Source organism: Camelus bactrianus, chromosome 21, assembly GCF_048773025.1.
Source record: "Camelus bactrianus isolate YW-2024 breed Bactrian camel chromosome 21, ASM4877302v1, whole genome shotgun sequence".
NCBI classification, from domain to species: domain Eukaryota; kingdom Metazoa; phylum Chordata; class Mammalia; order Artiodactyla; family Camelidae; genus Camelus; species Camelus bactrianus.
In genome coordinates, this window is record NC_133559.1 from 14338378 (window position 1) to 14915093 (window position 576716).

General features: G+C 43.3%; 1 protein-coding gene and 1 non-coding gene across 7 annotated transcripts; both read left to right on the forward strand.

The window, feature by feature from the left end:
* The first annotated feature begins 121576 nt into the window (after window positions 1-121576).
* On the forward strand, window positions 121577-437839 carry PBX1 (PBX homeobox 1). 6 transcript variants are annotated; one of them, XM_074349736.1, is made up of 10 exons: window positions 121583-121994; window positions 122190-122480; window positions 125765-125838; window positions 345173-345417; window positions 351459-351649; window positions 359129-359264; window positions 363334-363493; window positions 370666-370778; window positions 372099-372188; window positions 397063-401969. In XM_074349736.1, the coding sequence occupies exons 2-10, from the start codon at window positions 122290-122292 to the stop codon at window positions 397153-397155; spliced, it is 1293 nt and encodes a 430-aa protein (XP_074205837.1). In that variant the 5' UTR covers window positions 121583-121994; window positions 122190-122289; the 3' UTR covers window positions 397156-401969. The 6 variants fall into 6 exon arrangements, with proteins under 6 accessions (XP_074205838.1, XP_074205837.1, XP_074205836.1 ...); XM_074349737.1 differs by lacking the exon at window positions 397063-401969 and adding an exon at window positions 436344-437839 and having other exon boundaries at window positions 121577-122480; XM_074349735.1 differs by having other exon boundaries at window positions 121583-122480.
* On the forward strand, window positions 254800-254904 carry LOC123616555 (U6 spliceosomal RNA). The gene has a single exon (XR_006724568.1). It is a non-coding gene; the product is annotated as a U6 spliceosomal RNA (small nuclear RNA).
* Window positions 437840-576716: the final 138877 nt, after the last annotated feature.

Below are 576716 nucleotides of genomic sequence, written 5' to 3' on the forward strand. Positions count from 1 at the left end.
ACCATCATTTTGTATTTTTCCCCTTCTGCAAACTTCAGCCAGGGCAATGGTGGGGAAATAAGCCTGCTCCAAGCTAGCAGCATAGATGAAAACTTGGAGTTTCTTACCAAGCCCTTGATCTACTGAGGCGAAGTCTCACTTTATTATATAGTAGATTTGCCCATTTCTTCATTCTGCTTTTCAAATTCAACTAAAGTTTGTAGACTAAACTTATTTGCCTTAAAAAATGGAAGCCAACTGATATAAATGAACTTTTTTGCAAACCAGAAATAGACTCACAGACATAGGAAACAAACTATAGGAGGGGAAAGGAGTGGGGGATGAGTAAGTTAGGAGTTTGGGATTAACATACACACAGTACTATATATAAAAGAAAGAAACAACAAGGACTGACTGTATAGCATAGGGAACTATATTCAATATCTTGTAATAACTCATAATGCAGAAGAAGCTGAAAAAGAATGTATATGTATGTATAGGTATAATTGAATCACTTTGCTGTACACCTGAAACTAGCTCAACATTGTAAATCAACTGTACTTCAATTTAAAATTTTTTTAATTAAAAAAAATGGAAGCCAACAAGAATCAAAGTTTTGCCAATGCAAAAGTGACCTGGCTTCCATAAGATAGGCAGAGTGAAATAATCATGGCAGGAATCCATTCAGAGATCTCAAGGTTAAAGTTTATTTCTATAAAGTATTCAAAATTTGGTTTACTTATTGGATGTCATCATGTAGAAGGTGCTAAATAAATAAGAGCTATCATTTTGGCAATCTTAATGACTGCTACTTTAGTGTTTGAACACTGAACAATACTCACAGAGTAAGCAATTTAATAAACTAGCGATTGCTCATGCAAGGGCAATTACTCTCATTTTGGTTTAATGATTAATGTGTGTTTTTTTTTTAATTCCCAACTTTAGCAAGCAATCTTGTAATGAAAAAGAAAGTACAAAATGTTGCATGCTACGATGATTATAAAATGATCCTTTTATTAATATTATGGAGCACCTAGGAATATTCATCTCATTGTATCTCTTGAGGTTCTGAAATTCTGTCTTTATCCATAGGGAATACAAGAGCTGAAAAGCCAGTTTAGTGCAGGTGGAGTTATAATGTAACTTAAGGGGCACAGGACAATCTGTTACCACATATATTTCTTTCAGAGACCTGGTCTAATTTTTGAAGCCGCATTGTTAAAGGGAGTTTGTGCAAGGAAAAAAAATATTCCTGAACTACTTAGTGCTGTATGGGAGAGTGAATGCTAAAGAAACTCTGTCACGGGGTACTGGGAACACTATAATCCAGAGGTGGGAGTGTGGGGAGGTGGGAGAGGTCTCAGAAGGCAAGAGGGAAACTTTAAACCCAGTTCTGCCTTCTTAATAAATCATAGAAGGCATCCTTAAAAGTAGACCAAAATGTGAAAGCACATCTTTCCTGGATACCACGATAGCACCAGGGGAAGCATTCAGAACCACAGTACTGGGACCAACCTTCCACCATTACTGCTCCATCAAGCCTCCCATTCCTGATGACCTCAGTCATGACTAGAATCCCAAGCGTCCTAGGCTATTCATCACCCTAACTCCAAATCACATATTCTTGGCATATCTGCTAGTCTGACCCAATCCTTCACTCCTCCTGCTCTCCTAAATCTTCACCGCCTTCTGGAACTGTCATTCTGCAACCAGCCAGCTCCTTCACATGACCTGGTATCATTTCACATTCTCTTTGGGAAATGGCATTTTACTGGAAAAAAAAAGAAGAAAAAAATAACTATAGCCCAAAGTCTGTACCTCCTACAGTCTTTTCCAGACTAAGCTTAATCATCTTGCACCAGCAGATGAGGAGGTAGGGTTAGTTTATAAGGTTTTCTTGTTCTTCATAACTAACTTCATTCCTGTTCCTCTTCCAAAAATCCCTCCTTCCCTAAGAAATCATTCTACTTTACTTTTTATTTCTACCCAGAGCCTGTTGATGTGCCCTCATTCACTGAAGTCTTGAACTCCTTGCTCACAGTATTTCTTTCCAACCTAACTAGTCATTGTGTGTGGCAATTTCAATAACCATGTGGATAACTCTGTCCTCTCAAAACCTTGACCTTCTAGGTCTCTGAGCTTTTCATCTCCAAAGACCATTTCCTCCACTCCACATCAGCCATTCTATCTGTAATAGTCGGTTTTGGCTTAAGTACCAACCCCAACATCTCAGTATCTTATAACAGTAAAGGTTGATTTTTTTTTTAACTCATGTGAAATATCAGCCAGTGATAAACTGCAACTCTGTTCCATATGTCTGGAATCTTGTCTTGAGAAGCAGTGCCTGTCTGAAACATGTTGGGTTTGTAAATTAAAAAAAATGGGGGGGGGTGGGAATGGCAGAGTTATATGATAGCTCTTAATACTGCTGCTCAATAATGGCCAATGTCACTTCTTTTCATATTCCAGTGACCAAAACAAGTCAGATGGCCAAGCCTGAGTAAATGGGACAGTGAAGTATGTCCCTTCCATGGGGAAGCCCATGACTGAAAGCAAGGCATGTGTAAAGGAAAACAATGGATAATACTGATGTGGGGGGAAAATATTACAGAATTCAAAGCAATAGTATAATTCACCATGCTACTCCTTTTTCAAAACGTTTTTATTTTAACATCAGAAAATTTTTTATCATTCCTGAAATCTTGAATGCTAACTTCCATCTCCCTGACACCAACTTCTTATCCTACCAACTTTCTTATTCAATTATCACCACTATAATAACCCTACATCTTGTGACCTATATGTCACTGTCGCACTGCTTTCTCACTATCTATCAGTCTTCTTCATAATTCTCCTCCATTCTTGCCCTGTTTAGAAGCCATGGTTCACAATAACAACAACAATAAAAATCATAGTGGGAGGAGACGTGCGCTGAGCATTTCCATGTCCTGCACTGGTCTAAACACTTTACATGTATTAACACGCTCAATACTTGCAACAACCACAAAGTACAGCAGGTTTTAATACCTCTGTCTTCCTGATGAGGAAACTGAGGTTCCCATCGGTTAATAGTATGTCCAAGGTCACAAATGTGGCATCAAAACAATTTCCCTGGTCCAAAGCCACCCAAAATAACCATGTTCCCAAGCTCAAATTCCAATCTACAATACCACTTCTAAGCCCCTTTTATAGAGACGTTTTGAAGCTGCCACTCCTTGCCCCTTTCCCCTGTAATGTCTCTTATAAAAATAAATCAAACATAAATCAATCCTGCTTTAGCTCAAATAACCACATTCCCTGTGCTACACATGAGGAACAGTGATGGAGAAAAATCACACAAATAGGTTAAAAAGTTTCCTATTAAACATGATCTCAAACGTAGTTACACGCTCTACACTGCCTGGCACATCTGCTCCCTGTTTACTGGATCTCCAGGAGGACTCGATCTTAACTTCACCCTCCTCCTTCCTCATAAGTCATACGTCTCCTTCCCCCTGCCCCTCATTCTCTGCTGATGACCTTGACTCTTATAATACGGTCATTCTTCAGTATCCACAGGGATCCCTGGAGGGTACCAAATCCGAGGATGCTCAAGTTCCTTAGGTAAAATGACACAGTATCTGCATATAACCTATGCACATCCTCCCCGATATTTTAAAACATTCCTAGGTTACTTATAATATCCAATACAATACACATATTTTACTTTTTAACACTTTTTGGGATTGTTTTCCTGAATATTTTTGATCCTCGGTTGGTTGAATCTACAGATGCAGAACCCACAGAAACGAGAGCTAATTGTATTCAGATATTCTATACTGTCACTCGGGAATCCTTGATGGTCCAATTGCTGCATCTACGAAACTGCCTGCATCTATACCTATTTTTTTTGCTCTTCCTTCCAGTTACAATGGAATACTTTTCTTTTGCTTTTCAAAGGCTCACCCTTCCACATGGGTTCTGCATCCATTTCTGTCTCAGGTCTCGAAGGATTCTGCTTCTTCAGGTATCTTTTGTCTTTTGCATCATAAAACTCTTTATTCCTCCTTAGTGGAATAAGTCAGCTTGCAGAAATTCTCTATTTTCTCTCATCCTAAGACAAGTCTCCTTGATAGAGAGAGAGAGAGAGAGAGAGAGAGAGAGAGAGAGAGAGAGAGATACATCGATCTTCTTCACTTCTCTTCACAGTCTAAGTGCTTATCAAGTTCTGTAGTTTCTCTTTCAAAATATACCTGGAATCTACCCATTTCTGTCAGTCTCCACTGCCTTAAACTCAGCTACTGAGATTGCCTACTGAACTACTAAAACATTTTCTTTATAACTCTTACACATCCTACTCTTGTCCCCCTAAATACAGCGTCAACACAGTAGATAAATTGATGAAAATATAACTCAACATTTATATTTGTCAAATAATGCACCTTTTTTTTTTACTCCTTACAAACCCTCCTGCATGATCAGACTTCTACCCAACTCTCCATCCTCACTGGAGGTCACTCTCCCCTCATCCCATAGTCTTCAGCCTCTTTGCCTCCTTTTAGTTCCTTGAACACATAAAGTTTTCTTCCTACCTCAAGGGATATCATATCTTCTCTCTGAAATGTTTTTCTCTACTTTTCACATGTGATTAGCTTCTTTAGTCCCCTTCATGTCTCCATTTAAATGTCTTAAATCTCAAATATATATTTTTGCCACCTTTCCCAGCTAGGTTCCCACATTTCCTTCAATGCCTCCATCAGTTTTCCTATGGCATCTCCATCTCTTTCAAGGCTCTTATTAGAGTCATATATGTTTCTTCATATACTTACTCCATCACATGAAAATTCTCAAGATAGGATACATGCCTATTTGATTTATCATGTATAATAGTTAGCTCTGAAAGCCCAGTACATAGTAGATGCTCAGTAAATATAATATTCCTTGAAGAAAAGTATGAATTTGGTTTCAATTTGTTTAAGGTATCCAAACCTCAGTTTCCTCATACTTAAAAAAGGAGAATTATTCCCTAGGATTATGTTAATAATCAATGGTTTAAATAAAGTAGTTCCTGATAGAGTCATTACACAATAAACATAAGGTTCTCTTTCCTGTATTTATATATATTACACAAGTCATACACAAACAGGAGGACCTAAAGTTTAAAATCATGATTTTAATGGATTAAAAAGGATGGAATTTAGAATTCAGAAAGCCTGAAAAAGCTAGAAATTGTGTACAGAGCCCTTGAGAAGAAGCAGCTATAGAGAGAAAGAGAGATAGAGAGATCCTGAAATCTTTTCAATAGTCACCTTGAATACTAAGCTGTTTATGCATAGCGTGAAACTTCACAAAACTGAGGCAAAATGACGCAGCCTAAGTTGAAAAGTTTCTATTACTCACACAAAGTTGGGAGCTGTGTGTATTCCAACCAAAGTAGACAGACTTTACTGACTAGCTAAAATATTCAGAAGAGATGTGTGAAGGAGCACACTTTAGTTTGGGGTCTGAATTAGTCCCATGTAAAGGCTACTACCCTAGACTTCCTCTGCAAGCCAAAACAAAACAAAAAGACCTCAGAAAGACAAGTCTGAACTGCAAATAACTATCTGGCAAAGTAAAATCAGTGCACTTTAAATGAAACATCAAAACACCAACACCAAAAATTATAACATGACAAAATCCAGAACCCAACAAAAAATACTACAGCGTACAAAGGAGCTGACCATGTAAATTATAATCAAAAGGAAAAATTAATCATCAGGAACAGACACAGAAATGACAGACATGGCTTTTAAAACAGCTATCATAAATATGCTCAAGTATTTGTGGGAAAGCATAAAACATAAGAAAGAAAGAAATGGAAACAGCTTAAAAAAATTAAATGGAATTGTAGAACTGAAAAACTTAATATCTGAAATATAAAAACCTTGTAATGGGCCTCATACTAAATCAGACATTGTAGAATGATCAATGGAACTGAAGCAGAGCAATAGTAACTATCCAAATTGAAGCACAGAAAGGAAAAAGACCACACAAGTATGAGCAGTGCCCGAATGATCAGTAGAACATAATTAAACATGTATTGTACGTGTAACTGGAATCTCAGGAGAGGGGCCCAGGAAAAATATTTGAAGAAATAATCGCCAAAATTTTTCAAAAGTAAGGTAAATCATAAAACGACAGACAGACAAAGCATAATGAACATCAAGCAAAATAAACACGAATAAAATTACATCAAGACACATCATAATCAAATCGCTGAAAAACAACGATGAAGAGAAAAATCTTAAAGCACCCAGGGAAAAAAAAGGATACATCGTGTAACAAAAGTAAGAATTACTACTTACTTCCAATTAGAAAAATAAACACAAACCAGAAGACAATAGAATGGCATCTTCAAAGCACTAAAAGCAAAAAAAAAAAAAAAAAAAACTGTCAACCTAAAATTCTATACCTTTGAAAATATTCCTCAAAAGTGAAAGTAAAATAAAAGACCTTTTCAGAGAAACAAACCTGGAAGAGTTCTTCACGTCAGATCAGCAATACAAGAATGTTAAGAAAGAATGTTAAACAAACTTCTGAAAAAATTATAGCAGATGGAGACTCACACCTACTCCAAAAGGAAATTAAGAATGCCAGAAATGATGGACATGTGGGGAAGTGTAAACCACTGAAAAGTATTCACCTTTTTTTCAAATAATAATAGATTATTTAAAACAAAAATAATATATTTTGGAGTTTCTGACATATGCAGAAATAAAAACTATGAAAACAACAACAAAGAAATTGGTGGGGGAGATGAGGCAACATTGTAAAAGGTTTATATTATATGTTACCTGGTACAGTAATACTTGAAATTAGAGCATGATGAGTTAAAGATGAGATTGTGAATAACAGAGCAACAGCTAAAAACTAAAACAAAGAAATACAGTTAATAAATCAATAAAAAATAAAGCAAAATCACATAAATATGCAATTAATTCAAACAAAGCAAGAAGTAAGTAAAATGGAAACAAAGAACTGAGAGGGTAAAGAAAAACAAAATAGTACGTGACACAAAGCTCAATTATATCAACAATTATGTTAAATTTAAATTTGCACAGCCAAGGATATATTAAGAGAAAAGATAATCCACAGAGCTGGAGAAAATACTTGCAGATTATATACCATATAAAGGTCTTCTATCAAGATAAAGGGCTTATATTCAGAATATATTAAGAATCCTTACAACGAAAAAATATAAAGACAACCTGATTAAAAACTGAGCACAGGCTTTAAAAACACATTCCTCCAAAGATAAGCGAATGGCCAACAAGCACATAAGATGCTTAACACCATTAGAACTGTAGCACCAACCTGCTTTATTCACCTTCAGCGATGGTATGTGAATGAGAAATACATTTCTTTGCTCTTAAAAAGAAATGCAAGTCAAACCCACAAAGAGATACCACTTTCACACCCTCTAGGATGACTAAAACAAAAGCAGACAGTAACAAGTGTCTCCCAGAACCTACAGAAATTTTTGGGAATCTTCATACGTTGCTGGTAGGATGATTAAGGGTGCAATCACTCTGGAAGAGAGTTTGGCTCTTCCTGAAAAGTTTAAATATAAGACTTACCATATGATCTAGCAGTCACACTCCTAATATATTGATAATATGTAGTTCCTGTATACTAGACATATCCCCAAAAGAAATGAAGGCATACGTCCACAGAAAAACTTGTACACAAATATTATATAGCAGCACTATGAATAATCAGAAAAATTAAAACAATTCAAATGTCCATCAAGAAATGAATAGATAAACAAAATGTGGTATGCCCACGAAATGCAGTATTCAAAGGAATGAAGGGCTGATTCATGGTACCACATGGATGGACCTTGAAAACATTATGCTAAGTGAAAGAAACCTGTCACCCAAGCACCAAAGACCACATATTATGTCATCCCATAGTGACAGAAAATAGATTACAAACTGGTTGTCTGGGGGCTGGGAGAGGGGTAGGTGGGAAGGGAAGGAAGGTGGGAAGAAAGAATGATATGTGTCTGCTAATGGACAGGGTTGCTGTTTGGACTGATGAAAATGTTCTGAAATGTAATAGTAGTGATGGTTTCACAACTGTGTGAATCTACTGAAAAATCACTGAATTATACAATTTAAAAGGATGAATTTTATGGTATCAAATATATAATTATATACAACATATATAATAAACATAATTGTGGTAAAGACGTGATATATATGTTTATATATTGCATATGCATTATATATTACATATATTGTTATATTATGTATTATGTTATATATATGTTTATGTTTCATATATGTATGTATATACTCATTGATATATATACTGTTTTTTAAAATATATATATGTGTGTGTGTGTGTGTGTGTGTGTATGTCCTGAGAACACCTAGCAGAAATGGCTAAAATAAGGAGAGAGAAGTTTCCAAATGACCTTGGCTTAATAAGAAAGAATCTGAATTCTAAGCCATGCTCTAAGGCAGCTAGTTACATGTGCCCTCTGCTTATGCATTTGGTCATGTATAATATAGGCTATTAAAAAAAAAAAAAAAACAGAAAAGCAGCGCTGGGAAAGGGAGAGGGGAGAGGGGAGAGGGGAACCGGCAGGATCGCAGGAAGAGATTGCTAACAGACAGCGCCCAGTTACTTTCAAAGTAGCTCCTCTTTGATTAGTCAGCATGGTGAGAAACATAGGTGCCCTCCAGGATGTGAATCTGGTTGTTTCGCTGCAGTCTAAGAAAATAAATTACAGAACAGGGATTCAAAGAAAGCAGAACAGCCTTGTTTTGCCTTTAAGGGGAAAGGACGCTTTAAGGATTCACTCCCAGACTTCAGTGAGGCCACGATGCTGGGAGGAGGGACCAGAAGTGCTGCTCTGGTGTTAGGTCCAGGCTCAGGTATTAGCCCCGACACTTACTGGCTGTGTAATTCAGAAGTCGTCCTTTCTGAACCTCAGCTTTTTCATTTGTAAAACATGAATCACAGGATCTGTTTCGTGGAATTGCTATGTAAATTAAATGAGATAATAGACGGGAACGTTCACGCACAATATCTGCCACAGCGAGCCATCTATGCTCTCCGTGCTTCCTCAGTTTGTTTCTCCATAATTTATCTCCCAAATATTTACTGAATGTGCACACTGTGGAAGGCACTGTGGGATAGAGAAACTCCCCAAATGCTGGGGAATATTTTGGGTAGAATTAGCAAGACACGCCTCTCCTCTGGTGAAGCTGTGGTGTAGACAGAGAATGTGTCTGACTTACCTCTTTTATCCTCAGTGCCTAGCAGAATGCTTGATGAACAGTAGGAAGCTGATCGATATTCGCTGAATAATTGCATGTATTAATTCAAAGAAAATCCACAATTCTTCTATCACTTAAAACTTGAACTTTTTTTTATCCAGTACAGAGCTAACCTGGAGAAAGTTAGTCTACACAACTCAGATGGGTCAATTTTTAATGGGAAATATTATAAGAAATCAAAGACTCCTAAGATGCAAGTCATTTCTACATAAGCTGTCAAAACCAAGACGATTGCTGTCCTGCCGGTAGAAATCTTGTGACGTGAAGACTGCATTTTGGCTCCATTGTGGGCTATGCTGTGTTGGACAAGCTACTTAACACTCTCGACCCCTGCTGCTTCTTCTTAAACAATAGGAATAATAATATATAATTCAGAGAGTTGACAACAGTATCCAAAGAGTACATGTGTTTTACGTACCAACAAAAATGTATGTAAACATGAAATTTAATCCTTATCACTATAATTTATTATCTGTTTTAACCTTTATCAGTTAAAGTTGTCCAGAACAACTTTTCTACATTAAAAAAAGCTATAAATATAGCTTTAGAACAGTGAATATACATGCGCTTTCAAAAATGCTAAAATTCACTAAAAAGTTATTTTTTGTATTAAATCATTTAACAGCTTGCTCACTGTCATACAATAGGTTTCCCCAAAAGTTAACTACATATAAAAATTTTATCTAAGTAACAGCATCTTTATTGTACTAATTTAAACATGGTAGAAAATTTTTCTTTGTTCTAGTTAACACCTAACAAAGAGATACAACAACAACAACAAAAAAAAAAATAGAAAGAAGTTGATGCTTCTCACAGCACCACAAAAATGAGCATTCCAAGTTGGTGGGAACTCCATTCCCTGTGCCCATTCATGGGTCAAAGTTTCCTTCTAGTCTATTGCTCCAGAGCATTGTCCTCCCCTGCATAATTGGAGAAAATTCCAAAAGGTGGGATGGAGACAGAGGACGAAGAAGAAGGACTCTGTTGTCTGAAGTCCTAAGCCCAGTACCAGAGAATTTTTGCCAGTCCTCTGATTGTCAGAAAGAGTTCAAACAGACTCATAGGTCTCCCCATTTCCTAGGGTTATGGATTATCCTGCTCCTCTGTGAGCTGCCCTCTCAGCATTTATACTGGTTGCTAAATTGTTTTTGGCTCTGCTCTCTAGCATTACCTCTTTCCCTGTTGATGTGTCTTTCTGAATTGAAGAGGTATAAACCCTTCTTCTTCATGCTAAATGGCCCTGTAAAAATTGAATTTTCCATGGAAGTATTCCAGAGTGTGTGAAAAAATCAAGGCAGAATTAAGACAGTGGCGCTACTGCAGAATTTGGTATTAGGAGGACGCTTACAAAAGGCCAGACAACAGGCAAAGGGATGGTAGGACCTTCAATCAACTCTAAGTCCACATGAGCAGATTCAATGAGTGCATTCAAAGATGTGGATAAGAAACGGTTCTGGTCCTGAGATCCCACCCCCAAAAGCTGCTCATGCAAAATATCTAGGCTTCTTCATGCATCAGTCAGTTGCATTTCTCAATGCACTGGTAAATATTTCAGAAGTATAATTCAGATCAGTTTTTGATATCTAGTCATTCAAATCAAGAAATTAAAAGCATAATCCAACCTATTCAATAATTTAAAAAAATAGTTTAAAGAGGATAAAGTTTTTACTCAAAGGCAAAAGATGCAGTATTGGAAGAATAAAAAATAAAAGAAACACAACAGATTTTCTTTTCTCAAGATTTTTCTCACAGTGACACAACTCCAGTTAGACATCATTAGCTCTTTATCTCAAGATACCCATGATTGCTACGTTTTTCTCTGCTACAAAAAAAAAAAAGAGTAAAACAAAACAAAGCAACCAAGCTTGACATTTGAGACAGCCCCACAACATTGGCCGTGGTCCCCACCGAGTGTGTGCAGAGTCTTCCTCTGTTGCCTTCTCTTCATCACAAAACTGAGTCAATGCCCTTTTTGCAACTCTGGCTTTTCCTGTAACCTTTCAGATCTCAATTCACATTTTCCAGCTGCAGAGATCCCCCCCATAATGTGGTAATCTGAATCTCTGATCACTTCTTTTTGTTTTCCCATTTATCTAGAAATTAACTGCCTTCTGTCTCTTTCAAAATTTGGCCTGAAGGCCACACTAAAAATCTCTACAGTTCTGCCTCTGACCTCTACGTTTCTCCAGTGTCTTGATTTTCGCATTTCATGAGAAAACAATCAGTCGTCCCACTCTTCTCTCAGTCTCTCGTGCTCATCCCCACTCTGACTGTCCATCTCTCTGCCTTGTCTTCTCTCTTCACCTCCTCCCAAGTTTCCGTAGAGAAGACGGGGCGTCTCCTCCACCCTCAAGACAGGAGCGATACTTGACTGAGCATCTTCTTCCTTCTTTTACTCCCGACCCACCCATCAACATGATTAGCAGAGAAATGGTGATCCGCTTTCTGAGGCTGGAAAGGGACTGAAAGCCCAAAGGCAAAAAAAAATAAAAAATAAAAACAGAAAACCAGCTCTACCCTGTCTCGCTCTTTGTCCCTCAAAACCAACCTGGACTTCAGTGAAGTGGGCTTTGCTCTGCTTCCTGACCCTGAGGGGCTCGACCTCGGTGGCTGGGTCTCTGACCTGTGGGGACACCTGCTCATCTCGTTTCTCTGCCTGTGACTGGGATGGGTACATCTGTGAGACAGCGAGACACAGAAGGTTCCGTTTTACTCCCCAATCCAGTCAAACCAATTAAAAAGCTAATATCGCAGCCTCTGTTTGGCTTCTCGTCTGTTCTTAATTGCTTAGAAGCCAAAACAGAGACTGGTGAGTGATTAACATCCCCTGAACACCAACATTTCCTCTTCTTTTTTCTATCTCTTTTCCTCTTGATCTTAATTAATTTCTGTGCAGCATAGTATGTCCTGAGCTTCTTTGTCTAAAAGAAGCTACTCCAAGCTAAATCATGGACCTAATGAAGAATTCAAAATAGCCCTTTGGTAAGAATGTTCTGACCCTTTTCCTGTTACTATGTAAAATAAATAGAGAGCATATTGTGGGTCTAGCATGACACCTGGCACATAGTAAGTACAAAATAATTATTTGTTGAAAGAATACCAACTACAGAAATAATTTTTAACAATATGGCCAACGATTCAGAGTGGCATATGAGATTATTTATAGATTTTTCCATCTAAGGGTACCACATTTCCATGTTTTTTAAACGAATTTTTAGCTACTTTTAAGTATTGACCATATGAATTTTACAGTTAAATTGAAAAAAAAAATCTGTATCTTAACTCTTTGACCAGAGATCTTATTGCCCATCACCCTGTCATCAAAATGGGGCATATTCAACCAAACTGATGCACTATCTCACACATCAGGGACAAATTTACCTAAGACATCCATTCATTCACTCACTGAAGCTTTACTGAATTTTTACTACAAGCAAAATACTGCACTTGGAAATAACCAGAAGACTGAGATATTTTCTGTCTTCAAGAGCTTGCAATCTAATTCACATGTATAAATGGTTTCAATAAGGAACCATTTCATGATATATCAGATATGCTTTAAGAGAGTAGAAAGGTGGAAACTTTGGGAGAACGGGGAAGCTCATTTAACAGGCAGAGTAATTAGGTAAATCTGAGTTAGGAATCAGGACGTTTTAGGGAAGAGACGTGGGGGAGGGAAGTTCAAGAAGAGGGAATGCCGTAAACAGTAACAGATAAAAATGCAAACAGAAGTCCAATTCACCATAGGCAAAACCTCCAAACAACCCAACTGTCTGTCATCAGAAGAATGGATACACTGCAGTATATTTATATGATATGATGTAACACCACCCTGCAATGAAATTAATGAACCAATACCAAATGCAACAACGTGGACGAATCTCACATGGATAATTTTGAGCAAAAGAAACTGGACAGAAGAGGATATGTTGAGCACGCTTTTATTTATATAACCTTCCAAGAGGCAAACTCTGTGGTGTGAGGATCAAGATAGTGGCTGCTTTGGGGGACAGTCAGGGTAGGCACTGGGAGGGGGGCACCAGAAGAAGCTCCTGGTGGAGTGGGGGCTGGCAGTGTTCTATTTCTTGATCAATTTCTTGATCGATTTCTTGGCATCCACATGGATATATTCCCCTGGTGAGAATTCATTAAGCTGGACACTCGTGGGTTGTGCATTTCTGCTAATGTATGTTATCCTGCAATAAAAACAAAATAAAAAGCAAGCCCAGAGATCAAAACTCAAGATATATCCACCTGGACTCAAGGTTTAAGGTTAAGCGTAAGGGAAGTAATTTGTGGAGCCAAGCATCTTGGTAGTAAAGTAAGTGGGTGAGTGGGGCGGAGCACCAAGCAGTTATTGTGCATCCCCCATCTCTTCCCCACCAACAGCCCACCCCAGCTCCTAAAGAATCTGTCCTGATTCTTTCTGAGTTTGTAAATTTAGAAAAGGTGCTTTGGACATGATGTTTGGAAGAGAAAGGTCATGTGTAAGTTTGCTTTATACTTTGTGGCGGAGTAAGTAGCTGAAATACAGCTTGGCAATGGTACGATTTATCTTGGTTTAACAGTTCTCTCCTACTCTCAACCTAGAGCAGACTGCATCTGATTATGCTGGGAGATTCACGGGTGAGTGAGAGGTAGGAGGGTGTTATTTCACATTCCTGAGTTTTGTCCACTATAAAACAGGCTGAGAGAAATGGAAGGAAAAGCAGCTTGCGCCCAATGCCTGGCGTCGGTTAAGCCTCTCCGTCAATATTGTCTTCCTTCAACAACCACTTCTTGAGCCCCTACTATGTGCCAGGCCCCATGCTGGGTTCTGGCAATAGAAAGCCCAGTGAGACACTGCATGAACTAAATAGGTAGTCTTCAGATGTACCAAACTCCGCCAGTCTCCCCTAGAAGACTGTGATCATTAGAAGAATAGATAATACCCTGAGGGTTACGGGAGCCCTGTGGGGACTGGGAGGGCCCTCCTGGTCACGGTCCCAAACACTGCTGCTTTGGACTCCAGTCAGCTTGGCAATAGAGTACTTCATAGAACATTTGTAATAGGATTTTGCCCGTAATCATGCAGAAAGGATTTGCCAAGCAAATTACTGGTGGAGACAAGGGAAGTGTTAGCCTAGTTGAGAATGAGGCTCTTTAGAAAGAGCATTTGCATTCAAACAAAGAATATGCTAATTATAACTGAATCTTACCCACTTGTTAAAGCGGTGCAAGGATTTCCAACACAGATAGTCTGCTCCTTCTTTCCCCTCTAAAGGCATTACCATAAGGACCCTGGATTAATGATATCTATAGATCTATGTTTAGTATATATAGATATCTCACGTCTTCAGATCTGCTTTTGACCTCTCTTCTACATTCTGGACATACCAAACCAATTAGATATTCTGCAAAGACTTCACAGCTTTCTTGTAGCATCTGCTCCTATACTGGTGCTGTCTGTCCCAGTTACTGGCCACTCAGTCTCCCAAATCAGAAGCCTGAGAGCCTCCTTAGCCTCTTGCTCCTCCCTTACCCCACACAACCACCATTGGATCTGCTTTGTTCTATCTTCCAATTATCTCAGGAATTAGCCCCCTCCCCTCCGTTTCAAGTGCACCCGTTTCTAGCCCTTAGCATGTCTCATTGAACTTTTAACGTGAATTGCATTCCTCTTCTTAATGTTCTTATCTCCAGTCTCTCCTGGCTCCTCCAGCCCCCTCTCCTCAAGTCCTCTGCTAAAGGTAACTTTCTAAAGTGCAAATCTGATCGCATCAGCATCCCTTCAAAGACTACTGCCGGGAGAAGAAGAAGAAAGTTCAAATCAAAAGGCTTCACAATAAAAAGTGGGTAAAGGAGATGAAAAGATGTCCCTCAGGAAAGGAAAAAAACAAATGTTTCTTACACATGCGTAACAAGAGGAATGCATGCTAAAACTACATGGATTCACCTGTCAGATTGACAAAACAAAAGCAAAACAAACAAACAAAAAGTTTCATAGACATCTCTACTGGGGAAGCTGTAAGGAACTGGCACTTTTGTACAGTGCCAGTGGGAATGTAAATTGGAAGACTCCTTGGAGAGCAGTGTGGCAATATCCTTCCAAATTATGAACACAGAGACCTGCAACTCCACCTCTAAAAATATATCTTATAGATACACACACTGGAGAAATTATTCATGTGCAAATCTGTGGGTTAGAGAATTTTCTTGCAAAAGTAAAAGATTAGAAACATAAATATCCTTTAATAGGAGACTGTTAAATAAACTACTATCCACCCACATAATGGAATTCTATGTCATTGTTAAGAAAAAAAAAACGAAGAAAGAAAAAAGTGAAAAAAAAATCAGAATAGTTTTGTACGTACCTATACGGAAAGACCTACATTATATGTGAAAACAGGCAACGGGCAGAATAGTACAAAACCTGTTTGTATTAAAAAGGGGAAACAAACACACACACAATTTGTATTTGCTTATATGTGATCAAATAAACTTTGGAGAATTACATATGGGACAAATAAGAGTGGTTAGCTATAATGTGTGTGTGCTTTTTACTATATTTCCTTTTATACATTTTGATTGTTGGATCATATGAATATATTGCATATTCAAATAATTAAATAAATATTTCTATAAAACCACGCACTGGCCTTCTTCATCTGTGCTCTGCCTCCCTCTTCATCCTCAAGTCTTGTCGTTCCGACTCAGTGGCAACTCACACGAAAGCCTAGTGGTTGTGGGAAACCGAAACTCTGATTAGTCTCGTTTCTTCTCTTGCCAGATATGAGCAGACTTTTTCTGCTCAGAATGCCTCCCTACTCCTCTCTCTAGTGTTCCACCATCCCATGACAGTCTGCTGTCCCTCTGTAAAGATTCTCCCCCAGTAAAGGGGGAGAGCCAGCATGCTTGCGTATTGCTCAGTGCTCCTAGCATTCGTGCTGGTACACCCTTCTTTTATGTGTTTATCTGGATGAGCCCACAGTCAACTTAGGACTCAGTTCAGGGGCTGCTCCTAGTGATACTGACCTGCTCTTCCCTAGAGAAGGTCCTTCCTCTTCCCTTAATATCCCTCGAAGTCATAGCACTTGATCACATGGTTTTCGTTTTTCATTGTCCGCTCTCTCCAATAAAATGTGGAATCTTCAAGGGAAGTGTTTTTCCCTTAATAGTAGTAACAGCTAACATTTACTCAGCACTCCTATGGTCTATGACAGCACTAGCCAAATAGAATTCTCTCTGGTAATGGAAATACTCTGCATCTGTGTATGACGACACTAACCACACGTGACCATTGAGCACTTGAAATGTGCCCAGTGTGACTGAGTGTGAATTTCTAATTTGATCTCACTTTCGTCAACTTAAATAGCCACAGGTAGGTAGTGGCTACAGTTGGATGGTGCAGATTTAGGCTCAGTGGTAAGTTCTTCACACACACTATCTCATCTGATCCTCACAAGAACCCTGCAAGGTGGGTAATACTACTATCACCGTTTTACAGGTAAGAAAACTAAGTCTTAAAGAATACAAGGGACATCCTACAGTTACTCAGTTAAAAATGGTGAATTTGGATTTCAAACTATTGTGTTCTAACGTCAGAGTCTGTGCTTTTAAAATTGGGCATAGAGGTGGAACACAGCTGGATAGCTTCAAGGTTAGAAAATGTATTCACGTTACACCCAAGTATGCAAATAAAATATAAATTATTTTGTTATTTTTTAAAATTTTGTATTGAGGCATAATATACCTATGCCCAAATGTACAGTTGATAAGTTTTATGATTCAATGAGTTTTCATAAATGCACAAGCTCAGTCCTCTGCAGCCTATCCAAATAAGAAGTTTCCAACACCCCAGGAAGTTTCTTATTTCTTCCTCATCAGTCCCCACAAACCCCTGTCCTCAGAAGCAAACACTCCTCATATTTCTTTCATCATAGACTGTCTTTAACTGAACTAGAATGACACACATAGGGAATCCTTCAGTATGTACTCTTTTGTATCTGACACCTTCTAGTCTCATAATATTTTTTAACTTCATCCATATTGTTGCATTAGCTGTCTGTTCCTTTTTATTACTGAGTAATATTCCATTCGATGAATGTTCCATGCTTTGTTTATCCATCCTCCTATTGATGGACATTCTGACTGATTCCAATTTAGGGCTATTATGATTAAGTGAACTATGACCATTCTTATACAATGTTTTTGTGTGTTTACATTTTCCTTTCTTTACCTAAACGTCTAGAAGTGAAATTTTTGGGTCCCAAGGTAAGCTCATGTTTAACTCACGCGAAACTTTCAACCCGATGGCCAAAACAGTTGTACAATTTTACATTCCAACAACAAGGCATTAGAATCGCAGTTGCTCCACATACTCTCCATCCTGTGATTTTGTCAGTCTTTGTAATTCTGATCATTTTAGTGAGTGTATCATGCTATCTCGCTGTGGGTTTAGTTTACATTTCCTTAGTGGCTGAAAAATGCTTGAGCGCTTTGCTGTGTGCTCATTGGTCACTTTTATGTCTTCCTTTGTGTAGCCTCTGTTTATGTCTTTTACTCATTTTTCTTGGAGTTGTTTGTCTTTTTTTATTGTTTTGCAGCAGTTCTTTGTATATTCTGGATAAGGTCCTTTGTCACTGACACATGCATTGAGACTATTTTCTGCCAGTTTCTTATTTCTCTATTGCTTTTTTTCATTTGTATTATATTGTATTGTCCTTATGTCCTCATTTGTACAGTGTTTTCTCTCGAGAGGTTTAAATTTTTATGATTTCAGATTTTTCGATTTCTCCTTTACGGTTATTGCTTTTGGGGTCCTGTCTAAGAAATATTTGCCTACCCTCATGTCACAAAGATATTCTCCTATTTTTTTCTAGTGGTTTTAAGGCTTTAGTAGTTGACTCTGGATAGAAGGCATATTTTTCAGTTGTACGAAATTGTATGACCAATAAAGTGTAGAGGTACAGGAGTGTGCTGGATTGTTCCCTGGCAATTTGTTTATACTGGGAACCACATGTGTCAATATTCCTTTCTCTGTATGGTTTGGGGTTGGAGTTGGCCAAAAGCGAAGTTGCGTGAGTTTGGGGAGATGGCAGTGAAGCGGCAGCCACTACTTTACGGGGATTTTCATTGATTAGAGGTGGTGAGAGGCACATGCAGAGACAGTGGCAGGTTTTGATTTTCCCTCTCTCATCTCCATTTCAGGTTTAACTCTTTCTGACATCTTGTCCTTGCTGGTGACCAACAGCCCCTCCGGTCCCACCAGAATCTTTGCTATGAATCCACAGAGGGAGTAGCCATGAAGGACCAACAACCTTTTAGAGACATCCATGCCAGCCCCTTCAGTGGCCCTGCTCTGGCACCTAGATGTGTCTGGCTTCAGATTTCCCTGCAAGCTTCGACTCGTTCAGCAGTGCTGAGGCTGGTGAGCAACTTCTCTCTGATCGCCTGCCCTCTTTACTCGACCTTGACTTCCCCTCTTGCTCCCACATTTGTGTAAAGACTGATTCCAATGACAAATCCTCTGTTCCAGTGCACTCGTGGTAGCTCAGCTTCCCTGACTGAATCCTTGCTGAGAAGGTGAGAAAGAAGTGGTGAAGACAATAGGAGGAAAGGAGGCAGGACTGCAAAGCTCAGTGTTGCAGAGACTGTTGGAAGCCACTAGCTGTCTCTTGCAGCTAAAATGCTGTCATGCCATGGTTGTATTGTATCAAGGAAGACACACCTTGTTCCACTCTCATTTCTGCCATTTATTATGTCACCTTGGATAAGTCCTTTTAGCATTCATCTTCAGTTTCATTGCTTTTTTTTTTTTAATCTGCTTGCTCTCGTGCCTCACAAAATTGCTTTAAAGATACCATGAAATCCAGCATTCCATGCTCTATTCAATAAAGCACGCACTTTATCTCACAAGCATTACTATCCTCATCACAGGCGTCATCGTTCTTATAATGATTTGTTTGCATCTGTATCAGGGAAGATAGGACTGTCACTATGGCTACCTTTCAGAAGACACAGAGAAAAGTTTAGAAGAGAAAAAAGGAGCCAGAGATGCCAAGCTGCTCTGACGTTTTTGGATTCTCTGTGGATTTCAGTTATGTTTCTTATACTAATTCCCTTTGACCACATAGACCAGAGCTGGTTGAACCACTCTTGCCCATGAGAGAATAAATGCATACTCAGGTTAAGAAATCATGTCTGGCCTTGAAAAGCATCCTGTCCAATAAGCTCTCAGCCACACCACAGGGTATCCCACTCAGGGCGATTGTATGCTAGAAGCAAAACCAAGAAAGTACTTCGGAGGGCAACAGTTCAGTCACATGAGTCATCCTCTTTCAAACTAATTGATGTTACAGTCTGCTGTCTTTCCTTTGACTCATTGAAGGAGAGTGGTGGTTGGAGGATCTGAAACAACCACAGAAATAATGATGAGGTGAAAACATGGTAGTGTTGAAAAAGCATTGTTTCCTTGGGGGAATTGGGTTCCAGTCTCGGCTGGGGGGATAAACTTGGGGAACTCCAATAAATTCTGACTTCCTCTGAAAAATGATAAGGTTATACTAGCAAAATTGTTTCCAAACTAAGGTTCTGCATTGAGGACAGAGCTCTGATCTGGCCAGTGGAGTAGCCAGGGGATGGGATGCTGGATTAGGCATCCCCTCCTTGCCTAGGTCAGTTTACACCCCTCTGCTGCATTCTTTATAAAGTTCAAAGTAATATTTTATTAAAATCAAAGTGGTTTCACTCAAAGAAAAAAATAAAGCTTAAAATATATTGTGCTGCTATTTACAATAGCCTAGACCTGGAAGCAACCTAAGTGTCCATCAACAGATGAATAGATAAAGAAGAGGTGGTGTATATACACAACGGAATATTACTTAGCCATAAAAAAGAATGAACTATTGCCATTTGCAGCAAAGTGGATGGACCTAGAGATTATCATACCAAGTGAAGTAGGTCAGATAGAGAAAGACAAATATTATATGGTATCATTTATATGTAGAATCTAAAAAATAATACAAATGACTTTATGTAAAACAGAAACAGACCCACAAACATAGAAAACAAACTTAGCATTACCAGAGGTGGGAGAAAGGGAGGAAGGGACAAATTAGAAGTATGGGATTAGCAGATGTAAACTACTATACACAAAATAGATAAGTAACAAGGATTCACTGTGTAACACAGGGAACAGTATTCAATATCTTATAACCTATAATGGAAAATAATCTGAAAAAATATATAAAACTGAATCATTATGCTATACACCTGAAACTACACAATATTGTGAATTAACTATACTGCAATTAAATATATATATATATATCATACTGGATTTTCTCTAAGATTGTCTACAGTTTTAAATATTATGAAATGTCAGTTATTTTAGGCCAATTCTCAATATCCTAACAGAAGCCATACGTTGGTTTCAATCAAGCAAAACTTTCATTTTTCATTATATTGATACTTTAATTAATTAACTAATTCCACTAAAAGTTATTGAATACCAGATATAGAATATGGGGTTAAGGGAAGTAAAATAAATTTAAAACTTCTCTTTACCATGGGCTCTCATAGGCCTGTGGGGTCAGGCAGGCAAATGAAAACCTATAATAAAATGTGATAAATGTTATAATAGAGGTTGGTTAAAATTGCTATAGGAATATAAAGGAATCCATTTATTCTGCTAGAGGGGCTTTGAAAATGTACCACATGACCGTTTTCTACTTCTGCAATGCAGCGACCAGCAGACTTGCGTTTTGTTTGGGTTCATATTCAAATGAGTTCTTTATTTTCTGAGCAGGAGGACTAGTTCTAAGACATGCTGAATAACAGGAGTAGGCCACAGAGTTGGAAAATGTGCCCCAGATAATTTGGAAACGGGAAAATCCACATATGGGCTCTTCAGAGATGGCTATATATCGCTTTACTGTCAAGTCGAAGAAATCCTTATGAAGACCATCCAAATGGACCCTTTCAAGCACACAATCAGTACATTGCTTTAATGTAAAAAATAAGTATAATGGGGAAAGAGCTATGTTTTCCAGGTGCCTAAATCATTGCATCCTGCTCTCCTCTCACTGCGAAAAAGGTTTGCATTTACTCTCAAGGCACATATTTCACTTGGCTTGCTGACAGTTTATGAAGGGCAAGAAGAATTTCTCCCTCTCAGGTCTGATCAAATGCACAATGAGAGGTGCCAGCAATTAACTTAAAACTTTGGCAGCGGCCACGTCCCGTGCCTCATTTAACAAGCCGGCTACAACCTCTGACCCCAGTGATGTTGTTCCGCGGTAACTTAGTCCCTCCGTTGCCCGCTGCTCACTTATCATACGTTTGTAGCCTTGAACCCTTCCTTGTCCCTATAAATTTCCAAAATTACAACCTTTCATGCGATTTCTGAAAATCTGTGAAACTTTTTAACACAAAACATACAGATGCATGGGAAGTTTTGCTTCCTTGTCTACATTTCACAGTGTGAAAAAAGTTATAAAACCTGGGAGTTTGAGGGTCTTTTTTCCAAACAGGCTTTACATAATTCAAAACCTGTATGTCTGTAGACACCATTCATTTTCTTGTTAATGTTGATGGTAACTCTAATAGGACAGGAATATAAAAGTATCTGATACAGCTGGTATGTTATTCAAAGAGCTTGATTCATAGGCTTTGTGCATTATTAGTCATACCTGATTATTTTCCAACTTGGGACATAATTCTAGTGAAATTAAAACTGGACAACCCAAATTTATGTAATTCCTTTCTTTTGGGGACAGTTACCGGATTTCAATGATTATCTTTAAATTTGATGCATCTTTTAAGACTCCTCTGAAATGCCACCTTCTCTATGAAGCCAGACACCCTCTCAACTTACCCAGACTCTCTCTTCTATGAAACAAAAGGACTCCATTTATTGACCACGAATTTTACATTTAAGATCCTTCGTGTCTTGAAGTAAAATATTGCTAACATTGTTCTGTGTGGTTTTCTTCTTGCCACAAAGGTATCTCATTTCCCCATTTCAGAGTGATTCCCTCATGTTTCACTGTTCTTTGTACTGCTCGCCAGCAACCTCTCACTCATTCATTCACTCATGCATTCATTTGATAGATGTTTGGTGCACAATTCTTACATCAGGAAGCTGTGCTGAGCGCCAGGATAGCAAACCAGGGTCCCCACCCTTAAGTAACATAGTTTAGTGGGGAAACAAAAGAGTACTTATGTACTTACCATGTAGAGTGAATAGTGGATTAATAAAAGTAAGCTCTGGGTGAAGGGGCAATAGAATTAGGGGATTAAGAGGTACAAATTATTATGCAAAATAAGCTACAAAGGTGTATTGCACAACACAGGGGATACTGCCAATATTTTGTAATAACTATCAATGGAGTATGACCTTTAAAAATTATGAATCACTGTAGTGTATACCTGTCACTTATATAATATTGCTCATCAACAATACTTCATTTAAAAAAAAAAAAAGAAAGAAAAGTCAATGAGACCCAGGAGAATAAAATAAAGTAAAATAAAAGTATGCACTGAGGAATATGGAAACTCATAGGAAAGACCCAGAAACTGGACTGGAGTCATTGTGGAAGACATCTCAAGGGGAAGGTGGGGCATATATTCAAATAAAAGGAAGATCATGAACCAAAAAACCTGGAGGCAACACAAGAAACCCAAGACTAGGTAAGAAGAGGGTGTCTGAATCTCATTTGTCAGTTGAAATAAAATGAGCAGAGCAGGAAGAAAGGGGAAAAAAGAAGAAAATGTACGTAACATAAATATCAAGTGTTCCCATTTTTAATACAAAAATTAAAAAGTGCAGGCAATTTTAGTTCTTTGTTGGAAGTCTTCTGTGGAAAACTACTCTGTGAACAACACAAATAAACTAATTACTGAATATTAGGATTCACTTCTAAAGAGACTGAATAAGACTCTCATTGGAAAAAAAAGAGAGATGTTTGGGTACCTGAGGCAGCCTGCCTTCTACAGTTAGCTACATGTCGCTGTTTCCAAGAATGTGTGTATTTTACTCACTAAGATAAGACTTGATTATACCTTTCCTTTCTAGGACACCGAAGGGCTGGGTAATTCTAGCAGGGTGGTGTTCTTCTTGAGCTAAATGACTGTATATATTGGGAGGACGAGGTAGGAAGGAGGATTCAAATCGGATACTAATATATTTAATTGAACCATTTTATTTACTGCGTAGGAGCTAGAGATTCTCAACATGAGGGTTTTCTAAACTAAACCAACCCTATAAACAGCATAAGTGGCATTCACCTGTCATAACTCAAATCTATCAGGAGACAATAATGATAATAATATTTACTCGTTATTAAGAATTCATTTTGTACCCAAAAATGTGCTAGCGACTCTCTATATTCTTTTTCATCAAGACCACTCTAAAAACTAGGTATTATTATCTGCATTAGAAAGTAATTAATAAATATTTGCTCAATGAGTGAGTAAAGGCTTCACTTAGAAAATCACTCCCAAAAGCAATTCAAGTCACTCACCCAACAATAAAAATCGAGAAAATGCCATGTTCCATGTACCTAACAAATCTTACAGTTTCCTGGGAACCTGAATCCAGTTCACTCTTACAGAGAAAACAGCCATGCGAATAAAACCCACCCAGGGTGCTTAACACGCATTAGATATTTACTGAATGACTGAATGATTGAATGGATGAATGAATGAATGAATGAATGAATACAAAAAAGGCAAAGGTGTTCCAAAGCCAGTACAATAGTCCCTCATTATCCATGGTTTCACTTTCTATGGTTACCCTGGGCCAACCACAGTCCAAAGATACTCAGCGGAAAATTCCAGAAATAAATAGTTCACACATTTTAAGTTGTGTGACTTCCGAGTATCATGATGCAATCTCACACTGCCCAGCTGTGTCCTGCCCGGGATGTGGATCATGCCTTTGTCCAGTGTATCCTGCTCCTTAGCCACTTGGTAGCCCTTTGGATGATCGGATCGACTGTTGCAGGATCGCAGCGCTTGTGTTTATTAAGAATGGCTTCAAAGCACAGGAGTGGTGATGCTGGCAATTTGGCCGTGTCAAAGAGAGGCATACCGTGCTTCCTTTAAGTGAACAGAGGAACGTTCTCTATAAAATAAGGAAAGGAAACAAATTATACGCTGGGGCTGCTAACATCTAAGGTAAGAGCTCATCTACCAGTAAAATTGTGAAGAAAGAAAAAGAAACCTGGGCTCATTTTGCTGTCGCACCTCAGACTGCAAAAGTTACAGCCACAGTGTGTGGTAAGTGCTTAGTTAACATGTAAACGGCATCAAATGTGTACAATAAGATATTTTGAGAAGCCACAGTCACATAACTTTTATTGCAGTATATTGTTATAATGATTCTATTATTATTAGCTGTTAATCTCTTGCTGTATCTAATTTATAAATTAAACTTTATCATGGGTCTCTATGTATTCGAAAAAACCCCAGTATATGTAGGATTTGGTACTACCCGCCTGCACTGGGGGTTTTGGAATGTACCCCCATGAATAAGGAGGGGATTGTATACTAAGGAACCTCTTAAAAGACCAGAGAGAGAAACCACACTGCTTCATTCTGCAGCAGACAACCAAAATAAGCCTTTTTCCCTTCAATGTGTGGGGGTGGTAAATTTCATTCTCTACCTCCAGACTCTCCCACACGGCTGCCCAGCACCCGAAAGCCAGAAGGAAGAAAGAGTGTAGCGAGGAGAGAGAAACTGAACATGGCCAGTCCTTGCCTCCACAGTAAAAGAGTTGGGACAAATTCAATGGATTTGATCAATGGATCTAACAAAATAATTTGAGACTTTATGGCTTATTGATCAAGGAACTATGCCTGAGAGGTGCCCATCCATCACCTTTGAGGCCAGAGAACTCCCAGAGAAAACACTGCTCCTGCTGCAAATCATAGTCACCCTTCTGAATTCAAAAGTTCAGTGGCTCTATCCACCAGAAAAACCTCAGTAAGGCCGAACAAGGTGATATTCTTTCTGCAGGAGAGAAGGGAGGATGACCTGAGAGGAGGAACAATGAACCGGAAACTGAGTACATTATGAGTATAATCTTCACCATGACCTTGTCGGGTAGATGATGGAATCCTGATTCAACAGACAAGGGAAGTGAGGCTCACGGCAGTTAAGTGACCCATCAGACACACAGCTAGTAAGTTCATTTGCTCCAGAACTTTCCATTCTCCTCCCTATCCCTTCTCTCCAGCCAGTGCACTGGACTCTACAGGGCTATGTTTCCTATGCAAGTCCTGAGCCAGAATAGTGGTATCCTAAGGAATTTTAATACCCAGGAAAAAAAAATAGTTTATTTCCATCCTGCTAGAATTTATTTTCAAGGGAAAAAAATATCAAGCAGCTCCAATTTTCCAACATGTCTCTAAACACTGGACTACAACAGTAAACAAAAGTAGACAAGGGTCTTGGCCTCATGGAGTTTACCTTCTGGCACAAGAGACAGAAAGTACATAATAAATAAACGTGTGTGCACGTCTGTGTGTGCGTGTCTGTGTGTGCACACAACGAGTTTACTTAACGACCTACATTCAGTGGAATGTGAATCAAAAATCATCATAAACTCATTTTAATCATCATAAACTCATTTCAGTATGCTATGCTGAGGCTTGCTTCCTGACCCCTGGAAGATGTCTAGCACACCTAGCGTATCTTTTCTCATCATTTCCATGTATTATTGAATGTGGCTCCTTTTAAGGAACTTTGAAGTCCAATCCATCTTAATATCAGTTCTCCTTTAGACATTATTTAGTCCACTGTGTTGTATCTGAGGCTAGCGGTTGGAAACGATGCATTCAAGATCCCAGAAATACTAATGCAAAGTAGTAAAGTTAATAAGTACTAAATGTACTCAAGAGAAAAGCCTTAAAGAAAGGTTACTTGGACTCTGTGGCTGCATATCAGATCTCCCCAAACTTGGTAGCCTAAATGAAGGAAAGCCTCATTTTATAACACCTAATGGTTCCTGCAGGTCAAGAACCAAGGAGGGGATCTGCTGGTTGCTTCTGGCTCAGGGCCTCTCGTGGGGCTATAGTCAGATGGCGGCTGAAGCTGGGATAGTGAGGGGAGGAGGTATGGGGGGATGGCTTGGCATGGAGCCATTTTCAGTTAGTCTTAGGGCTTTTCCACGTGGTTTCTTAACCTGGGCTGTTTGGGCTTCCTCATATTATGGGGGCCTCAGGCAGTTACATTGCTCACAGGAAGGCTTAGGGCTCCAGCACAAGAATTCCAGCTAACCAGGGGGAAGCTCTGTCTCTTCTGTCACACTCTTTTGGTTATAAGTGAGTCACAGTCCCTTCCAGATCCCAGGGGAAGGAATATAGACTCCCCTCATCTCCCAGTGGGAAAAGTGCGAGGTCACGTTGCAAGAAGACCCTATGGAATTGGAGATATTATTGCAACCAACCTTTGATGGGTTGCATTTTTTATTGATGTATATTTGCTGTACAATATTATATAAGTTACAAGTGTACAATACAGTGATTCACAATTTTAAAAATTATATTCTATTTATAGTTATTATAAAATGTTAGCCATATTCCTTGTGTTGTACAATATATCTCTGTAGCTTATTTTATATCATCTAATATTTTGTACCTCTTAATCCCCTACCCTTCCTTATATTGACCCTCCCCTTTTTCCCCTCTCCTTTGGTAACTGCTGGTTTGTTCTCTTTATCTGTGAGTCTGTTTCTTTTTTGTTATATTCACTAGTTTGTTTATTTTTTAGATTCCACATATAAATGGTATCATACAGTATTTGTCTTTCTCTGTCTGTCTTATTTCACTTAGTATAATTCCCTCCAAATCTACCCATGTTGCTGCAAATGGTAAAATTTTTATTCTTTTTTATGGCTAAGTAGTATTCCATTGTCTATATGTCCCATATCCATTCATCTGTTGATGAACACCTAGGTTGCTTTCATATCTTGACAATTGTAAATAATGCTGCTATGAACACTAAGGTGCGTGTATCTTTTCAAATCAGTGTCTTGGGTGTTTTTTTCCAGATATATACCCAGGAGTGAAAATCTACCCATGACACCTAAAATGGAAGAGAATATGTCAGGAAGAGTTAAGAAAACAGTAAAAATGCAGAGATGAGACAGAGAAAAAGACTTTCGACAGTTGGAGTATTTAGTGGTAAATCAAAAAGATGGCAATGGAATCAAGACATTTATTGTGCACAGCAGTAGGGACAAAAGTGACATCTGCTTGTAATATTAGATGCCCATACTCCCATGGACCCATGCATGCACACACACAGACACACACACGCACATAACTATGGTCCCCAGAACCTTCTAACCCAAAACTGTGACAATTTCCACTCTGATCAGTACTTTTTATCCACAGCTATTGTGGCAACTGGTGACCGTGATTCACTACCTCTCTACCCTTATGTATCCTTGGAGAGCTCCCTCTGACCTACTAGAGAAGGTTTGCTAATGGTTGTCCTCTCAGCACAGGGCAAAGCAATTTCTTTGGAATCCTGTTGTCATCCATCCTCCTCACATGAGCAGCCCAGAGAAGTGGAGTTGCAAAGTGCACGGCTTTGATGCCAGTGGATTGGCGGAACTCCAACTTCTTACTCTCAGCAACCTTGTTCTGCCATTTGATGTTAAATATAGAACTTAAGGGGCAGGGTGAGAATGCCAAAGCCCCAGACAAATTCTAATTCTTCCTGTCTTCCATCTATCACCATCTGCTTATCTATTTTCTGTGTTCATCATCACAGTGCTTACTTATTCCCCATTCCTTTATTCTGCAACAGGCTAGTCCCCACTTTCACAGTGGGACACTCTGCTTAGGTACATCACAACGACTCATGATGCAATTACACTTTCAGCTAACTAGGACACGTCATTTCAGAGTCCCTAGTAAACCAGAAAAGAGAGTAAGAAACATCGAATTACAGAAACTAACTTTATAGAAGAGAGTTGTGGAAAAGAGGAAACCTCCCGAGTGTGTGCAGAATGTGTACACGCTGCCCAGTCTGTCCCTTTCATACTTGCAGCCGCTCTACAACAACACAACTTTCAACAATGCTGACAAGTAAGTACGATGGTGTGTGGAGAAGAGCTGTATTAAATTTTAGAGATCTGAGATCAAAATGTACCTCTTCTATTACTCTGTTTAGTGCGAGGTCACTGAAAGCCAGCTCTGTAATCTTTGGCAACCACTCTAAGCCTCAGTTTCCTGACCTGTTCACTGAGAAAATGGAGTGGGTAACTTCTCTGTTTCTTTTCGGGTTTATGATTTGAAAATTCAGGAGGTTGCATGTGGTATATCTCAGTTAAATAGAATAATCAACTAACTAGAATATTTACCACCTTATATTCTATTTAATTAAGTTCTACTATAGTAGTAACAATAATTATATCTTTTACCTGTCTATCATTAAACTTCCTAAATGTTTTGACATCCATTTATGCTTATTTTAACTTCAAAATATTGTCCAAAACTAACAGATCATCTATATTTCCATGCCTTACCAAGTATATGATATTGAAAGGATGGATACAAGTATGTAACAGGCAAAAAGATTCTATTTGATATAACTTGTATGGTTCTTTTTTCTTGAGTTAGAAAAATACAAGGTCATTCAAAATGAAAAATAAAACTAAGAAAATATGTCATTCAAAATGTTCCCGTATCAGAGCATTATAAAAATCTCTCCTACACACATTGAAGAAATATCTAAGGTCCACTGTAGACCTAAGTCAAGGCTAAGTTTGAACCAACTGTCTAAAAATTATCAACTCTACAGCTCATAGCTTTAGAGCACTTCCAAATTTAGCAAACACTTTTACACGCATTATTTCATCTGAATCCCACAATGACCCTGAGTCATTGTTAACTGAAATGCAATTGTTAGTCTCATTCTACAGACGAATCAACTGAGATCAAAGAGGACAAGTGATTTTGCCAAAAACACAAAAGCAATTAGACATGGACTCAGAACCTAGCTGAACCACAGAATTCAAAGTTCATAGGAAACTTAAAGGTCACCTAATGAAACCTCTCTGCTGAGGCATCAGCGCTACGGCAGTGATGGCCAGCTGGCCATTCAAAATTGGGGCTCTCCTTTTCATGCGAGAGATTGGTAGCCAGGAGGGGGCTTTCCATCCAGGGAAGGGACCACATTCCCCAGTCTTCCTGGTACCTCAATGTGATCAATTACCACCACGATCTGATATATCTAGCCATGACCAGTTATCACCACTATAACACGAGCCGAGGTTCTCCTTCTTCTTTCTCCACCCTTTCTCTCCTAACTCAGAGGACATTGAAGCCCAAGGAGATGGTAGCCAAAAATAGAAGGATGCCCTGTATCACCCCAAGGAAGAAAATTGTCTGCCAACCAGAACGCTCACACTGGAACAAGAAATAATCTTAAATTGTGTTAAGACAGCAACAGCAGAAATTTACTTATTTTTTTCCATAGTTAGCATTCTTCTGCAAATGAAAATCCCCTGCAAGCCCCCTGCCTCCAAACAAACATAATAACGAGGGGCTTACTCCTACCACAGGCAGATCATTTCATGTTCGAACAGCTTCTGATGATAAAGTTCTCCCCGCACCAAGCTGACTTTTTTTTTTCCTGTTACATCATTTTGGTCCTGGTATGCCTTTTGAACTCACACAGAACTGACTTAACACCTCTTCCACGTGACTCATGTCTGCCTCTAACCCTTTATTACAGACGATCTTTGTTCTCGAATAATGATTCTTTATAGAAATTATGTTTCCACAACAAGATCATAAGGTTCTCTTCCCCGGCAGTGCTTGAGGCAATTCTGGGCAAAGGACAAGAGTTTGATAAACACTGAGTGTCTCATGGAAGCCGGTCCTGACTTTGGAGTTGAGTTGTCACTTTTTTTGGAAGCTTGTCTAAATTCATTCAGAAGGAGTTACCTTCTTTCCCTGCTGTCTGCAGCACCTCATGTGCTTTTCTATTATAACCCTTCCCACATGACTTTATAATTGTAATCCATCTTCATAGCTAATAAAGGCATCTGAGCTAAGTCTATATATGTCACCAGGGAGAAGTCCACTTACCATTCTTTCATTACACGTACAGACACAGAGTATACAACTCCAGGGGATATCATTTCTGTTACCATCCATAAGGTTGTGCTATAGAGTGGAGCCTCTTGGAACCCAGAAGATGATGCAAATGTGCCCTTCTTCCTCTTTCTTTCCCTCAAGTTACCCATCAGCCCGCTTCATGGGTGCCTGCGAGCTCATGTGCCCTTTTTCCTTTGCTCACACCTTTTCTGGCACTCCCACTGTGCACACACACCCCAGCTTCAACCTACCCATTCTTCATGCCTTGCATTCAAGCAGAGCAAACACAATGTGTTTAGAACTGAGCACCAACGGGACAACAAATTTCAAACTTGCTAATATTGATACCCCTCCCAGCATAGCTTGAGAAATCATTATGTTAAGACACCTCCCTATGGGGAGGAAGACTGATGGGTGGGAGGAGATTGAGGAACTGGATGGGGAAGGACAAACAGTAAAAGAGGTTGAAAGCCCCATCATTCCATGTAACTCTCTTATTTGCTTATATGTCTTCTCTGCTAAATTATTATATATTTACTTACTCACTTATTTAAAACAACCGTAGCATTTACTAGGTGCCAGGCATTGTTCTAAGCATTTTGCAAATGTTAATTCATTTTACCCTCATAATCGCTCCGTAATGTATAGTATCTTGGTTCCCCATTTTAGAGATGAGGAAATTGGAGACAGAGGTCTTGTAACTTGCCTAAGGTCACCACCCAGTAAAAGTTACATCAGGATTTGAATCCAGAACCCAGAACAGCTAACTCTGTTGCCACGTAGAGGAGCATTTTGAAAACAGAGATTGGATCATACCGTCTTTTGTACCCCAACAATCTTGCACTAGTTTCTGTAAGATTGTAAGCCTTAAAAATTGCTTGAATCAATGAATGAGCGAGTGAATGAATAAATGGGAATATTTTCTTATTTACTCAGAAAGGGTGCCCCAAACGGAAACTCAGCCACCTATGGTTGAGTTTGCACCCACTTCTAGCTGCACATCTTCTCCCAAGTTATTGCTTATCACTGCAGGACACGAGCACACTGTGCTTCTCTCAGATGCCTCACGACAAGCTGAAATCAATCTACCCATTTGCAGACAGATGCATCATGGGAGACACAACAAGCCTGTCCACTTCAACATGTGTTCTCTGCATCCCCCGCCCCAGAGAAGATGCTTCAGGAGAAAAGCACTAGCTCTTCTGTTGCAGGGGCTCCTGCCCACAGAAAGCAAGGTGAGAGGCACCCAGCAGTGTGGAGTGACTCAAACTCTCATCCTTCTGAGACAAAGGCTTGGAGAAGGAGGAGTAGTCACAGAGCCATCTCCCTGCCTAGGAGCTAACCTCACAGGAATTTGCCTGCTCACCTATGGGGACCTGTATTGCCTCCTGTGCCTTGCCCTCACCAACAAGTTGTAAAGGATTTCTGGTCTGCCATTTTACAGACGAAGAAAAGAAAGCTTGGCTCAAAGTGTCTCATTAATATGCCCAAGTTCACATGGCTACTATATTGAGCTTTGAATCAGGACTTTGGCTAGGAACTCTAGGTTCTTCATTCTTGCAAAAGTCATTTTGGGAAACTTACCTGGCATAAACCTTGAGCAGATGAGGAATAGCCCCAAGTTGCTGGCCCTCCATGTGGGTTTAATATATTACTCGCCTGTCCTTTCTGGGAACCATACCAGACAGAGTTCCCATTGCCTCCTTGGAAAATCCCATCCTGGACCTGAGACAAACAATTTCCTTTTTGTCATCCGGTCATTGACAGTGTGGTATCAGGAACCCTCAGTAGACTGGGAGGTGGGAGGGAAGGCAACAGCTCCAACTCTCTCACCAAGCAGCTGTGGCTTTGATGGAGTCATCTGACCCCTCTGGACTTACTTTTGGTATTTTTGCACAGAAAACAAAGGGATTGGATTAACTACGTATCAGATCCTGTGTGCATTGATATAGGAGCTGTAGGCGAGCTTTCTTGCAGGCAAGCACAATGGAAAGCAATACAGTGAGGTAGAAATTATCCTAACCTTAACCATAGACCAGGGGCTGTGAACCCTCAGTTGTGGTCCTAAAAATGGATTCAACAATTTATTCTAGGCTGCTGAGGACATCAGAACGATGTGTTGTGGCCTCAAAGGTCAACAAAATGATGGGTATTATCCAAAAGGGTATTGTAAAACACAAAGAAGAACACTTTTAACATTTACCCAGGAAATAGAACCAGTATACTGCCCTCTGAAATGCAATGCTCTTCAACGGCTACACCTCTAGAAACAGACTGAGGAATTAGAAGAAATCTAGAATGAGAGCATTTTAATGGCTTAGAGCATGGAAAGTGGTAATCATTGACAGACAGCCTAAAAAGATTTAAATTACACTACGATTATGAAAAAACAATTCTCTGTCATTAGTGTCCCATATAATATTTAATAACATTTCTTAACTTGGTGATACATACATATTTAACGTCTCAGGTTAAATAAAGTAAAAAGTTATTTTAGAAATAATACTTCTTCTAGGTCTCACATTTTATGAAAAAATGATACTCAAACTCTTCATATGCACCTTTAGTATGAACAACTTTTTCACTATTAAAGTCACATTTTGAGTCAGCCAACACAGTTTTTACAAAATGCATCTCCCTCACTGCCTTTGAAATCATTTGAGATGCAGTACTTTGAATCCATATATGATGCTTCCCCGGAAGTTGTATTCCAAACCACAGGTACCCATTCACGTAGCCCTTGGACCATCCATCATTTCATTTATCCTATAATGATAATTGTGATCATTATAACACTACAATTTATCACATATCTTCTCCAAAACCACTTATCTGCTCTGCTTTCTTAAGTTGCTCACAATGACAGCAAACACTTGGAATTAGGATATTATACCCCTGGAAATAATGACTAAATTACTAATATCTTTGCTTCCTTTTATTTTAATACTTTCATCATATGATTTCTCTAAGCAACACGAGCTAGCAGTGATTGTAATGATTCGAGGATAATTTGTCTTCTTTTAAAAGTATTTCTTGTTTAGGGAAAAATATTTCAGAGGCACAGAAAGCAAACTTATGGTTATCGGAGAGGGGAAAAGGGTGGGAAGGGATAAATTGGGAGCTCGAGATTTGCAGATACTAACTACTATATATAAAATAGATAAACAAGAAGTTCATACTGTATAGCACAGGGAACTATATTCAATACCTTGTAGTAATTTATGGTGAAAAAGAATATGAAAACGAATATATGTATGTTCAGATATGGCTGAAGAATTATGCTCTACACCAGAAACTGACACATTGTAAACTGACTATACGTTAATAAATATATATGTATTAAAAAATAAATTACTGAAAAAAGATAATATAAACAAACATTTAAATAAAGCTGACTAATTGAAAAAAAATATTTCAGAGAGCATGCTCCAAGGAAGCCATTTCTTCTTTTCCAAGAGATAATTAGAAGACAACCAACTTTATATTCACACATACAGGAAATGTTAATTATGAATTTAAAAATTATGATAAAGACTAAGCTTTGATTATTTCTTTTCTATTTTATTACCTCGGGCTTGGGCTGTTCAGGGTTGGAAAAGATGCCTAACATTCACTGAACATTTACTGTGCACTGAGGGTTGACGTATATGAATTCCCAGAAGAATTAAAGTAACATTCAGGTATAGGCGTAATTACGTCTAGCTTACAGGTGAATAAACTGGGACTGAGAAAATTTTTAAATAGCCTGTTTCCCATAATCACTAAATACTAGTACTGAGTTAGAACTGAGATGTCTCTGAATCTAAAACCCTTGCTCTTCCTGTCATGTCAGAAAGTTCAACATAGTAGAACAAAGAGTTATGTCTCAAAGGTTTAGAGAGAAAACTATAAAAATAGAGTATCCATTACTTCGTATCACATTGGCATTTATGTTTTAGTAATGCTTTGTAGTTTTGACAGTCTTTTGCATTTATTATTATTTATTATTATTATCTCATTTGTAAAAATTAAATATGAAGTGATTCAAAGCAGGTTTAGCTATATTCATTAACAATAAGTATAAACTGTTTATAAAACAAGTTCCTATGAGTCTGTAACAGCAGACACGTTATTGTATGAGCATTAATATGGTCTTGACTTCTGAATTTGACATCAAATTGTTCAGAGACAAAACAAATGGATGGATGGACCTTCTGTTCATCTCTATTATTTTCCCTGTAAATGCTTCTAAAAGATAAGGATTTTCTTAAAACATAAAAAACAGTATTTTCAGACCTAAAAAAAAAAAGCTAACAATAAATCCTTTAGTGCTAAATATGCCATGTGTTTAAATTTTCCCAGTCATGTCGTGAATTTTGTACCTTCTTTTTAAATTGTGTCCACAAATTAAATTTGGTCAATATGACTTTATGTTCCTTTCAGTCTGCAAGTTTCCTTCCCTGGTTATTTTCCTATTTATTTATTTACTTATTGAAGACTGTTTGTTCTTTTTTCCATATTTTGAGTTTTGCTGATTTCACCCCTTGCTGCGACTATGTTTGCCATCTTTCTTTGCCCCCTTTATTTTATGAGCCAGGTTCTTAATAATAAAGACTCGGTCAGACTCAGGTTTGATTTCTCCTTTTCTTTTCCTTTGCTTAAATACATCTAGGTGTCTGTCTTGGTGATTAAGACTTACCGGTGCATAAGCCTTATAACTCATTAGCGGTCATCACCTGGTTTGTTACTTTCTTAGGGATTGCAGAAATGTGATTGCTACATGACCCAATTCTAACACAATTATTAGCCTGAATTCTAAAATGGACTTCCCCTTACCAGCTATGGGATTGTGTCAAAGTGTGTACTTGCACAGGAAAAGCTAGAAAATGACTTGATTCTTCCCTTTTCTTTACTGCTTTGAGGAATAATGAATTCATTTCATAGTATCTTCCAAAGGTGGCAAATGATGTTTTTATTATTCAATATTATAATGAACTCTTGGATTTTAAAATATTTTGTATATTTTGAACCACTGTAGATTGTTTTTTACGGTTTAAATTATCCCAACTTTGGCCAGGTTAACTTCTGAAACTTTCTGTCACAAGTCTTGCAACAGCCTTAGAAAACTTCCTACCTTCTGATTCCATAAGCTGGTCCAGGCTTGTTTATACTTTTCCGGCCTCAGGCCTGGAATCAGTCACTTTTTTCAAGGAGCCCAGCTCCCTTTAGTGCTAAATGGTAGTAAGATACTACAATGTGCACCCAGAGGTGCTCATTGCTACTGGGAGTTCACTGTTTTTAGGCTTTTTCCAGTGGACATAGCTAGAAAACTAGTTGAGGTGTTTTTATCTTTTTCTTTCTTTGATTTTATTTATGTTTTTTTAATCCTTACTATAAAGACCTTAACTGTTTGCTTTAAATTTTTTTCAGAATAATAATGCTAACATTACTACTACTAATGTGGTTATCCATACTTTAAGATATGTTTCTAGTTCTTTTTGTCCCAAAAATGTGTCCAACTAGGAAAACATGGTCTAATTGCTATGACTTGGAAATAATTTTTCTTTGTGTGATTAAATCGCCAGCTTGATACACATAGTTATTTATTTTATTGTGCTTTTAATTTTTAGGTATTGCTTTTTTTCTCATCTTGATTTGATTTTGTTGTATGATTTTGTAAAATATGTATGGGGCTTCAAGTTGCATACAGAGAAGTTTAGCTTCTCTGCATCCCAAAGGTCTCCGCTATCTCCATGTCCATCCATCTCCCCCTAGAGAAACTTAAAAAATTTTGATATATCTTTTGACTAGTTGTCTCTTTTTATGAGGAAAATGTGTGTGTCCATTATACATCCCTATCTCTCTCATTTTCTTAACTACAGAGATTTCTACACACTCCACTGAAACTCGTTTATTCAATTAATAGCATGTCACTTCACAGTGGTATATAAATACACTCTTTGTTCTTTTTAGAGAAGCCTAATATGTTATGACCTATGTGCATCACAGTTTATTCAGCCAGTCCTAGCTTGACAAGCATTTGACGCTCTTCTACTGATAGGTGGAAATGGTAGGCATTGGCTTCTTCTGCTACAGAAGGCTGCAAAAACTAGCTGTGTTGAGTATGTCTTCCTATTTTCTCCAGTGTACCTTTGAGAGTTGCCCCTTCAAGTGGGCTTGCTGCATGAAAGTGAAAATGCCTGCTTAAATTTGATCAATTTTGCCAAATTTCCCTCTGTAAGACTTGGACCAAGTTTCCCACACAATACTTGCAAATACTCATTTCCCTGCAGCCTATCAAATATAGTCTGTTATTAGACCTGTGGAATTATCCATCTAAAAGGTGAAAAAGTGTATTTTGATGTCATTTAACTTCTCATTTCTCATTATAAGAAGTGAAGTTGAACATATTTTAATACTTTAAGGTCCTATGCCATTTTTCCCCCTATAAAGTCTCCATTCATACCTTTTGTCCATTTTTCCATAGGGTATCTGCCTATTTTTGTTTCTCTATTTTAAGCTTTTTATATATTAGGAGTATTAACCCTTTATGTTGTAATTTACAAATACTTTCCCAGTGTTTCATTTATTTTTTATTTAGCTTATAGTCTGCATTGTCATAACTTAGAATTTTCTTAATTTTTTTCCTTTATTTATGTAGTCAGATTTACTAAACATTTCCCTCATTGCTTCTAGAGAGTGAAGCATAGTGAAAAATACCTTGTTTGCTTTTAGGTTATGAAGGAATTTGCCTGTGTTTTCACTTAGTATTTCTATGGTTTTATTTTTCATATCTCTTACTCACTTGGAACTCATCCTGAAAGACAGCATGGGGAATGAACTAACTTTTATCTTCCTCTACATGGCATTCAGTTCACATTTTCTTAATTCTTATATTTCCAAACTTTTTCAAATATCACTAATCATTAATAATTTAAATGATAAAGAATTCTTGTTTCAAAAATTTTCCAGAATTTTTAACACTCAGTGTCTTCTTAGACTCAATGCTGCTCTTGAGATATTCAATGTCATTTAAATTTGTTTTTGTTTTATACGAAACCTGACTTTTCTCCTCCTGTCTCTCCTCACCTTCTCTCCTCTACTTTCCTCTCTCAGGTTTTAGAATCTCCTCTTTATCTCTGTGGTTATGAAATTTCATTATATCTTTCTGAGCGTGTTATTTTTACACTGTGCTGAACACTTGGTGAGTCTTTTTCATCTAAAACCATATGCCCTTCAGCTTTTAGAAATGTTCCCATATCATTTATTTGGCAATACCTACTATTTATTTTCTCTACTTTCTTTTTAGAAATACTATTAGTCGGATTCGTCCTCTATTTTTCTAACCTATTTTCTCTAGTGTTCCATCACTTTGACTTATTCTGGTTTCCAGTAGGTCTCTTAAATATTTTTTCCTCAACTATAATACTGAAATTTGCATTTCTATTATTTTTTTCAAAACTTTTTTCTGAAATATTCTAATATAGTAGCATTCTTGCCTTTGTTACTGGGAAGCAGTATTTTCTCATTTCTTTGGGGATTATAATTGTTGAATGTTTCTTTTATTTTTCCTACCTGCGATGTCAATTTCCTCTAGGTTCCTCTTTTTTTGTTGTTGTTTTGTTTTAGTCACACTTTTTCATTTTGGAGACTTTCCCCAACTATCTGAAAACTTTGGCTTTCGTATTTAAGAGTGAACATAGTTCTGTGTGCAAAGGTAGAACTTTCTCTCAGAGGTTTCTTGAAAAGTGATAGGGACTTGAGCCTTCCATGGAAGCCACCCAGTACCGATGTCTGAATGTTCTTTCTCCAGAGACAAGTCTTCCATTCTGCTGTGAAAGTAGGGCAGGTAGAAGGAAGGAAGAGGGCAAATATTCCTACTCCTGACATTTCAGAATCTGAACATGGAAGAGGAGGTGAAGTATTTCATAGTATGCTATTGAGGTTCTCATTTAATTCCTTTGTTTTTAACCCACCTCTCAACCGTGCAATCCACCATATTCACTGCTAGCCCACAGATTGGTATACATAATTTCTCCGCACTATAAACCTCTGTTCTACCAAAAGAAAACAGAGACCACTACCTAACCCCCTATCTTTATGAGCAGGAAAGGGATCATGTCGATCCAAAGACTCTGTATACAGACATTCAATCAACCCCCCTTTCAGTCCACTCTTTCCTTCTTGTCTTCCACTTATGCCCCAAATGCTGGAAGCTTCTCAGGGTTTTGCAGAATGAGTTGGTTCATTTCACATCAATGTCCACAACTGCAGGCAATTAGTTATAACTTCATCCATTCCACTAAAACATGTAACTCGTATCTCTGATTTTTTCCCAAAATGTATTAAATTCTCCCTCCTACCGTTATTTCCTTTTCTGTTTCCTGTCCTTGAGGATTAATAACATTTTTTTACTCCTTTACTTATTTTTTTAGTCAAGTTTCATTTGTGTGTGTGTGTGTCTGTGTTTACTTGATTTTTTTGTTTGTCTAATTGATTGATTGATTGATTCTAGCCTACTTCAAGTCCTTTCTGCCAAAAAGTTCTGGTCCAAAGTAAATATTCAAGTACTATAATAAACTTGTTTTATCACTCACAGATACATGGACAGATAAGAAAGAAAGAAAGAAAGAAAGAAAGAAAGAAAGAAAGAAAGAAAGAAAGAAAGAAAGAAAGAAAGAAAGAAAGAAAGAAAGAAAGAAAGAAAGAAAGAAAGAAAGAAAAGGGAAAAAAAGAAAGGAAAGGAAACTTAGTTTAGATTTTAAGAAAGGGCATGGTTTGCAGAAACTATATGACCCAGACATTTAATGTAAGAAATCTTGCCAAGTTGTTATAATCTCTGGCATTTCCACTGGAAAAAAAAAAATCTCTATGCCTGACCCAAAAAATACACCTCCTGGCAGAAAGTGTGAGAGCAATGGTAACTTCTGCTAACTATCATATATTTTCCCCTCTACCAGGCATTTTCCTGGATGAAAAGAAGAATTTTGAAAGTGAAGGGGGAGAGGAGGGACAGTGTGGAAGTATCCACTCCCCTCTGTGCCCAGCAGGGCACTGCCGTGCTTTCCAGCCAGCATCAGGAAGCCAGCACCCGGGGAGAGCCTCCCACAGTGTTGCACTGAACACAGAGTTGGACACGGTCCCTAACTTGGTGACCTTTTGAAAGAGATGTGCTCCCAAAATGCCAGCAGGCACCGCCAGGCTGGCTGAAAGGAGCCTTTGCTGGGTTTCCTAGGTTTCTGGAGACACACTTCAAGAAGGTTATATATGTGGTTTGTGCTGAAATGGTAATAAATTAAATTATAGCTCTGGACTAGTTATCTACCGTATAATGGTAGATTGTTTCACTCTCTGAAAAACCAGAGACTCAGTCCTTTTTCAGCTGTCTTTGATTTCCCAAGCAGTTGTCCTAGAAATTTTTAAAGAATATGTTCTGTTTTCATCTGAAAATCTGCCATCTTATAAACATAGCATTTTTAATAGTTGAAAAATGTTTCTAATTTATTACGCCATTCACTTTTAAAGCGTCAGGTGACAGCAGATAAAACTTCTTTCTGCTCAAGTGTCCTTGTCACTGTCCTAGTTCAAGTTCTCATTACTGCTGGTTTACTGCAACAGCCTTCTATCTGCCCTCAACTTTAACTTTCTCCTTGATTCAAATCTTGGTCTATCTGACTTCCATCTAGTGCTCTTTTCATTATACAGTCCTGCCTCCTTACTAACCTTTCTAGCCTGCTCTTCTGATGTAGTAAGGGGAGGAATTCAGCAAAGAATAAAACCATTTGCTACCAATTTATTCATTTTCTCTCTCTCTCTCTCTTTCATAATCCCTCTCTCCACCTTCCTGTAATTCATGCTGTCACAGACGAAAAAACCCATTTGGTTTATCTTTGTGTGCCTAGAACCTACTACACTGTTTGGTAAATAGTCAATGTTCAATGGCTACTTATTAAAGAAATGAACCATTAATTTACAGAAACTGTAATTTGCACAAAGTTGTAGTTTTCTTGAAGAGCCACAGTACCTGAAGTATCGGAGCAGACAAAGCAAAAAATCAGATTGGTCCAGAGTCTATTTGCACTAGGTGGATGGGTTGGGAAGAAGTAGGTAACCAACAGTATTGGCTGTTGAGATGAAATGATGTTCTCTGTGATCTAGTGCAGATTTGGAAAGGAGGTCAAGACTTAAAGTGACTCATAGATTTGAAGAAAATGGAGTAGTTCTGGGGAAGAAGGCTTTGAAATTTAAAAGCGAACGTAGTGTGAGTGAGATGAGTAAACCGTGGTTGGAAAAGAGACTGTGGTCAGAGATATATTGGCCGGCAAGAGTTGGCGAAGTAGCAAGTTAGCACAACGAGCAATAATAGCCACAGATGGAGACTGAGGATTAGGCATCAAAATTACAAGAGTTTAGAAGGACATCCATGCTAGAAGTCATCTGCCAATGCTTTGGTGCAACAGCTGGTAATATTGCCAGATGACACATACTTCAGACAAAGAGAGGTTTTGAAATAACCATTCTTGACAAATGGGAGCCTAAACTTGGTATAAGCAGGCAAGATTTACGCACGTGATAGGGCTAGAAAATGCAAAGTGATGCCATGTAGTATTAATTGTTCCAAAGGAGTTGGAAGAGGACAAGAAAGGAGTATTGAGTCTATCCTGAGTGTTGTCAGGGACCCTTGTAAGGCAGAGAGTAATACAGAGCGTAAGTGATCTGCTACTTTCTGTTCACTTCTCCTTATCTGTTCATTCAGACTGTACCTATATATTGGGCTCTTCAGAACAGCCCTCATGTTGGCAGAGTTAAGCACATGCCTCCATAGTCGGATTCTAGGGGTGAAGGTGGGCTCACCAGCTCTCACCAGTCTGAAATGCCTCTAAGGAGGCCAGCTATGGATACAGGAAGTTATATGAATGTAATTTCTGCAAAGACTAAGTGAGATTTTTAGCCCCTCCCTGAGAAAGGATGCACAGTGGGGACTGATGGCAGCATGCCGCAAAGGAAAACAATTAAGTCATAGAACATTTTACGGGAGATGAAGCAATCTGCTGAGATGTGGAGAAAGAGTAGGCGCAGGGGAGGTGGGAGATCTCACAGGCAGTCCTCACTTGCCACTCACTGTCACTAAGGATCTAGGCTACTTAACTCCTGTTCTCAAGGACTCGTGTGCCAAGCACGCCGGCTCAGCTCCCCACTGCAAATGGAAAACTATGCTTTTGACTTGACATGATGACTATATGCTGCAACGAAAAATTAAACAGAAAAACAACAAGACAGGCTAAGTGAGGTACATCAGGTACTTATTTGCTGCAGAGCTTAGAATAACTCGGCTTCAGAATTCTGTATCATAAGGTCAACAGTTCATGTAAGCTATAATTTACATACCAAAAGACACCCTTTTTAAGTATCCATTTCGATGAATCTTGACAAACGGATACACTTTGGTAACCAGCACCACAATCAAGATACACAACATTATGATCACCCCAGGAGTTCCCCTGTGCCCTTTCCTAAGTCATTCCCTTATCTCTGACCCAAGGTAACCACTGAGATGCTTCCTGCCAATAGAGACTTGATTGACTTTTCTAGATTTTCCACTAAATGGAGTCATACAGTAGATACACATTTTTGCCTGTCATCTTCTACTCAGCACAATGAATTTTAGATTCATACATGTTGCAGGTACCAGGTTCAATCCTTGTTTGCTGAAGAGTGTTCCATCGTGTTAATAATACCTGCATCACATGGTAAAAGTATGTTTAACTTTATCAGAAATCAGACTGTTTCAAAGTGGCTACACCACTTTCCATTGCTACCAGCAGTGAATGAGAATTTCATTTGTTTGAAATCCTTGCCAACTCTCCATACCGTCAGACCTTTTAATTTTTGTCATTCTTATGTACATATGCTGGTAAAACATTATGATTTTCATTTTTTTTTTCCTGGTGAGCAATTATGTTGCCCCTATTTTGACATGATTAATGATCATTCATTTCTTCTGTGAAGTCTTCTATTTAAATCATTTGCCCATTTTTATTAGTTTGTTTGTCTTCTTTGAATTGAATTGTAAGAGTTCTTCATGTATCATGGATGCAGATCTCTCATCAGATATAAATAGCAACAGTCAAATATTTGTTTTTAATTAAATTAGCAAACTTTAAAAATAGCATTACTGGTCACAGAATTCTAAAAATCTAAAATAAATCTCTCAATAAGCATTGGTTTTGAGGAACCTCTGAATTCCCAGCTTCAGGACAAAAATTCCCATTTTTTAGCATCAATATTTTTTCTCTTACACTTGCTGTTTCATTTTTTCTACAAAAATATGTGTTTGGGCAAATGAATTTAACCTTGAAATACTGGGGTAGTGAGACTGGACACCAAGTTTTAGCGTATTCTGTAGGAAAGCCACCTGCACGACAGTTTTTTGTTTGTTTAAATTCCCACTTACACAGGGGTTGATAAACTTTGTCGGCAAAGGGCCTGATAGTAAATATTTTAGCAGGACGGGTCATAAGGTCCCTTTTGCAACTACTCAACTCTGCCTTTATATGGCAGAGAATGTATTGTCATAGACAATACAGGAATGGATGGATGTGCCTGTGTTCTAAGAAAGACTTATTTACAAAAACAAATGGTAGGCTTGATTTGGCTTCCTGACCCATGCTGTGGTATAAACATACACACACACACACACACACACACAAAATATGTCACAAATAGTGAAAAGAGGGAAAAAGTTTAGTTTAGTTTTGCAAATTACATCCCTGACAGCTCTCTCGGTGCCGCTGCAAAATCGGTCAGACTCTAGCGCTATTGATGCAAACTCTCCAGTTCAACCTCAGTGTCATTCAGGTAAATTTATAGAGAAAACATTTCTGTTGTAAGGTCACAAACTGCAGTCTTAACTCTGATCAGCTCTCACATAAGTCCGTGCCCGTCATCACAGGGGAAGCTGGTGGACCAATTCGAACCCACCACTCCCGTCAGGAAAGTCAGTGTAAACGCACTTGAGGCTGGAAGAGCAGAGGCACCACCTCCTCTGAAGGGACACTCGGAATCTGCAGAGCTCCCACGTCGGAATCGTGTGCGCGTTATTTACAGTGAGCCTACACATTTATAAGCAAATTACTCTAAAATGCCCACTTTTTTTAGGACCCAGTAATCTCCCTTTGATCCATCTTTACATGCCACAACACCTACAGGCATTTAATGGGTGATCAGTCGTCACTGTTTGAATGTATATGTTCTCAAATATCACCTGTTGTCCAAAACTCACTGAGCATGGGACCCAACTGGTATAATACTAATTCCATTTCACTACCCCAAACTGGTTCCTCATCCTGAGGCTCTTAATTCTATTGTCTCTACCAAGATACTTCTATTCGTCTAGCTGAAATCCTGCTTTGTCCTGGATGGCACAAGAATCAGTGGAAGTGAGAGCTTACCCGGGGACAGCCTTGGTGAGTCCCTAGTCCGGAGAACCCGAGATGATTAGAAATATCTCATTCCTTATTAGTTTTTAATCTCTAGTTTTAGAACCAATGCTTGTTTTTTTCTTCTTATAATAAGCATTTATAAGACTTATCTCTTTTGACATTTACAACATAAAATCATTAACCATTATTATTCTAATGTTAAATGAGGAAACCCAGGCTCAGAGAGGTTAGGTAACTCCTACGTTTAGGCAGGTCGTTAAAGCGGGGGCGGTGGGGGCGGGGTGGGGGGGGAGGGTGGTTTTAATTTCATTTTTTATTGAAGTGTGGTTGATTTACAATGTTAGTTTCAGGTGTACAGTGAAGTGATTCAGTTATACACATACCTACATAAGAGGAAAGGGCAGGTGAAGGATAAATTAGGAGTTTGGGATTAACAGATACATACCACAATGTATAAAATAGAGCCAAGGTTTTAATTCAGTAAGGGAGAGTCCCAGGACTTGAGGACCTTGCAGTCTAGTAGAATAACCTGGGCACCTGCAAAAGCCAAGCAATAAAGTCAAATGTGTGCTATGAATGAAGTACCTACAGGGAACATCTGAGTCACAACAGAATAGTGGAGCCTGTAGGCTCAGAACAGAATGAAAAGCTTTATTTACTTATTTTTCTTTAAATCAGCATAACTTCTAGGCCAACATTCAGCTTAGCTCTTGCTTGGAAGTCTTGTGTATCGAGCACTCAAGCACATGAATCGGCATCAGGAAGAAAAATGTGAAAGAAACACGAGGTCGGGGCCTGGAAACAATGGCACAAAGGTGATGGGGCAGCTGGGGGCAGCACAGGGAGGCTGGGGCAAGATGAGCTTCTTATGGTCTTGAAACTGGGACTCTGGTATCACTTTAGTCCTTGATATCATGTTATTTCTCTCTCTCCCGTGAGCTCATAAGGATGACCATTCTACAGACAGAATAAGAGTTAAAATGATGTCATGGGAGCTTCTAGCTGTCCACTGGGTCTTAGTTTGGGGGTTCCACAAATATTGGTCAAAACTGTCTGGAGCACGAAGGACAGGGTGGGCTATTAAAAACAGGGAATCCTGCGATTCTTAAAGACCAGGACCACAGGTGGAGATGACCTGCTGACACCCACAGTCTCACAGATTCTCTGAGAACCTCAGGAAGCCTCCTCAACCTGTAGTGGCACCTTTTGTCAAATACTTCACACATTTGTCACCAAAATGTTTTGGCAGAAGCATCATCTTTAGGTTTTGACATAATCCCGAAGAGAGACTTTTTCAATTATTACTAATGGAACATTACGCTCCTCTTTGGGAACTTCTGCATGAATAAAAAGGGTCATTAATGACATCTCTGCTCAGCCCGGAAATCATTAGTCAGTGCTTGGTGCAGGGTTTTTTTTTAAAAGCACCTCATAATTTCCCACTCCCCCACCACCTCTCCAACTCAAATAGCAAGTTATTGAGTTGCCTATAATAAAGTCGGTGGTATTGATTCCCTGCAGGTGAATGCTATTTATTCTCCATTGTTTTGTTTCCCATATTACATAATAATATCTCACATGCCTATGACACTTTTCATCCTGAAGTGTTTTGCCAGTTCTGTGATGATTTCTGACACCTGGTAATACAAACCGATTTGAGGGAGGCTCCTATGTTCACTCTCACATGTGAAAGACAAACTCAGGCTACTGAAACACTGAACCAGAAGGGTCTGCCTATCTAATGTGTATTGTAGGACCGCGGTTAAGCAACACTTAAACGGCTACCGAATGGCCAACTCAACATCGCAGCCCAGTCAAGGAAAAGGGCGATCGTTTTAAAGATTTGCTTAAATTATCCACAAGATGATTCGCACCGTTGAGCCTATACCAACGTAGACTTCTGAAGGTCTAAAAATGTTAAATTGACCATCATACCTCTTACTTCATCTAACAAATCTATAAGGTAGACAACTCTGGTTGATTGGTTGGACTAATGATTCTTAATCTCTTTTCCCTAATGGGTTCAAATATACAAGATAGATAAAAGAAGGTATGAGTTAAGTACGTTTCCTAGTATCATTTGAAGCATTTTTTTTCCAACACATGAAAATTTATGGGAATACAATGAGCAGAATGATTATAACAGGACAACCCTGAACCTACTCTGATTTATGTAAAAAGAAAGTCAGCCACACACTTTGTCCCTTTACTAGCAGTAAGCATTTGCACTTGCTACACCTTATGACACACCAATAACAAAATATACTAGCAAAAATTGCTGGTTATATTGAAAATGGTGAGCATATTATTTCAGTATCAATGAAATTCATTGATTCCTTCCGCCCCCACCATCTCCAATGATAGTTTTATACAGGAAAACAAAAAGGTTGTCTGCATGTGTAGCTATAATTAAAAAATATTAAAAAGAAACAAGGGTTGTCTTTACAGCAAGAAGAGCTTTCAAGACTAAAAACAGAATCACGTCTAAAAACGTAGTACAGTGTCATTGATAAGAGCACAATCTCTGGAGCAGATCACTCAAGTTTGAATCCTCATTCTGACATTTATTGGCTGTGTGATCTTGGGCAACCTGTTTAAACTTCTATGCCTCCCCTTCCTCGTCTGTAACATGAGAATAATAATAGCACATACCTTACAAATTTGCTGCTGTATGCATGATATATAAAGCAACTGGAAAAAAATAAATAAAGCAATTGGAACACTGCTTCAGACATACATAGTAAGTACTCAATAAATGTGATCTTTTATTATCATCTCATGGTTGAAGTCAACTGCAAAAGAATGCATGATATTGGTAGGGTGGTGAATCATTTTTACTTTTACTTGAAAATCTCAAATACATGCGAATAATGACTTCTACATCGGAATGGAACCATGAGAAAAGTGGAAAGCCGGAGATTGCTATTTTTTTGCTTGAATTCATTCTCCACTTAGATCAAAGAACCACTCTATGGATAAATACAGTTGTCTGAGGCGACAGAGGTAAGATGGAATAAGGAGATTAAACTATATATGCACACACACACACACACACACATATACATTTATATCCAGTTTGTTTGTTTACTAATTTAGCACCATTTCTAGATTCACTGTTATATACTATGTAGAGAAGAGTGTCCTAAAAGTTACAATTTCCAGACCAAATCAGACAAATACAACATGACATTCACTACACTTACACTACATATCGTACATAAGTAGAACTTAATGTAGCAAAATGTGAAATAGATGACACACCACTTAGGAATGACTGTCATGTACGTACTAGGAACAGAAATTAGAGATGCGTGGCTTAAACGAGGTAAAAGTTTGCCATTCATTTCTGTATCTCTGTATCAGGGCCAGTGTATTAGGCTTCAAAGTCCAGTATCATCATCAAGGACCCAGTTTCCTCCTGTCTTCCTGCTCTGCCATCTTGGGCATGCAGCTTCAATTCTCAAGGTCACCTCCAGGACCAAAGTGACTCCTGGAGCTACAGCCATTAGGTCACATTCCAAGCAAGAAATGCTGAAAAGATGGAAAAGACAAAAAGTTTAAACCAGTTGTAGACCCTCCTCTCAAGGAACTTAGAAGACCAACTCACCATCTTCCACTTCAGCCTCCTTGGTCAGCACTCAGTCATGGGGCCACACCTAGCTCCCATAAAAGCTAGGCAATGTAGTTTTTCAGCTGGGTACATTATCATCCTGAGTAAATTTGGATCTGGTGCTAAGGAGAATGTGCGCCCTTGAATATGTTATTTGCAGCCTCTGCCACATTCAGGTTGCTAAGAAAGTGTCTAGGATATGAACTTCTGTTTATCAGATTTTAAGTTTAAGATTTCTGGTTTGCAATTTTATATATTCCAACTGTAAATATAGATAGATAGATAGATAGATAGATAGATAGATAGATAGATAGATAGATAGATAGATAGACAGACAGACAGACAGGTAGTTTTTTGGCAAAGTATATTCAACAAATGTTAATTGAGCACTTAGTGTATGCACTACATTATAGTAGATGCTAGGAATACAAAGTAAACAAAATAATGATGTCCTTCAATTTGCTTAGACTTTAGATAGGCATGTAGACAAGTTAACTGCTAATTGCAATCAAAACTGTTAAGGAAAAACTTGGGTGTTCCACTTTTGCCAAGACAGCATTAGGAATTCCATGACTATGAAACTGGTGGAAAAAAATTTTTTTGGAAAAACTAACTATCTGGGGATGGTCCTAAGGGTATATAGCAGAAGAAGGAACATTTAGTCAAGAAAATCTACTAAAATTTGACAAAAACAGCAACACTCTGTGATATTTAAACCAAGATCTGCTTCCTCCCTTCCTCCTCTCGACTCAGTGAGAGTGATGAAGTCAAGAACACACGGCTTCCCCTCCACACGGCTTCCCCTCCACCCAGCTCCCAGGTGGAAGGCTAGCTCCCCAAGAATGGCAGGATGTCAGCATTTCTCATCCTATTCCAAGCTACTTCTTGCCAAGGCCAGGGCAGCCAATCTGGGGGCTCTCTTCATCTATCTAGCTCCAACTTATGAAATGGAGGCTCTCCATTGGAGTGGCCAAGCATACTGGGGTCCCAATGTCCCTTGCCCTTGCTTGTGTGGTGGGGGTTTCACACTCAGAGAGATAAGCTGAGGCAACTGCCCTAAGTTTGCCAAGTATTCAAAGTAGCCATAAAAAATACATTCAAAGAATCAAAGAGAATCATAATGTGAAAAATCAAAGGAAAGTGTGATGACAAGTTCACATCAAATAAAGAATATCAATAAAGAGACAGAAATTTTAAAAAAAAAGAAAGAAAGAAATTCTGAAGTTGGAAAGGATGATAATTAAAATTGAAAATTCACTAAAGCGGTCCAACAGTGGATGTGAACTGGAAAAGAATTAGTGAAGTGGAGGATGGACTGACAGAGATTACCCTAGCCGAAGAGCAGAGGGAAAAAAAAATGAACAGAGACTCAGAGAAATGTACCATTAAGAACAGCAGTATATGCATAATAGTATTACCAGAAGGAGAGGAGAGAGAAAGGAGTTAAAAAAAATTCAAAGAAATAATGACCGAAATGTATTGGAAAACATTAATTTACACATTCACTGCAAAGAAGGCGAGTGGGAGAAAAAACTGTACTGGACTAAGGAAATGACCACGGATGGTAACTCAAATACACAGGATCAAATTAAAAGACCCAGAAATGATCATTAAGAATGATAATATAACGAGAGCATAAATCTCTATTTCCTTTCCTTTCTTCTTTCCATCTTCTCTAAAGTCATAAAAGTATATAAAGTAATAATTACAACAATGTATGTATTTATAGATGGACAACAGCAAACAATGATATCACAAAACTGGTATTTTTTCTTAGATAAACACTGGTGACATATTTAGCAACTGGGCTGCCATGCTGGCCTGGGACCATCCTTTTCCAACGTGTTTCTCAGGATGGAGAACTTCTTTCCATCTGGGCAATGAATAGACCTATCCTAAAGCCCCATTTACTGTCTGTTTCCTTGGAGCACTCCTAATACTGCTTTCATCCATTTGGAATCTCTAAGAAGTAGATGCCATAATGAGATGAGATGAATAAAACATTTATCGGGGGAAAGGCCCATGAAGGGTAAAGGCAGGGAGAGCACACAGACATGATGCAAGACTTACATCAGTGAAAGACGAGAGAGGAGGAAAAATTGGGTAAGAAGAACTTCAGATGACAGAGTTCTCAGATCTTTTTGGCCAGACCAATGGGAGTCCCTGACCAAAATTGTCCATTAGCAGAATCCTGTGTCAGGAAGGAATGGCCTGGTCCTAGGAACACCACCTTGCTCAGTCATTGGCTGAGAACAGCCTGTGGGAAGTGTGACTTGAGACAGGATGCCACAGCGGGTCCAAAGGAGCAGCAGCTGGAGGAGGTTCATGAACGATGTTCCTGCAGCAGGTCTTTCGGAGGAAGATCTAAGCAGGGCGTTTCCAAGGCCGCCACCAGGCAAGGCTTTTCTCCCTTGTAAATCCATTGCAGCCCCTATTAAAATGCTCACAGGGCTGCTCCCAATTGTTTTTACTTGTAAGATCACTTTATGATACATTACACTATTGTCAGTTATACACTAAAGTCATGCTCACATGGCATTTGAAAAGTCAGTGCTGGATTTATAGAAAAGAATAAAATGACAGAGTTCATCCAAGTGCCTCGGAGCATTTTGTCAAAGCTCTGGGCTGTTCAGCCAAGCTGGAGGCTGCACGGTGCCGAGCCCCGCTGCCAGCATTACACAGACAGTGAGCACCGCGTGATACTTCAAACGGCTCTCTCATCAGTGCATGCCCTTGGTCACAGGGGGTACCTGTCCAGGGGTTATTCAACACAAACTTACCCTTTAATCACAAAGCTTGTTAGTGCTCGACCAGGGGCAAAAGCTGGGTCTACTAATGACCAAGACCAGCAGTTCTTCTGCGTGGCTCTGCTTCCAAAATGTAAATGCAGACACAGCCATCCCCTTGCCTGTGTTCTTTTTCTCCCAGTAAAAGATACCACTGGTTTCATTAATGGAGACCAACAGGCAATCATACCAAGAAGTCTTATTTTACATTCATCCTGCCTTGACTTCAAATGAATGTCTCTTACATCACTGTCCTACATCCCAGGTTCACAAGGTGTTGGCCTGTGTGCAGTGGGTACTCCCTATTCTCAAAGAAGAAGGGACAATTAGCCCTTATTCAGGGAGGATATCAGGCAGCCCTGATCTGTCACCATGTGTTAATGACCTCATTAGATGAAAACCTGTTCCAGGAGGCCTAATTTAAAGTGGCTTGTGATTGTCTTCAGAGTCCTTATTATGAAAAACTCACAAAGGGAACAGCCAGAGTCAGTTTCCCTGAAGGAAGGGAGAGCACACGATGGAAAACTTCCCCCCACCCCCGCCTCTTGACAAACTCCAATGAGGCAAGAGGTACCGTAGAGATTCCATGTTTAAAACGCGGGGGGAGGTATAGCTCAGGGGTAGAGTGCATGCCTAGCATGCATCAAGGTCCTGGGTTCAATCCCCAGTACCTCCTTTGGAAAAAAAAAAAAAGAAAGAAAAACCTAATTACCTCCTCCCCACCAAAAAATAATTAATTAATTAATTTAAATAATAATAATAATAATAAAATAAAATCAGTTATTAAAGTCAATATGCTCGCATAGTAACCATTAACTGTTTGGGTTCTGAGTGAAAGAAAAGTTCCTCAACTAAACTTTAACTGAAAAAGAGAAGTCCAGGAACCTGGCTGGCTTCAGGACTAGCTGACTGGTGGAAGTCAGCACTGTCATTTTTCTCACACTTTTTCTCTTTTTCTTCTTCCCCTGAATGGGTCTGATTCTGATTTCCACTTTTCCCACGTGTTGGCCAAGAAGGTTTATCCGGGCCTTGGGGCTCATCACTCTGGCCACACTAGTGCTCACACAGAGAGCCTGTAATGATGGCTTGTCCAGAGAGGTATCTGATGCTCCCACGGCTACATCCTGGATGAAGCAGACAGAAAGAGTTCCTGGCCTATCAAGCACAAGCTTTGCCCCAGTGTCTCCACACACTGACTTGAATCGTTGGACCAGGGACTGGGGCCTGTTCCAGAGTCAGTCACTTAACAGGCCGGTCAGTGCTTGTGAAGTGGCCTCACGTGAGAAATCTGCCAACCGTGGCTCTTGATACTGTCCACGATTCAGTAAGATCTCCATCCCTCCTAGAGAATCTACCAAAGAACATGCACCTGCACAGTGAGCAGGGAAGAAGAAACAAACATAAGCAATCACAGACCGAAGGCATGGAGCCCTAGAAGACATTTGGCAAAAACCAAAAGATGGACTGGAGAGAAGAAAAAGAGAAGCAGCCAGGTCAAGGAAAAGGTAGAAATATAAGCAGAGACAGGCAGAAGCTGAGAGTCAGGAGTAGCAAGGGCATGATTTTGAGGGAAAAAAATACTGGTGTTACTCGTGATCTTAGAGCTGCTGTTTACTCTATAATGGATGAACCGCATTCAATTCTTTTGACTGTGGTGCTCAGGAAAAAGGTTTCTGTGTTTATTTATCTGTGTATCCTCATAATAAGCTGCTGTCAACAGCGGTAATCTGAATGTGTCTCTGTCTCTTGAAACCTGGAAGAGCATTACATCCATCTTGATTCTCTAAGAGAAAAGTGCTTTCAAGCAAATTTGTTCTAAGGGACCTTGGGCCTTGCTTCAGCTGGAGTAGTGTTGGTTGTGGTGGTGATAGTGATGATGGTAGTGATGATGGTGGTAATATGGTGATGGTGGTGGTAATGGTGGTGATGGCAGTGGTGATGGTGGTAGTGATGGTGGTGATAATGGTGGTGATGGTGCTGATGGTGGTAGTGATGGTGGTGATAATGGTGGTGATGATAGTTATGGTAGTGGTGATGGCAGTGGTAGGGGAGGTGGTGACTGTGGTGGTGGTGATGGCAGTGGTGACAGTGGCACTGATTTAGGCACTGGCCCCTGCTAATTGATGAAAGCTCAGGTCCGGGTGAGGAAAGGACTTCTCCAGTGCAGTATTATGCAGAAAGTATGAAGGAATCTTCCTTTCTAGTCTAATTCTGTTCTCTGTGTTCATTCCTAGCAGCAGAATCGTGTGAAAGAAGGGAGGGAAAATGCACCACAGGCGTCCCGTGACTCACATGCAACCTTGTGAAGAGTAAGGGAGAAGAGAGGGGAGATACACTTCACTGCAACATGGAAGGGAAAACACCCATGTCCTAGTACAATAGATTACACCCAATATACTATTTCTAAATTTGGAAATAAACTTCCTTATGACCAAATTCTCATTATGAACAAGGTCATTTCCTACATCTACCCAGTGCAACGTTGTGATTTTTAGGAAAAATATATTTGGTCTTTATCCACAGTTCCTGGCCCACAGCTTGCGAAGCCCTTAGACTTTCCTGAGCAGTAAGAACAATGGCATAATATTTGGTCTCTTGTGCTCAGTTTCTAAAAAAGCTTCAAGGACTTTTGGTTCCCACCCAAGGGCGGTGGCTGGTTGCCAGGGAAACCATGCATGTGATTAGAGGCTTGGAACTTTCAGTCCCACCCCCTCATATCCTGGTGGGGGGAGAGAGGCTGGAGGTTGAACCACTAGCCATTGGTCAATGATTGAGTCAATCATGACTATATAATGAAGCTTCCATAAAAACCCGAAGGACAGCCTTTTGCTCCTTTTATTCCCCAAGAGTTTCCATGTTGGGAAACCAGACCCCTCCCACGTGCCAGGTCCCATGCTTCACAAGGCCAGAAGCTCCTTTGTTCAGGACTTTGCCCCATCTCCCTTCATCTGGCTGTTGATTTGTATCCTTTAAGACACATCCTTTTATAATAAATTGGCAATCTAATGAGGAAGCAAGTTTTCCCAAGTTCTGTGAGCCACGCTAGCAAACTCATCGAACCCAAGGAGGGGTTCTTGAGAATTTCTCATTTATAGCCAGTGGGGCAGAAGCACAGGTAACTCCCTGGCTTGCATCTGGCATCTAAAATGGGGGGAGGGGGCAGGCTGGTGAGACTGAGCCCTTTACCTGTGGAATCTGATTCGATCTCGGGGTAGAGGGTGTCAGAATTGAGTTGAGTTTCTTCGACCCTCTGCTAGTATCTGAGAATTGCTCACCAGAGAAGCCTCTGCACACACGTATTTTGGAATCGGGTCCAAGGACCCTTTACACTCAGACAGACAAATATATACACATATACACACACACACACACACACACACACACACACATACATACATATACACACACACACATACATATACACACACACATATACATACACACACACACACATACACACATATACATATATATACACACACACATACATACATATACACACACATACATACATACACACACACATACATACATACATATACACACACACATATACATATACACACACACATACACACATACATACATATACACACACACACATATACATATACACACACACATACACACATATACATATATATATACACACACATACATACATATACACACACATACACACATACATACATACACACATACATACATACATACACACATACACACATACATACACACATACATACATATACACACACATACATACATATACACATACATACATACATATACACACACATACATACATACATATACACACACATACACACATATACATATATATATACACACACACATATACATATACACACACACATACACACATACATACATATACATACACACACACACACACACATATATATATATGAGCCACATAAATCTGATACGTCAAATGCACATTATTTCAAGATTTAGCTAGTCATTTGCAGTCCATGCAGACCTCGGGGTTCCTTGTATCCCAGGATCTTCCAGGGCTGTTTGGAATCCAGGATTGCCCTTGTGTGGTGACTTTATCTTTGCCTCTCAGTCTTATTTGAATTGAGGTAGAACCAATTAAATCCCTTCCCAGAGCTGATTTCCAACAGATATTGGGACAGGTTGGACAACACTCTGCCTGGATTTGACACCAAAGAAATGTCATCCATGTGTCAGCGGCAACCTGGTGGCAGGGAAGATCATGGCCCCTAGTATGGCAGCGGCGTTCCTCTTAATGACCTCACGTGTTCTGTGGAGAGGAGGATGACAGCCCAGAGCCCTGTGGAACTGAGGGCCTTAAGGGCAAAAGAGCTGTTACTCTTGTCAGGGAGGAATGACTTCAGCCATGTTAGGCCTGAGGCCACGTCGTTATCTGCCTTAGTTTGCTGTATCTGGCTCACTTAACTGCCTCTGCAATGCACACTTTTATTCCATATCCCCTTCGCAGAGAAATATAGATGGCTGCAATCCGCATAAACACCGGCAAGCTTGTAATTGCCCTCTGTTCCACAGCCAGCATGACTATGGGTAAGAGGAAAGAGAGGGCCAGGAAAACATTAATAAATTTACACTCCCACCCCAGACCGACAGTTCTCAACCATAATGTCCCAGCACTCGGGTAAATCATGATGGATTATGAAGTTTACTGAAAGTAGTCTGTTACTAAAAATAAAGCATGGGCATTTGCAAATTGTTTGCTTTAAAAAAAAAAATAAAGTAGAGGCAAACTTATCTCAGTAATAACATCACTCCCTTCTACTTTCATGCTAAGCGGCAATCTAGAGATGGAGAGAAAGGAGCAGAGTTAAGGAGGGCATTTTGGGGTAAAATGCACATAACCTTGGCCTGTTCTTATCTGTGTAGCTGCCCTAATAGAGTAAGTACATGAGACTATGTGCATAAGTAATTATCAATGGTTACATTTCTCAGGAAAATAATAATAATAATAAAATCAAATACCCAGATTTGCTTAGACATGCAATCCTTGGTTGACACGTGGACCATTTTCCAGAAGGATATTTGTAACTCAGGCATTTTCCATAGGCCAATGTTAGTCTTGGTGGCTACTTTCTAACACAGTTAAATAGATCCCAGGTTTTCAGCTAATGAACAATGGAAATTTGCCCTCTTCTCGGGACCAAAATGAGGTACTGAGGGGGAAGGGAGATGGAACCGAGAGACAATGCTTCTGACTCTCATTCAAATGTACAGGTGGCTCTGATGTCAGTCTCACCAAGGCACTGCCTGTCACAGACATAATGGAGTGAAGAATTTTATCCTCTAGAAATGTTCCGTGAGAGTTCTTCACAGGAAAAGGAGGGTAAGAGAAAACAGGCATTTCTTTTTCAAGCAAGAGAGGACCATAAAGCATGGCGCCGTTCAGGGAAGGAGCAGGGGTTGTTGTGGGTTGCAGGGTGGAGGAGTAACGTGGCAGCTTCACAGGAGGAAGCAGGTGAAGGAAGCAGCCTGGCAGGAAAGCAGCCAGACTGATAAATGACAACAGGAGGGATTTTTGGTGACTGTCCTGAGGAGGGACCTTCAGGGAGAAAAAAAATAACATCTTGAGAGGCTTTCTGGGAAGCTTTCTGTTTGGCCCAGTGGGTAAAATCTTAGGTTAACCCCTTTCCAAGAAATCTTCAGTGGAAATTGATGTCACTCTTCCAAGCTTCTCAAGTTGGGGTGGTGCCTCCACGTCTCATGTCACATGACTCTGTGCAGAGGCTGGACCACACTTACTCCTGTTCACAAGGAAGTTATATGAGGATTGATTCATACCATCAGATTCACATGATATAGAATATCTTTCCCCTGAATAAATGAAACCTCCTCCAAATATTCTCTATTTCCAGATACTGACAATATGATAGTTTCCATCTTATGAAACTTATCGAGGATTGGAGCTAATTACTAAGCAAAAGTGAACATAAGTATTTTCAGGATCTCATTACATATGAAGCAGCACTGTAAGTTCCACTAGGTTGAAGATGCCGTAAGAATACATTGTTAAAATATTTGCATAGTCCCTTCAGGCTTATAATGAATTTTTACCTACATTACATTATTTGGGGGTTAATGACCTAGGATGAAGACAAGGTCACTATTAGAAGATAAGAAATCGAAAACTTACAGAAGTTATCTAACTCTCCAGTATTCATCACACTAACAAGTTAGGGAACTGGGCAAGCACTCATTACTTTTCACTTCAGATAGAGTGAGAGACCTTCCCGTTATGAAAAAAAAAAAAAACAAAGATTATCAGCCTAAGACAGAAATAGAACCTAGAACTTCAAGGAAATGGGAAACTATTATAGATGTGGAATTAGCACAGATTTTGCTCATCCTCCTTTCTATCACACGTGACCACTGAAATGCTTCTGAGTTTGACTTGTCTGCCCCAGACATCAGCTCATTTCTGTTTTAACAACCATGAGACAACAATTCCCGGCATCAATTATACGTGAATGATCACAGCCTATTGTTACTTAATCTTAGATACTTTGGACCATTTAACCACATTTGACCTTAGTCTTTTTCTAGGACCAGTGTGTGAATTGAAAATAATCTTTAAAATAAGTGAACTGAGGAGATGAACTTTCTCCTTTGGTCTAGCCAGTAAATGATCGGTAAATGATTAAGACGTCAACGGACAACTAATGTCAGGCTAATGATGAATAAGTGTCTTAAGCATGTGGTTTTTTTTTTAATCACTGGATACTTTTGTGTCCATCTAGAATTGAATTCAAAATAATCTTTGGGTTGATTAATATATAGAGCCTTGTACAAGCTCACCAGAAATCCAGGCTTTACCTAGCAAATCACTCAAAAACTCTATGTGTCTCAGTTTCCTCATACATAGATAAAGTAAATGCTACGTAACTTGAAAAATTTTGTGACAGTTAAGTGAGCTCATGCATATGAAATTGCCAAGCAGAGGAAGAAAAAAAGAAAGTGATCCTAATCATAACATCATGTAGCTAATCTCAAATCCTTTTTTCTTTTTTTCTGGGAAAATTGAGAATTGGCTCCAAAATTCTAGGCAAGTTTCTCTTGCTATCTACCACTCTTTTCTAACTGCATTGCAATTGAATTCACTATGTAACTTCCTGTCCCTAGTTTGTATTGCTCTATCTACAAACTTTTTAAATAACTTCTGCACCCCTCCCTTGAGGTAGCCTGAGACCTCACAGATCCTTCTCTGTCATTGTCCGAAGTCTGTGAGAGATTATGTTCTCCTCTGTCCTGAACACTTGGTGTTGGTGGATGGTCTTCCCCATACACTTGCCACAGCAGGTTAGATACATTAAGTAGGCAGATCTGATGATATGAATATGTTCCAAGGCATCAGACTTAGTAGAGGTCAAATTGATTGAGAAAACTGTGGAGGGAAAAAAATCTAGGTGAGAAAATTAATTTTAAAAAAAGTATTCAAAGTTTAGCTTCAAGCTTAAGTTAGGGAACCACAAAAAATCAAGAACTCTTAAAACAATTATGTAGTTCATGACACCCCCCCACCCTTGTCCCCTAGGCCCTGATGCACCCACACTGAATCCTCCTGGGCAGAGAGATGGCAGTTGGCCCATCCAATGTAAAATGCATTTCTGGAGAAACCTTAACTTCAAGTCTAATGAGAGTCATGGGACTTCAGAGGGTGATTCCGTCTTCACACCCAACACAAGAACTTTCCTGAATGGATGATGTGATCGAATCAGTTCACCCCAACTCCTCTCTTAACTTATTTGATGTTCTTCTTCCATTCTTCAATCCCCCAAATTCATAAAATTTCACAGAAGAAAAATACTGTTTCCAGCCCTCTGAGCTAAGACCACTAGTGGAGTAAATGCTGGTCTGAGGACAAAGGGCTTTTACCCTAGTCCTTATGTGGACACTTCGGTGTTGCTGTCATTATTAGTGGGTTAATTACCCTCCATGCCCACTCTGCACTTACTTTTCTTCTCACAGGGACACGCCTGCCTGATAGACAATAGGGATTTATTATAGAGCAATCTTATTGAATTACGGTTACATCACAGCCTCTGGAATGATGCTGACCAAGCTCAAGTCTTGGATCCAACACCACGTTGCATTGTGACCCTGGGCAGTTGCTTTACTCAGCCTCAGCTTCTTCATCTGTAACATGGTCCTAGTAAGCATGGTGTTGATAGGATTAACAAAGCTAACACGTGTGAAACACTCAAAACTAACATGTACAAGTAAGCTCTCCTAAATATTAACCAATGATGTTGTAATTAATATTATCATTTGATAGCTGTTCCTTAGCTACAGGTCTGCTTTGCTCTACAAGCTGACACGTGGTCAGATGGCTAGCTTCAGTGACTACTCCATCTTTGTTCTACCTTACACAAAATCATCCTTTTGATACTCACGTGTACAGTGACTTTTTTTTTTCTCCTAGATTTAACACTCTGTCCTGTCTTTACTGATTTTCATTCATTTGCTGGGGGTACTTTTCCAACCCACCAAGCTCTTGTCCTGGGACAGTATGTCAACAAGCTTTCTCACACAAACTGGTCTGTGCTATAAACTTCATCAAGTTCTAGTCCAAGGGTTGGCCAACTTTTTCTGGAAGAGGCCAGATAGTAAGTATTTTAGGCTTTACAGGCCTTCTGGTCTCTGTTTCAGTCACTCAACTCTGCCAATGTAGAGCAAAAGCAGCCATCAACACTACATACACAAATGACCAAGGCAGGGGTCCAATATAACTGTATTTACAAAAATAGCTGGTGGGCCAGGTATGGCCCTTAGACTATGGTCTGCTGACCCCCTCCTCTTCCATGTTCCAGAAATTAACACTTATTAAACCTACATTGATAGACAATCATCCACGTAACCTTATGGTTTACTCTTTGCCCACCTCATAATTATCTGGCCTGGAATTTTTTTCCAGCTTATTGCAGAGAGATCCATGAAGGAAGAGCTCAAAAGCCTGGCAAAAGTGAAGCTAGGTCATATTTCTCAATGCCAGCCCTATAAACTTATTTTTAAAAAAAATACAGACGTCTGCAGTCTAGCTTTCTGTGCCCCTGCTTCCCTATAGAAAGCTTGGTTCCAGAAAGACTGGACACAAGACTGATGCCACTTGGAATTCCTTTCTCCAAACTCAAGCCAAATGCCACCTACAATACCAAACTTTCCTAGGCTTCAGGAATGCTGAGACATTTTTTTTTCATCTCTCTGTCTCCCAGTGACTTGCACCCTTATGAGATATTCAGTGAAAAAAAAATTGAATGAATGTTGCCCCACAGAGAATAAGGTTCATATAGATGGTTACTCGGTACATGGTCGTCTTCCAAAGACTTTGTAAATTCTTTTTTGAGCATCAAACATGTTCAAGGAAACTATATTCAGTAGCTAATAATAATCTATAGTGAAAAAGAATATGAAAAAGTATATATATGTATAACTGAATCACTAGACTGTACACCAGACTAACACAGCATTGTAAATCAACTATACTTCAATAAAAAAAAATTTTTTTAAGGAAAAAGAATGTTCAATGGTACTGAGCCTTACCAAAAAAGTTCTATGATGTTCATAGACCTGTTGATGTTTCATTAAAACGGTGATCTTTTTCCAGAGAATTCCATCAATGCAGAATAAACATTTACTGGAAACTTAGGAGATAGATCTGAGTTCTAGTCTCAGCTAGGCTATTTGGCTGGATGACTCTGCGTAAGCTTTTCCCTGCTCTGGGCCTCAGTTTACACAACTGTAAAATTAACTAACTGGACTAACTGTTCCATAGGGTACCTTCTGCATGCTTAACGATGCTTCCTAAAAAGACGAAGCGTGCATCTCTAGTTTAGCGGTCTCTACTCGTCCCTTGTCTTCTCCTGGAGTCCTAGAAGAGCATGAGCACTGGGGCCTGGGCTCTTCCTTCCTCCTCCAGAGTTCAAGTTTCCATCTCAAAATTTTCACCTGGGTGGGAAAGTCTCTCTGGCAACTTCAGTATAAACAGCACAGAGAATTCAGGGGCTGCAAATGCTTGTGGAACTTCTTTATGATGTCAGAGACTTGTTCTAAGAAGCGTGCATCTTGCAGACAAGAGTCTCGGGGAGCAGAGTGCCCCTTAGTCCCATCGCTTCATCTCCCTGAGACAGCAGTGCCACACCTGCTGGGAAAGAGGTTAATTGCCCCAGCGCCAACGCAAGAAACTTTGTCAGTTCCTCGTGAGTCGTGGGGACACAGGAGAAGAGAGTTGTAACAGACGAGCAGAGAAACTAAAGAAAAAATACCAGAGGAAAAGGGACACAGAGGAAGTACTAACTGGAGAATACAAAGGATTTAATGGAGCAATGATTTATACCAATGCGCCTTTTTTAGGGACGGCTGATTGAAATCCCACAGAGCTTCAATCTTCCTCCAAATGCATGTGATTTCAGAGACTCCCCGGGGCCCATGCTTCCTCCTGAGAATGGAGAACTCTCAGCACGATGGAGGTTCTGCCACACCTGCTGCTGAGAGAGATGATTTTTCACTGGGACGGACTGGGACAGCCCCACAATAATGTGAAGAAAAGGAAAGCCACTCTTTTAAAGAAGGGGCTTAGCCAGAGAGCCAAGAACAGTCTCAATGAGAGGTTTCTAAGCTTTACATGTTCCAGGGGTTTCACCTTCCACGGCAGTTGTCAAGGCAACAGAGTAAAGTCATAACCGAAAAGACAAATGTCATCAGCCTCACTGGGTGTCGCCACCTTTACCTGCCAACTGCAGGTGCCAATGGTGCCCTCTCTTGTCCGGCAGCAGCATCCCAGATTTACCCCAGATTCACAGACAGCAGGACGCAGAGAGAGACAGACAGACATCCTATTGTTATCCACATAGGCGGCTTCTTCACAAACCTATAAAAGAATCTGGAACAGTCTCTCAAGCTTGGCATACTTTAAAAAAATCTGTTCATTTAGAAGTTGAATAGTTTTATTTATTTTCATGTTTGTAAAGAATAAAGTTATTGAAGGAAATTTCCAATCTTTCCACATATACATAAAATATATACATTTGTGTTAAAGTTATCCACACACAACTTAGAGAATTCCAAAGCATAATTTGTAAATTAATATAAGGTATCATTTAATTAACAAAAAAAATCTGTTATTTTTAACCATTCTGGCAATTTGCAGTTATGTATCATAGGAAGGAAGCCCTCTGTTTTGAAAAATAACCAGCCAACGAACTTTAGAAAATAGATCCAGTTTTTTTTTTCCCAGAACAGACCTATGGTTCTAAATGTTTTCCTTATTCACAATTTCAGAGGACAAAGTGAACATTCAGATTAAAATGGGCCCAACAACTCCAGGCCATAAAGAAAACAGACAAGCCCCAAGGACATCTGACTGTGGATAAAGAAGAAGTAAATATTCCCTTTGTGGGGACCCGGGATGCAGCTAACCCTCCAGGTAAGAGACGGGCTCTCCCTCGGCAAGGTAGAGTGCACCTGCCCCGTTTGTCCCGGAGATGCTCCATCTCAGCCATAAGATGCACCCTCTCTGTAATCTTTCTGGGTGGGAAAAAGGCTGTGAAAACTTTACAACAAGTCATATGTCGAAAGTGACTGATTAGCTCTAAATTCACCTATCTGCTCTATAAACATAAACTGGAAATACCATAAAAAGGTGTAATTCATTATTTATCCTTGTTCCAATGATAAGGCCCACCCAGATGTGCCAACAGACTGGCTTCCTCTCTCTGCTGACCCATTATTATCTCACTCTGTGCATCATTTTTTGAAAACACCAGTTACCTTCTGTCCAAAATTGAGTTTTTTTTTTTTACCTGTCTTATTTCTTCATTGGATGGACTGTTACCTCCCAAAGGGCAGGAAAAATGTCTAAATCATCTTTGCAGTCATTTAGCACGTGGTTTCTTGCATATGTTAATCATTTATTTATTCAACAAACTTACACAGCACACATCAGGCTTTGTGTTGTACCAAGTAGATGGACAACCTCAGGCCCCCACCACCTCCTGCAGAGGCAAAGCTTATCCCAGAAAGCCCACCTTATGGACAAGAGAGCCAATCAGAATACCCCAACTCAGTAGGGACCGAACCAAGCATGGCTGGTTCCTTCTCCCAAACTCCACTCAAAGGTTTCCATGCACTTGAACAGATTGTTTTCCCTCTCTTGCTCTTTCTTTCTCTGTCAAAGAGGGAGTTGGATTTAGTGAGCTATAAAGTTCCTTCTGGTTATGCAATAGTTACTGTTAAAACTGAGGAAAATCGTTTACTGGCAAAAAATAGAGCAGTCCATCAAATAGCCACTAGAGTATTTACCGATTACTGACAGAGGGCAGAGTATGAGGGGTCTGCAACTCTTTGGTCATTCCGATGATATGGACGCAAAGCCAGCGGTGTTGATAATAAGCACTCCAAATCCTGTGAAATGAGAGGTTAAGAAAAAGATTGGAAAAAAAAAAAAACCTAAGTTGCACTGAAGTTGGACAATGACATTAATTATTACGCATTAAATAATACAGTGAACTATCAAAAAAAAAAAAAAGAAGAAGGAAGAAAGAAAAGGATTTGAAAGGCAGTGGGCAACAGGGCAGATCATGCACAAATCCTAAAAACAAAAGTTCCAAGCCAGAACACAGCTGATTGGAACAAATCAGAGAGAATACGAGTTTGAAATCTCTTTGATTTATGACTTCCTATAGGATATTGAGACATTATTTACAATCGATATGTGTTCCTGTTAGCATCTCACTGGAGCCCCTGATGTGGCCTCACACCGTGGAGGCTGGCCAGCCCACTCCAACAGACAGACTCTCTGTGTCCTATCGGGACAGGCAATGAATCCAGATGTAGCCACAATCTCCCTGAAAATGGTGCTGGTTACTCCCACCCTTGGGTGCCTGACCCAGAGATAGGAATTTACAGGGAGAAGGCAAGTTGGTTGGAAGAAGATAGACTATAACAAGCTTCCTTCTATAATTCTCATTTGCAATCTCTTGCACTACTGCCTTTCTGTAATTCACCTTCTTTAAAGAATCAAATGGAGTATCTTTGGGTCATTTGGACACTCACTATAAAATTTCCTGAACGGATTTCTCCTAATGCTGATGCAGATGGAATGCCAGGAAAGAGAAAAACTAATCTAGACTGGCATCTTATCACTCAACATTATATACCTTATATCATGCTCAATGATACGGGAAATATAAATATGAGAGTATAAAACATTAAATATTGGGGGGTATATAAAATGTAAAATGTTTACGTGAATAAAATATAAAATTGGAGCTCTCTTGTTTTCAAGAAGCCCCCTCTTGTTGGGGCCGGGGGAAGATATTCTTTCCTGAGAAATTTACAAAGCTTTCATATTTCTCTTCTTCCATTCAGTCCATTGAATATGCCATGTACCCTCTCACCCCCAGTATTTTGAACATGCCTCCCAATGCCTGCATCACTATTACCATAAACATTCCCCTCCCCTCAAGAAAAAAAATTATTCATACCAGGCAGCCCTTTACCTTACTAAGCCCTACCTTTCCTATAAATCTCAACTTAAATATTAGTTTTTCCAAGAGACTCTTCCTGAGGCCCTAGACTAGGTGAGATTCCCCTAAAATGTGTTATCAGAGTACCCTGTACCTCCTCTGGTGTAATACCCATCACACTTGACTAGAATTACTTGTTTGATGGTCTATTGTGTCAACTAGACTGTAAGTCCTGTAAGAAAGAGGACCATGTCTGTCTTGGTCATGATGATCCGGTAGACTTGCCTCTGGTACAGTTTATAAATCCAGACACAGACATAGCCATGTATCTGTCTGATAGCCTTCTCAGACATCCTGTTCCTAGAGGGCCGACCCAGAGTTCTGATCTTGTGGGGAGAAGGCAGTTGGCTAGGAAGAGGATTTTATGCATGACAAGTAATCAACGGAGTCCCAAGCAAGAAGGAGGTGTGCAGTACCCATTTACTGCAGAATCACTGTAACTAAGAATAAACCAAAGAATGAAATGATTACAGAATGATCAGTGCTTATCAGAGAAGTGACTATAAATGCAGTCGCAATCAGTGAACGAAAAATGACACTGCTCTTGTCATTTGATTTAGCCTAGCTCAGTGGGAAGGTATAGTTCTAGTGGTAGGGTGCATGTTTAACAGGCATGAAGTCCTTGCTTCAATTCCCAGTACAACCATTAAAATAAGTAAATAAACCTAATTACCCTTCCCCACCAAAAAATTTTTAAAAATTAAAATGCAAGCTTAGTTCAGTGTCTGGAAACATAGGCGTTAACTACTTTTTGAGACTTGAATATCTTTCCCTCAACAAACATCCATAATTTTTTTTTTACTCCTCTTGTTACTCATATTGGAGACAAATCCATTCCTGAGTCTGCATCATCAGATAAGGTACCACCTCAGCCTGCTCACTGTCTGTCTCTAGTGTGCGTAATGCAAGGCAGAAGGTAAAAACTAAGTGAAGAACGTGTCTGCATTTGGTCAACAGCACAGGCTCATAGCGTCTCTCTAAGGAACAGGCTAAAATGAAGAAGGAGTGAAAAACAGCCTGATCACTACTGTAAATTAGGCGAAGTAAGACATCCTTCTGTTGGAAGTCTTTGTGGCTGCGGTTTTGAGAAGGAGACAGTGGTCAACATCAGTGAATCACAATCCATCAGGCAGCTGCTATTTAAATGCTTTCGTCTGTGGTGCAGGAGCCCCCATTCCAGCTTCTCCAGCCTGCTGGCTTGGATGGGCCCTGGTCATTGACCTGATAACTTCCGATTGGCTCTCAGAGCTCCCGCTTTCAACCCATTATTCATCCCGCAAATATTCGTTGAGTTTCTATTATGTGCCAGATACTGGGGATTCCGTGGTCAACAGAACAAACCATAATTGCTGTCTTCATGAAATGTACAACCTAGTGAATGGCACAGATCAGATCATAAAATAATGTTGCTGGTCATAAATGCAGAATTACAGATTGTGATGAATGCCAGGAAGAAAAGGTACAATGTGTTAAGGGAGATTGTAATGAAGAAGTGTTTTAAATCAAGGGGTGATAGAAACCTTCTCTAAGGAACTAGGAACCTAAGGGAATGGATGTGTTTAGCCAGTAAAAGACAGGGGCCTTATCTCCAAGCTTGTGGGAAAGCCCTGAAGTGGAAAAAGCTCAGCACACGCACATTTGGAGACATGGCAGAAAACCAGTGTGGACAGAACATCTGAAGAGAGGGTACAGAGAGGGGTGGGCAGAGAGCTGATCTCATAAAGCTTTGCAGGCTGGGTTAAAACGTGGGCTTTCTCCATGAAAATGTTTAGCAGTGGACTGAGGTGATCTGAAGACCCCTCCAGCTGGATTGGAGGAAAGGTGGGAGAGGATGAAGGAACTCAGTCTGGAGGCTGCTACTGGAGATCAGGTGAGACACCTGCCAGTGACTGAACCCAGGCGGTGGCCATAGAGGCAGAAAGAAGTGGAACAACTGAAGGTATACTTGGAGGTCGAATTGCCGGGACCTCTTTCTCCATCGAACTCCCCCGAGTGGCTGGGTCTCCTCAAACAATACGTGCCAATGTTCAGACTGCTGGTAAGACTGTCGACTTAGCAGCCCAGCTCTGCCTCTGCCACGGTCTGGTTATTTTGGTCACACAGACGTGGCTTTAATAATAGTCTCATCCTCTCTATAGACTCAGTGCCAAGTCTGGTTTACGTTGGGCCAGATTTTTTCATTCTACTCAGCTCTGTGGGAGAACTTGCCCCCCCCCCCCAATCACCAGGAGCAACATAGAGAGAGAGAACCTGGTCATATACCTATAAAATTGGGGTTGGAGCAACATGAGACAATATAGCAGGAGTTGTTAGAACAAGAATTTCATGGTTTGGATTCCAACTAATTCGTAGAACTCTCTTCCCCAACAGAGGGAGTTGGCCGAGATGCTGAAGTTAGCAAATTGCCTGCTTCATGCAGGCACCATGTCCATTTCAGCATGTTTTCTATGGATTTTCTCTCACGTCATCTATTAATTACCTAATTACATTGTCTAATTATGGGATTCTTCATGTATTTATACTGATTACGTAATTGGGAGCAATTACACTAATTAGGTTAATGACACAGGATAACAGACTACAAATTGCTTTAAAGGGACACTGTGAAGGCTGAGAGGCCAAAAACCCTTTGGAGGCAGGTCAGGATCTGTCTGTTAGCAGCTCAGAGCTTCTCTGTCCCCCATCCTCATCTTCACCTTCAGATCCACTCTACAGAACAGTGTGGGGGAACTAGCAAAACTCTTCCCTAAGACCAGGAGACTTAGGACAAAGCAGTGAAGCAGGAATAGTCTGCAGGTCACTCCCAGACCCACCCTTGTGGTAGACAGAATAATATGTCTCCTCAAAAAGATGTCTATCCCTCATACCCAGAACCTGTGACTTTCTTATCTTACATAGAGAAAGGGACTTTGCAGACATGATTAAGGGTAATGACCTTGAGATGGGGAGACGATCCTGAATTACCCAGGTGGGCCCAATCTAATCATATGAGTCCTTAAAAAATGGGGAAACTTTCCCAGCTGGATGGCAGAGATGAGACCATGGAATACAGAAAAGTCGGTTGGAAGATGGCAGCAAGAGAAGGATCCAACACCCCATTTCTGGTTTGGAGAAGCTGAGCAGTTTTGGTCCATGTACAAGAACCAGAGAGAGGCCTCTAGGAGTTAAGGGCAGCCCCAGCTGACAGCCGGCAAGGAAATGGGGACCTCAGTCCTACAGCCCAGGAACTGAATTCTGCCACCTGAATGAGCAAGGAGATGGATTCTACGCTGGAGCCGACGGAAAAGAATGTAGCCCAACTGAACCCTAATTTTAGCCTGGTGACATCTGTGTGGACCTTCTGACCTATAGAACTATAATATAGCAAGTCTGTAATAATTTGTTATAGCAGCAATGGAAAACTAACAAACTTCCTCATTCTCTTCCCCTTTCCTCCCCCCACTTCCTTTAGGATCCCCCTTGCCTTGCATATTCTCTCATCTGCTCTCTCTCTTATCAAAGCCTGTTTTCAAGAAAACATCTGATAGAATCTTGTCCCCTAAGACAAACATAGATCAGTGTCATCTCTCCCAATGGCAAGTGCATTTTCAGTTTTAGCCCTCATTGTGGAATAACGGATTTTGTCCGTAAAAGCAGAGTGAAAACCTCATCCTCGGAGTCAGATCAGTGGTGTTTCAAATCCCAGCTCAGCCAACTTACTTGCTCTGTGACCGTGGTGAATGGGGACGCTGCACAACCTGAGCTTTAGTTTCCTTACAGTGAAGCAGGAGTGATGGCATATCCTTCATATGGTGGCTACAAACATATGATGGGGTTATGCACATCAAGTGCATGCATGTGTCTGACATATAGAACAATATCTGACCCACAGACCACGTTCAAATGTATTTCCTTTTCTCTGAAAAGAAACTGAGCCATCAGTGATCAACATGGAGAAGTCATAAGAGAGCAGAACTTCCCTATAGCTAAGAAACCCGGAGATTCTATAAGACAAAATAAAATGCTACGTGATTGATTTCATATCACCTGAGAACCCACAGCAGGTCTAAAAGATGTAGAATCATCACCTAAGTGAAGCTGGGCAGTGGAAGCCACGCAGAAGTATTTGCTACCCTGGCCTTCTTCTGACTGAACAAGGAAGGAGTGTGGGTGGAGACAACGAGGTGGGCTAGCCTCCACCCGCTTCTGCCCATTGCAACACAAAAGGAAAAGACAGCTCAGCACCTAGATTTCTATCGATGACTCCCAGCCATTTTTAAAATGTATGACCCTAAGCAGTCCCTGAGAATGGCTTGGATGCTGGATACTGGCAGAGAGAAGGGTAAAAAAAATGTGCAGAAAGATAATAATAATAGTAGTAGCTAACGCTTATGTAACATCTACTCTATTAAAGCAATAATCTAAGCATTTTGTGTATATTCAATCATGTAGTCCTCCCAACATCCTTTGTGGAACTGAGGACACCCTTCTTATCGGTGTTTACAGTTGAGGAAACGAGAACACAAAGAAATACTGTAGTTCTCTCCCAGTTATCGGCAGTCAGAGGGCAGAGCTGAGATTTGCACGGGGATTGGCTGGCTCATTGGCAGTATGCCTTACCCTGCTGCTAGAGGTTGGGGTCCAGCGTCACCAAGAGGAGACTTTTGGCTGAGATTTTCCAGTTCATAGCAGAGCCATTAGAGTGTTCTTCACAGTAAGGTTGACTTAATGAGCTTTGTTTAAATTTGGTCCAGATTAGGATGGGAGCAACATCCTTGGAGTGAGACTGATCTAGTTCAGAATCCCATATCCATTATGTCCTAGCTGTATGGTCTTAGAGAGACTGCATAACCTGAGTCCTTACTGATAAACATGAATAATGATGTCTTAAAGGTGAAGAGAGATTCTGATTCTCACATAGCCTCGTAAAAAAAACTTATTTAAGCCATTAAGTATTGCCCATGGCAACTGGGCTTCATGGTACAATTTGAAGACAAGCAATCTTCCATCTCCCACAAAATATTAACCCGTATTTGATGTCTTATCTGAAGTTCAGATCTGAGTCAGGATATTGGCCCCGTGTTAAAATACGTAGACTTCTGGAGTAGCTGTACCCCATCCACTTGTTAGTTATTGACACCATAATATGAATTAGCTGATAAACATCATTTTTAAGGTGGTAGTAATCCAAGTCTGAAAACGAGGATAGTAAAGGTACTGAGGTCTGTCTATTTTGCTGGTTTATGCTAAGGAATGATTATGAACTAACGCATGTGAAAACAACTAAGAGAAAAGGGCTATCTCATTTCAATTCCAACAAAACTTATGGGGCACCTCCTGTTTGCCAAGGGCATGGAAAGAATTGCTACTGAGCCAAATAGGTGCTCTTTGAGGTCTTTTTTTAAAGTGTTAATCTAAGAAAATGGAGAGTAAAATATTAAAATGTAGAATAAGAAATAACCCATCTCACATCACGTCAGTGATGGAGATGGAGACATATCTCCATCATTGGACGTGCCCCAACGTTTTGTAATTATCAAGTTCAATTTCATTTCCCTCTGACCATTTCCATTGCTTCTTGACAGCAAGCTCTATGTCCTGTTTATCTTCCCAGTATATAGTAAATCGCTCGGCGCACCATAGGTGCTCGGTAAGTAGTCACTGAGTAAATGAATGAATAAATGTAGGAACAAAAGGCCCAATGGAATTTCTCACTAGAAATTTAGCTGTAATCTTTATACAGTTCCCAGACACCAGGACTGTAAGTGCCTCCACCCTAGTCTTTCTGATGCTTTCATTTCCAGGGTGGCTGAGCAGCCCTCCCCCATACCTGGCTTTATCACCACATCTATCTCAGCCAGGAGCCGCCCTCCTTTCTCCTCTTTGGCAGAGTGGCCCTTTGGGCAGCATTCCTGTGCTTCTTCCTGGCGTCAGAGCTCAGACACTGGTGAAATCACTTACCCGCTGCTTCAGTAGCTCTGGCTGCTACCTGAGACCCCGCACATAGCATCGCCTAGCAGTTATTGATCTCCCGTTTCAGGACTGAGCAGAACGATTTCACTTTCAACTGACTAATTGTGTAGAGAAAGGGCTTTAAAACCAGAAAGGAAAAAGCCATTAAATTCTCTAAGACAAAACCGAGGTCACCCTGCTAAGTACTACCCCCGTACAGATGTGCTATTAAAACAGATGTTCATGCAGACAAGCCTAAACTGTTAACAAGATTGCCATCTCCCTGAGGATGCCTTGTTTTGCAGATGACTTCCTAGGTTTTGGGGGGCTTTGGGGGGGAATGGGGGAAGGGAATCCTGTATCCCTATGAGGCAAACAATTCCATCCATTTCGTCCACTCCTGTGTCTGTCTGTCACAGAGCTGGAGTACATGGACATAGCCAGTGTCCCAAACAAGGAAGAGATTTAAGCACCATCCAGTTACACTATGTGGACTCATACAAGTTTAAGGGTAGAAGGATTATCTAGGCCACAGCTTTTCAGACTATATTCCTTGGAGTCTTAGAGTTCTGAGAAGCTGCTTTAAAGGCTTTCGGGGTGGGAGAGGGGTGGGGGAGAGTTGCAGCAGAGTTGGTGGGTTTCTGGTTTTCTATCTATCTTTCACTCATCCCCCCTTCCACCATGATTGATCTGTTACGTATGAATAATAAGATTGCATTTGGGGGAAAAAAAAAAAGAATTTCCTTGCTAAAAAATATTTTAAGCTATGGATGCAGGCAGCATAGCATGGTGATTATAAAGGTAGACCTTACCATGAGACTGGCTGGGTTTCAATCCAACTTTTGTCGCGTATTGGCTGTGGGACCGTGCCACGCCATCCACTTGTTCCCCTGATGAGATCCCTTCCCTCCTGGACAAGAACTTTGCTCCCACCACTATTTTTTCTCTCTTCTATTTCTTCATTTTTTTTTAACTGAATTATTTCATCAACATGAAAACATCTTTAAAAAAAAAAAAAAAAGGGTCTTTGGATCCCCTACCTACCTCTTGCTGCTATCTCTCCTTTCTTCTCGTCTCCAAAACTCTTCAAAAGGATTGTCCATCTTATTCTCTCCACTTCCTTCGGCCCCATATCTCTTGAACCACTCCACAAAAACTGCTTTCACCGAAGTCTCTGACCTCGTGCTTCAGTTTGGTTGGGCAATTCCAAGTCTACTTTGTTCACCCTATTGGTAGCAACTGACACAGTTCAGCAGGACACGTTTTTTTGAAAAATTGGCTTCCCTTGGCTTCCACAACACCACGTTTTCCTCTGCACTTCTTACCGCACAGACTGCTCCTTTCAGTCCCCTGCACAGGCTCCTCCTCAGTTCTGATACCCCGGCCTTCGCAAGTTGCCTTCTTGTCTTCCAGCTCACAGTTTGGTTCTTCCCACCCGGCCTGGGTCTTTGTGACCTCAAGGTAAATGTCTTGCAACGTGGCCTCAAGACTCCTCTCACCTGACTTGCTCTCTCAGGCCACCTAGGGTTTTCCGGGAGTGTTTCAGCCTTGCAATACCGATTGCCATACCTAATAACTTTTAAAAAATATAAACTGATTATTTTGACATCATGACTATCTCGACAACTTTAATGGTGACATCTGTCGATTTAATGGTGTGTATACATCTGTGAATTTTCTTGCCAGTTCAGAGTACGTGGGCAAGATGAAGATGTCTGAGGCTAAGAGACAGTCTTTGGCCATTAGAACAGAGCAAGTCAACTAACAGCACTAAAGGAAGCAGAATTGTCATAGTACTTTATAACAAGTACTGGAGCCAGGAGGCCAAATTCAAACTCAGATCCAAATTCAGTTCCCTTGAAAAATCTTACTCAAATGTGTTCCTCTACCTTCTGGGCATATGTGAATTTTTACCTCCACATTGCCACTGAAAGCCTTTCAGGGAAGAACTCAAGTTTGGCCAGTCAATTCAAGTTAATGACTTTTATTGAAACCCAGGACTCTAGCTAGCAGTTGTTAAATTAGAAAACAGTAACAAAGAGGAAAAAAAAAAAAAGCAAGTATCTGGAAGAACTTGTAGCATTACAATAATATAAAGCAAAAGAAATTTTCACTTCTCAACTGAAGCATTTTGAGGATGAAATCATTGAACTTCACAAACCTTACCTTGATAGAACTGTATCTTCTAGCACACCTCCCGGCAGCTGTGAGTTACTATTATTTCCACCATAATGAAAGAAATTGAGGTGTCTTACAGAGGTAAGGTGTCTAACTCACAGCCACATGGAAAATTGGGTCAACTTAGAGTCAGAATCCCAGCCAACTAATCTGTGGTTATGGAATCAATCTGCCAAATGATGCAGGACGCAATTGAGTAAATGCCTATGCAGATGGCATTGTGCATTTAGTAGGCACTCAATAAATTTCATGGAATGAGTAAAAAAAAAAAAACACAAAACAAATAAAAGTTCTACTGTGACTCCCAATCAAAACATGCCACACACAGGCCCTAGAGAAAGAGGGTTTAGAACCAGCATACACAGGAAAAGCCTAGAGGGTCACGGTCTGTATCTAATGTCAGCTCTGTTTCCTTTCCTGAGGACAGGATCAGATTGCCCATCAATGCCGCGGATGCCTCTCTGCCCAGCTGTTGAGTGACACACGACGAGACGGACATGCGCTTTCCTTATGGCATGCGAAGGGTTGGCTGCCTCTACCCCGAATTACCAGGAAGTAGGGGAAAGTTCACAGACCACCAGGAGAAGCACATTTTTTTAAACTTAGGTTCTATTAACATGCTGTGTCTTTCTTTAGAATGATGAGTCTGGTGTTTTGCTATGTTTTAATAAGTGCCTTAAACTATATGATTGTTAGTATCAGTTATGCAAAAAAATAATAAGTTCCTTGAGAAACAGACAGGTAAAAATACATCCTGTGTGAATTTCTCCTGGGGGTCTTTGGTGGTGGCACAAGCCAGCTACCCATAAACACCCTTTGGCCACATCACTGAACTTGGGGCCACACAGTGACATCTTTAATGTCATATTTCAACATTTTGACTTTTTTTTTCATTTTGACATATTTTGAATATATGGTGGTACATTGGGGAACCTATATTTTTCTCCTCTTTTCACACACAGAGTGGTCCCTTGCAAATTCCATCTCATACTGTGGAACCATGGTGATTTCTTCAACCAGGCTTGGGGTGGTTAATCAGAAATAATTTCCCTTGAAGAGCAAATTACCTCATGTTGTGGTTGGATGATCATCACAACCTAAAATAAAAGATGGTGTAGATAACCCTCCAGAAAATTAAAGAAAGGTCAATAAAACCGTAGGGAGAAGGGCATTCTGCTGGTGCTCCCCTACTTTTGAGTCTTCCCAGAAACTTTTGAGTCTCCCTGCTCATCACCTGTGTTCTGGGGAACATTTTATAAAGAAAATTTCTCATTAGCCTAACTTGGGAGCCACGTGGTAACACACAGCCCCCCCCCCCTTAATTTAGCGATTAGCGAAAAGGTTTTGTTTGATTGGGTGCTTTGTTTGGAGATTTATGGGGGCTTTTATATCTGTTTTTATAGTTTCATAGTCAAACTAATTGCTGTCAATGATTTAGGAGGTATTGGGCTGGGGGTTGTGGGAACCATCAAGCCAGCATCCGAAGACAGAAACACCCGTGTGGGCAGTTTGAGAGTGTGAGCGAAGCAGGCAGACTTTTTGCAAAATAACAGTGGCATTTTCCATGGTTATTCAGCATTGTGTGCCCTCCTCAAATCTAGTTTAGTGAAGATTAATTTGGTGGGGATTTACCAGTTCTTTAAAGAAAACCGTAATAATTTCAGAAATGTGCTGCCTTCCGGGTCTCTCCCAGTGGCGTTAGTGCTTGGAGTCTGTCCTTCAGGAGAATGGGCAGCCGAGGAAGGGCGGAGGAGCCCGGCTGAAGGACGCGGTGAACCCTGGCACAGATGGCTGAAGTCCGAGTGGAGAGCCGGCCTATTTTTAATCGAGCGGTTAGGATCTGAGGAATCTATGACCCCGCTTCTATTCGTGGCAATGAACAGCATCAGAGAAAGAGTGTCTGAGAATTCGCTGCCCTGCTCCTGTTACAGCCGCACACCAAAGGGGGGGGGGGGGCTGGTGTGTCGGGCCCCCAGCTCCGCGGTTCCCTATTCCGTGATCACCTTTTCTGCACGAGACTCGCTCTCTCCAAGCCTCAGTGATTTAAAAAAAAAAAAAAAAAAAAAAAAAAAAAACGGCTCAAAGGCACAGAGCCGCTGTGAGGAGTAGGTGAGATCATGTGAATGGCAAGGCTTTGTCAAACCACAAAGTGGAAGGAAATGGAAGAGAGGACGAAGGGGAAGAGACGGCTTAGAATCGCTCTCCCGAAAAGTCACCCTTTCCTGCAACCTGCCCGCCTTCTCACTGGGGCTGGTACACAACCAGCCCTGAAGGGCATTTGCTCTGCCTTCAAGATCGAGCTGGTCACTTACCGAGCCGAGGATGACGCTTGCCCATTTTGTCAGGGCCCAGAGGGGACATATTCATTCTTCTGTTCGGCTCATCCTGATGTGGAGTTTGCCTCCTCTGAGGGAGGGTCAGCCTTCTCCGGAGGTGAGCTCATGGGCTGCGTGGCCCCGGAGCGCGATCGCTGGGGCCTCACGGGGGCGCTGTAGAGTCAAAGCTGCGTCCACTCCCAGGAGGAGAAACGGTTGAGACCCTGACCTACTGGGAAAGCTTCCAGCAATGCTAATGGCATCGGATCCTTGTGCTTCCCTGCTGTTTCTATCACAGTTGCAGTCTCTTGGCAGCTCCAACAACCCTGCCTTGTGAAAAATAGCCACCCAGTCCCACTCACGAGGTAGACTCTATTACTGAGAACTAGTGTCAGGCTGCAGTGAAGGCACCTGAGAAAACATCTGAGTTCCGTGTTCTCCAAGCACATGCGTGGAGACACAGCAGAGAAATTAATAGGTGCTGGTGAACGATCTCCTGGTCCTTGTTTTCTGTTTGTAAATTAAAGAAACAGCCTCTAAAATCCTTGAGGAGAGGCCTGCTGTAAATACAGAGCGTTTTTATTATTACATCACTGCCAACAGTGTTACCACTTTCTTCTCGTCCATACGTGCAACCCCACACACAGAATAAGGCTATTTGCTAAATCGGATGCCACTGCTGGTGACAGCCTAGGGAAAGAAGCTGGGCAGAATGCAGACAGACAGTTTCGTAAATTTGATTTCTAATTTTATGTATTTATTTCTCTTCCAGAAAAGAGGGAGAGAGGGAATACTCAGGGCCATGAAATCATTAAAACCAATTCCCTTTCTCTCCCGGGCTCCCCCGCCCAGCCCACTTTCCCTGAGTATGTGTGTGAAACAATCTGTGCAGCTACAGAGCCATCCGATGGTATCGATCCAGGTGTGGAAATTGGTATTGACTGCCGCTGCTGCTCCGCGCACTTCCCCGGCTTTTAAAGATACAGCGCAGAGGTGATTTCACTTTGTACATGACATAGCTCTTGGAGACATTTGCTGAAACAAACTAAATAATACAAATTTAAAATCACGTTTCTTATCTTGCTCCCCTCCTTAAAGCAAATGGAGCCCAAAGAGCTTCCAAACAGATGGTGATTAAAAAAAAGGAAATGCCATGCCCCTTTCTAAGGAGAGAGAGGGGCAATTTGTGTGCACTTTGGTTTCATCCTGACCACTGGGAAATGTCTTAGTTCAGCCCCAGTGTTGTTAAAATCTTTGGAGGATCTGGAACCTTCATGGGAAGCCCCGTCCACTCGTCAGAGATGCTGCCCTAAAAAATTGCCACAAACTTTGTGGTGTAAAACAACACAAATCTATTATCTTACAGCCCTGAAGGTCAGACGTCCATCAGGGTCCTGCTGGGCTAAAACTCAAGTGTCAGCCGTCTTTGTCCCTTTCCAGATAATCTAGAGGAGAAGCCATTTCCTGCTCGTGCAGGTTGTTGGCAGACGTTAGTTCTTTGCGGTTGTAGGACTGAGGCCCCAGCTTTGAGAAGCCACTCACATTCCTTATCTTGTGACCTCTTTCTGTGTCTTCAAAGCCAGCAGCAGTTAACAGGTCAAATCCTTCCCATTTGGTATCACTCTTCTGCCTACCGCTTCCATTCTAAAGGGCTCATGTGATTAGATTGGGTTGACTAGAAAAACCCAGAATAACCTCCTTTGATCACAACTCTTCGCTTTGAGTGGGCCTTCAGAGTCCCCTTTGCCATGCAGGGTAACATATTCACAGGTTCTGGGAATTATTAGGACATGGGCATACTTAGAGAGCCATCACTCTGTACAGATGCCATGGGTCTATGCGCCTCTCAGTGTCTGTTTCAGGAGAGTCTAGCAGAAATTAAAAAGAAAACAGCTAGCATTTGATTTTTAATGATGGACAACAACATTACTCCTGCCTCATGAGTGAGAATCCCCAGGGTGGGTGTGCACTCACACAGTAGATAGAACCTCCCAGCCACAGAGTACCACGTTCTGATATCCAACCTGTCTCAAAAAGGATAAACTGTTGGAAAAAAGAATTACTGTGTCTACTGAGTAGGGTGCTAGCTAGACCCTTGGAATACCAAAATAAACACAGCATAATCTAGGTTTTCCAGAATCTCACAGTGTAGAGGCGAGATAAACATGGGGCAGGCAACTACAACACAAGGTAAACAGTCCTGCCGTGGTGGTCGGTATAAGACAGCCAGAGACCACAGCAACTAGCGGTGCTAACAGGTGTGGCTGCCTCCCAGCACCTCCTTCAGGGGCCGACACCTCCAGCTCTATTTTAAAACGAGAATTAAAAACGAGGGCATCTGTTGCTCAGCCTCAGGGTGGCAGATGGGAGCATCAAGAGCCCCAGTTGCGCCCTTGCTCACATGCTGAGCACTGCTCCCCTCGAAACGCCAGGCACCCTGAGATTTTCCACCTGCCTGTGTCTATTTCGATACTCCAGAAATCTTCCTCTCTGTGTTCTTTAGGGCACTATGATGCTGTGCCCTGTGCTCTCCGATAATCCCAGCCCAGGGCAAGTCTGTTTCCCTCTTGCCTATGCCCACAGACAAATTCATCATCTGTTTGCAGCCCACTGCAGGGTAAGGGCCCCTTGGCTGAGAGTCTTCTGTCAGCCCGAATGGCTAATTGAGACCTCCCGTGTGCTGAGCTGGTGCAGATGGCCATGAATGCAACCCTGTTAGACGAGGAGAGAAGGCAAGGCATCATGAATATTTAATCAGGTTAAAGTAAATATTAATGAAACAATTGTACCTTTAAACGGTTAAATTGCTTTCCATGCTCCAGTCCGTTTTTATTTCATCATGGTGCACGTCTACACACGCGCGCACACGCACACGCACATGCACACGCACACGCACATGCACACGCACAAATTCTACATTTTTCATCTGTGCTAGTGATTTCTAATTTGATCTTTTTAATGCAAGAATCCCCCTTATGCTAAATATAAGCCTTCCTGAATTCATTCCTAAAGTTGAAAAGGCGTGATTCTGCCCTGAAATATGTAGTTTGCAACTTGCCGGAATCCCAATGACACGCCTCAGTCTTGTCTACCCTGATTTCATGGCACAAAGCCATGCATGCCGTCGGGAGGCAGGAAACCTTAACTCGAGCTCATGTGTGGTAATTGCTTTATTCTGCATGAACTCGTCCTAACCACCCCACCCCAAATAAGAGAGAAGCTTAAGTTTGCAATTTTAATGACCACATTATTTAGACCTCTGCTATTATCATGTAAGCTGCCTAGGATTTCTTCAAACATATATGTCTTCCTTTAATTATATTCCTCCATGTTAATTTTCAACAAGAGAGCAAAGAGTTTTCTACTCTTATTTTCTATCTCCTTTGGCACTGACTTTCCCTCTTAACATTTTGGAAAGTTTATTCAGTCCAAATTGCATCTTCTTAGACTTTCTTTGTCTGCTCTTCACCTTCTGTTTCCCATTGTAGAATTTAGTCTTCCTTATTTAATGTTCTCTCTTTTGCCTGAAACTACTCCTTCATTTAGTAATTCATCTTTTAATTACTGCATCTCAGATAGAGCCCTTTTGTGCCTCTTTGTTTGGTCTCTTACGTGGAATGGAATGACCTCCCCCTTCACGTTACTGAGATGCCCAAGAATCTCTCATCCTGTTTCTGACTGTAACCTCTCCCCTCCCTCTCCATCACTGACCATCACAGGAGTCTCTCCCCACCTTTTAAATGCATTACTCCTTCACCTACAAATATTTCCCTACTTTCCTTTCCATAATCAAGAGACTTAATGGTCTTCCAACCATTTTTCTATCCATTCCTTCCAGCTATTGTGCTATTGCCCAGCCCCTGTCCTCCAGCCATGCTAGAATAATTGAATTATAGAGGTGAAAGGATTCTTTTCCACTGGCAAATCCAATCTATTCTAAGGCCAATGTCTAATGAATCTTTGAATCTTCTCTGCAAACAAGGAATTTTCTCTGAATTCCATAATCACATTTTATAGGCCATCCAAGTTTTACATCAATCTTGTTATCAAAATGTCATATATATATATATATATATATATATATATATATATATATATATATATCATATGTACATATACATGTATGTACATATAGGAATATAAATGCACACACAGATCCCTATATAATACACATACACATATATATTTAATATATATTATATGTATAATATGCATGTATAATAAAACAGCTACTCCAATTTGAGCCCTTCTGAGCATTCTAGGAAGGAAAAGTTGTTGCAGTCATTCATGTATTTAAGAGCAGCATTCTAGAAGAAGGGAAGATATGGGGGAAAGCTTCTAGCTTGCTTTCCCATTTTTGCAACAAAAGCAGAAGCCTTTGTCACAACATCCCTCACTTTGTCCTTAACCTATGGTCCTCACCTCTACTTGTGCCCCTGGCGGCCACCACTTCCCACATCCTCCCCCCAAACCGGGTCAATAACCATAGCAGCAAAAATAGCAAGCAAGCTGCTCTGCGAACTACCTGCCAGTACGCTAATAGTTGCTTGGCCTCAGGTAAGTCACATGAAATTTCCTGATCTCATCTTCCTCGTCTATAAAAATAAAAGGCTTAGCCATCAGTAGCCAATCAGGGATTTTAAACGCTTTGTAAAGCCAGGAAGCTTTCTTCAAACAAACTCGTACACAGACACCGCCTTTATAAAATTGGTGAAGTGGGAGTCAGTTCTCTGGCAAGGAATGTAGAATGGAGAACGATGTTGTGCGTCTCACTGGCTGCTTCACCGACACCCCAGCGGCTTCCCCAGCGCGGCTGCCAGGGGACCCCTGGGTTCCTCGGAGCATACCTCTCTGAGCAAAGCCCCCTAGACCAGACAAAACAGAAAGCCAGTTTTGATATTCCTCATTTCTACAAAAACAGTGAAGCTTAGAAATAATGACATACAAACATTTACGGACACACTTCACTTTATAGAATAGAAGCTGTGGCGAGTTATTTCTAAAATAAATCCCATTTTTCCCATTGAGTAGCATTACATTTCAGAATTGTTTCGTCTTCAACTCCCATCTTCCTTTGGTAGCAGCATCTATTATTTCTGATTTTGCTGCCGCGTCCCTCCTTTTCTCCCTGTAAGCATCATTGCTCAACACCCACTCAGTGCCACGCAATGTGCCCCAAGCTTTAATATCTTGTAAGTTTCTCTCCAGTTGTTCATTTGATCTTAAAGGGAAAATTATACTTGATTTTAGTTGCAGAGAAAAACTGCTTGATGGAATGAACGCTGGGTCCCATCTTTTAATAAAGTAAAGAAAAGAATTTAATCTTTGCAGAAGAACAGTAAGACTCTCTCCTGAAGTGTCTGTTTATTCAATGAGAATGAACAGAGCATCCCGTCTGTGCTTGGCAATAGTTTTTGGCATGAGGAGTGAGTTTTAGGAATATCCACAGTGCCATCCTCACCACTTCTGCCCTGTCTTTTTTGATGGGATAAAATCACTCCTTTGAGTTGGTTTAGTTATTTATTCCTAGATTAAACAAGAAAATCCCAGGCCCTGAAACAGCGGATGCAGAAGTCAATAAAACATAGTCCCTGACTTCAAGGCACTCCCAATCCATGAGTCAGACACATAAGTATCTAATTATTGTGAAGCATCATGAATACAATAATAGTGCTGGGAACAAAGATACTAGGGAAACAGAAGAGGCAGAAATTCATTTTGTGTTAGAGAGAAAAAGTAGGACCCAGAGAAGTTTCATGGAGGAATAACATTTGAGTCTAGAAAAATGGGTAGTACTTCACCAGCAAGCTCTTGGCAAGGGGAATAGTCCGTCCAGAGGCACAGAGGCTCAAAGGAGCAGGGCATGATTATTGATTAAGACCTGGGGTCAAAGCATGCGGTACAAGGTGTGTAGCCGAGGAAAAACTGCTATGGGTGGATTGGGAAAATATATCTTACCTTAATCTATTCTACACCCAATAAGGAAGATTTTTAATCAAGAAAATGGCATAATCAGATCTGTATTTTCAATAGTCCTGATATGAGACATTTCAGAGACACAATGTATAGATTCTAGTGATATATTGGAACCATGAAAAGGAGAAAGTGGTCAGAGAAAATGCTAGTCTGCTAGCTTGGGTGACTGAGTAGATGGTGGCACCATCAGAGATGAAGGAATCTGGAAGGGAGAAGCAATTTGTATATGAAAGCATGGGGAGTGGAGTGGAGAGAACCCAGGAAAAATAATGAGTTTGGCTTTTAATATATCTTCAGAAATGCCTATTTTATATATATATAATATTTATGCCATAATATATATTATATATATATAACATGAAAAATGTGCTCAGATTGAAATTGCAGAAGTCCCTGCTCATACTCATTGGATATGTTTTAAGAGAGTCAAGTAATGCTCAAAGGAAGTGAGATCTAGACTTAGTGGGAAGGAGTCAACTTCAGGTACTAGTTATAGAGCTAGTCGCCATATAAACCACATGGGATTTCAGAGCTTGCAAACAGGATGGAGGTACATGAAAGAAATTAAGCTAGAGGACTCAGGTGCCTTAAAATCCCTCTGCATCTCTGCATAAGGGCACAATTATGCAGGGATGCTGGGGCTGCAGATGGAAAGTCAGGTAACGTTAACCTGGGAGAGAGGAGAGAGGAGACGGAGCAGGGCCATGGCAGGGACTGGTAGATAGAATGAGAAACCATACCTATTTTATAGGGTAGTCTTGAGAATCCAATTGGATAGGAAAATTAAGGAGCTTGGCATCTCCACATAAGCACAACTTAATCTTAGCCTTTTACATAGGCACCTGTAGACCTCAAAAAAGACAAACTACAACTATTATCATGTCATTTGCATCAAGTGAGCTTTTGCAGTTCCTGCTACATAGAAATTCATCCTGTATAGTTCCACAAAGTGGTTCATTACATGACAAATTCATCCCAGGAAGCAACATCCTGATATGCAACCAATGGAGCCCCAAGTGGCCATCCTGTTTCTATCCGCCACCTTATTCTTGGTGGTCCCAAGACCCACTTTCTTGTAGGCTGTAATATTTGGCATTCTGCCACACAGAATTTTTTTTTTTACAATGGTTGCTCAAAAAGCAAATAATGACTTATCTCCAAAAATAACATAGTGGAGAAAGAAGGTAGTACTGACTCTCCTCAGCAATCCCTTCAGTTGCCCTCTTCTGCTCCCTGCTGTTTCTTCCTTCATCGTCTGCTTTCAACAAAGATCTTCCGAGGCGAAGTCGATAAGGTGGATGTGAAACGTCTCACATTCCAAGAATATAAGGGGCATTAAATGTGACTTTCTTGATGTCACAGAGGCTCAACTCTGTTCTGTAAATTCTGCCTAATTAAAGCCAGGCTTCTTCATTAACTTTTCAAGATTTCTGACAAAATGGCTGCTTCTTAAGTTTCAGCACCCAAATGGATAATGTTCAGCTATCAAAATGTATTCATTCAAAAGAACTCATTATCCGAGTATGACACACCCATTGAACATTACTGTAGATTTAGAGACAATATGTTTATCCGTACAATCTCTCGTTTTATGAGCGCTGGAGAAAATACGGTTCCTGTGACACACATGCTTTGCAGAGAAGTTTGCAAGAATGTACCTTTCATACTAAGAAATACCTCCCTCGTATTCCCAGGAATTAGTTCCCTCTCACTGCATAATTTACTACAAAATTAAATACTTTTTCTTAATATTTACTTAATTTAACAGATCATTTTTAATTAGAATATTTTCTTTTAAAATATCTAAATATCACTACATTATGCCAAATTCTGCTGTGTTTAAACTACTAACAAGACATGCAAGAGGTTCCTTAAGCTTTGATTTTTTGCAGGAAAAAGGACAGGTGCTGAAAAAGTAAAAACAGCTCTCTAAATGCAATCTAGGTAAAACAAACAGAAAAGCAAAACCCAATGATTTAAGAACAAGGAATTCATACAATTAGAAAGTATTTTATCCTGGATAGATATATAGGCAGACTTGAAAAAAAAAAAGTCCAGTCAGTGAGCACTGCATATATAGGTATAGAAATGTACAGATAACAATGCAGATATTCATATATGGATGGATGGATGTGTGAATGGCAGCACACATACACCTGTATTCACACACACCCACAAATATAAATAAGGACAAGGACTCAAGTTTTTCGAGATGCCTTTCCCAGTGACTTACTGGTCCAAGATATTGCTAATGCAATTATGCAAGTAAAAAGAGTGATAGAAAAATGTATTTTATCCTGAAACATATCATAATATTAGACAACAGCATGATACAAAAAAAAAGTCAACATTTTCCTCCCTTTGCAGAATGAGGTCTCACCAAAGACATATGGGCATGTTATCTATTACTGTTCTCCCCTTTTATAGAGGGAAACAGATGTATAGAAACCATAAGACATCTTAAAGACTGTATCAGTCTCCAGCTGTCTTATCCAATACTCTGCCTAATAACTGGAAGAATGGATGCTTGGAACTACTTTCTTCCCTCCTTCTCCTTTTTTTTTTTTTTTTTTTTAATCCCTCTCTCTCGCTCTCTACGATTGAAGAGAGCAAGCAATGACTTAGTTTTCTAATATTTTAACTTGAATCATCTGCTAAAATGATGTTACGGTTCATGGAATTGCCAAGCTAATTGGATTTTGACTCCACTTAAATTACTTTTAGGAGACCAATCTCTTGGTCAAAGAGGAAACAAGTTGAGTGGGCTCCAGAACGACAACTCAGATATTTAAATGACATCACAACACAGAATCATCAGATTATTCAAAGACAACATATTGATAGTTATTCTTTAAATTATTGATTATGGGTTCATTGGCCCTATGGGGAAATACAGCAGATATACTGATGAAATGCACTTAAAAGTCACCAGGTGAATAAAGCAGTAAGAAGACAAAGGTTGTGTCTACGTCTATGTGATAAAAAATTACCAAATCCCAAAATGACAGATTTTAGCTAGCTACCTTCACAAAGAAATTGAGTGCCAGGTCTATTTAATTTTTCTAATACACAGAAAATGGTCTTTCTAAAAATAAAAAACTGATCTACAAGCAGTTTAATTTCCATATACATCAACTGCCCTGACAGAAGGACCAGAATTCTTATAAGCTTAGCATTTAAGAGAAATGGTGTGATGATGGTGTTTATGAGCATGAATAATACATTTTATGAAAGTAGATGATCAAAAGCTGATATTAAAGAACAGATTATTATTTGAATTAGTCTTAAGAGAAAAGTAGTGTTTGGACATAGCATGAGAATAAAAATTAAGTGCAAGCATGGAGAGTTTAATTGGCGATATATAACATGTACTGAAGGAAGAAATAACAAGGAAGCAGGAAGACTGGCTAGGGAGCCACATTAATGGTCCCAGACCTGATGGGAGCCACTATAATAGTCCAACAAGCAGTAACAAGAGCTTATAATAAGGTGGTAGAGTGGGAGAAAGAGATGTCAGTTATGAGAGAGGTTGTGGAGTTAAAATTGACAAGAAGTGGGATATAATTGAATTTAGAAGGTGAGAGAAAGGAAGGTATCAAAGATGATGACCAAGAATTTTAGAATTTGAGACAGGAGATCGTATCTTATACTGCTTTGAGCCTAGGAAAGCCCTTAGAGGTCATCTAGTACAATCTAGTATTACAAAAATGGAATTTAAGTTCCAGAGAGTTTAGGCAACTAATGGAAGGTCACACAGCCATTGTGACAGAGTTAAACTAGAATCTCAAACTTCTGACTTCCAATGTCCATATAACTTATCAAAGACTGGGGACATTATCAAGGGAAATAATCAGCCTAAGGGAGAGCACATTTAATAGCAAAAATAAAAATGAAGATGATAACAACAACAGTAAAAAAGGATTTCATTTAGTGCATGCTTACAATAAACCAAGCAGTGTACCAACTCTACATCCATAAGGTTATCTCTGGAACGACTCCATGATACAAGTATTTTATCACCCCCATTCACAGATGAGAAAACTGAGACTTACAAAGGTTAAATAACTTTCCTAAAATCATAGAGCTAATAAGGGGCAGGATCTGACTCCAGAGTATGCATTCTAGTCCACTTTGTGTCTTACTGACTTTGAAGGACCACTAAGGCGTCCAAGAAGAGATATCCAGAGACATTTGTTATAAAGTTTGGTACCATGTTTGGGGTGGAAGTCAAGACTGAAGACTCAGATAAAAGCCAATGATGAAGCCATGGAAATACATGAGACTACAAAGTAAAGAACGCAGAAAGAGAAGGAAAAGGAGCATAGCTGACAGCATATGCTTAAAATGGGGTTGCATTACAGAGCATGAGGAGAAAGGAGGCTCAGAGGAAAAAGAGTCATAAAAATGGAAGAAGCAGCAGTGAGTAGAGTGATAGATACTCGCATATGTTTGGTTTAGGTTTTGGTTTCATTTTTCTTATTGAAGACCTCCAAGCAGACCTGAGGATAAGCAAATAAGTTTGTCTTGACACAAAAACACTTTCAGCTTAAGATGGCTTCTTTGTCTAGAATTTGCACCTCTGCCATTTTCCATGTTTGCTAAATTCTCATATCTCAATTTCTCACCTAATCCTTGATTCTAATTTTTCTCCATCCTTTAGGGTCAATTCTGCCTTATCTTGCATTGTCTCTCTAGCTACAACTCATGAGACGCATCAGCTCAGAATGATCCGTCTAGTCTTGATCATTGATGTCACCAGACAAGGATTATTTACTTTCAAGAAGCAGTAACAATTTGAAGCAAGCTTAAGTAGAGGGAACGTCCTTTCATTAAGAGTCCCATTACTCAAAGCAAGGAAAAGTAGTCAGGCCACAAAAATGGACGTGACACAAAGGCTCTCCTGCTCTCTCTCTCTTCACATGGTTCGGTTTCTTCTCTATGTTGTGAACCTGCTTCACACTTTCTCTACTACTGCTTGGTTATCAGACCCTCTGTCTATAAAGAGCCATCGAAGCACCCCCACTTTTTATGTTCGTGCGATTTGGGGGACCACCGTGAACAAACGCAGCTTTCGTGTCTCTTACTTCAAATTCTCTCATTAGAGAATGTGATGGATTCAATTTGGCTTAACTGTTTACTCCAGTCCTCAGCTGTGACCAATGATGGTCAGTTTTAAAAGTTAAGAAGTAGTCATCTAGGTCCACACTTCCTAAAGGACTGGTAAGAAATTTCAAAGGAAAGAGCATGATGATGGCCCTAGACCATGCATATCCTCCCCTGTTCCTCTTACCTGCTGAACAAGCATCCTGCTTGCTGCTTACAACTCAGGGTTGAGAAGGAGAGAAGTTAGGATTTGATGAAATAATCAGGGAGAGCCTCACAGAGGAGATAAGATGTGAATTTGTGTGTTTAAGCTAAGTGAAATTTGTTGAGACAAAGATCTTTGAAAAGAGAAAGACAACACAAGAAAAGACGTAGAGATGAGAATGAGCATCTTCTGATGAGACCAAGCTACTAAAAGAAGAGGGAATTTTGCACAAAATTAGACATTTCATGTATTGGCAACCTCCCTCTCTCTACTGAATTCTTGACATCAGCATTTAACCTGCTCAAATTTCTCTTATTTAAAACACAGAAGCAAAAACAAAACACCCTCAGTCAACTTACTATCACAGCCCTCGAGCTAATGGCTACAGACTCATAGCTGCCCTTTCTATCCAAACATCTCAGAAGAGTCTTTTATGTTCATTGTCTCCACCTTCTCAAAGGTGTTTTCAAACCATTCAGGTCTGACGTCTGTCCTCACCATGCTAGGAAATGTGCTCTCATAAGGGTCACTAATGGTTTCTGTCCCTAAATCTAATGGAAAATTTTCAGCCCTCATCTTACTTGACCTCTCAGTAGCATTTAACTCTGTGTACCAAATCATCTTTCCCAAACGTTTTTTTTTTCCTGGCTCCTGGGACTGTGTGCCCTCTGGGAATTGCTCTTCCTCCTTGGCTTCCCTCTAAGGGACTCTGAGATGGGGGTTTCTCAAGTCTCAGTACTCAGTCATTTCCTGTCCCCAGTCAGTATGCACTCACATTGGTCTCATCCGTATAGTTCTCATTTATACACTGATGATTCCAGACTCCAGCCTGAACCACCCCCTTAAGCCCAGGACTTATATATCCAACGACTTCTTGACATTTCCCCCATTGTAGGCATCTCTTCACAACTCCATGTTTGGTGTCACGGTGTTGGTAGGCTGAAATCCACCATGATGAGAGTATTTACACTATGGAAGTTGGCAAATGCCACAAATTCATTTCTTTTCTTCTTTTTGGAGAGCCAGTTGTTAATCTTTTACAAAACACCACTGCTAATGCTTCATAAATTTAATAGTTCAGAACTGAAGACATGCTGTCCCCACTTCACCCAACCGGGTACCTTGCAGTGAGCCCTATCTTTGTGCATACCACCACTAGAAGTCCAGTTCCTAGTTAGGCTTACGATCTCCTTCTTCTGTACTTTTATCACCAATATCTTTTCAGTTTCACCAACAAATGGTTCTCAATTCTATCAGTTTCTATCCTTGTCCACCTGGCCATCACCACTTTTCTAAATTCCCTCAAATTAATAGTCTACTAAACATTTTCCCTATATCCAACCTCTCTCTCCTTCACAAGGTAGCTGCTGTTTTTAAACACTGTTCTAATCATGTCACTCTCTTTCATGACTTCTCCTTGTTCTTGGATAAAGGTGAAACTTACCATGGCCGTGAGTCCTTATCTGGCTTGGCTTTGCCTTCCCCTCCCCGTCTGACACCCATCTCCCCTTCCCTCTGCACCCTAGCAGCACTCATGTTCTGTGTTCCTGCCATGCTCAGGGCCCGCACACATGCTATTCAATTGGCCTGGAATAGTCTTTGATCTCTTCCAGTTCATCTAATAAACTCCTATTCATCCTTCAAGTCTCACCTGGATAATACTTCCTCAAGGAACCATCAGATTAGGTCTCACATCTTAATTACATACATAAGGAGCAACCCGTATCTCCCCTGCTCTTTTCACAATTATAATTAAACACATAAATATAGAGATATTTGTTCAACATTTGCCTTTCACACCAGAAGCTCCCCATGAAAGCAGAACACTGGATCTGTCTTACTCAACACTGTATTCTCAATAGCAAGTACAATAACTTACACACAAACTAGGTGCTCAATAAACATTTAATGAATGAATAATTTTTCAGTGAATAAAGACCATCTTATTACTCTTCTGCTCATTTATAGAGAATACCCCATCAAGTTTCCTAGGCCAATTTTTGAGGGGAAGCTAGGCGACAGAGATAGTTTTAGTGTAAATATTTCCTACATCTAAAATCAAAACAGAATGAAAACTATCAGCAATATAGCCAATTCAACCAGAGGACCCAGAACAGGATGAAGTGGATTATTCAATGAATGGGATTTGACAACTTAAGTGACAGAAATCCCATTGAAGTCCTGGGCCAAAAACATAGTAATAGAAGTTAAAGATGATCCCACACCACCTGAATCACATCCAAATAATAGGAAATATTCCTGACTATTTCTTACAAGACTCCTCAGAAAGAACAAACTCAAAATGGAATGTCAAAGGGCAATTCTAGAAAAGATCTTCTATCTTTAACTCCAGGGCATACTCTTTATAACCACACTCATAGGATCATTCTGCAAATATAAAATCCAGAGAGGGTCTGGAAGGACTTAACAAGGTAACGCAAAGGTTTAAGCTGTCTCAACACCTGTGGACAGGGGCAACACCCCTCCCTGACTTGATGTTCCTCTCCAGAATTTGTTAGAATCCAATGTACCACAACATTGTCAGTCATTTTAAACGTATGAAAGAAATAATACAAACACTAATATTAACAACAATTGTAACAATTTCTGTTCTTCATAATCAATAGACAGGAAACATTCTAAGTATTTTTTATATCCAACCACACAGATCCAAGCTCACAACAGCCCTAGTGGCACGCACTACTATTATGTTAATTTTACAGATGTGTTAACATACACAGAGAGGTTCAGTCATTAACTCAAAGTCACTCGGGTTTTCCCAAGTTTGCACAAACCCAGGTGGAGGTACAATTTGAACCCAGGCTCGCTAGCTGCCAAGCCCACATTTTTGGCCAGTACACTATGGGATCTTATCTCTGTTACTGGAGTTTGGGTTTGGTGGAAGCTCTCCAGGATCAAACAGAGGTCTACTTGATCGGCCTGTATATTTACATACATGAGGAAGAAGGCGATGATCTCGCAAACCTACCATTTTTGCGTTACCACCTGTCACCAAGGGATCTGCATAGCCTGACTGGTTGAATCCTATCATTCCCAGAGTCTTTCTTTGCTCTTTCCCCAGGCTCCATTCCCCACTACCCTGATATTAGGGTCTCCTGCTAAAGTGGATGGAAAACAAACGCTCAGACACATGGAAGAATATGGATCTGCCATCCACTGGAGGCGAAGACAAAAATGGCCAGGCAATGGGGGAAATGGATGCCGTGGGCAGCCTTTCAGGATGTCCTCTCCTGACACCTCATGGCCGTCAAAGGCAAGTGTACCCACGGGGTTTGCACCTCTTCCTTTCCTCAATTGAATCATTTCAGGAGTGAACTGTGTGTATTGTTAAAATGCCCACTGAGGGGTGAAAAAATGGCACAATCTTCCCGCAGTTTGAAAGGTCTCTGCTTTTCTCCTGCATTTTCATGTCGAGCTGGCTGTCTGCGGAGCAGCCGCTTTCTCAGGCCACACTATTTATGTGTTTTTGAAGAATACGATGTGTGTTCTGCTTTGTCGTCTTGCTAAACATTTAAAAGCATGCAGGAGAGTCTTTTCAAAATGCAACTGCAGTTGAAACGCCTGGAGAAAAGAAGTGTTAGAAATGGCTAGCATCGACGTGCTTCAAAGCTTTGAGCCCCATGTTCAGTCTGAGGGAGGATCAGAAGAGCTACCGGAGTTGACGAAAGTGCCGATCACCGGAGCAGCAAAATATAAAAAGCAGATATCCACACCAGTCGTTAAGAACAATAGTTGCTGACTCTTTTTTCAAATGCATGTTTGATAATAGCGAATGAAGCCGGCTAAGGTGGATGTTACAGTTCTGAGTTTGTTGGAAACACACATCTGTGTGCATAGGTGCCTCATCTGGTGTGAACATAGTCTCAACACACCAGAAGACCTGCTAAATAATCTCAGAATCACATCCATAAGACAGCCCCACATTTTAAGGCCTAACGGTGTTCTTTCAGATAAATTTCTATTAAGAAATATACCAGGGGAAAGGGCCTGGGAAGGGATAAATTTGGGAGTTTGAAATTTGCAAATGATAATCTCTCTATATAAAAAGAGATTTAAAAAAACCAAATTTCTTCTGGATAGCACAGGGAACTATATTTAATATCTTATAATAACCTTTAATGAAAAAGAATATGTAAATGAATATATCTATGCATGACGCTGTACACCGGAAGTTGACCCATTGTAACTGACTATACTTCAATTAAAAAAAGAAAAAGAAATGTATTAAAGGAGCAGGCTTTTTCATCTTCTGATTCAATGATATGAACATACTCACCCACACAGAGTTTTAAGGTAAAATCCTTTTCAGACCTAGGCCTCCAGGTCACACAGCTGTTTCCAAAATTTTCCTTTTTTTTTTTTTTTTAAATTTCAGGTATGCCTCATTTTCTAAGCAAAATCTCCTGCCCCTGATGTCTGGTCCACCTGCTCCCAGGGAGAGAGAAAGCCTTTCCTCCTCACTCTTTGTGTCTGTGATGAGGAAGATGGAGGCAGACGGTATCCCCTTCTCCTTCCCGCCTAGCCTCTGACTACCTCCCTTCTCTGCCTTGGGCTTTGTCAGTTCCTTTCTCTCTACAGTGCATCTCTTTTAGATCCAAAAATAGATCATTCAATTTAGGAAGAACAATTAACTGGGATGAAAAAAAAAATCTGAAGGATGGGGAGGCATTTCAGCTTCTCTGTCAGGCATGAAGTAATTGGCAAAGCCAGGCGGTGTCTTTACTGGGGATTCAGCTACATTCCTCAGTGTGAGCGTCGGGAAAATCGCGGACTCAGAAAGGTCAGACTCAGTTTCTACAGTTCCCCGGCACCTCCCTTGTCAGCTCCAAACACATCACAAAGAAAAGACTCTACGGCTGCGATTTCACGAGGGTTTGTACTAGATTTGCTCTGGAGAAGAGCGCTTGGATGTTTTACTGACTTCTCACCCAGGAGGCACTTGTCAGTTTCTAACGCATTGACCTGTCCCTTGAAAACCAGTCTATCGGGAACATTCTAGTAGCTCCAAGGGGATTTTGACTCAAGATTGCCTTCGTCTTAGGACAATATTTCTCAATTTGGGAGCTTTAGAATCACCTGGGGTCCTCGTTTAAAAGGCAGATTCCCAGCCTACTTTTCAAACAGACTATCCAGGCGATTCTAATGGGTGCTCATGTTTGAGAAATGCTAACTTAAGGATTCTTTGTAAAGATATGGCCAAGTTGAGAGAGTTACAGACCCTCTAGAGCAGTGGTTCCCGACTGGATTTCGCCTTCTACGTTGTCCCAGCTGAAGGAAGTGGGTGGGTGCTACTGGCATCTAGTAGGGAGAGGCCAGGGATGGTGGCAAATGTTCTACAATGTACAGGACAGCCGTCCACAACAAAGAATCAATTATCCAACCTAAAATGCTGCTGCGGACAGATTAGTCATTTCTGACCCCTGCTTGGAATTACCAGTCGCTATACAGAAATCCCAAGAGTTTTTTTTTTGTTAATGCTCTAGATAAATGTTTTTCAAAGTGTAAATCACTAAATCAGTTTACCGTTTATGGCCAAGATGTTTTTAATGGAATGAGGTGGAATAAAACAGGAGAGAAGAGAATATATCAGGATATATCCTCCATAGTAAGCTAAGTATTATTTCATGAAGTTTTTATTTTGGTTGCATATATGAACTTAATTATTGTGGGATATATATAGGAGGATGTAAAATGTATTTCTCTTTTATACATCTTTTTATTATTAAATACATCACATACCCATAAAAGTGCACTAACCATAAATGTGTGACAATGAATTCTTATATGTATTATGTTATTATGAAGTAAACATTACATAACTATCATCCTGGACAATAGAATTTAGTAGCCCAGAGCCCCTGTGTACCACTTACATTACACTCTCTCCACTAGAGATGACAATTATCCTGACATTTTATGGTAATCACGCATTTATTTTTCTTCTCTTTTTAAGTGTGCATCTCCTAAGTAGTTTAGTTGACTTTTGCACTTTGAACTTTATGTCGATGGTCTTCTATTACTTTATGTGACCTCTTTTTTTCAACTTTATCTTTGGGAGAGTCACCTATGTTGTTGTATGTAATGATAGTGCGTGAATTTTTATGACCATATAATATTCCAGTGGGTGACTGTACAAATATATTTATCCATTCTCTTGTTTGGACTTTTGGACTGTTTTCAGTATGGGCTGTCCTGAGTAACTCAGATATGAGCGTTCTTCTGTGTCTGCTGGTACACCTGCATGACAATGTTGAATATATACTTAAGAGTGAAATTGCTAGATGGTAAGGTGTGTGCGTATTTAACTTTAGTGAATGATGTTTTCCAAAATATGTGTGTTAATTTACATTCCCACCAGAAGAGTATAAGAGTTCTAGTTTCTCCCCATCCTCACTGCACTTGCTATTGTTTGTCTTTATTTTTAGACATTCTGGAAGGTGTGTAGTAGTATCATACTGCAACTTTAATATTCTATTCCCTGGATTATGAATAAGATTGATAAAAGAATATTTTTATATGTTCACTAACCATTTGGATATCCTATTTGGTCACATGCCTGTTTAAGTCTCTCAAACATTTTTGTATCTGTTCTTCTTTTATTAATTTGTAGAAATTTTAAAATACTTTCTATACAAGCTCTTTGTTAATTTTATGTGTTGTAAATATCTTCTCCCAGCGAATAGCTTACCTTTTTAATCTCTTAACTGTCCAATGATTCAAACTTCTTAATATTTAGTTAAATTGACCCTTCATGATAAGTGCTTGTTCTAACCTTTTAAATGATCTTTCTCTACCCTAAATCCAGGAAGATATACTCCTACATCATCTTCCAGTAGCTTTATTGTTTTGTTCATCACATTTAGGTACATGGTCTACTTGGAATAATTATAGTGAGGAGTAGAAGTAAAATTTCATGATTTTCCCATGTGAACAGCTAAGTGTGTCAGCTGATATTCAAAGGGTTATCCTTGGACCAGAGTTCTAGAGTGGCAACTGTGTCATTTAATTGAGATTTCACATATCCGGAGATCTGACTCCTGGCTAGGCATGCTTTTTTATCTATTTTTCTGTTTGGTTGTCCTTGCAACACTACCATATTGTACAAAATAGTCTAACTTTATATCTTGATATAAGACAGAGCAAATCATCTTGTCTTTTTCTTCTTCAAAATTGTTTGTCTCATTGGTCCATTGTATATCCAAGTAGATTTCAGAATCAGCTTGTGAAGTTCCTCAAAATATAGTGTCGGCATTGTACTGACTGTATAAATCAATATAGAAAGAATTGACATCTCTAAAAATTAAACCTTCTAACCAAAAACTATGGTAAATATCTCTACTTAGATCTTTCTAAATTTCCATTAATTATGATTTTAAAGTTTTCTGCATGGAAATTTCATATACATTTGGTTAGATTTAGAGATAGTGTTTTTATATGATATTGTAAAGGGTTTTTTAAAATTTTATTTCCTCTTTATAATTGATTATGGGAATACATTTTATTTTTGTTTGTTGAGCTTCTATGCAACAAATTCACTCATCAATTCTAATAATTTCTCTGTAAATTCTTTGGGAATTTCTATATATATATATCACTTATAAACAGTGGCGGTTTTATTGCTTACACTCCAATTTTTGCCCTTTTTATTTCCTTCTTTCCTCATGCCTCTGGATATGACCTCCAGTAAAAGGCACCTGTAGTAAAATGCATATAAGTCTGGTTACTAAGCATCCTTGTCTTGTTCCTGATCTCAAAGAGAAAGTTTTCAACACTTAACCATTAAGTATCATGTTTATTGTAGGTTTTTCATAGACAATCTTTATCAGATTAAGAATACTCCCTTGTACCTTAATTCAAAAAGACACCTGCACCCCAATGTTCGTAGCAGCCCTATTTACAATAGCCAAGACATGGAAACAACCTAAATGTCCATCAACAGATGACTGGGTAAAGAAGCTGTGGCATATTTATACAATGGAATACTACTCAGCCATAAAAATGATAAAATAATGCCATTTGCAGCAACATGAATGCCCCTGGAGAATGTCATTCTAAGTGAAGTAAGCCAGAAAGAGAAAGAAAAATACCATATGATATCACTCATATGTGGAATCTAAAAAAAAAAAAAAAAAGACAAATAAACTTATACATAAAACAGAAATAGACTCACAGACATAGAATACAGACTTGTGATTGCCAAGGGGGAGAGAGGTGGGAAGGGGTAAACTGGGAGTTAGAGATATGCAGATACTGACTGGTATATATAAAACAGATAAACAAGCTTATACTGTATAGCACAGGGAAATACATTCAATAACTTGTAGTAGCTTATGGTTAAAAAGAATATGAAAATGAATATATGTATGTTCATGTGTGACTGAAGCATTGTGCTGTACACCAGAAATTGACACAACATTGTAAACTGACTATACCTCAATAAAAAAAAATTAAAAAAATTTTTAAATATTAAAAAAGAATACTCCCTTTTGTTCCTTGTTCTTAAAAAACTTTTTACCATGAATGGATGTTGGATTCTATTGCATGCTTTTAATATCTCTATCAAATTAAGACTATTATTTCTTTCTTTTATTCTGCTAACATGTCAAAATCTACTAATATTTTAATGTTATACCAACACTGTATAAATGAAATAGACTCAACTCTGTCATAATGTATAGCCCTTTTGCATATCAAAAAATTCAGTTTGTAAATAGTATATTTTGTTTAGGAATTTTATATTCTATGCATCTGTGTTTATAAGAGAGATGGGCCTAAAATTTTTCTTTCTCAAAATGTCTTAATAGATTATTGATATTGAGGTTGTGGTGCCTATGAAGTGTTTCTTTGTTTTCCCCAATTATCTAGAAGAATATATAAAAAGCTGGTACTATCTGTTCTTTAAGTGTCATGCAGAAATACAACAGTGAAGCATTCTGAGCTTGGAACTTCTGTTGTAGAAAATTTTTAGATTACTGATTCAATTTCTTAAACAGTTATAAGACTATGTACATTTTCAATTTTTTTCCTGTGGCCATTTTAGTAAATTCAATTTATTCTAAATTTGTTACTTCATTATTGACATATTTATTGACAACATCTTCTTATTACCTTTTTAGTTGCTACATCTATGTTTATAGCCCTTTTAAACATTGCTAACAGTGGTTATTTTTGCCTTCTTCCTTTTTCTCTTGATCAGTCTTGCTAGGAATTTATCATATAGTAGGCTTTTAAAATATCTGACATACCAGTTGTTGAGAGAAATGTGTTAAAAAATCTCTGATCAAGATTTGCACTTGTTTATATTTCCTTGTAGTTTTAAAAATATTTTGTTTCATGTATTTTGAGAATGTTTTATTGTGTGCATACAAATTTAGAACAACTGAGTATTGATTGGGAAAATACTATGTTGGCTCTATATCTCAAAAATAAATCAGGTGCCAAACCAAAAAAAGAAAAAGCTTTAAGAAATGATGAGAGCATTGCCTTTATAATCTCCTTATGAAAGCCTTTTAGATTATTCCAAAAAACCTATCTGTCCTAAAATAAAATATTGATAAATTTAACTATATAAAATAAAAAATTTTGTATGGCAAAAACATAAGTAAAACCAAAAGGTAGATGGAAAAAATAACTGCAAACCAGATTACAGAGAATTAATTTCTCTAAAATATATATTTTAAAAACTGCAAACCAATAGTGATCTAAAAGAAAATGAACAAAGGGTATTAGTAAGCAGTTCAATTAAAAATTAATAGAGGCCATACTACCCAAGGCAATATGCAGATTCAATGCGCACCCTATGAAATTGTCAATGACATTTTTCACAGAATAGGACCAAGAAATTTTAAATTCATATGGAAACACAAAAGACCCCATATAGCTAAAGCAATCTTGAGAAACAATAACAGAGCTGAAGGAATCATACTACAAAGCTACAGTAATCAAAACAGTATGGTACTGGCCAAAAAAAAAAAAAGACACATAGATCAATGAGACAGGATAGAAAGTCCAGAAATAAGCCCACACATTTATGGTCAATTAATCTATGACAAAGGAAGCAAGAACATACAACAGAGAAAAAACAGATTCTTCAATAAGCAGTGCTGGGAAAACTGGACAGCTACATGTAAAAGAAAGAAATTAGAACATTCTCTAACACCATATACAAAAATAAATTCAAAATGGATTAAAGATCTAAATATAAGACTGGATACAACTCCTGGAAGAAAACATAGGCAGTACACTCTTTGGCATAAATTGCAGTAATTTTTTTTATTCAAACCACTTCCTAGAGTAATGGAAATAAAAGCAAAAATAAATAAATGGGACCTAATTAAACTTAAAAGTTTTTGCACAGCAAAGGTGAAATGAAAAATGAAAAGACAGCATACAGAATGGAAGAAAATATTTACAAATGACAAGACCAACAAAGGACTACTATTCAAAATATACAAACAGCTCATACAGCTTAATTTCAAAAAAAAAAAAAAGCAATCCAATCCAAAAATGGGCAGACCTAAATAGACATCTCTCTAAAAAGATAACTAGATGGTGAACAGGCACATGAAAAGATGCTCAATATCGCTAATTGTTAGAGGAATGCAGATTAAACGACAATGAGGTATCATCCCACTCCACTTAGAATGGCCATCATTAAAAAGTCTACAAATAATAAATGCTGGAAAGGGTGTGGAGAGAAAGGAACCCTCCTACACTGTTGGCTGAAATGTAAATATGGTGCAGTCACTATGGAGGACAGTACAGAGGTTCCTTAAAAAAATAAAAATAGACTTACCATGTGATCCAGAAATCTCACTCCTGGGCATATATCCAGAGAAAAACTATAATTCAAAAAGACATATGCACCCCAATGTAATAATAGTGGGTATATGGAGGGTGTAGTTTAAGGACTTCTTTAATCTCATGATAATTTCCCTCAGCACAAGCTTTTCGGTCACCCCAAATGAACGCGTGTCTTATTTAGGAACCTATGTTTGCTATGCAAACTCTCTTCAAGACAAACTCCCAAGCTGCCTTCCCATCCCTCAGATTTTCCCCTTATACCTCACATATGTAAAAATTCTGGAGCCACTGAAGTCAACTGATAATGAGGCTAAATCAAGAAATAAGTTGTTTAAATAAAAGAATAAAAGTAATTGAAAAACTATAGTTTGGTTTTCCCATGGTTCTCTTCAAAAGTCATACTAGTTTTACTCTAAAGAGATTGTGGGAAGAAATGATATGAACAAATAATGACAAAAAGAATTGGAAAGAAGACAGTAGCTAGTGAGTCAAGTCAACATATGGAGGATGGAAAATGTCTGAATCAATGCGATCTTACCTACGCTTCTGGTTTATCAAAACTGTTGAATGTGCTTAGATGTTGAAGAGAATGATCAATGCAAGCCTACAAAAGGCAGGTTGATTTTCTGTACAGATGTCAGAAAAGGCTCAGGAATAAAAGGTACTAGTTATTTCTGAAGTCAAGGTTGGAGGATAGGGTTGAAAGTATGTTTGAAATTCTGTATTCTTCAAATTGTCAATGTGGTGTATCATACTGTTTGATTTGTGAATGTTGAAAAATCTTTGCATCCCTGGAATAAATCCCACTAGCTCATGGTGTATGATCCTTTTAATGTTTTGTTGGAGTTGCTTTACTAGTATTTTGTTGAGGGTTTTTGCATCTATATTCATAAGTGATATTGGCCTGTAATTTTCTTTTCTTGTGATATTTTTGGTTTGGGTATCAGAGTGAAGGTGGCCTCAGAGAATAAGTTTGGAAGTGTTCTTTCCTCTGCAACTTTTTGGAATACTTTCAGAAGGATAGGCATTAAATCTTTTCTAAATATTTGGTAGAATTCACCTGTGAAGCCATCTGGCTCTGGACTTTTTTTTTGTTGGGAGTTTTAAAATTACTGATTGAATTTCAGTATTGGTAATTGGTCTGTTTATATTTTCTATTTCTTCCTGGTTCAGTCTTGGGAGATTGTGCCTTTCTAAGAATTTGCCCATTTCTGCTAGGTTATCCATTTTATTGGCATGTAATTTCTCATAGTAACCTTCTTTGTATTTCTGTGGTGTCGGTTGTAACTTCTTTTTCGGTTTTGATATTATTGATTTGGACCCTCTTCCTTTTGCCTTCATGAGTCTGGTTATAGATTTATCAATTTTGTTTATCTTTTCAAAGAACCAGTGTTTAGTTTCATTGATCTTTTTAATTGTTTTCTAGTCTCTATTTTATTTATTTCTGCTCTGATCTCGATGATTTATTTTCTCCTGCTAACTTTGGGTTTTGTTTTTTCTTCTTTCTCTAGTTGATTTAGGTTAGTTTGTTCATTTGAGATTTTTCTTGTTTCCTGAGGTAAGCTTATATCACTAGGAACTTCCCTCTTTGGACTGCTTTTACTGCATCCCGTAGGTCTTGGATCATCATGTTTTCATTTAATTTGTCTCTAGGTAACTTTTTATTTCTTCAGTGATCCATTGGTTGTTGAGTAGCATATCATTTAGCCTCCATGTGTTTGTGTTTTTTGCAGGTTTTTTTTTCCTTGTTGATTTCTAATCTCACCATGTTGTGGTCAAAAAAGATGCTTGATATGACTTCAATTTTCTTAAATTTACCAAGGCTTGCTTTGTGGCCCAGAATGCGATCTATCTTAGAGAATGTTCCATGTGCAGTTGAAAAGAATGTGTATTCTGCTGCTTACAGATAGAATGCTCTATAAATATCAATTAAGTCCATCTAGTCTAATGTGTCATTTAAGGCCTGTGTTTCCTCATTGATTTTCTGTCTGGATGATCTACCCATTGATGTAAGTGGGGTGTTAAAGTCCCTCACTATTACTGTGTTACTGTCAATTTCTCCCTTTTTGTCTATTACCATTTGCCTTGTATATTGAGGTGCCCCTGTGTTGGGTGAATATGTATTTACAGTTGTTATATCTTCTTCCTGGATTGATCCCTTGATCACTTTGATCACTTTATAGTGTCCTTCTTTGTCTCTTATAACAGTCTTTATTTTAAAGTCTATTTTGTCTAACATAAGTATTGCTACTCCAGCTTTCTTTTGAGTTTTGTTTGTGTGGAATACCTTTTTTCCATTCCCTCACTTTCAGTCTGTTTATGTCTCTAGATCTGAAGTGAATCTCTTGTAGGCAGCCAATATATAAGCCTTGTTTCTGTATCCATTCAGCCAGTCTGTATCTTTTGGTTGGAGCATTTAGCCCGTTCACATGTAAGGTAATTGTTGATATGTATATTTTTATTGCCATTTTGTTAATTGTTTTGGATTTGTTTTTGTAGGTCTTTTCTTTCCTTTTCTTCTTTGTTCTCTTGTGATTTGGTGAATATCTTTAGTATTATGTTTGGATTCCTTTTTCTTTTTTGTGTATATATCCAATATAATTTCTGATTTGTTGTTATCGTGAGGTTTTGGTATAGCAAAATATATATTGCTTTAAGTTGTTGATCTCTTAATTTCAAATTCATTTTAAATACCCTGCATTTGTACTCTCCTCCCTTCACAGTTACTGTTTTTGATATTGTATTTTACATTTGTTTTGTGCATCCCTTAACTGCTTCTTATGGATACAGGTGATTTAACTTTTTTTGTCTTTAAACCTTCCTCCTAGTTTGTGTATGGATGACTTCCTACCTTTACTGTATGTTTGCCTCTACCGGGAGCATCTCCATTTCATAGTTTTCTTGTTTCTAGTTGTGGCCTTTTCTTTTCTGCAGAGAAGGTCCTTTAGCATTTGTTGTAAAGCTGATTTGGCGACACTGAACTCTTTCAGCTTTTGCCTATCTATAAAGTTTTTGATTTCTCTATCAAATTTGAATGAGAGCCTTGCTGGGTAGAGTACACTGGGTTGTAGCTTTTTTCCCTTTCATCACTTTAAATATATTGTGCCACTCCCTTCTGGCCTGCAGAGTTTCTGCTGCAAAAAACAGCTGATAGTCTTATGGGCATTTCTTTGTATGTTATTTGTTGCTTTTTTCTTGTTGCTTTCAATATTCTCTCTTTAGCTTTAATTTCTGTTATTTTGATTATAATATCCCTAGGTGTGTTCCTCTGAGGGTTAATTCTGTATAAGACTCTCTGGGCTTCCTGGACTTAGATGACTATTTCCTTTCCCAAGTTAAGGACGTTTTCAGCTAGCATCTCTTCAAATATTTTCTCAGGCCCTTTCTCTCTCTTTTCTCCTTCTGGGACCCCTATAATGCTAATATTAGTGTGCTTGATTTTGTCCCAGAGTTCTCTGAAACTGTCCTCATTTTTTTTCATTATTTTTTCGTTTTTCTGTTCTGCAGTAGTGGTTTCCACTACTCTTGTCTTCTAGCTCACTGATCCATTCTTCTGCCTTATTTAGTCTACTATTGGTTCCTTCTTGTGTTGGTTTTTTTTTTTTTCATTTCAGCTATTGTATTCATCAACCCTGGTTGTACTTTATATTTCTAACTCTGTGTTTAAGACTTTCAACTTCTCATTCTGTGCATCCATTCTCTTCCCAAGTTCTCTGACCATCTTTATGATCATTACTCTGAACTCTTTGTCACGTAGATTGCCTGTCTCCACATCACTTAGTTGTTCTTCTGGGATTTTTATCTTGTTCCTTTGTCTGGAACATGTTCCTCACCCACCTCATTTTGTCTAAATTTCTATTGTACTTTTTCCTATGTGGTAGGTTAGTTACATTTCTTGACCTTGGAGAAGTGACCTTCTGTAGGAGATGTCTGTGCATCCCAGCAGTGCACTCCCTTCTCATCACATCCAAGGGCCAGCAGCCAGCTGGTACTAGAGTAAAGTCTGGCCTGTATTTGGGAACTAGTTCCACAGGCTGCTCCTGGTGTCCGCCCCCTGGTGGGTAAGGCTGGTCCAGAGGCTTCGGGAGGCTTTCTTGTGGGAGGGGCCAGTGCTGCCTGCTGATGGGTGGACCTCGATCCTGCCCCTCTGGTGGACAAGGCTGTGTTTAGGGGCATGTCTAGAGGTGGCTATGGGCTCAGGAAGAAGTTATAGCCTCTAAATCTGTGCTATTCAATATAGTTGCCACTAGCCACGTGTGGCTACTTAAATTTAAATTAATGTAATTTAAATAATTAATTAAAATTTAAAATAGTTTTTTACCCACAGGTCAAATGCTAATAGCTGGCTTATGAGGCAGCATAGAATACTTCCATCATCACAGAAAGTTTTATAGGAAAATGCTGCATCTAGATCCATCTCAGACAATAAACCCAGACAACAGCATCTGACCTAACGCAGCAGAAGATGAGAGTCAGTGGACTAGGGCACTAGTTACACAAAACACGAAGGTATATTCCTTTTCTGAAAGAAGAAAAATTCAGAGAAGTTCTGCATACTAAATGAGACCTCAGCTTCCTTTCCCTACCTTACTTCCAAAATGTCAGCCTAAGACCTTGTCTCTCCCAAAGAAAAAACTTGAATTATTTTCTGGCAAAAAGGATTGGCTCTCAGCTTAGGACAAAAAAATCCGTTTTTAATAGTTCCCAGCAAAGGGTCATGATAGGCTTGATCCTCATCTGAAACCCACCAGTCAATGAGGCAACCCCACAAAATTTTCACTCAACTTCTTAGTGAGACACTTACACTTATAAATACAAAGAGACCAGGATCCTAGACATTAGAGAAAAGGTTAGCACATGCAATAGAAACCAAAGCAAACAAATATAAAAGGGAAGCTTGGTGAAAAGTACAACTCATGTAACATTAAAAAAAAAAACAAAACCCTAAAAACAAATCTTGTATCTTCACAGAGAGAAGCTATTTTATAGGTGGGAAAAAATAAGAAAAAAAAATAAGAGAATAAGAAAGAATTCTTAGGAATTAAAAATATTTTTAAAATATAAAAGACATAAAAAGTCAAATAGGAGGCTTGGAAAAGTAATTTAAAGAAATCTCCCAAGATAATAAAACAAACAAACAAAGAAGCAAAGAAAATTAACATGTAAGAAAATGGGGGAAAAAATTTAGAGGCTTAACCAGGAGGTGTAACACCAAACAAATAGAAGTTCCATAAAAAGAGAACAGAAAGAAATTATCAAAGAAGTTGAACAGGAAGGGGGAGGGTATAGCTCAGTGGTGGAGTGCATGCTTAGCATGCAGGCGATCCTGGGTTCAATCCCCAGTACCTCCATTAAAAAAAAAAATACAGGGGTGGGTACAGCTCAGTGCTAGAGTGTGTGCTTAGCATACACAAGGTCCTGGGTTCAATACCCAGAACCTCTGTTAATTAATTAATTAATTAATCAATCAATCAATCTACTTACTTTCCCACCCCGGTCCCCAAATAAAAGAAGTCAAACAGGAAAAAGTTTATCTGTTTTCTCACTCAGTACTTCCTGCCACCAAAATAGGAGCAGGGGAAGGGGATTTCTCACACCATCAATTCTCCAACACTCCACACACCCACTGGGTGTCCTACAGTCCAAGTCAATTCATTTCTTATACTATCTACCTGGAGTTAGCATCAGATCCCACAAAGTTAAGAGCTCCTACAAACTGCTTCCTTAACTTCAGACACCAATCACAAGTCTCAAGCTATAAATTAGGGTTCCCATGATGCCCTCCTTGGATTTGATAGTTTGCCAGAACAGCTCATGGAACTCAGGAACCCAGTTTACTTACTAGATCACTGGCTTGTTATAAAAAGATACAACTTGAGGACAGTTAGATGGAAGAGATGCACAGAACAAGATCCGTGGGAAGGTGTGCAGAGATTCAGCGCTCTCTTAAGATGCACCGCATTCCAAGTGCCTCCGTGGATTCACCCGCTCTAGGAAGCTCTCCAAACCTTTAGGTTAGGGTTTTTATAAGGGCTTCCTTATGTAGCCATGAGTGATTAAATCATTGTAATCTGTGATTAAGTCGGTCTCTTGCCCTTCTCTCCTCCCTGGAGGTAAGAGGCGGAGCTGAAAATTCAAACCCTCTCATCCAGGGTTGGTTTCTCTGGCAACAAACCCCCTTCCATCCTTAGGGGCTTTCCAAAAGTTGCCTCATTAATATAAATTTAGGTGTGGTTGAAATAGGCTTGTTATGAATAACAAAAGACTTACCTCTCACCTATTTTCCACTTTCGCTTTTATCACTCTTATCGCTTGGGAAAATACAAGGGCTTTAGGAGCTCTGCGTCAGAAAAGGAACAAAGACCAAATATACATTTCTCATGACAAATCACAATTTCCCAGAAATCATATAGGAAAATTCCTATGGGAGGATGTAAAATTCCAGATCGGAAGGGTCTAATAAATGCCCAGGACAACGAATGAATAACAATCTAATAGGAAATTAATATGTAAAATCTTAGTTGGAAATAAAAAACCAGTATCTTAAGTATAAGAATGCTATCTGGAAATATGAAAGTATAAAAAACAATTTCAGAAGGAACAACTAACATTGTTTATTATTGTTGCTTTTTTGGAAGTGCAATTCTGGTAGAAAGAGAAAGAGGATTACTGCCCTTGGTTAAAAGCCTTGAAGTACAAGTTGATATTTAAAACTATGTGTGTATATTACTTTGATATTTTTTTAAAAAGAAGAATTAAATATAAAAAAATACAACTCAGTTAAGACATGACGCCCTTATTTCAAGGAGCCCTTCCAGAAAGTTGATGGAATTTCAAATATATGTTTGCGTTCAAATGCAGTAATCACCTTGCCAGTCTTTGGGTGGCAGTCTTTTTAATAGCACGCCTCTCAGGGAACTCTAGAAATATACCAGTTTTGATAACCTTCATAAGTTGCGTAGCCCATTACTAGTCAGTTGCCCTTAAGTGTTTATAGAAATGCACCTTTATGGAAGCGCATGCTGTTCAGCTGGAAGAACTAAGGCAGTGTCTTGCCTTTTTGGTTCACTCCTTGGTCCATCAGGAAGACTCTTGGAGCCCATGATTCATAATTTGAGTACGAAGTGCCTCTTGCCTATTTACAAAGTGGCACCTCATACTTTGAGTATGAGGTTGAGTGCGAGGTGCCTCCTCCTAAAAATCTCAGGTTTTTCGGAGATTCTAAGAATTTACCTAACCATTCATTAAACATGTATTGAAGTACATTGTAAGGCAGACATTTTGCTAGATGCTGAAGGTAATAGATATTAGAATTTACTAGTACGACCAGTGTCCCTGGGATTTCAGTGAATCTAGTCTTGAATTAATTTCTCCAAATTGATGCAGATATCTGAGACATTTCCAGGTTGTGGTGAAAACTCTGTGTGTCAAAGGAAACAGGGCAGGTTTGAAGTGTCCCACCATTTGGGACTTAAAAAATACAGAGTCCTTCAACAGAAGGGACCTGTGACAGATCCTATTAGTCATCCACCCATATCCACTCTCACCATTCACTTTTTCCTTATTAAGAGAACTCTGACTTTGTGGTCACAATGGACTAGTGCCAGGAGATGGATTGTAATTTGCTTAGCCAATGGGACAATTGTGTTTCAGACTTTTGAACCTCCCTTTCAGCTAAGGGTGGTCACGTGACCAGTTCTGACCAATGACATTAAGCTGAAGTTTGCTGGGGGAGTTTCTGGGAAAGCTTCTGTCTTACTACTAAAGGCAGACAGAAATGACTGATAACTGGTGGTTCCTCTACTCTTTCTGCCTTCACATGGATGTAAAGGCTGGAGCTCTGGCAGCTGTCTTATAATAAGAACCAGCACGCGAGGACTAGTTGAGCAGAAATACAGAAGGGTCTCTCTGCTGAAGGGCATCAGTGAGTACTGGACTTATAGGCAGCAACTGTCTTTCTTTGATTTGATTTTTACCTAAGTACTAAGATCTGTTTCTACCCACAGACCACTTCTGACACCAAATATGTGAGAGGTTTTTCTTTTACCAACCAATTCTCAGACACTAGCTGGGTTTCCTACAATTTAATTCATTCTGAAACTATATGCCTGGAGTTAGCATCAGATCCCACAAGTCAATGTGTCCGTTCCATGAGACTGCCTTCACTTCAGACATCAATTGTCACCTCAGGCCTCCCATACTTCTGACTGTCCAGCTGTAAACCAAGAGTTCCCACAATCCTGCCTGGGTTTGATAATTTGCTAGAATGACTGACAAAACTCATGAAGACACTTCACTTACTATTACTGGCTTATAAAGGATACAACTCAGGAACGGCCAAACGGAAGGGATGCATAAGGCAAAGTATTAGGGCAAGGAGTGCTTCAAGCTTCCGTGTCCTCTGTGCGTACTCCATCCTCTCAACACCAACATGTGTTCACCAACCTAGAAGTTCTCTGTACCCAGTCTTTCAGGGTTTTAATGGAGGTTCCATTACGTAGGTGGGATTGATCAAATCATTGGCCCTTGGTGATTACCTCAATCTCCAGTCCCTCTCCCCTCCCTAGAGGTCAGGGGTGGGACTGGTATTTCCAGTCCTCTAATAAGGTCTGGTATTTCTGACAATCAGCTCCCATCCTGAGGCTATCTAGGATCACCAAAGCCACCAGTCATCTGACTAGCATACAAAAAGACACTCAGCACTCTGGAGATTCTAAGGGTCATAGAAGATCTTGTGTCACAAGTGTGGTTGGGGGAGGGCACTAAGACCAAATATTGTAACAAAAGATGCTCCTATCACCTCTTCACTCAGGAAATTACAAGGGTTTTAGGAGCTCTGCGACAGGAAATGGAGCCAAAGACCAAATATATATTTCTTATATACCACAGTATCACAGTAAAAAAGATAAAATTTCTATTTATTTAAGCCACTCTTGGTTAGATTTTCTCTCACTTGCCTTCAAAGTGAAACAGGATCTGAGTCTCTTGTTTTATAAATGGGGAAATCCAGGCAAAGATAAATTAAGCAATGTAACAATGTAGTTAACGTCAGCATATCTTGTTGACGGCAGAAATAGGAATGGAAAAACATAGGTATGTGCCAAACCTTAATGTGAAGGAACAATGGGCTGAAAAATTTTATTCAATTGTCTCTATCATCCTTAGATTGTCTTAGTGTTCCATTTGATATTAGACTGAATATTATAATCTCTTGAACAAAAACGAAGTTTCCCCATTGACACAAACTTATCAGAATGGAGAGTTAGTAGGATCTTTCAATCATCCTACCCCTTCCTGACTCTATCAGTATGTATTTATATGTCATTCTTTTATGTAGCACTTGGTTTTTAAATTTGACTTGAGTCCAATGGACTTATGGGTCTTATAGACGATTGCTTATAACAACACTTCAGGGCTGATATTGTAATATTTATTTTATGAAAGAAGAAACTGAGGTTCAGGGGTATAGTGCACTGAATTCTATCCCTAAAAAGTTATGTTGAAGCCCTTACCTCTAGTGCCTACACACGTGACTACTGAGAAATAGGATCTTTGCATAAATAATCATGGTAACATGAGGTCATAATTGACTAGGGTGAGCCTAAATCCAATGACTGGAGAGGGAGATTTAAAGACACAGAGATGCTTACAGAATGAAGACAGCCAGTTGAAAAGGGAGGCAGAATTTAGAGTGATGTAGCTACAAGCCAAGGAATGCCAAGGATTGCTGGCAACCTCCAAAAACTGGGAAGAGTCCAAGAAGGTTCTTCCCTGGATCCCTCAGAAGGAGGACAGCCTTGCTAACACCTTAATTTTGAACTTCCAGCCTACAGAATGAAGAGAATAAATTTCTGCTGCCTTAAGCAACGTAGGTTGTGGTCATTTGTTATGGGAGCCATGGGAAATTAATATAAGGGGTTAAATTTTTTTTTTCTATATAACACAACTGGGAAGTAGTGGGGCCCACGTGACAGCATTTCATTTAATCTGTGCATTTGAAGTGACATCATTTTAACCTAGGGGTGGTGAGTTGAATGGCTAGGGAAGAGCCTAACTGCTCCAAATTCTTCATTTGTTCTACAAAAGTCTTTTAAGTACTGATACGCTCATAAGGGTACAAAGAAGAGCCTTCATGGAGCTCACAATTTATTTTATGATTCTTGAGGGGCAGCCTAAGATGTCATCATCCCCTACTCTATTTGCCTTGATGTCCCTAGAAAACTTTTTTTTCCCCTAGTTACAGATCTACTTTAGCTCCTGTCTTCTTTCAGTGGTTTACAATGATCATTCCCATCTCTTGGCTTCAAATGCTTCTGTAAGAAGTTAGCTGTCAGTCTTATTGTAGAAAGTGATGTCTGTGTTTTCTCTGTTCTTGAGATTTTCTTTTCCACTGGCTTTCAGCAGTTACATATACTATCATACTCCTATGTGTGGTTTTCTTTTCATTTATCGTCCTTGGAATTCAGAAGTATTCTTGAATTTTTGGCTTGATGCCTCACATTGGCTTTGGAAAACTCCAGCCAATTTCTTTTCAGATACTGCTATTGACCTAATTTATCTCTTGTCTCTTTCTAAGACTCCAGTTACATGTATATTAGTTCTGTCTTTGTGTTCCACTTAATTCATACGATGTTTTCTATAATATCCATCTTTTTTCTTTCTCTGCTTCAGTCTACTGACTTATCTCCTGGGTTGTAGACCTCTCTTCAGCTACATATCCTTTGCTGGTAAATTTGTGAATTACATTCTTTACTTTAGTTATTAGATTGCTCAATTCTAGAATTTCTATTTGTCTATAGGTTACAATTCTCTACTGAATTTCTCCATATTTTTTTCTATTATTCTTGAACATATAAATCACACATTTTAAAGTCCATCTGCAACAATTCTAATATCTGGACCTCCTGTGTGAGTCTGATATGTGTCTATTTTTTTTCTCTTAGCTTTTGTTCATCTGGCCTTATTTACCAGTACACCTATTAAATTTGTTTAGTAATGGGTAAGTGTTGCATGTGAAAACCTGTAGACAAAATCAGAGGTTCAGATTGAAGTTAGATGCTTTTACTTTTACTTCTGAGAGGCAAATAGGTAGAGTCATCAATCTAACCTAGTCTGTAATTGTGCTAATTAGAATCTGGATTTTAGGTTTTCTGAGAGCTTTTCTATTGGTTTACCTCTATTACTAATACAGCACTGAGGCATATACGAAAATCCATCCTTCTTAGGGGGCCTGAACTATAATTTTTTTTTAATCACCCTAACAATGTGAGACTGTTTATGCAGTTGCTCAGCCTCTCGGCAGCCTCTTAAAAATCAGCAAATGACTCAAAAGGAAAAACAGAGCTGAAAGCTAGGTTTACCTCTCTGAACTTCCCTTGTCTCTTGGACCATAGGCCCTTAGGTCTTCACTCAGTAGTTCTCAGATGCCTTCAAACAGGGCTTTTGATTTAACCCTTTCTAGTTGTTGTTGTCAGAAATGTTTGTCAGACACAAGCTAGTCTGCAATAGCTGGAAATGGAAATGCAGAACGGCTTGCTTTTTGTAGCTTTGGAGAATTGAGCTTCACGGGTCTTGTTCTATAGTGAAAAGAAACAAATTTCAGTTTTTCTGTTCATAAATAAGCCCCCATTACAGAGCGTGAGCTTCTACCAGGATGACAGAGGTGTCACCTCCATATGTGCGGCAGCAAGGTGTGATGTGTGCAGGTATCAAGCTCTGCTCTGTGCTTCATTCCTGACGCGTCCAGACAAGAAGACTAGATCTAGCAGAGTCATGAATTAATGTTCCCTCTCTACTCTCTGTCCTATTTGGTAAGTAATATCTTACTTTCAGTTACATCACAGTTTGGGAAAGTGTCAGATAAAACAACCCTTTAATCCCAACTAATGTAAGTTATTAATATTGATCTAAGAAAGATAGTTGCTATTAACTTATATATTTGATATTGACTTTATAAAATGTGATGCAGGGAAGAGAAACATAAAAATTTCCATCATTTTGTATCATTACTTAATCTATTAAACTATTTTATGCTGTCTTGAAATTTGTCGAAATCCAAAGTGCTAATTCAGGAATGTCAAGTTCATTGATTTTAATGTACTTTTACCTACATATAAATGTAAAGGGAGTATTTCAGACAATTAGTTATATAATTGAATTCTACTGACTTTTAATTTTAAAATATTCCATTAAAGCAATTCCAAAAAAGATAACTGAATAGAATTTGTGAGCTAGGAAGAATCTTAGGTGTCTTTGTAGTCCAACTCTTTTCTGAAACACAAATTCCTTCTCTAAAAAAATAACTGTCTGAAAACATTTTACTTTGTATATGAAAACATAGATTCAACTTGATATTAATGAGAAGAAATAAGCAAGAACAAAAGAGAAAAATCTGTAAGTGAACTCTCTCCTTCCTTTCCTCTTTCCTAGATCTATTGAAACATTTCCAAGTGCCAGTCATCCAGGCACTGAAGCTCCCCTCAAGGCACTCCCAGTCCACTGGCAGATACTTATTCATAAACAAAGGTTATCTGAATAATATGCAAGGGGCCCCAAATAATTAATAATTAATTTTGCCTAGGGAAGTCAGAAAGGAATTTGAGCTGGGGTTAGCCAATGGAAAGAGACAGGAAGATACTTCTGGGAGAGCACCTACTGTTTTATAGAATTATTTGCACACTTGGGAAGCAGAAGTTCAGTGTAGAACCAATAACAGGAAGTAGGGCTAGAAATTGTGAAAGTCCTAATGTGCCACGCAAAGGAATTTGAACACTCTCCAAACATGAAGCTTCTAAACGTCCCAGAGCAAAGGAGTAACACAATAAATTTTGGTTTTCAGGAATATGGTCTTGCCAGAATTTTTTAAAATTGAATTATAGTCAGTCTACAATGTTGTGTTAGTTTCTGGTGTACAATATAGTGGTTCAGTTATATATGTATAACTCTTTTTTCATTATAAGCCATTGCAAGGTATTGAATATAATTCCCTGTGCTATATAATAAGACCTTGTTTATCTATTTTATATATAGTAGTTAGTATCTGCAAATTCCAAACTCACACTTTATCCCTCCACCCTCCCCTTTACCCCCTGATAACCTTAAGTTTATTTTCTATGTCTGTGAGTCTGTTTCTGTTTTTTAAATAAGTTCATTTGTGTCTTTTTTTTTTTTTTTTTTTGATTCCACACATGAGTGATATCATATGGTGTTTTTCTTTATTTTTCTGGCTTACTTCACTTAGAATGACATTCTCCAGGGCTATCTGTGTTGCTGCAAATGGCTTTATTTTATTCTTTTTATGGCTGAGTAGTATTCCATTGTATAAATATACCACAACTTCTTTATCCAGTCATCTATTGATGGACATTTAAGTTGCTTCCATGTCTTGGCTATTGGAAATAGTGCTGTTATGAATATTGGGGTGCATGTATCTTTTTGAATTAGAGTTCCCTCTGGATATATGCCCAGAAGTGGGATTGCTGGATTGTGTGGTAAAAGTCTATTTTCAGTTTTTAAAGAAATCTCCATACTGTTTTCCATAATGGCTGCACCAAACAACATTCCCACCAACAGTGTAGGAGGGTTCCCTTTTCTCCACACCCTCTCCAGCATTTATCATTTGTGGACTTTTTAATGATGGCCACTCTGACTGGTGTGAGGAGATACCTTATTATAATTTTGATTTGCGTTTCTCTAAAATTAACAATATTGAGCATTTTTTCATATGTCTATTGGCCATTTGTATGTCTTCATTGGAGAATTGCTTGTTTAGGTCTTCTGCCCATTTTTGAATTGGGTTGTTTGTTTTTTTTGTTATTGAGTTGTATGAGCTGTTTGTATGTTCTGGAATTCAGGCCCTTGTCAGTTGTATCAATTGCAAATATTTCCTCCCATTCTGCAGGTTGTCTTTTTGTTTTGTTTTATAGTTCTCTTTTCTGTGCAAAAGCTTGTAAGTTTAATTAGGTCCCATTTGTTTATTTTTGCTTTTATTTCTATTGCCTGGGTAGACTGCCTTAGGAGAACATTGCTAAGATTTATGGCAGGGAATGTTTTGCTTATGTTTTCTTCTAAGACGTTTATAGTGTTTTGTCTTATGTTTAAGTCTTTAAGCCGTTTCAAGTTTATTTTTGTGTATGGTGTGAGGGAGTGTTCTAGCTTCATTGATTTATATGCAGCTGTCCAGTTTTCCTAACACCATTTGCTGAAGAGGCTGTCTTTTCTCTATTGTGTATTCTTACCTCCTTTGCCAAAGATTAATTGACTATAGGTCTGTGGGTTTATTTCTTGGCTCTCTACTCTGTTCCATTGATTCATATGTCTGCTTTTGTGCCAATACCACACTATTTTGATTACCATAGCTCTGTAGTATTGTTGGAAGTCTGGGAGGATTATTCCTCCAGCTTCATTCTTTTTGTTCAATATTGCTTTCAATCTTGCCAGAATTTTAGATTGAAGACATGGGGACAGACAGTTGGATAGGGAATTGATACATTTGTCTAGATGAGAGACAAAGATGTTTTGAGCAGTGATTTATAATTATCTTCATACATACATATCCTCATTCACATACACAGAAGGGTCTGAGTTAAAGACATACTCAGGGGGCTTTGGTAGTCAAGTGGCTATGGAACAGAAAGAGAAGAAAACACTTTTTGGCTAAGGAAAATGTGTAGATGATGATGCCCTTAACTTAGATAAGAAATAGATAAGGAGGAAGTACAAGAGGAGAATGTTGTGTTCAGTCAACTTCTAGTTGACTTTTCAGTGTGACATTCTGAGGAATGTTTGAATTGGTGGACATCTATAGAATGGCTTATCAATATTTCCTTTCTCCTGAAATCTCCTTCCCCATCTACATAGATGCTGCAAGATTTTCCTTGCTTTTACGTAATTCCCATTCCTCGCCCACCCACAATGTCCAACCAGAGTTGTTGATCCAGGGAGAAGCAATAGATTCAATAATATCTTTGTTCTTTGAGAAAATTGCTTCTTTCTTTCTTCTCTGTCACTTACATTGTTAGCATCAGTTTGTACTTTTGTGACCAATTTCAGTGGCTATGTTGGCTAAGATGGTATTTGGCTACCTGTGTCAGTAAACCAGTTACAATGACTTCATAAAACACGGAATTGTTTTTATCTTCCAGAGGTATGCAGTCAAGGACCAGCGTGACTTTGAAGGAATCATTAAGGATCCAGGCCATCTCTAGTTTCCTCTTCAACCATCCATAGCAATACCTTTCCTCCTCGTGGTCTAAAAATGACTATTTTACCTTTAGGTATTACATCTATGTCCAGGCAATAAATAAGAAAGGGCAAAAGGTATGAGGATGCTAAGTTGTCCAATTTTAGCACTAAAAAATATCTCTCCCAGAAGTTCAACTCAGAATTTTATTCTTATATCTCATTGCCCAGAACTGCGACACATGACCACACCTAAGTGCAAGGAGGCCTGAGAGATTCAGTTATTTATGGGTACGTTGCTGTCAAAATAAATTGTGATTTGTGAGTAAGGAATAATGTATGTTGGGGCATATAACTAGCTGAGCGTGCCAGTCACATTTTCCTTTTAAATATAAAAAGTAAAGTGTTTTCTTACAGGTCATATTTTCTACTGATCTTTTTGATATACTGTCCTCTCTCAGTATCCACAAGTGATTGGTTCCAGGACCCTTGCAGATACCAAAAGCCACGGATGCTCAAGTCCCTTATCTAAAATGGCATAGTATTCACATAAAACCTCTGCACATCTTCCTGTATACTTTTAATCATCTCTAAGTTACGTATAATACCTAGTACAATGTAAATGGTTGTAAATGCCCTGTAAATAGTTGCTGGCAAGTAGCAAATTCAAGTTTTGCTTTTTGAAGCTCTGGAATTTTTTTGATCTGCCGTTATTTGAATCCATGGATGCGGAACCTGTGAATACACAGAGCTGACTGGACAAGCACACTAAAGACGGGGAAAAAAAAGTGGAGGGATGCTGATGGAGGAGGGTTACCTGAGAATGAGTCTAACTTTTCTCCAGGTGTAAGTGAATTTCTAAGTTCTTTTTTCATCCTCCAACAGTTCCTTTTCTTAGGGAAAAGTAAAAAAGTGCTTAGGTTTCCAAAATACTACTGATCCAGAAAGGGTAGATTTGAGGAGATTAGAGCAGCCTGGATTGTATTCCCGGAGGAAAGAGAGGTAGGCTAAATTTTACCTATTGACTCATTAAAGAAAGAATGAAGGATATTTGAAGTTAGCATGGAAAATCAAAATGCCCTAAGCCAAGGATCCATCCTAATTCTTAATTCCAAAAATGTTCCCAATTCTTCACCAATCTCTTTGCAATGTGACTTCATAGCTACTAACATCAAGAGATGGTGTAGGTGATGCCAATTTCCTTCTTGAATATGGGCTGCTCTTGGGACTTGCTTTGGTCAATGGAATGCTGTAGATGTTTGCCAGTTCCAAGCTCAGGTCTCAAAAGACATTGTGCACTTTCACTTTCTCCTTCTGAACCCTGGAGACCATGTAAGCAAGTCTGAGCTAGACCGATAGATGACAAAAAAATAGAACACCCAATCAGTGTCGTTGCCCCCGACCATGGCAAACCAACCAACGCATGTCTGAGAGAGGCTGCCTTAGACCAGGCAAGTCCCAACCAACCTTCCAGCTGTCGTAATAAGTCCAGCTACGTTCAGCCAATCTTGACCCAGTTCAGATCTGCAGAGTTGTGAGCAATAACAAATAATTATGGTTTGAAGCCACTACTCCTTTTGAGATGGTTTGATATACAACAATAAATAATCAATATTTGGAAGATTGAGATCCCCTAAAATAAATCTTCCTTTTGGAAACTTTACAACTATCACAAGAGTTTACACTTATATTTTATTTATATTGTACATAAATTGCTTTAGTCATAGCTGAATGGGAATAGTCTCAAGTGAAAGACAACTTGATTGGGGGCATAGAAATGAGAAAATATTCATGCAGGTCACTGGGTCGCTTTCTGGAAGGACTGTGAGATTCGGGAACTATGGAGGAAAGTATGGCATTACTAGCGGCCTCCAAGGCAGGAAAGGGCCAAGGAAAATGAGATGGCTTTGGGAGAAACTACCCAAAAATAATAGTATGTTAGAAAATTAGTCATTTATTGAGCATCTATTTTCTATTCTAAATGCTTAACATTCATCATGATCTGATTGCAGCATAACCACACTCTTTAAAGTTGTGAAAGTGAGGCTTTAGGTAAGTTCTCTTACTTGGTCGAACTGGTGAGTTTCAGAGCCAGAGTCTGCTTGACCTTTAAGCACTGGGCTCTGCCTTTTATCTTGTACGTGTGCCTAGGACTCTGATGGTGGAAGGTCTTTCCTGCACTCTGACCGTATATGATAAATAGAGTTTCAGGACTTTTTGCTACGCTCTCAACCTCAGTTTGTAAGAGTTCATCCTCAGCATAGGCTGGTTTTAAGTCTAAGGTCCTCTAATTCTTCCATGACCCCTCCCTTTTGTAGATGGAGAAGATAAAGGAAAAGGGGAAAACGTGAGTTGCTTCTGACACTTTTCTCAGCAAGATCATCAGCATAACACACAGGGGCACCTACATGCGCACACACACACAGACACACACACACAGACAGATACACACACACACACAGACTTTGAGACTGCTGGGCTTGATTTTGCCATATATGTTCTTTCAGCAAATTTTGGTAATCTTCACTCCTGGTAAAGATGCTGTGGTGGATAAAGTATATACTTTGGGATGCTATACATTGAACCTTAGTTTCCTCATCTGTAAAATGGGAATGATAATATTTACCTGACAGGGCATGTCTTCTCTATCCCAGCAAGTGGCAACACCACTTATTTAATTGGTCCAGCCAAAATCCAGATGTGAGTTTTGACTCCTTGTCCTCCTCCTCCATCCCACACTCCAGCCTCTAGTGAGTCTTGTTGACTTGACCTCCAGAAAGCATGCTGAATCTAATCATTGTGCTCCGTGCCCAGCTCTGTTGCCCTGGTCCACACAACGGCAACACTTTCACAAGCATTCTGCTTTCACGTATCTTATCCCCACTCCCACCCTGGCAAAACCTTCTCTGCACTGCGGCAAAAATGCTTTTAGAGCCAAAGTCAGATGATCTTGTTCTCCTGTGCTGAGCTTTTGTGTCCCTCCAAAATCCTATGTTGAAACCTAATGCCCAATGTGATGGTGTTTGAGGATGGCGCCTTTGGGGGGTGCTTACATCAGAAGTGTGGGACTGTCATAAATGAGATTAGTGCTCCTACAAGAGACCGCACAGGACTCCCTTGCCCCTTCAACTATGTGAAGATACAGCAAGTAGATAGATGTCTGTGGACTAACAAGCACTCAGCAGACACAGAATCGCTGTTGCCTTGTCTTGGACTTCCAACTCCAGCACTATGAGAGATAAATTTCTGTTATTTATAATCCATTCAGTCTATGGTATTTTGTTATAGCAGCTCAAACAGACTTAGATACTCTGTTTTAAACCCTCCAATGACTTTCCCTTATTTTAATTTAAAACTCACCTCCCTTTTGACTTCAATTTTGTACCATTCTCCTCTCTTGCCACATTGGCTTTAGACCTTGTCTCTCAAACATTCTAGGTACTTTCATTCCTCACTTAGAGCCATGGCACCGGCCGCTTCTTCTGCCTGGCCTCGCATGGTTTACTCCTTCCCATTCATGTCAGAGCTCATGTTTCCCTTCTCAGTTGTCCTCCACGGCCACTCAGTCTAAAGTAGCTCCCAGGTCCCTTTCTACCACATCTTTCCACTTCATCTTCTTTATGGATCTTTTTAAAAAAAATTTGTTTGGAGTGGAGGTAATTCGGTGTATTTATTTATTTTTTGGAGGAGGTACTGGGGATTGAACCCAGGACCTGGTGCATGCTAAGCATGTGCTCTACCGCTTGAGCTATGCCCTCCCCTTTTCATCTTCTTTATGAAACGTATCATTCCCTGATGTTTGCCTGTTGCTGCATCCATTTATTTGTTGCACTAGAATGTAAGTTCCCTGTGAGCAGGGACCATGCCTGGCATATTCACTAGTGACCAGGAGGTGCTTGACATCTAGTATTTTTAACAGCAACAAAAACTTGCTAAATCGGTGCTCCCTGTCACTCTCCTGCTTAGCGCACTCTGGAAGATTGCAAATGCAGTTAGTATAAAATCCCCAGTTCTTACCGAGGCATAAAAGTCCATACATTTTCGTCTATCTGCTTCCCTCACTGGTTTTATCTTTGTACACTTTATCTCTCACACATTATGCTCCAGTCTCTCTGGTTTTCTTTCCTTCAAGTTCAAATCCAAGCTCAAGCCCTTTGCAGATGTCACATCCTTTTTCCTCCCTCCCACATTCCCCCATTGCTTTTTCCCTGGATCCACCCATATCTGGCTTCTTATCCTCAAGTTCAATCCCAAATGTCAGCTTCAGGAAAGCCCTTGTCCGACTACTTATTTGATGTGGCCTCCCTAACTCCAGGTCACATTACCTGCTTTATTTTTATTCATAGCATTTACGAGTCTCTGGATTCATATATTTCCTTATTTGCTTATTGTTTATCTCCTACACCAGAATGCACGCTCCACGAAATCAGGGAGTCCAGTTTGTCTTATTGCCAAAGTATTCCCAGCGCCTTCAACAATACGACAACGTCAGTGTTCCACCACCGATCCCCACCCGCTCTCTTTTGGTCTGTTTCCAAGGGTTAGTACCTGAGGCTCGTTGGCCCTGATATTAATATTGGATTGACTATCATTCAATAACAAGTCCTAGTGAGCTGTTGACACTCTGGTAGCTTGCTTTTTTGGGGAAATAAAGGCAGATATTTTTTAGAACAATCTCAACTTCTAAGGGCCACCTGGTTTTCCCAGACCAAGGAGGACAGAGTGCTGCCATCTACTTTGCTTGATAATCCAAGGCTGGTAGTTGTTACCTTTTTGGGTCTTGAAATCCCTTGGACACACGACGGACCCTGTTCTAAGAATAACGCAAAGCAGTGCATGCTGCCACATTTTGTATGTGATTTTCAAGGGTTCATAGAATTCCTGAAGCTCATTCATGGACCCTGGGTTAAGAATCTCTGCCGTAAACATGGATGGATCTGGAGATCGTCATTCTAAGTGCAGTAAGGCAGAAAGAGAAAGAAAAATCACATATGATATCACTCATATGTAAAATCTAGGAAAAAAAAAAGACACAAATGAATTTATTTACAAACAGAAACAGACTTAGACATAGAGAACAAACTTATGGTTACCAGAGGGTAAAGGAGCTAGGAAGGGATAAATTGGGAATTCGAGATTTGCAGATATGAACACTATATATAAAATAAACAACAAGCTTCTTTTTAAAAATTTTTTTTATTGAAGTACAGTCATTTACAATGTGCCATTCTCTGGTGTACAGCACAATGTCCCAGTCATGCATATACATACATATATTCGTTTTCATATTTTTTTCCATTAAAGGTTATTACAAGATATTGAACATAGTTCCCTGTGCTATTTAAAAGAAACTTCTTTTTTTTTTTTAATCTATTTTTATATATAGTGGCTAACATTTGTAAATCTCAAACTCCCAAATTTATCCCCTCTCAGCCTCTTCCCCCGGTAACTATAAGATTGTTCACTAAGTCTGCGAGACTGTTTCTGTTTTGTGGATGAGTTCATAGTGTCCTTTAACAAGTTTCTACTGTATAGCACAGGAAACTATATTCGATATTTTGTAGTAACCTATAATGAAAAAGAATATGAAAACAAATATAGGTATGTACATGTATGACTGAAGCATTGTGCTGTACACCAGAAATTGATACAGCATTGTCAACTGACTATACGTCAATAAAAAAAAAAAAGAATGTAAACAAACAAACAAAAAGTCAAGAATCCCTGCTCCAGGCTGAGCCTGCTGTGATATACGACTTCAATGCTATATACAGAATGGTGGTACCAGCGCTCCTTCACGGGGCTGCCCAGTGAGACAAGGAAATGGGACCAAGCTGGGAGGGGGAGATCTCTGTGAGCAGGAATGAGGAGTTTAAGACAGAAGAAAAGGAAAAGCAAGAGGAAGGGGAGCAGGTGGAGAAGGGACTTGGAAAAGCTGAAGGAGAGCAAGGAGGAAATGGTAAGAGAAGGGCTGAAAGGGCAAGACGAGACCCCTTGGGCAGAGCAATAGATGCTGTCAGCTGCCTCAGGTGCTGCCTTTGGTTACTAACTCTGGTTCTGACACTCCAGAGCAGAGGAGAATTTCTTTGCCCATTAAGTAGAAGAGTTACAGAAACCTAGATGCCAATTCAAATATAATCATAAAGATACATAGATGCTTATCTGCTTAAATGATGGAACATGTGGTAGTGAGTTTATTTTTGTGACCATCCCAGGGGACCCATGTCTTTGCAGCCATGTTGTTTCCTGGGGAATGAACGGAGATTCTTGTACGTTCCTCCTGCACCCTGCTCTTTGTCCGTTAGTGGAGATGGGAGTATGTCCTAGTGGGCTTCTAATGAAGTTTGAAAGAGAATCCTTGGGGTACACAGAATCTTGATGTAAAGGTAAACATGGTGAGATGGCTTCGTAGACATTAGAATAAGGTCAGATTGAGAACTGCTTTGCTAGTCGGCCAAATTTTGGCAACGACTCATGTCATGTCCTTAAAACACGATTCAGTGGACTTCAGTTATTATTCTGAAGAATTATACAGCCTAATAATTCATCGTTTGTTCTTTCAACACATATTTGTTAAATATCTTTTAGAATTAAAGCACTGCTGAGGTATGGAAGGTACAGAAAATCATTACCCTTCCCTTGTTACAACTGATAAGACATGGAAATTGCATGTGTAAACTTCTCCTCAAAATCTACTTTCAGACACTTTTAATTCTGTTTATTTATTTATTTATTGAAGTTTGATCAGTTTACAATGTCTCATCCATTTCTGGTATACAGCATGTATCAGTAATACATACACACCCATATATTCATTTCGTATTATTTTTAATTACAGATTACTGCAAGATTATCTATTTTATATCTAGTAGTTAGTATTTGCAAATCTCAGACTCCCAGTTTATCCCTTCCCACCCTCTTCCCTGCTTAACCATAGATTTTGTTTTCTATGTACTTTTAGACATTTTTTAATGCAAAAAGAAGGTTCTAATTTTTATTCTGTTTCACCTACAGCAGTTTTTCCTTTTCTTCTCTATAAAGTATTAAAAATAAAAGAGGTTTTTTTTTTTTTTTCTATTGCACAAAGTCAGTTTACAATGTTGTGTCAGTTTCTGGTGTACAGCATGATGCTTCAGTCACGAAAAATAAAAGAGTTTTAACATCCATACTTTGTCAAGTAACTCAATGTCTGGGAATCTTGGTTTCTTCATCTGCAAAATGGAAATTACAGTCTTACAAGGAAGTTGTTAAAATTAAGTTTCAAATTGTTAAAACTAAGTGGTAATGTACACAGGGTGCCTGAAACACTATCCGTACTCAACAAATTCTATCTATAGGTATAATTCTTATTCTGTTAATGCCATGGCATTCTTCTGACCCAAGCCTGAAAACAATTTCTTTAATCTTTCCAGCTACATGAAGTCAATTATCAAGTTCTATTGGCTCGTCCTTGAAAATGTTCCTCATAATTGTCTTCTCCTTTCCACATCTACTGCCACCTCCATAATTCTTCCTTATTTCATCTTCTCAGATTTTGTGTTGGGAAACCAGGTCATTTTTCTTAAAACGTACTTTTCTGCTCCCCTATTTAAAACAAACAAGCCACTTCCCTCAGTGGCTCCCTGGGGTACACCAAACGAAGCACAAATGCTACTGTCCTGAGTCCTCACAATTGCACCTTTCCAATCATTTCCATTGTGCCTGAAAAGAAACTCTACAGTCCTGACATTCCTCCCCGATCCAACCCATCCTTCAGACCTACCTCAAAGTCTACGTGAATCACTCTAACTGGATTGTCCCTTTATCTCATGCTTTATAGGATGTCTGAGGCATGGTTTCCCTTCCATAGCATTAACTTTTTTTTATTAAAATATATTTTGGCAACATTATAGTGTTGCCAACAGTATAGTTAAAAACATAGGTATTGAGACCAGACAACTGTGATGATTAAATTAATAAAGCATCTTGAATATACCTGATCATTGTAAAGCACTTAATAAATACTACCATTAGTATTAATGTCCTGTACAGTATTTCCCTACTGAAGCGTTCCTTGATGATAATGATCTTCCGGTATTGGTGGTACATTTTCCAGTACTTTACCTGGTAAACTTTTATTACATTTTTAGTAATTCTAATTACTTGCTCGCAAACTGATTTCTCATAGGTTCTGGTTTAACTTCTTTGCATGTTTTAAGATGTGCCAACTTCATTGTTGTAAGGGATGTGTTAACTCACACTCCCTGTGATGGATATATGATTTGAAGGTATAGTTTTGTGCTCAACTTTTTATTAGTGTCAATTAAAGAAGCCAGTTAACAAGACAGGGTATGTACATGGACAGGACGGTTGTTTTAAGTCATATGACATGCTAATTACAATCAGTGTTCCCTGTTGCATGCCCTCATGCCAGTAAGCGCCAAGTAGCTTAAGAACTGCTTTGAAATTCTTTCCTAACTCCCCCTTAACTTGTCAAACTTTTTTTTTTTTTCATAATAATTGGGAAGGAGGTTGGACTAATAAAAAGGATAACATTTTATCTGAGGGTCTCAAACTACCTGGTGAGGCTACCTTCCATTTTGCAGATTGGGTATACTGAAATTCAACGTTTCAATGCCTTTTCTTTGGCTATACTGCCACCCAGGAAGAGGCCCATCCACGTAGTAGAATATTTTACATTCCAGAACACTATGCTTGGCTTTTCCAAAGTAATTCATCTGCTCTTTTATCTTGTGGCCATTGTGACTGTATACCCAGGCAGATTTCCCCTCTCACCTTGTCGGATGGAAAATTGGAGCCAAATTTTATGGTCTACCTAGAGTGAAAGTATTGCACTTTAGCTCTGAGTTTCTTATTAGCTTTTCCCCCTGATTTTCTTTTTTCTTTTTTTTTTCATTCTTTCTTGACCATTTTCAATTTGAATCAACTTGTTTGAATATGTATCATTTTAAGCACCTTGAGTTTCTTTTTAAACAAGAAAGGCACGTAACTAATTTTTACACTCTTCACACATTTCTGTTAAATACAGCCTTTCCTTCCTTGACATTTAATAACTGTGGGACCCTGGACAAGTTTTATAACCTTTCCAAGTTCCCTCTCTGTAAAATGGAACTAATAATGCATAACTCTCTGAGATGTCTTGGGGATTAAATAAAATAACTCAAGTAAATTACTTGGTGCATAGTAGGCATTCAATAAATGTCAGATTGCTTCTTATCCCAGTTAATAATGCTTATTGGACTATATTAAAAACTAGAACCAGACTGTGATAATGCATTTCTTTATTAAGTATTTAAGCCAAATAATTAATTTCCCCCAGGGGGAAGGGAGAGAGATGTTGAACTAGTTTCACTTGGGGAACTTATTTATTAATTTTTTTCTTCCGCATTATTTAGTTTCATAGTCCATAATTTAGTTTTCACCCAAGAAAAAAAGTCACAGTTCACTATTCCTTTTAACTCTATTGTGATCGTTTTTAAAATCTATTTTTACATTTGCCATTTATTAGAGATCATTATTAATTCTATTAACTGCTCGACTGTGTTTCATAACTACTTCGTGCTGACAAACTTTTGCTCCCAACAGTTACCCTGAGGTCTAACAATTTAAAAAGGATCAAGTTCTAATGGCAATGTTACAGCAAAAGAAAAACCACATTGAGGGGGAGACCTACACAGTCTGTGTTCTTTCGTGTTAATTTTATACGTTTGCATTTAAGTGGAGCCACATTTTCCTCAAGGACGGATCCTAAGTGAGGCAGGCGAGAAAAGTGGGAACTAACTGAGCTGGACTATGGTGTCATTGCACCTTTAAGGACTGGAGACTTGGTATTAGCTCGGCCTCCTTCCCGGCCCACCTCTGAACTCTGATTGACAGGGCGCCGGGCGAGGAGGAGCCGAAGGAGGCCGAGGAGGAGGCGCACGGAGGAAAGTAGGGGAAGGAGGGGGCCCGTCTTTTCTCTGATGGCCAATCAGGGGAGGGGGGCGGGGCTATGGGTGCCCTCCTCCCTCCTCTCCTCCCTCCTTCCCTCCCCCGCCTCCCGGCTTCCCCGCCCCCTCCCCTCTTACCTCTGCCCCCTCCCGTCTCCTCCTTCTCGTCCTCCTCCTCCTTCTACTCCTCCTCCTCCTCCTCCTCTCAGGCTGTGGTTTTTCTGTATATGTTTCTGGAGTCCTGAGCCTGAGCTAAACAAAAGCAGGAGGCTGACGGGGCTGCTGGAGTTTGCAGAGACACGGAGGAGGAGAGAGCCTGTGCTCTGCCTGCCGCCGCGGCTGGGGGAGATCTGGCTTTTGCAACAGCCCACCCCCTTTGAGATCACTCTGGCCCGGAGTGGGGGTGGGGGGCAGCGGGGGGTGGGGGGGGAAAGTTTGCATTGCAATCCCCCTGCCTTCCTCTCCTTTCTCCCGATCAATGCATATTTGCAAAAGGATTAAGCCACAGATTTAAGCGCCGGGAGCCCATTTCTGCCTTGCAAAGGAGACCGGACTGAAAAACCAAAAGCCAGCTCTGATTTCTTTTCGTCAAGTGGGAAGGTGGTTTATTTTTCTTGCTTTTTGGAGTCAACACCCTTCCCCACAAGCCCTTATCCCCACCCTCACCCCGCAACCCCTTCACGCCCCCCTCCCCCTCCCCACTCCCCATCCTCCCACCATCCTCTAAAGAGGCAAAGGGATTTTTTTTTTTCTTTTGGTCTTCTTTTTTCCCCCTTCTCTGTTTATCCTGAAAAGGATTTGAAGACAGCTTGAAGGATAAAAAGCCTTGGTGCTTCCCAGGAGCCGAGCCGAGGAGCAGAAGAGGAAGAGCCGGGGGCTGCCGTTGCCTTTGGAGATGGACGAGCAGCCCAGGCTGATGCATTCCCATGCTGGGGTCGGGATGGCCGGACACCCCGGCCTGTCCCAGCACTTGCAGGATGGGGCCGGAGGGACCGAGGGGGAGGGCGGGAGGAAGCAGGACATTGGAGACATTTTACAGCAAATTATGACCATCACAGACCAGAGTTTGGATGAGGCACAGGCCAGGTGAGATGGAGGCTTTTCTTTTCCTTTCTTGGGGTTTTTTGTTTTTCTCCCTCTCGCAGGGGGAAACAATGGGAACCGAATCACCACAGCGCTTTCTTTTTAAATGTTATTTTTTTTTTCCGTTTTGAAGAGCAACTATATGGCGGAGGAGTAAAATTTGAAGGAGTGTTGTTATCGAAAGTGTAATCTCCCATGCTGTGATGTGGCTGGGTATATCTATAGCTATCTGTATTTATATGTCTATATATATATGCATATATATATAGTGTGTGTGTGTGTGAGAGAGAGAATATAGAGGTAGTCACATACAGCCACACAAACACTTAAGCACGCCGAAAATACTGCCAACTGATCCAAAAGCGGCCCTCGGCACTTTTTACTGCTTTAAAAAAAGTATCAGAGCGAGCACAATTGTCAAGTTTTGAGCAGCATTACATGCCTTCTTGTTGAGGGACTCCATAACATTACAAAATAAAATGTCCCGAGAACACTTGACTTGAAAACGTAGTTGACTCCTTACCTAAATCAGAGACTTTGGATTTTCTTTCTTGACGTACTCCTCTAAAATTAATTTTTGTCTTTTCCCCTTTCTCTCCCAATTAAAAAAAAAAAAAAAAAGAGGCAGGGGAATTCTTTGTCGGTAGTTGTCAGCTATCCGGAAAATATTTTGCATTCATTTAATTGTTTCAAAAAAAAAAGCTGATGGAAAGAAGAGATAATTTTGCTTTTAAACGTATTTGTTAAGGTTTAAGAGACTCATATGTAGTGTAACTTTATTGTCTCTTAATTTGAGTTGGTTTACTAACCTTCCGTGGCACAGAAGGTATGGTCCTTTAAAAAGGGGTGGGGGGACTAAAATCCAGCATGCTCTTTTTTCCCATGCTTCTTTCAGGACCTCTTAGATGCAACTAAAATAGAAATGAACGCAAGTGTGCATTTTATATATTTCAATCCTATAGGACGTGTAGATCTTCATTAAGGAAACAGAATAAAGAAGCTGTGTAGCTTCTCAACTTAATCCACTGCCAGTTCTCCACTCTAGGATTTTACAGTAAATTCTCTTTCAAAATAAAACATAAACTAAATGGCAACCCACCAACTGCCTGCCCAAGGCCGATCTCTAAAGGAAGACTTTAAAAAAAATCTCATGACCCCGTATGTCTTTACAATTACCCAGCTTTGTTAAATCTCAGAAGTAGCTGGTTTTTAAAATCATACATGCACAATTCCCCTGCCTCAGAAGACTTAGTTCTGTGGAGAAGACATCATTATGTGTATTTTTGTCTAAGGGAAACAGGAATTTGAATTGAGAAAATGAGAAACAGCAGTTAAAAGCATGAATGTTACGAATTCCACTCTTATTTTTACTGTAAGCACATGCAACATGTAAACTCAGAAGTACTGAGGTTTTACGGGTGCTCGAAAACTTGGAAAGGTTCAAAGACTGGAACTATGCTATTTTTTTTTTAATAGGGGAAAGTTTTCAAAGATTAATCGGTGCTCTTTTTGAATTTTATTATCCAGACAAAAGCTAACAGATATGGTAAATGGGAGATTTCCCACTGGCAATCTTTCTAAATTGGAAAAGATTTCTCCATTACATTGTTCCAGAAAAATAAACTCAGACATACCAATGAACCGCTTTAATCACAAGTTTGTGCAGTCGAAGGGGCCGGTGAGACTGGAGACTCCCCACTTTTCTGATGTTTTGTCCCGCTCCTTTTTGTCTGACTGAGGACAGCCGTGGCTTGGCGGGTTCCCCCTTTTAATGGCCTAGATGCTGGGAGAGAGCAGACACAACTTGGGGATAAGGACATTTTCTGTTCTCGCTCTCCAACCCCACTCCTCTGCTGTGGGAAGTGCAGTATTTCTGTCAAGCCGTGTGGATTTTTGCTGTTGTTGTTGTTATCTATCTGTTTTTGCTTTGGGGCCTTTATGTAAGAACACAATTAATGAAAACTCTTTTAAAGAGGCCCAGAAAGAGGTCTGTGATACCCTGAAGTCTTTTCCAGCTTTTTTTTTTCACACCCCACCAGAAGAACTAAATCACCACTAAGCTTTTCATTTTGGTTAAACAATGTAACTCAGCAGATACTGTAACTGGTCTTTCCTTTCCTTGGTCAGGTCTTCATAATGTACCCTTGTTAGTTACACAGCGAACCATTAGTGTTTTAGACACAGTGTTGCATGTTTATTTAGATACTCTTGAATTTTGGGCTTATTACTTCTCTGCTGTACAGTATATAAAGCATGCTTCTGGTTTCTGTTTTTCATGAGGATGTGGGTCTATTTTTTTAACTTTCAAAAAGATTAAAAAAGAATTGTATGTTTCTTGAGTGCCAGAGGTTTCCATGTATCTTTCCATGTTAATTTCAGTTAGTAAGCAGAATTCCCTTAACTAATAGCTGATATGATCAGTATTTTGTTTCCAAAACAATATCCTTCTGCTAAGTGCTTCCAGAGTGAAATGAAGGGAAAGGTATTGTTTTGTTCCTCAAGTGCATTCTGAATACAAACACACGTAAGAACCAGGTAGATCACTGATCTAAAAGGCAGAATTGTATTTATTTTTTCCCCAATGGGTGCAAGGTCCTAATTGTAAATAATTGAATTTCAACACCTGCAAATAAACAGTGTGTGCACAAGAGGCATAATGTGAACACAGAGAAATGAATTTATTCCCCATATGGGTATGTTTGCCCCCTGGCAATGCATTTCCATACTCTTTAACTTGGGGACTGAAATTTTATAAATTGACAGTTCTACTCAGAAGACCTTTCAAGCATCTTGTGTTTATGAGAACACAGGGGCATCTGCGGAATGAATTCGAACACATGGATGAATTAAATTTGAAAACACACACACAGACCGAGAAGCAGACAGCTCCTAGGCTGTGGTGGCTGCATAGATTATACAAAACTGTTAACCCATGCATTTGGCTTTGCCGTATTCATTGCCTTGGGTAGGATTGTTGGTTTAAGAATTCCACTTTGATTAAACTACTTATTAAAAAAAAACAACCCAACAAACTCGTCCTAAATGGGCATAATTGAGGGTAGTTCTGTTCTGTAGTTAAATCCCTACTCTCTCCCTGCTAATTAACATGATTTCTTTTTCTATGGCGGGATCCTGTATATTAAGTCATAAAACAATTGAAGCATGCCACTGTTACGCTTGGTATGTAATTTTGGCTAAATGTTCAGATTTTTTTGCCCCTGCGCGTTATCAGCAGTTGGGTCTTGAAAGTCCACCTAAGCTGTTATGTTGTTGTTTCTTTCTTGCAGAAAACATGCTTTAAACTGTCACAGAATGAAGCCGGCCTTGTTTAATGTGCTGTGTGAAATCAAAGAAAAAACAGGTAGGAATGAGATTCCAACATTTAAGCATTTTCTTTGGCCAGTTGACTCACTTAACCAACAATCACGAACCCATTATTTAAATATTAAAATTTCAGAATAGAGGGACTCTCTAGATTGATCGCATGTTCCAAAAGGAAGTCCTAGCAGGCCTGCTTCTTCCTGTAAAAGAAAAGCACCAAGTTTCTTTGACAGGTATTACCAAGCATTACTGGTTTATTTGCCTTCACTCTGTTCCCAGCCTCTTTGAAATTGAGTCTAAGATAGAGGTTTTTCAAGGGAAATTTATAGAATGATGTGCCTTTGGGGGAAAAATATGAAAGTAAAAGTCCATTTCCTGAAGGAATATATTTTGGACCATCTTTAAAACACTATTTTTTTTTTTTTTTTTGGAGTTGGCCAGGTGGGGGGCCAAACTGTTTCAAGTTTCCTTTCCTTTTTTTTCCTTCTAATTATACGAAGCGGCAGACTGGAGGTTCTCACAGAGTGTTGTCAAATGCCTTGGTGGAAAGCGTTACACAACACGAGGTTATCGGTATTTGAGTGCCCTGTGATTTTTATTGCAGGGAGAATCGCTGGGTTTAGGAGAACAGAACGCCACGAGATCACTCATTCTGTTGTTTTTCTACTTTCTAGACCTCCTATCAGTGGACTAACACACTTATAACACATCCCAGGAGGGCATTTAAATTTTAAAGCAACAATTAAAAAATAGCAGTCATCAATCAGAGGTGTTCTTAAACAACAGATGCTCTGGGAAGGACATGGAGCAACATCCTCTTGTTTGTTTATTTTAATCCTTAATTTTCCAAAGTAGGTGAACCTCTCTCCCTTGTCAAAAGAAAAGAGTTGAAAAAGGCAATCTGAAACTGGGGCATAAAGATGAGGAACGAGGGGTGGTTATATAAAGCGGGAGCTTCTGCTGGCCTCTGACTTGCTCGCTCGCTTCCGAGCAGTGCAAAGTACCTGACATCCTATTTATTTATTTATTTTTTACAACAAGGAGTGTAACAGTCAATAATTCATATCTAAACCATATAAGCAAGGGCATGACATGAATGAAAGTGACAATAAATATGATTGCATGCCCGGTTGATATACATTGATAGTTACACATAAAAAAAGGGGGCGGGGAGGGTTGAGGGCACACAGGGTGGCTTTCTTTTTGAGAGCCCTCGGTGTTTTCTCTTTTAAAAAATAAATAGTTTCAAGATGTGACCGTTGATCGAGTATGTAATTACTTGGGTCTGGAAATGTATGTAAAATTAGTATGCAGCTCCTTTGTTGAATGTTATTTGTGTCGTGTATAACATGCCAGACAATGCACCTGAGCAGTGATGTTCGGATCTTTAAGTCTCCCAGGTTGCCTTGCCAAAGCCTAAACTTACTGCAAAGCTGTTAATTGCATTATTTTTAACCATGAGACATCTTTTAAGAAATGTATGGATTATGCATAGAAATATCAATAGGGCTTGTGCAGTTTGTCACACTTTTTAGTTTTTTTTTTTTTTCCTATTAGCCCAGAGCAGGAAACCTCAATGTGTCTATATTTCTTTCTCTTTTTTCATTTTTTTTCTTCCTTCTCATTTTCCTTTTTCCTCTGATGCTCATTTGCTTGGAATATTTGGTTTGTTGGAATTTGTTGCTAATTGAGTACATGTTCCTGCTGATCTCGATTCATCAAATGGAGACTCAAGCTCTAAAGGCATATTTGATAATCCAGACTAAAGAGACTCTGTTTTTAAGGCACTTTATCAGATTTTTTTTTTGTAAGGAAGGCCATCAGGCACTTAAAGGTGTATCGTGGCCAAAGTGTTGAATTCTAGCCTTCTGATTAAACCTTCTAAGGCAGTAGATCAAAGTGGGTGGGGGTGAATAGAGATCCGATTCCTGTGTGGGTGAGAGTTTGCTCCTTATATGAATATTGGCTAAACTATGGTGATAAGAAGCAGTCGTATTGGTCGAAAGAACACTCTAAAGTTATAATTTATTGCTGGAATATAGATACTGTTTTTAAAATTTTCTGTTCCTTAGTGACATGAATGTTTGGAGATTTTTAAAAATCTAAATTAAGGTGTTGTGTGTTGTCTCTCAAATATTATATTTCAAAAAAAGCTTATTTACTATTTATTATTTAATAGTTACTGCAAATTGAACATGTTAAGGATCACTGGCCCCGTGTTAAGAGGGAAATGCGCGCGCGCGCGCGCACACACACACACACACACACACACAGAGTTTTGGATTAAGAGGGCACCTATGGGTGAAAGTGAAAAAAGAAAAAGAAAAAGTAAAAAAGGACAAAAGGCCATTCTCCTTATTCTTCAGCTTGTATATAGGAAAGATTAAGGGGAAGGAAGAAACCTTTCCTGGAATGCTGAGTGTTCCGTGCTATAGGTAGGAGCTAACTGCGGTTTGTTGGAAAGAATTCTTTGATTCTAAAGCATACTTGCTTATTCAAGATCATTCTAACCCTTATTCTATGAGCCAGCATATCTTCCTTGCGGGTGGTGTGTCAGAGACCCAGAAAGTGTCTGTAAGGTTGGAAGAGCTCGGTTTTTTTCCCCTCTTGGTACAGAGCTAGTGAAAAGCTCTCCTGGATGATCAGTTCACGTACATTCTTGCATTATTTGGGGACTTTTCCATTGTTAACTTTCAAGCCCCTCACATGTGATGAGTATTTGAGCTTCTGTCTCCAGCATTGTGGAGGGAGGTTGCTTGATTTCGGGTGGGCTCCGTGTGTTTGTTTGTGTGCCCACACGGAGTTCACACAGCTGGCTCACCTAGGTCTTTACAAGAAAGGCAGGACTCTGATTGGAGCGTGGTGATTGCATTCATTTGTGGCTTTTGCTTTTCTGTTTTTGTTAAGGATTTTAGTTGGAAAACTCAGAAGTAAGTAGGGAAAGTCACGAAATTTGCCTTACCAACCTTTTGGAACTTTTAAAGAAACACGCACACCATAGCACCCAAAGTAAGCAGCACCGTCTAGGTTACAGTTGATTGATAGGTATTTAAGTCAGAAATTACCGTGGGGATATTCGGGGGGAAAAAGAAAAGAACCCATGTGTCTTCTTGTTTCAGAATGTAGGTAAGTTTTTATTTTGATACCTTTTTGCTTTTTTAAAATAAACGCTAAGAAGGGAATGCCTGCAAAATTCTCAGGCAGCAGATCTCAAACAACAGCAAGAAGAATTTTGTCAAGACCTCCAGCCAGTGAATTTCAGAAGTGGCTTTTATCTGCTTGTTCCTTCTGGGAACACAGAGATTTAATAGAGAGTCTTGGGCCATTTAGTATCTCATTTTCTTTTGTTTCTTAAGGACCATGCCTTGTCTTCTGATGTGTTAGCAATAGGCTGGGGTTTGCATTTGTGCAGATGTGGTGGTAGTGGGGTTGACGAGATGGAAGAGGAGGAAAACACTCCAACAGACTGCGTTTCTTAAAAAGACCTCACCTGTATTTTTAAATGTTTCTTGATTTAAAAAAAAAAATTCTGTGTCAGAAATCATGCAGGTTAAAAATTAGGAAAGCGCACCAAAAATATTGGGTGCCATTTACTCTAAGGAGAATATTTATAGATAGTCATGAATAGCTGTAATGGTTGTGAATAGGTTTTAATTTTAGAACATAATAGCTATATATGGTACTTTCCAGCCAATTTTCCTTCGCGCATTATCTGCACTGAAGTTAAATCAAATCACTGAAGGAGGTTAAAAAATTAGTTTTTGCTTTCTTAACACCCTTTTGTTCTCTCTTTTCTTTTTTTTTTCCCTCTATGTTCAATTAACACCCCCATCACACTGTTTTTTTTTTCTTAAGTCTACTACTGTATTTCACTTTTGACACTCTCCGTTATTATTTCTCGCCTGCCACTTCTTTTTAATATAGCAATTACATCATGGGACTTTGACTCCTCTTTATAGCATTAGAGAATAATTTGTCTGTGTGTGTGCATGCACGCGTGTACACGTGTGTGTTTGTATATGTAGGTTGGGGGGGACCCCATGGAAGGAAGCTGTATATTGCAGGGAAATAATTCTGATGGTGTGAAGCCTTAAGCACAGAACAAGAGGGAAATAACTTCAGACCATTTAGAGTTGCCTCTGCTCAGATTCCTTTTGGGGTTGACGTGGCAGAAGTGACTCTTCCTAGAAGTTCGTCTTGAGCAGGCAAATGCACAGACTTTTTCTTGCTGATGAGAGAATTCAAGTATTTGGTCTCTCCTATTTTTTTTTTTTTTTTTTTTGGTGGAAGGGGCCGAGAGAGAGAAGGGAAGCAAATGAAGGGGAGTTGCTTGATTCATTGTCCTTGAACCTCCTTTTCAGGAATGGTGGTGTGTTAGGCAGAAGTCAGGTGACTGTCTAATTGTCTTTACTCTTTATTATAATCTGGATAGAAGCAATAGACCTGTGATAATACGACTCTGGCAGAGACACAAGAGGAGTATATGATGAGAAGTGTCCCGTCTCTCCAGTCACTTTTTGTGGCATCCACTTTTAGAAACGGGCTTGGACCAATTCTGGCACCTGAGAGAGAGGTGTGGAGGAGGGTGCAGCTTGGTCAGACCTACTGGAGAAAGGTCTTTGGAAATTTGATGTTGCTTCTTCCAACAATAGGATGTCTGAGGATTGGGAATGAGAGAGATTTAAATTAAACTGGGAAACCTGGATGAGGATTTATGAGACGGGAAATGCAGGAGAAACTTGTAACCTAGGCACTGGGGGGTGTTGGGAGCTGGGAGGGGTGAGGATGTGGGTCCCCAGGTGGGTGGTGGGCTGAGCTCTGGGCAGAGGAGGGCATTGTCTGCTGGTGTGTTTAGCTCACTGCTGGTGCCAGGTTTCTTTGCCCCAGCGTTCTGCTGACATCTGTGAACTTTTGGTTGCTGTTGTTGGCAAAATTACAAAATTTACCCCCAAACAAGCAAACGATCCAAAACTTAGATATTGAACATGTTTAAACAGGAAATCATTTTGATTTTAATTTAAAGCATAACTGTGGCTTCCTTTGAGACATAGTTTACATGTATGCCTTAGGAAAACAGGCTTAACTGTGGTTTCAGATCTCTTTTAGATGGATGCTGCTATGGTCGGAATTTGGGGTAGTGATTCTAAATATACTTTTATTCCTTTTCTTTTTATAAAATAAATTTACTGGAAACACTGCATGATAGAGGCAGTGTCCCAGGTGCAGCTCCCAAAGACAGCTCTTTCTCATTGTCATATGCCCCTGGGAGCACCCGTCCATTTGCACCGCCATTTCAGCCTGGGTTAGAGGAATATAATAATTCTGGCTCCACCTTGCCCCTTACCTGAGATGCTGAGGTGAGGTTAAAGGAATGTAGTAATTGATGAATAAAATAAGCAGAGGATTAATGAGTGGTTTGCAAAAGTGTTTAGAGCTCCCTGGGTGATACAGATGAACGATGTGGTGTTTTCTATAAGGAATTATCTCAGGATCCATATTCTGATCCATTTCATAGGATGTCATTATGTTAACTCTTTCTGTGAGTCTGTAATTAAGTAGTGAGGTAGTAGTGTCTCATGAGGAGAGTTCTCTGGTGGAATCTTTTGCTTCATCTGCATCTTAGCGATGTTACTTCTTAAAACTTGGCAGAGTGATTTCCAGAATTAAAAAAAAAAAGTATACAGGTATAGACTGTCACAGGATTATAAAACCTGTCTTCCTTCATGGCAGAATAAGGTCAATAGTGACTTCCCAGAATGTCTTCTTACCTCTGACAGTTCAGTTTCAGTCTCTCAATTATTGGTAGGAATCAAGATTTCAATGGGTGGAAAAATTCATCATTTTTAGTTTAGATCATGGTTTCAACTATATCTCCCATTGACACTCTGTCATTAAGTGGATCCTGGGACAAGTCCTTCATATCTGTAAGAGTTCTGGACCTACCACTAAGTAGTTATAAGATGACAGGCAAATAGCTTAAATACTTTTAGAACTAATTATAATAGTAGTGGTTAAGGATTTGGTCTCTGAAGCTGCACAGCCTGGGTTTGTATCCCAGATCTCCTATTTTTTTTTTTTTTTTTTTTTAGCTGTGTGACCTAATTCAATTTACCCAACCTCTCTGTGCCTCATATTCTCCGAAAAAATAAAGATAATAATGGTAACCTATCTTAGAGGGTTGTTGTGAGGATTAAATGAGGTAATACATGTAAATTATAGTGCCTGGCATAAACAGTCCATAACTGTTAGCTTTTATTATTTCTGGCCCTGTTTTTTAATATGAAAAAGAGAGGCTTGCACCAGATGGTCCCTAAAGACCAAGCCAACTCCAAGACTCTGTGATTCTCTGCTGAAAAGAGAAAAATAGTGCTGAATTTAAGATTTGTTTTCTTCTGTTTCTCTTGCCATTCTCTTAAAGTGAGAATGAGTTATATCTGGCCAAAAAGCTGGACGAGATTGGAAGAAGAGGGGAAAAAAGAATGAGTATGAGCAAAGACAAAGGTTTTTAATTATCTACAGACTAGACAACAACCACCTGGAAAGCTTGAACGGCATATATTAGTGATGGTGTTCCGTCAGCCTCTGCAAGTGGAGATATTATGTAATCATAGTTAAAAATATTTTCCCTTTGAAAACACATACGCTCATCCATTCAACTCACAAAGTTTCAAAGCAGGACGAGTAACATAAAGTACATTTAGGGCAACCTGACCTCTTCCTGTCTTTCTAATAGGTTCCTTCTTCAGGAAAAATGCTAGTGTTGTCATCATGACCGCCTTGATATATAGTAGATTTGTTCTTTTTATTGCTTTTTTATGGCTTTCTTGAGATATAGTTCCTATACCATGAAATTCACCTATTTACAGTTTATAGTTCAGTGATTGAATATATTCACAAAATTGTGCAACCATCAACACAACCTAAGTTTAGAATATTTTAATCACCCCCTACAAAAAACCCTGTAGTCGTCACCAGTCAGTTCGTATTTCTCCCTTTGCCTACCGCCTACTGATCACTAATCTCTGTCTGTATGGATTTGCCTATTCTGGACATTTCACATAAATGGAATCATATGATACATGGTTTATTACTAGTTTCTTTCACTTAGCATAATGTTTGTAAAGCTCACTGTACAGGTATAGACTGTCACAGGATTATAAAATCTATGGAAACTTCATTCCTTTTTATAGCCAAATAATATTCTGTTGTATGGACATACCACATTCTGTTTATCCACTAATCAGTTGATGGATGTTTAGATTGTTTTCATATATTGTTGCTGCTATGAACGTTTGCATAGAAGGTTTGTGTGGACGTGTTTTTATTTCTCTGGATATATACCTAGGAGTGGAATGCTGGATCATATGGTAACTCTCTCTTTTGAGGAACTGCCAAACTACCAGAGGGGCCATAGTAGGCCTATTAGGTCTTAATGTAAATGACACTAAATTTGGTCTTCAGGGCTCTTAGCATTTCATTTTTTTTAGCCTTTTTCTTCAATCACTGATCTTTTTTCTCTTTTGTGTTTAGGGGTTGACTGTATTTTTTGTTTTTAATCAATACCTACTCTAAGAAAAAAATTTTTTGATACATTTATTTGGCTTGAAGTGTGCATGATCAGGATTTATGTGAAACCTCTCTCAGAGCTATGTGCATTTTAAAGAGGAAAAAAATAGTAATTCAAAGGAATGAATCTCTACTGCTGGAATATCAGGTGTCAGTTTCCTGGAGAGGAAGACCTTTGCCAAAAAGATCGGATAGTTTTTTTATTTTTATTTTATTTTATTATTATTTTTTTAATTGAGTTATAGTCAGTTTACAATGCTGTGTCTGGACAGTTTTTTAAATAGTCATCTAGTGTGATAGAGAGAGCATGGACTCTTGAGGCAAACCACCCTGGATTCAAATCCTCACCGGTTGTGTAACATTAGTAAATTGATTTAACAGAGCTTCAGTTTCTTCATCCTTGCAGTAAAGATAATAATACTACATAGGGTTGCTTCAAGGACTAAACAGACTAGTAATATAAAGCACGTGGTTTCCTGGGTGTGCTCAATAAATGGCAAGTACTATTATTTTTCCAAAACCGCGTGACAGAGTGTCGGCCACTCATCTCAGTACTTTGACCCTGTCTATTCAGGTTGAGGTTTCTACTGGCCATTAGTTTCAGAGGCTCACCGAAATGCTCCTGACCGTGCTTTCAAAATGCTTTAAATGGCCTTCTATACGAGAGGGGGGAAAAAGTCTGATGCAAAGCTCAGCAAGAAGGTACCCCAACACTCCTGCATCTCTTTTCCTTCAGTCCCAGAGTTCAAGGGAGAGAATCCCATAGAACCGTGCTGTGCAGTGAACACGGGTCATTTCAGATTTAATGTTTAAAATTTTCTGGTAGCACGTTGAAAAAAAATAAAAAAGGAACAGGTGAAATTAATTTTCATAACACATTTTATTTAAATCCCAATGTGTCTAAAATATTTCAACACCTGGTCAAGACAAAACTTATTGAGATACTTTACATTTTGGGGGGATTAAAACTTTGAAATCTATTGTGTAGTTTACATTTGCAGCACACCTTCATTTTGGACCAGCCGTACTTGAAGGGCTCAGTGGCCACATGTGGCTAGTGTCCTCCATATTGGACAGCATGGTTGTAGAATGACTGTCCTGGCATCACCTTTGTCTTGTTGCTAGTGTCCTCCATATTGGACAGCATGGTCGTAGAATGACTGTCCTGGCATCACCTTTGTCTTGTTCCTTTTTGGGGCATAGTTTTCACGCTCTGAGGAAGATGCAGGGTTGTTCCCTACTCAGACTCGACCTGGTAGTTGTGTAGCAGTTGAAACTGGTTCTTGATGGATAGCCATGCTCCAGAATAAAGCCTATCTAAGGCGTCTCCTTCTGGCAGGGAAGGTCCCACTACTGGGAGCAAGGATGAGGTGGTTCCCCTTTACCTCCTTCTATTTTTTTTTTTTTTTTTTACTTCTTTATTTCCCTAACTCCTTGTTTTAGGATTTGATTCCTTATCCTGAACAAAATCTGAAATGTTCCCTAAAATAGGATGGGTAGATGGAAGCAGCCACCCTGTTTTGTACAGCTAGAATACAATGGGACAAGTACAGAGAATTCCACGGTGAGACAAAAGTTTGCTGGACCCTGAGTCAAGGTTCTGAGGCTACCGCTGCCTGCCTCCAAGTGACTGTGTTATTTTGAGAATGCCATTTAGCTTCTTGGTCTCAGGTTTCTACATCCATAGGAAGGGCAACTCCATAGAGCCATGGGTCTGATCCCACCTTTCAGGGGTCCTCATCTCCATCATGATCCCCACTCAGGCCTGGATAGATAGCACAGAAGGCAGGTGGAGCATTTAGAAAAGAATTCTTTTTTCATTGTTAGGGCCTTTCTAATTTTTCCTGTGACTCCCTTTTATTTTTTCTAGACAGTCATGTAAAACTGGTTATGGTGGTGTTCAAGCTACCTCCATCAATCAAGCTGAGTTGGAGAAGGCAAAGTGGGAGAGGGAAAAAAAAAATTAGAGATTTTTTTTTTCTTTTTTAAATCAAAGCATTCAGCATCACATTTACAAGGCCAGTTGGAGGCCAGTCTCAGTTTCATCCACCTTGTTGACTCCATGACTGAATGCAAGTAATGTTTCCTTTGCATCCTATCTGTTTGTAGCTGTTGGATTCTAGACTGCAAATTGCTTTTGGAAAGTACAAAGATTTATGGTAGCAGGCTTGGAAGTGCAGTCTCTGCCTTTGCCAGTTCATATGGTGCAGCCCTGGAAGTCAGGAAACTTGCGTTTGGTTTTCACCTTACAATTGTGGACAGTTGCTTGTTGACAGTGTGCCTCCGCTGAAATACTACAGTAATGTCTGTTTCCCACCTACCTGTCAGTGGGGCTTCTAGAAACTTAAAAGTGGAGGATATTTAGAAAGATGTTTGACTTTCCTTAAGAAAAGGTGGTTCAGTAAGTGTGAGAGTAAAGTTCCCTCTATTTGTCTGGCTTTGAGACAGGGTTGAATCTGCCAGTAGGTCAAAGGAATACATTTACCTAGTGGCCTGTGCTGGTCGGGCTAAGAGAGAGCAGCTAATGGGTCATTTTCCAGAGGGCTTTAGGTGAGTTGAGCCTGAGTGTTGTCACTTTAAGACAATCCTCCTTATAATTTACCATTGTTAAAAAGATGCAAAGTTTGCTTTTATCTTTTATCCCTAACAAAGAATGCCTCTCAGAGACCCTGATGATAAGCCCAGCATACATCCATTCTGAAAGGCTCTCCATGGAGATGAGGGTGTAGATGTTAATTCCTCTCTACCGAATTTGCATGTAGGGGCTTTGGGACCCTGCATCCTGCTTACACTAATAAACATTTAAAAACAAAGCGCGGGCAACACAGACACAGCGTTCCTTTGTGTGGCCTCCTTACCGGGGTGCCTGTAATCCCTCACCCTTTGCGAGGGGAGTGCGTGGGTGGGTGCGGGTGGGTGGTGACGCTGTGCGCAGCACCGGGTATAAAAGGCCGGAGAAGTAACCACATCCTGTGAGGAATAAATTAAGGCAGCATTGTCCCGAGGCCAATCAAAGGCGAAAGGAAAACAAAATTAACCACAAAAAAAAGTCGAGAGATGAGAGAGCGTGTTTGCTTCGATCAGGTGGAAAAGAGAAATCAGAGGCGTTGGGAAGGAGTTTAAGGGGCTGCATCACGAAATAAAACTTTGGGAACTTAAGACTAGCCTAAGAAACCGGGAGGAGCCGGGGAGCGAGCCACATGGCCTTGTGCTGAGATGAGAGGCCCCTTTCAGACAGGATCGAAATGCTGCGAGCCGGGCCTGGGTAGACGGGCGCCTGCGTCTTGCGGCAGCACCCCGCACAATTAGCCTTTGAGGGGCTGGGGCTCTGGGGGCCGCAAAGCCCCCTCGCATGCCGGTGACCTCACCACCGGGCTGATGCTGATGCAGATGCACGCGGCGTCCGGATGCTGGGCAGCTTCGGCCGCCGAATTCGCGTCCACACGGCCCGGGCCTCCGCTGCGCCCTGCGGAGCTGCGCGCCCTGGGCCGGGAACCGCCGCCCCGCGCAAAGCCGAACCCCTGGCGCAGGCTGCTCGCGCGCCGCCTGGGAAGCCGAGGGTCCCCACAGTGTCTTCACCGATTCCCTCCTCTTTGGCTCCCTAGGCTCCCTCCCTCCCCAGCCACCTCCTCCTCCCTGGCAGACCTCACTCCCTAATTTCCCAGAGGGTGCTAGGAGAGGACCCCCCACCCCCAGGGGGAAAGCGCTCCGGAGCCATCCTTCCTTTATTAAACACCTGTCAGTCCGGGCTTGGGAGCTCACAGCACAGCCATAGCAATCGAGCCTCCAGTGAGGAGCCAGGGTGCGTGCGGGTGATCTGTACCCAGGGAGCCAGGCGCGGGGTCTGTGCCCGCACGCCGCATTTTCCGTATGCAAAGTGGCCGTGCAGTGCAGACATTGGTGGTGGTGGTTTTGCATACAGAAGTGAAATTCAGAAGGCAGCGTGTAGGCACGTGGGTGAGTGTGTGTGTGTGCGCGCTTGTGCGCGAGGGCTCACACGCACACATCTTAATTCGCAGCCCCTTGCTTGGTTGGCTCTGCATTGTTTCCTCTCTATTCAATAAATATTCCAGGTGATGCTTTATGGTATTGAATCAAATAACATAATCTTAAGTTACTGCCGAAACCCTCCCATCTTCTCTCCCTCTCTCAGCTCTTACAGGGAGCCCATCGTCTTCCCCTGGGGAGATTTTTAACCCAAAGAACCTTGATGTACCTTAAACAGCACTGACATTTGTTTTCTTTAAGCTTGGTCTGATTTCTTTAACACTTGAGGAAGGTTGGGGGCCTTCCCACATACATACTTTCTTATATCGCGGCTTGTCTCAGAGGAAGGCCTTAAGGGGCCTCAAGCTGCCTTCTTTTTGCAAGTCTTCTGAAAATAATAGCACACGTAATATCCTATGATGGAAAAGAATCTGAAAAAGAATATATATATGTATGTATATATGTAACTGAGTCACTATGCTGTGCACCCGAAACTCACACAACACTGTAAATCAACTCTACTTAAATTAAAAAAAAAAAAGTCTTTTGAAAATGAAGAATTGATTTGAGTAGTTTGCCCCCTCCGACCCATACCCACATAGTTGCCTCCCCTCCCCCACGGAGCTTGCTGGAGCCAAGGCAGGAAGGGGCTGTCATCATGTTCTGGGCTAAGCCTTATTACTTTATTTTTCTTCTTAGAAAGTTACACTAGGAAAGATGTTCTTGATGTGTGATTATTATTCTTAAATGGATTCTTGTGCTTTCCTATCATGGCTCTGTTACAGCCTCATAGGGTGACCACCAGGTCCCACCATAGACCCTCCAGAAACTTTCTATTGAATGAACGTGGGAGAGCTGGAAGTCAGAAAGGTTGAATTCCCTCATTACTTTGAAAAATCGATGAATTAATTCTCTCTATAAATTTCCACCAGCCCAGTCCCTGATCCACCAGCTGAAGAATGAGACCCATTATTAATTTCACAAAGGCGAGTTTCTCATCCCAGTAACTCTGGGGGAGAGGATGGAAGGGTTATGATAAAGGTTGAGAGTTAACATGTTACTTGTGGCTGTTAGAGATGTTATAGCAAAAATATAAGAACAGCAATGCTGATACCAGCAATGGGGGTGATAAAGAGCGAAAATAATTGCGTCCCCCTGTTCCTGATTTGGACGCTGCTGCCTCCTACTCATTTACCATTACTGAGTCTTCCCGTTTTAGGCATTTCAGGCTGGGATGTCTTGGATGTGGATTACCTTCCTAGAGACTTACATGAAAGAGAGAATCTCTTTAATGGCTTCTATTTGGTTGCAAAGATTGGTTGCAAAGATTGGTTGTCTTGTCAAGAACCCATTAGAATATATCTTCCCCTCACTTACAGTGTCACCTCCTGAGTGCTGGCCTTCATAAGCGGGGGCCATAGAAGCTGAACTGTTTTTAAGTAAGTTTCACCAAATATTTTTGAACGCCATCATTTCTGGAGATAGTGGGCAAAACTCTTAGGTCCCGCAGGTGGAAAAGTGAAAAAGTTAAAAGTGAAATTCGTGTCCTGGTCAGGTTTACCTTTTTCAACGCCGGTTAGACATGTTATTTTAGACCCTCTGTAGGGCAGGATGAAATTGCAGAGTTTGAATTCAATTTTGGCCCCTTTGTTGCTCTAGCAAATATTTATGAAGCTTCTCTGGATGAGGCATGAAAGACACTGAAGAACAGTGCCAGTGGTGGCCCTTACCCTCAAGGAGCTTATAGTCCAATAAGGGGCTGGAATCATGGTCATGATTTTTGTAACACAGGCAGCTGACTTGCTCCCAAAGCCCTGAGCCCAAGACAGGACCGTGTTCCTTAGGGCCCGGAGTGTGGCTGAGGAGGTCATTCTGAGCCAAAGTTCATGAACACGCAGTGTGGTGTGCATGCTTTCTGCGATTCAAAGCCTGCTGAGTTTTACTCTGGCAGCCTGAGAAATGTTCTGTGTTTGAGTCCTTGTATCGCTGGCCTTCTTGCCTTCCCCTAAACACTGCATGTGCTTTCCTTTCCTTTCTGCCTCCCCTTTTGCTCTTTTGTTCCTTTCCTCCCCTTTACTGGGGCCTCCCCTCCCCTAGTACCCCCCCCAAATCGCTATTTGCCCAACTTGTGACCTGAGACCACTTGGCATTTCCCTGGGATGGCTGGAATTTACCGCCCGCTGAAGAGGCATCTGTGACATTTGCTCACCTGGGCGGCTTAAGCTACATGGTCTGCGTTGAGGGACCGCTGAGAGGAAGTGTGAAATTTACCTCTGGTAATTTACAAGGGTTCTTACCAGCAGGGAGACAAACAAGGATGCTTTCGAGAAGCGGGAATTAATGTTTATCAGGGTACACATATATAGTTATAGATATTCATACACACATTTATTATGTATTCAATCAATGCATGGAGACAATTTGTGCATTATCTGTCATTCTCTAGTCATTATTTTAACAAATTAAATTTTCATGGTTAGCTTCATCTTTCACACTCACACCCTCCCCTTCCATGGCTCCCTTCTTTCTTCCTCTCCCTCCCTGCTGGTAGAAAACACTGGGTTAACTAAACGCTCTTTGAGGCCTCGTGCCATTAGACCTACTGTCTCCTTAAGGTTTAAAAGACAACGGTGACGACTTTCTCATAGTGGCCAGCCCAGCCGTTCTGCTCGTAAGGAAATAGCTGCTTGTCTCTTTGGATCAGACTGGTCTAGGAGCTCGTTCAATCCAGTTACTGGGACAGGCCAGCCCTGGAGGCTTCTCCGGCTCTTGGAACACACAGACGCACAGTCTGTCTGTCCTGGCTGTCAGCCGAGGACGGGAGGCAGGCGGTGTAGATGGTTAAGCTGTTACTTTATACTCATGTTTACCCTGTCCAAGTGATTTGAAGGGAAGAGTGCTCTGGGCCCCAGGCTGGGAGAAGAGTGGTGGTGGGTCATCTTAGCAAGAAGCTGAACGGAAAATGTCAGTGGAAGCGATGCCCCCTCTTCCCTTTGGAGCAGGGAATCCTTCTGCCCACAAGTAATAACAGTTAATGCACAGAGCACTTATACCGTGTGGCACTACTGTTATTTACCCAATTTTTAAGATGAGGAAACTGAGAGAGGTTAATGAACTTCCCTAAAGTCACGCAGTTCTTGAAAGGCTACATTGGGACAGATTTGATTCAGGAAGTTCTACTAAATGTAGATTTTTTTTTTTTTTTAACAAAAATCTTCATTCCCGGTGAGTGACAGCCCTTCAGCTTGTGATTCTTCCCAGAAAATCCCATGGAATCCTCCTCAGTTGTCCAAATAACAAATCATTTGGCTCTGCCCACTTCTGGTCCTGTTTCTCAGGTACATGAACTTAATTATCTCTTGGCTGTGGTTGACTGTAAAACATAAGTAAAAGGAGATAAGTCCAAAATTCTCCTTGGGCCTGTTTCCTGATTTTTATTAGGCCTCTGCCTCTTTGTTTTTTAGAATGTACATGATTTCTTTCAGGTAGACCATGAGTTATTTTTCATAGATGGTCTAGAGCTTGAATGCCATATGTATATATAGTATATACATATTTTATGTATACGTGTGTGTATATACATCACCCTTTCTCCTTCCTTCTCAGAAGCCTGGGACTCGGGAACTTAACGCAGGGCACAGTCTCTTGTTCTTGCGCACCCTTCCTGGTTCTGCCGTCCTCTGTCACACCTCTGTGCACGGCCACACGCCCGCTTGGGACACTCAGATGATTCTACACAGTGTGGATGGAAGCTTCCTGGGTGAGACCAGAGAGTCTCATCTGCTCAGTTGCAGAGCCACTCTTGTCAGGATGGCATGTTGGGCAGCTCCTGGTTTTGATAAGTGGGTGTTCTCAGTCTTGAGGAGGGGACAGCTGCCTCCCAGGGAGCGGGGCCGCCCAGAGGGCAGCCTGGTGTCCAGGACCTGGGTGGAGATGAAGTCTGGGGATGGGCCTGGATGGTGATGGGTGTAAGGCATGTTATCTTCACATCACCCCAGGGGTTAGAAGGGGAAAAAAAAAGAATTCAAGGTATCCTGTGTTTAAATTTATTGTTCAGAAAACAGTATAATGCCAGGAAGACCTTAATAAAGAAAATTTTATGAAAGAAAACAAATTCACCTTTAATCATACTGCCCTAGCTCAGTATCTATTATAATCCCCCCACCATGTTTCGATTTCCTTCCTGTCATTTTCCTTCTGGCCGTATGAATTTTCCATTTCTTGGAGATGACTGTATACTCAGGGATGAAATTTTCTTCTGTTTATCAACAGTACCTTTTATGTGTTTTATTTACGTGTCTATTGCTCATCTCATTTCAAAGAGGAATTCAAGCAGTTTGCCAAAAGGTGCAAGCGAAATGAAGAGATTTGCTAAAGAAATGAGGAAATTAGAAGAGAAGATTAAGGTAGGAAAATAAAAATGCAAGGGAGCGTTAGTATGTAAAATTGCAGACAGAAGAGCCTTTCCTCATTGTGGCCTTCCCAGTCCTTTTGCTGGTAAGGAAATTGCTTCCTGACTCTGGATCAAACTGGACTTAGGACCTTGTTTCAGTCCAGAGCCTGTAGAGTTTGGCTACAGATTTGACTGTCTGCTTCCTGGTAGCAAAAGCAAAAAGGGAAAAAGGATCAGTTTCAAATTTCAAAGCATTTAGAATTGGAAGTGAATCAGTTGTTGACTGCATGTAAAACTTCCCCCATAGTTTCTAATAAGAAGATGTGAAATGATATGATAGACATTGTCCTCAACATGATAAACAAGGCATTATATTTCATATTTTATTGTAGCCCTTTATATATAATGTCCCTTAGCACTCATCAAATTTTATTATAATTATTGGTTTACAATCTGACTCCCTCATTAGACTAATGAGTTTCTGGAAAATAGTGATAAAGGCCTACATGCCAGTATATATATATATATATATAGTAAATTCTTAGTTAATATTTTTTTGAATTGAGGAGGGGAGGGTGTGACTCAAGTGACAGAGTGCGTGCTTAGCATGCACGACATCCTGGGTTCAATCCCCAGTACCTCCTCTAAAAATAAATAGGCCTAATTACATCCCCTCCCTGCCAAAATAAAATTATTAAATAATACAATAAATTTTTTTAAAGCATTAAAAAAATTTAAAACAATATTTTTTGAATTGAAATACTGTTCTAGTTGCTTACCCATAAAGGAGGAAAATACATTCATTAACATCTATTGAGTATTGCTACCAAAGAGAGGGCTAAAAGTCCCTGCCCTTGAGAAATTTATGGTCCACTGGGAATACATACATCTTGATAGATACACTGGACTCTAGCTTGATAAGTGCTGTGTGATAGAGACATGAATGTTTTACTTTCTGTGAAATGAGTTATAAGATTGCTTAAAATACATTTTCAATACAGCTAGCTTCTCCCTTTGGAGTTTGAGGTTTGGCTCCGGAAGCCAGGAGGGGAGGGAAAAGACTGGAATGAGGAGGGCATCTGAGAGAGGCAGAGGCCATTGTTCTGCAGATTTGCATTTTCACTTCCTTTCTCTTTTATGAGGCGAAGGTCCTATTCCTTGGCTAACTAACCCAACCACCCAGACCCTGGCTCTCAGGGGTGGTGGGGTGCTGGGACCTGAGGGAGGTAGGGAGCGTGGTCCCCTCTTTTGGCCTCTTCCTGACTTGACTTGGTGGCCCAAAAGGGGAGATTGTTTCCATTTCCTGGTGCAGTTACTACCGCCATTCCTGTAATGGCTTACAGAGAACACTGGGTCCGAAGACCAGGAAGGACGAGTGATCCCTGGGACATACTTGTAAAGTAAAGAGTGAAAAGAGCAGATGACTGCCTGTTACCCATTTTCGTTACTTTTCAGTTATTCCATTACTAAGCCAATCAGAGAATTTTTAATCTTCATATTTCCCTTTCTCCCTCTTCTCCTTTCTTCCTTACTTCTATTTAAAAAATATTTACCTGGGATTTATTTCTAAGCTAGGCACAATGGGAAATGCAAGATAGGACCTGGTCTTCAAATTGCTTACCGTTGGGATTTAGAAGAGAGGGCTACAGGGCAGCCAGGGATCGAGGCTTGCAAGGGACCTAAGTTCAGCACAGCCCTTAACCCTCTGTGTGCTCGCAAAAAAGGTTTCCAGAAAGATGGTTGCAGTTTTTCCTGAGATTGTAAGCTTCTTCCCGCCTCGGGTGATGTGCCATCCTTTATTCACCTCTGTGTGCCTAGCACAGTGCTTGGTATGTATGTGATGCTCAGTATGTGTTGAAGAAAGGAAGGAAAAAAGGAGTCATGGATGATTCATCTAAATCTGAATTGAACTTATTTAATTTTCAGAAATTTGTCTTAAGAAATCAGTTCCCAAATTAGTACTGTCTGCTGTGAGCATACTAGTATTCGAACCTTAGGGGTGTGCTTCTGTGATGTGTCAAAGAATAAGATGGGATGGAAATGCCTCTTAGATCTACTGGGTCGCTCCTGTAAAGGCATCCAAACCCTGTGCTCCGAGAGAAAGGTTTCTGGTTAGACTCAACCTGATACTGAAAAGGGGAGAGTTCTTGAATGACTCCTTTGAGTCTGGGTTTTCTGAGTGATGATCTTGGACTTGGGATTCTGAAGGATGCTCAGGGTATTGTGGGGTCGATGCGGGGCCGGGCAGGGAAGAGTGTGCAAGAGAGGATACCTGAGAACCGTGTCAAGACAAGTGATAATCAGACTGAGGAAGCCGGCTAGACACAACCTTCCAGCAGAAGAGGTGGAGGTGGGAGGGGCAGCTGCTCCAACTAGCTCCTGGCTCGGGTTCCCCTACCTTCCTTTTATTCCCGTCCTCAAACTGTCCTGTCTTTTCCTATCTGCGAAGCCTCCTCTGTTCTCTTTACCCTCTCCCCAAAGTTTTGTCACCTTTCTCTTGGCTCGTGCTTTTTGCCCAGTTCTCCTCCCATCAGATCCATCGGAATGCTGGAAAAGGACGCCTCCATTAAATAATAATAATAGTAATAAATACAAATAAACCCAAGAAGTTGAAAGTGGGATTTTTTTTTTTTAAATAGGAAAGTGGTTGTAGACCCTGGGGCAGGGGGAGTAACTGAATAAGAGGCTCTCGGGGCACACGCTTTACACGCCTCCCCGCACCGTGTCCAGTGCGAGCCTGTGTAATTTAAACCTGTCCGTGGGGAGGAGTAAAGGAAGAATGCCCCCCCCCGCCGGTCCCCTCCCTGCGTGAAAATTCCTAGTCGGAGTCTGTGATGTCTCAAACTGGGCTGTCACTGTGCAGGGTCCCTCCCTGGGGCTATCCTTCCACCAGTCCCAGCGCAGTTCGCATGTTTCTGAGTGAGAAGTCACTCACTTTCCCTCCATATTTGCCTTCTCAGGAGCCCCGCTCCACGTAGGGTCCTGCGTTTGCTTTAGTGGCTTTGCTGTTTAGGCTTCTCCTGCCAGGAGTGGAGGTTTTGGTCTTAGACAGGGACTCACAGTGTGGGCTTTGAGGATCAGTACGTTGAAATAAAAATGTTGCGACGGTGTCCTTTGGCTTGGCTTGAACTGCCCTGAAACCAGTTCCTTTCTCTTTTTCTCTTCTGTGGCTGTCCTCTCTTTCTCAGCGGACCTTTAAACTATCTGTTCAAGGCTTCTTATCTACGTTCTTCTCAGATGCCAAGGCTCTCATCCTAAGTTGGGTGTCATGGCAGCTTATAACCGTGGACGTCTAGCTGAGAAACGTTCAGCATTTTGGTTTGTAAACTTTTTTCTTTGCATCCTATGCTCAGGTGTCATTTTTCCTTCAATATGAACCCCTTTCCTTTGTGTTATTCATGAATAAATAAATTGGAATGTAAGGTCTCACCCCTTTTCTCTACCATCCCTTGAATAAATAGTGCTTACGGACATTGAGTCATTCATTGATTCATTCCTTCAAGTATTCAACAAATGGCATTGTCCTGGAGGACTGAGTAAAAGAGAGAAAGCCACCTGGGAACTAGGCAGTGTAACTGTGCTGTACACACAGAAGATATGTGCTTGATTCACACCCTTGGAAATTAGAGCACTTTTTGGTATGTTGAAAGAACCAGAAATATAGGTGATCACTCTCCGTAATCCTGCTGGCAAATCCATGCGTCAATCCAAATAGGAAAATGCACCCAGCATCTACTGCATATGTTGAGTGGTTTACACTGGTGGGGTGTGTTCAGCAAAATAGGAATAAGAAGAGCAAAGGGTGTCATCTGCAGAAGATACATGTGCGTCTGTTTCATTGCTGGCTTAGAGATGTTGCTCGTGGTGAAGATGCTGTAATTAGCCCTGTTGCAAGAATAAGCATCAAACACAGCATGAGGCACGTGATCACTGTTCAGAAATGTATGTTTTCCCCTCTTTGTTTCCAAACCCAGCTGGAAACACCCAAGCCCATTTGGAGCAGCAGTATGTGCAGGGGAATAATTATTGGCCTCTTCTACTGCTGAGTAGATGGGTGACAAGGGACCTGCCACTCGGGTCAGCTTCCTCACCTGTAAGGTGGGCGCTATTACAATCTTAGCTGGGTCCTGTCCTCCTCCAGGGTGCTTATGGCTCTCCAGTGAGATAAGAGTGTAAAATGCTTTGTAAATTATAAAGCACCACCCAACCTGAAGATCTTTTTTTCTAACCTATACTGTCACCACTGCTTACAAAATCGAAGCAAGAGAGAGAACTCACAGATTGGCAGGCAGGTGGAGGGTTGATTTAGAACATGGCATAGATTTAGAAATCTTGTTGAACACAGAATTGGTGGAGCATGCAGTGGATATGGAGCTTGAGGTCCCGAGAGAGTTGAACAGAGAGGTGTGATTGAGAGTTTGCTGATGGCGCGTTGCGAGCGTTACCCACAGAGGGAACTTGTGGAGGTTACCTGTCCACAGAGAGCACAGTGGCAACAGTCCACCAGGATTTTGTACAGAGAATGAAGCTTTAGCATCGAGCTCACAGGCCCTTAAACCTCACACCCGAGGATGGGGCGCAGGACGATGTACGCAAGGCGGGTATAATAGCAGGTGTGTTTGTCGTTTATCTGTGTGCCTAGTTCACATTCCGCGGTTTCACACACCAGGCTGTGGGATGCTACAGCTACTGCTGTGTCTTCAGGTAGGGTGGACCCGTGTCTTTCACTTTGTGTGGATGTATTCCTGAAAAGTGTGTGGGTCCAGTTTTGGCGACAGCGTCCTTTATCTGAATACACACCTTAGCTTCACGGAAGCAAATGTGTATGGTGGAAAGAACACTGGATGGGGGTGTTATAGAGAGCGGGGGCTTGGGTAAATTGCTTGTACTCTGAGGGGTCTTGGCCGCCTCATTGTTTAGTGAAGGGATTCGATTTGAATGAATTCTCTTGTAGGGCAAAGAGCCCTTTCTGTGATGTGAATACTCACATCACGTAGTTTTATCTGCCTTTTCTGGTTGTTAGTTGCTAATCTTTGTCCGATTTTCCTAGAGCAGGGACATCATACACAATTATTCGACGTGTGGAGTTTATTTTCCTGTTCATAGGAGTGCAAAATGAGAGGTTTTCAATACACGGCTTCCCTGACTGACTCCAGCTTCTCAGAAGATTAATGAATGGTCATCTCATTGGTCCACCTATCCACCTTTCTTCATCACAGAGTTTTTTTGTGTGTGTGCGTGTGAAGTTGAGGCACAGACACAAAGTTCCGATTTGCAGCTGTCGGGCACTTTGGGGAAACAGCCGCACATACAGCACCCCTGGAGGTGTTCTCTAGAGAAGTGGAGAGAGAAGGGCCAGATGTTGAAGCAGTCCACCCCCTGTCTCCCCAAACTGCCTCTCACCCCCTTTCTAGCCCTGGAAGTGTGACTCTCCACCCAGGCACTTAAACCCACTTTTTATATGCAGAAGGAGAGGGGAAGGAGCCCTGGGGATGCAGGGAGGCCGTGTCCTCTCTCATCTCTGCCTCCTGGGATGGGCAGCTCATTTATGGGGGAATTGAAATCCAGAGTCTGAGGCAAAGACCAAAGGACAGAGGCCAGACCAGAAGTGACTGCGTGATGGCAGGCGGGCACACAGTGATTGAATGAAGCAGGGATACCATCCCTGGGAGCTGAAAAGCCTCACGTCCAGATGTGGTCAGGGAGGTTCCCAGAATGAAAGGCTGTCTGATGAGTGAGATACACATGCCTGTACAGCACAATAGAAAAATCAATGGTAAGTGGAGGTGAAGGAGTTTTAGCCGGGTTTTATTGAGCCCAGGGAAGACAAACTGGCTTTACAGTGGTTCCAGCTCTATGTTAATGGTGCTTTTTTTAAAAAAACAAAAACAAAAACAAAAAACTCCAGTACAGGGTAGGGGGAAAAGTGACAGAAGAGAAGTTACCAGCCCGGACATGCAAGGACACACACACACCCAGAGGAGGAGGAAGAGAAATCAGCCCAGGACTACACGTTCTGGGGTTTCTGCCTGCAGATGGTGAAGTGTGCTATCATTTTACACTCGTGTCGTGGACTTTTTCAGATACCATAGAGTTTGAGCTGTCTTTTCCCATCCCTGGTTCCTTCTTTCTTCACTTTCTACAAGTCTACTGTGGCTTTATTAGGAATTCCTTTTGGTTTGGGGGGAAAAAAATAGAGGGAGAAAGAGAGACAGGCTGGAGGGGGAAGAAACAAAACTAGCTCTTGGCTGGCAGCCCACAGCCTGGGCTCAACAGCCGCGTCTGAGCGCGGTGCCCTGGACTTCTGTTTTCTTAAGCACACCCCCCCCTTACCCTGATGGTGCCCCCCTTTTTCCTAAGGGGGCCAAGGGAGGCTGTTTCTACCCTCCTAATCTTTTTTTTCCCCTTTCTGTTGTTTAAAGAGAATCTTTCTCTTTCTTTTTCTTTCTTCCTTTCTTTTTTTTTTTTTTTTTTTTGAGGCTCGAGCCCAGAGAGCAGTGAATTTCTCCTTGCTGGCCTCTCCTCTCCTCCCCAGCCCCCTCCCCGATGAAGAGTTCATCCAAAGTTCGCATCTAGACTCTGAACAAAGTGGCCCAGACCTTTTCCTGACTCCTCACCCTTTGTCCTCATCACTCAGTGACAGACAGGAATCAAATGCTGGGGACCCAGCCGGGAGAGGGGCTGTGGGGGAGGGGAGGGAAAGGGGAAGCCGGCCCATTAACTCGCCCGAGCCCTGAACCACCCCCCGGGGAGGAGGCTGGCGGCCCCAGAAAGGAGTTTTGTTTAAATTTCCCCAGGCACACACTGAGCCTTCCCAAGTTGTTTGCAGACCGTTTCATCTGGTTTCTGTTTGAGGAGAGGAGAGAATGGGATGGTCCGTAAGGGGACAGGGCGGGAGGGGGGGCGTGGGGGGAGGTGAGGAGAAGGGACCGGAAAAAGATATGGGGGTGCTTTTTCCTGAAGCTGGAAACATCGAAGCCTTCTGATCCTACAGTGAGAAAACACATTCTCTGGGAGTTCAGGGTTCACCTTTTGGAGGTAGGTTACACTTTTCAGGACACCAGAGGACCATAGAGCAAATTACTTCTTCCAGAGTGCTAAATGATCCCCTGGTGCCCTGGAAAGAGCCCGTTTACCTCCAAAAGGTGAGTTGTTTATTGCCGGAGAGTAGAATATTGGCTGTAATGCCAGCTCATCCATCCTCTCACATCCCTGCGAGGTATTTAGAGTGGAGGTGATATTATCCACCTGTCACCGTGGGAAGGGGGCTGACGAATGCCTTTCTGATTCCTGTTCCTGGGTATTGGATTGTGGAGGAGGGAGGGAAAGTGACTTCTCCAAGGTCTTAGAGTGTGTGAGCCCCACTGGCTGAGGTGGAATTAGACTCCTGTCCCTGTTGCGATGTCCTTGTTCCTCAGGGAATAAGCATGTTAACTCTGGCATGGAGGCTCATGGAGAAAGGCTGATGGGAGAGATACCTCGGCCCCCTCTAACTGGGAGGGGAGGGGCCAAAAAGGAGAATGCTTCCATGATTGTCCGGAACTCATCAGGGTTCCTTAGGGCCCTGGGGATCCGGTCTGGCTCACCAGGACTGTTGGCTTCATGCCTTCCTGCCTGAGGTTCCCAGTGGCCACCACCGCCTGTACCTCTGAGGTCAGGTATACTGTGGAGTTCAGGTAAACAAGCGGTGGGGGTAAGGGTATGGGGCTGTGAAAATGAGGCCTGCATTGGTGAGGAGGAAGTTAAATTGCAAGGTGCCATTTTTGGTGAGCCTTAATGGGGAGGACAACAGTGTGAAACCCTGCTTGGTATTGCGAAGATCTGTTGCATTTTGCTCTCCTCAATCCTCAGAATCAGAGTCAACTCTGACTCCTGAAAGTAGATGCTGTCGCTTGGCCCTTCACTGTCTGGATGATGCAGGGAACTGCGGGGAGGTGCCGAGATGAGCCCACATGACTCTGTGGTAATGGGTGAACATACTTGAAAAACAGGGTAACCACAAATGAAGGGAAGTGGGAACTCCTTCTGTTGGGGTGAACAGGGAATTGATGCTTGGGTTCTGTTTCTCCTTCTGACGGTGGATTTGTTATAATAAACCATAAACCAAGTAAAGTATAAGATAGACTCTTGGCAGGGATGTTGAGGTTTGGGGATATTAAAAACTTCAAATGCACGTTGGTACTTCTAGCATTTATTATTAAAAACTTGGAATGCAAGATGGTACTTCTAACATTTTTATGGGCCCCTCATTGTGCAAAGCATTTCTGTTCATGTGGGTTATCTCATTTTAAAGTACTCCACAATCCTTTGCGGTGGAAATTGATATTATTTAACAAGTGAGGAAATTGAGGCACAGGGTGATTAAGAATAACTTGCCTAAGATTAGTTTGGTGAAGAGTTGTGTGCATTATCACGGAAATACAGTGCATTTCCAGTGATTGTTTTTTTTTCTTCATAATAGCTCTGTTCACAAAGAGTTTTGGAATCAAGGGGACTACCTTATTCATTAGGATCCTGGATAACTTGGATCCTGATTCATTTCAGGCTTACATTGAGTGAAAACTTACCTCTTCCTCGATTAACGAAGAGGGGTGCTTTCTAACCGTATTATTGCATAAATAGTGTTCACAGGAATATTTATCCTGCGTACAAGAATCAACTTTCCAAAGATTTAGCAGCAGCATTTGCATACAATAAATGTTTTAATTACTGATGGTTCTTGCCAATTAATTGAAAAGTATGTCTGTCATGGCGGTGCTTTCTTGACATCATTTTTATGGACAAAGAGCTCGTGTGCATATTTAAAACATACAATGACATTTCTTTTCAACGTTTCCTAACCCAGAGTTTTTTGTGGCGGAACATCCTTTTAGCAGACGGGAGCAGGTTTTCCTAGTCTACAAGCAGAGGAATGGGAAGATCCATGCCCTGCCCTGGGCCTGAGAGGGACTTGGGGGTAGGGTCTGCGTTCCCTGGTGCTCCTGCATTTTCTTGGATTCTTGTTTTCTCGTGAGCCTGTAAAGACCGTTTGCAAAGTTGGGGCCCTCTGCGAACAGGGGTGCTTGCCGCTGCAGTGAGATGCAGTCTAGACTTTCCACCTCCCCTGTGGCACTTTTGGCAAGTTGACAGGTATAATTGATGAGTTATTCTAAGAATGTGATTCCTGAGTAACTCTAGAGTGGAGTGACTGTGTTTCTGAGTAGTTAATGTGGCTGGGGGGAAAAGCAGATGAAGGGGGTGGGGGCTGGGGATCTAGGGGGTGATGGGGAGGAGGGTCTTTGTTCAAGCTGAGTTGTGTTCTAAGACTGTGGTTCTGAGTGAGGGCGGCGGGGCATCCGGGCACAGGGGGTCCTCTCAGGGCTCAAGGTTTCCGTATGAGAGTCAATGAGGCTTTTCCAGTTCATCCCCATGTGCATCCTACGAACGCTTCACTCTAACTTGTAAACATACACGCCACCCTTCTCAGCTGAGGTGACAGAAGCTCCCCAAGTCGCTTTCATTGCTTCTGCTTTGTCTCGTTGCTGACTGCCCACGGTTCTGATCGTCTCTGTCTTGGCCATTTAATTCTCAAGTGTTTGCAAAGTTGATGGCCTGTTGAGGAAGGAAAGGGGAAGCCAAGGCCATGGTTATAATCATCGATTCTCACTGCCATTGAGGACGAGCGATGTCTGAGGGCGCCGGAACTGGCCCCGGAGGCTTTGGGGTTGGGGCTAGTCTGCTTCAGGGGATAAGAAAGGGAGTGGCCTTGCTGGCATTGGCATGGCACTTCCACGCAGTAAGTTGGAAAATGGTGCAGAATCTCTGGCCATAGGTGAGCAGCCAGGTGTCAGAGCTTTGAATTCTGTCCCTCAGGGACCCCCGTCCTTCCAGCCATGCCAGCCTCCCTCCTGAGTGCAGTCTGCCCCTCCCTGCAGCATGCGCCTCCCCACCCCCCCACCCCCCCACTCTCTCCTTCCCCCCTGGCCTTGCTGAGGATAAAGACTCTGCCTAGGTTGTCTTGTGAGCTCTCACTTACAATAGGTTCTTTTTACCTCTCTTGGCACCCTGGGAACTTGTACCTTCCCAGATTTCACAGCACACAACCCTTACATTCTCTTCAACTCTAACCTACCTATTTACACATCCAGACACAAGTATCTTACTAGGTTCTTTTTTTTTTTTTAATGAAGGTAGTGGGGATTGAACCCATGACCTCTTGCATCCTAAGCATGCACTCTACCCCTGAGCTATTTCCATCCCCGCACCTTTATTAGCTTTGAGTGTGGGTAGGTTGCTGTCGTGGTAAGCACTTCTATTTTCCAAATGGTAGGTGGCCCCCAGACTCTGGGGCTACTTGGGAAGAATTAAGCTGCTCCCTTAAAGGTTAGAAATGCTAAGCCTGCCCCATATTTTCTCCCCCTTTTCTTCCTGGGAAGACTTAATCAGGTAGGGAGCCACGGGTGTGAATTTCAGCTTCCGTGGTTACCAGCTGCATGACCCAGGGCAAGTGACTTAACTTCTGTTTTTTGGGGTTTTTTTCAATCTGTAAAAATGTGGGTACTTGGCTTACCTCTAAATGTTGGGAGGGCTAAAAAAAATAGTGAAATAGTAGCCACTAACTTACAGAAATATGGCTTTTTTTTTTTATTTTTTGCTTTCTAGCTTTTATTAGGTCAAAAATACCCTCCCATCCCCTGTGTAGTGTGAGCGCTCTGGGCTTTGGGGACAAGGTGATTTTCGCACTGAAAGCAGACACTCACTGTTATGTCTCAGGTTCTCCGTTGGCTCTGTGGGAGGGTCCTGGGTCTCACTTGATCTGGAGAGTGTTGTCCCCCACCCCCGCCATTCTCTCAGGGCTCATCAAAGTTAGGCTGATGTCTCTTCCTCTGAAAGAGTCTAACTTTCCCCCACTTTATCATTCTTTTACGCCTGTCATTCCAGGTTGCTGGAAGTAATAGCACAATGTGATAATTATAATAACATAATTTGCATAGCCCTTTCTTAATTTCAGATCACTTTTCCGCTTCCTCTCACATCAAAGGTGGCATTATCCCCATTTTAGAGATAAGGAAATTGAGTCTCTGGAAGGAAAAAAGATTTACTTTGCGTTCTGCTAATAACTTGGCTGGGGGCAAGTGGCTCAGAAGCACAAAATGAAGCAGAGAATGTTAAAGCTTCAGGAGACTTTAGGGATCATCTAGTCCCGCACCGAGGAAAAGATATTTAAATAGAAAATTTTGGGTTTGCAAGTACTGTGTTAAAAAAGCAAAAAAGAAACAGTTGACATTAATTTTAAAAAGTATATCCCAATATATCTAAAATATTATTTCAACATGTGATCAACATAACGAGGATTAATGAGATATTTTGCGTTCTTTTTTTGGTGCTGTCTTTAGAAGTGTGTATTACACTCTTACAGCCCATGGCAGGTTTGCCACATTTCACGTGCTCTGTGGCCACGTGTGGCTAATCTTACTGGACCGCACACATCTCGTCTAACTGTTTAATTGTACAGATTAGGACACTGAGGCTCAGAATTAATGATTAACTAGTAAGTGGCAAAAATAAAACAAGTCTCCCTTCAGAGCTCTTTTTAGCTCTACTGTCTGCATTTAACTATCTTCAACATGAAGACTGAAGCCCCGGCTTCTGCTATAATTTGATGTCTTCTCTCTTCGACTCTGTAGTTTGGGTTTGGAGGAGGCTCCCACTGCTAACAAGCTAAGGCCGTGCTGTGCTTGTCCCCAAAGTAACACGGTAGTCTTTCCAGTGGCAGAGAGAGACCATGTCCCTGCTCGAGGGGAAGTGGGGATGCGTGGGAATTTATGCCTGGTAGACTTCTCCTCAGTGGAATAGGGTCAAAGCTGCTCAGAAACTCCCCTTGCTCAACCCAGTAAACTTGGACATGATTATCCTTAAAAAAAAAAAAAATCCCTGGAAATCTAAGCAGCCCCCCTGGCAAATGGCACCAGTGAACCAAATGGGCAGTGCCAGACCAACAGAGCAGTTTTCAGCAGTGGCCCCACGGTGGCAAGCTGGCTGTAAAGCCGTTGAGGATGACATGAGTGATGTCTCTCCAAGCTAAGACTGAGCAGCCTTAATGGAAAACAAGGTCAGTTACCTGCCTGGATGACGACTTTGGGAGCCTTTTTTTTAAAGGGGAAGAGGAGCCATGTATTAATCACCGCTTTTGGCGTGTTATGTATGATTCATTTGCTCACTGTCACCACCCAGCTCAGCTTCACGTTTAGCAGGTGATCTCCAGACCGATATGATCATTGTATATTCACCGGCTCCCGGAAACCGCCAGTGGGGACGCTTATTTATGGTGATGGTGGTTATGGTTATGATTATTGACAGCCACGATTATAAACATCGTTATTATTTAGTGTTAATCAACAGTGCTATGAAAGGTGCTCTAAAGAACACAGAATTAGACCCTGTCCTTGCAAATGGGCTCATAAGAAAAAAATGACAGAAAGAGACACCCAGCCTGGGCTCGCAAGGAAAAAATACATTTTAGGGAAATACTGCTGACAGAATAGCTCCAGAGGTTATAATTTTTAGGGCTTTGGTGGGGTCCAGTATGGCACCCTGAACGCCAATTAGAGAGAAAGTAGAATTTCCCAGCAAAAGAAAGTCAGCTGTTTCAGCCCAGTTTTACTGTTAGACTGAGTTATAAGGAACAGTACAAGGGAAAAGTTAGATGTATGTTTTGTGTCATCGACATGCAGGTTCATTTTTATGATCTATCTTTACTGTGGACTATTTGCATTTTTTAATGACTTTGAATTTCACCAGAGTCATTATGCACCTGCCCATGACGTGGGAGAAACTTGGATCTAGAGGAAAGAGGACTTGGTGGTGGGACAGAAGCTTCTGGTCCATTTATCTTGATTTTAGATACAGCAGGTAACTTTTCAGCTTCAGTTTCCTTATGTATAAAAACAGGGAAGCTACTAACTACATGATAGTGTCTTGAGAATTAAAGTGTTATTATTTCTGCCTTTATTATTCAACCTTAATTTTGTTTCCCACCCCTAAATTCTGAGCTTTTTAAAATTCTTATGTTGATCCATATCTCTAAGATAATAATAATTAAAAAAAAAACTTACCTAGGAGGAATGTGGGGCTCAGAGATGTTTAGTATCTTGGGTAAAGCCGCACAGGAAATAAGTGGCAAGGCTGGGATGGGACACTGGGTCTCCTGACTTGGGTCAGTAACTTGTTTTCAGCTATGTTCCTTGCAGTCTTGGGAGTTCAAGGAAGGCACACTCCAGGACCCACCCAGTCTTTGAGATAGGAGTTCTTGGTGGCCTTTGTTTTGTTTTATAAATTGCTCAACAGAGTAACATTGCTTGTTTATTGCCATTAAAACCTTTGAAAACACAGCATCAAGTCATGTTGTTTTTGTGTACAACTGGTTATCTTGCTCCTGTATCTGAGGTGAGGTTACATGGTCCCCAGAGGCCTGCTAGGAAGAACCTCCCCTCTTCCTGTCTTTTGTGGAAAGAACAAGAGTTGACCATTATCTTCGAGGATGGTCATCTCCTTCAGAGGTGGACAGAGCCATCCAAAGTTGCTAGTTGGAAACTACAACCTAGTTCCTTAAAGGGGTGGAACGGTCTTGATTTGTTGGAATGATAGGATCATACTGGAGCTGTTTTTGGAGGTGGGGGTGGTACACAGAGATCATTGTCTACCATACTTCCAAATTCATTGGCCCATGAGCAAGAATTTCCCAACTATTCATATGGCCTTAAGAGGACCATTCCACCCATTTGTATGTCCCCAGCTATGATGATTCTAAAGTTGTGGACTTGACGCCAAGATCTGTTGTGTACTTTTTCCTCCACAAATTCCTTAAGTTTCTTCTACATCTTAGGACTTTTTGTGGCTTTTGTTTTGGGGTCCTGTGGCCATGTGACACCTCACGAGAGTTTGTAGCTAATGACTCTGGGCCCTCAAGAAGCCTTGACCTTTGAAGAAATTGATCTGAATTGTGGCCATACCTTTCTGGAGGGTTCCCAGTTCCTGGGCTTCTGGTTTTTGTTTCTTTGTTTAACATGACTACGAAAACGAGAATATGTTTCCTTTTTTTCCCCATTTTTCCTTTTCCCCTTCTTTTTTCCTCCCTTTCTATGTGGTGGTAGAGCCCAGAGGTGGAGAATGACAGACTGGACTTAGGTGGGGACAAAGGCACATGGTAGAGGATGTGAGCCATTGCTTTCCATTGTCCGTGGCTTCTTTGGGCATCTCTCCCCTCCAGCCCACACACATGCCTACCATCCACTCTTAGAACTAGAAGAGTCTTCTGTTGGAGGTGAAATAGTTTAATTCCAGAGTTTTCTTATGAGCAGACTCGTGCCAAGTGACCTCTGTAGCTGGATGACCAGAGCTCTCGGTATGTGGTAAAGCCCTTGGAGATCCTGATCATAGTTGATTTTGTCGTTGGTTTATATTCTTTCTGGGCAAAAGGCTCCACTCCTCCCAGCTCCGCTCCATCCCCTTTTGTCCTTCATGACGTTTTGAAGGGCTACCTGGGCAGCCCCATTTTTCATATAGAGTCTCATACCTAAAATAGCTTGACATTTGTGTAGTACCTGAGAGTTTACAGCACATTTCATTTATATGATTAGATTTGACCTTTAAAACTACCAGGAGGAAGGAAGGAGAGATATCATCATCCCCCTTTCACGTAAAAAGAAATGGAGGCTCAAAGAAGGTAGAGTGACTTGCCTTAGGTTGTTCAACAGGTGTGAGGCCGGGCTTGAATTTGAATCCCCTGTCTATGTCCTTATCATCCCTTCCCTGCTGATAGACCAAAGGATGTTTCTTTACACCAAACTCCCATTTTACATGTCTTTTTCCTCCTGATTTTTCAGCAGAGTCAGTAGCCTAACATGCCTTATTTTTTTCCCTTCCCATGTCTCCCTGCAGGTCTCACGTCCAGTCTTACTCTTCCACCCTAGCCTTGCTGATGCCGACCTGAATTCCAGTTTTCCCTCAGTTGTGCGATTCTTTCTTAATAGATCCTGAGCTTGACCCCAGTCTCTTTCTCCTGCTTGGCCACTTCCCCCCTCCATTATTGTTTCCTTTCTGTTTCTTCGGGCGAGCCTGGAACTGCTGGGCAAATATTTAGTTTGTTATTTTTTACAGTATTCCCATGTGAATATTGTGTCAGTGGCATCTTCTTAATTTCAGTCCTTTCTGGGGAAGGGTTAATAGTTCAAACCCATCATTTTTCTTGGGAGGGTTGAGACTTACAAAAGCTGCCAGGAGTGGGACCATCCCTCAGGGTCAGGGGAGGGGCACCGGCCTGGGATGGGGGTAACTGGGAATCCGGCTGGGTTGGGATACTGGTGATCTGGAGGACGCTTGTCTCTCTCGCCGTGCTGTAGGAGAAGTACTTGGGGAAGCATAGACTAGATAGGTTGCACATCACGGAAGTTAAGAGGACTGTAAATACATCCTGTTGTGTGTCCTTTTTTTCGTTTTATTTTTGCTATTGGTTTGCTAAGCAAAGAGCCGGCTTTGTGCAATCCCCCCCTCCTTTTTTTTTTTTTCCCTTTTTCTTTCCTTAAAAAGCTTCTGTGCTCTTTTGAAACCAGCCAACAAAAGTGGAAGCCAGCCTGAATATGTGACTCAGACCTCAGGAGCAATTCTTTTCCAAAGCAGATTTGAATTCACAGCTGCCAGTCTGGGGCAATGCTAAGACCAAAATCATCCTGGCAGTCTGGAGTACCTCTCCCTACGTGGAGTACTTTAAATACAACGTTCCTGTTTCCGAAATCTCAATTTAGTCTGTTGGGCCTGACAATTGTGAGTATAATTTAGGGAAATTTTAGATAGAATATTTGAGATGGGACTGTCCCAAAAAAAAAATCCAAGATACATTCTCACTGTAATGTTAGAGTCCAGTGATGAAAATATGAAGGACCTAAACTGTTCTATTATTGCTTTTTAACTCAAGTTGGCCTGTTCTCTCTTCTCTTGACACAAAAAACAAACAGGGCTTTGACACTTTCCTGTTGACTAACCACCACCGTGCCCACAGGGAGCAGCAGAGCTTAACTGGTCGAAGCTCTGGGCTAGGACTCAGGGGCTCACCCCCTGTTGACCAGGTCCTTTACTGTGTCCCTTGGCCACAGAGTCTACCCTTAGAGTGGTCTAGCCATCTCGTAAGTGTTCGCTTCTAGCCACACAGTGAACGTGGGGGCGTCAGAGTCGACCCCAGACTGGACTAATCCGATCACTTTGGATGGGTCAGCAGTTAACAATCGTCACACCTGAAGAATGGCTTGTATAGCGTGCAGAGTGGGGGTCCCTCTGCCCTCAGGAGCAGGTGACTTTACCTAGCTTCACTATTCAATAGCAGCCACCTCCGGGGCCCCTTTGTTCTAAGAAATCTGTGATTACATTAAAAGAAAGAAGAAGGTGGCTTTGTCTGTGGTTCCTTCTGAGGAACTTCTGAGGGTTATTTTTCAAAATGAGTATAACATTTTCTGATTACAAAGTAATACATGTTCTTTCAAGTTCCAACCAAATATAAAATCTGACAGGTGGTTGGTGGGGCTTTCCCAGGAAGCCTTCTGTCCTTTAAGGTCAGCCCACTGGAAAGGCGGTGGGGAACGGGCAAGTGGGAGAAGGACCCTCAGAGGAGGGGTTTGTATCTCACTAGTGGGAGATGCACGGAAGTGCGCTTCCTGGGGGAGGAGGAACTGGGGAATTTGGGTAGGAGGGGCTGGGGCTCAAGTCTTCTTGAAGAGGGCCAGGTATGACTTCTGCCGACCCCTTCACCCCTGTACCTGCCACCTGCCTGACTTTGAGCTTTCCCTCTATTTCCCTGATGATCAGATGGGGGGAAATGTTGCATTGGGATCCACTGCAATGAGACCCCCCCTTAGCCTGTGGGATTTATTTCCCGCAGAGCTCATTCTGGAGCAAGCAGCTCTGAATGGGAAGTGAGTTCAGACCAGACACTGCCTTTTTGTCCTTCCCGGTTCCTGGCTGAGCTCCGCACCAGCGTTAACGCAGCCCCGCACCCTCTGCGCTGGTCATCCAGCTCTGTGGCCCTGGGAAAGTTAATCCTCAGGGTTAATCCATTTAGGTAAAGCTGTTGGTTAACAGGTAATCTGTTTAACCTCCCTTTCCCCATCTTCCTCCTCTTATGGGAAGAGAGAGAGTTCAAGTCTTCCTTCCAGGACTCCGGTGTGTGGCTGATGGACTGTTCTTTGTGGCCTTGGGAGAAAAGCTGCTTAACCAGTTCCCAGGCCCTGGTTAGTTAAAACGCAGCACACACAGGTATGGGCTGAAGAGAGACAAAGCTTAGGCGAAAGGCTTGCCGAAAGGACTGGGGGTTGGGGGGTGGGGCCTATCCTCCAAGCCATCTCCCCCAGAGCCTGGATTCAGTGTCCGCAGCTTGGAGTAAATGTCAAGGTTATGCTGCATTCTCTAAATCCTTAAAAAAGAATTTCTCTCTATTTTAGCATTCCAGGAAATGATTGTTTTAGTGGGTTTTCTATTTTATTTTATTTTATTTTATTTTATTTTATTTTATTTTATTATGTTCTGGTTCATTTAATTGTTGGAATAAGGAGCTGGCTGTTGGGAAGAGTCTCCATCTTTCGCTCCATACACGTCCACCCACTTAAACCCACCCCAGCCTCCCAGACACAAAGCTTCTATATTCCCGCGCGTACACCTGGGCACCCCAACCCTTTCCACCACCCCCAGCTTCTGGCTGGCTGGCTGTCTCTTCCACTCCACCCCACCCCTCACCCCACCCCACCCCTCACCCCACCCCACAAAGCCCTGAACAGACAAAAACAAACGTGCCAAATTGTTCGGCCAGCACGAAAGGGCTCTGGCCTTTGAGGGGAGCTCTCCAGGCACCTCATTTCTCTTAGATTTCTTTCTGTCCTCAGAGGTCCCCAAAGGTACTTGTAGAATGTTTGCCCTTAAACGGTTGTAAATTAGGGGCTGAGTGGATGAAGCATTAATGAAGCCTTCGATTGGAAACAGTCCGCCTCCCCAGGCTGGCAAATGTTCAGTCCTGAGAAGCCGGTTTCCTCGCAGGCCCCGAGTTCCTGAGTGTCAGGTTTCAGCTCCCCTGTTCTCTTTTTTCTTCGGCAGCTGTTTTTTTTTTTTTTTTTTCCCTACCTTCCTTATCTTCCATCTCTTTCCTTTCTTCTTCCAAACCCTTTCTACCCCCACTTCTCTAGATTTTTCTAAAAGTACCCACTGGGAAGAGAGTGAAAATTATGGCGACCAACAGGAGCATTTCTTTCTTTTCAGACATCAGGCAGGGCCAAAAGTGTTTATTATTATTTTTTCATTCTATTTTTTTCCTTTTTTCTCTCTATTTCTTTCTTTCTAAGCCAAGTTCAGAATTGATGCTTGCGGAAGAGAGGAATTTTGAATAGCTGCCTAAGTTAAAGAGAATGTGGAGAAAGTTCAGCTCTGTCCCATGCTTTAAAAAAAAAATGAAGATTAGAGAAGGCTAGTGCACCTCTGACCTAGAGGGACTGGCCACATGTAGCTCGGGGACCGTCACAGCGCCAGTCTGGTTACACCTGGCTGAGGGGTAGTCGCGTTTTAAGCAACTCTATTATGGGACAATATAGGTCCTCAGAAATATATACCGAAAGATTCATGGAGATGTCTTTGCATCATTCAACGTAACGCATATTTTTAAGTGGCATTGTGTAAATTGTGCAAGGTCATGGGTTCTTTTTAGATAACCAGCTTCTGAGTTTGTTTAAAGTGTGATTTCTGTACTCAAAATTCATTTCTTCTTCAATGGAGTGCTGATGACAGACTGTGTGCAGAATACCTGTGTATTCTGCTTCCTGGATTCAGAGTGTCTCCTATCACATCTACTTTAGGCTTTGGTGTGCTTTTCAGTTTAATAACTGTGAACTGTGTCTGTGAGATAATAACATAGTCATCTGAAGCACACGCTGCTCACCAGAAGCAGGGTAAAAGCACTTTGCTCATTATCTCATTTAAGTCTATCGTCCCCATTTTAGAAATGAGGAAACTGAGGGTTACAGAGGGTACACACACTGTGCTAGGCTTTTCTGTAACACTGCTTGCTTTCTTGTCCATCTGTGTTCCATCCTAATTGCACTGTGGCCCCACTGCTCTTAGGGTTACAATTTTACTTCTGAGGACCCTCCTACCCTGATATTCATTCATTCATTCACTCATTCGTTTCATGTATTGAGTGCCTGCTGTGTGCCAGGATGCCCGGCCATTCGGGTCAGCACTTAGGGATACCTGCTGGTCACAGGATCGAATGATTCAGCCTCCACAAATCAGGAATGGACGTGGCCCTTTCATTCTGTCCCAGGAGCCCCTGCTTATGCGATCTGCTTATTACTGTACATCCATATGTAATAAATAACTTATCAAAATAGTCATAAAGGACTTGGCAGACAAAATGAACTGCTGGAGAAGACTGCATTAAATTTTAATAGGAAGAGAATTCTAAGTAATAAGCCGAAAATGTGTCTTGGTGTAGAGCTGAGCCTTTACTTTGAAGCTGTCCCTATGACCCCTTCATGTCAAGGACCTAGTATTTTCATTTATGAAATACTTCATTTTTGGATAAAGTTGCATTTGAAATTTCTTACCGTGTTTCCTAAATAAATAAATAAGTGAAACAAAAATCAAAAAATGGGAGAGGACAAGACGGACGGCCTCCTTTATTCTGTAGAGGTAGAATACCTTCCATGCACCAGACACTGGTCAGTGCTGGGAACACATCAGTGGTCACATCGCAGACCCTGATTTCAAGGAACTTGTATCCTGGTGGGGACAGACAAGAAACTGTCCTCGTTCGGTGTAGGAAATGTTGTGATGGGGATATGGATGGCGTGTGGTGGGAGTGTTCAGGGGAGGGTACCTCGCCATCTTGGTGGTGATGAGGTCCACAGAAGTCTCTCTGAAGGGATGACATGTGAGCAGGGAGCTAAGAATGAAGAGGAGTGAGCCAGGTGGGGTGCGTGTAAGGTGGAGCGGAGCAGAGCTGCAGGAGAACATTTTTGTGAAAATGCTTTTGTTGTTTTGGAGAAAGATGACTTCTGGTCCCCTGAAATTCTCCAGCAGGGCTTCCAAGACTGTCACAGAGGTCAAGGTGTCCTAAAGCAGATGAACCAGTCTTTTGGTAGGGCTGGAATGTGAGTTTCAGCCCCGTCAGATTCCTGTAGAGAATGAGAGGAGAGGAGGGAACTCAGGTGTGTCTGACTCTCTTGTCTTGACTCTCTGCGCTGATGACTTTTCATCTTCTTTCAGATTAGCTGTAACCGTCTTCTCAACTCAGACTCTCTCCAAACTCCAGCGTTTTAAATAAAACCTTTGGTGGCTCTCATCTTTTCTCTAAGTTTGAAATTGTTTCAAAATAAAATTATGTATTTTTAAAAGTAAAGATAAATAAATAAGTAAACCATTGGTGATTTGTGAATGCCTTCCCATAAAAAAACAGTTGATCAAGCATATAAGTAACATAACTACTAAATTAATAAATCTATATTGAGCACTTCAAAGTTTAGGGTGCTGGGTTTGTCTAGTCACGATGGTTCACGGGATTATGTAGCCATTTTGAAGAAACGAACTTTTAAAACCTATTTAAAGTGAGCAGCATCTGTCTGCATACAAATTCCAAAAGATTCTGTTTTCAAAAAAAGTAGGTCTGAGGGTGCCTCTTTGTGGAAACAGTTGATTAGCAATTAGTGTTGATGTCTTAGGAAGTGTAAACATTTTATTTTTTACTAAAATTCTTTAAATTCGGATACTTTTGGTAGCTCATGCCTTCCCTGTAATCCCCCAAGATCGGTAAGATTTAATTTGCACTCTATTCTTTTTTTTTTTTTTAATTTTTATTTAAAAAATTTTGGGGGGGTAGTAATTAATTTACTTATTTATTAAATAGAGGTACTGGGGATTGAACCCAGGACTTCTTGCTGCATGCTTAGCACACTACCGCTGAGCTCTACCCTCCTGCCTTGCACTCTCCGTTCTTTTAAAAATTAACAATAAGCGCGCAGGAGGGCATGGACGGGCGGGAGTCATTCCTTTCAGCTTTAAGAGATTTAAGCAGTCTTTTTAATTAATGAAGAGTTAGAATTCTTTGTGTATATTTAAAGCAACTCTCATCTTCCCTAATAAATGAGTTCTGCAATAAATGTATGCTGTCTGATGCAATCTGACAGTCATTTGCTTACTGTCTGTGTTTCCCCCGGAATAGAAGATCCGTGGTATCAGAGACTTCGTCTTATTACTCTGTCCTTAGCACCTAGAACATTTTGGCAAGGTCTTCCTATGTATTTAATAAATGAATGAAGCAGTTAAGACTTTGTGCAAGGAAACTGATGATCCTTGCAAATTCTGCGTAAACTAGGTTGTGTAAACATTCATGTTGCCTTACGCGTAACTTAATTCTTTTGATGAGCGAGAGGAATTTCAGAATCTTATAAGATCATTTATTTACAGAGGATGACATAACTAAATCTGCCACGAGGTATTGGGGGAGGTATTCCAGAGTGACAACAAAATTGGGTTTCCAGATGTTGAAAGTGCGAAGGTGTAGTAAAGGGTGCGTCTGTGGTGTAGACCAGGCTGTGTCCACGGCATGGGCAGAGTCATGTGACCTTTATGGCCAGAGACTCGAGGGTTCACAGGGTCACATTATACCAACCTAAGAATTTGTAGTTTGGAAGACCTGAATGGTAACGCCTTAAAGCACGTCAGGGTAATCAGAGGCTGAAGAAATACTGAGGAGGGCTAGGGAAAGAAAGTACGTGAGTTAGGATTTGAACAGCCTGTTGGGATTCAAGTGAAGGTCTAGGAGACAGTTGGAAATACATGTCTGAAGCTTCCGAGAGGTCTGGACTAGGCACCTAAATTTGGGTATAATTGGCGTGTAAAATGACAATTGATGCGAAGAGAAGGGAACGTGATAATTCCAGAGAGATCTATACAGAATGGGGTAGGACCAGGGCAGAACCCTGAGGATGCCAGAGTATGGAAGTTGGGTAGGGGTTGGAATGAAAAAAGGTCTATCAGAAGGTACAGAAGAAAAACCTGGAGTGAGTGGCATCTTAAAAGTCAAGGTGAGTTTGAGAGCTAAAAGTTTATCCCCATCACGACCTTCTCCTGGGCGCTCATACCTCTGTCGTAACATATCCTGTGTTACATTTGTCTGTTTACTGGCTTTTCCCCATTGGTTCATGAGCTCCGTGAAAGCAGGTTAAAATGTGTTTTATCTTTGTGCCTAGGTCAGGAATGGTGGAGGTGTCATTTCATATGCCAAGTCTGAGACTGCTGAGCTGAGTCCAGGATCTTCAGAGAAGAGCACCTTAATCCATTAATGATTTAAGATATGGGTTCAGGATCAGAGACTGGTGGCAACTTGCCATGTCTTTTTCATCCCTGCATTAGGGGCTCATTCATTAATTATTCAATAGCTATTTACTGAGCACCCAGCATGTGCCAAGTACCATGCCCGGTGCTCAATAAATGTTTATTGAATAAATGTGGAATGGTTAAAGGCTTGCGGTACAACAGCCTTTACGGGGAGTGGTAAAGGGACTTGACTGGGATGGGCAACCTTTGAGAGTTTTATGCCTCTGTGGATCCTACCGACACGTGCAGAAGTGTCCTAGGGAACCCAAAGTACTTGTAAACAGAATGCCAGATGTCCATGATTTTAGTACAAATACTGCTTACTTCCAGCAGGCTTTACTAGGGCACATTGCATCTCACTTCATCTTTGCGTTACTTCAACCAGAGTGCGAGGTCACGTGTTGTTACGTCTATTAGACAGATGAGGTAATAGGGATGTGTGTTTCTTGAGTGATCGACAAAGCCAAGACTGAGCCAGAAGTGGAACATAGATCTGAATGCCACTTCTGGATCTTGAGGTTATTACACAGGCATTGGCTTCTCTGATCAAAACTACGGGTCTGCTCTTGGGGCCAGCCGGAAGAGTCCGATGCTTGGTTTCTCTGAGGCGTTTTCCCGTGAAACCCAGTGGCCGAAGGGCAGCCTTTGGGGGTGGTGGGAGGTTGGTCGGAGGTGGGAAGACGGGGTGGGGGTGCTCCCAGAGGCCTTGTGGACTCCCAAATCATGATTCATGATTCTTTCTCTGTGGCTAATTTTTGTTAAGTATAAGAATTCCAGGAATCTTTCAGGAACTGGGGGAGACTGCTCTCTCCTGAAATATAAAACATCTGCTCTTGGTCTCTTTGGAGGCTCCACTGTCTGGGGGAACAAACAGGGAATAAGAGTTGATATGAAACAGACATTGTTTCAAACAGTAAATTCCCCCTTTATTCATTAATGAGAAAATAAATTAAGGGTCAGAGGTGTCAGACTTTCCAGGAGGCCTTTCTTAGCACTAATTTTTTTTTTTTTTTTTTTTTTTTTTTCTGAGAAAGTGAGTTCAGAGCAAGAGACCGAAGTCCCTAAGAAGATGCAATCACAGGGGTGGTTAGACATGGTCTTTCCGGGTAACCCCACCAAACTTTAGGACATTAGGCTTTTTTTTTTTTTTTTTTTTTCTGGACCAGTACTTTGTTCCTGATAATCAGAGACATTGTCCCTGAGGGGACAGAAGCTTGGCAGGACATGTATAACAGCCTAAAAAATGTGTAGGTAGATTCCTAAAATCACCATTTTTATGTTCCTGCATCCTCCTTCTCCTTCTCTTTCAACCAACCTCCATCCCCCCTCCCACCCCAATTCCCTTTCTCTCCTCTTGCTCCCTGAGGCCTTCCCGTCCCTCACTTCCCTGGGTTCTCTGAGATTCTCAGCCTCTGCTAGAGTCCCGGCATTGCTGCTTGGGCAAATCACCGCGAACCACTTGGCTTACGTGAAATCACCTAAAACCTTTCTGTTGAGTTTGGTAGGAGCCTTGGACACGGGGGAGAGAAAAGGGAGGCAAATGAGTTTAGAGGGTGGAGACCGTCCTGATTTTGCTGGCACATAGTAGGCACTCAGTTTCTGTTCAGTGAAATGTGACACATAATTTAATGGGGGAATATGGCAAAAGAAGAAGAGGAAGGTAGACAGTGTGTGGGCACCCTCCACAGGGAAGGAAATCTCACGGGGGTGCCTGTTACACCAAAGGGTGGGTGCAAGTTCACAGATACTGTCTGTCCAAGGTCCCCCGCCCTCTGTCTGTGCAGGTCCTTTTGTTCCATTAGGTTCTGTACGGAGGCGAGTGGTGGCTGCCACCTCCACTGCCTCCCCTGCCCCCGTGGGTCCCCGCTTGCCATCAGCCAGCAAGCCTGAATGCATCACACTCTGGCGCCAATCACAGTCTCCTGGCTGCCGCTGAAAGACACTGGAGGGACTGGAATTGTGAAGGAAATGTGAGCTCTGAGCTTGGAGGGTGGTCTACAGCCCCTCCCTTTCTTTTCTTTGAACCAGGGAGGGGGCTGGTACCAGGACTCTGTGGGAAAGCTCTTTTGAAGGGCGAGACACTTGTGCCGTGGGGCACCATTCCACTTTAGTTGAGGGGGTCCCTGTTGTGTTCCAAAGAAAACGCGGTGGGGTTAACATAAAAACAGGGTTTAGATACCGGGAACCCAGTGGTCCCAATGGTCTGCTTTCTTAATTGCTGGTGAGTTAAGCCCAGAAGGCACTGGCCATGGGTGGGGAGAACTTTTGTAAGAGGTGCGGTCCCTGGTGGAGCGATGATGGGATTAGCAGCAGTGTGGTAGGAAGGAGCAGAGTACCAGGAGGCAACACGAGCCACCAGTGTCACCAGTGCGCCCGCCCTGGCCTTGCTCTTCTTTGATCCACCGGTGCCCTGAGGCCTGTTGGCCCGGGGTGATGGCAGGGCTGGCCCCACCCTTGCCGGGGATGGGCTGGCAGCCTTTCCTGAACCTCCTGCCACAGACAGCACATTTGCCTGCTCCCCTGTGCTTCCAGGCTGAGCTGGGAGATGGGGAAGAAAGAAAAGAGAAAATCAAATTAAGTGTTGGACCAGCAGAATTCTGTCTCCAGTCAGGCTGGCTTCCGTTGGTCTTGCTTTCTATTTTCTGAACTTTCTCTCACCATAAATCCTTTTTCTTCTTCTTTTATCCATTAAAATGTTTTTAATCTTGGAGCCAACACTTTGTCTTCTGGCTGCTTCTGTGTCTGTCCCAGCTCCGTAATCCTCCCCACATTCTTTTTGTCCTTTTCTTGTCTCCTGTTCCGAACTCCGGCCCTTTTCACTTTGAAACGCCTTTTCTCCCCCTCCTTTTTCAGATTTCAAGATTTGTTGCTTTCTGGTTGGATGTTCACTTGACCCTTCTTGGGGTCTGTTTTTTTCCCTAACTTCTGGCCGTGTTCACATTTCTGTCTTTCACGGAAAATTGTTACTCTCAGCAACACACAATCATTGGGGCTCAGTTCCCTCCTTGGCTGTCTGTTAAGAGATGTGAGTCCTGCTCCAAAAAAAAAAAAAAGGCTCCTGGACTTTTCTATCCATACCTAACTTCTTCTTCACTTTGGGGCATGGGAAAAAATTTACTCGACTTACCCACCATCAGAAAGGAGGTGATATAACCCCGTTTACCCCCCGGGAAATGGGGACAGCCCCGTTTTGGAGGAGGCGGCCTGATTTGTTAGGAGACAGGGAGTGAGGGCCTGCTCTGTGGCTGGCCTCCCACTAACATTTCTCGCATCTCACTTTACCTCCAGCGAGAGGAGAGCTGACAGCCTACAACAATGGCCTCCTTTCTTCTCCTAGGGCCAGTGTTTTGATAGTGTCAGGTTACACCCCAGCCTCCCCCTGGCCCATTTATAAACTTGACACGGGCAACATGATGTAATGTTATTTTTCAGGATCTCAATGAGGGAATTTTTTGCCCCAGGTCAGAAGAATGCTAGTTGATTTTTGCTGAAATGAGCCATGGCATGGTCTAATATATGGGCTCCGAGATCAAGAAGGCGGAGGTGGGGTGGGGTGGGGTGGGGGAGGGTAGAGCGGGGGTTTGCACTGGAGTTGGTATGAGGAGGAAGGCCTTTCTGTGCTTGGATCTTCCAGTGCCGGGTGTGTAAGCCAACCTTTTGCTGTCGGGCAGTGTTCTTGTGGAAGGAGGCTTGGCAGCTGCCCCCTCAGAGCTCGGGTCTGTTGCCATTGTCTGGATTTCCAGTGCGTGGCCATTGAGCGGCACCTTGGCTGAGACTGAACCAGGAAGTGACAACAGAAAGGAAAGAGGGACCTGGGGGGACTTCCATGTGACTGGGGTCGTCTTCTGGGCTGGAGTTCGGCCACCTCTTGCAGCCCTGGTTCCTCTGCAGGGCCTGAGCTGGTGGTGCTCCACCTGACTGGGAGCTTGGAAAGATGTAGGGGGGAGGGAGAAAGGGGAGGGGAGGGAGGGGGAGGGAGCTGATGGGCCTGTGGGCTCCTTGTGGGTCCCATCCCCATCAAGCCATTGCCTTTGGCCTTTTGGTGGACAGTACCCATATCCTAAAGATTTCAGAACTGTCCCATTTCTTTTTTTGTTTTTTGAGGGGTAAGATCATTAGATTGATTGATTGATAGATTGATTGATTTTACTGGAGGTACTGGGGATTGAACCTACAACCTCGTGCATGCCAGGCATGCACTCTACCATTCAGCTCTACTGTCCCCCCAGGAACTGTCCCATATCTGTATTTACATTTGTTCTGAATTCAAAACTACAGAAAATTCTACAGCAGAAAGTTGCCTGGCACTTACTGGGAGCCCTGCCCTATGGCAAGGAAGAGATGGAGAATGTGGCGGGGCTCCCACCCTTGTCCCCTTGTACCCACCCAGTCCCTCTCCCCTTCTGGAGGCGAGCATGTTAGCAGTGCCTCCGTGAGAGGTGGTAAAGTCCTATGGTTAAGCGCGCTGGAGGTGGAATCCAACTTGGCTTTCCAGTCCTGGCCGTTAATTGGCTGATCAACCTTGGACACGTGAGTTGAACTCTGCCTCCGTTCCTGAACTGTTAAGTAGGAGGAATAACAAATCTATAACGCAGGGTTACTGAGCAGATTAAGTGAGTTAATATACACAGAGTGACTGGAACAGCCCTCAGCACGTAGGGAACACTCCGTGGGAATGTCCTTTAAAAAGTCCTTCCCGAAATACTTTTACAAATTACAACTATCTTTATATTTCCTCTTCATAAGTTTCTCATTCTGTGTGATTCTTAAAGATTTAAGTGGCTCATGTTCAGGCCTTATGTTCCAGGTTTGGACCCTTAATGCTTTGTTACCCTACCTACGGGCAAGCCATCTGGGGTTGTTACCTAGATAATTACACCAAAAGCCACAGAATGCATTTTATACCAACTGCACTGAGCTTGTCCCTGTTCTCAGAAGAGGTCACACTCTGCTGACTCTCCCAGGTTGCTCTGTGTCCTCTGCCTGGTGTGCATTCCCTGTATTCCACACCACCTGGCAAACTTCTCTTCCTTCTTCAAGGACCAGCTCTGATCCGTATCAGTAGTGCCATAAAGTGATTCTTACCTTCCGCAGGCTGCTCCCATGAGTCCTCAGACAGGGCGCAGACCCCGGGGCTGTGTCCTGCTCTGTGTCTGTGTGTGGGAGGGGCCCCCAGGCTCTCCCAGATCAGCACCAGCAGTTAGCAGTGCCCGTTATATAGTTAATGCTCCATATCTTTAGAAATAAACAAATGGGGACCTTTTAACAACGGTATAAATACCTTTATCTTACCTGCATTTCTGGTGAAGTTGCCTTAGGGGAGAAATAAATCAAACTCCATGTTAGGATCTGACTGACCTCTTAGTCGGAGGTGGGATGACTCCAGAGCAAGTACTATCTAATGGTGGATTTTTCTGGGGGAAGGCTGCAGCTAGGCTGCCCCTTGAGGTTCTTTCTCTTCTCCTGGAGCCTGGAGTGGTGCTCGCATGAAGACCTGGCATGCCCTCATTGCCTTGCCAAAGAAGTAGGACTTGAGCAGGGAGCCCCATCACCTCTCGGGGATAACCTTCCTAGAATCTTTCTGTGGGATGTCTAATGAGGGGGAAAGAAGCATAGAATGGAAGAAACCAAGCATGTTTTTTTGCCCATAACACTTAGGAAGCAAGGTTATAATTCTGCTACTCTGTGCCTTGGGGCCTTCAGTGATTGGGCCTCCCCTGTGTGTCCAAGTACAGGAAAGCAGGAAAGCAGGATGGAGACCAAGTTAGAGGAGGCGTGTGTTTGAGAGACTGTTTTGTCTACCTTCTCCCATTTTACCAATGAGAGTGTAGCAAAGTGGGATGAAGTGACTTGACGAAGGACAAGCTAGTTTATGCTGAAGGCTTGGATCCAGGTCTTAGGACGATGGTTCTCCAGTCCCTAGCCATGCTGCCTTCTGAATCCCAGGTTCCCACGGTCAGGTCAGCGCCCAGATGCCTGCCTTTTCTCCAGTTGCACCTTTCTTGTCTGTTCCCTCTTTCTCTCTGGCTTCCACCCCAGATCCCTCCTTCCTCATTCATTCTCTCTGTTTTTGTGACTTCTGGCACTTGCAACATTCCTACCTAGACCATTGATTTTTTTTTGTCAACGGACTGATAAGGGTCTCCTCTTCCACTTTGCTCTGCCTCCATTTTTACCCTCCAAAGTGTGGAGGCAGCTGATAAAAATGGACTCCCAAACGTTTTGCAGGTCTGAATCCGGCCTCAATACAGTGCACGTGGTACTGATGGACAGGTTTGGTAGGGCAGGACGGGCTGGTGGCGTACGCTGGCCCTCCTGGGCATGTCAGCTGAACTCTGGAAGTATGTTCAACTTTCCCTTTTATTCTAGGGGAGTGAGGGCTCTTCAAATCTGTGTATTTCTCAGGTAGTCAAAAGCAGTTTATGGACACGGTTTCTATATGTAGTAACCATGTATGAAATAAGAAAAAGAGTTGAGTAGGATCTCATTTCTTTTTTTTAATAAACAATCTGTGGGCTACCCTGGGAGCCACTTTATTTCCATTTCTATTTCTGGTTGAAATACTCTTTTATTTATTTATTTATTTTTTAATTAATTTTTAATGGCGGTCCTGGGAATTGAACCCAGGACCTCGTGCATGCTAAGCATGCACTCTACCACTGAGCTATACCCACCCCTAGAAATACTCTTTTAAGTAACCACAAGGAATTGAAAAACAAAAACTAACTTATATTTTTTTTCCTCCGTATCTTATTTTCTCTGCCCTGGTAGATACAGACAAGACATTTTTTTTCTGGAGTTTTTCTTTCTTTCAAGCAGATGACTCTTCATAAAGGTGGCGCAGGGCTGACTTTACGTGATGTTGATTCCCCACAGATGACACGCCTTCAGACGCCGGCCTTCTAAATGTTAGGTGCCACGCTGACCTTTCATGATCAATTTGTTTTTATCCAGCTTTATTAAGAGCCAGCCACCGCACCATTGATTGGATCGACGCGGTGGTGATGTGAAGCAGTCCCTAAACGTGGCCAGAGTATAACCAGACTGACTTTTGTGTGGTTTTTGTTTTCTGGACATGGACTCTGTTAGTTAGAACAGCATTTAATTGTGCCCACCACCATTCCATAAAACCCACGAGACAGTTACAAATGACCCGTCACAAGAGGGGAGAAATGCAGTAGAAGGAAGGGGGGAGGGGGAGCCCGCAGGCCTCGTGCGAATGGCCACAAGACCCTCTTGGCTTTGGGATTTGGCTTCCCTGGGCCGGATGTGCCTGGAAAGGTCTCAGAGGTTAAGAGCCAGGAGTCTGGGGAGGTGAAGGGTTATTGCATTTGATTACTGAGGTGCCTTCCAGGTGGTCACCATGGAAATCCTTTTCACTGGGGTCTCCTGAGATGCCAAACCCAGGCTGTGTCCATGTGGAATATGGTCACATGAACTGCGGGGACGGGGCTCACTAGGTCGGTTCAGTCTCTTTCTATATTTGGCCTCTGGAGCTGCGGCTGGGTGACTCCCAGTAAACTTTCCAATGGCTGTTCTCCAGACCTGGAGCTGATTCAGTGTGTGAACATGTCTAGGCCGGTCCCTGGTCCAGGAGGCATGTTCCTGTGGCCCTGGGCCCCTGGAGTCCCCGGGTCCATGCACCGAGGCTCCTGCTGTCCCTCTGTCCTCCACGTCTCCCTCCCCACTTTTCCTTCCTTCTGCTCCTGTGGTGTGTGATGGGAAAATCTGTTCACCCATCTATGTTGGTGGGAAATCCTAGGCTAGGCCAAGTAATAACACCTTGCAATTATTTAGCATTATTTTGGGTGTATCTCCCTTGAGAAATAAATTCCTGGGAGTATGCCGGTAAAATGAGTTTCAGTTAGCTGAATCATGTTTTATAGCTACTGAAGTTATTAATTTAGAAATCTGTTCTCAAGGACAAAAACAGGACCAAGGCCATCTCAGCCACACACTTGAAATTCTCAGCGAAGGTTTGAGAGGCATGTTTTCTGATAAATTTCAAGATATAAACACTTTATGTAATGGAGAAAAAAAAATCCACAATTGCATTTTCTTGATATAAAGTTGAGAGGGAGCTGCGTTTTCCGAGATCATTGAGTCCTTTCAAGTGTAGTAATAATAACTAATATTTATTGATATTTCTCATGTGCTAGGCCCGGTGCTAAATCCATTGACATAGATCATTTCCCATAATCCTCTTAATAATCCTTTGAGGACTGGAATATATTTGTCCTAATTTACAGATTTTGAGACCGAAGTTCAAATAAGTGAAGTCACTTGCTCAAGGTCGTACAGCTGCTAAATAAATGGTAGATGTGGGATTGGGACCCACCTAGAGTCCAGCTCCAGAGGTCAGATCGTATTACCCCTTGGCTGTTTCTTTCCTGTTATTGGTGAAATAGCATATCTTCATCTCAAATATTATTTAAAAATTCCTTAAGTTTACATGCTAGAGCCCGTAGGCCCTGTGCTGGTGCCTTTAAATTTTTATTTCCCTAAGAGATTATAACTAAGGCTAATGTCTAGGGGTAGCCAGCTCAGTTGGTCAGAGCTAATGGGGCCAAGGTGACAGAGTTCAACCCCCATATGAGTCTGTTGGCTGGGCTGAGTTTCATGGCCATGGAATTAACCTTTCACCTGGGCCAGCTGCCCCACAAGTGAATGTTGTTGATCTGAGAGAAAAAGGCCAGGATTGTGGATAAAACAGTGCAGACCTCTTAACCAGCCACCTAAGACTATGGCTGGTGGTTTATGTTGGGACGAGGTATTATTTCCATGTTTAGCTGCTTAAAACAGCAATTAAAATTTTTTGCATTTTTTTTAAATTGAAGTATAGTCAGTTACAGTGTGTCAATTTCTGGTGTTTCAGTCATGCATATACATACACACATATATATATATATATATTCCTTTTCATATTCTTTTTCATTATAGATTATTGCAAGATATTGAATATACTTCCCTGTGCTATATGGTGAAACTTGTTTATCTATTTTATACATAGTAGTTAGCATCTGCAAATCTCGAACTCCCACTGTATCCCTTCCCACCCCCTTTCCCCCCTGGTAACCGTAAGTTTGTTCTCTATGTCTGTAAGTCTGCTTCAGAACACAATTCTGAGTGTGCTCCATGGAGCTAATGTTTGTTTTAATGTTTGCATATGAGAAAAGGTTGCCTTGTCAGGTAACTTTGGGAAACGTGTTAACGTGCACTGGAAATCTTCCAGAGGGTGTATATGGTAGCGGGAGGTTGCTTTTCAGAATTTGTTTGAGCCGAGGACCTTCTCCCTGGATTGGATTCTTAGAAATATACATTAGAAAATTCTGTCTTAAGGTGTGTTTGCTCTGTTGTTCTGGTCATTTTAAGTCTCTATAGTGGTGGTGTCTTTCCACATCAGAGGAGAACGAATTACAGTTGAAAAGATCAATTTCCACATTCCCCAAACTTCTGTCTGGGTCTCCTTTCAGCAGGTTGTAGCTTTACCTCTGAAGTTCATCTGCATCTCTTGTCCCATTTTCTCTTTTTTGTCCTACTTTTGTACCTGGGATTCTGTTCCTGCCCACACCACGTGCCCCAGGTTAATGACACAGCGGGGACTAGAACCCAGATCTCTGGGCTCTGGCCCATTTTGCTTTCCAACAGCCTATGCTGCCTCCCAGTGGACAGAGCATTTGCAGGGAGCGGAGATGTTAGTACCTGATTCTTTTCTAGAAAAAGAATTGCTTGGTGGCTGTTAGCATTCCTTTGGCCCGCCCTTGCTCAGTTTGTAAAGTGGCATTGTCTTACCTCTCTGGGCAAGACTGAAAAACCCTTTTAACATCTCCCCCCCCCCCCCCCCGCCCCAAATCAGCAGTGATCATTAACAAACACTTGAAAGCATCCATCCCTTACAGGTTCTAAGAACGGATTTTAAGTTGACTTTCTATTGGGAGAATAATCATCACGTTGGAGGGACTCAAGAGATACTGGACACCAGCCCCTAGCCTTCTCCGGGGAATGCTGACGTTCACCTGAATCTTGTCAAAGATGACCTGCGACTCCAGTCCTCACTGCCTCCTTTATTTCTGTTTAACTCGGTACAACTCGTGTGGCAATTTCGGGGGTCTGATAATTTGGAGAATAAGTGAAAGATAAGTTTTATTTTACTTAAAAAAAATAAAGTCCAAGTGAATGATCGTTATGGCCTATCCCTCAGTAATATTTAGATGCAATTCCTGAAGAACAGTAGAGCTGCCAGAATCAGTAGGGTTTTTTACCAAGCTCTGCTTCAGTAATCCTATCGCTTGCCTGAAGAATTCATTATCCTGAAATAAACACATTAGGAACTCCGTGGTCTTTTACATCTCTAATATTTATGAAGTACTGAGGCTCCCAGCCAGCAAGAGGGAAGCAGGTAATTCCCAGCAATCAGTTAAATAGACGTTGGCTGATTTGGATTGCAGAATATAGGTGCTTGATTAGCTCCATATATGGACATGCATTGTTCTTCAGTCATTCAAAAGCTACCCAGTTATGAATATTGAGGTATCGTGTTCTGGCTTTTAACATAAGGCACTTACCTTTTAATTGGCCATCAGCTTTGTTTTTAGCTGGGATGTGTCTCCACTGGGATTCAAATGGAATGGGGAGATAATCAGCCAGTAAGCAGAGAAAAGGGTAAAATGATCATGCATGATGAAGTGGCAGGAGGGAAAGTTAGGGTTAGGCTAGAGGGAGAGGAACAAAAGGGGGAAACTCACAGGAAACCAGCTCCCTTTGCTGCCACACTGCCAGGCACACCGCTTTTGAAAGCACCTTTTAATTTCCCTCTTCAGTTTTCAGGTGGGACAGATGGACGTGTTGGAGCTGACATCTACCAGCTTGATCACAAACTTGACTCCTCCCTGCCCTTAAACCCTGAGCCAAGCAGAGGGCGGGGCGTTGGATCCTCACTGCACAAACTTGGCAGGGAAAAAAAGACCATTAAGTGAAGGCTAATTGGAAGCTGCCCCAAACTGCACTCTGTTGGAGCTATTTACAATATCTTTCAAGCAGCGACTTACTAGATTATTCAGTTAAGGGACTGTGGGTGGGGGGTGCCTCCGGGGGAGGAAATTGACCTGAAGGACCAGCTGGTTTGGATGTGGTGCTGGACGCTTTCTTAAACCCTTGAAATATTAACTCCTACATGATCTTAATCCTTGGTACATAGCCTTAAACGCTCCCCTTTGGAACAGGAGCAGGGCACCTCTTCTGGGTCATGTATCTCTTTATATTCTGATGAAAGCTGTGGTCCGCTTCCCAGAAAGTGAACTTAGATATATACATTTTTCCCATGTAATTTCAGGAAGCTCAGGAAACCCTGCAAGACCATCCATAGATCTCCTAATTTTGTCAGGTTGAAAGATCCTGCTTCAGATGCAGTGATTGGGCCAGGAAGTTTTCTAGGTCCTAGAGAAATAACAGTGTGGGTACCCAGTACCTCTCAGTGAATGCCCTGCTGATCTGTGTCTTTTCAAAGCATTTTGTCCGCTGTTCTTCCCCTCCTGCTGCATGGTGATTACAGTAAGTTTTGTTTGTTCATGATTTTGTAGTTTACAGGGCACTTTTTAAACATCTCATTTAGCTCTCATCAGCATCCCGCCAGGTAAGAGAATATTGTTTTCACTGTCACTAATTGCTTTCTCTGTTAAAAGTCCTAATTCTCTCCCAGGCTCCATCCCATCTAACTATGTGCCTCTTTTATGGAGAGCAAGATGGGGTGAGAGGGGATGGGCTGGGGGGCGGAGCATCTACAGTAAGCACCACTCAGAGAGGTGAAGGTGACACTGTTGACCTTGCTTACATCAACTTACGGTGTTGAGATGAGGACAGGGGAACTATTTTTCTTTATCCACGGTTGGGTGTCTCCAAGTCTGATCTTACTGATTTTGAATTTGTGATAATTGTTGCAGAGCTGAAGTTTCACTGATAAGGCAGATCCATCAAACACATATTTTAAAGATCTAAGGCAAACTTTTAGAAAAACATAGACTACCTTAGAAAAAAAGTTTGTATTCAAGCATTTCAGAAATACCCATTTGTATTTAAATACAAAGATGCAGATCTATATTTTTTTATTAGAGCAGGTCTCATAAGTCACAGCTTAGAGGCTATATTTTGTTAGTGTAATTCTAGCTAATTGTAATTATCGTATGCACGCAAACATGATAACATTTTTATATCGTTAAGAATAGTCCTTATCATTTTAGGCTCTTTTACCAATTCACCTACTTGCGTGTGTGTGTGTGTGTGTGTGTGTGTGTGTGTGTGTTTGTGTAGTTTTTCCTTCCGTCCTCACCTCCCCACCTGTTGACAGGAAGTAGGGGACTTGTTCACAACTATATCACCACAGCCTAAAACCAGGTAGCTGACTGAATGCATGATTGGATTTGTAGCTATTGACTTCAGGTTTGCGGAGGAAAGCTAAAGACATTTTTTCTCTTCAATTCATCTTTTCCATTTTGTCAGTTGTCCTCCTCTTTTCTCTGCCTTTATATTTTTGCCTTCTTTTTCTTTTACAGCCAGAGGGGGAGAATCAGGTTTTCAGAACCTATTACGGACGTTTGCCTAAATGCTGAAGCTGTGAGAAAGCATTGTGAAGGGGCGGCCTGGGGGAGCGTTTTGGGACTGGGCCTCGGGGTGCAGACTGGCTTCCTGCCCGTTCTTTTCCAGACTCAGTTTGAGGTCAGTGGCTCTGCGGTCCAGGGCTGACTTGGTTGGCCATTCCATAAGCAACAAAGGAGTTCTTTTCTTTTCTTTCTTTTTTTTTTTTAAAATTAAAAATTTATTTATTTATTTATTTTTTTTAATTTAAAAATTTTTTATTTTTTAATTTAAAAATTGATTAAAATATTTAATTTTTTAATTTAAAAATTAATTAATTTTTAATGAAGGATTTCTGAATAGAAATTATCATGAAAGTTAGCCATCCCTTTTGGTACCTGTTCCATCTATTTGGCCATAATGAGTAATCTTTCACATCTAAGGTGTATATTTGGCCAGTGGAGCTTCTTAACAACTCCATGGAGAAGAGGAAGGATGGACATACCTAATCAGAAGGGGTTCTGTGGCTCAGGAGCGCAAGGATGAAATTCAGAGTTCACGGTATCCCTCCTGTGTCTGCCTGTAGAATGTTTAAACAGGCGTTGGGTAGATCTCTTCTACCATTTTGTTTCCGTCTTCTTTTAAGAATGCAATGGATTTAAAGCAAAAAGGCCCCATCACTCATATCAAATCGGATCAACGAAACCAACTTTTATTCTCCCTCCTTGTAAGTGAGCCCTGATTGCACAGATGCATCACATCCCGGGATTGTTGGGACACTGTTAGGGTCACTCAGTCAGGCATCAGTTGGGTCAGACAGTCCAGGAGAAGCTTCCGTTGAGGTGTCATCTCAGATTACCCAGCCTCCTTTCTGCTGTGGCACGGGCTTTAATATCTGTAAATGCTGAGTAGATGCTTCTCTAAGTGGCCCCAGGAGGCACAGCTGGGCTGGGAATGATCCCTGTGGAGGAGAAATCATCATACTGAGAGGAGTTGTTCTAAAACAGTGGGCTGCCAGACATCCTGACTTCTGTTCCTGGTTTGGTTTCTGCTGAAGCCATTCCGGGAACGCTGTCGTGACACACCTCCCTCTCTGCTGCACTTCGTCAGTGCTTTGGATGCTGTTAGTTTACCTGCATGAAATTTCAGACCCAGAGAGTCTTCTATGCTGACACATGGGTGGACTTTGAACTCTCAAGTTCTTGTTTTGGTGGTGGGTAGTTAGGTTTATTTATTTGTCTATTTATTTACTTGTTTGTTTGTTTTCTTTACTGGAGGTACTGGGGATTGAACCCAGGACCTCATGCATGCTAAGCATACACTCTACCACCGAACTATCCCCTCCCCCTCTGAACTCCCAAGGTCTTGATTGATCTTTTTATATAGTAGTGACTGGAGGAGGAGGTTCTCTTGGTTGTTGCCCTCAGCCTGTGACCAATGTATACTCACCTGAACCGAGCTCTTCCTTGTTCAGGATGAATTAGGTGCTTGATTTGTACGCACTCTTGGGCTCATCTCTTCAAATGCCTTCACATTCTCTACCTATCCTATGCTTACCACTGCCCTAAACCAAATCCTTTCCTCTGCCCTGGTCCTGGGAGTCATGGCAGCCACATTTTGAAACATTTGCATGATCTCAAACTGGCTGTTAGAGATGACCGTCCTCGTCCGGCACGTTGCTGACGTGGGCTCACATGCACGCAGACAACGCTTACCATCCAGACACACCACTGTCTTTCTTTAAATGCCCCTCTTCCTTCTCTCTTTTCTGCACATAGCACACCATCATCTCCGGAGGTAAGACCTGCCCCATTACACACGAGATGATCATCGCTAATGCGGTGGGTACAGACAGATAGAGACATCTAGCAGCGTGTTAATAAAAGGGCCTGGTGAGGAATAGAAAAGTGTCGCCCCCAGGTAATTCTAATAGACTGCCTGCAGTTTGCTCTAACCAGGACTGGAGAGGGGGTGGGATAAGGAATGGGGGAGAGAGGGTGCACCCATGTGTTAGGTCAGAGGAAAGATTTCTGTGCCTGGCTTTCTTCTTGTCTAGGAAATTTTAAAAGCTTCTTCTGCTTAGGCAAAATCAGAGCCTTGACAGGGTTCCATTCCCTCCAAGCTGGGAAGGATGCGGTAGATCTCACCTGCATCCCCAAACAGCCATCTAAACGCCAAAGCCAGTAAGTTTCTGAGGCTTTCTTTGGGCTGTGTTTCTCTGCCTCTTCCTTGTGCGTTATATCATCCCTCTTTGCCTTTGTCTGTGTCTCTCTCCATGTCTCTGGGGCTTGGCATCGGTGCCTGGCTGGTCCCCACTTCTCTGTTTCTTGGTTTCCGCCGAGCCCGCCTCACGCCTTTCATTACCACGTTAACAAACTCGAGTCGTGCCCAGCGAGGACGCCTCATACGTTATGCTAATGATCAAGAGACATGTTAATGATATTTTAGAAGCCTAATTAGTGGAATATATAACTATATGCAATTTGGTAATGGACTGTGACAACAAGTTGTTAAAAGGGGGCTTGACAAATCCAGTTGCGTGTGGCCTGAGACAAACAGGAGCTGAGAATGGATGGGTGGAAATCAGATGGGGAGAGAGGGGGCTGGGGGTGGCAATGCCGTGTGTCCGTTGAAGTGGGGGTCAGTCTTTCTTATGGCTTGTCGCTTTCCTGTCATCCTTCCACCGTCCTTAACCCACAGGGCAAACTGGATGGGAAGAATTGTTTATTAATATTTCTTAAGCAATTGCTTACTCTTGTCATTGATCATACACACGTATCTTTGTTAGAAGTGTTATTTTGATTATGTTATTCTCCACCATATCCTTACTTGCCTTGTGTAATAGTAAATACATAATACACAGAAGATAGAAGGTAGGTTCTAGTACCAAAGAGAAACTTTATTGTGTTATAAACTAGCGATCGAGACCCTGTAAACTGGGAAATTATCTGTCTTGTGTCTATCAACGTCTTGGTAGTGTTGGTAGGAGCGAAGAAAGGAGTGGTGTGTGTAAAATCATTCAGCTGTTTGAATGTCGTTATCTGTCAATGAAAGAATCGGTTAGAGGCATATATTTCTCCAGTTGGAACCATCTTCCCCCTAGTGCAGTGATTCCCATTTTGTGGGCCACGGACCCTGGGGGAAGCCATGAAGCTGTTGAAAAGGTTCGGTAAATCTTTGTGGACGCCAGACGTCGTCTATGAACAGAGCAGTGCCGTGCACGCACACACAGGTGCACGTATAGATGCACCTCCTGAAGTTCTTTCAGTGCGTGAGATGCCGTGGTGGTTAATAAAATGCATGTTCACTTAGAAAAAGCACCTTTCAGTTCCTATTGACTTTTTGTCATGTGCGTCTTTCCTGCATCTGCAGAAGCTGAAAATACAACGACTGTCTCATAGCGGTCCTTGCAATTTTTTATTAAAAAGGGAGACTGTACGTTCACAAAGGTTGGGAACCTTTGCCTAGCCTGGTGTCATCAGTGTAAAAATTGAAGCAAATAACTTTTACTTTTGACAACTATTTTAATTCTAGAAAATATGTTTGTGAAAATTGGCTTCAGTGTTGTCTGTTTCTCTAGTAACTATTATTATAAATTTGGGACTGTATTTCCATAGGGTAGAAATTTCCCCTTAGTCAGAATTGACCTGTTTTCCTACAGAATGTGTGACGTCATGGCCCACCACACAGACTGGAGCACTGCGGTGTACAGGCGGCACTAGCTTATGGGAACGTGGGTTCCAGAAACTTAACTCTCTATTTTTCGCCCAGGGTGAAAATGCCCAGGAGAGGTAGGCTTGCAGTACCACACTCCACCACTAGGGAAAGCTTTCAGAACCATACAGTCAAGTTTGCAGCTTCTTGATGGACCAGGACAGTCACAGAGACCAAGACAGTTAGAGTTCTGGGCATCAGTTCCATATCCATGAAATGCATTTTCTCAGGTTATTGGCAGTGAGGTGTAATTGTAGTTTTTCCCTCGCTGTGCTTCCCAAGGCAATATGCCCTGTTACCGCTGAGGAAGGGAGAAGGGTGTAGATTCCTTTGTTGGGTCTTCATTATTTACTGAGCATCACCTCTGTGTTTGGCACAGTGCTAAGTACTTTTCATTACTCACTGGCTCAAGCTTCATCATGTGATCTCCCTCTGGGCTGGGACTAGGACACGGGCTTGGGGACAGAACAGCCTCCCACTGGGGTGCGTATGTTAGTTCTCGAGGTTGTCTTCCTTTGCCTTGCTCCATGTCACCTTAAAGGATTGACTGTAAAAAAGAAAGATGGAAAAACGGGTATCACGCCTCTTATTTCATCGTGTCCTCTTGACATCCAAGACACTGAGTCTTCTGAATTCAGACACTACCCATTGTCATGCTTGTGATAAATGCTTGCCGGTGAGACGACTTGTCTTTTAAAGGGGGGCGGTGATTGTCTTTGTAGAAATGTGCAAAGAAGATCTGCCTGGAATCCCTTTCTGAATGCAGTGAGTCAAAAATGCTGTGTGGTTTTGGAACTCTGAGAAACTTGTGTTCTTTTTTTCTCTCGTGTTCTGTCTTCTCTCCTTCTTTGACTGTCCCCAGCATTGAGACTTTAGAGGCGTGGATTCCCATCTTTGAGACCCTGATGCCCTAATTCTCAGGTTGCCAATACCCAGGTAACCTTTCACATTTCACTACGTCAGCGTCCTCACGACTCAGGTGAGCAGCGCCCTGTGCTTCTTCCTTCTCTGTGTCCTCTACATTTTTATTGATAAAGCCCTGGAGGGAGATTATGCATGAGCTCGGGATTCTGTTATTGCGGCTGGTATTTGTTTCCAGTTAAAAATGAGAACTAATTTTAGGGAGGGAGATGGAAAAGGAAAAAGTTTATAAGTGAGCCAGTGGAAAAAGCACATTCATTATCAGTGTCTTTCTCACTGAGTCGTTTGAAGCTGGGAAAATTAGCAACTGCTTTGAAGCTCAGAAGATCTTTCATCTTTGTGTGTGTGTGTGAGTGTGTGTGTGTGTATGTGTGTAACATTAAGCTGAGATTCTTTTTCTTGCCACTTATTTGGTTTTTCTGCTAATAATGAAATTATAATGAGATCCCTGATGGGACTGAAAAAAAAAAGGAAAAACACCTCACATGAATTATCTGTTTCCCCCTCACTCTCTTGCCTTTCTGTAAAATCTATTCTGCATATTAGGTCTTTGTCTCTGGATTTGAGACAGAACTGAAAGAGGCCAGAAGTTGGAGGTGCCCCCAGTGTTCTTTCCGGGGACCAGGATGCAAGGGTCTGTTGGGTAGAGAATGCTCTTTTTTCTTCCACCTCCCAGACCTGCTTCTCCCTGGACCCAGTCACCCCTATTCTAAACGCCTCCAACTTTGGGGAAAGGATGAAGGCAAGTATTAGAAGTTTTTGCCGGCTGGATGTTCAGTTTGTCTGAAGTGCACATAGTCCTTACCCCGCCCCTTTTAACCCTGAGCATTCCTGACTTGGTCTTGTACGGAGGGATGGAATATCTATCTTGATTGGGAGAAGCAGGGTGTTTTGAAACCCTGGGAAAACCTTGGTGAGGATGAACCATTTCTGGTAGTAGGTTTCTCTCCCATTACCTCCGGTTCCTGTCTTCTTGTCCTTCATCAGCAGGGCTTTGGCAAAAGCCATTGATTAAAGAGGGCTCATTGCCCTAGCTGAGTGCTCTTCGTCCAGGCCTGGGTTTCTCCATGTGGGTGAATAGATGGAATCCTTGGTCGAATGAATCGATGTACAGACTGTTCAAGACAGACACACGCTTGTCTAATTTCCAAATTTCTATCTGTAGGAAAGGCAATGTTGTGGTCTATTCCAATGAACAGCTTAAGCCTTGGCAACTCTCTCCATAATTCAACCTAAATCTTTTCTGCCTCGGTATTTTGGCTTAAGCTGGAGACAGCCAGCTGTTGTATCTTAGTACTCTAGAAGAATGAGGTATCAAAATGGGTGGGATGAGTATGTCTTGTCTCTCGCTGTGGTTTGGTCAAAGGCTATTTCCTGAATCTCCCATGTTTAGGTTTTTTTTCTGATCAGCACTAATGGCCAGTTTCAGGACCTCACTCCCACTCCTGTCTTAGGGTCCCCCCTCTTTCTTCCTTCTCACCATAAAACAGGTATAATAAAGCCAGGGAATCTTTACAGTTGGTGATTTTATATCATAGATCAAAGATCAAAGCAGAGGAATACACAGCAACCGTAAAATTAACTGCTTTTTCAATTTTACAATGCTTTCAGTGATAGAGAATCTTATAAATTTAATATTAATTAAACACTTAGCTTTTAACCTCCTCCTGCATCTACTTTTGGCTGGTCGCTGGGAAAAATTAATTGGGCATCTTAAATCTTGTGTTACTATACGCCTTGACAGGAGGGGTTTCAAAAGCACTTATAACTTCAGCAAAATGCACTTGGAGCATTTGTCCTTCTCCTCACCTAATTGAAAATGCTCCCCCCAACCCTTTTTTTTTCCTAACATAAAATGAACCATTTGCTAATTTTCTTCTTTAAGCAAGTATAACTTACAGTCCCTTTCCGTAGCCTAAGCTTTAATTCAGCCCCTTGTCAGGTTTAACACCTCACAAAGTGGAAGCCATTGGACTTCCATGATTATAAATGTGCTATTGATTTTGGAATGCGTTGGGACAGATGTGTGGGTGGCGTTTGCTCAGCCTGATCATTGTGTCCCCTGCGGCCTCTGTGTGTTCAGTTCCGCGAGAGTTGCCTCCTGCCTCAGCGAGCCTGGTAGGAGGCAGGGCTCACCTTGGCCATGGTGAGCCCATGTGGTGGCTCAGAGGCTGTGGTACCCGAGCATAGAGCCCCAGCAGCATGACAGGAGAGTCAGAATAGCAGAGACAGGAATGAATATTCCCCTTGAAGGGCGTCCCAAGAGATAGGAAGCCAATGTGATGGACGAGATGAAAACAAGGGAAGCCTAGGTGGTTCATGCTTTCTGAGCTCCCAAGGGACTGAACGTGGCCCTTGCTTGGGGGATGGACAGCACTCTCTCTTTAATAGCCAGGCAGGCGTCTGTGTCTGTGCTTCAGAAGTGGCTCCGTAGATATAATAATAATTGGTAACTCCGTTGCCTCTCTGTAGTACTTTCTTCTGCAGTGAGTGTGGAGAACTTTCATCCATGTTACCCCATTTCTTCCTCACATATCACTGTGAAATCCTTAGAGGTGGGCAGGAGCAGGCCTCTGAGTTTCCCCAGGCTGGCCTCCTGCTGGGGCCATGCACTTGAACCTCACATGTGGGGGTTACAGTAAATAGAACCCGGGCCCCAAGAAGGCGTCTTTCTGTTCCTGTTTTAGGTTCGGGTGACTGAGAAGTAGTCCATCGATGGCTTTTGGGAACGCCGTTCTTAGCACAGCGCGCTGTGGAATTCCCCTGGGTCGTGTGCACCTCACTTTGAGAAAACGCAAAGCAAAGTAAATTTGGCGGAAAAAAATTTAAAGGAGTCATCATTCACTTTACAAAAATGTTTTGAGAAGTCTACTGTGAAGTGGCTTGCTGCAGGTTTGCTTTAAATCGCCAAGTCTTCTACTCCTCTACCTTCTAATGAGATTATAAATCAGTTTATAACCAATGCTCCTGGAGCATATTTTTTTGGATAAGGTCCGGGATGTAGACTCGCAGCACAGCCGTCTCTAGTCTTGTGCGCTGGGCTGCAGTGTTCCTCGCTCTCCAGGTCCCCGACAGTCACCTTGACAATCCCTGATGGCAGTAGACAACGTTTAATCCAACTGTGAAATAATAAATTAGTTCTGGAGTCCCCAGTAGAACTGGGATCCCTGGCTTTACGCACCTGGCTGGTCTGCACTCCCTGTGAAACCATCGCTATTTCTTCTCACTGCAGCTGAGTTTTCTGAACCTTTTAAGAACTGAATTGATGGGATGTGGAATTTGATAGCCGATAAATTAAGGATATTGGGAAATTTAACGACTCTATTAGAAGACGGCATTTCCGGAATCAGTTGCAACATTTGCTTGTGTGTCTGTGTGTGTATCTGCAGAAATCCTTTATATATGTATCGCTCTGTTTTTCTATCTATCTAGATCTATATGATATGTGGGGTGCTATAAAATTTTTAGTGCCTTAGTTTGGGTTGACCGCCTTATTACTCACGAGTGAGCTATATGGGTCTTCCTTAACAAGTGGCAGTAAAGGCTTTACAGCACCCCTTACACCGTCACATATTTTTGTTTAGGCCACATATTGTCTTTTTCTTTTTAAGTCTCCCTCTGCTCATGTCCCTCTCAAGTACCTTTGTTACCATGGCAACCGTTCCATCATTGCTTAGGGTGGAGCGGACTGATATCCATCCTGCAAGGTTCTTTAAGTCAGTGCTTGCTGGGCTGACCTCCAACCCCCAGCCGGGGCCAGGGCTGGGGCCCTTTGCCTGGTCACCTCGGGCCCCTTTTTCCTTTTCCTGAATCTCTGTTTATTAGACTGCTGTGGCCAGCCCTACGTTAATCATTCTCCATGTCTCTGCGGAACTGTCCTCTATGGAATGTGAAGAGGCTGACAGTCATGATCTAAAAATCAAAAAAAGAGAAAGTTAATCTTGAGCATTTTGAGTTAAATATGGGGCTGGTTGGCTACATAGGAAATGTATGTGGGAAATGTGGCCAGGCCGAGGGGGAAGAAAGCCCTCTGCCTATCAGAGCCCGCACTGTTTCTGCAGGTTGCCATATGCAGTTTTAGGTCCTTTCTCTCTGTCTCTGAGGTTTTCCCCCTTCCAGAAGACCTTCCCTTTCCTTGCCTCATGGACTGTTAGTGTTGGAAAGGAGCCACAGAATTGAGTCCAACCCACTCATTACATTTTCAAGGAGACTGAGGTGCGAAAGGTGCTGAGGCCTTCAGTGGTGCAGACGCAATGAAAACCTGTGGCTCCCAGTCCCCAGCTGGACTTCAGCTTTGCCCCGATTCCTTAAATTATTCAAAACACTTTACTGTCAGGCCCATTTCCCATCAAGCCACCTCAGCAATTCTTTTAGACGTGGGTGTAGCCATTGTAGAGAGATCGTTTGGCAAAAGTAGACAGGTGGTGAGGCTGTTCCCTCCAAATTTCTCAATTCTTTTTCCAGCGAGGAGGTTGCCTTGCCAACTCCTTGATTAAAGGTAGTGGTTCCTGTAATCTGTTATCTCACCCACATTTGGGATGCTTGTATGTATGACTACATTTATTTATATATTTTATATGGGCAATATTTTGACTGTTTCTTTTTTGAAAGACAGAGTGAATGAGTATGCCAAAAATCACAGATGATATGAAAAATGCTATCAGTTAAAAAAAAAAACACAACAACACTTTTTCAGGAAGGTGACTCAAACAACCTGAAAACGATACAAATTGGTCCTAATGTCATTTTACGAAGTCATTAGAAGAGCTGGAGCTTGTGATTAGTGTGGAGAGACTTCTGGAATACTACATGGCTGACGTTAGTGGTTCTTATTAGGGAAAAGAATTCAGATCTGAGAATCTTTTGGCATAGAAAGGAAGATTTGTTTAATTCCTTCTTGAATGACGTGAAAAAGAATCCTGAATGTATTTTTCTTTTCTGAGTCTCTTAAGTCTGAGTGAGGTATTTTACATGCTTGGGTAATGTGGTATTTTAGGAGAAAAGTCATGGTCTCTTTGAGATGTTCACCTGGGCTTTCTGACCTGTAGGCATGGTGCTCATATACTTAAATATGCAGTTTTCATAAATAGGCTGCCTGTGGCAACTAGTGATTTTCCGTTGGTGCATCTATCAATCAGGACACATTCTAATATTCCATTTGGTATCATTTTTCTGTTTCCCAAATACTAGGGAAAAGGAAAAGCTAATATTCACTAGGATCCTATCAAGCAGATGAAATGAGATAATCTACAGAAAGTGCATTGAATGACCCTGAGTTAGTATGTCCATTTAACAGATGAGGAAACTGAGCCCTAGAGAGATTAAATCAGTTGCCCAATCTCCTGTGACTAGTAAGTGACAAAACTCAGGTTTTTCTGCTTTCAAAGCCTACATTCTTTTCTCTCAATCACATTGCCCCCACTAGATCCTTGGCAGTTAATGTCTTGTACAAATTTTTAGATCTTTGCTTTTATCATGTGCTGAATTCCTTCCTCCCCAACTCATAGTGGAACAAGAATGGCAAGTATTTGGCATCATCACACAAAAGCCCAAGAGTCAGCAAGTCTCTCCTTCCTGTGAAGCCACCTTGTCAGCTCCAACAGGTTTCCAAATAGTTTGATGCCACTGACAGTGGATTATGAAAGCAGCACATGAGGTTCATGAGGGAGATGCAGGGACCTGGCAGAAATTGGGGGGCAGGGAGGTAAGAAAGGAAGAAGCAATATATTAACTTCACTAACACATAGAGTTGCTTATTCTTTTTCTTCCAGGTTAATGTACATAACTCTTAACCACACTTTTTTTTAAAGACACTTTTTAAAAGCCTCCATCTGGCTTAGGTCGTAGATGAAAGTCCCAGTTAAAATGAAACAAATAATTTCATAAACACAGCGGGGGAGATTTTTTTTTTTTTCTACAGTGTTCAGGGTACTTTCTGAACAAATTTTAATTTAAATGCCTTTGGATGTAAACAACATAGAAAAGCTAGAAACCATAGCTCTCAGATTCACGTAAGAAAATCATGGGCTCTGGAGGCGGAGGACAAAAAATTGAGAGAGGAAAGGAAAAGCTATCACTCGATGTTGACCCTTTTACTGAGATAAGGTGCAAAACATAAATATTCCTCATAGAGAGTGACAAGTCCACTTACTTAATTCATTATTTATTTTACTTATTGGAGAAGCTGCTTATTAGCCTCTGGGCATATTTACAAGTGTGATAGAAAAAAGACAGTCCCTGCCATTACCGTTTACAATCCACAATAGATAATATACAAACAGGACGCGGTGTTTTTGCAGACAGACACTTGCATCAGATACCCTTTAAACGCACAAGAGGAAAGCAGTGAATGTGCACTTGAAATCACTAGGGTAAATCAGCTTTTGTAGTAAAAGAAGGCAAATAGTACACATCAAGGAACTGGAAACGAGTTTGAGCCACGTTTGACCGTTTTCCACAGTTAACGACGTTATTTTGGGAGCCAGTGTGACTGCAGCGGAGTCAGGGACTGGGCGAGCCGTGTCGTGACTCGCTTCTTCTGTACGTTGAGGCTGGGCAACACGCAGCAACACCCCTCACCTTCATGGGCCATCAGCCGGGGAGAGGCAAGCGGGAGACTTGGCGTCAGCCACAAATCACGGGCTGTTGTTAGATTCCGTCTGACCCTTAGCATCGTTTTATCTGAGTCCTCTCGGATTTAATGTGATTCCCTTCGCGCCACCCTTCTCTCTGGACAAATACTGATATTGTTATCATGGTCATCATGATGACTTGGGGCCGACCTAATACCCTTCTGCCCCCAAACCACAGGACCTTGCCACGGCCTGGGCATTCAGAGCCATCGCAGTGCCTCGTTGACACGGCTGTACTAGAGCTGAAGCTACACAGAAGGGAAGCCTCCTTTAGTGTCCCACCTGCCCTTGCCCCCCCCCCACCCTTTGTCTTCATTAGGGCTTTTTTAACCCCCTGTGGTGCTGCCCCTTCTCCCAAGGAATTACAATCCCCAATATCCTGGTTTCAGAGGGAGGTAGGGAAGAAGTTGGGCTCGAGTTTGGAGAGGTGAGACCTGTGCACCTGTACTCAGGTTCACAACAGGCTTTCCTCCTGCTGGACCCGGGAGTGGGAGAAAAGCCAAAATCTCCGACCTCCAGTGTACAGGTCTCCGTAATCCACGGGCAATTTCAGGAATTGTAGACGTCCTCTCGGTGTAGAATGGGCAGAATGCCCGCCGTGGGTTCGACACTGCTCAAGCCCTGTGTTTGGGTTTTTTCTCTACCCATTGCTTTATATCAACCCCTCAGATAAACTTATAACGAGGCTTTTCTTATGATGAGTAGACGGGGAAGAATCAGTGGTGTGGACACATTAGCCACACAGGATGTGTGTGGTCTAGAGAACGTGTAACCATGAACTTACGGCTGCTCTCCACCAGCCTGATGGTGGTGGGAAGGTAAAAATGGGGGAAGTGGGGAGGGCATGGCTCAGTGGTAGAGTGTGTGCCTAGCATGCACAAGGTCCTGGGTTCAATCCCTTGTACTTCCACTAAAAATAAAGAAATAAAAACCTAATGACCTCTCTCCCCTCAAAGAAACAAACAAACAAACAAAAATGGAGGCAGAAAATGATGTTATTAAGGATGGCTCTGGGAATGACCTAAAAAGTGGAAAATTGATTTTATGGTGCTTGGACCCTAAATCTGCTCATACGGGGTGAAGAACTAGAAGAAACTTTAGAAATCCGCAACCAGTTTGTTTTACAGAGAAGAACACCCAGAGTGGATATTAACTCATACAGTTAGTTACAACTGGGACTCAGAACCAGTTTTTCCTGGTATTAGGTCCACGGTACTACACCCTCAGTGTAGAATGTCCACAAATGAATGGCGTTGACTTTTTCTTGCTTTTCAGAGCCACTTCTCTCTCTCCCTTTATATTATTCATACCCACATCATTTTCTATTACTAGTGTTTTCATTGCTAGGACCATTTGGCTATCATTCAAGGATCCCCCACATGGGTTGTTTCTTGAGTCTGGTAGAATTTGAGTGGAATTGATGGAGTACGTGATCACCTAGGAAGTGAGAGCAGGGCTCTGGCTCTGACTGCCAGGGTTCGAATCCCAGCTCTCCCATTTACATGCTGGGTGACGTGGGCATGTTATTGGACCCCTTTGCCACAGCATCCTAGTCCGTCTAATAGGAAGAATGACAGTGGTATCTGCTTCGTAAGTCTCTCTGCCACAGGTAATATAGCCAAAGCCATTGAAACAGTGCCTGGCGCATGTTAAGCCTCATAGTATATTTTTGTTTTTGTTATTTATTTCCTTCATCCTCCAGCGGTGGCCTCGAGCTACCTAAAAGGTTGTATAAGTTAACCTCCCATTTAAAGGGGGAAGGGACCCGTCTGTAACAGTCCTGGATGACGGAACCTAGCTCTGTGTAGCTCCTCTCCTTGAAAGCCAGCTCACCACCCCCTGTAATCCTCACCTTCATGCTTCTGGTTTGGAGGTAGCGTCTGCATGGCTCACTGAGTGTTCCTCCTGGTTTCTTAGAGCTTATGATTATGGGCTGCTGGGAGATTCAGCCAGAGGCTCCTTCAGGGATGTGGTGGCCGTGTGTTTTCTGGGGGCAGAGGGCAGTGTCTGGTTTTCCACTGGCCCCGCTGGGTTCTGCACCTGCTGGGGCTCACCTTGGCCTAAAGGATGATTATGCTAAAGCACTGATCCAGGTGAGCTGTGGAAAACAGAATTTACCATTTCCTTCTTCTTCTCCCCTTAGGCATAATATTATTTCATGAAGGCTTTGAAAAGAGAGTGCTTTTTGAACTTGACTTACTGTTGAACCTGTCTGGCCCAGACTGCCCTGGCAGCGCTCAGTATCCGCTCTTCCCTTCCTCCTGTAACGCTGTTTCGATTCTGTTTTTGGAATATGAGTTGCCCAAATGTGTTGTAGCGTGTGTTGGACGACTGTAAGCTCAAAAGGGAGGCGTCAGCTTTTTGTGAATACACTACTGTCCTCTGGGCGCAAACTTTCTTTCACGGTACACAATAGTGGGAGGTCAGGACTCCCTGGGACATTGTTTAAGGTCTTTGTTTTGGGGGTTTGTATTTTTCAGAGAACGGTACCTCTTTGTGATTTTCTAGCCTGTCAGGACTTGGAAAGGCCCAAACATTTGGGGTGGGGACCTGCTGCTCTCAGTTTCTGGGAGAGCACGGTGTTCCTTGCACTTTGTTGAACGTAGTTCTGTGTGGGTCCGTCCCCTGACCCCCAGCCTCCTCTCAGCCTCCTAGGTGACAAGAGGCGGTGAAGTCTGTCTTTAGAGACGGCAGCTGTGGGCAGGAGTTAGCTCTTAGGCTGCAAATATGCTGAGTGAGCCTCCTTTCTTTCCCCTTCTAGGAGGAGATGCTGCTTTGAGAAGGTTGAAGTGTATATGGGGGGTGGGGAGGCAGGATATAGTGTGGGTGGGGGTGGGGAGGAAAGGAGGAACAACTGTAAAAAATGTTAATTTATTAATCACTGAATATATAGCAGTTCATCTGAAATGCTGTTGCTATGCCAACACCCTGGGAGTTTATTTTCTTAATCCAAGAGAGGAGCTCTCAGTCCCCTGCTCCCCTGCTGTGTCATTTGAATTTGCTGCTGCCACCGTGGTATCTGTTTTAAAAAGTAGGGGGAGGGGGAGAGGAGGGGGGGTGTCGTTGCAGGGGGGGAAGGAGGGAGGGGAGCTGGGCGAAACCACCAAAGCAGTCATATGCAAAGCAGGGAGAGGCCTTTCTCAGTACGACTTAGTAAAAATGACACAAATTAATATACTCTACTTAAACCAGACCAAGATTAATGGTTCTCTTTCAGTGCAGCTTAGCCCAACTGTCACTCGACAGGCGTTTGTCGGACAAAATCAACACTAATCAACATTTATTCGTCTCTTGCCCTTGGGTCTGGAGAGCGCGAGCGGGCTGCGCCATTCTCCCGCGCGGCTCGCCACGCTTTTCACCCTCCATCCAACTTCGCCATACATCACCCTTCCTCCGGGTGCCTCTCCTCGGACGGATCCACACACTCAGCTATCAGGGTACATTAGAAGCATGATAGATTTTCTGTTTTAATTTACATCTATTATATTACAACATAACAGATTTTGATTCAGTAGAGACCAGCATCTCCTATAGGCAGACTCCTTGGGAGGATTTCTGCATTAACTTATTAAGGTTGGTTAGGACGTCACTTCGAATAGTCTCTCTCTCTCTCTCTCTCTCTCTCTCTCTCTCCCTCCCCCCCCCTCCCCTCCACCTCCCTCTTTCTCCCTCCCCTCCCCACCCCTCGGCTCGCTCAGTAAAGATGTCTGGGTGCACTTAGTCACAAGCACAGCTTATTCTTTCTAGACTTGGCTTCCTGTACTGGGTCACATGAGGCTGGCTGGGTTCCTCCCTTACTTGCTGATTGGACTTTGATCAGCCAACAGTGGGAGCGGCGAGCTCCCTTCCCCGCCTGGGTTAATGGGCTTTGACAAATCTGGTGGCCTAGAGTCACTGGGCACCCCCTCCCTGTGGCTTCAGTCCTCGCCCCCAACATCTTTTTTCTTTTTCTTTTTTTTCCTTTTCCCTTTTGATCTCAGTTACAGTTAGATCTTTTTACTGAAAGGTCTGCAGAGACAGGGGGCAAAAAAAGAGGGAGAAAACAGAATTGGCTGGGCTAACGAAGGAGAAGGCAGTTGGTAGGATGACTGAGAGAGTGAGTCTGAATGACTGGTTCCCTGTCTCCCTGACCATCTTGAAAGCATCTTATTTCAGCTCGGAACACCGTGGACGCGGCCAGCCTGTTCCTAGCGGGCGTGTGGGACATGTGTATTTATAGTTCCCCTGTAGAGTGCCTCTCGTCCTCATTTATGAAATTGGCTTTTTATTTTTATCCTCTTCTCCCCTTCCTTCCACGGGTGCTGTAGTGTGGAGTACATCTTTTGTTTGGTGACGTACTGGTTCCCCTTGATTTGGGGGAAGATTGGAGTGTCGTCTGACTGTGGACTGAGGTCACAGTCAGCTTTGGCTAGCTAATCACCTGTTTGCTGGCTGCCGAAAAGGGGCCAGAAATCCTCCCATCTGCTCAGATCCTTTTACCCTGTGTTACTTTATGCGTGGACACCCCAGCTTTGTCAAATGTCCAGGGAGACTGTCTTTTTTCTCAAATTGGCTGTAACACTATCCCTGGCCACTTAGAAGGCCTGAGTTTTTTTTTTTTTTTTTTTTTTTTTTCTGCCAAGCTGTCGATTCTGAACTGTGGTGAGGTTCCTTTTGTGGCCAAATGCAGAGGAACCATGGGCCGAGCTGGGGATGTGCGGTTTGTGTGTGTTTGCACGTGGCCGCCGTCGTGGAAGATGTGTCAGGAGGAGAGCTTAGGGCTTCCATTTTGGTTTCTTATTACGCAGCAATAAAGTAAATGACGCTTAATATAACTTTGCACTTAAGAGAACTGTAGCTCAATTTAAGAAACCAGACTCCACCAACAGGAGTGCTCAGTACCTTGAACTTGGGAAGCGGACCTCGTTAATTTTAATGAGGGGAAAAATTCTCCAGCTGGGGCTGAGAAGAAGATGAAATACCAATGAGGTTATCGCTTTGCATGATCTCACTGAACTCGGAGTAGAATCAGAATGATGCTTGGTGAATTTCTGGAGTCCTGCGTAGAGATTTAGAAAAGAATTTGAGTCCCTGGTGGGCAGAGCAGAACTTTATGTGGTCCCTCTTAAAGGGGCTGTTAGCAAAGTGAACCCATTAAAAAGTTGGGCTGAAGTAAAACTGAAAGAAGAAATAAATGAACTTGATTCTTATGTGGGTGTAGCTGGAAAGCAATGCAGCTGGTATTATAGTGGCCGAGACAGTTGACTAGAAGCCAAGCGTTTCTGAGTTCACGTGCACGCCGGGACACTGACTTCCAGTGGGATTTGGGGCATCTGTTTCTTTATCACCCAAGGGCGGGAGGTGGGCTGAGGGCATCCTGTTATACAGTAGGCAGCTATTCGATTTGAACAGTAAGTTGATGACTTTGGCCCTGCTGTTGAGGAGCTGACAGATTGTGACCAGTGAGGTCAGGTTGTCTGTAGGACAGTTTTGCCCACAGTCAGGAGAAGCTTGCCAGGATCCCCTGGCATTGGTCGGGGACCACAGAAAGAAGCATCACCATTTAAAGTATTTGGCCCTCGTTACTTCATCCTGGTCCACTTCACAGCCGATCCCAGGAAAAAGATCTGTATTTTACCACTGAATTCTTTGGAGCTTCAGGGCAGACAGGACAGGCTTGTTTTCTCCAAAAGCTCGAGGCTGCTGACTCAGGCCCTTTTCCCATCCTCTGTCATGTCACTGTGCTCGGTAGAAGATTTGTGCCACCATCAGGTACAAATTCAAGTGTCACCAAAGGGACACTGTTGGATTAAACGGGGCCATCTTGCTCTAGGGACGACCTAGATATCAGTGGAATGTTGAGCGGGACCCATTCCTACGTCTCAGGTTCCTTGAATTTCAGCCTTTTTCTCTGAAAGCTGTGAGACAGCAGTGCGGGGCACTTGGGCTGCTGCTATGGCTCTGTGTGTGTCTGATGGCAAATGCTGGTTGCCAAGCAGCAGGGAATGGACATAATCATGTTGCCTAGCAACAGCGGCAGCGTGGTCACTTGCGCAGATTTCTACGCCTCTTCCTGTTTGGTCTGCTGGAAAATACAGGTGGCTTCTGCGGGCTGCTCTCTGCCCGAGCCACCGTGAGATGTAGGAGAACATAGCGAACCAGGGTGGGTAAATACATGCAAATGCGTGCTGTAAAATGATGGCTTTCTAGGCTGTCTAGGGCCGAGCCTTGATTTTTGCCCAGCGTTCCTCAGTTTCCCCTGTGAAGTTACTGTGCGTGGCTGGACCTGTAGGTGGACTGCTGAGCCAGAAGAGAAGTCTCGGGGAAGTGTCAGACTTCTCTGTGTGCTGCCCCACTCAGCCTGGTGAGGTTTTACTCTGGCAAGCATGTGTGAATATAATATAAAACAGTCAGTTTTCTGATAAAGACACACACACACACACACACACACACACACAGCCCGTGTGAAAGAGACAGGAGGAGCAGAGCGTGACCACTCATTGTTCTTTGGGGTCTGAGGAACAAAGCAGCCAGGAGAGAGAAAGGCAGGCGATCCCTGCCGGCTTGCCCTTTCTCCCGGCTCTGACCGGCACCTCGCACACGCGACGCCCCTCGGTGAGGTCACCTGCGCTCTATGGATGCGGAAGATGCCTCCTTGGCAGAGGCCTCCTGGGTCAGAGTCCGGCTTTCGCTCCTCTCGGTGGCTGTGTGTATGGAGCACGGGGGGTGTCTGAAGCTGAATGCTTAAGGAAGAGTACCTGGCAGCGAGAGAAAGAGCGTGAACGTCCGCCCCGTTGCCCCTCCTGGGGTGAGTGGGTACTGCCTGCCCGGTTCCTGTCTACGGGCGTTGAATTGCAGTCGGAGTACCAGCTTGGCATCAGAAGGCTCTAGATCAGCCCTTAGTGTCACTGCCTGCCAGCAGCTTGGCCTTGAGCAGCCACTTGTCCCACCTGAAGCTTTGTGTTCTCCTCTGGAGGGGATGAGAGCAACACCTGCCTCTCAGGTGGGCCTGAAGATTCCAAAAGGCATTCATTTGTCAGCGCACTGGGCGTGTGGCAAGTGTGCAGGGGTTCTTGCTGCTGACCCCCTCCTAGCGGTTAAAGAGCAGGAAGGCAGAAGGGGAACGGAAGCCCCGGGCCTGCCGCCTGGTACAGACTTCAACATCTTGGGCTTTGTCCCCAGTCTTGCCTTCCAAACAAGGAGCCATTATTTCCCTCCATTTAAGTTAGAGAAGACAAGAGACCCCTCCGCTTCTGATGCTTGACTCAGTTTGTAGGGAGCCTGGAAGGTGTTCGTTGATTTTTTGTAGTTTCTTAGCGCATCCTGACAGAATCAGTTAGGATGGTGTGCTCCCATCTCACAGATGAAGAGATGGTAACACAGAACAGTGAGAGTCTTTGTTTGGGATTCTAGAGACCACTGGTTCCAAGAGGGGATCAAAATCCTACAGCCTGATAGGGTAAGTGAAGCCCTTGGCAGAGCCAAGGGGGATGGAGTAGTGTCAGAAGTCACCTTGGAGGCAGAAGGACCTAGGAGCTGCCTTGGATTTTAGATTTCAGAATTGCCAGATCAGCAAGTATCCTCTGGAGGGGTTGCAGCCTGGCTTCTGGAGGCCTCACTGAACCGGCTGGGTCAGCAGGGTTGAAATCGGGCCTGTGCCTTCTCTGTTGTGTGTAGATTCGCACGTCCCCTCATCCGCAGAGTGGCAGAGGGAGTCTATCGGGGACTTCCGGGCTCTCCCCTTGCCTCTCTCACTGGTCCAGCAGCTGAGCCCTCCCTTTCTGTCCCCAATGAGGATGACGATGACCATGACGTTGGCCTGTTTCTCAGACCACGGTAGGTCTCAGGTTAGGAATTACTGGCTTTGGCCCTCCTCAGTGGATTGCGCCTTGTCTGACGTAGGTCCTTGGAAACCATGTGATGACACCCGCCTGAAGGACGGAAGGTCCTTCTATTTCATGGGTTACTTGGGTCTTAAAGCAGACACAGGCACCGGGTCTGCTGGACCTACAACTGTGAATAGCTTAACTCCTCTGCCAGAGGCGGGACTTGGGTTCTTAGACCCCTTTTGGCTCTGACAGTTACAACGTCTCCAAGGCACCCACATCCTTGGCCATGTCTTGTTCAGGCCGAGACCACCCCTTGAAAAGTTCCCCTTTCCGAGAGCAGCCATCCACGGATGGGGTGCAGAACGCAGAGGGCAGAACTCCACACCACCTGTCCCTTCGGTTGCGTCCCGAGCTGCCTCTGACTGGCACATTCCGTGGCCCTGGGCCACAGCTGCCTCGTGGCCCTCAGCACAGTGTTTTCCCCGGGGGCTGAGGGCAGGGAGGAAGGAGAGAGGTGAGGAGAGACGTGCGTGGGTCCACGTCCCTCTCTGTCCTGCATGAAAGGGTCCAGCAGCTTCCGCTGTGGCACCCGGGACATTCGCTGAGGCCCCTGGAGGACACGCAGTGACCTCATCTAGCCCGTTAGGAAGGCAGTGAGACCTTTTTCCTACCAGACCTGCTTCCCAGCTGCCTCCTTCCTTGGCTCTGTCTGGGAGTGCCCTGCCGTCTCACGCGATTCTCTCTGGGAGACACAGCGGAGGCCTGGGTGGCCACCAACGTGCAGCCTCTGCCCTGGCCTGTCCCAGCTGTCCCTCAGCTGGCCTTTGGGGACGCACACTGGGAATGAGACCCAGGGGCAGCCGGCCTGAGGAGCGGCTTCCAGGCCATGGGTCTATCCCCAGCGCTCTTTCTTCCTGTGGACTTGAAGAATTTCAGCTCCCAGTCCCGGTCCAAGAAGAGTGGGAGGAAGATTTTAATGTCTGCGGAGTTTCATTCCCCTTCAGCGATGTGAGCCTGTGGCCTTGTATCCTCTCTGTGACAAATATCACACGTTGTGTTTGGTTTTTGCCTTGTCACAGTGACTTGTGGTATTCAGCTGACACCCTTCCTTTAAGGAAGTTGGAACTCTTGATAAATTTGAAGCTTTTGATCCTCACAAATACGAAAGTTGAGACCCAGTGAGATAAAGAACCTTCATTAGTTAGACAACGTGCCTGCTGCTTTTTGATGTGTCTTTTTCTCTCTCTCCCCCTGTCTCCCGCCTCCCCCTCCCCAGTTTCTCCCCCAACCCTTTCTGTTAGAAAATTGTCTGAATGTACAAGTTAGCAATATTCTACTTTCATACAGTAAGTCCTGTCTCTGGTACTGTGTGTTTCTATCATGTCTATTTTTCAGGAGAACTCAGGTGTATTTCCACATTTCCATCCCCATCTCCCCAAGTGGGCATGAGAAGTTAGTAGCTACCCCACTTCAGAACTGCGGGCACACGGGTACAGACGAATTCAATCTTGTGGAGACCGAGACCCAGCGAGAAGTGTCTTGCCAAGGCGATGTAACTATTAATAAGAAATGGACCTAAAAATAGAGCCCAGACATTTCACCTGGCTCTCTTCTGCATCACTCCTCAGCCTGGTCTCGGACCAGGACGTGCAGGACGTCTCTCCGTTTTCATACGGAGAAGCAAGTTCGTCTCAGTGGTTGATTAGGGGCTGAAATTCTTTCTTTTTTATTTATTATTTTTTCATCTTTTTTGAGGGGGAGGTAATTAGGTTATTCATTTTTTTAATGGAGGTACTGGGGATTGAACCCAGGATCTCAGGCATGCCAGGCGTGCACCCTACCACTAGGCTGCACCTTCGCCCCCGGGGATGAAACCCTTTAGAAGTGATGTGGAAACTTCTAAACACAGGGGTCCTGAGTCATCAGGATTGGCACCACAGTCTTGTCTTGTAAAGTCCTGGTAGACAGGAGGTGTTCCATACCTTAATTGATTTGAGTGGGTATTTTTTTTTATCATAGCCGACACGATTCCTTTCATATCAGCAAGGATGCAGCGAATAGGTGCCACTTGCCTCAGAGAACAATAGACATCATGAGGTGCTGAAAGGAAATAATCTAAAAACCATCTGCCCTCAAGGAGCCCACAGTCTAGTTGTGGAGGGGGGACATAGTGCAGAATCTCGGTCCTTTGCCTTCACGGGCATCACTGGGACGACTCTAAGGCAACAGGCCCCCTCTTACGTTACACCCAGCCCAGCTGTTTCAGACGAAAGGCTTAGAGGCGGGCTTCTGCTGTGATGGAGGTGATGTTTTATTTTAAGATAAAGTATAGAAGCCACTGATTGATGGATTATAAACTGGGAGGTCCAGGAGAAAGCTTCATTCTGGGGGCATCAGTATATTTCACGGGAAGCCTCCTGGGCATTAATTCTGCCGTTAATTTTGTTATTAGAGATGTAGCCAAACAAAGGGAGGTGGCGAAGCTCGGGGCTGGTTTAACCTTGATGAAACAGTGATTTCACCAAGGATGATGTTCCCCCATCTATCTTCATCCATCAAGGCACTGCTGAAATATGCTAATGAAGCCCGGAGATAGGAGCCCAGAGCAGTTAAATGGGGCGTTGCAGACGCTCTCCGTACCCCCGTGACAGGGCGATGCCACTTACTGTCCAGATTTAGTGTCGGAAGGAAAGCAGTGCTGGCGTGGTGTTGTGGTCAAAGACAGAGTATAGGTGGAGGGTCCACGTAGCAGACACAGAGGGCAAGATATCAGAGGTGTCCACTCCGGAGTGGGATGGAAAAGCTTGGGTTTGGGTGAGGGGCTTGTTTTCTTTGATCTTCTTCGAGGCCCCTTGTAGATAAGACATTTAGGAAGCAAATGCACATCATACCGCAGATGGGGAAGCACTGTTGTTTGTAAGTTCCAGAATGTGACCCCACACTTTGCGCCAGATCAACTTATCTGTCACCATGTCGGTTTGTATTTCTTCCCAGTGGTTGAATGAGCTAAGACTTTTTTTAAGTTATAATTTACTGGGGACTTATTACATTCATACATTGTTGGGCATACAGACAGGTTATTTCATATACTTAAATTCTTACAAACATCCTATGAAAAAGTGAAATTTCAGCATATCTTTTACAGAGGAGGTTTGAGAGTTAAATTCATGCCAAAAATCACATAGCCATAAGTGGCAGGGTTAGGGTTCGAACACATGTCCATCCAGCTCCAAAGCCCTTGTATGAAGCGTCCATCCATGGTCAGCTCTTATGCAGGGTGTGTCTGGGAATCCTTGCTAGCTGTTGGGGGTGGCTTGGCTCCCTTACATATACATACAGTCTTTGGGTTCACTGTAACTTTTACTTCAGCATTCCGTTTACGATTCTTTCTTTTCTAAATAAACCATAAGCTCCCTGAGGCCAGGGCAACAGTCCTCACTCTAGTGTCCCAAACACTGAGCATTTTGATTAGTAAGTCACCTGTCCACTGTTGCTACCCCCAGTGTCCCTGTGGAGGGCTGAGTTTGGCACCATGCTTCTAGTCAATGGTAAAATTAAGCTGGCCAGTTGCTTCCTGGTTTTCATACATTGGATGAACGCCGTGGAAGGTCGAGGTTTATAGTCTTTACAAGTTAATCCTACGAGGAATCACAGTAAAATTTCTTGGTGGATCCACGTCTGTTTCCTGCTAGTTCACTGGCTGCATCCTACCCAGCCCCTATCAGACCACGCCGAGAAAAAAGTAAGTAACGAATGAAATTTCGTGATTACTTATTAAACAGCATCTTCGGGCCAGTCTACTCGAGGAGCTGTGTACAAAATTGTGCTGACCGTAGACAGTTAAGGTAGCCAGCCCATCTTTCTTGCCAGGATGGAGGTTCTGAACTCCTCAGTCGTCTTCAAAATCAGACACAAGAATCCCCAAATCTAAAACGAGTGTCAGCCACCCTCTTCACCTATTTTCAATGCAGGTGGAGGGAGGCAGAAGCAAAAAGGAGAAAAGAAAGATGGATTTTTGAAAAAAAAATTTTTTTTAAATAAGATGCTAAGTAACATAAATTCCTTGAAATAAATGGTGCTAGAAGAAACGTTCCATCTTGGCTTTTAAAGTCTGTTCTGCCATCTATCAAGCTGGCTCTGAACTTTGGGGACTCTCGGCTGTTATTAAAGAGTTAATAAACGAAGGCCTGGAGCTTCCAGGATGTCGTGGGGGTCAGTGGATCTTGCCAAAAGGTAACATCAGCCAGTGGAGTCGGTTGGGCTCCCCGCCTGGCAGATCTGTCTTTATCAGCTGCGCCTCCTCCGCTTTCTAGTCTTGGAGTTCATATACAGTAAATCTTTCTCTTAATAAAGCCGTTTTTCAAATCTGACTTTGGACTAGGGACTGCTTTTTCTCCAAATGCAACAGCTGTTAAACATGGTGCATTGGGCACGGTGTGTATCTCTTTGTTTAGTTTGGGGTTTTTAATATGAGCAGAGACATAAGGGAGCGGGAGGACGCATCGATTTCTTTCCACCCGTGAGTCAGTCACTGGGTTTGGAAAGAAGGCCTCCAGCCTCAAAAGGCCGCCGGGCTCCCCGGGCAACTCGCCCTTGAAGACAAAACCTATTGTCCCCTAATAACCAGCGCAGGGTCCCCCCTCCTCTTGGCAAGATAGAATTGTGGAGCTCAAGGTGTCAGCCCACAGAGGCCAGACCTCTTGGCCCCTATCTGTCCCGGGTACATGGGGAAAGGCATTTTTGCCCCCTTGCTCCCTCGTCCTTCTGTCACTGTCTCTGCTCCCAATGCGCAGGGGAGCATTAACTCCCTGCGGGGGAAAAAAGTTCACAAAAGAAATGAATTATGCATATGGAATTCATTTCCTTGATGAATAGGGAATCTGAACAAACTTCATGGCTGTTTGATTTTAAGTCAGAGGAGAAGGGCAGAGGAGGGCTAAAACAGTATAGATGAGGGGGAGGGGGGTGATCAAAAAGAATCTGGAGCAAGAGGTGGGAGAGGAACGATGGCAGAAGGATGTGGGTTTGAAATATTAAGGACAAAGTAAGTGGCCCTTTGAAAATTGTTCATGGCCCATTATTCTTGCCAACACACACACCGATACCTACCTCACTCCCAGTGACCACAGATTTGGCAGCAGAGAAATAAGGGGTGGTGGTAAGATTCTACTGGGGAGAGCTAACACCGCCATAGTCACCAGACCTGCTGCATTAAAAGTTTTGCAGTGACTTCTGATTGACTTCAGTCCAGCTCGACCACTGGCACTTAGGATTTTGAGGCCAGGAGTTCTGTGTTGGGTAGAGCACTGCATTTAGACGTAGAAGACCTGGATCTGAAATCTAGGAAACACAGGCTGTGTGACCTTGGACAAGTCACTTACCCTTTCTCAACCTCAGTTTGTCTCATCTGTAAATGGGGAGCATGGCCTCTGCCTCATGGAGAGAGAAGGATTAAACCAGAGTGTTTTGACAAGTCACACCAAGTGCACACCTGAAGAGATTTTATTTTTCTGTCTCTGCCTCCTTTCCTTGACAGCCTTCTCGATGTCCGGGCTTTAAGCAAGCCAGAGTGTCTTTGGAGCAGAGTAAAAGGGATATTGATTCGGAAGCACGTGGTGGGTAAAGAAAGACATAAGCAAGCAAGCAACCACCACCAAGTCTGTGATAATCCTGACTTCATCTGTATTATGAAAATCACTTAAAATAATCAATCTGATGTTTTTGGCAAATTTAGCCACTGAACCAGTGGTCGTTGCTGCAGAACGAGTTTGATCAACAGTAGGAACGCTCGTCATTGACAGCCACATAAATTAAGGAGTCAAGCTGAAGCTGGTTTTTAGAGCTTTTTGTGTAGCCCGACTACCAGGAAGAGGTGGCCTCTCTTGGCTGCCAAAGATCTGCGGGTGCTTCCAGACAGGAAGTGTGGCCACACTGATCCCCTCACTTCTGACTGTTCTCCATTACTCCTTCCTTCTCAGTGGACCCCACGTGGGGACCCTAAGTCTTCAGGGGAGATATCAGAGGCCCAGGCATCCGTGCACACGTGTTAGGGAGATTTCCCTGCTTGCTGAGAGGAGAGAGATGTTCTGATCGTCTTGGGGGACTTAAATCCCATCTCAGGATCAAGTGACTTGAGTAGTTCTGACCTGCCACGGTTAGTTTTCTCACAGTCCAAATGCAATACAAGCACTTTCCACCGAGGTGTGCTTGTTTTTACAAATGCCTTCTTCTCTCTCTTGTTTTTGGGGAAATGAGGATGTGTAATGTGGTAAAATTGCATTCTCCGGGCTATCCATCATCAACACACGCTACAACTGCCCAGGGTCCCAGGGTGAGGAAGTTTTCCATCTGTGCCCCATGGGGGGGGGGGTGCCCTGGAGAGGGTTCAAGGGTGCCCCTCCTGGACCCCAGCCCCCACTTCGACCTCTGCAGCTCTGTTTCATGGATTTTATTTATTTGACTTTATGGGTGAGAGTCAGCCTCTAAGAAATGTTTGAAACCCAGTGGTGCAGAGAATAGGACCACTACCTAGTATGAATTATTTATTTGTTTATTAAAATTTTCCTGGCCCCTTTCCTCCCAGAGCTCCAGGCACTATGTAGAACCCTTGAAACTGGAAGCAATTAGCCCTAAAGCTGGTAAACAAGGCCAGTGGGGGAGGAAACTCAGGAAGGGATGGGATGAGAAGGAAGGAGAAGAGAAGAGAGGACGGGGTTAGCAGTTCAGACCTCAGAGCCTCAGCCAAAGGAAGCAGGTTCTGAAGACCGAGGGTTGTGGGGGAGGAAGCCAGCTTTGGCAGGACAAGTTGTCATGTTCTCAGGGGAAGTCACTTCACCTTCCCGAGCCTCTTCCCTGGGATGGAGGTGACCTGGGTGACCTCCCACACCCCTCCCAGGTATGACTTTCCACCGAGGCTGAGAAGCTTTACCTTTTTTGGTGAACAGGCCTACCTAAGACTGCTGCCAAGTCATTATGGTCATAAAAATGTGTTTTTAATGTTCTGCATAAACCTTTCCATAACAAGTATATTTGGTACCGAGTGGTTTCCAACCCCGGCTGCATGTGAAAATCACCCGGGGAGCTTTTGCGAAATAGCCCACCACGGCCTGGGCTCCATCCTGTAACAGTGAAATCAGAACTTTGCGGGGGCTGTTGCTGAGTGTCTTTCTCGAAGAACCCCAACACATCATATCATGCAACAAGGTTGTAAAATCCTGTGTGGGGACGGGGGGGTGGGGGAGGGTGGCGATTAGAGGAGGTGAGTTGGCGATGCTTAAAGAAAAGAAAAGAAGGGCTTGTAACCTGGGGGATGTGGTTTCAAGTACTCACGGTGGGGGAAGGGAACTTCACACTGCTTTGATATTATCAAGCTCTCGGGTATTTAATACATGTAGTTCTTTGGCTCACGTAACTCATTTTTCACATACTTCAAGGCTGGGAAGCTCCAGAGCTGTCACAGCGACTTCTCTGGGCACTTTTTCAGCTACCTGGTTCCCAGTGAAAGAGCACGTGCCGCACGCTGGGCACCGTTCCACGTATGTTACACCTCAGGCAAACCGCACGTAGCAGAGAGCTCCCCATTTTACAGAGGGGGAAACTGAGGCCCAGCGAAGCGAAATCATTTGCTCAGGGCCCCGACACTTTGTAAACAGCAGAGAAAGGCTACTAAACCTACGTATCTCGCTCTAAAGCCCCTTTCCACTACACTCTCTGTCTCTCAGAATGACACTGGAGTTGTCACCTGCCTCCTCTTGATGGCAGGCCCTTTGCTTTCTTCTTTCAAAGAAGTGAGAAAGTAGGAGGGGAGAAATTGGCTTTGGTAGGGATTGCTTTGGAGGTTGGCCACGTAGATTCACGAAAACAGGCAAATGCAAAGGGGCCTCTAGTCTCATGGTGAGCTTAGAATTAGAACTGGGCCAGAAGAAATACAATTTGGGGGCATTCTGAATGGCGACATGCTTTTTGTTTAACTGCTGTCCCTTGGGTGTCACTGACATTTCCGAAGCTCTCTGCGCTTCTGGTTCCAGCACGGCAGCCTGTGCGCTGTGGTCACGACACACTCCTGGGCTCACCGTCAGGTCACCTGAGCTTGAATGTGCTAATGCTGGCCTCCAGATTTAGTTCCACCTTCTCCCCGAGCCATACTCTTAATCACCCCGCTTACTTCCTTCCAGAACAAATGCACTATGTGTGTGTCTCCTTCCTTTAACAAAATGTTCTATGATCTTATTTTCCGGCGGAAAGCAAAATTAGTCTCCTAAATGTAAAACAGTTCTAAAGCTCTTCTATGAACGGATTGCTTTCCTTCAGGGATGGCGATGCTTCGTACAGGGCACTAACTCATCTGTTCTCCCCATCCAGGGCAACAAGGCTTGACCCACTTTCTGACGAGGAAGCTGAGGCCTTGTGGTGGTTGTAGGTGGATAACACTTTGGTTGGGCTTCTCTAGGCCTTCAACCTAGGACACATGGGACAAAATCATCCCCCATTTGGTGACACCCAAATCTATTCATTTTTTCCCAGCATGTGAAACAATTAGGCAGATTTCCCACATCAGTGGTTCACACCTGTGGCTTGGAGTCACGGCCATGTGTTTCCCTCGATCACGACCCACCAGGTTTAAGCATAAGGAGCTCACACTCCTCTTCCTTGGCCTCCCACATGCTTCACATCCCTCTAGCAGACCCCGTAGCAAACTTGCAAGTAAGTTTTATTTATTTATTTTGTCCCCTCCCCTGCTTGCCTGGGGTGTTGTAGGGCAAACTTATACACATGCCACTCCAAATGGCCATGCTGGATCTGTTCTAAGTTTGAATCCTGTCACCGATCCAGCCTTCAGCAATTTTCCTTTCAGTGCTAATTAATAAAAATGATGGCTTTCTTTTTTCCCTTCTCATGAGAGTATTGCCAGCTTTGGGGGTTCTTTGAAAACCTGCTTGAGACGTCCAGGGCCAAAGGAAACAGTGGTGTTTGGCTTTAAAGGATGGGCTTGGGTTCACACACATCCTCTCTCTGAGAAAGGCTGAGGCAGAGCGGAAGGTTTCTGGGAAGGGGTGTGGAAGAAGGTCTCAACTTTAGCTGTGTGGATCCGCCGATTAAATTAGGGGAAACGTTGCCACCCAGCTGCCAGCCCTGGGCTTCATGCTGTGGCCGGAGGAGTCAGCTCCTTTCGGGGACAGGGAAGCAAGTGCAGTAAAGGGAGCCTTTCTCTTTGCTTCTTTAGATAGAAGATTATTCTGTTGGAAAAAAAGGAGCCCCTGACTTAGTCTGATGACCACCAGGTCATTCCTTCTGCATTGTAGGGAGAAGAGAAGGCCGTCATGGTCCCTGAGGCCTCCCCTTGCCAGTCCACCCTCTTGATGACTAAGTGGGCACAGGGCTTTGGCTCTTCTTGCTAAAAATGTGCACTTTTAGGGCTGTTCTCAGCCTGGATGTAGCTCAGGCCACTCTGCTCGGTGGTCTAGTACCTGCTGCCTGAGTTTTCTTTGTCAACACCCTCCCCGCCCCCCGCCACCAACCTTCAAGAAAAAAATACGCGCAGGGGTCCAGCCTTTCTATTCCTTCTCCACCACCTCTGCGTCCTCTCCCACATCTTTTCCGTCTTCCAGTGCCCCTTTAGTAACAGGGAGAGATGGAGTCAGAGTGGTTGAAGGTGGGGGGCAGGATGCTGCAGCTGGGGAAGCTGCAGAGCGGGAGGAGGAAGGAAACAACACTCCCAGCGGAGCGCAGCCCGGGCCCGCCCCCAGCCGCCTTGTACCTGCCGTCTCCGGAGGAGGGTGATGAATTTGGTTTGCGCCAACATTAAACTGATAAATGAAATTTGTATGTTAAAACAATGATAATTTCATTGTCTTTTCTTTCCTTCTTTGCCATCCACGCTTCCGTGTCACCCCATCTCTTACTCTTCAGCTTTGGGGAAGGTGGGGGGGTGGTGACGATGTTGGGGGGGTGCTTGGCAAGCTGTCGGTTTGCATTGTGCGGACGGGGAAAGGTCTCTACCTGGCTCATTTTGTCCCCTTTGCTTAGGCTGTCACCGCTGACAGTCCTCATGTTTATTTCATCTCGCGTGGTGGCTGTCTCGTTTCCCTACCCTCCGATGTCATTAACGCACAGAGAGCGGGCCCTGCAGTGTTGAGCCTAATGAATTCCGCTGTGGCTGCTCTGCTCCCCACCTCGTTACCAAAGCTCAAGGTGTCAAATTAAACCCAGCCTGGAGAGAAAGAGAAAGTGCGGGAGAGAACCATGAGCAGGGGAAGAGGGAGGGCCGGAGAACACAGAAACAACCGTCCAGAAAGAGCGGGGTGGGGCGAAGATGGGAGGGAAGTGGGGCAGAGAGGAAAGCCACCAGTCGGTGACTTCTGGTGACCAGGTCCACTCTAAGCGAGACTCCGAGCCGGACCTGATGACCCTGTCCCTCGTGGGGTGGGATTCTGCGTGTTGGCCTTGGCTGCGGTGTGTTGCCTTTTTCTCATTGCCTGGTTGATTTATCCTCATGGTTTATGCAGATCTGGCACCTTGCAAAGCAGACAGAGTAGCTAGAGCAAGTGAGAGCAGACAGAGCTTGTGGAAGGAGTGTGTGTGTGTATGTGTGCGCACGCGCGCACGTGCTCGTGTAAGGAAAAGTGGAGGCCAAATGTTTAGTGGCCTGAGCAGCTGCAGAAATCCGTGTTTCAAAATGGTGGAAAGAGCAAGTCATCATGTAAATGAACATCATCCCAGTGGGGATGCTCTCTGGTAGACGGCCTTTCGCGATCCCTACCCCGGTCTGGAGAATAATGATCTCTGTTGTATATAGCATTCTGCCATCTATAAAGCATCTTTCCGTATGATGTTGGCATTTTCTCTTTGGAGCAGTTTTGTTCAAAACAACTGTTAATAATAGAAGTTGCCCATTTTACAGACGGGGAAAATGTGGAGCAGAGATGCTAACTCACTTGCTAGAAGGTGAGAGGACCTGGGTTACGTTTTTCGGTTCTCTGTTCCCAGAATTCAATGTTTTTCCCCTTATACCACTAAACTTGCTAGGTTTAGTCAGAGGTGGGAGGAAGTTGGTGATGAATAAGCTGTGGATTTTAAAAATTGAAGTAAATTTACATACAGTAAAATGGATAGATGTGAAGTATACACTTTGATGTGTTTGGACAAGTGAGTGTAGCCATGTGACCAATGCCTCTGTTCAGGTGTAGAACACTTCCATCACCCTGAGAGTTTCTTCTGGTCCTTTCTGCTTCAATTTACCGCTCTCCCCAACCATTGTTCTAATTTTTTTCATCCTGGGTTAATTTTGCCAGTTCTTAACACTTTACATGAATGGAATCATGCAGTATGTATACTTTTGTGTCTGGCAATTACCCATCATCATGTTTTTTGAGATTTATACATCAATTTTTTTTTCCTTTTTATGGCCAAGGGGCAGCACCTCAGTGCCCTCCTCCCACTCCAAAATTCATGAGAAAAGATTCAGTTACATGGCACTTTAAGGCCTATTCAGGAGGGACTCAGTGGTCACCAGTCAGTGGAAGAACTAAGGCAGTTAACTGAATCTTGAGCATTCATTTACTCATTCAGCCACATTTATTCAACTGGAGTTAGGAAATAAAGTCAGCCCCTGCCTTCAGGGAGTCCACAGTTGGGAAACAGTGTGTGTTGTGTATTATCACAGAGAGGAGCACAGAGTGTGATGGGAAATGGAAGGAGGGCCCCTGGTGTGGCCTGCTTGCGTCAGGGACCGCACCCTGGAGAGGATGCCCCGGGGCAAGAGCTGAGTTTATGAAAATTAGCCAAAAGGAGTTATTCATTTAATTCAGTGCATCCCTCTCCCCATCTCTGACATCTTTCTTGAGTGCCTGTCTTCTGCAGGGCGCCATGCTGTGGGGGTGTGGTCTGGCTTCGGGGGTAGAAAAGTCCAATGTTGAATAAACAGAGACAGATGAGGCTCATGGGTGTTGGGACCACTCTTAACCTCCCTGAAAAATGAGCTATTTCTGGTGTTATCCCATTGAGGTGATCAAGACCACGTGAATATGTCTGGTAAAGATCAATGGGTTTTCTTGTGAGGCATCTAGTTTTTGTATTTAAGGGTCTGGAGCTCCAGTTTACCTCTTTGACTAGGGTCATCTGTTTTTGTTTTGTTTGTTCGCACTGGGGTTTAGATTTATAGAACCTTGTAGACAGTTGTGTGATGTGATTGCTCTAAACCTTAGTGGTGGTACGTGGCCTGGATATGCTGGCCTTATCCCATAGTGAAAGTACCACATTGACTGCTTTGGCATTAGAATCTAACATGGTTTAAGCACTTGGTGAAGATTCTGTATGATAAATGAGGCTATGGCTGCCGTTGGAGTCAGTAGATATATTGAACAAGAAGGTAATGTAACCGTTCACCGTTATAGTTTACGCCACCTTGACTGTCGTGGATATACAGATCATTGCCTTCAACGGCAGGTAGAGAGTGGAGTTAAGATGGTGTGTTCTTAAATATTTTAGAAATGATATTTTTTTAAAGAGAGTCAAAATAAGACATTCTCATTATCCGATTAATTGACCAGAAAGTGGGCTGCTTTATATAATGAATAACTCTTAGGATCTATTGGTGTTAATTCCCCAGTGGTAAGAAATGTCACGTACATGTTGAACTAACACGTAAGTAATGTGGCTGTAGCCAGGTAGCTGAGCAAATATAGAAGCTGCGGAAGGCAGCAGCAAAAGCAGTGAAGTCCTGACAAAATCTCAGTTACAGTGGACTAATTAACAGGACCAGGGACCTTTTGCAAGTTGGTGATAATTCAGAAGGCGAGTGCCTAGTACGTCTCTTGGAAATGTTTTCCCCAGCCGTATTTGCCTGTAGAATCTCTTGTTCTCCTAATGGATCTGATCCATATTTTGCAGAGTCAGAAAGTTTGAAATAATAATAGAATTCATCTCATCTGAATTCATTGAGACCAACAAACTGGTAATGCTGAGCATTTTCACTTCCCAGAAATGAAATTAGGAAAAGTACATCTTCATAGCATTTCAAGACTAAGTAGGCTCCCAAACCTATGTAGGACCACAGCACATCTATTCCCTTCATCTTAGATAAACCACGAGGAGAAAAGTGTCCGGAGTTGGGCTGAAACATGGCATGCCGTTTGATGCGACCGGAGGATTTGCTGTGTCAGTTTAGGATAGAGTGATGGACACGGAGGAAATGAAGGGAAAAACCCTTCACAATGTGAGATAGAAAGTAAAAGGACAACAAAATGCTAAAACGTACAGGAAGTTCTTATAAGACGACTAACTGTGTATGAAGTGGTGGGTACCAGTTGCTTCCAGTATCCTCATGTTATATAAATGATATCCTGTTGTACTATTATCTATTCTATGCTGCATAGAATAACGTGCTTATACTGCATCAAGCATAGGTGATACGGTTTTCATCCGCTGGTGCACTTGGTTACCAAGTAACATTTGTGAGTGGGTTAACTGTGTGACACCAAGCCTGTGTTAACAACGGAGGAACGGCGTTTCCTATGTGGGATGCTGGGCTAAAGCAACGATATTAAGACAGCATATTCTGGTCCAAATAAGCAAATCGTCTGCTGTTTAATAAATAAGAGAAAACAGTGGAGTCTGTTGATCCTGTTTTCCACAGGGTGGGACAGTAAAGGAACGTGTGTAGAGGTGATAAAAAGTCGTTGACGCCAAGATGCATGGTGATTGAGAGACACCACAGTGGAGCACTTATTTCAGTGACTTAGGGTCATTCTGCCTGCTCTAGTTAAACATTTTTAGGATGCAGGAGATGTGTCATGCGTTGGTATCTATTTGGAAGGTGGGGACATTGCTGTCTTTCATGTAACCGGGAGACATTTGTCTCGACAGTAGGCAGTAATAATATGGTAAACCAAACCCCGTATTATCATGATGTATTAAAACTGGATTAATCGAAGCAATAAAATCAAAATAACAATAAATGCTTGTGCAATGTAGATTTACTTCGAGTCAGAAATAAAGCAATAATTTCACAGTTCTAGTATATTTCGTGATACCTGTACTATGGGGGCAGAAACAGGACATAAAATCCATACAAGATGCTAACAGCAACTTTAGCTGGTCCTGAGCTGTGGGACATGAGGTGTAGAGTGCAGTCACATCACATGGTTCCTTCCTTCCTTCCTTCCTTCCTTCCTTCCTTCCTTCCTTCCTTCCTTCCTTCCTTCCTTCCTCTCTTCTTTTCTCTTTCCCTTTCTTCCTTCCTTCCTCCCTTCCTTCCTTCTCAAATAGAAAGGAGGCTGGTTTTTACTTTGATGGGTTGGTGGAGGAAAGAGAAGCTCTTTTTCTTTCCCCAGTTAGATATGCTGTCTTATTGTCTTTCATTTACTCACCGTGATCTGTGTGGCTTTATCGAGCACTGCGGTTAAGCCTATGCAACCTGCATGCTGTGCAGGAAAGAAAGGTGATGGACAGATAGTCCCAGAGTTACACAAACTCCTGTGCCCCTCCCTTCCACGACCTGCCATCCCGTCATTCTGGTGGCTTCGGGGATGGCCTCCTGCTGAGGCACCACTACAGAGGTGCCTCCCAGCAGCTCCAGTGTCATGGCTGCTGGCATTTGTGCCCTGCTGTCAGGCAGATTCTAGGGAAGGAGGGAAGGAGAGTGACCCATGGCAGGTGAGTGGCAGCTGGGGAGACCCACAAATTTAAAAATTGGTCCCTTTCTCTTTTAACCACAGTGGTGTTCAGAATTTGTAGTTATGATGAAATAATGAATAAGAAAGAAAAAGGAAGAGCAGAAGACGGAGAACTGGGAGAAAACACAAAAACAATAATCAAATCAACCTTACAACCCATTCTAACCCGCAGCCATGGTTTAGCTCACTTGTAAACGTGACCCTGTACCCAAAGACCCGGAAAGTGAAAGTGTCCTTTCTAAAGGTTCTGGTCAGCTTGGTATGTGTCCATTGACCAACTGCAAACTGCTTTTTAATCTGCTGCGGTCATAAAGGTTTCTGGGAATTCCAGTTCTTGCCTTTCTAAGAATGACCCACACAAGCACAGACAACCACAAGAGATGAAACACTAGAGATCTGTTAACGTAGAGGATCGCTGTGACCGTTCCTCAGCGTCCCGAGCAGCTGGGACTGCAGCTTTCGCTCTGGACAGCAGCTTGCGACCCCTGAGTGTGTTTGACGTTGCAGGTGTGCGTGTGCACAGCATGGTGTCATGGAAGGAACGCTGGTTTTTAGAGCCGGACCCACGTTGGACACTCCAGGTTGGCCACATTTCTGTGTGTCAGGTCTGAATTTATGACCTTGAACAGGATACTCAGCCTCAGCAACCTCAAATTACTGATCAGTAAAATGGGGATTTTAATAGCTACCTTATAATAATAATAGCCAATGTTTATTGAGTGCCTACATACCAGGCGGTTTAACCACTTCATTTTACATCTACTAGCTAATTTGAATGCTCACTACAGTCTTTCAAGGTAGAGGCTCTTATAGGCTTATTTTCTAGCTCAGGAAACAAACAACAAAGAGATTGAGTAACTTGCCCAAGTGCACACAGTTCCTCAGTAGCAAAGGCAGGATTTGATGTTAGACTCTGCGATTTCCGGAGCCCTCGCTCTTAGCCTCTGCTTTACATTGCCTCACCGTGATTACTGGCAGGACCGGTGGCAACCATCCTGACCCCTCAGGGAGCACAGTGGCTGGTGGATAGGAGGCACTCAGAAAGGGTGGTTTCCATCACCACCCCGAACAGTGGGACGTGGACACAGCGCGGAAATACTTCTTTCTCTATTTGGAAATTAGGTGTGTTGTTTCAAGCTCTAGAAATCATATCCTGGGGATATGACTGAAGCTACACATTGATTCCTACCATCTCAGCTGGAAACGGGTGAAGGTCTAGTTGAAAGACCATTTGGAATTCTGCATCCCCATCCCCAAGGAGGGGGCGCCCACAGATCTTTTTGTTTGAAGCCATAAGCCTGGGTCATGCATTTCTCTCCCACCCCCTCCCTTCATATTAATGCCTAAGTTCTCCAAGAACAGCAACTAGTTTATATTTCCCTTGTATCCCCAGAGCACCTTATTCAGGAGTAAACATGTGCTGTGTGTTCAATTTCTAGTCTATGAAACTTTGCTGAACCAAGTAGGGTCCTTTGAGAGAGTAAAGGGAAGTTAGGGTTTGCAATGAGGAAGCAGGGGGTGAGTCTGGGAAGAGCACCCCCTTGCCATTTGAGGGGCTCCTGCAGAGCCTGCCTCCCAAGACCTATACCCCCTGCTCCCCTCTCCCTGGCAGCAGGGGCATAAGCATCTAGTACTTGGCTGATTGGAGATATGTGTCCAAGCTTGAATTTTGAGGGAGATGAGCAGAGAGACAGGATGACAAAGGTGGCAGCAGAATTGAGGGTAGTGGCAGTGGCCGGTGTGGGTCCCCAAAGCCAGCAGCATGCTGTCTCCCAGCTGACTTCCCGTGGCAGTGCCTTGGCTGTGGTCTCGCTGCCTGGGCTTGCTTTTCTGAGTTTGGTTCTCCAGACTTCCTGTTGCTGTGTGAGGCATTGCGTATCTGTCCAAAAAAAATTCTTTTCCTTCGTAGATGAGCCACAGTCCATTCCTGTCGTTTGCAACCCAAAACCTTGACTGGTAGGATCGGTTGGGGGACAATCAAATGATGGCTCAAAAACTGCTTTTTCCAATGGAAAATGAGGAGGGGCCACGTGGGCCAGAGCGTATGATGATAAGGACAAGGTTTTCTGCGTGAGCCAAACAATTCTGGCAGAAAAAGAAGGTTTAAGCCAACAGCAGAAGGATTGTACCTGACTTTAGTGTATAAGGGAATGTTGTCTAAGCCTGAAATACTGGTTTGGGCTTTGAATGGAGGCCTTTGGGGACCTTGCCTACGTGGGACATGCTGGGGCCTGGAGCCTTGGGGAACTTAGCCCTGAGTTTGAAGAGCAGCTGCCAGGAGACAGAGGCTTTTCAGCTGCTGCTGACATGGCCATGAGTCACAACACCTGCATGGAGAGACTGGTGACCGATCAAGGGCACTTTAGGGATCTCCTCTTGGCATCAAGTGAAACACCTCTGCCATTGCATACATTTCCTTTATGCTAACTCGTTGCTCCCCGTTACCCTATCAGCTCGATAAAGCCAAAGGCAGTTGTGGGCAGCATCAGCAGAGGAAGAAGGAAGTGGTTTTGTGTGGAGGTCACACTTCCTGGTTGTCCTGGTGCCTGCTGCCATCACTTTCTTTTCTTGGTTCACAAGACAGGGCTGCTTTGATGGACATTACCCTTGACTGCAGCATCCTCACTGGTCGTCAAGCTCCGAGAACCGAGCACAGGGATGATTTTTTTTTTTTTAGTACAGTATTTCATTTCAGTTCCAACAATAATATAGATTGTGGTCTGTGCCTCTAAATAAATAATGCATCAGCTGTTGATGCTACTAATTCCCTTTCAAGGATTTATAGATGCCTCCCCACAAATTCTATTCAGCACGGGGGTTACCTACCATACCTGTGGAGCGGAGAGCCTTGATTAATACCTGCACTCTGCTTCTGCGGGGGGAGGCAACTGGGTAATGGCCGCGTTGAAACAGCTGAGCCCATTTGGAGGCAAGCATGTTGCTTGTGGCTGTGCCTGTTCACCTTACTGAAGTCAACACAGGTTGGAAACTGCCAAGAAGAGAAAACCTCTTCTCTATTTTTTCCTATGTCCACCAGCTCTTCCCCACTGGCCTATATAGATTCTTCATAAATGGAACCCCTGCTACCATTTTCTTATCCTTTACTTCTCCAGCATCCATAGAGGTCAGAAAGAAAAGGAAGGCCAGTGTTGGAGCATCTATGAGTGGAGCCTTCTCACCCAGGGGTCTAAAGGACATTCCATCTGATGTGAAGGATAACAGTCCTGGAGGTTCATGTCCCAAACTCCTCTGCATCCGCAGAGAGAGCTGTCCCCTCAGTGCAGTCCAGGGACCACTGGCCATTCAACTGTAAGCCAGTTTCTTACGTTGACCTTTGTAATTTTATTTTTGTGGTAGTGAATGTGTTCATAAGCATTATCACCTCATTGGACGTTCAAAAAAAAGTAGTGTCAGCTCTTTTTTTTTGTTTGTTTCATGCTTTCAAGCAGGGGTGGATAGGTTGGTTATAGAGTAAGAAAAGAAAAATACCTGAAGACCTAAAAAATACACTCCCATGGGGAGCGTCAATGTCTGAATGTTTTCTTAAATACTGTCTAAATCCGATCAAATCAATTCCTCTCAGACTTGAAGAATGAATTTTTTTTTTTAAATACTGTTTTTGGAACTTTCATCTTGACCAGACTTCAGGCCATCTAAGAGACAGGGTTTAGGCAGAGTTCACAGGACTTGTACGGAACATTTTGAAACTCTGGAAAGCCGTGGATGCATCCTGCCGCCTCTACCAAGTCAATCCTGGGCTCCCACGGTCAGTTGTGATGGCCTGGTGTCAGGCATGATGGCTCAGGGTCAGAGGAGACATCTTTAGTTCATTCCAGACAGGCCTGGACCCCCCTTCCCCTGCTGCACCCGTTATGGGGTTCAGGGGTGTGGACTTTGCCCATGTCCTGGATCAAGTCCTCCTGCACAGCCTGGTGGCAGCGGGATGCCTTTGTTCCACACTTAAGTTGCACTGGTCTTTTCCACAGTTGTCTGGAGTTTGGTCTCCCAGCTATTATGATCACTCTTTCTCCCCCAGTGTTACCTCCTTATGATGTGAAAGTGTGTCGTCTTGTGTTATACGTACTGTGCATATGTACTGATTATCTTTGGGTAGGAGGGGGTTAATGTGCCAGACTTTGATCAGAAGTTGATTTTCTTCCTCCTGAATTAGAACTATCTCCCTCCCTTATCCTTTTATTACTGTGTTACTACAGAGGACTACATCTCCAAAACACAAATTTTTAAAATGGACTGTGATATCATAGAAATTCATTGGTGCTAACATAAGCACAGCCTGTGAAAATACGTGCTGCCCAGCTTTGCAACTTTCAGATGTTTCCCAGAAGCTACAGCCTTAGCGTGTGTCAGCCAAAGGGATGATTTCAGCAAAATCTAAATTTTTTTTTTCCCTGTAAGTCTTTTATCTTAAGATTTGGACAGAGCAGAAGGTATCTTGGTGGGGCACCTCTCCCCATGGGTACAGCATGACCTAGTGTAATAATATGTTACTGTTTGTGAATGTGGAACCTGTTTGACAGTCTGTGCTTTGGGCTCTGGCCTGTGGCTCTCCTGGTCTAGGCTCTGAGAGTAAAGATACTTATCATCCACACGCTGTGTGTTCTTTAAAAGTAAAGCTATATCAAAGATACTTACATTTAATGAGATGATTGCACCTGTCTGTCATCGCAATTAAAACATTTATGAGATCATCAAACACTTTTTTGAGCGCTCCTCAATGTATTGCTCTTGGTATGATATCCTATCCATCATAGTCCTATGCAAATAATTACATGAGCGAGGTATAGTGAAGAGGGTTGGCGCCTTAAGTAAGATATCAATTGCCGGGTAAGTTTGGGGTGAACCCTAGGCCACCTTCCCTAGTACAGCTGTGACTCATCAGATGATGTGGAAGTTAATTATTCTTCCCAGAAGCCAAGTGTTGAAAGTTAGAGATGGTGGTCCTGCGTGCAGGTAGCCTGCTGAATGGTACCTGATGATTTTGTCAAGAGGTTTCAGACGGTCTCCCCATTTGCAACAGGTAAACCCTGAGAGAGCAGACGGCTTGTCAATCAGAAACTGGCAGCCACGTTGCATGTGGTGAACATTATGAATGACTTAACGTTAATCCATGTAACCAACCGAAGTGGATATTTGGCAAAGGAAGGACACAGATGTCTCAGCTGAAGTGGATGAACTGACGTCATGGAGCTAAGAAAGCCCTGGTTTCCCTCATCCTCACGTGATGCAGTCTTTCCTTCTCAGTATGATCGGACATTAACCAGCTGGGGACCTTGTCCAGGTGTCTTGAGCTTTTGAAGATCCGTGTCTTCCTGAGTAAGATGGAGGAGCTGTTTTTGGGTGGGGGCTGTCCCTCTGGTCAGATGTCCACGTTGCTTTTGATCACAGGTGGCAGCAGCGCTGACACTGGTCACACTACCAACCTGTGCAGTGCGTGAGGGTTTGGGACTTGAGTTGAGCCCCATCCCCATCATGAGAGACAAGTCCCAACGTCAGTCTGCATTGTCCTGGGGCTTCCTGATGCCACAGACTTGGATTTTGTGTTGTAGGACCTTAGAGAGGAGACCTCTTGTAATGGGTGGGGAAGAGGAGGGCTGTGAGCCTTCCTCAGTGGAGTTCCAATCCTGGAATGAATTCTGTGAGTAGTTTACTTTTAAAATTCTTGTCTAACTGGGCAGAAAGAATTGATGATCTCTTTTTTTTCATTGGCAGCATAGCTGTATTGGTCAGAAGTTTTGGTTGCACTAAAAATCACACATGCTGGTTACTCTAGGTAAAATAAAAAAATTTATTGAAAGATCTTAGTTTTAGGGGTGGATGTAGCTCAGTTGTAGGGCGTATGCTTAGCATGCGTGAGATCCTGGGTACAATCTCCAGTTATCACCATTAAGAAGATAAAATTAAAAAAAAAAATCTTGGACTTAATAAACAAAGGTTGAAAACATACATGGGGCACTGGTTGGCTCACAGACTGTGTGCAGGGCCTGGCGGCCTGTGTCCACAGCCCCAGGGAGGCACATCCACTGGAAACACTGCTGCCTCTGCTGCTGGTGGCCAGGACACTCTGTACCCAATGCCTGTGATTCAGCCATGTCTGCCCCTAAAGAGCCACGTGCCTCAAGATCGGGTCCTCCGAATTGCACGGCTGCTCTTCCAAACCCGAATCTCGCGAGTCTTCAGATTGGTGGAATCCATGTCATCTGCCTGCACTGAGTGGCAAGGAGATCTGCGGGGTTAAGTCTTATGGTCTGGCCTTGGAAAAGTGGGACTCGTGGTGTGGGACACTGTCAAAACTGTGATATCTCAAAGGCAGCCATCAGGTTTAGGGTAGGGGAGCCTCAGGTCGGGGCAACTCCAGGAGAGAATGGTACACAAGTCCAGGTGGAGTTGAGGAGCTATGGAATGTGACTCCTGGGTACCGTTCATCTTCCCATCGACGCCTCACCTCCCAGAGGAGGTCCCCATTTGCCATCCTCTTGGGGTGTGTGTCTAACTTAGTGGCGCTCTCCCGGGGGCATTCTCAACGGGCCGTGTGGCAGCTCAGCTTCTCCCAGTAGCTTCAGAAGCTGGATGGAAAGAAAGGAGGCTCTGTTGTTCATTTCTGCATTCAGTGGACACATTGTGAATGCTAAGGGGAGGCTGAAGTCCATTATTATCATTATTCTTATTTGATGCTTTTGTGTATAAATATGCCTAGGGTTTCAACGATTCAGTGATGTATTTCGCTAATGCTTATGTTGTTCTAATGTCCTCGTGTGTTTGTTTCTCAGATTAGTCTGAGAAAGAAAAATGAAATAATGATAGCTGCTCTAAGAAGCCTGATAACAGATTCTGGCTGATGGAGCAGATACTCTGCGGCTTGATAAGCGCGGTAGAACTGTGGGGCTTTTGTTATTGCTATTCTGGTAATGGAAATGTCCCTAGACTGGTTTCGAAGAACGTCGGTAACTAATGCCTAGCAGAGGGGCTGAAAGAAATCCAGAGGATGGAGGATGGGAATGAGAAAATCCCTAAAAGTCTCTGGATTTTAAAACTGGGAGGGATTTCAGACTTAGGTCCTGGCAGTTGCCCCTCCCCTCTGCAAAAATGTCACAATAAATAATAAGTCAATAATACTACCTTTTATTGAGTTCTGATTGTTTGCTGCAGTCCTTATTCAGTTATCTCATTTTATTTTCGGGACTCCTTAAAGGAAGGCATTCATTCCCCTTTGCTCAGATGAAGAAACTGAGATTTAGAGATTTTTATGTAACCGGTCTTTGTCACGCAGTTTGTCCTGGGTCAAGTGGAGATTTGAACCTGGATTTGCTTTTAAGCGCCAGGCTACACCCTAAGAAGAGGTGCTGAGATCACATCTGTCTTGGGATGGTTCTGCCCATTCTACTTAATTTTTTGCACACTTTGTGCCTCTCCCCACCCAGAATGGTGCTGCTTCTGAAGACTCTGTCGGGCCGACTGCACCATCTTCGTGATGGTTCCCCGGCCTTGCAACCTTTCCTTTTTCTTACTGATTGCATTTTGATCAGCCAGTGTGTGTGTACTTAGTTCCTGTTTTAACATGGCAGTGACCTAAGGAAAATGCAGTGCAAATGTTTTAGCTAAGGTCCCTTCCTCATAGAAGTTTATCATCTGAGAAAAGTAAATACCGTAACTCTGGCTCTGATGGGACTACAGTGAAGCCGAGGGCGTTGGGGCCAAGACAGGAGCCTCGGGTCATGGTCGCTGAGCTGTGTCTCAGACCCTTTGTGTTGCCACTTCAGCCTGAAGACGTCCCACGGACAAGACCTCTGTCATAATTTGATAAGTAGTTTTTCAGTTAAGCACAGTAGACGCTTGGTGTTCAAGGATTTCATATTTTCGGTTTCGGCTATTAAAAAAATGACCACAAACGTCTCTGGTATGTAATCAGGTGTAATTTTGTTGAGGCACAAATTTGAATGATTTGTGCAAGAGTGAGTCATTGAGCTGGTAAGAGAGTCCCGCCAGCTGCCAGGAGCCCCATCTCTACAAGTGGGATTCTCAGATGTGGGGGTTCCCAGAGGCCTCAGGACAACAAGGCTTATAGTTAACGCAGTTTATGCTCCCTGGATTTTCTTTCCAGGCCTGCTCTAGTCTCAGGTGGTCCAGTTAGTGACATACACGAGGCCAGCAGGCTGTCCTTCTGGCTTACACAAATGCCTACCCCTTCTCACCTCTGGGGGTGGGTAGAGTGTGGTTTGCAGGCCTCTCCCTGGTGCATGAGGCTTGTCTGTGGAGGTAATGATTGATGCCCATTCCTGCACGCTTTTCCTAGGTCAGCTCCCCCACTTTCACATTTCGGTCAGGAATTCTTTCATCATTGCCATCCTCCCATCATCTGTTCCCAACAGTCAACCCTCTGCTACATGGGCCTGAACGTGTCTTTACAGGACTTTGTGAAATCAGACACAAACCCCAGAGACATTTTTCCCCCCTAGGAATCCTTTGTTGTCAACCTAAGCAATCAGGAAAAGGATTGGTGGACTGTGTCCGTTTTCAGTTTTCTCCACCAAACCGGATTGTGTCTTGACTTGGGGGGGGGTGGCGAGGGGGGTGGTTGACTTTGGGGCTCAGAAAGACTTCACTTCCATGGCAAAAATTGGACAAGTGTGTACAAATCCTCTCCGCTATGCCAGCATCCGCCTCCACCCAGCCCACCTCCACCATGACTCATGGTTGCCTGAGAGAGAAACGCCTGGTCTCCCAGCCAAGGCTCAGCTGGGCTGGGTCCCGGGGTGATCTTTAGGTAGGTGTAGATAACAGGGAGCCTCAGAGCTCTGCCAGAAGCACTTGGCCACGGCCCCAAGATAATATTTGAAGTCCTTGTTCTAGAGAGCATCAGAGTATAATGCACTCTCCCCATTTGCCTTCCTCACCTTCCCCAGACGCAGCCAACACTTGACGTCTTTTTATCAGATGAGCTTGGCACTGCCAGGACCGGCTCCTCGCGCCAATGTGGCAGCAGCCACAGCCCCTCAGCTTGTTAGACTGAAAGAATGTGCCGTTTTAATTAATGATATGTAAATATCCTTGAATGGGCCGCATTTGCATATTAAGAGAGATTTGCGGAATCTGCGGAGTAATATATTTTAATTAAGGATTAATTAAAAATAATGGGAATTTCATTTCGCCTGGCAGAATCCGTTTAGATTTTAGCACACGTCTGCTTGGGAGTCTGGTAGGAAGGCTCTGTGTTACGATTCCCGCAGATGAGAGAGGCACTCCTGTGTTTATCATCTGGGAACCCCATTCCGGGGAGCAAAGGGAATATAAAGGGGGTGAAATTTTCCTCTCGCCTTCCCCAGCACCCACCCCTCTCCTTCCCTCCTCTTTGTGATTTTAGGGCTGTTTTGGTATTCTTTATGGTAAAGTAAGTAAATGGCTCTGAGACACGGAACACTAGTTGTGTTGGCAATTATGTTAATGGGATGCTATTAGGCTATGATTCTATATGAGCAATTGGGGAGAAGAAATGCCTTACTGAGAGAGAATGATACAACAGACGTCTGTCTTATTGATATAGCTCCAGTGGTGCTTTCTGCATAATTACACTCGGCCACTTTCTGTAGGTGGGGGAGAGGCCGCTGCGTTAGGGAGTTGGGAGCAAGGGATCGGGGTAAGGGGTGCCCCCTTAGAGATGCACAGAAGATATGGGGGAGCAGGTGGGGGTGTTGCAGGTGAGCAAAACTTGTTTCACAGACATCCTCCTATTCTCTTCCTTCTGCTTCTCCTCCCCGGGAGGAGGAGTCTCAAGTGTGGACTGAGTTCTGACTCCAGCCTTCCTCTCCAGAAGCTGAATTCTCTGGAATACACACACTGCCTCTCTGATCCGTCTTGCCTGTGGGCCTACCCTACTGCCCTTTCCTGAGTTCACACAATACGTCCCCGAACTCGTAGGGAACTCGCTGCTCTACCCTCAGCCCCAAACGCACATGCTCACGGCCCTCCAGGACTTTCTGCCACCCAGCTGGCTTTCGCGGTGGATACGCGCAGTGGGAGCTTCTCCCGGACCCTCGTGGTCTGGCCCTCAGCAAGCCCTTTCCTCCTCTCCCAGTTCTATGGCTGCTGCCAGTATGGGGATTGGACCACCAGCTTGTCCTTTCACAGGGCTGGAGAGAATTCTTCTAGCACATTTGACTGCATTCAGGAGCGGGAGGGCCTATAAGCAGTGGGCAGTCTGCAAGGATGCCGGACTCTGCCCTCAAGTGACCCAAGCCAGGGACTCCTGAGAGCTGCCACGTCGGAAAATGCTTATTTGGTTTTCTTCCCTTCCCGTAACACACCCTCGGGGAGATCCAGGGGAAATAGCCTAGGACCTCTTTGAGAGCCCTCGGCCTGAGGCTTGCATCTTTAAAGCAAATTTCCGGATTGTTTTGATGACTGCTTCGCAGAAATGCTGGGGAGGAACCTGGGGGCCAGGGACCCAGCAATTAGGCTTCTACACAGTCCCTTTCCAGGAGAATCCCCTGGTGGGAAATGTCAGCACTTCCACTGGAAGCCTTAAGTCAGTTTTCCCCTTACTCTCATTAAAAAGTATGTATGTCAGCTCTCCCCTCCTCCCGCCTCCCCCACCCCGTGTGACTCCTGTAATTCATGAATTTGGGGGAAATCCACCTATAAGCGCGGCTATGATGGCCTTTCCTTGTAGGCATCCTGACATCTCAGTAGCCGGCTGACTGAAGGCATTCGGGGTCAGGACTGAAAGGAAGATGGGGCTGAGCTGGATATATTGACACCGCGGAGAGCGCGGGCAGCAAAGGGGCTTTCAGAGCGACAGAGCGACTCTGGGGCAGAAACATGGAGTAGGGAGCAGAGCAGAGAGAAGGGAGCAGAAGGTGGCCGGGGACGGCGCCCTGCAGACCAAGGCCTGGGTGCCCGCGGAGACTCAGGGGACAGCGAACAAAGCGTGGGTCGGAGGGATGGGAAGGAGGGCTGCCTTGCCGCCCGAGCCCGCGCGCCTGTGTGCACTTTGCACAGGCGGCGGTGCCGTATCTAATGCAAATGGAGAAAATGCAGTTTCTGGTAAGTGTTCCCTAATAAATAATATCAAGTCTTCTTCCCTATCAGCCGGTGACATGCCGCATTTCTCTTCCCCATGCGCCAGCCCAAGACATTTAATGATGTGGTGCTCCTTGTGGGATGTGAGGGCCATGCTAATTCTCCGCTCGCACAAAATGGTGGGAACGGATTCAGCCCGGCTCAATTATTCCGCACCGACAGAAATCACAAAATAAATATAGAGACGTTGCCAATGCACAGAGTCCTTTTTGTCTTTTCCTTTCTTTCTTTCTTTTTTTTAAAGTCAGTGAAGTTACTCTTGGGTTTTTTTTGTGTTTTTTTTTTCTTTTCTTTTCTTTTCATTATGTAGAAATTCGTCCGAGGCTAGTTCTTGGTCGCTGGAGGATTTCATTAACGGAATGAAGTAAAAAAATAATCAATTTCAGATGTTCCCAGTGTTTGTGGTAATGGTCTCTCTAACAATTCTGATTAGCTGGGTGAGATGGAATTTTTCTTTTAAATGACTGCCTGGTGACATTAAATACGGGCAAACTTTGGGGGTGCACGCACGCGTGTGCCCACGCCTGGAGCTGGGCGGGAGGCTGCTGTGCAGCCTTGCCCTCTTCCTTCACTGTTTTACCGCCTGCTTCATGTTTAATTTCCCCTGTCGTAACCCTTTCCCTCCATCAGTACGGTGTCTGAAAGGCTGTTCTCTGTCCCTTGCTCTCTCCTCATAAGTCTGGGCCATTTCTGGGAACATGTGTGAAAGGCTGATTTTTTTTTTTTTCTTTTTTGTAAGTGGTGGGGGAGGGTAAAAGGCTGGGGAAATCTGCATTCAAATCGATAAGAGAGCCTCGTAGGAGGAGGAAAGGTTTTATGTGTGTGTGGGTGTCTGAATTGAATCCTGGTGTATATTATCCTGGTATCTCTGCCAACCCAACTGGGAGCTCATCAGAAAGGACTGGCTTGCCCATACGCCTTACCTTCCCTTTCTTCCCCAGATCCCTTGTACTTTCAAAGAATGAATACATTAAATTGAAGAGAGTCCACAGTGGATTTTCCATTATTAATATGTTTCTTTTTATTTATTTTTCATGTATTTTTCTTAGTCAGGCTGTTTTCCTTTTTCTTTTTTTCCTTTTTCTTTTTGCTCTCTCCTATTCCCCTGTTGACACACCAAGGATACAGCCCTGCCCCCTCCTCTCCCACTCCCCCACCCCCACCCCTACCCACCCACCCAGAGAGCGATTTCTCTGCAGCCTGTGTGTGCCTCAACACAGACACTCACAGACGTAAACACACCAGAGAGGGCCGCCGCATGTGTGAACTGTTTGTACTTTTTCCCTTTGATAAGCTGTCATCTGTGGGCACTGCTCGGGGATTTGATCCCAGTGATCCTGTGACCCCGTGGAAGACATTAAACACCCTCTCAGGCCCTTTGCTCTGCCTCTGTCTCTGAACCTTTCACTCTCCTTTAATGAGAATTTCTCCTAATTATTTCAGTAGCTGCAGCAGAGGGACCGCAGTGTACTTAGATCTCGATACTGGGACGTGACTGTTATGCTGATAAAGGCAAGAGATCAATAATTTAGGCCCCAGCTTTAATGGCAAAGCCGAGTGCTTAAGTGTCTGCATTCAGGCTGAGTCTTAGAGGTTCTTGAGGTATTAACGATTTCCATAGGATTTTTCTCCCCCTTTTCTTAAGCAGCAGCTGATTGCCATCCTTATACCTGAGACATTGTATTTATAAAAAAGATATTTGCTTTATCTCTTTGAACGTATGTCTCTGTAACCCATAAATGTGCAGAGGCATGCCCGTGCCTCTTGTGTGTACATCTGAGTATTTGCAAATGTGTATACACACTTAAGCACCTATAGATTTCTATTTTTGTTCTTATGCGGGGAGGAGCCTCATATTGTCTTGGCTTTCAGGCTACCTGTGATTTGTTCTTTCCAAATTCATCGGGTAAATGTTTGGGCACTTCAAAGGCAGGGGTATAAGTCATCTTTTTTTTTTTTTTAATTTTATTCTCTGATTTCCCTCTCTGTCTTAAAGCTACAATTGCACTTGACAGAAAGGGGCAACACCAAATCCCTGGGCTCCCTCAGATGTGGGTATGGGTGTGTATGTAATACAATTCCAAGTTCTTTATAAGGGTCATTCCCTAAGGAATTCCAGCAAACCCACCCCCGCCCCAAATTCATACAATGCATACATACTAACCAGGCAGATAAACGCTATGAAAATGATCATACTATAGGATATATTTTACATTAAGCTGAAAAGTGAAAGAAAAAAAAGCATCATACAGTTAAAGGATTTTCTTGAAAGATTAGTCACTGGGATGTTCATCGCCTACCATAATATAAAGCTGTAAATATGTGCTTAGTGCTCCCCTCAGGGTCAGAGTGCAGCAGGGAGGACCTGAAAATGGGACCCTAACTTGTCCTCTGTGAGTCCAGGCTCCAAGGGCCACATTTCCCAATACTTTCATCAGCTCAGCCTTTCCGGCACTTTTTCTTCTGGAAAAGCTACTGACATTTTAAAGTTGCATTTAGACACTAGGGTCCTGTGCATCTGCTTGTATTTCCCTTACATTTATTTATTTGGCATTGAAAATTCAGTAGAGAAAGCTTTTCTTTCAACTGTAAACTTCCCATCTGGATGGAACTTTAAAAAAAAAAAAGTTTAACCTTTTTTTTTAATTGAGCTATAGTCAGTTTACTATTTTGCATCAATTTCTGGTGTACAGCGTAATGTTTCACCCCTGCATATACATACATAGATTCCTTTTCATAATGAATAGAACTTTTAAAGGGAGTATGGTCTGACTTCACACCAAGATCTCAGCACGTGCCGCACCCAGCCACTAGGGGGCAAAGCGACAGACTTGTGGTTTTCAGGGTCTCTGGAGTCTCTTGTCCAAGGAAACAGAAACACAGCTGCAGGGAAACTTGTAGGGAAAGGACAGAGAGGGTTTGAATAACTATCAGTGCTTTATACATTGGGAACCAGGGGCACAGAGATGAAAGGGCTTCGAGCTGAAAACAAGACGTGGGTCCTTGTAGTTTCCAACAAAGAGACGGTTTTCCCCACCCAGTTGACCTTTCACGATGGGGAAAGTTTTGTTTCCTGTTTGGCCATCTACCACTGGTCAGCCTCCATCTCTGCTTCTCAAGTTCATTGAGGTTAGGGCTTTCAGATGAGGTGGCATTTCTTTCTTCGTCCCTAAAAGGCTTATTTCTAGAAGCAGATTAGCTTTTATAGTATCAAGTCTGGTTAGCCTAGGGTCATGACGTAGACATGAACAAGGAGGAATGAGAAGTTGAATTCTAGACCAGAGAACCTTAGCATCTTTGTGTTTTCAATACCGTGCTGGTTGGTGCTGTGGCTGAGGTAAACAAATAGTTTTCTTCCTGTGACCTTGACTTTGCTCTGCTCTGCCAAGGTCATCATTGCTTTGCTAAGATCGGATGCTGCTTTTTGGTAATTGCCACCAAAACCCCTTTTTCAAGTTAAGGGAGACAGCCCAGGGACTTGGAGTGAAAGCTAGGGGTTAAGGAGTTCTGAGAAAATTATAAATAGACATGGAATGTCCTGGATAGTTCTGTGGTAGAGGAATTAATTCTGAACCACTAAGTACCATTAAGAACTCGATGCCAACTAAACAGGCAGAAATTTTTTTCAGATGCTGCCAAAAGTTAGAAACCACCTAATGTCCCATAGCTTCAGGGAAGAAAAGGCTTAATTCTACCAAACTGGAGAAAATGAAGAAACACTTAAGAGTCGGAATCCAGCTGATCCTGGAGGCCACTGGTCCTGGGCTAACAGAGACCAAAGGTGATACTGGGTGGGTTGGTCAGAGAAAGAAATCTCAGGCTCAGCCGCCTGAAAGGATCTTTAAACTTGATGGAATGATGTTCTGATTTCATGGTACCCGTGAGTGTAAGCCCTTTCTTGGACACGGTACTTTGTAGCTTACTAAATGCTTTCACATCTACTAAAAACACCCCAAGGAGATTGCCAAGGGAAATACAATGAACTCTATTTTAAGATGAGGAAACTGAGGTTTAGAGGTCTGGAACAGCTTGTTTGAAGTCACATAGCTGGTAGGTGACACAGCCACAACGATCTAAGTTTTAATTCCTGGTCTGATAGGTGATGTCAACAGATCTTTCCCTTAGGAGTTTTGGTGAAAAAAAAAAATTGTAAACCATTTCATCTGTAGCAATGGACTAGAAATAAAGTTTCCCTCTTGGGTCTTATTTTCTGCCTCTGGCGTCCAGCCCGTGGCATTGAAGAGAATAGGGAATTTCTTCCTTTTACCACTCGCTTAAGAAGTGTTAATAATAATAGTCCTCATTCTCTGCTGTCCTAGCTCCTTCTGGGTGGAGACAGCAGTTTCTGCGTGATCCAGCTACCACCCCAGTTCCCGGCACTGCTCAGACCGAGCCAGCCACAACCAGACCCGGCCGGTGGGCTGGGGCTTTCCTTGTCAGTAAGGGCGCTGTTGTGATGTGTGTTTCGCATCAGGCTGCCCACCGTGACGAGGGGTCCATGCACTTTACTGGCTTTTCTTTTCACATTCAGCCTTTGTATCTACAAGATCCTTTCACTCGCTACTACTCATATCATTATGCATGAACTCCAGGACCCCCATCTGATGCTAAGGACTAACTACCGTCTGCTTGTGTTACATCCCACTGGACCCGCTTGGGTGAAAACTTCTAAAGCAGATCCTGGTGGCGATTGGACTTGAAATTTCTATATTCCATCAGACCAGGTATATTAGTCAGTTCGGGCTGCCATAATACAATCCTTAGACTGGGTGGTGTAAGCAACAGACATTAATTTCTCATAGTTCTGGAGGCCGGGGGGTCTGAGTTCAGGTGCCAGCAGATTCAGTTCAAGCCATCTTCCTGGCTTGTAGACGGCTACCTTCTCATTGTATCCTCCTGTGGCAGAGAAAACGCGCTCTGATGTCTCTTTCTGTTCTCATCAAACATTCATCCCATGATTAGGGTGGGGCCTGCGTGTTGCCATTTAACCTAATTACCTCCCAAAGGCCCCACCTCCTAATACTATCAGATTGGGGATTAAAACTTCAACATACACATTTTGGGGAGACATAAACATTCAGTCCATACACTAGATTTGGGACTTTTTATGCATGCCATGTTTGGTGCGGTCCGCACGCCAAGTCACCTTCCATCTCTGCAGCTGGAGTCTGATAACTTCTCACCCCCATTCTCCTGACAGCACCTCTCGCCTCAGACCCTGTTGCTAGGGCTATGCTGTTTCCATGTGGCACAAACTTGCACAGTTTGCAGACGCAGTTTCTTCATCTGATCCTTGAGTGCACCTTGCTGGAGGAGGGCTGGATCAGAGTAGCTCACTGCACTTAGACGGGAGCAAGCAAGGAAAGGAGGGGTTTTGCATTCTCTTTGCTGCCACAGGTCCAGCTTTGAATTATGTGGGATAAACCAAGGCCTGCCTCCACGGGCCCATGAAGAGCTTTTATAGTATACAGTTCTATTTGTCCAGCCCGTTGCCTGGGTTTCCACTTTCAATTGCTTCTCTCCTTTCAGATCCCCTCCTGGACAAGCCGAACCCTTTGAGTACTGGGTTTTTGTAGTAGAAGTAGGGAACTACAGCTGTCTCTATGAAAACAGAGAATGGAACTGAGGGTGAGACAGGGTATGAAAAGAAAATCAAATCCAGAGGGGGAAGGATGTAGCTCAGTGGTAGAGCGTGTGCTTAACACACATGAGGTCCCCAGTACCTCCATTAAAAACATACATAAATAAACTTAATTACCTCCCCCGCTCCAAAAAAAAAAAAAATCAAATCGAAGTAGTTCAAAGTGTGAAACCAAGAAGGCAAGGCAGAGAGGCAGGGTTGTGTATAAAGGTGGAAAAGAGAGTGCCCAGATGAAGCAAGATGGTTCCGAAGGATGAGAGGATACAGAAATCTCAGCCCTGGGCTGTGGCTGCCATGGGTGCAGAGTTTATGGTCCAGGACTTTTTTGGCTCAGACACCAAATCTTGAAGTGGATTGTAGTGAAGTGTTTAAGAGGACAGCCTCTGGAGTGGGACAGCCTGGGTTCAAAGCCCGCCCCTCAACTTGCCAGCTAAGTGAGGCTGAGGCTCTTTAACTGTCCTGCGTGATATGTGGTAACGTCATCCTGTTCTTCAAAGAGCCTTGCCTGACTCACTCCCCAGCTGCCCAGAGTTCCTTCTCCTAAGGCTTAAACCTTCCCCCTTAAGCTGGGTCTGCCTTTAATAGACATGCTGCCCTGCAGGGTCCGCCCTACCCATAGCAGTGACTGCCTGGGTGCTTTTTTGGGTTTTTTTCCCCCCTTTTTTGCATGAGACTATCAAGCTAGGCTCATCTGATCACTGTCACAACCATTTGGACACTCCAGTTAGGATTCTTGGCTTAGTTTCCACCCTTTGCCCAACCAGAAGTTACTGTTAAGATCTCAGCATGAAGAATAGCCAAGCGTCCATGGTTTATGGCAAATAAGAATAACTTCCACGCCTACACTGCTTTACAGTTTATAAAGTGCGTGTATTTGCACCATTTACTCACAATTTTTAAAGTGCTCTGGGGTCTATAAAACGTGGGTAAGGACTGATCTCTGCCTTAGGGGAGCTTCTAGTGTTTGGGAGACTAGACTAAAATCTGTAACGTGCAGATGATAATGTTCAATGAAGTTGTTAATTAGGTGTCGTGGAGGGAAAGTACAGTGATATTTCAGAGACAAGAGCAGGGGCTTGGGGTTCATGGTGATTAGCGTGGGGTTCATGGGGAAAGGGTGGGGGTGGGGCAGGGGGTGGGAGGGAGGCACAGGGGGTAATAAGAGGAGGCAGTAACTAGCACCAACGAAGCATGGAGGTAGGAATGAATTCCCATGAGAAGGGAGGAAACTGGCCTGCCTGCTGTACAGGATGTGGGCTAGAGCAGTGATGACGGAGTGCTCTAGGCTGAATGTCTGTGTCCCCCCAAATCTATATGTTGAAACCTAATTCCCGAGGTGATGGTGTTTGGAAGTGGCACCTTAGGTCCTGAGGGCAGAGCCCTCATGATGAGTTAATGCTCTTCTAAATGGGACCCTGGAGAGCTCCCTCACCCCTCCTTCCAAGTAAGGACACAGCAAAAGGATGGCCATCTGTGAACCAGGAGGAAGGCCCTCACTAGCCGCTGAATCCTCCAGTGCCCTGATCTTGGACTTCCTAGCCTCCAGAACTGTAAGAAATAAATTTCACTTGTTTGTCGACTGGTGAATTGGACCAGTCCATGGTGCTTCTGCTACAGCAACTCGAAGGTACTCCGACAGAAAGGATGAGGAGGGTCAGATTGTGGAGAGGAGACAAAAAGAATTTAAAGTCGGTGGTTCCTGGATATATTTTGTCATTTAATTCTCCAACAATTCAACTATTTTGTATTATTGGCTGGCCCCATTCTATAGCAGGTATATGGGATGGCGTACATCCCCACGTCTGTTTAGAGCCATGCTCTTTCCAATTCAACATGGTGGCCTGGCATTCAAGGCAGGATTGTTGGTGTCATATGGTTGGTAGTGGGGAACCATTGCAAGTTCCTAACAACGGAGGTGTGAGTGGAAGGGGGTTGATACGGAAGTTGTTTGCTGCACGTGGATACATCTGTTGATACAGGACAAGGAAACCCTTTGGTGGAACATGTGGAGCAATCCAAAAGGCAAACCTGAATATCAGATAATGAACTCAGCTCCCAGGATCTGCATCCTTTCTCCGTGTCCTGGCAGCAGCCAGCTCGTTTGTATCCACACTGTTTTCTGTCTGCCTCACAGCCGGCATAAAAGGCATGATCCTTGGGTCTGTGTCTCTGCAATTTATGATGCTTTCAAATTACCAAACACAATTCATCTGGCAATGAAAGGAAAGGGTTTTGTGCCGCTGCCCTTCGTGTGTGGGAAATTGCATTTTTGATGAGCAAAGCCATTGGCCTTCTCCGCACGACAGGTTGAGAACATGAACTGGTGGCGGGGTCCTCCGGTGAAAAATCCCAAGGACCAGTCCCTCGGCTGCTACAGCAGATGGAGGGCGAAACAGCCCCCATCCCTGGGGGGGCTTGGAGCTATGTTTCTCATCCGTTGGTTTTCATTAGCTAACATATTCACTAAGAATTATCCGTGTGAAAGAACTCTTTATTAATAAAGGAGACGCAGCGCCTGGATAGATTTTGTTGTCAGAAGGTTTCTAACCAGACTGAGATATGAGGCTTGGAGATGTGTTCCAGGTTCTCCTGTGTGTGTTGAGGGGAGAGGTGTTGAAGGTGTGATCCTTCTCAATTTTCACAGTTTTTCAAGTGAAAAAGATGTTAGGCCACTTGGTTGTCCGGAACTTGTTGGATCCAGGGCAGTGGGGGTTCGAACAAGAAGAGACAGGAGGGTGGTTCTTGCTTGGTCCAATCCGAGGCATTAGTTCTCCTGGTCCCTGGTGACCCCTAGAGGTGGAAGCGATTTCTCAGTTGCCTCTCAGCTCACCCGCTGGGAAACTTTTTATCTGCTAGAGATCATCTTGCTAATGAGACCAAAGTTAAGGGCACCATCGCCAAAAGCCCCTCCCTTGTCCCCGGTCCGTAGGGTAGATTTATGGGCAACTGTTTTTGCCATTGAAGTTGTCTGTTGATTAGGGCTGGCTGTATTCCAGACTCCAGGGGGGACCTGTCTGGAGGTGGGAGGAGATCTAAATTCATTTTAATGTAGATCTATCTGAGACTGCAAAGAAATCATGTACACGGCGAGGGAACTGTCCTCCATCTGCAGGGGGAGAAAAAAAAAGAAACTAAATCAGGAAAGTGACACAACATTGAAAATGACTATAACTCAATTTAAAAAAAAGTAAAAAATCAGTCAATCAATCAATCAATCACCTTAAAGTAAAAAAAAAAAAACTAAATCAAATACTACGTGTGTCTTCTTTTACTTTTTATTTTTTTAATTTTTTTTTAAATTGAAGTAGAGTCAGTTACAATGTGTCAATTTCTGGTGTGCAGCATCATGTCCCAGTCGTACTACGTGTATCTTCTTGTATGGAGACCAGTGTTTTGAGAAATGGGCTTGCCAATAAATATAAAAACCAGCCAGAGCTTTTCCTCCCACTCTTCATCCTCCCCGCTAAAGGTTACATGGGTTTCCACACTCTTAATTAACCACATCAAATAATCTGTTTACTGGGCTGAGCTTTTTATTCCGTTGATGAATGATCACCGGGCAGGAGATGATGATGAGGAGATGGAGGACGGGGAGACCTTGGGCTGAGCATGGTTTGCACTTTGAAAGGGCTGAAAAATCACGCATGAGATGATGAAGGTGGCCGTCTGCTGCTGTGGATGTTGGGGAGGTAGTTGTCTATGGTAGGGCCGTCAGGACTCAGGGACCTCAGTAGGAGACATGTAGTTACGACATAGTTGAAGGGCTCCATTGACAATAAGTGATGGACACAGTGTATGTAATCGTCTGGGCTTCTACAGCCCTCTTTGGGCCTTTTTATGTGTAAAGTCACCATATGAGATCATCAGACTGTCAACCACAATGAAAAAAAATCCTGAATTACTAGATCTGAGACCTAATGTTGCTTTTTAAGGAAAAATCAAAAAGAGTTAGTTAGAAATTAGAAGACAAAATTTGCTGCTACGTTATGTTCTACAGTTGTTTAAAAAATTGACCTGGGAAACAGCCCCCCACCCGTGAAGAGCGCTGCAGGTTTTCTTTAATGTTTATCTTCTCGTTTGCTCTTTGGAACCACCGGCTGAAGTGGGCTCTCAGGACAAACATGGATCTAGCTCCATCTTAAAGATGGTAGATCTGAGGCTCATGAAAAGGAAGCGACGGGATGGAGTTCACAGATGACGTCTTCTCACTCCTCATGGCTCCTTTTTTTTAACCCACTGATCTGATCTTAGTTAGACAAAGGAGGTGTCATTGGAAATACCAGTGACTCTGGGAAATTAATGAATGGTTTCTCCTTCCTGGTGGGAGTGAGTCCGCAGATGGAGGAGATGCGTTATGCCATCCCATGTGGAAATCTGGCCCCTCCCTATAATGTTAATAGGATGGACCTAGACAGTTTAATGAAAATAGTAGGAAAGCCTATTTCCAGGTAGATGGATCCAATAGGTATTCCATAAATAAGTAGAAATTAGTTATTAAAAAAATTATATTCCAGAAGATCATAAAGCAAACATTTATTGTATTCAATTGCCTTTTTTTTAAAGAAAAGCCCTGAAGTTTGTTTTAGGAGTATCTGAAAGAAAGGACATTACAATTTTAGAATTTAGAGTTTAGAATCCCTTAGATTCAAAAGGGATTCAATTTTAAACTCCTACCCAGTGGACCCACCACTGTAACAGCTACTACAGGGCTGGCTAGTGTCATCTGGTTATTGTCTAAATAGTTCTACAGTTCAGTAGTAAGGTCACAGAATTTTTCTATCTTACAGGAGCCTTCGAGGTAATTATTATTTAACAAAAGCTGCTAAGCTATTATATACATCAAACAGGCTGTTTTTTCTCTTGATGAACTGAATCTGCCTCAGTGAAGCTTTTCTTCCATCTATCTGAGGTCTCCCCCTGGACACAGACGAAAACACATCCATTGCTCTTCTGCACAAAAACCACTCAGATATTTGAAGACCATTCATTTTTACCCCCTTCATCTTCTCTTCCTAGGCTGAACAGTCTCAATTCCTTGAGTTTTACCATGTGTTATTTATACTTTATTTATTCTTAATTTATTATTCTACAGACATTTATAGAGCACTTACTGTGTGTGATCCTGGCATTTTTTTTTTTTTGTGCTATTATTTTATTTATTTATTTATTTATTTATTTATTTATTTATTTATTTATTTATTTTCGAAGTATAATCAGTTACAATGTGTCAGTTTCTGGTGTACAGCACAATGTCCCAGTCATGCATATATATATGTACACACACACACACACACACAAATACACAAATACTTATTTTCATAGTCTTTTTCATTAAAAGTTATTATAAGATATTGACTGTAGTTCCCTGTGCTATATAGAAGATATTTGTTTTTGTTTGTTTTTTAATTTAATTTCTTTGGAAGGGTTAATTAGGTTTGTTTGTTTGTTTGTTTATTTTAATGGAGGTACTGGGGATTGAACCCAGGACCTGGTATATGTTAAGCATACTCTCTACCACTGAGCTATACATTCCCCCCGCCTCAAAATTGTTTTTTATCTATTTTTATATATAGTGGTTAATATTTGCAAATCTCCAACTCTCCAATTTATCCCTTCCCACCCCCTGATCCTGGCATTTTTTTAAATTTAAACCTGTCCTTGCAATAAATGGTGGGGGTAAAGAAAACTGGTTGTATTTTTTTCCCTTTTTGCTCAGGTAATAGAAAATAAAATGTGTGTGTGTGTTTTGCTTACACACACATACGTACATACATACATCTGTATATACATACATATATGTCATACATATTGTAAATCATTGGGAATGGAAACTAGAAAGTAAATAAATAGGTTGAAAAGGTAATTAGACATTTAAGATAAACGTTTTTTACTTTTGATGATTAAAGATAGGAATTGTGGGGTTAATTAGAACTGCCTTTTAGAGACAGAGCTGTTCGAAGATTCGTTGCAGCTGATTGTCAATCCCAGGTTCCTGTGAGGAGAGAAACTCAGCTTTAACGGCCTGCTGGGTTTTGTTCCAGGCCAGGACATAGAAAGTAAATGACAACTAAATTGCAAAAAGACACATTCCTTTAAACTCTGCTGTTGGCAAATTTTGGATCTTTTGTCCTGGTGAACTCCAATGTACCTTCGTCTTAAGTAGTAAAACATATTTACCCACAAATAAATAAACTTGTTACATGAATAAAAAGACTTCAGAGGGGAGGTTAGAAGTATTCACGCATGCAAAATAACACCTTCAAGTATTTTTTTGTAGTACATAAGTATTCAATAAAAATACATTACTGTCTTGTTAAGACATCATTTACATGTAACGGTGATATAATTGTGAATCTTTCTTAAAGATTTATTAAAATAGATGTGATCTACCAGGGATATTACAGGATCAATGGAAAGAGAAAGAAATCACCTTGCTTTTCTGTAACATACTCTTAGACAGCCATCACTAATTCAGACAGGCCTTTCTGGTTATCCTGAATTGGTGAGAAAATAGCATATAAATTGCATGTTTGGATTCAGTCACTTTCTTTGCAGGTATTTAGAAGTAAGAGTGGTTTTGGTACAGCTCTTCCTGGACCCACAGGAAGGACCTGCTCATCCATCTGCCTGCCTGCCTGTCTTCCCATTTACTTACTCATCTGTTCATTGAATAAATATTTATTGAGCATCTACTGGATGTCAGGCACTGTTCTTGACGTTTGGAATATCTCAGTTAAACAGAACAGAAGAATAAACCCGTTTGACCTCAGAGAGCTTTTATTTTAGGAATAAAGACCATTAGTCACTTAATCGTTGCTGTTTTTGTCAGCTATCGACTCTACCTATGAGCTGGATATTTTCAGCTTAAAAAAAAACCAAACAAATCACGTGCCCTAAGGTTAACCAAGTTCCAGGTTCTGCTCCTCATTTTCTCCTACTATTTTTTGTGTGTGTGATCAAGAATGGTAATGTTTTGTTAGAATTGTTTTAGTTCCTTCAGTCTCTCTTTTTTTTTAAATTGAAGTGTAGTCATTTTACAATGTTGTGTTAATTTCCAGTGTACCGCATGGCGATTCAGTTATACATATATATTCCTTTTCATGTTCTTTTCACTACAGGCTATCACAACATACTGACTATATAGTTCCCTGTGCTATACAGTAGGACCTTGATATTTATCTGTTTTGTATACAGGAGTTAGTATCTGCAAATCCCCAGCTCCCAATTTATCCCTTCCCACCCGCTTTCCCCACTGGTAACCGTGAGTTTGTTTTCTATGTCTCTGAGTCTGTTTCAAGAGCTACCTTGTTCGTCAGGCTGCTGGTGGAATTGGTGGCAGAGTCATCGGGCTGGTGTGCTCTGGGATGTCTGTGCTGGGAGCCAGAGTCCCTCATGGAGCCCAGTCTGTCACTAGGAAACAACTTGAATTGGGGAAAGGGGATTCCTCACCTTCCCCTTTTACTCACCTCGCACCTCCCTTCCTTGCAGTTAGAATAACTGCAAAAAAAGGGGCAGCTCACAGTGGTAGCAGGCGAATTTCTTCCTTCTTATTTTCCCTGCACACAGGTCCTGCTAAGAACCCAGGCTGGGAGTTTTCTGATGGGGAGAGCTGTTCACTAAGCATGTCCTGAGGAAGAGGATGAAGGGAAAGTGGTGATTCCATGACCTTCATCAAATTTTGGTTTAATTCTCAAAGTTGCCTGAGATGTATCAGGAAGCTGATAATAATAACTTACATTTGCATGACCCTCTGTCAGTCAGTGACGGTAGCACTTGTGTAGTGGGGTACTGCTTCCCAGATACCATATCCAGGGTGCCCTGAGGCACGAGAGAGAGCTCTAGTTTATAGAAGAGGAAACCCAGAATTCCGAGGAATGTGCCCTAGGTCATATAGCAGATGTCCCAAATAAGTTCACCGTGGCCCTGTGATTCCGAGACCAGTGCTCCTTCTAACAGACCGCAGTGTTCCGCCTCTATTATCTTGACTCACAACGACCGAGAGGTAAGCAGGGTTCATATCAATGTTTCCTGTGTTGTGAAGGACAGGCTGAGACTGGAGATGCTCAGCGCTTTGCCTGGGGTTGAACAGGTGGTGGTAGAATTGGAATTCAGATCCCGATCATCTGCAGTCTTTCTGCTGTATCACCTTGCTGAACGTGTCAGGAACCACCACCCCACCTCCCAACACACACGCACACGCACACACAGCATGGATCCATCACAGGGTAAGCTGAACCTGGTCCGGAGACTTACCCTGGTGGGAAAACACAGTAGTGTTTTTGCCGTGTGCTTGTGTTACAGTGTGTTACAGTTACAGTGTTGATGAGGGATCACTTTAAGATTTATGGTTATTCCTAAGATTTCTTTCCTTTTGTTTATGTCCAGAACATCTAACAGCTGGCTTTACATTTAGAAAAGTCCTCTGAATATCCTTGGGAGCACCTCCCGCTCGAGCGTCCTGTTTGCTTTGTGTAGATGTATCTGTGGATCTGTCTCCCTGTCTGTGGCAGGGAGCATTATCATCATGTTTTCCCTGTTTCTTGATACTTGGTGAACGTATTGCAGAAATAGAAGAACCATCTTTATCCTTTGATCTCTCTTGTGTTTCATGAATTCTGAAAAATTGAGGGAGAACAAAGGCAGCCTGTGCTTTAGTGCTTGCCCTCAGTTTTGAGAAGCAGGTTTAAAAAAAAAAATGCTGTAAAATTTTTTGAAGCCAAGATGGGCAGATACTGGAAAGAAGGACCCCGTGAGGTCAAGTAGACCGGATACTTCTGACCCCAGCCCTTGGGTTGTGAAAGTGTCTTAGACTCATAGACTTGAGTGACCTCTCTGGACAGCAAGATGTGTGTAGTTGTTACTCCCTAAGTGTAATAAATACGGAGACTCATCACTCCACCCGCCCAGAAATCACTTAACACAGGGGAGGTGCTTTTCCTGTGAGCTTCCCCAGACAGATTTCTTCTCACGCCACATTGTGTTGGCAAAAAGGAATTTGATGCACTGCCTTCAGTAATGGTACATCTTTGCCCTTATACATATGTACGTATAGAATATATCCCTCTCTTGCCTGTACCTGTATCTGTAATATAGAAAGTAAATCAATTTTATATAGCGTTTTATGGTTAAGAGCCACTTAGTCTCGTGTGTTGAACCTCAGTAAGAAATAAAACTCACTTGTAGATACATATATTATCTCACTGAATCATGACCACAACCCTAGGAATTAGACGTTAAATCACTGGAACCGGTTACTAATTGGGAAACCAAGTCTTAGGTTTAAGTGACTTCGTCAAGGACACAGGATGTTCCTTGCTATATGACCAAGACTTCAGCCTAGAATTCGGAATCCAGACGTCTAGCTCTGTTCAGAAAGGTCGAATAAGCCGAAAGCACTGGCAGAATCTTCCAGTGTTGTTCAGCCCTCTCTGCAGCCTACCTTTGGAAGGCTTCCTGCTGTCCCAGTTATCCAGGAGATGGAAATGGCTTTTCTTACATCTCTCGCGTTAGTATTGTTGTTATTTTTAGTTCTTTTCCGTGAAAAATGTACCTTTGGATCACGAGAAGAGCGCAGCGGCAGCTTATCAGAGTTTTCCAGAACAGGAGGGTCTTTTTTCACCTACAAATTAGGGGTACTCTCATGGTGCCTGGGGTGGGAGGCGTGCCCCCAGTTGACATCTAAAGCCAGCAGTCACTCATCCTCTCCCAGATCCCATTCTCCAGCCTTCCCTCCCTTCTAGAAACTCTTCGAGTCCTGAAATAAACGCACAAAATAATTCCGTTTCCTCCGCAAAGGGAAGAAGGTTCTGGAGATCAGGGGAGAATTAATAGTCACTGAACGCCTACTCTTTACAAGGAACGATGCTAGGACCTTTATGAACATTTTCTCGATGATTACGATGGTTCCGTGAGGCCGGCGTCATCTACATTTTTCAGATGGGGAAACTGCGACTAGAGTGGCGTTTCGAAAGGGGCGCAGGTAGTGAGACATGAAGCCTGGACGGGAGCCCAGATCTCTCTGATTCCAAAGCCTGTGTTCATTCTGTCTACACAGGATGCCCGCCCTCCTGCTGGAGAAAACCGCAGACCGTGGCTTTCTCGCAGCCTTCTGGCTGGAGACCATTAGGTGCCGGTCACCCCGGAGAGTGGGAGGGTAGGCTGGACTTAGGAGTTAGTCCGGCCTGGGTTTGAATCCCCGTTAGTCGTTCAGTCCTGATCGCTTTGGCGTGCTGCTTTGCTGCTCCGAACCTCCATTCATTCACCTGCAAAAAGGAAAGCTACCTACAGGGCCAGGAACCTGTGAGGATTAGATGAAGGGATGTATGCCAAGCCCTAGCGGGGTAGGTGTCCCCTGATGGCTGCTCTTCATTGTTATGGTGATTACCACTCTCCTTTTTTAAAGATGAAAGTGTCAGGTCACCTGGAACCTGTGAGTGTGCACTTTTCCACACACAGGCTTTTTGATCTGTGGCGGAACTAGTTGTCAATTTCCCAGTCTCTCCTCGCTGCCAGAGATCTCACCAGGCTTCTCTGTTTTCTTTTTCTTTCTTTCTTTTCCTTTTTAATGGAGGTACTGGGGCTTGAGCCCAGGATCTCATGCAGGCTAAGCATGCACTCTACCACTGAGCTCTCCCCTCCCCCAGGCTTCTCTGGCCAAATCTGTCTGGCCTGGCCTCTCGGGAAGCTTCCCTGGCCCATCTGATGGGAATCAGGCAAGGCCAGCCAGCCACAGTGGAGGCAGCATGAGCAACAACTGGGCCACAAGAATGCTCCTCGGCTGCCCCAGAGGGACTGGAAAGAAGTGTGCGCATTAAGGCGTCACAAGGCAGAGAGCAACGGGGGGCGTAGGCAGCTACTCAGGCCGTTGGGGGCCAGGGAAGAGGGGGGATGATACCTCCTTGGGTTCCCAGAGGTGAGTCAGTTAGAGAGACAAGCTTTCCACTCAATTTCCCTGGTCCCCTGGGAACAGTTCAGGTACATCCTCAGCCCTGGTTAAGCTTGTTTGACAAATGAGAGATGCACTACCACTGATACTTGTTGGATGTAGAAGTGGTCTTCAAACTGTTTGACAACAACCAGGGTGGCATGGGTACCAAGCCAGGCAGAGTGGACCTAGTGATGGAGCAGGGTCCTCAGGACAGCGGCACCTTCTGTGTGCTGGAGACTTAACCCTTCAGCTGCTGGGCCCTTGGAAAGTACAGGGGAGACACTGGGGCAAAGAGGGGGTGGCCCTTGGAGGTAGAGAGGTGCGTTAAGGCACAGCTGTTTATCAACTGGTCTAGAAGTATTTCAGGATTTGAACCAGTGGTCCACATGCACTGGTATCTGTCAGGTACCCGCCCAGCTTGTGTGACGACAGGGATTTTCCACGCGCATCGGAATGAAGCCAAAAGCGCGCACCAGGTTCTAAGAACGTTTTGTATGTCTCACTGGCAACGGGGGGTGAAAGAGTTGTCTAGGAACCATAACCGGCTTTGGGTTCTGGGTTCGTTTTAGGGATTTGTATATGGTGCAGCTGCGGACTTAGCACTCACTTAAGGAAGAAATAGCTTTGATCAGAACCAGGTGGGCTTTCTTCCTTTCTTCTTATTGGTTTCGTGTTTTTCAGATCTCACTAACTCTCCCCAGCTGTGTCCTGCTGCAGGCAGGTGTTTGAGACCCTCTGTGTCGTGTTATTCCCCACGTGAGCCCAGGGCTCTTTCCCTCTGTGACTCCCGAGGTGCTTTTGGGGACTGGTTCTTGTGGCAGAGACTTCTCTGGGATGCCTGCCTCTCCCAACAATTCCTCGCTCGTTCCAAGGCCATGGCGTCTCATGCCATCTTTTCATCTTCATCTTCTCAACCTTAGTCAGGGCTGTATCTTTGAAACTCATGTGCATCTGTCTACCTTTAGTTTATCATGAACTGAACGTAACCATTCAGATAGACTTGAGGGTAGTTATCCACATTTTAAAAAAGGATTCCTTAGATTGGGGACGTATTTTCCAGCTGTCTCCTATAAATAGATTCTCCGGTGTATCTGAGAATGCGTACAGATCAATAATAGCTTGAAAGAGAGGTTTGGTGCATTGCTAAAGAACTTTTAGCTAAGGTTGCAGATGCAATATAAATAAGTAATATCACTGATTCTTTATTTGTTTGGTCCTCCAGCTTTGCAAAACTCATCCAACACGTTTTCTCATGTGATGTATGAGGTCTCTACCCCTGATTCTTTGTAGATGGAAAGGCTACCACATACATTTCTAATGAGCAGTGGGGTGGCTGGAAGCTGCCACCATGAGCCCCTCCAGTGGCCCCAAGGCCATGACCTCTTCTACATCTATTTTCAGGTCTTCATCAATGACCCCTGACCCTACCTCCATTCTTCTGTTCCCCTCCCAGCATTTGCCTTTCTAGATGACGAGGCTTTGCTCTTCTCCGTAAGATGGTTGGCATCTTCAGATTTAGGCCAAGAAAAAGGAGAGTTCAGTTTCCATTCCAAACTCCTCATAGCAAACTGCTTTTCGTAATGATCGCAGTATTGCAGGCTGCGTCTCCCCTGAAGTTGTGGCCCTTGGTGTCACCATCTGACCTGAGGAAGGGTGGGTAACAAGCCCCTCTGAGAAGAGCCACCAGCTGGGCTGGAGGGTGGGGCCGCGCCTGCCGCTGGCGCCGTGGGCCGCCTGGAGAGCCGGCGACCTTCCTCCGGGGCTCCTGATACCGAGCTGGGGAATGAGTAATTGGGACTCGCCAAAGTGTTTAAACACCAGAATTGAAATTAATGTCCCCTCATTGCTGGCTACGCTGACAATACATTACAGCAAACACCTTCCCAAAGTGAAATGAATGTTTGTTTATCCTCATGAAATATACATCAAAGCATGTTGGTGGAAGAAACCCTAATGAGGGAAGGGGCCAGGTTTCCTGTTAATTCAAGACAAATAGTTAACCGAGGTAAAGGGCTTTTTCCTTTCTTTCTTTCCTTTCCTTTCTTTCTTTCTTCTTCTTCTTCTTTTTTTTTTTTTTTTTTGTAAGAATAACCTGTCCACAGCTGTGTATCTGGGACATTAATATGGGTTTAATGAAAACTCCAGTTGATCTGTCCGAAGATATTGATGAGCGTTGCCCAGCCGTATTAATCATCTCCTTGAGGGAGGAAATGAAGGCAATGGGCGAGCAGGTTTCTGTCAGGTGCCAATCCAGATGAAGAGATGTAGAAAAAAAAAAATTTTTTTTTTAACCCTCCACAGCTACATCCATTTACCGGGACGTGGGTTGGACGAGGAGAGAATGAGAAGGACCCACGACAACACAGGAAATTCTGAGGCCCATTTAACGTAAAATCATTAAGCTTCTGCCAATAAATCCATTACTGTTAATTATATTGCGATGGCCAACGATCCGCTGATAATATTCCTTCATTGATTCTCATTCGCTGTGGATCGAGGTTCTGGCTTGCATCTCTTTGGTGTTTTCATTCCTTCATTTCCTTCTCCCTCTCCTCTTTCTCTTTCTCCCCGGGGCCCGGGTCCCCACACCCATCTCTCCCCCTCCCACCTTGAGCTTTTGCAGTAATGCAGCTCCCCTCTCACTGGTGAAACAGTTCTCTCCCTAAGTGCCAAATGTTTCTTGATAGGAACAAGCTACATTTCTTTATGGCTTATGGCAAACTGCCTTGATTACTTCTACTGCTGTACCCATTATGTGAATTAAATATGTATTCAGTTGCATGCTGCTTGCGATGTTATTGCAGGGTGACATATGGTACTGACTCAATTAGAATGAAACTAGCATTAGATAACCCTTCTGATTACATGCATCCTGACCAGCTCCTCCTCGGCCTCCCCTCTGTGCTCTCGTTCTCTCTGCTGTCTGCAGGCCGCAGGTTTACATTATCCGTTATCATCTCCACCACATTGGATGCTGGCCGGGGGGTGGGGAAGGGAGGGGGCCCTGGGTGTCTGGGAAAGAAGGCATCTCAGATAGACAGACAGAATAAAAGGGCTGGGGGTGGGGTGGGGGAGGAATATAAAGGACTCTCTGCTCGCATTTGGAATTCACCTTTAATGTATATATTGTTCAGAAGTGATTGTCAGGCCTGCTATGAGAAGAGGCCAGAAAGGTCTCTGTAGGGTTGGAAGATCAGAAAAGGAAAGAAAAAAAAAAAATGACTGTGAAATGACTGCTGTGTGTGAGATTAGTTGGTCCTTACCTTGAAAATTATTCATTTAAAAATAACACCTTTCTCTCCCCTCCCAGTTCATACTTACTCTAACACCAGTGACACATTTTCTATCTATAGCATACCTGGATTCAACATACGTTAACCCATTTGATTCCCATCAGCTCCTGACAACACAGGCAGAACAGCAATGGGCACCCCCATTTTACAGATGAAGCAGTGGAGGCCCGAAGAGGCTACATTACATTGTGGTTCAAGGTCGCAGAGTCACATGGTGAGCACAATGAGGAGGAATCCTTAAGAATGCAGAGGGCTCTGGAGGGCCGCTCAAGGATGTGCTATAAAGTGATTTGAGAATTGTTAGATCTTAAAAATAATAATAATAAATAAAGGAAGTATTTTGGCTGTCCGGGGCAGCCAGTGTCATTGCTGGAACGTCTGGTCCTGATAACAACACAGTGCGCCTCCAAGAACAGCTGGCTAGAGCATTTCCTTCTGAGGAGGGATGTTTCTCTCCTTGATCATTTTTCACCACGTGTTAAGCTGTTCTAAGCTCCGTTCCTTCTGCTCTTCCTGCTCTGTCACCTCTACTTGCCGTGTAAGAATCTGGAGACCATTTTTTTCTGGCTCACTTAGCCCCAGCCTGAGGCTAAAGCAGCCCCCACTCCGGAGCCTGCCCCCGGACCTGCTGGCCATCTGGGATTTTCTCCCAGGCTGATAGAAGGGCTCCTGGACCCAAGACTGCCTGCCCAACGGCGGCGTCACCATCCAGCGCGACTCCTTGCCCGTGACCGGTTCAAGCCTGCAGGTCTGTCTGAGCATCTACCGTGTGTGTTGGTGTGCACCACACCATATGCTGTGGGCAAATAGAAAGCTTAGAACGTCTCCTGACTCTGTGACTTTGAGTAAGTTAAAAAAAAAAGTATATGGTCCCTGGCCAAAGGCAGCTCGTACCCAGGCAGAAAAATAGCATGAGGGTGAGTGTAAATGAGGATGGTGTGAACTCAGAAGTACCACAGATGCACTTACTAATCTCAGCTGGAAATCCTAGAATCAGGCTGATGCTTCGCTCAGTACCTTGAGTACAGCAGGCACTTAACACACGTTGGTTGAATGGATGCATAAGCGAATGAATGAGAGGGATCAGATAGTTATGGTAATCAGGAGGCAGGTTTTCTTGGGGGAGATGGGGCTCCTTATAAGATGACACAACCATCCATCCTGTCCTACCCCTCCCAGCCTGCTCTCCCATGACAATGATGATCACACTTAAAACACTGAAGAGCTAAACAAGAAAGGAATAAAAATGGTTATCTGCAGAGGCCGGGTGTGAGGTGGGGGACGGGGGGATGGAGGCAAGGGTAGAGCAAGACGCAGTGGCATGTGGGAATCATAATGTGTACAGCGTAGACGTGTTTTTTATATGGTAAGTGTATTTCCTATTTTAAAATGAGGTTAAAAACAAACTTGCAGGGAGCATTAGCTCGCCTAATCTTCACAGCTACTGAGTGTGTATCGGGGGTCGTTTTTATTAGGGTCTGGTTTCACATAAAGAAACCAAAGCACAAAGAGGTCAGGTAACTTACACAAGGTCGTAATAGAGTTGGTAAATTGCAGCTTGAAGATGAAACCCGGAGTGAGTTCTTTCTGCCATCGAACCTGGTGTCTGTGAGCCTTGGCTGATCCCCAGAGCGGTGCCGGTGTGATATGTGCCCTCCCTGGGACCTCTGTTTGCCAGTGTAACTGTGTGTGTACCGATGTCTCCGCAGGAGACGGGGATGATGTGGGGTTGGGGCTCTCTCCGCTGCCACCGTATCACGGCACCCTTGTACCCCCAGTCCATCTGACGCGGAGCAGCAGGAAGAGGTGTCTCTGAACCAGCCCTGCATTCGTGCTCACTCTTGGGGGAGGAAGGCAGCACGAAACGGGTCGCTTTACCTGGCCTTTAGGGTTTGCCTGCTGTTCCCCTGGGTACCTCTGGAGGAACCAGGGAGGTATTACAGTTACCGCAATACCAGAAGGACCTGAGGGCAAGTCTGGCACTGACAAATGCCCCAAGTTATTGGTCTTGTAAGTTTAGTGAAGCATGGCACATGTTTTTGAGGGCAAAGTGCGACATTTGTATGGCATCCTCTGAGTCGGTGTCACCTGCTGTTCTGTAGATGTGTACGTAACCCACATTGCCTAGCAGAACTCCCTTCTCACCACCCTTCTCACCACCTGACCCCCTCCACTCTTTCTCCTTGACCCCTACCTGGGGCGGCCTCTCTGGGTAGAACAGAGGGAGAGCTGTGCCATCGTGTGTTCTCACTGAGTAGATCTGTCGTTCCGTTGCGGCTCTCTTGTACTTTTGCTCATGTAATTCAGAGCAACGCTCTTCTCTGAGCGTTGCAGCCGATGAAGAACGAGTCTGTCTGTAGACAGCAGCAGGGGCGGTCTATTGCCCTGAACTCCGCAGTACCTTCCTCCTAGCAACCTGTTGCTAATCAGAGGTATCTTATGCCCTTCTTAGCCCTTCAGAAGAGTTAGGGCAGGGTTCTCCAAGGCCAACCCTTTTGATGGGCCGTGTTCTGTTATGATTTTGTCTAAAACTGTCCACTGTAGCTTCTGCCCCTCCTTGAACCAGGTCCCTCCTCCACGAAGCCTTCTGGGAGGGTGACTCCAGACTTCACAGCCCCCGCCTGTCTATTGTTTCTAAGATTTCTAACTTCCTTTAGCTCACTTCTAGAAAGCTTCTTGGCTTCTGGAATTTTTGCTTCTCCGGGTCATGGGATCTCCTAGTCGACAGATCCAGGCGATACTCTCTTCAGTTGTGGACTCTTGATGTGTTTGATACCAACGACCTTTCTGTGGTGAAGCGCCCTCCTCGCTTGATTTCCTGGTTTGCTTCGTAGCTCCTCGGTGGGCCCTTCTCAGTTAACTCCGGTGGTGCCTCTCTCTTGACTCATTGCTGAAATGTTCCCCCCATTCCTTAAGACTCTGCATCACCTAAATACTCATGGCTTACAAATATATCTACTTGTCATCTCGCTGAGGGCAGGGGCCCTATCTTTCCTGTCACCCTCTGCATCCCCAGAGAGCAGCACAGTGCCTGGGCCAAAGTGAATACCCGGTGAATATTTATTCAACACGTGGAAAAGTAAAACCTGTATTTTCCACCCAGAGTGATTCTGTGAGTTTCAGATCTGCAAGTGTAGGTGCCCAGCACGTGTCTCTACGTCCGTGTTTAACGGAATCCTTAAACTCTGCACATCCAGGGCAGACCTCCTCAGCATCCTGTTCACATCAAACCTTCTTCCTGTATTCCTTCTCTCTTTCATCTGCCCAATCTGGAAGCCACCAGTTTGGGTCAGACTCTTTTTCTAAGTCCTGCTTCCCCCGTGTAATCATTAGCCAGTTTGTGTTGCTTCTAACAGCAAACGTTTCTTGAACACTTTATGCCAGGCTTGGTGCCAGGTGAGGGGAATACAAAGGTCAGCAAACGCACCCTGACCATATCCCGTATCATTTCTCCTCCCCATCTGCCACAGTCCCAGGTCAGGCCCTGACTGCCTTTCAGACACTTATCCAGACAGCCACGCTGACCACCTATCTATCGGGGTATCTCTGCCCTGGAAAATCCTCTCACTGCCCGCCCTTTCTCAGGTTCGCTGTGACACCCTTCACATTGCAAACCTGCTTGCTGTCCCCCGATTTAGAATTCTTCACTGGCAGCTCCAATGTCAAATGCTGTAGTCCTGAATCTCAAAACTCTTGTGCCATGATTGGTTGTGAAGTATGTCACAAGTCATTTTGATATTAATAATAGGCTAAGACCTGAGGTTTGCAAATTATTTAAAATTTTAAACTAATTCGAGTGATCACCATAAAAATGTCACTCTCACTCACCTGAAATCCCATATGCTTTCCTGGGTGGGAGAGAAGGGGTAGCTTCATAGCCTGCTGGGAACTGTGCGTATTCCTGTGAATTCCCTCTCGAGTGTGTCTTAAATCTGATCCTCACCGACTGTGCATGTTTGATGGACAGACACAAGGCCAAAGTCTGCGGGATGACCCCTGAGGTCCCTAGTATAGCCCACAGTACCCTTGGGTCTAGCCTTTGTCTATTTCACCAGGGCTGTTCCCTACCATTTTCTTCTATCTCATCGTAGGCTGGAGATGCCTGAAACCTGCCATTTCTGTCTTAGACTTTTGAGATCTTCTCCTCTGTTAGGAACACTGTACCTACCATCCCCATAGTAAACTGGGACTCATCATGCAAATCCTGGCAGCAGCCTTGACTGAGAACGCTCATCTGGTCTTAGAGATTCCTTCTTGGTGTTCGCTTTGTCTTGTATAGTCCTTCAAGATCATATACACCTTATATTACTTAGTCTTTGTCATTTTGTTCTTTGCACATTCTTTTCATTTTTACATGTTTATTTTCCCATTGAACTGTATGTATTTTGCAGTTGATGTCTTTGTATATTCTTCTGTCTCTTTTTTTTCTTTTTTCTTTTTTTAGGACAGGCTTGGGCATATAGTAGGTGCTCCACAATCATTCATTGTAGTCATGTGGGTACCATCCTATCCACGGACCCCAGCGTTCAGGCAACTTTAGTACCGTGTCATATCCTGATTGACTAGAGAGAGCCCTAGACAGGAGTCTGAAGAGTGAGTCCTGGCTCATCCATGTGTGGTTATGTGTCCCTGGACATGTTCCATACAACTTACATCCACCTGCTTCTATGTGCGTGTCTATTTGTAAGACTGTCTTATGAAATGGTTGTTGAAATCAGGTTGGGAGAAGCATGGGAAATAGAATGTAATGGATAAAGTGAGGTCCCCTGTATCTGTCAGTAAAAGTGTGGCATTAAATGTCTAACAGAAGGGTTTAGATATGTGGTAAGAAACGGAGACCCAGTGGTTTGGGTCTTGAGCACAGACGGCATGTGCTGAAATCAGATTTAAGGCTTTTCAGTCTGGTAAAAATGGGTAGGATGTACTAGACTGGAGAAAGACTGAAGACAGGGGTTTCAGCCAGGAGACAAAAGGATCCAGGGTCTGAGTCAATGAATGGTGTTTTGGGAAGGGAAAGGATCTGACTTTTTTTGAAAGAAAGATGAGCAGAGCCCCGTGACCATCTAGATATGGAGGTTGAAGGAAAGGTATGAGACGAGGATGACTGAATCGTTTAATTCATTCATTAATTTGGCTTCCATCAAATGTTTGAGATGGGACATGACTCATTACAATGAAAGACTGTTTAGCAATTATAACCGTCCCCAAATAGCCAGAGGGTGTGGGCACAGATGCCCACCTAAGCATGTAACTGTCGGAAATGAGCTTTTGCCAGGGTTGTCATTGAGGCATCTGCTGTGTGGTTTTTGCAAGTATGAACGAGGCCTGAGATGTCTTCCATCTCTGTGTGTCTGTGTGTCTGTGTTCATAGGTTTTCTGATCTGTTTATCTGGGAGGATGGGTTGGTGTTAGTAAGAACAAGGAAATTAGGAGAGAGAGGGAATTCAGATGCCGGCAAGAGTTTTGTTCATCCGATGGTGGTAGATCTTTCAGTTTCATAGAATGTTGTGATTGCTTCTGTGTAATTATTGGTTTCCTTTGGGCTACATCTTTGACATTTACTTGACTTCATCTCCTCAGAGACAAAGCGTGACCTCACCTAGAATCGTGCTTTATGTTCAGGTGACTCAGAGGCTTAGCTCCTTAGTTCCCAGGACCTCCTTCCCGGGAGGAGCCAGAGTTTATTGTGGGTCAGAATGAAATATAGTGGGAAAGAAAGAACTTGGGCTTTGCAGTCAGTCTGTCCTGAATTTGTGTCCTGGATCCTCCGTCTACTGTGTGACACTGGGCAGGTTACCTAATTTGCCTTGTGTTTGTTTTCTCAATACTAAAAGTAGAGGTTACAATATCACCTACTTCATAGGGTTTGGGGAAGTATTATAATAATAAAAATAGCTAATGTTAACATAACTTAATGTTAACAGTAACGTACCAGGCTTTGCCTTATTTACGTTGATCATTTCATTTAATCTTCCCTACAAAAACAGTAAGGTCTGTACTATCATGTCCCCATTATATTGACCAGTAAACTGAGCTTAGAGGGGTTGAATAACTTGCTCTTAATTACTCAGGTAGAAATTGGCAAAGTAGGGAATTTGAACCTGGGTGAAATGACTCTAACAGCTGAGCCCTTAACAACCTAAAGTTCTGTAATCTCCCAAATAGCACTCTTTTTGTGAAAATTTGGAAGCTCTCCTAAGACCCTTCCTTTCAGATTGATCACCCCTTCTACCATGTTCCTATAACAAAATACCTGTGGCTTTAGCATTTTAAAAATAATTTTTCAACTCTTTTTTCAACCTTTAATTTTAGTCATTTGTTCATAAGTCCCCCTCTCTTCACTAAATTATAAACTTTTGAGCATAGGAACTGTGCCTACCTATGTATTTTTCGCTCTAATGCTTTCTTTATACACAGGCTTTCTTAATGTTAATTTATTGGAAATAAATTATATGAAAAGCTCACTCTTTCCCTAGAGGGGGCACCTTTGGTACCATGAGGTCACCTTTGCCTTTCTGTCATCAAAACAGAAAGATTGAAGTGTCAAAGAGTGCTATGAGCAGCACTAATGGTATGTGATCATTTGAAATAATGAAATAATGTCAGATGGTCTGATTATAGTCCTTACATCACCCCTACCCCAACCACGAAACACACAAACATCATAAAAGCAGAAGTGATTTCAAATGATAAATGCTGGAGAGGGTGTGGGGAAAAGGGAGCCCTCCTACACTGTTGGTGGGAATGAAGTTTGGTGCAGCCATTTTGGAAAACAGTATGGAGATTCCTCAAAAGACTGAAAATAGACTTACCATATGATCCAGCAATCCCACTCCTGGGCATATATCCAGAGGGAACCTTAATTCAAAAAGACACCTTCACCCCAATGTTATAGCAGCTTTATTTACAATAGCCAAGACATGGAAATGACCTAAATGTCCATCAATAGATGACTAGATAAAGAAGCTGTGGTATATTTATACAATGGAATACTACTCAGCCATAAAAAATGATAAAATAATGCCTTTTTCAGCAACATGGATGGCCCTGGAGAATGTCATTCTAAGTGAAGTAAGCCAGAAAGATAAAAAAAATACCATATGATATCACTCATATGTGGAATCTTAAAAAAAGAACTTATTTATAAAACAGAAACAGACTCACAAACAGAATACAGACTTGTGGTTGCTAGAGGGGAGGGGCGTGGGAAGGGATAAACTGGGAGTTTGAGATTTGCAGATACTTATTGGTATATATAAAATAGATAAACATGTTTATACTATATAGCACAGGGAAATATATACAATATCTTGTAGTTTATGGTGAAAAAGAATATGAAAATGAATATATGTATATTCATGTATGATTGAAGCATTGTGCTGTACAGCAGAAATTGACACAACATTGTAAAATGTCTATACCTCAATTAAAAAAAAAAAGCAGAATGATCTTTGCTCAGTAAGTTGGATTGTTTGTGATGTTTAGAATTGAACCAGACAAGACATGAAGTATTGGGAGCTAGTTCCTCATTGCCTCTGGGTATCAAACATGCTATATCCCATTTGGTCTTGAGTTTTTTCCTCCCCTCAGCCTTTTTGGTTGGAATGCAGGCCTTGTTTTGAAGCTGAGACGTGCTGGCACCTGACCTTCCTTTAGTGGAGGGTGAGTCTGGGCAGTTGAGGTGGACTTCAGTAAATCCCTGGGGTACCTGTTATCAAGAAGGTTGAATACCTAGCTTGTGCTTTTCTCCCTTCTGACTCATCTGAGACGGAAAAAAGAAATTCCATGACCCCTTGAGTGGCAGCAGAGGGAGAAAGCAAGACGCCCACCTCTGAATGCCTTTAGGTTTAAAAAGTGTGGCATTAAAAAATACACACTACTGTATATAAAGGAGATAAACAACAAGGACCTACTGTGTAGCACAGGGAACTGTATTCTTCAATATCCCATAATAACCTATAATGGAAAAGAATCTGAAAAAGAATATATATATTATAATGTTATAATTTTATATATATATATATGTAAAATGAAATCACTTTGCTGTATACCTGAAAATAGCACAACATTGTAAATTATACTAAAAACAAAAAACAAAAAACAATGACTACAACAACAAAGTGCCTTTGAACTGCTTTTGGGTTCAAAGTTGAGTAATAGTCATGGTCTTGTTGGTAAAAATAATAATGCACAGAGTATTTAATACTTATCAAGACGATTTGATACATAGCACCTCTTATCCTCTTTCTTTGAGAAACAGCCCTGTGCAGATGAATAGAAGGAATCACAGAATTGCGTTTGGTGGTGCTGAGTGAAAGGCCGTTATTTTTCTTGCCTTATCTTCTGTCCCCTCATTCGTTCCTTAAGCTCAATGAGCTTCGCTGTAGTTACAGTTACATCTCACCTTGCAGACTCAGCTTTGGCAGCCTCCCCCATGTGAAGCGATGGGGACACTGGCATGGAAGGCCTCCACGTGACCCAGCGAAGGCTCCGTGTACATCAGTCCCTGCAGTTGACTCAACAGAGTGCCCAAAGGCCACCACCCAAAGCCCCTCGACTCTTATTTCAAACATGATTCTAACTGTGTGGTTGTCTGGTTTCCCAGCCCCTGCCAGGATGGATGTCTGATAATCACTAATGCTTACCGAGCACGTCCTACCCACGGATGCTCTCTCAGCCACTCACAGGTATTCACTCAGGGATTCCTTACACCCCCGGAGCTTGGTAACACGACTGTCTCCATTCTGCAGGTGGGGACACAGCAGGGAGGGGGTCAGAAACAGGTTCCCACAGCCGGTCAGTCAAGGCCAGCTTTGGCTCCCACAATCTGGTATGTCAACTGTAACACTGTGCCTTCTACGAAGAAGAGGAAGAGGAGGAAACTCTGAGAGGCAGTATAACTATTAAAAGGAGACTTGGGAGCTTAATAAAAAGCCCAGCAGATAGAGTTTACGTACAGTAGGTCTGCAGACGCCCACCTAGCAGTGGGCCTGGGCGATAATTGGCATTTGTAATGATAAATGATTTGGATCCTGAAGAGGATGCCAAAGTATGTTCAAGATTATCCGACTATCCATCTGTCTGTCTGTCTATCTCTCTCTAGATATCTTTTAAAGAAGCTAGAGGAAACAGAACATATTTTTAAGTGATTTGTATCTAAAATGATGAAAATAAACCCGGTTTTGGTGAACCCCCAGGACCAAGGAGCTGAGGCAGGTTTCTAGAGTTGTTTTCTTTTCTCAGGAGTTAGTTTCCTTGCCTTTCCACCTGCTCCTGGCTTCCAGAGTCTCTGTTCCCTGGGTGTCGCCCCCAGAACAAAGGTTGTGGACCCATGCACTGCCGAGACCGCCTCCCTGGACCCTCACTGCAGAAAAGATGACACGGATGTACGATCACCCTACACTGTGAACAGGGTGCCACTCACCCACCCGACTCTGTTGCTCTGCTTCTATGGCAGCAGGCCGAGGGCGTGCCCGGCAGTAAATACCAGTCGTGAACCACCGTGAACCCGGAAGAGGGTGGTCAGGGGATCCGAGAGAAGGGAAGGGGAGAGGACCTCTTTGTCTGGAAGGGAAGTGCCGAGACTACCCCTGCAGGTCTGTTAAGTGTCTCCTGGATGAGAAGGGAATTCTCTTCCCTGCTTCCCCCTCCCCCTCCCCCCTTTATTTTTTCTCCCTTTGTAGAATAAAAATAAAGTAAAATGGAAAAAAAAAAAGAAAAACCCCAGCAGAAAGGGAGCTGTGATGCTGTCGTCCCCGGCGTTGATGTTATTTATTTTCCTCAGTTGCTGCTCTGGAAGCCCGGAGTTGACAGAGCGGTTTTGTAGAATAGAAACATTATAGACTGTTACTGTCAGAGTGTTAAATGTGATGGATAGAGAAATAGAGGCGAGGGAGGGGACTTAATACTGAGAGCCAGGGTGCTCATGGGAAAATAAACCATCCGCGTATAAGAAATGAATGAGGTAATGTGGCAGGAGGTAATGGGCTTTTGCAACATGCCGGAACAGAGATGCTTATTACAGGGGGCGCTTAACCCTTGGCGTGCTGCTTTCCCTTTGTGGGTTCCGGGGCTTCCCGCCACGTCCCTCTGCGCGAGCACGTGTGTGTGGCTTCTCTTCAGGCGGGGAAGCAGGCGTGCGCAGAGGAGTGGAGACAAACGGGCTCTTAATAACGAGGTATTAGCAGCCTGTACATCACAGAGCCTTGGCAGCTCCCGAGGGCCTCGGGATCCCCGGGGCTGCTCGAGACAGGACGTGCCGTGATTGCTGGGTTCGGCAGAAGCAGGGAGGGCACGTTCGGGGAGCTGGAGGCTCTGTTGATTCCTCCCTTGGAGGCTTCGGAGGGGTGCTTTGGCTCCTTGGGAGAGAAGTTGATTCATGTCACTCGGCTTCCTTAGTGGCCCCAGAAGATTCCCTGCCACTTTATGTCGCCACTGCCTAGCTGTTCTCCCACGGCCCAGAATGGGGTGGCTTTGCTGTAAAACAGGAGGGAGAGGAGCAGACAGTGGTCATCTTTATTGCCTCCTTGTCAAGTACAACACATGATATGGTGATGATAAAGGTGAGCATGTCAGGGGGAGACCCGGCTCAGACGGGATGATGGAAGGGGTCCAGCCAGCCTAGGTGAGGTGGAGTGAGGTGAAGTGAAAGGTGGCCGGGTTCACTGAGCGAGCTGCTTTCCCTTTGTGTGGGGTTCCCGTGACCTTCCCACCCATCTCTGAGTCCTGGGGTGGCCAGCCCTGTGTCTTGCGCAGGACAAGCCTTCAGTAAACTGTGAGGGCTCAGTTGACATGGGGTGTTGTCTAGCTCCGGTGCTAACCTGTGTGGCCTTGAGCAAGCCATTCACCCTCTCTGGGTGTTAAGATGAAAAAACTAATGCCTTACAGATTTATTATCAAGATTAACCATACTCATGCTGATGAAAGTATAGGCAGGTTATAAAACATTATGCAAACAAAAACCAAAGTATCACCATTGTTTTTGCTGTTAGTAACAAAACAATACCTGTGCATTAAATGATAAGCTGAGGAACTTCACCAAAGAAACTAATGTTTTCGAACAAGCAACTTCACGTGCTTTTACCCAAACAGTGCTGTTCTTGTCTGATGTTCACGTGCATCTCTTTGCCTTCAATGTGGTCACATCCTCAAGGACACTGCCCTGGCTGGATGTTTATATTGTTGGCACTGGGTCAGTGGGAGCCTCGAATCCTCTTGCAGGGGACCAGAGTCACCTGAGAGCTGTGGTATTCCTCCCTTTCTTGTTCAGAAGTTTTACAGAAGCACTGAATTTTGGGGTTAAGACGGACTCTTCCTCAAAATGTCCATCATTGGCTTTGATTTAGTTTGGAAAGTGCTTCTTGCTGAAGCATGAACCTCGCTTCCAGCAGCTTCTGGATCTTTCTTCGAAGCTCTTCTGTGTCAGATGTTTCTCATCCCAACCTCATCCTCTAAGATCTAGCCTCTGAGATCATGTCACTAGGAACCCTGTCCTTGAGATGGTCCACATTCTGAGGATTTTTTGAGTGTCATTTAGCTTTCAGAGAGGCTCAGTGTTGTCACAGGAGCTGATGGACCTAGGTTGGCTGGCCTGGTCTACCGTGGTCTGGACTCTGCTCTAGGTCTTCAGTTAACATGTGCTACCCACTGGTGAGGTGAGGAGCTAGTCTTACCGCCTTGCTTCCTTTTCCTGATTTCTCTTCCTCACCAGAAGGTCCAGACCTTCCAGGCAAGTTGATCTCTTTGCTGTCGCCCCCGCTCCTCCTGGGATCCTTTTTTTCCATTTTGTCTTCTGTGTATAACTAGTCTCTATCCATCCTGCAAGCTTTCCTGCTGCTGCTTTTTCCCCAATAATTACAGCTTTCATTGAATCGTCTCTTGATTCTTCGAATTTGTACTACTGTATGTAACAGCTGGCTATATACAGTGTGTGGTGTTTCTCTGTTTCACATGAGGCTGTCTTATCTTTCCAAGGACATTAAAATTTTCTCCGAAAAAGGGATATGTCCTGTGTACTTTTTTTCTTATAATAGGCACCCCACTGCCCCCCTTCTCCAGTCATTTGTCATCTACTTCGTTCTAATGCTTCTCTAACAGAGAACTTTCTTTTGCTTATTTCTGGTCTTCCTCAAGGAGTAGCAGTTCCATTAGGAACGCGGCATTAGCGTAGGTTGTCCAAAGGCATCTAGTTTCTAGCCTCTCTTATTATTTCTTCGACTCATTGACCGTTTTTAACAGAAAAGTTCTCTTCCTGCCCTTGTCTGCTTGACACGCTCAGACATCCTTACATTCAGCCTTGAATGGAACGGAGATGAAATTCACGTGTAGGTGAGAAATGGCACCAACCTGTGATGGGATCCTGTCTCTCACTAAATAATATTGCTGGTGCATTTGAGTAAGAGGAGCTCAGAGGATTAAATGCAGCGAGGTGTCGGAAGAGTCTAGAATGGTGCGTGGCGCATAGCAGGCATCAAACTCGTCAGTTACAGTAGCAGTGGTTCCACCAGCCGTCGTGGTAGCTGAGCAGCAGTGTTAGTAGCGGTAATGCCTGGTGCCCACTGATCTGCCCGTTTTGCTCTACTTACATTTTGGTCCAGTTCCACGTACACCATATAATGGATAGAATCTGTAAGCTGGGGAACAATAAAGACCCTCTAAACAGACCCTCTAAATGTGAGCCTGCCTTGGGCTAGTGGGGTCCTTCTGTTCCTTACTCACCTTCATATGTGTCCCTGCAAAAGCCAGCTCCTTTGGGGTTCGGGAAGGAGGGTATATCTGAGAACCTTGGATTTGTTTGAAATTTATAAGAAAGACAGTAGTCAAGGAGCAAGAGGAGAGATCCAACTCCAGGCCTTTTCGGGAGATTCTTTGCCTGTGTTTTTAAAATTCCACTAGGATACAGAGGATAGATATGCAGGCTGTAGAATTCAGAGGAAAGGCAGAATGATGCAAAGCTTCCAGGACAATTCTTTTCCTTTGTTGATGAGTTGTTTTTCTAAATGTCTTCCTTTTCTGTGTCAAAACACAGCGCCCATCTTTGAACTTCACCGTTATCTCAGAAACGTGTGCGCCCAGGCCCTTCATCTTTGAAAAGGGTAATGATCGGGTTCTGGAGGGGCATTGCAAGTATTCAGTTGGCAGGGTCAGTCGTTCTAAAGAATTACGTGGGAGTGTTTTTAAAATGCAGATTCACAGGCCCTGCCTGAGCAGGTTTTCTCTGTGGCCTAGAAATCTGCACATTAGAAACCCCTTTGATGAATTCGATGCCTGGGACATGTAGTTTCTTCTTTGAGAAATGCCTCTCACTCCGCACCTCTTCCATTCTCCTGGTGGTGATGGTCTCCGTACTGGTCCTGAATCTGATAACCTACTACCATGAGAGCATTTAGAATGCCTGTGTGCTCACTTCAACAGCACATAAGAAAACTGAGAATGATACGGAGACGATAGCATGGGCCTTATACAAGGATGCTGTGCACCTTTGTCAAGCATTTCGTATTTTTTCACTGAGCTGTGCACTTGTGATTGGGGCACTTTTCTATATCTCCGTTACATGCCAAAAAGGTTTTAAAAATTGCCCTTTTATTAATGTCGCTGTGACATCTGAGCCAAACCCAAGAACCAAGATCTACAACGAGAACCTATTTTGAAGAGAGTAAGGGACCATTATTATGGATTCATGGTTTTTCCAGTAGGCAGCTGCCATTTAAGGGATTTTAAGAGATATGTGAGTTCACTTTTGTTAAAAAGTAGTTTGTTTTCTGTCTGTGAGTCTGTTTCTGTTTAAGTTCATTTGTGTCTTTGTTTTTTTTTTTTGAGATTCCATATACAAGTGATACTATATGGTATTTTTCTTTCTCTTTCTGGCTTACTTCACTTAGTATTGACGATCTCCAGGTCCATCCATGTTGCTGCAAATGGCACTTTATTCTTTTTTATGGCTGAGTAGTACTCCATTATATAAATATACCACAACTTCTTTATCAAGTCATCTGTCGATGGACATTTAGGTTGTTTCCATGTTTTGGCTGTTGTAAACAGTGCTGCTGTGAATACTGGGGTGCATGTGTCTTTCCAAATTAGAGTTTCCTCTGGATATATGCCCTTGAGTGGGATTGCTGGATAAGAGGGTACGTCTGTTTTCAGTTTTTTAAGTAACCTCCATACGGTTTTCCATAATGGTGCACCAAGCAACATTCTCGTCAGCAGTGTAGGAGGGTTCCCTTTTCTCCACACCCTCTCCAGCATTTCTCGTTTTTGGCCTCTTTTGATGGCCATCCTGACACGTGAGGTGATACCTCATTATAGTTTTGATTTGCATTTCTCTGATAATTAGTGATATTGAACACTCTTTCATGTGCCTATTGGCCATTTGTATATTTTCACTGGAGAAATCTTTGTTTAGATCTTCTGCCTATTTGGGGATTAGGTTTTTTGTTTGTTTGTTCTTGTTGTTACTGAGTTGTAGAAGCTGTTTGTATATTCTGGAAACTAAGCTCTTGTCAGACCCATCGTTTGTAAATGTTTTCTCCCATACCGTAGGTTTTTTTTTTTTTTTTCCATTTTATTTATGGTTTCCTTTGCTGTGCAAAAGCTTATAAGTTTTATTAGGTCCCATTTGTTTAGTTTTGCTTTTATTTCTGTTGCCTGGGTAGCCTGCCCTAGGAGAACATTGCTGAGATTTGTATCAGAGAGTGTTTGGCCTGTGTTCTCCTCTAGGAGGTTTGTGATATCTTGATTTATGTTTAAGTCTTTAAGCCATTTTGAGCTTATTTTTGTGTGTGGTGTGAGGGAGTGTCCTAGCTTCACTGATTTACACGTGGCTGTCCAGTTTTCCCAACACGACTGATGGAAGAGACTGTCTTTTCTCCATTGGATATGGGGGGATAGGGGAGGGTGGAGGGGTAAGTTGGGAGTTTGGAATTTGTAGATACAAACTACTATATGTAAAATAGATAAACAGTAAGGTCCTAGTGTAGAGCACAAGGAACTATATTCAATATCTTGTAATGGCCTACAATGAAAAAGAACATGAAAACACTATGAGGCAGAGCAGGGGGCAGGCGGAGCGCAGTCCTCCTGACACTATGAAGGGATCACCCTGGTCAGGCCTTTCTTGCTGTCTACCACACACGGGTTAGAATGTTTGTTGTCTGAACTGCATGAGGAGAAAGCACCAGAATGTGGTCCTGAGCACTCATGGAGGACAGAGAGCGAGGAGGAAAAAGACGACCTCCTGAGTTCACGTCCGTGCGCCCGAGGCTCAGACTTCCCAAGTTCACTGAGCTGAAATCGGATTTGCTGTTTTATTTGCGGGGCTTCCTTCTGGTAGAGTTGCTATGTTTGTGGTTGTAATTTTGCACTTACCCTCCCACACCAGAACTTCCACATTTGAGCTGACTGTTCATTCTGAGCTGGCTGGGTTGTGTTCGCGCGTGCGTGTGCACTCACGGGGCTGTATGATGTGTGTGTATATGCCTGTGTTTGTGCGACTGATCATCCTGTTCTCTTGGTCTCTTGGAGAGACTCCATCTGTTCCAGAGTGCAGAGATAACTGACTTACTGTGCCAGTCCCATGGACATCCAGCCATATAATGTCTTGAGTTTTAAAAACTTGGTGTTTGCAAATACCTATTTATTCCTCTCTGATGTGTTCCACTGTGTTATTCTAACTGCGGGAAGGCAGAGGGACTTCAGGATGGTGGTGCAGAGTTGGGAGAGGGAGCAGAGTGTGTTTAGTCAAACTGGGTTGAGCGTAATGGGTTACTGGGTATAAGTTCCTGCATCTGTTGTTAAGCTGCGGTGGTGGGGCGGGGGGAGGGGAAGAGGGCACGAGATTCCCCCTCCCCCAACCCCAAAACACACAGTGGCTCTTTGCTGATTATTATGAGCCTAAACTCATTTCACGTGAGCTGATGACCTGTTGGCCAAGAGCCCCAGCCTACATGTGACAGCTCGGGGTGTCTACCCCTGCTGGGCATAGCCACAGCATCCTTCACCGGCTGTTAATCAGAGTCTGGGAAACGCCGCTTCTGCTGGCTGGACTTGGCTTTCTGTCTGAACCCAAAAGTGCAGGTACTGTCGGACCTGACACAGGTCGGGAAGGAAAAGGGATGGTTCCTCCTTTACCTTTTCCTAAACCTCTTCTCCACACAGATCCAACAGCACCCCTGAGGACCAAACCACCTTGTTACAATGGGCTCCGGCGTTCAGAGCAACTTCCCTACAAATCTCTTTTTATTGGCATTTCCTCCAATTTCCCCATCCCAGAATTGCATTTGAATCAGTTGAGAAAAAGAGAGAGGAGGAGAAAGGAGGCGGCTCCCCCACCCTCCTCGCTCTCGGAAAAGCAGTTCACCACCAGCTTTATTTGGTAAAATGCTGCAATAGATGCTTGTCAGAAATAATTTATTCCTGTTAGCTGTAATCTGAAGGAAAACAGATACAAGTCCTATAGTTAAAAAAAAAAAGTAAAGTAGTCTTGCTTTCGCTGACAGTACAAAGGTGTCATATACAAGAAGGATTGACACAGACCAAGGGGTCTTGTGGGAAATATGATAATAACTATAAAGAAGACAGATTATTCCCCAGTTGCCAACATTCAAACCTTTTTACAGTCAGTTCAAACATATAAAACTTTATTGCTCTAGCAGAAAGGGGAACAATTTCTGGTTGCACGGCTTTCCCAGGGCTGGGTTTATACTGTCTGTGTTATTGCTCTGTAGTGGCATTTTAAAGTTTATTGAACAAGACTTTTACAATTGAAGGAAGTATATAAAACTGTAAATTTATTAGATTTTTCAGGATAAGTGCCCTTTCTAGTTGTGCTCAAGAATTCGGAGCTCCGAGAAACTGCTAGTTACAAGACTTATTAATATTAAAGACTGCGGGTACGCACATTTTATACCTTAACTGATGGAAAAAATAATATTATTACGTTACTGAACGTTGGGGCTCTCATGCTGTGGAATTGGATGGATACACCCAGGTAGGACTTGAAGTGCCAGATGTAACTATTTTTCACTGGCTAAAAAGTTAGCTTTTGTTATATCTTAGTTTATTTGATTTTAACACAATTGGCCTGGATACTCCTCTGTTCAGTGAAGGATGTCTCAGGGTAAATGTCTTGTCTTTTTTCTTTTTCTGAGATCCTTGCTGATTTTCCAGCATTTCTCACTGTTGGGCTGTCATGCAAGTGTGTAGGTGGTAGGTTTTAAGAGCATATTTGTGGTGAAGTAATATATTATAGCATCCACAAAAAGCAACTCTACTTTTGATGATCAAAATACTACTAAAAAGAGTTACCTTTTATGTTTTATAACTTCTCATTTTTTTCAAAGTCTTTTAGGGACGTGATTTGAGGAATTTTGAAATGTTCGTGATAAGCTGTATTAAACTGTTTCTCAGCCTCTGTGCTGTTGGCCTCTTAGGCCAGAAAATTCTTTGTTGTGAGGGGCTCTCCTGTGCACTGAAGATGTTCAGCTGCATCCCTGTTCAGTACCCTAGATGCCAGCAGCATCTCTATGCCTGCACTGTGACAGCCCAAAAACATCTCCAGACACTGCCAGATGTCCCCTGGGGGTGCACTCACCCCCTGTTGAGCAGCATTCATTTATACAGTATTATGTCTGTGAAAAAAAATAAATCTCACTCTAAATAAATAATATGAGTTGTATCTGGTAATGAAAAAAAAACCTACTGTTACCAAAAATGATGAATTATAAGACTATTTACTTTCAGAAATATCTGGCTGTGGACATCTCTTATATAATGTATTCCCCAAAGAATGCAACAGAACTCAGTCCTAAAAACTATACATATGATTTCGCAGAACCACAGTCATCTATAACAGGAAATGACCGTGTGCCTGCCTCTGCCGGAGGGCACGGGTTTATGGATATATCTACTTAGAAAACCAGATTGCATCTTCGTTTTGTGTTACCAGTGATTCACCACTTCTCCGTGTTTGCCTCTTTGATTTTTCATATGCATATGCAGAAACATATGCATATATATACATATAGATGTTTATATTATGTGACTACACAGTGAAGGATTTGAGAAGCCCAGAGACAGACGATTTTGATTATAATTTTCTCACTTGACAGGTTTAATTTTGAGGTACCGTCAACTTGCCTTTAATTTTCAATTTGTGTTCTAGAATTTTTTTTTAACCTCTTCAGAAGGTTTTATTAGTGGATACATGAAAAACATTCAAATAAATTGTTTACAGCACCTGTTCACCTTCGTGCTACCTAATGTTATGTGAGTATCTATGTGTGAGTGGCACTTTGATCTGGGGTTTTGTATTAATTTGCCTAATGGCCATAGCATTTACAGAAATAATTAAGATACTGTGTTTTCAGAAGGAGATTAAATTTTAATAGGCCTTTAGGTTTTGACTGCCTGAGTTTTGGAATTCTACATTTGCTTTTTTTTCCCTCTTTTTAAAAATTCTAAACACATGTGCCTTCCTAAGGGGTGTCTTGAAAGTGTCTTGATTCTGTTGTTTTGTTGAACCACTGTTCTCTTCTGTCCCTGTGGCCTCAGATGGCTGGGTGATTTTAGCCAGATGACAATCTGTCTTTTCTCTCCTCGCCATCTCTGTGGGTCATTGGACCCCAGCCCTGTAGGTGCATCAGGGATTTTCTTTTGTGAAGTTGTGTGACACCCTTAAGAAGTGTGGTATAACTCAGTTTATTCACTAAATGTCTTTCTGATCATCTGGGTATAAATTGCATAAGTGGAAAGCAAACCATATAAGAAATCTGCTCAGGGGTCTGGCTAAGACCCTTCTGGTGATCCTCTTAGGAAACCAAAAGATCTGTTCAGAAGCACCCCTTTAGTTACACCTGGTTTCCTTAAATCATAATACACCTTGCTTGAATTTTTAAACTACCTATGTTCATACCAGTGTGATATTCGTTGTGTAACACACACACCTATAACTTACCTGTCTTTGAGCTTGGCCATCAGAGAATGTGCTCGGCCCCTGTATGGAGGGCTGCCACCCCTACAGATAATGCCGTCAGCGCTTAAAACGGTTAGATAATACATAGTCTCTGATTTAAATCATAATGAGAACCTGGAAGATGTGAACACACTGAGTCAGGCATTCACAACCCACCCTCCAGTCACTCAGGGTGAAGAGGGGACATCTTCGTCAAGTCTTGGTACCCTCCTGGACTCCTTAGTCTTCCTTCCGGGTGCCTTGGAGGAGGCAGCAGCGATGCGATCTTAGAAAAACCCTCAACCCAACCAAAGAAGCATCACCGCAGCCACAGCTAAGTTCCCAGGATGATTTAGGTCCTGTGCTTTCTAGACTTTCTTGGCAAGTTTGCATCTGCAGTGGTGAGTTGAAAGGGACCGTGGACTTGTGCGAGGCTGAAAGAGGATGAGCAGAAACAACATGAGACAGCAAATGTCAGGGAAGCCGGTGAGCCCCGGAACCTGATCACAGCTCCGCCGACACCGAGATTGGAATACAGGTTATGAGAGGGAGTGTCCCTGACACGGAGCCCAGGCTTCAATCTTCCCAGGGTTTTAATGTGCCTTACCGTATGAATATTTGGTTATTTTCTTTGGCAGTGTCCCTGCAGGAGGCCGGGAAAGAGAGCCAGGGGTAGGGCAGGTATGAGAACAGTATTGTGGCTAACACCGTTGTGGGGTGTGTGTGTGTGTGTGTGTGTGTGTGTGTGTAGGAGAGAGAGAGAGGACAAATCCCCATCTCCTATAAGGCCCTGATACAAAAACCACTAGAGCTGTTGATAAATTCATGACAGCTTCACCGTGAAAGGATGGACAGAAAAGAGGAAGACCTCCATGCTGAAATGAATTTCATGCTGAAGAGCTTGTCTTGGGAATGCAGATGGGTTTAAGAGTCTCCAAACTAAGATGCCCTCCGTGGGGAAAGAGGAAGGAAAAAAACCCCAACAACTTTGCAGCCTGGAAGGCCCGTGAGAGGATGTGAGAATGAGAAGCCGCTGCTCCCACCAGGGAGGCCCTGTGTCCTGCTGCAGTGATGCTGTGGGCAGGAGGGAGGTTGTCTGGGTGTTCGCCCGCCCTCAGGTGGCTCCATGTCCACCAGGGTTCCTGGTGAAACCCGGCGCTGCCTCGATGGGCGGCCTTGACGGCTGGCAGGAGCGCTGGCAGAGCCCCAGGGAGGCGCGCCATGGGCGCGGAGCGAGGACCGGGGAGCGCTCGACTTCCAACTGCTTTGCCGGAGCGTGACTTGGCAGCAGATTTGAGAGTCTGGCTTTTGCTTCTCCACACGTGTCCACATCTGGTAGGTCATGCTGTCTCACAGCCAATCTGCAAGTCAATTCGCTGAGGCAGGGACCCCGGCCCAGTGCAGGCCACAGGTGCAGAGAGGCTGAGTGACTAAGTGACCGTCGGAGTCCCAGCACAGCAGGGACCAGAAGCAGAGTTCCTTGATGCGGCCCTTTCTTTGATCAGAACACATCTACTACCCTAGCTGCTCTAGAAGGGACAGATGTGGATGAGTGAGGGGTAGTTATTTATAAACAAGGAATATTTATTTATCAGATGACCGTTATGTGTCAGACACTGGACTACGTGCTTTTTTTTTTAATTTTAATTTTTTGGGGTAGGTGATTAGGTTATTTATTTATTTACTTTTTTTTTTTTTTTTTAATGGAGGTACTGGGAATTGAACCCAGGACCGCCTGCAAACTAAGCACGTGCTCTACCACTAAGCTGTACCCTCCCTCCTTGGGCTACAACATCCTTTTAACATACCTAATCTACATGACCGATCTGTGGCCCCAGTATTATGTTATCCCCATTTTAGAGCTGGACAAACTGAGGCTAAGGCAGAATTAAGAAAGTGTGATGGATCCAGGTGTGGAATCGAGGCTGTTTCCAAAGTACTTGGCCTTGAACACACACCTGGGCCGGTGTGGGCTGAATCTGCTCCTTCAGTTCAACCAGCATTTACTGAGTGCTTATTCTCTGCTGGGTTCCATGCTAGGGGTCGGGGAGACAGACTGGGAAAAGCTAGTGGCCTGAGGTGCTCACAGCCCTGGGGACACCCAAGCACATCAGCAGTGGAAGGGGTGTCAGAGATGCTCTGAGGAGGCAGGACACGGTCCTTGTGGGGCCTGCCAGCCCACAATGGGCAGCTGGGGGCAGGGCGGCTGCCGCCCACTTTTTATGATCACGTTTGTCACCATCAGCCACTCTGAAGGCTCCCCCTACCTCCTTCTTGTGCCACTTGAGAGCGCTGGCCTTCTTTCTCCAAAAGCGGAAACTCCTCAGGAAGAGGGCTGTGGGAAAAGTGGGAAGCAAACCCTCTGGAAACATGGGCCCATCTGCTTGTGTCAGGAAGTCTTCTAGTCTTGTGAGCCCGAAACTGGAAGAACAAAGCTGGGCCCATTGAAACAGAAAGAATAAGAAAACAAAAATAGAAAGAGATGAGGGGAGCATTTTCAAGTTGGATAAACTACCGCCGAGCCGACTTGCGAGTTCAGAGGGGGATTCTCATGTTTCCAGGATATTTTCAGACCCTGATGGCAATTAGGGAGAGACCGCTGTAACCTTGAAATTTGGTCTGAAGGGACAGAGCTTGGGGGACCACCAAGACACTGCGCACAGACCACCCACAGCAGACTTCCTGGCAGGGATCTGCTGGCCAGTCTCTTGATAAGGCTGCAGGGCCACCTGAAGCCGTATTTTGTCGGGAGAGGGGAAGGGCGAAGGCAGGTGTTGAAAAGCCATGAAGAGAAAAATTAAAACAAAAATGTGCCTCGGGCTCATTTCAGCTGGCAGTGGACCTTCCCTCCCCTTTCCTTTTCGAATTTGATATTATTACAGGAACATTTCCATGGACTCAGTTTTCACTTGACGGTGAAATCCCAGAAGTCGTCTTGGGGCTGGAGTGCACTGTCGGTGCTGGGGCGGTGGGGTGGGCTTCCCGGGAGCCCCCGTGGATCTGAGGCGGGATGGCGTGGGCATGGGGCGGTGGTGGAGCTCGTCACGGACCTCTCGAAGCCCCTGGGAAAGGATGCTCCCTCGTTGTGAGCTGCTGAGGACCAGGAGCTACTGGAATCGCAGAGAGGCAGCCAGGAGGCAGGTCCCTTGGGTGTGAACCATAGAATTGCTTTGAGGGCTAAATCAGCAGATTTATAAAGAATGCTTAGACCAGTGCCTGGCAGGTCCCCCAGAGCTCGATAATGTCAGCTAACTGTTACCATTCCTTCCTGGGCATAGCAGTGTCATCCTTTCTCTGCAGCATGGGAAACTGAGGTCCAGAAAAGAGGGGCACCATTGGGGTAGGAGGGAACTTCTTTTTGGCTCACTTATTTTTTTTCCTTTTTCTCCTTTCGGTTCTCTCCTTTTTTCCTCTTTAGAAGGCCCCCAGGAGTTGAATTTAGGCTGGGGGACTTCTCCAGTGCTGTCGAATTTATTGAGCGTGTGCACGGGCAGTGGAAGGTGGCTTTCTGTGGGCAAAAGGAAAGGGCACCTGAGGGTTTAAGGAGGAGAGGGGAGGGGAGAGTCCGGAAAGGAAAGCCACGTGGAAGATGTTTAATTATCTAGAATATTGACGTATGCAAATGCTGAGCAGAAGAGGGAAGAGTGACAGCTGTGTCCAAGGTAGGGGCACCTGTGTTTGTCCTCCTCGGAATCCACCTGTTCGGCTGACCCCATCTGGCCAGCCAGGTGTGAGCCCAGGTACTGCAGCAGCAGCCGGAGCAGCAGGACCAGCGCCGCCCAGAGCGCGTCCGCTGTGGGATGCGGGGAGAGACACGCTCCTCTCACAGTGCCCTCTGCCTGTCGGCTCTTCCCCCCTCTTCCTCCCACTTTTGACACATGAGGAGGGGAAAATTGCGTCACCCTGTGAAAGACCAGGGTGGCTGCTGGCCACGCGCCAGCGGCAGTGACCCAGGCCTCGGCTGTCAGCAGCCGTGACGTCTGCTGACCCGGAAGCAGTGAGATATATTCTTCCACCAGAACTTGTGTCTTCCCAATCTTCTCTGTGACGCATCCCCACCCCGGCCTCCCCTCCAGCCCTACAGATCGCTGACTTGCTGTGACAAGCCTGAGAAACGAGTCTGTCCCAAAGAGCACGAGGGGAAACCAGATTGGGGAAATTGCTTTTCAGGACACAAAATCCTTCCAAGCCTGGTCTTGCCCCCCTACAAGCGTAATCCTGGTTGATGTATGTGTCTACCTGTGAAAAGCTGAAGGATTTGCAGATGCTAACTACCATATATATATATATAAAATAGATAAATGACAAGGTCCCACTGCATAGCACAGGGAACTATATTCAATACCTTGCAATAGCCTATAATGAAAAAGAAAATGAAAAGGAATGTATGTATTTAACTGAATCACTATGCTATACACCAGAAATTAACACAACATTGTAAGCTGACTATACTTCAATAAAAAAAAAATAGTTAAAGAAAAGAAAAGTTGAAGGAAATGATATAAACGCTCCATTAGAAATATTCAGCCGCTGTGTGCTAAGGTCCAGCTGTCTGCCCGGCACAGGGATGCGGAGTTCCTAGGCGGGGGTTGGGGAGCGGGGTGTCTCTGAAGAAGGGAGAAGCCAAGCCATGGGGCACAAGGTCAGGGTCACGTGAGAGGATGGGTTATTGAAATTGAATGGGGGGCTGAAGGGCAGAGAGAGCTGCACTGGTTCCCCTGTTCCCCTTTGCTGCTTTTTTGTCCCCCCCGAAGTAGAGAATCAGAAGGTCCCATCTGCCTTTTAGGGAAGGGTCGTGCTTGGTAACGGGTAACATCTGGGGCAGGATCTAGTTTATTATGCCACCCAGAATATCAAAGCAGTTTAGGCTCTGGAAACCAGGGAAGGAGGAAGGGATTAAAAAAAAAAAAAGGGGGCCTTCCTGCCAATCGGGCAGCTCTCTGTCTGCTGTCTGCAGGCCGCCGCTACCCACTCGTTACAATTAAAATGAAGTGTCCGTCAGCGGCTATCTTCTCTGTGTGGCCCATATGTTTCTGAGCTGATACTGTCCGGATTATTCTGTTCGGGGAAACGATAACGGCTGTTTATAACCTTGGCAAAGACTGAGGCCTAATCAGGCTGGAGCACATTTTCACCGACTGGCTGATAACAGGCTGTTAGCAGCCTTATCGCTGGGGAGAGATAGGCCAAAATAAGCAGATCTGTGAGCACAGGAGCCCAATCGAGTGGTACACACTCTGGCCCCGGCTTTATTTTTAGATTCCCTTTTCCCGGCTGGTATCAGAAGGCGCAGAGGAAGGAGGTGGGGGGGAGGGTGCCCCCGTGGGGGTCAGAGGGAGGCAGAGGGGGATGTTAATCAACGTGAGAGGCGGAGGGTCAGCCCGGCTCCCCGTGCTCTGAGCTCCCCTCAAATGAGGGAAAACACGTGCAGGTCTTAGGAGACAAAGGAAGGGATGGGGCTGAGTTTCCTGGCCTGGTGTGTGGGCCCGGATGCCTGTTGAGCTCAGCCTCTCCCGGCTGTTGGAGTCTCTGTCTGGACCGGCGGGCCTGGGTGCTGGGTGCTTTCCGTGCGTCTCCTGCTGGGGGGCCTGACCCTGGCTTTCAGACTTAATCTACATTGTGGGGGTCTTCCTGGCATCCTTCCAGAGTGACTTTCTCTGCTCAGGGCATCATCTTCCTGCAAGCGTGGGGACCAGACAGGGGGTCTGGGGACGAGGAAAGGAACACGAACATGTCCATGGGTGCTGAGATTCTGACGCTGACTGAGGCTTAAAAAGATGATGTATCAACGGAGGCCCCACAAAGTCATGGATTAATAACTGATACTCAGCCCCCAGCGAGGAGCTATAAATTTTCTAAGAGGTCCAAATTTCTGCCTCTTGGTAAAGCCTTCAAGGAAGGGCCCTTTGACAGAAAAAAGCCACACGGACAGCGAGCTTTTGCTTCAAGACCTCGTTCTCCAACGTGACAAGTTACCTCTGGGCCTTGACGTGTGTGGTTCTAGAACAGAATTTGAGATGAATGGTATGCGTATGTGGTCAAGCACATGATGAAAATGAAAAGGAGGAGGGAAGATACAATCGTGATAGGCAGCCAATGTTACGAAAAGAAGGGAAGTTTGAAGGTTCTGTTTGCATTAGGCCGTGGAAGTCTTGTATTTTCTGTTCATTCTGGATAAACCTTCTTATCCTAAAATGTGTTAGGTATTATACTCGCTGCTCCTGTCTCTCTCCATCTCTCTTCTCCTCTTTCTTCGTATCCTCTCCCTGCTTTCCCATCAGCTGCCTGATTCCTGGCTCACTCTGTCTGCCTAAGACTGAAAGAGTAGAATCAGGTGGTGGGAAAAGAGGGACAAGGGGACCCATGCACGGGGGAGCAGAGGCGTTTGCAGGGGACACAGATTGAAGTAGGCACAGAAGGCAGCAGAAAGCATTATTACCATGATCATGCTAATCTATTTACAAGGCCCCCTTTATTCATTCATCTTTGAATAGCAGAACCGTGCATACAGCCCGAAATAGGAACCACCTGTGCCTCTGGGACCAAACAAATAAGCGTGTTAAGGACAAATGATATGTGGAAGCAGGAAGGGAAAAATTAAATATAAACAAAAGTCTTCCAGTCCAGTCGTTCTGTCATTTAGCTCTTCACACGTACGATTTTACAGCTCAACGTGCTGCAAAGAGGCCAGATGATTGGCAATTTAGGAGACCACCCCCCCCAACCCAAGTTCAGAGAAAAACCTGACAATGTAATGAAATTACTAGACAGTCAAAATTCAAACAGAGGTTTTTCTACGCTGGTTTTTATTCTTCTTTTTGGGAGTTAGTATCCATCCATGGAATAGAAATGATTTGGGTTAACGCTTTAGATTCACTGGTTGACTCAATTAAAGCAATCTTTTACATTATCTTCACCAAATTCACAGTACTATAATACAGAAAGCGATCGCTGGAAAGGACCTTCCACATGATCTGGTTCAGTCCTCTCACTCTCTTTTAAGCATTTAATTAAGAGTTCTTTACACGGAGTCCAAACCTCCATTTGTCACATCACACATAGACTGGTTACATTATCTTCAGAGTAGTTACTCTTTCGGGAGCAGCACAGTTCTTACACTTACTACCCTGTGGTATAACGATTAGCAGGCGCCCAAGGGAGACGGAGGGGAGGGCTCTAGCTTTCTTTGCCGTTGTTGCTAAGAAGGCAGAGATACCAGTTAGAAAGTCCGCAGAAGAAGACATAGCCCACTGGACCTGCGCATCTCCTAAGAAGAAAAACAGCAGTGCCAGTGGAACAGAATGGTTTCCATATTGCTTTAGGTAGGACTTGAAGTTAACTAAACAACAATTCTCATTAAGATGTGTCCTTTTGTCAAGAGATTTGAGTTCTTTAGTTCTAACTGCCTATTGGTCACAAGTGGTAGAATTCTAGAATCTCGGAGCTGGAGGGACCCCCCCTTGAAAGACCTGCCTCCTCATTTTTCAGAGAAGGAAATTGAAGCCCCAGAGAAAGGACTGGACCAGGACTAGGACGAGGGCAGCCTACCTCTTAGCTCCGTGTTTCTCATCTTTTTCACGACATCATGATTTAGTTATAGGATGAAGCACTTAAAATAAATCCCTTAACTGTCCATGCCACTGTGTACTCATCTGTAAAATGAGGATTGTGATTTCCCAATTGATTTTTAAGTTCCCCCAGAGCTGGGACCGTGCCGTCCATCTCAGCGTTTCCCCAGGCACCGAGCTCTTACGGTGCTTCGCACATGGAGCCGCTCAATAAATGTTGACTGTTGAACAGCTGAATGAATGAAAGAGTGGAAACGACTTTTAATTGAATTTCTCAAGTGATGACTCTTTCATTAAATGATTTTTTCTTAGTTGTGTGCCCATTCTTAGCCATTCATTTCTTAAATCTCTTTCAGGAGAAGCAGTGAAAAATGATGACGATGATGTAGCTCTGATGGAAGGCTTCCCAGTGCTGCAGAAGCTTGATTACAATTGCAGAGTTGTCATTGTTGTCTGTTTGCTTTGCAGTGAATTGTTCATGAAGCCTTAGGAAGGCTTAGTGACCTGAGGCTCGTTTGACTTTGAGGTTCTCAGTAGCAGGGGGCAGTGCATTTTTAGTTGCCCAAGACCCCTCTCCAGTGTATTGCTGTGGGACCCTTTCATTCCTCCTGAAGGTAGAAGAGGAACTTAGGGATGATGGGAACTTCATCTAACTGGTTTCCTGCTACATCCTAGCGCCTGAATAACACCCGGATCACGGTAGGAACTCGATTCATGGATGAGTTCAACGTAGACAAGTCTACTTTTGCTTTCCTGACCCATGCCTTCGAAGTGGGAACCTGGGCTGGGTGACTGTTGTTAGTTTTCTTTCCAGGTCAGTGAATTATCTGAGTCTGTTCCTCTGACCCAGAAATCCTGCCCAGGGTAAGCTCTTCCCCTTGAAGCATAAATTCTGTCAGTCCGTTGGAGATCTGTCTTTGGACCTATAACTCACACCAACAGGGCCCCTTTGTATTCCAAGCCTCTCCTCACTGCCAGCCGGTTGTTGCCCCAGCTGGTTGCCCCTTTAGGTTTCAGAAAGCACCCATTCAGAGAGGTCAAAAATCCAAGCCAGAGATCATTTTAGGGGAGGGGGGTGGTTATAAAAAAAATGGCAGTTTTACTGGCTCTCACTTGCTTGTCAGAGGCACGTGACTGGCATATTTGGGTCATTAAGTATGAAGACGTTCTGCTTATGAATCATGCCAGCAAGATGTTTTCAGATCATGTGAAAACGGTGTGTGTGTGTGGTGACTGCCAAGTAGTGTCTTTATGTGTCTGACTCTGAACACGCCACCCGCCGATCTACACGTAGGGCAGTGGGGTCCAGTGCAAAGACAGCATCATTCATTACGGGCCCTCAGAGCCTTTCATAAACATTCCATCACTTAAAGCTCCCATGAGTTAAATAAATAATAAGATCCTTAGGCCCGCGAGCAGAATAGGAAGCCTAAATATTGAAAAATTAGGCGATTTAGCCCAAGGCGGAATGTTTGGAGAAAGCAGGACCTGATGAACCAAACCTCAGCGCCAGCAGCAAGAATTTTACTGTAAACATGTGCATAGCGGCAGATTGCGGGGCAGCTTTGAGAAGGAGGCTTTCGGTTACTTTATGAGCTTTTACTCGACACCTGTATGTTCTTGGTACTGAGTGAGAAACTATTTTAAGGGAAAAAAGGGGGGTCAAAACATACACAGTTCCTTTCTCACAAGACCTAAAAAGCATTCTTTTCAATTTGTTGCGCTCACTCAGGGTGTGACAGTTCAATATGGAACATAATTAAAATATTGAATACTGTCATACAAACAATATTCAGTCTTGGAGGCAGAGAGCAGTTAAGCTTCAGAGTGGTGGCGGCGGGGAACTGATGGTCCCGGGCAGGGGCTGGGGCAATGAGTTGAGAAATGGGTAGGTTCAGAGTCTGCAGAAGGTAGAAAGGTGGACATTACATTTGAGAGGAACCAAACAAAGGCTCGAGAGATCAGAAAGAGGGTGAGGTTTTCATAGCAGTTCTCACTGTATCTCAATTTTCCTGCTGGGAAGAATGAAGGGAATAACATTGGCGAGTAATGTGCCATCATGGGAGGGGCAGCGGAGGGTGGCTGATACGTTGAGAGCTACCACGGTGAGATCTCTCTGTTCGACCTGCGTCGGTGTGGCGCTGGGTACCTGGGTCTCAGGAGACCCTGTTTCAGGACATGACATTGGAAGCGTTTCTTTGGAGACACCTATCCACTTGGTGAATGGTGTGATCAGACTTGGGGAAGAGGAGGGCCCTTCTTGGCCGCAGGATGAATACAGACTAGAGAATGTAACCACATTGGGAAGGGATCCTTGGAGGTCCCGATGGCCCCTCCCTTCCAAGACTGAGCTCTGTCTGGGATTGTTAGGCAGGTGTTCAAATAAATAATGCAGCTAAAAATATTCCCAGCAGCAGCTGGGAAGGTCTTTGAGTAGCTCTGGGATGGCGGGAGTACAGCATCCCAGCTACTTGGACAGGTGTGTGTTGGCTCTAGGAAGTTAGAACAGACGCATCCCCTACATGGACCAGGGCTTCGTTTCCGTCGGAGAAACAAAACAAAGTTTTACTTCGTGCGGCTCTGCCTGGAAGCAGGTGTGCCTTGGCTGAACTCATCAGAGATCGAGAACAAACAAATTAAGAGGTTTCCACTAGGGGGAGACTGTGGCTTCATAGCAGTAAGTGGAGTTAATGTCACCTGCTCCCTGTCCACTTCCTGTCCATCACTAACAAATGGTACCTAGCATTGTCGCAAGGAGAATAATCTCTGTTAATAATCATCATGATGATAACTGTTACTATATTAGTCTTTTATTAATCACTTCACTACGTGTCAGACATCACATTTGTTGTTTTATTTGATCCTCAAAAGAAGAATCAAGATAGATAATATTCCCATTTGTATAGATTCAGAAACTGAGCTTCAACAGTGAAGAACTTTGCCCAAGGGCACACACACACTTAAATCATGGGATCAGGAGTTAGACCTAAGACTGATTCTGGAGCTGTGGACACTTTTGTGAAAATGTTAATAGTATTTCCATATGAACTTGCCGATAACAGCATGCTCTACCTTTTTTTTTTTTAAACTCTAAACTTGTACCTATAGATGAATATATAATGGTATCACGTGGCACTGACATTGTAGCATGTTCAGGGTTATTTTGGAGTATTCAGATTGTTTTTTTTTTGCAAAAGGATCTGTCACCCCCCAACATGTCTAGGATGAAAATCAGCAGCGGCCAGTTGGGAACACTTGGGAGCGCTGACTCGTGGCTCTGAGTGGTCAGGATGTAGTGACCTGGATCATAGTGGACGCTGCTCCTGTAGGACTGACTCTGGTACATGAAGGTCTGAGCTGAGTATTTGCCAACCAGGACTGTGTAAAATTTGTGTGATGAATAGAGTCTTTAAAATGATTCTGCGGGTTCACTGTGCTAATTATCACTTGATGAGTATTCGTGTGACATCGACTTAGGAAGACATGGACGGCAAAGCCCTGAATTGCACACAGGCTTTGGGGATGAGCTCGGCCACCTCTGCGCTTGGGGGAGTCAAAGCTGGGGACAGAGGCCGCCGGGCTGAAGGTCACCAGGGACTCGGTAATGCTTTTGACCATCCAGACCTGATATAAAGTTGGTGGAGATACTCTCAGACTCTGATTTTTGTGGCAGGGACTGGTTATGAAAGAGAAGTCTGTTTCAGAATTTCAGATTTTAAAATGGGAAAAATTGTGACTTGCAAGGAAGGCCTCGTTTCTTTAGGTCTTTTGGAATGGAATGGTAGTCCTGTTTTTCCAGTCTTGATGGTAAATCTGCCTCCCCGGAGTTGAATCACACTCAGTTTACTGAGCGAGGAGGGGCTGATCCCCAGGAGCCGTGGCCAAATGACTTTTGGTTGATAACGAAAGTGTTTCAGAGTTCTGCTCAGCCTGGCTGCCGGTCCGTGACCCCGTCAGATCGGATCAGCTGAACCAGCTGGGGGGGGGGGGCTACCAGGAGCTGCAAAGGAGACCTCCCCAGGCATGCGGGTCTGAGCGAGGGAACACGTGGTCAGGGTGGGGTCCTGGGCGCAGGCGACTCCGTGATGAGCTGTTTTTCTGTCCACTCTCGGTCAGGTTTACACCTGAGAGGGTGGGGAGTGGGGTTAGGAGAAATTCTTCTGTCTGTATTTCATCCTGGGAGAGAGGAAGTTAGGAGGCAAACGGTCTGACGTCTGGGGAGAGATGGAGAGCATGAGCCCTGATTCCGAGTGTGATGCAATTTCCGGACAAATCCTCAGGCAGAACCTGGCCCTTGGGAAGTGGGAGCCGTTTTCCTGTGGCCTGAGTATTTGAAAGCGCTGGGCTATTAATTCAAATTGTAAATATTGTATTTACTAGAAACCAGGGAGTAAGCTCTATGGCATGTTAGAATGAGCTGGACACCTTTTTATTTGTTTGTTTGTTTGTTCATTGTTGACGTAGAGTCGGTTTACAATGTTGTGTTACTTTCTGGTGTACAGTATAGTGATTCAGTTACACATAATATAGACACTCCTTTTCATATTCTTTTTCATTATAGGCCATTACAAGGTAGTGATTACAGTTCCCTGTGCTGTACAGTAGGACCTTGCTGTTTATCTATTTTATATATAGTAGTTTGTATCTGCAAATCCCAAACTTCCACTTTATCCCTTCCGACCTCTTTTCCCCCGGTAACCTTAAGTTTGTTTTCTATGTCTGTGAGTCTGTTCCTGTTTTGTAAATCAGTTCCTTTGTCTCATTTTTTTAAAAAAATGGCACATGTCCTGGATCATCTTTGGACGTGGGGAGGCCCAGACATGTGTATTTTCAAAAAGCTGCCCCGGTGACTCTGTGTCATGCCCCCCTGAACTGAAACCCAATGCTTAAGATTAATTTTATAGAAACATTGTTTCTGTCCTGTCCCTAGCTCAGTTCTTCACTTCACTTCTCGTCATTGAATTTGGAAGTGTTTTGGCTCTTGCAAGTACATGGGGTGTGCGTGTGTCCAAACGCGTGTGTGTGTGGTGTGTGTTGTGTGTGTACGTGTGTATGTGTGCATTCCTGTGTTTTCCGAAGCCCACAGCCTGCTGCTGGCCCCGTGACATGTGATCAGAGCGATGTGGACGTGGCCGGCCTGGGCATCGTGACCCTCCCCATTTCACCCCGCCTGCAAACAGAATTAACATCCTCTAGGTAAAGCTCTGAATCCCACGATGACCTTTTCGTGAAGCATTAGAATCAAGTTGAACATTTCCAGTTTTACCACCAACGCTTTCCCCATGGGAAAACACTTCCCTACATTTTATGACAATTGATTCTGATTTTGAGGAACTAATTTGTATTGAATGCGAAAACGTCCAGTCCCACACGGAAACTGGAAAGTCCCCGTGTCCAGACAGGTCCAAAGCCGTGTTTTTATTGGAAAGACAGGGGAAACAATGAAGGATTGTGTTTTCTGTTTCAGAAAATCCTTCCTTCATTGTTCTGCATATTTTCACATTATTTTATTTTATTTTTTTTTACAGTCCTGTGGGTCTAATGACCACAGGCAATTGTTAGAGGTATCTGGGCTCATGGGAAACTTCGCCCTGTCTGGATTCTGAGCTCCTAGCTGGCGGAGCGGAGCCTGCTGGATCTTTCACTGTGTGAATTCCCCCGTTGTGCCAAGGATGCTAATGTGAGCATGCTGACCCCTCAGAGAGACTCTTGGGTGGGTAACTGAAATTAGGACTCTGCAGTGAAGGTCAGCATGTCTCTCCCCACATGGTAGTTCTGTCCACCAAGCAAGGAAAGCTTCTAAGACTCTATGACGTATCCAAGAGCCCTGGTGCCTTCAAACTTCATTTGGAGGAAGAGTCACAGAAACCAAAGCTGCCACCTATCAGGCTAACATCTGCTGACATAAACAGGAGCCCCTCAAGGATGCTTTCTGCCCGTCCGCAAACTGGGGGCTCACCAAGAGAAATATTATCATTGGTGCTTGAGTACCCCAGCCCCCTAGGTCCAGCTAATGTCTTCTTGAGTAGGAACAGCAAGTGGTGTTTGGGGAAGGAGGTAGTGAGATGGCTACAAAGGTAATGGAGATGCCCAGTGGAACATTGCTTGCTCGGTCTTGTGGTCTCTGGTCCAGGGGAGGTGCTTCCTCTGTCCTGGAGCTGTGATGGGCTTACGGCATCTATGGTTTTCTTCCTGAGGTATCTTCACAGTGGTTGTACCTTCATTGCAACAAAATACAGATTTCAAGACTTGCAGACATAGTAAACAATCTTATGGTTACTGGGGAAAGAGGGTGGGAAGGGATAAATTTGGGAGTTTGAGATTTGCAAGTGTTAGCTACTATATATAAAAATAGATTAAAAAAAAAACCAAGTTTCTTCTGTAGAGCACAGGGAACTATATTCAATATCTTATAATAACCTGTAATGAAAAAGAACATGAAAATGAATCTGTGTATGTATATGTATGACTGGGACCTTGTGCTGTTCACCAGAAATTGATACATTGTAACTGACTGTACTTCAGTGAAAAATAAATAAATTTAAAGATTCAAACAAAAAGAAACAAACAAAAACCAAAATACAGATTTCAGGAGAACCCTCCTGGGTAGGGGAATGGGAGTGAGGGCTCTTTCTTTAAAAGAATGTCAGAATGTCTTTGATAGGAATCCTCTATTGACTTGAATCCGGGAGAAGATGGGCGGGTGTGGGGGTCTGGAAGGGTCTCTCTAATCCCGAGAGTCGTGCAGACTATTCCCATTTCTGGAACTTGCCTCTTGGCATTGTCACGCAGGGGGCTTTTTTCTGCTGCGCTTTGTGGTGGAAAGGTCGGCTGTGCACCCGGGAACACAGGACTTACTGTTTCTCCCCCACAGGCACTTGAAAGGCATTTGACTGGGTTGCATATGAATTTGGGAGCTAGAGGGTCTTAAGGCTTCTGATGCTCAGCGGGGCCAGAATTCTCTTTAGGACAGTACTCCAAATCGCAGTAACTCCATCTGAAAAATTGGGTGGTGGGTTTTTGTTTTTCTCCTCCCCTTTATGGGATTGGGCGAGAATGGAGGTCGGAGCATAATGACTTAAAAGCAGAAACAGTGGACTTCTTTGAAGCGCTGTTAGGCTAGCGTAGAGTACCTTCCAAAACGTTTGTCTAGATTCTCTCACTTCCCCGTTTGCTGTTATTAACATGAAAGGTCGAGTTACTAATAATGGGACTCATGTTCCCCGGGTATGAATACTGAACATTTCCGTCAGCGGCTCGTCCATAGCTCCCCTGTGGTTCCCCCTTCTGCTCCTGGTGCTGGCTTGTCCCAGGGACGTGGGGAATCCCACCCAGGACTAGCGGGAGATACATACGTTTTTACATATGTTACATTCCCTTCCAGTGTTCATTTGTTCATCATTCAACAAATGATGTTCATTCATTTGACAGAACCTTTTTTTTGGAGCATCTTTATTGGGTCAGGCTGTATTCTAGGCACTTAGGGACACAACACAAACACAACAGGCAAAATCTTTGTCCTCGCGGAGCTTCCACTTTAATGAAGGAAGTAGACAACACATATGCCGTCCCACGGTATGAGGTGATGCGCTAGCCTGTCAAATATTATTCTCTTTTATTTATTTACTTTTTTAGGGGGGAGGTAATTAGGTTTTTATTTATTTATTTTTAATGGAAGTATACTGGGGATTGAACCCAGAGCCTTGTGCGTGCTAGGCACACGCTCTGCCACTGAGCTATATCCTCCCCTCTCTTTTAAACCCAGTTTTGCGTCTTAGCCCCGGACTGACTCTCAGCTCTGGGCTCCCTGGCGAGTGGTCGGTACCCGCCGTGGCCGCGCCTGGCTGTCACTGATTATAGATACCCGCAGGGCCGCCACTCATGCTCTGTAACCTTTTTCCGTTACAGAATCTTCTTGCTGCTCACCGGAGCCTTAATCTCTTATGCCGCGATCAATGGGTGTGCGCCTTTCCCACTTGGATGCTCATTTTTTAATCCTCACTGCCTCCCTCCATGTCACCCTGTTCCATTTTTCTTTATAGACTTTCAGGTCTACTGTACCTGCTGATTACTTAGTGGCGAGTGCTGGACATCTCCCTTAATTAATTCCATCGATTTCAAGTCCCACGAGAATCGAGGTCCTTAGATTTCTGAAGCAGCTAAATGGAATGTCTAAATTCCAACCTTTCCCTTCTACAAATTGTTTTGCCACAAAGTTGCTGGGAGGAAGTGCTGTGGTTTTATTTCTTTGAGGGAGTATATTAATCCACCTCTATATTAATCCATCTCCGCGTTCTTAACAGGGCTTTTTGTGTACAAGGGAGAAGGACAAAGGTGCTTGGGTGGTAGCCACCTCCTTCTCTTTCTCCCCTTCTTTCCCCCATCCCCCATCAGGAGACACTTTCTCACTCTCCTTCCTTTCGGTTACCCTCCTTTGTCATTTACATCCCTAGTCCTGGCTGAGCTGGGACCTTGTTTCAGCAGCCGGTGGCTTCTTAATTCTTTGAAGAAAGGTGTCACCAGCAACCTATGACTTTTCAAGGAGTAACCGCCCAGGGTGTTTTCCAGAAGGGTGCAGCTAAAAACCTACGGCCGTGATCTTAATGAGTTACACACATCTGATTTTCTAATACCCTTTGCTGATAGCAAGCGGGGAATTTCTGGGGAAGAGTTACCAAATCTGGATCTAGCATCATAAGGTTTATAAGAGTGGCAAACCTTCCACTTAGACGTGCAGAAATCGTCGATGAGAGGAACGTCAGAAATTAGGGACTCAGTTCCCTCATTTTGTAACCGAGCCAGGACCCTCTGGGACCTTCCAGGGTCAGACCCTTCCCCATGTCCTCTGCTGCAGCTCCTCTCTGAAGTGCCCAGATAATAGTATCTCATGTGTATTTCCTGGGTTTGTCAGATGCTTATAACCACCACCAAAGGGAAGAAATTAACTACTTGATGATTGAGAACACGTGGCCCCCAGACCTTCTGGCACCTAGAGGTTGATAGTGGTGACCACTCTGTTACCTCAACATCAACCAATCAGAGAATTGTGCGGGAGCTGATTATGTACCCTGAGACCCTCCTCCCTTACCCGGCCTTTAAATATGCTTTGCTGAAATCGTTCGTGGAGTTTGGGGTTTTCCTGGGCATGAACTGACCCATCCTCCTTGCTCGGTCCCCGCAATAAAACTTTCTCTGCTCCACACTCCGATGTTTCGGTTTATTTGGCCTCATGGTGTGGTGGGCACATGAACTTGCCTTCGGTAACAATTTTATAAACGTGGGGTAAGGGAATTTGAACCACATGAGCCCATATCATGTCCCAAAGCCCCAGACTTGGCATTATGCATATATGATCACTGAATGGTGAGGTAACTGACTTCGGAGCATATTACAAACTGCAGCTAAAACGCAGTCCCTTTCCAGTCACCACACTGCCTCTTCTTAAAGCCAATAGACAAAGAGAGGGAAGGGAGGCTTGATACAAAAACTGCCTTAGACCACCTCCTTAGAGACTCATGCTCTGCTCTGCCTGCTGGGTTGTAAGCAACTGTGGCCCCTCCTTGGAAGCTGGTACCGGTACTGGCAGGCGCTGGGTGGCGGCCAGCTTGGTCGTACTTGGAACAGTGGCAGTTGTCAAAGAGTTAATGTTGGAGGTGGGGCGTGCACAAACACAAGGGGTTGGAGGGGGAGAGAGAGATGAATACACCTTCCACCCCTCCATCCTGCCATCTGACCCTCTGAAGTCGTGTCTGTGGTGGAAAGCCGAGAAACACGTTCTGAGAAGGGGCATGGACGTGGTTAGAAGGACTTTTTCCCCTCCGCCTGGGCCAGCCAGACAGCAGAGCCCTGCACCGCCTGCGGCTGGGGAAGACTCTGTTGCTATGCGCCGGAAGCTTAATTTTATTATTGCTCTCCCCTATTTAATGTCTGTCTCTCAGGCAGCTGGTGATGTTTTAATGAAGCTGGAATTGTATCGTCTGCAGCACTGGATAATCATAAGCTGCCGAGTCAGAATCAAATTAATAATTCATGAAATTAAAGTGTATAATTAATTTGAACCGTGCAGATGAGAAGAAGGGCCAGGGCCCACAGCCTGGAAGGAGCTGACGTGTGGGGAGTGTTGACTGAACCCAGCTTCCAGCCCCCAAGTGTGGCAACTGGCTTATGGGGTAGGCGTGAGGAGTCCGCGGGTCTGTCCACACACACACACACAGGCTTACCCGAAACAAGGTTCTTTCACCTAAAACTTGGAATAGGCTTCGGAGTTTCTGAGAAACTAAAAAATTAGTTTTGATTCACCCTCTTCTGGCCCCCGAGAGTCTTGTTTTCATGGGGGATGTGATTGTCAGATGTTAGTGGGTGACAGGTCTTTGTGGCGCGGGGGTCCTGTCCTGGTTCCATCAGACCCTTCACTCTTCTGCAGTTGGCAGGCACAGTCCCCAAATTCAGGACTTCTATTGAGCTTCCAGACCCCTAGATCTCTCTCTCATAAATGCACTTCCTACACACAGAGAAATGCAAACAGTTTCCTCTAGACAACAGACATGATACATCTCGTAGCGAGTACCTCCTTTGTCCTCGCCGATGCCCTTTGCAACAGCTGAAGAAAGGTGTTCTCAGTGCCTTTCGTAGCAGCAAAGTGAAGGAACAGGAGCCCTGGTGCCTCATGCAGAGATGGGTGCTGGTCTGTAGATTTCCGAGCCACCCTGTCTTCCTCATCTGCCACTTTCAGGCCACTGTGCGTAGTTCTCGTCTCTGTTGCCTCTTGAAGGGGGAACGGGCAAAGATTCTGCTTATTACTGGTGATGCTGACATAACTTCAGTGGCTGTTCTGCCTGTAGTCTGCAGACAGCGACTGGGATCCCTTTGTTTTATCTTTGGGATGCCTGCTCTGGTCCTTGCGTGTGCCGCTTGGTTTCAGATGACAGATGCTAGAGTGAGCAGAGGAACTTCGGGGTTCCGCTGTTCATTAGGAAATCCCTTCTGGTGTTTAAGGCTTCTTAAGCCTGGCATCCTCCTCCAGTGGAGTCTTGCAGAGAGCGAGAAGGAGAAACAGGGACCTGCCATTCGTCCATCCCTCTTTGTCAGGCCTTTGAAAGTTCTTGGTCTAAAGGGACAATTGCCTGGAAGCTATGATACTGACTAGTAATGTACAACCTCCCCCGCCCTGCCCCGCCCCGCCCTGCCCAGGGTTTAGACTGAATTGAGCCTCAATTGACTTCACATTCTTTAATCTCCAGAATGTTTATTGGTCCCTCGTAGAGAGGCTTGCTCTGTCTGCCTCTGTGTTCACACCCTCAACCAGACACCCCAGGAGGAAGCTGTGCCTATGAGAAACCTCGCTAGTCATCCAGGACCCCACGTGCCATGGTGTCCGGCACACCAGGGTGCTGACTCTCTCTTGATGCACACGCTTTCCCTACCTGCCTTTGCATGCACGGCCTTAACTTCTGCAGCACCTTTCTGCTTCTCCACAGTGAGGTTTCAGCCTCTGGTGGTTTGCCAGACTGGCTGATTACCCATAAACGCATCTCAAGGTTCTGTTTCACTCCCAGCAATCCTTAAACCATCTCATGTCTCCCATCCTCAGACTAATGCGCAAATCGGGAACATCTGATGCCCAATCCATAACCAATGCATTTCGGGGCAAAAATAATGTCCTATAATGTCTGGCTTCCTATCATCAAAGCACTTTGCCTCCACAAGTAAATCCTTATTAGGAAGTTGCCATCCATCATTTTTTCGGCAAGGAAGCCAAGGCAGAGGATTAAAGTGACTTGCCCAAGGCAACTGGAATGGTTGGCACCGTGATGGGATTTGCTTCATCTTGTCTTCCTTTTCGGCCGGTGGAGGGAGACTTGGACAACCCCGGGATCTGGAAATGAAATGTAACTACCTAAGAGCCTCTGCAATTTCCTTCTCTTGTGCTCAGTTGAAATTTTTGACCACCCTGAGTGATTGGGTGTTATCTCTGGGAAAGTGTTATATTGCATGGTTTCTTGTATGGTCCTTTAGCCATAAGAGTGTAATTTGTTTTTGACAAGATTAAAAATCATTTGAGACTTCTTTGGAATGATCAGAGTTTGTACATGGTGTATCCTGGGGAGTTCTTTTTCTACAGGCCAACAGTTTGGTCAACCCACAGCTGCCTCTTCCAAGGAATAGGATCTTCCTGATTTGAATAAATTTATTAGAATGTGCAGCGTCTGCGGTCTTCTCCTGCCATGGGCTTAGTGTAGACAGAATGGGACAGGGTGGGACTGCTAGCTCCCGAGTCTGCTGTGCGTCACCTGGGTACCTGGACGTGACCCTGCCAGCCCAGTCAGGTGAGCCGAGCAAGCAGTGATGAGGTTAGATCACCACAGGATCAGTTTAATCAACCAGGTGGCATTCAGCCATAAATATGGCTGGAACCAATGAATTAACCAAAATAAATGCCTGGTCACATCTGGATGGATGAATAGAAGCCACTGCGGAGAATTATATAAAATTGTCACCATGGCCGTTGACCTCGTTGAATTTGGCACCATGTTTGAAGTCTGAAGAGTATGAGATGGAGGTCTATGGAGTATAAAAATGATCTTTAGAAAGTCTTTCAGGAAGAAATGTAAGTCTTAAAACCTACAATGGCAAAGGAAGGCTTTGGTAGTAAAAGCAGCCCTGCTCCTCACCCCCTGAAGCGATGCTTCGTGGATGCCCTTTGTTCATGTCTTTAGAGCTCTCTTGGTATGGGGCTGGTAGAGTCCACTTTTACATGGCAGGAAACTGAGGCACCTCTGGGGCAGTCCCTGTGGACAGAGGCAGAGTTGGGGCTCAGCACCCCTCTTAGCGCTTGCTTCCTCCAAGAGATGCTCCTGTGCCTTCGTAATGCAGGAGGGAGCTCTTCCCTTTATAAGTTTTCTGGGTTCCCTCCAGCTGATCTTTCTGATCCCTTCATTTTGGTCAGATGCTCGAGCAGGGCAGTGGGGTGTCCCCATTTTGCTGAAGCTCGACACCAGGCTCGGGCTTTATGACGTTGCAGACCCCTAGGGATAAATATTTTGACCCTTGAGCAGCTCCTGAGTGAGTTATTGCATTTCCCCCATGGCTTGTATATAATGAACGTGTAATGAAATTCAGTAATTAACTTATTTAATTTATGTATTTGTTTAATGTGTGCCCTTAATGTCTGTCTTGCGATCTTAGGGAATTGCTACAATTCAGTTGGTTTGGATGGTAAGATTCTAGAACGCAGGGACAATGGCTGTGCCATTTGATTCGCTACTCACGGTGTCGTGTTAATAAAGCTACGTTTGGTTATTATTCAAAGGAATGCAGTTCCTATACAGGGCGGTTGAATGAAGTTCATTTTTGTAAGAAATAACATAATTTGGAAAGCAAATAGGGCAGATCACCTTCATTTAGTGCTTCTGAGCAGAGGGTGGGAATTCTCTGGGTGAATCTTCTGGCCTGCCATATCCGGTCACACGATCGCAACAGTTGAGACTTAGAGGTTGATTTAGAGTGTCACATACACACACCTGGGGTGGTAAGGTCTTGAGCTGGTTTGGGGAAAAAGCCAGCAGCCCCCTCCCACGCTCCAGAGATGACTCACGGCCGCTTTCCTTTGGCCTCTGACGGGGGGACCTCTGCCACACATGCCATGAGGCTCTTGGCCTTAGTCAGCCGCTAGAATTTGGATGTCAGTACGTGGTGCATGGGCTTATTTTTGTTGCATGCCAGAGGTCTTTGCCCCAGCTTTCAAGTTACCAGTACTGTCATCCCCCAACCTGTGAGGGGCACATGTGGAAAGTTGTCTGTCCCAGATCTGAGAAGGAGGCTCTGACCTCACTGATGTTTTTAGTGGAATTTGTCAGCACGTGCATCTCCCTTCATCATCTGCTGGGATATGAGAAAAGAAACAAGTGAACAAAAAGAGAGGGCTCATTCTAATGCATTCTGGTGAGGATTGGGGTGGCTCTCCAGTAAAGGCAGGTGACCCATTTCAGACTGTGCTTCTTGGAGATACAAGCAAAGTGCCCACAAGCAGCCAAGAAATTCTGTACAAGCATATTCCCATTTCTTGTGCAAACCAATAATTTATTTGTTTTCCAAAATGGCAGCCCAAAGCCTAGAAGTCATTCATAATTTTCAGAAATTATTTATTATCATTATAACATTTCCCCACAGGTGGGCAGATAGCCCATTATTCAGAATTATAACCTCTCCTGGTCTTAGACATGGCCTGAATAATGAAATTGGAGAAAATGCAGAAAATCTGGGTATTAATGTTAACTAAACATACTTCACTCACTAGAAAGAAGGAACCTCTCTCAGCCAAAGGTTTGTTTCTTCCCCACCATGCATAATTTTTTTTGTTCAGGGCCTCTGGTTTTTTAACTTTACAATTTCAGTTAAGAGTCATGGAGTGATTTTTAACTGCAGGATGCATCTCTTTCTCAATATTCTCCGCACCCAGTGCAAGATATTTCAGTTTAAACGGCCTGTTATTTTTCTTCACAGAGCTGTGTCTCTGCATGGGTGAGAACTACAAAACCAGTCAGGAGGAATTTGATACGCCAAGTGGGTCAACTCATTATAACTTCTAGGAAACCGCAAGATAATTGTGGGGCCCTTGCCGGCAGGCTCCTGTCCTCCACACTCTCTCTGCTGGGCCTTAATACGCGTCTCTGCTTCCCTTGCAATAGCCACTTCTCCTTACTGTCTGTCTGTTTGTTTGCTTGCTTTGTTTTTTTTTTTGTTTTTGTTTTTGTTTGGTTTTTGGGGGGTGGAGGTCATTAGATTTATTTATTGCTATTTATTTATTTTTTAATGGAGGTACTGGGGACTGAACCCAGGACCTCATGCTAAGTGCTCACTCTGCCACTGAACTCTACCCTCCACACTATGGTCCCTTTTGCAGGGCATCTGAATAAAGGTGGCTGACATGCATTTGTAAGGCAGGATTTTCAAGGTAGCATCCAGGGGATATTTATTTGCCAACTGACCTCAGAGGTTTCAAAAAGCAAAATATATGTGACTCAATTCATACAGTAAGTAGGAGAGAAATTTTGGACCATTGGCTTCAAATCATCAGAATGCTTCTGTTGGTAAAAAGTGAGTTTTCTCTACATGGTAGCCTGTTGATAGATTCACTCACTCTGAAATGGTCCACACTGACCTACTCAATGACCTTTGGCCCTTGATCCATGTGCTCATATTTGGGCCTTCAGTTTTTTCCTCCCTCCTTCTCCTTCTCTTCATCATCATCAGAAAGCATTTTTTTATCATCAAAAATTTGTTTTCCTATTTTTATCATCAGAAAGTACTTATTATTACTAATAACAACAACAGGCAGCATTTATATAGTATTTATTATATTCCTGGGACTATTCTTTGCACTTTTTAGGCAATTTATTTAATTAATTTCAAAGAAGCAAATGAAGTAAGTATAAATATTAGCCCTCTTTTATATAGTTAAGGAATCTGAGGCCCAGAGAGGTTAACTCACTTACCTAAGGTCACACAGCTAATAAGTGTCCTATTGAGTCTATGTAGGCAGGTAGACTGGCTCAAAAGAGTCTATGCTTTTAACCAGTACACTGTGCTGCTTCTCAGTGTAAGTGCAATAAGCAAAGGACAGATAATGATAATAGTATTAATAATAGGGAGAAGGAGAAGGAGAAAGAAGAGAAGAAAGACCACTTAAAAGTAGTGAACATCACCAGACACTTCCTGTGCATCAGGTCCTATGACAGGCACTTTAAATTCATTGCCCCGTTTAATCCTCCCAGTGGGTCCATGATGTAGGTCCATGATGTAGGTCCATGAGTATCCCCTACTTTGCATATTTAGAAGCAGACCTGTTAGAGACACTTGTTATCGTTGGGATAAATCCTGGAGGGCTTCAGGACCTCTAAATCACGGTGAGGTCTGGCAGATGGCAAAGTTGGGAGTTGCAGGAGGTTAGGAGCGGTGGGTCTTTTAGCTGCTTAGAGCACGGAGTCAGTGAATCCGTTTCTGGTCAGTCAGGTCGTCTGGCTCTGTTTTACGATCACAGCCCCTAACTTGTCAGTCCCGGAGTTGACGGCACTGATGGGGAAAGCGGATGTGGAGGGGATGGGACAGAGCCAGCTCGGTCACCTGAAGCTCGTGCCTTGTTGGCTGTGACCCAGGAATGCCTGCTCTATGCCCAAAAGCCCGGCATGTGGGTGTCCCGCCCTCTCCATGTGTGCTGCCCCAGGGAGCGGCGGTGTGGGTCCTGGGGCTGGTCTGTTGATGGTGTCACTTTCTCATCCTTGGTCGTATGGCCCAGTTTGATGTCAGGTTTGGAGGGTAGGTGGTTGTCTCCTCTTGCCTTTCCCACAGCCTATTCCCATCCTTCTAAAAAGGTTCAGTGCCCTCCCCCTTGACAGATTTTACTGGACCACAGGTGTCTGTGGCTCTCCCTGGTCCTCGTGCTTTAGCCATGGTGGTCTGACTAACTTTGCAGGTCAGGCTCCAAGATTCATTACTCAGAAAAAGTTCTGCTTCGCCTGAGCTTGGTCAAGGCCAGAACAGCAACAGGACATAAAGTCCAGGGAACTCAACCAGCTTCATCCCCTTGGTGTTAAGGAAGTGACTGAATAACTTGCGATTCGGGACCACATTTTCTCTTCTTCTAAGATCTGTCAACCCCTGTCCCTGGATGGTGGCATTTTGAGTGTATTGCTTTGTTTTAATGTGCCAAAATGTAATAACCAGATGGATAGCACTCATCAGAACAAAGTCAGAAAGATGGAGGATTCCAGTGTTTTTTGCCAGTGCATTGTTTATGTGTGTGTGCGTGTCCATGAGTGTGTCTGCTCATGTCTGCATCTGTGACTTGTGATCAGCAGATCTTCCAGAAGCTGGCCTCCTTCTCTGTCATCTCTAGGAATTTCCTGACCAGCGATGACCCCCTTGACCTAGTTTTGCAAGTCTCTCACCTTTTCACACCCTTTGCTTCCATTCCCCCATCACCATGTTAGTGGCTCATATCATTTTCCCTTTTCATCAGCCTAAATAAATAAATAAATAAATAAATAAATAAATAAATAAGAAGCTCCCTTGACTTCTCCTCTGATTTCAGCCTGTCCCTTGATGAGGTCCCTGCTATTTTTATTTTTGTTTGTAGGCGGAATGGGGGAAACATATAAATAAGGCCCCGGTGAACCAAAGCTCCCTGCTGGATGGGAAGGGGTTCCCTCATCTCATGGCAGCAGGGCTGTGTAACTGGTAGTTAAGCAGGGACCGAGAGGTCCACACTGTGAATGCCGTTGAAAGGGTTACTGGCAAATGCAAACAAAAACAACATGCAAATGAGGCTGCCAGCAACAGGTAGACTTAATCAGATGCTGTCAGATGAATTCAGCATCTCCCCGATTGTCGCCTCTCTTTGCCTCCCATTCGGAAGCCCTCATCTGCTCCAGATGTGGTTTAATTTACTGCGACTTGGCTAATTACTGTAATTAAGGATTAATTACTGTTAATTACTTTCACATAAACTCAACGCCAGTCAAAGAGCGGAGCCTTATGAAGTCTGCCACTGAAGTGAGCACGGCTCGGCGGCCTGTGTGAGCTCTGCAGGTCTCCGTGTCTCGCCTTGGCGCCTGCTGCCATGAAACTTCCTGACCTTCCAGCATCACTGGTGGGATGTGGGGGGACCAAAGGTGCAGGAAGGGTCAGTGCTCAAGCCCTCCCAGGGCATCAACTACCAGGCACTTCCCTACACGATGGGCCACCAGAAGGGCAGGAATGATGTTGGGGAGACGGCCTGGACAGCCTGCAGAGAGATGCGCAAAGCACCAGCCCTTCCCCGTGAATGTGCGAGTCAGTCTTCTTTCTCTGCTATTACACTGTTGGCCTCGTGAGCTAGTGAGAAGCCAAGATTCCACACTGGTGCTGGGGCACAGGAGAGGCTCACCATAGGTAACTGGAACAAAGAGAAAAGAGGAGGCTGGAAGTCAGCCCCAGGTCATCTATTTCTTTCGGAGTAACCACCAGCCCGTCCTAAAACACGGTATTGTTTTTGTAGTAAGGAGTGGATAAAGGGATGGTTAAGCTTACTGCATGTACCTAATCCACAAACATGAAGATTAGTCCCACCCCAAATACCTGTTCCCCAACTTCACGTGGGCCCTCAGCTCTGCCTGTCAATGCTTTCCCTTGTTTTGGATAAGCTAGTTACCCTCGTGACTCTTACAAATATTCCCCTTTCCCCAAGTCCTGCATTCAGCCTCCTCCTGGTAGACGGCACCTTCTGCTATGTGAAGGAAATTGAACCCTTTCATCTGGAAATCCCTCAACCTCCCCCTCATTGTCTCCAGAGGTATCCATGTCCCATCTCCCTCTTCTCTTGTCTTTGTGAGATGCTCCTTTTTCTCTCAAAGTGATTCTTCCACCTGTGTCCCTTCTACTAGCCTCTCCTCTCCGGTCCTTGGCTTTGTCCATCACTCTCTTTGTCTTCTGTGTCGTCACTCTCTCACTTTGGGATGTGTTCTTTCCTCCAGCCCATGGAGATTCTTAAGCCTCTTCCAAACTATAGAAACCTTCCCTTGGTTCCATCTTTCTCCAGCTTTCTCCAATCTTTCCTTTCCTCATACCATTCAAATCATCAAAGACAGAAGTTGTACTATCTCAGCCCACTCCCGTCTTCCTTGGCCTCCATCCTTGACTGAAATTGTTCTACTTAATGTCACCAAGGACCCTCCATTACTCAATGCAACGTGTATTTCCAGTCTTTGTCTTAATGGACTTCTTTCTTTGCAGTATTTCATACTTTCCTTCCTGACCTCTTCTCAGAAGCTCTACTCCCTTGGCCTCTGTGATTCTGGGTCATTTTTTTCCCCTTGATGGGTTTCTCTTTCTCTGTCAGGCCCTTGGATATTGGTGTTTCCCTAGAGTTCTGACCTCAGATAGGCAGTGGGTGGATCTCGTTCTGTATACTTCCTGTGTGATCCTGTCCATCTCGGATGCTTGTGACTCACCCACCAGACTGAGGACTCCTCGATGCCAGGTCGTGTGTCTCATCCACTGTTGTATCCCAAAAGGGTGTAGCACCACCATCCACACAATGTGCCTCCTGTTTTCTGGACCATGGAACCCCGGGTCATGTGCATCTTTGGGTACCCACCAGTGTAACTTGCAAGGGTCTTTCTTATTTCCTGTGCCACCTTACCCTTACACAAGAGGTTTTTTTTGTTTTTTTTGTTTTTTGTTTTTTTTTTTTTAGTTAGGGTGAGGCAGGTTTTTGTGTCATTCCAGAAAATCCTAAGACTAGATTTTTTCAGAGTGGGGTCTAAAGAAGATCTTTTTTGATTGTGAAATTGCAAAAGATGCATCGTTGGTGCAGAAGAGGAATACTGGAATAGTATGTAGTATGTTTTTATTCCCTGTACTGCCATCTGTTTATAAAAATTAACCTGCTTAGACATAAGTAAGGTCATCTTGAAATTGGCAGAAGGATACTGCTCAAGTGTAAAGGCAACCTTACTTGGGGGCTAATGAAACACTGAGATGGATGTTTTACTATAGCCAATTAAATTTTTCAATAAATTAAAAAAGATATATTAAATAGCTTCATATTTGAATCAATTATAAGTGAGATTTTTAAATTTTTATTAAATATTCTAAAAACTTACACTAAACCTGTTAATCAATTAAAAGAAAGTAACTCGCATACAATTAAACTGTGTGTTTTTTTTTTAAATAGATCCTTTTGGGGTGTTTATTTCTAGGTCCACAGAAATATTCTATTACTTTTTTTCTTTAGTTGACTAATTTGCAAATGGATTGTTGGGCTTAGTCGTATCCATACAAGCATTTACTTACTCTGTGTTACGTTGTGTAAGCGTGGATTCATTGTGTATGTGTGCTTGTATCTTTCACTCCCTGTTTGCAGACTGATTTGAATGGACGTGCAGATGTGTGTGATTTCAATGGGTGTGCACTTTATATACAGTACAAATACATCCTTTGCTAGAACTGTACGTTCTGAAGTTATCTGCATTCTTGTTTTCTCCTGGAATGTTGCTGTAAGAAGTATATTAATGAAAGTCCACAGATTCTCAGTAATGGTTTGAAGGAAGCATTTCTTGTACACAATGGACCAGAATCAACTTCAGTGGCCCACTCATTGGCACGTGTAAAATCCAGAAAATATAAAAACTACGGTGCTAAATTACTTAACTACATTACATTTCATTATTTCTTAGCAGAGTAATTAACTTCATGATTTGAAATTCTCCTTAGAAGTGAGAATTCTCCCTGTGTGTTTTGCAAGCCATCACCATAGATAATGTGTTTGCCATGACTCGCTCTGTACTAACCCTTGAAGTTGGGGAATGGGCATTTTTTTTCCCCGTTACATGAAAAGATGATAACGTGGTTCACGTAGCAAACATGGTGTGAATGAATGCCTGTTGTATGTCACACACAGTACTAGGCCCTGAGGATAACATGGTATTAAATTATCTGCAGTGATGAATCACAGTGTGATGAAATTAATACGATGCCATTACCATGAGTAACAAATACAGTTTGACATATTGAACACTTTTTCTCTCCTGTGGTGGGATGTATTTACTTAAGTGCCCGGATACCAAATAAGGGGCAAGGAGTGGAAGGATGAAAATTGTATATGATGGTGCTGTGATCTGGAGAGGGAACATTGACACACTGCTTTTCTGCCGAGGAAGTCAATTACTTCAGGAATATCTCTGAAGTAGGGCAATGTGGACTAAAGAGATAATATCATGACGTTATTTCCCAAGCTGAATAACAAGAGTTACAGACGTTAGGTGAAAGGTGAAACATATGACATTCCAAATGCTTCTACAATTCATTAATGCTATTACAAAAAAAAAAAAAAAAAGAAACTCCAGTTAAATTTTAGTGTAAATGCTTAATTTGTTTATGTGCTATGCAATTATTTATGTTCTATTGCGTAAGTTCTCTATGCACCATGGCTTTAGCTCTCTGTTCCAAGTACCATATAAATATATTCCATATCTGCAACAGCACAGTCATTTGAAAAAAATAGGTATTGCTTTTATAAAGCGGAGTACTTGGATGTAAGTATTCATTCAACACTTGGTGCAAAAGAATTTACTGAGTGGATCGAGTGGACAAAAGTAAGCATGCGTAGACATGCATAATCTAGATATAATGAGTTAAGTTATGTACATTGCACATCTATAAAATATGTATGGTTTTGTACTTTAGAAGTTTTTTGAGATATTATTGAGAAGGTTTATAATGTGTGCTTTCTTGTGTGCCCCCATTAATGTGTGTGGCCATATGTGTGGGCTTATAGCCACACATACAGGATCATGCTGGACTGGTATGGAAGGGCCTCCTTGTTGGTAGCTGCAACCAAGCTGGAAAGAAAGCAATTGAAAGCGAAAGGGAGAGGAAGAAGAAGAGTAGTGATTAGGGCTGCATTGTTCTGTACCGATCTCCGGCTGCCTGCTATTGTTTTCCAGCATTTGAAGATGAAACATATTCATTTAGCTTTCAGAATGAATGGCTTTAATAAGGGCAGAGCGGAGAGGTGGGGTAACACTGATGACTGGAGAGACCCATCGAGGCTCCCCCTAAGGCCATTCCGTCAGAGCCGAGGACCACATGACCGTTAACTCCGCAATCAGGACAAGTTTTCAACATTCCGGGGTATCCTTCAATGGCACAGAGAGTCATTTGGAGTCGAGGGAAGATGTATATCAGCTGTAATTGGATTCTGGCCCAGGCTCTTAGGACGTTATCTATGGTGAGGGAATCAGGAGGGGCGGGTGTGATTCAAGCCCCAGTCAAGAGAGCAGCAGCCACCACGGGCCACCGGCTGGGGGCGCCCCGGCACACAGAGCTTGTCGGTTTGCCCAGGAGTCAGCCTGGCCTGTCGGTGAATGGAAGTGATCCTCCTTCCCCCGTGGAAACAGGTTTCCGAATATCCCGCGGGACAGAACTTTGGGCTCCCCGGAGGAGGCCGCCCTGGTTGCACTTGACTAGACAAAGCTATTTAAGGCCTGAAAGTGCCCCATCCAGCCTCTCCCCACTGCCGCCCCCTCCCCTCCCTTCACCCTGACTACTTCATTACAATCTGCCTTCAGGCCGGAATTGCCCTGCTTAAGCCTCAAATCATTATAATTACCATTATTAGAAATAGCTGCGGGGGAGGCATTGGAACACCAAGTAAAAATGTGTGAGCGTGTCCGCTGGCCCTGGAATCACTCCTTTGGAGCTCAGGAGACCACAAGGCATGAGGGTTCCACCAAAGCCAGCTAATGTGACGGCTGTCAGCTCCACTCACCCCACCTGTCAAGAGGGGGGATGCGGTGGGGTTCATTTTTTTAATTGACACCTTCCTCTCTCGTTCCACGCTCTCTCGTCTCAACCTAATTCCTCCTTTCATCTTCCTTCTTTGAGAAAAATCCATTCCTCTGCTACCCAAATAAAGAAAAGGGAAAAAAGCCACATGAGGAACAATGACACATGCATTATCCTTCAGGGAAAAAAAAACAAAACATCGGTTCTAACAAAGGCACAAGCCAGGAAACGCACTGAAGTCAGAAAAATAATTGTCAACCACGTATGAGGCCAGCTAGATGGACAGATGGAGGAGACAGGTAGGAAGAACGTAGGCAAAGCCGGAAGGGAAGAGAGAGAGAAAAACTTGCTTAAAAATCAGAGGGAGAATGGGGTAGAGAAGAGAAGGTGAAAATCCTGCGTGTTTCTCGTCGCGTTTCCTTCCGGTCCCCCTTTCAGTGAAGGGTAGAGTTTGACTCTGTTGAAGGAAAGTAGAAGGGGAACGGAGCCGGGAAATAGTTGTCATGTAGATGCCTTTGATTTTTCAGATCGTAAGAAGTACTCTCTGTAGATACTGGGGAAGCATTATGAGGTGAAATGGAATGTGGTGCTACTGACAGAGATTCAAAAAGACAAGGGAGAAAGGGAGTCTACCCAACCCAAGTGGATTCTACCCGACGGTGGTACCGAAGCATCTCCCTGCCTTCACTTTCAGCAGGGAGTTTACCCTCTCTGTGTGTTCTTAGCACCTGATGGTACAGCCCAAGGAGAAAAGCTCCTTCTATGAGCCTTGGGCTATTAAACTTTCGGGCCCCTGAATGATCGTTTGACGTTAGATTGTCATGAATCCCAATATAATATGAGTAGAATTTAGAGATGGACCAGATCAGCCCCTCAAATCAAGAAAGAAATCAGGAGGAAGTTAGGGGAAATATATCAGAGTTTTTACTTTAATGTATTGCTTCTTTTGTTTTTAATCAACTCAAGATATAATTTACATAAATAAATGTACTTATTTCATGCATCCAGTTTGATGAGCTTTGACAAGTATGTGTATCCCCCCCAACCACCACCTCAATCAAGATAGAGAACATTTCAGTCACCCCTAAAAGTTCCCTCATGCCCCTTTGCAGTCAATCCCCCCCAACTACATCCCTGGCCCCCAGACACTGATACGCTTTCTGCTGCTGTGGAATTGCTTATCTCTTCTAGAATTTCATATAAATGAAATTACACAGAATGTGGTCTTTTGTGTCAAATTTCTTATATATAAAATCTCAAAAATAATATTTTGCAACACATCCCCATTGATGCTTGACTCGGTAATTTGCTGCTTTTTTGTTGCTGAGTAATATTTCATTGTGAGAAAATACTTGCCATATGTTTCCCCATTTCATCCACTGGTGGACATTTGGATCATTTCCAGTTGGGTTCTCATGAATAAGGCTAATTTGGACATTTATTTACAACTGTCTGCATGAAGTATATTTTGACGTCTCTTAGGTAAACACCTAGAACTCATATCCATCCCTAAGTCATATAATAACTATGTATTTAATTGTATAAGAAACTACCACACTGTTTTTCAAAATGGTCAGCCCTCTACCTCTTCTTGAGTGAGACAATACATTCTTCTCCACAGAGGAAACATCAGATGTGATATTACACAAAGTGATACAAATAGTCATGGCCAGTGGATAGAGGCTTCCCATGTTCTGTAAAGATGTGTTTATTCTCAAATGAATCGTTCAAAAGTATTCCATTTTTAAAATTAAATAACATTAGAATAAAACCTTTCCTAAAATCTACAGGTCTGAATTCCTAGTTGATCTAGTTGAATGGCCAGTGACTTAAGGAAACATGAAAACACAGTTCTATTACTACCCAGTATGGCCCAATTTCTCACCTTTTCCCAAAAACCTTCCCTAAATAACTCCATCTTGAACTCCCTTGATTCTCATCCTTTCCACTATTATTCATGGAAATGATACCGCAGTGCCATCCAGTTTGGACAATATATATATATATTTTTAACTTCTTCAGTTGTTTCTAGTTGGTGTGATGGTTGGTCTGTGAGGGATACCAGTGCTGGTGTGGGTCCCTTACAGAGTAGAAGCATGTTTTCTCCTTTTCATAGTCACCATCTCATCTTACTGATGTCATGCATACTATAGGTGCTCAATAAATACTTGGATAAGTGAACCTAGTCCCCAGACACTATAGTTCAAAAAACTCACTACCACTCTGTAGTCTAAAGCCAAATATTTTAAATAACACATAAGGAGTCCCTGGTATAAATCAATCATAGACTATATTCATACTCTGTGTGATTTTTTTTTTTTTTTTGATGAGACCATCTTGCCTGTTCATGTGCCTTAAATGGGCTCCACATTCAGCTCCCTGCCTTTGAGGAAATAATCATGCAATAAAGCTCAAGAAATACTCAGTTGTGGGTTGTATTTTCCCACCTCGGCTGCTGCTGTTTTACCTAGCGGGCTGCATTCTGCACCGCGCTTGGTTCTTTCTCACAGCTTGTGGTGAGCGAAATTATTCCAAGATTCAATGAATACCTGCTATTGAGCGGCTTCCCTCACCACCCAAACTGGTCTTTTGTTAGTGGTTATTGAGAGGATTGTCACAGCCATTGACCTACTCAATTTTACTTCAAAAGAAATGAGCATTTTTCTTCCCCTTTCATTTCTAAAAGCAGATATGGCAATTTGCTTAAATTGCTGTCTTTAAAAGTTTGGATGATTATACTTTTTTCCCCCCTCTTGCCTTTTTTTTTTTTTCCTTCCTTCTCATTTAAGTAGCACAGTGCGGTCTCTTTTTCTTTTTCAATTGGACACAGTTGCTGCTGCTGCAGCATTTATGAAGTGGCAGCGTGTGCGTGTGTGCGCATGTGCATGTGTGTGCGCACGTGCGTGTTGCGTGCGTGTGTGCACGTGTGCATGTGGGCGTGTGCGCACGTTTCCTTACACATTAGCGTTCATTTACCTGAGATCTCAAAGACAAAATAAGATTATATTGAAATATACAATCAACATTTTATATTTTAATTCTAAAGTCCATTTTCTTTAGGCACAAATACTAGAAGTTTAGGATTAAAAAAAATAATAAAAATGCCCCTAATGGAAAGTCTCCATTTCTTTGTGGGAAAAGATACGGTAGCGAGTCGCCTCAGTGACTTTAGAGTATGCAGGATAGGTTATATTTTAAAGATTTTTATATCTGAGGGAGAGACCATTTGATATAAATGTAGGGGGATGAAATAAATGGTACCAGTGAAGGGCTAGGGTTGGGGATGTAAGGAAGAACGAGATAGTGACGGAATCCTATGGCCATTTGGCAGAGGCGGTGAGAGCATCCTGTTCCTGGATCCAGTGCCATGGGACCAGTTCCCAGGGTCACAGTTATCTTACAGTGATCTGTGACCATGACAACAAAACATATTGAACCACTGCTTCACGCCATATGCTGTATATGTGCTAAACCCTATGATGAAGATACATATTAGACTATAGTATGTAAAGAATTAAAAACTATGGGAAGACTCAGCTCTGTCCTCAAAGAACGTAGTCTAGTGGCCATAAACTTTACTCCTGGTGGTAACTGGTTATATTACAAATAGGTGACCGTGTCAGAGAGAGGACCAGTGGATGGAGAAAACAGTCCTGTGGCCAATTTGCTGGGAAACCCCCCCTCAAAGCTCAGACCCCAGTATTAAGGATTCGTGTAATATGGAGTTAATATGTTTCGCAGTAGCTGATATTTGTCAGTGACTATGTGAGGTGCTTGAGATACAAAGATGAATTTGTTAATTAATTCATAAAATATTGAATGCGTATCTGTTATGTGCCAGGCATGAATAAGACATTACCTTTGCTCTCAAAGAACTCACAGTTAATATAGAAGACAGATACATAGTCAGCTCTTTTCAGTGCATAATAATAAGTGCTTTGCAGTATAGATATGTGCAGAATTCTATGGGAAGGCAGGAAAAGGAAAGCTAATTCCGCCCATGGATATTGATACTTGAATTCTGTTACTAGATATAGGTTCAAGATTTTGAAACTTGGAACATTGTTAAATATGGCAGCCTAAGTAAAAATATAAAGATGGAAATCTAACAAGAACTGGTAATTTATGTATGTGTGAGTACTGGTGTTAATAAAGGGGCTATTTTTCCTTCTTCTTTGCCACTACGTGGGATTAATAGTTTTACCTATCCTAGCTGAGGTATATAGACTGAGTGGCACGTTTTCTAAGACATAAGCAGAAAAGTTGGCCACAGAGTCATCAAAGGTAGTTGAGGCTGATGGAGTGAAGGCAGCATCCGTGGGCCACGAGGAAGACATCTCTGGACTTAGTGGGCCAGGAAGACTGCTCGGTAAAATTTGTTACCGTGATCGAGAATTCATAGGATTCAGATGCTTTACCGTTCCAAAGAATTCTGGATGGATTTTTAAGGTTATAAATCGCCATTCCTGTTAACAAGCAGCCAGAAAGGGTCCGAGAAGTAAAATGTATTTCAGATCCAAGAGTGAGTGATATACTGGATCATAGAGTCCTCCTCTCCTGCCATTTAAACGTAATATCTTTACAAGGAGGTAACTGCAGAAATGGGCTGTGCGTCCCTGCTGGTTGCACTGGTGGGATGGTAGCCAACCTTTTCGTCTCTTTCTTTTTCACTACCCTGTTCTAATAAATGGTGAGAGCATTTTACTAAGTCCCCCGGTCATCGTCATAGTTACGATCTCTAGATGAGGACAACTGTGTGAGGCTGGTGTCCTAGGAGGCTGGAGTCAGCACATGGGTGTGTGTGTGTGTGTGTGTGTGTGTGTGTGTGTGTGTGTGTGTGTGTGTGTGTCTGCGTGGATGTTTGTACTTGATTTATTAACCACCAAAGCCACGATGAAGTACTAGGGTGAAAATCACCTACGTTAACGGCAAAAAAAGTCACCATCAATTCCAAGGGGGACTTGTAAACCCGGAGCTAACCGCCAATGGTTTAATTCTTTTAAAATAGACATTTCTTTAACCTTTCTAGGTGAAACTATGTCCCATCTGAAAAAAAAAATGACAAATTTACGGACAAGAGGAAAAGCTGTGAGTTGTAGTTTTTATGTAAAAGCCAAATAAAAACGGGCCACCTTTGAAAGGCAGTCTTCCAGGGATTCTTGAAGAGAAGGGTACCTTTCCTACTCAAGGTGCAGTGAGTTCTCAAACTCCAGAAGGGGGAAACCTGCAGGTATTTTGTTCTGAGGCAAGGGGAGAAAAGCCTTCACAGCCTTCAACTACAGGGTGTCCGTATTACTGTGGACTGGAAAATCCGTCATATATTCAACACCAAGGATCACAAAACTGGGTTTCCAATACAGTAGTAGACTTCTTTCAAACAGTGAATGAATGAGTGAATGAATAAATGAAACATTGAGGCCAATACCTACGTTAGGACTGGTGTCTATTTCAGGAAATGGCTATAAAAACAGTCCACTTTTTACTAACCTTGTTTAACCTCTGACTTTTAAAACATGAAACCAGAGAGCTGCAGCTTGACCCCCAGAAGACCACACGGAGATCATTTTAACCACATTTGGGCTTTTATTTAGATATCCAGAGAATGGGACGTAACAGTCCTAGCCAGCTAGCTGCTTGAAAATGCTAGAGGCATGATTCTGAAAGTAACTGTAGAGCGACTGACAGTGATGAATGTGAGATGGTGATGAGTAACTTCATAATGGAGCAGAGATGTCGTGGCTTTGCATACTAGTTACCGGACAGACGGAGTGGCACCAAGCTTTGACTCCGGTGGTGTGATTGGCTTTCCTGCTACAGGACCAGTTCTGGCAAACAGCAGCGTACACCAGGGAAGAAGATTCCTGATGGAGCAATCCAGAAAGCCTAAAGGGGGTGCTCCTGGTGGTGTGTCAGCTGCTGCATTCCTTCTGCACAAACATCCAATCAATGGCAGCGTAATAAGATGGCCATGATAATAGGGATATTTATTGCCTTGATAGCAAAATGGATAATGGTTCTATTGATCTCTTTTGTTCATTTCCTTTCTCCACTGCAGAATAAGAGTCTTGGTTGACCCTGAAATGCTGAAGTTTTCCTCTCCCCCCCAACTTTAATAAGGTTTTCTCATGACTCATGGATCAAACACTCCTAGCCCTTTCCATCCACTATTTTGATCTTTTTCCTCAAATAGTTACTTCCCTCTGCTGCTGTTGGAGGTGATATATGTTGAACCTGTACTTTTGCATAACCACATGCGTGGGACCCTTCAGAATTTATTAGGTACCATCTATAAGCCTGTGCATCAACTTTCATACATGTTTCCAAAATTGATTCTAAGGAAATCCAGAATTCTGTCAGATGGCTTACCAACACTCTATCACTTAGGATTTTATTTGTCTGTTTTAAACTGTAAGCAACAGTTTAAAAAAAAAATGGTGGCTTAAACAATATCGTGTGGAATAGAATTCCAAAGGTGAGTCATCAGGGAACTAGGGACCTCACTGAGGCATCGTGCTGCGTTTAACATCCATTTTCAAGACCAGCTCATTACTGCTGGATTTCCCAGCCATCACATTAACGGTCCAGGCAGGAAGGGGGAAGGAGAAGACTAAAAAGGGTGGACTTCTCATCTCAGTTGGTTCCCTTTGAGGAGCCTTCTTCAAATTCCCATAAAACATGCCCACATACATATAATCATACATATACACGCACATATACATATCTATAAGCATCCAGAACTTAGTCCCATCGCCAGTCTTAGCTTTAAGGGAGGCTGAAAATGTAATTGTTTATCTGGGTATATTCTTTAAATAAATTGGATTTCTGTTTCGAAGGAGGAAAGGTAGAATGGATGTTGACTAGATACCTGAAAGTCCACTGGGATCTTGTGGACACGTTTGATTATCTGGCTTACTTCATTTCACATTTGTCCCACAGCACCAGATGATACACCAGGAGGCAGGGTCACAGAGCATCAGAGAACGGTGGTGGAATTTGCCTGTGGCATACCAGAAGACACAGGCAAATAATCCCCATGGATGTGATGCCAGGAAGTTGAAGTCAGAAGTTCAAAGTCATGTGCCTCCATGGCAGGTTATGTTTCCTCAGCTTAATTTTAGGCTAATCTTGTAACTTTAGAAGAATCCTTATTCTCTGTTTCATAGTTCCTGACTCCTTTATGTTTGGATTGAGATATCAAAAAGTTCCTGTATTTGCTACTGAAGAACCTCCAACCGCAATATCTTGTAGATGTCCAATGAGCGAGTAGTTATTGACCACAGCTCCTCCTATGTAAAATAGCAATAACACTCATGGTCACTCTGACCGATCTGTAGAGCCTCTATCCAGTATCTGATGAATTCAAACCTTTCCCCCTTGTCTCCTTGCAATGATCCTACAGGGCAAGAGTCTCCTCCATGGGAGAAAACCCTGATCTATCTGGATCAGGTCTGCATCCCAAGTGTCTAGAACAGTGCCTGGTACATCGCAGTTGCCCAGTAAATAGCTTCTCCCCTTTGCCCCACAGAGGGAGAGGTGAAAGGGTTAATACACAGAAGTTACAGGCATGGACTCTTTCCTAAAGAAGCTGTTGATCAGAAAGCAGGAGATCTACAGGAATCTGCAGAGATTTTATTCAGCAGCATAGGTCATAAATTTTACATAGATCCCCAAATCTCAGTTGAGCTATTTGGTTAATGTCTTATCTAAGAAGACAAGGGAGTACGGGGAGGAGAAAGTGGAGGATTGGATCCTGGTTGATGACCTGTCATCTGCAAGACCGTATTCCATGTAAAATACCAGAAGTGCAAGACAATATTTTTCTTCTCTCCACCAAAAGGACAAAGTAATATTTTTTATTGTCCACACCAGACTTGCAAGTGAACACTTGAGTTCTTATTTTAAAGATGGGGAAACTGAGTCTGAGAGGTGAAGAAAGTTGCTCAAGTTCACACACTTAGTGGATGGTAAAGTTGATATTAAAATCCACAATTTTTTCCATTAAGGCACGTTGCCGCTCCAAGGAAAAATATCAAAGCAGGAAACTTAAACTTTACAGTGAAAAATAGAAGGAAAGCATGGGCCACAGACTGAGCAATGGCCTGGAAATTGGGATGACTGAATTCTGTCTCTCTGACTCTGCCCGGGACATTCATGATCATCACAAGCTGCGTGTTAAAAGTGCTTTATAAAAGATCGAGCCCTCACTATACAAATGTTGTCTCATCTTAATAGTAACACTTACATCGACACTTGCATTTCTGCCCCTGCAAAATTGGGCTAGTAATACTGTTTCTTCCCCAAAGTGTTGTCATAATGAATATGTTGGAAAGTGCTCAGAGAACTACAAATGAGATGCCTTTTAAACGTCACTGCTTGTCAACACAGTAAATTTGTAAAGTGATTTTAGAACTTCTAATTGAGCTGCATTATCAAAATTTAAAGCACCTACAGACAGTAATAGTAACAGTAACAATCTCAATTCAATAGTGATGAGTAATAAACTTATAGTCAGCCAGCCACGGGTTCGGCCAGAGTTTCTATGCATTTTCTGCCAGAGTATTTACTCCCGCTATGGAATGTCTAATAAAGTCATTAGCAGAGTGGGGCCCGTCTGAGATGAGACCTTTCCAGGAACCTTCAGAAAAGTCTCTTAAGAATTCTGCTGTGTGTCTTTATAGATGTATATGTGACCAGATGTAACTCGTATCATAATCCTGAGTTCCTTTCTCCTCCAGATACGTTCACTTTCTAATCCAACCAGAGTCGACCTTATTAAGTCATGTGTTCATGAAAGATTTTCCTCCATTGAGCTCTGTCATGCAATGGAGATACCAGAATAAACAATCACGTATTGATGTGTTGTTCCCAAAGGTCCTTGGCGTTACCCAGGATAGCATATGATTGGTTTATAATAGAACAGTATAATGTGTGTGTGTATATGTCATTTTTTTGAAGCTGACTGTGATTTGCTTTATATTGTTAGAAAAAATTCTCGAGCAAAGTCTACAACTATCAGTTAACATGTATATATATATATTTTATATATATGTATATATATTGGGGGGGTGCAGAGAAAGGTTTATTGCAGGTCCTAGCAAGGAGAATCACTGTTTTGTGCCCAAACCACCCCCTACCCCCACCCAACCCCAACATGCATATTTTTAAGTGGCCATCCTAAGCTCTTTGCAATAAATTAAGTCTAATTTTCTTATGGCCAAAGAAAAGCCAGGAAAATCAGCTTTTAGGTTTCAAAAGTATTCAGAAGTATTTTTTCCTGTGTTTGTCGTTGGTTGTACGAGGTTCAGAGCAGCCGGTGTGGTAATGGAAAGCACTTCACATATAAGTCAGCATCACTTAACGTGGAGTCCACAGGTAAAACTGGTGGCAAGTAGGAATATTCTTAAATGTAATTTGAGAAAGCGATGCTGAATAGTTGTCTTTTTTTCTAAGTGATTCTTGTCTAGATTCTTACTACTTCATTTTAGTAGCAAAAATTCTGTCACTTTTGCATGAATTATCTCAAATTTTTTGCAAAGAATTCCCTAGGATCCTCATGGTTCCCCGAGGGGTGGGGATGAGGTGAGGGGCGGCAGGTGAGCTGGTATAGGGTCCCACTTGTCCTCTGGAGGAGAGCCACTTCGTTCTGTTTTATATACCGGGCTTCCATGTAATCCTAAAGAAAAGATCTCATGTCTCAGAAAATTTCTTTTGAAAAATCACTTCCATTTTCTCCGCCAGTCTTTGAGGGGCTATTGTTTCCATCATGCAGATGAGGAATTGAGGTTTGAACAGATGAGTGAGTTTCCAGAGAGCACCTAACTCACAAGTGGCTGAGTACCAGCTCAGATTCTGATCTCTGACTCCAGATTTTGCTCTCTTACCACTAAATACTATTGACTCCTTTATCCAGATTTAAAATACTAGCAAATTGGAGAATGATCTCGTTTCTTTTAGCAAGTCCAGGCTACAGAAAGTACTGTTTGTAACTCTTACTTCTTTAAATGTGGCATCTATAGATGTACAAACCACATACATATATATGTGGGGGTGTATGTGTGTGTGTATATATATATATATTTCATGTATATTTCATAGTACAAAAAGGCAGGACAAAAAGCTATTCACAAAGAGACGTTTGGTCATATTTATATTCTTGGCCTGTTATGGATGGAACATGGCAGTGCGTTTCTGTATATTTTGTGATCTGCTTGCTAACTCGTAGATCAGAACAGCCATCAACTCTGTGTAACTCCAAGTAAGTAACTATTCCTTTCTGAATGTTTAATGACGTGGGCTCCCTGGAAATGAAAGTATTTGCCAGTTTCCCCATGAAGAGGGGGCAAAACAGGATTTTGTTTGCTGTATCTTCTTAGGCCGGGGATTAGAGCAGTAGTGAAACAATTAATAATGCGTTTTAGTGGGGAAGTCTGCTGGACCTGGGCTACGCCGAAGTGTCCCAGGATGTGATCTGCAGTGCAGTGAGACCAAGGAAGCGCCTACCTTCATATTCATGGAGGAACTGCGTCCCAGGACATGCTGGGGCCAGGCAGCTTTAAAATTGTGTTTAGACTGGAGGTTGAGAGCTCGAAGACAAGGTTCACAAATCAGGACAGAACTATTTCTTCCTCCATCTCCTAATATATACACAAATCGTGAGTATGGTAACGATGCCTATAAACAACCTATGAGAAAGCGTCTACCTGCCATTCTAACTCCAAAATGAAGGTTAGCCAGTGTGAGTAACGGGGTGGGCACCATTCAGTCTCCTTTGATATTTTTGGTTTATCAGGAGAAGTAAAGGTCCTGCCAGTAATACAAACAGACAGACAAACAGATGCAAAATGGTAAAAACTAAGTGCATCCAATCTAAATCCTTTATTCAAAATACAAGATATAGAAAGATCATATTATACCATAAATAGTTATTGAACAAGATGAAGGGAGTGTGTGTGTGCGTGTGTCTAGGGATGGGAGAGAGAGCCAGTTCATTGGGGTTCCACTGACTTCCGCTGCTTCACATTTCCTGCTGGCTTCTAGGAGCAGTCATGTGTATCAGAGGACAGGCCAAGAGATAATTAAGTGGGAAATAAGAACTCCGCATCCGGCCTCTTCAGAAAGAGGTAGCAAATCCCCCTAATCAGTTCTGATTCCTGCTGGCTTTGTTGCCTAAGGTCAGCTCAACAGTCACTAGAAGAGGTCATGGCCGGCTCTGTGATCTCTATCATCGGAGGTTAAATCATACGTCATTAAAAGGGTCAATCAGAAGAGAGCAGATTCTTTCCCGGTGATTCACATATTTTGCAGAAGCGTCTGGCTTCTTGGAATTTCCAACACAAATTCCAAATCTCACAGCTTCTATGTCGCAGTCTGGCTGAATTCAGAGGAAGCTCTCCTGAGCTCTGATGAGAACGGGGATCGTGGTCATGAGGAGCGAGCCTCTGCGACCCCTGTCCTTCACTCGGATGAGGGACAGGGTCAGCACACTGCATCAGATCTCACGTGAGGGGTGGAAGAGAGCCCTCTGACCTCCTGGGGCCTCTCAGGACAGAGTGAGTGCAGGGTAGTGGTGGGTGATGGAGAAAACAGGAAGGAATCCTTTTCTGCATCAAAATGGATCAGAAGTATGAGGAGAACACGAAAAAGGGGGGAAAAATCACAACTTTATAGGCTTGATTCTAACCTAATCTTTTCACCTTGACACTGCTGACGAGGGTGCACGCCCTTTTCAGAAACTCTTCAAGCCACCAAAAGTCAGGAAAATCAAGCACAGCGAAAGCCCTTTAAGACGCCCTTCCTTCTCTTCATGATTATCAAGACAATATTAAAGCAGCACAGGAAATTTGGAGGAAAAAAGGGGGGGAAATACTGATAGTCTTGTCCCTTAATTACAGCAACGCCCTGTATTTTTTAGTATCCCTCTTCAGTTTTTAATCCTTTTGCAGACTGGTAGTTAGGTAAGTAGGTGGGTAGGTAGACACAGATATAAAAATAGATTCAGTTACAGATACAGATTAGAGAGCTGAAACTAGTGTACATGGAAGCGTCTTGCTTACTAAATTCAGTGTAAATTGCTATGAGAATTTTCCAGGTTGCTATATATTACTTTCAAATAATTATTTTGAACAACTGCGTAATATACTTTAGATAGAGTTTTAAGGATCATTACCTTAGAAATAGGTGAATGTAGTGATGAATAGCGTTTATTATTGTCAGTCCTGAGCAGACACAGGGAGGCACTGATCTATTTTTGTTTTCCGCCTCCTTCAAATTCTGCCAAATAGTGCTTGTCAGTAAAACAAATATGAAATGAAGTACATATTCAGATGTTTGGTTTTTAGAGATTTTCAGTAGATTTGATCCTTCACATGAACATATTTTTATTAGCAAGGCTTGCATTCTTTGACCACACCAGAAGCTGTAAAGAAGGCTGGTGTCTGGGGTGACTGGATGGGTGGATGCATGAATGGATGGATGGATGGGTGGGAAAGAGGGACAGAGGGGATGAATCTGTCATTGTGCAAAGCAGAAATATCTGGTTCAGAAGAACCATGGACTAAGCAGGCCAGTACAGAAGGTCTACCCCATCCAGTGGATGGTGGGTACCATCATCTGACCGATCAAGAATCAGTATAGGAATGATGGTCTGAATGAATACAAACGTACCCAAGCATTTTTTGTTTTACATTAAAAGTTAAGATTTAAGCAAAAACATTCCCGGTAAGAGAAAATATATATTACCTTTAAAAAAAATACTTCAAACATAATATACACGGAGTTAAAGCCAGTACAGTATTTGTACTTCTCTAAAGTTAATTTAAAAGGAGCTTTCAAACTGGGGGCTGGGGGTGGTGGCGGTGTGTGTGTGTGTGTGTGTGTGTTCCCTGAATGCTCATTGCTAACTATGTGATGGCCTTTCTTACTGAAATGCATGTGTGTGTGTGTCTTTGTGTACGTAAGAAATATCTGAGAATACAGTATTTAGACCCCATTAGTGAGGGTACAAATGTACAGATAAACTGTATCATTTATGGTGATGATATGGCTACTGTCAAAATAGCATGTTATTTTGACAGTTGCTTTATCTTTACTCTCACTGAGTCTACAATAAGAAACTAGTTTCTTAGCAACTAAAATATATTCTCAAACAAGAGCATTAAAAAAGAAAAAAAGCCCACAAAAGAAAAAATATACGCATAGTAGATGTCTGGGCAAGCTATTCCTCTTGGTGGGAACGAAATTGATCTGAAATAGTATGGTGTCCTCTCGCCCATCCGGCTGCCCTCGGGCAATGTCATTGTCACAGGTAGCTTTTTCTGAGAGTTCAGATGCCAAAACACGAGGTAGCCTGCATGAAGCTCAGAAAGGTCTGTTTTTCCTTTTCCTTTTCATTCTTCCTTTTAGTATCTGCCCCCCGCTTCCCCAACAGGTCCTTATCTTATATCCTAGGTCAAAAGTCCTATAAGAATTAGCATGTAAGTTCTGGAGCAGAAAGCCTGTATCCAGGTCTGTCTTCACAGTGACTTGCAGGCAGCCAGTGGCTTCCGCATAATGTCATTAGTAAGACGGTCAGGGTGGGGTCTGGGGAAGCAGAAGAGGAAATCACCTACTTCAGGCCTATTGTGTTATGTCCATAAACCACTTTGAAATTCTCAAAAGTGACATTTCTCAAGTTGCTATCTGGGGATCCCCAGACTCTTTTCAGGGAACCGCAAGGAGAAAACCATTTAGATGATACTAAGAGGTTATTTGCTTTTTTTACTCTGAGTCTTCCACAAGGGTACAGTGGAGTTTTCTCAAGGCTACGTGATGTGTGACACCGCCACAGACGGAGCACAGAGACAGATGTGAGAATCCTGCTGCCTTCTATAAGTCAGACACTAAAAACATTTTCAAAAATGTAAAAACTCCCTCTTAACGTTTTTTATTTCAAAATTAGTATGTTTCATAAAGTACGTTATTTCTGTTAACGTGTAATAAATGAACTTATAAACACTTACAATTTCTTTATTTCTAGTTTTTGATACAAGAAATATTGATAGATATAATCTACACAAGCAAAAGCTCTTTGGAGTCCTCAGTAACTTTTAAGAGTTTGAGAACATCAAGCCCAAAATGTTTGAGAACGGCTGCTTCTGCATTCTGGCTGTCTAGACCTTTGTGAGACTCACAGGTTTGGGGACATCACCCAATACTGTTTCCTTTCAAATGCTGTGGGACGTTTCCAAGGGTTCCCCCAGAAGTGAACAAGCCAGACGAGTCCGTAATTAGTGTGTCAGTTTCTCTCGCTTCAAGATTTTTTGTTGTTGTTGGTGGTGGTCCCTCTACACTTTGATATTCAGGTAGATAGAGAATGAACTCTTAGGAAAGCGATCCACCTCTCCCCACAGTTTCCTTCCACTGGTGCCACAGCCAACGCGTTGCTGAGAAAAATGGCCTCAGTACGTAGGTGCTGCCCTACCCAAGGCCGTGAGCCAGGTTCCCCTTCCAGAACAAGATCTGAGAAATAAGACGTAGGGGAGAATGCAGAATGCGGAAGGAGGAGAGGGGGGAATTGGTAATTAAGCTCTATTAAATATTAATTGAAATATAAATTCAAAACCTCACCAACTCCTGACAGTTATATAATCTAATTAAGTGGTGGGGCCTGTTGCCCCCATAGTGTCATTGGGTGTATTAAGGGAATAAAGTGATCTTCTGCTCATAAACACCATGAGGGCTTTATTAATCCCAGGCATTTGCCAATAAAGTAGATGGGAAAGTTGGCGATGATAATAATTTTATGGAATATGGAAGAATTGAAGGGGCAGTTTTGACCTGGATGGGAGCTCAGTGAATCAGCTGAGGCGCTGCACGTGTGATGGTTTGGCCTCTGTCCTGGGGGCGAGGTGGGGTGAGGTCCTCGCGGGTGGCCTTTCCACGTCTACAGGAGTATTTCCTGCGCTTGGGAAATGTCATTGAATCCTTAAGACGAGTTTCAATTTTATAGAATCCCTTGAGGGGGGAATACTCTGTGTTCCTATGTGTGTGTTTTGATATAAAAGTTTCAAAAGAATGTAACTTGAAAGTGATTTCTTAATAGGAAGTTGATTTCTTAATAGCAAACGCAAGTAAGTTTGTGTTTTGCTGTTTTTGTTAGGGCGGGTACGGTGAGTGAACTCTAAACATGACCTGAATTCTATATATAGATGAGTCGTGCTGTTATCTTTTCTAGCTTTCAGAAGTTCTCAGGGGAAAGCAAAAAAGGGCACGGATATGGTCTGTGTGTTTGTGTTTCTTTGAATTCTTTTGTAATTTTTAAAAGCTGCACAGTGTGTGGTTCTGAGATTTTTTTTTTTTTTGGAGGGGGTGCAATTCAGTTTTGAACATGAGCATCGCAAGTTAAATCAGCAACTCTTAGTCTTTATTTCCAAAAAGCCCCTAGATCACCGCTTCGGTCCTTTCTCCCTACAAAGCCCTGTTACGTGAATTCTCCCTGTTCTTCTGTTGCTGGGCTTTGTTTGTTTCAGTGGTGGTTGTCCAACATTGTTTCGTAGGATAACTTGGTACCCCCTTGTTTTCATCACTGTTGGTACATTGATCCCCAAGTTTGTGAGATGATGCTTCAGTTTTAGAAAAAGGGGTCTTTGGAGTTGAGAAATGCATTATTCTGCAGCACCACATTTGCCCTCGTGTGGTTCTGGAAGCCCCGTGTGTGAGTGACACAGCCTGTATGTGGTTTTGACCCCTTTGGTTCTTGGAAATGAGAGTGACTTCTCCTCCCCTGGGCCCCTGGGCTGGCAGGCTGGCTGGGCTTGGGGGGAAGCGTAATAGAATTGTGTCATGGAGTGTTCGCTTACTCCCCGTATGTTAGCAATTTTACCGTGGTCTCTTATTATTTCCTTTTCAATTTGGGCCTGAGCAGTTTCCTAAAGGAATGTGGGTAAAGGCGCTCAGTGTTGGGAGCAGGAATAAAGCACTGTGAATGGTTACCTCACCCTGTGCAGGGGCCGGAGGAGCCTTGGAAGGCCCCTGAGTGGAGAGATTCCTGTTTAGTGCGGCCGAGACGGGGCGGGGGCGCAGCACTCCTTGGCCATCAGCGGGTGAGCCTGGGGCAACGTGTACCTCGGCAGGGCTGGACGGGGCAGGTGGACGTGAGGGTCTGGGCCCCACCTGCCAGTCCAGCATCCCTCGACGTGCCTGCTGGCTTGTGGACAGGAACACGGACGTGTCTGCTCGTGGGTAAAAAACAGAGGCTGGGCGCCTTTTGAGAACTTGGCAGAGGCCTCCCTGTTCACTTCGGAGTGTTTCTTTTCTTGAAGCCCGTGCTGGATCTTGGGTCTGTGCTGCTGACGTTTTAGAACATGAGAAAGCGCTGCGGTCGGAGCCAAGTATCTGCCAGACTGTGTCGGGAGAACCTTTATCATTTCTGTCAGATACATCACAACTCGCTTGTCTTACCATACATCTTCCTAAATGTGACAGAATATTCAGCTGTTATTAATTGAATACTCTCTAATTTAACTGCTTAGCAGGGGAAAGAGTGACTGGTTTGTTTCAACACGTAAAACTGGCATCAACCTGTATGTGGGTTTCGATGCCGTTGCGCGCCGGGCCTGAAAAGAGGCGAGGTGGGAAGAGAAATGGCTCCCCTCCATTTGAACGGGGTAACTAAACTCAGTTTATTGTTCTAAAACAAACAGAGGGGTATGAGTGAGAGAGATGCACGTATTAGGATAATGCAGATTGGTTCACGGGCATGTTTACTAAGTCATTTTTTTGTGGTAGGTGGGTTGTAAGAGCGTAGGACAGCTCCTCTGGAGAAGTGCAGCTCCCCTGGGGGGCTCCAGGGCACTGCTGGGCTCTTTTATCTGAAAGCTTCCTCGAATGAACACGATGATTCGGCCTTTATCTTTTTAATCCATAAAATGTAAACAGAGAGCTCTCCAAGACTATACAGTGTAACATGGAATGCAATGCTAAGAGTGAAAAGCCATCTTGATGAGAGACATTTAAAGGATTGAAACGTAAGGTGAATTTTGAGAGACTACACCTAGCTTTCCTCTCCTTGGACCTCTGGAGGAAGGACAAAAGCTAGTCAGCTGTCACTTACCGCAGCTGCCCTCAGAGAAACAACAGAAGATTCCAATTCATTGATCTGGGGAGAAACCAACGTGTGAACTATGCATCCAGTGAAGTTTGGGTGGCCTTTAACATGCATTTATGTAGATGTAATTGTAGTGTGTGTTTTTTTTTTTAAAGAAGATATAAAAATGCACTCGGTGCCAGAATGCCTCTAGGTACACGTACAACATACTCTTTCCTTAACTAAATGAATTCGAAGCCTGACAATAAGCAGAAGCCAGGCTTGGCTGGAACGGAACACCCGCAGCATCGAGGTGACAGGAAACAAAAGACTGTGTCCCCAACTCTGCCATCAAGGTCAGCCGAGAGTGGCTTGGCACTTTGCAGAGATGGATGAGAGCCCCAAGATCCCGGACAGGGAAGAGCATACCTATAGTCCTTGGAATCGCCCATCATGGGACTATTAGCTTGAGCGTTCTGGAAAATATTATTACCCCCAGGGCGCCATGTAACTCCCTGGTTCCTGACAACCTGCCAGCGTGGCTCTCTCTGGGCTGCAGAGTTGGAGCTCCCCTGGCAGGCTGCCAGGGTTTTAAGAAGACTCTGGAGGCCCAAGGTAGCCTCCTGGTGCCAGTCAACATTAATTGTAAAACCCAATTCAGGGGGAGAATAAAAAACCCTCCCCTGCTTTCCCCTCTGCACAGAGCTAGCTGGCATACAAGGCCTATCTGTGCTGGCACACTGCCCCTCATTTTAGGGGCCGGCTTTTGCTCTGGGATGGCATGGAGAAGGGGATTACTCGCACTGTGGCTTTTGATGTAAGCCATCATTGTCATATTATATGAATAGCATTGCACAGGGATGGCCGAACACAAAGACGAGCCTTCCCACCACCACCCCCACACACACACACTGCCCTGCATAACCCAAGTCCTGGTCACAAAAGGACTAATGGATTTTTTTACCCTTATGGAAAATAGTGGCCTCTGTTGGAAACCTCAGTTTTTAAAAAGGCCCCTTCAATTTGGAAGTTGCAAAACACGTTAAAAATTAGAAGCGTGTTTTTCTCCAGAGAGGTAATTTACACATTTTTTTTTTTTACACAGAAAGACTATACACATATCCACCATCAGATTTATAATTACTTTTTCTTTGCTGTGATTTGTAAAAATGTACTTGATTACGAGGTCTAGAGGTACCCTAAAGTTTGCATACGTAGTCCAGGGGAAAAAAAACCATCACGTACATTTTGGTCATTCAGAATAGAAGCCTATGTAGTCAAAATCTACTCACGAGAGGAAACTTGGTTTGAGAATTCCTGGTAATCCTAGCTCACCAGAGTGAGTGCTTGTAAGACAAATGGAAGAAGGTAATATATTTAGCACAAACTCTGCATGTCTGTATACTTCCGTATAAATAGATGCATTTAGGCTCATCATGACATGACCCTATGTGCACAGAGAGGAGGGCTGGAGACTGGGACCCGGAGAATTCCTTATGTGATCATATAGCAAAAAATCATAATTCAAATAGTTTTTGACGATAAAGTCTAGATGAGGAGAAACATTCTGTATTTATGTAGCAACTCACTGAAGAACTCGGCACTCTTAGCTCAGGGATGCTTTGGGAGTTGTAAGGGAGGGAGTTTGGGGTCTGAGGAGCAGAGGTGGTTAGTTTAGCTGTATTTCTGAAACTGACTTATCAGGGTGGGGTTTTTTGTTTGTTTTTTTGTTTTTGTTTTTGTCAAGAGAAAGAACAGGAAACGTAGCAATGAACAAGACGGAGGACATCTTCTCCTCACCCTCGCTGGAACCCAGATTCCTGCAGGGGAGACATATGTAAACTGTGTTGGGGTTCAAGGGCATCACCTGGGGAAGTGCAGTGGTATTTTTGATGGGCTGGCCATGATTTTGAAGGTTTGATTTCAGAGTACAAATGGGAAAAAGTCATGAAATATTGGGGGTTTTTTATTATTATTACTAACATGACACCTGGAAAGTCTTTTTTTTTTTTTTTCCTGTAGTTTACATTAGGGTTTACTGTTGCTTTTGTACCTTCTATACACACATGGAAAATTCTAAATGAGTCATTGGAACCTAATAATAATTGGTCCTATATTAGAATCTTAACTCTTCAACGCAAGAGAATTCATATTTTCTATTCTTGTCTGAAATCTGACCAAATAGGGACGACAGAAGTGTTGACTGAAAGAATGTAAGTAGTGACCCCAAAGAAATGTTCTAATTTTCACACTATTGAAAGAGGTTTGAGGACTTCAGAGGGGTTACCTCATCCACTCTTTTAATCACATAAATTATATTATGCATTTGACATATCTAGCCAGTGAAGTCGGTGGGTTCCACCTGCAGTCAACTGGGTTCTGACGGAGAATGAAGACAAGTTTTAAAAGCTGTTTTTTCCAAGGTGGTTTCAGCCCTTTAAAAAAAAAAAATCTCTAAATCATGCTGTTGCCATTTGGTAGTCCAGCAAGCTGTTATTCAGATGAAACGACACACAGCACACTAGGTTGTGTTGACCCAGGAAAACTCCCCGAGGTCTGCTAACCATCAGGCCAGATCCGACCAGAACCCAAGGCCCTGGTTGGCATCTTTGGTGGGCTGGTCAGAGTGAGCCCCGGGGTCTTGCACTTCAGTGGTTTTCGCTACAACGCTTTTAGTCTTATCATCCACAGTGGTATTTCATGGCTTTTGAAGTGATTAGACTTTGGGGGCCAACCTGGACTGTGTTGTCGGTTGGGCAGCAGATCTACGCAGAACCATCTCGTTGGCCACTTGAACCCTCCCCTACGACCCCCTCATGTTTATCCAGCACTTTGTTTCCCAGCGATTTCCCCTCTTTGATCCTACAACTTGCCCAGCCCACCCGCCACCACCCCAAAAACCTGCATTATTTCCCCCCCTTACAGAATCCCAGGTTTGCCGGTAGAGCTTTGTGATCACGAAACACTGGTGGGTGTTTTTACCACTTCAGTGGTTGTTTCAGACAACCACTGTTTTCTTGTTCATTACTGCTTAACTGTATCATTGCAGGGCATCGTTGGCTTATGGCTAATAAAATTCCCTCCGAGTGACTGCAGCCTGGCTTGGTGGGAAGTGACATTGTGAGCCGCGGGCAGACTCTGAAGTGGCAGGTTTTAGATGTTCCCTAATGCCAGGGATGGATCTCGGCTTCACGGAGTGGAGGACAGAGGAAAAGCGGATGACAGGAGGGTCCCTGCCAGAAGCCTGGGAGAAAGACTTCCAGAGCCCGAGGTCGAGTAGAAAGCTCACTGCCTCCTGACTCTGTCACCGTCAGAATGCACGCTGCAAGCCCTTCCCTTCCTCCCCAACAACCAGCCAAGTGCAAGACAAGAGTGCAAACTCCGATACAAAATTAGACTTCGCCGCCTCAAAGTGTGCTAGTTAGATGACTTTTTTTTTTTTTCTCACTCTTGATGCCAAACAGCCAAGACGCTTCAAACTAAAATCTGTTTCTTTTTCCTTTCAGTTTAGTCAATTCCACACGCATGTCTTGAGTGCCTGGTGTGTTCACCTAGCTCAGAGCCTGGCACATGGAGGGTCCTCACAAAATACTTGCTGAAATTACTAAATGAACGAGTGCCAGGCCTGGCAGGGGTGATGAGGAGATGGAAGGGAAAATTAAGTTGAGAAGCACGCAAAGCATACCTCTGTACACAAGGAGTCAGGATCCTGGTTACCCTTGGAGACAGTGACTGTCAGGGGGCTGACCAGGACTTTGGGATGTGCTAATAATGTTTTCTCTCTTGATCGTGGTTCTCAAGGCTGGGCTGCACATACTTTGTAAAAATTCATCCAGCCCAGCGGCTATGATTTGTGTCCTTTTATTGAATGCATTCTACACTGCAATAAAAAATGTTTTTAAGGATTGTCCTCCAGTAACTTAAGATCTAATCACAGGAGGGGTGGAAGGTGGAGGTGGAAAGCGATACAGAGGCAACAAATTATAACATTGTTTGGCTGAACCGAAATTCCAAGGAGTGCTGTGAGAGCAGTGATGCCCGAAGCAGTTCATTCCTGTTCCAAGCTCTGCCTTCTGTGTTTGACCCAGGTTTCTGGGGGTGGGTCACCTCTTGGGCGGGAGCTCCCAAGTCCCAGGCACAAGGAATTCCAAACTCCAGACCCCGTCGATGGGGGTCACCTCTTGGGCGGGAGCTCCCAAGTCCCAGGCACAAGGAATTCCAAACTCCAGACCCCGTCGATGACGCAGAACCCTGGGTGGCTGGTTCAGCTCTGTCGGCTGGCTCCCATTTATGTTTTTTTTTTTTTTTCTTTTTTAAAGAAAGAAACATAAGGAAAACATTTTCTTTGACATTGAATCCGCCCCCACATGCAACAGTAATTGTGGGGCCTGAGGGGAAAAAAAAAAGTATCGTTCCAATTTGGGGCCAACCAGCCTTGACAATACTGTGTTAAACCTTTTAAAGAGATGAAGGTGGGCTGCAGCAAGGCACCTCTTGTGCAGGTGGACCATGGCGGACACAGAGAACCGTAGCCGGGAGAAACTTCCAGAACCAGGAGATGGAGGGGTGCTGGCACTAACTTTCTGAGACACTCTTCAGGCAAGACTAATGACTCCCTCCCTGGCCCTTGAAATGGCTTGTGCTCCTGAGACCCCCAGCGGGTGTTGGCTGTGAGCTAGTCAGATGCCCGTTTCACATGATAAGATACGACCACTGACCTCCACTTGGAGCCTGAATGGCTCCCCCTGAAAATGACAGCTGTGAAAGCACTGTAGGAACACGGGCCTCTGCTAAGTCCCAAGGCACACCCGCCTTTTCCTCCAGTCTCTGTGCGTCTGTAAAAAGTTCAAGTACTGAGTCAAGTTTATTGTTTCTATCTCGTTTATTTTAAGTATAGTTTTACACTTTATTATGTGCAGTGACATCTTAAATGGAGCCTGTCACTCCGTCTTGACTACTGCTAGGGGCTAGAGCCACTTACCATGTCACACAATTCAGCAGCCCTGATTAACGGTATCTGAATGAGCAGCTCCAGCTCTCAACCCACCCCCACCCCCCAAAAATAATGCCCCTATTTATATGAAGCAAAATACTGGAACAACAGTGTCTTATATCTGCAGTGAGAGGGATTCTAAACTGATGAAGTTTGGGCTAGCATTTTCTTTCCCTCTTTTTCTTCCTTCCTTCCCTCCTTCCCTCCCTCCCTTCCTCCTCCTTCGGTTTGTCTGAGAATAAGAAATAGATTAAAAGTTCCTTTTTTATTTTCCAGGGCATGTTTTGGTATATAGTCTCTCTCTCTCTCTCTTTGAGAGTAACATTTTGTGAGGTTGATTCATGTCCCCACCACCGCAAACAACAACGTCAAACAAAATGCAAGCCCCCCACAACTTGCTTTTCTCCCTCGCCCCTCCCCAGTTACAAGTCAGTTTTTGTAGCCCTGTCATTATGCGAGGTAGCCTAGAGTAATTTGAATATTTCATTCTCCAGGCTGCGAATGCAGCATGCGTTACAGATGGTACTCGCTTCATCCTTCTGGACCCGGTTCAATTATAAATGAAAGTAGGGAGCTGAGATTTGTCTTTTTGTCTCTGCTTAGTTGGAATAACACAATAAAGCTTGATGGGTAGGAATTTCTCAAACTGCCTCTTTTTCGCCTCGGCCGTTTCCCAATTAGATCCCTCCGCGGAGTAACGTGGGTTGTACTCACTTTGGAAGCCAGATGCTTCGTTCTTGGGGGGATATTTTCTTCCCCTTCACTTGGAAGAAGGCGGTTTTCTAAAAGTACAAGTGGCCTCTGCCCCAACCCCTGCCTTTTTCCTTTTAGCTACGATTTCTCATCAATTCCTTGGCTATGAACACTCCATGATTTATTCAAGAACCTTGAGTAAAACCACTTCCTTTCTCTGTGTCCTTAAAAGGTCTGTGCCCTCACATGGTACCGCTTAGGGACACGTTGGTGGTCAGGGACAAGGATTTGTCTTCGTAATAAAACCTGTATACCCAGTTTACTAACTCGGCGTTTAAAAATAGAACACACGTGTGTAGTAAATTATGCAGACTTAGGAGTGCAATCTTAGATGCACATTTTTATTAGATACTAGCAGTATTTTCAGTGTGTGTGTGCACGCGCATGCAGAAAGAGATGGGTTTGGTGTGTTTCTGGAAATCTGAAAAATAAACATCGCATATAGCCTCTCATTGGGGCATTATTTTTGTGAACACTTTTGGTAAGTAGTAAAGCATTTGGTAAATGGTAAAGCTGTTTGCTTGAGGCTCTGTCTAGTTGAGATCCATATAAGGGTTTTTTTTCTCCTTCAACCCCAAATTCATGCAGTATTATAGATAAACTTAGAGGAATGACTGGTTCTAATATCTATTGTAATTAGAAGGAAGGAGAAAACGCTGACCCTGTTTCTCTTGGATTGGTTGATTGATTGATTGAAATTTCATTAGATTATGTAGCTGCTCCATGCAGATCAGTTTTTTTTAAAGATTTCACTTTGTTCCCTCACCTGCTGTTGGAAAGCAGCTTTGCATGACGGTCCTTACTGTTTCTGCCTCACTCTGATGTTCTACCCATGTGGAGTTACACAGGGATATCAATTTGTAGTATCTCCTAACCACCTACATTCCTATAAGCTTAAGTCATTAAGATGAAGGATAAGGTGGCCTACAGATAAATTGCCAGTTTGAAAGAGAAGGCATTAGGATGTTAGGTTAAGAGACGCGTTGGGGCCGGGCAGAAGCAGCCTGATTTGGGAAACTCTGTTCTTTTCTCCTGCAAGTTGCAACACTTCTCAGCATCATTCTTCTTTTTCCTATTCGGTTAAGTGGGATCCAGCCTAACTCTAGAGATAACAGGGGAAATTAACCCAAAACGGGAGGCTAAGTTTTTCAGATTTATGACATAAAAAAATTAAGTGCTTCATTTTCATATTGGTTTATGATACCACACCTTTTGGAGGTGATCTTACAGTTGAAGACCTGGTTCTGAAGGGGGCTGTACATAGATTCCTCTCTGTGTCTCAGTCCACCTGGATTCCTGGCTTGGCTTCTGTTACCCAAATGATATTGGGTAAGCAAGAGGTAAAAACTTCAGACCTAAATGAAGTGAGAAATGCCGTTCTTCTTTGATTTTCAAGTAGCTACGATAACTTCTTGGCAGCTAATTTTCTAGGAACACAACAATTAGAAATGTTTAATAGCCTATGGTCACTTTCATACAACTAATTATCTTGGACTCACTTGATGTTAATAAAAAACCTTGCCAGAAAAATGAAATTGGAATTCATATTTTTAGCTAGTTTTGTTAATCTTGACCTACTTTTCTCTGGAAATTTGAAATAAACTGGAAGATAATAGCAATAATACAAGCATTGTTATAATAATTTTCAGCATGCAAAGGACTTTTCATATACATTATCTCAACTTTCACCCTTACAATAACTCTGAATAGATAAGTTTTATTTTTCTTGGTTTACAGATTGGAAAAGAAACTTAGAGAGGTTAAACAACTTAACAAAATCTCAACTCAAATCCAGTGTGACTGTATTAGAATTAGGTTCAACTGTAACAGAAACCATGTGCACCCCATTTCAAGAAACATATGATGAGTGTGACCTTTTTGACATCTTCATGATCCAAAATGGCTACTAGAGCACCAGCTATCCCATATGCATCCCAGGCATCAGAATGGAAGAAGGGTGGACTTACTCTCTTTTAAGAGGACTTTGTAGAATATTACTCATACTTCTGCTTGTATCCCATTGATTAGGACTTTCCGCTATGACCATATTTAATTATAAGAGAGCCTTGGAAATGTAGCTAGGTGGAAATGTTTCAGCTGTCTCTTAGAAACAGGGCACGTTTCTGAAATGGCACTGCACTTGGGTTTAGAAGTCAGAAGTGCCTTAGCTCACAAGTTTATCTTGACCAGATAAGATAGACTGGGTAGTCATTTTTATTGTCTAGATCTGGTTTGGAACATAGGTGTCATATTACACCAGAGAACCTGTGTGCTAAAGGCAAAGGGAAATCTTTTGTTTGTTTGTTTTTTATTGAAGCGTAGTTGACTTACAATGTTAGTTTCAGATGTACAGTAAAGCAATTCAGTTATACATATACATACATATGTATTTTTTCAGATTCTTTTCCATTATATGTTATTATAAGAAACTGAATATAGGTCTCTGTGCTCTACAGTAGGTCCTTGTTGTTTATCTATTTTATGTACAGTAATGTGTATCTGTTAATCCCAGACTTGTAATTTAGCCCTCCTTTGCCCTTTTCCCTTTGGTAACCATAGTTTGTTTTCTATGTCTGTGAGTCTATTTCTTGTTTGTAAATAAGATTTGTTGTTTTTTTTTTTTAATTTCCACATGTAAGTAATAATCATATGATATCTGTCTCTCTGTCTGTCTGATTTACTTCACTTAGTGCGATAATCTCTAGATCCACAAAGGTAAAGGCAAATGTTGATTGTGTTAATGAATGTTCACTAAATTGGTGTAACCCAGCATATTCATGATGAGGCACATCAGGAAAGAGGAGGTGTGTTATGCTTTGAACAGCAATACTAAAAAGGGTCTGGCTCTAATCACATCACAAGTGGCCAATCCGTGGAGGATAAGACCTTCAAACTCTGGTGTAAATTCTTAAAGATGGCTTTGTGTGTTCCCAGTAAAGGTTTTTGTTGTGGTTGTTTTGTTTTGTTTTGTTTTGTTTTTTAAGTATGTAGCTGCTTAATGCCCATGTTCCCATGGTATTTCTTCCACTTTAATCATAAAAGAATGGTTTAACGGGTTGTGGAGATTTATAGGAATCAGCTCCTCAGTTCTTCTAATGCCAGTGGTCAAGGAACCCAAATGTTCCCTATGGCCTCAGTGGAGACGGCTTCTCACTACCAACTTTATTTCCAGAGGAGGGAGAAAAAATCCAAATCCTCAAGTGCTTGGGGATGTAGTTTTTGCTTTGGAGCCCAAATATCCATCCAGTCCTTGTCCATGAGCTAAGCAAGCAGGCATCTTCCCCCAGCCCTTTGTCACTTACATCAGCTGCTTTAAGAGCTTTGGGAGACAGACTACACACATCACATCTCAGAGGTACTGACGGCTGGCTGGTGGCTCTCATTTATTTATATTTTTAAAAGAATGAGATGAAAATCGGGTACCTATACATTCCTGATGGGAGGCATTTTGTGTGTGTTTGTGTATCTGTGTATAATATTTCACATTGTATATCACTTTAACCTCTTAATATGATTTTCCTTAAGTCACCCATCTATATAGAATATTTGACAGTGTAGCTTGCTCTAATATTTTTGTCGCAGTAATGTGAGGATGACCACATTACTCATGAGTGAACACTGCTGGTCTCTTCAGAATGTCAGGAGGAACTTTATGGTGCTGCCTGCACCGTCACATATTTTATTTAGACCACAGATGTTTGGCCCCATAATTCAGTTGTCTTCTTTTGTTACATTTTCAGCTGCATGGTTTTCTTTTGCCTTTATAAGTCTATTGGAATTTGTCTAAAAAGCTCTACCTATGTGGAAAAATATTTTATTAATTGTGGCAACTTTGGTACACAAATCTCTATATATAGATTATATAATTTGAAATGCGTTACAGTGAAATGTTGCTAGATACAAAACTTTTTCACAATTCTATATAAAAAATTTGGGTTAGTATATTTCTTTACCATTATTGAAACTACTGTCTGGGTTTATGATATCTAAAGACATTATTGTTCTAGCTTAAGGCTTTTATATCATTTCTGTACGTCAAGTTGTCATAATTATAATTCTTCTATGAATTGAACTTCTACCTTTGAGAAGGAGTTTTCCAGCTTGGCCAGACAGATATCATAGAGTTACAGATTAAAATACTTTCCCCCCTCCACCCTGGCCTTTCTTGCAAGGTTGTGTCTCCCAGTGACCACATATACAGTCATCAATAGTAAGACATACAAAGGGCCAATAGGCACATGAAAAAATACTCCATAGCGCTAATTATCAGAGAAATGCAAATCAAAACTGCAATGAGGTATTGGTATCTCACACCAGTCAGAATGGCCATCATTGAAAAATCCACAAATGATAAATGCTGTAGAGGGTGTGGGGAAAGGGAACCCTCCTACGCTGCTGGTGGGAGTGTAGTTTGGTGCAGCCATTATGGAAAACAGTATGGAGATTCCTTAAAAAGATAAAAAATGACTTAGCATATGATCCAGCAATCCCACTCCTGGTCATATATCTGGAAAAGACAGAAACTCTAATTCAAAAAGATATGTGCACCTCAGTACTCATAGAGCACTATTTACAATAGCCTGGACATGGAAACAACCTAAATGTCCATGGACAGATCACTAGATAAAGAAGCTGTGGTGTATTTATACAATGGAATACTACTCAGCCATAAAAAAGAATAAAATAATGCTGCTGGCAGCAACATGAATGGAACTGAAGATTGTTGTTCTAAGTGCAGTAAGCCAGAAAGAGAAAGAAAAATACCATATATCACTTATATGTGGAATCTAAAAAAAAAAGACACAAATGAACTTATTTACAAAACAGAAATACACTCACAGACATAGAAAACAAACTTATGGTTATCAGGGTGGGGAAGAGGGTGGGAAGGGATAAATTGGGAGTTTGAGATTTGCAGATACTAACTACTGTATATAAAATAAATAACAAGTTCATACTGTATAGCACAGGGAACTATATTCAGTATCTTGTAGTAACTTATGGTGAAGAAGAATATGAAAAAAAATATGTGTATGTATATGTATGACTGATACATGCTATGCATCAGAAATTGATACATTGTAAACTGAGTATACTTCAATAAAAAATATAGATATAAAAAAGGAAAAAAATAATATATGGGTATTGATTTAACACTCTGTTTTAGAAACATACAGATATAATGTCTTGACAGAAAGTGACAGACAAGAAAAAGACTATACATACATATATATATATACACACATTACATTATGTGTGTATATGTGTGTGTGTGTATATATATATATATGTGTGTGTGTATATATATATGTGTGTGTATATATATATAGTCCTGCTCTTAATTCATCCATGATTTTGTCACTGCTCAGCAAGGTTAAGTGTTATCTTTTCAAAAAATTGTCCTGGGTGTATTATATCTGCGTGTGTGTGTGTGTGTGTGTGTGTACGCGTGTACATGCACACATGTGCGGTAGGGTGGGTGCTCAGTGTTTTTTTCTGGCTGATTTGTTTTGGAAACTTGGACAGGGAAGGGGGAACTTGGCCTCATCCGTGAAGATGATTGTCTCCTGATAATGGCTCTTCTGGCGCCAGATTCAGGGCAGGAGGCAGCAAACAGCTCCTGGAAGCCTAACCGTTCAAAGCGAAGTTCATCTAGGAAAAGTCAGGGGGAAGGCAGCTCACACTTACTGGACGCCGTCTATGTGCCAAGTGCTAGTCTGCTGACTTCACCCGTTAACTTGTTTAAAACTGACAGCAGTCCTGTGAGATAAATGGGATTCTTCCCAGTTTAAAAAGGAGGAAACATACTGGGGCTTTGAGATGCTAACTGACTCGCCTGGCAGAGGACTCGGAATTTACCTTTGGTTTGTCTGACTATGAAACCATCTCATTTCCCCATTTCCAGGGTACCATGGAAACTTGTGTCACTGTGAGTCAGATACACTCTGTCAGGTTGTGAAATGCCCCTTAAAATACTGTCACATGAACGCGTCGCCATGGCATTACGAGCTGTACTCTGCTTACCTTGTTGGACTAAATTAGAAAGTCTTTATGAACCTGTCCCCTGCTCCTAGCAAAATCCCAAATGCTGTTGGGGTGCAAGAGAAGGGTAAGTGTGGTCCCTGCCCTCAGGTGGGTAACTCCCAGTGGCAGTGAGAAAGCCATATGCAGACCAGCGGATGGCCGTGCCGATTTTTAATAGATCTGTGACTTGTAGGTAACAGTAACTATGGAGCTATTTGCGTTCATTCAGAGAAGATACCCAGAAGCCGAGAAGGGGGAGATTAATCCATGTTGAACTGAACAGAACCTAGATGGGCACTTTAAATGTGACTGGATGGAGGGCTGGAGAGAAGACCCTGCAGGGACAGCTGGGCTGAGCACTGACTGTGGAAATGTGAAGCATCGCCACTCACAGATGTAAGAGCACCATCTGCCTGGCCTGGCACCTTACGATTTTCAGAGCACTTACATTTCCTTCTCTCGTTTATCCTCACTTCTTCTCTTATTGAGGTACAAACGTTATTAATATCATCACCACCACCATCGTCACTCCCATTTACGGATGACGAACACCCCCCCAGCACTGGCCCAGGTGCCTCCTGTGCTCTGCGAGGGGCTCTGGGAGGAACCCAGGAAAGACCCAGAAGCCGAGAGGGGATCAGCACCGTGCCAGCTCAAGGTCACGCAGCTGGTGGGAAACAGAGGCCTGGCCTTGCCCCGCGCCTTCTGATCCCAGTTTAGATATAAAAAGTAAGGGCATTTCTGAGAGTTTGATAGTCCCGATCCGGGGGGGGGGGGTCCAGTTTATGAACGGGTTGTAGTCCAGATATTTTCTTCTACTTTTTAAAAATCCCACTTTTTCCCTCTCATAACCTCCAATAACACATTTTCCCAGAGTCTTATCCAGCTCGATTCCCTGGCCCAAACCTAGCTGCCTGGGGTAGGACAGAATGTGCCTTGAGTGTGATACACACATTCTATTTCAATTATATCGGGTCGCCATTTAGAAAATAGTTCTTTCATAAGAAAACACGTTCTGAGACAGGACTGACTGTATGATGTGTGGGGGTCCCGTACAACACAAAAATGTGAACCCTGCGATCAAAACGTGTTAGGAATTTCAAGATGGCGACATCAGAGCGTTAAACCAAACGCAGGGACCTTCTGAGCGTGACCGCACGGGTCTCGTCCATGAAGCCAGCCCTGAGTCGGGGTTTGTCTTAGAATACCTTTTATCCTAGAACCTTTATCAGGACCACCCAGAGCAGGGAGTTGGGGGAAGCAGATGCCTGTGTAAGGGATGGGCAGGAGCAGGGTTCACGCTGTGGGAGAGAGGTGGTGTCTGGCATCTGCTTGCCTGTGTAGATGTACCAGGAACGTGTTAACTCTCCGTCGCCTAAGGAAAGCTATCTCTTTATTAGTCATTCCTGAGGAATTCTGACTTGGAGCAGAGGAGAGAATGGAGAAGTGGGAGGCAGCACAAACATCAAAAAATGTACTCACGGCCAACTCAGATTTGGTTCATTTTCAAGTTTGTAAGTCTATTATTATAAGCGTAGATCAGGCCCGTCCTTATGGAGAAGTCCCGGCACCTTCCACGTATATTTCCAGCACAGAAAACAGATGGGATAGAAACTTACACAAAAACCACATCTGCCACTCTGGACAATTAAGTAAAACACGGAATCGCAGCGAAAACCACAGGGTTTTTAAATAGAACAAGATTTCAAATGAAGGACTCATGTTATTGAACAGGAATGTGGTTTAACTCTACACCTTCTGAAGGAGGAGGGTATTTTTTGATCTTTTTCTATTTGTGTGTGTGTGTGTATATATATATATATATATTTTTTTTTTTCCCCCTCCTCTTTCTCCTTTATATCAGTAAATGTGCCCACTTAACAAAGACAACTTTCTCATTCAGGGACAGGCTAAGCCAAAATTTAGTCCTCTTTTGAATCATACTATCAAAAGGGACATGAAGAGGGGAGGAAAAACTCCTAACATTTATTCCACACACGCCAGGTGCTAGGGTCTCCCCAAACGTGTAGACAGAGAGCCCTGCCGACTTTATTTTATAATTGAAGAAACAGGCTCTGAGGCGTCACCCAGGCTTTCCCACCAATAAGTAACAGAGCTTGGATGTAAATTCTCAGTCCAAAGCTGTATCGTCCCCATGCACCAGATAACCCCTCCTATTCGAAATTCCAAGACAGGGAGCCCGAGGTGTAGTGAGGAACAGGACCTACAAAGGAAGCCAACCTCTCAACCTTGCAGGAAGCTTGTCACCTTGCCATCCAAGGGCGGCCCTTGTCATTAATATTCACTTGGTGGTCCTTATGGAGGTTGAGTACTGCTTTATAACTTTGCTTTTACCCCCTTAAATGTTTCTGAAATGTGACCTGGATTTATAGCTCACATCACCTCCCCAACTGTGGGAAGCCCAGTGGTTCCAGCCAAGCAAGGACAGTCGCCTTGGGCCGAATGTCGCCCAGTTACGAGAAAAGCATATCAACTCTTCCACCAAAGAGATGTACCTTTCTTGCCACTCTCTCTGTACCCTCTACGCTGCCTCGCTTTCCCACTTCGGACCCGGAGTCTCGTCAACCTGTTTGTGGCAGATAAGAGCATGTCCGTGAAGGAGTCCGCTCAGATTGATTTAAACATCAGATCCATTGCCTCAACTTGCATATACGTTTGACTCCGTTACAAATGACTGGAACTTGCCAGCTGAAGGTTTGGGAGGGTCACGAAGAATCTCACAGAGGTTGAAGGAGACTTTGGCCCAAACTGTACTTGTACTCTGGCTTCATTTCATTTCCTGGACCCTGCAGAGCTGAGTTTAGGATACAATCCCCCTTTAACTTCAGAAACAGCTCCATCTGTGACACAGGCCCTGAGGGGGATGACGTGAAGCAGGGGAAGAAGGGGGCTCAGGAGACCCTATAAAGAAAGAGGACACCTTGCCCCTCATTGAGGCACCTGAATCACGCTTGTTTCTTCATCCCTCACCTGGTGGAGTCTCACTGTGTCACTTATTAAATGGGCCCCATAGAACTGGTCCTGTCGTAAGCATCAGATAAGCTGTCGTGTGTCCCTACCCAAATGCAAACAGTATCACCATGACCAGGAAGCTGGAGTCTGAGTTGGAAATCCAGGAAACATGTGCCAAGTATGGACCTTGAGCCAATTTTTAATACTCTGGCACTAAATGGAATAGTTTATGAATAACCATTATATACATGATGAAACACTTGATTATTGAAAGGGATTTGGGTCCAGTTGTGGCCATCACTCCCCACTTGCTTCAGCCTGTACAAAAGTCAGGGTCTGTGTATCCTCCAGACCTTCCTCTTGCCTGCACCTCCTCCACCTCCCTACCTCTGTCCTCCGTCCTCCAGCTCCCGGCACAGTGACTGGCTTGACACCGGTCCATCCCCTGCACGTACACAGACAGTCCGTGCCTCTCTGAATATCAGGGCGGCAGCCCAGCCTTGTGCAAAGACCGTGGACTTTGAGGAACTGGACTTGAGTGAACTGTGTGAACCTGGACTGATTTCAACCTCTCTGAGCCAGTTTCCCCCCAAATGGGTATCCAAGATCAATTTCTGAAGATTGAAGTGAGGCTCGGCTGAGATAATGTAGGTGAGATCATTTGAAAGCTCTTGGTAGAGTGTAAACTTCTAGAGCAGAAAAGGCGTCCAGTTCTATTCAGAGGTTCTCTGACGAGCTCTTCCTGTTTAGAAAGTGGCTGGTTTTCCAGAGATGTGACTTTGAATAACTAAGACCTTCTAAAAGGCCCTAAAGAACTCTCTGTGTCCCATCTGTGCTTTCTATAAAGTCAAGTGACTTGCCCAAGATCACAAAGATCAAGTGTGGCTAACCAAGGACCATGGATCTTACTTAAAAGCCAGAGCTTTTCCTGCTGGAGCCACCCACCTTTTGCTGGTGACACCACTACATCACCTCCTGTGCTGGTGCTGCCTTGGCCTCACAGGCTGTTGGCCGTTTCCTCCCCGTAGTGACCAAGGCAGGCTGGAGCCGTTCCCCTGCCCTTTTTCTGCCCTGCTTCCTGGCCCGGACGTCTTGCAGATGATGTCTGTGGCTGTCCTGCGTCTCTGGGTGCCCTGTTGTCCAGGACCTTACATCGGGTGTGCCAGGCAGCTATCCTCCTTGCCAGTCTCTGCTGTGGTTTCTAGAACTCATCACCATCTCCACCAGCCTACACCGCCGGCTCGGAGACTCTTCAAGCCAAGTGTCTAAGTCCCAGTATTCCTGTGTCTTTTGATGTCCCTAAATGCCCTTACTCAGCTGTGTGGTGAGGATCTTGGCGTTTATGACACAGGCCTGGGAGATGTGCTGAGAAGGAGGTGAGGAGGGCTCCGGCCTCTGAGAGAGGCACACAGGCCAGTACCAGCAGCGCTCCTGTGTCCTCACATTCCAGGCTGCTGCGTGTGCTGTTTGGCTGGTCCCTTTCAAAGGCAAGGCCAGTTAAAAAGTAGGTACCTCTTGAGGCTGTTGCCTTAAGAGCCCAGCTTTCACAGGAGGGGCACACCTCACCTCCCCCAGCCCCTGCCACTGGCCTCCTGGGAGCCTTCTCCACCTCTGTCCTCCTTCTCCCCCAAAACCTTGAGGGTTTGGAATACTTCTGAACCGCCAGGGGAAATCTCAGAGTTTATTGCTTTTTTCTTCGGGATTGGAATAGCTCCAACCAGCTATTTTTTAAAAAACAAAGAAGTACTTTTTGCTTATTATCAAAAGGAGAATGGAGTATTCCTGCCACTAAATGAGAACTTGAGATCTTTCTTGCCTGTGTGTGTGTGTGTGTGTGTGTGTGTGTGTGTGTGTGTGTGTGTGTGTGTGTGTGTGTGTGTGTGTGTGTGTGTGTGTGTGTGGAGGTAGGGGGGAGTCAAAGCCAAAGCTCTGCCCGTGTTCTGAACCTCACCGAGGAGGGCAGGCTGCCTCATCAAAGGCAGACGATCTGTAATTAGCTGCCTACTCTGTCCCATGTCTGTAGGGTTCTATTGTCTGTCAGTCTTGTCTCTTGTCTGCAAGCAGCATTTGTTTGTCTGGAGTGCAGAGCTCCCCAAACTTGACAATTGCTATGGTCTTTCTGCCTTTTCTCTTAAACAGCTTTTTTAAAGCCCCCAGAGACCCTTAAAAAAAAAGAATGCAAATGGAAATTAACGTTGGAAGCTGAAACAAACGTGCTTGTGAGTCATGAGATCCTGGCCACACTGGGACAAACTTTTTTATTTTGGGTAATATTTCTTCTTTGGCATTTATTACACCTCTGTTAAACACAGCTCATGTGACACAGTGTTACTCACAGGCAATCAGAGAAAAAGCTGAAAGTTGAGCCATCGGTAGGGCAGGGCAACTTATTGTTAATAGCAGCCATTAAAGCTGAAAGGAAAAATCACCCATCTGCCCCGCCAGACCCGTCTGCCCGAGGGAAGGGGGGCTGGGCAAACTGGAAGGAAGGAGGCTGGGACCCAAAACCCGAGATCGGTGTAGGGGAGGGTAGAGCTGAATTCAAGTGTGAGCGCTCACTCAAGAATAGGAAAAACGCCACCGATCTCAAGCTCTCAAGCAGCACTTCCGCCCGATCACCCTTGTTCATGAAAGCACCTGATGGCTCTGACCCAAAGGTCTGCTGCAGGATTCGTTTTAGCTCCAGGTAGGAAACTCAACAGAAAGAGTTCTGAAGCAGCAACATCTTCTGGTTAGGCGGTGCTTTTCCACCGCAGGATGTAATTTGCAATAGGTTCGCTCGACCAAAATTCTTTGCCATTAGACCTTGGGGGTTCAGCGATGCAAAAAACAATTTTTTTTTTAATTAGAGAAGTCTGTATTAAAAGAGCACATGATGGTTTAAAAATCGTTTCAGACATTTTAAATCCTAGCCAAAGATGCAACGCCGTGGGCCCACTCTGACCAGCCACTCTGAAAGTGTGCTTGTGGTTGGAGCTGTAGAGGATGTCGGCTGGGAAAATAAATTTGAGAGGGCTTGGCAGAGAGCGTGTTGGTGGAACTCAAAACAGGGCTGGAAGGGACAGGCCGTGGCCCATTTTGCAGAGTGCTAGCTCACTTGGGTGCAGAGAGTGACTTTTGGTATCAAGATCACATATCAATTTTTTAAAAACTGTATTAGAAACTGGACATGTGCCTTGGAGTACAGCCCCTGAACAGCACTGCCGACCTTACACCCCAAGGCGGCTGGCGTGGTGGGACGGATCTTTGCAGCCCTGCGCACTCTTTGGGGTGGAGCTATTAGAACGAGGTTTGAAAGGCCAGTTGGAGGGCTCCAGGGCTGACAAAAGAGCTGGCTGGAAATCTGAGTGGAGCTGGCAGGACTCAGCACTGAGGCAGCCCCTGAGTGCACACCGGGCTCCAGATAAGTGGTGGGGCCTGTCAGAGCAGGAGGTGTCTGCTGACTCAGACCCAGGGAGGCGTTTCGTTCTCAGAGTGTCTGATTTCTCAGATCTGATCACATCCAGTTCTGGGCTTCGGCCCTAACTGTTCCTTGGCTAGCCAAATTAATGTCAGGTCCGATCAGCTTAACTCATCACCAGGGCATTCTTGATAGAGCTTGGTTCCTTCTTGCCTTTGGTGTCTCTGCCCCCCTAAGAACAGTGGCTCTCAGCTTTCGTGTTGGCGGCACAATTCTGAGTCCTAGAATTATTTTGGTTGCGTCTTGGGATGAATTTTAGCTCTTGGAGGGCCTTTACCACGTGCCATTCATTGAGTAAGAGCTCCTTTCTTCCCTGACCCAGCTCTTGAATACAGGCACCACACACAGCCTTTGCAACAATGCTGGTTCTTATCTCTTACTCCCAGTGGATGGGTTGCACCCTGATAGATGGAACTAGGGGACCCACTCGGCTCAGCCTTCACTTACAGGCATGGATGACACGTGTATTTCCTGTGTATGGGAAGTTATACTGGAGTCCATTCAATTGCTTTAAAAATTAGCTTTATGCACTTATCAATTGTTGGAGAATCTGACAGTTTGGGCTTCAAAATCTCCCAGAGACCATGGAGTTAGAGCTCTCTGCTGCAGGGTTTCCATGCTGTGATTAAGGGTGGAGAATGCTTTGCGGGGGTGGCGGAGTGTCCTAAGGGTTAAGACAGTGAGGAATTGGACGGGACCGGCAGAACGGATGATCCAGGCACATCGTTTTATAACCTTTAACTGCGCCGCCCCCCCCCCATCTTGCTGGTCGTGGCTCCTTCCTTCCCTGTGGATTAACTCTAGAGTGCGTTCATGTCATCACCATGAGACACCTGCTAAGTGTCCGGGAAAGAATTAGGTGTTGGAACGGCATCAAAAAGCAGGTATTGGAAAGAATTAGTTGAAGCAAGATTGGACCACAGAGAAGCAAGTGGTCTAGGCGACCCTTGAGCGGTGAGCGCAGGTGAGCGGCATCTTTCAGTGTCGTCGCAGCGGACCCACCTCAAGAGGAAGGAAAGTCGGGAAGTTATTTTTCTAGTATCCCTCATCCTCGTGGGGGCGATTTCCTAAAATGTTATCTCCACTTTGGATTCTTTAAGCTTTAAGAAATATGAATAGGAGAAAAGACTGGATGGTGAGACAGACAAGGGCTTTCAAAGGGGGCTGTGATTCTTTGCTCTGGAGAAGAGAAGGCTCCTGGCTTGTTGACCTGTTTTACACAGAGGCCTGCTATGAAGAGGATGTTAAGAAAACTTCATCACAAAGAAATGGCAGAGCTAGAGAAGACGCGCTTAAAGTAAAATGTTTTCCTTTGTAAGTCAGGTCCAGGGTCCTTTGGGAAGCGTCAAAAAATTCAGAAGTCGTGGTGTGTCCTCTCGTGGAATTTACTTAAGACCTTTTCACAGGCGTATCGTTAAATGCTGGCCTCTCAAGCGGGAGGCGACGTCTCCGTGGTGGGAGGTAGGAAAGGCAGCTGCTATCTGGTTTGGGCTGACCTGGTATCTTCAAAGGAGGATGGGATTCTTAAATTACTGACTTGGATTCTCGAGGCCCAGTACAGATTCCTTGGTGACGTCCACGTCAGCCGTGTCCCCTCCCCGGGCCCCAGTGAGCTGCAGACACCATGCCATAGCTGTCAGCGTGGTTAGGGACCAGGGGCTGTGTGCACAGACACTGCCAAAGAGTCTTCTGTGGCCGAGCGAGGGCGGATTTCACCCTTGGTTATGATTTAGGGGGATATTATCTTTTTAATGGACCTGAAAAATCTGTTCCAATGCAGTTAACTTCAAGACTTTCCAAAGGCTGGAAGGAGTAGAAAGAAGACGTGGGCATCAGCTCTAATCTAATTTTTCTCCCATAAGACTCACTTTCCCCCATTTCCCAGTTGCCGTCTCCCTGCGTAATTACCATCGCGAGCATCTCGCTTCCGTCCCCTGTAGGTACGCCACGTTGCGCCAACGACCCATGGCCCAGCAGGCAGATACAGTATCCTTTGCCAGTTTCGATCAGGGCTTGATTACACTTCACGGCTGTAATTCAAACCTGCTAATCCTCCTCCACATTAGGAAAAGAGGCCTGTGCTATTAGATAAGCTGATTACTGTCTGGTGTGTGCTTCGTGCCTCGCAAGGGCTGTTTATGTGTGGAATTACTGCTGGTTGGCGTCTGCGCTTTACTTACTGCCCTGGGTAGGCTTGCCTTGGGGTCGGGGGAGGGGGTCAGGCTCCACCTCAGATCTGGGAGGGGTGAGACGTGGAGTCTTGATTACAAGCTGCTTTCCCTCCACCTCTGTGCCCCTTGGCTCAGTATTTACTTCTCTTCTGTGTTAACGGAAGGAACTGGATAAGATTATGAGTCTGAGACTTGTGCCCCCAGGGCTCACCGTCAAAGATCAAGAGTGAGAGATCTCTGCCCCGGCCTTGCCATGCTCCGAGGGTTGTAGGGCCGTCCCAGCGGTGGGGGGTCTGGAGGGGCCAGGGAGGGAGGAATACAGTGGGACAAAGTTGAGCGTGCGGTGAACTCAACAGCCACAGACTGAAGAGGGGGCGGACCACAGAGCTGGGATGCTGCGGACACCGTTGGAAGGCGTTCCACATTCAGAGATGTTTCCTTCAAAGCCGCAAAAGCCCTGAAACCATGTCTGTCTCTCCCTCGCAGCCCATCTCTGGTCTGGTGTGCAGCCTGTGGCTTGGGTGCAGGCTGTGACACCCCGACTCCTCACGGAGGAGGAAATGCATACGTTACGATCAGCCTGGGGAAGCAGGCATGATTGATGCTGGCCACACCCTCGGGAGCCCCCTCCCTTCACCGAAGCAGCTCTTCAGGGAAAGAGGGTGGGGTGTCCTGTCCCCAGACACAGAGCTGAGATTCTACCTAGCGGTGGCTCTGCATAAGCCCCACGAGCAGATGCTGCGTTGAATGGCGCAGGGACAAGGTGAGGCTGGCACAGGTAGACGCGAGCACCGGGTCCCTGGCCTCGGCTCACCTCTGCACCAGCACGTGTTGGTGTCTGCTTGTGTACTGGAACACGTGACAGCCGTCGCAGGAGTAAGGAAATTAGGATGACTGTCAACACGCGTAATTGTGATCGTACCACAAACAGAAGCCTTTTGGAGGGTAAACTTCTTCCACACCGTGGTGTTGTAATGATCTCTTTATTTGTCTGCTTTTCTCAATGAGGCCATCCATTCCTTTAGGGCAGGCGTTTTGTCTTTTATTTCTGTGTCCCTTGTACACATCCTACCGCCTGGCACATGGTAAGCACTCAAAGAATGATTCTGATATAACGAATGGATAACCTAACTAACAGATTGCAGAGAAGAAGGGTCCTACCCAAGAATGAATGTAAGTGTAGACTGTTGGCTACTTACGGCGGCTCACCACACACGTCTTCCCTCTCGTGTGCCTCTCCTGCTGTCCCCTCCATGAAGCAGAGGCTCCAGATCCCCAGGGACGTGGATGTTCCTTCAGTATAAAGGGCATGGCCGGCTAAAGGCAGGACAGCGACACTGCCAAGCCCAGTAGCGTGGTAGGAAGGGCACTGGGACGTGTGATTTAGAAGGAAGGGCCACCGTGTTATGTTCTAACTGCTGGGCACCTGGCCTCTGTAATGCTTCTTGATGCACAGACATCTTGAGAGTTATTTGACCTCCCTCTTTTCTTCTGCTGTTTATTAACACCGTTTTGCTTTCTCGGTCCTCTTGCCCCCCACCCCTCCTTAAACTCTCCTTCTTCCCATGTTACCTTTTCTAGGGGAATCAGTGTCTTTTAGAGATCAGGATATTCTCCAAATGGATACACTGTAACCCCAGGGAGACTTCTTTTTCTTCGGAACATGATACTCCCAGGGAAAAATCCCAAAGGAACCACAGAGGGCTGGTGCACAGTAAAACAGAGCGATGGGAAGCGACTGCAAAGTTTTAAGCCTGATTTGAGCAATGAAGGATTTCTCTGACTTGCATTAGCTTTCTTTTCTTTAATTTTAAGGGATGATAAACGTATGCATTTCATATTCATTGTATGTATGACTTGAACTTGTAAATTGCAGTTAAAACTTAAGAAGGGGTGAATACAGGAGATCCCAGGGTTGTACGTTCCTGGTTCTCTGTGTTTGTGAGAGAGAGAGAGTCGGGGTGCTGTCACTCAGATGATGGAGGGGTAATTAATGGAGCCTTTCCCCTTCTATGCATGAACTGAATAAATGCTTGACTATCGAGAGAATGATTGTCTGGGGAAACCGTATCTTGAAATTCATGTTAGCATCTTTGAGATAATCTCAGGATTATTTTAGAGCGAAGAAAGGAATAGCGATACTTCATCCCAGAGACTCTGTCTCTGACCACAGAGCTAAGTATGAGCATTTTCTCATAGGACGGAAGCACAGACGATCGCTTTTTGAGAGTCTGGGGTCCTACCAAACACAGAGCCGCGTTACTAGCAGTAAGGCAGAGGGCAATTAAGAAGACCCTTGCTTTTTATTCTTTTTATTCTGTTCTTTCCATGCCTGTCACTCAAAGGCTGGATAACAGCCTCATCGTCCATGTGCTGCTGCTGTCCCGAGTTTTAAGACCAGCAGCGTTGTTTGAACGCCTAAAGTAGAAATCTCTAGGTCCATACCTAAGTCGGTTCCCTGGGATCCTCTCTAGAAGAGGAAAGAAGACCAACCACATACGCATAATTTGCATTGGTTGACAGAATTTTAAAATTAGCTATTTTTTTTTTCCTAATGTTGTCATGGTTCCATCACAGGTTTCAGATGATGTTTGAAGATCAGGATAGGCTGAGATCATTTCCTAACCTTTTTTTTTTTTTTTTTAAGGCAAAAGGAATATATTTTATATATACATTCCATCATCTTTTTTACATTTTTTTTACATTTTTATTTTGGTTTTTTCCCCCACATTCATACCCCATGTTATAAACATGAATTGAACAGTCTCAGTCTTCAAAAATGAAGAGAAGAGTGCATTTAACCGTCTTGAGCGAAGTGCTAGGTGCTTCCTCAGTGAAGGACTTCGGAGTATCTTTCTCCTCACTTTTCTATGCGCCCAGGTGTCGTTTTGGTAGGATTTGAAAGCAGGGAGGTGGCCCTACAGCTCTGGTTTGCAAATTGAGAACAGAACCTGGAACTGGAGGGCGCCTTCTACTGCGTGACGTCAAGCCTTGGAACCAAGGTCACGTACCGGCAACCCAGGGCCGTGCATTAGCAAACAGAGCAACAGCGCAGTGACTTAAATTTCACTTCCACAACTCCTGTCCCGGGAAGTGAAGACAAACTCCGCTTTAAAAAAAAAAAAAAAAAAAAGATTTGCACAACTGCAAACAGCTGGGTTGGTCTGTAAACAACTGTGACTTCTTGGTTTACTTTAAGACATCATAGGGCAGAGGGTGTTGGGAAAACCACATGTGTGTTAGTAGTGGTTTTTCTTGGTTTAGACGGGTTCAGGAGAGCAGAGGAATGAAATTCTGCAAAAGGCAGCCTAGAAGTTCACATTGGCTTCTCACTTGTGAAAATTGCCAGCTGCTAATTCAGGCCCTCGCGTCCTGGTCAGCCCTGGGCTTGCTTCTGAGTGCTGGCCCTTGCTCTCTGCTACCCTGGCTGAGATCAGAGGCATCTGTGATGTAGAGGGAAGACCTTGAAAGTGAGTCGATCACACGACTAGTCGTGTGCCTGTGAGCCCCTCTGAATCCTCTGTGCTTCCGTTGCCTCCTTGGAATAAAAGGGTTAATAATACCCAAAAGTTTAGGTAAGGGTACAAGCAAGCGAGCTTATTTTTACGGACTGATTTGTAAAGCCTCATTCCCGCATGAGAACGTACCCCCACTTCCACGGCTCCCGCACCACTGGTCCACACACCTATCCCATCCACTTCACTTTGTGTTACTGGTGATGCCTCTCCTTGCCCCATCATGCTGCAGACTCCTCTGTGGTCGAGTTTCCCCAGCCAAAACAGAGGACCCAGCAGGGAGCAGACGCACAGCAGGTGTTTACTGAATGGCTGGTTGACCGTGAGACCAGCCTGGGTCCTTGTCGGGACGGCAGCGTTGGTGAAATTATGCAGGCCGGCCACGCTTCGTGCAGACTGAGAGGTTTTTATTTTAACAGCGCTGTGAGCCTGTCACTAAACGTAGCCAGTCTGGCCGAGTCAGGGTGCCGTGAGAACGCAGGCAGCCCCAGAAGAGAAGAGAACGTTGGCTGCTGAGATGACCATGTGTCTGTTACCCTGAAGAGCATGAGCCCCTGCAGAGGCCTCTAATGAAGTGGGGACAGCTGGGGTCTCCTGTCCGGCTTGTCCTGCATGGGACTTGCTGGGCTGTGACCTCAGTGATATAGATGTGGCTTGCCAGGGCCTCTCCCTTGAGGCAGAGGCAGCCCAGTGATGTACCATCAGCAAGGGGCCTGAAAAGGGCCAGGGTAGCATCCGCCTGGTGGAGCAGTTGTGGACCTTCCGCACCTCGTAGGCTCGAGAGAGATTTTGTGGATTGGAGTGATGTCAGCTCACTCAGTGGAGGAGGAGAAAACAGGATACTTCTTCAAATAAATATAGAAAGAAGCACAGTAAATAAGGTCCAGCCTCAGGGAGGCAGATCTTTAAAGGAAAATTATGATCCCCCGTCATCTGTCTCCCTGTCAATCGTTGAGGTATTTATTTAGCCAGCGCCTCGTGGTGCTAAGTGCTTTGCGATGCTGATGGTCATGATGACCACCGTCCCTCCCCCTGGGTGGGAGTCCTTGGTGAGGGGCTCCACCTCTAGTGCACAGAAAGAAGGAACCGGCCAGCACACTCTTCTCTCTTCTCTCCCCAACGTCCTGATTTTACCAGGATGTGGACACGAGCGGAGGCAGCAACAACAAGAAAAAGCCCAACTGAAAATCAGAGCCTAATCGCTCCCATCTGCTCCAGTGTTGCTTCCCCTCGCTGCCTGCCAGGATGTTTGCCGCAGATGCTAAGTAGCACATTATTTTCCATCAGTTGCAATCATTTACTTGAAATCTACTTCTCCTTTAAGATGTTCCCCTGGAAACTTGAATCGGCATTGGAGAAGGCCTGCTCAGGATGGAATTTGAATGCTTGCACTCAAGTGCAAAGCAAGTTAAGCCCACTTGACCACCAGGGGTTTGTGTATTCAAGGTCTGAGCCGCTTGGACTCTGCTGGGAAGAGAGGACCCCATGGAGGACAGCCCAGGAGCTCAGAGCCACCATGTAGCGCACCTTCCAAGGACAGGCGTAGGCGCTGAGATGGGAGAGACTGGACATGATGGTTCCATGGACTCCTCCCCAAAGCAGAAAGGTCGCACTTCCCTTAAGACATCAAGCCGAGACCTTTCTTGGTCCCTGTGAGATGTTTCTCTTTTATTCTGAGACTGGGATAGAGAAGACAGAAGGCGTGTTTTGCAAGCTAGAGCTCATAATCTCAAACACCATCCCCGCCTTCCACCGCCACAACCAGCATTTCTTATCTAGCACCTCTTACCCAAGGTGAGAATCTAGACGCCACTAGCATCCTGTCCTGCCTGCCAGCCTTCCTTGTCAGTCACAGGCTGAGTGCTTTCAGAGGCGGCTCAGAAAGCCTGGAGAAGCGGCAAACACCTCTTGCTCCTCTGCAGCCTCTGCCTGCAGATTCTGCAGCCCCTGGTGTCTGGGAATGACACGGGTGGCTCGTTAGCAGCCAGACGTGTCCTTGGGGTGGCTTTCGTGGAGTGGCAACGCATCATCCACACGCATTCCCCGAAGGACCCTGACCGACCTCACGTGCGTTTGTGAGAGGACTGTCTGGGGTCACAGGTGGTGTTTGTGGTCACGGAAGAAGGAAAGCTAATTGGCATGGACCTAGAGGTTTCTGCCACCACCAAAGTGAGCCGGAGGGGTGGGGGTAGATCTCAGTGGCAGAGCGCGTGCTTAGCCTGCATGAGGTCCTGGGTTCAATCCCCAGCACCTCCATTAAAATAAATAAGTAATTATATGGAGATGGATATATTTAAAAAAAAAAAAAAAAAAAAAGAAAGAAACTGCCAGAGTGGAGATAATTTCTTCTCTAGGTGGGCTGCATCGGGCTTTCTCTTTCCCGCCTCCTGTGTCCCCTTCCAGTCCCCCGGAACTGGCAGCTTCAGCAGGCTGGTTAGAGCATAGACCTGATTTTACCATAAGGCAAAGAAACATTCCAGTCCAAGCCGTGTGTAGGGGGGCAGGTGATGGCAGCCCAAAGTCACCTGTCAGAACTTGGCCTCATGGATTGCTCCTGCTCTTCCGTTTGCCTCTGCGATTCCAGCTTATCCTGCCTTAGCTTTCCTCTGGTCAAGATGGAATCCTCTCTTTGCCTCCTACATCATGGAGGTGGCGGTGTGCTCCTGGCTGGTTTCCACATGCAGTCACCCCTCCCCACCCAGCCCTCTCTTTCCCGGTTCGGGCTACACTCCTCTCGGACATCCAGCACCCCGACCAGGAGGCCCCTCCTTCCCCCCAGCCTTCCCAAGACCTTCTTCCACTTCTGCTAATAGCCTGGGTGGTGCCCGAGAGAGGCCCCTCTAATGACCAAGCCTTTTCCTATCTGTTCTAAACCTCCTCTTTTTTTGCAGGAAGAACTTCTCCCTGGTGGCTGCTCAGGTTTTTCTGTGACTTGCCTCTGGTTATTAAATCTGCCTCTTTCTAATTTCCTCTGTAACACTCCTACCAACATGAAATCACTCTGCCTTCTAGAATTCTTTCTTTCTTGTTTTCTTTTTTTAATAGCTTGTATTAGCTTAGACTGGTTAAGCTACCAAACACAAATAAAACAAAACAAAATCCTCTCCAAGCCCCAAAATAACTTGGCTTAAACAAAATACAGGTTTATATTTCTCTTACTTTCATAGAGCCTGAAGGTGACCATCAGACTGGTCTCTAGGTCATGAGAGCTTCTATCTGGTTTCTCTCCCCAGTGCGGCTTCCATTCCCCAGGTCAGCTCATGGACCAGAGTGGCTGCTAGAGCCCCAGCCATTATATTCATGTTCCAGCCAGCGAAAGGAAAGGAGAGAAGGGCAAGAGAGGCATTCCTTCTTTTTAAGGACATTCCTAGGCGTTTTACATCTTACTTCTACTCAGCTGTCACTAACTGGAATTTTGTCACAGGAAACATGACCACATCTAGCTGCAAGGGAAGCTGGAAAGTGTCTTTCCTCCCAGTGACCATGAACGTAACTAGAAATCAATATTCTGTGTCCCTGGAGAAGGACGCACTGGAAGAAACCAGCAGGTCATTCTTTTCCTTCATCTTTATACCAAAACTCTCTTTCCTAGCTGTTCCCTCTCCTCGGTTGCTTACAGGAGAGGAACACATGCTCCATCGTATCTCTTATCTCAACATAGGTATCAGCAGAGTTAGTGCACACCTTTACATGGAATGACCTTATGTTCAGCAGTGTTAGTCGTCGTGGTAACGGCAGTCCTGACAGTCAGCGAGTCCTTTCTTGCCGTGTTAGGGAAAATCACGCTTGCCCTTTTCCTCTCCCACTCGTCACTTTTCCATCCTCTTTTAGATTCAAAGGACCAGGTGAAAGATGTCGAAGGGATGGAGGGACCCACAATGTGGCACCTCGTTTTCTGAGTCCAGACCCTCCTGCCTGGCATTTGCTGTGTGATGACTGCGATGTCATCCGTCTGTCTGTCCTTGGTCTGTACACCTCTGTCCGTGGCGGTCACCTGGCAGAGGTGTCCATTTCCCTCCGGTTGGCAAGGAGGCCTCCTCCAGCGGAATGAAGGTGCACTGTTCGTGGTAGTGTCTTCTGTGATTTGTGGAATTGGGAAAAATCGTGGAGCGGGTTAAGACTAAATTCTCACCATCTTCTGCAAGGACCCCTCAAGATCACTAGCACATCGTATTAGGAACCCTGCCCTTGAGTCATTCTGTGGTTTTCAAAAACTGGAAAGATTTTTGTGGACTCCAAATGTTCTATTTCCAACTTAGTTCTGATGAAATTGTTTGGGAGGTTGGAGAAAAAGAAAATAGTTCTTCTAGGACTGAGCTTGAAATTATGTACAAGAAAATTCTGCTAGTCACTAGGAGCCGGAAAGGCCTTTTTAGTCCTAAGGCAGTGGAATGATATCAAGACAGTAAGACCACACATGATACATACATGACAATCACCAATTATTTCAGTATTTTGAGGGTGGCGTTTCTCTGTGCCCCAGCAGAGAAGGATGAGAGTGAAGTCTGAACCCCACCCCAAACTCGAAACTGAAACGTGCTTCCTCAAACCTGGATCATGAGTACAGTCCTTGTTCCCTTCCTGGTTATAATTTTACTTTTTAATGGAAATTTGAAAGCAGTCATTAAAGATAACTTCCAGGGGGGCTTGTCTGACACAAGGTGAGATTGCTTCAGGGCCGAGTGCTTCCCAGAACGGTCTTTTCAGCCTTCTAGAAGGACTGCGTCTTCCAGTGTGAGCTCCACTGGGTCAGGAAGAAAGGGTTGCTTTCTGGCTCAGGGAGACTAAAGCTGGGGGCTCTTGTAAAGAGGGGACACGTCCAGCTTCAGAGGAAGCAGGATTCTTAATTTACCTGGGAGGAGAGTAGCAAGAAAGAAACACAAAGAAGGGGAAAGAGGAGAAACAAGAAGAGGATTTGAAATGTATTCTGGGAGCAGAAGATCGATGTCCTGGCCTTGATGGTGTCAGTCTGAGCTCGCCCGGAATCTCAGCGCAGTGAGGTAGGGTGTGCGTGCGGCGTGTGTGTCTGCACACCCATTGGCTTAGCCCGGTTCCTTCTGTGTTGCTGATTCCTAACATGAGAAAACCCATCTCTTAACTCTAAATCTGTCTTGCTTTCTTATTCTTCCCAAGGGGGCCTTTATCGATGGGATTGATTTAGATTTAACCAACAATAGAAAACCTACCAGTTACCAAAAGCACAGACATGTGCTTTTGTGAAGATAGCCTTATTTAATCCTTTAATAAGAATTATGGCATGGTCAATATTATTATTGATGATTGGGTGATAAGGAAACTGAGCTTAGGGAATTCCAGGTCACATGGTGGGAGTCTTGTGCCTGGCTTGGTACCCGTGTTCTTCCTTTGTGCCATGTTATGGAGCCAACAGAAGAGAATCTGGGCCCACCCTGACAGTTTTGGAGGACACTGAATTACGACGGGAAAGGAAATCTGTCGTGTCTTTGCACTTGCACAATATGCTAGGTGTCTAATTGAGACACCAAGCTACAGAACATTTTCATCTTAAGGCAAGAGAATAGTGAGAAATTTCTCTTTCTTTCTCCGTGGTCACTTCCTTTAGGAACTAGCACTGTAGAGAGAAGATTGCCTCTCCAGGGATTGCACAATAAATCGCCACCCAGCGGCTCTACGTTTTTCATGCTTTTTTATCTACAGCTTAGTAGGAAACTATTTCTTGCCTCATGGGCTACAAAGTGCCATCTGGGCCTCCCACACCATGCACTGGGCCTCCCCCAGAGCTTTCCTTCTTCCCTCGTACGCCTGCACGTGGCAGTCAGAGGCCAAGGCTGTTGTGAAGTCAAGCCTTCCTCCCAACTTCTGCAGCATCTCTTTAGGCCTAGGGCTTCCCTGAGCAGCCGTCCAAGCTTGAGCTATTAAGGACCAGTGCCCCCTCGCCCAGGCAGCCAGCGCCTATCCAGGTGGGCAGGAGCCTGCTCTCCTCCAGCGGGCCCAGGGGGCTCTGTGTGCCAGGCAGGGGATATGTGAACAGGATCTGTGCCCAAGCATTTACTGAGAAGTGGAAAATGCGTGTGCCCAGAGCCACTGAAGCCTGGCCCAGAAAAAGGGATGACAGGGAAATTGTGGTATGTTTCTCTAAAGAAAACCCAAAAATATAAGCACCAACAACAGCAAAAAAAAAAAAAAAAAAATCCTAAAACCATCTCAAGAGTGTCATGTATTTGTATTTTCACCTCCTGCCCTATAATTTCTCACAGAGCCCTGGGGCTGGTAAATGTGAAGAAATGAGTGTATCACTAAGGTCCTTGCTGGACCACATTTTACTTGGAAACTCAGTACAGTGCCTGGCACCATAGAAGATGCTCAGTAAATATCTGTGGGATGCGTTGCTTGAGGAATCTCAGAGTCTTGCTGTTGACTGACTGAAGCCCTCAGTCCCCTTGCTTGGTCCACCTACTTAACAAACCAAGAAGAAAAGTTGAAAGGGCTGGAAGACATCTGAGCTTCCTACCTAATCCTCTGGCAACACCATGAGAGACCCTAGACCTATGGGCCCCACCTTGGTGTCCCTGAGCATCTAAAGGGCTGAGAGACAGACAGCTGGCAGTCCGAGGGTGGCTCTCACACTTGAAGTCTTCAGGGAACTTGGACTTCTCATCTGACAAAGCTATTCCAGGCCAACTGCAGCATCCGAGAGCTTTTACCTGGACGATCTCGACTCGGGTGGTTCTCTCCTGCAAACCGGAAGCTCCGACTAGCAGCTATCTCTAATGCTGGTTTGTAAAATTCAGGAAATCAAATTGTGTGATCATTTGCATTTGTTGGATGGACAGACTCTTGTAAAAACACACACACACAAGAAGAACTTCTCCATCAAACGAATGAGGGGGTTGAGAATTAGAATAAAAAACCACAGCAAACACTACCCTAAGCTTCAAGCCACTAACATGAGATTTTGGTCCCACCTTTGGTTCGGAAGAACCAAATTAGGTCACGGTTATTTTTCAGCTGGAGCAGAGAAGTTTCTGATTGGTGGGGTGCAATTGTGCTTGTGGGAAATGAAAGAAACCAGAGGAAGGAAAATGGGGTGTGTGTCCTTTGGGATCTTTTGGGTGCCAGCTACCTACTCTGGCAACTCGGTGTGCCCACCACGGACCCCGGGGCAGTTGTGTGCCTTGTAAGAAGGGACTGGAGGAGTCTAAACTGTGGGCTTCTTGAAGCCAGAGCCTGTGTCTGATTATTCTTGGAAATCCCAGCACCTACCTCATTCCTGGCACCTTAGAGGCACTCAGTCAGTAATTTACTTAAGTGAACTGAGCATTCCTCAGAGGGCTCGTTTCTGGTAACATGATATATGTGTGGCTCCTTCCCTGGGGGCTGCTGTCAGCCTCCCAGGAATTCCTCCCCAGGTACCAGTCACGTGCCAGGCTCCCCCCCAAACCCAGAGCTTTCATCACGGATGATGTTGACTTATTAGGGACACACCAGGCTGTGGGTTGGGGAGGCTCTGGCTTAGTGACAGCATAGATTGGCTTGTTTAGACTTTTCAGATTCAAAAAGGCTGATTGGACAGTTTTTTTGAAGTGGGGGTGGAAGAGGCAGCAGAGGGAAAGGCCATCTCCCAGAAGCTGACTCTGGTCCAACTTGTAACTGGACTGTGGGGAGAAAGCACACAGAAGGAGCTGACTGCCTCACCAAGGACCGTGGACCGAGATCATCAGAGAGCACCCTCCTACATCCTGCCTTCCTCCCCTCTTTTTCATATATTAAGAGACACTTGAATAGATGCTCAGTGCCAGAGGCTCTGTGAGGTCAGATGGGGGATACGTAGATATAGGACGGGTCATCGCTGCTTTTCAGAAGCTCTCAGCCTTGCTGGCAAGGCGGCAGGCTTGACCTTGGGTGTCCTGAGATGCGCCTTGGCCATGGTGTAGGTGTTACTTGTCCTGGTGGTTCAGAGGCAGGGGGGTTCAATTTTAGCTCTTGTCTGGGTAGGTTTCACAGAGAAGGATTTTGAGCTGCGATTTGAAATGGGATGGGACTGTGGTAAGTGGACTTCTCTGGCGGAGAGGGAAGAGGGCAATCTACTGCAAATCTCAGTCAGTAAGTGGCTCTAACCAAAATGGTCCTACTGGCAGAAAGACGTCATTGAAGAGGACCAGATTTGGGGGAAATTTTGCAGAAATTAAGAAGTCACTAGAAAGAAATTCCTTCTTCCCTGCCTCATACGTGGTGGTTCTTCTCCCTAGAGTATCATCATAACCTGAGCATCAAAGGACGTCGTGTGTGTGTGTCTGCGTGTGTACGCACCCATTTAGCTGCCATTTGTGAAAGAGGCAGAATCCTAATGTTGTAGTAGAGGATCAAGTGTCCAAGAGTTAAAGACCCAGGCTCTAGTCGTGGCTTGTCCCATTTGCTTTGCTTTGGGGAGGATCACTTTGCCTGAGTCGTCTTCAGCTATCTGCTGTCTGAGTCTGGAAGATTACTTCCCATTGTATAAGGTGATGCAGTTCATTGCGTGCAAGTACTTTCTGCATAAATGCAAGATGTCACTGGGAGATTTTCAGGAGGCAAGCACGTTGCTCTATTTCTAAGAATGCAAGGATGACCTGTATTCTGTCCCATACTTCTGTCCAAAGTTCTGACCCACTGGGAGAAGGCAGGGCAGGGTTGAGGCGGAGGGTGGGAGAGCATCACTGACCTAACTCTCCTGGTCATGCGTAGTGAAGACCAGCTGGTGGACAGTGGAGGTTAAGCCTGTGCCTTCAGATCAAGCCAAGAGATTGGCCAGCAAGTGGGCGGGCTCCCTCCCATCCTGGGGAGAACGCCTCATGCCATTCCCCAGACCCTCTGTGTTGGCTATCTATCATCTCATCCATCTCTCAGCCCAGCTTTGGGCCCCTGGACTATTGTCCAAATCTAAAGACAGCCCTCTCTGTAGAGCTGCCCTCCTGCCCTGCTGCCCGCCCCACCCATGGAGGGATGAATCCAACAGGGGCATTTGCCCCGGCGCTGAGATAACCTGGGGCCTGGAAACGGCGGGGCCCTCCCAGCCGCACCAGTCCTTGGTGAAGAAAGAGTGCCCTCTAGTGGGCACTGTCTGGAGCTGCTCCGGATCCATGTCACAGCTCAGCCAAGGACAAAACAACCCGCCCGTTGCCCTCCTGCCAAGGATCTTGAATATGCCTTTGGGTTTGGTTTGTTTTTCTCCTTGTGTGAAGAAAAATAAATAAAGAACAGCAGGAGACTGGTTGGGAGAGCGACTCCGACTGTGCTGTGACAGCCCCCTTATCTTGAGAGTTTCACCAAGAGAATTAACCCCGGGGCCAGTGTTGGAAGCAAGGTGGACGTGACATCCTTTTCAAAGGGCGTGTGACAATTTCTGTATAAATCACTTACCTGTCTTGACCTGTCTCTTACATGAGAGGGTAGATCTGGGAGAAGGGAACTCTTTTTTAAGAATGATTACCAAAAGGGTTAAATATCTTGTTGGGAGACCCTCCGTGGAGAGCAGACCCACTCCTGGTGATGGCATTTTTGGCAGCAGAAGTACACAGACCTGACCGCTAAAACCCTATATGCACTGGCATAAATGGGAGATTTTTCTCTTGAAACCCTGTTTTAGTAAAAGCTGCTGGGCCAGGGAGCAGAGAGGGGAGGGGGCGGGGAAGGACGCAGGGCGCTCATCAGGGGAGCCGGAACCTGATCATATGTGATGGTTGCTGGATTAGGTAACAGCTCCGCTGGTTGAAATTGGATCTTGGAGGACGAGTGTTAACATCTCTGGTGTCCTGGCGAAAGGTTCATTTGAGACTTGCATGGTGCCACGGAGATAAAAAGGAGCTTTTAAATAATCATTTTGTCTCCTACTTGCCAGAGTGCTGGCTTCAAGCAGTAAATGGGTAGCGTCACTTCTGCTTAGACGTACCGGCCTTTTCATTTATTTATTTAATGTTGGTGAGATTTTTTTTTTTTTAATTCATGAGCTGAACAGTTTTCGTATCAGTAATTCCCAACACCCGTTTTTATGGTGTTACGTTCGCATCCTGCTCCTTCTGGGCAGAAATCTGCACACGTAGTGTTGTTTATTGATCCATCCATACCTCCTCCCGGCACACAGACGCCGCCCGAGACCATCAGAACCAGAACCTTCTATGTAAAATAGTGGAAGAAGAAGGTTTTCTCTTGTTTATCTTGTGTATGTTTGTGTATATACATAATCATTGTGGTGGTTCTCACACATACTCTGAAATTTCTAAGTCCTTCATGATTTGAGTATAAACGGTGTAATTAGGAGAGGTTGGTTAGGTTTTCTTGTTTTTCCCCATTTTTCTGTTCTTTTATTTTCTTCAGCTCTCTGATTTGGGGTCTGTTTGTGTGTCCCAAACTCTGAGTATAAATGCAGGGAACACTGATGTTACAGTGCGCTGTGTTTTTACCATACCAATCTCTTCTTGGCCACATTAAGAAACCAATGATATTGAATGTTAGTGAACCCAAATTTCTTTTTAAAGAGTATTTGTTAACAGGACTCATAAATTGATACAAAAGCTAAGCGATGTGATAACACCTTTACTCTGTGTGTGTTTTTCCCTCCAACTAAATGTACCTTTCATACCTGAGGTGGGGGGAAAAGAGTCAGGACGGATTAGTGCTTTACCCTCTGTGGTCATCCTGGAACATCCATGGTGGGTAAGGGGTTGCAGCCTGTTCTTTCAGTGTCCTTGGCCAGCTTTAGCAATTTCCTTTCTTACGTTGTTTAAAACCAGTTAGATTTCAAGACCAAGGAATATATTAATCAGGTAGGCGTGCAGAGTTGGTGTGGACAGTTTGTGCTGCCCGTTAATTGAAAGGAAAAGTGGGGCATGGGTGCAAGTAAGAGGGGCTAGAAAGTTAAAATATTCTCCGAGGTAAATGCTGGGCATATGGGAAATAGTAGCCGTAACACGCCCACCCAGTCCCCTGCCTCGTCCCTGGAGGAACTCGTCCCAGCACTTTGGCCTGTGCATGCCTGTCTCTTTGTCTCTCTTCCTCCTCCCATAACTAGTTGAGCTTTGCTAGGGGACTAAGCTATGGGGTGAGGGAGACCGTCTCAGGCACAAGTGCTGAGGACCGTCACTATCACCTCAGGTAAGGCGGCGTGTCCCCAGCCCTGGGAGGGCACGTCCTCACCACTGGGATGGCGTTATTCTTGTTTGCTTCGTGACCATCGTTGAGACCAGAAACCATGACAGCATCTGTCAGTGCTGGATCGCACGCAGGAAGGATGGGTCCTGGAGTGCTGAGGGGACGCACTGGGGGCATCATTGCCCAGCTCGGATGTCACCAGCCTCAGTCAGCATCTTGCGGGGGCGGGGGATGTTCCTACCAGCTGACCTAGAATTTGCAGCCTCTTCTGGAGTAGACTGGCCATGAGATTCCAGAGAGTGGATTAGAGAAAAGTTTGCCCCAGCACCATTTTTTTTTATGACCAAGCAAAAGTGTAACAATTACAGAATGGCTCAGAGGTGATCTTTTTTTCATTTTTCAATGGCTCCTAGATATTTTTGTTGATAAAGCAATTACAATTTGTTCAATAAAATGCACTGGGGAAACACCCATAAACCCCACACACTAATGCCCTCACCTGAAAATTCACTGGGCTGGACAGGGGAGGAGGGCGGGGCTCCTTCTACCATCATCTGCTTGCCGGGCAGGGGTGGGGGCGGAGGGGTCGGGGTGACATTCTTTTCCACACCTTTAGGGACAGGTAATCAGGAAATGGTTACAGCATTCAGTTTCTTTCTGAAGGAAACCTTTGTTAGTGGTGATACGTTCTTCAGAGGACTTTGGAGATTTGAGTAAATAAATTCAAAGAACTGAAGAACATGACTCAATCTTTGTTATTCAACGATCAAAGGGACAGTCTCCCATGTAGTCTCCAGAGCCTACAAAAGGGTTTCACTGGGAAAAGGTCCACAAACTAAACCTCCGCCGTCCCCTAGCCTATGGCATCGCCAGTGTCGTGGTTTTATCTGAGTGCAGCAGAGTATGAACGATTCAGTTGTGAGAGGAGAGCCCGGGTCCTGAAGTGCTGGCTGTCCATGTGTCGGGACGGACCTCCTTCCTTCCACCCCAGCTCCCTGCCTTCCCCACGTGCTCCCTTCCTTCCCCACATGCTCCCTTCCCTCCTCCCGTCCTGTCTCACTTCATCAAAGGGCACGCGTCTCTACCCGGTGCCTTCAGTCCTCTGCTCCTGACTGCCATGCCTGCTCCACGGGCCTTGAACTTCCACTTGACTGTCTCGTGTTTCACGAAAGCAATGCTGCCGTCTTCCTTTTAGCACAGAAGTTGGGCTTTCCTGCAAAACGACTCTCAAGGTTCGTTCTTGTCATGCCTGTTAGAAGCCAGGAGCACGTGGGCACAGCCAGCAGTCACGCTGGTATTATACGTGATGGGCTGCCCCGAACATCTACACGTCCCCTCGCATTGAGCTCAGATCCACCTTCCCTGTCACAACCCCGTGGGGCTGCCTTGCTAGGACTCAGGAGACACTGCACCTGGCACCGTCCCCGTGGGGCTTGCTAGATGCGCCCTGGCTGGAAACAGCCCTGGACTCTCTGATGGTCCCCGGTGCTCGGCCGCATAGACCTTGCTGTCTCCGTCCCCAAACTGTGAACACGTGTGGGGCGCCTTCTCCTCTGCCTTCAATCACATCCCTCCTTTCCTATCTTACCCCCAATTTTTTTTTCATTGAAAAGTCTCTTTGTGTTCTCTCTCAACAGACTTGGCTGCCGACAACTAAACTGGGTTTAGATGAGTAATTTATTTTATGGCAGGTTGTATGAAGGTAGTAAAAAAGAGGCTGCCTGGCTCTTCTGCTGATTTACTAAATCACTTGATCTCTTTCGGTCCAAATCACACCCCCACCCCCTGCAAATGGTCATGATGTTTTAATAAAAAGCAGCCTCTCACGGATGTGGGCCTCCTCCATCCTACCAGAACACCTGCTTCTCTGAATCCCTGAGACAGTTTGTGAAAAGGACCTCACCCTTGTTTCTACCAGGACAGAGTCCTCATTCCCCGGAACAAATAGATCTCAGTTTGGAGAGATAGTCAGCCCTCATCCAGAGGAAAGGTCTTAAGACGTCACCTTAGATGGGCTGGATTTGCTTGGCTTAGGTTATTTTGGAAATGAAACTTGAGGCTGATTGAATATTACAAAGTCAATGAGTGTAAAACCACAAACTCACAGAAATCTAAAATTAGAAATGAAGAAGGAAATTCTTTTCCATGAATTAAAATTTGGCAGTTTGGGGGTGAGAGTGAAAATTATATTCTGTTATAATTAATTTTTTTAGTGTTTTGAAATTTCTTTCATTATGGTAAAATATACATAACATGAAATCGACCATTTTAACTATTTTTTTTTTAAACAATCTCAAGTCCCCGAGCTGCACCACTCACTATTCAGAGTAATTCACGTGCAGGTCTGGATCGTGTCTGTGAGCCTGTGGGCCGTTCTATCCCGCAGCCATGGGGGGTGGTGGGTATCTCCCATTTTAACTGTTTTTAAGTGAACAGTTCAGTGGCATTAAGTACCTTAAGTACATTCACATTCTTCAACCGTCACCACCACCCATCTCAAAAACCCTTTCATCTTCCCAAAATGCAACTCTGGACCCATTAATCACTAACTCCCTGCCCCCCCTTCCCCCAGCCCGTGGGCCCCCCTTGGTCTACTTTCTGCCTCCGTCTTTTGGGCCATTCTAGGCACCTCACGAATGGCGTGCAATTAATTTTGAGAAGAAAGCAAATCTCTCCTTGCATCTTCTCCGCCTCCCATTCCTCTCTTTCCCCACCCTTTGCCCGTTCCTCAGATGCCATATTGCAAGTAATTTGAGACTTTATTGGTGAAGTGACACCACTAAGGTTTTTTGTTTTTTGTTTTTTCCCTGTTGTTTTTAATTTCTTCTTTGGGTTACTATGAACACCTCCCCTCTCCTTGTGTCTTGCTGCAGTTTTGAGTATCCGGGGAGCCCAGGAAGAGGAGCCGACAGACCCCCAGCTGATGCGACTGGACAACATGCTGCTAGCGGAGGGGGTGGCGGGGCCCGAGAAGGGCGGCGGCTCGGCGGCGGCGGCCGCGGCGGCGGCGGCTTCCGGAGGCGCGGGGTCCGACAACTCAGTGGAGCATTCCGACTACAGAGCCAAACTGTCCCAGATCAGACAAATCTACCACACGGAGCTGGAGAAATACGAGCAGGTAACCGCAGCCTTGCGGGGTCTCGAGTCTTCGGGAAAGGGCGGAGGAAACACAGGTCCCCGGGCTGCGCAGCCCTCCCTGGCGGTCGGCGCCCCGGGCCCGGCGCCCCCTGCCCCACCACGGAGCCGCCTGCCGGACTGCAGTCCACCAGGTCCTTGGTCCCCACCACGGAGAACCCCGGCCGCCTGGAGATAAAGGCATTAAAAATCATTGAAGCTGCAAATGATGATTTCAGGAAGTATTAAGAGTCAGTAAAAGGGGCATTCAGTCCCCGGAACTCCGGAGTGTTTGCTCATGCCGTGCAGCCCAGGGGCTCCGCCAGGTGATGTCGGTCATGGGCAAAGTCACCCCCTGGTGTGGGGGTGGAGGGGAAGGAATGGAAGTTCCTCTGGCCCTTGTTTGCTTGTTACTTAGGAAGACCCCTCATTATCCTGGTGCTCATGGAAGCCTATGGGAATGGATACTAAAACTTGGCCTTAATGTCCCTTGCTTTACCCAGATTCAGTTCTCATGGGGGTCAAACATGTTCAGCTTCCAATATGATACACACTTCAAGCTATAAAAAGAGCAGTGGGTCTCAGTGGACCCCTGGAGTCAGACAAAGTTGTATTCCAACCCTGACTCTCCACTGATGGTCTGTGGGATCTAGTGGTCCACACACTGTACCCCCAAAGCTGGTGGTATTTGGCAAAGAGCTGTGGATTTGGAGTCTAGGATGTCACTGAGTCATAAAAATCGTATGAAGGAAAGGCTTTAAGTCATGAAACAATGTGTAAATACATAAATGTTGTACAGGATTCTTATTACAGCAGTGCTCATCTCTACTGGAGACCCCCCCCCACCACACCCACATACATGAATTCAAATATCAATTTTGTTTCCTCTGGTCAGTATAAGCAGCACTATTTCATTAGGAGTCTCTTAAAGTCAGCCTTTCCTCCCATCATTTAGCTGACAAATATGTTTGTTGTCATCTCTTTGGATGCAACATTGTCCTGAAGTCCTAAGTTAACTTCCTTTCATTGAACTGTTAGGTTTCTAGCTTTCTTTTCTAAGAGTCACCAAAGAAAAGGGAGAAATAACAAAAGATAGAAGATCCTCTGCAGTCCACTTCTGACTGTCTAGGTAGAAGGCAAATGCAAACTTAATAGAAAATTTAAATTTTAAAATAGAAATAGGCATTTTAAAATTTAAAGTGAAGAATCATTATTGCACTCCTGTCCACCTGCGAAATGGATTTCAACAAAGTCCCTTCTTTTATGAGTGGGGAAAAAAAAATGCGGTGATGCCTGAAGCCAAGCATGGTGAATTTCAGCCCTCACGCAGGTGTAGGGAGAACATCTGCGGTAAGAGCTTGTGAATCATCACCCTCCACCTTCTCAGGAAAGAACACATCTTATCACGGTGTAGTCTCGTGTACATATTTCCTCCGTTCCCGGGAGAGGCTGAGCTCAGATCAGCCAGCTGGTCCATGACAGTCCCCTGCCCCACCCACCCACTTCAGACCATCACGTTAGTGCTCAGAGTCTGCCCTGACCAACAGGGTGACTCGGGAAGACACATGGGGACATTTCTTCTAAAGGTCTCTAGCTGGCCTCTTGGGTTCTTCCTCCTCTGTGCTTTTCCTGTTTCACCCTCACTACTAACCTTGATCTCTGGCATAACAGTCCATCTAGACCTGTCATCCAGGTTAACTCATGCCACACTCCAGGGACACAGGAAGAGTGTGGCTTCCCTACCCCAACCCCTAATTGGAATGGAGGTTAGGCTGGACGGTGTTAAAAACTGGCATTAGTCTTAGCTCAGGTTGCCAGCTGTACAGAAGAATGGACTATTTTCTTGATGTAACCCCCCTTGTCACTCTTCCATCTTTATTCAAAACTAGTTAAAAAAATGGCCAACATAACTGCACTTGCTCCTCAAGGTAATTTTAGGGTTGGGTCCCCTAAAATTCGTCATCGTCTCCATAAAGTCATCGTCTCCGTATTGATACAGGCGAGGAAATGGAGGTTAGAGAGGTTCGGTGACGTATTTGGGTCACATCTATCCAAAGAGGGATAGAGTTTGCCCTGGAATCCAGTTTTTGACCCTTAGCCCAAAGGCTCTTATTAGAACAACACCCAGTTCCACTTGATGTGAGGAGGGCGTGGACTTCTGTGGACAGTGAAGTGACCAGCTTGTCCTCTCTCTTACTTCTGTGTACTAGACTGATGCTAAGAGAGGCTCGGAATAAAAATACTTTCCTTCAGAAACTTCTCATGAATATCTATTTGATCTAAATAATAAAGCTCTTGGAAATAGGGAACTTAGGGAAAAACTTCATCAGTACAGAGCAAATTAGGCAAATGTAGAGTATAGTATTTATTTTTCTTAAAAAGTACTAAAAAATAATTTCCTTATTTCTATGGATATTTTCTGGGTAAGAACTGAACTGTATTTACGGGTATTGGGTATTACTGCTTAATACACTCTGTGTGCTTAATAATTTATTAATATTAGTTGTATTGTTAATTAGAGTAACTAGCAGATTGTGGGGAAATTATGCCATTAACCTTCCAGCTAGTATGTCTGAGACATAGATCTTCTTTGTTTTGTCTGTAACCATTCCTCCCGGGAACTTTTTTTTTTTTTAAATAGGAAACCTTAGTAAAGTAAAAATGTCACTGTCTGTTTTAATAGCACCTAGATGAAGTTACCAAATCGACTATTTAAAAGCTGGGTTTGTTTTGCTGTGTTTTTAGTTTGGTGCTGGCAGGTAACCAGAGGATCAGTTAGCTTTCCAGTAATTAGCTGCCATAGTCCTCCTCACCCCCCAGCCCCCCCGCCCCCAAAATAAACTACCTGAATCAGGCATTATTTTACCCTGAGGTTATTAGATAAAGTAGGTTTCGAGAGACTTTCATTAGAAAGAAAGGAAGGAAATTGTTGTATTTCATTAAATGAGGCTGGTAAAACACTTTCCCAGCAGACCACGCTGGTAGCTAAGGTATTTTAAAGCTGGCATTTTCTAATAGATAAAACGATGATGTCAGAAACCTGAATTTTATTCCAAGTGCTATTCAAAAAAAAAAAAAATGATGTTCTGGAAGCTTTGCAGAGTTCTTCAGTTTTTGTAAATAATTCTGGCAGGGCCTTGGCAGGGCTCAGTGTCTAGGACTGAACCAGGCTGGGTTAGGTCCATTTTAAGCTAAGAGGGTCCTAAAATCCCAGTTGTTGAGATGGGCAGCCAGATCCAGTTTGAAGGAATCAGAGAGGAGGACGGGCTGAAGAGGGTGCCAGAAGGAAGCTTAAACTCTAGGATCAAATGACATCAACTCAAGCAAGATTTTCTAAGAGAGCGTCTCTTAGGGCAGCTGCTCCCAGAAGTGCCCTTTGCCCTGGCACCTGGGACAGCTCCTTTCAGAACGGGTCCACTCTCTGGGGGCAGCTGGAGGGGTCGCTCTAGAAGGGCCGACTGCTTTGAGGACAATCTGCATCAGTGTTTCCTAGGGCACGGAAACCCTCAGCCTGCGAGGGTGCTGTTTCATTCACGATCGTGACCCCCACCCTTCCCGTTACATCAGGAGGGCCTGACCTCATGGAGAGGTGCTGAGCTTGGGGGAGCTGAGGAGGAGGCATGGGTGGCTCAGGTCCTGGAGAAATCTGGACCCTTTTGTCCTGTCTGTCTAAAATGGACTTGGAACTCCTCTCTGCTGTCTGTTGTGTGTTCCCAAGCAGCTGTTCAGCAGCTGCCCTGCTCCACCTCAGCAGTGGGTGGAAAGACTGCCCTGTCTGTTTCTGGCAGGACAGAAAGGGGGCCCGGGATCGAATGCCCTGGATAAACATCAGATATTGCGAGCATTTTTATTCACCTCAATAAAGCATGTTCTTACGAGCCTAGCACTGTGCTTCCCTGTGGAGAGCAAGTCCACTTGGCAATTCCTCCTTCATATCCAGCCCCGCCCCACTGCCCGCCCTTTAAGCCCCTACCAAGTGGGGAGGCTGCAGCCCAGAGTGGGGTGCAGTGTTTCCCCAGAAAGCAGGTTGGGATGCTTGCAACCGGTGTCACCCTCCACTTCCCTACCCCGCGGTTTCAAAGAATCCCAGCCAACTCGCTGCCTGGTTTTATTTCCCTCCCTTTGTTATACAGATTGTTTGGGGTGGGGAGGGGTAGCAGTTGAGTTTGGGGAGGGAAGATGCTTATAAAAGGATCTTGTGTTTAGATAGTAATTTTCTTAGTGCTAATGCTCCATGGACCTGATCTTATGTGGATTTGTCTTTGGTACCTGCCTGCAGAGTAGAAGGTATTTGAGACCCCCTTTCTTTTCGCCACGAGGGAAACTGAAACCTGGACAAGTTGGCCCAATCTTGATCACATGCTGGGTTTCTAAGTTATCTATATATTGAAGAGGTGATAAGAACACACTTTACATGACCAGACACATAAGTAGTAACTCATGTAATTCTCACCACACCCTTGGAGGTGGGTACTGTCGTCCCCATTTCACACATAGGAAAGACGAGATTCAGGGATCTTGTGTAATTAACCAAGGTCGCGCAGCTAAGCGAGTTCTGGAGCCAGGATCTGAATGCAGGCAATCTGTGGTCTTGCCCCACTGCTTTGTTCATGTGAGTGATTTACTCCCTCCGCAGGTCACTGCACAAGAGCATGGGGACCGCAGCCTTGCTGACGGGTGAGGAATGATTAAATCCACTCTCGGATGAGTAAAATGGAGCACTGATTAGTGAAAGGATTTGCCCACATTCTCAAGGAGGCACAGTCGAAAACCAGGCCTCCCAGCTCCCATGCAGACAGCCCCGGTAGATGTGTCTGCCTGTGTGTCTTTGGCCAACCAACCTGGCAGGATTCCCTGGAGAAATGAAGAGTAACTGTGTTACTGTTACTGTGTATCTGACAGATACGAAGGGCTTTGTGCTGGGAAAGCCATGGCACCACAGTACTGTCATTAGTGAGCGTGTTTCTGCTATTAATACTGAGCTGGCCCCTTGAAGTCCTCAGCTCTTCGACTCTTAAAGCATCAACTTGCCTTTTGTTACAGATCTTACACAGTCTTACAACATTGCTTTGAGTTCACCTGGGAATAGATATTTTATTGAAGGCTCACTAAGAAAACCAGAGCACAGATGATAAGTAATAGTAACTCAGAGAAGGGCAGCGATGTTCAGAGGAGCAAGCTGAGAGTCTGGGAAAGTCAGACGCCCCAGCCTGGAGTAGGAAGAGGCCGGGTCCTGCCTCAGCCATCTGCTTTGCTGTGCGCCTTCATCTCTCGGGGCCTCGGTTTTCCCAGCTGTAAAATAAGGAGGTGGGGAAAATGATGTCCAGTTTCCCTTCCGGCGCTGGTGGTAGGTTGGGCTGTAACCTGAGAGATTTCCTTTCTGCAGGGATAACTCCTGATCCTCTCAGTCATGTTTGATGCTGTTTCTATACGGATTCCCTTTGTCTTGTAGACACGGTGGATTTTCAGAAGGCCAGCCCTAGGGGCTGCTAGGAGAGAGTTGGTAGAATAAAACTAGAAGTGGAAATAGATTTTTGAGAAATCTCCCAGGAAGAGTTTATCAGAGCTTTTAATTCTGTGATTCCACTCTTTGGGCTGCTTGCACATCCCCCAAACTGAATATTTGGGAACCCTAATGTGTCGCAGACAATCAGCAAGGTAGAAAGTTCTTGCTGTATTTGACCTCAAACTCTCTTTGGCTGTTAACGTTGCAGTAAAGGGTTGTGGAGTGTGTTTTATGCTGGTGTCCGTGTTCTCATCTTTCACAGTAGTAAAATCATGAAAAAAATTGGTTTTGAAAAATGATTAAGAATTCTCTTTTCCCTTTAAAAAAAAATTCACATCATGGCCGAAAATTATAGCCCAACGAGGGATTTCCAGGCAGTCACTGATTTGTTTCTGATTTGACAAAATGCCACAGACTTGCCCCATTTTCTTTCCCTGCCCAAGTCTCCAGAAAAGCCCACACAGCCTCACGTCACGGGCCTGGCGTGTGCTGAGGCCCGGCCCTCACCCCGCCCCGTGTCTGTCGTCCTGCCCTTCCAGGCGTGTAACGAGTTCACCACCCACGTGATGAACCTCCTGCGAGAGCAAAGCCGGACCAGGCCCATCTCCCCGAAGGAGATCGAGCGGATGGTCAGCATCATCCACCGCAAGTTCAGCTCCATCCAGATGCAGCTGAAGCAGAGCACGTGTGAGGCCGTCATGATCCTGCGTTCCCGGTTTCTGGACGCGCGGTGAGTCACCACGGCAGGTCTGTCCTCTGGGGGAGTCACTGATCCGGGGTTGGAACCCACGGCTGGACCTCTCCAAGGACTCCCATGTTCAGTGCCGAGCCCCGTGGAAGCCTGAGAAGGGTTCTCGGGTTGGGAAAGGCGGGCTGCAAGGGTGGCTGAGCTGTCGGGTTTCTCCAGCTCCAGGAAAATGTGCGATGGGGGGAGGAGATACGTTCTTATCGCCACTGCTACTCTGAGGAGAAGCGAGGAAGACTTAGCTACAGTGACGGGGAAGGCAGGACTTTTTGTTTCATACCACGCGGTGCCTCTCTCACAGGTCTGTGTTCTAACTATGGGCCAGTGGAGGTCTTACTCAATATGACCATGACCTATTTTCTCCAAGAAAGACAGTTCAGATTGAGAGTTTCCCACACTATATGTAGGCAAAGAGTGCATCCAGTTCGATTCAACAATTATTTATAACCAGTTACCTGAGTTTTAGGGGTCCAAAATAGTAAGACATGGTCCCTTGGGCATAGAGGGGCAAGGAACTGTCTGATACGGGCCAAATTTTCAATCAAGATTTGATGTTTTCTATCTGACATTAACTTGTGACTTAACTTGTGGTTCAAAGAATTCAGTTGAAACCAGGGATAGAAAGGTCCTTTAAGACAAAATCGAGACTACAGAACAGGTAATCAGCTCTTGGTCCCCCTCCTCTCTAGACCAAAGGATTTGTGCAAACCCCTTTGGTTTCTTTGGCTTCTGTTAATCCAGCCTGTGACATGGTAATAATCCCATCTTTCATCTACCCTAGAGGAGCATGTTGATCATTGATCTAGTAAAGTAGTTTTCAGCGTGTGGGAATCCATTGTGATCTATAGTTCATCTTAAATTAGCCATCTTCTACAAGTGCACATTTCATCATTATTTCAGTTCCTGAATATAATCCCGATCTGTGATTTCTATTATTAAAGCATTAGGTAGACATGTCAGGGTGGTCTACCATTTCACAATCTGGAGTTTTGTCCCTTTTCGATCAGACATACAGATTTTCTGCTCTTTAAACTTTTCCACCCCAAAAATCATGTGTTATTTAGCTCTCTTAGCTGAATATCTCTGTCGCTTCCCAAGTATGGTCTTTACAGTTCACAGACCTCTTTAAAACCCCCTTGGCATCTCCCAAACTCCCTTTTACTCATTGCATTTTGGGTCACATGGAATATGAAATAAGAATGCCAGGTAGCAGACTGTGTCTCTGAGCCAACAGAATTCCACAGAGTGAGTCAAGAGAAGACAAATGAAGAGAGCTTTTCCCAGCTGAGCATGGTGAGGAGGAGGAGGGGAAGCCAGAGCAGCCCCTCCCCGGAGCGGGACCCCTTGTGTGTCTCCCTCCCGCCGTGGCCTGCAGCCAGCCTGGCTTCTTTAAAGCAGGCTGCTCCGCACGGTGCGAAGTGCAGGTGACTGGTGGCCTGGGTCTGGTCTTTTCCCTGTGCTGTAGCCACCGCCACGCTGCGTATGTTGCTGACATCCCCATGGTAACGCCCCTCGTTAAAATGCTGGAGTTGGTGTTTATGTTGGCAGATATTGAAAAAAACAAAAAGAAAGAAAGAAAAAAAGAAAAGTTGGGCCCAGAATGGGTTCTTTTCAAGAAAGAAATCAGCGGGAAAGGAGGAGCAGAATGATTTTCTCATAGGATTTCTTCCCCCAGTGACTCTGCCATGCCCAGCTGAAGGTCAGACTCTAAAAGACACAAAACTCAACAAGCTTTGTACACAGTTCCTTTCACTTCTACCAGCCTCTGCCTAGACTGTTCCAGTTGGCACCCGAAGGACAGTCACTTGAAGAGAGGGTCTCTTTCCTGCTTCAGTTGCAACCTTTGAATCATTGCCTCTGAGCCAAGATTCAAAACTGAAACAACGAACCTATTGTCATCGTGATTAGCATTTATTTTGAGGGTATGTTCAGTAGGACTGAAAGAATATGACCCCAAATGCCAACCCGAGGCTGAGCAAATGTTTTTTTCTCCCAGCTCAAAAATAAATGTTTGCCTGGACCTCTTGATTGAGGTAGTTAGTATCGCTCCCAGTGCTGTCTGTAATCGGGAGAAAGAGCTAAACAAACTTTAGTAAGAAAGACATACTCACTACGATGCTCATGTGCTGCTCTAAGCCATGCATGCGATGGGCAGGGCTTCATCAGGAAAAGATTTCATGGAAGACAAATAAAATACAAGGGGGGCTTGATTCAGGAACTGGATTCATCTTTGGAATGTATTAGGTGTAGAATTGAATGTTACTGCTTTGCTGTGTAACATTCCTTATATTTTCTGTTGCTGCGTAACACATTTCCACAAAGTTCACAGCTCAAAACAACACAAAGTTATTATATCGCAGTTTCTGTCATTCAGGAGTCCAGGTTTTTTGCTCCAGTCTCACAAAGCTGTCATCTCAGGGTCACCTGAAGTTGTGAGCTCATCTAAGGCTCATTCCAGTCGTGGGCAGAATTCAGTTCCTTGTGATTATAGGACTGAGGTTCCCAGCTCTTAGCAGTTGCCCTCCTCATAGACAGCATGCAACTTGGCTGCTTGCTTTCTTCCTGGAGAATGTCACCATTTTAAGGCTTTAATCTAATCTCCCATTTCATTAATGCAAAGTCAGCTGATTAGTAACTTAATCACAGGAATGATATCCTGTCATATCACAGTGCCCCACAACACACACTCAAGAGGAGGGGATGTCCCCCAGGGTAGAATCTTGCAGAGCTTCTTAAGTTTCTGCCTTCCACACTCCTCACTGAGCACTTGGCCCAGGTCTTGTCCACTCAAGTCATATCCTTTTTCTCTTCCTTACAGTGACTTAACTGTGCCAGAAAAGTTTACCTTAAAAATTCTACTCATTCATTCATTCAACATTTATTATTTCATTCTGTATACCAAGCATTGTGCTGTAAAACTTGGTAAGGTTATTGTCAGGACCATAAATATGTTTCTGTTAGTTGAAAGAGAGAGAACTTGTAAACCCTTTTAATGATTTTCAAGCAATACAGTAATTTTAACTTTTTTTTTTTTTTCTGATAACACCTTGCTGGAAATAACAATGAGAACCTAAACACATGGTTGGAAGTACTTCACCCTGGTAGATGGGGTTACATGATTGGCAAAGAGCATGGCAAGGGGAGGACATGCAATACAGTCTGGTCAAACTGGCACTGTATTGAGATTTGTTTACTTCTGATTGAGTTGTTACTCTCTTCCAACTGCTATATTAGCCACTGGAATTACAAAGATGAAAAAAAATGCTTATAAGTGTGAGTCCCACCTTCAAGAGCTTATAATCTCCTGGGACAGTCACTCTTAAAACTGCGCATGAGTGCGTGAAACTGGTCAGCCAGGTTCCCTTGAAGGGGAGAGAGAGCCAGGGGGAGGCAGACGGTGATGGCTGTCAGAGGCATGTGATGTTTCAGACAACATAATTCAACTCCAACAAGCGTTACTGACTTGAATGCTTGCTACGTGTTAGGCACCAGGGTTTCAAATACGTGTGAACACGGCTGGCTCCTCCCCTAGAGGGGTTTGTGGTTTAGCTGGGGAGACATATGTGAACTTGTGACAAATGCTGTGGGAGAGGAAGATGCAGGGTTGTGTCAAGAGGCATGGGAGCATGAACGCCGCGAGTGTCTTTGGGGAACAGAGAAGCATATGATGTCGCTCGAGGAAATTCTGTAGAGCATGTGTGGGACTGGGGGCAAATGAGGCACTGGGGGATGGAATGGATCCCCCGAAAGACCTTCACTGTCCCAGGGAAGATTCAGAGTTGTCCTGTTGAGCAGCAGAAACCCTCCGAGCTGTTGAAGGAGTGGATGTAGCCATTCACAGGCTAAGTTCTCAAACTGCACCGCTTGGATTTACATTCTTGCTATGACCCTGACTGTCTTTGTGACCTGGAATAAGTGGCTTACCTTCCCTAAGACTCAGTTTTTGTGTCTCTAAAATGGGGATAATTCTATACACAGGAATAAATATGGTATCTGTATATAAAAATAGATTTTAAAAGTTTCTGCTATATAGCACAGGGACCTACGTTCAATATCTTGTAATAACCTTTAATGAAAAAGAATATGAAAACAAATATATGTGTGTGTATGCATGACTGGGACACTGTGCTGTGCACCAGAAATTGACACATTGTAACTGACTGTACTTCAGTAAGAAAAAAAAAAGGATAATGTCTGGAACATAGAATTCATACAATAATTCAGCTATAATATAAGGATCACTATATTATACAGTTATTATTATTATTATCATCATCATCATCATGATCAGATCCATGGCGTGGAGGAATTACTCCAGTGATTTTCTTGAAGATGAGCTGAATTAGAGAGAGACTGGGGAGGGGACCACTTTTGAGGCTTATGCTTCTGAAACGGGGAATGCAAAATAAGTATGAAATACCTTCCCCATTTTTTTGTTTCTGTTTTTATTTTTGAGTCTTACCTTTCCCATTTTATTCAAATATTTGGAGGGAAAATTTCTTAAGATAAAGATTGGTATATAATGGAGTAGCCTAAAGCAGGACGTTGTGAAGACATTTCGCGCCTTTGACAGCATGCCCGGGGCTGTGAGTCCGCGCTCTCCTTCCAGGAGGGCTGCTTGGGCCCTGTTTCGGGAAAGCATCAATGTAGAATTGCGCTGTCTAACACATGGCGTGTTGATTTTAAATTTAAATGAATTAAGACCAAAGTGAATAAAGATTTTAAAGTTTAGTTCTCGAGTTAACACTAGCCGTGTTTCACCGCGCAGTAGCCATGTGCAGCTAATAGCTCCTGTATTGAAGAACAGAGAGAGCATTTCTTTTCCTCTCTGAAGAAAATGCTTTCAGACAGCACTAGCAAGACCGTTCGATGACGGAGACAGTGGCTTCTCTAAACCCATTTCAAAAATAGCAACGACACTAAGGGTGGAACAGAAGAGACAGACATGAAATATAGAACTGGGGAGGCTTGCTCTGATGAAGACAAGAGAGCAAGGGGGGTTGAGAATCCCTCCCAGATTCTAACACAAGCTAGACACGCAAATATTTGAACGAGTGAACAGACAAATTAGCGAATGCAAGGGACCGTGTGTCTCTGGTGATGTCATTATATGAGGTGGGTCACAAAGAAAATGGAGCTGATTTGGGTGAAACATGGCAACTAGAAACACAGAGTTTGTTTGAGGTGACTGGGGTACGCAGTGGTAAGTGTGGCGATGGCTCTGGAGAGAGGCATTTGGGAAGAGACAATGCATTTGGTTGCTTAACAACATACACCTGCAGTGCCGACCCTTCTCACTCTGGAATCACGGTGATTCGAAAGATTCCATCCCTAAAGTTTGATCAACTGCCACATTTCTTAAATCTACCCGGATGCCCGACTATCCAAGCTTTCGGTTGGCTTGAAATAACAAATGTTAACACACTGAGCTGAAAACACGTCCAGCCAAAGCAAAGAAACCCGGTGTCTTAGTTCAAGTAACCTTATTGTCAGAAGTGTGTTCTTTTCACTGGGTCTCTTGAAATTCTGCAAAAGCCTGATTCTGAGGTTTCAGAGGCCCTGGATTGAGACAGTCACTGAAAGAGGTGACAAGTGTGTCGCTCAGAGTACAAGAGACCACCTGTGGGAAGACGGCACGTTGCAGGGAGGAGAGAGCGGGAACAGCTGTCTGCACCATCCCCAGACCCCAGCTCATTCCAGAGAGGCTTACTTTGAGCTCAATTGGAAGTGTCCCAAAAAACACACTGTAACGCTCACGCAAACAGCAAAGGAACAAACGGACTCTCCCAATTAGGGAAGCCTTCAGGGTCCAGTTCCCCAGGCCTAAGACAACTGTTTGCTTTAGGCAAAGAGGAAACCGGAGGTTATCTAAAGACTAGCCCGGAGACTGTTAGCCGCTTGGCTCTCTTGCTCCCGTTCCCATCATGCAAGAGCTTTTAATGCATGCCTCCTTTTTAGTTGGACCTTTTAATCCAATCTGCCCAGTTTCTGATGCTGGGTGACCCAGAAACTCGGCATGATTTGGGAGAGTGACTTGGGCTTGGCATAATCTGGACAGATGTGGTTAATACCTACGGACAGATGGTGTTCATCCGGTAAAATCAGGCACTTTATTGTGTTAATTAATCCAAGTGGGACCCTGAAAATACAATATTAGCTGAATTTCCTGTCTAGCAAGTCGATCTGTGCTTCTGTTGGCTTAAATTGGAAATTTCTCTATCCTGGCCTAACTGGGGATGTTCTGGATTTTTTTTTTTCCCCAATAAGGAAAAGCTTTTGTTAAAAGCAAGAAAGGCAAAAGTGTTAATGGAGCTAACTTAAAGCTAGAGAGCCCACCCCGTCAAGGAGGTGCATGTTACATCTGCAAGGAGCCCCCATCCCTAAGCGTCCCTGTGCGATCCTCAGGCCTTAACTGGGAGGAGGCCATACAGTGATTCACACTTTAAATTAGTTCAATTAGCACTTTTTTTTTTTTTAAGGCAGAAGCATGCTTTTATTCAAAAAGTGGGTTTCTTCCCTTTTGCACCCTATAGATGAAATCAATTTCTCCGGGCTTACATTTTACCACTTAGCAGCTGTTCCTCCTTAAGAAGGACCGTTTCTTTCCTTTCGAGGGAGGTCAGGCAGTCCGGGGGTTAACTTCTGTCCGTCCCCTGCCTCTTCTCCACACCTTTTAAAAGCACTGCATGCACTTATATGGGGATAGAACGGAGGGAAGATAACTTATTTTTAACTTATGGTTCCAGAGTCTTGGTATCATTGCCAGAAGGCGATCTGTATATAAAAAAGAGTCTGGGTTTTGTAGTCAGGCAGACCTGAATTCATATTTGGGCTCTATTACGTGCTAGTTGAGTGAGCTTTGAACTCAGTTCTTCATTGGTAACTGGGGAAAACCCTATCTATCTTACCAGTTGTGGAAAATAAATAACTTGGATTGACGGCCATGCACCTGGTAGGAAGAAACACTGTCCCCAACAAGCCTTAGTGTTTGTTGTGGACCAGGCGCTGTGCTGAGTCCTTTCTGTGTGTGGCCTCATTTCTCCCTAACTCTCACCCTCTGAGGTCAGTATGACTCTTCCAACTTTGATTTGAAGAAGCTGAGTTTCGGAGAGGCAGCCCACATCACCCAGCTGGTATTCAGGTGGTCCAGGGTTTAAAACCAAGATGGCTGGATCCTGCAACTTCACGCTCCTCACGAAGCATCCTTATACACCACTCTGCGTAAATCCATGTGCCTGCTCTCTGTTTAGTGGCCCCAACAGTGCACAGTGAAGTGTGTAACGAACACTTTCAGTGATGCTTTCAGCATCCAGCCCTTTGGCGCAAATCTCCTCTTGTTCACTTTTTCCGCTCAAAAATGGGTCTTCTCCCAGAAGCAGACCCTCTCCTGGCCCTTTTTATATGCATTTGGTGTGAACTTTTCTTTTTTTCGTTACCGCTGTTGTTTCCTTTCCCTTTATGAAGGCGGAAGAGACGGAATTTCAACAAGCAAGCAACGGAAATCCTGAATGAATATTTCTATTCCCATCTCAGCAACCCTTACCCCAGTGAGGAAGCCAAAGAGGAGTTAGCCAAGAAGTGTGGCATCACAGTGTCCCAGGTAAGGAGCCCTCAGAGGCTCAGCCGGTAGCCTGGTCGTGGCGGGGTTGCAAGGAAGGGTCTTGGAGGTCCTGCTTTACTGAACTGTCGTGCCTTGTAAGCACGTGATGCCTATAAGGAAGTTTCCAAGTAAGTACCTCGAAAACCTTTAGAGGGGCTGGCAGAAGTAGGAGACTGAGTAGAGCACAGTGTGAAAACGGGGAGAGGATTCTTTCCTCTGAGTTCTCTGTTGCTTCAAACGGGTAAAAGTTCCTACGTGTACTTGGGAAGCCCCCCCCCTTTTTTTTTGCCCACCCCAGGAACTTTTTAAGAGTCAGTGAACAGAATTTTCAAAAGAAAGGGATTCAGATGTCCTCTCCTGGTGTACTCACTCCGTAACTGATGGAGTGTAGGAATTTTAACATGTCACGATGATGGCGTTGGAATGATTGCACAAAATGTCACTGAGTGCCCCCTCCCCCCAAAGAGCGATAACCATAACAGGTGCCTACTGACGTGGAAAGATACATGACATAAAATTTTTATAGACCTGGAGTCCTCAACATTAATATGGAGTAGAAAAGTAGGCAAGTTTTATAGGTATCTACAGTGTCTACTCAAAGGATCCATCGAAACTTCTTCCTCGGTCTGAACCGCAAATACCACCCCACTCGTCTCTAGTGGAGACCAGTAGGAATAGTTCTGAAATCTCTCAGAGAAGGGTTTCCTTAAAATTACATCACCTGCAAGAGCGTCAGAGGTACTGGCGTTTCCATAAAAGGAGAGAGGGGAAGCTGGGGAGAAGGGGATTACTTTAGTGAGAAACTTCACTTAACATTTTCCAAACGAAGTAGACCCTGTTTTGTTATAAACTGAGCCTCTCGGCTTCCTTGAACTGAATCCTGGCTGCTCCTCCTCCCCACCGGGTGCTGAGCCCATCAACCCGTGTTTAGCTAAGCAGAATTAGGTCTAGTCAGAATCAAGGACTCCCCACAGGGGAGCTACAATGAAGAGACTGCCAGGGTCTCCCCTGCAAGCTGTCAGCGGTTTTGCAGCAGCCTTGGAAACGTTTTGGATAAGGCAGAAATCAACCCCTTTTCAGCCTGGACCTTCCGCAGGTATTTGGACCCAGCTGAAGGTCATTTCCAGCCTTGGCAACCCTGGGAAAGCAGAACATCAGTGGTCAAATTCAGGTGGCCTGGTTTTATCTCGGTTTGTAGCCATTCTTATCTAAATTTAGACCCTTTGTCCCCAGGAAAAGAGAATTGATGGGTTTTTTTGACCCTTGCTGCACTATTTGAGGAATGGTTCCAGGTATGAACCACATCACTGACCCACAAACAGTGAATTTCAGGCATGGAATCTTCTCCTAAAGTAAAGTTAAATCACCATATTGTTTGAGTTCAAAGTCTGGGATTGAGAATTCCAAATCCTTATTGACAAAAGAATGAACTTCTTAGGATCTAGTCTGTATTGTATCTGAATAAAAAATGGAATCCTGGCCTATTCCAGCAACGTTCACTTCCTTCATTATGTAAACTCAAGATGCAAACAGTTTGTCCATTAAAATGATTATTTCCATGTACTGTATCACGTTTCTCTTTCCTCCGTCCCTCCCAAGTCCATACCCTTTTTCCTTCCCCATCACTTTGCTTCCTCCCAGTTCCTTAACACTGTTCTCCCTGGAGTTCCTTCTTCCTCTTGGACCACTCCTGTTCAGTCTTGCCAGAGGATCTCTCCTTTCTACCTGTGCCTTTCTTTACCACTCATCTCGTCACTTCCCAGCCCATGGTTCTTAACCATTTTTTGAAATCACATATTCTTCTTTACTGTTGAGGCCTCTGTGATCCAAAAACAAAGATACGCTCGTATACTGAAACCCATCTAGTTACCATCCTCTCGTCTGATCCTTGAATAGCCCTTCCTCTGTGCGAGTGCTGCTTATAAGTGTAGCATCCGCAACACCCGAGAACTTGTTAGAAATGTAAATTCTTGGGTCTCTCCCCAGTCCTGAATCTGAATCTCTGGTGGGAGGGAGCAGAAGGCTAGAGATCTGTTTTAATAAGCCATCCGTGCACACTTGACTCTGAAAAGCACCGTTCTACAGTCTTAACCTGAGTGATCCCCTCCGTGCTCACAGCTGCAAACTTGGTTCTATTTGAATATCCGGATGAGCCTTCTCTCCCGGAACGCCAAACGCGTGTGTCTTACTTCCCACTGGACCTCACTGTGGCCCTGCCCAACCAGCTCTTCAAACTTTAACATGTTCAAAATGTGAATCATACTTCCCCCCAGAGAATCGATCATTCATTGTGTGTTTCCTGTCTCTGCGTCAGCCGTCTTTGTATCCCTGGTGCCTAGCACATGGGGGACCCTCGTCAATGACTGTTGGACAGTGAGTTGATGAATGAAAACGCCGATTCTGTAGTGTTCAGGGCAGATGACATCCCCCTAGTGGACAAGGCAGGAAATGCCTGAAGGGACCCAGGATCTTCCCTATGGGAGCATCTTTTCTCCTGTAGTAGGGAGTCGTCCACGTGTCCCTTCTCCACCCTCTTCCTCCTCACCTTTCTCTCACGTCGCTGATTTAATTAGACCGCCAGCATTTCCTTTTTTCCTCTAAAGTCATCCCAAACCACATTCATCTTTCCCCCTCTGTTCCAGCTCACCCAGTTACCTCAGAAGACATCTCCCTGCCTCTTTCCTCTCGTCTTCACTTACAGCTCAAAAAACCACCACGATTAGGATTGACTCATATGACTAGTACAAGTTACATCAAGAAAAACATGCGTTTTGGAGTTTTAGAGTGAAATTAGAGATACGGTCCTTGAAAGGACCCAGAAGTGCCCTTCTAATTTAACTGTCTTTCTGTAGGCACCCATATTTACAATAAATAAAGCATTTTCTCGTAAATTTTTTCTCTCTTGTTTACAAATATTGCAACGGTATGGTTTGATTTGTATAACAAAGGCTTGGCATTTCTGCTGTAATACAAGCTGTATATAGGTCTATGGGGGATAGCCTTACAAGATTTTTTTTTTTAATTTAGCTAATGCACTTTAAAAACAAGTGTAGTTTGCAAGAATTTTCTTTATCTGCCATTGTTGGGGTAAATTAAATTAGATGTGGTACGTGTGTTGCCAGCTTCTCCTTTCCTCACCAAATTCATGGTTTGTTTTGTAATTGTATAAAACCACAACATTTTCCCTTGAAATCACATCTGTAATATGGGGTGTAAAACTCTCCTCCCTCAGAGTGAAATTATGGGAGTAAAATTTGAGTTTCACTTGTGTCTAGAAGAGGTCTTGGTATAAAGGGAACAGGGACACAGAATCAAGCCAGGACAGCCACTGTGAGCCACATGAAGGAATTAAATTAACCAACGAAAGTAAATTGGGTTTATTTTGTGTCTTGGCGTTAACATTTAAAGCCTGGAATTCAAAGGAATAATCAGTGGCATGCTTCAGTCTTTCCTTATGTAAATAACACCAAGCTTTGCACAAAATACTGAGTGAAATCTATTAGGTTGAATTATATTGATCCAAAGGTCTATAGGACAGGGCAGCTAAGAATCCCGTCCACATTAAAGTTATTTAACTAATAAAAATTTGAAATTAATCCTTCCATGAAAGCACCCATATGTTGACATAGATTTATATGGATGTTTCAAGGTCTGTATATTTTGACTGCCCAAAGTCAGCTTTAGCATTGATAAGTAACTACAGGCATTTCTCCCGCTGTTTAGAAAATGCTGTGTTTATTTGAGTGTCATCTACTTAAGAGGTAAGCAAATTGAAAATGCTTGCCCTAAACTAAAAGGGTCCTAGTTAAGTGAGCAGCTCTTCCCTAGAAGAATTTGTATCACAGCAGTTTTGCTACATTGTGTTATTATTAAGCATGAGAATCTCATTTTATGTCGTTCCTCCCCTCAGAGCTCTCACTTCAGGTCTTTTAAGTGATGTTGCGAAATCAGAGATGGGTTAAGACCAATTAGCCTACCTCTTCAACCCTCTCCTAAGTGCTTCCTTTTCTTCAGTGATGTTTGTGCAGGATGAAATGGTAACTTTCTCATCTTCTTTTACACGTTCTAGGTATCAAACTGGTTTGGAAATAAGCGAATCCGGTACAAGAAGAACATAGGTAAATTTCAAGAGGAAGCCAATATTTATGCTGCCAAAACGGCTGTCACTGCTACCAATGTGTCAGCCCACGGAAGCCAAGCTAACTCACCCTCAACTCCCAACTCAGCTGGTTAGTTTTTTTCTTTGATTTGGGGGAACTGTTGTCCATTTTTTATACTTGCTTTTTCCTACATTGGGGTTTTTCTTTTAATTCTTTAGATTGCTGATTGATTTATGCATTTGATTGTCTTTTTTTTTTTTTTAATTGATACCACTTTGGGTTTTTCTTTTTATTTCCAAAAAGCATTGTGTTTTGCTGTTTATAAGCTGGGCTTGTCAGAGGGTTTGCCCTAATGTGTCTCTTTAAGTTGGACAGAGGTAAACTGCTTGGTTTTGATGAGAAGACCTCTAAATTCTCCTTTCAGAGATGCCAATAAGTAAACTTGACCTACTACTTAGAGACAGTCTCTTGGGGTTCTAGCAGTTAGTCTGTTTCCTGTAAAGTTGTTATCCTGTCTGTTTCGCTGTTCCCATCATGTGATGTCTGGGTCATCTCCTGGCATGCATTCTGCGCAGGAATAGTCACTCTTCTGTACATATCTCATTAGAATGGTCTGCAAAGCCAACTACCATTATTGTTGTTCATTGTTTATAGTTGTTGTTCTTTACTGTTTTATTGTGTTGGTTTTCTTTATGGAAACGACAAAGAAAATTGCCATTCACGAATTCAGACGATTTGGATTCCGGTTTTCCTGTCATAGCATCAGTTATGTGCTATGCCCTTGGGTTTTAGTGAATATGTATTGTACCACTAATTTCAGAGTTGGGGCTAACATAGTATATTTTGGGGTGTTCTTGTACCATCCGTTCATAATTTCCACATGTGAAAAAAAAAACAGTCAATAACACCTACAGTATAACATTAGTGTTGGTACGCTCTGGAAGGCATGTATGTTGATGCTTTATTTTTTAAGGGGAAACCAGAAATATTTCCTTATTAAATAAGTTTATTAAGTTAAGTATTTATCAAGTGAAACTTTATTTAAAAAGTCTCAGATTAAGATATTCTCCCCCCCTCCCCCAATGAACCAGATGCATTGATTTTGGCTGTGGGGTGCATGTCTAAGAAAATTGATGCCTCCAACTTTAAAGGATCACAGATTTAAATATGTTAAATCCCAGTATGATTTAAAAATCCAGTTTCTAGCATGTTGGGGGGATGTGATGTCTTTGACCCCACAACAGGTTTGCCACTAAAATATGTTCTCTTTTTACCTTATGGTGGGTTGTTATGGGAGACGTGGAAGGCTCTGCACAGTAAGGTCTTCTGTGAGCTTCTGGATGCACTGATTTGTTATCAGAAGGTTCTCCAAGTCACTCAGCTGTACCATCACAGCCCTCTTTTGTTTAAATGGAATCATGCATGAAAAGTGGCCAGGGCTTTGTAAACTTGGATGTGGTAAGACAATGTAGAATTCAATCCAGTTTTCTTGTTCCCAGCACTCCAGCACCACGGGGAGCATATTTGCTTTCTGAAGTTTTGTGAGTGTATGTTTCCTTCTTTTCTCATCATGGTCTGATTGACAAAGGATCGAGGCTACCAGGTTCAATAACTAGAGAGTTTCCTTCTTCCCCATCTGGTCAATTATTAAGCATCTCAGACCCGGCCACACTAGTAGGATTGCACTGCTAGGCAGACACCTACACTTGTCTCTTTGGAAAAAGTACAGTTCTGTCAACATTAACAAAAACGCACTCAACACTCCTGCAAAGGTTATCATCATGCAAAACAGATACCAGAATGACTTCTTCCTCTCCCGGATAGATCTGCATCGCAGATGGCATAGCATGATTTATGGCTCGTCCTTAGACCGGCCCCATGGACTCCCGTCGTTACTAAATCCGTAACTTTTTATTCTTTCCTAAAGCACTTAAAAAGAGAAAAGTAAGCATTTTAACCCCCAAGTCTGTGCTTAAGAATTATGTTGGCTCCCTTGGAATGCCAGTCTCTGATTACAGTTTTCTAAGGAATTTTTCTGGTGGCTTAAACTTCATGTGACTATCCTGAGCACAAAGTAAATTATTATGGAAAATTTGAGCTAAGCTTTCCAGTTGTGCCTAAGATGTTGGAAATAACATGCAGAGGAACCCCTTTGTAGTGCTTTTTCAAAAATAGAGACAAAAGCAAATGCTATTGTATCTGTGCAATCGCATGGAATTTTAAACGATCAATGTTTTAACAGCAAAAGTTAGAAATGGGCTTTTCTGTATTTTCTTTGCTCTTAAGACAACCCAAATCATTTCACAGATAAAAGGAAAACTTCAGAATGTTTCAGCTTTTCACATAGGGTATTTATTATAATGCTGTGTGCCAGCTCTTTGATAATTATCCAAAGGATAAATGATCATTGAATTAGCAAGTGTTAAATAAGCAGTAATAAGAAGTTAATAAGTGAAAATACATTTTGGTTGAGTTTGAAGTCTAGAGTTCTGGAACCTGGGGACTTTTTATATCCTCAATAGCGAAGCAGGAGTTTTTTCCAGAAGCTTTGCTAAATATAACTACTCGTTTCTTCGGCAAGGAAGATACTTTGCAAGTAAATCTTCTTCCTTGTAGAGGCTTTTGTGTGGAGAGCGGTAGTTCAGTATCTTTATTTAGGCCCCTTCTAAATATTTCTGTTTGTTGATACATGCCTGGCCTCCTGTTTCCTTACACATAATTCATAAAAATCATTTCGGGCTAGAGCCTGTGGGGATTAGCAAGCGTTTGGAGATGCGTGGCAAGCTTTGCATTTTACACCAGCAGAGCTGGGCAAAACGGATGGGGCAAGGAGTGGCAATAGAAGGGAGACAAGAAAATTAAGCTTTGAACAAAAGAAAGCAAAAATGGGGACCAATTAGAGCAACAGTTATAACCCTGGGTTTGTAATTCCTCTAGGGGGACCTATAATGGCACCTTCTCCACTTCCTGTTTTTAATGAGATTATGAAAGCAAGAGTAAATATTTCAGAAAAAAAAAAATAGGGCCTTTTGAGGAAGATTGGATTGTCTTTTGGGAAGGTTGGAGAACATTTTAACATCCAAGAAGAAAGAAATTGGCCTGTGCGTTACAGAAACTTGCCGCGAAGTCGCACCGACGTTGATATTCTATCGGGAGCTGGGATTAGCTAAACAGCCCCTGTTTTGTTTTGTTCTGTTTGGTTTGTGCAGTTCAGAACCCCTAGATTTGAATTCTTTTGCTTAGCTGTGTGTATGTGTGTGTCAAGGACAGCAGCAGATTCAGCCATGACTGGTCAGTTAGTGGCAAGCTCGTTTACAAATTCCTATTATACTCCTAGTAGGTTTGATGCTATTCTGGATTGGCAGGCAGACGATTATCATATTAAAACCCCCAGACGCTGGCTTCCCAAGAGAAATTTACGTGAAGTACGCACATTTAGAGAGGAGGCAAGACGTCCAGAGAATCTGACACTTCTAGCAGATCCACAGGAACCCTTATAATTAATTTTTTTTTTAAACCAAGTGAAAGAATTTACCCCATTGATGTTTGCTGCTGTGTTCTTTCTTCCTCTGTTTCTCCCCATAATTTCTAAGTGGAAAACACAGCCTCCTGGAGTTGAAACTCCAGAATCTGACCATGCACACCTACTAAAGGGGTTTCATGTTGAACCAGACCACCTTTCCCTCTTGTACTTTGCCCTGAGTAGAAAGTAACAAAGATTTTTGGATTTGAAAGGGAAGAATTGTGGAAAATAGAGAGGCAAGTGTGACATAACTAAGCTGACATCGAGCAAAGAGGCTCTGTCTTTGAGCTTCCAAATGGTATGAGAGTCCAGTCTGATCAGGCTGGACACCTAATCTGTGGGGAGCCTTGATTTCTAAACTGCAAAAATGAAGGCACTACTTGCCATCCATCTGCTTTGTAAAAATGCTGTGAGTAATAATGAGCTAACGTTTTTAACCACCTTGAGTTCCTGAGGAAGAAGTACATTCATTCTTGTTCTACGTCATTGGTTCTCAATCATGGTAAACTTGCACCCCAGGGGACATTTTTGGTTGTGACAATTGTGGGGGGAGGGCGCTACTTGGCATCTGCTGGATAGAAGCCAGGGATGTCGCTGACCATCCTACAATACGGAAGACATTCCTCCACAACGAAAAATCATCTGGTCCAAAATGTCAATGGTGCCAATGTCGAGAAAGCCTGCTCTAGGTTTAGATCTCGTCATTAATGTTCTGTTTGGGGGATTTTGAAGTTAACTGAGTTTGGGGTTTTTTCCTGAACACATTTAATTCTCCTGGAGACTCCTTAGAGTAGAAACGAAGTGCTTGAGAAATTATCTTATGAAAATGGAGGTTTACGGATCTCCACATCATCGTGTTTGTGTGAGCAAATGCACTAGCGTCCGTAGGTGATGCGTCATTTCTTCTCCGTCTAGTTGAGGGCAAGTTTAGCTTGGTACACTCCCCAGGTGTCTGGACTGCAGCTTACATGAGCCACTTGCCTCCATTCCCAAGCCAAATTCAGACTCTGTTAATTGGCAAGCACGTCTCAAATTGTGCATCTAGTAATTGCTGATCATAGCTACCTGTAGGTAAGGTTCCCGACTGACCTTCTCAGAAAGCCAGGTCACTCTGTTGTAGTTCTTGGAGAATTCTACAGAGCCTCCAAGAGAGCCCATGGGCTACTTCTCTGTGAACCACATCCTACCCAGGAGGTTAGCCAACCCAGGATGAGTTCTTTCCAACTTGCAGTGCCAGGTGAGGGACGTGTCTTCCCCTCATTATTCAGATTTCCGTGTGGACTTGTGTCTGCTTTATTGCCATATTAGTGGCACTCGGGCTCTTCCCTCAGTGCAGTCACTGCCTCTAGATACTTATCACAGAGTCAGAAGCCAGGCAGTGTTGTACTCGGGTGTAGAGAGACTATGAAAAGCTGAAACAGCACAGCCAAGAGCACAGGGACTCTTCCTGCAGTTACTGCTCTGATTCAAATGCATTTGTACGTGAAGTACATTGATATGCGCATATTTATCTCTGTGTACAATAGGCAGCCAGACATATTTACAGTTTATCTATGCACATAGATTTCTTAAATCATCTGTGTCAGTTGCAGTGTATGTCTTGTAAATGGCACATTCCGTGCCTTCATGGTTCCATGGATGCCATGTTACTTGGCATCAGTGTAGCTCTTTGGGGGTTTCTCCCATTTCTCAGTTTGTGTGTTAATTTCCAATAAACTGTCAACCAAGCATATAGAATGTATGTTTATGACATGATACCTGGTTGAGAGCAACACAGAATACCTGGGCTTCAAAATGAATACTCTCGGGGTTGGGGGCGGTGGGAATCTGATATCCTATAAACAGTTGTAATTTGGGTTCTTAGAGCTGACAGTTCTTGGTTCTGATGACATCTAGCAGTTAGCATGTATTGTAGTATTTATTATAAAATGGTTTTTAAATTTAGGTTATATTGCTGCCATTGAAAGGTTTGAGCGGGAGGGATGTAACTAGAACATAGAAGCCTGGGTCTTACGTATCTGAACACGTGTGTGTTCTGTGCTACACACTGGGTCACCCACGGTGTTGGGAAGGACCACATTCATAGAAGAGTCCAGGCCAAAGCCTCTGCCTGCTGATTGGGTGTGAGCCACATCTGGTCTAATTTTGTACCTATTTTGCCTAAGACCCAACTTTTTAACTCTTTTCAGATCAGCTAACCTGAGAGATGTATGCCAGATGCGACAGGACATGTCACAGAGCTAGGGAGATGTCCTAGTTCTTTGGGTGGTGCTTGGGTTGTCCCCCACCCCCGAAAGCATTGCCTTTACCCCATGAGTAAGAATGGAGGGTCTGTTTAGATAGCAAAATACTTCTCTGGTCCCTTACATGTGGATGGACACCCTAAAGCACAAAGCAAAATGGGGATGTTTCTTAACTTGAGGTTGTCCCCAAGTGACTTGTCCTCAAGAAAATCATTGGGTTCCTCTAAATGGCTCTCGCCTTTGAAGAATGAGGACACCATGAATGGTTAAGCAGGGTGGCAGAGTTTAGAAGTCATTGCTAGTTAAGTGGTCCTTCCATGGAATAAAAAAGCCTCCTGTTCTGCTTAGCCTCAGCTCTTCATGGGAGGCGGGACAGCCCCCTAGGACAGTGTAAATCCCTATCTTGGGAGAAAAGCAAGTGTCAGAGCTGGGGCATGAATCATTGTTGGGCGATTCCACACGGATGATGGCTGTCTCCGAATTCAAGGGCAGGAGTGCGATTTGAGCAACGTAGGGATGGAAACAGCAGCGTGGAACTGACCTGGGTCCCTGAGGTCTCTCCTTTTCCAGGCTAACGTCATGTTTTAACCAAACCTTGCACGTTGAGCTTTCTGTCCTAATGCGCTGAGCTGCACGATGACTTCAGAATAATATTAAGCTTTTCACGGCTTTGTGTTGAGGTTGAGGGCGGGCTAGGTTTACCACAAGGGGACCAGTGGAACCTGAGTGGTGCCTACAGGCGGAGTCTCTGGGAGAAGGCTTCATCTCTTGGAGGTGAAAGCAGAAAGCTCTTCTTGAGGCCCTTATTATTATTATTATTTTATATTTCATGCATGCTTGAGGATTCCTGGTCCATTTTCTGTCTTGTCTTCCTCCAAAATGGCAGGTGGCAGGGAAGAGCATATTATTTTCATGTATTTTTGCAGTCCTCGTGGCTCATCTTGGACTGTTGACCACCCACCAGGGAATGTTGCCTCCTTTTTAGAAATCAGGACTGTCAGTGGCCCACATCACAGGGCCAGCCTTCCTGTGCGGCGTTGCCATCCTGCCCTCCCCTCCCAGGTGCTGCTCCCCACATGAGGGGAGATGGGTGCAGCAGTAGCTTACTTAGAATCCAGCCGAGAGCTCACGTGCGCCATCGTGGTGGCAGAAGTCTCGTTGACTGGCCCATATTCTCCAGCTTGCAGTCCCCCAGCCAATCCTAGCATTTTAGAGGCATGAAAGAGAGGTCCTACATCTAGAGACTGTCTCCAGTTCAAATAGACCAAGTTGAGAAGAATAAATGTTTCCTTTCTCAGCTTGAAGTTGCTAAGGGCCACCTGCGGTGAGACGTGGCTTCACATAACATGAATGATGTGCACCCTTTATAGCTTGCTCTGTTCTTCATGCTACTAACCAGGCTCTGTCGATGTTGTTTCCATGTTAGTTTTTATTTGGGGGGTTGCTCTGCATGCCATTCTTCCTCTTGGCTGATAGTTGCGGGGGTTGAGCCTTTTCCTTTCTGTGATTCAGGTGCCTCACTCTTTCCTTTCCAGGTTCTTCCAGTTCTTTTAACATGTCAAACTCTGGAGATTTGTTCATGGGCGTGCAGTCACTCAATGGGGATTCTTACCAAGGGGCCCAGGTTGGAGCCAACGTGCAATCACAGGTAGGGACCCAGCCAATGTGCCGCCAGGTGAATGCCTTAGAGTCCAAGAGCCCTCAGAGTACGGGCACTTCCTGCTTCTGGCCAGAGAGAGAGAGACAGAGAGAGAGAGACAGAGAGATGTAGAAACAGACCTTACCGACAACCAAACCAAAACAAAGACAACCATTGTCGTGGGGAATCTTGTCCACACTTTGTGAGTGCGTCTGGCTCTGGCTTGTCAGCCACCCTAGGAGGGTGGGAGAGGAGCCCAGGGGGAGGTGACCAAGGCCCATCAGGCGAGTGGACCCAGCGTATTCTCTGCTCAGTAAAGGGAAAGGGAGGAGGCGTTCGGTCCATGGGCTCACGCTCCAGGTCTCTCTCCAGTTTGCTGGTTCTCCACACTCAGCATTGCCCAAGCTGGAAGTCATGAATGCGCAGGCACATAGCTTGGTTTCCTGTTTTCACTTGAAGCCTTTAGTACTCCCAGCCAGGTTGACTAAACTCCTCTTCTCAGTCATCCTTTGTGTCAAGGGACTTGGGTTTCTGGTGATGAGTCTAAGTCCCTGCTGGGAAACAGAAATCAAGTCGTGTGGTGTCAGCCCTCAGTGCTCCCTATGGAGCCACTTGCCTGCATGATGGGGAAGGAGGCCATCCTCCCACCTCACCACGCAGCCTGACGCGACAGGGCGAAGTGGTGTTCTCTGGGTGGGAGCTGCGAGGGAAGTTCTGAGCCGTGCCCATCCAGTGGCCCCACCCTGCCTCTGGACCAGGAAGCATCACCTGCCTGGGACCAGATGAGCTGGCCGGTGACTCAGCCCCTTGCTCAGGAAACATTGCCTGGAAACAAGTTGGAGGAGATAATGGTCAGACTTTGGTCCGATGACTAAATAATTGGCCATTCTTTAAGTCCTCAGAAATACAGCATTAGTTGCACTGTTTACCCAGAGCCCCTCTAAACAGAACCTTGACCTTTCTAGGAGTTCCCAGCCGAGAAGTTATGTAGGATGATCTGGAGGGAAGGGGGAGTGCCATCACCCTCCCTCCTCCAACCCCCGTCTCGCCCAGCCATCTCATGCCGCATCGTGGAATTTGTTTCAATGTTGGGAATCCCAGCTTTCTTCTACCATTTTACTGTCTTGCCTACTGAACTCAGAAAGGGTAATGGATTTGGGGTAGTGAGGAGACCCAGCCTCCTCCTCATGGTTCCTTTCCCAGGAAGACTCTCTCCAACGACCGCATTAATTCGGCATGCCCAAATGGTAGCCCGCGTGATGATGACCTGCCTCCCTTTCCCTGCACCTCCCTGACTAATTTCCTCTCTGTTGTTGTTCGTCTGTTTAGGTGGATACCCTTCGCCATGTTATCAGCCAGACAGGAGGATACAGTGACGGACTCGCAGCCAGTCAGATGTACAGTCCGCAGGGCATCAGTGTAAGAAAACAAGGCTCCCCCCACCCTTTGTTTTCATTCTCTCACTACCAATTATTTCAAAGCCATGGGGCTCAGAATGCCACTTAGTAGGGCTTAGCTTCACGGTCACCTAGTTTCTTGCTTCTGTATCGGTCACGCCGTCGGCAGCATTCTACCCTCAAAAAAGTGGCGATTGGGCAGGCTTCATGCAGGCAGCTGGCGTCTAGGGCTGTCACACACAATCAGTGTTTGCGTGGCACCTGCGGCCACATGCGTTCAGCCGAGAGGGGCTGCTAAACAGGTGACACCTAGTACAACGGTGGTAGGAAATGTCGCCACGAGCTGGGGTCTGGGAACCTGGGGAGAAAGACCCGTAGCCAGAATCCATGGCATCCAGGTCTGTGGTCTTTTTTTTTTTCTAAAAAAAAAAAAGAAAAACCTTCCTCCAATCTAAGGACGATTAAAAAAAAATTAACGCCGAGGCTGGGCATGTTGAAGGGATGGGGAGGGGGACAGACCATCTTCTACTTGTTCTTGGGTGCGCTGGCGGCTCCTGACTAGCATGAAAATTCATAGCGACAAGCTATGTCGCACAGAGTGAAATCGATCAGACAGACACAAGGAGACCCGAGTGTAGATTTGGGACAGCAATCCAACTTGATTTCTCAGATCAATCGTCCGCTATCTCAGCAGCGGTGACAGCAAGCTGGGACAAGAGGGCAGCCTGGAAAAGGAGGCCGTTCTTTCGATCAGGGGTGATTTCCTGGGCTTTTAGAGGTCGTCTGATGCTCCAGTAGAGCTATTGGCTCAGAGCCACCCAAGAAAACTGTGATTGGATGATGGTGGTGATTTTTTGGGGTTGTTTCTGTTATGATTAAAGTAAATTGGGGACGGAAGGAAGGAGAGGTGGGCGTAGCGTATAAGCGTAATCCTAGTTTATTCTAATTGAGGTGTAGTGTCTGCGATGAAAAAGTCCTTCAACTCTGCGTTGGTGAAATCATATGTGAGTGTGGCCAGATTGCAAGGGAGCAAAGAAACACCAGCTGTTTCATCAGACGAGGAATGGTTGAAAGAATTAGGAATTATTAAGCCCACGAAAGAGTAGATCTGGGTGGTAATAGTTTTAAACACGCCATCACCTGTGAGAGAGATTGGAATCATCGTGCGTGACCTAAAGAGGGCAGGGTAGGTCACTGAGGGGAAGATTCAGAGAAACGCGTTTCACTTCAACATTTGAAGGGCCTTTCTCACAGTCAAGAGTTGTCCGAAGAAGGGACTGGCTGCCTCTGGAAGCCAAGAATTCCCCTCATTGGAACGTTCAAACATGGTTTGGCTAACTACTTGGAAAGAATGTTGTAGACGGGAGGTAAGCACCAGGTGGTGAGTGTCTTGGTGACTTTTCAGACCCCTTCCAATTAGGAATTCTCTATTTTCTACCTTCCTTAGGCAGAATCTGCTCTGAGTTGATATAATAAGTACCAGGTTCCTCTTCTCAAGGGAAGGAGGTCAGTCAGAGTTGACCCTGGTAAACATAACTCTGGGTAACTGGGTCCCTTTTTTTTTTAAAGGGTTTCCAGAGCAAATGGGTTCTCTCCTTCCTGTGCTCACACTGATTGTTATTACTGTGTTCATGGCTAACTTGCCAGGCGCCTGCTTAGAAAAATAGGAGATACCATGGTGGAGAATTGGGTTCTCAAAAATGGTTTCCATAGCTCTGTGCGTGGTGGTGGCGGGGAGTTTTCAGGCACATAAGCATGTATGCATTTCCTGAATCTTCTTGAGCTGTAAGAGATTTTTCTAGAAAAAGATCTGCTCTGCATGTAAGTAGAAGAGAGGATCACGAGGAAAGTACGAGAGTTGGGGGACGAGGATATAGGCACATTCGAAAAGGGAACTGAAGAAAGTCTACGTGGCTGGGCAGGAAATGGGGCTGCCGGTTCTGTTATTCAGCACCTTTCTTTCCTAACTGGGGAGCATAGAAGAGAGGGGCCCTCAGCCTCGGGCTTGGGGGTGGGGGAATGGGTCACCGTTGGCCCCTCTGACATCATCTCGTGGGCTGGGAATCATTTCTGAAATGGTGTAACCAAACTCGTGTGGACAGTTATGTCCGATGACATAAGCCCACCACAAAAACGGGGCTGGCAAACGCCACTTGAAAGCATCTCATTTTGTGTTGATTATTTTTCCCCCCTGTGAACTGTAAGTTTATTTGATTTCTGGGTCTTTAATCTGCAGAGTAAATGAATCCAAGGCAGATCATGATACGGGATGTTCCTTTGGTATCAGTTTGAAGTTGTGCCACCTGCAGGAGCCTCAGCTTGGCAGAGGGACATGTATTCTTAGGTATTAGACGCTGCTCCCTGTGTTATGTGCAGAGAGGCCTCTGGCTGCCAGAAGGGAGAGAGAGGGAAAAAAAAAAAAAGGGGGGGAGGGAGAGAGAAGAGACAAGGACAGGAATGAAAGAATTGAGCCAAGGAGTAAAAATAAACAGTCCCTAAACCCAGGGCAGCAGTGGAATTCCCAGCTGGGCTCTGGATTGTGTTTCATTCCGCGGAGGACGTTTTCTGGGCAGCCTTTCTCGACTCCCCTGGCCGCGTTCTCACAGCACCCACACCTTCTCCGACCAGTGTCTATTTTAAATCCTGTAGAGTTCAGACCACTTGCTTTTAACCCGAGGGGGCTGCAAGGGTGCAGTGGTCAGAGCCCTGTGATGGGGGTTGGGAGACTCCCGCCCTGGTGACTCTCATGTGTCTGAGGACAGACGTCAAATGCTCTTTTATAAAATGGGGCCAGTAATTCCCACTCTTCATACCTCAAGGGCTGTATTAGGGCAAAGGAGAAAATCGGCAGGAAAGGGCTTGGCAAAGCATAGCTTGTTCCACGTGAATGCAGTAGGAAAAATCGTTCTAAGTGAGAACTTTCCAAGTTGACCTTTTTTCTCCCTTTGTGGGAGCAGTCTTCTCGATAGGGAGTTCCTAGTGGGGGGAGGTTAGGTCTCAGTTGTCACTTTTTTTCCTCTTCTGATGGAAAAGTATGCTTTCAAAAGCAATATCGAGTTGTGCCGGGCCGAAGGGCCCCCTTCCCCAGCCGTGGTGAGCGTTAAGTGATGCCTCCTTGAGTGCTTTGTGCTCACAAATGACAACGGGCAGTGCTTACTGGGTTTAGAGTAATGGAGGGAGATTAGGTCACTTCTCTGTCGATCGGACAGACTTGAAGACCACATCCCCTTATTCCTGTCCCTTCCCACTGCCACCATCCTTGTTCTAGAAATAGTTCATTCGCTGGACTTTTGTGATTATATCCGAGTTACTGTTCCTGCCTTTATTTCTCCTGCACTCATCCCCTGAGTGTCATCATTCCTTGCCCAGAAATCACACCTCTCTTACCTAGCTGAGCAGGTAGCCTGAGATTCAGAGTCTTTCCAATCCTTTCCTCTCGTCCTGTCATCCAGTAAACTTTGGATGCCAGGCAACGTGGCCAGCTGACCTCTACCTAGTGATGGGTGTTCCCCTACATCCACTCATGTGTGCTGACTATGCAAATGTCCTTTCTTCCTCCATCACCTTCCGCGCCCCACCCTACTCTCAAAATCCCACGTCCAGCTCCTCCTTACTGTCTGTTCTTTGTGTCTTTCTTTCCTGAATATGTGTGTGGTCCTAAAATGCCTCTGTGAGCTGCTCAAATCACATTTGTTGAAGGAATAAATCAGACAGAAAACAAGCTACCACTAAATTTAAAAACACGTTTTGAGGACCAATAGCCACATCTTCTATAACAGCTGTAAAGTATCTAGTGATGATTTTTATTTGAAATGCCTTACTTATCTGCCCATAGACTGTCTTTTTTCAATTCAGAAAGCTTAAGTCTTTCTTTTTGGGAAAAGTTTCTAAACTTTTTGACCAGTGCAGATTCTCTGAGAATAAAATTCAGATCAGTATTAAATAGGGGAGGTTATATAGTGATGCTGTTGTTCAGAATTCTCTCTTTGAATTCTTTAACGCCACCTTTTCCTAAAAGAGTCATCCTTATCAAAACCTGTTTTTTGGATGGCCATCCACGTAGCAATGGAACGTCGTTCCTCATGGGGCTCTCTATGCTGTCTCTACCAGACACGGGAGCGGAACCTGCACGAACAAACTGGTGGAAGGTGGCAGCACCTTGAAGTCAGGAAACTTGGATTCTTCTTGTGGCTTTTCTTCCGGCAAGTCCTTTCATCTCTGTATCGTTGCATCATCTGCCAAATTTACCCGATAAACAAGCTCTAAGGTCCTTTCAACTCAGTCGTTCTGGAGTCCTACAAGGATGCTCTTTGATTCTTACTGTTCACTCAAGGCACACCAGGCTCAACTGTAGGTTCCTGTTTCCAGAAAACTTGCCTCTGTTTAGTCTCCGCCATACTTCCATACGCCCACCCCATCACTTCCCCCTCCAGCTGTATCTTGAGGGAAGGAGGATGAGCTTGCATTACAGGACCTTCTCCCTTTGAATTCTCAGAGATTGGTGGTAGCAGAAACATTATTCTTTAGGGTGAAACTATTTTTAATTATTTTTAAACGTGAGTTAAGGGAGTGAGTTCACTCCAGCCACATCTTAAATGTCAGTAGATACCCGATAAGATTTTTCTTATTCAAGAGTTTTAATGAAAATGAACATACAGTCTTAGCATTCTCTCTATAAAGGCAAAGTGCCATGAACGTCAGTTTATGGCTGAAAAATCTCATTGATTTTGCTTTGTGATAATTAGAGTAGTGGGAAAATAGAGCTGAAGCTTTGATCTCTGTAAACCATTAACATACGTGTTTTTTATTTTTGTTTGTGCTTTCTCCCATGTTAGGCAAAGAGACAAAAGGACATTTATAAATGTAAGAAAATAAATAAAATATAAATCATTAGGACCAAAAATAGCAAACCATTTAAGTGAATGTGTTTCAGGCATTCGGAAATCACGAGGGTTACTTGGTCACACTCGGCCACAGGCCATCATTTTAATTTTTTTGTCAACTACTTCTGTGAGACCTCCTTCCACTTAAAGTGTATGTTAATAAGATGTCGCCACACGTGGCGTTGTAGGACTGGGGAGGGAGGGCGATCATTAAAATCATATGCAGATCTTTAAAAACTCACTTTAATTATATGGCATTTTAATTTTTCTACCAAGCCAAATGTGAATTTTGAAGATATTAAGCCATATTCAGATGTGCTCCCAGTTAGTTGCCTTTGGGTACCTTCTGGTATGGTGGCCAGGGACCAGTGAGTGGCCCTGGGCTGGGGGGTAAAAGGAGTGAGGGTGATGGACAGGCCTGAATAAGGTGCACCAACCTCCACGGGTTTGAAAGCAGCAGTGTAGGGTAGGGTAGGTGGACTCCTGCCTTCAGGAGGTTTGCAGCCTTATCACAGAGCCAAGGGGAAACAGTAAGTCCCTTTAGCTTTTTACATGATGGTGCCTTTAAGCCTTAATACCATATCAACTGAGCATTTGAGACCAGAAAAGCATTTTATTTGCGCCAACAATACTTGGAGCAGCAAAATAAAAAAAAATTTTAAAAAAAAGCCCCCATATCGTAATGTCATATGCCATCCGTTGTTTTTCCCCAGCTGCGACATGAAAGCCTGTAAAAATATAGAGGGTGAATGAGGCTAAATCATTCAATGGCATATTCGTTCATTTATACATTCATGTATTCATTCATGTATTCATTCATTCATTCAGCAAATATGTCATCAGTAGCATTTTTGACCTCAGGGAATGTGGCTACATCATAATACATCCAGGTCAAATTGGAAAAATGCTGATGCCAATGAGGATGTATTTTAACTTTCAGTCTCACTCAGCACCTTGTCTGAGATGAGGTTTCCTGTTCTTGGAATCCTAGGACAGGGGAGCCAGTCAGCTCTGCAGTTCAGGAGGGAATTTGAAATTAAGTTATGTGGCAGAAGAGAGGAAATCCAAGACCAACTAGCGATAGATAGAGAAATCTACCCTCCTCCCCACAAAAAAGCCATCCCGTGGACTGGGAAGAAGTGTCCTTTTGTGGAGACTCCTTACCTCGTTGTAGAAGTAGTCATGACGAATGTCATTGACCTCAAGCCTAGAAATACAGTCACCGCAAAACATCGTCACATTTACAGCGTGAGTGGAGTGTCATGCACATGGGTACACGGCTTCCACTCCTTACACTTCTTCCTCTGGGACTGTGGACAAGTCACTTTCCCTCGATAGGGCTCAGCTTCCTGAAATCTAAAAAGGACAGTTGAGCTAGAGAATGCCAAAGCCCCTCTTCCAGTGCCCTGTTCTACTTGTAAACATGTTTTTCCATTCCCAAGAAAACCCAAGATTAGAGGACATACTTCAAAGCTATAAGTGAAAGAGAAATTTGTGTTTGGGGGGAAGATGCCCATACGTGACATGACAGTAATGCACACAACACACCGTGCTGGTTTTATGGGGACTGATGCCTCAGCGTCCTGCCCAGTTGGGCCCACGTCTGTCCCTGCAGCCGTGCTGTCCCTGGGCTGTGATCAGGTTAGTTGTTCCGGACTCAGGTTGATCCTGCCTTCTGCTCTGTGAAGAAAAAAGTCACAACCGCCAAAAGGCAGTTTGTTTCGTGGTTGCTCCCAAAAGTGGCACGACCCCTTTAGACCTCAGTAAATGTTAAGCTGATTCAATTGGCTGGATTTCTTTGTGGAAAACGTTAGCATTAGCATTGATTTCAGAAGCTGACCCCCTCTTCTTGCCTTCGAGGAGGGAATTCCACATTTTGGACAAGTTTGTTTTCAGGTAAAAGTATTAGACCTCTTTTTAGAAAATCTAATTGTTATTTTTAAATTTGGTGCATTTAAAAAATGCACCTCTGGCTCTAATTGAGTTTGGGGAAATTCTTTTCCATATCTTTAAATATTAAGGATTTAGAGCTCTATAAATATTCTCTGGTCCACCAGAGAAATAAGGCAGAAGGCATGGCTAACTTGACTGGGCAGAAGGCTTGGCTAACATGGAACAATTAACCAGAGAAGTAAATAAATGAATAAATGCTTTATTCAACAAGTTTATAGGGAACCATCTGACATCCAGCACCAGTAATTCAAATATCAACAGGACATGATTCTTGCCCTCTGTGAAGTCACAGAAAGCTTGAAGGACTGGGAGTGACTCACTTCAGTCCACTACTTTCTCTGAAAGGGAAGGACTACACCACTGAATATAGTCAATATAAGATTATTTTTGAAGAACTGGGGGAATGGCCGTTGTAAGAGTTATTTACGTATGTGTAACTATACTCCTATCAACCGAAAATGAGTTGCTTATAAACATGGATTGACATCTGCCATCCTTTTTTAGGTTTGCAAGTGACTATGCCAAAAGCTGTTCTTTCCTTCTAGAACCGTGCTATCCTAAAGACTTTTTTTTTCACCCTGGTGGAAATGCTCTATTTCAGTGCTGTCCTGTAAGGGAACCATTAGCCACACATGGCTGTTGAGTACTCGAAGTGTGGCTATTGTGACTAAGAAAATGAATTTTTAATTGAATTTAATTTGAATTAATTTCAATTTCAATAGCCACACGTGGCTAGTGGCTGCTATGTCAGACAGCACAGTTCTAGATGCTCTGTCCAGGTGTTTGGTAGCCACTGAAGGTGGCAGGATAGCGCTGGAGCGCCGACCATGCTGTGAAAACAGGGTAGACTTCCTAACACAGAGCACACAGAGGCATGCTTTCTGCTTCAGTAAGCCTTTCCTCATATAAATAGAACTCTTTACTAAAAATTAACCATGTGCAAGAAGTTAAATTCAGACTAGCGTAATGTGCTTTAAACAATGAAATAATATGGAGGAAGATTTAAAATATAAATATATAAGCACCTTGATTTAGTATGGTTCCATTTGCCGTAATTTCCAACTCTTGTCTGCCACTAATTCATCTAACCTAATAATTTTTCAAGCCTAAGCCGGACATCTCTTTGAACTCATCTTCATTTGAACCTTTATTTCTGAAGACTCTTGGGGACTTAGTGAGGTCCAGTCTCTGTTTCAGATCTCCCAGGTGCCTGAAGACTTCGCTGGCAGCTTCTGCTTAGCTGTTCCTTTCTCCCTGCCCTGCTAGTGTGACCTGCAAGTCCGCATCCTTGGCATCACCTGGGAATTTGAGATCAGTGCAGAATCGCAGGCCTGCCCAGAGTGTTAGGTCATTCTGCATTTTAACCAGACCTTCTGGGGATTTCTAAGCAGATTGAGTTCGAGAAGCCCTGTTCTAGCGGCTGAAGCCTTCCCCTAAGACTTACCTAAGAGGAGGAATCATGCTGCTATCTTTACATTAAGGAGCCTACCTTTTTAAAATTCTCCAACATTTTATGTTGAAGTTTTCAAACATGCAGAAAATTTAGAAGAATTTTACAGTATTCCTACCACCTAGATCCGGTCATTAATATATGATTTCACTGGCTTCCTCGTGTGTCCGTCTGTCTGAATCTGCATCTTTACATTCATCTGTCAGTTCATCTTATTTTTTGATGCCTTTCAAGATAAATTATAGACAACAGTACACTTGCACTGAAATAAATACTACTGGTATACGTATCATTAACTAGAGTTCGATATTTGTTCGCAGTTTTTTCCTCTTCTAAAGTAAAATTTTACACAATTAAATGTACAGACCATAAGTGTACATTCTCGAAGTTTTGACAAATGTAATATACTTGCATGTAAATTTACTACCCTTTATTATCTTGTGTCTACCCCTTTCCCATAGTTTACAAAAACAGACAAAAAGAAAGAAACAGGACAGAGCCCCAAGTTATCCACAGAATAGTCTAGTCTTTTCCAACCACCACTCAGGTGTTCACCTCCCCCTCCCCCCCCCCCAGCTACTACTGACCCCTTCACTCTTATAGCCAAACTCCGCTAAAAAGGCCATTTTCTAATTGAATAAGATGGTTTAGTCTACATTTGCCTAAGGTTCTGACTTGCTGTGCCTGCTTTTAAAGGGACTTATATCCCTCTTCCATACTAAGAACTTTTCAAAATATATAAAAATAGAAATTAATGGTACTGGACAATTACAGTATGATTTTCTCACTTGTAAGACATTACATCTCTCCTCTTATCTTTTGCTGTTTCTCCCTCTTTCTTCTCTGGTGTCCTTCAGCTTGAAGTCCAATTCCTTTTTGGAAGCCTCCCACAAACTTCTACAAACTTACTATGTTTCAAAGTCACACACCTGTCTGAAATTGTGCTTCATCTCCTTAGGGAGGTGATCTACCGTGGGAGTGTAGAAGCCTATCCTCAGCCGACCTGTAGGCTAAGAGGATGCTCTGCAAGAGGATGAGATTCTGATGAGGGAAGTTTCAGGTCCCTCGCTCTCCAAAGCTCAGGAGTTCTAGTGAGACCCAACATAAAAAAAGCACAACTAATTAAGTGCTTCAGGTTCTGGGGATAACTTGAGCATCCACCAATATCCAGACTACGTGAATACTAACTCATAACATTGACTGAGTGCCCTAATATAGACCGATGTCTCTGTAAACATTCTCATCCCCATCCTAAGGATGAGAAAACAGAGACTCGGAGAGGTTAAGTAGGTTGCCCAAGATCAAAGAGCCCGCTGGTGACAGAGCCAGGCTGTGGACCCAAGACAGTCTAACCTCAAAGCTTCTATTCTTTCCCTTTATCCAGAGGGAACCTTGAACCTTTACTCCTTACGCTCAATGAAGGGAGGTGGCAAGAAACTTACAGTAAGAGAATCCATTATGTTTCCTGGTAATAAATATTTTGGAGCCTGGCTGACATGGAAAAGAATGATAAGAACTCAGTTATGACTGTCGTGTTACATATCCTTTCAGGGCAGCAGATAGAAGGCTTGAGACTGGTTGGTTCTTTTTTTAATGAAAATTAAATCTAAAAATTATATAGAAAGTCCTTCCCTGGGTATAGCTTACTCTGCATGGCTATTGTGTCGTATTTGGTTAACCAACTTAGTCAGGGACCCAGTGATCACACATGAGAGAGAAGAAAGATTTAGATCAAGTGTCTCTTCATGGAGAGATTTGGTGATTCATTAAAATAGTTGGCAAGAAGTGCCAGGAATCTAGGTCTAAAATATCAGTAGAGTTTTTTCTTTCTTTCTTTTTTTAATTTGAAGACAGTAAAATGGAAGAAGAGGAAAATTTTGCCTATTAATTGATTACACGTGTTAAGTATCGTTTTAGAAGATGGATGATCCACATTGAAGAAACTAGGGGATTAACTATAGAAGTAACAGTTCTCCTTAGACCAACAGAAAAGATAAAAAGGGGCCACCTTGCTTCACTGGGCCAGGACTTCGAGCAAGACGGTCCCTCTTTGTCAACACTTAACACTCAGCATTTTTAATAATTAAAAAGGATGAAAAATAAAAACTGCGAGTTAAAAGAAAAAGCGCAGCAAGGTACACAGATAATACAGGATGAATAAAACTAGAAAAATTAAATAGAAAAAAAAAAAGAATGGCAAATACTAAATTGAAAAGAGCCAGGAAATAAGAAAAACAAAACTAGGAAGAAAAAATACACTAATGAACTACAAGGCAATGGAAGGCTGGAAGTGGCAGCAGAAGGATAAAAACTGCACGTGAAGTGGCAAGAGGAAGGTTAAAAGCAATTAAGACACACAGGTACTAAACAGAACAATAAAAACGCAGAATAAGCTAGGATGAGTGGTTAAAACAGACAGCATATCTGCTAAGAACATACTTAAAAAGATTATAAAACAGAGCAAGTAGTAATAAAACAAGGAAGTGGTATAAAGCAGTACATTAAAGAACAATTAAAAAACAATAAGAAGAGAAAATTAATGGGCTAAAATGACATTTAATAATTGTATTAATAACTAACACATATTGACTTCTCTCCATGTGTTAGGCACTCTATATGCATTAACTGATTTAATTCAAGTTTGTGAAAGTAATTAAGACATTTTAAAAAATGTAAACTAAACACTAAAAAAGTTCAGAGGGGGACAAAATCAGGCATCAGAACAACCAAAAATCTAAAGGTTAGAAAAAATAAACCCACAGGTGTCAGTTTTCATTCCTTGTCTCATGTGATTACTTTTGATGTTGAAAATCACCAAGGCGGCAGGAGGGTACAGTAACTCAGTGGTAGGTGCATGCTTAGCATGCGCGAGGTCCTCACTTCAATCCCTGGTACCTCCATTTAAAAAAAAAAATTTTTTAAAGAAAAAGAAGATCACTGAGTACCTGCACTGGCACTTCTTCTGTGGAGCACAGTTTCCAGAAGTGCTGGTAGATATGTTGGTTCTTCCCTCCTCTTGTCCTAGTAAGCTTAGCCTTTCCTAGAGACATTCATTCTGAGTAAAAGAAAGAAAAATGCTTTATGATACTGCTTATATATAGAATCTTAAAAAAAAAAATGAACTTATCTACAAAACAGACTCACAGACATAGAGAACAAACTTATGGTTACCAGGGGGAAAAGGGGGTGTGAAAGGATAAATTGGGAGTTTGAAAACTGCACCTCTTAGGAAGTGATGGAAATGGTAGCTATCTTGATTGTGGTGGTGGTTTCATTGGTGGATACACAGCTATCAAAATTCATTAAACTGTACATCTGACTATATGTAGTTCACTGTACAGGAACAAACCACAATAATGATGTTTAAAAAAATCCTTAAGCAACAGAATCTATGGCCCAGGAACTGTGGCAGTAAGAAAACATCTCAAAATCCTACTCACTTTACAGGATTTAGACCAGGATTCTTTACTCCTAGAAGGACTTCCTAGTTCCTCCAGGCTGCACCTACATAGTACTTAGTGCATTGGGCTTGGAGTGGGAGTTCTTCTCCAATTCTTTTCTTCATTTCCCTGCAGCCCTGGTTTCTTGAGGAGAAGGATGCTAGTTTTGCATCCCAGCCTTCAGTTCAGACTTTGTACACACAAGGTGCTTAATGCATGCTTTTTGAAGTGAGCCTACTTGAACCAGTTGTCAGATTTCCTTTTTTTGTCTTTTTTTTAAACCCAGAAACCAACTTGTGGCTAGATTTTCTGTCCACCTGGAACCCCCACACGTATGCTTTTGTGTGTTTCTGTTGTCCAGAAAGAGTTGCTCCGGCAGAGAATGGCTTTTTTTTTTTTTTTCTGTCTTCTTTTTCTATTTATCACAACCTGGTACCCACCTTTTACCTCCAGCTTATCTATAGCTTAAACCCTATCCTCTTCACCAGCTCACACCAGAACTCTTTTTCTGGGTCTGTTCAGAGCCCACAGATCTGGTGCTGGTTCTTCTCTTCCCCCTACTGTTTTCCTGCGGCAGGTGTTGTCCCTGAGGACTTTGCCTGATCTGCAGTTCATTCATTCACCCATTTACTCATTCCGTCAGCAGACGTTCTCTTGGAATGTATTATTAACCAGTTATTGTGGACATTAGGGCAAGGAGAACACAGAGGGGAGCAAGAGCTTCTTGTCAGGCAACTCTCCATCCTGTCTAAGTTGATTGCTACGTTTAGCCCCCTTCTTTTGACCTCATTTTTTGTGGAATGGGGAAAACAACTGATTAATACTCTTCACAGGTAATTACATTTTGAGAAGAGTTATGCAGACACCTGCTAACTCTGTTCTCCAGGCAAAGGTGTCCCACTTACCTTCGTCTTTCTTCCTCAGACCTATACGTGACCATTTAACTGTGTTGCTCTTTTCTCGGGTGAATCCTAGACATCAGCCAAGACCTTTCAAACACATGAGACAAAGATCTAAATTAGATGTGGGCTTGCCTCCATATGCTTTGTTTATGTTTCCTTTTTTTTTCTGATTATAAATTAATGTTTAATGTAGAAAATTTGGAGACTGCAGGAAAAGCACACAGAAGAAAATTACTGCTCCCTTTTTGCTCTGCAGCCGTCTAGCATTTTGTGTGTAAGTACATTGTGTGGGTGTAGGAAAGTTACGATCATATCGAACGTATCATTTTACTAAAATGCTTATTTTACTAAAAATATATTGTGAATATTTTCCATATCATTAAACATTCTTCTCAAACATAAGTTTAATAACCGCATAGGAGTTTGTCACCAGGGAAGTCTGTAATTTATTTAATCAATCTCTGCTGTGGAACATTTGAGCTGTTTTCTTTTTCTTTTCTTTTTTTTTTTTTTTTTACTATTATTAACAACACTGTGGCAAACATCATAGTACAGAAAATATAGTGCATATTTTCTATTATTTCCTTGAATAAATTCCTAGAAACGGAGTTGCTGTATCAAAGGATGTGAACAAATCTAAGGCCTTTGTGATGTATTGTAAACTCTTTTCCTGGACACTTCCATGAATTGATGGTTCCCACAGCATTTTTGATCATTTCCCGTTTCCTCACACCCTCAGTAACAGTGTCTTAGTGGCTTTTCGATCTTTTGTCAATTATCACATTATAAAATGCCAGCTCATTCTTATTTTAATGGAATTTGTATCTCTTTGATTTCCTAATGAGATTGAACCTTTTTTCATCTCTTTGTTAGTCTTGTTATATGTATTCTTGAAACGTTCATGTTTTTCTTATTGACTTCTAAGAACTCTTACACAAGAAGGACATCACTCCATTTCTCACTTGGCCAATATTGAGAAAATAGAGAAAATTGTATTTCTCACTGGAGGAAGGCTCATGTGGAATAGGGCTCCAGGTCTCATTCCGTCTATTTCTGTGTAAAGTTCTCCAGCGGGAAAGCTGGATTGTTAGCCTAAGAAAATGAAAGGCAGATAGATCTATGTGTGATTCTGATAGTAATCTTAAAAAAAAAAAAAATTAACCCTGCAATCTGAATTGGCTTGACATTTTCTATATTTCTTATAGTCTCTGAAAAAACACAGGACTGTAAAATAGAACCCAAATTGTCTAAAAGAACCTGCAGATACATTAGTCAGTCAAAACTTTCCTTGAAGATTTACCCTGTGTCTAGTATTCCCCTAAGTATTAGGAATTGCCGAGTAAGTCATTGGCTAGTTTATAGCCAGGTTGAAGGAATGAAGCTACATATAATTTAAAAGCTTTCTTACAACCTTAGCTAAACTCGGGTCTAGAAAATGGTCTTTTGAGTGACTAGATGTTTTCTCATATTTTGGATGCTCTGTCTCTTTGCATCTTCTTTTACCATCTGACAGGCAGCACATTCTTCTAGGTTATTGAATTTTGACATCTCACCATCATCCTTCCCTCTGCCCCTTGCACCCACCTAGCAGAACATGTACAGAAAAGCCACGTCAAACTCCTGGAAGATTTCCACTGCAGAGATTACTGGGACAATCTAAAAGGGAAAAAAAATTAAAATTAAAAAAAAAAAATCAACCCATTCTTATCCTTGGATGAGCATCTCAGGATAAAAGAGGCCTTGCCCCAGCGTCCACTAAAGATACCTGGGATGGTGTCAAAAAAGTTCAGAACTCTTGAGTACATAGTTTCCAAGCACCTGCCCTCATCTCACAGGTAAATAGAATTCTCAAAACAGGACCATCCCCTCAATAAGGCTCAGTGGAGCCCAGTGCCCCGTTCTAGCACATTCCTCTCAACATTCTCTGTCTGCCTTTCCCCCACAACTTCCCACCACATCTCTCCCCTCCACCACCCTTCTGTTAGCTGTAATGACCCTGCAAACACTAAATGGCATTTGAGTGCATTAAGCAGCAAACTCTCCGGTGACATAGCAATTATGGCTCTGAAATAGATTTGGTGCGTCACGGAAGATAAGGGTTTTGAAAGTTTCTGTTGTGATTATAGCCTGTAACTCCCACAAATAATAGGCTTCAAAATAAGAGGCTGCCAGCGGAGCCTTTATGGCTTTGTCTCAGTGATGGCACGTAAATTGCTATTAATGTCCTAAGTGTACTTGAATATGCCAGTCTTGGGGATGTGGAGTTGGCTCGGTGTCTCTCTTTACACGGCATGTCATTGTGGGTCTGATAATCTGGGGTAATTGCTGTCTCTTGGATGGTCAGAAAAGTCTAAGAGGCTTTAGCTTCCTGCGTGATGGCAAATAGCCTTCAGGTTTACACCGCGAGTTATGTGTGTGTTCCGGGGCTGGTCGCCGTTCATCGTCAAGGTGTCTCTATGATCCCTGTGTGTGCCCTGAGTAGATAATAGTCCTTCAGCAAAGCCAAGGCAAAACTCAGAGGTTATGAAAATAAAATGAAGAATCTGGGGCTATACAGAATCAGCAAAATCAGATCATTTATACTGAGAGTGAAAGAAGAAAAATACTCTTTGCTTGAATTTTTCAGATTTGGCTACATGAGTAAAGACAATCATCTGTTGTCTTACACAGCCCGTTTTCCAGCATCTGTGTGTGTGTGTGTGTGCGTGTGCACGTGTGCACATTTTTTAGGTGCTGTGAGTATTTTCTGAACATGTATTAGTTCTACGTCAATATGATAAAGTATGTGGAAATTATGCGTGTTTTTGTATACTGTGTGTGAATGTATGTAAGCGTGTGTGTTTTGGTTTTGCCAGTCTGGGTGTAGAGGATGTTTATTCAGATATAAATGGTTTTCTGCACTAGGACACCTCTATTTAGTAAAGCAAGCCGAGCTGCTTTTTCTTTGTCTCTGAAAAGTTAAATACAACAAATCTCAAGCCTGAACTTCCTGTATGGACATTTAACCGAAGGACTCCCTAAGTCTGTGGGACATGGAAACGTTTTACGTTAACTGTCCTATCTGCACTTTTAATAGAAATCAGAAAGCAACTGAGTATGCTGTACACCAGAAGTTGACACACTGCAACTGACTATACTTCAATTAAAAAAAAAAAAGAAAGAGAAAGCAACCAACCCTAAACCTGGAGGCGTACACGACCTCCTATCCTGTACCAGCCACAAGAGGTTCAACCAGAGCCATCCTCTGTGTCTCAAGTGCCTTACGTGGCAGTATTAATTCTGGGCCTTCACAACAGATGAATTAGGGGAGGATGATGTGAAGAAGGTGCCAAAGTAGATCTTGATCTCGGAGCTGACCTGTATGTGCACTTCGGTCATGTGGCGCTGGGCGCTGGCAGGGTATCACACTGTGATGGTGCCACAGCTGAGTTTTGCAGTTGCATTTTGACTGAGCGCCCTTGAAACAGCAGTTAGAGCGCATGCCAGATAAGGCTGGAGATAGTGCCTTGTAGTAAGAGAGTTCATATTCATACCAAGTGAACGTGGATTAGGTTTACCATCTGACTGCGCAGATCTCAGACCAGGACTTCGCTCTGCCAGTATAACATAAACTGTATTAACCAGCAAGGTGGCACCACACATGGTGATGGCTCAGATGTATGACCCCAGAGGAGTAGTTTGTCTGGTCCAAAATCAAGTTTGATGAGGTAGATTGAGGCTTAGGAGTGAAAGGTATTAAAACCCCCTGAAAGACTTCTCTGAGGCTGACCTCGTGGTTCATAGATCCTAGCATCTTAAGAAACATCACAGTGGAATATTATGCAGCCATAAAAAAGAATGAAATAATGCCATTTGCAGCAACATAGATGAACCTAGAGATTATCATACTAAGTGAAGTCAGACAAAGACAAATACCATATGATATCACTTACATGTGGGATCTATAAAAAAGGGCACAAATAGACATATTTACAAAACAGAAACAGACTCACAGACATAGAAAACAAACTTACAGTTACCACAGGACAAAGGGATAAAGTAGGAGTCTGGAGCGGGAGGGTATAGCTCAAGTGGTATAGCACCTGCTTAGCATGCATGAGGTCCTGGGTTCAATCCCCAGTACCTCCTCTAAGAATAAATAAATAAACCTACTTACCTCCCTCCACCGAAAAAAAAAAAAAAGGAGCTTGGGATTTGCAGATACTAGCTACTGTATATAAAATAGGTAAACAACAAGGTTCTACTGTTTAGCACAGGGAACTATATTCACTATCCTGTAATAACCTGTAATGATAAAGAATATGAAATATATGTGTGTATAACTGAATCAATTTGCTGTCCAGAAACTAACACAACATTGTAAATCAACTATACTTTAATTATTAAATAAAAAAAAAATAGCACAAAGATTCCTTGAAGGTGAACTTAAGAGCATAAGATCAGTAGCACCCACTCTCTACAATTTGCACCCCGCAGGCATTTGAAACTTGAAATGTCCAAAAGCAGTGGCATATAGTGGGGACTGAGTTTGGCGAATTCTAGCTTCTGAGCCCTAGCTTCCTGGCTTGAGAAGTAAAAATAGGAGTTCACACTTTGTTTAGGTACCTTATGTATTCAGCAACCAAAGGCAGAGAATTATCAGTGAGTCCCGCATAAGTACAAAGTTACAATGGGCACCAGCAGCCAGGCGGCCTTACGGTCACAGGGACGGGGACCAAAGGAAGCGTTCAAAGCATTCACTTCTCTGTTCATTCAACTCAAGTGCTTAACTGAGCAGCTGCTCTGTCAGACGTGATCCTCATCTTCCAGTGACTTGATTTGACTGAATGATGTATCATCTCACTGAGGATAAAAATCAAAGCCCTCACATGGCCTGCAGGCCTTGGCGTGATCAAGCCATCCCAGTCTCCAGCCCATCCTCTGCACTCCCCACTCTGCTCCTATGCTCCATCCTTTCTGGCTTTCTTGCAGTTCCTTGCAGCCTTTGGGCGGGTTTCTGCTTCCACCTAGAGGGCTCTTTGCCCCACTCGTTACTTGTCTATTTTCTGTTCACTTTTAGGCTGACTTTCCAGAAGCCCCCACCTCAATGAGGTCCCTGCTTTTCTCCCTCACAGCACTTACCCATCTGGGGTCTTTACTTGTTCTTTGGATGATGTTTTGAATGTCTGCTTCCCACAAGACAGCAAGCTTCATGGAGCAGACACCAGATTTTTTTTTTTAATGTGTTGTATCTACCACTGTATGCCTAGTATATCACATGAGGGAGGCACTGAAGACCTATTCGTAGAATTTAAGAATTAAAGGATTACAGTGAGTAAGTCCTGGCGCTCACATGGGACATCGAAATAAGTAAGAACTGCGCCTGGTTAGACGTCAACGTGAAAGGGCGAAAGGTTGGTGGTACCAGGATTTAGGGAAGTGGGTGATGGTTTGCCCTGAAGAACCTTGCTGGAAGGGAGGTAGTTCTCTCGCTGGGCCTTGAAAGAAGACACGGATTCCTAGAGACCAGAGGAGAGGGACAGACAAAGGCAGAAAGCCTCTCGCCTGACTTCTCTCTAGAGTAAGAAGGAATCTCACTTTGGCGATGGGAAGTCTGTTGTTTCTCCACAGCAGCTCACACCGTTAAAGTCTCTTCTCTCCCAGGAACGGCTGATTGCACAGCTGATCTTTCTTAACCTATGGACCGTCACAGCAAAATCTCAGGGCTGCTGGGAACCAGACGAGTAAGGAGTGTGGTGGTGTGACTTGGATGTAAGGTCCCCAGGGATCTAGTGGTAGACAGCACTCAGAGAGGACAGGGGGCCGTGGGAACAGGAATCCTAGAACCAGTGGCTTCGGATAATCTAGGCAGAGGACTGGCTTCTGGGAAATGGGATGGCAGGTCGTAGTTGGTGGGCTGAAATTCCAGAGCAGGATTTCAGTTGCAAGAGAAAATCATGACCTCAGTCGTAAGTGAGCTGCAGTACATAGCAGGGAGCTAAGCAGAAGCTGGGCCTGGGCTTGGTGGGGACGTGCTCGGCCACAGGGGAGACATTCCCTGTACGGAGATCCAGGTGCAAAGAGTTCAAAACAAGAAAAACAGCAAAATCGACTCCGAGTTACCTATGGTACCAAACTAGACTAGAAGAGAAATTGGAGAGCTGAAAGAACATGTTTTTCCCAGACAGGGTTGACCAGATTTAGCAAATGAAAATACTGCGTGGGCTATACTTAACATAAAAAGTATTTGTTGTTTAAAATGTATATGTAACTGGGCGCCTTATAGTTGGCTGCAACGCCATTCCCAGGCCCTAAGGTGGAAGCGGACTCTGCAGGTGGGCCTGAGCCCTGGAGAGAGTCAAGGCGGGCAGACAGCCTGCCGGCCACTGAGGGGCTGTGCCTGTTCTGCACGTCTGTGGGATTCCCACGGTGCCTGGGCTGTTGCCTAGGAGACCGTTCCCGCTGCAGGGTGGGACCCCTTCCTGCTCCTTGCTCTCTGTGCAGAACACTCCTTGCTGAGATGGAGCTGCCACAGGCAGGGTGCCTTGTTTTTCTCCACTCTTTTCCCTAAAAAGAAAACAGAATATAAATATTTATCATGGTTACTTGTTTGGGATAAGCTAGGAAGTACTGGGTCTCCTTGACACCTACTTAGTAAGAGAAAAATTGACTTTCTAGGTGTAAAACTTACCCTGAAACCTGGCACTGCCTCTGTTCTGCCTCTTGAATATCTTCTAGGTGTGCCCTGCTCTTTACCTACAGTCAGACTGAACTGTGGAGGTCAGGGACCTGATACTCAGGGACCTGATCTGTCCACACCTGGGGAATGGATGGTACAGTGCCACGAAACATTTATTTACCTCTTATTATATTCCTCCAAGAGATACTAAATTCTGTGCTGTGTCATGCACTGTGGTAGGCACTTTGGAATCAAAGATAAGTCCCATAGCCCTGTTCTCATGGTCCAGTAGGTAAGACAGATGTGTGATGAGCAAATGCAATACGGCGGCACATGAGAGAGAGGGGTACATCCTGGGGGGACAGCCCAGGGGGCTTGCAGGAGGAAGAGAGGTTGCTGGGGGCAGATACGGGTGGGAGAATACTTACACTCAGTCTTGAAAAACGGCCAGGGTGAGAGAGGCACGTAGGTGGATGAGCGGGACACTGTATTTAAGGGGAAAGAAACAGGCGTGAACTGGCAACCCTGTTACGGGAATTTCTAAGTATCCTGACACAGTTGAAGTGTTAACCATGAGCATTGAGCTGGAGAGTCAGCAAGGTCCAGGACGTGGTAGGCCCTGACATTGAACCGCATCTTGAGGCCAGTAGGAAGCCACTGGGGGTTTAAACAGGGAGGTGACGTGATCGGAACCACATCTTGGAAAGATCTGGTGGCAGCTAGAGGCAGGACTAGGGGGTGCAGAATAGGCATGGATCTGTTTACTGCTGTAAAATCTCCCAGGGAAATTTTGACTCCTTTCTCCCTAAAGGGGCTTTTCCAATAGCATCGTTCATCCCAGAGCCTCTCTTGGTAAGCACCCACAGTATAGTCTTCGGAGAAGCATATGCGTATCAGGGCAACCTAGTTCTATCTGGATGGAACAAGGCTGGGTCTAGGGTATGACTCCACTCTGTGAGCCGGTGTCTCCCCTGATGAACAGTGGCTGCGTGTGTGCACGTGTGTGCATGTGCGTAGAGCGAGGCAGAGAGGATGTATCCATGTTTCTCTGTTTTTCTTCTGGCCGGCCCCACCAGGGCCTGGGTGGTTGCAGGCCTGGAGCACGTCCACCTTCTCACCCATGCTGAAAGCATCTCTGGTAATGGCATCTGGCCTGTATGCAGATCGAGCTTGGCTCGGTGCTGACATCAGCCAGTTTGTGGCACCTCAGCGTATTTCTGGGTTGCAAATGAGAGTTTCTTAGTGCCAGGCTCGCTTGGGCTGTCACATCAGGTGATGAATTCTCTGCATCAACCGTGTGCTGCTAAGGTAAGCTCAGAGGAAGAGCGGGAAAGGGAGGAGGATGGGACCAGCCGTTCTCAGCCCAGCAGCAGCCGCTGCTCTGGGCTGAAAGCAGCAGTGAGGGAGAGGCGGGTGGCCCCTGTTCCAGCTCAAGGAGGGTGGCAGAGAACAGAGAAGTCAGGGCTTCAGTTGCAGTTCTGAGCTCTTGTGTTTTGTTAGGAGAAACTCCCCCAGCTGTGCCATCAGCCATCGCTCCATCCCCAGCTCCGTGGCTCGCTCCGTCTCCCTCCTCTGACAGGCCTTATCCATTAGATGGGGTTCTGGCGAAACTTGGTGTCCATCAAATTATGCGCTAAATTCATTAGGGCAGGATATAAAGTAAATAGGCATTTTTTGTTCCTGAAACATTGTGTTCCAAAATACCTTGAATCTGTGTTTCGAAAGTCTAGATTTTCTTAACTAGGAAACCTGCTGCACTTCGCCCTAATTGTATATCCTAGGAGCTTCCTCTTCCAGGAGCTTCCAGGGTGAGCCTGCTGGTGGCTTAGGATTCCCCTGGTGGAATTAAACGTTAGCTCAAGTCTTGCTGCCCAAGCCACAGGCTACAGAATTAGCCCGAAGAACTGGGTGTTAATGTGCACTCTCTCTCGTTATGGACGCTGTGAGATAAAGAGTGCATTGACTTTGCAGATTCCCACGCCTGTAACCCCTCAAGGCGTTTCCAGCATCAGCATTTTGCAAAGTGAGTGTGTCCGTTATATAGGACAGTTGTGCATCATCAGAGAGTGAAGGAGGAAGTTGGGGTGCAGGAAGAAAATTAAAGCGAAAAAGTCTTATTTCCCGCCACCCCCACCCAGTTGTCAGTGAGACAGTCTTTGACTTGCACTGTGCCCAGAGATAAATAAACACACAAAGGCAGCGTTTCCTACTTAATATTCACCCGCGGTGGCAGAAGAGGGAAGGAATCGCTCCCCGGGGTTAACGTGGCAGTAAGCGAGGTCAGCTGTTTCCCAAGACGGTGCAGCCTCCGAACGTCTTACATTAAAAGCTTACATCACAGCCGAAGCAGCCGAAGTGATTTACGGGAAACCCCTAAGGTCGCGTGGGATTTTTCTCGCAGTTTCTGATCTCGTGGACATTTTGGCAGCAACAGCAGCAGACAATATACCATTGTATAAAGCACCTCCAGAGAAAAGCATCCTTTAAGGTTTCCCAGTGTTCGACTTGTTTGTTGTTCGTTGAAACCTGTAGGCTACCGTGTCCTGACTTTGGCAAGAAGTAGAGGGTCAGAGCTGGGATGTCCTGGGGTAGGGTGACCAGGGACTGAATGTCCCATATTCCATTAATCCCTGAGTCCTGGGCAAACTGGGACAGCTGGTCACCCCATCCGAAGCGGGTGCCTGTGTGTCTGTGTGTATGTGAATGGAGGGGGAGTGAAAAAAAGGCAGTTAGAGAGAGTTGTTTATTTTTAGTAAGATTTTGTTAAAGGTTTTATATATTCTCTTCACCAGGCCAGCTAGCATAATTAAGATGCTGGCTTGATGCTGGCTTGAACTAATTCCTGTCTGCGCCATCTGTGAGCTCTCTGGCCCCTCTGGCATCTTGCGCACTGGCCTGAGAAAACAGAACTTTTTTAAGGAGAGAGATCAAATGTCTACTGTGTGAGTTATTTCAGCGCTGAGACAACTCAAAAAGAAGTCTCCTGGAACCTCTCGGTCAATATGGAGCGCCTTGCTATAATTCCCTCCTAGTGAAATGCCACGGAACTCATTTCCTTTACTAATGGCTCCGTCTTGGGCACCACGTATTGTTATTTGAATGGCACTGTAGTGTGGCTCGGTCCTAGTGGGGGGGTGTGAGCAGCATAATGAAATGCCTTTGTGCCACATGCGCTATGACACGGATGCTAAATGCTTTAGAGAGCTTCCTCATCTACTTGTCTCAGACCAGGTCGATCCTAAGATACATGACTTTTCCCCTCTTCTACCAGCACCTTCCTCTCTGCCTTGTGACTTTGTCCTCACAGAACCCCTGTCAGGTTTCCTAAAATCCCGTCCTACTCAGCAGACACACACACACACACACACCTTTTAGTCTGTTTAATTAGTGAATTAAATATTTATCCACCTATCCTTCTGCTAAACATACACATATAAAAATTTTTAGGGCTGACAAATATCAAAAAGCTAAGAGGAATCATCTCTGGGCAGTAGATTTATGGCTATTGTACATTTTGCCTTTTGCACTTCTCCTATTTTCAAATAGTGTTATTGCATGTATAACTGCAAGTATTATCTAAGCATGTCTTACTTTTATCATCAGAAAAGGTCAGGGATGCTAAAGGATTCTCTTTGGGGAAAAATAAATACCACCACTATTCTCCATCAGCCAAAAATGGCACCAAGAGAATCCACGTGTTCTTGGTTGAGAGGGGAGGCTAAGATATTGCCATCCCTGTGAGCAGCCTGACTTAGGAAATTGAATTAATTCTTTTCTTGATTCTGGTTGTACTACAGAGCCTGGGCCCTCCAACGAGAAAGAAAAGCCCCCTGTTAGAAGAGAATTCCCATTTTCCCCTCATTGTTCCTGTTCACAAACAACAGGGGAAATGTCTTCCAGCAAGGAAGGGGAGTGGGTGGAGCTGCCAGACGAGTTAGGAGATGGCGAGTTGAACTTGAGAGCAGTTACTCATTGATCCGTGTTCTGGGCATTGCCCAGGATGACCTTTTGCCCTCTTGGTACCTAGATCTGCTCTTTACGGAGGTGTGGGAAAAAAAAAAAAAACCTACCCTCATGCTGAAGTATGAGGTATGGTGGGAGCTGCTTTGAATTAAAAGCCTGGCTTTCCTGGGACAGTCAGAGCCTCATTTGGGGAAGCCGATGACAGAGCATGCCAAGTGGATGAAAAAGGCAGAGAAAAGAAGCCTGATTCAAAGGTTAGGAAGCCTGGGTTCTGTCTCCATCATAATCTGGAAGCCTGCTTTCCTCTTGCACCTCTGCTTTCTCATGAATGAAACGTGGACAAACTTTGCCAGCACCTATTAAGTGCTAAGCATGCTCTTAAGTACTGTAGATAGACTGTGCTAGAGCAGAAACCATGGTCCCTCCTAAATGACAAAATTAACACCTGCCCCAGGTACCCCCAAATATTTCTGGGAATAAAAGGAAAGTCCAATAAAAATAACTTCCTAGGACTGCCTAAAACCTAGTCTGTTCAACATTAAAATTTCCAGACTTGAGGTCTATTAACTGCAAAGGAGCCCAGTGATTGGGGGCGGGGGTGGGGGGAGGATAGCTTTCAGGACACTTACATTTCAGTGCTTTAAAATACATAAACAATCATGCATCAACCACTATAGCAAATCATCCTTCAACTATTTTAATGATGGGATACTTTTTGAAAAGGGTGGTTATTAAAACACATCCTTAAGAACAATTTGATTGTTTGAATGCATCTGGATTTAGAGTCTTAGAAAGATGATCTACAAATGTCTTATCAAATTTGTAGCTTCCTGTCTTTCTGCCTTTTTAGATCTGTTCACACAGACCAGTCCTTATGGTGTCGGCACCCTTGTTTTACCTGTTTTATTTGCCTCAGTCACCCTCTGTACTTTTCAAGGCTCACCTCACAGAGTACCTCCTCCATGAAGCCTTTGCTGATCTCCACCAAGAGGAGATATCACCTTCATTTGAATCTTCATAACAACTGGCCTGTCCCCTTGGTTAGGTTCCGCCTGGAATTACAGTTCACTGGTGTTGTCTTATCCACCTCCTGGAGCACGTGGACTGTCTCTCACTCATCATTATACACCCTACAGCATCTAGAACAGAACCTGGCACAGAACAGGTGCCTGGGATCCCATGACATGTGGAGCATCCAGAGCTGGAAAGGACCTTAGAAAGCACTGGAGCTAACCTTTTAATTTTTCTAAAAGGGAACCGCAGGTTGCAGAGGGTAAAGTGCCTTGGCCAGAGCCAGCAGCTAATCGAAACCAGATCAGAACTAGAACTCAGTCCCTTGGCCCGCAGGGCAGCTACCGTTGTTCTAGAGCACACGTACTCATCATCTGATGGCCTGGACCAAGTTACAAAGCCTGTGAGAAGTGGGATGTGCTAATACGTGCCCAAAGGCTCACCAGGAGAACTTCAGCTCATCTGAGGGTGGGAGGAGGATGTTACCAACCACAATAATAGCTGCCCATCTGATGAGTGTCCCCATGTGCTAGGCACTGTCCTCGGCCTTTGACCCAAGTTGCCTGATTGTCGTTGTCTGCTCAGAACAGCCACCCAATATCAGAGGACTGACTTCTCTCCCTTTTTCCCTTCTAGGCTAATGGAGGTTGGCAGGATGCTACTACCCCTTCATCAGTGACCTCCCCTACAGAAGGCCCTGGCAGTGTTCACTCTGATACCTCCAACTGATCTCCCAGCAGTCGCATCCCGGCTGACCCTGTGCCCCAGTCGGGGCAGGGCCAGGAGGGAGGGTTTCTCAACGCTGAAGCGGTCAGACTGGAGGTCGAAGCAATCAGCAAACACAATAAGAGTCTCCTTCTCTTCTCTTCTTTGGGATGCTATTTCAGCCAATCTGGACATTTCTTTATACTCTCTTCCCTATTTTTTTTTTTTTTTTTTTCTGGGTAGAAGCCACCCTTCCCTGCCTCCAGCTGTCAGCCTGGTGTCCGTCATCTTCCCTGCCCCTGGCCCTCTGTCCTAGACTCCCTGGGTCCCCGCCCTCTATGACATCCCTGAAGGATATTTGCAACAATTAGAGGAATTTCAAGAGAAAAACAAAAGTACAAAGAAAATAATAAAAGCATTTGTTTGTTTTCATGCTGGTGGTTTGAGGAGCCAAATGTACCTCACTCGGATCCCCCACTCCCAGTGTTAACAGGCAACCCTGAAATCTTGTCTCTCTTGTTACTTACACTACCTCTTAGCAGGAAGACACCACATCGCCCTACTCATTCCAGGCCTCCCTGCCTCCTCTCGCTTTTCCCTCCCTGGGGACAATTCTGATCAGAACACTGTCCTCTTCTTCCCGGCCCCAGGTATTCACTGGGGACTGGCACTGCTGGGCTTCTAAAGGTGCCACGTTTTCTGGTTTCAGCTCTGCTAGGTTGATTCCCGGGCAGGAGGTCAGGCAGCAGGAGAGGGCATGAGGGACAGGAAGAGCAGGATTCCAAGAGGCTTTTGCATCTTCCCAGTAACAGCGCTCTTGGCTTCAGAGGCGCAGGGTCTGGAGATGATGCAGAACACTTGGTAAGCAAGGTTCAGAGCCTGCTGTAAAACCAGGTCTGAGTTAGGCACGATGGTGAGCGCATCACTGAGGAGTAGAAAGTTCTTATCCTGAAACCCTTCCAATGCCTCTCTCCCACGCACACACACGTACACGGACCTACAGGCACGTACACAGTCTCACAGCTTCACTTGCCCAAAAACAGTCACACGCCACCTACAAATGCCTACGTTAGGAACCATAGCATTAGGCCTTGTGAACCCAAGGGAGGGACTTAACAACTCTTGAGTGAAGGTCACTGACACAGAGAAGCACCATGTGCTGGGGTTTCCAGGCCCCGCAGTCCCCCCACCCCCACCCCCAGCATGCACACGCCAGAATGCCGTACACGGGACTTGAGGGACTTGATCGACTTGATCATGCTGAAGGCCAGGATTCCAGTGGAAAATCTCCCTGCTCTCACCACCCCTGGAGCCCTCAGGGAGCCACACACAGCACTTACCCTGTCTCATGGATTCCGGTCTGTTCTGGTTTTGTGTTTACCATAGGGACATGCACTCGTTATCCAAATTGTTACATGCCGCCACATTCTTGTCCTGGAGGAGAAAGTTGTATAAGAACATGGTTTGGGCCAACATTCTGGTTGCTTACTTTGAAGACCTGAGAGTGACAGGGGAAGGGGAGGCCATGTTTTCTGTGAAATCATCAGTGATTTTTATCCCCTGGGTCTATCTAAGAGAGAAGAGTGTGTATTAGGAAGCTATTCTCCAATGTCAGCTGAACGTAACCTTCTTCAGGGCCAACTGTGCCAGCCGTAAAGATGGCAGCTCTGTCACTTGATTAAGTGGGAGGTGGTCAGATCTCTTGGTGCCTCATTTTCTTCATCTGTAAAATGGGGGTGATTATGCCCGCTTCACCAAGAGCCTTGTGAGAGACTGAAGGAACTGATTTAATTCCTATCTGAGCTGTAATTGTAAAGTCAGGGAATGTAGCGTCCCTAAGATAAACAGGTTCATACCATGCAGGGCCGATAAATGGCTTTCCCGTTCTAACTTCTGGTTAACATTGTGCCCTGAGGTCATCACCATGATGACCAAGAGAAGGGTTAATGTTGCTGCTTTTGTTTGTTTTGATCTGTTTGGTTTCTTAGAATAGAGATAAGTTTCTAAATTGGAAAAACAGGACCTGGTCCTCTGAGCTTGTACTTGCATCCAGTATGTGGCCTTGTAAGTACTTAGTGCCCTGTCACATCTACTTTGTTTGAGAGGCCTCCGGGTGAGGTATAAGATCCTGAGGGATGAGGATGGCCAGCTAACAGGTCATGGAAATTTTGCATGGCAGTATACAAATGAATAGAAAATGTTCCTCTGTGTGTGGGTGTGTTGTAGGGTGGGGGTTCCACCTAAGGAATCTGAAGGTATGTGTATTTGAAGGAAACACAAAAAGTAAATATTTGGCAGGATGGGATTATGCCTTGATGACTAAGAGCAGTAGAAAGACTGTGTCTCGTAGCCTGTGCCTCAGTCAGAACAGGACTTGATAAAGAGGATTCTTGGAAGGAGCGTCTTGTGACCCTTCTGCAGTGATTAGAACCAGTGGAGAACTTTGTCTTAGTGGCAGGGATCTATTGAAACCACCCACACAGGAATATGGTGGGATCACATCCCCCTGATTTGGGGCCAAGTAGGAAAGAGACACAAAAAGGTTCTCTTGGAAACAGGAAGAATGACTCCAGATTTGAGTTGACTGATTTCATCTTAAATGAATGGAAACGATCAGAGCAGTGCTACTTATGCACAGGCAGGTTCCCTCCCTGCAGTTTGCACTGATTGTCCCCGCTCACAGCATCTTCCCGACCCAGCACTTCACACAGCGCTTGGCGCACCCAACACCTGTCCCACAATCTCCCCTCCTTGCCCGCGATCACGTCCAACATGGCGGCCAACAGATCTCTCCGCATTCATTCAGCAAAGCATGGGAACCCTGGCAGTGGAAGGATGGGGATGGAAAGAGCGTGCCTCTGGAAGTACAGCTCCCTGGGAATGCGTATTAGGTCAATCCTACAGATACCAAAATGTGCCCCCAAGATGCCTTCATTTCCTGATGGAAGTGGGAGCTCTCCATTTTCCCTGGCAGATTTCCTCTGAGAACAGATACTAGTCCTAGGGTTTGCCCACCTTCTCACTCTTCATTGCAACCTCCTTTTCATCCCTAACTCCTTCCCCTGGCGTGGAACTGACTCCTGTGCAGTACTTTGCCAAGTGGCACCTTCTTTACTTCTATTTTTTTATTTTGCTGTGGTGGTGGTTCTTTATTTTCTGGTTGCCTTTTTCTCACATATCTTTCCCTGCCCCCCCTTTCCTTCTGAGTTTTATTTTTCTGCCCAGAAAAACCTGACTTCGATACCAAAAAAGATGAAACTACAGAAACTCAAATTTAAAAAAAACTTAAAAAAAAAAAATACTCAACGATTCTTTCAGCTTTATTAACATTTTCCATTGTTTCTTGCGACTTGTGTCTCGTTCTTTGTAGTATTGATGCTGAACATTTGATAATGAATGTTCTTGTATATTCAGATAAAGGAAAAAAAAAACCAAAAAAGCGGTCTGAATTTAATAGTGTTTATAATAAAAATTTTAAAAATGACCCTCATAGCACGCAAAACAGGATGGGGAATTTCCCCTTTTCTTTCTGTGACAATGCGCATCATTCCTGCATTAGTTTTTAACACCGAACTACCTACGTTCACCATTTCCCCCATTTTTCTTTTATTTTCTTGCATTTGTGAATTAGTTCAAGAATGCTAGAAAAGTGTCGAGTTGTGCACATCCATTTCCTGTTTCACAATGTTTAAAAGTGACAGTAATTCATTTTGTAAACTAAAAAAAAAAAAAAGGTTGGAATAGTGAGCATAATAGGTACAACCTAACACGTTATTATGTTTATTAACTTCGAGACCCAGAAATAAATTCTTTTCTTTCCTTTATCTTGCTCTTTAAAATATTAAAAAAAAATTATGTTTTGTGTTATTTTTGGTTTGTTTATGGGGGGGGCTTTTTGTTTTAATTGTCAGGATTATGATCTTGCTGTTTTTATTCCTTAAATATGTATACGAGGTGATGTGAAAAGGTGACTTTTGTAGAGTACGCTGTTTCCTTGTACTTCTCTTTGCTTGAGAATTCAGTTGACTTCAAAAGCAAAGATCAAGTCCACACTGATGTCACATTGCTCATCCACCTTTCTGGAGTGAGTGGCAATCCTGCGGTCCCTGAAAAAGACAAAGCCAGGGACCTGAGTTCCTTTTGGCCCTTTCACAATTCAAGCAATTGGTCCAGGGGACCCTTTTACACTGTAGGGAAAGGTTTTTGCCTTGGTTGATTGTGAATGTCACAACAAAATGCTTTCTTTTCTTTCTTCCTGATTAATAACAGCATTCCACTAGGCCCCTCCACCTACAGAGGACATTTTTTCTTCCAGAAGAATCCTGCAGGAGATCCTGGTGGGATGTGTACCTTTTGGCTAAAGTAGAATAGATCCGGGAAGCCATCCCTGGGGCCATTCCGCCTGCTGATCTTTTGAGCCAGACTCAGTCCTGTTGGTCTAGTGCTGAGTGGTTAAAAAGTTGGATCCATCGGCCATGCACCTCATTAACCCCTGATTTAGGCAGCTGCTTAAAGCAGATTGTCAAAGGGGTTTGAGCTGGAATGTTTTTGTTACAGGAGAAAAGAAAGCAGTATTATCTGGAGGAACTTACACGTTTTTCACTCAACAAATGATTAAGCGTTCGGAAAGCATGCAGAATTGCGGGGCAATACTTCAGGAAGAGTTTCTGCCGGAACACTGGCACCCTTGTTTCCAAGTTATAACAAAATAATGACGAACTTTTCACATCACCTTTCTGGTTTCCATCCCTAGCTCAAAGCTTTCTGAAATCTTTTATTTTTTTGTAAACTTTTCCCCCCTTTTGTTAAAACTAATAAAACATTCAATGTTGTCCCTCTTTTCCTCTCTTATTACTTCTTTCCTTTCCTTTGGCCTTTCCGAGTATTTTGAAGTGCTTTCCTTTGGTTGTTGGTTTTATTCACCCGCGCCCCCTCCCCCGTTCTTATTATTCAGAGTATAAACCTGCAAAGCTCTGCTCTGTTTTGGTTTTGAAAGTTTAAGCTTTTCTGCTTCTGTGAGAGCACAGGCTTCTGTCCCTTTTGATTCCAACTGAAATTTTGTGTTCTCTAATGATACTAACACGGTGTAGGTTTTACAGTCTCCTAATTTGTACTGGTAATGCATATTCCAAATAAATAGTTTCTTTTGTTGCAAAAAAAAAAAAAAGAAACTTGTATTTTGTGTAAATTTATTCTCTTACAGGCTAGCAACTTGTCTCTCCCCAAACTAGGACTTGCGTTAGTGTGGATTATGGTTTAAACTGTGGCCCTAATCATTTTTAATGTCTACATTGGCAGTGGGTCCAATGACTTCTCTGCAGGAGAGCAGGGCACCCCATCTTGTCTGCTTGTCTGTGACTGGCCGTCATCCACCAAACGTCAGTTCAAATATCAGGGTGATGTTCTGAAATAAATCCTGAGATTCTGAGTCACAGCTGTTCGCCCAGTGGTTCTCCTTTTCTTGTCTTTGTCTGCCGTGATCTGGTTATAAGGAAAATTGTGGTACCCAAGAGATGCTTCAGGGGAAAAGAATCTAGGTTAGAGATGACTACCCAGCGGCAGGCTCTCAGAATTATGCTAGACGGCACGCCACTGGATTTACACCCCTGCTGTGTGCTGTCTACCAGCCCATGTAAGCATCTCTCCCGGTGGCTTGTCTGCACTCACACTGAGCCCCGACCCTTGGGGTTGAGGTCTGTTAGGGTTTCATGTCTCAGTGTCCTGGCTGGACCGCCATGTCTGCCTTCAGCACCTAAGTCTGTTTCCCAGCCCCTTGCCACCCTCTTTCCAAGCACGGAGCTGGATGGAGCCCCTTGTCTGGCATTCCACATGCTGTTCCTCTACGGGCATCCCAGGCCTTGTTTTCTCATTCTCACCCCTTAGTTCTCAGGAGCCTCTGCCCAGAGCCCCAGGGAGGCAGGTCTGTATGTTCACCCTCTCATCCCCATCATGACTCTAATCAGCAGAAAACAGATCGAAGGAATGGAGAGTCAGTGGGGATCAAAGTACCGTTTTTACTAATGATCATTTTTTAAAAATTACTTTATTAATTAAGGGATAAGGTAAGGGCTTAAGGGCCTCAGAATGATAAGGCTATCTGGCTAACGTTCACTTGGAGAGCTCTGCCCGGGGCCAAGCTGTTACACATGGGGGTGCATTTCTGGGATCCTGGGGGTGCAAGGCAGTTTCAGCCCACTTCCTTTCTCAGTTGCCTAGAGAACTGTGGAACGAACTCGCCCATCTAGTTTATTACTTAGAGTGTTACTAGACTGTTGTAACAAAAAGACCAGAACGTGTAATGCCTCAAATGCAGGACAAGTCTACTTCCCACTTAGAACAGTAATGGCCGCCAGCACATATTCCTGCGCAGGGTGCCTTGTCTCCACGCGGTGATTCGGGGACCCAGCTCCTTCCACTTTGTGGATCCTCCACATCTGGCCTGCAGGAGGATGTGTGTAGAAGTCTCACCACTGCTAGAAAGCCTTGATGAGGACCTCCCTTCCATTCATACTCCTAAATGCTAGGGGTAGGGGTGGGGCAAGAGGATGTGAAACTGGTCCCTGGCTAGGCAGCCACTTCCTGGCAATGACAGCCCACGGTGACTCTGAATACGTGGCTGTCTCTGTCATATCTAGTGAGCAAACGGGATCAGTGAGGACAAAAGACACGCCCACGTGGCTGTTCCACTGCACTGGACACACCCCAGTAAAAACACTCCCAGTAAACATCCCAGACTTGGCTTTGTTACTCCTCAAGGGGACAATCCAGAAAGGTACTGATCAACCCAATACCACCCCGCTCAACCATATCCAAATTCGGTGGTTGGCTAAACTCAGACCTCTGCACTCCGCCTGTGGTCATCACGAGGGGAGAGGTGCAGCCCATTAAGGCAGCCTGTTCCCCACTTCAGAATGTTGCCCCCATGTTTACTGCTGTCTGGAAGGGTGAAATCTGATGACCAGCAGTCACTTCAAAGAACAGATCTAAAGCTTTAAAAATCACAAAGTCTGATATGCTCAGCTCCCCTGGGCCCCTAGTAGACTCCCACCCGCTTATCCTTATGGACCTCTACGGCTCCCTTGCTGACACAGAAAGACATGCAGCAGGAAACCAACATTCTGGCCACCATGTGTTCTCCAAAGGATCGCCTCCCTCCAGTGTGGAGGATGGCACAAGAGCTCAGTATTACGAAATCACTCAGTGGGTGAGCCAAGGAAGGCGTTTTGCCCTGGGTCTCTGTGCCAGAGGCCCGGAGAGCTGAGTGGGGCTCTACTTTGGTGGGGGGGGTGGGTCCACTCTCATGCCTTGCAGAAAAGCCCCTACAGTGTACAAATAAAGAAAACAGTGGGTTCACTGTCCGAGCCCCCCAGACACAGTGAGATACAGTCTATGGCTTCCAGCCTTGGGCAGATTTCTGAGGCCACTGTGGGCAGTGTGGGGGTGAGGAAGACGAACTGGGGAGGGCCACATGCTGGGGAGAACCACTCTCCTTGTCCTAGGACCCATGCAAGAGACAGCTTAGCTCACGCTTCTGGGATTGCTCTGGATAGATCACAGGATCCATTCATTCTGTCCAGCTTACACTCCAAGCCCAAATTCCCTCTCTCCCATGAAAACCAGCCACACTGTCCAGTGTAGCTCACCAGCACTGACAACCAGCACCTCTGGACGGCATAAAGGGCACCAAATGCTATAGAACATTTGAATATAAATCTCCCTTTAATATATATCCAAAGAGAAATTAAAATGCAGAATAAAATCCTCCTCTCTCAACTTAAAAATTCTATGAAATGCTAGTCTGAAATGCTAGCCCTGCCTTTCCTGAATTTCTTCCTGGGTTCCTCCTCAGCCAGAAATCTCACTCCAGCGCCAGAGGCAGAGTCAAAGCTTTCCTTCTCCCGCGGAGACCTCTCCCACTGGAGTGGGGGTAGTGGTTCTGGTTCCTTTAAAGTTCAATCAATCCCAAGTTGAATTTCTCTGGTACCCACTTTTTTCTAAAGAGTCACTTTAGGAGACACGTGAACGCCATCCCAGAATCAGCTTACCCACGGAGAACTTAGAAAACACAAGCAAAGCCCCAGCTACTAGTGCAAACTTCAGTTCCCAGAACCCCAGATCAGAGAGCCACGTGACTTGCTGAGGAACCACCGGATCAGATGTCTGATAGTACAAGGGACACACAGGAAAGACAGAAAACATGAAAGAGGAAAAACGAAAATCTCAGCTTCAGTCTTTGCAACTGTGGTGGTAAAAGAAAGCCACCACCAAGAGGTTAATTTTGCATTCTGCTGCCTGTATCCTGGGGGAAACCATCCAGTCCACACATTCTGCCTCCTTTCTCAGAGAATGACCTTTGAAATATTCATGTCTCTGTGCAAAATTCAAAAATGTAAAGTGGGTCCCCCTCCCTCCACAGGCTTAGCGGAGGCTCCCTTCTTCCTCCCTGGTATCCATCACATATGTAAGACGTGTCTTGACTTCCACTTCCCTGTAAGCCTGTGTTCCCAATCCCAGCTACATTTATCCTGGACCCCCGTGATTCTCTTCCTTCCCTGGAATCTCTCCAGCTTGTGACCCGCTCTGTGATTGTCCTCTGTCTCAACTAGAGTCAGTTTCCAATTGCTAAGCCCGGGCTAAGGTTGATGTGGCCGAAAACTGGGCTCCTCCCTGCATCACCTCTGCCCACAAAGCCTCCTTCCCACCTTCCCTCTGCCTTAAGTGTCTGGTGTTGCTCCAGTAGCAGCAGAAGCACCCCTTTCTGTGGTCTCTTGGATGTTTACTCTAAAGTGTCTCTACTATCGTTCCCCAAACCCTTCTAAGCAGAGCCGGCAAAGTCTAAAATTGTCTCACCAGCTCTTGCCCCAGTTACATCCCTCCTCTCTCTTGTGGACAGCTTGCCCTCTTTGCCGTTGGGCCCAGACATATGATTTCCTAACATACTTTTCTAAGTTCTGTTTTGAAATTTGTTTCAAAAATTCTGGATCTGTCCAAGGCTTCCATTGTTCAGATAAGTCCTGTTCAGCTTTCATCCCTTGTGATGAGTCATGTTCCACAGGAGGTGTCTTCCCATCCCCCACTCAGCCGTTGTTTTCCCAACAGGCTCGCCTGTGGTGTGTCCCCACCCCCCAGGAACCCTCCCGTAGAGGGTCAGCGCCAGGGCTGCCCCTACAGAGCACAGGATGGTTGGCACCCCTATACACAATCACTGCTATGCTGGAATTCAGTCATAATTCTTGAAATGTTTTATCATGGTCTTTCTGATTTTCCCCTTCAAGTGTGTCTACATTTTCTTATAGCATCTAGTGAGTCCTTTAAAGTCATCTATCAGCACATCTCCAATGGCTTTCATTACCCACTCCCCACCTGCTGCTTTTAGAGGGTCTCTCCTGCATCCTTTGGTGTGTGGGATACATGCAGTTTACTCACTGAGATCTTAAAAGCCCGACCACATAAGACTTGGATCTCAGCTGCACTACTGTCAGCTTTCTGACACTAAATGAGAGGTTTTGAATCTCACACCAACCAATTCTTTAACATTTCAACACCATCTAGGTGTCCTACGATTCAATTCAATTCCTACACTAACTACCCAGAGTTAGCATCAAACTCCAGAGGCTTATGGGCTCAGTCCCACAAGACCGGCCTCACTTCAGATGCCAGTTGCAAGTCTCAGGTCACCCATACTTCTGACCGATCAGTTATAAGTTGGGAGTTCCCACACCCCCCATCTCAGGTTTGATAATTTGCTAGAGCAACTTGTAGAACTCAGGAAGCCACTGTGCTTGTATGTATCGGTTTATTATAAAGGATACAGATGAACATCCAGATGAAGGCAAGGTCTGAAAGGGTCCTGAGTGCAGGGTCCTCTGTCCCCATGGAGTCGGGGTGCCCCACCCTCCCAGCATGTGGATGCTGTGACTTAGAGGTTTGTACGGTGGTATCATTACATGGGCACAACTCATAAACCGTTGGCTGTTGGTGATTAACTCAATCTCCAGCTGCTCTTCTTCCCTGGAAGTTAGAAGCTGGGGCTGAAAGCTTCAAGTGTCTAATCAAGGCTTAGCCTTTCTCTGACCAGCCCTCATCCTGAAGATATCAAGGGGCCCACAAACTAGACACTCTTATCATTTAGGAAATTATAAATGTTTTGGGAGTTCTGCATCAGGAACCAAGGACAAAGATCAAATGTATATTTCCCATTGTATTACACTTACTTACTAGCTATGTGACCTTGGATAAATTGCTTTCATCTCTCTGTGCCTCAGTTTCCTCACCTACAAAGTGGAGAGAATACTAGTACCTACCTCATAGGGTTATTGGGAGGATTAAATGAGTTAATGCTTAGACCAGTTAACAGGGACTATAACCAATATTTACAGTAACTTTAAATGGAGTGTAAGAATTTTGAATCACTATGTTGTACACCTGAAATTAATATTGCAAATCAACTATACCTCAATTAAAAAGCTTTAAAAAAAAACCTAAAAAAGAGAACTTAGAACAGTGTCTGACACACGTAAGTGCTAAATATGATTTATTAGTATTATTCATTCTTCTGATGTATCTATCCGGGTATGTTACTGAATGCAAGTTCACGTGCCCAACACGCAGGTAGGCCCCAAAGTACTGAAACAGAATTTAGAGCAGAGCAAGGTTTATTGCTGGGCAGAGCAAGAATGGGTGCCACATGCCCCATAAGTGGTTTCAGCTGGGCATTTTTAAAGGCCAGCGGAGGGAGGGGCAGCCAGGGTATGTGATCAGCTGTGCACGGTTCTGATTGGTTGCTGGTGATCAGTCCTCAGGCAGAGGCTCGGGGGCTGCGCGCTCATGATCATCAAGTAGTTAACTTCTTCCATTTGATGGTTTTCAGCAGCAGAAAAATTCAGGAAATACGTGTGAGATGTTACTATCTGGGTGCTTCAGAGAGGAGCTACAGCAGAGGATATGGGGGAGGAAGGCCCCCCATAGGGTCCTGCTCAGTTATAATTCCCCCTCTTTTCTTTGCTACTCCCCAGTCTTGAGAACAGGTGTGGACAAGAAGGGGGATGTTATTTTAGAGAAGCAAGCATTGTCACACATCATGAGTGGCTATACGGTGTGACAACTCCATTAGAGAATTCTCTATCCTAAACTTTGGGGGCAATATTCATAGGGAGACAAACATTCGGTCAACAGTTCAATGAGAAAGCATATGTTAAAAGCCAGTGATTCTTCAGACAACCAAAAAATTATACCCATGTTCCTCACTCCACTCAATCCTTTGCAATCAATCCCTTTTACTAACAGCTTTTATGAAATCAGAGTTTTCATTAGACTTCTTAAAGATCTTATCCCACTCGGCATACGATCTAAAAGAAGCCTGCACCTGTCAAAAAGCCCTTTTTATGAATCCTCCTGAAATGAAGCAGGTCCAAAAACCATCAATATAACTGTCCTCAAAAGGCCCAAAAAAGGCAAAGCATGAGACCTGACCTCAACGTTTTGTTTTGTGTTTTTATTTTTATTGAAGTATAGTCAGTTTACAATGTTGTGTCAACTTCTGATGTACAGCACAGTGCTTCAGTCATACAGGAACATACGCATATTTGTCTTCATATTCTTTTTCACCATAAGTTACTATAAGATATTGAATACAGTTCCCTGTGCCATATAGTATAATCTTATTATTTATCTATTTTATTGACCACAATGTTTTTGACAAAGAAGCTTAGTGAGGTGGCTGTAACACACAACATTCCAAGATAACAACCAGAATTAGGACTGATAGCATTATACCAGGACACATCTAAATTTCAGAAACTTCATATAATTTCTAGAATGTCCCTACCAACATTTATCCATACCCTATAATCCGAGGAGGCTTATCACTCATTTGACAATCTTCGCATGCAATTCGACATAGCAACCAATCCTAGTTAAATATTCTCCACTGAGAAGCCTCAGGGACCCTCTGAAGCATCCCAAAGTTAGCTGAAGTCAGAAGAACGTTAATTAGGATTTGACAGAAAGTAGGTCAAAATATCAAAAAAGTTTCACACAATCTGTTATCAGAAGCATTCTAATGGAACTTGCTCTCTTAAGAGAGGAAACAAATTTAGTCCTGCACCAGCCTTTTAATTACAGAATCCACTTACCCAAACAGGTTCAATCCAATCTCAGCTTGACCACGCACAGAACTCCTTTTGCAGGGCTCCCTTTTTACAAACTTTACACAAATTTCTGCATCCATATTAGTCTACCCCTTATTTTTTTTTAACCCACTTAGAAACAACCAACTCTAGGACCAAATCATCTTCTTTTCCCCTAACAAACTGCAATTCTATTCCTCATACTTTGTTTTACTCAAAATATATATCCTACTTTCCTACTGTATACTGAAATGTGGCCCCCATTGTTCTTAGTAGCTTCAATTACGCATTTAAATTAGAATCATCAGTTCTTAAAAATCTTAATTTCTAGTGAATATTTCTGTATCCTGTCTTGTTTGAGCATGACCTAACTAGTCAGCCATTCGATAAACTTCCATCATTTAACTTAATTTAGCACAACTCTAAAATTTCAAGTCACCAAATATATCTAGAGATCATTTTAAAGTAGACATTCCTAAAACATAATTATTTCTAAAGAATTCACCCAGAAGCTCTTATCTCTCTTGCATTCAATTCACTCATAAGAATTTCATCCTACCAGGCTAATTAATTCCTGCTGACAAACTCTGCAACAGGAACAAGAACTTATTGACCTTCAGTAAACTTAGGTACAATCAAAGACATGTCTGTATAGATTATACCAACAAATTAAGCTAGCTTTAATATCAGATATCATATTAATATTGAATATTTCCTAGATCACATGAACCTGAACTCTGTTCTGTCTAGCTTCTTTTATACTTACAAGTATTTCATTTGTAAGCGCTTACTTTTAAATCAATTAAATGAAGCTCATCCACAAGTTATAAGATAGAACCAGAGATCTTACAGTTTTTCAGCCTGAGTTTAAAAAAAAAAAACAAAAAACCTTTTTTTTTTCCCTTGAGAGCCCAGGTAGATCACCTATGTATCAAAGGCACAGGAAGAGAAATGCAAATTCCTCTATTAACTGCTTTTACAAAACCCAACCGTCTTTGCCATTTTCAGGGATTTATTCTTCCAGTCCCCAGATACCCACTTCAGTTTAAGGAAATAATAGTAATAGACAATAATAATAAACATTCACATGCCTCAGTTTCAAGAAGAGAGAACAGGATTTAGACTCAGGTACCAAGATAGTACCACCAAAAAAATACAAAAAACCAAAAAAACAAACAACAGATAAGCTGCAGTCTCAAAATTCCACTTCTGCTCCCAGACGGAGGCCTCCAAACAGACAGGGCGGAGCTCCAGCAAGAGAGTAGACCCAGAGCGGCTCGGAGTGAGCCCAGAGCTGCTCACTTCCTAGTAGGAATGAGCCCAGATGGAGTGGAGAGAATTCCCAGCCTGAGGGAGCTGGGGTGACTCACCCCCAGGCAACACCAAAAGTGAACCGCAGCTCCGGGCATTTCTTGGTTCCAAACAGCCTCAGGCCAGGGTGGCCGTGCCTGTTGGGGAGAGTCCCTCCCGGTTCCATGGCGTGAAGAGAGCTCCAGCAGCTGCTGGGCAGGGTCACGGGCACAGACCTGCCACGGGCACAGACGCCTGGACTGGCTTCACCAAAGTTATGATTGAACGTAAGTTTGTGTGCCTGACACTCAGCGAGGCCCAACAAACCAAAACACCAGAGTTTGGAGCAGAGAAAGGCTTATTGCTGGGCGGAGCAAGAAGAACATGTGGCTCATGCCCCAAAGCCCCCGAACTCCCCAAAGCGTTTCAGCTGAGCATTTTTAAAGGCCAGTGGAGGGAGGGGCGGGCCAGGGTATGTGATTAGCTGCGCACAATTCTGATTGGTTGCTGGTGATCCGTCCTTAGGCAGAGGGTCTGGGGGCTACGTGCTCATGATCATCAAATAGTTAATCTCTTCCATTTGGTGGTGGTTTTTAGCATCTAACAAGTTCAGGAAATTTGCATGAGATACTTCTATCTGGGTGCTTCAGAGACGAGCTACAGCAGAGGGTAAGGAGGAGGGTCTGTCCTGGGAAGACCCTACAGGTCCCTGCTTGGTCACAGGCGCATCTCCATCCCTGAACTCATCACCACTAAAATGTTCTCCTTTTTCCTAATTCCACTGTAAAGAGCTATTAGCTAAGGGTATATTTGCTTTCTTTTTTATATCAGTCTAGCCTGGCTGCTAAGATCTTGTCCTTCCTGAGGAAATTCCCATTACCTCCCTGGCTCAGTCAGTGTGTCTGTCATCATTTCTCATTCACTTCTCCACCTATCTTAAGAATATGTAGGCTTCTTTAAACAAACTACAAACCTGATGCCTACATGTAGGTCAGCAGAGTTGGTCCTGGACAAAACTGTGAGGTCACGGAAGTCTGCCTTCACACGTGCCACATTCTCTGAATCCTTGTCCCCTCCTGGTGATCCTTCTTTAGGAGGAAGGGAAGTGGAGTGCCTCTCGTGTCTCACTTGAATGTCTTCAAAGGGTAAAATCTCTCCTTGGGGGTGGTACTCTGCTTTCCAAATGCTAGTCTTTGGGTTTATGTGCAAGTCTTCCAGGCCAAACTAGCCCACGTTGAGGGTTAAGGGTTTCTAGCTTTTTATTAGGCAATACAAGGAGCAGTAGTTGAATGGGAACCCAGAAGTGTACAGCAGGCAACTACAGTTAACCCTGCTTTGTGGTATATTTCAAAGTTACTAAAAGAGTACATCCTGAAAGTTCTCTTCACAAAGAAAAAAAAAACTTGTATTTTTCCTTTTTTTGGATCTAGGAGATGATGGATGTTAACTGAACTTACTGTGGGAATCATATGTGACCCATCACATTATATATGAATCACTTGAATCTCTTGAACTAGAATATACGTCTAAGTCAAGTCGTTCTGATGCACACCTTGCATTTATACAGTGCTGTCTGTCAATCACATCTCAATAAAACTGAGACAAAAGAAAGAATTTTTTATTAATGGCCAAAGAGATGCCAAGTTGCTCTCCAAATGCAGGGCTCTGGGAAACTTTCTTAGAGAATGAGGCAGACCTCTTAACTCTTACCTCAAATCGAAGACAAAGGATCATTTGTGCAGGCCTGGTCTGAACCACCAGCCAGGCATGTCTAAGAGGACAGACCAGTGAGTAGAGACCCCCCAGAGAGCCCTGACTTCCTCATGTCTACAGATCTTAGAAGCTCAAACAGCTAACCCTCTGCACTTGGTTCCAAGAGACTGTGATCTCACCAATCACATGAACTGTTTGTCTTCTGCACCCAAGTTTCCAGCAGTCAGTTTACTGCATCTTGACCTTCAGTGACATAAACCCAGCTTTTTAATTTCTGGGTCTGCAGTCCTCCCTCTCCACGCATTACTGCTCTCCTCAGTATGCTTCCCTCCATGGAACTTTCCTTGCATGGCCAATACCTCCTTTATGGCAATAGCAGAATCTCGGCTGAGGGTTCTCTGAGTCCCCCTGGCTCCTCTACTGGGGATTACTGTTTGAGACATCATAGACCCTTGCCAGACGGATGCCACACAGATAGAGTGACCATCCTTGCATTTTCCCAGTGAGTAAACTTCCGCTGGCCACCTCCTATGTGCTGGCTGTTGCTCTGTATCTCAGAAGGCTCTTAACCCCTAGTGGGACTACCACTGGGAAGACTTTTTCAATATGACAAATTATTAAACAACCCCCCCAACAAATCTCTAGGTCCTTGTTAATGAATACAACTGTATTCATCAGTTTACAAGCTTGGGTAATAATGTACAATTATGATGTCCGTTAACAAAGCCCTGAACCAGAGGGAAATGGATTTAGGTTGGGTGGATGGGGCAGATGTGGATTAGAATGAAAACATTCTTGCTATTGGATGATTTGAAGCAACTAATCTCATCAAGGGGTAGAACAAAGGAGCCGGGGAAGCTGCTAAGGAAATGTATGACCCAATTATTTTAAATCATCTAGCTTCAAGGAGAGGTGGAAGGATGCTAGGCAGGAATCCCTAACACCCAGAAGCAATGATGGTGTTGATTTAAAGCCTTCCCAAGCCTGGAATGTAGTTACTCTACCTTCCCCCAGTCATTCAGGAATTCAATTCCATCCAATTCAACCAATGCTGCTTGGCAGCTGAGTGCTGGGAATGCATCCGTGAACAGGATCACTGAGATCAGTTAGCAAATGTTTTCTTAAAAAAATATGTATGTAAATTTAGGTTGCTCTCTAGAGGTAAGGAAATAATGTTAGAATGAGAGGAAAGAAATATTCTGAGTTCTGAGAGATCTTCATTAATTTAGCCTCCTTTTCCCTATGAGCTCAAATAAGAACAGCCGTCCCGAGCCAGTGCTCTTCCCTCCTCCACCCAGATTCCAAGTTTCCTCCTTTCTTTTAGCCTTTTTGCAAACTTTGCTCGTGAAAATCAGCCATCTGGAATCTCACAGACCCGTTCACACACTCGTCCTTTAAGCAGAAGTCCATCTCTTCTATGACACCTTTCTCCTTCCTGGGGTTATCTGTTCCTCCAGATCCTCCAGTGAGTCTTTGGCCCTGCCTGGAATTGTTATTAAATATTTTGTCTCCCTATACAAGTTGTTGGAACTCAAGAGGCCGGATCGCTCTCTCACAAGAAAGGAGTGCTGTGTTATACACCTGTTAGGTGCTCAGACAAAGGGAGGGAGGGTGGAAAAAAGAGGGAGAGGGAGGCTTAAGGAGGGAAGGAAGGAGGGAGAGAGGAAATAAGAAGAGAACAGGGAAAAATGGAGGGTAGAAGAAGAGGTAGGTGGAGGTAGAAAGGTCAGAGGAGAGGGGAAATGGGAAGAAAGGAGAGGAGAGGAGACTGGAAGACAGAAAGGAAGAAGATGCTAAAGCTAGAAATATTAAAGGATAGTGGGGGGCAATGGGGAGGGGAGAAAATGAGGGGAAAGTTCAAAGCTATTCAAGTAAGACATTGAAGGGGGGCCACACCCTTTTTCCCTCTCAGGCGAGATCCCTGGCCCTTGGGTAGTAAGAACCAGAAAAAGGAGTGCGAAGAGAAACCAGGTCTCAAAGTGTGCAGCAGGGGCGCAGACACACTGCCACGGTATGACCTCACGGCTGCGGTTAAGAGTAACTCTGCCGACCTCACTTCTAAATATTAGGTCTGTGATTTATTTAAAGCTCTCTAATTATTTTTAAGATGCGAGCCTGGGGTGTTTCTAAGAGGCCTCACTAGCGCTGCCAGCATTTGGCTCGAACACATGGTTATTTGCAACTATCCATTCATCTATTTTTTTTTTTTTCTTTCGCTCAGCGAATACTGAACAAGCACCCTGCCCTGTGTGCCAGGCACTAGTCTAGGAATTAGGGATCTAACATTGACCCAATCCCTGATGTCGGGGAGTGTAGATTCCCATGGAAGGGGAAACAGACAGTAAACAAAATAAACCAGTAAAACTGTGCTGGATGCTGTGTTGGATGGTGGTAAGTGTTGGGGGAAAAGGAAGAAAGGACAACGGGAGTGCTGTTGGGTGGTCCAGAAGACTGACTGGAAAGAAGATTTTTGAGTGTAAATTGCTGAAGGAGGGGAGGGAGGGACCTGTTAGAATATCTGAGAATATGGTTCCAGGCAGAGGGATCAGCCCCTGCAAAGGCCCTGAGGCAGGGGCACATCGAGTAGGTTGGAGGAATGGCCAGTAGCTCAGTGTGGCTGAATCCGAGAGAAATTGAGGGGAAGATTATTACGGGATGTGGTCAGAAAGTTAACAGCCCAAGGGAGAAGCGGAACACACAGAGCCTCTGGCAGGACCTGGCAAGGACTTTGGCTCTTCCTTTGAATGAGCCTGGAGGCCCTGCAGGATTTGTGGCAAGGAAACACATGATGCAACTTAAGTTTTAACAGTGGGACACTGGCAACAGTGTTGTGAATCAACCATAGGAAAATAAGTTTGTAAATAGTAAAGCCGGGTCAAAGACAACTGGAGTAGTTGGGGCAAGAGAGAATGGTGGCATGGATTCTCGAGAAAACCGAGTGTAAATAAAGTCCATCTGCCTTTGCTAGAACCTACCTTTGTACACACAATTTCTCTGCCTGGAGTGACCTTCTCCCTGCTAGAGCACCTCATTGTATTTCAAGGCTCAGTGCCCACATCACCCCTTCCCCAGAGTCCCCACACAGGACTGTTGCTCCCACAGCACCCATCAGATTGTACTGCAATTACTGGTTTCCTTCTGCCTCCCTTCTAAACTGAGAACACCTCCATTTCAGCTCAGTTCCCAAACACTTATACTCAAGGGGAATAAAAAAGCGAATAAGCCATTATCCCAATTACAACCTAGCACAGGAGAAGACTGAATAAATAACTCCCACACTTACCACGGAGTTTGGCTCAGAGCTGTCAAAGGAGGAAGGGAACAAAGAAGATTACCAGAAGCCAAGTCCCCGTGGCTGGAGCTGTGGTGTCCTTATTTGCAGTGCTGTTTAAGGAGTCACAGGGCAGAGTCTTGTCTGCTGCTCTGACGGCCTCCCCGGGCTATTTCCCCAGTGCTGGTCCAGCAGGACCCCTGCCTGTAGATGCTACAGTGCTGAGAGCTAAGGATCTTGTCAGGGTGGGAGAGGGAGACCCCGTGGAAGATTCCAGGAAACGGGGAGTGCAAGATGATTAAAGGTAGTTGTGGATTTTTTTTTTCTGTAGTGGTTGTTGATGCAAAGCTGTCTCCCTGGGGTCTCTTGGTGACATTTGTTACTTCGCTTTTCAGTCCTTAAACAGAAATTCTGTCCTTTTCATTGAATTGCTCCTTCTTTGCTAATGTTCTGTCTCCTCCAAGTCCCAGGCAGAGTATTTGACATTTGTTATTGGTACAAGAGCATCATTTGCTGAATGAACAAAAAAAAAAAAGTTTCCCCAAAGGGGGAAATGAATGATCTCAGATCTCCTCACCCTTTTTCCTCTTATTTCAGACACAACAATCTACAGCCATGCTGGGTCTCGGTGGGGAGCTGCCCTAAGCAGTTGCACATTCTAGCTTCGTGGAGATGGGCTGTTGTAATAACTGTACATGTTTCAGTGAAGGCCATGGAATGATAGGATGTGGTGAGGTGGGAGCGTCAGTGATGTCCACTTTGTACAGGATGATGAGATCTCTAAGGATAGATTCTGTCCCTCCAATCAGCTACTGTTTCCTGAGAGCCTACTGTGTGCCGGGCATCGTTGTTCTGGGTGCTGGGGATGACAAGCGAAAATGAAAACATCTAGGCCCTACTCTCAGGATGCTCACTGCCTAGTGGGGGTGTCTAACATCAGATCCATTCTTCACCCAGCTAGGTGTACATCTGCAACTTGATGAGTAATATGAATAAAAGGTATATGATTCTATGAGAGTCTATAATAAAGAGAACCGCATTAGGCAAGGGGCTCAGCAATGTCTTCTTGGGAAATTGCTTCTCAGTCTGCAAACTGGAAAATTAGTTAAATGTGTAATGATGGATGAGAAGAGAGTTCTAGGCAAGGGGAACAGTAGGTACAAAGGTTCTCTTGGAAAAGGGAACCAGGCAGGAACCAGTATGTGAACATAGGCCAGAGAGAGCAAGGGAAGGTCCCCGAGGAAGACGAGGAGACCAGAGAGGTAAACATGGGCAGACGACAAGCGGCCTGGATGCTGTGTTCCCCCATCTGCCCACTCTCCCCACCAGAGGGCCCACCAAGTAGGTTCTCATTGGGGTGTGCAAGCTCTGAAGAGTAACAGCTCATTCGCTCAGACTTCCAGCATTGACTGGTGTGGAGCAGCAACTAAAAGGAAGGATCATAAGAAGAACAAGTCAATGCGCATCCCTCATGAGACTTCAGGCTGGTGAGATGTGCAGAAATAGAAACACGACCCTATGTTACAGGACATGGTGTTATCATGTTGTGTTCCATTGCCATGTGGTGGGGTTGACTCATGGGGGTGAGCTGTGGAGGGGCCGGGGGAGCCTTGGAAGAGGAGGGAAGATGCTGACATGGGGAAGCTGAGCACCCATTCTTTTCCCGTTATTAGCATCACTGTTAGTTCCCCACCTCTCTCTCCTCTCCCGGCCCCTAGCCCTTCAGCCTCCAGTGCCGTTGGGTGTAAATCTTTCTTGGCGAGTTGTTTCTCCTTGTGGTCATACAGTAACAGGCCACTAAACCTGCCCGTGGGGTGAATTACGAGCCGGTCTCTGGAGCCCCAGCCTCTGTTGCCCACGGGATGGATTGCGGCGCTCCAGGCTGCTGGGCTCTTTATTTATTTATTTGTTTGCTTTAGCATATTTTAATCTGATCATTAAATTGCAATCTGCCACCCATCCCCACCCGCAACCGTCTTCAGATGGAGCAGATTTTTCATAAGTAATGATACCTATAAACTTCAGGGATGGCAGCCCCAGGAGCAAACTGGGGGATGGAGTGGGGAGGGGTTGCAGAAACATCCGTCCCCCTCACTCAGCCCTGGCTGTCCTGCTCAGCCTGACCTCTCCCCGGGGGCAGCTAGAGTGCCCACATTCTCCTGAGCAGCACCTGTGGCTTCTCCTAGCCTGAGAAACAGGTGCTGAGAAGGCTTAGGTGAGCCCCTACACCTTGTCCTCGAACGCATAAGGTCATTGCTGCTCTACAATGTATCAGGCAGTAAAGGTGTCCAACCAGCCTGCATGGTGCTGCATGAGAAAAGCTCTGTGCTGATAAATCAAAGACAAAGGGGATGCCAGATGGTACCATGGTGCCTGCGTTCCTGAGGTCACCCATCTGATCTAGTACCGCTCTGCATGGGAGGGATTGCCACCTGATGGTGGGGCCACTACCCTGGGGAGAGTGACAGTCATCATGACTGTAATATTGGCACCACTGATCTGTCCAGCATTTTATAAGGTGTGCTGACATGTTCCGTTGGAGCCTCAACAACTGTCTTGCGAGCACAACAGGGTAGATGTTGTGATTCTCATTCTGAAACTGAGAATTGGAGACCATGGAGTGAATTCCAAGCTCCTTCTAGTACTCAGCCTATTATCCATGATTCCTTCATGTTGCCCAGTCATGGGAGTCTCAGAGAGCACAGGAAGTGTCACCAGATGCCAGAAGTCTCTGTGACAACACAGGGCAGCAACAGACCAAAAGTATTTCAAAGCCATTGTGCCTGGAAGTCATCTTGAATGACATTCCCAGTTGATAATCTTGCTTAGATTATGAGCTGCCCACAAAGGTATAACCTTGATCCTGACCTTATTCTAATGAGAACCATGGACATTAACTCTTCTCTGGCTCCACTCACGACCCTCAAAAGAACTTGAACCATAACCCAGATGCTAACTTGACTCATGGATTATTTGTTGATTGATTACTTCATTATTTGTGCCCTTAAGGTTCCCAAGTTAAACAAGATGACTGTGCTTTGAAGAACTGTTCCAAGACCAAAGTTTTCAGAAATCAACTGAATTTTAAAACAAATAAATTGCATGGCATCTGACATTCAAAAGGGACCTCAGATATCCCCTGGCCTATCCCTCCCCTTTCCAAGCTGGAGACCACCCTATGCCACCCAATTTGTGGGATCTGACCTCTGATACAGTGGGGACTGTTGGTTTTCAACAAGAGAGAAATTGTTATTGAAAGTCAGAATTTCTGAGAACCCCTCTAGGATGACTGGATTAAAGAGGATGAAGGTGGCATCAGGGAAGGAGTCCACAGCGGAGATTAGGGAGTTAAGGAGACAGCGTGACTCAGACAATGACCGTGCACTCGGCACCCGGAAAGCCCTTGGTTTAAAAGCTTTGTTCTGCTGCTTAGGAGCTGGGAGATCTTGAGCAAGTTATTCAGCCTCTCTGAGCCTCCTGAGCCGTTTTCTCCATCTGTGAAGCAGGATCTCAGGGCTGCCAGGATTCACGAGACCCCATATTCAAAGGGCACAGCACACACGTGACAGCGTGTGCTCCATCCATCCCATTCCCCTTCGCGCTTTGCCGACGTTCTGCCTTCGGCTTCACACTCAGGACCAGCTGTGAGATGGGGCAACACAGACTGTATCCCAGAGACCACGCAGAAAAAAAAAAAAAGCCCTGTTGGGGTCCAAAATGCTTCGAGGTGCTGAGGAGAAAGCCACCATTTGTCATTTGGAAATTCACACGCAGGTGCCCAGGTGGCCCCAGAGCAGCAGCATCACGTGTGTCAGGTCGAGCACCCCATCTGGACGGCGGCATGAAAGCTGTCCTGTCCCCTGTCTGCACACACCTCGCCCATTAGCTCTGGGGGCTCAGGAAACATTTTGCAGAGAAGAATCATAGACAAACCCCAGGATCAGCCAGATCCCCGGGAAGGAAGGGAAGGCGGGCGGTAGAGGAGGAGTCAGGCCAGGCTTCAGTCACTGATCACCAACTGTCTCGTATCCCCCCTGGATTTCTTGTCAATGATTATTCAATCTCAGGCCTGACCTTTCCATTCTAAATAACACTGCAATATCAGCGCGGCCCAGCCCGCAGCTTTTGCAGGAAATTAACTGTATCTGGCTCTCACAGGAGACCCAGGAAATCCCCTCAGTAACTAAGCCCAGGCTGGTTTACAGAAAAAAAGACCCAGCATCGGCTTCTTCACATACTCTCCTCCTAATACCCATCTAAATATCACAGGGCTCCCAGCTGTTTCATTCTAATAAATACTCATCTATTCTCAAAACAGACAAATGTTAGGTCTCAGGTGGGCGCCGAGCTTTTCGTGCCGGAGGAAGAAGAGACTGTGGAGACAGGGAAAGAGCTGAGTGTCCTGCAGCCAGCTCTAGACTTCCGCTCGTGTCCGATGGCAGCTGATGAACGTAGCTGATGGTTTCCTGCTTGGCCGGAGCCAGAGGTGACTTCAGAGGGAGGTCGCTTTCATAAACATTGTCCACACTGAGCTGTCCTTTCTTCCCTCGTTGTCGCCTCGGGTCCCAGAGCAGCTCCCCATGGCAGAAAGGGCTTGGAGAGCCAAGGCCCGAGTGGGGTCTGCAGCTCTGCGTCCTGAGGGCTGGTGGGCCGGGAGGGGCAGCCGAAACTCCACTCCTAAGGGTCTTATTGGGCAATCTGGGTCCAAGTCTCAGTTTTGCTTCTAACTAGCTCTATGACCAAGTAATTTTAATTAACTTTGTCTTAAAATGAATTTGCTTCTAGTGACCTTAGTCTCTTTACTTTTAAAACAAGAAGTTTGCACTTTTGAATTCTAGCATCTTTCAGCTCCAATATACTGTGATTCTAGCCAAACAAGTTTAAAACTAAATCAAAGGAACTATTTATTTGTGAGCAACGGGAGAGCATGTTTCCACGCCCTTGCTTGTCTGGGGTTCCACTGAACAGATCACAATGAGAGACTGGACGGCATCACTCCCCATCCCCTATTTAGTTTAGAGAGTGGGATGGAGCAGATGTGTAGAAAACTCATCCACCTGTCTACGGGGCTCTTCGATCCCACGTCCACTCCGCTTTCACATGTGCTTGTCAACCAGATCAAGCTGATTACCTAAAATACTCTAGTTTCATAACGATTATTCCATCCTACTTAATTGCACCCCCTAGGACATATGCTGCCCCGGGAAAAACTCAATGGAAGACAGAGGAGAAGGATTTAAGAAAAGTTCTCTATCCCTAGAGAGCTGATGATCATGTCAGGCAAGAACTGTCTAGTGTAAAACTAGACAAGATATACTCATAAGGTCCAGCTGAGTGACAGTACAAAATGGTAAACAGTAGGTGCCTAATGACAGGTGTACGTGGTGGGTGCTGCAGGGGTTCAGAGACCAGAGTGCTCTCAGCAGGCAGAGGGACTGGGGGGACCTCTGAAGGATGTAGGGTGAGAGCCAGGCCTGGGAAGCCAGGTAGATTTTGATGGGCGGATATGAATGCCTCCAATTTATTGGCTCAGTAAAGCAGGCATTACGTGGTGGGCAAATAAATGTAAAGCAGGTTGGCAGCTTAATGTTGTGATCACAGGTCCAGGCAGTCGGTGAGTTGGGTTTTCATGAACTGATCAAAAACACATTCCTACAGATTTAATGACATCTCTTTTAGGACATCCCAGTGAGCCTGCCTCATCCTAGACAGATGGGATGGATCTCGGGGGAAAGGTCAGGTCCAATGGTAAGCGATTTCCAGAGCCTTGCTGGGGTTCTCAAAATGTCTACCATTTTGCCAAATCTCCATCCCTCTGGAGTCCTTGGTGAGCCTGTGAGCATAACTTCCACCCAAATGGTGGCAAAGGAGGCCAATGGACCTTTCATCTTGCCTGTCACAGAGTCCCCAGATCTCAGAGTCTGAAGGAGCCTCCTCCCAGGAAGACTGGACCACTCTCCTCCCTGTTGTCCTACTGTGCGTCATTCTCTGTCACAGCCCAAATATGGATTTTGGGGGACACATTTTGTTTAAAAGAACACATCAAACTCAAAGTTTCCCTTTAAAGGGCAGAGAGAGTACCTTACTCATCTCTGTGTCTCCGGCTCCCAGCCTAGTGGCCGACAGTCGGAGTCCAGTATCGAACGCGACAGTGGACCAGCTCAGCTGCTCTTAGTCTTTCTGGGGACAGAGCTTCAGGTTCCACAAAGGATCTGAAAAAGGCTATCAGCCCTCTCCCCAGAGAAAAGGGCACATGCACATGCTTAGAAGATTTTATAAATGATTTCTGGGGCCACGTGGTCTGCAGGTTGAGCCTTGCTCCGGAGGGTGTATCAACCACTTAGCCTGCAGCCTCAGCCTGGCACACTTCCGGTGGTGGGGAGGTCACCCTCTCCCCATTTGTGGACAGCGTTAATGGTGGAAGGTGTCTTCTTTATACTGGATAGCAAGCTTTCTTTCTGCAATTCCACCCTCATCCTCGTTCTCCCCCGAGCAGCTTTACGCAGGGAAGGAGCTAGCACTTCGTATCACAAGGCTCTGATGCATCATTACATACATAACTGCTTTTCTGATGTTTATGGACTCTTGTCCCGAGCCTCCCTGCTCTTCCCTGACCTCTGCTATTCTTTGCTCTGATGGAGTTTATGTCTCTTCACTATCCTGCTTCTATGTCTTTGGAAAAAGCCCGGCTTATCATTACGCCTATTAAGTGTGGTACCCAGAGAGGGGCAGTGGAGACGGCCTGCTTTCTCCCTTTGTTCCAGACAACGAGCTTGCCTTTGCATGGCTTAAGACTACATTGGCTTTTTGGTAGCTGCTTCACCCCACTGACCCATTAATGAGCAAAGAGTCACAGAATGCCCGCAAGCCTTTTCCAGGTGTGCTGCTGGTAAGCCCTACCTCCCTGCCGGGCGTGTGTGCAGCTGGCCATTCAGACCTAATTGTCCTACCCCTACATTCATCCTTGTTAAATGCCATCCTATTAGACTTGGTCCTTGAGTCCAGCCTGGTGAGACCTTTTTGGATCCCGACTTGGTCATCCGGCGTATCAGCTCATTACTCTCAGACAATGGATTTTGTGTGCAACAAAGAGCCACCATTTTTGGAGCATGCCCCTAGCAGATAACATGCTTTACACAGGAGATGATTTCATTCAACCTTCACCAGCTCTGCGAAGTGTGTGCTGCCTCCACTTTACAGTCAATCGTGCTGTGACTCAGAAAGGTTAAGTAACTTGTCCAAGGATGCACAGCCGGGACGCAGTAGAGTCAGCATTTGAACCCGGCTCTGTCTGACTCTGAAAGGCCAGGGGCACAGCCACCCCACTCCGCTGCTCTCCTCCAGGCCATTAATATTTTGCACCCAACGGGGCAGGCCCAGGGCTTTGCAGAAAAACACTAGAGAGCAGGTCTGGCTGAGGGTTGATTCATGTGCCATGATTCCTTCCCCGTGACTAACAGGGTACTTCCCATGGTACCCACCGGATCCCAAGGAATAGCAAGAAGGATTTTGTACACTGTTTTGAGGAGACTCCTGTAGAGTAATCCTGTGCTGTTCCACGAGCCCCCTTAACCAGAGCAAAGCATTTACACCTTTAAATGATGTGAGTGTGGGCTGACTTCTTTTGGTGGTTTCATGCTGGCTTCTGTAAACCCCAGATTCCTCCACTACCTGTTCTGAAATGGTTGTTTAAGGAATTGAGCCTAGAGTCTTGCCCAGGAATATGGCTGAGTCTTCTCAGTTGGGAGTTGGCTTTAGGGGACGTGGGGCGTGGGCGGGCGCAGGGAGGGGTACACCTTCTTACACCCGGACTCTAAGAAAGCCAGAAGATGTCCGTCTTAATATTCTCTCCAGCATCCCACATACCCAACCTAATTAATTACAGATCAATCCTCCATGAATGTACACAAAGCTCTGTTGAATATGCTTTAAAATCTTAGCCAGGACAATCTCTTAAACTACACTCTTAACACTTATATTATGGGACTCTCAGAGCGGGTGCCCAATGACAAACTTATGTTTGGGCCTTACAATGACAGTTTTGCTTTTTTTTTTTTTTTTTATTACTACAGAAATAAATAAGTTCTTGTTGGCTTTCAATTTCAAAAACCCTAATTACATTTCTTAATGGTTTCTTTTGTGGCAGACCCCTTGGACCTGAGACCACTGAGGAATTCAGGGAAAAAGTAGAGACCAGACTACATTAAAAAAGAAAAACAAACAAAAAAAGGGACATGAAGGGAGAGGGCACACACCTTTTGTTCTGACTCTTGACTTGAAAACCTAATCTCCTATATATGGAATCTAAAATAAAAGAAAAGACACAAATTTTATTTAAAAACCAGACATAGACTCACTGACACAGTAAAAAACTCACTTGGGAAAGTGAGGAGGAGGGGTAAATTAGGAGTTTGAGATTAACAGATACACATTACTATATATAAAACAGATTTAAAAAAAAAGTACCTACTGTATAGCAGAGGGAGCAACATTCAATTTCTTGTACTGAGCTGTAAGAGAAAAGAATTTGAAGACATATATATGTATGTATATGGCTAACTTAATCACTTTGCTGTACACCTGAAACTAATGTTGTCAATTGACTACACTTTAATAAAAAATAAGAATTTAAAAAGAAAACATACACAGATAAAACTTAAATTAAAAAAGGAAAAAAATTGTTATAGACACCAGCTCTATCTCTGTGAAGGCAGTGTCTTCTTACCTTTGAAATGTCTACATAATTACCTTAAATTGTTTACTATAGAGTATCTTTCAAGATACATTTAAAAAATTCACTTGATTAAAAAAAAAGAAACCCAAAGCTCCACAGGTGACCAGTCTGAGCAGCTGATGGGGGAGGAGGGGCGGGGCTGCATCCCCGGAAGTCTGCGATGTGCACCGTCCAAGCGTCTGTTCCCTTTAGGGGGTGTTTCCCGGCAGGAGGCGCCAGTGCCTGCCCGCTGCTGGGTGAAGCTTGGTCCTGGACCTCTGCTGGATAAGCATGTTGTTTAGCCCAAGGCTTCCCTACAGGCTGTTGGGTGGGGCTAGGTCTTGGTGCTAATGATCCAATCAAGATGTCAGCCTCCAGGAAAGCTCATGTAGGTGAACACTCCTGGAATGTCCACCACCAGCTTTTACGTCCCCTGCGTGAGCAGCAGCCGTCCCCCACGTCCCCAGGAGACCTTCCAAAACCATCAGGCAGGTCTGGCCCAGGTTCCTACGAAATCACTGCCTCTGCCCTTGGACCTTGTGCACTTGAGGCCCCATGCACGCTTCCCAAGAGAGTGAAGTTTCCGTCTCCCCAAGTCCTGTGGGGCTCCTGGAGCTAAGCCCCACTGGCCTTCAAAACCAGGTGTCCTGGGGCCCCCTCCTCCTCCTAGTGAGGAGCCCGACGTGGGGTTAGAACTCTCACTCCTGTGGGAGGGCCTCTGTGACTTAATAACCCTTCAGCTTGTGGGTCGCCCCCAACTCCGGGGGTGGGTAGGGGGCCCGTTTATATCACCAGGACGCTCCTCCTACCGTCCTGCCGTGGTTCCCTCTTTATGTTTCCAGGTGCAGAAGGTCTTTTTTGGCTAGGTTCCAGTCTCTTTTTTCGATGGTTGTTCAGCAGTCAGTTGTGGTTTTGTTGCATTCATGACGGGAGGCGAGCTTGTGGTCCTACCACTCGGCCATCCTGACCGGAAAAAAAGCTTCTGGGGGTGGTTCGTTTAAGCATTTTCTTAGATCACTTATGAGATTGTTTCTTTAATTATGTGCATGGTTGCCTGTCACATGTTTAGATATATTATTTTGCACATGCCTACAAATTCTTACTGTATAATTGTCACACACAGCAATCTGCACTCGTAATCATCTTTCTGCTGCACGTACAACAGAGGTGGAATCTTTGCAGGCTGTCGTAGATGGGAAAATGGGGGGCCCTGGAGCAGTGAGCTTGTTCCACACAGCCTCCTCCATCACAAACCCCCCTTCCGTGAAGGCTAAAGAGACAGAATTTTACCAAATCCGATTCCACGTAAATCCACAGCTATCCCAGAATGGAAGAAACAGAAAGACCTTTGAAAGAGCCAAAGCCAGTCACCCCAAAATAGTGGTGAAAAATTTGCAGCCCAGAGACACTTGCCTCAAAGGACATGGCTTATTGTCAGAGTTTAGGCTGGCTGGGTCCTCTGGGTAGCAGACTCTGAGAAGTTAAGGACTGAAAAAGGGTTATTGGAGAGTTCCACCTGTGAAGGGAAAAGGGGAAGGAGGCATGACTGGGCACAGAAGCCATCAAAGGGCAATGCACACCTGAAAAGGGGGGGTCTGGAACCAGGTGGGCCCCATGTTGGGCAGAAATGGCAGACCCTGTACCAGGGCTGTGCTCGTCCCCTGTCTGAGGTGGACCCTCAAGGCTCTAACAGTCAGGCACCGCCAGTCAGCACACTCCGCTGGGCTGGGAGGGAGCCCTTCCTTGCAGGGTGGTTTCCGTGCCTGCCACACACCCGTGGGGTTCACTCTGGTGGACTCCATGTCCCTTCAAGAGCGACACGGCTTCACTGACTTTATAGTAATGGCAATGCTTATTTTTATTCATGGTAACGTGAGAGTGTTATCTCAGTACATATGTCCCCAATGCCAAGAACGGAAATATATATGTGTATATATACCAAATGGTTTTTCATTAAAATATTTTACAGCCAGCACATGGGCAAGCTACTGGAAATGGCCTAAGGTGTCTCGAATGTGGAGGTCAGTGAACTCCAGGCAACCCCTAGAATTTTCCATTAGTGAGTAGTTAGACGAAGTAATAAATAAATTATCATTAAGCACTTTGCAAATATAGTGTTATGTAAATGCTAAATAATCATAATAATAGAGTAGTAGGCTGATCCCGATAAACGGGTCGGGCTTCCATGTCATTTAAAATGGATGGCGCAGCAGTGTCTGTGAAGATGAATGAGGTCCTCCACCGCAAAGTTCCAGCCACGCGGTCTCCCCGGCCGCGCGGCTCAGGCCCCCACGTGAGCGGCTGCACTCGGCCCTGGCCTCCAGGGGACAATTAGCGGAGCAGAGGGATTCTGGCCGGCTCTAAGCGGGTAGTAAAAGGCTCCTGCGTAGGGATATTGGAAGGAGGCTGAGGTGAGCGTGGAGGGAGTTGCATTTCTGAGAAGTCAGGAGTAATCTATGAGCAGGGGTGGGGGCAGAGCATGAGCATTTATTGAGTGCCTCCTGTGACCTAGACTCGGCTCTGTGTTTATTAGCTCCTTTATCCTCCGGGCCAGCACCTGAAGGTAACAGAGGAGCAGAACAAAGCAGAAGGCATGACTATTTTCTGTAGAAAAGCAAGAAAGCCTGACCCCATTGGTGTAGCCAGTGTTTTGCTGTTTGCATTCTGGGCGGGAGGGGCACCTGGAGGAAGGGAGGGGCCCCCAGGGAATGAGAGAATGCCTAACCCAATGATTGAGCGCAACCCCTGAGGGCTGGGACCTTTCAGGACACACATTCGTGTGATGACATCACTTCCTCCTTTGGGGTACACTCAGAATGACTGCTCATCCTCGTCCCCCAGCTGTGGACCTGACGCCACCTGGACAGCAAAGTCCAGTACAGCCTCACTCATACCTTCCACACACCTTCACATCATTCAGCAGATACTGATATAGGGTTACCAGGAGCCAAACAAGGGGCATATGCACATCACCACATTTAAATCTCCCAGCAGCACTGCCAGGATTTATCTGTCGCCTTTAAGTTCTCACCTTAAGTGAGAGCACTAAGATTTTGCCAAGTAACTTGCCAAAAGTCACACTAATTCAAGGGGGAGGAGGTGAGAACCAGCAAAGCTTTTAACTCTGTAGAATCTTGTTAAACCACCTGTAAACCCAGAGGTCCTGATACTTGAGGATATGTTTATTTTTTGCTCAACACTGGGCTATATTCTTAATAATGATTAATTGCCCTTTGTTTAATGTGTCACATTTGGAGGGTATAAAAGTAGCTCGTGGGTTTTTTTTAAAATTTTTAAATAGCTTTATTGAACAAACATAATTGACGAACAATAAACCGCATGTATTTGAAGTACACAATTTGGTTAGTTTGGACAGAGATCTGCAGAAGTGATGCCACCACCACTGTCAAGATAATAAATATATCCATCACCTCCAGAAGTTTTCTTTGCAGCCCATCCCTCCCACCCCTCCTCACCTAATTCCCTCTCCAAGCAACCACTGATCTGTTTTTCGTCACTATAATTGGCTTGCATTTTCTAGAGTTTCATATAAATGGAATCACATAGTATATACTTCTGTTGGTCTGGCTTCTTTCACTCAGCATAGTTATTTAGTGACTCATCCAAGGGTTTTCTTTTTCGTTGTTTTATTTACAGAGACGTAAGAACTTTGAATAACAAGTATCTATTTTATTTAATTTTACCTTTGGACTCAGTCCAGAGTTCAAATTCTAATTCTGTCACTTACTACCTGCATGCCAAGTGGTAAGTTTCTTAACCTCTCCAAGGCTTAGTTTCCTCATCTGTGAAATGGGTATAGTGAGAGCCACAACATAGAGTTGGTGAGAGGATTCGATGAGGCAATATTGGTAAAATGGATAGCACAGAATCCGTTTCTGGTAAGCACTTAAATTTGCAATTAAAATTAAAATTTTAAATGATAAAAACATTTTAAAAATCAAAATCCCTTTGATGGCCTTAGGTCCTCATTGTCAAGTAATATAATCATAGCTGGCATGTCACTTGCTGGGTAGGATACTGAGTGTGGCATGTGAATTAGCTCTTTAAATTTTCACAGGAAGCCTACGAAGTATGTGGGCACATCATCACCACCGCTTAGAGATGAGGCGACTGAGAGAGAGAGAGATGCTCATTACCCATTCTCCCAGATAGGAGGTGCTGGATCAGAATGTGAACCGAGGCTGGCTGGCTTGAGACCCCTTTTTTGAGTTGGCTATATTTCCATATGCAATGACTGCATCCATCACACTAGGCTTCATGCCCTAGAGAAAAAAAAAAAGACATGAAGACCATCTCAGTAACTAAGTAAAAGAGAAAAAGCTAATAAAATGAAAAAAAAAATGTTGTTGGGACACCAATTATTATTAAGGGCTACAGGATACTTCAGATGTATTATAGGCATGTGCTTGTAATTTGAAATTATAAAGAGTAATCCTCACCTAATTCTCGGTTTAACAGTAAATGTGTCAAAGACAAGAAGAATATGTAAATATGTAAAGAAAAAGAAGTTTAAGGCAGCTCACCAGTTTGGTCCCTACCGGAAAAAATAAAAAAGGATTCTGCCTTTACTGGAAACACTGGAGAAACTGCTGAGTGCTGAGTGTTCTATTTTTCAGTCTTAGGTTTTAGAGCAAGGTGGGGTGCCCGAAGGTACCAGAAGTCAGGCCCATCACTGCAGTTGCACGGTCCCAGCTGAGCAGGCTCTACTCCCCCGCCAGTTGGGGACTGTCAGTTTACAGCCTATTGGAATTGCTGTTACTGTTGAATAGAGAAACTCAGCTACATCTTCAGTTGTCTTAAGCACAGAAATTGGTATTCACTAAAGATCTGGAATTTGGCGGAACAGAGCGAGGGATTTTCATTTTAATTCAGTTCAGGTTATCAAACATTTCTTGTTTGCCTGATGTGCACTGACTCTGCCTTTGAGAACCCTCCCACACTGTTGGTGGGAATGTAGTTTGGTGCAGCCACTATGGAAAACAGTATGGAGATAGCTTAAAAAACTAAAAACAGAGTTACCATATGATCCATCAATCCCACTCCTGGGCATATACCCAGAGGGCCAGAGGGAACTCTAATTCAAAAAGATACATACACCCCAATGTTCAGAGCAGCACTATTTACAATAGCCAAGACATGGAAGCAACCTAAATGTCCATTGACAGATGATTGGATAAAGAAGTTATGGTATGGGTATATGTGTGTGTGTGTATATATATATATATATATATATATATATATATATATATATATATATAATGTAATATTACTCAGCCAAAAAAAGAATGAAATAATGCCATTAGCAGCAACATGGATGGACCTAGAGATTATCATACTAAGTGAGGTAAGCCAGAGAAAGACACATACCATATTACTTATATGTGGAATCTTAAAAAATGACACAAATAAACTTATTTACAAAACAGAAACAGACTCACAGACATAGAAACAAACTTATGATTGCCAAAGGGGAAAGGTGGGGAGATAAATTAGGAGTTTAGGATAAGCAGATACAAACTACTATATATAAAATTAAGTCCTACTGTACAGCACAGGAAACTATATTCAATAGCTTGTAATAACCTACAATGAAAAAACATGTGTGTGTATAACTGAATCCCTAGGCTGCACACCCAGAAACTAACACAACATTGTAAATCCACTGTACTTCAATTTAAACAACAACAAAAAATCTCTGCCTTTGAGAAATTTCTGTTTGTGGGTGACAGAAGATGAAAGATACAAATAAAATAATTTCAGTGGTAAAAGAAAGACCTGAATTAAAGGGATATCTAGAAGGCAAAGTCGACAAACTCACTTAGAAGTAGGCATGAAGGAAAGGATGGGGTTCTGGTTGGAAACTGTGAGCCACTCAAAAAGACAGAAAATTAAGACAAGCAGACTTTGCAAACTGGGTGATGAGGGCAGTTTGGGGCATCTTGGGTTGAGGTATAATTGGAGATCCAGGTGGAAACCCCCAGTAGGCAGTTATGTTTCTGGATACTAAGCTCAGGGGTGAGGCTGAAGTTGAAGATAATGGCTCGTGAGTTGTCAGCATAAAAGATGTAGTGGAAGCCATGGGGATGGATGAGGTCTCCCCAGGGGAGTGTGTGGAGTGAGAGTAAATGGTCAACACAAAATCATGATGGTTAAAAATGGGTTTGACCAAATACCAATATCAGAAAGCATATTAAAGCTTTGGGAATGGACAATATTATCATATAGATCTTTCCTGTTCCTAACTTTTTCAAATCCACTCATTTCAGGCATATGCCATTTGTTCCCTGTGAATAGATGCAAATTATAATTCAATGTGTAATTCAATGTATCCTATTGAAAGGCAGTACTTAAAAAGAAAAAGGACCCCCAAAGCAAACACAAAAGCCTGCTCTGCATGTGGCCCTTCACCTACTCGCACTAGAAGACCTTGGGGTGGGGGATGTAAGTGGGATCGAATAGCTTTTTTGTGAATATAAGTCTGATATAAACAGTGGTGTCTTTGTGACAAGGATGGAGAAATTTAAGATACCGAACTGAAAAGAAAGCTTACGGTATTTAGTTAGTTGTGTGCTGACCTCCTCACACCTTTAACTATGTCTCCATATCTCTTCACATTCCGGTTTCTCTATCATTCCATTGACAAACACATGTTGAGCCTCTTCTCCAGGTAGGCACATGTCAAATGCCAGGAGCACAGAGAGAAACAGTATTTGGTTCTTGCCCTTGAGAAACAGAATACACTCGCAGGAGTTTTCTAATTACCAAAACGTTCCCCATTGGCATAGTCCTTTATATCTGTCCAAGAAATCTCCTCTTCATCATAGTGATGGAGTTCTATGACATGTCTGTGAAGGAGGTAGGGCAATCACGATTATTATTCATATCACGTATATGTGATATTAAGCATATACTATGTATATATATTGCAGATTATTATTATGCACTGGTAGCTGAGACACAGGGGTGGAGTGACCTGGGGAAGGTCAGTCCGTGGCTGAGATCCAGATCTTTTGGCCAAGTGTTTTTCTGCTAAGGGGAACGTTTACCCCCCAGCGCTCTCACCCTGGGCACCTTGCCTTTGCAATGTCCTGGTTGTCTATTTTATCTCTTTCAGCTGACAAATTGGACAGGCCCTTGGGGAATACGGACTCAAGAATAACTTGCCTTTGGTCAAGTGCTAAGTCCCACAGGTGTAGGACAGACCTTGGAGGAGCCACTAACCCTCTCACAGCTCCCCCTCAAAACCCCTACTGTTTGTCTGGAGGGAAGTATGCTTATCAGTTCTGTATGTACCAGGGAGCAGCTAGCAAAACCAAATTAGCTCAAACTGGCTGCCGTTCAGGTCAGCTAATTAAATTAGCTATTGTTGCATTACTGATAAGGACAGTTTGGAAAAGGAAAAAAGCCACTCATCCCAGCAGCCATAAGGCTAATGCCAAGAAAATGTGTTAATGGGAACACTCTGAATGGAAACCCCTCTGACTAGCAGCAGTACCTAGGGGTCGTCGGTGGACTGTTCTCCTAGCCATCTGCTCTGAGCTCAATGCTCCCAGCCCTCTCTGGCTCTGATCCTTGTGGGCACAGCCGCTCTGCATCTTCCTGGTACCCAGCTGCAGCCAGGGCAACACTTTCCTTTTCCCACCATGAACTCATCTTCCTGGGAGTTTTGAGAGAAATGGGAATTTTTCTGGGAGAAAACTGCTCGCCCTTGTGGGTTAAAATCTAATCTCCCCATAGCATAAAAGCCAGTTGATATTTGCAACAAAGCCAGAAAGGAAGGAAGGAAGGAAGGAAGGAAGGAAGGAAGGAAGGAAGGAAGAAAGAAAGAAAGAAAGAAAGAAAGAAAGAAAGAAAGAAAGAAAGAAAGAAAGAAAGAAAGAAAGAAAGAAAGGAAGGAAGGAAGGAAGGAAGAAAGAAAGAAAGAGAAGGAAGAAAGAAAGAAAGAAAGAGAAGGAAGAGAAGGAAGAGTGGGGAGAGGAAGTAAATGGCTAGAAAGTTCCTAAAAGACTACGTTTTTTCTTTTCAGTGTCTGTTGCTTTGCTTGATAATAGCCTCTCCACCATTATGAGCAGCCTCATTGAGGCTGTAATCAAGTTGGCTGCTACCTTCTGGCTGAGATGTGCACACATGGACTTGCTCTATGCCAGCTGGCCTCTGTCCTAGGACCCCGGGTCTTGAGTAGACAGAAAACAGGAGAAAGTGTTATGTGTTCGCTCATTTTAGCAGCAGTCCTTCGATGAGGACTTCCCCCCTACCCTGTACCCCCTCTGCCCTCAGCCTCCACCCTCCTCAACTCCACCCACCAAGCTGTCCTGGTTCCATTTTTTTTTCCCCCAAGACTAATCATCCAGGTGTCTTTAAGTGCTGTGAGCCAACTGCTATCTTTCTGATTTGTTCCTTTGCTGCTTAGATTAACCAATCTGTTTCATGCAATCCAAATGATTGTTTAGTCCAACCCCTTTCTTTGACAGAGGAGGCTGAGGACCAGAGATATTAAGTGATTTCCTCAGAATCACACAGATAATAATTGGCAGATTGAGTCTAGAGCCCAGGTCCCTAACTCCATGAGATGCTGCTGCCTGAATACATCTCTGGAGAAAGTGAAGGCAACTCTGCGAACTGCCTGCGAGTCTAGGGGGAGAAATCCTCAATGGTTTCCCTCATCTTCATGACTCCCTTTTCTTTCTTTTGTGTCTGTGTGTCTGTGTGTCTGTGTGTGCATGTATTTTCTCAAATTGAGGTGAAATTCATATATCATACAATTAACCATTTTAAAATATACAACTCAGTGATATTTCGAATATTCAACAATATTGTACAACAAGCATCTCTCTCGAGTTTCAAAATGTTTTCATTATCCCTCAAAAACATCCCTACCCATTAAATAATCATGTCCCACTCCTCCCTCCCTATCACCTGGTACCTTTTGTTCTGCTTTCTGTCTCTGTGGATTTGCCTATTACGGATATGGCATATAAATGGAATCATATAATAGGTGAAGTTTTTTGTTTGGCTTCTTTCAATCAGTATAATGTTTTCAAAGTTCACCTATGTCGTAGCAGGTATCAGTACTTTGTTCCTTTTCATGGCTGAATAATATTCCATTATCTGGCTATACCACATTTTATTTATCCATTCATCTATCAATGAGATTTTTGAGTTGTTTCTACCTTTTGGCTATTATTATGATGTTGCATGAACATTCACGTGTAAGTAAGTTTCTGTGTGGATGTGGGTTCATTTCTCTTGGAAAGATACTGAGACTAGAATTGCTGGGTCATATGGTAGCTCTATATTTAATTTCTGGAGAAACTGCCTAATTGTTTTCCACAGCACCTTTCTACCAGCAATTCTTTTTGGACTGCACCTTCCTAGACTTTGTCCAGTTTGCCTCTGTGGCCCATTCAGTGGCTTGCATCTTGTAGGTATAACAATGGGGGAAACATTAATAACTGTAATAGGAGCCACTAAAAAGAGAATGATCTTTTTGGAGAAAAAGAAGTGTGAATTTTGCTGTGTCAGCATGATAAGGTGGGTGTGAAGACATAAGAGGAAGAGTGATGCTCCTCTTTGTCATATGGGGAGATGAATTTGGAGCACTCAAGGAACAGAAAGGAAAGAATGAAAGGTAGAAAGAAGAGGGAGGAAAAAGGGAGCCTAGAAAAAAGGGAGCAGAAAGTTGAGTACTGGGTACTGGGTAATGAGATTGCTCCCATCCCAGAATTCTTCTGTAAAATATACTCTCAATTACACACACACACACACACACACACACATTTTTTTGTCTTGATGTTGGTGGTCGTTGCTAATTCTCAAGAGGGGGTTAAATTTCACATTGGGCATGAAGTGGTTTGAGACAGAAGCAGAATTCAAGGAGTTTCTCGAGGTACAGACACAGACAAAGGTAGACACCCCTCCTCTCTGTCACACCTCATTTACTCCCACCTTGAATTAGCAGAAATTTGGGGAAGGTATCACCCTTATTCAAGCTGTGGAATTTCCCTCCTTCAGAAGAGGTCGAGATGACTCCTTTTTCTTTTGATTTGTCAGATTTTTATTTCAGTTTTTTTTTTAAAGTCTTGGGTTAATATTCTCCCTAAGAAAACAAGTGAAATAGAAACCTATCATTGAAATTGCCCATGTGTAAGTTCTTATATGTGCACTGTCTGTCTCTCACTATACAAAGTGAAAACTTCACAGTTCAAGTTTATTCTTAAGCCCTCAGTACCAATAGCTAGAGTATTTTCTGCTGAACCAATGAATATTATAATTGAGGAAACCAGTAATAGCGAGGAGAGGACCGTGGTGCTTACTTTATAGGGCAGCCTGTAATTATAGTTGGAAAAATATGATATAGGCTGTGTTCTGCTGTGATGTGATATGTACTTACTTTCAATTTAGAAGTAAATTCTCTAAGTCTCTGATTCTTCATCTGCAGACAGGAAAGTTTAACTCTCCTCTCCCTTAAGCTCCATCATTCTAAGCTACTTGGAGAATTATCAAAGCTAGTGAAATAGATGAGAAATTACAGAAGTTTGTGATTTGGGTATCATTTAATGGAATAATTGAAAGGAAAACCTTCCAAGCCTTTAAGATAAAACAAGGAAAAGCCTTGCTAGAGAAGCTGTTCTAAGGGACTTCGTTGTGAAAAATCAAGTTCTCTATCACCGCTCATTTTGAGGGGTATTAGGGGAGACTGAGGCCACTGCTTTTCAGGTGCAGGGTGCTAATTCCATGAGAACCAGCCCCACCTACAATATGTCGTTGAGAAGATGTTATTAGTGCTTCTGACCCAGGAGAAATCTGGCTTTCAAGAATGTCAGTTCAATCAATTGTCCTATTGAGAATTTAATGGAAAGAAGTAGCCTAGCCCTGGGCAAAAGGGTAATTTCACTGCATCCAGTAAAGTGAATATAATGATTGCTTCATATCTTCCTTTATAGTCTTGTAAAATAATACAAAATCATTACAAAATATGTAAAATTGGAGGCGTTTCTTCAAAATTTTATCACCCTAACATAACAATGCCTTTTTTCCATTATTCTCTTTTAATCTGGGTTCCTATATATGTGTATGATGAGTGTTTTGGCAATTTATTGATCGATTTATTTTTAAAAGCTGGTCTAGCTGAAGTTGACCAATAGATGAGTCTATGGATTAGAATTACTGGGTCTTTTCCCAACTTTGCTATCCTTTCTCTTTCTTTCCTCTTGGTCCCCCAGCCACAGAATGGGGACACTGACACCCTTCCCCGCCCCCATAGTGACTGGGGGTGAAGCATCATGTCTGTGAGTTCTTCTCAATTATTCAGTGCAAGTACAAATTAATATTAGATATATTACTAAATTTTGATAAAAAAAAACTTTTCTCTAAAAAATCTGTGTTAAGCTTGGGTTCTGTATACGATTCACTAAAAGAGAAGACAGTTCTATTACGTGCCCTTTCAACCTTCATTGACTCTTCGTAACAAGGTCAGGAGAGGTGGCGCCTTATCAATCCTTTCTAACTGGAGGCAGAAAAGTGAGATGTAGGGGAAAACCGGGGGACTCAAGCTAAGAGCACGTCGATGTAAGTCGTGGGTTTGCAATTTATCAGCTGTGTAATGTCAAGCAAGTTACTTCATATTATCTGGATCAGTTGCTTCCTCTGTAAAACATGGGTGATAATAATTATTTCACAGGGTTGTTATGAGGATTAAACAAGCTAATGAAGGGGAAGGGCAACCCAAAGGATTCACTTTTTCTTTCTTAAAAAAGAAATTATAAACAGGTGACTCCAACTGAACAATTCCTAGTATTTGTCATAGAGAACTTTTTTCTCCATTTATATGAATGAAAAAGTAACCTCAATTTTTGATGGCTGATGAGCCGTTTCCCGAATCATCGAGGGCCAGGCCTTCTCCGTCTCCTCCTCTTTTCAGCTGGTTAGCTGCTTATTGAGATCTTGCCAGAGGGCGGGCAAAAGAAATAAAAACAGAAATCGGTCCATTTGACTCTTTGATAGCGGTCCTGATGAGAAATGTGTGGGGAGAGGGTGTGAAAGCTGTGAGTCAAACTGGAATTCTGCTTCTCACCAGGAAATGGCAAGAACCTACTGATGCTTGGATGCCCTCGTGATGACAGCTCCTCCTCCTCCCTCGACTGAAGAAGTGTCTTCCTCTGCCTAAAAAGGGGTCTCTCTTCCAGAATGGAGCATACTGACTTGTGGAGGAGCAACAGGATACCTGCCCGCCAGTCCCATCAGCCAAAACAACTCTGGTGAGCAGTGGGTTGGCAGATGTTGTAACTAGATGACTGTTGCCTCAACTGAGTCCCAAAGCAATAATCACTTTTCTTTCTCTTCCCCACGAATCCAGCAATTAAATGATCACTTGTAAGCATTTACTATGTACCACCATCTAATATAAAATATGGTGAGGACCTGCGTATATAAGACAGCTTCTCAACCCTCAATAAAATTATAATACATTAAGAAAGCAAGAGTTGTGCATGTGAAAATACAGCTAACTACGAAGGGGAGAAGACAGTGAACACGTTTAGAGCATCTCCCATATTCCAGTCACTGTGCCAGGTGCTGTACATACATGATTTTATCTAATCCCCACCACATCCCTGACACACATTTCTATTCTTGTTCCTTGAGTGGTGATGCTGGGAGTCAGAGATGCTCAATAACTTGCCCAAGATCACGTAGTGAGAAAAGTGTGGAGCCTGCTTTCAAGGTTAAAAGGATCTAACTTTGTGGTTAATGCTCTGTTACCCACTGCCAATGAGAGGAATCAGAGCTTGAGACATGTATGCCACTGGGTCAAGATAAGACTCTTTAAAATACCTCTCAGTAAAACCCATTGACCAAGTTTGCCCCAAGTCTGTTCATTGGTTTGGGAAAGACGTCCAGCCAAAGAATCCACATCTGGATTCTAGGGGCAGGGAGGGTGGAGAGGAAATGACAGCCCTCTGGTCTCAGCTCAGCCATCATCCACATGCGTTCATCTCAGCAAGTTGTTTCCCTTTTGCATGCCTTTGTGTCATCACCTGTAGAGCATTTCTAGATTGTCCATCACTGGGCAGGTGGATCACGTACCAGCAGCCCTAATGTCAAGAAGACTTGAGTTTGGATGCTGGCTCCATCCTCAAGCAATGGCTGCTGGGCAACTCACTGAACCATCTGTAAAGTGGAGATAATAATACCTACCTCAGGGCCTTTGCCCTTACTGTTCGTCCTCCTTGGAATGGTCTTCCCCACTTATCCACGAGGGTCACTCTTTCACTCCCTCTAGGTCTTCACTCAACTTACTTTTTCAGTGAGACTTTCCTTGAACATGATACCCAAGTTGCAAACCATCTGGCATTCCCTGTCTTTTTTCCTCATTTTATTATATTCCTTAACACTCAACACGTAACATACTATATATAGCACTTAATTATCCTATTTATTGCTGTTTCCCACCTCTAGAATGTAAGCTCTCTAAGGGCAGGTTTTTGGGGGTTTTCTGTTTTTGTATTCTTTACTGCTGTATCTCCAGTTTCTAGAATGATTTAGATGCTTAATAAATGTTTGTTGCATAAATGACCGGTTGTTGTGAGAATAATGTGAGTCAAGTGCTTTGCACAGGACCTGGCATATAGTAAACACTCCATATGTGTCATCTGTTCGTTAGTATTATTTTATTATTATGTTGCTGCACCTCAGTGGGCATATGTTCTCCCCTCTGGGTAACCTAGGATGAGCATTCTGACTTTCTTGGTGAATGTGAAGGTCTGACTCTGTTGAAATGAAGCTAGAAACAGGGAGGGAAATAAGGGAGAGGATTTGCATGGTAGCTACCTTCAAATACCTAAAGGTGTGGTCACCTGGATAGAAATTCCAGGAAGCATATTTCTGCTGCATAAGAAAGGATTTCTACAAAATTGGATGTCTAGTGATGGAATAAACTGTCCCGGGAGATAGTGAACTGCTCATGCCTAGAGGTCTCCTAGAAGCTGGATAATCACATCTTACTGACCTTGAAGATAATCATCATAATGAATGACAAGCCTGGAATACAGCCAGGGGGATCACACACTTAGAGAGCCATGGAGATGCGTAGGAAAGCATGGCATCTCTAGGGGTAAGATAGATGGACAGTCGATAAGAGTATTGTTTAATGTATATAGTCAAAGAAACCAAGGATATGTGATCAGGAGGCTGAGGACGGGTACTCCCTTAAAAGTCAAAGTCAGCTTCCAGATGGGAGTCAGTTTTCAGACCCAGAACCCGTTGACAGAAGGAGAGGCTGGTGCCCAGGTAGAAAGACTGTATAAATTTAACAGCATGTGTCTATAGCAATGATTCTTCTACTCCATCCCCAAAAGGTCCCTGGCTATTTAATCAAGTTAGCATAGACCAGGGGAAGAGGGGAGGACATCTAGTGTGTGGACCTAAGGGAGTGTGTACAAAGAATGAAGATCTTTGCTTCCTCTATTTAATGCCCCAGACAGCATCCCCCACAGAAGAGGCACTAAGCAACCACACAGACAGAACGACAGAATGACTAAGTGTGAGTCCATGGATCTAGTGAGTACACTGTGAGCCAGACCCAAGAAAGTTGGCACCAGCCTCTTTTTCTCATTGGTCACCCCAGTGCCACCTAATGGAATATTCATGGTGGCAGGAAACATGCATGGATTCCCACTCACTAAGCCCAACCTAGCTACTGCAATTGCCAATGTCCATGGGGCAACATAGACCAACCTGAGCCCTCCCCCACCAAGACGGCATCATTCCAAGAAGATAAACCAGCTGCTCGGTAGCAACTTGACACATGAGATCCCTTCTACTCTGTGAGAGACAAGAATTCATCTTGATTAGGATCAACAGCTATTTCACATTTGAGTTTGCCTTTCCCACCTCCAAGGTCTCAGCTAGTACCACTCTTTGAGGGCTTCTAAAGCATATGACCCACAGGCACAGGGTCCTACATAACACCACAGCATCCCAAGGAACACACTTTATAGCAAAGGAAGGGTGGCAGTGAGCACATGACCATGAGTTTCACTTTCTCTGTGATATGCAGCACCACACAGATGCAACTAGCGTGTCGGAGTGAGTAAATGGATATTTGAAGACATCACCAGCTTGGAGATGATACCTTGAAACGATAAGGCTCCATCTGTCAGAACATACTATGCACCTGAAATCAATGACCGTGACGTAGTACTGTGTCCCTGATACACAGAGCACGTGGGTCTGAGACCAAAGGGGAAAAGTCCTGAGGAACCTACTTCCATCACTTCCAGTGACTGACTTAGGGGATCTGTACACCCCGTTCCCATCTCTCTCGCCTCTGTGGGTTGGAAGTCTGATCGCAATGAAATGATGCTTCCTTCAGGAGAACAGCAAGTCCTCCTGGACCACAGGCGGCGGCTGCTCTCTGGGCACTTAAAGACCAGACAGCAAGAAAAGAAAACAGGGGGGACTGACTCTGATTAGGTACCAGTGCTGCTGCTCCCAATTCGAACAGGGAAGAATATGGTTGGCATCCAGGTGATTTGGGTCATCATGCTTTTCTCAAACATGGTATACACACGCGTACCCATATCCATACATGTGTACGTGTGCACACTCAGCACATAGCTACGTGCCATGGATCGCCTTTTGGTCCTGTTACCCTGGAGAACATGAACACAGTGCTCCAGACCAGGCCTGACAGACCAGCCCCCAAATCAAGGATGTGCTATAGACATTTTTTTTTGGCTTATTGCAAACCTGCCCAAAACTACTTCCCTCACATCCACCCCCGGGGTCCAGTGGATTTTCTGCTGCAATCTGGCCCTGGCAGGTCCCCGCGGAGCCCTCCCTGGTCCAGAGGAGAATTTCTCAAGGAAGTGCTGCCTGTCCTGGGATGTTCATGCCATTGGCCTTTCCCTGCTTTTTATTTTTTTATGTCACCTGTCATTCTTTCCCCTACGAGGTGTCCCCACTGGCAGAGAATTGATCCAGCATAGAGCAGACCCTATTAAACTTCACTCTTGCCTCTTCAGCAGATTTCTCGTTGAGACCTGCAGTATTTCCTTTCTGGGAGAAAGAGATGGGAGCTTGAGATGGGAGAGGGGACCATGGTTTGTGCATCACTTGCGCTATTTCATCTTTTTTATTATTTCATTCGACTGCTGTGCAGATGCCTCATAGGATGCCATTTTAATTGTGATGGCTTTTACAGAAACTCTGTCTCTGCTGTTCAGAAAAAGGCAGTAAAACTTGCTAAGTTTGGTTTGCAAGCTTCTGGTTCATATGTGCAAATAATCAAAAAGGAGAGACTCTGACTCAGAAACCTGCCTCCTGCCCTCCTTCGATGTTCCTCAAGCTTCACTTTAAAAGAACAGAGGGGAAACCCAATATTGGCAGCTATGAAACATTTTCCAGTTCTGTTATCTGCTCCCAAACTCCACCGCTGCCCTCTCCCAGCTTCATCCCCTCATGCAGCCCTGAGCCAAGGTCTGGAATCTGTAGTGCTGCCTGCAGAGGCTGGCTGAGGGGGTTGGAGCAAGTGAGTGGTGAGGCTGTGATCTGTGCTCTGCTCAATCTTCCTTTCCTCGTGAGAGCTTCTGAAGCCACTTCCCTTGGACACCCTGACCTTCAGTTGCACTTTGGTTTTAGAAGATGACCTTCAGAACATCATGTGATAATGTGCTGACGCCTGGGGGCCTTTAGCAAGCTGTATCCACGTGGCCCACACTCTTCCCTGATGGGTAACATGAACACACACACACACTCACTCACCTACTCATGGACTTTCTCCTATGATGATCTTCTCAAGGGTGAGGACTAAACCTAAATATGTTCATCATGGTAGGCACTGGACTTGGACCAGGTTTTGTGACGATGGAGAAATAGGGTCTGGAGACAGGATGAAGTCCAACAGTAAGGCAGAGACAGGTGCCACCCACACACCTGCATCCAGTCTGGTGCTCGATGCACTGAGCCCGCAGTGCTTGTAAATCATTCTTTGAGCTTTGGAAAACATGTCTCCTGGCTATGCTGTCTCTAGCCTCGTACGCCTAAAGTGTAAATCTCTGCATGTGAGGGACAGCAAAGGAGCATGAGTCAATGGCTACTGCCCCTGGACAGCCAGGGGAGGGTGGGGCCCCGCGCTCCTGGTGAGTTTCAGGCAGACGAGGCCCTGAGGCAGCAGAGGTGGGAGGATGCTAGAGAGGAGGAAGTGAGAACATGCCACTGCTTCATCCTCACCCACAGCACGAGTGTGGTACACGTGTCCGGTGCCCACCTTCTTCCCCCGCGTTCTCCTGAGATCTAACATCCTTGGATGAAAGAGGGGCTGAGATTTTGCCAGCATTCACCCCAAATCTTGTCTGCCCCGAGCCTTATGAGATACCTTCTCTTGGAGAGCCTCTCTTGGAGAAGGCACCTTCTCTCTGAGGTGTGCGCTGTGTGGACCACTCAGGAGGCCTGGGCGGCTTTCCTGAAATCACAGGGAGTTAGAAGGGATCTGAGAGCTCAATTCATCTATTTCCCTTATTTTACAGAGGAAATTGACCAGCTTCCTCATCTGTGCTTTGCATTCATTATTTCGCTTAGTCCTCACAATGACCCTCTGGGATGGGTAACATCACTCCTTGCAATTGGGCAGGAAATTAAGTACCAGAGAGGTGACCAAACTTGCCCACATAGATTGCTAGTGGTGAGGTCAGGGACTGACCCCGGGCACTCCGACTCTCAGTCTGAGAGTCTTAATTCTCAATTAGGGGTTCCTAAATGTTAGTCTAAGGACTCACGTTGATGCTTGAGAACATTTTCATTCTTCTGTGACAAAATATGAGCCATATACCTATGTCCACAGAAGCTTGCCAACTCCCTTTCATGGAAAAGGCTTTTTTATGATGAGATGGAGTCTTTCCTACGTTTTTCATATAGTTTCTGTCTTCGTGTAATTATAGCGATAATAACTGGGGGTGGTTTGTATATTTGCCCGGCAAAATGAAACACTGGCAATAACATGACAGTCCTCAATGTTATTAAAAATTAAAACTCCCCAAGTCTGGGAACACAGTACCATCCTACGATGCCATTTATATTGTCGCCAGCCCTGTTGGCGAAGATGAGCAGGGGGTTCCTGCAGGCATTTGACGCGTCAGGCTTATCCGGCAGCTGTCACCACTCCATGGCCAGCAGCGGCCTCAGCACCGTGAGGGTAAGACCCTCCCCTCACGGAGCTGAAAGTCCCTGCCTTGTTCAGCTCTACGTAAAGTCCCAGAGATACTATGGGGTGTCCGTAAGGAAGGAGAGCTTTTTCGTTGTCACAGAAACCTGGGGGCTCAGGAAGTAGCCGGGCTGATTTAACCCTGAATTTGACCATCCCTTCCCATCTCTGGGTACAGATAAGAGAGATAATGCAACGAAACAAAGAGAACATACCTGGTGTGCCCGGCACTGCGCTCCTGGCCCCAGGTGGAGAAGTGCAATCGAAAGGAAGGATGCTGTGCAGCGCACCAGGCTGCATGCCAGGGCCATCGCTTACTAGGTGTGTGATCTGAGCAGGTTCCTTTTTGACTCTTGCAGTGCCGCTGTGACAGTAAAATTACAGAACGTAGATGAAGCACCTAACTCAGGACTAGTCTGTACTAAACGCTCAGTCAGCTTTACTTTCTGTCTCCTGTCGCTCATGTCCCCCCATTCCTGCTTTGCCTCTAGGAGCCAATCGAGGCAAAACTGAATCTGGGGGGGCTTTGGTGCCCTCATGTCTACACTCCTGCATCCTTGGGTTCTTCCAGCCAGAAAGAATGCTCTTTGATATCCAGATTCGCACTGAGTGAGTAGCTCAGAGTTTATGATGAAAGGTGAATGCTTAAGTAAAGAAAAAATTCTGGCAGTGGCATTGCAGACCCCACAGCGCCCAGCTGAAGGGGCTACGCCACCCCAGGGTCCCCGACCCACAGCTGGTGGGTCCCCGGTCCCCCTACCCAGGCAGGAGGCAGGTGCTGGTGCCAGGCTCTGCTGTCATTACCCATCCTTCTCCTGCTCTGTGCACTTGCTGTTACAGCTGACACCTGGGATGTCACATTCTGACATATGAGGCTACGGGGGTCAGGTGGGGAGGGGTCGGGGGGAGGACTTGGCCTTCACAGCCAGGTACATGTCAAACTGAATTCCACTCATGATTGGGTGTCAGGCTTAGACCAGGAACGGATTTGGATCAGAGCGATCTACGGAAGTCAAATGACAACGTCTGTCTGACTGGGGCTTATCCGACAGGACGTGCTCCCCGGCAGGTCCCCGGGCCCGGGACAGAGGCTGCACGTGGGGTGGGCACGTGGCAAGTCGTGGTGCCTTACCCTCCTTTGCCTTGTCTTCAAATTTGTCGCAGCTCGTGTTTGCTGACATTTGAGCAGATTGTACTTATGCAAATAGGCTATTTTGCTTGATTTTGAGTCTCCTACATGCGTGAAGACCACTAACTGTCACCAAGGTTTCTTTCCACAGTGCTGACTAACAGCTCGGTCACTCACCCAGCTGCAAGGGAGAGGCCTGGCAGGGGAGGAAGAGTGTTTAATATTGATGTGAGTCCTGAATAAATGAGGATTTGTGAGCCCGGGTTAGAAGGCGTTCAGTAGCACAGGCTTTGAATTCAGTCAGAACCGAGTCTGAATCTCTGAGCTCATCCCTGTTTGCTTCAGGGCCCTGAGAAACTTTATTTCACCTCCCTGGGCCTCAGTTTTTCATCTGTAAAATGGTGACATAATAACATGTACTACATGGGAGGGATAAATTGGGAGTTTGAAATTTGCCCCTCTTGGGGAGTGATGGAAATGTTGGCTATCTTGATTGTGGTGGTGGTTTCATGGGTGTAGACATGTATCAATATTCATCAAATTGTAGATCTGAAATATGTGTAGTTTACTGTACAGAAATTATACCACAATGAAGGTTTGTAAAAAATAAATGAAAATGTGTGCAAAGCCGTTTACAAAAGGCCTAGAAAAAATACAGGTCTTGGTGTTATTATGGGAAGGTTTGAATCTACTGTTATTTTAGTTCTGCCACTTTGTCATGATTCTTTATTTTTCCACCTGTAAAATCAGAATAATAAGAGGGTGCCAGAAGGAAGAACGTGAGAGGAGCCCCAGCAATTGGTGGACTGGAGAGACGCTTGGTAGAAGCAATTTGCGCCCCTTTGGGAAGGTTTTTAGTGGAATGTTCAGCCCTAGGAATTTCTGTATTAAATTCTACAAGATTCGCTGTAGTTGTTACAGAAGTACAGTTTTGCTTTTGGAAACCTGAAGTAGAAAGATGAGGATGGCTGAAGTCTGAGTTCATAAGGGGACCTAAAATCATGATTAACAGAAAATCAGTTTCTCGCTCTCTTGGAACAAGTGTAGAAAAATAATAAAAAAAAAATACTTGATTGAAAGGATACCTTTATGTCTTTGCCCGACCATGAAGTGGGGGTGGGGTGGGGACAATTGGGGGAAAGCAGCCAATCAGGGACCTCCAGAAGTTTCCCCTTCTTTCTTTCTGGAGGGCAGCCCAGGGGGCGGCGGCAACCTCACATCAGCTGCTCTAAGACAGTGAATGGCGGGCAGCGTCGGCAGTTTGCCAAGAGGCCGAAGAAAGGCAGGTAAACTAGAGCATCCCTGGGTACCACTGCTGAGAAAAACAAACAAACTCAGATGAGAGGTTACAAAACAGACTGAGCTAAAAGAGGAGGTCTTCAGTTTTTGAAGAGTCCAGCATGGTTGTCATACAGAATCAACCAAATCTTTTTTTAAAAGATTTTATTATGAACATTTCTGAACTTGCCCACAAGTACAGAGCACAACATTACCCATCATTCAGATCGAACAGCTATTTTTCCGCCCACATATGCTTCATTTTTTTACCCTCTTTTAATCTTCTTAGTAATTCAGTATCTGCCTTCAGTTTTTTTTTTTGCACAATACCATGGTCAACATCTACCAGGTTTAACAATTATTCATTAAGAATACCCAGTCTCGCACCACCACTTTAAAGAGCTAAAAACTAAGTTCAAAAGTTCAAAACTAGATACAATTCTATATAATAAGTTAATATATGGCACAGGTGAGAGTGGAGAGGCTGGTTTATTCACTGTTGCCTTAATTAGTTAATTTATTCAGAAATGTAAGTTTCAAGACGAATTTCAGATGAACTACCATTTCGGCAAAAATATCAGAATGGATAAGATTCTCTACATGTAGCACCAAAGGCAGGAAAGAATACACTTGGCTTCCTGAAAAAGTTCTTGCTCACCCCTGACCCCAACATAAGCAATGCCAAAACAACATAAATCAGGCAAAATTTAAATAAGCACTAAAAATTAGGAAGCAAATGTTCAACCTACATAACAGACAAAACGTTTACAGCTCTTCAGCACAGGCATGCTTACAAATCCAATGAAAGACTTGGTTCTCCAAAAGGAAAAGTGGGAAAGGATTCTCTGCCTTAATTCACAGACATTTCGTGTTGCAATGTCAATTTTCTGCCCGCCCTCCTTCACCCAGAATCCACAGGGAGACTTCCTTGGCAAAGAGGTCCGGGGACACCATAATGACTTATGTTCTAAGCAGTCCTTCATTTGACTTCCCTGTAGCTCACCATCTTATTTATCCCAAATTTCACATTATTAGGTGCATGTGTTTTGTAGTTTGTGGAGTTTTCCTGATTCATTAAAGAGGAAGCCTTCTCTCCTTTTCATTCTTTCATTAAAAAAAAATTAACATCAATGGATTAGTAGATTTCAAGGGAGAAGAGTTAAATGAAAACATCATTACTGTACCATCTTTAAAGATACATCCTTGGATGGTGTTTTGCAGCATTTAAAAAATTTAGTGGAATTGTATGAAATCACAATGTTTTTCCTTGTATTTGAAAAAAGATACTCAATGTGAGAGTGAGAAATATCTGCAATTATTCCTATTAAAATAAGACGTGGTTGCAACTTGGCCATCAAGTCAAGATCTGCCCAAAAGGAAGAAAAGGCCGCAGCTTGGGCTCACATCCATTTCTTCAGCGGGAGGCATGTTGGCAGGACCAAGAATTGGTATCACCTTCACACACGGTGTCTCTATACAAAACCACTTCATCCTTCACGTAGCTTCCTGGAGTGACGTTTAGTAACTGACCAAGTCAAATGACATCCTCCCTTTGAAAAGAGTCTGGATGAGAAAAAAGCAAAAAGCCACAACAGCTGTCACTGAGGGTGAATGGCACCTTCAACATCCCAGATTTAGCTGAATATCATTAGGTTGGATTTGGATAGCGGAATACGGCTGATATTTGTGCCCTTCAGCAAATTCTATATTTGATTCTCTTATCCCAAGGGCTTTTGTGAAATAGGGAGTATCATATCGGGAACAGAGCTGCAGTCAGCCTCCTAGTCATTATAGTGGAATAAATGGTGATACGTGTAACACCCATCAATGTAAAAGCCAGTGGGGTGGGGAGGGGGGTAAGGAGAATGCGGCACGATTACTTTTTGACAGTTTGTCTGGCCTCTCCGTGTATGTGCTGGCTGAACTTTTATTACTTATTTCTTATAAAATCTCAGAAGGTGATCTTATTTTTCAGCTATTAAACATAAGCATAGGAATGAACCCTTGGAGTTATGTGATACTTGTTTTTGTAGGAGCTCAGAGACAAACATATAAATATATTTTAAAAAAATACACTGACACAGAGAGATGATCTGGCTTATTAAGCAGTTTATCAATTATGAGTCTCTATTAGCAACATAGGGCATCTACAAAATAATGTTTATTGTTCTTTGTAATGATGAAAAATAGACATGAAGAATGTTAGAGAGTAGTGGTTGTCAGGTCAATGTAAGAAGAACTGTTTGACAACTGGAGCTTGCCTGTGATGGGATAGAATTGGTCCTGCTTCTTCTGCCTTATGTACTGAGATACCCAAGCTAGAAAACTTACTTCTTTACCTCTCCCATTCTCTACCCATACTATGCCCATGTTATCACCAAATTCTTTCCACTGCTAAATGGTGATGGAGTCTATTACTGTGTGTCCTCTCTCATCAACACGGAGTAGACTTTTCCAGTGTGGGTATTGCCTTATCTGTCAACACCCCTCCACCCACAACCTGTGCTCCAGCTACTGTGGGACACCTGTAACATGACCCACATGCTTGCTAAAGATTTGGTACTTCTGCCCACGTCTTGCTATCTAAATTGTCTCCATCCTCTCTCGTCCTCACTCCTCTCTCATCCCTCTTGGTTGCCAAACTCACTTTTTTCCTTCAAGAGCCAACACACTGTCACATTCCCCCAGAAGCCTCTTTTTGAGCCCCTTTGTCTGAGCAGGGCCCCTTTCTACACTGCCTAGTAAACTTGTACATAGCTCTTTTATAGCATTCATCAAATCTGTCTGCAATTATCTATATATTTGTGTGGTTCCTCCTCTGCACCATATCGCCATTGCTAGTGTGTTCCAAATAGATGGTCTATGACATATTTCAAGGATGTAGAATAGGAGAATTAAGAATCAAGTAAAAGAGTAAAAGAAATCAAGTTAAAAAAAAAAGGTTTAAAAAAAGAGCTTTTAAGTCTCCTCTATCTCTTCAACTTCCGAGTGTTTGAATTCCTCTGATCCCTAGACCCCAAAAGATACTGAGCTTTCTTGTAAATAAACAGAGAAATAACACGTTATCATAGAAATTTGATTTTTAATGTCTTTGAAATGTATTATTCAGCAACAGAATTTATATGATAAATATTGAGCGTGTTACTGTCATTCGTATGCAACACTTTTGCCCAACTGTGCACATAAGGGAAACTTCTCATGACACCCTTGGCCAAGGTCACTGGAAGACCCAGTCCCACCTTATTGTGCCAACAACAATTCTATCCAGGACTTTTGTCCTCTAACACGATAACGTGGTGGTTATATTAGAATATAGTTTTCAGAGGAAGATGGTTGTAGATTCAATTTCAAGTCTACCATTTACGTATGATACACTGCAAACTCACCCAATGTTCTTGAATATGGTTTTCCTCATCCAAAAATGGTTGTTGTAGGGATTAAACAAGATCATGTACAGAAAGTGCTTCACAAAAAACTTGCTACATTAATAATTTTGTAAGCGATAATTCACAAAGTTATCATTGTTGGCAATGTTGTCATTGTAAAAGAACAGATCTAAGAAAAATCACTTCCCAGATGTTAGGTCTCCATGCTTATAGGAAGACAGAGAGGACGATGGTTTTGGATGATTCTTTTGAAAATGACACCCTCACTTCCATGGCTGAGCCCTTGTTGTAGTCTGCCTAGAGATGGATACAGATGCAGATTTTCCCCCCATTGATCTTGGAGGTATTGATGTTACCAGCATTGGAATTCAGGTCTCCAAAGGGTCGGACAATTCCGAGACTCACTGAGCATCACCTTCCTAAAAGACAGTGACCAAAAACAGAGGAATATGGGGACGAAAGGAGACAGCGATGTACAGAACCTGTCGAGGCTTCCAACCCCCTAAGAGATAAGAAAGATGTTGGGATCTCAGCCAACACCCTTAAATAATAAGGAGTGATGGGAGAGAAAAGCTGACGGTCTGTGACACGTGGCATGTGACTTTCTAGTGACCCAGAGACTAGATTTGTTCTAAGTGAGAAGAGCTTGCGTGGTGACATCAAGAGCAATTTCCAAGGCAGCAAGTAGCTCATGTCCCCCTCACAAAAGCAAATGACCAGAAGGAAACATTATCCAGAGGACAGGAGCCCTGCCTTGGACACTAAATTGACAACACATTATTAATCTTCTTTTGAACTTTTCACCACACCCATTCTGGCATGGAAAGTTCCCTCAATCAAAAAAAAAAAAAAAAAAAAGCCATCTCTGAGGCTTTGAATTGATCAAATTAAAGGCGTGGTACTTTAAAGGGCTGCTTTTGCTTCATAGAAGAAATTCACCGAATTTTGTTTGCGTTGCTCTAGACTTCGGAAGTGAAAACCCCAGTGGGCTTGATTCCCATATGTGGGTGTTCATGGCACTCGTGATGGCTGCAAAAATTCTGGAAACAACTTGAATGCCCATGAAAAGGAGACATTAAACGAAATAGGACTATCAGACTATGGAATATTTTGTAGCTACTGTAAAGAATAAACATGAGTTACATGCTTCAACCTGAGATGTGTCCAAACATCCATTGTAAGGGGAAAAAAGCAATTTTCAGAGTAATGTATAAACTGCGTTTGTATGAGCAAAGGAGAGGATATGAAAGAATTCCCCCAAAATTGTTAATACTGAGTACTTAAGGAAGTTGGGATTGGAGGTGGCGAGGTCCTTAAACATTTCATTATATTACTTTTTGACTTGTAACAAAGACTGTAGATCATGTTTACAATTATTAAAAATCCAGTTAAGCAAAACAAAAACCAAAAAACAAAAAACAAAGAATCACACAGACACTGTTAGGATATGTAATAGGTGGAACAGCTTCTTGATTTAAAGATTACACTCCATGACTCAGTTTTCTCAGCTGTAAAAATACACAAACAAAAGATGGTGGTCCCTGAATGCATAATTAATTAGACACATTGAAGTTATTTTCATGTTGGTTACGTAGAGTTCACTGTCCTTGAAACTTACTCAGTTGGATGCCCTTTCCCACCCCTTCGCGGAATTTCATTCAGGCAGGTCTTGCAGTGTTTGTTCATTTTCAGCTATAAATGGGGTAACTTAATTCATTATTACTCCCTTTAAGGTATTAAAAGGTCCAATCCATTCTCACACCATAACTTCAATTTGTGATGCTATCCACGACTTCCTTCCTCTCTTTAACTCATGCACAACTCATGGTTCAAGTACCCGTAGTTGGTCAGAAGGCATGATATTATCTTTCTCTCTTTGTCTTACCACCTCCCCGTTTTGTCTTCTGGACATCCTGAGGCCCAAGCAGGGGGAAGGGGGTTAGGTGAAAAGGGATAAACTTTCGTGTCACTGATGCCACTGCAATCCTTTCTTGGCTAATCTTGACTGTCTGGGTGGTTCACCTCATACTCCTAAAGCACTCATCCCAACAGGTGACCCTCTTATAAAATGACTTGAGCCCAGGGACTTTCCAGAGGACCCACCTGGCCATGGGAAACTCATTCATCCTTGCCAGACCATGGGGCGGTAGCATAGCTGGCTGTCTGATTTTGTTCCCCTCCCCATCCCACCATTGTGCATGGCCACAGCTGCTTCCCAGCCTTCTGAATTGTAGGTGGGGAGCAGCTGCCAGTCCAAGTTTCACAAACAATCTCAAAAACAGGCATCCAAGGGCCCTTTCACCCCATCTCTCTCTGTCAGCCCTAGAGCCCACAATTCTACACTTCCTAGATATTCAGTAGGGCAGTGAGAGACTTTTTCCCACTTCTCACAGGCACTGTTAATCTCTGTGAGTATTTCTCTTGGGTCCTCATTACTTGATTTGGAGGAAGGCAACCTTGGAAAGGAAAATAAATGGAGAAGAGATTATCACATCCTCCCTGCTAGACTATAAACCTTCCTTCAGTGACTCTCTAAGTCTTCCCTTTGAAACTCTGGATGTGTTTTGCATTCACTGCTGCCTTTGATGGGGTTGATGGCTGCAGGAGAGGTTCTGCTTCTTCTGAGTATATGCTGCTTCTATTTCTTCTCTTTAAAATGAGGAGTTACTTCTCATCCATTGTCCTCAGCTTTGGGCTTTGAGCCAAGATTTCAGGACACTGGGGAAAGTCCCACTCAACATGCTGCTATCTAAGAAAAATGCTTTTCTTTAGCCCAAGAATTCCTCAGGAAAATTAGAGGGTGGAGTTTCAAATCCTTCAAAAGAAATAAGCCAAGTCATAAAATCAGAGACGTTTCAGAGCTTAAGGACATTTTAGAAATCACTGCCTTTTCATTATCTAGGAAGAAAACATATTCCAGAAAGGATGATCAATGTACCCCTGGTCATGGCTGCAAGAGGTAGTTGAGGGCAGTGATGGGTCTACTGACAGAGTCCTCACTTGATGAAGGCAGAGGTGGTAGAAATTACTTTTTCCTTCACTATAATGCTTCTCCAGCATCATCATCATCTTAAATTTATCACTAGGGGCGTACTGGGAAGTATTTATGACTGACTGAACAATGTTTTCAGGTATCAAGATTATAGTAAAATATATTCACCGGGAACATAATTTAAAAAAAAAACTGAAGCAACAGGAATTTTTACATATTCTTCATTTTGTTTTTATAAGGATAGGGTAAGTGACATGTAAATAAATTTATGTCAGGGCCTTATCCAAAATGAAGTTTTTAAGATAGGTCATTTTTGGATGAATCCGGTCAATACAATTTCTATTTAAAAACTGAAATCATAAACCTTTATATTTCTGTGGGGTTTTTTTTTTGCCACTTCCAAAAAGCTCTTACACACATCGTCTGAAATTCTACACTGAGAAGTGAGGTTAAATTAATGACCTTGAAGCACTGTGAGTGCCTTTTGAATTATTCAAGCAAGACGGAATTCTGTTCTGGGTAAATTAGTTTTAAGTGTGGTATTTAAAATAATCCTTCCACCTGTGATATTAGTGGGTAAAAGTTCTCAACTAACTAGAATGTTCCAATAACCGAAGGACTTTCTTTCTCAGCCATTTCAAATGTTGAATTGCTATTCTGATATCCTTACGATGGGCAGACACTGGTGCCTAAGACAAAGTCTTTGGAGCTTTTCCTCCTCGATATGGGTCAAGACTCTTAAATTATATTCAAGAAATCTGTACAAAGAAAATAATTGGACAAGTGTACGAAGCTGCTTTGTTATGATACTCTGTGCTGCATTATTTTATAATTTCTGATATTAACAACATCAATGTCTAATAAAATAGAAATGGGCTCAAAGGTATTACATAACAATGAAATGGAATTCTGTACAGTCAATAAAACTGAGATGTAGAAGACAATTTAATGACATCTGAATATGTTAATGCTATTTTGTCTAGTGAAAGTTTCAGGCCTCAGGGGGTGTGGCAAAGATCACAGTTGTGTTTTAAAGCTATTTATCTGTAAGTCTGTATGTACTAGCAAGCGTACTGCTGAGAAATGGACACCTTTGGCTTCCTGCTGCTGAGGGTCTGTTTGCACGAGCTGATGAGACAGATATGAGACGCAGGAGATCTTTATGTTTTGGGCTGGAGGAAGGTTGGGGATGGAGATACCCAAGAAGATGGAAGGAAAAGAAGACGAGGATGATTTCAGTGATGTGGACTCTGTTGCAAAACCCAGCCAGAGTGCCTGGTTTTGAGACTCAATTGAGAGAGAGGTTAAGGAGGGAAGTTGAAGGCTCTGTTGGTTAAAACTTCCAGCCTCTGGGCACGCATGGTGCCTTGAGGGCCTAGGTGATGCAGCTTCAGAGACTCGGGGGAAGGCCATTGGTCCACCCTGTCCCCAACCTCCTACTCGGCTCTGGGTGGCACCAGGAGAGGAGCCAACACGGCAAAGGCAGCAGTCACACGGGTGGAAATGAGGCTGGTGCAGAAGAGAGGTGAGGTCCCAAGTACATGCAAGACACACCGTCACCGGGAACCCTGGGAAATACCACAACATGCCCTGAGGGGGAGCTGAAGTTCAAGGTGAGCAAGTGGGGGCTGGGGTTTATCACTTTGTGCCTGCATCTCACGCCCGGTCTCAACCTCAGCCCTGCTGACATCGGAGGCCAGCTCGTTCTTCGTCGTTGGGGGCCACCCCGTGTCGGCTGTTCGGTAGCATTCCCGACCTCCACCCACTAGGTGCTAGTAGTCACCCCTCCCTCAGTTGGTGACCAAAAGTATTTCCAGATATTGTCAAACGTCCCCTGCGGGAAAAGCTCCCCAGGCAGAGAAGCACTGATCTAATGGAACAACAACCGCAATCCCAGGTGGGTGACAACCGCCCTATGGTCGCAGCTGAGATTCGCTGAGTCTCTGCAGTGCCCTGGATCCGCTCCTAAGTGCTTCGTGTTTAATCTTATGGAACGTTCACGACTCCATAAGGCGGGTTCTGTGCAACGCATTACAGACGAGGAGGCTGAAGGCGCAGAGAGGATGTGGCTCTCCCACGCTCTCCCTGCCGAGACATGGCAGGGCTGGGCTAGGAATCCGTGTGTTCTGGCCTCGGAGACCATCCGACACGTAAACAACGGTAGACTTTTTGTGTAACCACCCTCTTTCTTTCTCTTTGTGGCTTTTTATTGTTGTAGTTGTTGGATTTTTCAACTATTTTCCAGTACAAGCGATCACCTTAATAAAAATGATTAAGCAAGGAATTCAGTAAGAGCCAGGCTGAGCACAGCTGGGTGTTGAGCGTATCCGATCAAGAGCCCCAGTGGATGTCCTTGTCCAAGTGATGATCAAGGGGGCCAAGGTGACTCTAAACGAAGACTGAGAAACAACAGGATAAAAGAGAGACGTGACAGGACATGGGCTCTCGTGGCTTGCCGAGCTGTCTTCCTCTTCTCTCTCCTAACTGTGCTGGGGAGTGAGTGCATACTAGTCCGAGTTCCTGGCTCCCCACGGGCAGGCGCCCACCTTCAGCAGGCCCCGACCTCTCGGGGTGGGTGTGGTGCTGTTCCCGGGTGGGAAGGCTGGCGGGCTGAGGGTGCACGGGAAGGAGGCCGAGGCTCTGGGGAGCAAAGGCCCACGGGCTGGGGTTGCACCTTGTGCGTTTTTGTCAAGCCAAGGCAGGGGCTTGGGTAGCGATTCCCGCCGAGGCTGGGGCTGGCAGCTGAGTGTTTAGCAGAGCCAGCCTGTCACTCACTGCTTACTTTCACCCCTTAATGGCACTTCCCTTGTCATTTGCCTGGTGTCGCTTTTATCTTAAGTGAATTTAACAGCGGTGAAAGGTGCCAGTCTGAGGTCCCCAGAGAGGAGCTTTGCCGGAAGAGCAGTTGGAATGAAAGTTTCTCCCATCAAATCACCTCCGCTGCCCCACCTTGGGGGGTAAGAAACCCCCCCTGGCTGCAGGGGTACCCCTGGGGACCAAGCTGAATACGCCCAGCTCTTCCCACAGCTCAGCAAGCATCCTTAAGGGAAGCCAGCTACACGCAGGTCTGCAAAACCAGGAGACATATTGCAATTGCTTTTTCCTTAATTTCCACACCCAGGAGTGTTTCAGGAGGAATGTAATCTCTATGTTTCTGGTTCATTTACACTTAACTCGTCACAGGATTCTTTCCAAAGAGCCATTTGGTGCCCAAGAGAACCTGTGAGTTTTTTTAAACACGTATTCATCTTAAAAAAAATTTTTTTTTTTTTTGCATTAGCCAGGTTCAAAGTAATGTCTTAGCTCTGCCCAAGAATATGAGATGGTTTTAAATTTCAAATCCGGTTAAGTTTCTAAGAGTGGTTCTGGGAAGCAGCCCATTTCACAAATCAATCAGTGACAGGTGAAAGCAGGTATCGTTTTGCCCTTTCGGGGTTGGAAGTTGAAGCTGGGGTGTGAAGTGAATACGCAGGAGAGGGAGAAACAGGAGAGACAGGAAGATGAAGAGAGAGGTTGAAGGCACAATAATTCTAGCTGCCCTGTCCGACCTCTTACTAGACTAGGTCCTGTGCCAAGCACTCCGTATGTCAGTTCTTACAACTACGCTACGGCAACTTTTAAATTACCAGGAAAGGAGTTTCCCTGTGTAATAGATGGATAAACTTAAGGTTAGAAGTTAAATAAATTATCCGGTTCACACAGGTAGTAACTGAGGTATCCAGAATGGAATCCAGCTCCATCTGAACCCAAATTAGCAACACTGAAAGGAAGAGAAACAATGGAGAAAGTGGAAGAAAGAAAAGGGGCAGTTCCCTTCGCTTTGCGACTGGCAATGTGGTGTGACACAAGGCAGAGCCTCTTTTTCTGTTTCCATCCTTTATCTACTCAGAAGGCATCATGGGATGGAGGGTGACCTGGCTGACTTCTGTCCATCTCATTGTGCAGACCGTGGTTCCATGGAAAGGGCTTACCTTCAGCAGCAATTACAGGGGACTGTCTCTGACTCACCCAGAAAACTAAGCTTGAGGTAGGGCTAGGAAGGGCTAAACGCTCCGACCTTCGGGTGAAATCTAACTTTACTCCTGAACAGAATTGGAGACAAATAATTTCTTACACACTGAGGCTAGTTATTTCTGGGGGAGCTCAATTTTTTAAAACATTCCTTTGTATGTTCTGGAGATTGAAAAAGAAGAAGTGTGTGTGTGTGTGTGTGTGTGTGTGTGTGTGTGTTTTGGCAGGATATCTGGGGGAGCTGAGGACAATTTCCAGCTCTACCAGGATCCCGGTTGGCTTATCCCGTGGAACAGTACTTTGCTTGAAAGCCTTACATCCCGCTCCATTTAGTTCATGAAGTGCTGAGGACCTCTGATGGCAGGAGCGTTGTACTTGATATTAAATACACAGCAGTGAGGAAGAAACTATCACATGCATTTATTTTGGTGGTTTTTCTCCAGCATCGCTGCCTTTTGTGCAATTTACATGGAAGATCCTAAGGGCACTCATAGGCTCCCTGAGACTTCATTGTCCCATCTAGTATTTAAATATGCACTGCACTCACTTTTATTTCAAGAACGCCTCTTTAGTGAGTTAGTAAGCATAGAACTCCCAAAAGAGATGTCAGAAAGCGTGAACATAGAGGCAACCGAGGTGTGTAAGGATCTGCCCACAAACGGCCATTCTAGAGAAAAGCAGCTTGCAGGCTCATGCTTGAGGATGGGTGATTCATAAGAAAGCAGTAGGGTGAATGGGAGCATGGATTTGGGAGGTAGGTAGCTATGCATTCTAAATCTGATTGTGACAGTTGCTAATTGAATGCAGTGACAGCCCCTTTCTGCTTTCACATTGTGTGTGTGTGTGTATGTGTGTGTGCAATTACAATACCTAGCTCTTTGGGAGATTGTGAAGACTGAGTGAAATGATGCAAGTAGCACCTGTGTCACAGGCGGTGCATTGATACATGTTTAATGAATGTTACTACTTTCTGGTTTCTTCATTCAATGAGTATTTAATGAGTGTCTCCTATGTGTCTGGTCCTGTTCCATGAGATGGACAATGTCCCTGCTCTAAGGAGCTTGGATGCTAGTTGGGGAGGAGGGGAGAACATAAAATAAACCACAGACTATGGCCGATGGTGGTAAGTGCTAGAAAAATAAGGCTGTGGAGGGAGATGGGGCTTTATATCAAAGTAGTAAGAGAGCCTTAAGCAAAGACCTAAGGAAGGTGAGGGGTTGACCCATGCAGATACCTTGAGAAAAGAAGTTTCTAGATGTCATTCTAAATGAAGTAAGCCAGAAAGAGAAACATACCTTATGATATCGCTAATATGTGGAATCTTAAAAAAAAAAAATGAAAGGAAAAAGAGGACACTAATGAACTCATCTACAAAACAGAAACAGACTCACAGACATAGCAAACAATCTTATGGTTACCTGGGGAAAGGGGGTGAGAAGGGACACATTTGGGAGCTTGAGATTTGCAAATGTTAACTACTATATAAAAATAGATTGAAAAAACCAAATTTCTTCTGTGTAGCACAGGGAACTTTATTCAGTATCTTGTAATAACCTTTAATATAAAAGAATATGAAAACAAATATATGTAGGTATATGCATGACTGGGACACTGTGCTGTACTCCAGAGATTGGCACATTGTAACTGACCATACTTCAATTAAAAAAAGAGGAAGAAACAAATGGTTAAGAACATTGGCTATCTGAAAAAAAATTTTAAAGTCCCCAGGTGGAAGTGACAGCAAGCAAGTACACAGTGCTGAGAAGGTGCATCTTGACTGCATTTTGGGGAAAATATGGCTGAGCAGAAGGAAATGACATCAGAGAGGTAACGGGGGAGGCACGGACCATGGAGACCACGGTGAACCTGGATGTGAAGGGACGACATTGAAGTGTTCTGAACAGAGAAGTGACACCTTCTGTCTTCACATTTTAAGAGCCACTCTTGCTGCTGGCTTGCTAATAGACTGTAGGTGGACAAAGGCAGAAACTGGGAGACCTCTCAGGAGATGGCTGTGGCAGCAAACTGAGCGAGAGAGGAAGGTACCCTAGTTAAGGGTGTGGCAGGTGAAGGTTATGAGAGTGGTTAGAAGCCGGCTGTTTCTGGAAGTAGAGCCAATGCACTTGACATAAAGATTGATTGCCCATCATTCAGGAATGGCTCCAAGATTTTTGTCTAAAAAGGAATAGAGTTGCCGTCAATCGAGATAAGGAAGACCAGGGACACCAGGCTGGGAATGAAGACCAGGAGTCGAGCTTTGAACATGGTAAGTGAGTGGCACCTATTAAACACCCAAGTGGAGATGTTGGGCTGTGTTAACCAGGCCAGTGTTCTTTTTTAAATCTATCTCATGGTTATTTGGAATGGTTCAGGGGAGAATCTAAATCATTAGAGGGTAATTATTGCCCCTTCCTCAAATCTCCCCAGTAATACTATTTACCCAAAAGCTCAGATCCATCATCTTGTGCATTTTTCTGAACCTCTTTCAGTTCTTAGAACAATACTAGGTACAATAAACACCTCATTTGTAGCCGGCAGAGAAAACAAAAACTTGTGAGCAGGAACTTCAGATTCCATGAGCTCTTTTAAAACAGAACCCTCATAACTCCAAGCCCTTTTCATAAAAACACTTGGTCCTCCACATGGAAGTCTTCTGAAGGCACCTAGCACTTCCCACAGTCCCATGTGAAAGCGTAGTGAGCGCCCAGGCTGGTGATGCCTTGTGGCAGAGACATTCGCTCTTCCAGGTGCCCCAGAAACAAGAGAATAAAAGGCAGAAGATGAACGGCCTTTGCCTCTGAAACAGCTGCCGCTCCTCCTGCATCTGCATGGCCAGTTGATTTAGAGATTTGTGCAGAGAGTCTCTGAGCCCCTGGCTCCTGCCAAGTGAATTACCAGGAGCAGCCCATGGCGGGAGTTATCGTTCTGTTACGGGCGCTGCAGGACAAATGCCCTGGAGCTGGAAGATGAAATGCGCTCGCTCCTAGGGGAACCTGCAGACACGACCTGGGCACAGCCCTGAAGATCAAGGTCATCTTGCTCTGGATGGTGACTTGGAGCCAAGCCAACAGCACTCATCAAAGACTGATCCCCGAGGGAGGTACCTGGGATGGCTGTTACTGAAAGGTCCTGATAAGAATGCCGGCTCTCCATTATCTGTGGCAATATGCCTGGAGGTGGATGTGAGCACCATGGCGCAGGCTGACACAAACAGTACAGAACCCAGAGACCAAAACCATTTCCCACAGATGGTGAATGGCATTAATATCTTTCTGCCCTGTCCAGGCCATCCCTGGCAGATATTTGAGATACCAACGAGTTGCCATAGGCCAGATCCCCCCTTCCCTTCTAAAATTCAATGTTCTATTATAAGATTTCTATGATCAAACACATTTGGAAGAGTCCTGGTTCACAAAATGAAGTGGGTTACTCTGCACAGGATTTGTCAAAACGCTCCATATGCTGATACACACTGGAATTTTCTGAAGGGGAAGAACACACACATCAATGTGTAAGAACAAGGACCTGTTCTCCAGAAGCAGCTACAAAGGCAAGTGTTGCTCTAATCGTGCTTAGAGAAATGTTTCCTTAGGCTAACAGTAAAATGGCTCGCATTCTCGGACACCAAATGGTGCTTGGGGAAGGAGCTCGGAGGATGCTCAGGAATCATTTCAAAAGTGCCACAGGAGATTTAAAAAGAAAGGAAGGAGGGAGGAGAAGGAATCAGCCCAGGGGCAGGAGTGGGAAGTTGATTCTCCCAGCTCGGTGGTTTCCGCAGGAGGGGTCCAGCCCTACCCGAAGGGCTTTGCTTTCAGAAGCTGCGAGCAGGACATTTGCTCTAAGACCTGGTGGGTACTATCTGACATTAATGGGTGAAAAAGCCTGATTGAAGACCAAAGAATCTTACTCAAGGCTACTTAAGGGAGGGGAGCTATCTGAATTTAACTGCATAAAAGGCTTCACTTGAAACACAATCCTCAAAGAATCTTTGCTGCAAAACTTTTCGTAGGTGAGACCAGACTTAATGAAGTCCTGGGGTAAACCCTTTTATGTAATCAGAAAACCAGAGACGTTGACAGGAAGTTTAGGGGATTTCAATCTAAGCTCCTACTCTCTCCATCAATCCCCTCTGCTGTATTTACAAGAGCCATCCTGTTGCCGTTTGAACACCTCCAGTGATGTGGGTCTCACCGCCTTCTAAGAGAGCTCATTTCATCGTCAGCCAGCTCTCACCATCCGGGTCCAGGACCACAAACTCCACTCCTTAACGAGTAACGTAATTACCAGTCCCAGCGTTCTCAGCGCTTGCTGGTCTGCTGATGCTGTGAGCTGGGTTCTGCTGGTGAGCTATACAAACTCTAAAATAAGCACTAATAAGGCAGAAAATAGTGAGATTCTGGAACAGGAGACAGAAAGAAACACACATATAATGCAGCCAGAAGTCAGCCTTCATGTTTTACCCTTTGGGAAAAAGCAGTTCTATGGGTGCACCTTTTTGGCGAAAGAGGGAGTTGGTTTTGCAGAGAAAAGTGAGGCGCTATAGTGAAAATGTTTGGGGAACTCAAGTGTGCCCTACACATCCGTGTAAGGGGTTGTGGTCACGGGCTAATTGTGGGAGCTCTAACAAGACAGTGAGCGGAATGGGGAGAAAGGCTCAGATTGCCCAGGGGCCAATAGGAGTGAAAGAAAGCAGTCGGGGCAGGGGTGGGGCCGGGGGCATGAAACATCCAAGTGGAGAGAAAACGGGCTGGTAAGAGAGCGCATGTCCTCCTGGAAAAATCAGTTTCAGCGTATGAAATATGCCATCTCGGCGGTCACGTACCTTCAGTCCCATTGCCTAACCCGGAAACTCGGGCGTCAACCTCTTTTTCTCCCTTCTCCCAATCTGTCATCATGTCTGTGTACCCCGTCTCTTCAGCACAAAGAAGCACTTTGATCTGTACTCACCTAGCAGGCGCTCACTGTTTTTAATTAAAACGAAGAGCCTTTTAACAGGGAAAGCACCGTGAGGCGAACCCTTCCCTGTGAGCGTCTCACTGAGCCAGTGGGCACCATTTACCCCACGGCGGGGGGAGGTGGACTTTTCAACAAATGAGCTGTTAAGACTAAGTTTCTGGATCAACGATGGCACCAGGAATGAGCTGAAAGGGAGGAATGTCCTTTGTTGGAAGGACTCGCTGCCTCTGGACTAAGAGGCATCCTTTCCCCTCGGACTTCTGTCCGTCTTCTCCCGGGCTCCCTACTGAGGCCACCAGTCACGGCAAACGTCAGCCCAGGCTGCTTCCATCTAGGAAGCTCTGTCAAATCACAGGTCTCTCACACTGCCTTAAAGGACTCTGATTCAGTGCATTTTGCTTGGGATCAGGGAATCTGTACAAGTGACTCTAATGATCAAGCAGAGATTTGAAAGAACTGCCTGCAGAGCCAGGTGTGTATTACCACTAACTCACTAATTCTTAGCGACACAGTGATGACAAAGTCACTGATGCAATGGATGATTAGGTGGAGGAGGGGTCCCCCCAAATAAGCGTGCCAGCACCCTCCTTCAGCCAATCATGTAATACAGTATAGTGGAGTCGGGGTACAGGATGTGTGTGTGCTTTTGAAAAATTTCCAAGTCATGCTTCTCACTTCTGCTGAGAACCATTCCAAGCCTGTCTCAGAGCTTGCATCAAGTAGGGTGCCAGCATCTGCCATCTCTGGCACCATCCACCTGTCTTGTGGCTGGGGTTTTGGAAGTCCACCTCCGTAACTTGGGTTCAACTTAAGACAATGACAAAAAGATCTTCCAGGAAGCAATTTGGTGTTGGGCGAGGAAGCCACTCAGGGCTTCCCTAGGCGCTAATGTAAACCAGCCAGCCCTCCAGGGGCGACTTCTCCCAGTAGCTGATTCACACGCGAGATGTCGCAAGTCAGTGACAACCAGAATGAGGCAGTGGAAGGTTCTTGTCATGTTGCAGTTCCCTGGCACTGAAGCAGTTGATTAGTTCTCAAGTCCTGGAGATAAGCTGGAGTGAGAAGATAAGCGAGGGAGTAATCTCAGGTTGAAATTAGGGAGCTGGTGAGTCAGAGTGTCCCTTGGGAGCACCCGGCTGAGAGTGATGGACCCAAGGGTCAGAAGGCAGTGCAGCCTCTCCACGGGGATGCCCTGCTGGTAGGTGCCGCCTCCTGCTCTGACCGCAGCTCTCTGGATCTGACCGACTTGTGAGCTGGAAGCAGGTACTAGCCAGAGGTGTGTTTACCCGGAGAAGAAGAAGGGAGGGGAAAGGAGAGGCGGGAAATTGAAGACAGGAGCACATACTGACCTAAGAAAGTAGCCAAGTCCATGGATTTTTGGGAAATTCAAAACTCTAAACTTGGGGTTGACTATAGAAGCAATTTTGATATGGAAAGATGCTCGGTAAGAATATCAGCCCCAAGAGGGCAAAGACTTTCTGCTATTCAAGCCATTGATTCCCACTAAAATGATCCACCCCATTCAATTCAGATATGGGAAATAGTGCACCCAGCTGGTGCGCTGGGGGAAGCTGTTAGGTTCTCTGTCAGGGAAGAGAAAGCAAAGGGAAGAAGCCAGTATTTAACAGATGCCTGCTCTCTGTCTAGCACTTTAATGCTGCGGTTCCCAAACTTTGTTGCACATTCAAATCACCTGGGAAGCGTTTAAAACTCTCAAGGCCCCGGACTAATTAATTCACAATGTCTGGAGGTGGGAGTCAGGCATCAGCGTTTTTAAAAGATTCCCAGGTGATTCCGTTGTGCAGCAAAGTTTGGGAATGACTGTTTCCACACAATGTTCCTTTCATCTAAAAAATAATCCTGGGAGACAGGCATAATGAAATTTAAAAGTCCTGTTTTACAGATGAAGAAACTTTGATTGCAAGAGGATAATCATTTGTCCAGGGCTGAATGTCAACTGAGAGCCTGCCTCTGGATGTAAATACAGCACTCTCTGATCCAATGGCCGCACTCTTCCCACAGTGTCTGGTACGATACTTAGCATATATATGAAGCATATTCTTATCCCTTAAGAGTGAATATTAGCTTTTGGGTGATGTCCCCCAGCTCAGTGAAGAAAGAAGAAGACATAAACCAAAGACCCTCGTAGTAAGAATTTAGGCTTGGATACTAGAGTGCATTTCCTGAAAGAGATTGTTCAGGCCAATTTAAATGAACAATCCAAGGGCAATTTTGCATGAAATGAAGGAATCACACTTTTGTGAATCAAAATATTCCAAGAAAGATGACAAATAAGAATTGAAGGAGAGCCTGCTCCCACCTGGGCTGTTCTGGCGACGATGAACTGTTCTTATGGATGCTCAGAGAGAGACAGATGTTCTGTGTGGCCGCAGGTAGGTTGTAGGACACTAAGCACTCACCAAACCTTCACTTACACTTTGTTAGAGACGAAGGGCCATGTCTGACTCTTCATATCCTTTGATATTGTTCTTCAAGGATAATGATCGTTAGAGCAGAAAGGAATCATTGACTGAGTTAGTTGCAGAGATGGCAGGGGAACATCTCAGCTCTTTGCAGGAGTCCCGGGGCCCAGGTACAGATGAAAGGACTTTGTTCCCGGTTGGTGGAAAATAGCTTTCAGATAGGAATTCAAAACCAAGATCTCTGAGAAACCATATCAGATATGAGGCAGAAAAGAATAAAATCCAAGCCAAGTTTTCAAGAAGGGGAAAAAAGATTGAATCTGGCACAGAGATAAAATAGACGTGGACTATGTAGGAAAATTCTCAAATAGAGAATTAACAAATGATTAGTATTTATAAAAGAAAAGAGTAGTCTTTGAGACTAGCATGGGTTCACCGTGAATAACTTATACACCCTGAACGTATGTACTTATTTTGCTGTGATTATCAGACTGATGCCATGGTCTGTATCAGTAAGACATTCGACAATTTTAAAAATAGTATCCTTGAGAGAGGAGAGGGTTTAGCTCATGTGATAGAGTGCATGCTTGGCATGCATGAGGTCCTGGGTTCAATCCCTAGTACCGCCTCTAAAAATAAACAAACCTAATTACCTCCCCCCTTACCAAAATAATAATACAATAATAAGTAAATAAAAATAAAAATAAAATGTTAAAAAATTATTAAAAAAATAAATAAAAATGGTATCCTTGTGAGCAAGATAAGAAGTGTGAATTTATTAAAAAACTCTTCTAAAAATTCCTGTACTGATATTAACAATGGAGGAAAGTTTCTACTAGTAGTTATGGTATTAACAGCAACCAATATTTGTTTATTGACTTAGTGCTTTACACATGCTTTCACTTTTATTAACTTACATGAAGTCTCCAGTTGATGGACTTGGTCCCATCTTGCTAAATATTTTTGGCATTGATTTGGGTGAACACCAAGCAAGCAATGATGGGTGACAGAACCCTGGGAGGAACAACACTTCACGGGGGTTATTTAAATCAGAGATATTGGGGAAAGTTCAAGTCACTGTCAAAGTTTTCTAAAAGTATCAGAAACTTTTCCTCAAGAAAATCTTTGGAAGACAGAGATGTATAAAAATAACAGGAGAGTTGCTTGGATTCCAGGATCTGGGAGGCCCTGTTCAGGCTCCTCTCCACTGTAGATAACCCTTTACTTTGTCTTCTCTTGGGAGCTGGGTTTGTGGGGCTGGTAGAGACAGAGGGAGTATCTCCGCTGAATTCCAGGCTCTTTGGAGTCCAGTGTAAAAATCCCCACAAACTCATGCGATTTCCAAGCCAACATCCAAAACAAAGATTTGATGAGATATCTCAAGCACAGCAATGCTGCTCCCATGTCTGCAACTTACTTCCAGACCTTCCGCACCTACAGAGTGGAATCAAGGTGGTAAGTAGGACAGGCATCAAATGAGTCTCATCTGGGAGCAATGTTGGTCTTAAAAGCCCACGTCCCCGTCCCCGGGAACCTGAGTGAGCATTAGTACAGCGGGAGGTTTATAGACATCAATTCCTGCCCTGAGGGAACAGATGATCCAGAACAAAGAAAGGCAGAAAGACATGATGGGAGACAGAGACGCCCTGATGGCCAACCAACAGACACAGCACAGTCAGACCCTGCTTACCCTGTGCTCAGGTGCAAGGCGGGGGGCGGGAGAGAGATCACAGCGGGAGGTGTCACTCGTGTGTGCATTTTCCCCCACATGCGCAGGGGAGGAAAGCAGAAGGAACATTCAAGTTTCTAAGCAATTGAAAGTGTCTTTCATTTAGGAAGTTCTTCTTTATAAGTAGGAGAAACAAACAGGCCATTGCATCGTCTGGCTCCTTCCATAAGCAGAGATTACCAGACAGCTCCCCCCCTGCCAAAGCCTGCCCCTTCAACTTGGGGTGCAAATGGCTTTGCAGTGGGACTTTTCTCCTGTACTTAACCTGCCGGAAGAGGACGTAGAATCAGCCTTGAGTTCACCCCGCCACTGGCTCCCTGTAGAAGTCTAGCATCCCAGTCCTGGAGCTGCAGATGCTACCCAGTGCTGAGAAGGTAATGGGAGCAGAGGAGCAGTGGCCAGTGATGGACTCCAGGACCCAGAGATGGACTCTTGTCTCAATGTGCTGGGTAGTGGTGGAGCGGCTGCTGCTTGGGTCATACACGGATGGGCTGAAGAGGTCAGCAGTCTGGTGGGAAGGTGACAGTGCCCCAGGCTGTCTTGAATTTTATTTATTTTTTAATAGATAACTTTATTTTTTATTGAGGTAGAGTTGTTTTACAATATTATATTAGTTTTAGGTGTATGGTAGAGTGATTCAATATTTTTATAGAATTCAGAATTTCAGTCTCCAAGAACGACCTGCACATGCTTTTTAAAAGCGGGTCTCTGGGGAAACCAAAAAGGTCTAACTGTCATTTGGAGAACCATTTCTGAGCGCCACCAGGGCGTGTTAGGTCAGAACCCAGGCAAGAAGGCCCAGTCAGAGAACATGGAGTCAGAGGATTTCAAGGAAGCATCTTGTACCTCTCTTTTCCAGGTGAGGAAACTGAGGCCCCAGAGCTGCAGCGTCATGTCTGCAGTCCCGGGTTATGACTTCAAGGCCCGGCTCCTGACTCCCAGTCTGATGCTCTGGCCTCTCCCCGACCCCGGAAAGGAGGCCACGTGCAGGGTGGACCCTTGCAGACTGCTCCACGCCCAGATCTGCTAGCCCAGGCAGCAGTGCCGACGGCTCGCAATCTGAAAGCACAGGCTCTGAAGTGTTTGTGAGCAGGGCTTGGAATAAACCAACTCAGAGTCATCAGATTTTGGTGGGAAGGACCCGCTGGGATTCCTCTAAATCATGAGAGCAAAGCATTGAAGATGACCCCAGTCTTGTCCTTTTTATAACTTCCCCCAAGTGAGGGGGGTTCCTCATACAGGTACCTCCTTACTGCTTGTACCGAGTTGCTGTGACATTGGATGTCTCTGTGGCCACCTGCCCTCTGCAGCTTCCCAAAGACAGTCTTGGCTTCAGCGAAAGATTCCCATCAGGCACCTCTTCTCCTTGGGCCATAACTGCTTTACACGCAATAAATGTCTGCCCTCTTCAGCACCCTCCACACAACTCCCTCTTACCTCAAGGTGAGATTCAGGGTCCCTGTTTCTGGCTGGGATGCAGAGAAAGGAGGACTGGTGAGAACAGGCAGAAGAGAGAGAGTGCCAGGTGCCTGGAAACAACTCAGCATCTTGCCCTTGTTACTAATAATCCTCCCAAAATCACCGAATGGTTTCTCGGCATTAAAGTTATCGTTTGCCATAAACCCCTTGTCTGTTTTCTGGAGAGTTTAATATATGGCAGGAAGTTTCACCCATAAAAGGTGATGGCTGTGCTCCTGCGAGTGAGCTGGGCATCTGTAACTTATGACCTTCATAAATGTGAGTGGGCCTCGCGAGCCAGTCCATCAGTCTTTGGAGTAATTCTGCTTCGTAGTAAAATATTTTACTGTGCACACTCCCGTCAGCGTTTGCCTCGGTGGCGTGGAGACTTCCCATTCAGGCTGCCTCTTGCTCCTCAGTCTTGTTCTATTGTCGATTATCTCACTGCCAGACTCCAGTTGGGGGCCCAGAGAATCATCTTTGCTTTCTTCGGGCTGCAGCTCACTGGACTCGGAAAGTGGCGGGATGGATGTGGCATTATTTATCACTGTGACATTCTGGGTGCTTTGTCCCTTACAGAAGTGGAGGGAATCTGCCAAGGAAGTCATCGCTTTAACCAGAGGCAGTCCTTCCGTATCAAATGGGGCCGTGTGCTTGAAGGTGCTTTGCAAGCCATAGAATCTTCTAGAAGCGTGAGAATGCCTTGTCACCCTGATGTAGCATAGCAGTTAACATTCTGCACCACAGTCCCAGAGACCTAGATAGGCTTTGTCGAATTTATCACCTTGACACTGGCCCAGAAAAGAACCAAACACTTTTCAGGTGTGGTGGAGCAGTAGGAAAAATATTCCTCTCTGTGAGTTGAAGTCTCAGCTCGATCACCGGCTGCCTGTGTGACATCCGGCAAATTATTCACCTTCTCTGTGCCTCAGTTTCCAAAGATGTAAAATTCCTATGCTGTCTTCATTGCAATATTGTTATAAAGAGCAAACTAACTACCTTGTAAACAACAAAAAACTCTGGAAGTGCCAAGTTTCCATGTTTTTATGATAAGGGATGATGGAGGCATAAAGACTTAAAAAAACAAGTAAAGTGGAAAATGAGAGAGTTAATAAGAAGGATTTAAGAGGAAAAGAAGTAACTGGATATAGTAAGTGGAGTATGTAGCTCCCATAATTGGGTGTTGCAGCTATCATGGGGGGGTGGGGAGGCAGTGGAAGCTGAGAAAAGTGTGACCATACTTGTTGGGGGGCAGGCTTAGTGAGGATGGGGGGACAGTTCATCTGTCCAGCAGCCTGCTGCTCCCAGAAATTGTCCATGGCCTGGCCTCAGGGGAATTCAATTCATTTTCTCCTTTTGATGGGGACAGGGGAAGGAATAGCGACTTCACTCAGAAAGCCAGCTGACCTGGAAGCTGGGGGACTAGTGTCCTAGAGGACCATCTTCTGAATTCATTTTCAACTCAACCAATATTTCTTGAATACCTCGTGTGTTCCAGGCTCTACTGTGGGATTTTGAGTTACATCTGTGAACAAAACAAAGATCTCTGCTTCCAGGGAGCTTACAGTCCAAAGGGGGATGCTGTCTGCTACATGTACACACTGGATGCAGAGTTCCTCACATGCAGAATGGAGCCTAGAGTAGCAGACACAGTCCAGCTGACTCTCCTGTACTCCAAGGAGACACTTGGGGAGGTTTATAAAAACTGTGGGTCATTGATCAGAGTCATCAGACTCCATGGCGCTCTGCAAGTCTCTTTCTTCCCTCTTTCCCCCACCCTCTCCATCCCTCCCCTCCTCCCTCCCTTCCTCCCACTGTGTACATCATCCTTGTACTACAGGGCATACCGTGTTCTAAAATAGACCAGTAGGAACAAGTTTATTCCATCAGCGACTGGTGTGGCCAAATTTAGAATTCAACTTCAAACTTGCTTCCAAAGAACACTGAGTGAGTTTCTAGAAATATTTAGAAGGAAGGAAGGAAGGAAGGTAGGAAGGAAGGAAGGAAGGAAGGTAGGAAGGAAGGAAGGAAGGAAGGGAGGAAGGAAGGAAGGGAGGAAGGAAGGGAGGGTCTGGAAATGACTGAACCAGCACCATCAGCATCACCGGGGAACTTAGTAAAAGTGCAAATTATCAGATCTTACCCCGGACTTAATCAGAATCTCTAGGGGTGAGTCCCAGCAATCTGCCTTAATGAGATTTTCAGGTGTTTCTGAGGCTAAAGTTTGAGAACCACTGCCCTGAGCTGCAAGTTGGATCTCTCACTCTCTTGGACCAGTCAGCTAGCCGGCACACAGTCTTCTCATGGCAACGGCACAAGCCCCAGAGGGACAGCAGAAATATGCGGCACCTCTTAAGGTTTAGGGGAGGAACTGGCAACTGACATACTGTCCGCCCACGTTTTATTACCAAAGCAAGACACATGACAAGGGTCCTGGATCCAAGGGAGGGTGATGAACTGGGGCCAAGAATTCACTCCACCAAAGAACTTAACAAAAATAATATTGGCGTGGCATTTTATGGTTTATAATGCTTTTGCACATACGTTATCTCGTTTACCTCTTACAACAGCACTCTGGCGTGGGAAGTGTCTCCATTTAAGAGACAGAGGAAAGGAGGCTTTTAGATGCTGAGATCAAAGTCACATAGTTAATAAGACCTATGTTTCCTGGCTCCAAGTTTGAAATTATTTTCATTGCATCAAACTTCTAGGCCATAGGTTCATAAGAGCAGGCTCCTGAGTCTCTTTCATGATCAAAAAACATCTCCAATGCATAGCGTGGTAAATACCCTACAGTCCTTATGTGCTTAGGGAGAATGAGTAACAGAAATGTAAGAAAAGATTTTCACCCACTAAGCAGCTTTCTACTCCACAGCTAGCTCTGTTTATCAGGTTTCAAAGTTCCAGTCTTTTTTGCTTCTAACATTTCCCCACTGCTTGAATTCCAAACTCCCATGAACCTTCCCTTCAATATCTGTGTCCTCAAAATTTTGGTGCGATCAAATATTTCTATAGGAAACCTTCTCTGACTAATTTCCTAGTGACTGATTTTGCTGGAGGGTCAGAAGCTGGGGTTGGACAAGGACACAGAAGAAAAAGAGCAAATAAATTGAGCTTTCTTGTGCAGCTGAAGATAGATGCTGGGGAGGGAAAGAAGATTAAGAAGGAAAACAAGAGTAAGAAGAAAACGTGGCACCGAGGACCTGACGTTTCTTGGTGCCATGCTGTAGAACTCAGACCCTGTCGGATACTTTTTTATCAGCCCATGCTGAAGCAGAATTTTAGTGAATGCCTCTGATGTCTATACAAATTTAATTTTTAAATATTTTAAATTGGATAAAATTTTGTTTGAAATATTTCAACAGATTAAATCCAAGAGAAAATATTTTTAAACACTCTTAGGAGGGGATTGGCTCCTAGAAAAAGATTCATTTGTCATTTCTATTTTTATGTGTAAGGCAAGCATCTTTGTCTCTTCCTTCTTTCCTGCCCAGCCTCCAGCTTTTCCCTCCTCCCCGGCTACCTGACAATTTAAGACACCTGATGTGCAACAGGAGAAAAATATGACCCTGACACCAAGTGTGATCTATAGGGATCCCTGGCTGCACACCTTAATTATTGCTAACAAAGTAACATTTTAATAGGTTTAGGTTGAAATTGATGAGCGCTCCTGTTCAGTGGAAGCCTTGCAAAAACATGACATGACATCTTGTGGAAAAAAATAGAAAGAAAGGACACCACGGGTGTTAAATAACTGACTCTTCATTGAATGGTTAGCTTTAAAAAAAAAAAAAAAGTGTATTGTCCTTGTTCAGCAACTTTTCCAAAGAACTCAAAGTCCATTAGAGCCCATATGTTCATCTAAGGCATTTCCACCTTTCTATAAATAGTATGCAAATATCATTCTCTCCTTTTACAGAAGAATAAACCGAAGAAAGTCATCATGGGGCGGACAGCGCGAAGTCTTCTAGCAAAAGGAAGGTAAGGTGAGCAGCTAAACGTGAGCTTCTAAATCCTTGAGGCCAGTGACTTCCAGTGACTTCTCCACCGATTTCTGCAATAATCTTAGTTGTAAACGGAAGGTATGGGTGTCATAATAGATGGTCGCGGGGACTCCGGGGAGCTCAGAAAAGAGGGTTTGACCTCCATCTTCCAAGGTCGATCTAATGAAGTCTCGGTATTCAGTGAGAATGACTCCCTGGGCACAAAGCAGCTCTTCAGCCCATCAGGAGCCTCTGAAGCGTGCTCCTGGGGGATAAGCCCAGTTAGCGTGCACAGCGGCTAAGATTTTTCAGGTCACACATCTAGTCCACCACATCCGTAACCTCGTCCCGCGTCCATGGTGGTATTTGATCTTGATCATTAGTCCATGGAAGTCACACTTCGTTTGAAATGTCTTAGTTCATTCAGGCGGCTTAACAAACTACCATAGACTGGGTGGCTTTAAACAACAGAAATTTATCCCAGGCTGGAGGCTGGGAATTCTAAGATCCAAGTGCTGGGAGATTGAGTGTCTGGTGACAGCCCACTTCCTGGTTCACAGATGGCACCTTTCACTGTGACCTTACCTGGCAGAAGGGATGCGGGAGCTCTCTGGGATCTCTTTTACTGGGGATTAATCCCATCCATGAGGGTTCTGCTCTCATAACCTAAGTACATCCTAAAAATCACCTCCGAGTACCATCACGTTTGGGCATTAGGATTTCAACATTTTGAATTTTGAGGACATAAACATTTGGTCCAATGCCTGTTTATAAGGACAAAAGCCAAACTTTGAATTTTTGAATTTTTTCCCTTTTTCCTTGCATTTCTACATCCTGGGTGGTGAGTAAGGAACAGCTCACTGCTGGTTGAGTCTGGAGGGAGAAGGTGGTAGGACAACTTACCAAGGAAGGTGGCAGATTAATACTTCAAACTATTTTCTGCCATTACAAATTTGTTCCCATCATCAAAAGAAACGCAGAACAAATCCAGAGAGAGTAGAAATAAGGTTGTTCTCTTTCTCAAGACTTAACCACTCAATAAGAGGGAAAATTGAGGAAAGAGTTTAAGTCAGCAGAGGAGGAAGAGGAGAAAGAGCTATTAAAACAGACTGAAATTTCCAGAATACAAAAATAGCTCATATAACTTAATAACAAAAAAACAGACAAACCAATCCAAAAATGCGCAGAAGACTTAAAGAAGCAATTCTCCAATGAACACACACAAATGGCCAATAGGCACATGAAAAAATGCTCCATATCGCTAATTATCAGAGAAATGCAAATCAAAACTGCAATGAGATATCACCTCACACCAGTCAGAACGGCCATAATTAAAAATTCCACAAATGATAAATGCTGGAGAGGGTGTGGAGAAAAGGGAACCATTCTACACTGTGGGTGGGAATGTAGTTTGGTGCAGCCATTATGGAAAACAATATGGAGATTCCTCAAAAAACTAAAAATAGACTTACTATATGATCCAGCAATCCCACTCCTGGGCATGTATCTGGAGGGAACTCTAATTTGAAAAGATACCTGCACCCCAAAGTTCATAGCTGCACTATTTACAATAGCCAAGACATGGAAACAACCTAAATGTCCATCAACAGGTGACTGGATAAAGAAGCTGTGGCATATTTATACAATGGAATACTACTCAGCCGTAAAAAGAATGAAATAATGCCATTTGCAGCAGCATGGATGGACCTAGAGATCATCATTCTAAGTGAAGTAAGCCAGAAAGAGAAAGAAAAATACCATATGATATCACTCATATGTGGAATAAGAAAAAGAAAAAGAAAAGAGACATTAATGAACTTATCTACAAAACAGAAGCAAACTTATGATCACTGCGGGGAAAGAAAGTGGGAAGGGCTAAACTGAGAGTTCAAGATTTGCAAGTAACTAACTACTATATATAAAATAGATTTTAAAAAACAATTTTTTTTCCTTATAGCACAGGAAACCATATTTAATATCTCATAGTAACTTATAATGAGAAAGAATATGAAAATGCATATATGTATATATATGTGTGACTGAAACATTATGCTGTGCACCAGAAATTGACACATTGTAACTGACTATACTTCAATTTAAAAAAAAAAAAAACAGGCTGAGTCTTTTAGTAGGTATTATTTTGTCATTTAGCCACACAATCACAAACATAATTCAATAATAAATAGCTTCCTGGTGAATCCAATTGCGCTAAGGCTTATTTAGGGAGCCCCAACACACCTGAGTCAAATTCATATCATATCACGTTACATGTCACACTCGGTATGTATAAATAACAGTGTGTAAATAAAAGCATTATGTGGCAATAGATGGGGGAGGTCCTGGAATTGGCTGCAAGGGTTGGGGGAGGGGCAGAGTAATGCCATCATAGAGAGATTAAGGTTACCCTATTGAGATAAGAGGAGTAAAGGGGGTAGGAATACCTAACACCATTTGCACAAGTAGATCTGAAACAGTTAAATGGTTGACAGAGGAGAGTGACGAGGTCTCCAAGACAAGTAACCTTGAAGGTGTGAAGACCAGTAATCTTGAAGGCATGTTAGGAATCTTAGATGGGGTTGTGGACAATAGCTCTTAGCCAAGACCAGAGATGACCATTCTGGGATCCTCAGTCTGTGTTACCTCAGGAAGTTATGTCTCCACATCTAATCAAGATTTCTTCACATTCTACAGAGAAAAATTATTTTAAAATAATTACAGAAGAATTAAACTTTCAAGGAAGAAATCTATTGGTACCGAGATTCAAAGAATCAATGAATCACCCCAAAATAGGAGCTTCTAATACTCATATGTGCAAAACAAATGAGTATCATTTTAAAACAAGCCAATCATATTTAAACTTAAATTAAACTTTAGGTTTTGTTGTACCACAGTTCTCCAGAAAGCAGAGCCCAAGGCAAAAGCCTGAGTGCTATTGCTTTATTAGGAACGCAATCCCAGGAAGCAGACGTGAGGGGAAGTGGAAAGACAGAGGCAGAGAAGAAGGGAGAGCCAAGCTGAGGATGAGTTTCCAAGTAGCCCTGCTCTTCGTGCCAGGTGCATGTGGCTGCTGGATCTCTCAGGACCATCTCCAGAGGCACCATGTGAACAGTTGCTTCTCGGGACTCTCTGTCCAGGTGGAAGAAGGGAGAGGGGTCCCTCTGCTGGCTCCCTTCTCCCATTAGTCGAAGGTTTATCTTGTTGGGGAGCTAACTCCTCTGTTCTTCTTGGTGGCTTTTGCTTCAGCAGCGACAGAGAAGTCCCTAGGCAGGTGAAAGGGAGCAGTACAGAGCAGGGTGGGCACGAAGAAGCATGAGAAGGGTGCTTCAGCTCATAGGGCACGAAGTCAGCGTGGCTACGGCCGCAGCCAAGGCTCCCAGAGATGGACAAGGCTGAGGGAATCAGACGGGCACATAAAGGTAACTGCCTTAGTCTGTTTGGGTTGGTCTAATGAAAATGCCATAGACTGGGTGGCTTAAAGAGAAAATATTTATTTCTTACAGTTCTGGAGGCTGGGAAATTTAAGATCAAGATGCTAGCAGACTCAGTGTCTGGTGAGAGCCTGTTTGCTAGTGTGGGGGTGGCTGTCTTCTCACTGTGACCTCACATGGCAGAAGGGGCAAGGGAGGTATCTGATGCCTCTCATGCAAGGGCACTAATCCTGTTCAGGAGGGCTCCACCCGCATGACCTAATCACCTCCCAAAGGCTCCACCTCATAATACACCCTGGGAATTAGGCTTCAACATATGAGGTTTGGAGAGACACAAACATTCAGACCATAACACTATTACAGTCTCTTAGATAAAGATGTAGCTTTACAATTCTCAAATAATAGAAGGGGATGTCTAATAGTGTGGGAACTTCTTAAAAACAGGAAGTTTTACCCAAGAATTCTTAGCAGTAATTAAGGAACGTGTGTGGGTTAAATGTGTATCCCTGTTCAAATGAGTTTGGAAAAGAGGTCTCTGCAATCTGTTCAGTACCAGCTTTCTGGAAATCAGAGAATATTGAGAAAGATGTCTTGTTGCATGGGGAATGATGTCCTGATAGTTAACAATAATAGCTAATATTTACAGAGGTTGGGTATTGTTTTAAGAGTTTTGCTCTGAAAAAGTTCCTATGTTATAACACAGGGAACTATATTCAGTATCTAGTAGTAACCTATAATGAAAAAGAATATGAAAAAGAATGTGTGTATATATGTATGACTGAATCACTATGATGTCCACCAGAAACTAACACAACATTGTAAATCAACTATACTTCAATAGAAAACAAAAGACAAAAGCAAAACTGACAAAATCAAGTGCTGATAAGGATGTGAAGTAACTGGAACTTTCATTCATTGCTGGTGGGAATTCAAAATGGTGCAGCTACTTGGGAAAACCATTTGGCAAAATTTCTTATAAAATGTAACATGTATTTATCACACAACATATTAACCCTATTCCTAGGCATTTACCCAAACAAAATGAAAATTTATATACACAAAATTTACAACATATAATTTATACACAAAAACCTATATGTGAATGTTTAAAGTGGCTTTATTGATAACCATCAAAAACTGGAATAGAACCCAAATATCCTTCAGTGGGTGAATAGGTAATGAAACTATGGGATAGCCACATAATAGAATACAGCTGGGCAATAAAAAGTAACAAAATACTGAGGTTATATATTTAAAAAAGAATTTTGCTCTGAATCCTTGTATTAACATTACTCTGTGCGACAGAGAAACCACATATCTTGTCCAAAGGCCATAGCAGGTGAGTTAGGCTTCAAATCCATGGGTTCTGAGCCCAGAGCCCATGCCTTTAGCCACTATATTTAGTTTTGACTTTTTGCTAGAAGATAAAATTGCAATTCTGTTCTTTCCCAAAATTCGTGTTGGCGTCTGAGAAGTCCTAAGATTTTCTTGAAATATAATTAAGATTATGCATATTTAACAAATGAGGTTTCAACACCATAGGCCTCTGGAAAAGAATAAAACCACAAGAGTTGTGATAAAAGGGAAACCACATCCTGACTTACATCCCATAATAAGAGCAGTGCCACAGGACAGCCACATGTCCCTAATAGGTGACACAGCACCACCCTGGGAAACCTCTTAGTGTCTGAAGGGCATCGCGGATAAATTGAAAAACAGTTCCTAATACGTACACACACACACAGACACACACACACACAGAGCAGTTCCTTTCTCTAGTCCCCTAAACCTAAACCCTTTTGTAAAGTGAACAAACAGCCATGGTGGAATTGGGGTGAGGGAGTTCCAAGAGGCTGAAAGAAAGTGTGGAAAGCCCCTGCTGTGAGCCAGGTAAATCGCAATTCCCAGTCCAGGGAACTTCCCAAAGCAAATCTTGTTGCCTGCCTTTAATGTATTTTTTCTCATGCTCCACAGATGTCCTTTCTCATAAATTCCGAAGTATCTGCACGTCCCAAGGTGAGCTGGTATCTTCTTTTTTTATTACCGGCACTTTGCAGGCAAGGATCTGACATTAAAAAAAATACGGTGCTCACTTTCAAGAGTGTGACCCTCTTTCGCAACTCGTTGCTAATCTTCTTCCAAATTCCCTTTGCTCTTTTCACCTTTGTGCTGCTGGTTAGCACACATGTGGGCTCTGGAGACCCTTCCGGATCTTTCGACTTCTTGCTCAATTGGGAAAGGATGCATTTTTCTCTACAGATTGTCTCGTAGAGACACTGCATCTGTCTAAGACTCAAAGAGCCTCCAGAGAACTGACTTTAGCTGTTTGCCAACTAACCCATTTTGCACGCTTCCTGGGGAGAAACAATACACATCATCTCCACAGGAGGAAGCAGGAGAGATATTGGTTCTGTGTAAATATCTCAAAGGAAATTTATGATGCTGATGGGAAATTTAAGCCCCTTAAAACAACTGCTGGTTTGTGAACAAAGGGAGCAAATTTTTATCACCTCATTTCTGTGCCTTCCCTCATCCCCTTCCTGAGGGAGGGTGGCCATAATCCAGTGGTCTCTTCATCTCTCTCCTTAACATCATTTGCTGTGGAAAATTCTGATAAAACATCAGTTCCGCTAACTGGAGCAAATTTGTGTGCTTTTAGATGTACTCTTGTGGTAGATGTACTCTTGTGGTGGATGTACGTAAATGCACCCTGCAACTTCCAGAAACTATTGGTTCTCTATCTATCCTCCATTTTCTCATTTGTCTTTCTAGAGGAAACTCTAGATCTTTGTAGCTAGCCGTGTGTCAGATAAAAGACATTTTCAGTACTTTCTACCAGCTAGGAGTGGCCAGTTGACTAAATTCTGGCCAATGAGGGACTTCTGTGAAAGGACCATAAATGAGAGATAGCCTGGGAGCTTCTTTCTACCTTTCTGTATTTCCTCCTTCTTTAAACCTGAAACTTCAGCATGAAGGCTGGCGCTTCAGCAGCCAAATTGAACCATGAAGCAATCTTAAAAGAGAACTTCTGAGCCAAGTGTGGCAAGAAGAAAGATGAAGTATTCTAGTTTCTTGACAACTGAGGAGCTGTCATATCAGCCCTGAACTGCCTACCTCTAAACTTGTCTTATCCAAGAGATAAAGTTCTGTCTTATTTTAGCTAAGGTTATTTTGTTTGTCTATTCTACGCAGCAGTACCTAACTCTAATGGATATGTTAGCTCTGTGATGGGAATATGCCCCCAATGCCTTCTCCTAACAGATGGATTCAGGTGTCTGCCACTGTGGACTTGTTAATGTTCCTTAGGTGACAAGTGGCAAAAGCCAACTAGAGCTTGCTTAGGCAGGAAAGGCGAATTCATTATGAGGTATAGGTGTGTCTCACAAAACCCAGGACCCTTAGAGCCCCTGGAAAATGCTGAACCCAGGGACTGGAAAGCCACTTGGCTTGCTCTCTGTCTTGTTCCTGCTCTTTTCTGTGCATCTCTTTCTTTCCTCTGTCTTTCTGCTGGGCCACTCTCCTCTGCTTCTCTGGGCCACACACTCAATAGAATGATAAATATGTTGTTGTTTACCAACATGATGAAATGTTAACCAGCAATGAGGATAAATAATTTATAAGTATGTGTGAATAAATTGATGAATATATAAATGTAATATTGAGAGCAAAAAGCCCAAACCAAAAAAAGAAAAGAAGAAGAAGATATTCAATGTGATGGTGCTTATTTAGTACAAAGGACACATCACTTCTGCTGCTGGAAGCCAGGGGAGTGGTTATACTTGGGGCGAGATAGTAACTGGAAGGAAACAGAACCAGATTTTCTGAGGTTCTAGGAATGTTCTGTTTGTCAATTGGGATGCTGGTCACATGATGTATTCAATTTATAAAACTTCATCTAGCTCTGTTGTATGTACATTTTTCTATTTGTATGGAAAACTTTAAGGAAGATTTTTAAAAAATGATAACATAAAAGCTAAAAAAACCCATATATTTAATATGGTAAAGACTGCTTCTCCACAACCAGACTTTCTAATTCTCTACTAATGAATTCTATATTAACTTTTTATTGTTTAAGCCATCATAAATCATTTTTAAAGAACACAAATGAACAAATAAATACATGAGAGTATATTTTATTAATTGCAAAAAACATGCAAGTGACATTCTACTTACTGAATTTAATTTGATTTATCAAAAATAGGTATTGGGTCATGTGTGGTTTACATCTATAGAGACCCATGCTAAGGCATATTGGGAAACTGGTAATTTTTTTTCCAGTGGCCCTCCCTGTTCATTCTTCACCAAACTTTCCATCCTGAGGCCAGTATCCCAATGGCATTCTCCCAGACGTCTCTCCTACCCCGCCCTTCAGCCTGGACAGGATGCATCTGTCCTGCATCCAATCTCTCAGAGCCCTGCTCTTGGCTGGAACAAAACTAACAAATAAATCTGAGCACAGGAGTTAAGAACTAATAATGACTAGATGCTTTATTTGTCCCAGAAGATAATTTTACTTTAATTTCGAACTTTTCTATCAAACTATAGAAATGAAAAAAAAAAAAAAAATACTGGGAGAATGACAGGCCCTTGGCTGGCCACTAGGGGACATACTTTGGGAAAGGCAGTTAGTTATGACTGGCGTCCTTCAAGTCACAAGACCTAGGCAATTCATCACACTTACACCTGTCTTGACCTGTCTGTGACTTCTCCAGGGTTTTCTTCACAATTAAAAAGAAAGTTATTAGATCCTTTTTTCTCTTAGTAACAATTATAACTTCTAAGTCACACTACTTGTTTCTTCCTTCAAAGCCCCCTTTTGAAATCTCCCTCATTTAATAGACCGGGAGATTCTTTTTGGTTTAAGCATTGAACTTGTGAGGCTCAGAAACTGAGAGAAGGACTGATTTCCATCAACTTCTCCACCGTAGTCCAAATGGCAGCAGGACGTGTTATGACCAGTTCCCGTTGAAGGTTTCTGAGCCACCAACAAAGCAGACAAACTGGGGAGAGTTTATTAGCACTTTGTTCTTCTCAGAGGCAGAAAGCGGAATAAATGCCTTTTTCCCTTTGGAAAAAAATTTTGCCAGTAACCATAGCAATAATAATTCCATCTCCAAGCAAAAATTATTATTGTTATCTTTGTTGGCAGCCCCGGTTTCTTTCCTGTCACAAGGAGACAGAAGGCAGATGCCGTCTTGAATTCTATGAAAGGCTCACCTAAGCGGGATGGGGACAGCTGGTTTCTCTCTCAGCTGAGAGCAGAGCCAGGGAGCAATGGTTTAACCACAGAATGAGGGGTTTAAGCTAGAAATGAGGAAGTGGTCCCTGGCAGTGTGCTGGACAGGTTGTCATCGGAGTTTACAGATTCCTCTTCTTTAGAAGCCTTTAAAAATAGCTTAGATGAGCTGTGCCTGGAACGCTGACGTGCACCCTGCTTTGCCTGTGCCCCGAACACGTCGGCTCTATTCTTATAGGTCCAGCTGTGCCCTCACTGGACTGGGGAGGCAGGGGCCACCCGGCCTCTTCATCACCACCTCCTGGCCCCACACATAAAACACGGGCTGGTCAATGTGAATGAACGAGCGATGTTGGGAATTTGGATAGAATGATTTGGCCATGATCAATTATAGTCCACTGGCTTGGGGCTGGTTAAATACTGGCCCCATGGTTATTTTCCTACCATCAATTAATGAAACCAGCTTGGACCAGATGCACACCATTTGTTCAAAAGACTCTGAAGAATTACTGAGTCTAACTCCCTTCTTCTGGATTGCTAACTTCGTCCGCTTGATGGTTCTACATGGGCTTTTGAATAAGAAGGAACTGTTCTAGGAAGTGGGAGTTGCACACTGTGTTTCAGAAACTACTCAAACATACATGGAGAAAACGGTTTATAGGAAGAACTTTCACCAGAGTTAAATCCAAACAGCCCTTCTCCCAGCCCAACTGGTTCTCTCTCATCAAAGGAGAGTGGTAACCTTTGGAAAAGTGCTTTCATTTAAAGAGTAGTGGTCTCTGGTTATCAGGGAGGGAAGGGAGGAGGTAGAAGGATAAACTGGGAGGTTGGGATTTGTAGATACTAACTAGATACTATATAACACATGTAAACAATAAGGTCCTACTGTATAGCACATGCAACAAAAAGGAATATATATATATATATATATATAAATAATATATATATATATATAAATATAAACTAATATAACTAAATCATTATGCTGTACACCCCAAATTAATTGTAAACCGACTATACTTCAATAAAAAAAAAAGTAATGGTCAAAACCTTCCTCTGTTCTTCAGCCACAATATTTTACCTCAGAGTTGACATTTATATGCCAGCAACTCATCTGTTATAAATTCTAATTGCAGAGAAATAATCAAAAAAGGCAATGCAAAAGGCACACACAAAAATAGGAGAGGCTCAGAAACCCTTTGAGATCGCATCTAATTAAAAATGCAAATTAAGAAAGAAACCTCAAACCAGTAAGTCCCCTTCAGTCTTTTCAAAGTCACCAATTAGCAGTGACTCATTGGAAAGGGGCTGCCTTTCATTTTAAGTCAGATTTCTCAACAATATCCCATTGGCAGGAAATTAAAGTGACTACCAGCTTGGTAGTACAATTAACATTTCGACATTCATTACCCAAACTTTCCTCATTCTTGTGCTGTTTCTCTAGCAACCACTAATGGAAACAGTTTTCTATTGGATTTTTCTCAGGTCCTAAGAACATTTTGTTTTCTCGTGATTAACAGTCTCATCTCTGAACTAACCCACCCCTTTCCCCTGAAACCATATTGAGGAACATTCCAGAAAAGAAAACACTCCTTCTTGATAGACTCTCTTTTCTAACAATATTCCAGAAGGCAAGGTAGGAGAGTATGTTCCTGAAGAAGGAAGGTCTTCAGGCAGGAGGTGTGGATTCCTGAAGGACTCTTGCTTCGTCTGGGTCTGGACATGTGTTAATATGAATACATATCATATATCAGGGCCCTCACTGTTGTCTTATCCTCGGGTATTAATTCATGATGCACGCATTATACTTTTTATGATCATAAGAAGTAACACAGAACAGGGAACTATATTCAGTATCTTGTAATAACCCTTAATGCAAAAGAATATGAAAATAAATATATGTATGTATATGCATGACTGGAATGTTATACTGTACACCAGAAATTGACACACTGTAACTGACTATGCTTTAATTTAAAAAAAGAAGTAACACGAGTTATGGGATAGAGTTTTTTGCAAAGTCTAGGAAATAGAAGAGAAATACAAGAGATTATATTCGCCAGTCTCTTCAGTCTAGAGCTCACCTAATGTAATCTGAGTACGTGTTATCAGTCAAGATTCACCCGGGAGATAGAAACCACACAATAGCTTAAACCAGGAAAATTTGATATGAGGAATTATTAACTATAACGGATTTGTGAGTAAGAAGCAAAGAGCTCTCTAGACAACATAGGAGAGCAGATAGAAGTAACAGCCACTACCACTAGGCTGATACAGAGTGCTCTCGTAGATCTTCTTTCTCCTCTCTCCCAGAGCTGAGATCCAGAGAGGGTACTGGATGATGAAGAATTCACTAAAGTGTCAAGCAGGTAGACTTTGCTATGACTCTGTCCTCTAGGATGCCGGAGGAAGCTGGTGACAGGGAGGTCCTGCATCTCAGGACTTGCTGAAAAAAGTCTCACAAAGGATCAGCCAGGGAAGCTTATGACAGGGAGATGTGTTGCAGTGAGCCCCTTTGCAAAGATGCTTGAGGGATGCTGGGGTAAGCTGCAGCTGGGCATGCTGCAGAGGCTGGATGCTGGAGAAGCCTTTGGCTGCAGGAGCCAGGCTCTGAGGAATCTGTCCACCTTGCAGGAGTCAGGCACTGGAAAAGCTGCCTGGGCTGCGGGCTTTGGTTCCTGGGGAAGCCATGCACAATGCAGAAGCTGGGTGCTGGCAAAACTGTGCATTCTGCAGGAAACTGGCTCTGGAGAAGACACTTGCACCACAGAAATCAGGCACCAAGAAAGCTGCATTTGCTGCAAGACATCGCCAAGAAAGCACGAAGAACTAGGAAGGAAAACTCCATCCTCTACCAATGTCCTTCTGGCAATCTCTACTAACAAAGTTTTACCTGTGTCAGCTGACAAAGGAGAAACATTTCAAGGGCCCACCTCCATTTTCACAGAACAGACAATGAAGTTTGTATTTGGAGCTAGAATGATGGAGCAAATGATGGATGAGAATGGAACTAAATTAAATAGCAGTCCAAAGGGGCCATGCAAAAAAAAAAAAAAAAAAAAAACTGAGATGAAGTTTAAGACAATGGGATGAAACTGGAGGCAGGAACACACCAAAACAAAGCAAATAGGTTCCTATAGAAATCAATCATTCCTTGAGATGAACATCACCACCACTGGTTGCAGGGTGATGTGGCCATGCTCACAGCAGAGAGAGGGTGGCTAAAGTTGTGTTCTGGTTCAGACAGGTTAGCAAGCTAATGGCCAAGCTAGGACTGGAACCTGTCTCCCTTGACTCCCATTTCTGTGCTCTGTCTACACTTGTCATCACCATCCGTGAATTCTAGAGCAGGGCAGCAAGAGACAAAAATGAAAGGAAGAGCTGGACCATGGAGCTTTCTGCCTGTTGAAGTAATCAGGGGACATAAAAGTGGAAAACAGTGATCAAGTTTAGCTTGGGTACAATATTTGATATTTTTAAAGCACTTCCCTTGCCCTGCATGAACCTTCTTGAGTAGGTATGTGATAAGCATTCAAGAACCCTGTTCACAGAGAGTGTTTCACATTGTCATCGATGTTAGTTAAGCCCTTCTAGTCAGGGATACTCAGCCTTTACTGGGCATTGGAATCACCTGGAAAGCTGTTGAAAGAATACTGATGCCTGAAGTTATTTAATAACAGTAAGAGATTCTAGAGGTGGGGTCCTTTTGCATGAGTATATTTGCAAGTTCATTCTAATTCAAATCCAGGATTGAATATCATTGTCATATCCTGACTGAAGCAGAATTACATTGAGAAAGACAAAGAGAAATTTAAACTTCTCTTTCTGTGGGCTTTACTCTCCTATGGGATTCCAAGGACAGCTCCTTGTACAGAGCCATTGCCGACTGGGGTGTATTGCACGGTGCCATCTCAGCAGAGATTTTGAACTCAAAGCTAGTCAAGAGGTTTACTGACAAGGCAGAAACATGCTGAGGAGATGTACAGGCTTCTAAAGCTATATTGCATGCCGAGAACCAACAAGACACGGAGGACTGGCATTCCTTTGTTGGGAAAGGAAACTTGTTACAATTCCGAGGCCGATCCACTCATTGGCCTTAAGTAAATGAGGTGTGCTCCCGACAACTACCTAAGGGTGAGATTTTAACTAGGAAATCCTAATCTTCAGTGACATATGTGATGAGGAAAAGCAATGAAACATCCTTCTGCTTGGTGATGGGTGAAGCCCTAAAGACTCAATCTGGTCTTGATGAACATCCAAGAATCTGGATGTGCACACCCCGCTGAGGCAGGGGCTTCTGCCAATGACGCTGGTAGGGAAGTCTGTGGTTTCTCGCCGTGTCAGATTTGTTCAGTTTGGGTATAAACAAATTCCGTAATTTCTATCCTAGGGCGTCAACAAGCAGGTTTCTCTCTTGTATCCAGATGCCATTACTATCGTTGAAACTAGTTGTGTATCTAATTAAAAACAAAATTTTATTTAAACTTCAGTTTTCTCTATGTTATGGCATTCCATATTATTTAAAGTAGCTCCTACTTAGCCATAAAAAAGAATAAAATAATGCCATTTGCAGCCACATGGATGGACCTAGAGATCATCATTCTAAGTGAAGTAAGCCAGAAGGTGAGAGAAAAATACCATGTGATGTCACTCATATGTGGAATCTAAAAAAAAAAAAAAAAAAAAAAAAAAAAAGAGGACACTAATGAACTCATCTACAAAACAGAAACAGACTCACAGACATAGCAAACAATCTTATGGTTACCTGGGTTAAGGGGGTGGGAAGGGATAAATTTGGGAGTTTGAGATTTGCAACTGTTAGCTACTATATATAAAAATAGATTAAAATTTTTTCTTCTGTATAACACAGGGAACTATATTCAATATCTTGTAATAACCCTTAATGAAAAAGAATATGAAAACCAATATATGTATGTATATACATGACTGGGACATTGTGCTGTATACCAGAAATTGACACTTTGTAACTGACTGTACTTCAATTAAAAAAATAAAATAATTCCCTTTGGCTTTGTGAAATAAAAAATAATAAAATTCAGGTTTCAAACAAGATAAAGTTCTTAAAAATAATTATTATGAAAACTTTCAATTCTATGCACAGAATAATGTAATAAACTCTACTGTATGCAGCATCCAACTTGAACAACGATCAACTCATAGCAAATCTCATTTTACCTGCTATACACGAGCTCACTGCCCCAATATCATATTCTTTTGAAGCAAATTCCAGACATCATATTATTTCATCCATAAATATTTGTGTATAGAATTCTTAGAATAAGATATGTGAAGTTAAATGAACACAACACAATATTTTCATAGCTAAAATATTCATGATAATTGCTTAATACCCCCTAATAACTAGCATTCCAACTTTCAATTGTATATCAATTGTATCAATTTTTTTACATTTTGTTTAAATCAAGAGCCAAATAAGGTGTATACATCGCAATTAGTTGAAATGCCTCAAGTTTCTTTTAATTTATGAATTCGCCTGATTTGTTTTTTTTTCCTTGTAATTTATTTGATGAAGAATCTGGGTGGCTCATCCTGCAGGGCTTCCCAGAGACCGGATTTTGCCTATTGCACCACCACGGTGTCCTTGAACATGTTCTCCTGTCCTCCGTTCACTTGTTGCATATGTAGGTTCAGTTTTCTTGGCAAGACTACTTCAGTGGTGATATTGTGTTCTAACATCAGGCAGGACATAATGCCTGACTCTCACTTTTTGGTAATCTTAGCAGCCATTGATTATCTATGCCCAGATCCATTCACCTAAATTAGGGATTAGAAAATGATAAATTCAAATTCTATTATTCCTCTGCCACTTTGTTTCAGTTGGAGTATATCTACAAGAGAAATTCCCCTTCACCTATTATTTGGATACCCAGTGTAACAGTTCCTATAGGAAAGGAAGGACAAAGTGCTGATTTTATTCCCTTTATTTCTTTCCCCTTTATTTACTAGTTTTCAAAATAGTGAGTGGCTCGCAAGATTTCTCAGAGGGTGATCAATCCGTTTTTCAAAACAGCTTTATGGAATCCTAGTCAATATACAATAAACTGCACTATTTCAAATGGCAATTGGTAAGTTTTGAAATTTATACACACGTGTGAAACACCAGTACAATCACCATAATGAACGTACCCATCACCCCCAAAGTTTCCTTAACGCCCCTCAGCAATCCCTTGTTCCCACTCCCCCACACCCACCCCTGATTCCCCAGACAACTCCTGACCTTTTCTGTCATTATTAATTAATTTGCATTTTCTAGAAATTCTTATAAATGTAATTATACATTATGTTTTTGTCTCTCTCTCTCTCTTTTTTTAAAGGATGGGGGCTAGAGGGTCTGGCTTCTTTCACTCAGCATGGTTGTCTTGAGATTCATCTATATTATCACATGTGTCAATAGTTCATGACTGTTTCTTTCTGTGTAGCGTTCGATTCTATAGATCTGTGGGCTTACGGCTTTCATCAAATTTGGAAAATGTTTAGCTATTGTCTTTAAACATTTTTTTTTCTGACCCTTGCTTTCTCTTTCTCCAATTGCCTGCTTATTAGGTTGCTTGAAGTTGTCACATGACACTCTTCTTGAAAAAAAGATTTTTTTTCCATCAATGTTTTATTTTGCATAGTTTCTATTCCTGTGTCATCTAATCTACCATAAATCCTACCTAGTGTATTTTACACATCAAAGTTGTTTTCATGTCTAGAAGTTGGGTTTGGCATGTATATATCTGAGGTATGTAAATTCTGTGTCTCTACTCAACGTGTTTAGTTTTTTCTCTAGGTTCTTGAATATGTGGAATACAGTTATAATTACTTTTTTTAATATCTTTGTCTACTCATGCTGTCATCGGTGTTATTCTGAGTCAGTTTCTACTAGTTGATTTTTCTCCTTATTGTGGTAGTCGTTTCCTACTTCTTTGCATGTCTTGTAAGTTTTGCTTGGCTGTCAGACATGAATTTTTTCTTGTTGGATACTAGATATTTTCATATTCCTTTAAGCACCCTTGAGCATTCTGTTTCAGTTGCTTGGGAAAAGTTTGCTTTTAGTCTGGTTCCCTATGTCTATAATTTAATTACTCAGTGCAACAGTCTAAGCTTTTTTGCATAATGTTAATTTTCTCCACTACTGAGGCAAAATCCTTTGAGTAATCTACCCAATACCCTGTGAATTGTGAGGTTTTTCCACCCTGGCTGCTGGGAACAGACATAATTCCCAGCCCTGTGTGAGCACCAGGGATCATTTCCTCTAATCCTTTTGAGGAGTTCTTCCTCTAATCTCAAATAGCTTCCCCCCAACACACGTGCTGATTAGTATACAGCTAAGTACACCAGGGGTGCTTCCGCTCAAGTATTCAGGAAGTGTATGCTTGGGAATAGAAAGCATAAATCAAGTTACATTTTGAATATTTAATATTTAAGATATGTGAAAGATCATGTGGAGATGTTAAATAGAGAGTTGGAGAGTCTGGAGCTCAGAGGAGTTATCTGGGCTAAAGAGATACATTTGCAAACCACGATCATAAAATCGTGTTATTTCAACCACGTGGAAGTGTGGGATTGTCTAGAAAGAGAATGATGAGAAGAGAGCCTGGGACCGAGCCCTGTGGAATCCTAAGTTTTCTGAATGAAGGAGGAAGTCATAGAAGGAGACTGAGAAAGAGCAGCCAGTAAAGTAGGAGACAACCCAAGAGAGAAAGATGTCATGACATTCACCAGACTAACATGTTTCAAGAAGGAGGGCGTTGTTGAATGGCTCAAATGTTTCTGAGCATTTAAGGTGAGAACAAAGGAGATTCCACTAGACTTGGTAACTGGGGTCATCACCAGCAATCTTGACAAGAACAGTTTAGGCAGAGAATGAGGGCAAAACCCATGTTATAATGGTTTGGAGAATGGAGAGTTGAGGAAAAAGACACAGCACATGTATTCAACTCTTCTAAGAGGCATGCCTCTAAAGAGAAGAAAAATAAAACCATAAAGAGGACTGTGGGGATCAGGGGCGGCCCCTGGCTCAGAAATACGAAGCATCTTCCTATCTCTTCTTGGGGGAAATTTGTTTAGAATTTCTTTAGAAATGGAAGTGAAATTTATCAATCTAGCCCCTGTGACTTTTAGTCAGAAAACATTCCTCCAAAACTTCGTCCTTGGGTGGTCTCATCAGTCTTTGTTTTCGGTGAGTTCATAGCTATTTCATGGAACATTGTAATCCGAAGGCATCAGGGCTGTGAGCCAGATGGCGTCTGCAGGCAGTGTCCCTGAAAAAACAGCTCAACCAGTCCTCCTGTCTCAGTCTTGACCCATTCAAGCCATTCACCCTACTGCATGGTCTACAAAATACACTCAAGCACCTTGTCAGGACACACAAGGTCTTCCCTGTGGGCCTCCTATCCCTCCAGACTCAGTTTATACAATGCTCCCCACCTTACACTTCTCACCCTTCACTGCTGCTAATTCCTCAGACACACACCAGGCTGTTCTATGTTCTGATGTCACCACATCTTATGTTCACTTACTTCTCTTTATCTACCTAACTCTTACCTATCTTTCGAGACTCCTCACAGGCATCTTTTTTCTCCAAAATCTATTTTCTCCTGTAGTCTTTCAAACAACTCCAGATTTACGTCTATCACCACACATCACATTATACTGATTCTTTTTAAAGACAGGGAGGGGTCTGTTTTCTTCATTAGACTGTAAGTCTCCCAAGAGCAAAAACTAGGTCCCATTTTTCTCTGTACCCCAGCCTTCAGCTCAGTGGTACCGAGCACAGAGTAGGAGATTAGTAAGTTAAGTGCATGGAAAGCTGAGAGACCAGGACAAAAGTTTCAGTGGGAAGTAAAAGTTGACAGAAGCAACCCAGGACCAACGTCTTGAATAGGATTAGAGTCTTGGCCTCCTCCTACTCCTTGGAACAATGGCTCAAAGGAACAGCTTACGTGTAATACAAACTCAGTCTGTATCAGCAAGTTGGAACCAGTTAATGAAGAACTTCAAAAAGCCAGGCAAAATAATTGCAATTGGAAAACAATTTGACTGTACAAGTTTGAAGTAGGAAAACACAGAAAAGAAATGATTGTTCAACAACAAAACAAACGAGAGCTGGGAAAAGTCAAATGGCATTAACCACTTCTAACAAAATAGGATGAATGTTCTCTTCTTACAAGCAGGATTTGAGAGCCAGCCTTAGTTTCAAAACCTAGTGCTTTGTCTTGTTCCGTTTTTCCTCTGAACTTACGACCATGTCAAGCCACAAAAGCATCACAGGGACGTGGCTTAAGAGTCTGGATTCAGGAGTCAAACTTCTTGGGTTTGTATACTGGCTCTGCTGTTTACTGACCTTGACTTTAGGTCAATTACTTTGTGCCTCAGTTTCCTCATCTATAAATACTAATCACATGCACCTCATAGGATTGCTATGAGAATTAAATGAGGTTTCCTGAGTATAAATCACTTAGAACCGTGTCTGCCATGCTCAACAGGATAAATGTTTTTTTTAATTAAAAATTAATATCTAAAATACTAGGTCTCCTAGTCTCAAATAGGCAATGAATGTGAAAAATATCAGCAGGTGTGTCTCTCTAAGCCGAGGAGCAAATAAAGACCGGGCTGAAAAGACACTGGGTCAGAAGTAGACATAGAAGTTCCCTCGGGTCTCCAGGTTGATAAGGCTTTGACACGGCAGGAGATGGTTTGTATTCTGCCTGCCTGCTAACGATGGAAGAGACTGATTCCCTGCACAGAATAACCATAAAACGCCTATGGCCTGGATTAAGCCCTTAGGTTGAGAGGCCATAATCAAAGCAGTTTCTGAGAGCTCCATTAATAAGCGTTTCTAGAAGCTGCCAAAGTCCAGCTACAGTAATTATCCAGTTAGTTTGCTGAATCAGCTCGTAGAAGCTTCCCCGGTTCTGTTGCTAATTAGGCTCCAGCCTCTCATCTCATTAATAAACTTCCAGTTCATTTGCATGTGAGGAAAAATTGTGGGTATGGGGGAGTTTAATAGAAACCCAAATCACCTTCAACATGTGTCTTTTTTATTAAAATATTTAACCTTTTATTATGACTCAGAAACATCTGTTGGCATTACACTCAGTGAGAAGACATGATGAATTCAGCATTTGCAGGCAGTTCCACCGTCCCTCCTCCTCACACCTGGCCTGTTTCCGATCAAGTAGCAGGAAGAAAAGAGAAATGAATAGGATTAACTCAGAGTTAGAAATCTGCAGTTGGAAGGAACTCTCTGGTTCAATTCCATCCTTTAACAAATTAGGAAACTGGGGCCCCCAACGGTAGACTGACTTGCTCAAAGACGCAGAGCTGAGACCCGGGCTCAGGCCACCTAGCCTCTGACCTAGTTCTTCCTGCCCGTGATGTGTACCAGATCTGCAAGACATCTGATCATATAAGCTGACAAAGAACAGTAGCCTGTTACCTGATACTGGACTAACTTCTCTCCACTTGCATCTGTCTTCAAGGAAGAAGAATATAATGATTGTCCCTTCAATCCACCTCCAAGAACTGTTGATTTTATCTTCTTACTTAAGTTTGTGTGCTAGGCAGAATTTTGGTCCCCATGGCCTTTGCCCTCTGTCACGCCCATGGTTATATGGTGTGACAAGAAGGGCATTTCAGATGTTATTAAGGATATTAATCAACTGGCCTCAAGGTAGAAAGATTATCTTGTATTTTCTAAGTGGGCCCAGTGTAATCACATGAGCCCTGAAAAGCAGAAAAGGAAGTAGAAGAAGGAATCAGATAGACACAGCAGGAGGCGAAGTTAGAGATTGCAAGTGTGAGGAGTATCTGATGTACCGTCAGCGGCTTGAAGATGAGAGAGGTCCTGTGTCAGGGAAATGGGGACCACAGTCCTACAACCTCAAGGAACTAGATTCTGCCAACAACCTGAGATGAGTTTGGAGGCAGAATCTTCCTCAGAGCCTCCAGATAAAACCCAGGCTGGCTGAATCATGCCTGCAGCCTTGACAGGCCCTGAGCAGAGAACCCCGTTGAGCTCCTCTGTGCCAAGACTTCTGACCCACTGTGAGATACTAAGTGGGTGTTGTTTTAAGCCTCAAGGTTTGTGTTAACTTGTTACAGCAGCGAAGGAAAATGAATACAGTCCGAATCCATCTATTTTGCTCTGTCTCCATGGCCACGCCCCTAGACTAAACCACCACCATCACTCTCTTGGGCCCCTGAAGCAGCCTCTCAACTCTTCTCTCCACATCCCTTCTGACTCATCTTCTATAAGATACACTGCAGACCAAATCGTTTTTTTGTTTCAGACAGAAACCTAGGCAGGCAAAGAGAAGTAAGTGAGCATAGGAGGTGGTGCCTTCAGAGAGTGGAACAGCCTGGTAGTTATAAAGAATTACAAACCCCCCGCACATGGACTCTCTGTAAGACATCTTAAAACTGTTCAGCATCTCCCCAGTGGCTTTTAGACAAACCTGGTTAGTGTCTACTCAGTCTGTCACTCTCAATTTAAATGTTGCTTGTGATACACTAAGTCCGCTTGCCTTCTTAGACACTTTTATGGCCCTGTATGCTTTCCTTGATAGCATTTTTCAGTTTATAACTTTGCCTTTAATTCTATTATTATCTGATTGTCCTTCAAACTAGAAACTCAGCCCCATCATGTATCAGAGGGTTTTTCTGATTGAAATAATATATCTAAAAAAATTATCTCCAGCCTAGAAGGTAATAGCACTCAATAAATACCAAATCCTACCCTGCATATATAACATATAATACTATTGTGTGTAATTGTGAGGATACCCACCCAGGATCACAGAAAAGGAGCCCCCAAATCTTGTCTCCCGGGAAGGGCTCTGAATGGTGAGCAGGATCCAGCCAGATCCTGCTGAAAGAGTGGTGGGAGAGGAGAAGGCATCCCAGGAAAAGGGGTTAGCACGAGCAAAGATACGGAAACGAGAATCACAAGATGCATGTGGGGAACTCTGCTGCTGGCGTTGGTAGTTACACGCATCCCATAATAGACGTGCTTTGTCAAAGCAGGTGTCCCAATGTCTGCCTGGTGTGTAATTTGGCATGTGTGCGTGCCCTGTCAATGAACTGATTATCACCACACAGAATTCCTGGTGCCCTTCTTCCAACTTGGCATCTTCTGCAACTGCACCATGAGGACCCATCTGAGGCTGGCATGGAAATATGGAGGAATTGTGAATGACGGGGTCTTCAACTCTTTGACATTAGATTGTAGTAGTTGTTTTTTTTTCCTTCAACCAATCAACAAATATTTATTGAGCTCATCTCTGGACCAGGCTCTCTGGAGAATGCAAGAGAAAGCTGAGACTTGATTCCTGCTCTCAGGATCATAATAAACATAATGAAAGGGGTAGTGTAAATGCATATAAAAATAAAGAATGACTCAATTTAGCGTACGACAAATGCTAGCACATAAGCAACAGTCATTCTCTTCTTCCTTTCTCTCCTTCCTTCTTGCTGACAGAGCCCCAAGTTTGCTCCAGTGTGACACAGATGACAACATGCTCTGGGAATGTCGTTCCCAACTCCAGCTTCTGGGAAGAAACTGTGATTGGTCTCCGTTAATCATAGACATTCCATTTCTTCTTGCCAGTGACTGGTCTAGGGTTAAGTGTGTGAGATTCTTCTGGACCGTGAGACATCAAGGAAAGTCTTTGGGATGCAGGGATATTCTTTTCTGCTCCTTTTTTTCTTTTCTTTGTGAGTGTGGTACATGGAGTCATTGTGCCACACCATCAGACAATAAGCCTACGGCCAGAAAGCCAACACACTGAGGATGGCAGAGGAGAGAGAGAGGGAGACTGAGTTTTTGATGGTCTGTTGAACCTCTGCAGTAAACCTGGTGTTATCGATCTCTAGAATTCTGTTATGGGAGATAATTACATTTCTACATTGTCAAAGCTGTTGTTGACCAGTATTCTGTTTCTCAGAGTCAAACACATCCTAATGGGTACAGCATATTATTAGAAGAACATTGCAAAGAATATGGAATTTGCAGTCATAGAAGTTAACAACAAGGGTTCACATTTCAGCTCCATCACTAAGCCTCTGTGGATCCTTAGCAGGAATGTGAGGTAAAGTGCACTGTGCTAAAGCATTGGGGGTGCACAAAGATGAGGAAGCCTCTCCTAAAGACTTTACAACCCAGCAGGCAAAGATAGCCATAATTTTAAAAACACTATCTGAATAGCAAGGCAGAATGGAATGTGCGGTTGGAAAAGAAGAGCTGATAGCCAACAGCATGTATAATCTGGCCAAACTGTATGTTTATGGCCAGTTGTCAATCCTGACAGGTAAATGCCTACGATACACCAACTTGGCGATATTTTGAATATTACGGTTGTGAAAGGCATCGCACTCAGGTAGCACACACAAGCCCATTTCAGCTGAGGAAAGAACGAGAAGACAATTACTGAGGTGTGAAAATGCAGAGCGGGTTCAACTGGGTAGAGTCTCATTAACCTGCGTGATCCAATATGAGCAAAGTTTGACAGAGCATGCACGTTGGAAGAAACTCAAGTTTGCAAAAGATGTCATTCATTTCAAAAATGTCAAAGCAGGATTTTTTGGAAACATGTAGTACTAGTAAAATTATGTGTTTGTTTACAGATAATGACATAATTGTCAGCGTGTTAGCAGAGTAGAGATACAGAAAGCTAACAGGTTACAATCAGCACCCTAAAGTCAGAATCAAATAACAGGTTTCTGAAATTCTACTGACAATCCTTGGTAATGTAAAATTCAACTCGCATTTACTTTTGGAATAGTCATGTTTTAAATTTTAAGTAGTATTAAATAATATGTTAGATTTACAGCAGAATTGAATATATATATGTATATATAAAAACATAGTACACAGAGTTCTTATATACCCTCCACCCAACTTCCCTGAATATTAACATCTTAAACAATTATCTACAAAATAGATTCTTAAAAAAGAATCTACAAAATAATCTTAATGCAATACTGTTAACTAAAATATATAATTAATTCAGAATTCAACAGTTTTTCAACTAATATCCTTTTTTTTTTTTTTTTTCCTTTCTAGGATCTTATCCAGGCCCCCACACTGCATTTAATTGTCGTGTCTCACGGTCGCCTCCAATCTGTGACGGTTACTCAGTCTCTCCTTTCCTTTCATGACTTTGACACTCCTGAAGGTTACTGGTTAGTTAATTTACAGAACACCCCTCAGCTGCATTTGTCTGATGTTTTCTCATGATTACACAGAGGTGGCGCATTAACAGAAGGGCGCCATGGAGGTGCTGTGCCCTTTTTAGTGCATCAGATCGGGGGTGCTTGATGGCGGCATGTCTGACTAGTGATGCACATCTCCACCGTTTTACTAAGGTGGTGTCTGTCAGGATTCTCCCCAGGAGTAAAATTTTCCTCTCTGTTCCCTTTCTCCAGCTGAAGTAACTGTTCATTAATATCCTAAGGCCAGAAGTGCTTACTGCCCTTCTGTCCAAAGAGTAAAGCTTTTGTTCAGTCTGAGAGATAAAGCAGAAAGATCCAGGTGGGTTTCTTGCCCCTCCCGATGGCTGCTGTTTCTCTTCCCTTTGTCTGCACCGCAGTAGACACTACTTAGGGCTCTTCTAATCTTTTCTGTGAGTGCCTGGCAGCTTCCTGGAGGTTGAGGCTGGAAGAGAGTGCAGATTCCTCCAATTTCCATAGCCCCTGGGGGGGTATCACACTATCCACCCCACCGGCCCCAGCCCACACTCGACCTTCATCCATTTGTCAGCGAGGGCAGCAGAACTCTCTGTACCCGTGCCCAGATGTGTTTGCCCTGGGAGAGCTTGTTTCTGCATTTATTGTCTCCCTACAGATGCCCTATCTCTTTGGATTTAGGGCCAGCTGTTTCCTCTGTGAACTTAGCTCTATAGATCCAAAAAATTACTAAGTTAGACAGAAGCCTGAAGTCTTCATGCATATATCTATTGTGTAAAATACAGGTAACATGCACAGGTGACATCCAGTGTCCTTCCTCAGCTTTTGGAAACAGAAAGGGAAAGAAAATCCTCTGTATTTGGATGCATGACCATGTCATCTACCACCTTTCCTCTTCCTCAGGGCTCTGCATGTAAGTTTCTAGAGAGAAATAGATGCATCCATGCTGTCTACACACATTTGAAGAAGGACGAAATCAAAGGAAATGGATTTTGGAGTCAAGGGATCCAGGCTCTAATTCTGACGCACAGAACTCTGTGGCCACAGAACTTTGGATAAATTACTTAACTTCTCTGGGCCTCAGATTTTTCCATCTGTAAAATTGGGGTGGTAACACATCATACCTTAGCCTGAGCAGATAGAATGAGAAAATTGTAAAGCGCAAATACTTCTCTAGAGCAGGGGTCAGCAAAATTCTCTCTGTAAAAGGCCAGATTTTAGATATTTTAGGCTTTGCAGATCATGCATACAGCCTGTCCCCACTCTTAAACTGCAATGTTGTATGCAGAAGCAACTGTGGAAAACACCTAAATGAATGGGCATGGCTGTGTCCCATTTTCATTGACAAAAGCAGGTGTCAGTCTAGATTTGGCTGCAGGTAGGCAGTAGTTTTATGACCCCTATGCTGGACCAAACTTGCCTGGGGGAACATTCAAGGCACCAAAAAATTACCTGGTTACTCCCTACTTAAGATTGCCTCTCATCTTCAGCCATAGCTAGTTGCGTGAGTCAGGCCAACATTTCAAGTCTGTCCTTCTGTTTCAAGGTGAAGCAAAATCTTATCTCTGAGACCCTACAAATGGTTTTAGTTATCTGTGCTCCATGTGGTCACCCGGTCACAGAGGTTGAGCAACTGCCACTGCTTCTGCCCAGAGAAGTCCCACATCACTGTCCAGTGGGTCCAGCACCCACTGATGCTTCCCCGGACCTGCTGTCGAGTATTCCCAGCTATTTCTCTGCAGACCTGTGCTTCCGTGATGGTTATAAGTGGAGGCTCCTGAACTCGAGTCTGGAGTTCAGATCCTAGAGCTGTGTGGCCTTGGGGTCGAAATAGTTTCTCTGTTATTTCAGTTTCCTCGTCTACGGGATGGGGTGAATAGATCTCCAGCTTGCAGAGTGTTGTGAGGACTCAGTGAGCTAACAGAGGCAGAGTATCCAGAACAGTGCCTGGCACAAAGTAACTGCACCATAAATCCAATATTACTATTCTCTTGGGTGGCATTCTCTGTGCCAGACATTGAGTTGGAGGTGATGCAATTCTGAAGTCCTTAGGAAATTCATCTTCTATAGAGGGCAATAGCTTTTCATCTGTCACACTTCTTATCCTTGAATTAGAAATCTCTCCAGGGGTTTTCAGGTCTAGGGACCCTAGACAGACCACCTCCTGCCGTAAAGCTGACGGGGACCCTGAATCCCTGGAGCCCTGCGTTCCACCTTCTGACCAGGCTTCTGCAGGGTGCTTCTCTCTCCTAAGACAGCAGTGAGCTGTAGTGCTCCCACCATCTACAGCACACGTGCTGGCCTCTTTGTCCCCTGTGCGGTGGATCTCCCATCCCCTCATCCAGCAGACCTGCCCTCTACCAGTTCCACTTACATACGCAACTCAAATTTTGTGGGAATGCTTTCAAGCTTTTAACTCTATAAAGTGCCTGGGATGTGTTTCCTTCTTAGTAAATTTTCACTCCCTTTCCCTAAACCAACAGAACAAAGCAAACATGAATAAGTAAAAACAAAAAAAAAAATTTTTTTTTTTTTTTCAGAAAGAAAGAAGTGTTTGCCCTCTGAGTTCCCGCTCAGAATTGATGGGGTTGCAGGGCAAGAAAGAGCAAGTGGCAGGGGGCAAAGGGCACGATGAGGAGCCTAAGTATTTCTTAAGCATTTTCTGCTGCCAAAGAGCATGAAGTGATGACGGTAACAGTGACGATGATGAAGGTGTTGATGGTGATGGCCGACATTCATGAGCCTTAGTATGTGTCTGGAACCGGCTCGGGATGCACTCAGTCCTCACCATCACCCTATGAGATGGGCACAGTTCACCCACATTTTACAGCTGAGGAGACTGAGGGTCCATTAGATTATGTTCAAGGACACAGAGTTAAAGAGTGGTGATTCAAACCCAGATCAGTTCCTTTCTAAAGTTCTTGCTTTTAAGCCCCTCCCTGACCTGCCGACACCAAGTCGTGGTCCAGCAGGAAGAGTTCAGGCATTGGGCATCCTTACCCAGCCCTTGTGTGGTGGCTTTGCCAGTTGGACCTATAGGTGACTTAACAGGAGGGGATGTCAGAGTGGACAGCTGCTCATCAGCCAAGTGACCAGTAGGAATCATAGAGCAGGAGAGTCATGTGGCAGGAAGCAGAGCCGCAAAGCAAAGGCATCCAGGGTGGGACCTCTGGGTCTTCCCCATAGTGGGGGATGGGGTCAACAGCATCCTGGATACAGGTCAAGTGGCTGTGAGAAGCCTTCTGTTTCATGGCTGGGAAGCCGACTTGCTGACTTTCAAAGCAAAGTGGCCAGGGTCTGCTGGGGAAAGGAATTCAGCTCAGGTAGCAATCAGTAACCAGAATGTGCTTTCTACTCAGAGCATTGCCGAGATGTACCCTGTGACTCTGGGAATAGACTGAGAAGACCAAGGCCAGGTGGCTTGACTCAAGAACCAGCCTGACAAAGGATTTATCTGGTTTACAGTGTGTGCGTGCGTGCGTGTGTGTTCATGTGCATGAATATATATGTATGCACGCGGCTAGCTGTGAAGATGTACTTGTGTGTTAATATGCACCAGCCACATGTATTCCTGCGCTCGCCACCTGCGCACATGCCCGTGTAAGTACCTTGACGCTCAAAAGAGTGAGTTAAATGAACAGACACTTGTGAGCCTGCCAGCCTTCCTTTTGTGCTGATGGGTCAGGGCCATTGTTTGGTACTATTAACCTGGGACTCAGGGACTTGCAAATGAACCCAACAGGGTACTGTGGTTTGGATGCCCTCCAGCATGCGGTGGGTGATGGGGGCTGTGTTTCAAAGCCTTCATCACACTAGACTGCCAACTTTCCTGTACCTTGTGCTTTGGAGGACGCAGGCAGAGTGGAAGTATCGGACTGGAAAATTGCCCAGTGATCTGTTACAAACATATTGTCAGCTGCTGGAGTCTGTGGTGCCCGTCCCTGCAGTGATGGGTGAATGCCATTCCCTTTGGCTCTTTGGAAGCCGTTTCTACTCGGATTCATACTGGGGTGAAAAAAAAAAAACATCGTGCCTCGAGATGGAGGCATTCAAAGGCATGAGGACATTGTCTGAGCATGAAGGACAGTGTGGGAGGGTGAGAAGGGGACATGCATGCATACTAAGGCACGGGGAGCACCCTCCTTTCTACCTCTACCGCTGCCTCCATCCTGTATTTGTCCCAAAGCCCTGCATCTCTGAGTACCATCTCTCACCTGCCTTTTTTAGTATCTAGTCTGCACAGTGGGAGGTCCTAGAGGATGCAGTGACAATATTTATCACCTCAGGCCCACAAAACAATGTTACCACAAACCTAACATTCAGAGGCCTGGAGGCAATTGGCAACTGACTTCCTGTTATGATTGGATGGTCCAGAAAGCTCTCCCTGTCTCAGATTAGCTACTCTCCTCCATGAACTCAACATTCATCTTAAGAAGATACACGGATTTTTATTTAATTTAGAGCATGTTGTTATTTGGCAAGAGCCACTTATGAGAACTAATGCATTCGAAGTGCCTCAGTTCTAAATTAATGAAACCATTACCACTCTTGACCCCTCGTAGGGTCTTTGGAGAAGGGACACGTGTGAGGTAACTTTTGTTGAGAAGACACAGAACTCAGTCAGAGCATTGCTGTAGTGTGTGTGTGTGTGTGTGTGTGTGTGTGTGCGCGCGCGCGTGCATGTGGCACATTATGAAAAACAACCGAAATGGAAGACAGTCCGAACGCCTTCGCACTGAAGAATTTGTAGATACCTAACAAGAGAAAACACATGGATGCAAGTTAGGTGACACACCCTGGAAAGCAAAATGATACAGGTTCCCAGGGAGTCTATGGGGTGATGGGTGGCGTTCCTCTGAGAAGCCTCCCCAGGTTGCCTTTAAACTGGGTCTTGAGAGGCTGAGGGATTGATTAGGCTAGAGTCAACAATCAGGAGGCAGGCAGGAAGTGAACAACTTTAAAAAGGTCCGGTGTCAGATGCCTGGGAGCGCAGGGGTTGATGGGAGTGAACATAAATGGAGGGAAGAAATAAAGATTGCTGGCCACCCACTCCCTCCAGCCCAGGAAAGTGATGAGCATTAAGTAAACAAATAATTGAAAAGGCCACGAATCAATTAGATGATGACAAATAAAAATTGTAATAGCCTAGGATGAGGTATTATTAAGAATGACTTGTCTGAGCCCGATGCCTTTAGACTTACATTTCAATGTGATTAACACTGAATGGCGCTCACTGCTGTTCCCGTTCTGCCAGGGGATGGTGTTCAGCTTAGAGTGCCGCCATGGAGATGCCGGCAAGCATTATCTTTAGAAAGTACTCCCTCCCTGTTTTCATTCGTTTGTAGTTTAACTTCCTTCATTACGTTGCATTAGGAGAAAGAGTGTCGCTGCTTCCTGGTGCATCCACTCCCGCGGCTCATTTCCCAGGCTGAAATCACCATCAGCTCGAGCCAGCGCAGCCATCTCCACAGCAACCAGTTCCACCAGGAGAGCGCACGCTTCGGCTTGTGCAGTCCTCTGTTTCCCTCGTGATTTATTACTAAGGGGATTCGATAAGGGAAAACAGACTTAAGCTTTGGGGCAAGTTGATCTTTCTCTTTCCCTAGAGAGATGGCTATGAAGAGAGGAAAAGATGTTTTTGGAGTGAAGTAGACCTGGCTCCTGGAATCCCGTCGCTACTCCCTTCTATTTCCTGCCGCAGGTTTCCCATCCAAAATGGGGCTATCAGTAGTACCTCCCTTACAGAATTGTTTGCACAGATAATTAATGGGCACTTACTGAGCAATTATTATGCTCCAAATGCTTTAGGTGCATGATTGCGTTTTATCTAAAAGGTAGAAACTACTGCTCCAGGTTTTGGTCACCTATTGTGTAATAATCCACTCTGAAATTTGGAGGATTAAAACAACCACTATGTTATCTCACAGTTCTGTGAGTTTTTGGGGCTCAGCTGATGGGATTGGGGCTCTTCTGCTGGTTTCACAGTCAAATGCAATTGGGGGTGGAGACACCTGGGCTCAACTGGGATGCTGAGATGGCCGGGTTGCTCTGCCATGTGGTCTCAGGGCCTCTCCAGAAGGATAGACTTCTTACATGACTTCTCAGGGCTCCCAGAAGACAAAAGCACAATCTACCAGGTCTTTTAATGCCTAGGCTCTGAATCCCCAGAACATCACTGTTAGGGTTCCTTCCATTCTTTCAATCAGATCACAGGTGGGCAGAGGTTGAATGCGGGAGGGGATTACCCGAGGGCACGCATACCAGGCGCCGTGCTTTATTGGGGGCCAGCTTCAGAGACTGGCCGCCATCTTTCCAATTGACTTATGAGAAAGGTGTGGCTCTGAGAGTAAAGTAACTTTCTCAAAATCATAGAATTAATCAGTAGAACTAGGATTCAAACCTGGGCATCCTGCGTTTCAGAGATTTTGTCTTTGACCTTCACCTCTGTCTCACTTTAAAGAGTCATGAAAAATTCCTAAAATAATGTCTGGCATATAGAATCTACTCAACAAATCTAATTTTATTTCTTTACTCCTCTTTTTTAATATTATCTGGTAAGAGTTATACTATCAGTTACTCAAATATTTATCAATCTTCTATTACGTACCAAGTTATCGTCTACGGTGCTGTACATACCACGGATAACGCAGCGAACAGGATACACCCGTTAGCCTTCTTTGTGGGGAGTTTTACCTGATATTTGTATAATTAGCAGATGGGAGCTTGAGGCTCCCAAATGAGACTCTTCCAAGTGAGGTCAGGCATTCAGGAGGCATTTGAGATCTAGCCACTAGGGTGATAGTGACCTTGCTTTTAGCCAAGTGGTGGTGGGTGGGGAGGGTAACAAGAGGGGAGCAGCACAGATCTGGCTTCCTTGTAACTGGCCTTAGCAAGGTCACCTGGGCCTGATCTGCAGATCAGGGCATACTTGTTAGTATTCCTTAGGCCCCCTAAAGGAGGCATGTGGTTAACAATCTGCACTTTTTAAAAGTAACTTCTACTTCTTCTGTGTTATACAAACAATAATTCTTCATTGGAGGAAAAATAAGAAAACAGATAAGCAAAAAAAAAAAAAAAAGAAGAAGAAAAAAAAATTCCCATTATCCACTAACCAGTGGTAATAATAATCGACATTTTGCCATGCGTTCTCCTTATTAGAGTTGTATCATATCAGCAAATCACATTTTTATTAAGAGCATCCTATGTGCCAGGAACATATCAAATGCACATATTTGCGACTAATTTTTTTCTTTTATTTAGCAATGTGTTCTGAACATCTTTCCATGCCAATAAATATGATTACACATGATCAATACACTTACTCATTGTACGCCAATCTATGGGTGTTGTTTAACGTATTAACTCGCTCATCTGATATCTCTGCAATTAGCATTCTAGTAGCTAAATGATGTACACCTTCTTAGACATTTATTTCCTTCGTATAAATTTCTCAAGGTGAAAACAGTGGGCTAAAATATGTGCATGTCTTTCAAGTTTTGGCATTTTCTTAAAAATTAGTACAGATTGTATCAGTCAAAGTGCCCACTGACTGTGTACCTAGCACCCTACTCCCACCAACACTAGTTGTTTTTCAGCTTAAAAAAAATCACCGCTATTCTGATAACTGAAAGATGGCATCTTGGGTCATTTGAATTGAGTTATTTGATTAGTATTGAGGTTTAACTTTCACGTCCATATTAACTGTATTCTTTCCCCGTTAGCTGCCTGTGCCTGTCCTCAAACCATCTGGTGTCTACGAATGGACTGCTTTGTCCCGTATCTCAACCCCAAGGTTGAGCCCCACTTCTTGTGGCCCAGTGGCTCTTGATGCCTGTCTCGATGCTTTCTTCCGGGACTTGCCTGCGTTCCATTTCCTCGCAGACCGTTGCCCTGACCTGCCTTCCCAGGGACTGCAGTTCTGCCCCTGATCTCTGTCTGGGGATCCAGTTCCTGCTACTGTCACTCAAAGCTCCTTGGTGCTAACTTCTGGTCTGCCTGCCAGGGACTATGAAATTGTTCTAGAGCACATGGACTGTTGGGATCTGTCAATCTGCCCCCACCACACAGATTCCTGAGGGTGGACGGACCTCTCTGACAGCCAGCCTGTCACCTGCCCCTCTTGCAGGAGCCCCTCGCTTTCCCCCCAGTGCGTTCCGTTCCTACTTCTCCTGGGTATCCCCACATCTGTTTGCTCCAGGGCTGAGACAGTACGAGGCATGGTCCTCTGCTCTTAACTCTGTTCTGACTATGAATACACTGTCCATTTGTATTTCAACAGGCTAGTACATAGAAACCAGAAAAACTGGCTTATCTAAAACAGTACAGCTGATGGTACCATCATGGCCCATTGACTTCTGAGTCCAACTTTCCGTCCACAGGGGTTCTCGAGCTGAGGTCTAAATTTTAGGTGGTTCATGAAACTTCTACAATCTCATGGGTAATTGTGTTCATTTATACGTACATTTTTTTCTTGGGAGAGGATCTTTAGCTTTTGTAAGACTTCCAAAGGATTAGTGATCCTCAAAATATACATAAAGCCATGGCCTTAAAGATTTCATTGAGTAGCTAAGAAACATGGCTTCTTCACTGCTACTGCCACCACTTTTGCTATTACTATATTAATAATAAGAAAATGAGTACAAAAACAGGATATATGATATATAATTTTGGAGGAGAAAAGTTGGCAATGAAAAATGTCCTTAAATTCATTTTTTCAGTTACCTGAAGAGCTTTCTAGAGGAACCTGTCCTGTCCTATCCCAAGTTCTATGAAGATCCAAAGTCTTTGTTCCCAATAGCGAAAGTAATCACATAATAAAGCACTGTGTGTCCTGAGATAATAGTGTGGGTCACTCTCCACTCTATCTTCCCTCGTATCAGAAATATTCATGGACAGTTGCTGAGGGGCTTTGAGTGACAACACCTGCAAAGAGAGAAGGACAGCTGCTGCCCTTCCTGTCTGAGCAGCCACAGCAACACGACTTTAACTAGCATGGAGAGCCAGAAATGGCAGCTACCGGTGCAGAAGAGGGAAGGGGTGTTTGCTTGTGACAATCAGAATTATCTGGGGGGAAGTTTTTTCCAATGCAGATTTCCAAAGCCCACTCAAGACTTACTGAACCAAATTCTCCAATAGCGAGACTCAGGCTTGGTGTTGACAAAATCTCCCCCAGGTAATTCTGATGTGCAATTGGGCTTTGGACAACTGCTGTGGGAGTTCAGAGTAGACGTACCCTTGGCACAGAGAAAGCTTACAGGGAAGGAGTCAGAGAACACTCAGTGAAGAAGTGGAACTCCATCTGGTTTTTAAACACAAATGAAATTCAGGTAAATGATGATGATTAAAAGGGCATTTCTGGAGAAAAATAAAATTCAGAAAGACATATGCACCCCAATGTTCATAGCAGCACTATTTACAATAGCTAAGACATGGAAACAACCCAAATGTCCATCAGCAGATTACTGGATAAAGAAGATGTGGTACATATATACAATGGAACACTACTCAGCCATAAAAAAGAATAAAATAATGCCATTTGCAGCAATATAGATGGACCTGAAGATTGTCATTCTAAGTGAAGTGGGCCAGAAAGAAAAGTGCCATCTGACATCATTAATACAAGGAATCTAAAAAATAATAACAATAACAACATAACACAAATTAACTAATTATAATTTTGATTCCTTGAATATGTGTAAGCACATTTGACTGTCCTTCATGATTGGATCACCTCATTCTACTGATTCTTATTTTGTAGTTGGCTTTATTCCTTTGATAACTATGTAAGTTTAAAAAGCTAAAGATCTAATTTGTTCTTAGATACAATAATTAGTACATATATGTAAACTAAAAAAAAATGTGCAGTAAACTGTATATATGTATTTACATGCAATATAATGTGCATGTGCAGTCGAACTGTAATAAAAAATAACTTTTAAAAAAAGGGCATTTCAGGTAAGATAGATGGTATGAAAAGGATACAGAGGCAAGAAAATACATGACATATTGGGAAACAATGAGAAATGTTAGTCAAGGAGGAATGACAGCTCTTGATGCTTCCTTCCATGTCGAGGGAGGTCTGTTGGGGGAAAGTCCTGGTCTCTCTCATCCCCTCACTCATGATGCCCCAGGGAAGTTTAGGGAAGAAACTGAACATGTGCTTTCCAGCCGCTGCCCTTCCTCCTCCTTGGGAGCCATTTGCTCAGGGGAAGCCCCAGGTACTGCTCTGCTCCTCTGTGTCGGATGTTTTTGGGGGCAACTTCTGGTCATATGGGATGGAGGATGCCAGCCCCAGCCCAACATTGCCTGAGCTGAGGGGGCAGGTCTGTCTAAACCTGGTGATTTAGTATGAATAAATCCACTAGGATGAAGCGTTATGCTGCATCCTTCAATTTTAGCCACTTAGGAAAAAAAGGTAGTATGTTCATCTCTTTTTCTGCCTTATTCATTTGTCTTATTTCTCAATTGGCTTAGAATTTAGGCAGGGGAGAATGGTACAATTTATTGGGTCCCCCGGTCTCCAACAGATCAGTCCTGGAAACAAAAGGTGAGACCAGATTAGGGAGCATTCCTGGAATGCCAGATTTTAGGCCAGTAATTCTTACATGTCTTGGGGTTACAAAATGATCTGAGGCGCTGATAAAAGCTGGGAACATTCTTCCTAGTTAAAGATACATTATCAAAATTACCTGGGGGTTCTTCTAAAAAATACAGAGTCCCTAATTCCACCCAAGATCTTCTAAATCAGATTCTTCGATGGTGAAACCCGAGTTTGGTATGGGTAAAATCTCTCACAGGAGCCTCTCTGTTTCAGGGTATTCACAGATTTCCTGAAACCTATTCATGAGCTACTCTCTCCCAGTATTAGGAGCTCTAGCTTTAGGCAACAGTGGGAAATTGCATCCTGGACCTGACAAAAGGGACAAGGCAGGCATCAGTGCTGTGGTTTTAACAGTGACATTGGCATTTTGTTTCCATGTGCAAATGGAGCCCGGGAAGAATTACAAGGACGAAAAGAGAAACAGTAGTCAGCCTTCCTAAATTTTCTTTGTGGAATCCATGGGAGACTTTTGCAGGCCTCCAGGACTCTGATGGAAAGAGGCTAACAATTCTTGCGCCAGAGCACGTTGGGAAACACCAGGACTCTGTCGATGGGAGTTCCTGCGTCTGGTTCCCATCAGCATCATCTCCAAGACGTGATCCTCACATTCAGATGATGGGTTAAGAAATAAATGCATGATGTTATATCCGTCTTTTCTTGTCAGTATTCCTTCTTCTTCCCTTGCATTCATTAAAAAAAAAAAAAAAAACTATCAAATTGCAGCTGCTTCTCCTTCCTTAACCTAAAGCGTATAATGCCAGCAATTTTGGGAACGGAAACAGGCTAGTCTGCCTAGAAATCTCCAGAGCATTGTAGGCTAATACATTAAAATTAAAGAGAAACAGAAGCCATCACTACAAATTGCAACATTATTGTTCAAGCCAAGATCGGGTTAATTATAAACTAGCATTTTTATAGATGTCACAGGGGCTGTTTTAGTGCTGCTTTGCTGATGCTAAAAAGATAGTGTGGAAATGTGATCAGGGATCCTCATACTGTCTAACTGGAGGGGAAAAAAGTTAATTAGGCTCTTTTTGGCATATTAGTGGAGACAGGCTTATTAGACACATTTACAAGCTAATGATATGCCTATACTCTGCTATCAAAAAAAATGCATTTAAATAAACTGATTCACAGTTCAGCCATTTACATCTCTTTAACCAGTACATTCACAATTACATTACCCACGTTTAATTGGCATGGAATCATTTCTGGAGCATTTCTGGAGATTGTTCTATGAGGTGCTCACAGTATGGTGGTCTCTGCTCATCCTGCTCTCCCTAACCTGTCTGGGACCACAGGTAGCTCCCCATCCTGCTTGTTGTCCACATCCTGGGATGAACAGCCTTTATTTGACTAAGGACCTTTGAACCAACAGTGATGGATTTCAGAACTGCCACTAATGTTGAGTGCAAATGTTTGGAGAATGAGGGGCAGGGCGGTAGAGATGGGGGGTGCAGGTGGTGGGGGCAGCAGCTAAATGGCCAGGGTAGCCAGGACCACGGTCGTCCCCCAGCCTCCCAGGGAATGAAGCAAGCACTGAAGGAAATGGGCATTTCCCTCTCTAGTTCAGAAGTTCAGGGCATCCCAGGGAGTCTATTGACACTTTCCTGAGTAGGACAACCCTTTCTCCATCTAAGCCCACTTTCTACCCCACTTTTAGGGATCCTTCAAACAAATGCAACCTTCTGAGCCTGTCATAGCAGGAGATCCTGGCTCTATCACAAGCGGCTACTTCAGCATCCTCATCCTCACATCAGTCAAATGGAAATTATATAATAGTTCCTTCCTCAAAGCGTTTTGTGAGAAGATTGGCTAAGCCACTGCCTATGAGTGCCTAGTGAAGTAACTGGCCGGTGGTGGTGCTCAGGGAATGTGACCTGTTACCATCACCATCACCATCACCATCATCATCATCACACCATCATCGTTATCACTACTACTAAACTGTCATGCTTAAAAGTCTTTGATGGACCCTTATTTCTCACAGAAGAAATCTGATTTACTTAACATGGTCCTTAAAGCCCCTCGGGGTCTGATACTGACTTCCCTTTCCAACTTCCTCCCCAGCCCCTTCCCCAACAACACTACGCTCTAGTCACCCACAACTGCACACCTTCTGTAAGCGTCTCTCTGTCCTGTGCTCATGCTGCTCCGTCTGCCTGCATGGCCCTGTCCTGTTGCCTGGTGGCCGTCCCCTCCTAGTCCTCCAGAATGAATCCTCCTCCTCCTCCAGAGCTCAGCTAGAAGCACCCCTCTAGGCTTCTGCCTCCCTATTCCTCTCTTTCCAGGTAGAGTAATGACTCCTGCCCAGATGCATCATACGTGCCTCTTTTGGGCATCACTTACTTCACAGTATGAGAGTTATTCGTCTACCAGGCTGTCTTCCCTGCCGGAAGGTTCACGCTTCAAGGACAAAAACCAGACCCAACCTCTATGTTTATGCTCAGTGTCCGACTAGGTATACCCAGGTACTAAATGAATGTTTTTGAATTCCAGTGGAATCAAGTCTAACTGATCTGAACTAGAGTTCCAACTAGAGCACTTCTGAGGTGCCGTCTAGACCCGATATTCCATAAGCCTGTGATTTGTCAAATACTGGATTCAGCTCCTTTCTGCGAGCTTCAGTTTTCTTATCTATAAAATGTGAGTGGTAATTGCTCACTCACAGGGCTATCAGGCGACGTGGTGGGTCGATCCACGTGAAAAGGCTCTGTGAAGTTCAATCACCACGCGTTGCTTTCTTGCTCACCCTTGTTTGTGCGTCTTCTGGTAAATGACAGGCTAACAGAAGAGCACGTTGTGCAGCTTGCTATGTATTTGTTGTTAATATCTTTCCTATTCCAATTTCCCATAGTAAAGGCAGGCTCGGGAACATTCCTTCCCCAGGGAAAGGGGAACATCTCTTGGTGCCCATTTCAGCAGGACAAAGTGGCAGTCTCCATACATTGTAACTTTCATGTTTGGGCTCCAGTCTCAGTTCCTGTCATAAAAGAATCATGGGAAATGCCTTTTCTCCTCCTCTCCCCTCACCTCCCTCCATAATAACAAAGCCCAGTCCATCTTTTTGTGATGATAATCGTTATCAAAGACATCATTAGAGTTTAATGCCTGAGAATGACTTTGCATGCCAGTGAGGAACAATGTTGCTGACAATTATTTCTTTGGAAGTTTACTGCTTCACCATGTGAGGTCATAAACGTGGGGGCGTGGACACACCGAAGTCTGCCATGTAATTCGGTAACAGCTCATCCTCAGCAATTCTTGGAGATCAAGTAACTTGAGTGTAGTCTCTTGCAAGTACTCTCCCAGGTGCTTCCTGAACGGCTACGTTCCAAAATGACACCTCCCATTTGTCTGAGGCATCTTTTGAAGAAAAAGAATTCATTCAGCAAATAGGAGAATTGGGGAAGCACCATCTGCAGAACAGTCAATGCTGTGCCCTCAGTTTCTACCATACACATGAAACAGCTCTTTAGCACCTAAGGGTGCAGCCAGGGTGGCATTCCGTGGCAGCATTCCCATGTGCCCAGGCTGAGCGCAGGAAAAGAGACATCAAGTGTGAGAGGGGAGAGGGCAGCTGTTCCTTCCCTCCAGGTCACTGTATAGTCACAGCATAGACTGAACCAGGCAGTGCTCCTTCTAAGGGAGCACAGCCTTGAAGTAAGGTTGGGAGTATCCAAGAGAACGAGGTGTTGCATCAAAGAACTCACAGAAGCATCTTCATTTACAGGACACACCTGACAGTCCAATAGGCTAGGGGTGCCACTCATTTCTGGCCTTACTGTGGAGACAGGAGGGAAGGCGGCAGGACACAATCATCAAAGGAATGACACGGCAACTGAGGACAGGACAAACTGGTTAGAACCAAGATGGTGGAAGATTCGACTTCCAGTAGACCTTGAGCCTCATGGCACACCCACAGGCATCATGGCAATTCCTAAGCTGACCATAAAAGGTCAAAAAGTGGTCAGGGGCCCAATTCCTGGGAATCCTTGCCTCTTCCGCAAAATAGTTGGAAGAATCCTCCTACTTATTAGCATATGAAATTACCAAGCCCATAAAAACTAACAATTCTGGTTGTGCCTCATGGTCTCTCCCTCTTGCTTTCTGAGATGGCCCACACTCTATCTCTAGAGTGTGTATCTCACTGAGTAAACTTACTTTCACTTTACTATGCCTTGCTTTTGAATTCTTTCCTGTGTGAGGCAAGAACATGTTCTCCAGCAACACTGTGACAGATTCATGAAAGGTTCCTATGTGTATTTGTTTGGATGCGCATATAATGCATTCATCCCTACACAGAATCATAGCACGTTTAAAGCTGAAGGAATAAGACTACGAGACACAGGAGGAATGTAACTCTTTTTCATTCATCTACTTTGGCAACAGGAAGGCTTGGGTTCAAACCCAACTCCGGGGTTTGAAAACGTCAAACAAGTGCCTTAATCTCCAAGCCTTGTCTTTCTCAACTGCAAAACAGAGATGAAATTGGCCCCTTACCATGCTGGTCCGAGGACTAAGTAAAATAGTGTCCACAAAGCACTGGGTACAGTGTCTGGTGCCCAGCTCATGGTTGTCGTCATTGCAGTTGTCAGAGGCTGTGCTGTAAGAGGTAGCAGTAGTTGCATTAGTGATCTGGCGCCTTGCACGATGAACTCAGAGGAAGCTCAGTTAATTCTGAATTTATGACTCAACAATTAAGTAGATGGTTGAATCTAGTATTCTTCTCCACATTTCAGTAAAGGGCACTGAGGAATACAGGGGCCCAAAGAGCAACACAGAATCACGCAGATTTTTGGCAGAGCTTGACCTATACCTTAGATCATTTGACTCCCAACATGGTACTCCTCCAACTACCCCGATCAACCCCTCCTTCCCTACACTCCCATCACCTCCCACTCTCCCCAACACATGTGTTTGTGCTTGAGACATACACGCCTGTCTTACAGATAGAGAAATTAAAATCCCTGAAGGAGGTGAGCTACTCGCATTCCCCGGAAGCTGGTGATAGGAGCCAAGTTGATGGCCTACTGTTGGGTGCACTGTCTGATGAGTTTCATCTCTTGCATCTCATGTTTTGGAAGCCCAGGTCTTAGGGCAGAGGTGAACTCGAACCTGGAATTGAAGGAGGCTGAGCTGAAGCTCATGGCACAGATCCCCAGAGATCCTGTGACTGAATAATACTGGAAAAATTCATAATTTTTGCCTCCCAAACCCCTTTGCTTTACCATTCTCTGTAATGCCCTCCCTCATTCATTCCTTTGAACTATATCATGATTTCTACTGTGCCAGGAAGAAGGGTCACACCAAAAGTAAAACGAAAAACAAAACTTACTTTCTGGTTTTTAAACGTCTATAAATGTGGCATAAATAATAAGTTTAGAATCAATTATTTAGTCCATTCTCCACAGAGAGAGAGAAAGATGAAAAATAAAAACTCTGAGCTAGCATGTTGGGAGAGAGTAGGAAAGGAAACAAGAGGGTTAGACCCAAGCTTCGGTTTCTGAGAAGGGTTTCTGTCACCTATTCATCTTGGGCTGCCTTCTGGTCACAGGTATTTCTGGGAAATGTAGAACATCCCTGATAGATCTGAAGACCAGGAGATGGGAATCGAGGCGGGCTTCCTACAGAGAATCTTCACAGGGATTTCTTACACTTCTGAAAGATCAAGCAGCAGCTGAAGAGGAAGTGATCCACAAAGTAAGTCAGGGAAGAAAGGGACTGAGACAGTCAACCACATGCTTTATGGGGCCCCAGAATGGATGGGAGAATAGCCAAGTTTTCCTCTATCTTCTTCCTCCAAATAAGCCAAGAAGATGTGGAGAAAAGAATAAAGAAATAAAACACCAAAATAGGTTTCTCAGTCTTGACAAGAGGATCCCTCAGTGGAAACCCCTGTGGACAGAAGACCAATGTGGATCCAGAAATCTCAGTGGAGACCCCACATGCAGGGATGATGAAAACCAAGAAGGAGCAGCAGTAATGCACACCTCTGCACGTGAGTAATTACAGATTCACCAAACAGCTGTCTCCAGTCCAACGTGAGTATGCACCCTAGGACTTACATGCCAACCTGGGAGAAGGGAAAAGAAAATTTATAGTTTACCAGCCGTAAACTCAAAATGCCTGAATCTACTTTAAGTTGACTAAGATTGCTTTTCCATGATCAGGTAAATCAGGGAATAAAAATAGAACTGATAGCTATAAAAGAATAAGTTACATTTCTGCAAACTTGAGGAACTGACTTTAAATTAATACCTACTATGAATTTTTTTCCTCTTGTAATGTCAGAATGACAGCCTTTGGGCTTTATGCCATAATCCATTCTACCGGAACCATATTTCAGAGTAATTTGAATAGGTCTCTTGTGTACATCTGAGCAAACCAAGGACACAAGCATACACTCAAGTGTCCAGAAAACTTTACAAAGTACTTTTAATCTAGCAAAAGTTTAGCCATGGTGATGACAATGACATTAGTGGTGACTATAAACACTCCAGAAGGAAAATCGTCAGGAATAGGAAATGATGTCCTTAGCATGTACTATCTATAAAGTTCTTAGCTCAAGACTTGGAAATGTTTTCTCTCCAAACTACACTCTTTCCTGAACTCGGCATTCATATAGCTATTGCCTATGACACCCCCTACCTAGACGTCTAATAGACAGCTCAACTCAACACATTTAAAGCTGAACCTATGAGCTCCACCCTATCCCCTGCGCTTAGCCAAACCAACACAACCTGTGCTCTTCTTCCCCATCTCAGGTTATGACAACTCCATCCTTAAGGTTGCTCAATTTAAAAATCTTGAAATCATTCTTGACTCCACTCTTCTCCCACACCCACATCTAATCCACTGGATTGTTGTCTTTATCTTCAGAATATATCCAAGACCCAAGCACTTCTTACCATCTCCTGCACTACTCTTGTCTCAACCACCTCTCACCTGGATGCTTCAGTTGCCTCTGAGAGGTCTCCCTGCATCCATCCTTGCCTTCCCAATAGTCTACACTTCACACAGCAGTCAGAATGGTCCTTTTAAAGTATAAGTTATATGGTGTCACACTCTGTTCAAAACTCTCTGATGGCTCCTATCTCACTTAGATAAAACCCAAACCCTTAGACTTCCCTGCTGTTCTTTAAACACATCAGGCATGTTCCTGCCTTAGGGCATTGCATGGTCTAAAACCTCTCCTCAGAATGCTCTTCTCTCACATCCATATGGATGAGTGTCCTACTTTTGCCAGAATTTGCTTAAATATCATCTTTTAAAATTAGGCTACTCTTGAGCACCACATTTTGAAATTGCAACCTGCCACTCTTCTTCTGTACTCCTAACCTCTTCTCCTGCCTGGATTTTATTTCCTCTCTAATTTTTACCACTTTTCCATATACCAAAATTTGTTGAGTATTATGTTTGCTGCTGTCCCTTCTCTCTTTCCACGAGCATATAAACTCTAATTTTTCAGCCACTCCTCTAGAAAGCACACCTTAAAAACATGTATCTGCAATCTCTTTCTTTTTGGGGGGTTTGCAACAATCATTATGATCTCAAATGATTTTTAAGAAAAAGGAGGAAGATGAGTAGAGGCCAACGTGAATGAAGTCAAGTGGAATACTGGAAGAGGCAAGGAATTTGGACTCCAGTTGGAGCATGGGTGATTCTCCAGGTCATATATTCTCTCTGACTTGAAAAAGTCACCTAATCTCCCTCCCACATGTCTCTGACCCTGAATCCTAAAATTGGTGGTGATCAACATATATATCTGGAAGAGTTGTGCCAATGAAAATATAGCAAGGTATGTGAGGAGCGTAAAAGTATTTTATTAACTACAAAGTTCTGAATAAATGCTAGCTGTTGTTTGATGTCCTTGAGAGAGTGGAGAGTACTATGGAATGCTCTGCTTTCCAGATCATGTGGACTGGAAAAGTGACTATTAACACAAATAAATCTTCTCAAAAAGGTGGATGTGTTTTATGCCTTTCTCCAAATCTGCGAGGAAATGGCTCCCCAGCCTGAGAGTCATGCACAGAAGTCTGGGAGCACTGCAGTTCAGAGAACTAGTTCATCACGGCTCTTTTGCCTCTTCAGTAGTCATGGATGCCCTCAAGGGAGATGGGCACCAAGAAGGTCCATCCTACCAGCAGCATGGTTATCTCCTCACAAAGTCTCCTCTTTGTAATTTCCATAAGATGACATTTTTTTTCTTGAGATCCCACCTTTAAGTATCAGCTCAGAAAATGCATAAAAGAATTTCTAAAGGTGAAAAATTTACAACCTTGCTAAAACAGATTTGCAAACATAAATATGAAACCTTCTGGAGCTTGGTAAAGCTCAAGAATAACACACAACGAATATTGTGATATTTGTTGACCTGAAACAAATAGATTACCAGATATTTCTCCAGCAAAGATGGGTTTATTCAGGATCAGGCAAGAATTACAATTTGAGGCCTGTGATCATGGCGAAACACGTGCAAGTCCCCCCACAACAAAGGCAGGAGAACACTTTCATAGAGAGGAAAAGAAAGTTGGGAGGGCTCTAGTAAACAAAGACCATGGGTTTTCACCGGCTGAACCCTCGCCAGGAAAGAAGAGGAGTCTTTCTTCTTCCTGTTGGCCTCTGCTGCCATCACAGGGCATGAGCGCTACCTCTTCTAGTCTCCCAGCTCCATTTAATTGAGGTTTCTGTTTATTAATTTTTACACAATAATTGGAAGAGATTTGGCCCAGAAGTGGAGCAGAAATTCCATTTTGAATCTCTACTGTGTTTAGGGGCATGCCTGGCTATATTTAGTGAGTTAGCGAAGCAGTCCATCATAAGTCTATTATCATGGTTCCTAAGAAGCAGACTCCTAGAGAGAAAGCCCATCCTGAGGGAATAAAGAGCTAGTTATGTGATGAGCTAGAGTACCAGCTGTGCTGCTAAAACAAAGAAGACCTACAACTGCAGTAGCATAAACTAGATAGAAACAGTTCAGAAGTGGTCAGTCCAAGACAGGGAAGTGGCTGTCTTCCACGAAGTCACCGAAGGGCCATCTAGTGGCTGGGCTGTCCCCTAGTGCATTGCCCTGGTTTGCACGGTCAAAGGGCCATTACTGTGTGTGCGCTCCAGCCCACACAAAGGATAAAGCCCTGGAGATGCCCCTGCCCAATGCTTTAAGTCCAATCACTTGGCAAAACAAACGTTTATTTTATGCCACCGTATATTTTTGGGTCTCTTGGTTACAGCAACACAGCCTGTAAATTAACTAGAACTAAAAGCATCCTCCTTCCCTTAAGATGATCTTTCTTCTAGGACTTCCTCAAAACTATGGAAATAGGTTTCAGTCCTGCTTTAAAACATTGGCCTAAACTTGGCCATGTGGTCACATCTCATTGCTAGAGCACTTAGGAAATGTCGTCTATCTGAAATCCATGTGCCCAGTTAACTTATTGGGGGAGGAGGAAAGGAGGTGGTTGTGTTACTAAAGGGAAAAAGGAGGTAGTAAGTTCTAGCCCTATTAGCAGCTTTTGCCACGCCCAGTTTCAAGGCAGCAGAAGGGAAGAGTGACTCTGGTCCCTGTCAATCTAATCCATCCTTGGTCCCAGTTAGAGAGAACAGTATAGGGAAAAGGTAAAGATCACACATGTTTAATTAAACGATGGTTAAGCCTTTGGAGCACAAGCTAAATTGCTTTAGGGCCCCTCTCCACTCAAAAATGGAGAGAGAATGTCTCATTTAACCAAAACCACTGTGCATTTATGTTTCCTTAAGAACTCAGTTACAATTCCTGGCAGATTTCAGGGTCTGGCTGCAGATGGGAGAAACCACAGTGGTGACATATGGGAGAAAGCAGTGTCTGGTAGGAGCCTGTGGTTCCTGATAGGAAGTAGTAGAACCATTGGCAAGAGATGCAGCATCCAGCGGGAGACTGAATGGTCTCGTTGGCAATGGCAGCCATGCCAGGAAAGGCAGAGAGTTTGCTAAATGTGGTGGGACATCAGCACCGCCCAGGGGAAGCAGAGGTACTCACTAGGGGCAGAGAGAGTAGCCGTCCCTGGGAACACTGCACGGGAGCTGACTGGCTTTATTCCTGGATTCACGTGAGCTGTCTCTCATGATTTCATACAGAAATACGTGTATGTGTGTGCATGAGTGTGCGTGTGTGTATACATGTGCGTGCATGTGTGTTTGGGATGGTGGGTCATGCAGGGGAACAAGTCCTGAGTAAACTGGTCAGAAAAGCCAAGCTTTCATGTTCCACATATAAACGTTTTTTGAGGAAACTCCCAGAACTTTTAGTACAGAGTAATTGCAATTTTTAAAGTATACAGCGGAGCTACAGTTTCTCATTTTTGAGAAAAGAAAATGGAGTTAGGGGTTTTAGGATTTCCCTAATGTTTTTCTTTCTTTAAAAAAATTTTTTTTAAATTGAAGTATAGCCAATTTACAATGTTGTGTTAATTTCTGGTGTGCAGCATAGTGATTCAGTTATATATATATTTATATTTCTTTTCATATTCTGTATTATTATAGGTTATTACAAGCTACTGAACGTAGCTCCCTGTGCTAAGTGGTAGGTCCTTGTTGTTTATCTGTTTTTATATATAGTAGTGTGTATCTGCAAATCCCAGACTCCTAATTTATACCTCCCCTGCTACCCAGTGTTTTTCAATCAGAAAGTTGTAGGACCAAAAGCCGAACCTGGGTCAGCAGAGTCCTAGAGGCTGCCTTTTAATATTTTGGTGTGTTCTCAAGTGGGATGATGTGTCCACTCATAAGAATTTCAGGGTTACCCACCAGAGCAAGGATCTGAGTGATGGTGGACGTTTCCTTCACAAGGCAGAGCTGTGGATCTCAAGATACTGTGCAACAGTGGGGAAATGTCAAAGTTATTAATTTTTATAAAATATGCTAATGGACTTCCCATTACTTCCTCTCTCATTATTCGGTGTTGCCTTTCTGCTTTTCTGACACTTAACTGTGACAATGTGACACTAAAAATATCGGGGCCTGCAGGTTCCCTGACCCCAAGCTCCTTTTCTTCCAACAGCTGGGACATTTGACCTTTGCCAGCAGGCTCTGCTTCAGAGTCAGAGCAAATCACTCCTCCCCAGCACACATTTTTTTTTTTAATACTTTAGAAAGGTCATGTAGATGAATGCGTGTAGGGCATAGTCAGCATTCAGCAAATTTAAATACCTTTCTTCTTCTCCTCTTTAGAACTTCTCAAATTCTCTCAATATGGCAGAGAGGTAGAAACTTTATCACTTGAAAGTCAAGACAAAAACTTCAGATCTCCAAGGGCACATCTACAAAGCAAGTCTCAGAAAGTACCCAATGAGCCGTTCAAAGCTGGTCCCAAGGAAGCAGATGTGAGCCACCATTCCCCACTCAGGGACTTGTAGCAGGCATTTCTAACTGGTTACAGCACTCATTCTTTTTTTTTTTTTTTTTTCCACACCTTTAAAGTAAGATGCAGCTCAGACCACTGTCATCAGAACATTCTAGGTAGCCATTGCAAATTATTCAGAGTTAACACATGAAATGAAAACCATTTGCCATCCCTGCTCAAGTTCGTCGAGACAGGTACTCAGGTGAACCCTAATGTATAGCTGTTCTCGGTTGATCCTATTTGGTGCTTTATGAGGAGGTCACATGTCAAGAAGTTGAGCTCTTGTCAGCATTGCTCCTGTGTATGTTCTTGTTTATGGAGCTCAGTCTGCTAACATCCTTCACATCCCAGGCTGCTGCCACAAAAAATGTTTTGGATTATTTAACCCTAAATATTTCTTCTGTTAATCCTTTCACTCATCTGATCCCAGAACATTTGTTAAAGAATCAGGAGACCTATATTTAAACTCTAATCCTTTCACTGATTTATGGGCAACATACACTTGTGAGAGTTGCCCGAATTTATGAGCCCTGATACCATGTTTATATAGAAGTAGTCAGACAAGTTGGTCTCCAAGATCATTTGTCTTTGAAGTTCTATGATTTTGAGGTGAAAACAGAGGTCAGGGTGGGAACTTGACTCTAGAGGCCAGAGAGCAGACATCAATTTTTGAAAAAAAAAATAATAAAGCAATGTTAGAACTTATTTTGCTATTTAGTAGTATTTTTGGTTACCATACATGATTTTTACATCTGCTATTCTGAGGCTAAAAATGATATTTTATTCATCATTAACATCTCATTATTTAACATGATCATTCTATAAAACCATTATAAACTCAACCTAATTTGATAGTTAATAGAAGTCCAATACTCTGGATTGACTATTTCATGGCTTATGCATTAAATTATGCAATAATAGACAAAAATTATGTTTTTTTTCTTTTGCCAAGGCCTATGCTAAGTATTTATATTTATTGCCTTGTTTAATCCTCTCAACAAAGCTATTAAGTACTTCTAGGCCTCCTAGGTGAGGCAACAAAAATTTAAGGGCATTTAGTAATTTGCTTAAAGTTACACAACTAATAAATGTTAGAGCTTTTGAACCTTAGGATTTTGAACCTTAGCAGTCAGACACCAGAGTCCTGGCAACCTTGGGGACATGTGAGCAGTAGAATGTGCTTTAAAATGAAAAGAAAAGCCGATAAGCTATCTTATAATAAACAATATATAGTTTACACATATCATAGTTATATGTAGCATTTTCCATAAACTATCCCGTAACAAAAATAACTGTGCTCAGAGGGCCTCTGGAAAGGAATGTCATGATTAGCAGTCCGCTGAGTGGCCCTGTGATGCCTTCAGCACTGTGGCAAACACACAAAGGTCATGGCAGCTTGAAGTTCGTATACTCTGCCTCTCAAGTGCCAAGGTCACTCCAGGATTTAGCCCAAGGACTCGTCTGCTGGAGCTGTGCAGGGCAGATCTGATTCCTTTTAAGAATCATAGCAGTCATCTCATGGGACCATAACCAGGAGGGTGAGTATGTGCAGGCACACGTGGATGCAAGTACATATTAACGTGATGAGAGGGAAAGAGGGGAGAAGGGGAGGGAAGGGAGGAGGGAGAGAGAGAGACCAATTGTCTACATTCTCAGTCTTTCTACCTTAAACTCCCATTCTCTCTCCACCCTGCTCCAGTAAGATTTTCATCCTCAACCACTTCACTGGAACTCGACTTCTTGTCTATTTCTGTCCTCTAGAATGTCACTGTGTTGGGTCAGATATTCTGTCAACGCTGTCTCTAGTTCCTAAAACAATGCCTGATATACAGTAGGCTCCCAGTCAGTTCTTACTGACTGGTTGACTGTAACTCGGGCCAAGTTACTCCATACGGCTCCTCCTAAGGCTGTGCTCATATGTTAAGCTCTTAGTCAATTAGGCCAGGTCATAAAAACAAATGAGCCAAGTAGGTTAAAGGACAGATATCTCAAAATGAGATCAGTCTGTTGTCAATTGATTGGCTGGCTTTCCCCACTTCTCAGTCAAGGGTGACATCTTTAAGAAAAAAATCTATATTCCTCCTTCCATATTTTTAAATATCGCTGAACAAAATCTATTTATCTTGGGAACTTTGCATCAAAAATGTCCCGGAAGACTGAGCAAGTGAGTTACTGCAGCCACCCATGATATTCTACTTGGAGACAACATTGAAACAGCCTACAGTCAAGACGCAGGTCTTTGTCCAGATACAATAAAACTCCTTGAGGAAAACACAGGCAAGACACTCTTTGACATAAATCCCAGAAATTTTTTTTTGGAACCATCTCCTAGAGTAATGAAAACAAAAGCAAAAATAAACAAATGTGACCTAATTAAATTTAAAAGCTTTTGCACAGCAGAGGAAGCCATTAGCAAAATGAAAAGACAACCTACAGAATGGGAGAAAATATTTGCAAACGTTGCAACTGACAAGGGATTAGTTTCCAAAATATACAGACAGCTCAACAGCTCAATATAAAAAAAAAAACAAACAAAAAAACAAACAAAAAAACACCAAACCTAAACAACCCAATCAAAAAATGGGCAAAAGACCTAAATAGGTATTTCTCCAAAGAAGACATACAGATGGTCAACAGGCACATGAAAAGATGCTCAACATTGCTAATTATTAGGGAAATGTAAATCAAAACCACACCTGTCAGAATGGCCATCATCAAAAGGTCTACAAATAATAAATGCTTAAGAGGGTGTGGAGAAAAGGGAAACCTTGTACACTGTTGGTGGAAATGTAAATTGATGCAGTTATTATGGAGAATAGTATGGAGATTCCTTAAAAAACTATAAATAAAGCTACCATATGATCCAACAATCCCACTCTTGGGCATATATCTGGAGAAAACCCTAATTCGAAAAGATATATGCACCCCAATGTTCTCAGCAGCACTATTTACAATAGCCAAGACACAGAAGCAAACTGAATGTCCATCAACTGACTGATGGATAAAGAAGATGTGGTACACACAATGGAATACTTCTCAGCCATAAAAAAGAAGAAAATGCCGTTTGCAGCAACATGAATGGACCTAGAGATTATCATACTAAGTGAGGTAAGTCAGAGAAAGAGAAATATCATATAATATCACTTATACAAATGATACAAATGAACTTATTTACAAAACAGAAATCGACTCACAGACATAGAACACAAACTTTGGTGAATCAAAAGGGGAAAGGGTTGGGAGGGAGGAATGAATTTGGAATTCGGGATTAACCTACAATGGAAAAGAATCTGAAAATGAATACATATTTGTATATGTATGTATAACTGAATCACTTTGCTGTACACCTGAAATATTGTAAATCAACTATACTTCAGTAAAAAATAAAAATTAAAAAAGAAATTTTTTAAGAAGCAGGTCTTTGAAAGGTAAAAAGGAACACCTGGAGTCTGATTTTTTAATTCTATTTAAACTCTCCTTCAGGATAACATCACTTCTAATTTTGTGCAAGGACAATAGATCTAACCAAAGTGGAACTATTCTTTGTTTTAAACAAACTGTGAAGGAAGTCAGGATGGCCAAAGGGGATATGATACCAGCTTCCAGGCTTGGACATTATACAGACCAAGGCTTAAACCTAGGACCTGCCAAGCCTGGCTTCTACCTTGGTGAAGCATATAATCTCTCTGAACCTCAGTAATTAATGCCCATGAGGTATCTGGCAGATAGCAAATGCTCAGCTTATCCTGGTCCTCCTTCCTTCCAAGTATGCCAGCAAGAATCCAGGCTCACTTTAAAAGCAGAGAAATTGAAATGTGATCATTTATGCTAACAATGCACTCATAAAATCTTAGAGATGGAGAAAAGATCAAAAGACTTCGGGCCCAATGACTGTTTTTATTTACTAAGTAAATTACTACATAGTTCTTTGCACAGCAATCTTCTAGGTTATATAGAATGCCTGAAAATAGGCTTTCTTTTCCAATAATCTCTTTGAAATAATCCAATCTTCATATAAAGAATGGTATATCTGCTCCATTGTAAGTCATGGAAGAGAGGGCACAGCCTTGGGAAAACTCTGAAGTTGGTGCACACGTAGCCCCATCCACAGGGATGATGGCGAGCTCCTGGGACTATTGCTTCCCGAACACTTAGCTCAGCAGGGTACCTAGTGGAGGTGCCAGCATCGTCTTGCCAGAAAAGAAATCAATACCTACAAGAAGAGACATGTTCAGTTTTCCAGTCCTCCCAAACCATCCAAGGTCTGGTGACTCAACAGTGAGTCAGTGGGCAGAGGTCATTAGTCAGCCCTGGTGACTAGTGTTCTATGACCTTCCCGAAGAGGCCACACAGCTGCAAGGGCAGAGAGTGATGGGAGGGGTTCGAGGATTGACTTGTCCATCTCTGTTCTGCTAAATGTCACCACTTTGGCCCTAGATAAGTCACTGAAGCCTTTGAGGTTTCACCTTTCACATTTGTAAAGTAAGAATGTTGCCTTGATACGATCTACAAAAGTTCTTCCCATGTCTAAATCCGTGTGTATGTGGATATTCGTGTATTTTCTCCCTTATCTGATCCTGGCTCTTAGCAGAAGGAGAGCTCTGTGTAGGAGGACTGGGCGTTAATAAAGACTAAGAGTTCTCTCCAGCTATGTCTATATGCTTTTGGTTTTTAGCTCTCTTTCTAAGGTGGTAATTGTGTGTGCGTGTGTGTGTGTGAAAGCAGTTTTTCATTTTTCTCAGTTGCTTGAGAATTTACTTTTAGTCTAAAAACAAGACATAAATGATCCAAGTGACAACGTTGCCGCAGGGTAAAGTTACTGCTCAGTTTCCATTAATAATGGAGCAAGTAGTGGTATCTCAAGTGTGTTCATTGCAAAGCTTTTCTTACAAGGAGCACAAATGACACCTGATAAAACATCTCATGAAGCTGTGCTTTAACATGCACAGCTGAACTGGATGTGACTAAGAGTAGGATGAGATTGTTCCCTTTGGTCTTCAAGGCAAACTTTAGGAAACCTCACCTGCTTTTCCAATATGCAGTGGTGCAGAAGGTCCTCTCTGGGATTGGGGCTGTTTGCACAGGTGCCCTACCAGTGCATTAGCAAAGATTTGAGGGGTAGTACTGAAAGCCTCAGGTTTCCAAAGCAGAGGATTAGATTTAAAGTCCAGCTCTGAATTTGCAAATTTTTTTAATGGATTGATTTTATTCAGTTTTTTTTTTTTTTTTTTTTTGGTGGGGAGAGGTAATTAGGATTATTTTATTTATTTATATGTTTTTAATGGAGATACTGGGGATAGAACCCAGGACCTTGTGCATGCTAAGCATGTACTCTACCACTGAGCTATACCCTCCCCTAAATTTGTAAATTGTATTGAGAAATTCACTAAACTTTTCTACAGCTCATTTGGTGAGATGAGTTGAAGGCAACACTCCCTGTTTCACAAGGTTCTTATGAGAAGTCAGTAAAAAATATATACATATGTTAAAAAAGACTTTATAAAGATGGAATAGAAAGTTATTAGTGGTATAACTTAGTTGGTCCAGTTTACTAAGCTCTCTGACATGGGTGTGTGACAAGGACTTCTGCAATATGTCATCTGAATCATAATAATGAATCATGCACTGGGTGAGGTGTTTCCCATTTTATCAAATTTTATCAGTATTTTATCAAACAACAACAACAAAAAACTCTGTGAAGTCAACATTTTTAGCCCAATTTAACAGATGAAATATCATGCAATCATAAAATGGAATTTGGTAATCAACCCCAGGGTGCAGATATGTCCAACTGTGACATTCACTTTCCATCCCATTCTCGCCACTTTTAGTCAACATAGTATTGGTGGTCCTAGTTACACCAATCAGACAAGAAAAGGAAATAAAAGGAATATAAATGGGAAAGAAGGAGCAAAATTGTCACTGTTTTCAGATAATGTGATACTACACATAGAAAATCCTGAAGACACTATGAAAAAACTACTAGAACTCATCAATGAATTCAGTAAAATTGCAGTGTACAATATTAATACACAGTAATCTGTTGCAATTCTACACACTAATCATGAACCAGGAAGAGAAATTAAGAAAACAATCCCATTTACAATCACATCAATAAGAATAAAATACCTAGGAATAAATCTAAGGAAGTAGATCTATACTTGTAAAACTGTAAGATGCTGATGAAACAAATTGAAGACAACACCAACAAAAAGATATACCATGTTCCTGGGCTGGAAGAATTAATATTGTTAAAATGACCATGTTATGCAAGGCAATCTACAGATTTAATGTTATTTCTATCAAAATAACAATGGCATTTTGTAACAGAACTGGAATGAATAATTCTAAAATTTGCATGGAAACACAAAAGGCTCTAAATAGCCAAAAACTTCTTGAGAAAGAAGAACAAATCATGTGCTCTGATATTATACCACAAAGCTAAAGTAATCAAAACAGTATGCTACTGGCACAAAAATAGATACATAGATCAATGGAACAGAATAGAGAGCCCAGAAATGAGTCTATGTTTATATAGTCTATTAATCCATGACAAAGGAAGGAAGAATATACAATGGGGAAAATAAATAAATGGTGTTGGGAAAAATGGACAGCTACATGCAAAGAATCAAACTGGACTACTCTCTTATACCATATGCAAAAATAGATTCAAAATGGATTAAAGGCTTAAATGTGAAACCTGAAACCATAAAATTTCTAGAAGAAAATATAGGCAGTAAACTTGTTGACATTGGTCTTAGTAATTTTGGGGGGGGATATGTCTCCTTAGGCAAGGAAAACAAAAGCAAAAATAAACAAATGGAATTACATCAAACTAAAAAGCTTTTGCACAACAAAGGAAACTATCAACAAAGTGAAAGACAAACAACTGAATGGGAGAAGATATTTGCAAATGATATGATTGGTAAGTAGTTAATATCCAACATATAGGAACAGCTCACACAACTCAACATCAAAAAAACAAACAACTTGATTTAAAAATGGGCAGAAGAATTGAATAGACATTTTTCCAAAGAAGATATACAGATAGCCAACAGGCACATGAAAAGATGTTCAACACCGTTAATCATTAGGGAAATGCAAACAAAATCACAATGAGCTATCACCTCACACCTGTCAGAGTGGCTATTATCAAAAAGAACACAAATAACAAATGTTGGTGAGGATGTGGAGAAAAGGGAACCTTTGTACACTGTTAGTAGGGATGGAAATTGGTGCAGCCACTATGGAAAACAGTATGAAGGATTCTCATTAACTAAAAATAGAACTACCATATGACCCAGCAATTTCACTCCTGGGTATATATCTGAAAAAAACAAAAACACTAATTCAAAAAGATAGATGCACCCCAATGTTTATAGTGGCCATAAAAAAGAATGAAATTTTGCCATTTGCAGTAACATGGATGGACTTGGAGGGCCTGATGCTAAATGAAATAAGTCAGACAGAGAAAGACAAATACTATAAGATATCACTTGTATGTGGAATCTAAGAAATACAACAATTTTGTGAATAAAACCAAAAAGAAGCAGACTTACTGTGGAAAATAGTATGGAGATCCTCAAGAAATTAAAAATAAAACTACCATAATGATCCAGCAATCCCACTCCCGAGTATTTATCCAAAGAAAATAAAAACACTAATCAGAAAAGACATATGCACTCCTACGTTCACTGCAGCATCATTTATATTAGGCAGGGTATGGAAGCAACCTAAGTGCCCATTAGTAGATAAATGGATAAAAATGTGAGACATAGATATAAACTTATACACACATAATGGACTATTACTCAGTCATGAAAAAGAATAAAATCATGCCATTTGGGACGATATGAATGCATCTAGACGGTATTATGCTAAGTGAAATGTTAGATAGAGAAGGACAAATACTATTATGATTTCACCCATATGTAGAATCTAACAAAACAAATGAACAAACATAACAAAACAGAAACAGAGTTACAGATACAGAAAACAAACTGTTGGTTGCCAGGGGGAGGCAGCAGCGTAGGAGAGAAATTGGTGAAGAATATTAAGATATAGAAATTTCCAGTTGCAAAATAAATGTCATGGGTATGAAATGTACAGTGTGGGGAATATAGTTACTACACAGTGTCTTTGTATGGTGACATATTGTAACTAGACTTAATGTGGTGACCATTTTGAAATATATAGAAATATCGAATCACTGCATTGTGTAACAGGAACTAACAGTGTTGTGGGTCAGCTAAACTTCAAAAACAAACAAACAAAAAGAAAAAAACAACGGAAACTGTATGTAGGTGCATCTACCTGCATCCAACTTCACATTTGCTCCCAAGGGAACTGAAAAACCGCACCTTTTGAAGCAAATGCCTCTATGTGTGCACAAGGCCTCTGTCTCTTCTGCCCTTCTCAAGGGCTTCACTCCTGTTCTCCACTCTCTCTGTTTCATTATCAGTCTCTCCCTTTCTGTTGGGTCATTCCAATCACCATGAAAATGGACTTTAGGGAAGCACCTGCCCTTGAAACCCTATCTCACATTGGCTAATAGCCCATCCGTTTTCTAGTCTGCATAACGTAACCTTCTCAAACAATTGTCAGCACATGCCATTCCACTACATCACCTTTGCGTCACTCTTCAGCCCATTTTAGCCTGGTTTCTGTCCCCGTCACCCCACCGACATTGCCCTGCCTCCACATTTTTACCACTGCAGTGCCTGCAAGCTCAGTTTCCAAATACCAGGGCCTGCACTTCCTCCCCCAAGGCTCTTTTCTTGGCACTGGAGCCCAATTCGCCTCTACACAGCAAACCAGAAATGCCAATGCCCTCTCCCCAACGCAGGAGCCAGACTCAACCAATGAGTGACCACGTTTGACATTAAATAGTCCCCCTCTTGCTGAGCGACCCTCTGAGGGATGTTCTTTTAGACTGGCTCCTGGAGTTTCCCTAGTCATATTAATCATCAGTGGCCCACACGAGTAGCTGGCTATCTTTTCTTCCTGTCCCCCTCACCCTCTCCCTTACCTTCACCTCTTAAACTACTTCCACTTGAATCTTTGTTTCTAGGCTCACTTTTGAAGGAATCCAAACTGAGACAGCTTCCATTATGTTAACTCTGACACACATTTCCCTGTCTCACTTCATTGACCAGTTAGCAGCATGTGACCCAGTAAATCACCCCATCTTTCTTGAAAACTCTCTTCTTTCTAGATTTTTGGGACACCACACCCTTCTGGTTTCCCTCCGCCTCACTGGCTGATCCTTCTCCATCCTACCTTTTATATAGGAGTATCTTAAGCTCTGATCCCACATCTCTGGTCCTAACTCTACCATTTCCCCTATGTTTTTCATCTAACTCCCATGTTTCTAACTCCAGCTGGTCCTCTCTTCTGAATTCCAGACTCACCCTGGACATTAATGAAAAGATGAGTCTTAAGTCTATATTGAGTTTATTTTCTTAGAGTTTTGTGGTACACCAGGCACTATGGAAGGTCTTTCAAAATGTTGTCTCATTTAATCCTTACAACAATGCTCCAAATTATTACACTTGTAAAGGCAAGAAAAGCAACGCTCAAAGTGGCTGTGAGTTTTCCAGGGTTCCTGGAGCAGGTGAGGGGGCAGCACCAGCACGTGAATGGCATCTGACTGGACTGAAAGTTACAGTCTTAACTGCCATGCCATTCTGCTCCTGTGTTCTCACCTCCATTGAATAATGGGCACATAGGTTTTATAGAATAATGAACTGCCAGACCTGGAAGAAAATTTAGTTATCATCTAATCGAGCTCCCTCATTTTTACAGTTGCCTCAAAGGAGTAAGCAATTTGCCCAAGATCTATTTAGATATGTGCTTATATTTGTGATGGGCAGATTATTTTCAGACTTTGTATTTTTGAGCTATAAATGATGCTAAGTTTCACCCATCCTTCTTTTTCTCTGGGTTGTATCTCCAGCCGTGGGGGGTCTCTCCATGCAAATGTGGAGGGCGTACACTTTCCAATTCCCCTGATTCAGATGGGCTTCTTGAGGGAGCACTGAGGGTTACCATATCACTTGTTTTGGATATTTTCTCAGACGGAGATGATGTTCCAGTTGTACAGACCAGTGAGTCACATTTTAACCACAGGAGCATCGTGAAAGGCTCTCTGTTAAATATCTACCCATCCCATTAAGGCTATTTATTGTGCTGTATCCAGAGCAACTAAACCCAAGTCTGTGTCTGTGCCCAAGACATGAATAAAAACAGGAAAAAAAATCGCAGCCATCCAGATGTTCTTTGGCAATGACAAACACCCAGACATTTGGAGACATCTGGATGACTGACTGACTTTCTCAGTTTTCATCTGGAAGATGAAGATTCTGCAGACGCGGCATGATTACAAGCTGGATGATAATAAACAAATCTTTGACAGTGTCCACAGGATTCCAAACATCTGGGTGCAAAACTGAAAAATCCAGCTAACTCTCCAAATGTTTGGCATCATTTAAATGAAACATTGGACAGCAGGAGATGGGCAAAAGATCCCCAGAAAAGGAGGCAAGAAGTCCCCAAAACAAGCTTTGCCTACATAAAAAAGATAACTCATTTATATTCAACTTAAAGGGGAAACTGAGTCAGGAAGAGTAAACTTCTTACCAGAACCCACACTTGATCTCTCTTTTGTACACTGGTTTCTAGACCAAGTGAGGTGAAGGACCTTCCAGAACTGCACAGCCAGGGTCTGATCTGCTTATGCAGCATAGGCACCCTTAAATGTCACAGCAGGAAGATTGTCCCTGTTTCTGTGGGATTTCTCAGTCCACCTGAGAAGACGAACAGCTACATCTGGGGCTTAACAGTTTGCCAACAGAGGGGAGGTGGCGTTTATCTCACCACCAGGGCGGGGGAAGAAGAGGGCACCTTGAGTGTGAGGACGCTGGAAGATGAACCAGCCCAGGCTGCTGGTTCAAGGTCACTAAAGAACACGCTTTAGTGAGACAGGGAGACAAGGGCGTATCCCTTCAAAAGTGAATTTAGTTACATTCTGTAACCGATGTGGGAAAGAAGCATTGCACTCGCGGGCGGCGAGTGCAGGAAGTGCTGGTGTCGGGGCTGAAAGAGCTGGTGTCCTTGGAGGGAAACTTCCTTGAAGGGAAATCTTTCCGTTTGGGGCAGAAATGGTTCTCAGAGTGATGATGGCAAAAAAAAAAAAAAAAAGTGCCCTGGTGGTGAAAATTTCATCAGACAGGGTCTGTGTGGCTTTAAGGACAGTAGCAGAGATGGCAGCTTGGTGCCTGTTGGTGTAGAAGTCAGAGAGCTGTAGCATCTGTAGGATCTTGAACCAAAGTGTCAGCTGGAAATCAAACCTTCCTCTGATTGTAACCTGAGCTCATGATTTTTTTCTTTTTCTTTCTTTCTTTTTTCTTTTCTTTTCTTTTCTTTTCTTTTCTTTTCTTTTCTTTTCTTTTCTTTTCTTTCTTTCTTTCTTTCTTTCTTTCTTTCTTTCTTTCTTTCTTTCTTTCTTTCTTTCTTTTCTTTCTTTTCTTTCTTTCTTATCTTTCTTTCTTTTCTTTCTTTTTTTTTTTTTTTTTTTTTTTTGCTGCTATGTTCTAGGAAGATAAGGATTTTGAGCCAAAGTAATTTTGAGGCGTCTTGATGTTGCTTTTCATCTGGGTCGTGTTAAGGAAAATGGAATACAATTTGTACCTCCAAGCTGTCGTACTTGGGATGTTTACTTTCTGGCCATTTGCCTTGACATTATCTGGGAACAAACGCTCTGCTAGATCATGAGGCCCAGAGTGCAATTTGCAGACCAAAAAAGGAGAAAGATGCTGGACTGAGAAATAACATTCACACAAAAACGTGGAAAACCATTGTCCAAAAACCAAGATGCTTTTCTTAGAAAATGTCTGCCTCCTGATCAGCCACCAAAAGAGAAGGGAAGAAAGAACCCATCCCAGAGGTCCCTTTAGATTGTGTAAACAGTGAAGGTCTGCATATATTCACCAGGGCCTTCATTCCATCATGCAAACAATATTTAAAACCAGATGCTGGCTCTCCTTGCCTCTTTGCTGGAAGAATTACTGTCAACATGCATTGTTTTAGAGAGAAACGTAAGGCAAGGCAGTCTCCAAATTCTCTAATTAAAACAAGTTTTTTTTTTAAAGCTATATAAAATTTTCTGGATTTAACACTTTTATGACAAAGACACCCCTTAGGTTACAGAGTAATAACTTGAAAGTTTGTTCTCCATATCTGTGAGTCGGCTTTTTTTTATGGTCATATTCACTAGTCGGATGTATTTTTTTAGATTCCACATACAAGCGAGATCATACAATATTTGTCTTTCTCCATCTGACTTATTGCACATAGCATCTTGTCCTCCACGTCCATCCATGTTGCTGCAAATGGCAAAGTTTTATTCTTTTTATGGCTGAGTGGTATTCCCTTGTATTTATATCCCACGTCTTCTTTATCCAAACATCTGTTGATGGACACTTAGGTTACTTTCATGTTCTTGGCAATTGTTCATAATGCTTCTGCTCAACTTTTTTGTAAATCTACAACTAATTGAAAAAAATAAAGTCTTAAAAAATTCGTAAGCTTAGTCTAAATATCAGACAAACCCAAACTGAGGAACATACCTCAGACCACTTGACCAGCACTTTTAAAAATGTCAAAGCCATTAAAACCAAGGAATGGTGAAAAACTGTCACAGCTTGGAGAGATTAATGAGACATGATGACTAACTACAGTATCTCCTGGATTGGATCCTGGAACAGAAAAATGACAGTATAGGAAAAACTGTTTAAATCTGAATAAAGCCTATTGTCAAAAAACCAGTAATAACCAACCAAATAAATACTGCATCAACTTCCAGTTAAAAAGTAAGACGAGCCATTTTGAAAATTAAGGTATGTAGAAAAATATGTGAATAGCCTTTAATATAATTATTCCTATATAACTACTTTTAGTCTTTTGGTGATTTCTCTCACACAAAAAATGTACATTCTACACAGTTGGGATCGTAGTAAGAATGAAATGTTGACTCTTTTTTGCAGTTTACATATGTTGCAAATATTTTATCCTTTATCCAAACTTACCAATAGTAAAATTTTAACCTCTTTGAAATATTTATACACTAGGATTTTAATACCTTTTGTCTCTATATATTTCTGTTCTTGAGTTATTAAAGAAATATGTGTTTTTTTCTGTTGAGTGGAAATCCTGGCCATTACTAACATTATTTCCCCTTGATGCTGCATTCAAATTCTGTGTGTGGCTCTGTAAGGAGAATGGAGTGCAAAGGAAATGGTGCAAATACAGTATTGGTGTTCTTGCTTTCCGAAAATCTAAACAGCAAAGACCTTCACTTAGAGAACATGGAAATTAATAGTTTCTCTTTTTTAATGTTGTTTCTTAATCTAAAAGTATTTTTCACAAAATCGCTTTAAATGACACATTCCCAGCAGAATCCAAATCTCATGTCCCATTTACTAAAGTTTAATTGACACAGCTATTGTGTTTGACAAAGTCTCCTTACAAGGGCAAAGCATGAAGATTCCCTAAAGATGGAGTAGTTGGCAGGGGGTACAAATTACAAGAGACGTTGTAGAGGGATCTCACAGTAGAGGGGTCTCGTAGAAGGTGGTATTGCAAGGAGCTTTCCAGCTGATATTCCTTTTCTTTGAAACCATCGCATGTACAAGTGTGAGTCCAGTTGGCCATGTTGGGTGGATGATTTGATCTTGACTGAGAACCTGTTTCAAAATAAGCCAATCAACAGACACACAGACCAATGGAACAGAATAGAGGGCCCTCTGAGGCCTTAGGGCCAGTGGTAACCCTGTGACAGGGCCAGCTGTGCGTCGTCGCCCCTATACCCAGGCCAGTTCAACATCTACCTCCACCCGTTGAACAGAGCATCCTTCCCAAGGCCCAACCCTCACATAAAAAATTTTTCATACCAGTTTCCTAATCTTAATTCTTTTGCTTAAATAATTTCAACGTAGGCCAGAATTTCCCAAAATATATTCTGGGGAAGTTTATCCTATATGATAAGTATCACACACACACACACACAAATCTGCAAAGCAGCATACTCTATTTCCCGCTTCAAGATTAAAAGGAGATATTGGCATGTGAAAGGCTCTGAAAAGTCCTGCAGTAGAGAAAGCTGGTTGACTCAGAGAATGTGACTTCACTCTGTTTCCTGAATCAAAAGAAAAAAAATTTCTTTGCTTCTTTCTTTTTTTAATGTATATACATAAAGGTTATTGCTGAACTTTCCTGTAACTTTATAGAATTTTTTTTAAAAAAACACTGAAATTTCACAAATTATTGGGAGCCCAACAGTTAAACATACTTTATTTTAAAAAGTACAAAGGTGACACTAGAAATATTTTTTGAGGAAATGTGTACCACCCAACCAATTCTTTTCTGCTTAAGACACGTCCCTGGATCTCCCTTCTCTTCTATCCACTGAGTTTCTGTTACTTATGCATTAAATTAAATGGCATTGAGACCACATCTTAGGCACTTCCGTCTCCCACGTGCATACAATGGGCGGTCAATCAATGTTTATTGAATGAATAGATGAAAACATGGTCACAAAGGAAATTTTTTTACAGGAGGACCATTTTTAAATGTTGAAATTGGCCAGCTTTTTGGTGTTTAATATTCTATCCTGTGTGTGTGTGTGTGTGTGTGTGTAGTCACAACCTGTGTGTCTTGGTGACTAACTGTCCAAGTGATGAGGCCACCTTTTCCCAGAGGCTCTCAGTGGCTGTAGCCCCCGTGGTCCTCATTAGCAGAGGAGGCTGAAACCTACCCGCTCCCTCTCATCCCAGCTTGTGCGCTGTCAGGACTTATCAGGATCTTCCTTGCTCAACTCACGGGCAATCATTATTCGAGAACCTGAGATAGGAAGGCAGTAGATTTTATGTGATTAGCCGCTGAGATAAACATTAATTAGTTTTCAATTTCCATAAAGTACCCCACTGACAGCAAGATTTGTTAAGTCAGTTAATGGCTGTAGATGATTGTTCCAAAATTGGTATGGGGAGGGAAAAGAGCTCCGAAGACAAGGGCTGGAGAGGAGTGAACACGAAGCAGGCAGCCCATAATATATTACGAAAACAGATGAAAATGGTAGCAAATGAATCACCTCCCAACCTTACAGCTGACAATCATTAGGAAAAGCGGGACTGGGGGTTGGGAAAAGGTAAGAGGCATTAAGTGGGTGTCAGGCCAGGCGTTTTTATCGCTTGGCCCCGCAAGAAAAAATATAATTGAGTTCCAAACCCAAGAATCGGGACATGTGTGATGGCATTACTACTAAACCCAAACCCCGATGCCAAGTCAGATGTGGACCCCTATTTGCTTTACTCCCATCCAGAAAGCGGAAAAAGCCTGTCATTTTTTGTCTTAGAGCAGGGAGCATTGCTTGAGATAAGCAAGAACAAAAGGAGAAGGGAAGGAAGGATAGGCGGGTGGGTTTTACTTCTGCCGGAGACCACAGCGACTAGAATCATGGGTTTGGACATGAGAAATTTTGCATTTCTTCTCTACCCCACATTTGCGGGCCTGAGCAAGTCTCATAAGATCTCCCTGAGCCCTAGTTTTATCTTTTGGAAAAGGGGGGTGGTATTTGTACCCACTTTGTGAGGTTATATCAAACACTAAAAGAAATAATGTGCATGCTGCCCTTTGCGCTGTACGCGCACGTAGGAAGTGTTCCACACACGTTAGTTAATACTATGGCTGTTGCGGGGTAAGCCGGTTTACCAAAGGTCAAGTACCTCAATGCCACTGGTGATTAAGTTCCAAAGTTTGCTAATTGCCAGGGCCCTGGGTGCTGCCATTGGTGCTTCTAAATGCCAAAGGCAGCAGAGAGTCTTGCCAGACACAGAGCGAAACTCTACAAGCAGACTCCAAGCCCAGGACTCCTACACTAATGACTATACCCCACTCAACGCCCACCTCCCAGTCAGTTTGCTGTACCCAGTAAGGGAGATACTGTCAGGTCTCCTGACGACATTTATCCTCTCTGCTTCCGGGTCTAGGGGGTCAAGACATGCCCCTGCAATTCCTTTTTTTCCCATCCAGTGTAATGGAATAAATGAGTGTGTGCAAGAAAGATGCCACAATTGACCCTTTTTTGTTCCCAACTCAGTGTTCCCTGCAGCACCATCCTCCCTCCCACAGCAGGCTGGTCAGATCCACCCTCTACTCATAGTGTCCAAAACCCAGGCTCCAAAGTTTGATCACGGTACTCAAACATGGCAGCAACCTCTTTGCCCCACAATACAATTGCTTGCAAAAAGCTCTAGCTGCCTCACTGTAGTTTTTCCAAAGTGTGTTCCTGAGGGAGCTCAGGAATTGAGGGAGCCGGGTCAGAGTCGGTGTGGCTGCTCTGATACCAAGTTATCCAGAGGAAATACCATGTCTTCAGTATAAAGGATTCTGTTCAATCTACCCCCAGCATTTTCTACCTTCGCTGATCCCGTGTGGACGCATGAAACCCAGAGTGATTTTTATCAGGAACACCTCAGTTACTCCAGATCTTCTGTTCTAGGATCACACCAGGAGTTGGGAGCCAATGCTAACCTATTATGGTTTCTTAAGAATATGTGCCTTCAAAGTCTGGGTTCAGCATACGCACATCAGGGGGCTGAGTAAGTAAGTGTAGGGCCACAGGGAGAAAAGGTAAATTAGAGACTCTGCTGCTTTCCTTGAAAAGCAAAAACAAGAAAAGAAAAGGAGGGTGGGAGGGAATATCATCTCGCTAAATCATCAGAAAAATTAGAGGCTGTGATTGGAAAAAATAAGTATAAGGGAAAAAAATTCTTCATGGTAATTTTTTAAGTCCTTACATTTAGATGTTTGATTTTTTAATGGTGAAATTTACAAATAAGCAAGAAATCAGTATGATGCTTGGGGTTAGAACGCAGCTCGCTTTTCCAGGAACAAGATGATATCTGGAAATATTCACATCTTTCTTTATTTTTAACACAAAGAATAAAAAGCACACGAGGCAGCTAGAGGTGGATTGACAGTGACATTTCTTTAATGGTTTGAATAAAGCAATTTCTTCCTAGCTCACAGTACCCGAACAGGCAACCACAACAGCAGGGTAGTTTCCCTTCTAATTCTGTTGCAGAAACATCCATTAAAGATAAATAACCATACGAATTATATATATTTAATTTGGTAGACATTTCTTGAAGAAAAGGAACTTTATACTATTTTCAAACTTAACCTCTCCCCACCCCACCCCCCACCATTTCTCCTGTTCTGTTTTTGAAGAGAGAAGGCAACGTAACTGCATAATGATCCATCAAGTCAATGCGCCCAGGGATACACATCACACAGTACAATGAAACCTCATTAGACCGACCTGGCATTCAATGGTGCCCTATACACAGCGTTTAGATTCAAAAGTCCGTCTCAAATCCCAGAGGTCTGGTCCTCACAGCAAAATTATCTGGAAAATTCATGCTGAATCCTTCATTACCTTGAATTATTTAGGTCATAGACAGGTTGGTATAATTGAGGAAATAAACCAATATCACCCCGAAGAGAATAAGAAAGGCTATTTATTTAGAGCTTGCCCTAGCAAGGGAGTCAGCCACCATCACATGCGTTTGGCAGTGACTCACACGGAGGCAGAAGAGTGGGGACATGTTTACAGCAGGAAAAATGAGAAAGCTTCAGCTATGCCCTGATTGGAGGCTGTTGGCATGGGAGCACTGTAAGCGAGCTAACTAGAAAAGGGCATCCTATGTGAGTAATTTGGGGTGCGTATTTGTTCTTTTCCAGTTGGTCCTAAGGTGGAAGTGAAGGCAAAAATCGGGACAGCTGTCTGTGAATCAAATCCTGGTTGTTTGGGGCTGAGTGCTACAGCTCTTGTTTGGCTTCCTGGATGGGCTGCTGCAGATAATAGGCTGGCTTTCTGGACTGGTTACTGCAGACTGTGGACCAGGGCTCTATTTTTGCATATAGTCTGGTCATTTTCCTCTTGTATATTAAGTAGTGTTCTCTATGCCTGTTGTTGGCTTTCCTTTGTCATGTATAACTTGAGTATTTCAAGAAATTAGGTTCATTGCCCTTTTACATGTCCCTTTATTTCTTGACATCTATACTGCCCCCAATGGTTTTACTCCTTGGTTTTACTTTAATGACCTCATATTAGCCAAAGCAGTTCCCTCACAGGTGGAGAAAGCATTCATTCATTCAACAAATATGTATTGAGAAGTTACCATGTGCTCTGTTCTCAGGGTAGAGATATATTAGTGAACAAGACAAGACTCCTGCTCATATTCTAAAGGGATTCTAAAAAGAGAGGGAGATGATAAACAGATGATGACTAACAAAGAAAAGTTAAGTAGTGAAAAGTGCTGGGCTGAGGTCACTGAGAAGACATTTTAGCTGAAATTGGAATGACAAATATCCCAGAGAGAGGGACCAGGTGCGGCAAAAGTTCAAAGATGAAGAAAAGTTGGCATGTTCAAGGATTTCAAAGGCCTGTGTATCTGTAGCACAGTGGTCTGGGGAGAGTAGTGAGAGAGGAAAAGAGAGAAATAAGAAAGGACCAGAGCATGTGAGGTTTTTATCAAGTTCTATGTGTCTATTTTTGTGCCAGTACCATACTGTTTTGATCACTGTAGCTTTGTAGCATAGTTTGAAGTCAGGCAGCATACCTTTAGCTTTGTTCTACTTTCTCAAGATTGCTTCCGCTCTCGGGGTCTTTTGTGTTTCCAAACAAATTTTAGAATTAATTTTTTTCAGTTCTGTGAAAAAATGCCATTGGTATTTGTAAAGACATTGAAGGGGCTACAAACTTTGAACCTCCAAATCCCTTAACTTCCCCTGTCTGAGGAGGCAGCTCCTCTCCTCACCCTTTCCCATCATTTCCTCTCCCAACTCACCCTTCTATAAATAAAAGACTTCCCATGCCTGTACTTTGAGCCCTTGTCCCACAGGATGATGCCAGTTCTCCTCAGTCCCATCACCACCCCACCTCCCATTGCCTCCAGTTAAAGAACAGAAGCTCCTTGAGGAGACAGCCTCTACATAAAAAGAATGATAAGACCTTCCTGAACAGGGGCAGGGGAAGCCTGAGGAATGTTTAAAAACTGATTTTATTGACTTAAATGGACTATACCAAAAGTTAGAATTTAGTGTTTGGGCCAAACAGGACTTATAATCATAAATTGGGAGTTCAAGATTTGCAGATACTAGCTAGTATATATAAAATAGGTAAATAACAAGGTTCTACTGTACAGCACAAGGAACTATATTCAATGTCTTGTAATGGCCTATAATGAAAAAGAATATGAAAAAGAATATATATATATAACTGAATCACTGTGCTGTACACCAGAAATTAACACAGCATTGTAAACTGACCCTAATTTTTTTTAAAAAACCCTATAATCAACAATAGCCTTGAATTAATACGATCAAAATGCCAGAATTTCTCTAAGTTCTGTAGAGGAATGTGTCTGAAAGCTCAGTAAATGGGAATGTTGGCATGGCTCCGTTATGTGCACTCTGCTCAGAATTCTCTAAATATATTCATTCTTGCCCACCTCCACCCCAGCACAGGAGGACCCAGGATCCTTATACAGCCTTCACAGAGGAATTAAGAGATGCACTGGTGAGAAGGGCACCAGCCCTGCTGAAGGCTCCTGCAGGGCTGTTCTCCACAGGCTAGAGAAGATGGTGGGCGATGATGCAATAGATGTGGGTTCCGTGATTGCAGTGGCGCTAATGGGATCCTGCCCTGGTACAGGTCAGGTGGTGTCACTCACCCTTCAGAGACCAGGAGGGCAATTACTACCACAGGCCACAATACTGAAATGATGATCATAAATGTTTTGATGTCTGCGGATACTGCACTGTATCCCCCTTGTGGAGTGGCCCTGCGAGGCCCTGCAAGACCATGGCAAGGGGACATCTCACAATAGGGCAGAACTGTATGCTGCATATTCTATCACACACTGTTTGTGAAAGAAGAGACAGACTGAGTTAAATGTCTATGCTAATTCGTGGACAGTGGCTAATGGATGGGCCAGCGGATCAGGAATTTGGAAAGGACAAAATTGGAAAACTGGTGGGAAGAATTATTTAAATAGAACTTTGATAAGAGAGAGTCATGAGATTTATACTGCTACGTGCCCACGGGAGGGCACCCACAGCTAAGGACAAGGTAACCTATCTTGAAGATGCCAATCAGATTCTTTCCTCAGCCCCCACAGGCTTACTCCACGGACTCAGAGACAAAGTGGCCATGAAAGCATGGAGGAAAACTCTGCAAAGGCCCAAAGCCATGGCCTTTCTCCAGCGATTACTGTCTGATTGCCATATCACGGTTGAGGGAGCAATTTGCCACCAGCAGAGGCCCAATGTGGTACCGTTTCCCAGAAAGTCCCGTCAGCTTCCTGGTTGCTTACACTGAATCCTGCTTGTTATAAAGTTAGGTAACACCTTGTCCTCACAGGAATAGACTTTTGCTTTTTCTACCTGAAGTGTTTCCATCAGTACCATTATTTGTGGACTTAAAAATGCCTCACCCATCATTATGGTATCTCACACAACAGTGCCCCATTACAGCAGACATATTTTATAAAAGTGTGATATATTTTATAACCACAGAATTCAGTGGTTTTATCAAATGCCCCAACTTCCAGAGGCAGTGGGCTTGATAAAGCAGTGGCCTGGTCTTCTAAATTTCCAGTTAGTGTCCCAGAAGAGAGAGAACATTCTGCACGACTGGGGGACTATTTTTCAAATGTCAGATTTGCCTTAAACCAACACCACTTGCCCACTGTTAGGATGTATAGATTCAGGAGCCAAGAACTAGAACTGGGAGAGGTTTCTCTCACTGTAAGATCTAATCATCTACTGGAAGAATTCTTCTTCCTGTTCCTGTGAACCTCGGTTATGTTTTTGTAGGTTTTAAAGCCCAGGGATGGAAAGTTTCCACCAGCGAACCAAGTCATCCTTCATATGAATTAGAATCAAAGTCTGCCCTCTACCCATTTGGGGTCCCTCAGACCTTCAAACTAACAACCAGAGAAGGGGAGGTCACTGTACAGCGTGGGATGCTTAATCCCAATTATCAGGGAGAAATTTGGTTACTCTTCTGCAAAAGCAATAAGAAAGAGCACCTTAAGAACACACGGAATTCACCGGATTGCTTTTTAGTACTTCTTTTCCCAAAACCCTGGTCAATAGACACCTGTGGCAAACAAGTAAAAGATCTGACCATCAAGAATGCAAATTCTGCAGAAATGGACATTTAATGATCCCTGCAATTAAAGACCCTACCCACCTGAGATGCTGGCAAAGCTTAGGGAATAAGGAATTTGTGTTGGAGGAAGGCTGCTGGGAATACCAGCTTTCGCCTCAGGATGCTACAGAGGCAGAGAATAGGTTTTTTATGTTTCTTGTTTTCTTTCTCCTTATTTTTCCCCTTATAGTCTCAAATGAAGAACCCCACTGTGGCTAATGTTTAAAGTTTCAGGGAGAGTGTGATTAATCTGACTTCCCCGCAATGATGCAGACGTTACTGATGGGATTTTCTGAGTCCTCTGTTTGTGAAGTTAAGGAGGGAAAGGAGACGGAGTGTGTTGAACATCATCAGTGTACGTACCCAGACGAGCAGCCATCTTTCTCTACCCTGTTGTTCCCATAGCAGTCTCACCTGTAAGTCCCAAAGCAGGGGAGGGTATAGCTCAGTGGTAGACTGTGTGCCTAGCAAGCTCAAGCCACCCCCCGAAAAAAGAACATATACATATGTGCTGTATTCCAATTATATCTCAATAAAATGAGAAGGAAAAAAATAATTTAAAAAAATTGTTCCCTTGTAAGTCGCAAATGCAACAGGCTTCTGTGCCTCTGGCCTCAGCTAATTGGGCCTCTCTAGCAGGAGACTGGAGGGTGGGATTCCCCTGGTTTCCTTCTGTGCAGTTGTCTCCAGCTGGCTGTGTCCCTTTGTCACCCCAAAAGGGGAAGGGAAAAGACCCCAGTTCTTGTCATACCCGAAAGACAAGAGTTCAGCAGGAGACAGAGTGCTGTGCAGTGAAAGATTTTAGAGGATTTATTTGGGAAAGTGCCACCTCCAAGAACAGGAGACAGGATGATCCAGCCGAGGAAAAACAGTGGTCTTTGTCTCCCCTTTCTCTTACACCCTCGCTTAGAGGTGGTCCTTTCATTGATTGACAGCTCTTGCCCCTGGAATGCTCAGTCATGTTTGTCCCCTTCTGCACATGTCCTTACCCATGATGCACACAAAAAAACCCATGGGGGACCTAAACCACAATGTTAATTATATCACAGTGAGCAATGGGTCACGTCCAGTTAGGTCCTTCTCGCTACCGCATGGTTGTGGCTGTCAGGTTCTAGCTAGTTTCTTGTTGGCACTCATTTAGAGGAATCAAAGTCCCTTTATGCTGGAGGTGGGCATAACGCAATCTTCTGGACCATCTTCCTTCTCCTCCACCTATCTGCTTGGCGCACCCACTTATCTAACTACCTAACACCTTGACGAAAGATCACTGCTTCTCTCTAGACAGCCTGCTCCATGTGCCTCTCTCCTTATGGGTTCTGGCAAACTCTCTACTCTCATCCCTTCAGGACTATGGGGGTCACCTCTGCTGCTGCTTGCCCCAGCAGCCGGTGCTTCTGCACACCTACCTACACATTTGTAATGAAGCCGTCTCAAAGGATCCTGATTTGAATGTCCCATCTGTTTCTCGTTGGGATCTTGTCTATTACAGTGCACAAGGAAAATGAGAGAATAGATATTGGGTAGGAAGTCAACATTGAGAAGTTGAAAAAGAAGCTGATGGTAATTATTTTGGCTTAAAGTTATGGTGGCGTGGTTTTATATCATGCCCACAAATTCCTTGATATTCTTCTCTTTAAGAGATGGAGCTTAATTCCCCACCATGGAGTGCAGACTGGACTTAGTGACTTGCTTCTCATGGAGAAAATGAAGTGGAAATGACACTGTACAATTTCAGAGACAAGGATGTAAAAGGCACTGTGATTTCCAACTTGCTTTCTTGGGTCACTTGCTCTGGGGGAAGCCAGCTCCACGTCATGAAGACACTCAGTAAACCTTGGAGAGGCACTCGTGGTGAGGAATTGAGGCCTCCAGCCAACAGTCATGGGAGTCAGTCATCTGGGAAATGGATCCTCCAACCTCAGTCAAATCTGTGCTGACATCCTAACTGCAACCATATGAAGTATTCTGGGCCAGAACCACCCAGCTAAGCTAACTCAAAGTTCCTGACTCATAGACGCTGTGAGGTAATAAATGTTCACTGTTTGAAGTTACTAAGCTTGGGGCAATTTGTTATGCAGCAATAGATACCTGATACACTTAGATACAACTATGATGCTGCATTAATAATGACAGTGGTTAATATTTATTGGATGCTTAATATATACATCACTTACTGTGCTAAATGTTTCAGTTTTCACATGTGCCTCATGAGGCAAGCACTATTATTAACCTCATTTTATAGATTAAGAACCTGAGGCACAAGGAAGTTAAATATCCTTCCCAAGGACACAGCCTGCACAATATTTCACAGATTATACTATGCATATTTTTTTCCATAGTCAACATCTTTGAAATTCAGGGTGCCTCTTACAATCAATGATAGCTCACAATTGCTGGCAGCCAGGCGGTGGTTTGATATAACTGCAATTATGTGCATGTAAGTGGCCATGGTCCTAGCTGTTTCATATTGTTATTGCTTCAACTGAGTTATACACGTTGAGCTTAACTGCTGTTTACGATATCTTCAAAGTGTATTCTATGACTTGGAATTAAAATGAAGAGTTACTGTGTACACACAAAAAAAGACAAAAATAAAGCAGCAGATCATAAATTTTATATTGGAGAAGCAAATATCTATTGCTTGAGGAATAACAGCAATTTTATATTTTCTAACAAAACAATTACCAAGTCCTTTATGGAACCTGGTAAATGCATGGTGCCCACAGGTGGCTGTTCCTTTTCATTCCTGAGATGTGTGCAGAAAGATAGCCAATCACGTGCTAAGCAAGATGCTATAGTAAATGGCCAAAGTTCTTTTTTCTTTTTTTCCAAATTTCTTGAAAAAGAAGAAAGAAATTTCAAGACACTAAGAGACTGGGGGAACTGATGGGTGTGTGGGTGTGTCATGTAAAATCATTATTAAGGCACTGTTTCCTAGTTTAATTAGAGTCATTCTTTCCTCCTTAGTATTTAAAATAATAATGGTGTATCTCATGATTGGCAGTTTCTTAGAGATGATAAAACATGTTGAGTGGCAAGGCTGGGATTTCAACCTGGGAAATGTGACTCCAGAGTCCACATGCTTAATCACTACATGAAGTGCCTCCTGTATGATCTATTGGGAGTTTAGGAAATGCCCAAACAGCTCTGTGTGGTAACTTAACTAAAAGTTATTCAAAATATTTTCCATCTCTGAAAATTCTGGAGATTGGTGGCACAACAATGTGAATATACTGAACACTACTAAACTGTACACTTAAAAATGGTGATGATGGTAAATCTTATGTTATGTGTATTTCACCACAATTAAAAATAAAAATAAATAAATAAGCAAAATATTTTCCATCCCAAACATCCAGTTTACTTTCTGTCTCTGGACCTTGGTAGAAGGTGTTGGCAGGCGGTGAAGGGTGAAGTTAGTACTCTGTAGCATGGTATCAAAAAAGTATTGAAGTTCTGTACCCTGATAATGGTGATAGTTACATGGGCGTATACCTTTGTCCAAACTCATCAAACCAAACACTTAAAATGAAAACATTCACTGTGTGTAAATTATACCTTGGCAAAAACAAAGTTGATTTTTAAAGAAACGTTAAAAAATTTGGTGGAGAACCAGGCATAGAGGGAGGAAGAAAAAAAGTTCAGTAAATATTATTGGTGCTAAAGAAACTGAGGACTTGTTGAGATGATTTGCCATCTTATTGGCATAATTCATCATATTAGCTTTTTCCATCCCACCTTCCTATCACAGTGCATGTGTTAGAAGGATGGAAACCCTACCTATGGCATGTGCCTGATTTTCCAATATAGTTTCCCAAAAGAAGGGTTTGATGTGACTTGTGATTCTGATCCCATGCTGGTTCCTGAAGAAAACCACACCTCTATCTAAGCATTCACACACGTTTTGTTTAACAATCCAATCTGTCAACTTGACCTTGAACAGAACATCTATTCATTACATTTACAGATGAAGCATTCTTCACTCTCCCTTTAGGAAGTAGAAAGAAGGTACCAGCAAGTTTCTTTCTCCATCAACATCAAACAATTGGGAGGAACTTTTCACATCCCCACTGGAGCAGAGAAAAAAGAAATTGCATGAGTCTTCCTCCAAATCTTTCTTTGGCTGCAGAAGGGAATCCTGCACCTTTACTCTCAAAAGAGTGCAAGTAACCCTGGGACTAACTGATCTCACTTCTTCTTGAGTCATTTCTCTTTGTTTCGAAAGAGACCCGGATGCTGGGGGAGGTGGAGCCTTCTACCCAGTCCCTGCCAAGGGGGGCTGGGGAGCAGACTCTTCCTGGAGAGCACAGATATTGCATGTAATGGAGGAAGAGACATTTGAAAGGAGAGGAAGATAAAAACAATTAGGTGAAGCCGCACTATGGGTCTTTCTCTGTCACGTGCCAAGAAATACAGCTGAAGAGAGGAGACGGATTTTAGCCCTGGGTTACAAGCATTAGGCTAGACAGTTTGGTTGTGAAGATAACTGTAGAGAAACTGCTCGCCACAACCAGTCCACATCACAAACCAAGTAAGAGAAGGGGTTGGGGTCACTCTGCACCTGTGTGGAACTCTGCCTTGACCACACAATTATGCAGGGTTTACTTGCCTACCATGATCTGTCACAGACCACAGAGCGACAAAGCATGAACAGGCATGCACAGATGAATCCACAGTGTGATTGATGGTAATTTTAGGGGCACAAGTGGCTTCAGGGTTGGGGTGGAGTGGGAACCCCGAAGCCAGAATGTGAAAATGCAGTAACTCATATAGACTTTCCCACGGTTTTCTCCAGCGGCCTGAGTCAAAGGACTCACCAGCCCAGAATCTCTATTTTTCCTACTGTAAAATGAATTTAATGTTTGCTTCTGTCTTCTCTCTTTCTCCCTCTCCCTACCTGCTCTCTATCTCCCCCTTCCCTTCTCTCTCCTTCTTCCATCTTCCTCCCCTCCCTTTATTTCATTTATTTAACTACTATTTCTGGCGTCTAGCTCATCACCACTCCAGACCTATAAAACGGTGGGCAAAATAAAGTCCCTGCCCTCACAGAGGTTACAGGCTCTGTGGAAAACAGATACATATTTAAATAAATCAACTCTGATAAATGAGCTAAAGGCAAAGAATAGATGACTCACCCTTTAGGGAGTAACATGTGAGCTAATATGTGGGAAAGTCCTCTGTTGGAAAAACCTGAGTAGAAATAAGAATAGTGAAGATATTAAGCTTGCCAGACGGGAGAGTGATGACAGTTGGAATGCGCAGAGAGGAGGGAGAGGCAGAGGGACAGACCGAGAGGGGAGGTCTCCCAGTAATCCCTGTTTCACCCTCACCTCTTTCTCCATGATGAGGACCTGACTCCAGCTGCCTCCACATTTCAACAGTCCACATAGCCAAAAGCAACCCTTCCTTTCCCTTCCCTTTATACTTTTCTTTCCTCTGAGGAGCAGGGAGGTGACTGAGGAGTGGAGGGGCACGCATGCCCGTTTCCTGTGTCCACTCTGTCAAGAAAGGCAGAGCAGGACACTGGGGAGGGCTTGAGTCTCCAAATCACACTGTCAGGGTGAGCTTACGCTTGTTGTTAATGACTTTGATGTTATTAGGCTAGACAGAGGGATGTCGGTGTGAATCATGTTCAATGTTTTTCCATATTCATAATGGACTAAATATAGTCAGAAGAATGAGACTAGCGGGCATGGGCCCCTGGATGGTCATAGTGGATGATTCCTATGATGAAATTAAATGCCAGCCCAGCTCCTGTGTTCCCCGAGGGGCATGGAAACCCACATCCTCACCCTCCAACCCAAAGACGAAACTAAGATACAATTGTTAGATTTTTACCCTTCATTCCCAGTAGCCAAATTTTAAATAATATCTCATGAGGCCAGGCACTTTGCTCTAATTGGTGGAGATTTAAAGTGCACAGGTCCAGCCAGGGGCAGCCAATCCCAACCCACCTCTTCCTAGGGCGGTCCGTGTGTCTGTCCAGTGCCAAAGCCTCGGGCCATGATTTTCATTAAATGAGAAGGTTAATGTTTTCACTTATGTAAAGGGGAATATGGAGTGGGAAGGGAGGGGTGGCAACTTTGAAAATAAATAAGCCTTTTCCTTTGCAATGCCATGAAAAGTAGCAGTAGAGAAGAGGAAGGCGCATAGAAAATGGTCCACTCATGGAATTCAAAACCAAGAACTCCGATGGTAGTGCCCAGAATGCTCGAAGGTCCTGATATAGGTTTTAATAGATTAAATTTTATCTTCACTATATACATATGTGACATTTAGCATTTAGTCCCAAATACAGGCAACAGGAAGGATTTTTAATTTGGTTTTAATTCATGAACTTCTTTTTTTTAACATTTTTTTATTGATTTATAATCATTTTACAATGTTGTGTCAAATTCCAGTGTAGAGCACAATTTTTCAATTATGCATGAACATATATATTCATTGTCACATTTTTTTCTCTGTGAGCTACCATAAGATCTTGTATGTATTTCCCTGTGCTATACAGTACAATCTTGCTTATCTACTCTACAATTTTGAAATCCCAGTCTATCTCTATTCATGGAACTTCTGATTATGAAATAATACGTGTTCAATATAAAATAACTGAAAAACCAGAAAGAAATAAAATTACACATAACCCACCATCCCACACATATATACGTGCATATATACTTCTGTCTATATCTGTATCTTCCACTTTCTTCTGATTGGCGTATGTGTGTCTTGAGGTAATTAACTTTAAAATTCTTCTGTGTAGACAGTATGATGTGTGTGTATACAATTGGAGGGTGAGAAAATAAGTCATGTTCAAGATGTGTGTGTGCTGGATTGCTGTATTGTCAGCTTGGTTCAACCAGGGACTATATTTCCCAGCGTCCCTTGTGCATGATTCTGGGCTAGAGTTGCTAAGAGAAGACTCTGCATGAAACTTGGGAGCCAGAAGCAAAGCAGCAGCCATTCCTCTTGAAAGTTCTTTGCAGTTTCATATGTTGACAAATAGGAGAGATGCCCAGCAAAAAAGAAGAGGTTCCAGTCTTCACGCTTCACTCCATGTCCAGGTCTTCTGCTTGACTTTTGGTCCTGCCGACCAGCAGCATCCCAGGCTACCTCCGGTTGCTTAGCAACCGACACACAGAGGGAGGTACAGAAGCAATACCTGCCCAATCACCACACCCACCCCCCAAAGTTTCCCCTTACACGGCCTCACTTTGGCTTGGTTTCTTAGATTCTGCCGCAAGTCTTGACTTGTCCACCCATACCAGTGCCCTTTTTTCCTATCCCCTAGCTTCCCATTTCACATCTCCACTTAAACTTCCACAACAATTGTGCAAGGTATAATTTCCATGATAAACGCCATATCCAGTTGCACTCAAAAATCACTCTGCTTCACTAGCTAAACCCTGTTGGACACAGTTATTTGCTCCAGATGTGGTTCCGGATGAACAGAATGTAATGGATGGGCATCTCTGATTATATTTAAAGGCATTAGTAATTCTCTTTCTCCTAGTGGTAAGTGGGACATTGGGAGTCCACGGTGTGCAGTAGCAAAACAGCTATTTAAGTCATCACTGTGGTGACCTGGAGTCAAGTGCCTACAGAAGACACAACTTTGAGTGACAAAATAACTTACTCCATAAAGCATTTTAGTAGAACTCACAGGTTGGCTGGATGCACGTATGTGTATAGCAGAGCATAGAGAAAGAGGATGAGGCACTCAGAACTCTAAATTTCTAGGTCAAGGTCCAGTTAAATGACCACAAAACTCCCTTGGCTGCTTTATGTAGGACAGTAAAAGTAACTCTTATCTCAGGTTGAGATATCTGAACACCAACCCAAAGTTTACTCTTGTGGGTGAACTGAGTTACAATACCGATAGAATTTATAAGCTTGAAGAGTCTCTTCTGTTAAATTCAGGACACTAATTGGGAAGGATTAGAACACCAAAATGTGGAATGACTCATGAGTAAATTTAAATGAAGCTAAGGTCCTTGCACCCTTATATTCTGCCAAGATTTATTTATTATTAGATGCGTACCTTTTCTCCTCTATCTGAGATGAGTCTTTCCTTCCCTGAAGGACATCTGATGGCATCTTTTGTATTGTAGAAAAATGCTGAACCTTCTCAAGTCCTGTCTCTACAACCAATCTTTACTTTGGGGACTATACCTGGACTCAATTCTATCAGGCACCCAAGGAGTCATTTTAAAGTATAAACATAAGGAGATAATCCAGAAAATGAATTGCAAGATTTGTCAATTATACAGTCAGAATTCTGGGGAGAAATGTATGAGAAAGGATCCTAGTTTGGATCAAGATGGATGGGATATAATATTGGACCAAGACAAATTTACCAGTTGGAGTATAATGAGCAAAGGTTTAGAGTCAATGTGTTAACCTGAGTGACTTGGAGAGGCTCTCACAGTTTATATAAAAATCAAGATTCCAAGTTCATATTATCTAAAAGAGATGGACTTCAAAAATAAACAAAAAGGTCAGAAGGATAAATAATTTAAAGAAAGATTCGCCATTCAAACGGTTAGCATAAGAAAGTTGATGTGGATATGTTAATATTAAGAAAAATGGATTTCCAAGCAAGAAGCGTTGCCAGAAATAAAGAAAAAACATTTACTAATGATGAACTAAGTTGATTTTCAACAGAACTGCCAAGGCAATTCAATGAGAAAAGGAAAAAAATCTTACAAAAAATTGTGTTGAAACAATTGGCCATTTGTCTGGGGGAGAAAATTAAATGACCTCTACTACATATAGTTATATCACCATTTCAGTTAAATCTATTAAAACTATAAATATTGTTAATAGTAGAGCCATGTGTGGTTTGTGATTACATTAACTTTCTTGTAAGACTCACTTTCTTTTGTTTCAGTGTTTCTTATGGTCTTTAAGGTTGTCCTCCTCTTTCATGCAAGTTCCCCATCATCCCTAGATGACATTTTCCATTGGAACAACTCAGTGTCATTTGCCTTGGTTCCAGTTTGTGGGACAGATTCAAGTTTGCCCTGTTTGGGGACCCAGATTGAAAATGCAGCACTGCCTGAAGCTTGCTCTTTTTATGAGAGAGGACAGAATGTAAGAGGTCTAAGTTAACCTCACAAGCACACTTAAAACCTCTGATTAATATGGTATTTATCAAGTAAACTTCTCCACAGTAGAGTATGGTGTAATGTAATATAGTGGGAGAGAAGTGGGTATTTGCCAAACAATAATTGTCATATATCCTCCTCTTTTTTGGTGCATGTTTGAAAATATTTACTCTACCTTCATATGACTGTCAGTTTGGTTGAGAGTAGGGTTCTTCATTGAAAGTAATTTTTCCTTAGTATTTTGAGGGATTTGTCCTACTGACTTCTAGCATCCAGGATCCTTGATAAGATACATGGTTTTTTCTGTTCTAGGTGACCTATTTTTTCCTCTCCGAAAATGACTTTTTATCCTTGGTGTTCTGCAATTCTACAATGATGTGCCTATGCTTTTATATTTTCTCATTTATTGTAATTGATAGTTGGGAAAACCTTCCAATCAGAGATTTACAACCCTCACCCGGGAAATTCCACTGTACTTCTTTGATCATTTTCCTCTTCTCTGCTCTTTCTGGAATCCCTTCCTGAGATGCTCTTCCAAGTCTGATCTTATAAGTCACATGTTTCATTGCTGCCTATTTGTTCATTTTTAGGGATTTTTCTTGGTATTATATTCTAAGCATTCTACTGAATATTTTTATTTTAATATCTCAATTAAGATGCTTTTTGCCTAACAGTGAGGGCTCAATTCAGAATGGTTTACACAAAAATGTGATAGGTTATCTCCCACAGCAAAAAGTCCAGAGGTCGGTGCACAGGAGATAAATAAATTCAGCTGCTTAATGACATAGGGGCTCTGGCAGCTTCATTGGGTCACCCTTGTCATTGGACTTACAGACTTTCATCAGCAAGATAGCTGTAGCCACTCCAAGCATCATGTCCTCACACAACTAGGTCTCAAGAAAAAAAAAAAGGAAACCTCTGTATTGTGTCCTTTGTTATGAACAAAACAACTTTTCCCAGAAACAGTACTACAGACTTTTATTCAAACTTTGTTGAACAGTATCGTATCACATACGCATCTTAAGCCAATTATATGACCGAGAGAACAGAATTCCCACTACTATCTTCATCAAGATCCAGATCACCTGGTGCTGGGGAGGGATGAAGTCTCCCATGGAACAAACACAAGGCATCTGGAGAAGGGTGGACACAATCAGGATGCTGTCAGAAAAGAGGAAGCCAGGTGAATGGTTATTACACAGGCAACTGAGATGCCACTTTGGCAGTCAGAATCCTGATGTGAGATAGCTTTGAATTTTCCATTCTTCTAATATAACTTCTTGTTTTATGAATGCTAACTATTCTTATTAACTCAGAGGATTCTAATTAGAGTTTCATTTATATTCTCTTAGATATTCTAATTTATTATTTTTTTAATGAGATTATTTTATTCTACCTTATCTCCATCTTCTCTTTCATGATGCTGGCAATCCTCAACTGTCTGCTGATCCTTAGTTGTATCTTTATCTTAAATGTGACAACCAAGAGCTGGTTAGGAGCTTGGTGCCTCTAGGCGTGGCGTTCATGGGCCCTGTGCCAGATCTGCTGAATCTGACTCCCAGGATGATTCGGTTAGAAGTATGTGACTATATTTTAGGGATAGCCCTAGAAAAAAAATTCAGAGGTTTTCTCTAAAGGATATCTAATTTCACAATTTAGAGAAGAACAGTCTGGAAGTCAGGGAAAATAGAGGAGTTAAGGAATGCCAAGTGTTCCATATATGTGCTTTCAACTAATTTCTCTATAAGCCCATGTTACCCTCCTATTCACTCTTCCAGTCATGTGTCTGGGGCCCCTGCCCTGGTGTCCTGTGCCATAGAGGCTCCTGTACTGTCCTTTCTCTGGCCTCTGTCCCTTCCCTTACTGGGCAAGGAGCTTGAAGGACAAAGGGAGGGTATATCCAATGTTCACAGATTCCTTTCTAGACTAAGCTCTTCTCTGAGTGGCTGAACCCCAGAATTCTCTTCCCAAACAAGCCCCAAGTCCTCTTCCAGGCACTGTGTGGGCGTCTCCCCTAGGCCTTGAACAGGAGCCTAGAGGGACCATCTGTGGGGGTGTGGACGGAGCTACAGCTTGCCAACTAGGCTGACTACGCAGGTGCACAGGAGGCCCTGAGGGGTGCAGAACAGAGAGGGGAGGGAGTGTGTCCTGTTCCCATGGCCTCACAAATGACAGGAGAGAGCTGGAATCACCCAGGCGTTCTCTAAGCTCATGCTTCTCAAACTTGACCATATATAAGGATGACCTGAGCCTATTCCTGGCCCCATCCAAAGAGTTAGATTCAGCAGATCTGGAACAGGGCCCACGAATTCCTAACAGATTCTGGGAGCGACGCTGTTGTAGCTGGTCCACAGACCAGACTCTAAGGAGCATTGCTCAGTTGAGACCTCTTGCATTTTGCCTCAGCGGTTACCATTTCCCTGTCTACTCTCTCAGCCTCTCTCTCTCTCAGTTCCAGTCTCTTCCTCTCCAGGAATTTCTTTAAATCTCTTGTCTGTGATGTTCTCTTCATCGTTGTGTTTTATACCTTTGGAAATTTTATTTGTTATGATTTTAATGTCTTCTCAAGAAGAAGAAAAAAAATAAATGTATGCAATCCATCAGTCATTTTTTGGGTAAAAGTTTTATGAAAGATTTAAAAAAATTGGTATTTAAAGGGGTGATTTTTTATTTGACTGAAAATTAACTGAAGTGATTGGCCTCTTCCTTCTGATGGTGACAGATAAATGGAGTGTTATGTATTATCATAAAATAATGGTATTGAGTCTAAGACTGGCTTTGACCTCTACTTGACCTAATGCACATGGATATTACTTTACCCTCGCAGCTTCATCTGTAAAATGTCAATATCATAATTATACTCGATTCTTGTCTAATAGGAGTATTTTGAGGTTAAATAAGAAATTATTTATGAGACATTTCCGAGACCTGCATCGCAGTAATTAAGCTCCGTGTTTGTGTAGGTCCTGGCTTTGAGTTGCCTCAGACCCCACACACACATTGTCTAATTCACCATTTCCCTGGAACACTGGAGAGAAGCACCATGTAATTGGCAAAGAATAAGCTCTGGAGCCAGACAGACCTCAGTTTGGATTTGATCTGAGCCACTAGCCGTGTAACCTTCAGCACATTTTCTCATCTGCAGAAAATGGCACCAGACAAAGGTCTAGCAACTCTATTGAAAAGTGCACGCCAATGGGTTAAAAAAAAATAGAACCCTAAAAGATAATAATAAACCAGCAATTCCCAAAAGGCAAAATGCTGCTAATGAATTAACACAAAAAATGTTCAACCTCACCATTAGTTTTTTTTTTTAAGATCTTGAAATTAAAATGATACTATTTTTAACCTATAAGTTAGTACATATTTCTTTAAATGACTATACCATGAGATGACCCTTCTGTAAGGTACTTTAACAGTGGGTATGAAGATCCTTAAAAATACTCATATTTCTGAACTCAGCAACTGTTCTTTTGTGTACATATATACGAGTATGCATGTATACAAATACACAATATAAAAGAATTTTCCTTCTTTCATGCATATGTAATTTTCCTTTGTTATATATATCTTTAAATAATACATATCCTGGATGACATATGTATATCATAAGTGCCATATAAATGATATATATCCTATAAAATACTGTATATGAAAAAAAAAAGCTTAAATATGTGGCTAGACGGTCCATAATTTGCTTTCAAATACCTCAGTAAGAACATCCTGTCAAGTGCATGTATCTTTTAACCTGGGCCCTCTGAGTAGATACAGACAATATTTAAAGTTCTCTAAAAAGGATTCCACATTTTGAGGGTGAAGAAGTAATCAGAAATATGTACTCCAAAGGGAACAACTATAAACATTTAGAAAGTCTGATAATTACATAAGGGATGTTAGAAACGATTTTTTGTTCTGCAATGAGTAGCTATTGGATGATGGTGGGGATTTCGTGCAACTAGACATTGTGTGTTTGAGTACGTAGGAACTCCTGAAAAGCCATCTCAATGTCGTCGCTTTCTCTAATCCAGACTCAGAGACCAGGTCCAGCTTCCTGTAAGCCTGAGTTTTATAAAACTGATCCAAGTGAGGGAGTCGAGGGAGTGGATTGGGACCGCTGACAGTGATTGATGGAGACCTTGGTCCCCGAAGATCTTATTGTCCTTAGGCTATGAGAAGCTAATGACCTTCTCTGTGAGGGGGTACCGGTGGAGGCTCTCAGCACTGTTGCTGCAAAGCCAGTACACCGGGGAGTGTGGGGGCCCGAGGTCCAGCTAGAGTCTTTCTACAGGTGCTAAATCATCATTTCCACATCCTGTTCTGAAATACTGCCCTGTTTCCAGCCCCAGAGTGGGAATGGAAGGTGAAACCGAGGCCTGTGGAACTTAGTAGGAACTCAAAGGTGATGTTCAATGTGTAGGTGCTCCAGGCAACCGCAGGTCTCCATTCAGAAAGGGCTAAGAACCAGGAGGAAACATGGGCTGTGGGGAATGGAGACCACCAGTCACTTGGCACAGGCTCCAAGCACCGAACTTTGAGGATGGTCTTGTGAGTCACAGGACCTCCAGTTAATTCTCTTCCTCTTCCTCAGAACACTCCTCTGGGGTTACCTGAATCTGTGTCTCCTAAATTGCCATCCTTAAGACCCCAAATAAACTCTTTTCTTATTTGCAGCCTCCTGCATTATTATTTTTATGACCTTTTTTGGTTGACAAGATCTAGGTTTGAAATCCCAGGCTCTGCTTGGTATTTGTGCAAACTTGAGCCACTTAGCTGAATTTTCTGAGCCTCATTTTCTTCATCTATAGAACAGGGGAGACGAAAATGCTCAAATCCTTGCTCCCACTACCTGTCTCCAAGGATCTGGTCCCCACAGGGCCGTATTTGTGAAAGTCCTTTGCAAACTGAATATTCTGAACATAGGTGAGCTGCCACCAGTATTAGCAAACGTGTCTCCGTTCATTTACAGGAGAAATCACGTCCCTGTGAAGTGGCCCAAACTTTCCCACTGCGCATGACCAGGACAAGGGAGGGAAGAGCTGCTTGGCTTTGCTCCCCTCCCCCTCCTCACACCTGGGCCTTGTTCTCATTGCAGACGTAGGTCCACAGAGGACACAGGTAAAGCCAAGAGGTTTCGGCAGCTGTCCGCTCACCACCTGCCCCAAGTCTGTGACGATGGCCCTCTTCCCGCCCCCTCACCGATTATTTCACGCCTTTGCCTTCAGGGAACAGGGGTTTGAGGAGTCATGGTTTTGTTCCTAATTGCACGTAAAGTGTTATAAACCCTGTGGAGCATATAAAATTTTAATCTATTTTAGTTCCCATTAATTTGTCACCCCTTTTCACTTATAACTTGTTCTCTCTTCTCTGTCGTGTTCCCTTTTCCCTGATGGATTTGTAAATTCCCCTTTTATTCCCTTCCACCCCAGGGCAGGCATGAATTCAACCTCCCATGAGGTTTTCTGCATGTTTCCCCTTCAATCTTCCTGGAGCCCCCGAGCGTCTAGAGGGAGGAGTCCAAGGGTGAGTCAGCAGTCAGAGCTGCTGTCTGGTCTCCAGCTCTCTGGCCTGACAGTGTCTCCCTCCAAGACCTTTCCGGGTGGACAAGCTGCTTGTGACTTAATTTTATGGCCGGCAGAATGGGACTCCAGGTGCCTGCCCACTGCGTACTTGACAAGAATGGTGTATAGAGCAGTTAATTAGAGGCTGACCTAATTCCCCTCCTCTGACTTGCCAAGGATTATGCCCGGTGGCCCCATTCTCTTGTGTAGTGAATATAAATTTGCAACCACTACACTCAGATGCAAGACATGTCGCATTATTTAACTTCTAAATCGAATTAAATATGACCCTGAACCCTCCCTTGATAGAGTAGCAGGCCTCTCCTCTGAAGGACCATGTGGAGGTGCCAGGGGTCTTATCCAGTGTTCATGTTCCCACACACCCTATAGGCCTTGTCCAAACCCTCATGGTCTCCTGAAAATGGAAAGTCAGAGCCTTGCTATGAAGATCCACACAGTTGATCCCATCTGGGGCTCTTCCCTAGCCTTGAGCGCCAGGGAGGTACCCAAAGTAAGACCCTACCCCCATCAAGGGAACACTGTCCCTTCATGAGGGTTGGCTGTTCCCCTCTAACCATCTCGCCACCTACCCCCACCACCATTCCAGCATCCCAACACAGCATCTCAAAAAAAAAAAAAAAAACATTAGAAACAGTTTGGCTACTTTTTTAGGTAGAGAAGGAGTCTTTTACTAAAGAGACTTTTCAGAGTCTCTTTTGACAACTATGTTTTTAAAAAATTTCAGTAGCGGATGAACGTTTTGCTATCTTATCTGCTTCCAATCTCTCCCCTCTCTCTCTCTCCTCCCATCCCCCTGCCAGCTCAGGACTGATTCGGGAATGGAAGCCTGCTGTAGGAAAATGATTCTATCCACCTCCTCCCCACCTGCTTACCTCCCCAAGTTCCCTGCTCCAGGTAAATGTGAGGATGACAAAAACGGGCGCCATCCTGAATGGTTCGTCCTGCAGGGTTGGATCCTTCCTATGTTCAAATCTAAATACTGCATTTGGAGATCCTGCTCCTGCATCCTGGGGGCCTCCCACCTATAATTTTCTTCTAGATCTGGCCATATTTAACCTCCTCCTCAGCCTCTGATCTATCCTTCTGTTGGGGTCACTTTGATCTTTCAGGACAGGAATCCACATCTGGCCTGGGAAACAGAGTCACACACTTGTCCCCACCAAACTCTGGAAGAGCAGACCTCCACCACGACTGCATCGGCCAGCCTCTCTCCTGGAGGTTTTTAATTTGTAACTCATAAGCCAGGCATCTGTCCCTAGGAACCCTCAAACTCCAGGAAACATCTGTTAAATTCTCCTCGGTAGTTCTCTTGAGATTCCACCACTCAAACTCCAGGAAACATCTGTTAAATTCTCCTCGGTAGTTCTCTTGAGATTCCACCACTTGGCTCTCTTAGAAACCCTGACGCTAAAACTCTACAAATTCCCTCCCCACTTTAATCTCAAGACAGCAGTTGGCATATCCTGCATGAGCAGTGAGTATCCCACTGTTCTCAGATTTGGGACCTCAAAGATAGGAGGGGTCTTATTTTAATATCTGGTTACAAATGCATAGGATAATGTCAGGCAGTGATAAGTGTAATAGTAAAAAAATTAGTTGATATAAGGGGACCAAGTGTGATGGTAAGAACTTTTTGAAGAGATGACACTAGAGCAAAGATGGGGATAGTTGAAGGAGTACCCAGTGTGTGTGTCTTGGGGAAGAGCCTTCCAGGAAGAGAGGACAGCAAGGGTATGAGCCTGACATGCTTCAGGAGGCCAGACTGGCTGGTGCAGAAGGATCCAGGCAGGTAGGCCAGCCAGGGGGCAAGACGGTAGCCAGGAATCAGAGCACACAGGGTCTCGCAGGCATGGTAAAGAGTGTGGATGGATGCTATTCTAATGGATGGCAGTCTTAGTGGTTTTGGAGCAGAGGAGAGGCATGACCTGATACGTGTTAAAGCATCAGGTGGCCTCTGTGTGGGAAATAGACTGTTGAGCAGCCAGAGTGGGGACCCAGTAAGAAGGCCCAAGCAAGAACAATGACAGGGACCCCAGTAAGCAGTGGCACATTCAAGATATATTTTAAAAACAGAAGCATCCAAAGTGCTAATAGAAAGCAACCAGGATTCAAAAGGAAGAGAGGTTTTTAAAGGACAAATGTGAACCTCCCAGGTAGCTCCAGCTAAGAGTGATCTTACAGTGTCATCAGGGCAAGACATTGTCCTCAGGGCAAGTGAAGCTCTTCCTCAAAATTTGCAGAGTCCCAAAGGTACTTGACCGCAGAATCTTTCTTAGGGATCATCTCTTAAATGGGGTGGCTTTGCAAGATAACATCTGTAAAGCAGTGTTTCTGAAGTATGGTCCAAGGTCCGAAGTATGGTCCAAGTTCCAAAGTATGGTCACTGTCATAGACAAAGAGCCAACTAGACAGACAGCCGAGTTCTATTGATTTATATCTGGATCTAAAACCATCAAAGATGAGAAGCAGTTTGATGAGGACATCATAAAAAAAATTAGGAGGAAAATTAAAAGAAATATCACGTTTAAGTCGCTTGCTTTCTCAACTAACCCAGTTCAAGCTTGCTTGTCAATCACTGCTTAGCTCTTAAATTTCCAGGTTGCAAGAACATATGTTCACTTACCCTCAAGGTGGCGTCTACCCCCAGTTTTCTAATGCTTCCCATGTTGCCTGTACTGTTATGATCTTAAAAACACTTTAGTTAGAAGAGATGTATTTTTTTTTACTTTTGCACAGTTGTGTTAGTTTTTAATATTTACTATAAACTCTCATTGCCTTCTGAAATCTATATACTTCTGTGTAAGGATTGCAAAATTGAAATGATCTCAGGGCTCAGGCAGGTAGCAGCTGTATAGAGGGTCCAGGCATGAGGAACTAGAGAGGGATGTGTGCTCCAGAGGACAGCCAGGCTCATGCTCACAGGAAGTCATTCCAATTTAGAAAAGGAAAAGAATTAAACACTGTGCTGACAAAACAAAACATGTTGTTTATAAGACCCCTCCCACTTTGTCTTTTCTGATTACATGGAACAATATTTCCTCTTACAACCCAAGCCTACTTTTCTCCCGCTCACTAAAAAGCAGATCCTACAATATGCCCTAACCAGCAAAAACAGAAAACGAACAACAACAACAACAACAACAAAAAAAACAGACAGAAAAAAACGTACACTAAAGAAAACAAACAAAGAAAAACCAAGAAGCATTCCTTGGCTTGCTTAGCAAGTGCTGCTCGCATGTTACTACTGTCCCTTCTGTACTTAAGCTGTACTTCTCTTCTGTGTTGCCATTTCTTTATTTTGCCTTTGCAACTTGATTTTCCACTAAAAAGAAGATATCCTTAAAGAGACAACATCTTTTCCTTTTCCTTTTGAGCTCTTTAAAAATCCACACAGCATAAAAATGTCTTCACAATTTTCAAAACTCATAGTTTCTTTATTTTATATTTGAATAATCCTGAATACTTTCAAAATACTTGTGTATCCTGTATCAGTTAGGATGTGCAAGGTTATGCTGCAGTAATAAACAATGCCAAAATGTCAAAAGCTCAACATAACAAGAATTCTTACTTATGCTACATGTCCAACGTGGTGCAGCCTGGCTCTAAAAACGTTGCTGTAGTCACTTATAGACCCAGCCCACCAAGATCAAGACGGCTTCTCAATATGAGCTTCTGCCGTCACTGCTGCGGTGAGAATGGCGTGTGGCAAATCAATGACTGGGGCTTACAGCTTCTACCCGAAAGTGACACGTATCACTTCTGCTCACATTTCATTGGCCAAAGCATTTCTTCTCTGTTTGTTTGGGGAGAGGGGTAATTACATTTATTTATTTTTTAATGGAGGTACTGGGAATTGAATGCAGGACCTCTTGAATGCCAGGCACGCAGTCTACCATTGAGCTATGCCCTCCCTGCCGGCTAAAACATCTCACATGGCAATACTTAACCTCAAAGCAAGCAGTCAGTGCGACCCTTCCACGCACCAGAGGGAGGAAAGGTAGACGTATCTGTTGAACTGTAGAAATGAACAACAACATCCATATTATCACATTGGGTACTCTCCACAGCTAGAGTTGGAAATCTGTCTATTTAACGTAAGGAAAGACTAAGGCTCAAAAGAAATTAGTGACTCTTCCAATGCAATCTAGCTGGTTACTAAAGAGTAAATGCAAGAGCCTCGTTTTCCCAAGTCTTAATTTAATGTCTTTTCATCACAGCATGCTTTCAACCATTGGCTGTGTTAACCAGACTTTTTTTTTTTTTCCCAACTAACTAATTTATTTATACCCTCCTGGTTTCAAAGAATGTTTGTGACATTAGGTGGTAGTTGTGCCATGGCCTTATTTTATTATATACATACAGAGCTTCTGGCTGTGATTATGTTGCAGACAACACAGGTTTTATAATCATTTGAATTTTTTTTCGTTTATTTTAATGGCCTATTAAAATAATGATACAGTTGAGTCAATCAACCAAACTGTTCAAGATTGTTGAAAAGAATGATTCCCTCACAGGGAGAAAGAAAAGGTCAATTCAGAAGTCGTCTGTGGGTGATAAGGCAGAAGTCTTAAGTACAATGTGCTATGATTGTACACCCCTGTGCTAAGAGCAGAAGGGGTGCTATGAGCCCCCAAAGCTCCTATGTGCCTTTGAGAATTTTTTAAAATTTATTTATCTTTTATTGAATTTGCACAGCAACGCTCCAAATTTCCATCAATACTGGGTTGTTACAACTTGAAAGGGAACCCCTCGGCCAGTAAAATGAGATGATTCACTTACCACGCTCTAAGGCAAAATGAATTCTTCACCTTCGACAAAGATGAAATGCACATTAGATGACAACGAAAGATCTGGACCCCAAACACAGGTCACAGCTTGGATGATGTTATAGGAAATTTAGGCAATGTTTTCTCTCATTCTCACCATATTTTTTTTTCCAGAAATCAGAATTAATAAATTCCTTAGACAAGTTGGCGTCCCAGTCTTTAGTTAACAGGCACATTTGCATAATAGTAATAAACCCTTTCCCGGTGTCTGTGTCTGTCTGTGTCTGTCTCTGTCTGTGTGTGTCTGTGAGTGTGTGTGTGTCTGTCTGTACCTGCACGCAGACATGTGCATGAGACATGGCGTGTTAGCTAGTAGGCATGCTTGTGTCTGCGTTTCTAGGGCCCCTGGGATGAAATTAGGGTGAAAAATTCAGAGGCAGTCTATTTTTCTCAACTTGCCTGAAACCGGTTTCACGCTTCTTCATTTTAATGGCAATCAAATGAAGGATGCTGACTCATTAACAGGCTGAATGGAGAGGTGTGGATTCCTAGCTGCTGGCTATGCCTGGCTTTGGGTTAGTATTTCAAAAAGGTGAGAAAACGATTTTGCCTAACGTTTAAGGAATTACATTTTAAGTTCAGACTTGGAAGATCTGTTTACAAGGGCTTTCAAAATTGAGGAATATTTCAGGTTGTTGTCATAGCAATGCCAAGGATGTATTTTATCCAAAGTCCTACAGGAGGCAAAAGTATATATATATACTTTTCATTTAAATTTTTACTAGAATAGTGAGGATAATGATAATACCTAACTCATAAGGTTGCCGTGTTCTTCCCCATGAGAATAGGGCAGCAACATCATCGTTGTAATAGTATACTAGTGGTTTTCATATTTTTTTTACTTTTAGCATAGAATTCACTTATTCAAATATTATCTTAAATGGAAGCCCTGTGTGTAAAGCATGTATGTAAAACAAAATTGCTCTGGTTGAAAAGAAAATAGAAACCCTGAACCCCACAAGTTCTCCCAACTCTAACCCCTCCTCCTTGCCCAGTTTCCATAGAGCATATTTGGAAAACCACTGCTTTATACTATCTTTCGTTTGTGTCCGATGTGGGTAAAATTTCCATCACAAGCCCCTCCACACACACACAAACACACACATACACACACACTCTTAACTTCAGAACAGGTTATTTGGTAAATATACTAAGTACAATAATCTCTAACAATAATAATGACTCTCTTCTATGGCATGCTAACCCGTTTGCTCATCACTTTATACATATTACCTCTAATTCTCTTTTCAACTCTGTGTGATTGGTATTATTGATGCAGGAAAAACGTATGTGGGACGTGAGGAGGGCCGTGTCTCAGGCTTCGGTTGAGCCCCTGGGACATGCCCCACCAAGTGTGGGTCCTTGGCTTCATGCAAGAAAGAATTCAAGAGTGAGCCACAGTTGAGTAAAGGTAGATTTATCCAGAGAGATACATTGAAAGGCAAGAGAAAGGCCATGAGGTGTGGGGGTTGGGTGTTCAGATTAGAGTAAAAGTAGGTACACACTCCACAGACAGAGTGCGGGCCCGTCTCCAAACGTGGAGGGAGAGAGAGAGGCACTGTGTTGACAGTTTTTATGGGCTCAGTGGCTTCATGTGCTAATAAGTGGAAGGACCAGTCTAACTAGTCTGGGGAAGGGGCTGGGATTCTTAGGAAGTTGGCCATTTTTCACTCTTTGACCTTTTGTGGCCAGCCTTGGGACTGCCGAGGCGCCTGTGGGCGTGTTATTCACCATGCTAATATGTTACAGTGAGAATATAGTGAAACTCAAGGTCTGCTAGAAGTTAAATCTCCCACCATCTTGATCCTCAAGGCCTCCTGGGGGTTGAACCTTTCACCATTTTGATGTTAATTGCTGTAGCATTCCTTGAGTGGCTGTGCCCTGCCCACTTCCAGTCTCATCATTTATTTTATAAATGGGGAAAAGACAGACAGAGGTCACACAACTATTAAGTAGAAAAACTAAAAGAATTTGAACCTGAATTTGTCTTTCTTTAAAGCTTACACTCTTTCCACTTTATCATGTTTCTCAAACTGGATACCCTTGAAATTCTGTGAGTTTTCTTTCATAAGTTTTAAATAAGCTTTCATTTTATAATAATCCAAAGACTTGAATGGACAGATTTTCAGGATCAGCTCAATAACCACCTTATCGCTGATCTCTGCCACCATATTTCAGTGTCATTTGCTTTTGTTTGCAATTACATTGTTGCCAAGTGGCACTGAGACAGGAAGGAACGGGGCAGGGCACAGCCATTAAAGGAATGACACAGCAGTTAGCACCAAGATGGCTCAAAAATCAACTCCCAGTAGACCTTGAGGCCCAACATGGTGGGAGATTTGACTTCCAGTAGACCTTGAGCTTCATTATAAGCTCATTGTAATGTAATAGCATGGTAAATGGCACTCCCACAGGCGCCATGGCAGTTCCAAGGCTGACCATACACGGTAAAAAAGGAGGCGGTGGCCTAATTCCTGGGAATCCCCGCCCCTTCCCCAAAGTAGTTGGAATAACCCTCCCACTTAGTGCAGGAAGCTACTGAGCCGGTAAAAACTAACGACCCCCATACCTGAAGGTAACGCTCTCTTCTGTCTATACAGTGTGTAACTACTGTTACTTTAAACTAAGTACCCAACCCCACACCTCGTGGCCTTCCTCTTGCCTTCTGAGAAGGCCTGCACTCTGTCTAAGGAGTGTGTATCTCTCTGAATAAATCTACTCTTACTTAGCCGTGGCTCACTCTTGAATTCTTTCTGCATGAAGCCAAGGACCCTCACTTGGCGGGGCACGTTCTGGGGGCCCATCCAAGACCTGGGACGTGGCCATCTTCTCGTGCCTCATTTTCTTGTATCAGCACTGCTGTAATGGCTCCTACTAATGAGAAAAGAACAGAGGTGAACTGAGTAGTAAATGATGTGTTTGTGCCAAACGAAGCCGAAATGACATCACAGCAGGCCGTACCAAGTAGTGCAGTGGAGGGAAGTAGTGTGCAAATAGTCAGGACAGAAGGTAATGACGGGCACGCGGGACTCCAAGGACCTGGGGCTGCACACCCCGCACCATACTCGTGTTGCAAACTGTGATTGGGCTTCAGCCAAACATTACTCATCATAGTGCATTGATGCTGTTCATCTGGATCTTATTATGCTTGTATTTGAGTTTCTATTTAGTTGGTTAAGTTGTTTAGGGTGTATCAGAGCTCTGACCGTGAATGTTTATGTCTAGTTTTATTTTCAACATATTTAAGTAATGCAAAAATAATTTAACACAGGGATCTTTGAGCATTTTTTTTCCCCTTTCAAGGGGGCATCTCCATACATTGCTTAATTTGAAGAACATTGTGCAGAATAAACAGGCTGTCCATCTCTGGATCTGCTCTTGGGAAAACTTTGAGATAGGAATCCCAAGACTGGCCAATTCCATCAAAATGGAATTCCATCAAACAATTGGTTGACTGTTTTGTTTTGTTTTTGTTTCTGTTTTACAGGTTGCCTGAAATCTCATATAGAATCCTGAGTATAAAATCTGATAAACCTAAGGGTTTTATGTATATGTGTGTGTGTGTGTGTCTTTGAGCCTAGTTTTTCCGTGCCAGAGAATTCCAATCAGATTATCTTCTTTGGTTGTAATAATTAATACCCATTTTATTAAAGGTACTAATCCAAAAAGTAATCCTTCCTTAAGCTTTTTAATTCAATTTGCAAATCTTGCTATTTTACCTTTAAATCTAGTAAATCTTAACAATTATATTCTGGGAAGGGGGGTTATTAATGTTTGGCCCCATTTATAAACTTGGTTAAGCTTTTTTACAAGTTTTAAACTGCACTTTTAAATATAATATATTCAATTCTCTCTTTAAATACTTTAATTACCTGGATGAAAAACCTTCCCCATACTTAAATAATTCTTATAAATACAAAATTAGATGTTTAAATACAGTGGACCTTAAGTTCTCTTAAATATTTTAACATTGTATATAAAATAAGTAAGATTTCAACCTAAAATTATAAGACTAAATCAATTACTCAACCATATATTTTAAATTAAAGTCACAAAGCTTAACTATTGTTCCAATAAGTCATTATAATTAAACATTACTAGTAACCAAAATTTCAAATTTTTCTGGATTCCTGACACAAAGACATTAATACTACAGTTCTGGTCTTTTAAACATTTTGGTACTTAATTCTAAATCTTCTGGGTTTTGAAAGATGCTTCCACAGTAAAGAATTATGTTACCCACATCATTAAGGGGGATAATATCTGATTCAGCTGAGATTATATGATGACCTGAGGTTTCGGCTGGGATGGTGAGTGGATATCTGGCAACAGTACTGTCGGGGCTTCTCTAGTTCCATTTGCTATGCTTTTACCAAAACCCTCCAATGGGCTAGACTCAGAGTGTTTAGTTCACATCAAGTTATATATTACTTGATTTATTCCATTTACCCCAGAAGACTGCATTCCCAACTCTGGCTTGTTTACTTGGATATTGCTTTTCTTTGTTTCTTAGGATATATAAATACATTTTCCAGTTAACTCCAGAAGACTTTTGGATCTGTCAGAATCTTGGATCCTTTTAATATACTTCCTATCTCTTAAAATTGATTTCCAGACATCTCTCATGACTTGCTACTATTTAATCACAACTTTCAAGGTCATTTCTCTGATACAACCTGTTTCTAAGATGCATAGAAATTGGTTTTGAAATGTAGCCCAGTTATTTAGAAAATTTTTTGTTTGTTTGGAACTCTTTGTTCAGTCTTAACGTTATACGGTACCATGAACAAATAAAGCAGACGAAAGCTTCAGATCCTATCATCTTCAAACAATGTGGCCCTCCAGACATGAGGTCACAGGGGAAGCTTCTCCAACTCTTCTCTTTATGATCTTGGTGATCAACCATGGCCCACCATGTCACATCAACCTGGACAGTGGTCGTGAGGATAGAGCACATGACCACAAGGCTTGCACACAACGATAGTGGTAAACTATGGTCCTGGTGCCCAGGGTGATTACTGGAGGTCATGTACAAAAGCCAGGTAAGGTCTAATAGTCAAAGGAGGCATCAGGTGGGGGGATTGTGGAAGACTGCTCTCTGTTATCTGAAATTCATGCTTTCTTCTTTGGGGCATAATATTGCACTGTATTTCCCCAACTCCCTTGCCATATGACTGAGTTCTGGCCAATGCAATGTGAATAGACATGGGGCGTTCCATTTCCAGGCATCCTATTAAGACCTATTCTGTCCTCCACGTTCTTTTCCCTTATAACTGGCAGGAATGGAGACAACCCTCAAGGTGATCTTTGCGGCCACAATTTGAAGATGGCAATTCCTCCATCAGCCTGGGTCCCTGATTAATTGCATGGATGAGGGTCACTCCATCAAGCTGTTTGTCTACTCAGCACTGTTACACAGCAAAAAAAAAAAAAAAAAAAAAATATATATATATATATATACACACACACACACACTGTGCTTGAGCCATTACATATTTGAGGACCTGTTTGTTATGGTAGCTGGCTCACTCTAATTAATAGAGCAGGCGACAGGATTGACTTCTCCATGTGGCTCTATACTCTAACTTCCATGATTAGGGTCTCATTCATTATTAATCTCTCTAGCAGAAGGTATCCATTGACCATATCCACTCATAATGATGCAAGTTTGAGGCTGGTCAACAACAGAGCCTGATATATCAACACAAAACAGACCCAAGCTTCCATTATTTAGTACGTTCTGAGTCCCTTGCATCTACCATCATTGGGTCTGGTGCCCTGGCTCTTAGCCTGGAAGGATGGAAGGGACAGGTATAGTTTCTCCATTACTTGTGTGTCGAGCCTTTTCAATGGTGATATATGATTCCAGAGGTTTCAGGGTGGGATGACTATGCCCAGAATGACCAGCTTCCTCACAACACTGGTGGGGTTACCCTTGCGGAGGCACAGGTGTTCAATACAGCAGTAAAGTGTATTTCCACCGTGGACCAGGTCACGAGGGCGTAGCCCACGCTGGGGGATAGGTTACTGACTAGGAATTGGAACCAAGTGTTCTTTCAGCCTCACAGAGCAAGACCACCAGAGTGCGCTCGCCTTTACCACGGAAGCCATCACACCATGGCAGGGATCATCGGAACTCTGCCTGGAGTTATACACACATAGTCAGCCGCATTCTCCATTAACAGAGCATTTGTAGACATTATTCTTCCCTCTGAGTGTCCCCGTCCCTGTTCCCCAGCTAACTAGCTCCTTAACCTTCAGGTCAAGTTTCATTTACTCTGAGCCTGTGATCCTTCAGACTGGGTTACCTTCTCCTCTCTCTAATTTTCCATTGCACCCTGAGCATATTTCTGTGTATTAGCCAGTTTTGCATTTATTTACTGTCATCCCTCTTGCCAGATGGGGACTTGGGAGCAATGGCTCTGTCTTTCCTCTTGGTGACCACCTTGCCTTCATCACCCCATAGAGGTCACTCAAGAAATACCTGTTAGTGAATTAATGAGCATTTATTTGGCATCATGTAGACTGACCCACAGATTAAATAGCTGCAATTCCAATCTCCAACTGTTTTGTCACCACATAGAGCCTATATTTTTACCAGTCACAACTTCCCTGGGTGTTTGATTTCTCCCTCTTAGCAATCCAGTGATAGCTCTCTAACTTCTGCTTTCTTTCCCCAGATAACGAGAGAACATAAAAGGCATTAAAGGGTTAAACATGTTGCAATCTGTTTGACATGAGAAGAAAAAAGATACAAAGAAATTTTAATAAAAATCCAACTCTACCAGGATTTAGACTCATTACCTCTGCAATATAAGGAAGACACCAGGCAATGTGAATTTACAGGTGTTAATTAGCCAACAGAGGGCTCCTGGATTGTTCCCAGAATACCATACCAACATAGAGAACTAGAAAAATTCAATCAAAGAGCATTCCCTGGCTCATAGGAAAGCCCGCATGCGTGCACAATGTCATGCAAATCAGGTTTAATTTACTGCAAGTTTTTCTGCTTCCACCAAATTTGTTGAGGAGAATGGATCTTTCCCTGCTCATAGCTATAAACTCCTGCATCATCAAAGCACGCTCAGATCAAAATGGTGTTTCCCAGCTGATGCCTGAATAATAACAGAAGAAATTCTCTGTGCAAAAAAATACTAAATGGATGCTCCCATGGGCAGCATTAATTTGGAACTGCTCCCCATTGCTCTGTGGAGTAGAGTTTACTGGGGTAATAGGAACACGGGTAGGACCTTATTTTAAACCCAAATAACTAATCTGATAAACCTTCTTGTTCCTTCTAGAGAACTGAGAATTAACCATTATAATGGTTTGCATGAGGGTGATTTGAAATATACCCCGCCGGCAGCCACAATTAATTAAACCATATTCACAGTTAAACATAAGTAATACTTTGGGGGATACATACATCAACGCAGCATCCAACAACCAGTGTAATGTTTCTCCCACTGCATTGATCTGGTTTCCTGGTGAATTGTGGACACAGGCACAGGTAAATTCAACCTGCTGGTGCAATTATAATAATCCAGCCACATTCATTTTCTCATTCAGGTGCTCACTCATGGAGCCACTGCCATCTTCCCAAATTGTGTTGTACTGGGCACAGGGCACTCTGGGTGTTCTAAAGACACAGACACATTGTGATAGTTATAGCTAACACTTAACACGTAGGCAGTGCTTACTATGTGTGAAGAACAACACGAATAACTTTTTTTTCAAAAATTTTTAAATCAAAATGTAGTTGATTTACAATGGTGTGTTAGTTTCTGGCATACAGCAAAATATATATATTCTTTTTAGTTATATATATATATTCTATATAAGGAGAGATTCTTTTCCATTATAGATTATTACAAGATATCGACAAGATAGTGAATATAGTTCCCAGTGCTATACAGTAGGTCCTTGTTGTTTATCTATTTTATATGTAGTAATGTATATCTGTTAATTCCAAACTCTTAATTTATCCCTCCCGCTCCCATTTCTCCTTTGGTATCCGTAAGTTTGTCTTCAATGTCTGTGAGTCTATTTCTGTTTTGTAAACAAGTTCATTTGTATCATTTTTTTAGATTCCACATATAAGTGATATCACATGATATTTGTCTTTCTCTGTCTGACTTACTTCTCTAAGATGATAATCTCTGGGCCCATCCATGTTGCTGCAAATGGTGTTATTTAATTCCTTTTTAAGGTTGAGTAATAGTGTGTATGTGTGTGTGTGTGTGTGTGTGTGTGTGTGTGTATGTGTGTGTGTGTGTGTGTGTGTATACTACACCACATCTTCTTTATCCATTCATCTGTCTATGGACTTAGGTTGCTTCCATGTCTTGGCTATTGTAGGAACATTGGGATGCATGTAACTTTTCAAATTAGAGTTCTTGTCTTTTCTAGATATATGCCCAGGAATGGGATTGCTGGATCATATGGTAACTCTGTTTTTAGTTTTTTAAGGAACCTCCACGCTATTCTCCATAGTGGCTGCACCAGCTTACATTCCCACCAACAGTGTAGGAGGGTTCCCTTTTCTCCACACCCTCTCCAGCATTTGTTATTTGTAGACTTTTTGCTGATGGCCATTCGATGTGAATCACTTTTTAAATATTCATGTCCATCTATTTAGTTGTCACATCAAACCTATGAGGCAAGCACTCTCATCTGTACAGAACGGATGAAGAAACTGAGGCACAGAGAGGCTCCATGACTTCCCCAAGAGTCTACGGCTACAAATGGAGCAGGTGGGAGGCCCTGCTCTTAACTATGACACTCTGTTGCCTCACTTCCCAATAAATCCTCAATGATTGTGGCTCAGAGAGTCAGACCAAAAAGGGTACAATGGCTCATGAAAACAGAGTGTGATTACTGACTACTAACGGATGGTTTTTAAGATGGGTTCAGCAAGCTTTCTGCAGTTCATTAAACTCCACGTGCCATGTGTTTTGTGACAAGGACATATTAGCATTTGTTTTATGTCTTGTGTTAATACTTTATGAAGTCCAGGCATGGCCTCGTGGCACCTTATCCAAAGCACTGGGCATCTTCTCATATGTCATTTATTCTAGAGCATGTCAGAGTAGTTAGTGTTCTTGTGTGGATGAGCCGGGGTGGGCTCACTGGTTTGCAAGGTCTCTAGGCTCTGCCAAATTGGACAGTCGGAAAATCCTACTGGCCCTTGAACTAGGAGATGATGTTTGAAATTTGGGAAAGGGAGTGTGATCACGGATTCCTGTTTCTCTGAGTAGAAGAGGATCCTGGGACACATATTCAGGCCCCCAATTGTCACCCTGGGCCATGGCAAAGCTCAGAACCCAGCAGATGACTGAGAAGAAGGGCCATTTCTGGCACTGGGAAGATAGTATCTAGCTCACTTTGAGTGTTTCCAAGCATGGCCCCAAGTCAAGTGGCTAAAAACTGGCTCAAGTGGAGGGGAAATGAAGCCTGGATTTCTTCACTGATAGGTCTGTTTTGTCTACTTATTTTCAGTTCCATTCACAACGGCATCAGATTAACTATGTGTTAGGTTGAACCATATGAAATTCCTAACATTCAATCAGTTTTGACTCACCAAAAAAAGTCAGTTTTGTATAGATTAACCTAAGTACCTCCAAATACTAGCATCATGGTATTTCTATGATAAGAGTTGGGTGGGCAATCTGCCAACCTCTCTCATCAATTCACTTACTGAGTGGCTGGTGTGTGAAAGGCATGATGAGATACAACGGCTGTCCTGATGAATGGCGTGGCGGGAAGAGGGGGAGAACAACACGGGCAGCCTGTGTGCCCTGGTGCTGCCTTCTCCAATACCGTCTCTTGATTTAAAAAAAAGCCTTTGATTTTATATTGCTTGACATCCATAGGTTATTATGAAACCAGTATTAAAAATACAATTAGAGCTTAATGAAAATTTATTGAGTCCTTCCCATGTGTATTCCAGCATCGATATAGGGAGAGAACAAACAGAAGTCCTAACCTCAAGGGCATTTTGAGTCATTCCACAAATGTCTTGTTTTAAAGACCTACTATGTACCAGGATCTGGTCCAAGTGCTTGAGGGGAAAATCAGTGTTCAACACAGAACACAATCCCCAGTCTTGGGGAACTTAGAGTAGTCTAGCAGAGGAAGACAGACAATAGACAACAAACAGTGAAAAACTGTAAGGACAAAAAATGAACAGAGCAATTAAGGGGTGGTTGGAGTAGGCCTAATTGACAAGGTGAGAGTTTAACAAAGAATTAAGGGAGGTCAGGAGGTTAGCCGTGCTGATATCCGGGGGAACAGCATTCTAGGTAGAGGGAACAGCCAGTGCAAAGGCCCTAAACTGAGAGCACCCAGGAATATTCAAGGAACAGGAAGGAGGAAGCCCATGTGATTGGAACTCATGGTGAATAGCACTCATTAGTAATCACAGAATAAGGAAGCACCCAGACTAGTGTCAGTTTCAACCATAGAGAAGGGCAAGCATGTGACTATAAAACATAGTTACAAAGTTGACAAAATGGTGGCCTCTCCACAGAGAGGTTTAATCACAGGGTGGCATTCCATAAGTATCCTCAAGCCACAAGATCTAGGTGTGTGGAGCCAGGCCACACACAGGGTCTGGGATAATGCCCAGAGAAAGCTGTCTGGGAAAGGAGCAGGACCTGCCTCATCTGGAGACCAAGGTATGAAATTGAATGCTGAGAAAGAGAAAGAATTAAGAAAACAGCCCTGCCTCTGCATCTATTCGCAGTCATGTGACTTGGGCAAGAAACTTAGACTTTTGGAGTCTCAAGTCCCTTATCTGTAAAAAAGAAGACACTGAGAGCCTTTATCTCATAAGTTGTTGTGCGTATTAAGTGCAATAATCCACAGGAAGAGTCTGGCACATAGTAAGTACTCAACAAATACCACAAGTATTGTTCCCATGCCCCTCCATGGCCTTTTGTCAGAGTTAACAGCCTTCATGAGGGTCATCGTGCAAACAGTGAACCACCACCCTGAACTGCTAGAAAAGCAAGGTGTAGACTTTACCAACTTGAAAGGTTTTGATCTGTAGACTAAGCCAAGAGCCTGCTGATCCACCACATTTAGAGCAGCATGTTGGAGATCTCTATCTTCAGGTGATTTGGAGATGGTCTATGACGACGCTGTTCAATCCAGTCACCACTAGTCACAGGTAGCTACTGAGTCTGTCCAGAATGAAATGTGGTATCAATATGAAATACACTGGAGTTTGAAGACCATTTTTTTTAAAGAAGTGTAAAATTTCTCATTCATATGTTTTTATATTGATTAAATTTTTGGAATGATAATAATTTGGATATAAAAGGTTAAATAAGATATATTGTTAAAATTAATTCTACTAGTTTTTTAATTCACTTTTTAAAAGCTACGCCAATGTATTACATTGGGTTGTGTATGTAGCTTGCATTACATTTCTATAGGACAGTGTGAGTCTAAGAGTTGAGCATGTTGCATCCTTCATTATGTTCCAGTCTCCCACTCCTTAAAAAAGCAAGCATTCCCCACAACCTTTTTATACAGTTCTCCTCCCACCTATCCAGTCCCACCCCCTTTTGTATATGTGGTCCATCAATAATCAGCAACCCACTCCAAGAATAGCCTCATTTAAAGGTGTCTTGGGCCCCATGTTTTAGGAACAGTGCATGATCGGATTCTATTTATCATATGGATGATCCAGCTAGTTGTACAGAAATGGGTCAATACAGGGTTGAAAAGTATTGTTTCAGTATCTTACTCAACAGACAAATGAGTAAATGTTTTGCAAACATAGTATAAGAGCAAGGCATCACGTTTGATGCTCTGGGTAAAACAATGATAAGAGAGTGTTGCTTTCAAAGAACATAGCATACTTCATTAACATAAGTTCACATGTTTTGCTCTGTGCTGTGCGGTCCCTGCATATCCATCAGTCCCCATTTCCAGAAGCTCCCTGCCTTGTATCAGATGCCTCAGTGGTGCCAAACTACCAGTGGAAGCCTGGCCTTACCATCTCGTCTCACTGGGAGCTTTACTAGATTGATTCTTCTGCCTGGAAAGTTTATTCCTCTCTGTCTCCTCCACCCCTATTCTCCAGGTTAAATGGATTTTCAGGGTTCAGTGTTCCATCCCTTCCTCTTAGGAGCCATCCCCAATCCTCTAGCCAAGGCAACAATGATCACTCCATTTTTCATGCAACTAGGAAGCTTTATACACAGCTTTATTGTTAATCTGTCACGCTGGAGGGCAACTGTTCATTGGCCATTCATCTTACTAGAGTACGAGCAATATAAGAGCCACATGTATGTTCAGAGAAGTTAGATGTTGAGTTTATACTTAAAGACCAAACCCCCAGCAGTCCCATGTACCATAAACTCAAACTCCTCTAGCAACTGACAAGCCAGAGGAAGAAAGGCACACCTCATAGTCAGTGTTTGGGGGTAGGTGTGATACTGGAAACAGAGGAAATTAATTTTAATATGAACTTATATGACAACACTTTAATCATCAGGCCAGACTCCTTGCCAGCACATCTCTGGTTTGGAAGGATGGACTGGAACTTGTCACATGCACATTCACGGAGTCTATCTAGCACAACGTTCTGTTTTGGACTTTTTGAGAGCTTGGAAGATTTGCTGTCTGCTGTACGGGTGGAAAACCCTTTTCCCTTCTAGGTTCTCTGGTTGGTCTACTAATTAAATTGGTATAGGACAGATTAACAGGAGAAAAGCAAAGTTACACACATGTGGGGGGTACCCTAAAAATATGACGACTCAAAAGGCAGCCAGGTAATCGATGTTTATATAACAACCCCAGCTAAGGAAAAGGATTGGAGTCTGGGGAGACAAAGGGGAGGAAGGCCACTCTCAGGAAAGGAGAGGAGAGGCATGGGAACAAGGTTCTGTTTTGTAGATAAATTTCTTAGGTAGAAAGGTACCTCTGGTAATAGCTCTCTGCTTCATACAGAACCCCTTTCCAGTGTAAATTTCCACAGTTGGATGGAGAAGTAAAGAGCCTTTCCTGAATCTGCTGGCTTTTGCTTCCCTTTAGCTTAAAATTCTCCTTCTGCCAATGTGGCGTGTTTTGGGGTGACAAATTCTGTTGGGGTTGGAATAAACTGGCCGTGGGATGGCTCAAAGTGAGAAGGCTCCCGAGATCCACTTACCTGAGCTGATTCAAGAGCTTCCCCAGGTGGGGCTCTGCTCCCGGCAGCGCTGTCCAGCGCGACGAAGGCAGATGCAGCGAGGGGAGAAGGCAGCCGTGTCTGTGAACAAGTGTCCAGGAGGCGGTTCACGGTGGGAGCTCGATGAATGTGGTTAAGACAATGAAGGGATGACAACCTCTGCAGAAGAGTAGGACAGACTCCTCAGTTGAGAACCCTCATCACTCCTGCTGCATCAGGAGCATCAGAGAACTGCACTCCAAGCATATTTGCTGGGAGAGTTTCTAGAAGGACCAGAGAGGGACCAAACTACGGATTTCCTGTCCTCAGAGGCCAAAACAAAGTCGAATGGAGGTGTTTCCTGAGCGCTACCAATAGCTCTTCTCTGTGCTAGTTAAGTAGGGAGACCCGTTAAGAGAATCTTAGTCACTTGACTTCATTTTTCTAAGCTCTCACCCTATATTAATTAGCTGATAGAACCCTTATGGTGTGATGTGCATTTAGGGCCACTGCAGAATGCACATTGTCATGGAGATCCGTTTTGTGGGACTTGTTAGCACAGATATTATTTAGCTAAATAGCTCTTAATGGTTCCTTCAGAGGCTGCTGCATCTGTTGGGTAATTTGTTTTATGGTTGGGGACTTTAAAAATTCTGTTTTTTTAACTTACTCAACCCTGGTGATCTGTCTCTAGACCAGGGTAATAGAGTACTGTTTTGTTCAGAAGAGATTTTAAATAATTCCCAATTCATCCCGGAGTAAGGAAAAGCCCCAGAGTGCAGTATTATTCGATTCCCATTTTGAAGAGTCATTAAAAAATATATTATTTTTTTCAAACAGACTGCTTCAAGGGAAGAGGGATTTGAATTACATCAAATACCTGGCTCTTTTGAAAATTACCTGTTGAATTCACACAACTGAGAGTTGATGTGAATTTATTTTCACAGATCAGTTTGTGCATCTGGGGACAAGTGGACTGGGGTTCTGAAAGGTCCGTCTGGTGAGTTCTATTGCAATCAAGCAGACTTGACTAACAGATCAAGGGTTTCAGTTTGCTGCAGGCAATGCCATGATATGTCATTTAAGAACTCTCCAGCATCTCAGGGCTGGGGCAGCTGCCGCGGCCGTCCTGTGATGTCAGCAGCAGCAGCATCCCATCAGGCAAGTCATCTTGCTTGTGAAATGCAAATATTCAAATGGTGGCAGATGGGGCTGGAAAGGAGGGCTTCTTTAATAATTCTATAATTCCATCATGTGTGCTGGTCTTCGGGAAAGGAGAGCTTTGAATATGGCGGCTATTGGAACCCCACGTGGTCAAGAGTTGTTTCTGTTCAGACTTCTTTATCTTGCATGCTTCAAGACAAAACTAAAATCTCTCAAAAATGAATTTGAAGGACCATTTCTGACGACAAAGCCCATCAATGGCTCTTGAGAAGGTTTCAGAGCACACCCATTTCAAGTGCAGCATCTGGTTGGTCTTTTTTGGAAGAAGAGTTAAGTCTGTGCATTTGGAAATGCCTTTGTCCTGAGAGTGGACAACCGTAGGTCCCTTCCAGGTTGCTACCTACTACTTTTGAACCCAACGGCCATTTCCCTTCGTCAGTTGGTTCTGATAGAAGATACGCAGCGAGTTCACTGCAGTGGAGTGGCTGGTAGCCCAGGAAAGAGACAGAAATTGAATCAAATTCTCATTTCTGCCGCTTACAAGTTTGCTGAACTTGGACACGTTATTTAACTTCTTTCATCTAAATTTACTCATTTGTAAAATGAGGATACTAATACCTAATTCCCAGGGCTGTGATGAGGATTATGCGAGGTAATGTACATAAAATGCTTAGTGAAGGGTTGCTGATGGAGTAAGTGTTGAAAATTATGATCCGTCCTTTACAGGGTCTCACCTGAGCAGTGGGAAAATGCAGGATTTTTAGGATGGCCATAAAAAGGCAAAGGGTTTGTGTGTGGTTATCACTAAATGTTCTTACACAGAAGAAATACATTCACAGCTTCCCCTACTTTCTAGACTAAGAATTGGCAAACTTTTTCTATAAAGAGTCAGATGGTAAATATTTTAGGTTTGTGGCTTGACGGTGTCTGTCACAACTACTCAACTTTCTCTTGTAGCATGAAGGTGGCCCTAGACACTCTGTGAACAAACAAGAGTGGCCGTGTTCCCATAAAACTTTATGTACAAACCAGGCATCCAGCTGGACTCGGTAGTTTGACAGCCCCTGCTATGGACTAGAAATAATCGTTTCTCGAAGGACAATGGTCAATGATTCAAAGGAACAATAACCAAAGTCACATCCTATTACACACTCCATCCTTTCACCCATGCAATAGACTATTTGGTTGATTTTAGTCACATAGAGGGTTTGTAGCCTAAATTTCCAAAGGCATTGCTAATAAATAATAAACAGATTATAGACAAATACAAAACTTAGTAGGCTAACTATGATCAGCTATAGAGACGAGACAAAAAGAAAATAAAAAAAACTTGGTTAAAAAATCATGTTCTGCACAGGAAAACAAGATGTTCTACACCACAGAGAATTTATACAATGAGCTATCGATTCAACTGACTTGTGGTGAGTATATTTTCAAAGTCCTAGAAAACTTAGAAGGCAGAGTGAGAATTGGGAATTTTAACAACATCAAAAAACACACACCCATAAATATTCAACTGAGCTTCAAAAGAAGTTTGACCTTAGAAATCACTGTAGGATAAATTCCAGCTGAGTCTACACACACAAATGTATTTTGTGAAAAGGAAAATGATCATTTTTGAATCCAGTCTCTTCACTGATGATTCCAGGAGGGAAAAAAAAAACACAATGGTTTAATTAGGTTTTAAGTTAATCAATGAGCTAGTTGTTTGTTAAAATAACTGGGTCTTTAAAGGAGTTCAACTATTTTTTTCTCAATTTTAGAATCTGACAATTTACGACCTTGAAGTACAAAGTGGATCAAATCCCTCCCCACCGCCTCCGTCCTTCAATGGCTTCTCTTCACGCTCATGTTCTTGGGATAAAGACCACACATGGGTTTGGGTTTGCTTGGTCCCCACAGAATATCCTCTCCAGCATCATCTTTGATTATCTTCCCCCAACTACCAATGTTCTAATCCCTCTCTCACGGGTGTCTGACTCACCCCCCCACCCCTCTGCCCACACCAAGATCACCGCCCCGCTGCGCACGCACACACACACACACACAGTCTTGGTCTATATTCACCTGTGCTCCTTACCTATGTCTCTGTTCATATCACTTCCTCAAGCGGCTTCCCTGAGCCCCAGTCAGCTGTCTCAGAGCCTGTCTCTAGCTTATTGCAGTTTGTCATTATACGTTCATTAGGGTGATGGTTTAATTAATGTCTGTCTCCCCCACTGGGCCAGGATCCCCACAAAGAGCAGGCAACGTGCCTGCATTTGAACAGAGAGGGTTCAGCTCGGCGCCTGGTGTGTCAGTAGGGCCATAATAAATAGAAATAAAGGAGCAGTAGTCAGAAGGATGAGCATTAAAACACAGCCACCCCGGTCAAAACAAAGAGGATTTCTAGGGGATATTAACTCACATTGCAGACAAAACATTGCCATTTTAAAATAATAGTTCAAGTAAGTATTCTTGTTTGCTTATCGTTCTCAACTGATGATCTAGATTGAGGTTGGCAAACTTTTTCTATAACAGGGCAGGCAGTAAATATTTCAGGCTTCTGGGGCCATGTAATTTCTGTCTGGACACTCAGTCTGCTGTTGGAGCACACTGAAGCAGCCAGAGAGAGTACAAGAATAAATGAACGTGGTGGGGTCCCAATAAAACCAGGATATTCCACGCTATTGACATTGTGCCCCAACAACTCTTTGTCGTGTAGGGCTGTCACGTGCATTGCAGTGTAATTAGCAGCATCCCTGGACTTGACCCACTAGCTGCCGGCAGCATTCTCACGCCGACTCGTGACAACCAAAAATGTCTCAAGATATTGCCAGATGGTCCTTACAGAGCAACAGCAACATCGTCCCAGCTGAAACCGGCTGCAATCAAACTTTATTTACAAAAACAAGCCGGAAACTGGGTTTGGCCCATGGGCTGTAGTGTAGTTGGCTAACTCTTGATCTAGGAAAAAAAAAAAAAAAAGGGAAAGAGAAAAAGAAAATTAGGAAATTCCTCACTGGAGTTCTATTTCTGGAAGGACTATTATTATTCTCTGACTTCTTAGAGCCTCTCCAGAGAGTAAGGGTCCTTGGAACGTTTTCTTTCTCAGAGGTAGACGGACCCTTGGAGGGTGGTCAGTGCCGTCTTCAGATAGAAGCAGGGTCGACTGATTTCAGACCACGTGACATTTACTTGCTTAAATTAAGGATGCCATCTTGATATTTATACATGATTCCCTCTCCACATTTGGATCCTCACAATCCTTTGATTATACGTATGCATGTATTTAACCGGCTTTCTGCAAAGGGTGCATTGCAAGGCGACTCAGGGTCTGAAGCGGAAATAAAGAACAGCAGGGCCGATCCAGGCTTAGAGTTGGAGCTCAACATCCGAGTCTGGGGTCAGCCTCTCAGAGCTGAAAGGGGGCCCTGGAAACCACTCTGTTGCTTCCCACTTCCCTTTTGGACCTCAAGTACACAGACTCAGATTTATCTGAATCTTTGGTTTATAACAACTTTTTGTCACTGGTCTGGGCAGAGCCCCTCTTTGGACTTCATCCGCTGGGTTTGTTTGTTTATGTTGTAGCATCTCTGTCCGCCCCACTGACCCAACACAAGCAGTAGAACATGGTCACTACCTAACATGCCCCTCGATGCTGCACCCACATCCTGTTCCCCAGCCTCTCCTCGCCTGAAGGGGCTCCACTCCTTAATCTTGACTCCATCCTCCCGCTCTCCTTCCCAGGATGTGGGGTTCTCATCTTTAAGGAGTGGGCGTTCAAGAGCTGACCTCTCGGCTCTCAAAGCTCTAACTCTGGTCCTGATGCAGTCTTCCTTTTCTCTGGGAAATCCTCAAAACTGCACCTTGCAGTTTTGTCGTACAAAAACTGGTTTTGTACGACACAAAGCAGAGAGATCGTGATTCCCACGGAAGGTATCTCGTGGCCAAGGTCTGTACAATATTCTAAGGCCGTGAAGAGGCGTTGTATCAAGAAATGTTTTCTTTCAAATTGATTTTCAAAAAATATCGAGGCTTTTCCCTTCCCTCGGTCATTATTTTAACGTTAAAAGAGTCGTATCATTTATACAGCTCTGTTTGAAGAGAACTCGTCTGCCTGCCCCTGGGGCGGCAATACTGGCAAGGTAAACTTCAACACAGAGTGTAATGTATGGTCTCATTTTAAAATTCTTCAAAACGCCGATTTATCTGATTTTTACCAGAGCCGAGAGAGAAGGCAGTCATCCCCCGCGCAGCTGGACATCTCTATATCCTTGAAATTGAACCTCGGGGAAGACGGGCGCACGAGCCGCTGCACCGGGTGTGAATAAAGGACGCTGGTGCTGACACACGTGTGAGAGCGAAGACACAAGCGAGGAGACTCCTGGGAAAAAGCCATCCCCGTGTGTGGAGCGGGGCGGGACGGGGATGAGTAATGTTAATAGCGATTTGCATCGCTATTGATTTAACGTGGGAGAAACAGGATTCGCCCTTAGGCGTCCCTGACCCATTTGGGTGAGATTCTAGCGACCTCCAGTGGATATTTTGTAGAATTGCTCTTATCGCTTTAGCACTGAGACTTTCTTTGCTTTGGGAGCTCCGTTTAAAGGATAAATATTTTGTGTTCCGTTTACTATTTGAATTGAATATAACTTACTTATGCATATAATTTCAAAATAACTTATAACAAATCCTAATTGTAATTTAAAATGAAAACCCAAGGTAAGAAATTTTTAAATAAAATTTTTAAATAAAATTTTTAAATAAAAATAATAAAGTAAATTAATGTTTATATAAACGAAGTGATTAAATAAATGTATATGTTTATATATTTAAATGCAGTTTTTTTGTTTTATATATATATATAACAAAATATTGAAGTATATAAATGTCCAAGTGTTCTAGAAGATATAATCATTGGAAACTTGTATCCAATCAGAATCACCAGAAAGGTGACAGTCATAAATGCAATGGTGACAGTGTTCTATATTGGGATCTCAAGTGCCACCAGCAGCATTACTCTAGGTTATGGAGGTTTTGTTTGTTTTTTAAATAGGTTAAAAAAATCTGATAAAATTCTGAACAAAACTAAGGAAGAATCTTCTCTAGGATTTGCATAGCAGCTTCATTTCTAGGAAATCTAAGGTATATTATAATCTTGCAAAAAGCCCTTTAGATTTTTATGTTAAATGGAGTTAGGGCGTGGGCTGAAATGCTGGGGTAAACAAATCATAGCAGGTATAAATTTCACAAACTTGGGTGTGCAAAAATGTCACTGTTTCCTAAAAGTGAGCATAGCCTGGCTTTCCAACTCCCTCCTCTTTGGTGTCCTGGAAAAAATTCTAATACTGACAAAGCAGGAGAGCCGTCGTCACAGCAAATGTCCTCAGTCAGGTCAGGACTGTCCCCTCCACCCTCCCACTTCCTGAGGGTGATTTAAAATCACGGGGGTGGCCTTCCTTCCACAGGCTGTGGTGGAGTCGGGGTGCCCATCTCCAGACTACGCCCTTGGTGATGTCTACCGCTGGTGGATGTGTCTGGACGGTCATGCAACTTCACTCTTCCAAAGCCTTGGCATCTCCACCCTCCCCGTCTCTTAGGGACCCTCTCTCAACTACTTGTCCATGGCCTTCTCCAGGGTCGCCTCTGTCAGCTGCTTTCCCTACCCCACAAGAACATGTGAGAAGTTCCAGGACACTCTGAAGCTGGAATGCTTTCCAGGCCACATCATGGAATTGTGGCTCACGTCCTCTCCTCTGGAATCCCCATCCCCCCAATTATCTAGATCTCTATTATTCAAGCCTCCGGACCACTCCCCCCATGGCTCTTGACCTGTGGGATGATGGGCGGGGGGAGTCCCCGTCTAGACACACCCCATTGGTAACTGCCTCTAATATTCTCTTCTCTGACTCTGAAACACATCTCCCTCTCCCAGCCCTGAAAGGATTTCTATCTCCTCGGCCTGTGGCCTGAATTGACTTGGCAAGCAGCCTCTCACCTCCCAAGCTGACTGATGAGAGTGGTGGTTCAGACGGTTTTGGCCCTCAGGGAACGTGTGGCAATGTTTGGAGACCTTTTTTTATTGTCACAATTTGTTGGAGGCTGCTCTGGCCTCCAGTTAGAGGCCAGGGCCACTGCTAAACCCCCTCCAGGGCCCAGGACAGCCCCACCACGAAGAAAGAACTCTCCTGCCCCTCTGTCACCAGCGGGAGGCTGAGGCACTCTGGGTCAGGCCACGACACTTAGTTTGTTTCTCTATCAGAGAGAAAAGGAATCAATTCACTTTCTTAAATTTCTGGCCTAATTGTTTTTTAGTGGTTTTATCTTTTTTTTTATTTTTAATTTTTTAAATATTTTTTTAATGATGTATAGTCAGTTTACAACGTTGTGTCAATTTCTGGTGTACAGCACAATGCTTCAGTCATACATGAACATACATATATTCATTTCCATATTCTTTTTCACTGTAAGTTGCTACAAGATATTGACTCTCATTCCCTGTGCTAAACCTGTTGTTTATCAGATTTTGTGAGAATTCTCCTGTATTTCGAAACGAGAGACACTCCACCAGAGTTCAGTAGGTGTTCTGGGTGCTTCAGTAGGTTTGAGATGTAATTCTTGGTGTCTTTGTGGGAGAGTGTGAGCTGGGAGTCTCTCTACTCTGCCACCTTGGCTCAAACTGGCCTAATTTTTTGTTAGCGTTAGTGACCACACTCCTAGCTGCCAACTGTCATTTAACAACCATATTAACAATTTCCACTGGACCCTGCAGTTGGTGGGGCAGACATAAGCAGTTGGAGCAAAAACATTGGGTTTTTCTAGTCTTCTTGATAATGTGCACCTGGGTGTTGGTGACGGCCATCCCTACTGCGGCCTTGGTGTGTCCTCTGTCAGATAGCGGGGGCAGGAGTGGGTAGCCTTTCTTGTTTTTAAAATGTGCCTTAAAATCTGTTGGAGGCAGG

What these genes read in the sequence shown, in the direction of transcription:
- PBX1 (XM_074349735.1), top strand. Translation starts at nt 122,290, where the DNA reads ATGGACGAGCAGCCCAGGCTGATGCATTCCCATGCTGGGGTCGGGATG. An exon ending in TTGGATGAGGCACAGGCCAG is followed by an intron (nt 122,481 to 125,764) that starts GTGAGATGGAGG and finishes TCTTTCTTGCAG; the next exon opens with AAAACATGCTTTAAACTGTC. An exon ending in TGAAATCAAAGAAAAAACAG is followed by an intron (nt 125,839 to 345,172) that starts GTAGGAATGAGA and finishes GTCTTGCTGCAG; the next exon opens with TTTTGAGTATCCGGGGAGCC.